The 576,716-nt window shown below is 40.1% G+C and overlaps 8 protein-coding genes and 3 long non-coding RNA genes across 26 annotated transcripts; 3 read left to right on the top strand and 8 right to left on the bottom strand.

Annotated features, from left to right (window-relative positions):
* Positions 1-52,412: 52,412 nt before the first annotated feature.
* LOC111572494 (uncharacterized) lies at positions 52,413-55,230 on the bottom strand. Its single transcript, XM_055004220.1, is given in 2 exon segments — positions 52,413-54,983; positions 54,985-55,230. Coding segments are annotated over 2 exon segments (2,544 nt in total). The 5' UTR covers positions 55,216-55,230; the 3' UTR covers positions 52,413-52,670.
* Positions 55,231-170,779: 115,549 nt separating this feature from the next.
* On the top strand, positions 170,780-210,907 carry myocd (myocardin). Of its 8 annotated transcripts, none has more exons than XM_055004790.1 (14): positions 170,781-171,168; positions 176,625-176,690; positions 180,346-180,545; positions 190,828-190,983; positions 197,179-197,363; positions 199,773-199,874; positions 199,976-200,301; positions 201,673-201,829; positions 201,919-202,494; positions 202,862-203,359; positions 203,823-203,969; positions 205,844-205,972; positions 206,357-206,414; positions 206,588-210,907. In XM_055004790.1, the coding sequence occupies exons 4-14, from the start codon at positions 190,863-190,865 to the stop codon at positions 207,199-207,201; spliced, it is 2,913 nt and encodes a 970-aa protein (XP_054860765.1). In that variant the 5' UTR covers positions 170,781-171,168; positions 176,625-176,690; positions 180,346-180,545; positions 190,828-190,862; the 3' UTR covers positions 207,202-210,907. The 8 variants fall into 8 exon arrangements, with proteins under 8 accessions (XP_054860763.1, XP_054860765.1, XP_023131951.2 ...); XM_055004791.1 differs by having other exon boundaries at positions 171,120-171,168; positions 180,349-180,545; XM_055004788.1 differs by lacking the exon at positions 180,346-180,545 and having other exon boundaries at positions 170,780-171,168; positions 206,666-210,907.
* Positions 183,634-190,844, bottom strand: LOC129347444 (uncharacterized). Its single transcript, XR_008599561.1, has 2 exons — positions 187,044-190,844; positions 183,634-185,978 (listed from the first exon to the last, which is right to left on the bottom strand). It is a non-coding gene; the product is annotated as an uncharacterized LOC129347444 (long non-coding RNA).
* On the bottom strand, positions 210,905-232,799 carry map2k4b (mitogen-activated protein kinase kinase 4b). 4 transcript variants are annotated; one of them, XM_035950930.2, is made up of 13 exons: positions 232,582-232,799; positions 230,136-230,171; positions 227,148-227,180; positions 225,893-225,995; positions 222,987-223,161; positions 219,222-219,341; positions 218,893-219,012; positions 218,750-218,801; positions 218,545-218,672; positions 216,453-216,530; positions 216,168-216,316; positions 215,865-215,910; positions 210,905-215,219 (listed from the first exon to the last, which is right to left on the bottom strand). In XM_035950930.2, the coding sequence occupies exons 1-13, from the start codon at positions 232,685-232,687 to the stop codon at positions 215,106-215,108; spliced, it is 1,260 nt and encodes a 419-aa protein (XP_035806823.2). In that variant the 5' UTR covers positions 232,688-232,799; the 3' UTR covers positions 210,905-215,105. The 4 variants fall into 4 exon arrangements, with proteins under 4 accessions (XP_035806823.2, XP_035806824.2, XP_035806825.2 ...); XM_035950931.2 differs by lacking the exon at positions 227,148-227,180 and having other exon boundaries at positions 232,582-232,798; XM_035950932.2 differs by lacking the exon at positions 230,136-230,171 and having other exon boundaries at positions 232,582-232,798.
* On the bottom strand, positions 224,407-225,725 carry LOC129347443 (uncharacterized). The gene is made up of 2 exons (XR_008599560.1): positions 225,280-225,725; positions 224,407-224,609 (listed from the first exon to the last, which is right to left on the bottom strand). It is a non-coding gene; the product is annotated as an uncharacterized LOC129347443 (long non-coding RNA).
* A 3,284-nt stretch (positions 232,800-236,083) lies between the features above and the next one.
* Positions 236,084-242,430, bottom strand: adprm (ADP-ribose/CDP-alcohol diphosphatase, manganese-dependent). Its single transcript, XM_023276192.3, has 3 exons — positions 241,658-242,430; positions 239,180-239,302; positions 236,084-237,774 (listed from the first exon to the last, which is right to left on the bottom strand). The coding sequence occupies exons 1-3, from the start codon at positions 242,229-242,231 to the stop codon at positions 237,482-237,484; spliced, it is 990 nt and encodes a 329-aa protein (XP_023131960.1). The 5' UTR covers positions 242,232-242,430; the 3' UTR covers positions 236,084-237,481.
* Positions 242,431-243,101: 671 nt separating this feature from the next.
* On the bottom strand, positions 243,102-248,644 carry rsph1 (radial spoke head component 1). Of its 3 annotated transcripts, none has more exons than XM_023276193.3 (8): positions 248,475-248,644; positions 248,194-248,307; positions 246,870-246,975; positions 246,634-246,724; positions 246,106-246,241; positions 244,885-244,956; positions 244,113-244,221; positions 243,102-243,249 (listed from the first exon to the last, which is right to left on the bottom strand). In XM_023276193.3, the coding sequence occupies exons 1-8, from the start codon at positions 248,523-248,525 to the stop codon at positions 243,203-243,205; spliced, it is 726 nt and encodes a 241-aa protein (XP_023131961.1). In that variant the 5' UTR covers positions 248,526-248,644; the 3' UTR covers positions 243,102-243,202. The 3 variants fall into 3 exon arrangements, with proteins under 3 accessions (XP_023131961.1, XP_023131962.1, XP_054860135.1); XM_055004160.1 differs by lacking the exon at positions 243,102-243,249 and adding an exon at positions 243,277-243,840; XM_023276194.3 differs by lacking the exon at positions 248,194-248,307.
* A 16,353-nt stretch (positions 248,645-264,997) lies between these two features.
* On the top strand, positions 264,998-289,789 carry LOC111572492 (myosin-4-like). The gene is made up of 39 exons (XM_023276174.3): positions 264,998-265,123; positions 265,211-265,440; positions 265,634-265,777; positions 266,979-267,135; positions 267,228-267,255; positions 267,354-267,468; positions 267,566-267,658; positions 267,752-267,815; positions 267,891-267,989; positions 268,075-268,178; positions 268,261-268,399; positions 268,532-268,650; positions 271,680-271,829; positions 271,907-272,077; positions 272,170-272,476; positions 272,565-272,650; positions 272,742-272,829; positions 273,276-273,393; positions 273,463-273,586; positions 274,057-274,193; positions 274,291-274,546; positions 274,650-274,892; positions 274,975-275,151; positions 275,229-275,374; positions 275,614-275,704; positions 275,782-276,171; positions 279,118-279,244; positions 280,025-280,143; positions 280,624-280,820; positions 281,502-281,685; positions 281,896-282,061; positions 282,191-282,315; positions 282,419-282,727; positions 282,833-283,036; positions 286,285-286,410; positions 287,467-287,637; positions 287,732-287,932; positions 288,014-288,145; positions 289,637-289,789. Exons 2-39 carry the CDS (start codon positions 265,237-265,239, stop codon positions 289,652-289,654), a joined length of 5,829 nt encoding a protein of 1,942 aa, XP_023131942.1. The 5' UTR covers positions 264,998-265,123; positions 265,211-265,236; the 3' UTR covers positions 289,655-289,789.
* Positions 289,790-304,044: 14,255 nt separating this feature from the next.
* On the top strand, positions 304,045-429,122 carry gas7b (growth arrest-specific 7b). Its single transcript, XM_055004714.1, has 14 exons — positions 304,045-304,390; positions 337,514-337,631; positions 348,595-348,672; positions 350,377-350,465; positions 354,533-354,586; positions 357,209-357,298; positions 360,134-360,249; positions 360,467-360,541; positions 367,713-367,791; positions 372,004-372,132; positions 373,872-373,995; positions 424,933-425,012; positions 425,278-425,376; positions 427,380-429,122. Exons 1-14 carry the CDS (start codon positions 304,211-304,213, stop codon positions 427,491-427,493), a joined length of 1,425 nt encoding a protein of 474 aa, XP_054860689.1. The 5' UTR covers positions 304,045-304,210; the 3' UTR covers positions 427,494-429,122.
* A 2,137-nt stretch (positions 429,123-431,259) lies between these two features.
* Positions 431,260-571,114, bottom strand: LOC111586083 (putative uncharacterized protein MYH16). Of its 4 annotated transcripts, none has more exons than XM_055004769.1 (23): positions 570,982-571,114; positions 525,278-525,505; positions 506,825-506,929; positions 501,219-501,305; positions 493,891-494,036; positions 469,748-469,838; positions 453,082-453,138; positions 442,145-442,231; positions 441,626-441,871; positions 441,365-441,482; positions 439,729-439,856; positions 439,456-439,652; positions 439,225-439,357; positions 438,926-439,142; positions 437,732-437,868; positions 437,503-437,606; positions 436,242-436,434; positions 435,955-436,158; positions 435,739-435,864; positions 435,470-435,640; positions 433,540-433,740; positions 433,289-433,435; positions 431,260-431,899 (listed from the first exon to the last, which is right to left on the bottom strand). In XM_055004769.1, the coding sequence occupies exons 1-23, from the start codon at positions 571,072-571,074 to the stop codon at positions 431,747-431,749; spliced, it is 3,369 nt and encodes a 1,122-aa protein (XP_054860744.1). In that variant the 5' UTR covers positions 571,075-571,114; the 3' UTR covers positions 431,260-431,746. The 4 variants fall into 4 exon arrangements, with proteins under 4 accessions (XP_054860744.1, XP_054860745.1, XP_054860743.1 ...); XM_055004770.1 differs by lacking the exon at positions 570,982-571,114 and adding an exon at positions 563,004-563,195; XM_055004768.1 differs by lacking the exon at positions 570,982-571,114 and adding an exon at positions 549,282-549,428.
* LOC118471753 (uncharacterized) lies at positions 497,106-501,209 on the bottom strand. Its single transcript, XR_004849098.2, has 3 exons — positions 497,991-501,209; positions 497,287-497,395; positions 497,106-497,130 (listed from the first exon to the last, which is right to left on the bottom strand). It is a non-coding gene; the product is annotated as an uncharacterized LOC118471753 (long non-coding RNA).
* Positions 571,115-576,716: the final 5,602 nt, after the last annotated feature.

Below are 576,716 nucleotides of genomic sequence, written 5' to 3'. Positions count from 1 at the left end.
GCATCCCAGTTTTACCCCCCAAATTTTTGACATGGTACATTTTTCTCTCTGTACTCTTAGTACATGACCAGCAACTGAACTCCATATCGGTAAGTAATAGACCCTTATCCCTGGAAGAGAGCTAAGAAGCAGGTTCATTGCTCATCCTCTGAATGTTTTGATACTTTGGTCTTGATCTGCGGTAAACGATACAAGCTTCTGATAAATACCGAGCTGACTGTAAAATATTAGGTGCTCTTACAGGGTATCACATGAGCCTGCCTCAGGGCGTCGCTGAAAGCTCTTAATGCTTTCCACCCTGCTGCAATGCCACTTTTCCCAGGAACTGGACTGTCTGTCAAACTGAAGAGAACAAATTTGACTGTTTGCATTAGTGCTTAAAATTTTCTACAAAGTTTCCAGAAGAGAACTATGAAATCTAGAAACAATTATAGTGGAAATAGAGACAAGCTTTACTTCTTTCTATGGTTGATTTTCAGATGTGCCATTTAAAACAGCTGTTCTCTAAATATGCTGTAAATTACATTAAAAATCCAAATAATTGTAAAACTTTAAATATGAAGCAAAACAAGAAGATAGAATTAAGTAAAATATGAGAATTGAAAGTGATCTATAAACTAAGACTGTACAAACTGCAATGTGTTTTGAATATAAAAACACTGTGACTTTAAAATTTTAAAAATTGTACTAGTAAAACACTCCTGCACACCGTATTTTAGTGCTCTTAAGCTCTGTTTTGGTTTGATAGCCCCCAGTTTTTTTCTGGCTCAGACCAATTTATCAACTACCTGGAGAATGTAGTGGAGTTTCAATATATACAACTGTTCAAAAGCCAGAACAGCTTGGATTTGCTTAACATATAGTCTAAATAAGAAGTTCTTGCTGCTCTGTGTGTGCTGGATTTGTGGACAGAGGACAGTTTACGAGGCCGCAACATGTCAAGTCTATGGGGGTTTTAGGTAGCTGTTTTTCGTTGTTTTTTAAAAAAAAAAAAAAAAAAAAGAACAATTTTTTTTATAAAGAAAACAGGCAAATTCTCTGTCAGTTATGTCAATAAATGTCAATCTGTGACAATTCAGAAACGCTTACTGAAATTGATTATGTTGACACCTGACAAAGCTTAGAAACCATCAGGAGCAAAACATCTATGACTGTCTGATCCACTTTCCCTGAGTCACAGCAGATGAAATGAAGGAATGCTTCAATCTATCCAAATGATCGAGCTACTGAACCACTGAAACTCATCATTTTCCAGTTACTGGATACTCATTTTGTAGAAAACACTCTTCTCCAATGACCTCACCACTTCATCATATAACTCGGAGATAAGCGAGTAGAGGTAACAACCCAGTCTGCAACCAAATACCCTGATTATAAATAGCCCTAAAAAGAGCTTCAGACTGCTGGGAGGAGAGAATTCTTTGCTTTACACACACAAACACACACAGGTTGAAGTCGATGTGGAGCAGCAGCAGTAGGGCCGAGTGAGGACACTCCCTCTACTGGAACAGGTTTACCCCACTGCTGTACCAGACCTCCGACCAGTCACTGTGAGTTATGCAATATATCTTCTCTCATCTTCCTCTTCAGGTGGGCTGAGGCTCATTTACACCAGAGACAGAACACAGACTGTCTGTGGCTTCTTTTTATTCAGAACTTCAGTTTTATAAAGTGAAGCAATCTGAAATAACAAAGCTAAAACATAAATAACAGTGAAATAATATCGTGCTGTGTCATTTATAAAGGATTGCAAACCTCACCTGTCCTCTGCTTGACTTGTCCAATTTCAAGTTCTTGTAACAGTTTTTGTGCTTCACTCCTACTTAGTGATCAAAGTGTGGTAGAAAAGGATGAAGATATTTCACGAAAGTATGCACTGTGATACTGGCTTCAAAGGCATGCACTATTAAGATTCATAACTGCTTCGACTTCGGCCATGTAACTTAAGAAGATGATAATAGCCTGAGTAGACATTTGGGGTGATAATGCAAAGGTGAACTTGTTTTTCTAATTCAAGAGGAGAAGTGGTAATTAGTCCGTATGTAGCGGACAAGAAGGTAACAGTGGCACTGAGGAAACTGGAAGAAATTAAGACACTATGGTGTGTGCAAATGAAAAGAATAAAAGTAGAAAGTAAGGAATGAGGGATGAAAGTTGACTGCTTTGTTGAATCAGATGTTAGCACTTGTGCATACACTTTTCAGTACTTTCACATTTCAACTCAGATATAAACTACTTACATATATTCAAGTGCTCGTTTTGTAAATACAAAAAAATAAATAATGAAAAATACCGGTTGACAACCATCTAGTCACATCGGACATTTGACAAAACTAAATAAAAACAAGAGCTTTAGCAAATTTAAGAGCCAGGTTCTTCTCAAGTTTTCTTCCTGGTAAAAAGGAGTTTTTTTCTTGCCACTGCTGTCTTAGGGCTTGCTCTGGGGGTTCAGGCATATGGGTTCTGTAAAGCGTCTTCAGACAATTTGAAGTGTAATTGGCGCTATATAAATAAAATTGAATTGAAAATTGAATTCATAATATGTGATATTTTCCATTAACTAACAACAACTAAATAATAATTTTCATTCAGAAGTTGGCTTAGCCAGTCGTCCTTTTGTGCTAATAAGCAGCATCTTACGCTTCTGTAACTTGGTTCTCCGCTAGTAATGTGTAGTAAGCACTATAGGTTATTCAAAGAGAAATAAATAAATAGATATAAGTATTATCACTAAAACAGGCAGACCAGCATGTTCATTTATGCAAAAAGGTATGTTAACATTTGACATACACAACAGAGTGTATATAAAGGATGCATGTTTCCACTGTCTCTGTAAGTAAAGCCAATATACTGCTTCAAACCTGCATTCTTACTAACAACCAGCAGGGGGTGACTCCTCTGGCTGCAAAATTAAATCTGATTGTGTAGAAGTCTATGAGAATATAATCCTACTTCTAACTGGATCTGTTCTCTTAATAAACATTTTCCTATTGAGTTTGTGGTCTCAATTGTTAGTTTCAGGACAATATAGCATACTGCTCCTCTTTTTTACACATATGATCCCATTTAGAGTAAGATAGATGATAAAGCAGAATATGTTTAGGCTTTGTGGAGTGCAAAGTTACTCAGGTTCAGTCTGGATTGAATTAAAATCACTCACCAGGGCAGGTAACTCTCCCCTACAGACATAAATCCTGTTTGTACAGGACTTTGGACTAAAACTAAATCAAAATCAGGTGCCAAAATGAATGCTGATCTGCAGAGGGTAAAATAGATTTGACTATGTTACTGGGAGGATTTTGTCTGTATGTCATCAACAAATATTCCAAATATGATTACTAGTCAAAACTGCATCAAGCAGCGAGCCTGCCCAGACTTCTTGGCATAGACAAGCGTCGGGGGTCTGAAGGCCCAGTCAGCTCAACAACCAGAGGAGGGTTGTTTATAGAAGCAGAGACGTTCAGGAGAAACGTATCTTCTGGGCTGATCCCAGGAGCTGGACCTAATTAGAAACAACTGGTTCAAAATTCACTTCAATGGCTGCACAGATCTCTCTTTTTATGTTGCTTGGCTGGTCCTGTGCATTCAGCTGCACCTTCAGGCTCATCTCCATCTCTTAAGACTCCCCTGGCTACCCGGTGTTTGTGGATTTCACGGACAGTAAAGAGAAATCTGAAGCCCGCCACCTAACTCCCCCATGTTATCTATCCCTTTTTCACTCTTACACACACATGCATATATATATTTGCACATATACAGGTCTGATCTTGAAACAACAGACTACAGTCACACTTGTCAGGTCAAATCTGTTTCCAATTGGCCCTGGACTTTCATGTGTTTAGACCTCGCCCTGCTTTTGAGAAACATTACATCATGAACTTGGTTTACTGTAGCTGCAGTGTAGGTGCCTCGTAGCATTTTAATCTCTCGCCCCACTCATGTTTGGAGTTGAGTCAGTTATCATTAGCGATGAGATCACCGAGGGATCGCACTTCAGAGCAAGAAATGCCACTACAGAGTGATTTACATCCAACTATGCAATGCTGACCTGGTGCACTGCATAAATTCTGCCCCAATGCACAAATCCATACAGTGATTACACGTCTGGCAATATCATGTTTTGGCACACACGAACCCAGACATGAACCCTTCTGAGCTTTCAAGTCAATCTTATCCTGTCATCAGGCCATCTCAACAGGGAGTTCCTCATTCAATTGGCATCCGAATGCTCCCTATTAGACGAGCACTGGCAGAGGCAGGCGCTCATATTTGAACCAGGTGATGGAGTTTCACATCAATATTTCTCATAATACAGACCAAATAATCACACAGACAGCTTATTGCTGCGTTTTCACAGCAAATTCAACACTGCAGATGGTGTTACTGCTAAAAAATAGGCTTTGTTTTCTCACCTGAAAGCTTTATTAATGGGGGGCATCTGTAGAAATATGTTCATAAGGAGGTTGAGAGAATTTGAGAAAGGTCTGTTGTAAAACTGATGTAAAGATGTACTGAGAGGGTGAAGGATGAGATTGCATAAGATACATATACAGTATTTAACACCGTTGGCTGGGCAGATACTCAAACCAGACACTGCTGGTTATTTGACTCATTAAAAAAAGCAAATCAAGGCTCAGCTGAAAAATATACTCTTCACTATTGACTACTGAACTAGTTTGACATTGTTGTAATGAAAATCCCTGGAATTTGACCATATTCCAACTTTATTTCCTACGAAATATATTTATATGGGGTGAAATGCACCTGCTGGGTGGAATCATTAAGAGTTACCATCAGTCAGAGATACCAAGACACAGAAGATTAGGCTCAGAAAGCACAGGACTTTGATTTGTTATGGGTTAGGGTTAGGGTTAGGGTTACTAAAGTCATTGGTTAAAGCTGCACTAATGTCACTGTGACTATACAGACTGAAGAAGTCAATCAAAATCCTTTGCACATGTTTATAGGAAAGATGTGTTAAATGATGAATTTGCACATATTGAGCTCAAGAACATAGTCTGTGACTTTACTCGATGGTCACCACTTCTTTGGCATGGGACCAAGCATACCTGTACAGGATACAGTTCAGTTGTTGGCAGCTTAGGGACAAACAGGACAGTCTAGTTAAATTCACGAATGTAATTTTACTTTTACCCTCAAAACAGTTTTTCATGCATCAAAAGTAGGCCCAGACATGCGAGTCTGAAATTAGCAGTTTTGCATTGGAATGTTTATAGAGAAAATTTTGTAGAAATAATGTCATCACTGATCAGATGGCAGCAGTAGAATGACCTGAACTTATTTTCTTAAACTAAACCCAGAACAGAAAAGAAGAAACAGTAACAACAACAGCGCTGTAACTCTTGAAAGCAGTTCTGCGATTAAAAACTCACTAAAATGTGCTTATATGTCTCTCAGATGTGACCAGTAGGAGGACCTTTCTTGGCATGTTGATATGGAAGGATTTATTTTTAGAAACAAACTGAAATGCTTGCGGTCGATGCATGGTGTTTTTGCACCAAAAAAAGTCTGTTAAAGTTTAGTTGAATTAATGTACATATAGTCTCAGACAGCACCTAAATATCAAGATGTGAAGAGCAGTTATCACCTGCTGCACTTCCTCCAAGTGGACAAAAATCATTGAGTGTAGGCTTAAGTTGAGGAGAAAGTTCTGGTTTTGGTAAAAATATTGAAGCCATGACTTTTTCAGTGTTCAACCAAGTCCACAATTGTTCCCTTGCATTAACTAAGAGCTTCTAAGTTACATAAACATGACATTAAAACATGTATTCCGCTTTATTTTCAATAATCAGATATTGTAGAAAGACAGATGAGATACAGTGTCGATAAACCTTTTGTGTTGGCTGTGCAGATACTTACCCTGGCCAGTATTGTGTTACCTACACTGTATGAGACTGTATTGGAAGGAGATAGGGTTGCAGGGTTGGCAGTACATGCAGCTCTGTTGTCGTACTCCCCAAATAGAGGTCACCATCAGCCAACGTTGTAGGCCCATATCCTGCACGTCTGTTTTTGTATAGCACACATTCCTCCATCTGTGTTTGGGACAGAAAAAGGCTTGAGAAAGTTGTTATAACTGCAAGGCTTTTGAAGGCAAGTCAACCTAAACAGGGTTTTCTTTAAGTACAGCACATCAGCTGTATGTAGACCAGGGAGGCAGCAGGGTAGAGGGGTGATGGGGACTGAAGAGGCTACAGCCGTCAGTTCAGGGAGAATGAGTAATATATTCACTTTGCAGTGATTCATTGCCCACTGTCTCCATCTGGACGGCACAAAAAGAATCACAATGAAAAATTATATAATTCTTGACCTTCGCTGTAATCATGTAACGTCGAGGGCTTAGCTGTAAGCTTAAACCCGGTGTTCCAGGCCGAGGGGAGCTTTCCGAAACAAATGGTATCAATTTTCCTCCAGTCATTAGAGCATAATGTAGACTGGGATGACATACTGTGGAGCTAAACTAGCTGGGACCCCAGTGCTAAATCAAATGACCAGCTTTCCCACAAAGGAATGTGCTCAGTTTTTGCCACTGGAAGAAGAGTGGACTCAGTGCAGACTGGGCTTTTAATGGTTTAGACAACTGTGGGTAGTTTGCAGGGATGATTGAAAAGGTTCCGGCTGCTGCCTTCATCTTTTTTCTCTGTTAAAGGGGAAAGAATGAAAAACAAAACAACACTTTCCCTCCCTTCCTCTCACTCTCCCTCGCCAGCATGTACACCCCTGGAGAGAGTGGCCCAGAGGCGTCCAACAGAAACATCAAACAGAAATAGAGCTGCTATTTCAGTCTGAACTGGCTGTTATTTTTAGAAAAAGTGACATAATCTACATTAAATTACAGCATCATAAGGTCACTCCATACCGCACCCCCCCTTCAGACCTCTAGCCTCCAGAACTATGACTCACCACAAAGCATGTGGTGACGTTACCCCAAATTATCCACCCCAATGCTCTGATCAAAAAAAAAAATCAACCAGCTCATTTCCCTGATTTAATCAAAGCAGGTTCTGCCCACAGAGTTCTGCTTCCAGTTTAAACAGAAGGTTTGATATTATCATGATACAGGTAGAACCAGGCAGTCTGATCAGGGCTCTTAATGAGTTTAGTTCAGATTGCTTTGTTTTATGTTTGTCCACCGTGGACCAGCTCCATCAGTCCCCCCCCCCCCCCCCCCCCCCCCCCCCCCCCCATTTGCCTTTGACAGCACATCATAACATTTGTTTGCAGCATGTGCATGAAATGCACCACAAAAATGTAACAGGATAATGCTGCTGTTGGTATGCCAGGCTGAGGCATAATGAAACATGCATAAAAACACATGCTTCCAATTTCTTACTCACTTCGGTGTTTCTTCCAACCAGTGATGTAGTTTGAAATGAAAAGGTGGGGATAATCTCCCAGCCTGAAAACCACAAGGCCGGGCATCGCTAATAAACAACAGGACAATCAAAGGATCATGTTCATTTAATGGGGAATTTTATTTATATTGCACAATCTAGTTTATAAAATGGTTTCAGAGGAATTCCTAAAATTGTACAAACAATGAAAGATGGGTAAAGCATAGAGATTCAAGGGACATCAAAGAGTTTAAAAATATAGATGTGAAATAAAATGAGGTAAAAGATATAAAATGTGTTTGAAGAGGTGGCTGGAAAAGATGATAATGAATTTCCCATTTGAAGTTCCTCTGGCTTCAAGTGTGCCATCCACTGGCCTCATTCCTCGGTCAGGGGTTAAGAAAAGTAGAAATTAGTTAGAAATTTTGCAGTGCCAGTGTTCAGGTTAGTCCACCATTTTGTTTTGGCTGAAATAGCTCCAGCATTATCTGATGGGTCACCATGAAATCTGGTACAGATTTTTCTGATCCCAAGACACTGAATCGGAATTTCTTTGCTGATATCCTGACTTTTCTTCCAGCATTGAGGTTCATTTTTGTGTTTTGTTTTGTTTTCCAAAATATCTCAACAGCTATTGGATGTCTTTTATGAAACCCGGTTCTGACAGACACAGATAAATTGTAACTATGTTGATTCTATTGTTGCCATTGAGGTGAATTTGTAATCTTTGAAAAAAAATTGGTGCAAAAAGCCTGTTTTTATGTCTATTTTTTGTTCATTTTTGAGCATTACTACAAAGATTATATGTTGGGCTGTGAACACTCACTGCTAAGATGCTGCTCACTGTACACCCCCTGCACTGACAGAGTTAGACTACTTCGTTCTATGTTGGACTCAAAAGTGAGTGCAGGAGTGCTTTGTTTCAGATAGTACAGGTGTTCATGTGACTGTGTTCCCTGTGTTTACCACCCACATGTTCACTTGTACCGAAGCCAAGTCAGATTCATGCGTTCAATACCAACTATTGTAAGTGGAAAGTAATTCCAGTTGCATAGTAATAATGAGGGGTGGAAGTTACATATTACAGTATCTCACAAAAGTGAGTACACTTTGGGGTGTACTCCCTTTTGTTGCCTGTGGTTTAGACATTAATGGCTGTGTGGTGAGTTATTTTGAAGGTGCAGTACATTTACACTTATACAAACTGTACACTGACTATTTTACATCGTATCAAAGTGTCATTTCTTCATAGTTGTCCCATAAAAAGATATAATTAAATATTTTCAGAAATGTGAGGAGTTTACTCATTTTTGTGAGATACTTAATATATATATATATATATATATATATATATACATATATATACATATATATACATATATATACATATATATACATATATACATATATATACATATATATACATATATATATACATATATATACATATATATATATATATATATATATATATATATATATATATATATATATATATATATATATAAATAAACTTTTACTTAAGTACATTTTATTTTGAGGTTTTTGCGTTCCCACAAATTAACTGGGAAAAATGGGCACACTAGACGTAAATGCAGACCAAATTGATCTCAATCTTTATTGCATGTGTTCACCTGAGGATGATGTGGAGCATTAAGAAAATCCTTGGCGCCATTTAGGGGACCAGTTCAATTTTAAACCAAAGAAAGGTGACAGCTTCATTTTACTGTATAGCTTTGTTTTCCACACTGTGTGCAGATAGCTGCTTTTAAAACCTCTGCATTCAACCTGCCATGCTTGTGCAGTTAAGTTAATCAGCCGTATTCCAAATGTAACAGAGGTTACTTGGCAGATTCTGGTTCACAGATTATGGGTATTGATAATACCTTGTGTTTGTGTAAATGTGGTGATCTAGAAAATATTAGCTTGTCAGTGTTACTTACTATAGCTTCTGCTTTAACCATACCAGAAACATTACGTTTCTGGTATGAGATAAAGAAACATTATGAGATAAAGATTTTTTACAGTGTTGATGAAAACTCAGAGTCCGTCGTCAGGTTTCAGTCTCCACAGTCCTGCTGTGAACCAGCTCACAGGGTTTATGGCTCTGGTGCAGCCCTTCAGAAACGTTTGGCTCTGAATCTCCTCCCCACCCGACTCCTCACTGATTGGCTGGTGGGTGGGATGACAAGGCACTGACGGATCATCTGACTGGTAGTCACTATGAAGAGGTTTGGTCAGTTTTTTTTTTCAGAACCGAGTTCTGGTCCTGATCCTGGTTCAATCACAGCAAGTCCTTAGGTGTGATGCCACAGACCTGCCGTGATGGTCCGGGGTCAGAGGTCGGAGGTCAGGTCAGGTGGGTGAGGTGGGGTGTAGCAGCAGAGGAAGAAGGGGGGCAGGCAAGTGTTGCTGGTGGCAGTTAGGCTTCGCCTAACTGCAGAAACATACCATTCTGACCATTTATGTGACCTTAGAACGTGACGCGTGGAAATGAGATGCACGGAATCAGCACAAGAGAACACGTGGCTTTTATATTCCGCGAGGCGTCTGCTCCCAAACTGCAGGGGCAGTGCATTGCAAACACACGTCTTCCACACTACTAAACTAGTGTCGAACAAGTTTGTCATTGTTTACACCACTTACAACAGCATTTAATGAATAGTGGCATTTCAGCCGTTAGTTTTAATTTTACGCCATGAATTGTTCATGAGCCCGTTATCACGGTGCTCTCTGTGTGACCCATCATACAAATGCCTGTATTTCTGAACTTCTGCTGCTAGGAGCTCCTGCTCTTCTGCCATGTTTTCTGCACGTCTCTGTCCATGATCTTAGAAACATTTAGAGGTGTGCGACGCGGACCCATAGACTATGTCTGGACCTCACGGACGAGTCAAACATAAAACAAGCTTAAGATGGCTTGTCATTTTTCAGTTAATGAGTTAACTTAAAGCAGAAAAAGAAATGCATTGTTTTTCTCTATAGTCAAAATCTATTCAAAAGATGATACAGTACAAATGTCACGGGACAGGGAAATTCTGAACCCAAAGTGAGAAGCAACACAGAGCAGGTGGCAGGCAGGTCGAACTTAACCAGGATTTATTCACAAAATACAAAACACAAAGCTATAATGCCAACACTGGCCAGAAACTCACAACCCACAGTAAAGTCCACGTCCTCGCTCCTGAGGATGGCTGCGGGGTAAACAGGCTGCTCCGTGAATCAATGTCGCTCCGTACTCCCAGGTGACAGAGGCTGAAATGATCCGACACCACTTTCCATGCAGCGTTGGTCTTTATAGAGCCTCAGAATGGGATGAGCTGCAGGTGTGCTGGCCTACGTAATACATCAGAACGTATTACGTAGGCCTGAAGTTCTGTCAGGGTCCACACCGCTTTTTAGCCTTTGACTTGCTGTGTTAGTTTTAGCTCAACTTTAGTGACTTGTTTACTCAGATTTCTCACTAAGGTAGTTTGTAGCTGCAGCAGGCAGCTGTTTTCTGCGACAGAGCTATGTTGCACTACTAGCATACGACCAAACAGCAGACAATAGTTGTTTTATTTCATAAAAGCTGCAGACATGTAAACACAACAAAAAAAAAAAAAAAGAAGAAAATCACAAGACATTGGATAAAATAGTCAAAATGACAAACCATAGTAAAGTGCATTATCTACTACAAGACAGATGACATACTATACTGAGGCTCTTGGCCAACTACATTTCACAAATCCCCCTAAACTCCCACTTTGGTTGTATTTACCATCTTGTGTTTCTGACAGCATTTGTGGGTCTCAGATTGCCTCCCATTCCTTTCTTATTATTTTTCCAATGAAACCACTGGTCACATATCAACAAAATCAAAGCAAATTACCATTTAAAGTCATTCTACTCACAAGATAAGGCTTTTAAGGGAAAAAAAAAGTCAGATGATGTCTCATCCCAGTTGTCCAAAATCAGCCCTTTGTTTGCCCTTAAAAGTGGGTGAGAAGTTAAATGTCATTGTTAAGAGGCACTGTGCTGTAATTTCTGAGGTGCAATACTAGAGTCTGAGGTTCATATTCAGTTGTACTGCAGGAAGTATATTGTCTTTTGTGGAGCTGCATAGGTAGAAAGGTGGTGATGCTGGGTAGGGAACCTGAAACAGTTATTTGCAAATGTTCCATTCCTCCAATCATAGTCAACAGTTCCATCCAATCTTAACTTTAACTGTTTTCCCAATCTGTGATCTGTCCATAATTGCCAAGAACTGACTTATTATAGAGCAATAACTTTAAAACATTCAAATTATCACAGCTTGAAAGAAAGAAAGAAAGAAAGAAAGAAAGAAAGAAAGAAAGAAAGAAAGAAAGAAAGAAAGAAAGAAAGGAAAGAAATTGCATAAACTTTAATTTTACGGTTCGACAGAATTGTCAGCCTTAAGGGGGCAAAGATTTTTATCTTTTCTGTTTCATGTTTTCGGTCATGTACAGTGTGGTATATAAATATGTGGACAGTGTCACCATTTTTATACTTTTGTGCACCACCACAGAGGATTTGAAATGAAGCATTCACAAGACATGATTGAAGTGTACACTGTTAGCTTTAATCCAAGGGCTCTAACAAAAATATTGCATTAACCATTTGAGAATTGCAGCCAGTTATTTACAGAGTCCCTTCATTTTCACAGGCTCAAACATAATTGGACAAGATAATATAGTAATAAATACACTTTGAGTCAATGACAGTCTGGAGACCATGGACATCATCAAAAGCTGAGCTTTCTTCCTTGAGACGCTTTGCCAGGTCTTTAATGAAGCAGCTGTCACTTGCTGCTTGTCTGTGGGACTTTGTACCCTCCGTTTTGTCTTCAGAAAATAAAAACCAGATTAAACTGGCTGACTTGGACATTAAAGAACATTCCATCTTTTTGCTTTAAGAAGGTCCAGGTTTGCTTTTGCTGTATGTTTTAGGTCTTTATCCATCTGTACCGTGAAGCACCGTATTACCAGTGTTTCAAGATACAACTTAATCGGAGAAGAAAGTATACATATATACACTTCAGAATTCATCCTGCTACTTCTGTCAGTAGTCATCATCAACAAACACCAGTGACCCAGTTGTGTTAGGAGCCATACATGCCCATGCCATGACACCGACTGTTTTGTTCTTCCTTTCCTTCTCCATATGCTTCCATCATTCTACTACAAATTTGTCTCTCTTTCTTCTGTCCAAAAAATCACGTTTCAACATTTTCTGCAAATCTAATCTGACCTTTCTGTTTCTCAGTCTTTACAGTGGTTTGTGACTTGAGGTACATTTTCTGTTTTTACATTCATGAAGACATCTTCTTGAGTGTCGACACTGACAATGATAAGTCTACCTCCTCAACAAAGTTTTTGACTTAACTAGATGTTATGAAGGGTTCTTTCTTCACCAAGGAAAGAATTACTTGATCATCCATTTTCATTATCCTTCATGGCCTTGAAGCACCTAGAGGGCATCTGCCACATTAGGACACATCAAATTTGATCAATTCAAATCAATTCAATTACTTAAACTGATCAATTTCTCCATTTTAGTCTTGTTTTTTAAATAATTAGCTTCAGTCTTGTATATCTTTTGCTACCAAGTAAAGCATACTGTAATTATCATAGTGGACTCAGTATCAGCAGTTTCCCAACAATAATGACCTCTGATCAAGATCGAGACCAAAATGATGAAAATAAACCATATACATAAACAGTAGCAGCCGTTTTGTTAAATTAACACTGTGACTAAAGTTGTAAATTGCGAAATGTCTGGGCACCCTGGTAGCTCAACAGGCTGAGCGGGTGACCCATAAACAGTGTCCCAGACACAGCGGTCATGAGAGCAAATCCAGCTTGTGGCCCTATGCTGCAGGTCCTTCCCACTTTCCTGTGTCTCTCTTGCTGCTGTCCTATCAATAAATTGGAAAAAGGTCAAAAAATATCTTCCAAAAAAATTGTATAATCCCACATTCCAGGCGTATTACATGTTTTCCTGTGAAACTAGTGGTCATGTGGGTGAACAACAACAAAGAAAATTACCAATTATAGTAAAAGAGTGAGAGACAAATAGCCAAAAAAGGTTAAAGAAGTGGGATGAAACGCCATCCGCCATGTTAGATAGCAGTGGTGTCTGTGGGTGAGAAACTGTCCGTCAAAATGAAAGCAGCTGTATGAAAGAGTATGGACATGATACAGGAAATGTGTGCTGAAAATCAGTGACAGTAATATAGAGTGGAGGTATACCCGCATACCAGAAAACATAGATTTTTATTTTAAAGAGCTAATGGGAACTGTGATTAAAGACTTGATGACGACTGTTGGATGATGACTGTTATTAGGTTAACATTCTCTGAGGTCAGGAGAATGATTTGCCCAGTGATGTGCGGTCCACTGTTTGACCATTAAAAATCACATATGTTTAGGATCATTGTCCTGCCACCTTAAATCAGTGGACATAAAAAGCTAAAGGCTACAAAAAATGACAAGCCAAAGATTGACCTGGCATGGTGTACGTAAGTACAAGACAGGTAGATCTTTGCTTTCCTATGTTCAGTGACAGTCATCTTCAAAGGAGTCGGTTCTAGTCTTGGAGGACACCTCAGTAAGAGTCATTGTTCGCGAAGATCAGTGTCACATAAGTTTCAGATGGCTAAAGGACATGAAAGACTACTGCACCACATTTTCATTTGACCTACCTAGGATATTGATGTAAAATGAAAAACATTTAAAAGTCTACAATATAGTCTGTTATATAATATTGTAAGATATTGCTACGTATAGTGTCCTCAGATGACTGTTGAATTGGCAGACATATGAATAAAACTGAACAGAATTAAACTGAACCAACAAGATCCACAGCCAGACATTGATCTGTATACAACCCCATTAGGGTAACATGATAAAAAGGTAGTGCTTGGTTCAGTACACTAAGAGATCTAAAATATTGTACATGAGCATCCCCCAGTTTGATGCCTTTATACAACAAGATTCAAAAGTAGACGTATAGTGAGTAACTAAGTGAGTTAATAAGTGTTTGTAGACTACTTTTGGCAGAAGTATGGCAGAATTTCCATAAATTGATGTACTCTCCTCACAAATCTGGGCAATGCATCATTCAGATCAGTACATCTAGAGAGCTAATTTGTAAATTCAGCCTCTGTCAGCACTTGCATTCCAAATGGATATGTAAGCAGTCATAAATGTACTATATATACAGTCATGAACAAAACTTTCCATTCACTTTCAAAGACTATGTATATCATGGCAGCCTTGAGTTTCCACTGACTCCTATAATGGAATCATTTTATAATTGATTAATTAAAACATGCATTTTTGTCATAAAAAACAAATAAAACAAAAAACAATCAAGCATTTTAGTTCGTTCACTGATTTATTATCAGGCTTCTAGAAATACGCCAAATTCTGCTGGGTCAAAAATATACATACAGAAATGCTAATATTTGGTTAAACATCCCTTGGCCATTTTCCCCTCAGCTACGTTCTTTTGTTAGGTGTCCACAAGCTTCTAGTTGTATCTTTGATCGCTCCTCTTGACAAAATTGGTACAGTTAAACTAAATTTGTTGACTTTCTGACACGGACTTGTTTCTTCAGCAAAATTCACAGATTTTTGATGGCATCAGGACCAAAGAAGACAAATCTAAAACCTTCATTCTAGCTTGATGTAGCCATTGCTTTACCATTTCTGATGTGTGTTTAGGGTCATTGTCTTGTTCAAACACCCAACTGCTATCAAAACTCAACCCTCTGGCGAATGATTATTCCATTTACTTTCTGTAAAGTATCAGTTCCACTTGTTCCAAAACAGCCCCAGAGCATAATACTATCACCACCATGCTCGACTGAAGGTTTGGTGTTCTTGGGATGAAAGTCCTCACCTTCTCACCTCCCAGCAAATTTCTGGTTATTGTAGGCCAATAGCTCAAATTTAGTTTTATCGGACCACAGAAATTTCATTTTCTTTGTCCATGTGATCAACTGCAAACTTCAGTCAAGCCTTAAGGTACCACCCAAAAAACACAATATATTTGTCACTTTAGGTCATAATATCACATACAGCACAGCAATAATGCAACTCTAAATAACTCCCATGTTTCTGACAACACTTAAAAGCAGCATGTACTGCTCTTATTCTACCAGTATTATGCGCCTTTCCAAAGAAACCAGTGGATTCCTGGGTCAACAACAGCAACAAAAGGTGACTATTTATAGTCATGAGATGAGATGCTCACACCATCTACAATAGTTTGAGTCATCCTTTGATAACTGGGTTTGTTAGCATAATGTAACATTGCCAACTAAGGAATTGTCCAGAAAATACTGAACAAAGTTTTCCTGTATGACAGTTTCTCAGCCTTCCATCTCATCACCTTGCTTATGCAGTTCATATGACATAATGAGTACAATTTTATCAGTTAAAAATTGATGCACCTTTTCAAACACATTTCATGAGATGCTGAGAAGTGAAATCAACTGTTTCCCCCAAATTCTTCCTGTTTCTATACACTACAGATACTCAATACATGCCTGGGTGCGTAGGACCTTATCCTGGTTCTGAGAAAGCAAAATATGCTGAAACAAGGATATAGTGGCATTCATCCAGGCTTCTATTTGTTTGGTGCATACTGGTGCCTCCTGAACTCAAGTTATTGAGAAATAGTCAGTATAAAAAAATAAGATGAAATACAGTAATGATGCTGAAAGGAAAGTGAAGGTAAGCTGTATTGTTGCTGGGCTCATCTTTAACCACTAATAAAGCTCAGTCAATACAAAAATAATTAGTATGTTGGAATTAGGTACCTCACCTTATTCATGTTTCTCGGAAAGATCAGAAAACTATTTGAAGAATGCCACATGTAAATGCAACTAAGAAGGACATGGGGTAACTTGTAAATGTGATTGTTCAAACTACCTTTAGAGGCGATTTAGGAAGCAGATGTTGGGAACATCAAAAACAGAGGTATTATTCCAAACTACAAAAGGCCTACATTAGATTTACTCCTCCAAAGTGAACTTACGCAAGAAAGATCTTTAAAAACAAACAAAAACAGTTGATAATAGAAGACTTAATGGAGCGCACTACTAATTTTCAATGTAAAGGTCAGTTTACTCATTAAAAGTCCTCCTGCTTGGGATTTCTAGAGCTGTACTCATGCTAGGGATGGAAAGTCAAGACATCTCTGCATTTCTTACTTTGATTTTGTCTGTTTGTCAATCTCAATGCTTTGTGGACGTGCAATTAAAAAAAACTGAAATCTCTGCAAGTGATGTTGAAATGTGCTGCTGTATTTTTCCCTGTCAGACTGTGTGGGTGAAACGACGGTGATCTCATCGCTCAGCTTGTAATCCAACCATGGGATTCATCCATTAATCTGAGACACTTACTAAGTACAGTAAACAGAAGTGAGTGTGTCCCTGTGCAATATCACTTACATGTCAAGAAGATCAGTAATCAACTAAAATTCAGTTGAAACAGTAATCAGGAGTTATGGAAGGAGCCACAGAATAACTAATCTGAGCTACAGTAGTTGTCCTCCTAAAATGACACCATGGCCATTGTGTTACTTGTACAATCTAGGTTTGAAGAACAAATGAGCAGGTTCTTTAAACTTGGCACAGGGGTTATAAAGAGAAGTCAGTGTTTCAAAGACAGCTCAAACAGTGAGGAAGACAGTTCATAATGTCAGTTGTGGCTGATTGATGTATACAGAAGCTCTATTTTTTGACCATGTTATACAGCTATTAGTTAGTAAAGAGCAGAGTGATGTCAGATATTAAGGAGAGCGAGCTGGTGACTCAAGCAGAGACACTGGAGTTCACAAATGTTGATTTAAGCCTCACTTAGAATTATACAGGGAGTGTAAATGACTACTAACTACTCTATGTTTCAGTGTCCCACATAATATTATAATAATAGTAATCTTTATTTTTAGAGCATTTTTTCAGAATCCAAGATATAAAGTCCTGCAAGGCAGCAAAATCAGCACAATTTAAAAGATACATGTAAACACAACATAGTGCATAAAAAAACACAGGGTTAGAGGAGGTAAAAAACTGAAAGTAAATCAGGAAAGTCTCTCTAAGAAGATATGTTCTCAGAAGAGACTTAAAACAGATCACTGACTCAGCCAACCTGATTTCAGATTGTTCCAGATCCTCAGGGTCCTGACTGCAAAACATTATGTCCCCTGTAGCTTTCAGCCAGGCTCCTGGAACAGAGAGAAGAGCTTTGCCCGAGGATCTTAAAGTGTAAACTGGTGCACATGCAAGCTACTAAAAGGTCAGAAATATAAGTAGGAGAGAAGTCATGAAAGGCCTTAAAAGTAACCAGTCTAATCATAAGATCCTTCCGAAACATTCTGGGAGCTGGTACAAAGAGGCTACATGCTACTTGTCTTTGTTCTAGTTAAAAGCCTGCATCTGAGCAGCAAATATGATTAAAACCAGTACACTAGTTTGGATGCAAACTTTCTCAATGATAAAAAAAAAAAAAAAATTCTACTTATTTTTACGTGATAAAGTTTCCACTCTGTATGTGGCATTGTTTATAGTGCTGGAGGCATTCAGCTACGACAGTGAAGCAGCAGCAGGAAGGAAGCTGCTATCAGATCAGTATATACAGCCCAGTGTGGTGGCAGGCTGTGTGCTTTGCATACTTAGCAGTTGTTGGATATGAGAGCAGGCAGCAACGGGTGTTAGGACATTCACTACTCTCGTCTGGGTAATTATTGCACAGGAAATTGGATGTAAAATGTTTGAATAATCACATATCTGAAGTGAATTATGGATGGAGCCTACAGTAGTGAAGTAAATTAAAACAAGTGAATCCAATTACTGTTTATGGAAAGCAGCTGCCTGAGCGGCATATGTTGGTGAGTGAAACTACGAGACTAATGCTGAGGTCTAGAACTCTTTTTGTCTGTATAACACATAGCTATTTGAGTCTTTCGTTTCTGCATGATTTTACAAGCCAAAAGATGTATGAAAAATCTCATGCCATGTGTTGTGTTTGGAAATAACAATTTTTTTCAGTTCACATCTGAAAAAGTGCAGTCAATTGTCTGCCTTTTCACTCTCCATGAGTGTATTCTGATGTCATAACACCACGATAACTCGCCTCTATGGATTTACAGAAAAACAAGGTTAGTGTTTGCTTTCAGTCGCCTACAAACCCTCTTATCCGCATGTTTATTTACCTACACTGAATCAATTCATCTGTGATACAGCCAACAGTCATGTACTGGATAAGCTTTCGTTTCAAAACATTTGGATTTAATTATCATGGGGATATGATATCCAAACAATCTGGTTTCTTCCATTAATAACATGATTGCGGCATGGCAGTGTGAGCTGAGGCCGCAGAGTTTTCATATATTTTCATGGACTGGACCTTGTTTACTTACTATTATGGGCATGGGGCAAAACCCAATTTAGAGTAATGACACAGTTTACGTTGTGGAGTTTTAAAAGATCTCTATGAGGAAGTGTCCTGCTTCCACAGGCTGAAGTTTCCCGACTGACAAACAAACATTATCCGTGTGACTTTTCCAGAATAAAAGAATTCTCACTTGCTTTGGCCTTTTGCAGGTTGGCGCAGTTGGCATGGGGAAAAGGAAGCTTTTGTTTGACAGATAACTAAAGTATTGGACATTTAGGAAACAAGACCACAGGAGTGTTACTTTACAGATAAAGTGCTAGTGATATGCTATTTATAGCTATTATTCATGCTGCAAAGTTTAGGTACAGTACATGCTGTTGAGGAGCATGTTTGTCTTCTTCCAGCTGACATTTTAGAAGTTGTGTTCATTTTGGCACTGGATTGCATTTAATTTTAGTGTTTGGTGAAAATGTACTTTGGTTTTGGTTACATTTTAACACTCTGATTGTTGTGTCATTCAACAAAGGCTAAAGAGATTTTGGCAATGTTTCTGTCATTGGCATTTTAATCTCAGTTTTATCATATATTTTCAGTTTTGTTATTCTAAGATTTGCTTTTACACCAGACCTTCATGCATAATTGTGTAGGGTCAAAATTTTAGCTTAGGTTAATCTCCATAACTACTAATGCTATACAGTAATATTCTTAATATTTGTATTTATTAGGTGATGTTCTGTAATTTTTAACACCACTGGATCTTAGCTACAATATTAGATTAGTTATATTATTGTCTATAATTAACAATGTAATGTATTAATCCCAAATATGTAAATTACTCAGGAAAAATCACATCATTAATAACATAATAGGGTCTTGACCCCAATATCTAAATATGTTAGATTAATTCATAACTAACGTAAATAACTCCAACCACAGTCTCTATTTACTGAAAAGTGATGCAATTTTTGTTTTAAATGTGCTATATAAAAAATAGTAACTTGACTTAATGCCTTTATACATATGTGTGTGTGTGTGTGTGCGTGCGTGCGTGCGTGCGTGCGTGCGTGCGTGTGTGTATATATATATATATATGTGTGTGTATATCACAGGCTGTTTCCATAGAGATGTTTACTCTGTCATTCTTGCTGAATTGGCGTTATTACAGTTAGTTCTCTGCACTGAAAAATTAAAGTCTCTAAAATTGCAATATATTGCTTCACCTTTGACAGTCTCATGTATGCAATGCTTAACATTGCCACTGCAAGAAGTGAGATGTGAAGTAAAGCAAATTAACTTAAATATAACACAATGCAACAGTATTTTGCTGCTTGATACAAAAAACTGAATGGAGACTTGAAGCCTCTCCGTGCACAACCACCCAGGTAACTTCTACCGTAGCCCACATGGGAGGTGTTTAGGGAGCATTGGTAAATTACATGTATGCATCAATCAACTGATATTCAGCAAATGAGGTGTTTTCAGCAGAATTTTATTTATATTTTGCCTCTAGGAGATGCTGTAAACTCAGGTGAAGAAGAATCTTATTTTCAGTCTTATTCTGATGGAAAGAACAGAACATGAAAGTGAAAGTAGTTTATTTCAAATGAGAGGAAATTGCCATGAAGAAATAATCTGTTGCTAAAAATTAATAAATAATTGTGATAAATAGGCTAATAGGGATCTCAGTATTGATCAAAATAATCGTTATCATTTTGGCTGTCATCATACAGCCCTGTATGGAAATATATGGGCCATGGAAAGGAAGACGCTGACCAAAAACAGATTCTCTGTCAGGAGTGGCACGAGGTCACACAGCTAACTACTTTGACCATTTAAATCAACATCACAAAGCTCTGTATGATAAACGGAAAGCCAAATCTGAATGTCATCCAAAGGAATAGTAGTAAACAATTCAAACTTGAAAAATGTCTTCACAGTCAAAATTTGTTTTTCTATGCAATCCAATCATTGTAGAATGATAAGTTCTTTCCAAATAGTTATTCAAGTCATCTGGTAGAAATTGCTATATTTTTCATATGACAGTACATATCGCAGAAAAACAGAATATAAGCTATGGCTGCAATTTTTGTAGCCCTAACTAAAATATTGTTCACTATCTGGGTTGAGCTTCAGACAAAAGCACTGGATAATATTAAAGGAAATGTGGACTTCAAGTGACAGCTTGTCTGGATAAATGGTTACAAGCTGTCTGATGGTTTACCTTCCTTTAGAGATGCTGCTAAATTACTTTGACAAGCATAATGTTGAACTTCTACAAAAATATTACTTTTTTCTATTCTGAGACACCTCTCTACAGTTTACATGAGGTTCGAATGTGAAAGAAACTACCTGAACTCCCTCTCACTCACTACACGTGGCCAACAAAAGGCTCCTGATCCAACCACCACAACAGGGCCGGTCCATAGCTAGACTCTTCTCCTCTGTGGTTCCCCGGTGGTGGAACGAGTTACCAAACTCTGTTCAATCTGCAAAGTCTCTCTCAGTTTTTAAGAAAACACTAAAAACTCAGCTCTTCACTGAACACTTTTGCACTTGACAGACTGCAAAAAATAAAATTCTATTACATCTGCGCTGTCTGTAGACACCGAGGTCCTATTATCACACTTGAGCTTGTAATATGGCACTTATCCAGGTTGTTTTCTCCTGACTAGATCCTTGTTTGTGTTGTATCTACTGTCAGATGTACGTTGCTTTGGATAAAAGCATCGCCTAAATGAGATTGTAGAATTGTAGAAACTATTCTTTTCAGTGTCAGTAAACACATCAACAGTCCATTCATCCATACAGCCATCCATTATCTATACACCCCTTAATACTTATTAGGAGGACACCCTGGACTGGTCACCAGTCTATCGCAGGGCAACATATAGAGACAAACAATCACATTCACACCTATGAACAATTTAGAGTTACCAATTAACCTCAGCATGTTTCTGGACTGGAGGATGAAGCCGGAGTACAAGGGATCTTCTAGCTGCAAGGTTAAAGTACTAACCCCAAGCCACTGCGAGCCCACATCAACAGTCCAGTTTCTAAAGACTAAGCATCATTGTTGTTATGGTGATTCAAGAGACCTGTAAGCATCAAAGTTTGGCTGTGTCTCCTTCTGCTCTCAATTACTGACTCCTAAAAGGGCTTTGTGTTTTTGATTTAGTGCCTCAGTTAAAGTGACAGTATTGTTGTGCTCAGTGTTTCTCTTCTCATATCCAGAGGAGACCTCGGAGACACTGACTTTATGCTGAACACCATCATTAGCAGTTCCTATAGTGAAGATATATTTGTGAAAAGACCACTAGCTGTGTTAGTTTATTCTTTCCACTCCATTCTGAAAACTGTAGATAAAAGCATGCAGCAGGCACAGTGTTGAGTTTCAAAAGGAGGCAGATCATTCAAGAGGCAGGACACAAATCATTTAAATAGCCCTGGTGATACTGTCAGTTGTTGGGGCTTAGGCTGAGTGCTGTGCTCATATTTCAAAGAGATGTTATAATCAGTATCTATGTGGCCTGTTGGTAACCATAACTGGCTAGCTAACCAATCTGCATCTTGTTTATTTCCCTGCTGATTTTTTAACTATTTGTTTATATTAAGAGCATTACTTACATGCAGTGTGGTTTTTTGACCCACTGGTGTAATGTCTCAGACCCCCTGTGCCAGAAAGCCCGACAGTGTGTCCTCTTATCTCTCTCTGATAACACTCTCTTTGGTTTCCTTCAAACCACACTCATTCTCACTTAGTACTAAATTGTGTTGATGCTTCCTCTCTTTTTCTTCCAAAGCCAATGCATTTGGCTGGTAGTTGGCTGTACATTACACTGAAGTACAGATAAGCATGCAAACAACATGGTCATGATAAATGAGTAATGGCTAGAGTTAGTCAAACTGCAGTCAATATTCTGATGTCTAGGCTGTAACAGTGAAACATATAAATACACAGACTACAACTAGAGAAGATCATTACATAACTTCAGAAATGTGAAACTATGAAAGACATTATAGTACATGTGTTACAGCCTGAAGAAGTATATGAGAATGAGCACGCTCACAACACGCAATGGGCGATTCCAGTCCGAATGTATTTACACATAATAAACATACATACAAACAACATACATGCAAACAACAACTTTCAGGACATGAGTGTTCAATTAACAAATACATAAACAATACATAAATTCCCAAAACACATAAAAACACAATCTCAAACTGATCACAATTGTCTTATTTATCCACAATGGCAACATACCGCTGCTGTCCACACGATGCGCACATGCTGGTTGTGACTGTGAAGCACTTGTAGCTAACTGGTTAACAGACAGCCCATTCAAACATTTTTTTAAAAAATATGTTTTATTTATAGTTTCAGTTTCCAGTTAATTACAAAGAAGATAACACAAGCACAGAACATCCAACAGCTGCCAGTTCAAGAGAAAAACAAGAAAAAATTTAATTGAAATTAAAAAAAATAATAATCTTCATATCTAAATATGTAAATGTATATAAACACACAAATAAAAATGTAAAAAGAAATACAAAGTTAATCAGTCAAGGCCATACTCAGGGAATGCAGGGATCAGCCACGAGGCCGGGAGACCAGCGTGACTGTAGGAACAGGAGAGGTGAAGGAGAGTAAAGTCCACATAAACCAGAGCAGGATAATCACACATAAGGCACAATGTTTGCAACAAATGAATCAGGTCTGAGGCAAAGGTTTGTCTTTTCTGATATGTTTGATGAAAGGTCCCCAGATCTTAAAAAACACAAACTGGGCACCTGCCAGAGCATGACGAACTTCTTCAAGGTAGAGGGGGGCTCCTTCTTTCATAAAGAAAGGAGCATTAACTCTGTCACCTACATCGCCAAAAATGTAGCCACCATCTTGGCCCCGTTGGTGGGGAAGAATCCCAACCATGTACAGAACTCCATGGACTTTGTGGAAAAGGTGAGAGGACTGAGATTGGATACAGATGAGACCATGGTATCCTACGATGTCACCTCCCTATTCACGTGTTCCCACAATGGAGGCGGTGAAAACAGACAACGGCTTTTACGAGACAACACCCTCAGCGACAGAACAAACCTCAACCCAGACCAGATTTGCCAACTTTTGGACCTCTGCCTGAACACCACCTATTTCCAGTACAGAGGGAGCTTCTATAGGCAGAAACATGGATGTGCCATGGGCTCGCCAGTGTCTCCTATTGTGGCCAATCTGTACATGGAAGAAGTGGAACACAGGGCCCTGACCTCGTTCAATGGAGCAACTCCGAGCCACTGGTTCCGATACATGGACGACACATCGGTCGAGATCAGAATCCATGAGGTGCAAACTTTCACCGAACACATCAACTCTGTGAACAGCAATATCAAGTTCACCAGAGAGGATGTAAAGGACAACAGTTTGCCCTTTTTGGATTGCGAGGTCCACATAGAAGAGGACAGAAGTCTGAGTGTTGGGGTATACAGGAAACCAACACACACGGACCAGTACCTGCTTTTTGACTCTCACCACCCACTGGAGCACAAGCTAGGCGTCATCAGGACCCTGCAACACAGGGCCGACAAGTTACCCACCAGTACCCAAGGCCAGGAAAAAGAACACAAACACCTGAAAGGGGCACTGAAAACTCGTGGATATCCTGACTGGACCTTTGTGAAGGCTCACACAAGATCCAAAAACGAGAACAACCCAGTGAGGACTGAAGAGAAGGAGAACAGGCAAAACAACATAGTGATCCCGTATGTTTCTGGAGTGTCTGAAAAACTGAGGAGGATCTTCAACAAACACCAGATCCCTGTCTTTTTTAAGCCAAATAACACCCTCAGACAAAGACTGGTCCACCCAAGAGACCCCACACCACACAGTCAGAAGAGCAACCTGGTGTATGCAGTTAAATGCAGTGAGGAATGCTCAGATCTCTACATAGGGGAAACCAAACAGCCACTTAACAAGTGCATGGCTCAACACAGAAGAGCCAATTCCTCAGGACAGGATTCGGCAGTCTTCCTTCACCTCAAGGAAGAGGGACACTCATTTCAAGACACCAATGTTCAGATTTTGGACAGGGAGGACAGATGGTTTGAGAGAGGAGTGAAAGAAGCCATCCATGTCAAAGTAGAGAAGCCATCTCTGAACGGGGGGGTGGTCTGCGACATCATCTTTCGCCGATTTACAATCAGGTCCTTTCAAAACTCCCCAAAAGAACTACTTAGCAGAATGACTCATGTGAAGTGGCTCATGCTAATGACCACCTTAGCATATGAGGGCTCAGTGAAACTCGCATTTCAATTACCCCCATTGTCACTGCCTGGCTCCCAACGACCATCGCTGAGGAGCCGGACGGGCCTTGGCAATGGTCGTCGGAATATGAATAGCACTGACCACACCTCACAGAGGTTATAAGCTGAGGCAACATCAACCACCACCAGAACTGAAGAAGCCTCTTGGATGAGAGGTGAAACATCTTCAAGGAACTTTCTTAAAGTCCAGTTGGATTGATTTAAACAACTTTGGATTCTTCAAGGTAGATATATGAAACCATGTCATTTAACCACATTTTAAAACAAGGGGGTGAGGCTGACTTCCACTCCCGCAAGATGACATGTTTTGCCACAACCAGACCAAACGCAAAGGCTTTTTGAAATGCTTTGGGAAGGGTCAGAGTATGTTCAGAACAGCTAAGTATCACAGCTAGACCGTCAGGGAGCAGTTGCCTGTTATATATGTCACTATAAAAATGAAAAAATTATTACAAAAAATCCTGAGCTTAGGGCAGGCTCAAAAGAGGTGGCGAAGCGTCCCATTGGCAGATTTACATCTATCACAGGTGGGAGATATAGAGGGAAATATGCTATTCAGTTTGGTCTTAGAAAAGCGAAGGCGATGAATGACTTTAAACTGGATGAGTTGAAGTCTGGCATTGATAGAGCAATTCTTCACCCCTGCCCAAAGCAACTAACCACAGTTCATCTGAAATGTCCTCACCAATGTCATTAATCCAAGCTTCTTTAATATGAGAGGAGGGGACTTCAGGATGAAAAAGATCAACAAAATGGGAAATCAAATGTTTTGAAGTAGGGGACCTAGTCAGAAGTACATTAAAGTTGTGTTGATTGGGCATAGATTCAAATTGATGAAATGACTGTCTGACAAAGTCTCTAATTTGGAAGTATCGAAATAAATGGCTAGAGGGGCGATCAAATCTGGCTTGTAATTGTGTAAATGATGCAAAGTGATTATTGACATAAAGATCTGCAATAGTGGACAAGCCCCTGTTCGCCCAGCATCTAAACACGCTGTCCAGCAAGCCAGGTTTGAAACCTAGATTCTGACATATTGGAGCATAGATGGAAGGATCCTTGAGACCCAGCACACCCCTAATTTGTTTAAGAATCCTGTATGAATTGCATAAAACAAAATTATCTATAAACAGTCTGATAGACAAATTTAAATTGGAAAATAAAATGGCTGTCAGGAAGGCTCCAGTAAGAGACAGAGCAGAGCGGGATTCAATTTCAGGCCAGCAGGGGTAAAGGGAGCCCTCCTGCCTGGAGAAGTATAGTTCCGGAAGACCCAGGCTCTAGCATTACTGGCCCAGTAGTAATGTCGGGAGACCGGTAGGCCGAGGCCACCGTCGGACGTGGGTTACTGCAAATGCAATTTGGAAATGCAAAGGAGGCTTGTCGGCCCAGATAAAGAGAAAGATGATGGAATCCATCTGCTTTAAAAAAAAAAAAAAAAAAAAAAAACAGCTGTGAGAAATATAGGAAGATTTTGGAATATATGGAGACATTTGGGGAGTACTACCATCTTAATAACATTAACACGGCCGATTAGAGAAATGGGGAGGAGTTTCCATTTGTCTATTATTATCTTAAGCTTGTCAATCATAATGGAATAATTTAATTTCAACAGGAGTTTAGGATTCTTGGAAATGTTAATCCCTAAATATCTGAAGTGATCAGTGGTGGTTTTAAAAGGTAGATGGTCAAGAAAACCAGAATCAAGGCCATCAAGTCAGGCGCATAAATATGCCTTTGTCCCAGTTAATTGTGAATCCAGAAAGCTGGCCAAAGTTTTCAATGAGGTCCAGAAGAGGGGGCAGAAATATCCTTATTTAGTGCATTCGGTTGCGCCACATCTGATTCTAGTAATTAAGGGACTGGCTCTGATGGAAATAGCCAGGGGCTCAAGGGCCGGGGCGAAGAACATAGGGGAAAGGCAGCATCCTAGTCTAGTGCCGCGATGCACCAGAAAGGGGACAGAGTCAATGCTGAGGATGTAGGGAAAGCATAGAGCATTTTTAAGAGTGCCATAAATTTAGGACCAAAACCAAATTTAACAAGAGTAGCAAACATGTATCTCCACTCAATCTGATCGAACACCTGCTGTGCATCCAAAGAGATGACAGCAGAGTTAGGTGGTTTGGTCGAGTACATAATGTTTAGCAAATGCTGGGTGTTGGAGAAGGAGAATCTATCTGAGATAAAACTCGTTTGATCGGGATGGATCAATGAGCCATTCTTTAAACAGCAGAACAATGTTCCAAAAACACACTAAATTCACTTATCATATTAACACAATTTATATAAACATCTTAAAAACTATATTTCATAGAAATTATACTTGAAGAAGTGGATAAGAAAGCGCACGCTCACAACAGCAATGCTTTCTTGGGCAACTCCAGTCTGAATGGAGCATCGCGGTGGAGAGCTCCCCCTTCCGGCATGAGCAATCAATCATGATGAGGTTGCTGGGAGTGTCATTAGGTTTTCAGGCATTTTATGAACTTCAGACTCAGACGAACAGACCAGCTAGACAGACACTGTCATCCCTTGAGTCTGCATACTAATACGGCTAAAAATTCAATTGCCACAATTCATCTTTTCAAAATTAGTGGTCCCAGCAGACTGTGAAAGACAGCAATAAGTATTTAGAGGGACAGCTTCTTCTGCACAAATGAAATGAGAACTGGTCACAGTCAAGTCTATTAGTCTATTATCCAGAGTAATGGGAAAATTGTTTCTGGAAAACACACTGCTGCTTAAGTTTTTAAATGTTAGTTTAAGTGCTTTAAGCACCACAAACACAATTTCAGGCACCTCCATTATATTCATGTGGTGGTAACAAAGACAACACAGCTTTAAAGATTCATTTGGAGTAAACCACATTTAGTCAAACCGTAGTGAAGCTGGGATTTGCTGAATTTCACGCCCTCTCTTTCACCTCTCATTGACAGTTTGTGCAGCTGAATGCCACACATACTGGCTGCATGTTACTAGTTTGCTCTTGAATTAGCACTTGGACACATATCACCACATGTCCAATTAGACTTCCAGTAAACTGAGCTGGCACACGCATTCTACATAATTTGGGCTGCTGAAATGCAGTCTATGGATTTCCTATGATGTCTAATTACATTGTAAGACACGAGTAATTGCAATAATAAGTAATGTGTTTAGATTATGCAGAAGTCAGTCCAGATGTAAAACATCTGTTTTGATCCTGCAGTTGTGCCTTTGTTACTTTACATGGTGTTGTGAGAGCTGCTGTCAAGTTTATACATATCTCTTATGTAAATTTCAGCCTCAGAGTATATACATGTGCTAGCAACTGCATCTTTCCTCTACCATACATACATACATATTGTAAATTCAAAGTGAAATGAATTACATTGTCCCATGTAAAGCAAGGAGTGCTTCTGACAAGTTGGAGTCACACAGTAGCAACACTGTACTGTATATAAGTTATGCGGTTGTTAAGAGAGATGAAGCTCTCTTCTTGAGTCAGCATCAGGAAGTTTTTTGCTTTACACGTCCGACACATGGAGCATATCTGCGAGAGGATGCCACCTGCCCAGTCAAGTAAAAACATAAAGGGGGAAAAGGAATGATTCTCATGATCAACAGCAGGAAGACTAAAGCAAGACAACAAGAGGGCTGCAGTCTAGACAGACTTTTAGGGATTCGGCAGAAGGAAAGTGAAGGAAAGCAATGACATCAAACTAGAGATAATCTGCACATACCAGTGTCTGACCTGAGCCCAGCCGCTGAAACCAAACAGGTACGACTTCACTAATGTAGAAAATGTTTTTCAGCTAATTAACCTGTTGTTTCAAATCATTCCTGTGTCAGAGCATGTAATTAAAGCTTTATCTGTCAAAATTAGAGAGAATGAGCTTTAGCGTACTGGTGCCTACTATGGGCACTGACCTTTAAAAGCAGAGGTCAGATTTTGATGTACCAAATAGAAAAAAATTGGAATGAAGCATCCAAAAGCCCCGTAGATAAGGTTAGAGACAAATCTGGCAGGTTAAGCAACACCTTTGCAAACTTTAATGAGTTTATTCTGCTGCTGTGCACATAACGGTTTTAAGATGTCATTATGAATTCTTGAAGCAGAATCTGTCTAATACTTTCGTGGGTTTGTGACATGGCTTAAAGGGATTGAATTCATGAGATGTAATCCATGTTCAGACTGAGATTCATTGAGCGCTCCATGTTCCCTTCATATTCATACCTGTGCTAAGTATCCCTTCCTTCTTTCGCTTTGACTTCAAAGGGTCAGAATAAGTGGAATCATGCTCCTTTAAATATGTGCAGTAGATGAAGGGACCCTGTTTACTTTAGGAAACAGATTGGGTGAGCCTGCAGAGTTTATATGAAAAGATCAATACAGTCAGCTCCATTTACTCTCTAATCAATCAGATTAACAAAGAACAGATGCTATTTGTCTAAAGAGTTCTTATGTTTGTAAATAAATGCATCTGTATTTTTGTTATCAAGACCCAGCCACTGATCATCACAAGCTACAACATATGAACTGACACTCTGAAGTCCAGCCCAATGCAGCTGGCAAGCTGGGCTGGGAAAATGGTTTTTGATGATGGATCAGTCAGCACTTCATATCAATTGTATTTTTTTGAAAATTCTTCCAGCTATTTGGAACATTTCAATAACAACTACAAAATGAAATGTTGTTAGATGGATAGATAGATTCATGTCATCTCTGCTCTTGATACTATTTATGTCTTCTGTAATTGCTTCTCCACATATTAGCTTTTGTTTCTACTGGTGATGTTTGATTTGCATACATGCATTCAATCCACTATTGGTGCATGTAAATCTATCTCACTGATATGAACTTGCAATGACACAGTGGTTACATGTAGCACTGTCACCTTCTGGATTCAACCCTGTTGGTCCTTCTGTGTGGAATCTGCATATTGTCCTTGTGCCTGTGAGGCCTCCTCCACAATGCAAAGGTGCATGAAGGGGTAATGAGAATAGAATAGAATAGAATGTATTGCCATTTGCACAGGTATATCACAGTACAGGTACATTGGAATTCTTGTATGTTACTCTGAGTCAAAATAAAAATAATTTAGCAAAAATTAAAAAGAAACAAGAACCTGAAATAAATCACACTAAAGTTTAGATAAATTAAAATCAAATACAGATATTAGTGGAAATAAAACACACAATTTGATACATGCATGATAAAACAGATGATACATGCAAAGTACAACTGACATGGAAACTGATTATAGTTTACTGCTATGGTGTACAGCTCTGGCATTAAATATACTTCATATATAGCTGGTGGTAAAATTCAAAAATATGTAGATGAGCATATCAAGTATAGTAAGGGCAATGCAGAGTAGATTGGTGGAAATGGGCAGCTGGAAGCAGTGGGCTGGAGGAAGGTCAGCAGCAGCATCCCACAGTGGACATGATGGAGACTAGGCCAGTTGGTGGGAGAACAACCACAGATCAGAAGCATCCAGCTCTGGCACCAGGGACACTCGGAGAGAGGACACGGGGAGAAACAGAGTGAGTGTAATGCAATGTCGGTATATATATTAAATATAAAAGTAGATAGAGAAGGGCTCAGTGCATCCAGAGAGGTCCCCCAGCAGCCTAAGCCTATAGCAGCATAACTAGGGGCAGAACTAAGGGACAAAGGGGAAGCCAGTTGTGCAAATTAAGACTCCAGCTGACCCCCTCAGGGTCACCCAGTCAGCCCTAACTGTAAGCTTTGTCAAAAAGGAAGGTTTTGAGCCTGGTCTTAAAAATAGAGAGGGTGTCCGCCTCCCAAACCCAAACTGGGAGCTGGTTCCACAGGAGAGGCGCCTGATAACTGAAGGCTCTGCCTCCCATTCTACTTTTAGAGATTCTAGGAACAACAAGTAAGCCTGCAGTCTGAGAGCGAAGAGTTCTGCTAGGATAATATGGTACTATCAGGTCTTTAAGATATGATGGAGATTGGTTGTTGATTGTGGTGTTGTTTTGGATCAACTGTAGATGTTTCAGAGAGCTATTGGGACAACCTGATAATAAGGAATTGCAATAGTCAAGCCTAGAATTAACAAATGCATGGACTAGTTTTTCTGCATCACTCCGAGACAGGATATTCCTGATTTTTACAATATTTGTCAGGTGGAAAAAAGAAGTCGTACAGATTTGTTTGATGTGTGAGTTAAAGGACATGTCCTGGTCAAAGATAACACTGAGGTTCCTCATAGTAGTACTGGAGGCTAATTTAATGCCATCCAGAGTAACTATATGCTTTGAAAGCGAGTTTCTAAGATGTTTGGGGCCAAATACAATGACTTCAGTCTTGTCTGAATTTAGTATTAAGAAATTATAGGTCATCCAGGTCTTTATGTCCTTAAGACAATCTTGCAGTCTAGCTAGCTGATTAGTTTCATCTGGCTTCATAGATAAATACAATTGAGTGTCGTCAGCATAACAATGGAAATTAATACAGTGCTTACTAATAATATTGCCCAACGGAAGCATGTATAATGTGAACAGTATTAGTCCTAAGACAGAACCCTGAGGAACTCCATGATTAACCCTAGTATGCTCAGAAGAGTCATTGTTGACATGCACAAACTGGAACCTGTCTGATAAGTAGGATTTAAACCAGTCCAGTGCTGTCCCTTTAATGCCAATAGAATGTTCTAGTCGCTGTAATAAAAGTTTGTGGTCGATTGTATCGAATGCTGCACTAAGGTCCAATAAAATAAGTATAGAGACCAGTCCATTATCTGACGCTATGAGAAGGTCATTAGTAACTTCCACCAGAGCTGTTTCTGTGCTTTGATGCACTCTGAAGCCTGACTGAAACTCTTCAAACAAGCTATTCCTTTGTAAATGTTCACATAATTGATTTGCAACTGTTCTTTCCAGAATTTTGGAGAGAAATGGGAGATTGGAAATTGGTCTATAGTTGGCTAAAACATCTGAATCTGAGAGAGTGAGCTTTTTAAGTAAAGGTTTGATTACAGCAACCTTAAAAGCCTGTGGTACATAACCTGTTACTAGAGAGAGATTAATCAGATCTAACATTGAGGAATTAATTAAAGGTAAAGCCTCCTTGAACAGTCTAGCTGGGATAGGATCTAAAAGACATGTTGATGGGTTGGATGTGGAAACTGTTGAAATTAGTTCAGAGAGATGTATATGAGTGAAAAATTCTAAATATCCATCTGGTCTTACAGCCAATTCTAAAGCATCTGTACTCAATGATACATCTGTGACATTTGTAGGAAGGGCCAGATAAATTTTTTCTCTAATCATAACAATTTTATCTGTAAAGAAGCTCATGAAGTTGTTACTGCTTAGAGCTAAAGGAATACAAGGTTCAACAGAGCTCTGACTCTTTGTCAGCCTGGCTACAGTGCTGAAGAGAAACCTGGGGTTGTTCTTGTTTTCCTCTATTAAAGATGAATAATATGTTGTCCTGGCATTACGAACAGCTTTTTTATAAATTACTAGACTATTTTTCCAAGCTACATAAACTTCCTCTAAATTAGTGGAGTACCACTTCCTTTCCAGCTTTCGGGACGCCTGCTTTAAAGTCCGCAGCTGGGAATTATACCAAGGAGCAGGTCCTCTCTGAGATAGAACTTTCTTTTTTACAGGTGCAACACTATCAAGTGTTGTACGCAGTGAGGCTGCAGCATTATTAACAATATAATCCACTTCTGTGGGAGTAAAATTATAATATTTCCCTTCCATTTTATCAGTAAGTGGTGCTGCATTAAATAGAGAGGGTATTACTTCCTTAAATTTAGTCACTGAATTGTCAGACAGACATCTACTGTAATAATATTTATTCTTAAATCCTATACAATCCATTGTAGTAAATTTAAATGTTATTATAAAATGGTCAGAAAGAAGAGGGTTCCGGGGAAATACTGTTAACTGTCCGATTTCTATGCCATACGTCAGAACAAGGTCTAGGGTGTGATTATAACTGTGAGTTGGTTTATTTACATGTTGAGAAAACCCAATTGAGTCTAATATTGAATTAAAAGCTGTCGTAAGGCTGTCACTGTCCATGTCAACATGAATGTTAAAGTCACCCACAATAATCACTTTATCTGAGCTGAGCACTAAATCAGATAAAAAGTCTGACAATTGAGATAAAAACTCAGAGTAAGGAGCAGGAGGACGATATACAACAACAAATAATACTGATTTCTGAGCTTTCAAATCTGGATGAGAGAGACTGAGAGTGAGATTTTCAAATGAACTGTAACTAGGTTTAGGTCTCTGGTTAATTCTTAAGCTCGAGTGGTAAATGGATGGAAGGATGATTGATATCAGCCTTTTGGTTCATTAATTGCTCTTCTACATCAAAGCTGTGCTTGTTGTTGCTCATACTAATTGAACACTTCTTCATCCAGCTGCTTCATATGGAGTCAAATTAAAATTTACTCTCTCGTTTGCTACAAAATTCTGTTTTTGTGAGGATGTTGCCAAAACTCTGATTCCCAGACAGAAGAAATGTAAGTTTTCTATAAATATCTTAAATCTGTTTCTCAGATGTAATCCGACTGTGACGAGTCAGAATCTTTATTCAAGGTATCTCAAATGTCATTATGACGAGTCCAAATTGTTCATGACGCTGCTTTTGCAGAGCTTCCCAGCAGATATTAGTCTGTCTTTTGAATAGATAAGCAGAAGTAATATTAATTGCTGTGGGGGATAAGATTGTTATAAAATGCCATGAAATATAAAAATCTCATCAGCAAAGAGTTTGTAGAGAGTAAGAATTTATTTATTAGTAATTTCTGGTTGAATTTTACTAGAGTTTGAGCTAGACACTTGTCATTCACTACCGTTCAAAAGTTTGGGGTCACTTAGAAATGTCCTTATTTTTGAAAGAAAACCAGTTTTTAAAAAATAAAGATAACAATAAATGAATCAGAAATCCAGTCTAGACATTGTTAATGTGGTACATGATGATTCTAGCTGGAAATGGCTGATATTTAATGGAATATCTACACAGGGGTACAGAGGCCCATGTCTAGCAACCATCACTCCTGTGTTCTAATGGTACATTGTGTTAGCTAATGGTGTTAAAAGGTTAAGTGATGATTAGAAAACCCTTGTGCAGTTATGGTACCACATGAATAAAAGTGTGAGTTTTCATGGAAAACATGAAATTGCCTGGGTGACCCCAAACTTTTGAACGGTAGTGTATGTAAATGCAATATGTTGCCTTCCAACTTACCATAGCTTCTGTTGTAAGTACAGATATCTGCTACATTTGTTCGCTTGGTCAAAACTCTAATTCAAGAGGTGTGTAATTGCATTCTGACTAGGCAGAATAATAGTTTGGCCTATCAATGACATCTCTCTGACTAGTTCAAACAAAATTTAAGATATCTAAAACAGACATTGTAGATATCTTTAATTGAGAGGAGGTAAAGATATGTTGAACTATAATTATGACAAATCAGAATGATACTACAACTTTTATCAAGGCTCTCAACTGCATGTCAGGCTCACATGTCTTCTACTGAATTGCTGTGGAAGTCTTTCTTGTTGCCCGCAGTGGTCTATACATGTTCTTTTTACCAGAATGCTTGGATCTTTATCATTACCACAGGTGTTACCAAAACAGCACTGAAACACAAAGGACCTCACTTAATTTCTGGAAAAAAGAACAGATGCATGCACCAAGATGCTATTAAGCTGTGAAATGTTTAAACTGCCTTAAACCTCTCAAAATGGATTTATCCTTTTCATCGAACAATATTTCCCCTCTTTAAAATGTGTCTGTTATCCCTAACAGCGAATTTGATTTAAACAGACAGTGAGCCTGTACAACAGTGACTAAAAGCATATTTGGCATAATGATTAAATGTCCACAACTTCACTTTTTTCTTAGAACCAAAGTAGATCAATGTGATGATATTGACTTTCCACTCTAATGCACTTGTACTTGTAATTTTCAGTGTTTAAATTTTGCTGTCATGCGTGTGCTTCAACGCTCACGTTGGCAATGACAGTGAGACCTGGAGAGGCGTGATTGGGAGGAACGGCCCCCCCGATCTGAACCCGAGCGGTGTTCTGTTATTGGACTTCTGTGCTCGTCACAGATTGTCCATAACGAACACCATGTTCAGGCATAAGGGTGTCCATATGTGCACTTGGCACCAGGACACCCTAGGCCGCAGTTCGATGATCGACTTTGTTGTCGTATCGTCGGACTTGCGGCCGCATGTCTTGGACACTCGGGTGAAGAGAGGGGCGGAGCTGTCAACCGATCACCACCTGGTGGTGAGTTGTCTCCGATGGTGGGGGAGGATGCCAGTCAGACCTGGCAGACCCAAACGGATCGTGAGGGTGTGCTGGGAACGTCTGGCGGAGTCCCCTGTCAGAAGGAGTTTCAACTCCCACCTCCGGTCAAACTTCAACCATGTCCCGAGGGAGGTGGGGGACATTGAGTCCGAGTGGACCATGTTCCGTGCCTCCATTGCTGAGGCGGCCGATCGTTGCTGTGGCCGTAAGGTGGTCGGTGCCTGTCGCGGCGGCAATCCCCGAACCTGTTGGTGGACACCGGCGGTAAGGGATGCCGTCAAGCTGAAGAAGGAGTCCTACCGGGCCTTTTTGGCCTGTGGGACTCCGGAGGCAGCTGACAGTTTCAATTTACCGGTCGATCTACGTTCCTACCCTCACCTATGGTCACGAGCTTTGGGTAGTGACCGAAAGAACAAGATCGCGGGTACAAGCGGCTGAAATGAGTTTCCTCCGCAGGGTGGCTGGGCTCTCCCTTAGAGATAGGGTGAGAAGCTCGGCCATCCGGGAGGATCTCAGAGTAGAGCCGCTGCTCCTCCGCGTAGAGAGGAGCCAGATGAGGTGGCTCGGGCATCTAATTAGGATGCCCCCCAGACGCCTCCCCGGTGAGGTGTTTAGGGCACGTCCCACTGGGAGGAGGCCCCGGGGAAGACCCAGGACACGCTGGAGAGACTATGTCTCCCAGCTGGCCTGGGAACGCCTTGGGGTCCCCCGGGAGGAGCAAGATGATGTGGCCGGGGAGAGGGAGGTCTGGGCTTCCCTCCTAAAGCTGCTGCCCCCGCGACCCGACCCGGACCAGCGGTAGAAGATGGATGGATGGATGGATGGGCGGATGTGCCCAACCATCTTTCCACAGTAAAAGAACCTACAACGATAACTATTACATATGTTACAAATACATATAGACTGTTTACAGTAGGATGCAGTGTTTACAGAATGGCTTTTAATTGGATAGTGGGTTAACCTGAGCAGACACTGATCTCATCAGATTTAGAGTTTCTAAGAAAAGACAGACAAGCTTTTATTTTGTGTAACTTTCTGTTAGTTTGTTTCTGCCTTGGCAGAACATTGCTTACTGATTAGACGTTGGGTGTTGTAATGCAACCTTTGCTGAAGAATGTAATGATCTCACATTTCAAACAGATGTTTCCAATCAATATTTGTTGATGTAAAAGCCCATTAGTTTGCTAATTACATTTGCATAAACATTTCACCATTTCATATTTACAATGGTAAATTGGTTTTCATACAGAGTTTACATACAGTGGCCCCTCAAGAGCTTACACATGTTTAGGGAAAATACTGTTTGGCTTAAGTAGCAACATGAACACATACATATACAGCCAATCACATACTGAATTCAAGTCCACACACACATATGCAAACAAAATATCAGCAACATCCCGCCCTAAACAGCTTGCATTCCCAACCAGTGACTTGCTCCAAGTAAACAAACATTTATCTGCTTCACTGGTGAACTAACAGTGCGAGATGGAGCTGTTTGTTTGCTGGACACCCTGGCCTGATATAAACAAGCTATTGAACTCTATTTAATGAGAGGTATGTTTTGGACAAGCTGAGAGGATTTTTCTCCTTGTAGCCCAAATAGTCGCAGCTTAGAATGTCGGATTTGCCGTGAATGAGCTGGTTACCACAGGTAAAGCAAAGATAGTTGACTAAATGTTGAACCTGACAGGGAAAGACATCCATTATAGCACCCTCTGGAGGGTTGGAGTTTGTTGGGTTTTGACTTCCTAGTATGGAAAGGAAATCATCCTACCACTAAACTAATCCATCTTAAGCCATAGATTTTACACATTGTGTTGGTCCCCTTTATGCTGGTAAAACACCTCTGACCCAGTGGGGCATGGACACAGACCCCCGGGGATGTCCTATGGCACTGGGATGTTGGCAGTGAATTCTGTGGGGCCTGTGGATTGCAGGGGCGGAGGGGGGTTGCTCGATCATAAGATAATCGATAGTGGTCATAATGTTGTGGCTGTTCGGTGTAATTTTTAGACCACATTCACTGTCATCTGTGTAATGTTGTCAGGAAATTGGGTCCTAGGTCTCCCCTCCATAATATCTGACCCTTCACTGAGTTCTGCCCCGCTTGGTTACTGTTGCTATGCCTGTCAAGCTTTTGCATATGCTATTTTAAACAATATTGATGAAAAATATTCCAATGGGACCTGGCAAGTGTACACTTTGCCGATGGATGGATGGATGGATGGATGGATGGATGGATGGATGGATGGATGATCCAAAAGAAATAACAGTAAACTTTGAAGTATTAGTTCTGAAGTATCAAAGAAAAGTAGAAAAAAAGGATAACAAATTGAGAGATTAAGTCACGTGTAATTTGTTGTATTAAGTAAGTAAGTATTGTACATGAGGAGGGAATGACTGCTCTGGTGGCAAAAATGAAGTCATACTGATAGAAGTCTATAAAAAACATGAGTTCACTTCTCCACTTATCTGTTACCTAAGTAAACATTTACCAAATGGTCTCCGTGGCAAGTTTCAGATTGTCTTCAATACACCAGATTTTTGTTTTGTTTGTTTGTGTTGGGTAAATTATGGTCCTATTTAAAGTAAAATGGATGCCTTAGCTTGGTGTGTTAAATGGTGGGGAAACCTTGTGACTGAATTGCTGAAATCAAATCAAATCAAATGCTATATATATATATATATATATATATATATATATATATATATATATATATATATATATATATACAACAGATGAGAATGTGACCAGTGTTGCTGTTTGGTCACAAATCACATTAAAATTCAGCGGATGTCTCACACATGAATGACTGTAAAATTCTAAGGAAATATGTCAGTCGCAATTATTTTTAAAAAGTAATGTTTAAAGTCACATCTATGTGTCAGATGACCTTTCAGCTGCTAGAACATACCACATCCTATTTTTAGATCTTTGATTTAAGAAAGGAAAAAAAACTCAGAAACTAAACTGTTTCTAACACTGAGGCCTTTTTCACAGCAAACTTTTTAACATGTTGGAGCAGGAAACGTCCCAGGTGCAACCTCTAACATTCATTAAAGGTTTCTGCATTCCTGTCAGCTGTGTTGGCTCCAGGACCTGGAGTTTGTGCAAGCTGTTTCATTGACATGTATTCCTGGGACACTACAATGGAAGGCAGCCATAATACATCTTATTTGTTACACCTGTGATTGTTCTGCAATGACAAGTCAAAATGTCTGCTGCATGATTTTCTAAAAAAAAACAGCTAATGCACACAGTATGTACTGCAGTTCTTTCAAAAAGGAAACTTTTTTTTAACAAAAACCTCATACTTGATGATATTTTTTTTAAAAAACTGCACTACAGCTCTAATAACTCAAGCATGCTATAGTAACTGAAACAGTGTTTAATGAAAGTTCATCTTTAATTCTTATTAAAATCATGGAAGCATCTCCCTCTCAGTACAAGTTACTAACGCTGCATAATACATTGCACATTTCTGCTGTTTAGATCAAATGGCAGTTTATTGTGAAAGTGTCACTCAGAGTGGCAGTCCCAAAGAGAAAGAATACTCGTTGAATTTTTTACCCCTTTTAAGCTTTTTTTGGTTCTTCAAAACAGACCCATAGACTGCATAATAACTTTTAAGCTGTGCTTGAAGCTGTTGTCCTGTGAGCTGCCTATCATGCAAGCTGTTGACTCTCAGAAATTTGTCTTCTGATTCTGTTGTGGCTTTGGGTCTTCCAGATCTCCTTCTGTCAGAGTTTCCCCCAGTTTCTGAGTGCCTTTTGATGGTGAAGAAAACTGAACTCACCGACACCTTGACTTTCTTTGCAATTTCTGTGTAGGAAAGACGTACATTTTTAAGTGTTATGATGGTCTCTCTCTCTTCTATTGTTAATTGCCTTTTCCTCGCCATTTTTATAGCAACACACTACTTTCTGCAGTACAATGCTGTTCAAATAATGCTGTGGAGGGTATGGTGCCACGATGTGTTCCAAGAATACTTTGATGCAGACAGAGGGGGTTCTAAGCAATCAAGAAAAGTTGGGACACCTGTAGGAACCCGTAGTGCCAATTTTCAAGGCTTGATCAACCCCCATTGCTGCAGAACAACTTTAAGTTGTTAACCCATTTCTTGTTCCCTGGAAAAGGCCGTATTGTATAATTCTGAAAAAAATTTCAGTTTTTCGTAACCATACCCTTTTTCTAAACCTCTGGCAGTTCACCACTTACCTTTGTAACATTTCAAGCTATTCATTGCACTTGAACTACATAAATCTCAATTTTTTAAAAAAATGGAAAAGTTGGGGCATTCTAAAACTTTTGACCTGTAATGTATGTTTGCAGCTAAGTTTTCAGCAGAGACCTGCAGCAGTTCTTGTAGTGAGTAAAGACTTAGCAAACCTAGCAAGCTCAAGACCCAGACATGTTTCTCAAAAACTGGTGGACCAGGCAGGATGTAAAAAGAAAAGCAATACTGGGCATGCTTCCACCAGATTGCCACATACAACACAGTGAATCAATACTGCACTGCATCTGCTTGATGAGTAAGAAGGCAACACTTCAGGCTTGACAGTTTGTCACCCAAATAGTATCTTGGGGCTGGGATTCCTTCCTGCGATTCCCATTTCTACATCTGTCCTCTCCCAGGGCCCTTTGTTCCCAAGGTCCAATCCCAGAGTCCTATATGTCCCCCAGTTCTACACTGCACACAGTGGGAATCTGAAAAACATGGTCTCCAACTCTGTATTTGCCGAATATAACATGGGATATTGTGGGAACTTATTAAAGAGGTTTTCTACTCCGCAGCACAGGTTAGGATCAGAACTCGCTCCTAAATAAACTTGTAATAGCATTGACATGTATTCACACAAGATTTCAACAAGCAAAATGCAGAAACAAGTGTGATTATTTAGAATAATTTCGAAAATTAAACCAAAATGATGGTCCTTTTTGAGAGGAAATTAGACGATAAAGCAGAGTATGTTTTAGGAAGCCGCTACCTTGTGGCTGACAAGTTCCTATTATATGGATACTCATAATACCTTCCAGTTCTCAGTCTATTAAATGTGTAGAAATATAAATCAACTTTGTAAAGTCTTTTACACATATTTATATTTATTTTATTTTTTATTTTATATTTATCTGGTTAGAACTGTCACATTTTGCCATATGTTATTAAACACAAAGGAGCATTTAGCAAATAGACTTTTGGATCACATTGACATGATTTTGTACAATATTTATTAAATAAAGTATTATTATCAGTTATTTCTGTTTTTGTCTTTTTCGTTCAAGTAATTGTAAACCTTATGTGTATACAACAGTATATGTGCATTTGTGTGTATGTGTATAGGTGTGTATGTGTGTGTATATGCATATACAGTATATGATGCTAATAGTGTATTCAAAATTAAAGTTGTAGCCTATTTGCCTTTTCAGAATGACCTAGAAACAGCAGAAATGTAGCCATTTAGTACAAGCTCACTTTTCTGTTACAGCTGATACCACTGAATATGGCAGCCTTCATACCTGGTGAACAATTTCTAAAATTGTGGCAGATATATAAAATGATTTCAGTCATCACCCAATAGGGAAAGTTGTAAAGCAAAAGGATCAAGCCTGAAAAAATTTTATTCTGGTCTTTCATACCACAAACACAAAATTTGTGTGGTTGTCATATACTTTGACTATATTGGCGCTCAGCCAGTTCTCCAGATGACCCCTGTAATGACAGGACACGTGGCTCCCCAGAGATTTGTGATGCAACTGGTGATTTTATGGTTATTCCCGTGCTGTATGTGCTGAAGTGTGGTATGAGTCTGGTTTCACTTGTGTACACTGTTCATTTTTATGTTTAAGCCCTCATCATTTATCATCTTACACATACCTTTAGAAGGTTTGCAAGGAAGGGGCCATGTGAGATGTCATGATCCCCTCAGTAGCTGTTTTGTATTATTTAGGCCTTAATATGACAACAGTACAAGGAATGACAGGGGAGGAATGTTTTGGAAAGTCTATTTAAAGTGTGGTAAGTGAATTTCATCAATTCCAGGTCTTGGCAAAGTTGTAAATCCAGAAACCCAAAAATACTTTTCTCCACTGCTTGAACTCTTATTCTATGAAAGACTTAGAAGCGTTGCAGTAGTTAGTAATAAATGATCGATTCATCTGTTTGCCACATTACACATGTTCTCCTTTGTCTCTCATCCTGTGAGTCATCTCAGTCTTGCTGGAGGCCTCAGAGGCTGCACTGGCCCTTCGTGTGCTCACCACTCGGATTAATGGCTGTTTTGGCAACATATGAGCTCATGGGTAATTGGCCGAGGTGATGTTTCCTGTTGAATGCTACCTGGTTCTTTTGTGGTCACCTCCATGGTTGGTCGCTTGGCTGCTGTTAAGACTGGTAATTGAGCAGCACCTTTGTGACACTGGTCATGAACCATGATGAGGAAGTTATGTGTTTCCTCAAAGTGTCATTGGAGAGAATGACAGTGGGATTGTTTTTGCCTAGAAACGTGGTGTATTTTTTATGCTACCTACTATAATCAATTTAAACATTTAACATATTTAAACTACTCAGAAAGAAAATCAAGATATTCACAACATTTCTGTTCTCCTAGCCCTATATTTTCAGTATTTTCAGTTTTTGTCATTTCCCACCCTGGAATATATAACGAAGGACTTGGGAAGAAATGACATCACTCACTGGTTTGCATTGGAGCCAAATTAAATCCTAGAAAATCCAGTCAGGGTCAAGACCTTCCAAACATGGAAAGTGAGGTGGAGCAGGGACATGATACTTGGAACTCGATTGGATTAACAGTGGTATGTTAGCTAATGGGCAAGAAATACACATTTCCTACCCAAAGACCCCATATTGAGCTTTGGGGTTTTCCCTTTTCTTCACTCTGCTGTATAGCTATTTTATGTGAATGTAACAGATCTGCAAACCGAGCACCCAGATAGCTCAACAGGCCACCCATGAACTGGGGCTATAGTTCCCGACGCAGCGGCCCTTTGATGCAGGTCTTTCCCCCAAGATGTTTTGACATAATGTACAGTGTGAGAAAAATTACATGGTTTTTTGAACATTAAAGAATGTAAACATATTCTGGAAAACCCCAAAAACAAAAAAATAAACCTAAAAATATACATAATATCAGCTCATCAATACGAAAATTGAGTAAAAAGTACATTAAAAAAAACAGAAAGCATTAAACAAATAAACATTTACTGGCATTAAACAAATAAACATTTACTACTGAAAAAAGGGATTTGAAAATCCCTTGATGGTGACTAAGTACAATAAATGAAGATTAAGCCCTGATCACTATGGACCAAAAACTGATTAACATAAGCTAACAAAATGCAAAGCTGTATGGGAAAAATGTATTGCCTACTACACTCACTAATAACAAAAAGATAATGGAATCAAAACAACATGCATGCAAGTTCAGAATGACTTATGGAAAAATATATTGACTTAATATTTTATAATAGGAGTTGATGCTTTTTGAAAGAGAGTCTGACCCTAAACCACATTGCACCTTAAGGTAGTGATTGTTGGTGCTTGATCCCCACAGAGTTTTCTGCATTTTTTCCTGTCACTTGAGCCCACTTTTTCCTGCACAGTTGCTCCTCATTCCTTCATAAGACCTCAGTGCCATTTATCCACTTTCAGTGACCATGAAGACGGCTACTGAGAGTGGAGTTTACTTTTCTACAGAAAGGTAACATGAAGACTCCAGTAGGAAGAAATATTAGAGAACACACTAGTACAAGTTTCAGGATGGGACACAACAGACACTTTCGATTGTCAGTAAGCATTAATTTGGGTTATCTGATCATCATTAAACATCAGTAACAAAAACAGACTGCAAGAAGAGATATACTAAAAGACAACGCAGAAAATATGCAAGTAAGCAGTTAGTCTGTTACCTGGCCTCTTTATATCAACTGATGACTGCCTCTTAGTTCCCAAACTGTAAGTCTGTCAACTAAGCAAATTCCCTTTAATTCCACCTGCTTTACTTCAGTGTCTTTTGCTGTGGCAGCTTTGACAACTTAAGTGCTACAAGAAACGCTAAAAACTTGACCAGATGATTAAGGCCGTGAAATATATTTATGAGAAATTAAGAAATAGCTTGCAAGTGCACCTTAAACTTTGAATTTAAAAATCTAGTATTTCTGAGATCAAAACTCAATTTGTTCTACTTATTCTGATACATATTTGCCGATACTGACCCCTTCCACCTCTCTGATCATTGGTAAATGGGTAGTAACTCTGATAACATCAACACCCCATAATATAAAATGTTGGATGGAGATTTTATATGCATTGGACAAAACTGAGTTTTGTATGTGCTAAACATAGCAATGAGGTGTATCTAACTGAAATCAAGATTCTTTCTGAAACCCATTGAAGTAGTTTTGATGGCTAAACCTAACCAAATATTGAGCCCACTAGAAGGTAAAGGAAGTTCCTACCAGCTCAAATGCATCTGAATAATTTGCACTGATGACGCAGATTGAATGGTGTGATAACATCCAAATCAGATGTCAGAAAACAACATAGGGACACGTTAACAAGGTAGAAAAACTTGATTTTCATTGGAGGGTACAACTCAGCTAAAAATCCATGACAGAATCCTTCATTTTAGACTCTACAGTTTCGCACTGTCAAGATTGTTTATGAGTGGCAATCAGCACAAAGTCGAACTTAATATGAAAGAAAGATGGACTTCACTCCCATAAGTGCCATACCAGAAATCGCCCAGGCAACAGTACCAGAATAATATTGCTGCATTTCACATGATGGTACATGATGTGCCTGTAATAATAATCTAAGTAGGAAGAGGTTTGAGGTTCCTCTGGTTTCATCCTCTTAGCCAAACTCTGTCTTAAGCAGTGTGCATACATAGATCAAAATAACAAGCCTGAAAAAGACCAAAGTAAAACTGTCAAGGATGGGCATTGGTCTGGATGAATGGGCATGGTCAGGGCTGTGAATTCTTCCACTGGGTTATGGCCTTGTAAGTTGTATCCTGAAACAGATGTTGCTCTGAATCCATCACTCAGGGGGAAAAGGACGCATGTGAGTCCAACAAAACATAAATACGCCTTTTCAAACAGATTGTGTGCCTGTATTTTTTCCTGGGAGTATTGATAATAAAACAGAAAAATAATGTCCTTCTGTCCCTGAAGGTTAGAATGGATGCTCTTAAGACTTATACTTGGCGAGTCTATAGAGATAATGAATATTAAAGGTTGTGGCTGCTGTTGTTGTTGGCTATTGCTCCCACCAAAATACTTGATGCTGTCATTAGAGTAGCTGAGGAACGGCATGACTTCAGTGGCAGCGTCATTTCCTTGGAAAAGGTTTTGTAGTCATCTTATCACATGGGAAAGAATTATGTTTACAGCATCTATTAAAGCAAAAAACTAGCTGTTTCTTAAGTGATCTTCATACTTTATGAACTACACAACACAAAATGCAGGATATTACTGTGCCGTTCAGTCAGGGTCATTTGATCTGAACCCAGAATAGAGCTGATGAAAAACACTGCAGACTAATTCATCTCTGTCTCTGGGTTTATTGAAAGATTCATATCTGCTGACCCCTAGTTCATTCATCCAAGATACATAAAAGAATGTGCATGCTCAGAGTGTATATGTGTGTATCTGTGTTTGCATCTTTAGTCTCTGTATGTTTTTCTGTTTGCTTGTGCAAGATAGTAAAATCAGATGTCTCACAAAGCCCTCAAGCAATTAAGTTTATACCTCTGCAAACAATCTGGACCTGAGCTAGAATGACCCTTGCGTTTCCTCTCTCTAATTGTCTGATATCACTCTGCACCAGCTTCAAACACTGGATCCATATGGTTGACTAATAAGCTCAGGCTTTTGGCTTTAAGGTGCAAAAATCAAGTCTTCTTCAATTAACTGGAACGTGGCCATTCCCCTGTTGCACCCTCACCCAGCTCCCTGCTGGGATTGGCAGAACTGTTGGTGCTTTGTGGGATTCACATTAAGTGTGTGAACATTCTTGTCATGCTATTCTGGTGTATTTATTGGCTGCTTGATTACATGCGTGTTTACTTGGCAGTTTGTTGCCCTGTTGGAGAGACTGTGTCCAAGCATCATGATCCACGGGGATTACTGGAGCTTTCAGGGCTTGAACTTTGTTGCTTTGATGCACTGTCAGTCAAATATGGAGGCTGTTTTTCAAATGACATGACACCACTGCTGATGTTGAAAGTGATGAAAGATAACGTTGTTGAACATGATGATGTGTTCAATAACACAGGATACAGTAGTTGTGTGTATGTTCATTAATAAATCTAATAGACATTTATCTTTGAGCATGTTTATGATAAAATACAGTCCATGACCTCTTTATTAGAAATCAATGTGAGATCTAATGCAATTTAGTTCAATAGCTCTACCATCATTTCTACCTTTACAAAGCACAAAGCCTTCAGTTTTAATATTGGTTAAAAAAAAATTGTAAATTCAAACATATGTTTAATGCTGAGCTCATAGTCCCAAATAAGAATAAAAAAAACCCCACAAAAGCTGAATTTCTTTGACATTTTTTCAAGTGCCCGCACGTTACCAATAAATGGAAGAAAAAAAAAATTGGCCTCCACATGCTATCGATAGGCTGTTGGCTATTTTTACACTAAAGGATTTTTACTGGATCTTGTGCAAACAGATTATTTTTTTAATGAGATGTGCAGAAATAAAGTGATTTTGATTAAATAGCATATTTCTAAGGTTATTTTTGGTTATTTTTCCTGATGGAACTGCATAATTTTTGGTCAAAGATCAGCAGAAATTTGAAAATCTGAGCATTCTTTTTGTTTTTACAGATTCTCATTTTAATGTAATTTTGAATTTTGATTGTTTGTTTTAAAGAAAACATGCATTCCAAACCAGCTGATGAGTTTTTGGGTTCTTTATTGCAGAACATTTGAAGTGGATTGCACTACATTGCACTGATGCACCTAAACAAGTTGCCACTTTTACAGGTCGAGGGTGCTGGACTGTGGCTGGAAGCAGGAATGATGTGTGACAGCTAATGAACAGGTAGGACTTCTTCTCTTTCAGCCTCATATTTATTCAATACACCAGCTGCCTTAGTGTTGTTTATGTGTGTATTATTACACTTCTTAAAGCTGTGAATGTTTCAGTGATTTTAACAGCTTACAGTTTCCATAAATAAGAAATGGAAAAGTCTTAAATTATTCTGAACCTTTGACATCTTCACAATTAAAGTGACTGTATCAGCCACTGTGATTAACAGTTATTGTAACAATATTATAACACTAAAATAATTCATAGAAAATAGGAGATGGGCAGAAGAAACAGGAGTTGAATAGTGTCATCAAAAACAGTAACTACAGGTAAGGAATGAGAATGACTTACCTTGAATAAATTCACCAATACTGTCTTGTTCAGTGTTGCTATTACATGCATAGGTGAACAGTAAAGGTAATGGAGCTTGAAAATTGTTAATAAATTATGCACTTTATTTGTATTTTTCAGACCTTATCTCTTCCATCCAGATCAAAACCGATACTTTTATTAAATCAGAAAATAAAGCAATGGAAATTTTTAGGATGAATTTGAACTTTTTTCGCCAATGGAAAGCATGACACTTATGATGCAGTGTGCTGTATTAGGTAATGTGTGTAAAGAGTAGTTGGACTGGGCAGCAGTGCAAACCAAATATAAAAAGACATTGGAAAAAGTGGCAATATTTTTAGTTTTTTACACAAGAAAATAGTAAGGACTAGATAGGAGGAAGATATGTAAAGGAATGGAGAAGGAGAAGACAATAGGAAGGAGAGACAGAGAAGAACAAAGCCACAGTATGAAGGGACAGAGGATGCATTTACCTACACTTTCATTTAAAAGTTTGGGGTCACCCAGGCAATTTCATGTTTACCATGAAAACTCACACTTTTATTCACGTGCTTACATAATTGCACAAGGGTTTTCTAATCATCAATTAGCCTTTCAGCACCATTAGCTTATACCATGTACCATTAGAACACAGGGGTGATGGTTGCTGGAAATGTTCCTCTGTACCCCTATGGAGATATTCCATTAAACATCAGTCATTTCCAGCTAGAATAGTCATTTACCACATTAACAATGTGGTAGATTGGATTTCTGATTCATTTAATGTTATCTTCATTGAGATAAACTGCTTTTCTTTCAAAAATAAGGACATTTTTAAGTGACCCCAAACTTTTGAAAGGTAGAATAGTAGAGGTAGAATAGTATTTCTATTTGGGGGCCCTCACGTACTGTCTTCCAATGCCACTCTGCCAAAACCTTCCTACCCTCTCAGTCATGTAGCAAAACCTCAGAGGAACAGTAAAATCTATACAACAGTAAGTTGTATCGGTGTAAATCCTGGATTTATACAAGGGAATGCTGGAGTCACAAACTGGGCTGGTTGCAGACAGACATGTTTTAACTCTGCATCTCTCTAGTCTGAATTTTTTGTAATTAAATCAAACAAGACATAATCCGTGGCAGTTATTGTATGCAATACCTCACTGCTGTGCATGAAAATTATTTGCAAATGATGCCGGCATCCAGGCAAAACAGTCCAATGAGCACTTTTGCTTTTCTACAGAAATAGTTTGAGACAGATGTGATTTTAAATTGAAAGTACAGACAGCAGATGATTGACAGTGTTAAGATTTTGGTCAAATTTCTTCTTATTTACCAAAACTTGTTGTGTGACACAGAACCACCCGTCTGCCTTCAGTTACTGCATATTGATGTTTTATTACTCACTGTGCTTTAATGTTCTTATTTCATATACTTAAACCCTCCAGTGAGATTAGAACTCTCAGTGGAAACAATTTTATTGCCCTCAGATTATCTTGTTGTTCCATAGACGCCACTATACATTTTTACCATAGTAGTTTTCTCATCTGAGTAATACAGAAAAAGCCCTAGCACTCATATAATGTCTCAGAATGATAATTTTATGGTCGGTCTGTGGGGATTTGAACATTACAGGCCCTCATGAAAAGTGACTATGTACTTTTTTCCACCCCATAAATGATTCACCTTCCAAGAATACCATAGTACATATCAATCTGCAGGGGCTGTTCTGTTTAGTTTGACTCTCAGTAGCAGCTTTGCAGACCTACTGTGTGCGTTACCTGCTCGATGGTGTGTCTTTTTTCTGTGTGAGAGGGACTTTGTCGTTATGACATTTATTACAGCCTGTCACAGCGAGGCTCGTGGGGCCTTTTTACTGTCAGCAGCCGAGGGCTCGATTCCAAACAACCCTGTGTGTCAGGAGACCTGCAACATCAAACTAGTGTCACTCAAACATCCCTCTGGTTTTTGTACATGTATTTTATGTTGCTGTTTTTTCTATCCATTTTCCTGGAAAGATGCCATGCAGATAAGCAGTATGAGAACCCTTAATGCAGATACACACACATAGTACACACCCTTCATGACCACCCAATCTTACTCATCTCATGACATCTTGATGTTGTCAGTTTAGAGGTACTTGGTATCTCATGCCAGTAGAAGGATTAATGCCTTTTACTGACAGCAGATCCTTTAACAACTTCCTCCAGGTCAAGGGTGAGCACTGAGATCAAACAGAGGTCACACTGCTGTTCCCAGACCTACACACCATATCGTACAGCTCCATCGTGAGAGAGTTTTTTGAGTAACACATTTGAAAAATGGCTGGTAGTTGCCATAAGATCACAGCATCTTCGAACTTTCGTGCAGATTATCACTTGAAGATATGTCTGCGTTCTTTAATTCCTCTGCTCTTGGTGAATTGCTTGACCTTTGATGGAAGTAAGGTCTTAGCTGTCAGTGATGCCCATATGCACAGCACTTTGTATCAGTGTGGAATGAGTTGAAGGGATCAGAGAAATGACTGAGAGGTAGGCAGCGGGTTTTAGGATGACTTAGGAATCTACCAACTTCTTTTCCAGTTAAAATTTGCCCACAAAAGGTCCATATATGGAAGCTTCAACTGCTTCTTCCACCCACAGATCTAATGGTGTTCATACATCAGAAATACTCATTAGCCATACCTCATTCATTAATTCTGAAAGCAATCCCTATTTTTAGCTTTATTATGGGAAAGCATTCACCCCTTTGCATTACTGTAGGGTGACTATTTTTTTTTTTTTTTAAGTTTTATTAGATTATTATTAGACTGCACTGTATTGAACTGAATATGAGACAATATTTCATTCTCAAAATTAGGTCTAAGAGATGATACCTGTAACAGGTTTGGAGCCTCTAGAATGTCGAAAAAGGAAAATCAAAATGTTTTTTTCTTCTTGAAAAAGAGTGGGGTTGTCTTATAATTAAGGCCATCCTATATTTAGGCTGGTCCAGAAATATATAAACTTTGAAATAAAAGAGATTGAGTGGTAGGGGTTAATACCGTTCCCGTTTTAAAATGAAGCTCTGGAAAATGTTTGTTCAGGGAAAATGTATGTATGATAAGTTGCAGACATGCTCAGATGTTTGGTTTTTTTACAGTATCCATGATAGGCAAAGCATTAACTCCAGTCATAATGTATGGTAAACAGTGATAGAGGAAGTATTCCCATTCTTTATTTAAGCAGAAGTACTAATGCCACATGTATATAAAAAAGCGATTTTGATGAAATAGCAGCATTTAAAGCTTAAATATGCTTAATGTTTGTGACAGAATGGCATGCAACAGATGAGTAGCTAAAGGACTGTTGGGGAGCGGAAAATCTGATTAATCTGTTTTTTACAGATTCGGGCTCGGATAAATGGTATCATTTTGACATTTTAAAAAAAATAAAGATAACATGCCTCTCAAACACAATTGAACTCACAGTTAGGTAGTTTAATTGATTACAGGACATATTTTCAACAATTTTTGAAGTTCTTCATAATGTTTGTGTTAAAAAAATGGTAATTTGTAAAGTAATTAATTGTTAAAAATGTCAGATAAATGTAGTAAAGTAAAAGGTACATCATTTTACTGAAGCAAAATGATCTAAAAGAAGTACTTACATACGCACTGTTAGTTACATTCCACCCCTGCTGGTAAATCACAATTTCAAACCTGACTCTGTGACCTATGAATTATTTCAAAAGAAAAGACAAGATGCAAGATGTACCTAGTCATAAAGGAGCAGAGTAATGAAGTTCAGGTGGTAGGATAAAGCCCTGCTTCTTGTACCGCCTCTAGGCTGTGGAAGAAAACAGAGACGGGAGGCTGAGTGGAGAACAAAGTTTTTCGGTTTAGTGCCCGTAAATTCCCTGCTGAAAGAAAAAGTCATACAGAAGTTCAGCTTAGTCAGAGCGAGGCTGTGTGTGGAGATAAGTCTCTGTGCTGGCAGCTCCAAATTCCACTCAGCATGCAATCAAAGTGTTAATGTTTTTTGGGGGTTTCTTTGTTATGGATTTTGTTGGCAGAAGGAGTCAGAAAGCATACATCTGATTCCAAGCATTGTAACTTGAGCTATGCTTGACTTATGGTTGCCATTATTTGCTGCGTTCATAACTAAGCCCTCAAAACTGACAAAAGGCAGAAAAGCGTTATAAGCTGAGTAAAAATATAAGTGAATAAATCAGTACATAGTGCAGTTGCTTAAATAATTTAATTATAAATATAAATTATGAGAGAAAGAGCGAAAACCTCTATATTTTTTTCCATGAATATAAATCACTGTCACTGTAGATAATGCCAGCAGAGTTAGTGAGCAGCTAATACCAATAAGAAGTGCACTTTCACTGTTAGCTAACAAGGCAGACAATATGTTAGCTGTCAGTATTCATTTTGTACTCCTGTTTGGAGAAACTTACATGGTACCTACAGTACATATATAAAAAGTGTGGAAGAGCTTCATCACAGCCATCAAATGAATCAGGACCAGTCTCCTATCTGAGCATGTCTCAGCAGTCAACCCATTATCCAAAGAAACATGTCAGTAGTCAACCAGCACTGATCACCTCTTTTAGCAGGCTGCACCCTAGAACTTCCACTGAAGTGTTGAAGAAATTTCACTCTTAGTTCTGCGAAGTTTGCTGTAGTGGGGTGTTTATTGGTATTCCGGCATACGGTGGGCTTACCAACACAGAGCATGAGTCTGTGAAGGTAAGCTGACCCAGAGCATTCTGAGAGTACCCTTTTTATATGGGATGTCAGAAGGTGGATCAGAGGGTAGGGAGGGGGCCGTATGTAAACACAAGGGTGAATAGTGGTTAATTTGCGTGTAGTTTCCAACCAGACGGTAAGACAAAAAGAACAAAGAGCAATTCAATCAAAGGCTCTGGCATAGAGATGCAAATGGTCAAGGTGTGACACCAAAAGTTAAGGGAAGTGGGGGTTGGTGGTGGTGGTGGTGTGTGTGTGTGTGTGTGTGTGTGTGGGGGGGGGGGTCCAGACAGACAGTAATAAATAAAGATAACAGAATTGTGGATAACCATGGGAAATGGAATGCAGGGGGTGACGTGACACTAGTACCAAAAGGTGTGCTATTTTCTTCATCAATCCACACCTTTTTGTGTGCGTGTGTGTGTGTGTGTGTGTGTGTGTGTGTGTGTGTGTGTGTGTGTGTGTGTGTGTGTGTGTGTGTGTGTGCGCGTGTGTGTGCATGTGTATATGTGTGCGTGCTTGTGTAGCCTTAATCATAATCCGTGTCTATACTAAACATGAAATCAAGGTTTTCTTCTACAGGCTGAATTTCACTAAAACAAAATCACAAAACTAACAGTAGTCAAAATAACCAAACCAACCAGTGTGAATTTCAAAATTATGTATGCCAATAGTCCAATTATGTTCTTGATCCAGTCGAATAATCCAGTAGAAATGGGTTTGTGTAATGTCTGCAATGCTGCACAAGTGATGACTTGTTTCCTATATGGTGGTATTGTGATCAGCAAAGGAAGTGCAACACTTGGTTCCAATGATGGTGCATGTTCTTCCGTGTGATGCCAGTATGAAATCTGGTGCAGTCTGATTTTGTAATGTTATCATTAAATCTGTGGATGTTCTCAGTCATCCAGGTCATGATAAGTCTCAAGCAAGCATAAGTTATGGCAACTGGACTAACCTCGTGTGAGTCGAAAACGTTTCACCTCCCATCCAAGAGGCTTCTTCAGTTCTGAAAGCCTGGTGGGGAGTACCAGATATTTATCCACCAGGAGGGTGGTGGCAAAAACAAGTGGACAAAGACCCGAAACCAACAGACTCGTTAGGTGTTAATGTGAGTCGTTAGCCTTTGATGGGCGGTCGTTACCCCTCCCAGCCCTCTAGGAGGGTGGTTGGGGGTCACCTGACTGCAAGTGGGACAGATGGCTGCACCTCCTTGGGAGGGCTCTAAGAACGGCGTTGTAAGTGGGAGACAAGTGGTGTCTGAGGCCCCCTCCTCTGTTCAAAGATGGCCGTTCTAGTTTGACATGAATGGCTTCTTTTACCCCTCTCTCAAACCATCTGTCCTCTCTGGCTAGAATGCGCACCTTGTGGTCATCAAAGGAGTGCCCCTTCTCCTTGAGGTGGAGGTGGACTGCTGAGTCCTGGCCTGTGGTCGTGGCCCTCCTGTGTTGTGCCATGCGCTTGTGTAATGGCTGCTTAGTCTCTCCAATGTACAGGTCAGAGCATTCCTCATTGCACTGCACTGTGTACACCACATTGCTCTGTTTCTCCCTTGGAATTTTGTCCTTGGGATGGACCAGCTTTTGCCTCAGAGTGTTGCTGGGCTTGAAGTGTATTGGGATCTGGTGGGTGTTAAAGATCCTACTGAGTTTCTCTGAAATTCCTGCCACATAGGGGATGACAATGTTGTTTCTCTTTTTGTGGTCCTCGTCTTTCTTATCCTCCCTGCGCTTTTTTGCTGTTTTGATAAAAGCCCAGTTTGGATAGCCACAAGTTTGAAGAGCAGAGTGAATATGTTTGTGTTCCCTTCTTTTTCCATCCGCTTCTGATGGGATGTTCTGTGCTCTGTGCTTTAAGGTACGGATCACCCCCAACTTGTGTTCTAGTGGGTGGTGTGAATCAAACAGGAGGTACTGGTCTGTGTGAGTGGGTTTTCTGTAGACCTCAGTGTTGAGTTCCCCATTGGTTTCAATGCGTACCACGCAATCTAGAAACGCCAGACAGTTGTCTTGGACATCCTCTCTTGTGAACTTGATGTTTTTATCCACCGAGTTGAGGTGTTCTGTGAAAGGTTCGACCTCACCCTTCCTGATGGTGACCCATGTGTCATCCACATATCTGAACCAGTGCCTCGGGGAGTGGCCACTGAATGTTCTCAGTGCCACAATCTCCATTTCTTCCATGTACAGGTTAGCTACAATGGGGGATACAGGGGATCCCATGGCACAGCCGTGTTTTTGCCTGTAGAAACCATTGTTGTACTGGAAATAAGTGGTGCTGAGGCAAAGGTTAAGGAGGTCACACACCTGTTCGGGGGAGAGGTTGGTCCTCTCAGACAGAGAGTTGTCAAGCAACAGTTTTCTCTTTACTGTCTGTATTGCATCTCCAGTGGGAATGCAAGTAAAAAGCGAAGTCACGTCATATGAAACCATAGTTTCCTCAGGGTCTAAGCTGATTTTTCTGACCTTGTTTGTAAAGTCCATCGAGTTCCTTATGTGGTGGGGGGTGTCCCCCACCAATGGGGAAAGGATGGTGGCAAGATACTTAGCAATGTTGTATGTCACAGAGTTGATGCTGCTTACAATTGGTCTCAGAGGGGCGCCCTCTTTGTGAATTTTTGGCAGCCCGTATATGCAAGGGATAGCATCGCCTGGATAGAGTTTGTAGTACAGGGCCCGGTCGATGATCTGACCTTTCTCCAGTTTTTGCAGGCAGTTAACCACTTTGAGTTTGTAGGTGTTGGTGGGGTCTCGTTTTAGGGTCTCATAAGTTGCTGAGTCACATAGGAGGCTGCTGACCTTTGAGTGATAGTCAGCTGTGTTAAGGATAACAGTACATCTCCCCTTATCTGCAGGTAGGATTGTGATGTTGGGATCCTTCTGCAGAGTTATCAGTGCCCGTTTCTCCTGTGCGGAGATGTTGGACGGGGGTAACTTGGCACTGGAGAGTGCTGCCGACACCTTAAGCCTGATCTGTTCCGCCTCTGTCTCTGACAACCTATTGTTCCTAATGGCCGATTCTGTGGCCGTCACCAAGTCCACCACCGGTAACTCATCTGGTGTGACTGCAAAGTTCAGTCCTTTGGCAAGGACCCCCCGCTCGGCTGGAGTGAGCTCTCTGTCTGACAAATTCTTAACCCATTTGTCATAGGTGTCCAGTTCCGCTGTTTTGCTCTGTGTGGCCGCCTGGGAAGGACTGCCGCCAGTCCTTCCTTCAGAGCTCTGTATTTTGGCCCATTCTTGTTCCCCCCTGGAACTATAGAACCGGGACTCAAGGTTCTGAAATTTCCGTGTTTGCCTTTCTTTGCCCTTAGCATGCTGCGCCATCTGTGCTGTCTCTGTGTGTTTGGAAACGGCTTCCCAAACATGCCCAGGAAGGACTGCCTCCAGCCCTTCCTCCAACGCATCAATTTTTGATCGTAGGACATCGATCGTAAAATGAACCTGTCTAACTCTCTCATTGAGGAGTTGGTTTCTTTGCCCTCTTTAGGATGCTTTCTGCTTTGTGGCCTTTCACCGTGGAGGTGAGCCATAAGCTTTTGGGAAAGATCCTTTTTTGCCTGCAACACAGGTTGAACCGCAGGTGGTTCCTGTAATCCGCCACTTTCCTCGCCAGTCTCTCATACTCCCGCACCCTCCGCAGGGTGTCCGCCCCAAAATGAGTATGAATAAATCTGTGGATGTTCTCAGTCATCCAGGTCATGATAAGTCTCAAGCAAGCATAAGTTATGGCAACTGGACTAACCTCGTGTGAGTCGAAAACGTTTCACCTCTCATCCAAGAGGCTTCTTCAGTTCCAAGAAGCCTCTTGGATGAGAGGTGAAACGTTTTCGACTCACACGAGGTTAGTCCAGTTGCCATAACTTATGCTTGCTTGAGACCTAATGTTATCATTCTTACAGCAGTCATTTCTTGTGACAACATGGTCATACCAGATGCAGTGGAACCTGCAAGATCATCTAGCATGAAAAAGATCTTTTATTTTGTCTAGAGATGACATCACTCCATAGGTTGGAATGAGGGCTCCAAAGAATCTTGTCCACTGTGTTTGTGTGTGTGTGTGTGTGTGTGTGTGTGTGTGTGTGTGTGTGTGTGTGTGTGTGTGTGTGTGTGTGTGTGTGTGTGTGTGTCTGTCTGTCTGTCTGTCTGTCTGTCTGTCTGTCTGTCTGTGTGTGTGTGTGTGTGTGTGTGTGTGCGGATGTAGATCTCTGTTGACATGATGACTTCAGGTGGCAAAGTAAGGACTCTCATGGCTGGTATCACATGACCCAGACCACACATACCAGACCATGACTTTGGTAAATATTCATTGGCCTTCATACCACAAATCCAATAGAATTCATGAGCTGAGCAATTGTGGTAAATGGCATGTGTCACAAGAGGTTGCAGGCAAAGCCATCAGTAGAAGTCCTTCTTTTGTGGCATGTGGAATGGAGCCACCAACATAGCAGGTGTTGGGGTTGTAGGTGGAGGTCTTTCTTTTGTGCTGTGTGTAATGAAGCCACAGATAAAGCAGTTTTAGGCGTTGGACTGTTTTCAGCCACCAAACTGGACAGCTGGAGGTTCATGTTACTTGATGGTTGAAGGGTATTTCTCCCATCATGCACTGCAGTGTCATGTTTGTGGTGTCTGTGATTCCCTGTTTTGAAAGTACAATCCGCTTTGCACTTTGGTTATGTGTGGGATATCTGGAACTGGAACTCCAGTATGCACATTGCTCCTGTGCTCTGGGCGTCCTGCGTCTGCTTCTGGAACTCCGGTGTCCGGGCTGCTCCGCTGTTGTTCTGTCAGCTGTAGATGTCCTGCGTCTGCTTCTGGGACTCCAGTCCTGCGCTGCTCCTCAGTAGATAAAGCTCTATTGAGGGGTGGACCCAGTATTCTAGGTCTCCACAGGTGATGAGGAAGACGACCCCTGTGGTGATGAGCCCTCCTACTGATCTCTGGTGGAGGTGGGGAAGCTGTCCTCTTGAAGTCCTCTGTGGTCAAGTGTGTCCTTTCACACTTGATGCTGTGTTGGGGGTGAGAAGGATGTTTTGTGGTTCAGACCAGCAGGAGTTCAGGATGTCTTCTGGTGGAACTCTCTGAGGTCCCACTCTTCTAGTTGTTTATTGTGCTGCAGTCTGTCACTGGAAAAAGACTGGACAACTTTTGTCTGGTTGGGATAGATCTTGGTGATATTGTCAGTGACAGAAGGCAACAGAGTTCTGTAAACAGTTTGTGTTATGTTGTCTTTTGACTTGTGTTGTTCTTTTGGAAAAAAATAATAAACAAATATATGATATGAAAAATATGTAGCCCTGTGACAGACTGGCGACCTGTCTAGGGTGTCCCCTGCCTTCGCCCGAGTCAGCTGGGATAGGCTCCAACCCCCCCCCCGCGACCCTAATGAGGATTAAGCGGTGTATAGATAATGGATGGATGGATGGATGATATGAAAAATTCTTACAAAAATAATAGTAAAATGCATCGTCTATAACGTGGGGTCCACATTGCGGCCGACATTGCAGACACCAACTATTTACATAAATACATGGAGGGTCCATAACCTGTTGTGTGAGGGCAACCACAGTAGAATAAACAAAGTCGGTCAATGCCTGATGTCTGTAAGGTTTGTCTAAATGGCAACAGTTTTACCTTCTGCTCGGTGACAGGTTCTCATCAGTGCATGTAACTTAGTCGGAGGGTGGCAGGGTGGCACTTTGAATAATAATAGAAATTGCATACCCTGTCTATGGCACTCCATTTGGTCTATAAGCTACATCAGAGTAGAAAATAAAGTTCGGGTTAGTCTGGTCAGAATGTGATTTAGATACACATGCAATGAAACACCAAAAAGTAAGAAAGAGTGTGAAGATGTGAAACTTGACATGCTCTCAGTGAAAGGACCTACAGGGAACAAAGGATCAGGGACAAGTTAACACATGGAAATACCTCCCACAGCTTCTAGTTTCCTTTGATGATTTCAGATAAATGAGATTTCATTTTAAGGAAACAATGCAGTTCTTCATTGATTTTGCCAATTGAAATAGTGGACCTTAAATCACAAATGTTTAAATTCGGTTACTGTCCTAGCAGCTCTAAAGATTGTGCTGTGGAGATTGTTGGTTTTTCCCTTTGACTGCTTAACGGAGGTGCCATAGGCAGGGTTAGATCAGTTTTGGTAAATTTTCATGGGCAGTTTTTTACCCATTGATTTGGATTACCCCATTAAGTGCAGTTCTCAATGCCTTTGTTTAAGAAGGGTGAAGTGTGGCTTTGTCTGTGGTGTGAGATCTCAGCCTTGGCCTCACTTCCTCCTCTGAAGGCTCCTCTGCCACTTTGTCCTCAGTTTTGCTCCACTTGTGTAGTGAGATACTCAGACAAACATTACCATCTAAATTCCTGTTACATGTTGTCTTCATTAACAGAACATTGAAACCCTTGAATGCCATCTAACAATAGGAAAGCACCCATATAATGAATAAACGTACAAAACCCATAAAAGAGACCGATTTGATCATTTAAATTTAAGATTCTTATTCAATCATTTCAGATTACCATAGCTCTTGCAGAAGATTTGTCTTTGCTCTGTGTTGTGTAGTTGATATTGTGCTAGTTTTACTCTGTGTTTTGATATCTGCTTTTGTTTGTGCACAAATCATTTTAATTTTTATTTTCTTTTATTGTATTTATTTATCAATAGAGATTTTTCCTTTTTTTGTTTTAGTTATTTCATCCTTTCGCATTAAGACAACTTTTCTGTTTTCTCTACCATTTTGTTTGCTTATTTTATTTCTTTTTAATTTTCTGTTTTTAAAATTTTCTTTACATTTTTATATATATATATTCTTTTTTTCTCTAATTTTCATGCATGTTCTTTATAGGACCAGTAAACCCATTCGCTGCAACTCTGCAAAAAAATTCTCATGTTCACTCTATAAAATCCCTTCCTAAATTCTTTCAAACACACATACTTTCTCCACACAATTCACTTTCATAGTTCCTTCAGTCAAGATCCTACTGAGAAAATATAAGTCATCCCTTGGTGTGAGGAGAGCTAGTCAAATACTTGTGTGGACTGTTCACATGATGACTATGCTACGATGGCAGGGGTGCGCATGCAGGAAATACAGATGTGAACAAAAGTTCATATGCACCTGTAAAGACCACGTACACTACTATTCAAAAATTTGGGGTCACCCAGGCAATTTCATGTTTTCCATGAAAACTCACTTTTATTCATGTGCTTACATATTTGCGTAAGAGTTTTCTTAGTCATCAATTAGCCTTTCAACCACATTAGCCAGCACAATGTAGCATTAGAACACAGGAGTGATGGTTGCTGGAAATGGGTCTCTGTACCCCTATGTAGATGTTCCATTAAAAAAAAAAAAAAAAAAAAAAAAACTCAACCATTTCTACTTAGAATAATTTCCAACATTAGCAATGTCTAGACTGTATTTCTGATTAATGTTATCTTCATTGAAAAAAAAATGTTTTTCTTTCAAAAATAAGGACATTTCTAAGGGACGCCAAACTTTTAAATGATAGTGTACATCAGGTATTATTGACTTAATTTTCTATGATGTAATTACTGTAACACAGGCATCTCTGCCACAAAAGACAACAGTTTGGTTCTTTCACGGAATTAATATAGTTCTTCTATGATAAAATCTGCCTTGTCCAACATACAAGGGTTAGGTGGTCCTTTGTGTATCACAGGGGTTACATTCCACACCCTCCTGTGATAGACGAAAAGCCGCAAAGTAGCGACCATATTGTAACCCTAAAATATTTGTTGACTCACCCGTTTCCAGGGCTGTGGGTCAGGCAGGTTACAATAATCTTGTTTTTATGCTCATATCTTTTGCTGTCTTCCATGTTGAACATCCCCAGCATGACAGGATAGTTTTCTGCAGGTTTTATTCACTGCTCAGCACAACAAACACGGACCACGCTCTTACCAACTCTCCCACAATTAAATCAGTTGTACCAAAAATGATAAGAATGCAGAACCAACATCTGGGACACTGAGCAGGGCAATAAGCAAACACAAAACAATAAAATATCTGATCAAACAATCAATGAAATAAGATCCAAGGCATATCATAAACACCAAAATAATAGACAAAATAACGTTACAGCAGGTTCAAAAAGGTTCAGGAGCAGGAAATGAAACAGCACCAGCATAAACGTTTTAACAATGCTTTATTCACAAGAAATTTTATACAGGAACCGGAACTAGAATCTTCGACACAGAAGAACTAAACTACTAACCGAAACTAAAAAACAAAACCCATCTAGTGGTACGGAGGAATAACTACATGAACATGGAAAAACTGAAACCAGTGTTAACCCATGTATGGTAACACCAAGGTAGGGAAACAACTGAAAATACAAAACTAACCCAGCCTAGACTACCAGTAATTATGAGCTGAAACCCCAGACTAAAACTATCTTATGCAAAGCATAAAATACATTAAGTTAAATATGGAACGCTAATTATTTAATTCGACATATTAACAATACAAATAGTCTGGTGATACTAGGGCTTGGAGACTTAGCTGATGAGCTGAGAAACAGTCCTTTGGTTTGACTTCATCCAGAACTCTCCCTCCAGGTGTCTGCCATGTGATTGGTAAGTTGGCGTCTGTGCACCCAGTCCTGGTAGGTGTTTCCAGAGAAAGTCCTCTTTCCAGGTGTAAGCCGATGTTCCCCGGTTTAAGCTGGCAACACGTGGAGATCCTCCGAAAAAGAAAGCAGAATCCGTGGCAGAGTGGAGAACCAGCAGACGAAGGAACCCAGGCAACTCAGCAGACAGGAATCAGCTTACTGAACACAGAAAACAGAATTACTAGAAATTCTAGGCTGGTGGCGAAGACAGTTCTACTCCCAGTACTAACTGCAGATTAGACGATGGTCCAGCTTCGAATGACGGGTGCAGTCTGCTTTTATAGAGACGCTCAGAGACCAGTCACACAGCTCCCACCTGCAGCTCGTCTGCTGATTAAGATGCGCCACACCTGCCGCCAGCTTCACCACACACACCTAGGAGAGAGAGAGAGCAGGGCCGGAGGAGGAAGCACTACCACAGTCCACAGCCTTAAGCTGTGGCTGTGACAAATGAAGTTAATGTAAATGAACACAATCATACACAAGTCCAATGCTACAATATTTATTTTATTATTACTCCGCCAAAGAATGTGGCAGAGTTATGTGACGATCGGCGTACTTTGTCTGTGAATCTGTCTGTCCATGTGCAACATTCCTCAAAAACGGACTAATGGATTTGGATGAAATTTTCAGGGAAGGTCAGAAATGACACAAGGACCAAGTGTTAAGATTTTGGCAGTGATGTGACTTATTGTCAGGATACACAGATTTGTGAAAGATTTGCCATTGCAAGATATAGCGGCTGGCATGGCGTCACTATAACCATGACAACAAGTGAACGCTGTGTCAGTTGCCTGCTGACAATCACATGATTGTGATCCTACTGTTGCCGACTTATCGAAAATGATACAAGGAACAATTTATTAAATTGTGGGGATGTTTCCAAGTCCCATCAATTCCTGCTGCTACATATTTAGGTCAGGCGATTCGGTATCCGAAAATAACGTACACATGCATAACGCACGCCTGTGCTCAGCGCAAGGTCAGGGAATGAACAGTCTTGGTGGAGTACTGCGCCATCTGAGTGCTTTTCTTGTTGATAAATATTTGAAGGCTTTATAAACCCTCCTCACATGCCGCACATCACCGCAGAACCACACTATGTGCAGCAATCAGACGTCTATGTGCAACGGACAAGGCCAGATACTGAATTCATGCTATACACGGGAGACAGAGACTGATACTACGGTTGCTGAGCCAATCAGCGGCCAGCGCTGTACACTACATATTTTATTTCGATCAAATATTCATTAAATATGTTGTTATATTTTTTTTTTAACATATTTGTTGTATTGTTTTCATTTTTTAAGGCTAGAAAATGCTTATTTTACTGCAAAGATAATTAAAATAAGGGAGCAATCGCAGAGCCAGTAGCTATGACTGAACTGTTGTGCGGCAATGCACCATGGGAGTTCAGGGTGCTGGGGGTTTAAATGTCATTATTATGGTTTATGTTAGTGTTACAGTGTTTTTACTGTTAGTGTTTTATTGTGCTTTTGTGGTTTAGTCAGCCTAATTAGTTTGATTAAGTGTGATATTGCCGGACCGTGAGTGTGAAGTGCAGTGTGTTTGATGACCTGCCACATTTTCACTATTGCCAATGTCTGTGTTGAAACAAAGGCATCTGACAGTTGCATAGTGCCTATAAGGCAGATATTAGTTTTCAAATGTTGTTCTTCAACACTGCTCACCACAATAATAAATATAGAAAAATATTTCTGCGATTTAGCAAAACATCTGCAATATCAAATGCAATATAAAAATCCGCAATACAGTGAGACCGTGAAAAGCTAATCTTGATATGGCGAGGAACCACTGTTCTTCTAAAAGTTCTCTGCCTCACCTGGAAACAAAAGGGTTTAACTTCCATTCAGGGGCATAACTGTATATTATAAAGACTTATATCACTGTCCACAAAAACCTAAATGTTTATCATCATTTTTTTGCAAGTGACCCCCTTTTACAATCAGCAGGTGAGAGAGAAAGCTAAAAATGCATGGCACAAGTAGCTGTGGCAGAAACAGCTAAAATACGGCTTTAAACTGTTGTCTCATGAATCTTACTAGCCCAACCTGGCACCTCTGATCTCTGTTTTCTTCTGGTGAGGCCTACAGCTTTTTGGATTACCTTTGTGTTTATACAACAATGGTAATATTTTTACTCTGCAAAGGAGGGCGGCAGAGTTATGTGACAATGGCCACGTTTACATGAAGTTTTTTAATTCGGAATTATTGATTTGGAATTAACTCATTCGGAATTAAAGTTTTGTGCTTCACGTTTACATGGAAATATTAATTCCGAATTAAGGTTTACATGGACCGCACGTTTATCCCCTTCCTTAATGCCGCTTTAATGCTTGGGCATTGGAAAGGATTCTGATTGGACAAGGAGTGGACGTGACGTATCCCTGTTTACCGGAAGAAAACAAATTCCATTTGCCGCGGCATTTCTTTTCCCCAACAACATGGAGGAACAACTAATAAGCACGCTTTTCGCTTTGCTTTTTATTGTCGTTTTGAAACAGCAACTCGACAATGGCGTACTACTTCTGTTGCATCACTTGAGAAGGAGAAGAGAGATAGAATACCGGAGAAGGGAGGCAGACAACCAAGCTGTACGTCGCTACGTCATCGCTACGTGAGGAGCCAAGCATGCGCAGAATGACCGTAATTAACTAAAGCGGAATTAACTGTATACATGAATAGAACATACACAGGAATTAGTTTATTTGGAATTAACATCGGAATAAACCAGGTAGTTTATTCGGAATTACGTTTATTCGGATTTAACTTTTTAATTCGGAATTAAGTGTTTACAAGGAGATCTTAAAGCAGAATTAACTTTAATTCCGAATTAAAGAGGAATTAAAGGTCTCATGTAAACATGGCAAGTGTCACAACAAGGAGTCCTTCCTTCTGTCCATGCACAACATTACTCAAAAATGGAACAACAGATTTGGATGAAATTTTCAGGGATGGTCACAAATGACACAGGGATCACCGCATTAGATTTTGGCAGTGATGTGGCTTATAGTCTAGATCCACGGATTTGCTAAGTATTTCTGATTGTGAGATAGCAGTCAGCATGGCATCACTGTAACCATAACAACAAGTGAATGCTGCGATTGCTGCCTGCTGACGATCACATGATCCTACTACAAATCCACCGCTGTGGACTTAAACATCGGAAATCATACAAGGAACAATTATGGAGGTGTTTCCAAGTCCCATCAATTCCCGCCGCCCGCTACATGTTTAGGTCACGCAATGTAGCAAACCCCAGCCAGACAATGGTGGAGCTTACTGATGTTTCACAAAGCCTATATTTATGTTCCACCTTCAGTCTTATTTTGAACACAAATTCACCTTTCTGTCCTTCACTCCTTTCTTCAGGAAACACCACAAGAGCTTGTTCCCATTCCAGCTAGGTGCATTTCAGTTTATACACATCCTCTGCGTCAGACAGCAACAACATGTAAACATTTTCCTTCCATTTTTAGCCTACGTGAATTTTTTGGACTTTTCGGCAGTGTCTTCTTCATGTGAAGAAACCGCTTCTTGAATAACATTTCCTGTGCCGCTGGAATGGTGCCAAAATAAAAGCCCATAACATTAAAAATACACCTTCAAAATAAAAACATGGAGGGAATGGTAATTTTAACACTAGCAAAACAAAGGCTTGCAAAAAGTGATGGTCTGATTAACATACCTTTATAAAAGTAATTTACACACAATTCAGTATCCGTACATAACGTGCATATGCATAACACACACTTGTTCATCTGGCATTTGCAAAAAAATATCTGGATGAGCCCCAAGACTTCTAGGATAGCACCCTTTGGATTGATGAGATAAAGGTGGGACTTTTGGGAAGACATGGGTCTGTTAAATCTGTAAAGCTCAATACACAAGAAGAACATCATACCAACACTGAAATATGGTGGTGGCAGTAAGATGGTTTGGGGCTGCTTTGCTTCCACAGGACCTGGACAGCTTGTCATAATTCATGGATCAATGAATTCTGCTCTCTATCAGAAAATCATCCTGGACAATATCCACCCATCAGTTCATGAGCTAATGCTCAACACAAATGGGTTATGCAGCATGACAATGACCCAAAGCACACAAGCAAGTCCATCTAATTGAGATGCTGTGATAAGATAAGATAAGATAAGATAAAGTTCTTTATTTCTCCCCACTCCAGGGGAAATTTACATTGTTACAGCAGTTTTATTTACAATATATACAAGGGTGGCAAAATTTTTAACAGAAAAAATAAAAATAAAAATAAAGTTCAAAGATGTGCAGTGCAAGAATGTCTGTGCAAATTTTATGGTTTGGGGTGGTAATGATATAGTCCAGTTTATGTTAACATCAGCCAGTGATGCTGATGTTGTAAAGTCTTATAGCAGATGGGATGAAGGACCTGCGATAGCGCTCTTTCTTGCAGGGTGGATGTCTCAGTCTGCTGCTGAAGGAGCTGCTTAAAGACCCCACAGTGTCATGCAGTGGGTGAGAGGGATTGTCCATGATGGATGTGAGCTTTGACAACATCCTCCTCTCACCCACCTCCTCTATGGAGTCCAGGGAACAGTCCAGGACAGAACCAGCCCTCCTGACCAGTCTGTTTAGTCTCTTTCTGTCCCTTTCAGTGCTCCCTGCTCCCCAGCAGACCACTGCATAGAAAATAGCAGACGCTACCACAGAGTCATAAAATGTCCTGAGCAGAGTCCTGCACACTCCAAAGGACCTCAGTCTCCTCAGCAGGTGGAGACGACTTTGGCCCTTCTTGTACAGGACCTCTGTATTGTGTGTCCAGTCCAGTTTGTTGTTGAGGTGAACACCCAGGTATTTGTATGTGTCCACCATGTCAATGTCCAAACCCTGGATGTTCACCGGTGCAGTCCGGGGTGTCCTCCTCCTGCGGAAGTCCACGATCATCTCCTTCGTCTTACTGGCGTTGAGCTGCAGATGGTTTCGCTCACACCAGTCCACAAAGTCAGAGATGACCATCCTGTACTCCCGCTCGTCCCCTTCAGATACGCACCCAACAATGGCTGTATCATCGGAGAAAGATAAGACCTTAAAAGGACAGTTCATGCTCATAACTATCTAATGTGGCTATTCTGCAGATAAGAGTGGGCCAAAATTCATCCACGATGATGGAAAAGACTGATCACAAGCTGTAGCAAACATTTAACTGAAGTTGTTGCTGCCAAGGGTCAAACCAGTTATTAGGTTCAGGGGAGCAAGTGCTTTTTCACAGGGGTGATATAGGTTTTAAATAAATCTTCAATAAAATGGAATTTAAAAACTGGATGTTTTGTGGGTTATCTCTGTCTAATACTCAATAAATACAAATATTAGTTTGATGATCTGGAAAATTTAAATGTGAGAAATATGCAAGAATAGAAGATTTCTGTCGGTGGGCAAATATTTTTGCATGCCAATTTATATTTCAATCAGGAGATTTTGTCATTTCCAGAGACCTACAAATTCATCTATAAAAGAACCAAACTGCATGATAGTTTCATGCATGTGTTTCAATAATTGCATCATAAATAAGAGTCATAGAAATCATTTAAAACTCAAGACAGTCATGATATACATAGTCTGTATAGGTTTATGCAAACATTTGGTACTATTATGCTCCGCTAAATGGGGCGACACTTACTCTAGGCTTCCTCTAGCAAGGAGAGACTAACAAATACACTAACCAGAAATGCTGGATAAACAGGAACCGAACTAAGTGGCATAATATACAAAGTTCTGCAAGGTACACGGAAGCAAACACAATAATCTAATACACTAAATACTACGGCTACCAGGCTTAGGATAGGGGAACTTAGCTGATGAGGAATCGAGGGGTGACCTGGAGAAGACATGCAGGTGCACGTAAGGACAGTGGTGTGGCGAGGGTAGGGCCAGAAGATGACGTGAGGAGCACGTGGCAGCCAGAATCAGGTGTAGCGTGGATGATCTGGAACAGGGAAGGATCCGGAGTGGCAACGGATGGCTGAGGCTTGAGGTGGGTTGACGGAGTGGCTTTGACCAGATAGAAGTCCAGGCTGGAAAAAGGAGCACAAAACGAGAGTTAACTGAAGCAGGCACAGAGAGCAGACTAATGATTGCTTGTTCACAGTCCGGCGTCCAGTGACGACTGAGGTCTGTCTTTATGGCCCAGAGAGTGAATGGTTGGACCACTCCCACTTACTCACTCCAATCAGCTGATTACAGATGTTGCACACCTGCCAATTAAACCACAGCGAGGGAGGGGGAGAGCACTGCCACTATCTGGGAGCCGGCTGTGGCTGTGACATGAAGTTTCCAATATTTAAGTTTATTTATTGGATCCATAACTCCTGCTGTACTTCATCCTCCTAAACCAAGACAGGGGTCTACCTCAACAGATCTTGACAGAAAAATTATTTTGGATGAAGTTCATAACTCATATCCCAAACAATTAATCAGTATTTCAGAATCATTTGATTTAAAACAATAGGTCACTGGGCCCCCATGTACTGTAAATTTGTAAATTTCCCTGATGCGGGATCAATAAAGGATTAATCTATCCAATCTATCTATCTATCTATCTAACACAAATAGCACCATAGTACTCTATAATGTCAGGTCTTAAGTCAGTGATCATGTTGCTCTCGTCAAAACTAAAGCACCTTGGAAAAATAGCAAAAAAAAAAAAGAGAGAGAGAGCAGAAGAGAAATTTTGAAAACGCCAGTTACACGTTGATTTAGATTGTCCTGTAATAATTCACTCTGCTGCTATAACAAAGATTTTAAATCTGTCTTCACAGTTCTGCATCTCTTGAATGATTATCCATAACCAGAGCAATACCTCATTGTAATTCTCTTCAAATCTATCTCCAGTCATTGATTTATCCCCTAAAACCCATTTTAGGAGTCACATTTAGAAGTTCCTTGTAATTATTCTCTTACATTTTTAAAATTGGCTGAAATGTAGGAGGCCTCTTGAAGGGGCCTTCAGTAATCTTAGTTCTGCTCTCTGAAACAAGGTGGCTGCTCATCACAACTGTTTTGGAAGCAGACTCAGACCTTTGCTCTTTTTGCCAATAGTTCATCATTACTATGTTTACATGAGCACTCGTAGCATTTGTTTCTTGTACTGTTCGTTAGATGTGCAACTTTGGGTTTGAGCAGAGGTTTCTATTAGACAGTGTTGATATTTTATGGTTTTTATTGCTGTTTGGGATTTTGATGCTCAATGGATGTGTGCTTTATGCTTTATATTCTGCATTTAATCATCCTTTTTTTCTTCACATTTATGTTGTCCCCGTTCTTACATTTATGTTCTCATATAGATTTTTCTTTCAATGCAAAAGACATTGCGTTTAATGTAATGAAATGTGCTTCTGTGAATAAATTTGGCATTTTTCCATTTCCATATATCAAGGACCATAGAGAACGTTTTGGCCACAGTCTGCTATGATATTTGTAGATGTCTGCACTTTAATGTCTCTTGTCTCACATTGTCAGTCCAACAACTTCAGTGCTTGTTTGCAGTAACTTAGCAGCCTTGTTAGTGTTGTATGCTGGCTGAAAAGATGCATCCAGCTGATGCAGTAGCACACAGCAGACTTCACTGTATTTAAACATTTTTTTGAATAGTGCTAGCTACAGCTCAGTGTGTTCAGCTCACTGGATGTTTAAGGAAAAGCAAAAGACACAAAGATCAAAAAGGGAACCACTCCTGGTGTAGTGGTATGATTCTGCAGTGGCATGGCACTGCTCTTTTGAAAATCTATACTTGTATTTTACTTTTACTGACAGTGTAGTACAAGAAGATGCAAACTTGAAACATCCAACTATTTTGGTCCTTTCTGTTGCTTAGTTGCATGTTTTTGGAACACTTATTTGTAAAGGAATGTTAGATGTCCTTGTTGATGCAGCAGTTTAGATTTCAGTTAGCCTTAGCAATGGTTTGCCTAGCTACCCAGCCAGACATCGACTAAAGTCAGACTAAAATAGTTTTTAGATTAGATTAGATTAGATTAGATTAGATTAGATTAGATTAGATTAGATTAGATTCAACTTTATTGTCATTACACATGTGCAAGTACAGGTTGTACAAATGCAGTTTAACATCTAACCAGAAGTGCAATAAACAGCAAGTGGAAGATTCACAAAATGTACAAAGATATACAGGTGAATGAGACTTGATATATTATAACCATGAAATGTGAATGGTTTGTTGTAGACATAATGCACCGAGTATTGAGATGCTATGCACACATTTACAGATTACAATATACACTTGGAGGTGCAATGAACATACTATGCTGACAGACATAGTATAGGAATATATACACTATATTGCCAAAAGTATTCGCTCACCTGCATTGACTCCCATATGAACGTAAGTGACATCCCATTCCTAATCCATAGGGTTTACATCGGTCCACCCTTTGCAGCTATAACAGCTTCAACTCTTCTGGGAAGGCTGTCCACGAGGTTTAGGAGAGTGTTTATGGGAATTTTTGACCATTCTTCCAGAAGCACATTTGTGAGGTCACACACTGATGTTGGATGAGAAGGCCTGGCTCTCAGTCTCCGCTCTAATTCATCCCAAAGGTGTTCTATCGGGTTGAGGTCAGGACTCTGTGCAGGCCAGTCAAGTTCATCCACACCAGACTCTGTCATCCATGTCTTTATGGACCTTGCTTTGTGCACTGGTGCACAGTCATGTTGGAAGAAGAAGGGGCCAGTTCCAAACTGTTCCCACAAAGTTGGGAGCATGGAATTGTCCATAATGTCTTGGTATGCTGAAGCATTCAGAGTTCCTTTCACTGGAACTAAGGGGTCAAGCCCAGTTCCTGAAAAACAACCCCACACCATAATCCCCCCTCCACCAAACTTTACACTTGGCACAATGCAGTCCGACAAGTATCGTTCTCCTGGCAACCGCCAAACCCAGACTCATCCACCAGATTGCCAGATGGAGAAGCGCCATTCGTCACTCCAGAGAAGGCGTCTCCACTGCTCTAGAGTCCAGTGGCAGCGTGCTTTACATCACTGCATCCCACGCTTTGCATTGCACTTGGTGATGTATGGCTTGGATGCAGCTGCTCGGCCATGGAAACCCATTCCATGAAGCTCTCTGCGCACTGTTCTTGAGCTAATCTGAAGGCCACATGAAGTTTGAAGGTCTGCGATTGACTCTGCAGAAAGTTGGCGACCTCTTGGCACTATGCGCCTCAGCATCCACTGACCCCGCTCCGTTAGTTTACGTGGCCTACTACTTCGTGGCTGAGTTGCTGTCTTCCCACACACTTCCACTTTCTTATAATACAGCTGACAGTTGACTGTAGAATATTTAGGAGCGAAAAAATGTCACGACTGGATTTGTTGCACAGATGGCATCCTATCACAGTTCCACGCTGGAATTCATTGAGCTCCTGAGAGCGACCCATTCTTTCACAAATGTTTGTAAAAGCAGTCTGCATTCCTAGGTGCTTGATTTTATACACCTGTGGCCATGGAAGTGATTGGAACACCTGATTCTGATTATTTGGATGGGTGAGTGAATACTTTTGGCAATATAGTGTATGAATGGATGTTTGCGGATGTATTTGGATTTCTGGAATAAAATTAGATTGGAAAAACAGAACCATAGTACTTACCAGGAATGCTTTAAGAATGCTATTATATGCTGATACATTATGTGTCATGTCTCTATTATAAGGACACTATTGCTAACTCAGTGTTATATTAATTTACTTCACATGTTTTTTGTACACTACATTTTTGAAAAGATGGAAATAAAAAAATTATACATAACTGTTACAAAGTTACAGTTGGCACAAAATTTCTTTACAAAGAATTGTGCAATACCAATGTGACATTTTGATCATGAGCCAGGAATGGGCAACCAATATCAAGCAGCTTCTGTAGATGACAGGGGTATTTGTTTAAGAAAAACTGTAAGTGGCATACCATCTAAGAATAGTGGTATACCACTGTAGAAGCAGAATATGCTATTGAACCAGGAGTGACATATTATTGGCCATTTTCCAATCTCAGTGCTGCTTGGAAAAGCTTTATATTTCTGCAACTTAGTTTTGATTATTTAGATTAGCTTAGATAGATGTTTTATTTCTCCCTGTGGGGAAATTCACAAGCATTAGCATTTAGCTAAATGATCTTTCCTTCACTGTTTTCAGCACCATATTTTCGCACATAGAACATGAGTGAGTAGAGGCATTAGCTGTGTCCGATTGTGGTTTACCTTCAGCTTTTTGAGTACAACTGTTAGCTATCACCTGTCAACAACGTCTCTTTGTAACCATAAATTCTTGTGTTTTGTGGCTGCTCCTTATTGTCTGACAGAGATTGCTTTCTCACTCAACACAAACAGCAGTTTCAGGCCTCTCAGGTGCTGTTATCTGTGGCCACCCAAGGTTTTAGTGAAAATTGCTTTCACTTGGCCCAAAATTAGAACATTGTAACACCCTATTTATAATATGTTTGTCAACTCTAACAACACAAACAAAACCAAGATGTGCATCACAGTAAAAAGCCAAACTGTGACTGTTTCTGCCTGCCAAAGCTTTCTCACTTATATGATCTACTCTGGGAATGACTCCAGCTTATGTTTTTGATTACTTTAAGCCACAATAACTGAGTGCAGTGCAAGACCTGAGGCCTGTCCCTCCACCTCTAACCTTTGGCCTCTCAGTCTTGACCTGCACCCTAATGTTCCATGAAACTGCACAGAAGAGATTAAAGGGGATTCCCTCCATCAGTGACCTTCTGTTTCTATTTTGAGGATAATATCTGTTCATTTTTCAGCTTTCCTCTTTAAAGTGACAGGCCCTAAAGTCCAGATAATGCAGTTGAGAGGAGGCCCGTGCCATAAAATGGACTATTTGGCACAAAATCTGTCAATTCCTTTGAGAGTGTTATTCATCTTGTGTTTCTCAGGGATGATCTTGGAGCATCCGTGGGTGAAACGCTGCCCACCCACGGAGGCCTTTCTTGTGGAGGGAAATCCAGGAGTGTTGTCTCTTCTTTGGATCTCTGAGATGTCCCCCATGTAAACAGCCTCCCTGCAGAGGGAGGGGGCGGACACAGCAAAATGCATTACTCCAGCTGACAAAGCCATTCACTTCTGAAGAATGCAAATTTAGATTGTGAGCGCTCCCTTTGCTTTTTATCACACTGGACAAACAGTGTTGAGTTATTGGGAGGATTATGAATAACTTTTTTCTACAGTGGAAAAAGGGAGATGTGGCCAAGACAGAGTCATCAGAGGTCCCTAAAATAGCAGTGCCGTCTGAGAATGAAGTAGAGAAAGGTGAACGGTGCTGGTTGGTGTGCTTCGGTTAAGCCGATTCTGCTTCAGCGCCCCCAAAAAACCTGATTCATTTCAGTGGAATCCTCCCTTTTCTTTGGATGTAGCCAGTTTGGGGTTTGAGAGATGCTTCAGCTTTGTAAGTTGTGAAGCATTATTGTTTTCTTTTAATAAATGGTCTTTTGTCTGGTGTTTAATGTAAATGTTTTTATTGAAGCGTGCTGCGCGTGCCTGTTTACTTTGGCGGTAATGGCTAGCATACCATTTTTTGTTTACAGGTCTTACTGGCTCTTTACTCTCGCACTTCTAATGCGATTCGCTTATTCTTCTTCTCACTCATCGCGTCTTAGACAAGTCAACAAGGCATCTACACAAGCACTAGCACGTGTCCAACCTTCGTGCAAGCACTAGCACACATGCAAACACACAAGCAGAAGCAGCCTCTGTTCTCTTGACTGTTTATTTGCTAAAAGATAAATGAGCATTTGCATTAGCGATGTAAATAGAGATACTCTGGGATGCCTGTTTCATTTATTCAGCTCAAATCTCCACAGACAGCTGTGCATGGTTCCCATGACAGGGCTGCACCACTGCAGTGGGCGGCTCCTGCCAGCCCCCTTTATTTTATTTTGGACCAGAGGCTCATGGGAAAGCTATTTCAAGACCTTTTCCTGTCGGCCTCAGAAAACAGTGCCATTGGTTTGTTAACAGGTACAATGTGACCAGAAGCTTTTTTTAAAATAGCTTTGTTTTTACCCAACAGCTCAATATATGCTTATGTCTGTTTGTGTTTCGTGTCTGCGTGTGGAAAAGAGGATGAGGGTTATATGGTTTTCTCTGGGGGGCAGTTACCCACATGTTGCTTTTATGTATGTCAGGGGACTTTATGCTACTGCACACTCACATGCATCTGCCTACTTTTCCTGTCTTATCCACCGTACAATAAGACTTGGAGTGCCACTTCCTAATAAGACACTCATAATTATTAAAAGCTTTAAGAGCTATAAATAATGATTCATCAGAACTTTCAAAAATGCTTTATCAAAAGCATGTTTTTCAAACATTTATTTATTGACTTATTTATTGACTTTATGATTAACATAAAAGGTGTAGTTATATAGATGGGATAATTACCTATCTTGCAACTGCTCTGTAGACAATTAGTAAGTGCTTGATGAACCACAGTAGTTTATTAGACTGCTAATTGTGGTCAACAGTTATTTAATTTTCTCCTTTACTTGCTGAACACAACCGCATGTACACATGAAAATGATGCAGTCTTACCTGAGAAGCCGGGACAAGATGACATGTTTCACAAGGCAAAAAGTGGACAGAAGACAAAAAAGAAAAAAAGCATATATTTGAAAAAGAAACCTATTTTTTTCTGGTTCACCACATTCTATATTGTGGTACTTTTTCACAGCAGATATTTGAACTTCACAACTTGGAACAATTAACAGTGCCAGGGAATCATTATCTTTATCATTTACACTGTAGTTTTACTATAGTTACATGTCTTCTGTGAAAATGTACTCACATGTAAGTAACATCACACTGGCCACTGGAATATAATTAGTATTTGTATATACAGCTTAGAATATGCAGAATTAAAAAGATGTGTGTATAGTTGGAAATACATGATCATGAATGCTTCACTGCATAAACACATGCTTACAACTCATACAAACATACATCATCCATGTACCCCTGCTCATACACATGTACACACATTCCGTCAGCGCACTGTTTGATAAGAATGTTTAATGCATGACAGTGTACAACACACAACCCTCAACCACATGTAAACAAACATTGACCACATCCTAAAGCAATAAAATTTAAAAGCAATAAAATAACATTAAGCGTAATATACATAATAATAATAAACATAATAATTAAAAGCAGCCAAAGCACCAGCATCAAGGGGTTGAAGAATGCAACGGAGAAGGGTGTATATGTATGTGAGAGGGAGACAAACATAAGGGTGGGTTTGCCAGAAAAAAAGAAGGAATGAGTGAGAGATTGAAAGGACAGAGGGAAAAGGAGAGAGAGTGGCGTCTTTGGGAGCGGGACGACCCATTTGACTCAGCCTGCCCCTCTTTGTGTTTCCCACACAGTCTGACATGACCGGAGCTATATCCACACCACCATATTCACATTCACAAGGGCCTCTGTCTGCAAACTTCCCCCTACTTATGATTCATCGCTCCGTGAAGGGCACCGTGTTTGCTTATGGTTCTGCCAGCTGCACATGGCATCGCCATGCAGCATCATTTTCTGTCCAAGGCTGCTTAAAATACACTGCTCACTCCCTCTTTTTACTCAGACTCACAGGACACTGAAGTGATCACGCTGATATTTGTTTGAACATTCTCAGGATAATAGAGACATTTCATTTTTCATTGTATCCTCTATATTGTAGGGTCACGGACATGCTTTCCATCATTTTGCCCATTATGCATGTTACTGTTTATTGCACTTAGGATTCTGCTCTATATATGTTGTCTGCTGCCTCTGCATGAGCAACTGTGGGAATTATCAGATAACATGGTCTCATATTATGAAAAATTACCTATTCTAAATGCTTTTGCCATGGGAACAGGTGTACTTCTGAATGCATATTGAGTTCGTACACAGTGCAGTCCACGCTACATAAAAATTGTGATTTTAATCTGGCATTAAATCAAAATATTTAGTTTTTTATAGGGCTGGACCTGAATATCCGAATATTTGGTTGTGACGGTGGTATCTAAATATTTATGAGATCCGAATATTTGGATTCCACCCCCGCATGACTGGTATTCGTCTCGACAATTCGCCCGACGTCGGATGTCACGATATGCACCCCCCTCCTTTGGACGTTATGAGCGAACCAAATATTCGGATATTCATCATTAATTAGGGCGAATATCCAGAGCCCAGAAACTGCTATTCAGGCCACCCCTAGTTTTTTATTGGCTAACTGAACTTAATTTAGCTCACATAATACCCATTGTTGTACTGTGCCACTACTGCATTCTTCCTTGCCCAGTTTTTAAAAATTACTGTATCTTGGTTGCTCAGGGCTCCTTGCGTTGCAACTTCCCACTTCTGTCCAGGGTTAGCTTGTCATGTTGAGTTGTTGAAAGTTGGGCATTGGGGGTAGAGTTCCAACAGGACGACTTGAAAATGACCTAGTAGCTGTGATCCCCAGGTCCATGAGGAATAAAAATTTTTTTGTGATTTGCCTAGTGAAGCGTTGTATACAACACAAATTAAGTCAAGTGTTGGTGCAATAATACTGTGGTCATGTCTTTCAGATAAAATCCATCGGTTTTCTTTCATTTATCCAGAGTCAAGTCCTGTCCGGATCTCTTTTTATCCAGCAAAGTTTTACTCTTCCTCCTGGGTAATCCCAACATGGTCCCAGGCCTGATGAGATATGTAGCTCTTCCATGAAGTTCTGTGTCTGCGCCAGGAAACCCTCCAAAGTGAGACCCCTTGAGGCATCATAATCAGATGCCCAAACCACCTCATGTGGCTCCTGTCAGCACAAAGGAAGAGGGGCACTATTCCAATCTGCCCATCCTATTTCTAAGGCTGAGACCAGCGGCCCTACAAAGGAAATTTATTTTGGCAATTTGTATGTGCGACCTCATTCTTTCTGTCACTACAGAGAGTTCATGACTAAAGACGAGTAAATCTGGTAAATTGAGAACTTTGTCTTCCAGCTCAGCTAGCTCATCACCATGAAGTTCGGGTACAGTGCTGTTGTTGTACACTTATACTGGGCCATGTAAAAACAAAAAAAAAAAAAAAAGAAGAAAAAAATTCGTTGATTATTGCAGTTTGTGCTGTGGTATATATTCTTATAGTTCACACACAGAAAACAAGGGATCAGGTATTGTGCCAGGAAGCCAGGTCTCCCACCCAACTCATCACATACTGTCATTTTGTTAGCACCCCTTGATGTCACATTCAAACTAACGGGGTCCAATCTTTCTCAGTGTTAGTTCCAAAGACCTTTAATAATCCATAACTTCATGCAGTGAGTCCACAGAAAAATGTTTCCTGGTGGCACCATCATTGCCGGCTCCTTTTCAGGTAACAAAAATTTTGCCTTGTAACACATGGTTAATCTTTTGAAAGGGTGTAGCCTATTTTTATTGAAAACCTCAATCTGTTTTTCAACCTAAGCAAATAGTTTTGGTGCCTAAATTTAAAGCTGGGATCGGTTGTATGTTTTTTTTATATTATTGGGAAAAGTTTAATGCTAACCTTTTAGCTTATTGTAGGAAACTAGACTTCAGTACGTTTTCCTGGCTCTGTTTTCAAGCTTTAGAAGAAAAAAAAAGCTATGATGGTAAACTTCAGCTAATCACAGCACAGTATAAACAGCGTGAAAGGGTGCAGTGAGAATCACCTGAGCAATGGATTAGATCGAAGTCTTTCACTTGGGAGAGGAAGGCTTGAACCCCACTTTAAGCCACAAATAAATGCTGACCTTTATCTTGATTGTCTTTGCATGGTTGTAGCAAGCACTCATCTGGTGGGAGGGCAAAACAGAGGTGGTGGTGGGAAGAGCATTACAGATAATTTAAACACTTTGTTGCTTGGCTGGATATGCATTGCTAATATCTGTAATATGGTTATCCTTGTCAAAAAGAGCATTTCAGATATCTACATCAGCATTATATATATATATATATATATATATATATATATATATATATATATATATATATATATATATATATATATATGTATATATATATATATATATATATATATATATATATATGTATATATATATATATATATATACACAAAAAAGGAAAAGACAATGACATAATGGAAAAAGAAAAAAGAGAAAAGGGAAAAGCAAAGACAAAATTTACCTTTTTATTTATTTATTGATTTATTCTTTTATTTATTCCTCTTCATATTTACACATATATTTCCTTATTTTTTAACAGATTTAGATTTTATTGTGGCACTCCTGTGACTCCATAATTTTTCAATGACAATAACATTAAATGAATCAGAAATACAGTCTAGAAATTGTTAATGTGGTAAATGACTGTTCTAGCTGCAAACAGCTGATTTTTAATGGAATATCTACATAGGGGTACAGAGGCCCATTTCCAGCAATCGTCACTCCTGTTTTCTAATGTACATTGTGTTAGCTAATCGTGTTGAAAGGCTACTTGATGATTAGAAACCCTTGTGCAATTATGCTAGCACATGAATAAAAGTGTAAGTTTTCATGGAAAACATGAAATTGTCTGAGTGACCACCAACTTTTGAGTGGTAGTGTACGTCACAAAATAAAAGTACTTGCTGTTTTTTTGTTATTGTTTTTTTTTTAGGTCTCTGGCACATAATTCATTAATTTATCCATTCATGTATGCATTCATTTTTGTTTTAACTGCATTGCACTATTTTTCTCATACTGGTATATGTGTTGCCAAAACTGTGCATCTACCCCCATTCTGGGATTTGCAAAACCAATGACTTTCATATTCTGGTTACAAGAATATTTCTGTAATGCATGCTTTAGAATAATTCATTTTCTAATCTGTGTTATATCAGCTGCAGAAATGGACTTGGCAGCAAATCAAAACTAAACATAAAGACATGTGATTTCTGCATCACCAACTGAATACATGTTGGGTTCCAGGGCAAAGCAATGCGTACAGTATCTGACACTGTAACTACATGACTTAATTCAGTGATATATCAGGAACATCCTGTCTCAGAGTGATGCAGAATAACTAGTCCATGCATTCGTTACTTCTAGGCTTGACTACTGCAATTCCTTATTATCAGGCTGTCCCAAAAGCTCTCTGAAACATCTACAGCTGATCCAAAATGCTGCAGCCAGAGTACTGACGGGAGTTAGCAAGAGAGATCATATTTCTCATATACTGGTTTCTCTTCATTGGCTTCCTGTTAAATCTAGAATAGAATTCAAAATCCTTCTTCTGACATATAAAGCTCTTAACAACCAATCTCCATCATATCTTAAAGACCTGATAGTACCATATTATCCTAGCAGAACTCTTTGCTCTCAGACTGCAGGCTTACTTGTTGTTCCTAGAATCTCTAAAAGTAGAATGGGAGGCAGAGCCTTCAGTTATCAGGTGCCTCTCCTGTGGAACCAGCTCCCAGTTTGGGTTCGGGAGGCGGACACCCTCTCTATTTTTAAGACCAGGCTTAAAACCTTCCTTTTTGACAAAGCTTATAGTTAGGGCTGACTGGGGGACCCTGACTGGGTGAGCTGGTGTTTTCATTTGCAAAACTGACTTCCCCTCTTGACGTCCCTTTAGTTTGCCCCTAGTTATGCTGCTATAGGCCTAGGCTGCTGGGGAACCTCTCTGGATGCACTGAGCCCTTCTCTAACTACCTTTGTATTTACTATATATACCATTATTGCATTACACTCACTTTGTTTTCTCCCTGTGTCCTTTCTCCGAGTGTCCCTGGTCCCAGAGCTGGATGCTTCAGATGTGTGGCTGTTCTCCCACCAACTGTAACCCTCTACCTCTATCCCTCTACCCCTCTATCTCTACCCCTCTACCTGTAACCCTCTACCTCTACCCCTCTATCTCTACCTTTCTACCTCTTCTGTCCCTCTCAACCCGCCCGGTCAGCAGGCAGATGGGTGCCCCCACATTAGAGCCGGGTTCTGCTCGAGGTGTTTTTCCCTGTTAAAAGGGTGTTTTCCTTGCCACTGTTGCCTTTTGGCTTGCTCTGGGGGTCAGGCATATGGGTTCTGTAAAGCGTCTCGAGACAATTTGACTGTAATTGGCGCTATATAAATAAAATTGAATTGAATTGAATTGAATTGAAAATTGAATTATAAGTAGCATGAAGCTCAACAGGTTTGCAGATGTAGCATATGAGAATTTGTATTGCTCATAGAAAAAATGTATTGTAAAACATTATGGTTAAAGGGAGATGCTTCTTACAGCCAATTTAAATCTGAACTCTGAATGTAACCTTCTCTGAACCATTATAGCTCTGTAACATAAGTTAATATTGTGATCTGTTCAATGCATCACCCCTGGCTGGCAGAGAGCTTTCTCCCCGATAGCATCTGTTTCCGGTTCTGTAATTTGAAATTGCATACTTTTTTTTCCTTTTTCTTTTTGTCTACTATTGCACACCATTTTCACTACATAGAAAACACTAACACTTGTTCATTTTTATTTACTTCACATTTTTGCTTATTTATCTGTATTTATAGTGGTGGGAACTGTACTTTTTCTGCTGTAGCAACCAAATTTCCCTTCGGGTATTTAAAAAAAATTTCTATTCTATTATGTCTAGCAAGTAAAACAGAGCCAATATCCTGAAACCTCAACATACCTTGCTAACCCACCAATCTCGTTTTGTAGTACAGCCCTCTGGAATGTACCATGGGCACAATCAAGATAACAAAAACACATTTCAATAGCATGTAAATGAAGATATCACTATCCATACAATGCCTCCAGACGTAAATCACATTAGTAATAATGGCACATTTGAATCAGTCAAAGGAACTGAGGGCCATCAGCAAAATCAAAGGGCCCTTTGAATACAGCCGATGAACAAAACCAGATAATCTAGAAGTGATTTGTTGAAGATTTTACATAAAAATTTCCATCAGTATGATAGAAACTTAGTGTTTACTCTTGTTTGTTTGTAGTGTTGGCCAGCAAGTGCTACTATGACCTTCTGTAACTATGTGAGCAATGGCTCTGATGTCAACATTTTGCCTTTCATTGACCTTTGTTTGAGACAAAGTCATTCCCGCTGGGCAGGAGTAGTATGTTGTGGCATGTTGTGCCACGGTCATGCCAAGACAACATGGCATTTTGGCAGAACCTCCTCCCTCCGGTCCTCTGCTCCCCCAGGACCTCTCGAGAACATGGACACAGCTTGTTTCCCATCTGCTGGGCCACAAACAGAACCAAACAAAATATGATGCCAAAAGGCCCATCACTTAACGTCACTCCTACAACAATCGCCGCTACTACAGCTGTATGTCCGTCTGGCAGGCCCGCGGTCACTGTCCCAGAATTTACAGGGGCTTTCCCCACAGTCTGGTCCACTATTTCCATCCTCTCCTCTCAACCCCCACACCAGCAATGCCTGGGAGCCCCTCATTCTGGCATCAGCCCAGAAGCATTTTGTTTAGCTTTTAAAAATCATTACTAGCTGTCACATAATCTTAAGCGAGATAATTGGATGAGTGTAGGACTTGTAGAGCCAAGTAAACAGACAGTGTGAAAGGTCATGTGGAGCCATTGGTCATCATAATGGATTCAGAGGTCTGATACTCACAGAAGTGATTTGTGAGTCCCCAGTCGCTCGACCCTCATGACACTATCACTGTCTGTTGAGGCAAAAAGCATGGGATTTCCCATACATTGACTGGATGTTAGCAGCAGATCTGATAAGGGAATAGTGATGTCTCTTATCAACCGTAGTGTCTCAATACTTTTCCTCCTTTTCAGATTTGTGTGAACTGGCTCAGTGAGGCCTATAATGTATGATATATGTTGTTTCTCATGTCATTTTATTAAAAGAATAATGAAAAAGACTCTTGACTGGAACCAAGTGTCAAGAGTTAGCTGTCTCTCTTATTGTTTTAGCTCTTGGTTTTAGCTGAATGATGCAGTCTGAAGGCACCAGATCTCAGATTGTGACATATCAAAATTAAAATCCCTCTTGGGAGCATTATTGCCATTCACAATTTGTAGCACAAATCATAGTATTATGTCATTACGGTTTGCAAATCAGTGAATCAGTGCTTGACCACAGGCCAGACCACAACTCTGCTCCTAGTCGACCCCTCTTGAGACCCACACAGCCACACACAGAAGACAGGAAAAGAAGTGCACTCATAACAAGAAGACAGAGAGAGGATGAAGCAGAAATGAGAAGTGAAGTGAGAGGGAATAGACAGTGCAAGGCTATGACCAAGAACGAGGAGATCAGATGGAGACAGAGGAAGAAGACATAAATTCTAACAGACGAGAGGGTCAGGAGTGAAGCCAGCAGAGCTAACTGGACATATTTTGAGTAGAAGAACACAATGTGATTCTCTCCTCTGTGTTTCATCCTCTAGGGGGTGTGGGGATGGGAGAGGGAGATGGGATGCTGTGTTTCCAGCCAAGGATCCAGAACAGGAAACCTCCCCTGCATTTCTTGACGGTCCTTGTTGCTAAGTGTCTCTGGCAGTGACCTGCCTTTAAATCCCTATCCGCCCCCTCAGACCCCAGACCTACAGACCACAGCAAGTCTTGTCTTTGTCAGTGCATTTGCATGTTTTTATCTGTCAGAGCTTTGTTATGCAGTTTTACTCGAGAAAGTAGATAATGATTAGGCCAAGAGGGCGAGAAAAATAAGGATGATTAGATGTGAGTTGCATAATTTTAGTGTGCTACAGCAGACTGTTAGTCGCTACTATGACTGTCGGACATGTTTATTTTGGCATCTGATGTTAACATAGTTTATGTCTTAGTTTTAGTCCAGATTTACTCATCTGAGCTTGGTTATTTTTAGTCAACAAAAACTAAAGAACTTTTGGCCTAGCTTTTGCGTTTTAATTTCCACTAACAATTCTGAGGCCACTGCAGTCACCATTTTGTGCACTATTACCATTTATTCTAGTCTATCAAAGGTTAATGGGAAAGGCTGAACAGGACTCTTGTGTTTATCTACTCTCAGATGTACATCACTTTGGCTAAAATTGTCTGCTAAATTAAATTTGTAGACTCTGTTTGAAATGGTCATTAACATTAGCATTAATCAACTAAAGATCCAAGTCCGACTTGTATGAGGGTACTTTAAAAAGTTCTTGACCTCACCAGAAAACGTTACAGGAGAAATATTGTGCGTGCATTATTTTTCAACATAGTTTCCTTTAACTTCAATGTACTAGATCCCCCGATGTTCAAACTTCACTATAACTTCCTAGAAGAAGGTCAAATCTTGAGCCTCCAGATGCTCCCCAACACCAAAGATGACTTCACTGTTACTCAGATAATGGCAGTGACACAAGTTGAATATTTGATTCGGGAAATGGATAGAAGCCAGAATTTGAAGAGGTCCAAAATGTAATGTGTCATAACATGAAAACGCTCGAGTAAAGCACAAATACCTTAAATTTGTATTTTGTAATTAGTTACACGATATTGCCAAAAGTATTCGCTCAACATGGGATATTAATTAACTGGGTTAGCAATAGTGTCCTTATAATAGAGACATGACACATAATGTATCAGCGTATAATGGCATTCTTAAAGCATTCCTGGTAAGTACTATGGTTCTGTTTTTCCAAACTAATTTTATTCCAGAAATCCAAATACATCTGCAAACATCCATTCATACACTATATTGCCAAAAATATTCGCTCACCCATCCAAATAATCAGAATCAGGTGTTCCAATCACTTCCATGGCCACAGGTGTATAAAATCAAGCACCTAGGAATGCAGACTGCTTTTACAAACATTTGTGAAATAATAGGTCGCTCTCAGGAGCTCAGTGAATTCCAGTGTGGAACTGTGATAGGATGCCACCTGTGCAACAAATCCAGTCGTGACATTTCCTCGCTCCTAAATATTCCACAGTCAACTGTCAGCTGTATTATAAGAAAGTGGAAGTGTGTGGGAACCACAGCAACTTAGCCACGAAGTGGTAGACCACGTAAACTGATGGAGCGAGGTCAGCGGATGCTGAGGTGCATAGTGTGAAGAGGTCGCCAACTTTCTGCAGAGTCAATCGCTACAGACCTTCAAACTTCGTGTGGCCTTCAGATTAGCTCAAGAATAGTGCTTCAGCAGAGAGCTTCATGGAATGGGTTTCCATGGCCGAGCAGCTGCATCCAAGCCATACATCACCAAGTGCAATGCAAAGCATCGGATCCAATGGTGTAAAGCACGCCGCCACTGGACTCTAGAGCAGTGGAGACGCCTTCTCTGGAGTGACGAATCGCGCTTCTCCATCTGGCAATCTGATGGATGAGTCTGGGTTTGGCGGTTGCCAGGAGAACGATACTTGTCGGACTGCATTGTGCAAAGTGTAAAGTTTGGTGGAGGGGGGATTATGGTGTGGGGTTGTTTTTCAGGAGCTGGGCTTGGCCCCTTAGTCCCAGTGAAAGGAACTCTGAATGCTTCAGCATACCAAGACATTATGGACAATTCCATGCTCCCAACTTTGTGGGAACAGTTTGGAGTTGACCCCTTCTTCTTCCAACATGACTGTGCACCAGTGCACAAAGCAAGGTGCATAAAGACATGGACGACAGAGTCTGGTGTGGATGAACTTGACTGGCCTGCACAGAGTCCTGACCTCAATCCAATAGAACACCTTTGGGATGAATTAGAGCGGAGACTGAGAGCCAGGCCTTGTGGTCCAATATCAGTGTGTGACCTCACAAATGCACTTCTGGAAGAATGGTCAAAAATTCCCATAAATACACTCCTAAACCTTGTGGACAGCCTTCCCAGAAGAGTTGAAGCTGTTATAGCCGCAAAGGGTGGACCGACATCATATTGAACCCTATGGATTAGGAATGGGATGTCATTTACGTTCATATGTGAGTCTAGGCAGGTGAGCGAATACTTTTGGCAATATAGTGTACATTCCACCATTGAAAGATTAGGTTAAAAACAAGAGGTTTATTAAGGTTGGAGAACTTTAGTAGCCATGGTCAAAGGAGTAACTTCTTGGCTGAGATCGGGGAATGGTTGAAACATTGGGAAACGTTCACCAAAGAAAACAATCAGGAGTGTCCCATGTAAAATTCCAATGTTTTGTTGACACATCCATCCACCCTGACTTCCTCCTTACAGTATTTTGAGGGTGTAAAACTTCTAATGCTGTTATTTCTTCTGTCAGAAGAGTCATAATTTACTTGGTTCTTGAAAGTTATTGTCGGAGAAGCTTCAGTCAAAATCAAATGAATACATTTGAAGAGATGACTGATGTTAATTTTCCTAAGAATGCATTCTCATTTTTGTTTAATAATGTAACAAAGTGAAAAAAGATTACAAGGGAAGAGGGTCGGCAAGAAGGATTTACTAGTCAGGGAAGGTAGAACCCAAAGGCGAGTGACTTCTAAACGTTGAGGCAGGCCACAGTAAGGCCGAAGTAAGTTGAAATATACAGGTTGTACAGGTCAACACAGTCGTGGGGTGCAGAAGGGAACATGGAGCAGAGGTCCAGCTGAAAGAGGCTGAGAATCCGTGAGGGCAAACTGGGGATTAAAGCGGATAGCTCTGAATGGGGCTGCAGAGCGTGTGCGCCATAATTGAATTTCACACTCGCTGCCTTCTTCTGAAGTCGTGTAGCAAAGCGATCATTTGAAAAGAAAGCTATTAGTCAAGTACTCTGCTAAGCTGAGAGCTGTACCATAGGAAATCTGGGATTACCCAGGCAGCAGCAGGCTTTGGTGTACTCCATCAAAACACAAATGTCACACGTTGATCTGCAAGTAAGGGACACCCACAGGGTATTGTCAGCTGCACAATGGTAAGAGTCACACATCATTTATTCTGTGCCGATATGAACTCCTTTCTCATTGTACAGTCCTTGTCTTGCTTTTATCTGCAAACAGTATGACAAAGCTCAATGCAAAAAATAGCCTTAGAACAGGGTATCTGTAAGGTATAGAAGACTATTAAAAAACACAAATTAGTTTCCTCAAAATCACCATAAAAGATAATAAAAAGCCATAAAAAAATACATTTATAAAAGTCTTAAATATGTTCTAGTAACTTCCAACGAAAAAGCAGGGAAAAGTTTAAATGAAGAGCAGAACAGACTTGGAGATACTTACAATGTTTAGAGAGTCTATGAATCATTTGATAATTAGCTCATTAAAATATGTGAAAATAATAATCACTTGCTTTATAGTAGCCATTCTGTCGTTACTAATGACTTCAGGCTGACTACATAGTTCTGTGGTACTTTATTGTAAAGTGCTATATATTTTCTTTTGCCAGCCACAGGCTGTAAAGTCCCTTGTGAAATGTTTTGTATGAGTTTATGTGTTGGTAGGACATTTTAATCATTTTTAATCATTTTTAATTGATCATATCATTCAAAGTTATTATTGTATACTGTTAGGAAGTACTGCAAAATGTGATGTAAGAATGAATAACTTTAGCTTTACCACTGGTTCTCCATCATACAGTCAGACTCTGGTTGGTATGATTCTGGTGGAATGTCAGAACGGGTCAGTGGTATTAAAAGGTCTTAGAGTTAACACGATGAACTCTGCAATAACCCGAACCAGATTAAGCTGACTTATTACGATGGGATCAGAAAAAGAAGGTGACAATGTTATAATGGGATGGAGTCAAAGTCGGGGTGGATGGATGGGTCCATTATACTTTGGTCCTTCAACTAAACCTTTAACCTGATTGTAACCACTTTCAAACATTGCTCTATGTTAGTGATGACTGTAGCAAAGTTAAGTCAAGCCACCACAAAGTTGTTCTGGTGCCTAAAGATAACCAAACCTGAACAAAAATTTTGAGCTGACACTCGAAATTCATAATGATTATTAATCTTGTGTGTAGAATCTCATGAATGAACAAACTGCAACAAAGCTCAATAATTAATAATTAAGCTTTTCCTGTCAATATTGTTGATATCAGTTTGATAATTTTATTGACCAGAGTTTGTTTTTGTAATTATTTTCTAAAACAATATTTTTATTATTTTCTAAAACTAAGAAAGAGGTTGATTGACAGCAGTGCTTATGGAATGGATTCCAAACAGCAGAATGAAGTAATTATTGAGCTATTTACAGATGTTCAAAATCTTCCATTGGGCAAGATCTTTAGTTTTGTTTGTACTGATAATGAACTGATAAGGAGCTACTAAATTCTGACTGACTGTTTACTGAATCTAGACTCACTGTTGTGATTGCATGTTTATTTTAGGTAAAAAAAAAAAGAGCTCTCATGACGTGAAGTGATGCAGAATCAGACAAAATAAACAGTCTAACAGCGCATTAATCAAAGACAGAACTGTTGCTTTTCACTTGCATTGTCCCAGAACCTACAGCAGTTCAGATCACACTGCTATATGGCAGGTTTGGACAGAGTTTTATAGTTTCATGTTAGCTGACATGTGATTAGCTGTGAACCAACAGCACAGGACAGTGCGTGTTCTTAATGCTCGCCATGCAGTGACAAGTGTCATGGATCAGTTTGTAGTTTCATATCAACACATCTTAATGCTGTGAGCATAACAGTAGAACATGTTAACCTTTCCTTAGCTGACACTACTGGATATTATGGGATAAACAAGTGACATACACTACTGTTCAAAAGTTTGAGGTCACCCAGGCAATTTCATGTTTTCATTGAAAACTCACACTGTTAATCATGTGCTAACATAATTGCACAAGTGTTTTCTAATCATAAATTAGCCTTTCAACACCTTTAGCTAACACAATGTAGCATTAGAACACAGGAGTGATGTCTGCTGGAAATGGTCCTCTGTATCCCTATGTAGATATTCCATTAAAAATCAGCTGGTTGCAGCTAGAACAGTCATTTACCACATTAACAATGTCTAGACTGTATTTCTGATTCATTTAATGTTATCTTCATTGAAAAAGCTGCCTTTTTTTCTTTTCAAATATAATGACATTTCTAAGTGACCCCAAACTTTTGAACGGTAATGTACATTGTCAGGGATCAATTTTGTGTGTGGCCCAGTATTGATTTTGATTTGTTTTGCTGAAAAAAGGGTAATCAGGTGTTCTTGTTGTTAATTCAATTTTGCAAGTCTGTGCAGATACCCTGTTTAAGCTAAAGTACATGACTACTATATTTGACACCTGTGACTTATGTGAAATGAACTGAAAGAGTAGAGAGAGTGGATTAAATTTTAACCATGGTCATTATTCTTTTTATTCTGATAAGGAAGAACATCACATGGTAATATAAAAATACACAGTACATGTTGTGTTTTGTCAATTATAAATCAAGAAGAAAAGTCCTTAATGGAGGACTTCATTTCAAACATGGCGCCAATTTGGACATAGTTGCCAACAAGCCTTTAGGACTCTCAACAACACATTTTATGAGCTAAAAGATTGATCATAACATAAGTTACAACACTGGACTTCTGAAGTGTATAAACGAGTATAGAAATTAGTTCATCTGTCTCCCGTAGGGGAAAAAGACGCTCTGGCTTGTTTGTATTTCTTTGAAACAATCACAGTCATCTTGCACATGGCGAAGCCCAGGATACAACAATGGTGTCGCTGCAAAATAGGGACAATTGACGTGTTTTGATGGAATAATTCTATTCAGGGAGGTGAACACTCATGAAATGGCTGATTTGCCAAAAGAACCAAGAGGCCTCGTTTATGGCATGATCCAAATCTGTGGCAAAACTCTGCAATTTTAGCATGTAGATTGCTGTTCACTGTAGTAAAGGGGATTTTTAAAACACCGAAAGTAGATAAGGATGAGAAAACTACGCAAAATGATTCAAGGACATGGCAAATTATAACTGCACTCTACGTCCAGTGAATCAGACTAAGTCTAAAGTAAATCTGGAGTTTATTTTTGATGGCTTTGGTGGCACCCACCAACTTGACAGCATAAGCTAATAGAACTTCTTGACTATCGTAAATCACAGTTACAGATTCTCAGTAATCCGAGTTCATCTATGGAACAACTTTGGGGTTTTTTTTCCCTTTAACGGCTTATCGCTCATGTTTAGAAGCCTAACAAACAGGAATTTTTCTTTATTCCAAATAAGCTGACACCTTTATAGTGTACAACAGTTTCCCTCTTTGTTTCACACTGCATTTCAGTCTGACTGTAACTTACAAAACTGAATGTGTCAGATATGGAACTTTAAAAAGTGCAGAAATCAGACTGGTTTGCTCTGAAGTCAACAAGTGTTTGATGGGCCGGTATTTGGATGATGATCTGAACATCCTTTAGAAGTGGGTCTGAGATGCAGTCCAGGCAACACACTGTGCACTTTACACAGCCCCAAGACACAGAGAAATCTGTATCACACACATCCAAGCTTCTTTCTTTGGAGAAAAGAGCTTTCCTGTGAAATATAAGGTGACAAAAGGCATTTTGCCTGTTTGTATGGAGCTCAGTAAAGATGGATGAGCATGTCTCCAGGCACTCACCCTACAACTCTCACACTTTACAGACAAAAAAAAATTCTCCTGTAATTTGAACGTGTTGTAGACTGATTTTGTTGTGTCTCTGTTTAACTTTTCTGAATTCATGTGAACACACCAAGAGCAGGAACATAGTTCTTCTCTCTCTCGGCAGCCTGCCTCAGAGGAATCTCAGCACTAGGCTGTTATACACAACATTTTTTGCATGAAAGTACGTGCACATTGCTCCTTAAAATTTTGGCTTTAGATTGGGACAGCAGAGCCAGATACTAGAACATTACTTAGAGTAATGCATCTGCCGAAATGCATCATCCTGAGCACAGTTTCAGGATGTATTAGTATTGTTTAACATACTATTTTGTCTATTTATTTTGCTGTGAAAGCACTACACAGTATTATTTTTAGTAAGTAGATTTTTCTTCATTCTGCTAAATTTCTTAACTTGCCTATGGCCTATGGTGATCAGAAGGGCTCAGGACTCTTCCAGCTGAATGAGAACCTGCAGGTCAGACTCGTTTGCTAATTAGCAGCCAATTAGAAAGCTGAGGTTTCAGCGTGACGCCCCAGTGTTTGTTTCCTGCTGGGGAGTGTGCAGCACCGATATGACCCTGCACCAATGTCCATGGCTATGCTGTGGATCACTGCTCACTGGTCCTGTAAACACAAAGGACCTTCACATGACACACACACACACACACACACACACACACACACACACACACACACACACACACACACACACACACACACACACACACACATACACACAGGGAAGAAGTTCTTAGTGTGGCTTAATATGCCCAGGAAAGCTTAGATTTAACTTATTCCAATAACATTGGCTCAATATGATTTTTCCAGATAATAACAATTTGTCTATTTTCTTGTGTTTTTCTTGTGTCATATTTGTAAGTACCACAAATTAGAACATAATCAGATTATCCTAGAATAATCAGAATAGTAACCCTTGTTTAACTCTTTAGGTTTGAACTGCAACAGAAGAAGTGCAGCAGTGCAGACAGACCAGTAACCAGTCAATGATGTAAAGATTTACTTTATAGTAGTTTATACCAGTGCCTATGTGTTGGTGAAGAGGTACACATGCCGAAGATTTACTCAGGAACACTGTTCACATTTAAGTAATCATTACTGATGGTCACCAGCAGAAAATGTCCCCATCTGAATTATTGAGGGCCTGCAGTAAACACTGATCTTCTGAACCTCATGAACCAAACCAATTAAACTTGTTTGTATTAGCCTCTAGTGTTGTGGTGTGGAGTGCTACAGGCACTCACAGAAGCAATGGTAACAAGACTGAGGAGATGTAGCTGCTTAACATGATCAGTATTCAGTATATTTATACTAAAATGTAAAAAGTACATTTAAATAAAAAGTACTATGAAATACATTTACTTTAATTACTAAGTATGTTAAGTTGTGGGACCAAATTCATAAATGTGATTGTTGGACTGTTGGAGCGGCTCAAGATGAAGTTACTTTAGTCCAGTCGGTGGAAAGGGTCACAAGATAAATCTGAGGGCTCATAAGAAGATTAATGGGATTATATTAAAGGGGAAAAAACTGAATATAAATCTGCAATAAATTTGGGGACTTTTGGAGTTTTGTTTCCATGAGACTTAAAAATGCAGTGTAAACTCACACAAGATACAAGATCACCACCTAACATATTATAGGAAGTATCAGTTTCTCCCAGGGTCTCTAGATTACAAGGCAGATATGTTTTGTTAGAGTTATCTGTCACAGGTGCTACTGTAGTAGTCACAGCAGGGCAGAGCCAGCAAGCTTGGTGGTGAGTGTCAGTCCAAAATGAAGAACAGACAGTGCTGTGGTACTACCTGAAGGTTACATGAATCTACAGCCTATTAACTTTAGTAAATGAAGAGAAAAAGACATGTTTGTCATGTGATTAGATGAACATGAGTCCAAAAGTCTTATTGCTTGTTGAATGAAATTTTGTAGTTGATGGTAAAATGCCCCTTATCCCCTTCTGATTGTGTTAAGTCAAACAATGCTCACCTGAATCACTGTAATGACTGTTGTTCCCTACTCTCTGAATACAGCCCATAATTGTGTAATGCAGTGTAGGTAGGCAGGTAAAACTATTGATTAGCTTTAGGGAAAGATGAGCATTGGGTAAAAATAGAGGACATACAGTCATGGAAAAAATGATTAGACCACTCTTGTTTTCTTAAATTTCTTGTTCATTTTAATGCCTGGTACAACTAAAGGTACATTTGTGTGGAAAAATATAATGATAACAACAAAAATAGCTCATAAGAGTTTAATTTGAGAGCTGATATCTAGCCATTTTCCATGGTTTTCTTGATAATAACCAAAACCACTTAAGTTCTTACATCAATAGCTAAGGCATTATACTGCCAAAAACAGTGTTTTTAGGCATTCCTTGTTTTCTTTTGGGCCTGTTTTAGTCACATGGTACACACTGGAGTTAGTACTTGATTAACCATTATTTGTGATGACTGCGGGCTGCACAGTGGTGTAGTGGTTAGCACTTTCGCCTTGCAGCGAGAAAATCCCTGGTTCATGTCCCGGCTTTCCCGGGATCTTTCCGCATGGAGTTTGCATGTTCTCCCTGTGCATGCGTGGGTTTTCTCCGGGTACTCCGGCTTCCTCCCACAGTCCAAAAATATGCTGAGGTTAATTGATCATTCTAAATTGCCCGTAGGTGTGAATGTGAGAGTGATTGTTTGTCTTTGTATGTAGCCCTGCGACAGACTGGCGACCTGTCTAGGGTGTCTCCTGCCTTCACCCGAGTCAGCTGGGATAGGCTCCAGCGCGCCCCCCCCCCCCCCCCCCCCCGCGACCCTACTGAGGATTAAGCGGTGTATAGATAATGGATGGATGGATGTGATGACTGCAGCCATGCGTCTTGGCATGCTCTCCATCTCTTTCTGACATTGTTCTACTGTCACTGTAGTCCATTCCTGTTGCACAAATTCAAACAAATTTGCTTTGTTTTTGGGCTTGTGATTCTCCATTTTGCGTTTGATGATTTTCCACAGATTTTCAGTTGGACTTAGATCTGGTGATTGAGCAGGCCAAGGCATGGTTCCAATTAGGGATGGTCCGATCCGATCCACTGAATCGGTATCGAGTCCGATCCAGGCCAAAATGACTGTACAGGGCATCGGAGTTTTCTATTAGAACCTGTCTGATCCGAACCATAAACCCAATCTATCTCATATATCCTCAACTTCACTTTGCGCGCGACATGCCGTAACACAGACGAGCTGTTGCCATGGTTGCCATGTGCCTGTGTTTTCGTCACGTGAGCAGAGCGTGAACAGAAGCCTGCAGAGCTGTAGTCATGTCTGCCGTGTGGAATTGCTTTACGCTAACGGAGGCGAAAAGTAAACGTTTGCAAAATGAGCGTCGCAAGGGGCGGCAGTAAAACCGGACATTTTAACACAACGAACTTAATAAAGCATCTGCAGAAGCATCGTGGAAAGGAGTATGGAGACTTTTTACAGGCGAGTACAAAGAAAAGTGAACCGCAGCAACCATCGTTGCAGGAAACACTACAGAAGAGTGCAAAACTCGCTCCAGAGAGCACCAAGGCCAAAATGATAACGGATAAAATTGTCGAGTTCATTTTGCTGGATGACCAACCACTTTGTGTGGTGGAAAATGCGGGTTTTCAAGGTTTGGTACAATATTTGGAGCTGCGCTATCAGCTACCAAACCGGCACAGCATCTCTGATACACTAATCCCTCTGAAGTACAAACAGGTGAGCGACTTCAACTCTAAGCGTTTGGAAAGTGCAGTCATGGTTAGTTTAACAACTGACATTTGGAGTTCAGACGTGTGTCCAGTGTCCCTAATCAGTCTGACAGCACAGTGGATAGACTCAAGTTTTACTTTGCAGAAAGCTGTGCTACAAGCTAAGAAGTTTCGTGGCTCACACACAGGAGAGGCAATTGCTACAGCAACAGAGGAGATACTGAATGTATGGAAAGTTGAGAAGAGCAGAGTCCATGTAATCTTGCGGGACAATGCCAGTAATATGATAAAGGCAATGGATCATCTTGGGGTTGCCAATGTAGGATGCTTCGCCCACACACTGCAGCTTGGTGTTAATGAGGGGCTGCTGTCGCAGCGTAATGTGAGTGACGCGCTGGCTGTTGGAAGAAAAATCGTGGGTCATTTCAAACACTCACAACTTGCATACTCATGCTTGCAAGACATTCAAGAGGAGTTGAATATGCCACCCAAACGTCTGCAGCAAGACGTACGGACATGGTGGAACAGCTCGTATTACATGATCCAGAGCCTCCTTGCAGAGAAACGAGCCCTGTGTGCATACACAGCAGAGTACGACCTGCCAGCCACACTGACTGCGACCCAGTGGGGGCTCCTAGAAAACACTGTACAAGTTCTAGCCCCTTTTGAGGAGTTGACAAGGGAGGTGAGCTCCTCATCTGCTTCTGCATCTGATGTCATCCCATGGACCAAGTCCTGAAACGCCTTCTCAGTCAACCAGAAGAGGCAGATGAGGGAATAAGGACCATGAAAGGCACCCTCTTGGAGGCTGTGAGAAGACATTTCACACACCTGGAAACTGAGCCAATATATTCAGTTGCAACGCTTCTGGATCCAAGATATAAGGACAGGTACGTGTGGTTTCTTTACTTTATTAGAGTGAGTGAGTGAGTGGATGAATGACAGAGAGATTCACATACACAAACTGAATAATCCCACACCTATCAGTGTGTATGGATTTTTTAAAACTTATGCACTGTTATTCATAGTAAGAATAGATTTAGTCACTGGATATTATGGCAAGTAAACTTTAAACCATGCGTATGTTTATTTTTATCGTTCCAGGTACTTCTCAGATGCAGAAGTCTCAAGACGGGGAAAGGATGTGCTAATGGCAGAGGTAATGAAGATGGAGGAAGTGATTAGGAGGACCACAGCAGGAGCCTCAGAGCCAGCAGAGGGGACCTCATCCACCTCAGAGCCAGCAAAGAAGATGGCATGAGTGGAGGCTGCAAGCAAGAGCAAACTTGGAAACATTTTTGACGAAATCATGGAGGAAAGCACACCTTGTCCTGAGCCAGCCACAACAAGTGCACGTGTTGAAGTGCAGACCTACTTCAGCGAGCCAACTATTCTGCGTTCAGACAATCCACTGCTGTATTGGAAGGTTAACCAACCTAGACTGCCCTCCTTGGCAGTCACAGCTGCTAAATTTCTTTGTGCACCTTCAACAAGTGTGGAGAGCGAGAGGCTCTTAAGCACAGCCTCCAACATTATTGATGGAAAGAGGAGCAGACTGACAGCTGAGAAGGCTGAAATGTTAATCTTTCTGAAGAAAAAGCTGCCCCTCATGTTGCAAGACAAGGCAGTTTAAGTATTTTCAGTTCAAGGTCAGGTAGCTAACATGTTTTATTGTTTTCTGTGAACATAATATGAGTATTGGAATAGTGTTCATTCTAATATTTAGTTTCATGAGTGTTTTACATAGAGTACAACATCAGCAGCTGCATGCAAAAGAAGAAAGACACTAGATTGCACTATCTCTGTTTACTCTTATTTTTCTGTTTTTGTTTTGGTGCAGCAAATCAGGTGTATAGCCTAGATTTTTGTTGTTTTGATTGTGTGTCTTAAGAAGCCATGTGTAACTTACTGAGTTCTACCTACATTATTCTAGTGGAGATGCTATTATTTTATGTTAATTCATAAAATTATTTATTGCAGCTTTGCAATGTCAATTAGGTATAATGTGACTTTTCTGTTTATACACTCTGGGATTCTTTAATTTAATTTAAATATTTGCATGAAGTTGCACTTTTTTTATTTCAAACATTTGAATGGTGCAGCTGGGTCTGTTGTGTTTACAAATGATGTCAAAAGTGATGTGAGCTTTAAGTTTTAATAAAGCCACAGCAGTTACACATAACTTCAGTTGTTGTCACATATTTTCCTTCTTTCTTCAGGGGACCTGAACAGTTGTTGTACAATGAACGTGGTGTTTTTAGATGTCAGTATCAAGAAAATTACATCCATGTATTATTCACAACTTTTCGAGTGACAAAAAGAATCAGATCGGTATCGGATCGGTATCGGCCGATCCGCAAGGCTGCGGTATCGGTATCGGTATTGGATGTGAAAAAGTGGTATCGAGCCATCCCTAGTTCCAATGTTCTGATACTCGATCCAGGCTTTAACTGACCTTGCCATGTGGCAAGAGGCATTGTCTTGTTGGAAAATCCAGTCATTGGAGGCAGGAGAGAGTTTTTTAGCTGAGGGAAGAAGACTGTTTTCAAGAATAGCCCTGTACATGACCTGGTTCATTCGCCCTTCACACAATTGCATTTGCACTATTCCACCTATACTGAAACAACCCCAGATCGTCACTGATCCACCCCCGTGTTTTACTGTAGGGGCAAGACAGTCTGGTTTGTAAGCTTTTCCGGGCTTCCTCCTAACCAGATTCATCACTGAAGAAAACATGGCGGTGCGCACGGACACAGCAGCCTCTCCTCTCCTTCGGACTTGACACTTCCCTCTGCAACTGGACCCTTGATTTCCTGTCTCAGGGACCACAGTGTGTACGTGTGGGCAGCAGAACATCAGGCATCATCATGCTGAGCACTGGTGCCACCCAGGGATGTGTGCTCACTTCTGTTCACGCTGCTCACCCATGACTGCGCTGCCAAGACAGACTCCAACGTCATCATCAAGTTTGCCGATGACACCACAGTACTGGGCCTCATCAGCAATGACGATGAGATGACCTACAGAGCAGAGGTGGAATGCCTGGTAGGATGTGCAGCAACAACAACCTGACCCTGAATGTGAACAAAACTAAAGAGCTGGTGGTCGACTTCAGGAGGCCACCGGCTGACCACCGACCACTAAACATCAACGACTCCACAGTAGATAGGGTCAAGAGCACCAAATTCCTGGGGGTGCACATCACAGATGACCTCAGCTGGTCTCTCCACACCAACTCCACAGTGAAGAAAGCACAACAACGACTTCACTTCCTGAAGAGACTGAAGAGAGCCAGCCTTCCAACTCCCATCCTGACCACCTTCTACAGGGCCACTGTGGGAAGCGTCCTGACTAGCTGTTTCACCATGTGGTTTGGAAACTGCACAGAAGTGGATTGCAGATCTCTGCAACGTGTGGTCAAAACAGCGGAGAAGGTCATCGTTGCCTCCCTCCCGGCTCTCCAGGATAATTACCAAGAACGCTGCATAGGCAGGGCCACCTCCATCATAAAGGACCCCTTCCACCCCTCACATGGACTGTTTGTTGCCCTTCCATCAGGAAAGAGACTGTGCAGCATCAGAACCCACACATGAAGGTTCTGCAGCAGCTTCTTCCCACAGGCAGTCAGACTGTTGAACTCCCTGCAGCGACAGCACATGTAGACCTGCACCCATCACCTCCATACCCAAAACTGCAGTCACATCAGTCTCATTCATTATCACCCCAGCAGCAAGTATGATTGTGTCTGATGTATGCTTGTGCTTTTGTTTTTGCTTTTTTATTTAGCTTAGTCTTTTAAATTTATCATATTTATTTTTACCTTATATTTATTCTTCACTTTTTATAGTATTACTCTTATTTCTGCACTGTGAATGGATGTGAGAAATGTCATTTTGTTTAACTGTGTACTACGTACATTGCTGAATGACAATAAAGCTGAAGTTGAAAACCTTAGCCCAATCATCAACAGTCCAATCCTTGTGATCCCCTACAAAGAGAAACCATGCTTTCCTCTGCCTTTCACTGATGAAAGGCTTCTTCCATGCCCTGTGTGTCTTCAGACCAGCTGCAAGAAGTCGGTTTTGAACTGTCTTGCCGAAAAAGTCACATTTCTTGACAGTGCCCACTCATTTTTAAGGTCCTTGGAGGTTTTATGAAGATTCCTGACACAGGAATGGTTGAGTGCACAGTCATCTCGCCAGATAGAAAGATGTTTTCTGCCACAAACAGCTAGCAATTTGGTAGTACCATGTTCAGTTTATTTTTTCTTGGTGTAATCAACGGCTCTCTTGGAGACTGTTACGTCCCCGAGAGCTAGGGGATGAGGGGAGTAACAAATACACAGAAAACCAGGTAAAGAGGCAGGAAAACTGATCGTGTAGCAGACACATTATTTATTTTACAAAAAAGAAACAAAACCAAGATTCAATACAAGGCGAGCTTATTAACACAAAGCTGCTCCAAAATCAACGCACCGCACTTTTGATTCTAGCAGAATGCGAGACACCAACACGGCGCAAAAGCCGCTGATCTGGCCCACTGGCAAAGATGAGATCAGGCTGGCTTGGCTTTTAATCGTCTCTGATTGTGAGGTAGCTGCAGGTGTACCTGGCCACTCCCACCAGGCGTAACCTGAGAAATAAAATTTTAAAAAAGAGGGGAGAGACCAGGAACCAAAATACAACCGACCCCACCTGCACACAAACACACCAAGGAACTTAACACCCCCTCCCATAAGAACAAAACACACCGGTTTGCTTACACTCTACAAAAGTCGCTAACTTCCATTATCATAGCAACAATATGCCAGTCTAATTGCCACTACTCACCCACACGACAAAGTGACCAGGAGTTTGGACAGCATAGTTTGTCAGATAGATTGCACTCCATCACATATGGACCTGGAGAATGAGCAGTGAGAGCACAACCAGCCATGAGCAAGACCAACACTTGGTCACCAGGATGGAACCGTCCCTCAGCTGCTGTTTTACCATACCGTTTCTTCCTATCACTACACTTACTATTTACTCCTCCAGTCAACCTGAAACATTTCGGTAAAGAGGGATCAGTTCTCTGATCACTGATGACGGCCTCACGGGTCAGAGGTAGTGACACTACAGGAGGATGAGCCAGGGCAATTACCTCTGTCCGTAATTGCCGCCTCGGTTCCTTGGACGGCGACTCAACAACCAACCAGCAGGGGGCAACCTGCTTTCAAGCTCTTCGGACTGCACAGGAGCCTTTGCTTTGGTTAACACCCTCCCAGAAAATTTCTCTGGATGACCATGGGCCACATGGTCCTGCCCAGGTTCAGAAATCGGACTGTCACAACCTCAGCCACAGGATAGACCCTGCCACCAGCAATGTCATTCCCCACAATCAAATCTATACCATCATTTGGATAGCTAGTCCGGACACCTACCGGGAAAAGACCATTGACCAGCATAGACTGAATAGGAATTTTGCAAGATGTCCCGGGTTCAAATCCCGGACGAGCCCCTAAATATGTTACATCCCTGAGAACTAGGGGATGAGAGGAGTAACAAATACACAGAAAACCGGGTAAAGAGGCAGGAAAACTGATCGTGTAGCAGACACATTATTTATTTTACAAAAGGAAACAAAACCAAGATTCAGTACAAGGCGACATTATTAACACAAAGCTGCTCCAAAATCAAAGCATCACACTTTTGATTCTAGCAGATCGCCAGACACCAACACGGCACACAAGCTGCTGATCTGGCCCACTGGCAAAGATGAGATCAGGTTGACTTTGCTTTTAATCGTCTCTGATTGTGAGGTAGCTGCAGGTGTACCTGGCCACTCCCACTAGGCGTAACCTGAGAAATAAATTTTAAAAAAGAGGGGAGAGAACAGGAACAAAAACACAACCGACCCAACCTGCACACAAACACACCAAGGAACATAAGAGAGATCTTCAGGGTTTTTTTGCTGCCTGTCTTTCACTCATGCCAGTTTCCTGCAGTGCCAAGATGGCTGCCTTTGTGGCTTCACATAATTCTTGCCGAAAAACGGCATTATGTGAGAGCTGACAATTTCTGAGTAGTGCTACATCTTGAATCTAAGCAGGAAACCACTCTAGGCCTTTGCATGTGCAGTGCTGCTTATGACATGAAATGGCCTCTTATATAGCCTGGGAATACAATTAAGCTTAAGCATGCAAAACAGGACAAAGTATTATGTAATCAGCTGTATTTTTTTGTCATGTTCATTGTATTCTTCAGGTAATGTACCTTTAGTGATGACCAGGCATTAAAATGAACAAGAAATCAAAGAAAACAAGGGTGGTCTAATATTTTTTCCATCCCCGTATGTTGTAACTGTCACAATAAGAAACACTGACTTTAAGGTTAAAATAAGGAATATAATATTTGTTGCTCTGGTTACAAAAATAAATGTGTTTTAGGTAACAGAAAAGGAATAAATACTAATAAACTGGAAACAAACTGTGGTCTCCATAAAAGTCCAGTGTGTTGTTGACCAAGCATCCACCCTGACCTCCTCCTACACATACTTTGTCACTGTACCTGGTCATACTTTGGTCACTGAAGGTCATTGTCACAGTGAAATTACCTACAGTAACTGTGAGTTACTATGAAACTGCGGGATAGATTTTTAATGAAAGGACAGCTTCATTAAATTATTATAAAAATCTTGAGCTCGGTTTTTGAAGGGGCCTTATTAAGAAAGTGTTTGGACATATTAAGTCAGGGGCTACACAATGGCTCGGTGGACTGGGCCTGGGGTCTTTGTGCATGGAGTTTGCATGTGTGGGTTTTCTCCAGGTTCTCCGACTTCCTCGCACAGTCCAAAAACATGCTCAGGTTAACTGGTCATCCCAAATTGTCCGTAGGTGTGAATGTGAGTGTGATTATTTTTCTCTAATGTGTAGCAATATGATAGACTGGTGACCTGTCCAGGGTGTCCCCTGCCTCCACCCTAAGTCAGCTGGGACTCCAGTCCTCCCATGACCCTAATGGCAATCGAGCAGTGTATAGATAATGGATGGATGGATGGATGGATGGATGGATGGATGGATGTATGTTAGGTCAGAAAACAAACCTCTTTGTTAGCAATGTAATGTTATAAGTAAGAAGTTACAATGTCTGACAAATGGTTCACAAAGCCAACAGGTCTTTTGGTCTCATAAGTTGATATATAACTAATGGACATAAACATATCATGAAACACAAAATAATAAAAAAGGCATTAGTATTTTATTGTCTGCTTGAAAAAATGTCAATACAGAAATTTTGAACTACTTCTGAAAGTGAAAGTGTAAACATGAAAACCTTTCTTTCTCTTGTAAACCATTGTAGTTTCTCAGACAGCAATCACAGACCTCTGGTTAGTTTTCAGTACTTTTATCCATTCAGACCGAGAAAACACAACAAAGAATTTTTTTTCTCACATCCTTAATCATCATCACCACATTTAATCACAACTTGTACAACCAGATAACAACTCCCTCTTAATTTCAGCACTTCATCTGATCAGTCTTGTCTCGTCTTTCCCTCCCTCTCTTTCTTCTTTTCTCCCTCCCATTCAATACCAGACCAAACTCCTGCCACCTTAGTGCTTAATTTGGGAGCTGCTCCACAAGTGGGCCAGTCCAGGCTGCGTCGAGTACTGCTGGCACTGCCTTTGCTTGTCTTGGAAACACAACAGGAATCACAAAGGAAAAGAGCAAAGGAGATAAGATGTTACAAGCGTCAGAACCCGTGTTTTATTTTCCAAATAGCGAGAGCTAATTAAACATGTGTGACAGCATGTCAAGCACTCCTTTGTTTTTATGGGCCTCTTTCATGAAATCAGGTCTTTTTTTTACATCGAGAATCTTCAGTGCCCAGAAATGTGTCTTATTTTCTGGGGTGCTGCATATTATCAGCATCTCACAACTATCTGCAGTTTTCTTGGACATTTTTAAAGGAAGCAATGTGAAACAACAGAGTGAAGGAAGCACATATTTTACAGTTTGCGAATCTTTGAGCCTTGCCAATTAGACAAAACACAATCACCATATTAGTCCTCACATATCTGCACTCATCACAAATAGATATTTTTCAGGCTCTGTGTCCAAAGCACAACTATTTATTATATTAGCAACATACGATAGAAACAGCAGGCTTCAATTTAGATGACATCATTCAATCGAAATTCCTACCGCACTTATCTGCATTAGATCTCTCTAAACACTCAGAGATTCACAATTATTTCCTCTTGAATAAATATAACAAAGAACGTGAGGCAGTCTATGAGTTTGAACTTGGATATGTGAAGGCGAGCTCTAAACTCTAAATAGCCAGAGACTCATACACACTCAGAGGCCATGTCTTCAACACGAGACATTGTCTACATTCATTGTACTTTTATAAAACAGTGAAAGTACACAGACTACATCAATCTGAAGCCTCAGGAATGGAAAAATAACAGCTCTTGGCTGTGTGTTTCTAGCGTTTTGAAGATGATGTGACACCTATTAAACAAGAAGAGCATCTTGCTAGTCTCCACTCAGCTCTCTGTGTCTGATGAAAGCGGCACAGGCTCAGATCTCAGAGACATGCCGCTCTCAGGGAACTATCACTTCTATTTTACCTTTTGTAGATTTACATCTATTCATAACCCTCCTGGAAAAAATGGACGTTTAGCCAAAATCTTTTTAAAATCCACACATGGGCCTTGTCAAGCAGCTACACTGAGTCGCGTCAGACCTCAGCGGTCCTGCAGCATGTCACGTTCTAATGTTTGGGTGGAGGAATGTGCTGGTGTGTCTCTGCTCTGCTCTGTGCATCTACTGCTACACTCATGATAGACATTTTATCATAAAATGCAGTATCATAACATAGGCTGTCACGCTAGTGTAGAGCTACACAAAGACATGGCTCTCAATTGTGGTGCCCCTGAACGTCCTATATTATTAATGGAAGAAAATGGTAGACATGTTCTTGGGATCTTGTCATAGCTAAAATTTGTAGTATGAAATTCGTCTTTGAAAATAAATTATGTAACAACAAGCTAGCAGTTAAAGATGGAGGAAGCCATTCCAGAGAAAATTGTAAATTCCTGGATGTGCATTGCCATGGCAATGACACGACCAACTGGGCTAACTGAAACAGAAACTTAACCTTATGCGGCACGCGGTGTCTCTTTCTCATAGCTGAAGCAAAACAAACATTACAATGTAAAAACTTGATTGATTCAATGACATGTAAGCATACAAACACAGCATCCAAGGCACAGTAGAGTAAAAAGTAACGAGAGTTAGTTATTGATTGTTTTTACTGGCCAGGAGAACTATAGAGCTGGCTGCAGACACCATTCTTTCCACGATAGAGATGGAGTCTGTGTCTGTGGCAATCTGCTGCTGTGACTGCAAATGCTGTATGGAGAAGCCCAGTGGAGCTTGAGCATCTCAGTTTGTGTCCATGAGCAAAGAAGCAGAGCCCAGTTATGCGTAAACCAGTTTCTTGCTCAACATTTCCCCTGTTGCTGTTGTCGCTTGCAAATTATCCACAGATCAGACATCTGCTGCTGCACAGAAACCATTCACTGAAAAACTCAGAGAACGTTCCATCATCCATTATCTATACACCACTTAATCCTCATTAGGGTCGTGGGGGGCTGGGATCTATCCCGGCTGACTTAGGGTGAAGGCAGAGGACACCCCGGACAGGTCACAAGTCTATCACAGGGCTACACATAGAGACAAACAATCACACTCACATTCACACCTATGGACAATTTAGAATTATCACTTAACCTCAGCATGATTTTGGACTGTGGGAGGAAGCCAGAGAACCTGGAGAAAACCCATACAAGGAGAACTTGCAAACTCCATGCATGCACGTGAACCACGGATGTTTTAGCTACAAGGTGAAAGTACTAACCACCAAATCACTGTGCAGCCCTCAGGGGAAGTTATGTTTTGAAAATTCTCTGAATGCAGTCTCTTCTCCAAAAAAATGTAGCAACTGATAGGACTGTCCTGTACATATAGTCTATGCCTGTTGCTGTTGTTGGACGACAGGGATGATGTTGTGTGGATGAGTAGGAGCCACTTTGATTTTTTTTCCCATTTACAAAGTCAGGGCTGTTTTACCAACAGCAGATTTTTTTTCAGCGCATAAAAAATGCCTAGAAAATGGACCATTCAGATATATCTGTTGTTGGTGGTTCTGTGTTTTATCAAGTCAAAGTCAATGCGGCATCTTCCTGGAGGTTTTAAAGTTTTTCATGCCTCCATCTGCTGACAACCTTTATGGAGATGCTGATTTCCTTTTCCTGCAGGACATAGCACCTGAACACAGAGACATAACTACTAGCAAATGGTTTACTGACTATGATAATACTGTGCTTGATTGACCAGCTAGCTCACCTGACTTTAACTTCATAGAACCTATATAAGGGAATTGTCATGAGGAAGATGAGAAACACCCGACTCAACAATACAGAAAACTGAAGGAAGATATCAAAGCAACCTGGGCTTCAACAACACCTCAGCAGTGCCACAGGCTGATCACAGTCTCTGGAAATTAATGGATGATTTCTATTTATTCCAATTTAGTTTCTCCAGCAATCCATGGTGAGATCTGGTAGTTCAGTATCTTACTCAGAACTAAGTTAGCAAGACAATGAGTAGTATCAGACAATCAGAACCAATCTCATTTTAACCAGACTTTGGACAAAAGATAATAAATGTGTACTGTAAAATTATTACCCAGCTGTATTTTTGGAATGTTCACATCACACTTTACTGTGTGACGTCTCTGGTTCCACTTTGATCTGTCATACTTGACACAGTCGTACACATACACAGTTTTCTTGTGCAAAGAGGTTTTTTGGGTGCTTATGACTAATCTGCTAAATAAAATGGTTTAGACTATCTGGCTGAGCTGTTTACAGCCTCTCTGATGTCTGACCACTTCTTTCTTGACCTATCTGACTGTGTTGCTGTGTTTCCACTTCTCAATACTTGCTTTAGTGAGGACAGTGTTTTCATAACACTGCAAATTATGTTGAAAAATTACATTTGTTGCTGCGTGCCTCTATTTGTGCTGTGATATTGCTCATTTCAACCCAGTAGCACAGCATGAACACTGCTGTGTGGAAGGAGAAACAGACGTTGCAAAAGTGATTTTAGTACTAATGAACAATGTTTAGAATTACAATCACAGCATGGCAATCACTTCTAAAATGAATACAAGTAAGCCATTTGAGAGTAAAGCATCCTCAGAATAAAATTTAGTGGTAAAATTAGATTGTCTAGGAGAGGACTTCTGAGAGTCATGTAACAGCAGTGAGGTAATGGCTTATGATCTCCTGTGAAGATGCCAGGTCTGATTCTGGAGTACACGTTAGTCGGGTCTTAACATGAGGAGACCTAAGCAGGCAGCAAACATGTCTGCTGTCACTCATAATTACTGTCACCCTACCGCTGCAGTTTCCTGCACCACTTCAGTTTGTTTTCTCGGCTAAATGTATTTCAGAAGAGTGTTATTACATCAGTGTTCAGTGCCTGGAGGAACCCGCACAACATGCACTTCTTGTGGTAGAAGTGATTGAGTGAAAGCACCAAGGTCAGCATGACTTTTCATATTAGAGTGGCTTAGTGGATTTCAGAGATCGTCACGAAGGAGGGAAACCTTCATTCTCAGAAAACCTCCGCTCCTACTGCAGCTGTTAGAACAGTGTCACTGAGATGAGCACGTTTTATGGAGTGTCTATGTTGTAGACTTTCGCTGAAACAGAGCAGATGTTTACATTTTGTCTGGGATTTCAAGATTTTTCCTTTCATTCCAAGCTCAGAGGTAGTATATGAGCTGCTCTTGCAAAACACCCTACTATCAGTCAAAATGTGACATTTCTTCGCAAAAACTATGAGGAAAATGGAGCTAAATGTTAAGGCTCTGGTGGTAAATGTGTGACCACAGTCTGTGTTAATGTGTGGTGCTATAAGTGGTGAGATTACATAATTCAGGAGTGTGTAACTAAGTCAATGTATGCAATCAAAAACCAACTCCTAAAACATGTGAAACATTTACCGATTGGTAACCCAAAGATCTTTGTGCTCACATGATATTTTCATTTCTCTCCTTTAATCTCTGCTGTTTTCCTGCCACAACAAAGCTGCTGCGAGCATTACCCAGACTACTTTTTGACTCCCGAGCACCTAATGTAATGTAAATATTGCTTCTGAGGGATGTGGCTTCCTTGAACTGACATCATGGAGACACGTTATTATTAGCAATATCTGCAATGAGTTAAAATAACAGATCGATGGTGTTCTATCTTCTCTTTCCATCTCTCATAGTCGGTGCATTACTGCGTCAGCCTACTGTGGTCACAGAGTGCATGTGGAGCATTTTTTTGGGTTATTTCACCTCCAAACACAAATAAAACATCAATCACATTTACAGTTTTTCTCAATTGATAAAACACTGTTCCTGAAAAATAGCACACATTTCCCAAAACACTGCACACTATTTTCTTTATTAGCACACAATTAACAAAGCACTGCACACTTGTGTCAAAAGTGCGCTTTATTGTCAAAATTTGAACTTTGTTTTCAAAATTAAGACACACGAAGCAAAAGTAGGACAGTGCACTGCTAAATACAAAACACTCTTCTCTCACTGTTTGAAGTATAAAAAATGATACAGTCCTCAAAAATGACAACTTAAACACAAATGCATCCTATAAATGAATCAGAGGGGGACCATTGCAGTGCCTGACGGTATATTTCAAAATAAAAATAATGCTAGACAAAAAAAAACAGCACTGTATTGTGCATAGTACAGTATGTAAATATTTACACCACGTCTGCATCAATTCTTTCAGCCTGGTCAGGCCTCAGGACCTCATCAACATCACAAGCTATATTTTCTCTGGCCAGGCAACGTGGAAAGAAAGACCGAGTGTGTCTGATCCAGCCTGACATGCATCAACAGAAACATCACCACATGCCAAGACCACTGAATGCAAGAGATTTTCCCAAAGTATGGCTGCTGCCATATATCTTCCACCTCCATGTAGACAAGAGTTCTTCTATAGGATTCAAAAAGGGAGAATATGGTGGCAGAAAAACCACAATAACTTGAGGGTTCATATTGAACCATTCCCGAATAAATAGTCCTACTACTCCTTATCAATTGAGAAAAACTGTAATTGTGACAGCAGTGTTGGAAGAGTGTCCCAATTCTGCTTCCTAGTGTTGACTTTTTGAAGAATGTGTGCTATGAGTGAAAAGTGTGTTCAAATGAGCAAAAAACGTGTTCAGTCTTTTGCAAAAAGAGTGCAAGAGTTTTGGGAACTGTGTGCAAACCATGAATAATGTTCAAGGTTTTGACAGCAGAGTCCTGTTTTTGAGAAAAGTGTGCAGTCGGTTGGTGGCTGTGTGCAGTGAATGGAATTTAGTGTCTTATCAATTAAGAAAAACTGTAATTCAAATGAAGCAATGCGCTTATGCACACACACACACACACACACACACACACACACACACACACACACACACACACACACACACACACACACACACACACACACACACAAGCGATTAAATATCAGTCTAGATCAGGGGTTACTAACTGGTGGACCGCGGTCCGGATCCAGACCCAGTCGCCGTCTTACACGGACCGGACCTGTAATCAGTAAATTGTAATGGGATTTTAAATTTGACCGGTCACTTCTGTTTTACCGGAACAGCTTTCCCAGTGTTTACGGCATTAGTTATCAGCTCAGGAAACACACAGACCAATTATGTACGAGTTCAGCCATCCCACGTGACGCTACTCAGCCAGTGAAGCCTCTGCATTGCAGCTGCTAAACATCACAGCTCTGCGTTCAGAAAACAGTTGAGAGGTGAGAGACAGACAAAAAAGGAAAATGAATAAAGCGACACTGAGAGGGAAATAGTCCTGCACATGCTGACCATGTTTGGGTCAACATACAGCTGGAGGCACCTTTCTCAACTATGAACATAATCAAAACTGAATATCGTTCCAGACTGACCAATGAGCTACAAATGTGTTTGAGAATGACCCTGACATACGGTGGCCGAGGGGTGCAAATGCAGCACAAAAACGGAACGCCCTGCAAGAGACAAAAACACCCACAAAAAATAAATGCTGCAAGATAGAAAACACCTACAAAAGAGAAATGCTGCAGGAGACATAACACCTACCAAAATGAAACCCACTTCACAAGAGAAACGGACTGCAAACAGGAACGCACTTCACAACAGAAACGGACCACAAAACAGAAACGCATTCCAAAACAGAAATGCACTGCAAATCAGAAACTCGCCACAAATAGGGTAACACAATGGAGGGGATTCCACAACGGAAGTGCTCCAGGCCACTAGATGGCAGAACTGAGTTTCAACACCAGAAACAGATAACGAGTGAATAAGAAAGTTGAAATTGGAGGGACAGACTACTCGAAAAGGTATACTTTTCTCTTTCCTTAATCACTTTATGTGTTTTTGAAGCAGTCCACAATTATCAATGCTTCTCTTCTAGGCTGTCATGTCCCATGCGAGTCGTCCAGGTAGGTACCTGGACGAGTTGTTAAATACCAGGTGTGTCCCAGAAATTAATGTTTGTTACAGTAACGTTAACACTACAAATTCACTTCTCACAACCCCAAGCCCACTAAAATCAGCTGTGTAAATCAGCAAAACCTACACAAGTATTTTCACAGCAGCATCTGAGGGCCACATGTAAAAACTTAGGAAAGAGAAAAGTATACCTTTTCAAGTTGTCTCTCCAGTTTCAGTAAGATTTAAACAACTTCGAGCCGTGTATTAGACCGCTCTAAGCCACAAGTTGGAGTGGGAAAACCACGGCAAGCTGCGGATCAGGAACACCAGGACAAGCTGTGGATCAGGAACACCAGGACAAGCTGTGGATCAGGAACACCAGGACAAGCTGCGGATCAGGAACACCAGGACAAGCTGCGGATCAGGAACACCAGGACAAGCTGTGGACTGGGAACACTACAACGTGCAGCAGAGAGGTGTCACTCCACGGAGTGGTGTTGCTCCACAGAGGGCCCTACAACTCCCTACTGGCTCCAACTTGTTTAATCCGCCTATACCATGGTCCCAGAAAACTGAAAACATTAAAACAAATATTGAATGATTTTTATAAACTTGCTAAATGTGCTTAAGTATAGGAACATTTCTTTGTTGTTCTACTACTTTTGTTTTTAGGTGTTAGCAAAAAATGTCAAGAGAATTGGAGAGGCCCCATAATGTTTTTTTAATCCACAACCCAAAAAACAACGAATAAATATTTCTATTCTTTTTTTTTTTTTTTTGCAGGTGTTTTGTCTCTTGAAGCATTTATCTTTTGTGTGTTTGTGTTTCGTAGTGTGTTTCTGTTTGCAGTGCGTTCCTGTTTGCAGTCTGTTTCTCTTGTGAACTGGGTTTCATTTTGGTAGATGTTATGTCTCCTGCAGCATTTCTCTTTTGTAGGTGTTTTCTATCTTGCAGCATTTATTTTTTGTGGGTGTTTTTGTCTCTTGCAGGGCGTTCCGTTTTTGTGCTGCATTTGCACCCCTCGGCCACCGTACTGACACCATTCAGACCACAATTCAAAATACACAGTTAAAAAAATACTTGCAGGGCAAACTGCAGCTCAGTTCTCCCATTAAGCAACATGGGATGTAAGGGGAGTAACAAGACAGGAAAAAAATGTAAAAATGTTCAATTGTTTACATTTTTTGAGATTTAGGTATTGTTAAAGATGTATATAAGCTAGTTCGGGTTGTTTAGTCATTATTTTTTCAAGTTCTGCACTTAATTTTAAGATGTACAGTTATATCAAAAGTTATTTGCTAATAAATGTTGTCAAAATGTTTTGAACCATACTGAATTTATTTGATTTGATGGTCAGTTATTGATAACATGCACACGCTAATAAAACTTCTAGGTTACATCATCATATATCGCACTAACTGAAGTTGGACATTTTGATGTTCCGGACCTTTGCTTTAATACATTTTCTCTGACTGGACCTCTTTGAATTTTAGTTGAATACCCCTGGTCTAGATGCTCTATAGACTAATATCCTAACAAACAGCAACAACAATTGTGTGCCTTATGATTATTTAAATCAAATAATTTGACTGATATAGAAAAACCTTCATGCTTTCAGGCATCCAAATCCACCTGCTGATTCTACAGAGATTGAAAACAGAGAAAAAAATTCTATAAGCAATTTAACTGGCCAAACCTATAACCAGTGTGAAAAGTCTAGAATGGGAGTGATGTACTCCGGCTTCTTGCACCTGATAAAATCCTGGCAGCTTCATTTATGTTGTAGTTTCACAAGGGTTGTTCTTTATACTACAGACAGAGGACAGTGAGCTGAAATAATAAAGATGAGCTAAAATGTTTACATGAATTCCCAGTTTGTGGCAAATAGGAATGACTCTAACTTTGAGTTTCCACAGCTGATAGAAACGGAGGGCAGGACTGAGCCAATATGACTCTTGAAACCCTTGTTGATGTCAAATAAATAAAATAGATAAGATGTGAGTAATAAGCAAGTCTCTCAGTGATTTTGGGATTGCAAACATTTGTACCAACTAAACAGGGTCAGACGTTGTGGGTCATTAATCTCTGGAAGTTCTGAAGCAGTTAAAAGGTGTAATATATGTGGTTTTGAACATACATATATATGTAATATAGCAGTAAATAACTATCAACCATGTAATGATACACTGCCTACATGTCTGGATTCCAGTAGGTGTACTTTTACTCTACCAAGGAGCGTGTGACAATCAGCGTATGTTTGTCTGTTTGTCTGTCTGTCCGCCTGTTTGTCTGTTAGCAACATTACTCAAAAATGGAAAAATGGATTTGGATGAAATTTTCAAGGAAGGTCAGAAATGACACGAGGACCAAGTGATTAGATTTTGGCAGTGATGTAGCTTATAGTCTGGATCCACGTATTTGTTAAAGATTTCTACATCATTGCAAGACTGTGGCACGGCATCACTGTAACTAGCACGACAAGTGGACGCTACATCAGCTGCCTGCTGACGATCACATGATTGCGATCCTACTACAAATCGACCGCTGCGGATTTATTGGGACTTATCCATTGGAAATTATACAAGGAACAATTGATGAAATTGTAGGGGTGTTTCTGAGTCCCATCAATTCCTGTTGGCCACTACTTATTTAGGTCACGCAATTCGGTATCCGTACATTATGTACACATGCATTACACACACCTGTGCTCACTGCAAAGTAATTTTTTATTAGGAGGTAAAATATTTACTAATAAGCATCTCTATTACTCATTAATGGAGGGACAGAAGCATAACTAAACTGTTGTATCGGAAATGGTGTCTTCTTTTCCAGCTTGGATCAGATCTATCCTACACAGTGACGCACGGCAGGACAAAAGCGAGGTAAACACACAGTAGCCTCTTAGCTTGGTGCCTGACAAACAAAGCCAGTATTAATAGTCAACACAGGTTTGCTAAGACAAAACACTAAAGGAAGTTGGGGAATGCATGGAAATGCATGAATGGAAAGTGGCAGAGTGGATTCCAGGGAGGTCTGTGGCTGTTTTGCTGCTGATGGGTATGGTGCGTTAAAGCTTGTCACACAAAGCCCAACAGAAGTACACTCACTGTAAACTTTCCGGGAGCTTTTTAAACACAGAGAGTGCCAGCCTACCCAACCAGAGACAGAGCGGGAAGCACAGCCAAGATGTCACAGTCCACACACACTCTGGGTCCACGACCACGATGTGTGAGATGATACGGCTTCTTTGTATTTATATTACCGTATGTATTTAGATTAGATGGCTGCTTTGTATTCAGCAAGTTAAACACACAGGTCATTATTCATGCTGCCAGCAGGGAGCCTGTTCAGCAGCACTGCAGGCCTGAAGCGCAGTGATGTCAGAGAGGTTACTGCAGGACAGGTGAGGTACTGACAAACTCATCTGTGAACACCACTAACTCACTAACAGTTCCTGCACCTCACAGGTCAGTATCATACTTAAATAAATAAATGATCAAAACCTGATTAATGGTGTTATTCTGCAGAACCTAAAACTTGCATAAAAGTGTGTAAAATAAAAGTGGATGTTTTTATGTTAGGGCTGTGACTTTAATGCATTAATTTCGGTTAATTAATTACCGCAGAAATATCGCGTTAAAAATAATAACGCAATTAATTGCACCCTCCTCAGTTCCCGCATTTCTGGCACACTGGTAACTCTGATGAACACTCCAACCCAGTAGGTGGCGGTAATGAACCTGAAGTCTGTTTGTAGCCATGAAGAAGAAGCACAGGAAGTACTGAGTGAAGTCAGGCACTGGTGAACAGGGAGGGAAGACGAGGATGAGCTTGTAGAGCAGAAGGTTTTCTTTTAAAAATCTTCCCGATGGCAGCTTGGATAAAAGCCTGGTTGTGTACAAATTGTACAACAAAGAGTTTTCTGATCACTGCAGCACTTCAAGCCGACGGTATCACCTCAATGTAAAACATGTTGCTGTTAGCACCAGAGCTAACATTAGCTACGAGTCATGGTAACGGCTAACAGTGTAGCCATCCCATAATAGACCACTTTTCTAGACAGTGCTTGAGTTTACAGAAAGTTTTAAAATGTTGAATAAAATCGCTATAATTGCACTTAGATTTGCAGTAATCTGTGAATGTAGCAGACAGATGAAAAATGCAGATAAATAGAAATAAAACATTTTTGTGGTTTAAGTTTTTACTCCATTGAGGCTCTGCCTCCTTGGAGGAGTAATAACCTAAACAACAAAAATATCTCTTTTAATAACTTAATTATAAACTTCTTGTTTATAAAAAATTACATAAATAAAAATTGATGTTCCTATAAAAAGAACCATCAAAATGACACCATTTATCAGACCCAGAAAAGATGAAAACAGAATGAATCTCTGGATTTTCAACTTTCTGAAGCTCCTTGAACTACTTATGCTGATTTTATGTGCTATACAGTGGAAAAAACAACTAAATTCAGGCTTTAAGTCATCAAAATCATTTTTTTCTATATGTCCCATTTTCCTTTTTTAAAATACATTTAAAATTATAAACACCTATATGTCTATTCATTGATTCAACTGTCGACCACAATTTTATTTGAATTGAAAAACTTCACTTATTGTGTCAGATATTGCTATTTGACAAAACTGCAATTATTGCGATTAATTAATTACAACGCCTGTAATTAATTAGATTACATTTTTTAAATCGCGTCCCACCACTAAAAAAAAAAAAAAAAAAAAAAAAAATATATATATATATATATATATATATATATATATATATATATATATATATATATATATATATATATATATATATATATGGATTTGGATCTGGGGAGTGTGGAACCCGGGTGAACAGGTTAGCTCTGCCATGTTCTGTTGCCATAGGGGCATTGAGGGGTTGCTTGATCTGCAGTGTTTAGGTTGGTGGTACATGTCAAATATCCACATGAATGTCAGGACTCAAGGTTTCCCTGCAGAACATTGCATTGTAACAAGATGATTGATGTTATTCACTTCACCTGTTAGTGGTCATAATGTTGTTGCTGAAATATACACAGTGCTTAACAAATTTATTTTTGATTAAGATATGTGAATAAGGACTATTAAGTTGTTTGTGATTTGCCTAATAAATAACAATACAATTGTTATATTGATATTTATCAATACCATTGAGGTACACTGGGCGTGTGGGTGCTAGTGTAAACGCAGAGTTTTGGTTGCTTAGTTGTAGAAAACACTACAGAGGAAGACTAGACATAACAACTCCAAGCAGAAACAACACGGTCAGCTACTCCATTGTTGGCACGAGTTACCCTCTGGTAGTCAAGGCTGATGTCTTTGGTTCTTCCAGAAAACAGTGACATGATAGGAGCATGACAGATCACAAAATGGCACATAGCGATGATCAAAACCAATCAGAAACCCAACATGGATGCCTTTGTCATTGTTACACACTTTTTTAAAATACTAATTTTTCTTTTTTAATTCATGTTTAATTCTTGTTTTTATGAAGCTGTGTGCATGTCTGTCAACATTAAGCAGACACTTTACAGCCAGCATCTATGCTGTGCTTTTATACTGTATCAATTTTGCCATCTTTTCAAGATTTAAAAAACATACCTTTATATGTGCTGTTTATAGCCCCAATTAAGCTATTCTTTTCCACTTGGATGTTTTCAATTGTTTCTGTTGGTAATGTTTTCTTAAATATGAGCTTAAATCATTTTTAGTCAATCATTTTTTCAGAAAGCCAACATGGATGCCTTTGTTATTGTGACACACTTTTTTAAAAATACTTATTTTTCTTTTTTAATTCTTGTTTTTATGAAGCTGTTTATTGTTGTTTGTTATGCTGTGTTGTTTTTTAAAAGTGCCAATAAAGTTTCATTGTAGAAATGCAATGACAATAAATATCCTTGATACCTGATCCTTGATCCTCGTTAACAAAAGTCACTGTTTATGCCTGTTTACACTAAAACTAAACCTAAAAGTTTTCAAACTAAAATGAAGTCTCTAGCATCTCCCAAAGTCTCAGTTTTAGATGTGGACACAAGGCACAAACATAGCAGAACTCATGAATTTTAAATTGAAAACATTTAAGTGTGGATGTAGCCTGTGTTAATGACATAATAGGGCATGCACAACATGAAATAAATATCCATTCATATTTTTATTTATTTAGTTAATTCTTAAGATCCAGACAGCAGAACAACATGTTATACTTTTATTGGTGACAAGCTCCAGTTTCCCAGCGATAACTCTGCTACCTTGAATATGAGCAACATTGAGCCAAGAAACTGTAATTCTTTCATGCATTTATTGCTGAAGCTCTTTAAACTGGTTCTCCGTGTTCCTGTGGGTTGGACTTGTGTTAGCTCAGTTCAGAAAAAGTCATGGTCATTTCCTCTCCTTCTACTAGTAGTTCTATCTTTTGTTCTCTGTCAGTTTCAGATAGAAAATGTGATGAATTTTGATCATATTTCTCTTATATCTTCTGGGGGCAACAAAAAATTTAAACTTGTATTTAATCTGGATGTAATTTGTGTGGTGGATGATGTACAGGATGAGGCCTGATGCTCTCAGACTGTGCAAATCATGCACAAGACATCGCACTATAGCAGTGACAAAACATTTCAAAAAGGGACAATTCAGCTCCACTGGATGTATGTTTTTGTGTGTGCATGTGGGAACCAGTATTAATTTTGGTATATTTACACCTTCGACCTCCTCAGGTTGCTTTCCCTCACAGGTCAGCTGGGTCCTGTAAGATGTTTGGTCGTCAGGGTGGGTGGGAATCTACTTAGGGCTCTTAATGTTGAATTAATAGTTCCTCGTCTAACACGTGCCACAGCCTTTGAAGTATTTGGTGAGTCCTGAGGGTCAGGCAGGGTTGGAAGATGATAAATTCGTAGAAAGCTTGTTTGTCATAACAATCTGGACACATCTGGTGAACTGTAAAATACAAACGGATCTTCTCTGGAATATCTTAATGTGTCCGGGCATGTGTGACCAGACAAGACACAATGTGAGCCCCCGCTGCTGCTGCTGGTCACCATTGCAGTTCATTTCTGTTGAGTGTGTGTGCAAGTGAGCCTGGAACATCTTCCACTGTTTTTACTGTGAAAAGTGTTGATGAAACGCCCATGGCTCAATTCCTCGCATGATTGATGTGCATAAAGGCAGTCAAGCTAAACAGTTTGAAGGAGGGGAACACTAGAAGCCCAGCTGCATTGACAAGAGTAGAAACATGCTGGGCTCAGTGCAGCCCCTCACTTGGCCCTTCATACTAATCACTAATTTCACACACTTACTGCACTCATTTGACAGAAGCTTGGAAAATGTGTTAGTGCCACACTACTCCACAATTTTTAAAGTTCAACATAAAAACATATTATCAGTCTGAATCTCAAAGTAGCACTGCAACATGCAAGTACACATCATCAAACTGAAACTCTGCAGATGTGCGGTGTTTGTACAGATGTCTGTGGTGTCTGATATGGAAAATTCTTCACGCTAAGAGCTGAATTAAATCAAACATTAGAGCAGAATGCAAATGGACATGCAGTTTACTGATGTTAATAACAAATACTTTATTATTCGTACCTGTGTAATTAACTAAAGGTCACAAAAATATTGATACCTTTTTCCTCATAGCTCTGTGTACGTATTAGTATAATTATTAGCTTTATTTACATTGTAACGTTGTGTGATTTGCTGTACATGTAATGTGTTTTTGTTCATCTTGTTTGTGTGCCACCTCTTGGCCAGGTCATTATTGAAAATGAGAATCAACTGACATACCTGGTTAAATAAAGCTTAAATAAAATACATTTAAATTAACTTTATTTCATTCCTATCGAGACCTTTGTGATCTTCACCTTGACTACTTTAAAAAGCTTCAACTTTTGCAATGGAATTCAGACTACACTATGTGGTAGGTGGTTGATTAAACAAATCAGCTAACAGTCTAACAGGCTATTCAGTCACTTGACTATGTTGACAGTCAAATTATGTAAATGTAGAATTAAAAAGAATGTAGTTTAACTAGTTTAAAAAATGCTAAATGTGAAACGTTTAATGAATGCATAGTGTTTATATAACAAATGTGAAAGTATTTCACAAGACTGGCTTTACACTGACAGGTCAACATCCTTACTTATATCTTCTTATGTGTTATTGGTCCTGTTTTGGTTGCAGTACTGCTGCAAATGCATATTCCATCAAACTGCACAGTCAAACTGATAAAATTAGCTACTGTTCTTTGAGCACCGTAAAATATCAATTGATCCAAAAAGAAAGGTGTTTTCTTGTGTGAAAAGCTAGGGGAGCATAGCTGTGGATTATAGGGATTCCCAAAACAAAGTTGTGTGGAAACAAGGTATAAGAAGCTCAGTGATATACTTGACATTTTCTGCAGCTAAAGGATCATTAATTTTAACCTGGTGTATTTTCTATTCAATGTGGCTTTTGTGTCTCATTTTATGCACTGGATATCTCTGCAACAGCTCAAGTGGAAACACATGTTTTTGAAACTGTAGGAAGCTCATGAATTTTGCACCAACACTCTGTATTTTACATCCACATCTAAATTTGTTCCACTTTTAACAAAGTTCAGGACATAGGCTTTATTTGACAGGTCTGTTTTCATACAGTGTAAAAAGGTCTTAATACTGAGTACATGCACATTAGAATTATACAGTCAGCACAACTGTGCTTGAAGAATTCACCTGTCATTCACTGTTTTTCTTTACAGTTTCCACTGTTTTTATTATTATTATTAGTGAATGAAGAGCTAAGTAACCCATCTGTGGTGGAGCCACAGTGCACTATCTCTCGCAACTTACAGACTCAATTTGGTGGTTTTTACTGATTCTCGCTGGAAATTTCCAGGATTATGACCCCCAGACATCTAAAATTGTTTTGTCATCGCTGAGATTTCACAGTAGTATTTTGTTTAAATAGCACACCATTTCAGGCATGTGTTATACATACCGCATTTTGTGTGAGCAGATTGTACCTGCTGGAACAAGTAAGAAGGGTAATTTCTAATAGTCGGTATAGTAATTTTTAAATTGTTCATGCCCCAGTACACCTCACAATATTGGCAACATATTAAATCTCTTTATTGATAATTCTAACTATTTTAAGTAGTTAAGAGAAACTTTGACAGACACATGAAACTAAACTCTTTCCAAACCTTTCATGTTGTCATTCTTTCATGATGAGAAGGAAAAAAAGAAAAAAGTTATTGTAGCCTTTCCTTGTTTATTTGAAACATCTGACCTTTCAACTTTCTTCAACGCTCTATCTGCCATAAGTTATAGCAGCTCTGTGTATGCATCAACTGTCACCCGCTGCTTTTAGGGGCCTTCTAGACTAAACCACATTGGTCATAAAATAGGTAAAAGATACAAAAAATCCTTGGCTTGTTTAACGCAGTTTCAAATGAATAAGCTTAATAATCCTGCGTCCTATAATAAATCCAAGAATGAGTTAAGACTGAAAAGGTGCAGCAATCACATAGAATCCAGTTTATCTCCATGCCTTATTGTTTTGTTTACATTCTTAAAGACCACTGAGCAGATGGTTTTTTTCACTTAATTGGTGTATTCTTCTTATAGATATGTCTGCTGATTCCTTTGGTTGTTACATACTTGAACTTTCAAGTTTGCACAGCACTATAACAGTCATCGTTTATAAATCCCGTAAATGGGGGATGACATAAAGGCCACTGGGCTTTTTTGGATAGTTCTTCAAAAGCCAAGCTCTGTGTTTACAGGTTGAGAAAGGGCTGGGCTCAGGGATGTGGAGCCTGCAGTCTTTTACAACGTTGTCTTGTCTGTCACTTGACAGTTGACTGCCGTGCAGCGATCCCCCCGCTTAGCAAACAGCCCTGTTATATTTTCCATTTGAAAAAATCCCAGGGGTCACCAGTGTGTCTGACTGTGTTTCGCTGAAGCCAGATGGGGGTTTTCCTATAAACAAGTGTACAGGGAGTATTTATACAGACTGTGGCACCTGACGCCATAACACTCATGACACTCTGTTTAGTGGCCAAAGTTGCCATAAGTCACTTTAGAGAATTAAGTAAATATTTTCATTATGGCCATGCCATTGTTTATTATAGAATGGCAAAAGTTCTAAATCTTGCCAAATCCTCTGTTAAAAAATCATTTAATAACAACTTGTCCAAAGTGAAGCGCAGTATACAAGCTGATTCCTTTTCATTATTCACAAGTCTATTTACTTTCAAACAAATCCAGAAACACCACCTGTTTCAACAGCAGAGTGAGTAAAGGCTCAGGTAAGAGCAGAGCAAACCCAAAGCTGCTTCCTCTGATTTCTGCTCCAGTCACATGAGGATGAAAGCATACTTGTGGCCTGTTGAGAGGCGCATTGTCTTCTTCAAATACAGCATGTCGCCCATCAAAGATACAGCTTTACATTCCACTCTGTTAAGTATTATCATGCTGCTGGATTAAAGCAGAATGAGATATGAGGATTCACTGTACAGCATCGGATGCTGAAATTACTGGAGATTACCATTTGGCCTGATAATGGTGTGAGGAAGAGTTCAGTCTCGGACAAAAGCCTTTAAGATAAAAGCATTCCAGTAAAGATTGTTGGTCAGTTCAACCTTTGGTGGAGTCATAAACAAGTGGACCTGTATTATTACAGCACTTTAGCTAAGCTGGAAGCAGCCAATTATGGTGCTCCCATCCAAATGTGCAAAACAAATGTTATTAAGCTGAAATCAAGAAGAAATTATCATAATGAGCTCCACTGAAGGATCCACTCATATTGATTGCAACATAAATTCACAATCATCAGTTGGAAATCTTGGACTAATCCCAACATAAATATTACAGGCCCTGAAAGCCTCCCGTACATTTGGCTCTGCTTCAGCTCGGCTGGTGGTCGCCTGCAAACCCTGGAGAGTGTGAGAGCAGTGGGAAAGACACAAAAGGAAAGAAAACATACCAGATGTGACCACTCGAATGAATAATTTATCAATGAAAGAGAGCAGGACTGATGAAGAGATTTAGAAAAAAAGCTAAAAGTGTGAATCTTTGGCTCGAAATATAATAACCTAGAAACAGAAAGTGCAGCATAATTCACTGTGGAATACTGTAAACTGTAATTTTAGTCCAAGGTAAATAAAACAAACTAGAGTAAAACGGCTCATGAAACCACAAAAAAATGTCTAATGACATTGTTAATGCACAAATATTCTATAATAGGAAGTAGACTAACCAACAGCCCACCTTTGTGCTCAGCAATTCAAAAGGAATTCTTGCATATTTTCGGCAACTATGTCACTGTCAGATGAATGAGATGAGATAACCTCAGAGCTTTATGGCTTCAGAAATATTTTTTGTCTTATTTTATTCGATAATTATGCTGCATTTACAGTCCAGCTGAACTTTCATGGTGCACTACTGGCTGGAGCATGTTATGACCTGTATGGATTGTTGATAAAGGCTACTTTTGTCCACATAGAGTTGATGCCGCAAATAGTGTCTATCTTTGTAACATTCAACTTTTAGGAGATTCCGTTGGGCTGTTAGTTTAGATTCTGCTCAGACAAGCAAGCAAAGTGTTAGCCTCAAAAACAGAGGCTGATGGAAAATTCATTTGAGCTGTGAAGAAAAACCAAAATACAATGATCAGGGACATCACAGACTGTCTACAAAGTTCACGTGTTACGGTTTTACAATCCACTGTCCATAGAAGACTTTGACAGCAGGATTACAGAGGCTGGACCGCTATACTACAAGGTTCAAACTTCTTAACAGCACCAAGAAACCAAATGCTACATCAGAGTCTACCGAAAGATGCAAAGACAAGTTTTCTAGACAGATGAGACCAAAACAAACATATGTGATGGAAAACCAAAAGAGTGGAGAAACACCAGAAATTCCATGATCCAAACTATCTACCTTCAGGTCTGGCTCTGGTGATTGTAAATGACAACACGGTCAAGACTCACTGCAATAGATGCTCATCTAATCTCAGTACACATTAGGTTTCTCTCTGATTGTTGCATGTTGTGAATCACAGAGAAACCTAATTATGCCATCTTTCCTACAAGAAAGGATGGCATAATTAGGTCCTTCCTACAGGAAGGATGGCATAATTCATGCAGATCAGGGATGTTCTAGTTTGTTTGTTTTTTAAATTTTGTTCCCTCAGTTGCAGACGGCTCTGAATAATACAATACCCATCATGGACAGGTTTAGTGTGTGTTCCCAGAATCAGAACCAAAAATAGTGAAGCAGCATTCAGCTATTATGCTCCTCACCTGTGGAACAAACTTCCTGAACACCTGAGGTGTGCTCAAACTGTTGGCTCTTTCAAAACAGACCTGAAAACCATATTGCTTGCTGCAGCTTTCTCTTAGATGTTCAATCAATTTTCTTTTCCTGACCTGTAGGCAAATGATCACAGCTAATGGTAACACAACCCTGATGAGGATTAAGTGGTGTATAGATAAGGGATGGATGGATATTTAAATGATCGTGCAGATAATGTTTTTTCATATCCCAGCTTCCTAACAAGCTGGGGTCAGAGTGCAGGGTCAGCCACTTTAAGACAGCATTGGACCAGACAGGGCTAAGAGCCTTGCTTATGGGCCAAACAGCTGCAGATTGGCAGTGCTGGAGCTTGCACCCCCACCTTTCTGATCAGTTGCACAAAGCCCTAACCGCGAGGCACCCACTACCCAAAAATCATCCTCATTATCAATGGGATTTCAACCCATGCCACTGAAGAGACTGGAGCTTTAATTCAACCCGAGACCACTCGCTCATGATACCACATTAAATTTGAGGAAAAGGTTAAGGAAACCTGACTAATGTATCCCCACACATATTTTCATCTCACGCTACTACATCACTGAGAACATCTATATGAAGGTGTCTTTAAGTGTGACATCACATAAGCAAGTTCTGTGTCAAACTGTTAAAACTCTGTCAGGTAATAAAGATTTATTAAACTTTATTACCTGACAGAGTTTTAACAGTTCATGCAGAAGATATAGGAGGGCTCATAAACACTGGCAGATGAGTTCTGCCCACCCATCCAGTTCCTCCTTAAGCTGTGACTCATTAGAGACAAGGACAGATAATGCATCAAGCATTTGTGTCCCGGCTGAAGGAATCGATAAGAGGACAACTGTGAAGTGGGACCTTTTATCCATTCATCTTGATGGAGCTCCAAGTGCCACGTGTCTTAGCTATTATTGTGTTGACACAGAGATAAAGGCCACCATTCATTAGATAGCATCAGACTATAACCTGTCTCTTTTGAAGACAGCCTTGTTTTCCTTTTCTCTTTCTTTCCATCCACACTTTTTCCTTCAAGCCTCACAATAAACGGACATCTTTTCTTCAGTCAATCTTCGGTCGTAAAACAGTAGATTCTCTGATAACTTATCGTAGTATGAGCTAATATGAAGCACGGAGTCGAATTTGGGTGTCACTGTTGTCTAGTATCTGAGGCAGTGTTTTCCTCTGCCTATCTCTGCCTATTCCCAGGGGAGGATGTCACTGTGGTATAAACTGAGAGAGTGGACACTATCTGTCTCTGGGTGGGCTTTTAAGACAGGCCCATCAGTTAAGGCTTCATTAAAAGAGGTTCCTCCTGATGCTGCACGGAGGAGTCCCAGTCTCCTCCAGCCTTTAAACAATATGATTTACTGTAAGTGTATTGTTTGCCCTGGCTGTTGTTTATGTACAATATAGCGTGCAACCCCTTTTTGTTCCTTCAACCACATTACATGTAATCAGTGTGTGTCAAGACATGGTCTGAGTAGATGCAGAGTAATTAATGTTGTTTCCTAGAAGAGGGATGTCAAATCCCAGAAAACCACCTTTTCCCCTGTTACAACAGGCCATGGAAATGTGCTCAGATTACTGCACATTTGTGTTCTGTGAGCTTCACAGATATCTGAGGTACCAATGTTGAAGACTGTGACAGCTGGCTGAATGGCTGAGATACCTGTCAGATATCTACTGAAAGTAGAGTGAACATAAATGGGTTTGTAGTAGCCAGTTAGTTTTCACTAAAACATCACGCACAGAGCATTCAAGTAAAATAAAAAAGACTTTGATACTCAGAAACTATTCTGTGTAGTTGTGAAGTGTCTCCTTTTCAATGCAAAAAGACTTAAAGTCTCTCTGGTTGTTTATTAAACCCCTAAAACTGCTTGCGGTTCATCAAAGGTACATATTTAGTAGGCATTCCATGAAAATGATCCAATCTTGACCTAAAATAGTTTACAGCTAAACACTTGCAACTTTTAGAATGTCTAGATCTGGAGGTCCCTGCTTCTCTCTCCATCCACCCGTCTTCAGTTACTGTAGATCAAGCACACCAGCTCATCTAAAACTGCAAAATTATTATGCATTAGCCACAAACGGACAGGATTGGTTTTTGCAGTTTCAAGGTGGAAACACTCAACCATGGTGATGGTTTCTTATTTAACTCTTATGTGTCTCCTGATAAATAGATCCATCCATTATTAATACACCTCTTAATCCTCATTAGTCATGGGGGGCTGGAGTCTATCCCAGCTGACTTAGGGTGAAGGCAGGGGACACTCTGGACAGGTCACCAGTCTATCACAGTGCTACACTTCGAGACAAACAATCCCACTCACATTCACGGACAATTTAGAATCCCCAATTAACCTCAACATGTTTTTGGATTGTGGGAGGAAGCCGGAGTACCTGGAGAAAACCCAAGTATGCACAGGGAGAACATGCAAACTCCACACAGAAGGATCCCAGGCCCAGACCAGGATGTGAACTGGGGATCTTCTGGCAGCAAGGCAACAGTGCTAACCACTGAGCTACTGCGCAGCCCCTCATAAATGACATACGCTACCATTCAAAAATTTGGATTCATTTAGAAATGTCCTTATTTTTGAAAGAAAAGCATTTTTTTTCAATGAAGACAACATTAAATTAATCAGAAATACAGTCTCAACCTTGTTAATGTGGTAAATGACTATTCTAGCTGGAAACGGCTGACTTTTAATGGAATATAAACATATGGGTATAGAGGCCCATTTCCAGCAACCATCACTCCTGTGTTCTAATGGTACATTGTGTTAGCTCATTGTGTTGAAAGTAGTGGCAGGACGCGATTAAAAAATGTAATCGAATTAATTACAGGCTTTGTAATTAATTAATCGCAATAATTGCAGTTCTGTCAAATAGCAATATTTGACACAATAAGTGAAGTTTTTCAATTCAAATAAAATTGTGGTTGACAGTTGAATAAATGCAAAGACATATACGTGTTTATAATTTAAAATTTATTTTAAAAAAGGAAAATGGGACATATAGAAAAAGTGATTTTGATGATTTAAAGCCTGAATTTTGTTGTTTTTTCCACTTTATGGAACATAAAATCAGCATAAGTAGTTCAAGGGGCTTTAGAAAGTTGAAAATCCAGAGATTCATTCTGTTTTCATCTTTTCTGGGTCTGATAAATGGTGTCATTTTGATGGTTCTTTTTATAGGAATATCAAATTTTATTTATGTAAACAAACAAAAAGTTTATAATTCAGTTATTAAAAGACAGATATTTTTGTTGTTTAGGTTATTCCTCCTCCAAGGAGGCAGAGCCTCGACGGAGTAAAAACTTAAACCACAAAAATGTTTCATTTCTATTTATCTGCATTTTTCATCTGTCTGCTACATTCACAGATTACTGCAAATCTAAGTGCAATTATAGCGATTTTATTCAACATTTTAAAACTTTCTGTAAACTCAAGCACTGTCTAGAAAAGTGGTCTATTATGGGATGGCTACACCGTTCGCCGTTAGCATGACTCGTAGCTAACGTTAGCTCTGGTGCTAACAGCAACATGTTTTACATTGAGGTGATAACGTCGGCTTGAAGTGCTGCAGTGATCAGAAAACTCTTTGTTGTACAATTTGCACACAACCAGGCTTTTATCCAAGCTGCCATCGGGAAGATTTTTAAAAGGAAACTTTCTACCCAACAAGCTCAATCTCGTCTTCCTTCACTGTTCACCAGTGTCTGACTTCACTCAGTACTTCCTGTGCTTCTTCTTCATGGCTACAAACAGACTTTAGGTTCATTACCGCCACCTACTGGGCTGGAGTGTTCATCAGAGTTACCGGTGTGCCAGAAAAGAGGGAACTGAGTAGGGTGCAATTAATTGCGTTATTATTTTTAACGCGTTATTTATGCTGTAATTAATTAGTCGAAATTAATGCGTTAAAGTCCCAGCCCTAGTTGAAAGGCTAATTGATGATTAGAAAACAGTTGAGCAATCATATTAGCACATGAATAAAAGTGTAAATTTTCATGGAAAACATGAAATTGTCTGAGTGGCCCCGAAGTTTTGAACAATAGTGGATAAAAACATAAAATAGGCAGCTGGCAAATGGCAGCTGTTATGAAAAAAACTGATGAGACATTGTTAGTCTGAATCCAAGCATAGAATCTCATCAGTTAGTAATTTAACTCCAGTTATTGCTGCTTACTATTAAAGGTACTCTTTGTAGTTGTTTTTCACCTATAGAAGCACTATTTAAAATTATGATTTTCTTAATGGATGCAGATGCACCTGTGGGCAACTCAATGGTGTTCTCTATAGAGTCAGATTGTTCCCCTGACGGTGGCAACACAACAACACAATTTAGAAGACCCCTAACAAACAATTGAGGGATAGGGTGAGGATATAAACGATGTAAGTTTTAAAATAGCTAAGAAAAATGTCTTTCCAAGAGTTTTAAAAGGAAGAAATACATTCAAGACTGAAGAGTTCACCACTGTAAGATAATTTAAAAACTGAACAATTTTTCTAAAGAATGACATCTAGTCAGAGGAAACTTTATGTTCTTACTAGGGCTGTGACTTTAACGCGTTAATTTCAATTAATTAATTACAGAAGAAATAACGCGTTAACCAAATTAACGCAGTTAATCACACCTTTCTCAGTTCCCTAATTTGTGGCACACCGGTAACACTGATGAACACTCCAGCCCAGTAGGTGACGGTAATGAACCTAAAATTTGTCTGCAGCATACGGTCTATGGTCTGCACTGAAGAAGATACACAGGAGTGATGTCAGTACAGAAGGAGGTTTGGTAAACAGTGAAGGAAGATGAGACTCATTGTGCTCATTGGGAGGAAAATTTTCTTTAAAAATCTTCCCGATGTCAGTTATTAATACAATAACTTTATTATTACACTGCCAAAGAGGCGGACCCTCGGTGGAGTAATAACTTAAACAACAAAAATGTCCGTCTTTTAATTACTTAATTATATAGTTTTAGTTTATGAAAAAATATTTTTGTTTATAAATAAAAATTTGTATTCCTAAAAAAAAAAGAACCATCAACTGACACCATTTATCAGAATACAGTGGAAAAGAACAAACAAAATCCAGGCTTTAAATCATCCAAATCTCTTTTTCTCTATATGCCCTATTTTAAAATTGTATAAATTTTATAAATTTTAAATTATAAACATGTATATGTCCATTCATTGATTCAACTGTCAACCAAAATTTATTTGAACTGAAAATAATTACTTATTGTGTCAAATATTGCTGTTTGACAATGCGATTATTGTGATTAATTAATTACCATGCCTGTAATTAATTAGATTAATTTTTTTCATCGCGTCCATTAGTTCTTACTAACATTTGATTGCAGATCTGCAAAACATTTATAGTAAATAGTTTTCTTCTTTTCCTCACATTATCCTCTTGAATAAAGTTTAATCACGTTCAGGCAACAAAAACAGCTTCATTAACCTAAAATGCTCTTTCTGTATTCCAAGTACTTAAAGGCTACATTACCAGAGCAAAGCTTCTGTAGTAAAACCGTGGCCTTGATGATTTCCTAACAGAGCTAGTTCAAAAAGTTGCTATTTATACTAGGCGTAAATACATTTATTAAGGTTTTATTGTCCTGTAAGCATATGAGCGGTTCTCCAAACAGAGCTTATTAAAGAAAACAGAAATGTATGTTTGTGGTGCCCTATGGTGCAGGCCTCTGGACATGATGTAGTGTTTGAAGCAGAGACAGGCTGCACACAAGTCTTGGCTTGTCTGAGACCTGCGTAAGAGGCTCATTTTTCACATCGACACCTTGTGGGGGCTTTCTAAGCTACTGAATCCACACTGTAGATGTGTTTAATATTTGTTCAGGAGGTAGGAGGGTCTGCTTTTTGTAAATTGTGTAAATTGATAAGTTGGCAGCACCGAAGGAGAGTGGTAGCTTACGTAGAGATGCATCCGTGAGGTTTGAAAGTGGGCTTAAAGCTCTGTAAACAAACAGGCACGCGCTCTGCCGTCTGCCTCAGATGAGATGGACCTCTGAAAAGAAACAATGCAAAATCTGGAACTCATGTTGTATTCTGCAAACACTAACATGGCCTCACTCCAGCTCCCGGTACCGCAGAGGATTGTTCAAATGCAAACATTCAAATGGGTGTTTGCTGTGTCTTTCATGCTCGTTCAAACTCAATTAACTCTGGCTCTTTAACTGTTACAGCTGAGTGAGGCAGCAGTAAAAGTCAAGTGGTCTGACTGTGAGGTTCATGGAGTTTCATTGTACCTCTTTCTCTTTGAAAGGGAGGTGACCCAAGAAAGGATGTTATCCACCAGCGGGTGAAGTGTGAGCCATGAATGCAGTTGAACGCTTTGAGCTCAGTGGTCCAGAGGACAAACAGCATGCTGGACACCTGGAGAGGCCCACACAGGCTCAGGGAGACGCTGGACAGGAGACGGAGAAACAGTCAACACAAGGCAGGAATGGTGAGCTCTGGGTCTCATTACTTTCTTTTTATTTGAAATCTAAATAAAGGGGACCCTGGTTTTAAATGTAGAAGTTTGATTTCCTTATTTCTGAAATGTTCCTTTTAAAAACAATGGCTCATCAGTGATATGATTGGCTGAGTGATGATCATATGTTTGCACTCATAGCTGTGTGGCTACAGACAGCTACGTCTTTACTACAGTTTCACAGTAATTCATTTGAAGGACCTGAAAACCTGTTTAGCCACTGGCTACTCACACCAATATGACCCTACATAAAGATGCTGGCTTCAAAGCAGTTGTTTCACTGAGGAGAATTCTGTGTTTTTCCCTTTTTCGCCTTAGCATTTCATACTGGTTTGAAATGGACAGGCTTCAGATAGAAAACTTTGATACTACATACACTACCGTTCAAAAGTTTGTGGTCACCCAGGCAATTTCATGTTTTCCATAAAAATTCCCACTTTTATTTGTGTGTTAATATAATTGCACAAGGGTTTTCTAAGCATAAATTAGCCTTTCAACACTATAAGCTAACACAATGTACCATTAGAAAACAGGAATGATGGTTGCTGGAAATGGGCCTGATGTAGACCTTCCATTAAAAATCAGCCATTTCCAGCTAGAATAGTCATTTATCACATTAACAATGTCTACACTGTATTTCTGATTAATTTAATGTTATCTTCATTTTTTAAAAAATGCTTTTCTTTCAAAAATAAAGACATTTCTAAGTGATTTCAAGCTTCTGAACGATAATGTATGTGTGCAGCCAGGTCTGAAATACCACCAGTGCTACCTTTCACCCAAAGAATATGCCCACCTTTGATAATTCAGCCCCATGTGTTCCTTCTAGTTCCTCAGAAGCATTGGGTTCCCCCCAGCACAGGCAAGACAGAAGTATTGTTGAAGATGTGGAAGTTAGAAGTCCTTTTTAACCTATAATCCAGAATACAAAATGACCAGAAATACCATAACATAATCTGCCAAAAATAACTAAAACAGGAAAAAACTAAAATCTTTTTAAATGGAAAGACTGTTTCCCAAAACAAAAGCAACAATTTTACAACTGGGAGACACTTTTGAAGTCACTTATATATATTGTACCCTGGTACTAAAGCATCTGCGGTCACCTCTGTAACCTCCATTCCAATATTTCATTGAATAGTCCTAATAAGTAAAATCATCCTATTAAAACCAAACAATAATTAGACACAAAAGACTCAAAAAAACAGCATCAGTCCAACTATAAAATACACATAAAATCAAAACAGTTCAAGTGAAATTAAAACTAAACAAAGCAGCTGTGGCAGTTTCTGCAGTGACACAAAGAGATGTTCTGATGATATGTAGTATTCATCATGTGTAAAACAACTCAGTTATACTGACACACAAAAGGAAGGTACATTAAGTAACAGACCAGTCCTCTGTCAGGATAAATGGACCAAGTTGAAATTCAGGCTGTTTCAGTACAGGAACGGTGCTGCACACAAGAATATCAGTGAGAGTATACACTGCTCCAACAATTTAAGTGAACACTTAAATCATTGATATACACTGTGTAATTTATTGAGAACAAAATCACATAGGAATGGACCGTGGAAACCAGAATTATTAACCCACTGAAGGCTGGGATTCACAATCACTTAAGCTTCCTAACTGGACAGATCGATGTTTCAGAAGTTTAGCTGAACTGATACTATACTGTGATGATTAAGTGTTCCTTTTTAGCAGTATTGTTAGAGATTTAATGCACTGAGTAAAGCAAACAACATAACTCTTAAACTTAGCATGTTACATACACTATATTGCCAAAAGTATTCGCTCACCCATTCAAATAATCAGAATCAGGTGTTCCAATCACTTCCATGGCCACAGGTGTATAAAATCAAGCACCTAGGCATGCAGACTACTTTTACAAACATTTGTGAAAGAATGGGTCGCTCTCAGGAGCTCAGTGAATTCCAGCGTGGAACTGTGATAGGATGCCACCTGTGCAACAAATCCAGTCTTGACATTTCCTCGCTCCTAAATATTCCACAGTCAACTGTCAGCTGTATTAAAAGAAAGTGGAAGTGTGTGGGAACGACAGCAACTCAGCCAAAAAGTGGTAGGCCACGTAAACTGACGGAGCGGGGTCAGCAGATGCTGAGGCACATAGTGCCAAGAGGTCACCAACGTTCTGCAGAGTCAATCGCTACAGACCTTCAAACTTCATGTGGCCTTCAGATTAGCTCAAGAACAGTGCTTCAGCAGAGAGCTTCATGGAATGGGTTTCCATGGCCGAGCAGCTGCATCCAAGCCATACATCACCAAGTGCAATGCAAAGCGTCTGATGCAGTTATGTGTAAAACACGCCGCCACTGGACTCTAGAGCAGTGGAGATGTGTTCTCTGGAATAATGAATCGCGCTTCTCCATCTGGTAATCTCATGGACGAGTCTGAGTTTGGCGGTTGCCAGGAGAACAATACTTGTCGGACCGCATTGTGCCAAGTGTAAAGCCCAAACTTTACACTTGGCACAATGCAGGGGGGATTATGGTGTGGGGTTGTTTTTCAGGAGCTGGGCTTGGTCCCTTAGTTCCAGTGAAAGGAACTCTGAATGCTTCAGCATACCAAGACATTTTGGACAATTCCATGCTCCCAACTTTGTGGGAACAGTTTGGAGCTGGCCCCTTCCTCTTCCAACATGACTGTGCACCAGTGCACCAGCAAGGTCCATAAAGACATGGATGACGGAGTCTGGTGTGGATGAACTTGACTGGCCTGCACAGAGTCCTGACCTCAACCTGATAGAACACCTTTGGGATGAATTAGAGTGGAGACTGAGAGCCAGGCCTTCTCGTCCAACATCAGTGTGTGACCTCACAAATGCCCTTCTGGAAGAACGGGCAAAAATTCCCATAAACACACTCCTAAACCTTGTGGACAGCCTTCCCAGAAGAGTTGAAGCTGTTATAGCTGCAAAGGGTGGACTGACGTCATATTGAATCCTATGGATTAGGAATGGGATGTCACTTACGTTCATATGCGAGTCAAGGCAGGTGGGTGAATACTTTTGGCAATATAGTGTACTTCAACAAGGGACAGCATAGATGCCATGCAGCAGCAAAGAAAAGAGAACAAAAGAGCAGCAAAATGGAAATTTCAAGCCATAGTCCTGCAGATATGTATTTTAAGTACATATTTATTTGCAGGTGGGCATGATCGTGACTGACTGAACCTGCTGGTTACACGAGCACTGAAAAAGATGTAGCTACATTTAAGTCAAACTGAACACTAAATAGTCAGAAATTTTAAATGGAATGGAGACATTTTCAAATGTTTTAAAACATATTTTAAATATGCAGAAAACCCAGTCAAAATCACTGACAGTGCTGATTTTAAAAACTGTATTTTAATCTGAAACCTGAGAGTTAATTGGTTAGTAATCTATTTTTGTAGCTTAAGAAGTTTATTTTTTTTTCATACAACTGCATGAAAGCTGAACAATGAAAGCAAATGAGAAGATTAAAGATGTGTATTAGTGTTGTAATATCTTGGACAGTTTGCTTTTAATTCGAAACATACATTTTTGCTGACAGTATTGAAAAAAATGGACTGGCTCTTTGCAGAATGAAATTCTGAATCAACTTTATTGGCCAAGCATGTTTAGGCACAAGGAATTTGAGTCTGGTTTTACTGGTTCTGAGTTTCCTCACCCACAGCTCTACGAGCAAGCTAAGTAGAAATGAGCAAGCAAAAGCATATAACTGTTAGAGAAGGATAGAGAAAGAGAGAGAGAGAGAGAGAGACAGAGAGAGAGAGAGAGAGAGAGAGAGAGAGAGAATCTAAGCACATACATAGCCTTTATACAGGTCAAACTGTTTCTACTGTACAGGTTGTGTATGCAGGGTTAAATATAGTTCAAAAGTGGTACGAGGTGCAAAGGATGCTGGAATAGAAATGGTAACTTAGTGGATTTTTTCTGATTGTATGATCATACTCTGTATTGTTGTGTTGTTTGTTTTTTAGAGAGAGATTTGACTCTACTTAAGGAATTAGTTTGCTGCCTGATTTTTAAGATCCATCCTACTTTCAGCAGCGTTTTTCGATTGGTAACCAACAAAAAAAAAAGTTTGTATGTGAAAATGGTTTTGTGCTTGCACCTTAAAAAGTATGTATATGAAGAAGCAGCTCTTTGTAGGTTTGAGAGGAAGGACTTGTTGTCTTAGACATTCACACTTTCAAGGGTAATTATTTTAGCCTTCAAATGATTGATGAAGCTGTCTAAGTCAATTAAAATGGTTGAAAGTAAAACGCAGTCAAGTTCACCTCAGTTTTACATGGACATTATTGTTTTATTATTCTTAGAAAATTTAGAATTACAATTTTTTATTATGTTATTATTTCTGCCAACCTATGTACAGCAGGTAAATAGGTAAGCACGCAAGTCCCAAGTCTTTTCCCAGAAATTTGCCGGGCCAGAAAAAGCAAGGTTGTTTGAACATTTTATTGAATCCATCTGATGTTTAATCCATGCTGAAGTATCCCTGCTTTTCAGCTTCACAGCCCACATCAAGCAGGCTTATGTGCCACTCGCATCACAGGGCTGAAGGTGAAAGCATCTGAAGAATCCTGTGATTTAAATTGGTATTTTTAGACTCATGTATCCCTCCGGACTCTTCAAATAGTGAGAGCGATGCAGCATTTCCCTCTCCACTTCTTAGACCCTGCAAAGTTTTCCATGATGTCATGGGTGGCGCGGGAGTGAAAGTAACTGAAGAGGGACATGAACATAAAATGGAGTCTCCTCAAATTCAGCCATTCATTTTATCTCCTTCTTCTTCAAGTCGGCCTGTAGATGGGAGGGAAACAAAACAAGTGAGTAGTCTGATCTGTGGCTCATGGTGTTCCTGCCAGATGACACAGTCCAAACACTAATGAACAATAAGACTGTTTCTGACATAGTGACCTCTTCTTCATTTACTGGATACAAGTGCAGTAGGAATACAATTTCCTTCTCAAACCTCAGTGTAATGTTGTAATTTCACCAGCGTCTGCTTCAGCTTGACCATGGTGGATTACTTCAGGCCAGCTTTTGTATTACATATATATATATATATGTATGTATATATATATATATATATATATATATATATATATATATATATATATATATATATATATATATATATATATATATAGATATGTATATAGATATATATATAGATATATATATATCTATATATATATATATATATAGATATATATATATATATATAGATATAGATATATATATAGATATATATAGATACAGATATATACTACTTAGCTTGCTCGTAGAGCTGTGGGTGAGGAAACAGAACCAGTAAAACCAGACTCAAATTCCTTGTGCCTAAACATGCTTGGCCAATAAAGTAGATTAGGGCTGGGACTTTAACGTGTTAATTTTGGTTAATTAATTAACCGCGAAAATAACGCGTTAAAAAAGGCAATTAATTGCACCCTCCACAGTTCCCTCATTTCTGGCTCTTTCTAACGCTGATGAACACTCCAGCCCAGTAGATGGCGGTAATGAACCTGAAGTCTGTAGCCATGAAGAAGAAGCACAGGAAGCACTGAGTGAAGTCAGGCACTGGTGAACAGTGACGGAAGAAGAGATTGAGCTTGTTGGGCAGAAATTTTTCTTTTAAAAATCTTCCCCATGGCAGCTTAGATAAAAGCCTGGTTGTGTGCAAATTGTACAACAAAGAGTTTTCTGATCACTGTGTCACTTCAAGCCGACGGTATCACCTCATGAAAACATGTTGCTGTTAGCACCAGAGCTAGCGTTAGCTACGAGTCATGCTAACGGTGTAGCCATCCCATAATAGACCGCTTTTCTAGACAGTGCTTGAGTTTACAGAAAGTCTTAGAATGTTGAATAAATTCGCTATAATTGCACTTAGATTTGCAGTAATCTGTGAATGTAGCAGACAGATGAAAAATGCAGATAAATAGAAATTAAACATTTTTGTGGTTTAAGTTTTTACTCCTTCGAGGCTCTGCCTCCTTGGAGGAGGAATAACCTAAACAACAAAAATATCTCTTTTAATAACTTAATTATAAACTTTTTGTTTATAAAAAAATACATAAATAAAAATTGATATTCCTATAAAAAGAACCATCAAAATGACACCATTTATCAGACCCAGAAAAGATGAAAACAGAATGAATCTCTGGATTTTCAACTTTCTGAAACTCCTTGAACTACTTATGCTGATTTTATATGCCATACAGTGGAAAAAAGAACTAAATTCAGGCTTTAAGTCATCAAAATCACTTTTTTCTATATGTCCCATTTTCCTTTTTTAAATAAATTTTAAATTATAAACACATATATGTCTATTCATTGATTCATCTGTCAACCACAATTTTATTTGAACTGAAAAACTTCACTTATTGTGTCAAATATTGCTATTTGACAAAACTGCAATTATTGCGATTAATTAATCACAAAGCCTGTAATTAATTAGATTACTTTTTTAATCGCGTCCCACCACTAATATATAATATATTAATACTAATTCTATACTAATATATATATACTTTATATATATATATATATATATATATATATATATATATATATGTATATATATATATATATATATATATATATATATATATATATATATATATATAGTACATTACCAGTTACTAGTTTTGCTTCTTTTGTTCTTTTTTGCCCTTTAATATCTTATTTTCTAAGTGTTTATTTAATGTCTACTGTCCACGAAGAGAGAGTAACGAAGTTGAGGTGAGGGTCTTAAGAGTATATTAGTAAGTCTAAATATAAAAAGCCTGATCCTGCTCTTCCAGAAAGTTCCCTCCCATCAGGAGAACATTACAAAACCCTCCTCTTCTACTGACACCTCATCCCCCGTTTTTTAACTTCTGTGACCTTCTGTACAGTGAGTAAAATGACCAGTTTTTCTTAGGATTCCATAAACTTAATAATTACAGGGTTGGGACCAATATTTGTACTGAAAAGGGACAACGGTTAAACACAAACAGTAAATACAACTAAAAGTATTTAAGTAAAACAAATAATCAACTCAAATAACCTCAAGCAACAATAATCTTCACAGGAAATTAAATTAGAATGTGACAAAAATGCTGTGTATATATTACAGCTGGGAGAAAATAAGATGCAGTAAGGACACTGAGGTCATGTTCTACTGACTCAAGTATGTTTTAAAATATTATATTTACATTTTACTACTTATTGGGGAAAATAAGTCCATGAATATATAGCTAATTGATTGGTTCAGTGTTTAATCTACAGACTGACATGTGACTGAACACAAAGAAAAAAATTAAAACTGAAACAAAGAAGATTAAGGGACGGAGTCTTTGTGGGAACTCTGTCCCATAATAGTAGCGTCTATAATCCTGGCCATGGGCCTGTGTATGGTTGTGGGAAAGGCTGCATTATCATAAAGATGGACAACCCCTCTGAAATGTCATTCATAGGTTTCTTGAACAGCAGTTCTCAAGCTCAATGTGATCACTCTGGCTGTTGCCATCCTGACTCCTTCTAACTCCCAGGCGATCTATAAATGACAAAAGAGACCCTGGACAGGGCCACAGCTATGACCTTAATTAATAACTTATACACTTGAATGCATTTCAAATGGGAGAGTTCTTGGGGAACTTAACTGTTAAAAAAAAAAAAAAAACTTGAATGTATCAGTCTGTAAACATGTTGATTTCTGCTGTAACAATTTAACATGGAGGTCTATGAGGATGGACTCACTTTTGCAGGCAGCCTCCTTTTTTATCTTAATGTAGTAAATGTAGAGTGTTGATATTTGGCCTTTCTTCATCACTCTCCACATGGAAAACTTGTTGCAGTAGGGGGTGGATGTAGGGGTGGCAGTAGGGCTTGTGAAACTCTACATGTATGAAGAGTGACGTGAGCTTGCAGATTTTTCTACTTCTATGTGAACACACTTCAAACAAAAACCTCTTTTCCAATCATGTCTTTGATATTTCTCAGCTTGCTAACTGCTTTTTGGATGGATTCTGCTAATTTCAGCTGTACTATCGTCAACCTTAGAACAAACTTTTAAGCAGCGACACTTAGAAATCTCAATATGCAATTTGCACATGAGCAGAAGACTGGGACAGAAACAATGCACAGAGGAGTGTTGGGTTTGGCTCTATGCCACATGTAAACACCGAGTGCAGGTATCTTTTTCTCTGTCGTGCTTCAGATGAAGCTGTAGTTACCACAGTGATTTCACTTTGAAATAAACTGCCTCTTGCAAAAGCTACAAAACACAAATTTGAAATGGGATAAGTGATTGTTTCTCAGCTCTGATTTTGTTTTGTTAAAATACATCAGAAGAAAGCGTCTCCTCTCTGTCTGGTGGATAAAGCTCCACATGATGGCATCATTAACACAAATTTGCCATTACAGCTGTTAATACTGTACTGCTGCCCACTTACACTGTAGAGACTTGTTCCCTATGGTGAGTAGTGCATTATTCCTCTAAATCTTTCTTCATCTTCCATGTTTTCACATGCGTGTATTGCATCAGAGACTGTATTTTCAGAATTCAGTTTTAGTCTTTATTATTCCTCTTCATTCGTTCATTGATTGGTTTGTTTGTCTCTGTTTGACTAGAGAGGTTTAAATAGTGTTTAAATCAGAAATGGTAGACATTTAAAAACAGAAATAATTTACTTATTTGCACCCTAGAAGTGTGTAGACCTTTTTCTGACCTGTTAGTTACATTTTTTTTGTTCTGCACCCTAAAAGATTTAAAAGGATGTACACACACTTGTCTCTGTAGTCAGAAGTGGAACAGTGATCACCTTTTGGTCTGAATGTGCTGCAGTAAACATGCAATCAGAAGTGAATAACCTGACATCAGAGCCAGAAACAGTCTGTAGGCTTTACCATGAGAAGTCTGTGACTCAAAGTGTCCCTTTCCAGCAGAGACGGCAAGAAACTGAAGGCATAAGTGTTCAAGCAGTAGCATGGCACCTGTAAGACAAACCAAATACAGAACGAAAAGATTTCAGTCAGATATTAACAGAAATATCGAACAAAATTATCCCTCTGAGACTCAGAAACTGAGATTTTGAGGTTTAATGAATGGATGCATGATTTCATATGAAGGCAGATGTGGTCCATTGAGGGATTGGCAGTGTTTCGGTTCCTCCAACACCACTGTTAATCTCTGCTACATGAAAACAGATTTACCTAAATGTAAATCTGGGCAGCAGTCCTTGCATTTAGTGAAATAAAAGTGGCGCAGAGGTCCGAGTGGGTAAGAAGGTTGTTTGGCAGCTCAGCAGTCTCTAACACCTGCAGTAAAAACAGCTCTTATTGCTCCAGTCTGGCTTTCTGTGCGGCACCTTTTCCCTGCATGCAAAGTGGATTCCTTGCTGATTTGATGGTGGCCGGAGTTGGTGAGATTACTCTCATCTGGAAGAGATTAGTCAGTGATGCTGATAGATATGGTCAGCCCAACACTTCATCATTCCGTGCAGTTTAACATTGGTTCTGTGCAGTTTGCTTATTTATGCAGCACCATACCCTGAAACTGACTGTTTTATTTTCATCAGAGGAAATTAACTTAGCTTTGTTATTATAGACAATCATGCATTGTGCAATTGCTTTAACTCCATATCTGTGGTTCAAATTTGAACTTTTAGTTCAGCAGAAAAAAGATTTTAAATGAATGTAATGAACAAATATTGCTTTGGATATGATAACAACTGTATGTTCTGTAAGTAGTGCTCTGGTTAGACAGATAAAGAGACAAACAATGTTTACCTTGCTATCCTCATTATCAAAAGTGTTTTCCTGCAGAGCTGCCAGACTGCTATCTTAACCACCATCAGCATGAGACATCAACACCATGACAAAAAACTGCATTTTCTTTCTTTTTCTTTTTTTTTTTTTTGCATTAGGCAACAGGTGGAATGTGTGCCGATGTATTTTTCCTGCTGTTGTTTTTAGTTCCTAATTCATCCGTGAAATTACTCAGATGTTCATTCATCATTCGAGCAAAGCCGAGAGCAACAGCCCTGAGACGAGTATCAGTTGATGGATAGGACTTTTCTGAGGGCAAATATTACCTCAGTCCACACAGGCAGTAAACAGATTTATTATTTATCAAAGCAGTCTGTGTGACGTGATGAAAAACTAAATGGTAAAGCATGAACTAAATACTTGTATTCAGAGAGAAGGATAGGAAAAAAACAAACCCAGGGACTGTTTGTAGTGCCCAGTTTGTAATTGGTTTCATGTTTAGTATTCTACAGTAAAACTTATTGAAAGGTATACTGGGGTTCTGTGAGCTCAGACACATAAATAAATCTGAGTTACCTTTGTTGCAAAAATGCTGCGCACCTTCTCATGCCAAGTGTTCTGCCTGGACATTGATCGTTGATTTTTTTGTAAGCTTTGAAATATTCTCCTGCCTGGGCCAAGTGTTGTTCACCTATCAGGAATGTACAGTTAAAATTGCTTTGTAGCTAATATAAACACAGGCTCCGACTGTTGTACTGCACAGAGATGGCAGGCCCTTGTGTGGAGTGCGAGCAGCTCTTAGTCACGACTCTTCCAGTCATGTAAAAAGTGCTCATGTTAGCTTTTATTTTGATAAATCTGTGAGTGAGTGAGTGAGTGAGTGAGTGAGTGAGTGAGTGAGTGAGTGAGTGAGTGAGTGAGTGAGTGAGTGAGTGAGTGAGTGAGTGAGTGAGTGACACCTGCTCTTGCTCACACACTCACACCTCCCACAGAGCATTTCACCTCATTGATGTAGACAGGGACGGAGACCCAAAGAGTCCAGCTTGAAAAAGATAAATGATCATCAAATCAATAACTATATTAATACATTGTTGTAAATGTATAAGTAATTACAATTCATTCATTCATCCATTATCTATACACTGCTTAATCCTAATTAGGGTCATGGGGGCGCTGGAGTGTATCCCAGCTGACTTAGGTTAAAGGCAGGGGACACGCTGAATTGGTTCAAAAAGGTTCAAAAGATTCAAAGGTTCTTTATATCATAGTTTTTTTTGATATTTATATTTTATTAGTATTTTCTTTTCAATTGTTATACAAAATATAATCACCATCAGTGACATCCCTGCCTCCTCCCATCCTCCCCCCATCCTCCCCCCACCCACCCATCCACCCTCCGGCCATCCCACCATTGTCTGTAAACAAGTCCTTGTCTAGTGGCAATATTCATTAGTCCAAGGCATGTGTCCAGGCCTGAAAGAAGTCCAATGACTCCAAAAGAGTCCAAAGCCCCTATGCATTGTCCCATGTTTACATTTTTTTCTTTCCTTTTTTTCTTTCTTTCCATTCTTCCCCCCTCTCTGTTTCCCTCAATTGTCCATCTCAACATCCATTGACCACAACCCATCAACATGCCACTCTGTAGGAAAATAACAAAATATAATACCAATTTAAAAATAATAATAATAATAATAAGAAGAAGAAGAAGAAGAAGAACAATAAAAATAAATAGGAATATTTAATCATCACTACTACCCAAACAGCCCCAACCAGGATCCTGGTCAAAGACTGCTTAGGTGATAGTGCCAAACCAAAACTAACATTTTACTCATAATGGATATATTTAAGGAGAAAAAAAAAAAATAATAAAATAAATAAATAATTAAAATAAATAAAAAGTAAACCATACTCACTATACAAGGTTAATTTTAGCAGCAACCTTATCACAATAGAGAGGATTTTAACATTTTTGTCAAGCGTGCATACAATTTAACCAAAAAACAAATTTCACGTATCATCCCTACAAAGTGATCACACTGTGTTTTCTAAATATTCAAAATATTTGCTCCATTTTTTTGTGAAGAAGGAGACTCGTCCTATCTGTTTGTCAAGGTTGTCTGTCTTTATTATCATTGTTATAAAAATGAGAAGCACAGCATTTTCAGCACCACAATAAATAAGCTGTAATAGAATAAGTCAATAGGCTTTCATAAATAATATAATTTGTATAATAGTATTTTTTTTAAATCATTTGTATTTAAGGAATTGTCCAAGTCATGTAATAATGATAGCTTTCCCAATGATGCTTTAATTTCATCATGGAATTTTTACATTTTCCCTGCTTTTTGTCTCTAGTCATGTCACACTTAAAGAGCAACTTGCATATTGGTGACTTCAATGAATTTTGATGAAAATGAAGCAGAAGCTAGATTCTTGAAAAGATATGTCTATATACAGTACATACACCTAAAATAACATTTAGAGTATAGTGCCATGTGAGAGAGACTTGACTAATTTAAAAGTTTGCAAAAGATAAGAGAAGACTGACAATGTGCAGTTCAACTTTTTGTGTAGTGGAATCAGACTGATGTGTAACCATTGCTCCTGATGGCACTGGTACCAGAAGCTGCTGCTGATGGACCTGAACCAGCATCAGTCTGTCACAGTCCTGACATTCTGTCTGAAACTCCATCATGTTTGGAAAGTAATCCTCTTGTGTAAAGTCCAAGAATTCTCCACACTACAGTGTTTTTTCATGACAGACACAGCAGTGACATCCTGACTCTTCACCTGCACAAAGCACACTGATTCACAAAAGCAGCTCTGTTGTTTGAGCAAGGTGTGGACTAGATGTCCTGACAGACTGGAGTTTGTGCAACTTGTGCAAACAGAATAATTCACTAAGATGAAAATCTGTGAAATGCAAAGTAATAATCAACAAAGACCAGCTTTCTAATTCACGGCTACTCAGACTTACTTCCACCTCCTACTACACAGACTGTGGGGGCTGAGACGAGCTGTGCTCAAAATTTTACTTCTTCACTTGAATTTCTGCTTTTATATCTCATAAAACATCTAAAATGATGAACCATGTACAATAAATAAGTATACATTCTTTAAAAATCTATCCTACAAGTTGTTTTTTAAAATCTGCTCATATTTAAATCTGCTCCAGTCATCACCTTTATATTTTGATGGACGATATAACTAAATACATGTGAAAGGGGTCACCCATATTAACCTGATGTTTGCTTCAGCATTGTATTGACTTTCACTTCATTGTTGTAGTTTACTGGCCTGGAACGTTATTGTTTTGGATCAGTGTCATTGCTTTTGATTGGAACAGACTTAGAAAAGAAAAAGGTCCAAAGCACCAAACAAAGAGCCAAGTATTTCTTTGAGTTGATAGAGACTGAAACAGAGGGGTTTTTTTGTTTGTTTGTTTGTTTGTTTGTTTGTTTCATTTTTTTAAAGGTGAAATCTGAACTTTATATACATTACTCTTCAAACGTTTGGGGTCATCCAAGCAATTTCATGTTTTCCATGAAAACTCACACTTTTATTCATGTGCTAACATAATTGCACGAGGGTTTTCTAAGCATCAAATAGCCCTTCAACATGATTAGCTAATACAATTTACCATTAGAACACAGCAGTGATACCCCTGTACCCCCTGTGTAGACATTCCATTAAAAATCAGCCATTTCGCGCTAGAATAGTCATTTACCACATTAACAATGCCTATACTGTATTTCTGATTAATTTAATGTTATCTTTATTGAAAAAAAAATTTTCTTTCAAAAATAAAGACATTTCTAAATGACTCCAAACTTTTGAACGATAGTGTATATATTTGCTATTTGGCTTGAAACATGATTCTATGTGAAAACTAATGCTGCACTGTATTTGTTGGGTGTGTGAATATGCTTACTAGTGTTTGCCATGTTACGTTAACAGATGAATATTATTACTCAAGTTTAAGAAAGCAAGCTTTATAATTAGAACTATTTTTTAAAATGAGGTTCTGTTAGAGGAACGACAGCACTAATTAATGCACGCCACCAGAAACTGCTGGTATACGAGGGGAGCCAAAAAATTCAAAGTGACTCATTAAATCAAAGTTTTAATCATTTTCTGAATCATTTCACAAATGACATGTTAATTTGTACAAGCATACACTTTATTAATATGTTGTTTATTGTTAATCAACACACTGTGGCTCCATATTTAGGCAGGAGAAGAATGACATTGCGTAATCTCATCTCACGGATCACATTTGGACAGTTTCTGAGAGGATACATGTTAAAATGATTTCATGGCTCCTGGTATTATGAAAAGGATTTTCAGATTTGAAGCTACTGTCCACTGGAAACAAAAACTCAGCTGGGCGGCTATGAAACTTTCCGTGATTGTCGCTAATATGCGCTGTGGATATGAGCAAGGACAAATGTAATATAGATGGAATTAAAGAGCTTACTCCAGAAGATTCTATTCCAAGTTTTCATTATTTGTTCGAGTCTTCACAACGGCAAGCAATTAAAGGAGTGCCCTTTATCACCAGTAACCACAGATACGGGCTGTATTTATTATAAAAACTTTAAAAGCCTCTCCAGAATTAACATGGGTATGGTAACACAACACTGAGGAAGAGAGGGAAAAATCTCCATAGACTTCATCATGTGCACTATACATTCTCCTAGATATCAGCAATCAGCACAGTGCTGCATGATTTAGCACTCTTAAGCTAAGAACAACACGACAGTGGTCTAATCTGTGTTCTGCTATAATTATTCATTCACCAGTTGTTCATTGGAGTGACAAAGGCCGTCTAGGATTATCTATCTCTCCAAAACTCCGGAAAAGACTAGGTCATTGCATCTACTGGGCTATTTTTAGAGCTCTTTAACGGTGGCATATTAAACAAAACGCTTAGAAATTCAATTAAGAAACCACTCAGCCACTATGACCTGAAAATAACCCAGAGTTATTCTAAAACAAAGGCTCTGCCGACCAGCCGCTGTGCCGCCTCACATGTGGTTTGGAAAGAGGAGTGCTTAAAACCACAGATTCTTAGGGGCTGCGGAGATTAATGAAGAGTTTCTTTTTCCAGGTGTTGTATTGTGGATACAAGAGCTTTAAGCAGTGAATTTTTACCAAGGGGAGAAATCCTCACGGTAGAAATGAAAACAGTAACACAATATACAGCTCTGATCCGGCTCACGGCTTAGATGCGAGAGCAGAGCAGAGAGAAAGGAAGCGAGGGACGGCAGCTCGGATCATTCTCAGATATCGATCATATATACGGCATTCATGAGAGCAGGAGGCTCAGAGAGTCGCTGCCATGGGACCTATTTGACTTCAGGGGAAAGTTTCAAAGGTTTTCACAACCCTTTCCCCCTTGAAGCCTTTTAATAACACTGCCTGACACCCTGACATAAATATCAATAAAAGAGACATCTTAGTCCATCCTATAATTTCTTACATATTGCTCTGTCATCATCAGCAGTTCCCGAGGCTGTAAGTCATCTTCTATTGCTTTCGTTGGCAATGCTTGAAGGTGCCACATGAGTTTTTGATTTCAATGTAAAATGACTCAGCCTGTGTTTTCAGAATGGAAAAAACGTGGAGCTGCGCCAGTGAAAAGGCTAAAACTCTGATTTGTCACACTGGCATAAAGGTTAATCAGACTAATTATTATAGTGTTCATATAGAAATGAATCAACTTTGATTTATAGCTGCAAACTAAATAGGTGTGCTTCTGTTTCCAATCTCTTTCTTAAGTGTAAAGCATTGACTCGAATGTCATTTGGACTTGACCCTGATTCACTTCAGACTTGATGCAAAGCCAAGTCAAGCCCTGTTTAAACTGAACCCCACTTAGACTCCTTCTTTACTTATAATGACATGAGATCTTCTTCAAATCCAAAGCTGACAGTCAGGACATTCCAGTTAAACTTCATTATCATATCAAAAATTCACTGAAGATTATCGACTGAACAGTTTTGAATTAAAATTGGTACTTTTCATACAAACATAAATAACTATAAAGACACATATATAAAGGACTTGAAATCGATTTAAATGTAATAAAATGCTATGAAGAAGTTAAACGTCACAAAAAGAACATGTACGATCATGTTACTTTAAAGATTCAAACATTTATTTGAAAGAATAGAAACTGTAGTAAGATTACTATAGTAGGAGTACTGTTGAGGACTAAACTTGATGAATGGTGCATAATGACTATTCAGGTGTCAAAACACAAAGTTTAGGACTTAATGTGGGATGCGAGCCCGAAATGTACTTTTCTACTGGGGTGAGTTTTAAAATTAGAACTGTCTAGGACTTTGTGCTGGGACTTCACTGCAGGTTTAACTATGTTAACTGGTAGCTAGATCTGGGACTGAACCATCTTTACTTCGGACTTAAATTCACCTTCTTTACTAAGGACCGTCTTGACTTTGGACTAACTCAGGACTCAACGATATGAACTTTTGAGATGATGCCTGACTCAACTGTCTTGACTTTGTATTTGATGCCAAACTAAACTATTATGACTTCGGAGTAGACTCAGAACTTAACCGTCTCGACTTTGGACTCTGAGCTTAACCATCTAACTAGATTAACAGATGTGAACATCGAGAATTATCTCTCTTGCCATGACTCAGGATTAAACTGTCTTGGCTTTAGACTTACTTTTTTTGTCCCCAGACTTCACTCAGGTCTCGATTGTCTTCAGTTGGAATTTAACTCTGGACTTCACTGTCTCAATGTTGCACTTTACTTATGATTTAACTGTCTAGACTTTGTACTTGATTTCAAACTTAAGTGTCTTGACTTGAGATTTGACTCAGGACCAAATCAGCTTTAATGTATGCCTGGACTTGGACGTGGTTCAAGAAGTAACTGGTTTTACTTAGGATGTAACTAAAGCTATGTGTCCACAGGCCCATTTTTTCTAGCATGGAAACGCACCGCATCTGGATATTGCCCGCTTGGTGAGTGCGCACTAGTAGGCTACTAGGTGATCACATGACAGCTCTTCAGCTCTTCATAAAGTAGAAATGAAACTACTTTATGCAAATGAGCTCTGGGGCAATGCACCACAATGCAGCCCGAAAAGCGCCGCAATGCAACCAGCATGCACTGCAGTGTGTTTCACATAGACAATGAATGGGATGCGATAAATTAATGGACGTGTACTTTAAGAATGTAACTGTTCTGGCTTTGGACTTAACGTTCGTGACTGTCCTCTTGACTTTGTAGCAAAAACTCAACACTTGTTTGCAACATAACTCTATTGTCCCACCTCAAGACTGATGAATATAAACTTATGTGCACTGCACTGATGCCACATTGCATTTCTGTGTTGACATGCAAACTTTTCATCTCTCTGTGATATTTGCAGATGCTTAAGTACAAAAATGCAGCCTGCTGGTTTGTTTTTGTTGAACATAAGAACTCATCTGTTTAACTGCAATCACAGATCATGAAAATATCACATTAAAGTCTTTTTGCTCATGTCTTACTGAACTCTACAAATGCAACCGATAACTTGAATAATGAACAAAAGAAAAAATAAGAAAGAATCTGGATCAGCCAAGTACAATAGGTCCTGCTTCTAATAACTGTGATCGCAGTCATGTATCAAGGTACACAATACCAGCAGAACAGGGTTGCATGCAAGGTGAAATCATTCTCAGCTTTGTTCCACCTTGCTCTCCACACCATCCTCGTATGTTGTGAATAATAAAAAAGAAGAATTCATTTTATGGTTTTACTAGTCAGCAACCCAGGTATGCATTTGTTAAAATAGGGAGAAAGTTAGAACCATATGGTAATTTGAATGGAAGGCACCTGGTTGTGATTAGAGCCATGCTGCGGATGACAGAAAAATACACTGGCCAGTATTCTGGGAGAACACAAAGGACGCTACAAAACTGACTCAAATCAGACTAAAAACATTTAGAAGATCTAAAGGATTCCTTTTAATGAACAGGCTGATGGACAGGCTTACTGAGGACACATATGCCGTGTGATGATGGACAGCACAGAATCCCCATAAAAAAGCAAATTTTCCATAAATTACAACGTAGTTTACTTTACTACTTCCCTCTCAGTATGTGGGCTTCTTTCAGTACAGCGCTCTTTTCTTTTTTACTCTAAGAGCCTCAAAGAGCTTGTGCCGCAGCATTTCTAAGGTGTTATGCATTTTAAAATTTTAGATTTGTTTTGGAGCCAAATGTTTTACAGGTGTCAGAAATAAACAATGACGAAAAAACATAAGCTTTCTGTTAAGCCTTTTGTGGATCCAAATGATGCAAAATTACAAAGTACCGCTGCTGAAAAGGAACATGATAGAAAAGTGAAGGCTGACAGAGACCAAGTTCTGAGAGAGTTCGTAGTGACATCAAAGCAAGTATTTCAGAAATATGCCACATATTTGGGATGGTGGCTTCATAAGTAATCCTAGCCTAGATATCTGTGTAGTTTCTCATTCATCCAGGCCTAGCCTAGATACTAAAATCATCCAGCCCCAATTAAGCATACACTTCAGAACATGCAGAAGCCATCCAACCAACTATAAAGGATGAAAGGAAAAAGGTGATGGAAAACATCTAGAAACAAGTGACCCCATCTCACTGAATAAAGACATGAAGTGTCTGGTCATATAGGAAAATGACAGTCATAAGTCTGGAGTCATATTAATTCAAGTGCAGCTCTTCTGCTGGTGGTGGACTTTAAGTGCCACATTGCTAATGTACAGAGTGGAAAATTCTCCTGAACTGACTAACCACTGATTTGTCCTGTTTGAAGACTACAAATGTCCTGCAGAATGAATGTATTACCTCAATAATAACTGACCCTTTAGACCATTTTAGTTCAGGCGCCACATACAGGCCAATTTGACCTCAAGTGGGCTGGACTGGTAAAATCATATTCCAATAATCTATAAATAATGACAACTTTTGCGCCTTTATTTTAACACAAAAAAGTACAATTCTGAAAATGTTCACATTTAATGAACTATCTTCTTACAAAACATTGAACAACCTGAAATTTCTTAAGAAAAATAAGTTTAATATCAACAATATTATGCCTCACTTTATCATATGCACATTACAACTTACAGATCCTACTGTGTGTACAAAGGCACAAAACATTTAGTCTCAGGTATCTGGAACGTAACGATATAGTATTTTACTTCATGATCAAAACAACTTGTCAACGTCTTGAAATGATTTAATATTTATAGTTTTACAAAGTTACAATTTGCAGTTAATATCTTCTCTTTAGTTTTTACCCTTTGCAAAGTCATCCAGCAGGCCGGATTGGACACTCTGGTGGGCCGGTTTTGGCCCACAGGCCATATGTTTGAAACACATAGACTGTGGAGTATCCATCATGCCGACTGACTTCATTATTATAGGATTTAACTGTCTTGTCTTAACTATTAAACTTTAATTTTGAATTTATTCTCCATATGACTGCATGTTATTTAAAGTCTCTATAACCCATAATATTACATGAATTTGTTTACAATATTAAATATTTAGGGTAAAAATCTTCTCAGGTGTTTTTTATTGTTACTTGAACACCACAAATCAGCTAATCTTCCATGTGAGGAGTGCATGGATGTGGTTTCATCAGAAGTAAGTGCTTCAGCAGCATATACACACAACCAAACAGCTGCCATCAGATTTTGATTCAAAAGCTGCTGGACCATGATTGGTGCATGTAAGTGCGTCACGTAATCTTTTTCCAACTGAGCCCTCCAAATACAAACCAGTGAAACAAGCGCAGACAAAACAAAACATACAGACAGCCTTTGACATTAAATACCCCAAACTATTCCAACTCTGGAAATGTTTTGTGATCATAGTGGACAGGGGTCAACCACTAGCCTCAACTGTGGCCCAGTTTTTGGAGCTCCCTTCAGCAGGGGTGGAGGGAGGCAGTATTTTCCAGGCATGGTGGAAACACAGGCATTTTCTTAGTTGGCTTAATTTTTGGCTTAGTTTATTGCTTTTAACAGATTTAACAAAATAAAGGAAGAACTGAATCTGAGGGCAGAAGACATTTATATGATTAGTAAATAAGACTTGACAGAGTGATAGTGACAGCAGTATTTTATTTGACTCCATGTGACTAGTAGGCACTATTAGCAGTTACAAAATTATATTTGGCTTGAGCCTTGCCTATACACTACCGTTCAAAAGTTTGGGGTCACTTACAAATGCCCTTATTTTTGAAAGAAAGTTTTTTTCAATGAAGATAACATTAAATGAATTAAAAATGCAATCTAGACATTGTTAATGTGGTAAATGACTATTCTAGCTGGAAGTGGCTGATTTTTAATAGAATATCTACAGAGGCTCATTTTCAGCAATGATCACTCCTGTGTTCTAATGCTACATTGTGTTAGCTAATCGTGTTGAAAGGCTAATTGATGATTAGAAAACCCTTGCACAATTATGTTAGCACATGAATAAAAGTGTCAGTTTTCATGGAAAACATGAAATTGCCTGGGTGACCCCAAACTTTGGAATGGTAGTGTATATGTTAATCAGCAGTACATTAATGTAAAAAACTTGTGCATCTTTAAGTGAATAACAACGTTAGTTAGTTAGTTAGTTAGTTAGTTAGTTAGTTAGTTAGTTAGTTAGTTAGTTAGTTAGTTAGTTAGTTAAGAAAAAACTATTTAATACAATATATAAACAAATGTTTCCAAACTTCTGAATGAAAAAGAGCAGAAAGAAGAATAGACTTATGTAATCTGCCCCTTTATAACAGTAGTGTACAATGAGCATTAAATACAAACAAGAAACAACAAACAAATGGCTATAATGTCTGACAGACCTGCACAGTCACTCTCACTCATATCAGTTTTCTCTCATGACAAACACTATTATATTCTTAACTCATTTCTTTGTATTTTAATAATATATTGGTTTTAATTACATTTCTAAATCTTGTGTGTGATTTATATTCTTTTGATTCTTTGTCTAGATTGTTCCATAAATTGAATCTTTTTACAGAAATGCAACGTTCCATTAATTTTGTCCTATATCTTGGTTTTGTGAAGATCTCTGGTCCTTCAAGTTTTGCTTATTCTCTTTTTGCAGATTTTTTCTTGATATGAACTGGTAAAGTTTCTCTATGAGATTTCTACACAATTTGCAGAATATTATAATCTACTCTAACAAATTTACATCAGAGTTAAAGGTTGTCACAGGGCCAGATTTGACCCACTGGTTGCTGTTTGCCCACCACCGATCCCATCACTCCCAGTGACAAGCTGATTGGGTCTTTAAAGTTTTTCAGCAAGACCTTTAGAAGGGACACTCCATTTTTCTCAGTTGTGAGTTATTGCAAAATGTTTGCACAGAATAATGCATTACTTTTAGTTTTCATGTTTTAAGATAAGTAAAAGGGCTATTTGATTCTGTGTTAATGTAAATATATATGTATATATGTGTATATATATATATATATATATATATATATATGTGTATATATATATATATGTGTGTGTGTATATATATATATATATATATATATATATATATATATATATATATATATATATATATATATATATATATATATATATATATATATATATATATATATATATATATATATATGTCTGCAATCAGTGAGTGATATAAGCACATCAGTTAAAACATACTGAGGCCAGAGCACCAAAGGGCTATTCTGCCTCACACACAGTGATAGTGTGAGTTGAAGTGAAGCTGCTGGGATTGATAAGCCTCACTTGTAATGCTCAGATTCTGGCCTTTGCCCTGTTCTTGATATGTTCTTCATTAAAGTGTGGAGCAGAGAATCTGTCAAATGTTGCTGCTGAAGGTCTCCTAAAAGCTGCCTATCCCAAAGGCCAAGTATAACATGGTACCGAGGGTCATATTTTTAAAGGTTTTGGCTGACATACCAGAAGCTATGGGAATCAGCTTGAGCAAAAACAACAGAATACCAACTTTTATATCAAGATTATGCTCAAGCCAATTGTATGGAGATCGTATCAGGGTCAAGTATGTGTTCATTACAGATGTTCTTCAATTAACACTCAGGACAGCAATCTAGTTTGATCATTCTTTGTTTATGTACATTGTGCTTCATTTTGAATACACCTTGGAAATTTCATTAAACTGAAGAAGAGCTAGAACAGGTATCTGGCTTTTGATCCACCGTTTGCTTTGGTTTGATGTAGATGGCTGTCGAATGATACTAAGCATTGTGCTAGTTGGCTTTACTGTGAAATTATGTCCTGGAAAGACTGGGCTAAGAGAGACTTTGTATCTAATAAGAAAGGAAGAGTGGGGTGAAATGGGTCCATTTTCTATATTGTGTTAATGTAGGATAACATATCTACTTTCTTCACACTATATCTACTCTTTTTATGGGGTCTGTAGAGGAAAATTGGAGACACGTGTTTTTTCAACAGAAATTTCCAAGCGTCTCTTCTGTCCTGCAGTTTATTGGATATTTAGGGTATCTAGTGATGAGAACTGTTCTGATATCTGTCTTTATCATCAAAAAACATCTGCCACTGTATGGAACTAATGAGTCCAAAAACAACTGAGGCACTAAAATCAAAGCTGGCACCACTTTATGACCTAATGTGCCCAACAGCTAGCACAACTTTCACAACTCCAGTCACCTGTCATCATCTAATTACTAGACATACGGCATTTGCACACATACACTACAGTTCAAAAGTTTGGGGTCACTTAGAAATGTCTGTATTTTTGAAAGAAAAGCTGTTTTTTAAAAAGATGATAGCATTAAATTAATCAGAAAATACAGTGCAGACATTGTTAATATGGTAATTGACTGTTCCAGCTGGAAATGGCAGATTTTTAATGGAATATCAACAGAGGGGTATAGAGGAACATTTCCAGCAACCACCGCTCCTGTGTTGTAATGGTACATTGTGTTAGCTAATCATTTTTGAAAGGCTAATTGATGATTAGAAAACCCTTGTACAATTTTGTTAACACATGAATAAAAGTGTAAGTTTTCATGGAAAACATGAAATTGTCTGAGTGGCCCCGAACTTTTGAACAATAGTGGATAAAAACATAAAATAGGCAGCTGGCAAATGGCAGCTGTTATGAAAAAAACTGATGAGACATTGTTCATCTGAATCCAAGCATAGAATCTCATCAGTTAGCAATTTAAGTCCAATTAATGCTGCTTACTATTAAAGGTACTCTTCGTAATTGTTTTTCACCTATAGAAGCACTATTTAAAATTATGTTTTTCTTAATGGGTGCAGATGCACCTGTGGGCAGCTCAGTGGTGTTCTGGGTGACCCTAAACTTTTCAACAGTAATGTTGTTATCTCTAGAATACCTCAAATCCAGAATGTCCTCCCATTTCACATTACCCCATTGGTCATTTGTTCAAGCAATTTATTATGATCTTGAGTTATGTTTCATTGTGAATTGCCCTCTAGTGGCCCTAGGAATGCTGTTTTGCAGCTTTCCAACTGGAGCTTGGGGCACATGCAAGGTGGTATGAATGTTTACAGGCTTGATCTCCTAATCAGCTCTTTCAGCCTTTCTGCTTCTGTGTAGGTGTAGGATCTGACACGTCTAACACACAATGATAACTCAGAGTACGACAAAACAACGATGAGTGGTAGCTACTAGATGCCATTCCAGGTCTGTGAGCATATAGGGTTTATTTTATTAGTCTATATGGTGATTTTTACATTGAAGATGGTTTGTGGACTGCCATTTAGAAACTTTGAATTTAGAATTTAGCCATCGTCATCTTGTTTTTTTAGAACTGGATGTGACAAGCAAGGCGAGGATCTGATTGAGAACTCATGGACACTATGCACATCTATACAGTAAACTTCTCAAATACCAGTGGCCTAAAGGATACCCAGCTTCATCATCTATTTTATTTTAAATAGGATCGGACTATGCAGAATTAAATAATTCTTCATTGACTTGAAACTTGAAAAATACACATTAAGAAAATGTGTACTTACTCAGACTTCTATGTAGTCTGAGTTCTTTGTGCAACCAGAGGAGTCGCCCCCTACTGGCTGTCAGAACAAATGCAGGATCAGGCCCTTTTTCAAGTATAGACTTTACTCTTTAGACCTTCTGTTATATACAGTCTGTGATGACAGCGAATGTCTTCTATTTTTATCAAAACCCATATTTTTTTTATCTTAAACCTAACCAAACAAGGGCCATGAAGATGCTATATTTTCTTCTGTCTGTAGGAGTACTAATCCAGGGACAAATATGGTTGCGCCATATGTTCAGCCTCCCTCAGCCTCCAGTAAATTTCAGCATTCGTCTCTTCACCTGACTGGTACATTTTCTAACCACTCATGCAATCACTGTTTTTCTCTGTAACTGAAAGACAGTGCTTCTAAAACATTTACTATCCCGACTCCTGTTTTCATGGTATGTGGCTGGTGGCAGTTGTGATCTCTGACCTGCAGACTCTGAGCCAGCAGCTGACCTCTTCAGAGAATTTCAGGCAGCCATCTCCACAGGCCATGAGTGTTCCCGTGTCTGACAGACAGGAATGATAAGAGTCGCCAGGCAGCATGTTCCCAGTCACTATGCAGCCAAATCCGTAGTACAATACAAGGTCACACTCATTATATTCAGTCTGTTCATGTATTCCCAGTAGGATCTTTGACATCGCACATGTGTCCAACATTCCCTGCAGGTTAACTGTGAGGCTAGCATGCAAGAGTGCTGCATACCAAAATATTCTTTTGTTCCGTTTTTTTTTATATGAAAATCGAGACTGATAAAGCAAATGCTGTATGTCAGTGCAAGTGAAAAGGTGACAACACTCACCCAGAGAGAAAATAAGCAAGTTCCCATTATCTGTTTCATTTATGGTCTGATTAGTGAAAAGGACACACTGGCAGACATAACATCAATGACCTGTCTTTTGCATTCACTTTCTCCAATTTGCTTTTCTTCCACCTCCTCGTCCGACAAGCTGCCTGCCATCTGCCTCAGAGAGCTGTTTATCAGACAAATTGCGCCTTCGGACACATCAAGAAGTCCAAACATTTCCAAGCTGTCAGTCAAGCTGATGAAGAGTTGAGGGGAGAAGTGGACAGTTTCCAGGCTTGTGTCAAGTATGCACAGAGTGAAAGTCCTCGTTGTGAGCATAAGCAGCGAAGGTGTCTCCCATCACACCCAAACAGAGCACAGCTGATGGGGATCTGTGTCTGTGTATACATATGTGGAGGCCTGTGTGCGTCTGGGAGTTTAATCTGGGTGTCTGTTTCCACCAAAATCATGGCTCTACAGACAGCAGACAGTGGTGCTATCAGGCAAGATGTTGTCTGCTCTCTATTTATTTGGGTCGATTCAAAGCTTGTGTAGGTATTGTGTCATTTATGTTCCACATGACACAACTGCCCGAGTCTGAAAAAAATTAAACTGCAGCAGGGCCATGGTCCAAGAAGCCATTTTTTTTTTTTTAAATCACTAAAAGCAAGAGAAGCTTTTGTTTGTAAAACCAGCGCTGATCTTCACGTGTTGTTCTTTTTTCTTTTTGGCTTTTTAGATTGATTTTACTTCACAGTCAGGTTTATGTTAATTCTTTTCTTTCAGACTATAATATAAGATGGCTTAAAACCTAACCAGCTCACCTTCCCAGTGTGAAAGCAAAGCAACCAACCACAGGGTTTTGTGATGGTACATTAGCAATTTTTGCAGTAGCAGTTCAAAAGCTAAACTACTATTGAAGTCCTTCATTAGTCATTGATTAAACCCCAAAAACTCACTTCTCAACTCAGTTTTTTTTTCTCTAAAAATTATTTCTTCATGTCTTAAAATTACTGAGAAGAGTAATGCCACAGGTTATTTTGGTTTGGTATTTTTGACCCTGTCATCAGTACACTGCAATTTTAAGGTGGAAATGCACAGCGGTTTATTATGATCTTAATGTGTCTTTTAGCAAATAAAAACACCATATGGACCTGCTGACAAAATAGATTAGACTTGTTTCTTACCAGAGGGGGTCTTTAAAATGGTCCTTTAAATTTTCAATTAAATTCAGTTCAATTCAATTTTATTTGTATAGTGCCAATTACAATTCAAATTGTTTCAATACGCTTTACAGAACCCATATGTCTGGACCCCCAGAGCAAACCCTAAGGTGAGACTGGCAAGAAGAAAACCCCTTTTAACAGGAAGAAACCTTGAGCAGAACCCGACTCATATGGGGAGACCTATTTGTTGCTGGTTGGTGGGTTGAGAGGGACAGAAGAGATAGAGGAAGTGGGAGAGGGGGAGGGGGAAGGATGGGAGAAGAAGGGGGTGGGGAACAAGGAGCATATAACACACTAGTGTCTAGTATGGGCCATTGTAAGGAACCTTTAATTACTGTATGTAAGATCATTGGGTAACCATTCTAAGATGTATACTAACTTTCAAAAGTTTTGGGTCACTTACAAATGCCCTTATTTTGAACGAAAGGGCAGTTTCTTTTTTTCAATAAAGATAACATCTATTGAATCAGAAATATTGTCTAGACATTGTTAATGTGGTAAATGACTGTTGGAAACAGTTGATTTAGGGGTTCAAAGGAACATTTCCAGCAACCACCACTCCTGTGTTCTAATGGTACATTGTGTTAGCTAATCGTGTTGAAAGGGTAAATGATCATTAGAAAACCGTTGTGCAATTATGCTAGCACATGAATAAAAGTATCACTTTTTGTGGAAAACACGAAATTGAATGGGTGACCTCAAATTTTTGAACAGTAGTGTATATGAATGGGAGTGTGGTTTCCATTTCCATTTCACTTTCCATTATCAAACAGAAAAAAAGCACGATCTGCTGTCAGTCAGTGGACTTTGCTCTATGGACTACATTGCTGCTGATGCCTTTGACGTTCATGAGATTCATCACAATTGTGTGAATTTTTACATTTCCTTTGTCAGTTAAGACCAACTGAACTACTATAGCAGTGACAGCACCCTAACCCAACACACAGTACCAGTGATTTGGTTTGAAATTTAAAAATATTCCATACATGTTCTGTCAATTGCAAAGCTATGAGGTGTGTTTTTGCTGCAGTTAATAAAGCTTTTTCCCCCAAATCATCCCCTCCAAAGTGCTGCACTGTCTTAGCTCACCTTAAGTGCTTGTCTTTGTTTCCCCTGAAAAGTAGTTGAGAAATGCTCTTCATCTTTATCTAGAACTTTGGCTGATCATGTTTTTTATTTTGCAAATTTGATATTTTTGATGAAGTTTCTTTTCTACATCTTAGTGACCAAAGTTTGATGTAATAATCTTCTGATGGTGAGGTAATTTTTACTTAGAGTCAAAACTTTCCCTTAGTTCTGATGTCATGTTTCCCACCATCACTCAGTCAGCAAAGCCATGCTGGAAACTTAAGGGACAGCCATATTTCTTACAGGTGAGCAATGGCTTCAGGTTGAATTTGTTGAACAAATCTCTGATTAGCTTCAACTAAATAGTCGAATCCAGTTAAGTGTCATGTTAACATTTCATTAACTGAAGGACGCAAGTCAAGGAAATCTGACCTTCATACAGATAAGTTCACTTGGTCACTGCCAATAAGTTGCTTTAGTTCAGCGGTGTCAAACTCATTTCAGGTCAGGGGCCACGTACAGCCCAATTTGATCTCAAGTGGGCTGGACCAGTAAAATCAGAGCATGATAACCTATAAATAACCACAACTTAAAATGTTTCCCTTTGTGTTAATGCAAAAAAGTACATTCTGAAAATCTTCACATTAGTTGAACTATCTTTTTACAAAACATTATGAACAAACTGAAATTTCTTAAGAAAAATTAGTGCAATTTCAACAATATTATGCCTCAGTTTGTCATTTACACATTCTAACTTATAGATCACAGAGTATCTACAAAAGCACAAAACAGTCACAGGTATCGAAAGTGATAGCAGTTAAAATAGAAGTTACGTCTATTGAAAAATTGCAGTTAATGTCTTCTCTGTAATTTTTTGTAAAAGTCATACCGTGGGCCAGATTGACCCCTTTGGCCAGCTGGTCTTGTATGTTTCACACCCCTGCTTTAGTTAGACTGCTGATTTAGAAATAGAATCTTCAATATTTCTTTGTAATATTCCATGTCGGAACTTCTTGTGTTTTTAAAAATTTGGAACCTCAAACTTTCTTATTATCTTCAGGTTCCACATGAACATGACAGAATTTTGATGGGGTCACCCACTTTTGCACCTCAATCTCTCTGCACCATAATGTATACAGGTTTATGTTGAAAGGTCAAAAACAGACCTCAGAAATAGTCTTTTTAGTTTTTACTTGTTGGCCTGATTAGAAAGGTTAATACAAAGCAAAGTCAATGGGTTAAAACATGCAAAAACAGCTGGATAGTCCCTTAACTACAGTCTCTGTCTACATTGTGTCTGAATGTAACACTTCTTGTGCTGATAGGTGCCACATAACACTGCTAGTGTAGCTTTCATAAAGTCAGATAGAGGGTATCACACGCTGTTAAAGAGAATTCACTGGAAGTCTCTGCTTCCAGCATTGTTTCTCCGGGGTCTTGGACACTGTGGAGTTGTCTCTCCCCTTCCCTGTTTCTCCGGGGTCTTGGACACTGTGGAGTTGTCTCTCCCCTTCCTTCGTCCCCCTCCCTCTCCTCGTCTAGCCCTTGTCCTCCCGACTTGTGTGGAGCCTGTGAGTTGTTCAGTCTGTGATCATGGCACTGGTCCACGACTCAGCGGACAGGCAGCCAATGACATCATACTTCACTGTGGACATATATATGTGTGTGTGTGTGTGTGTGTGGTAGTGTTGGGGGTGGAGGGTGACACCTCTGGTCACTGTGACACACTATCTGTCTCACCCATAAGTTAGCACTCTGAGTCTAATCTAATTGTGGGTATGAGTGTATGTTGTGCTAGTAATCCTAAGATCTTCACTCTGTCATCATTCTTGAGCACTAGACTTACCCTCCAGTCCAGAAAGAAAGTAATGACCATGGTATGAAACGTAGTATGAGAAAGTTTAGCCATTTCATGTCTATAATTATAATAGATTTTATGACCAAAATCTAACTTATTAAAGTAACAATTATTTATAAAAAGAGAATAGAATTAAACATTAAAAGGGATGGATTTTTGCCGATCTTATTCATTAACAGAGTGTGTGTAAAAAAAAAAAAAAACAAGGCTGTGTGACAATTCAAATCATTTGGAAAAGAGCTGCTGTCATTTCAGCAGAGGAAATCCATAGATGGCATTCTGTGCAAACACCATGGACACTGTGACCGTACACAGTGTGATTATCACAAGGATATTGGACCATTTTGTGTCTTAAAGCTGTCTTGGCTGCTGTGAAATAAAGCTCAGTTAGGTGCAAAAGCTCAAACTAAATGTTTTGGATCTCATAAAGTTTGCTGACAGAGCTCAGAACTCAGAGGTCCAGTTCTTGCTTGTTTCTGTGTTTTTTTTCTTACAGTGATGCCAATAGATTAAAGGATAGGATCAAGTTTTAAAGTCTGTCTTAATGCAACCCTCACATCTGTGCAGTGAAAATCACAGTACCTGTAGTGACTTAATACTGTTCATGCTGGTTACACTGTACAAAATGGAGAACCAAATCCAAGGCAAAGCAGACATTTGAAACCTTAGAGCAGTGGTTCTCAAATTTTTTCTGTCGGGCCCCCCTTCGCAGGACAAAAAACTTTGGTGCCCCCCCCAATAACTTTGTGCGTATATATATATATATATATATATATATATATATATATATATATATATATATATATATATATATATATATATATATAAACTATGAAAACATGAATATGCAGGGCTGTGTTATTTTATCTGATTCCATTTTGTTGTTTTTCACAGTAAAGATCGGGGGTGTCAAACTCATTTTAGTCCAGGGGCCACATAAACCCCAATCTCATCTCCAGTGGGCCCCACCAGTAAAATCACAGCATAATAACCTATAAATAACCACAAGTCCCCTTTGTTTTAGTTCAAAAAAAGTACATTCTGAAAATGTTCACATTTAATGAACTATCTTTTTACAAAATATTATGAACCTGAAATTTCTTAAGGAAAACAAGTTCAATTTCAACAGTAGCCTATTATGCCTCAGTTCATCATTTACACATGCATTGTAACTGCCAGATAACAGTTTATCTACAAAAACACAAAACATTCAGTCACAGGTATCTGGAACTGAACAATCTAGTATTTTTACTTCATGATCAGAACAACTTGTCAAGTTCTAGAAATTATTTTAAATTTACCGTTTTACAAATTTGCAATTTACAGTTAATGTTGTTGTAATTTTTATCATTTGTAAAGTCGTCCCGCGGGCCGAAATGGACCGTCTGGTGGGCCGGTTTTGGCCCACAGGCCGTATGTTTGACATTGCTAGTAAAAATAATCAGAGGAGATGAGCCGAGTATGTGACGTGATCGAGTACGCTGGTGTTCCGACTGCACATTAACGATGCGTTCTCCCGTTCTCAGGAGTCTGTACTTCGGAGTCTGAACGGCCAGTGCATATACCATACATATATATACAAGATCATTATTCTTATTATTATTTATATCTATGGCATATACAGTCTATGGGGTCAGCACAACTTCAGTATTGTTTGACACCGCGAAAAACAGGCCGACGTTAAAACAATAGTTCCGTGTTGAAGGATCTTTTCTTCCCAGTCGCCCGCGCCCCCCCTGACATGCCTCTGCGCCCCCCCAGGGGGGCGCGCCCCACTATTTGAGAAACACTGCCTTAGAGCAAGTTTAAAAAAATTCTTGAGGCTAATAAAATAGTCTCACATGTACACTACCATTCAAAAGTTTTGGGTCACCTAGACAATTTCATGTTTTACATGAAAACTGATACTTTTATTCATGTGCTAGCATAATTGCACAAGGGTTTTCTAATCATCAGTTAGCCTTTCAACACCATTAGTGAACACAATGTAGCATTAGAACACAGGAGTGATGGTGCTGGAAATGGGCCTCTGTACCCCTATATAGATATTCCATAAAAAAAATTGCAGTTTCCAGCTATAATAGTCATTTACCACATTAACAATGTCTAGACTGTATTTCTGATTCATTTAATGTTATCTTCAGTGAAAAAAATGCTTTTCTTTCAGAAATAAGGACATTTGTAAGTGACCCCAAACTTTTGAAAGAGTAGACAGTCATCTGATATGCCTGGGTTAGTTTGCTGCTGCTGGCTGGCTGGATGGATGGCTGGATGGATGGATGGATGGATGGATGGATGGATGGATGGATGAAATTATTCTTTGCTTGTGACTAAGTCAGGTTAACCGTTTGTGGAACCACAGAAAATGGAATTTGCAGTTCATAAAACTAAGTCTGCTGAGACGTTCTATTAGTCAGGGTCTCTTACCTGGCAACAAACCAGTAAGTATTTGTTTACCACAGTTCACCTCACTCCAAAGAAACACACTGGTGAAACAAAAAAATGGAGTTGTGGAAGAAAAATACTGTAACTGTGGAAAACATCAAAGCAATTTGGCTCAACTTGCTGCCAGTGTTTTGTTTTCCCAGGCACCCATGCAGCTTACATCAGGAGGTAGCCCTCCACTGCAATGTGTCCACTCAATTAGGCTATCAAACTCCAGTCACTCTAAGAGGGAATTGCCTTCTACTCTGTGTGGATAAATAAATAATTACAGTGACCAATAAAGAAGCACAGCCTGAAAGCTAGTTCAGGGGTCAGCAGTGGTTAGTAGCTGCCAACATTGATGCAAAGGGGGACAAACCATGAACTGGCTACAGGGTATTTCAGGGAACAAAAGCACAATCAAAGCCACTGAACGGTCCATGTAGCACCACTTTTCAGTGCTCTATGATTTAGTCCCAGTTTACATCGATCAGGCATAACATTATGACCACCTGCCTAATATTGTGTTGGTCCCCCTTATGTCGTCAAACATGGTTTGAACCATTGGGCCTGGACCAGAGGATCACTCAGGGTTTCCTGTGGGGTCTGGCATAAGGGCGTTGGCAGTGGATCCTTTGGGTGCTCCGGGTTGTGCAGTGGGGCCTCTGGGAATCAAACTTGTTGACACCGTATCCTGTTGATGCTTGCTCAGAATGGAGTGTAGGAAGTTTGAAGGTCAAATCAACATCTCTGTGACTGTCATGTTCCCCAAGATGTTCCTGACTGTTTGATGTTTTTTTGATGTGGTGGGGTGCATTTTCCTGTGGGGTTAGGCCAGTGACATTTAGGACTTCCATTTGCATGAAGGAATGTGCTTGTTCTGGGACAATGTTTATTTGGGTGTCTTCAGTTTCATCAACAGATGCCAAAATCCAAGGTTTTCCAGCAGAACACTATATAGTACCAATATGATCAGTGTTATTCACTTCACCTGTCAGTGGTCAGAATGTTGTAGCTGATCGGTGTAAATGTCAGCTCACTGAAGCTGAAGTTACATTTTTTATTTCAAAATTAAGTCTTGTCTATCTTTAAAGATCAAAAATAAGTAGGCTGCCAATTCTCTATGCCTTGTCTATGAATAAAGTCTACTATGGAGTACTGAGTTTTATTACAAATCTTTAATCTCTTACGGACCATTGCGGGTTATAATGCTTGAGTTCGATATATGCCTTGTCTAACCGTAGATTAAGTGATTGGCATTTTCTGATTTATAAAGCACTTCCTGTTCTGTATCCATCATATCTACAGACCTATATCTGCCAAAGAAATATGGGAAGCTATTGCCTTCTGTTATTGTTATATGTCTTAAATTCTGCTGCTATCTTTCTTACCCAGAACACTCTGGTAAAAGAGATTCTTTAACTCAGTTAACTATTCTGGTTATATAAAAGATAGATTTAAAAAAAACAAGGTCTGCTTCTAATGTTTGGGTGCTTAATAATAAAAGACACCTTCAGAGGTCTTGGAGAGTCCAACAGTATATCATGTAATGTTTCAGCTCTTCATTGTAAAGTAATACAGAAGCCTCTCCATCCTTGTATCCACCTGTTGGCTTGATTATGTTCCTGAAGGAGAAGTTATTAGTGTCACTCCTACCTCCCACAATGCTGAAATTGGCAATTTCATCAAAGTCTGGACACCAAATGTGCTGCCCTTACATTCAACATTCATGTTATAAGTGTTGTATTAGTATTTGAAAAAACGTAGAATCCATACTCTACCAATAGTGAGGTTAGTTAAAATTTTTTTTGTCTGTTCCATTTACTCCCTAGTGAGGATGGACGGCCTACAGTGATGCTTAGTGAAGGCCATTCATCCCTACTTTAAACCCAGAGCTTGAAAATTGCCATAATCAATAAGGTAAAGACAATAGTTTTCCACAGTTCAAAATTCTGTTAGCTGAATCAACAGCATCAGATCTACCTTATCCTATTATTCTCAATCATGACAGTCTCCAAACCCAGCCAGCCTGGAAAGGTGTGCTGGGGGTAACAGACACACACACGCACGCACGCACGCACGCACACACACACACACCACCAGACCACAGAGATAGGAAAAAAAGACAATAAAAACACACACATGTAGCTCCTTTCAGAATCCTAAAACAACATTTGATCATGACCCACTGAGGGTCTCTGGGGTGTTAAAAGCAAGCAGGGCCGTGTAGCTGTTGGTGCCCCTTTGTTGATTCAGCTTTTGGAATCGGGCAAGGAAGAAAGAAAGGTTTGTCCAACCACATTACCTATCGCAAGAAAAATAATAAAAAAGGCAACGTACCGAATCAATGGGTCAGCATGACGATAGCATAATTTCTTACTGACAAGTCGTGTAAGTCAGGCCTCTCAACATCCCACACAGTGGAGATAGCACATGCGGCCATGTGTTTGGTTTGAACACAGAATGGCAGAAAATGTCACTCCTGATGAATGCTCCACGGCGCTGATAAGACGTACTCCCCTCCGGGGGAGCATGCACACACATATAACACACGTGCACTCACAGGCAGATAAACATGCACAGACACAGGCCTATAAATAAATCTTTGGTCCTGAGAGGTCAAGTGGAGTCCAGCCCAGCAGATACCAACTCTGTACCCAGAGATCAGTCTGTGGCCCGTGGCAACCATGGAGTCTGCTCTCTGTCTGTCAACCAAATCAAATGCTGTTCCAAGATCAGATTACACAGTACATGAACATTCGTCGAACAGGTATTTTATTCAAGTCCACAAATCTGACCTGGTATCAGTGTCTGGAGCAGCGTGCTTTACTCTGTCAAATGGACGACAGTTGAGTGGAGGAGGAGTGGGGGTGCTGTTGGGCGGACGGGGATACTGGGGTGGGGTCATACCAACAAAAACATGGCTCCTCTCGGTTCTCATTGAGAGAAAGACTGTGTTGGCTGACAGGCCATTTCAGCCAAGCCATTTGGAAAGTACTGGACTGGCTTGGTGGATCTAGATAGCTAAATATTTGCACTTGTAGGTCTTTTCTTTATGTCCTCTGAGTTCTGTGATGATGACGTTGTGGGTCCACATCAGTGGGACTCCATGTCAAAGTCATGTGAGACTTTTTTAAAAATATAATTAACCATAGGACATTCTTTATTTACAGATTTATAGTCACTATAAATGCTATTTGACAAAAATCAGTCAGACTGCATTACTTATGCCATCTTTTGACGTCAGTATCAATGTTTAAAAAAAAAACACAGGTTTGAATGAAAAAAATATCTGTAATACAATACTGTCAAGCAAAGCAGGTAAACTTAGCTCCTCAGTTCACACCTGCAACAAATACTGCTTACATGTTAATGAATTACTAATAATAATGTTAATGCCTTTCAGAAGAAATGCTGCACAAATATCAATGTCATCATTTTTTGCTCCCTAAAATTGTTATCAGCCCCCTCAAAAAATTAATTATCAGTTTAGCTCTAGTATGTAAGCATAATTTCTCACAGACATGGTTATTAGGATTGATCCTCGGGTGATTATAAATGAAATTTTAGGTCAATCTATCCAATAGTTGATGTAGTTGCGTCAGTAAATGTAAACGCATTAACGGGGCAAGTTAGTGTGTTAATAGGTCGCTAACGCATTAACGTGCCCAGCCCTAATTATAATTTTTACATTTTTTTTTCTTGTGTACATTAGTCAAAGTTGTTATTGTTTACGTGTTAACTGTCTTACACAGAAATACAGAAACAGATTATTCAAATAGCAACCAAAAATTGCAGTTCTTTACATGTCCACTTGAGTTTGGCACCAAAAGTGAGTCAATCCCCACAAACCCCCATGTTAAAATGTCCAGTTTTACAGCAGAAATGAACATGTTTGCAGACAGGTACAAAAAACTGTTTCGGTCTGTAAATGTAATTTTGCAGTTCGTCATAAATGTGTCAGAGTTGATTTTTTTTATATATAATTTACCTGTTACATTGTATAAAGCTTAAAATTATGCATAATTAAATGCTCAGCTGCTTTCAGTGACAGGTGGGTACCTTCACAGAACAGTTCCCAACCTCGAGACGTTTACATGGCCCACCTCAGCTCTACTCATGCTCCACCTCTTTGTTCATTTTTGGATTAACCAACAGTTAGGGGGAATTAGGCGCTGCCAAGATTGCTACAGCTAAAACCACCACACCAAGCTTTAAAACTGTTTTTCACAAAGACTATGAGTGATGCCAGAGAGCATTCATCCACCTTTATATAGACTCAATAAATGCATCTTCCAGGTGGCCCTCAGAAGTGACGGGCACACTTTTTGTTGTAATAGTTAGTGACCCATGAAATGTTTGTTACACATGTTACACAGAGAACTTGCTGTACATGTTTCCCAGTTTCTTACACCACTGATGGATAGTTGACTGCAGTAACTTCGAGTGGCAACAAACGAGTCCTGCCAGTGTTTTTCCATTTCGATCTGTGCCATTCTGCAGCTCATTTCTGTTGGTTATGTTTTCTTTTATTTGCAGTATTATATTTCTAAATGCTGTTGTTAAACTGATGATTTCTTAATGTGCATGTATTTTGTTAGGTTGCCATGCATTGAGCTCTCAGGGCAACCACAGACTCCTCTTTAGAGGAGATGTAGAAATTTCTGATCCTCTGTACCCTGTGTCAACACATCCAGTCATCTCTCCGCCATCCTCTGTGACAAAACTGTTTGGCCTGGAATAATTTCAACTAATGTTCGATAATTTTGATTTCAACTTCACAAATTTTGACTTAATCGTTTTCTTTTTATAACCTTGTCAAGCATGATAAAAGACATTTTCTTGGCATAGATGATGGTTCCCCTTGATGTGCCTTTCATCTGGCCCATTAGTCACGGACACACACATTAACAACAACAAAGTCGACTTTGAGTTATTAAATTTCTGATAGTGAAGTTTCGGGAATACCACATAAAGCCAGCGCATAGCCCTTGGTAATAGGCAGGAGTTAGAGTTAAGCTGTGGTGATGCAGGCCCGTCTCTGTGCTGAAGCCTCACAGACATACACCCCTCCTCCCTGCCCACGCTGCTGTGGCCTCTTGCCAGCATCGGCAGACTACAGCGGAGGCAAAGTCAATTGCCGAAACCTAAACAGCCACAAGAACACATAACAGTATCTCCCCTTGGCTTTTGCTGTATACATGATTTGGGGAAAATAGATCTCCCTCGCGTCTTTGTGTTTTGGGATTCCACTGCTAACACGTTGACATTTCCAACCTGGCGGCAGACATGCGTCGCTCAGACCCCACCGAGGCCCGAGGACAGAACACAACAGAGTGGCGGTGACCGAGCCACAGAGGCGATAAAGACGGAGAGAGAGCAGAGAGGAGGATGTACAGACAGAAGGAGTGAAGGCTGCTGGCTCAGGCTCGTCTTTCTGTCACTTCTGGTTTGAATTCGGATCGCTCCCACTGGAACTTCTTTTTTATAAACCACAGCTCGGAGGCGAAGGTGAAACACTGAACCTGACTCCACGTCTGGCTCCATCCACGTCTCATTCCTCCTTTCCCACCCTCCTTCACCTCTTCCTCTCCTCTTACAGTATATTTCTGTCTTCTCCAATCTCATTCTTACTCCATGCCCTCTTTCCACTTATATTCTTTACACTTCACTCTGTTTGCATTACACAAACTCCACTTTTCTCTGCAGTCTTTTTGTTTTTAGCCAGCCGCTTTGTGTCATGAGAAACCCTTCAGTTCTGTGATAAGGCTGATTGGGTGCTGATAAAGGACTGAATCGCATACAAGTCTCTCTGCTGACTAATACAACTTCCATCATCTAACCTCATATCACTGTACTGACTTTTGGCTTTTTTTACACTGGAGCAAAATGATAAATGACAGCTTAGAAAACATAGCTTCAAGATCCTTTTAACGCTGAAGAAACATGTATCATGATACTGTCATGAAAGGGGTTCTTTTAGGATATGAAATTAGTGAATAAACCTTTGCCCTTGGAAATGACACTCAGTTACTTCAGTATATGTGAGACTGTAAATGAAAAAAACGCAGCTGACACAGAAGCAGCAGTCAGTTCAGCTTACTACTACAGGACTGTGATGGATCTTTCTGCAGCATCTTGATTGGTTATTTAAATGCCGGTGTTTACCTGAGAGCCAACCAGTAGACACACAGTGGACAGAGCATGGCTGCTATCTGAGACAGAGCAGCACGACAGCATTCAGACTGATATGACACAGCTGCTGCTGCTGCCGGAGGCCACTACGTCTGCCCCTCAACACACACTCAGCCACACAAATGTTGTGCCCTGGCAGACCCCCCACCCATATCCTGTGCACTTCTGACCCAACAACCTCATCTCTTGTCGTCCAACAAACTCTTTACTCGCACTCTATCAACTCTCTTATCTTCCATCCTCCTCCTCTTTTAGTGCGATCCCACTGCCTCCTCCCACCACCATACAAACACCATCACACATGTGACAGCTCTCTGCTCAATCCTTTCCTTCCAGTACATTAACAGTGCCATCTATATTTTGTAATCAAACAACAGACAGCAACAAGTTTTGACCCCATAAACAGATCAAACAACAGACTACTCATTAGTCCATCCACCATTGTCTATACACTGTTTAATCCTCATTAGGGTCGCAAGGTAGGGGACACCCTGGACACGTCACTAGTCAATCACAGGGCTACATATAGAGACCAACAATCACACTCACACCTACGGACAATTTAGAGTTACCAATTAACCTCAGCATGCTTTTGGACTGCATTCAGAGGAAGAACATGCAAACTCCATGCAGAAAGAAAGGCTGGGATGTGAACCGGGGATCTTCTGTCTGCAAGGTGACGATGCTAACCACTAAGGCACTGTGCACCCCATACATGTTAGTGTTATTGTATTTCCAGACACCAACTATTTCTCCTATCCTGGAACTCTGGGCTTTCTGAGTGTCAATCATGTTGCTCAAATTAAATTTAACACAACTTTATTTAACAGTCTGCACCTCTTGAGCACAGTGTACCCTAAAACAATGTACAGTTAAAGGGATAGTTCGGGATTTTTGACATGAATCTCTATGGCATCCCTATCATTAGTAATGTACACTCTCACTGTCTTACCCCCGACAGTGTCCCGTGAGCCGAGTTCTGGTCTGGTTCTGGTCGCGGCGAAAGTAGTCCGGCAGGTTTCCAGGGTCACTTAAATAAAACGTATTTCTTCTAAAAACAGCATGTGTTCAAAAGAGTGATTTATTTGCATCACAAAACCCATTTCCACGAAAAAGTCACACCACGTAATCACTTGGCACTACTTCCTGTCCCGTCGTATCAATGCGCGCTGTCCTCCAGCTGACTGCTGCGTACATGTGATGATATCAACACATGTATCAATGCGCGCTGCCTGGAGGACAGCGCGCATTGATTGCGCATGTGTTGTTGATATCAACACATGTACGCAGCAGTCAGCTGGAGGACAGCGCGCATTGATACGACGGGACAGGAAGTAGTGCCAAGTGATTACGTGGTGTGACTTTTTCGTGGAAATGGGTTTTGTGATGCAAATAAATCACTCTTTTGGACACATGCTGTTTTTAGAAGAAATACGTTTTATTTAAGTGACCCTGGAAACCTGCCGGACTACTTTCACCGCGACCAGAACCGGACCAGAACTCGGCTCACGGGACACTGTCGGGGGTAAGACAGTGAGAGTGTACGTTACTAATGATAGGGATGCCACAGAGATTCATGTCAAAAATCCCGAACTATCCCTTTAAGAGATAAAAATTAACATATTCTATATTTGTTATTTCCAACAAATCAAATTATCAAAAACCAATAATGGATCTATCCTATAACCAGTGTCATAAGTGCATCCAAAGTCTCAGTAATACATAAAATCAATCACTTGCAAGTAATGTTCTGATCCATCATCATTTTCAGTTAATGCAAAGGCTGTGTAAGGAGAAATTCTAGAAGAAGTCAACATTTTTCATGGCTATATATGAAGTGTGTTTGGTTTGGAATTGGCACTTCTTTTGTGCTTAGACCTACAAGAGGGAGTAACAGGTAAATTCCTCTGTCCCTGAAAAGGAGACAGCTTGGACTTTACAGTTTCTCAAGATAAGATGTCTTTATTGTCACTGTATTCATAATACAATGAAATTGCAAATGCCCATAAATGGTATTAAAATCATATAGCATCCTCCATCAAACAAAATCAAACCCACATCACAAACATAAAAACCATATGACACAAAAACCATTTTTAAAAAATTAAAAAACAAAGTAGGTAGTTTCTTACCTAAATGTTCTTGTAATAAAACAGAATATTTTAAAGGTAGCAGAATACAGTGTTGCAAGATTCACAATTACACACAGAACAAGATGATAGCTCATTAGGGCACCTCTTCCAACCACAAGTAGTTACCCCAAAGGTACAAGGTTGACTTCTTTGGGAGAAATTAAGACAAGAAACTGAAGTCAGATATCACAGTCACTGCTGCTGCGCTGCCTTTTTGCAGAACTACCTAAAACAAGCACCATTTTCCCAGTAGAAATAGAAACTATTAAGGAAAGTGGCAGTTATGTAGGAGAAGTTAGCAAAGGCTAAACATGTATTATAGGCCCCAAGAAAACCTTGGAGGGAGGGGTTTAACACTGGCAAAGGCAAAACGAGCAAACAAAAAGACACTCTGCGCTGCAACTGAAAAAGCTTGAAAATAATAACCAAAGGAACAACAGAAGACTGATATGCTTTAAAGGGACTTTTGGCACCTAAGGAGAAGGACTGAATTGTGTTTAGAGACTGGCGGAGAAGAAGAAGACTTTCACCTCAGTGGAACACAAACTGTAGTTCAAACAAAAGAGTTGTTTGTGTTAGTTGTTTTACAACACATACGGGTTAATCAATCTCTACACTTGTGCCCATTTATGGGATAATTTTTCAGCTGATATTTTACAGTAAAGGAAATATTAAAAAGAAGGAAAATTAAAGCAAAAAACAGAGCATCTGACCCCTACAGTAAGGGGATGTGTTGGCTCGGTTGTGCTGTGGGGGGTATTTTGCTGGCATGCTTTTGGGACCACTTGTACACTTAGTTCCAGGATGACAGGGCCTCAATTAATAGGACACTAGGGGTCACTGAATGGTTTGATGGAAAGGATGTGAATTTTGTCCTTCATAGTCATCAGATCTCAGCCCAGCTGAACACCTGTGGGAGGAATGGTGGTCATTTCTCCAGTAGAGCTGTCGAGACTTGGAGAATCTATGCTATAATGCTGTGATTGTTCTGGTGGCATGTAATGGCCAATAGAAATTTTTTTGTTGGTTTTTCCTTTAATGTGTCACCCATTTAAAATTGATTGGCTGCCTATATAAGAAGACAATGTCACTCTTTTAAATCCAGAGGCAAAACTTTGACTGGTTAAAGATTTCTAGAAATGGAAGACACCAGCCATCACAATAGACCTATTTGAATCATTGAGCTTATCAGGGATGAGGTCTGGAACTAGCATATAAAACTAGACCACTACCAGGGCTTTTCTACTGGGTAGGGCCACAGGATTAGATAATAATGCAAACCCAGTCTAAGTTGGCATTTCTAAACCAAATTAGCTGATAATCAAATTACTTGAAACAAAATGACACAGTTAAGCTGAAGGTTTGGGGGCATTTAGAGACAGGTAATTGAACCTTTTTCCTGCATAAATGATTTGAAAGCTTATCTGTTCTCTAGTGACAGAAACAGGCAGGAAAGATGGAGAGACAATGGAGTTGAACATAAAGGGATGAAGGAGATAAAAGGTTCTAGTTTTCCTCTTACGTCCTGCAGTGTGACAGCTGCTACATGCCATACAATGCATCCAGCACATGTTCTATTCATACTACAGCAGAAAGTGCATACCAGTTCACTTCCTCCTGTGACACTCTCTTGGACTGAGGGACAGCTGGATTCCACAGATGGCACATGAGCTGAGACATTCAAAGCATTCAATACGTGACTGCTGCTATCAGTAGCATGGGTCCCTACATACCACTGATTCATCGTTTACTGACGTGATGTGATGAGCTTGTTAAAAAAAAAAAAAATCTAAACAGAGTATAAAATAACTGTTATTGTATAATTCCTTTGCTGAGTCTTGACATGATTTTTAGGATATTTTGTGAAGTTTGATCATTGTTGCTAGTCACATCTGCTTTATCTAAAACACAAGTAATCACACAAAACACTAACAGTCATTTTTTGATCTAGATGTCTGTGCGGTTTGCCAATAAACACTAATCTGTTGCGTTATGGAGTGTGGGGTTTTAGCATGGTCCAGGCAAAGACATTTGAGTTTTTATATCAAGGATTATATGCATTATAAATATATCATCACACTCCAGAGAGAAAAGAGCCCCACCATCATAGGACACTCTGCTGCCTGCTTTTTGTATATAATGTGCAAATCGTGCACTTAAATCTGTCTAATTGGTATCCTGCTCTTTATGTCTTTTTATCCCACACACTCTAACACACACATGTGCAGCTCCAGACAGTTCAGATGAGACTTGTCACGTCCGTTGACATAGGGCCCAATTAAAGGGGAGGATTAAGCTGGGGCTGGGTGACCTTCTGAGGAATCTGTCCGAGATGCTGTGTGTACACTGTCAAACCCTCTGACAGACCTTCCCTTTAAGCACTTTCACCTGCTAATTAAGACACAAGACTGTTGTGTGTGTCTGTACACGTGCACCTGTGTATATGTGTGTGTCCATTCACCACATACACAAGACAAATGTACCCTCGAATGTCAGGGATAGATTTGCAGCCTGAAAAGCTTCTATGTAAATATTTGACTTGAGTATTGTATGGGTTTTTGGAGCTCATTCCAGCACACGTCAGTGCATGGGCTAACAGCAAACAGATAGGACCTATCATTTATAACATTAAATTATTACATGTTTTGGTGTGCGCATCTCACTGGTGTGTGTAGAGGCTCCTCGGCAAAAAAAGCCAAGCAGTGTTTATGGTTTGAAGAGATTAAAATGGATAGCAGCGAAGCAGAAGCAGTGAGCTGTTGCTTGACAAAGCACTCAATGACTGATTAGTAGTCTGTCGCTACAGTTTTTGCACAATGTGGAGAAAAGGCCTGTAGAAATCACACACTTCTCTTTGGTATTCTTTGTATTTAGCAAACTGAACAGGAGCAGTGGAAATTGGCGGAAAAATAACTTCCAAGTCAAAGTCTAGGTGGGGATGGGCCTATAAATAGGGACATACAAATTAGAAAAGGTCAACTGGAGTAGAGAAAAAAGACCAAAAATTTCTTTCTTTACACAAACCACACCATGCAATCTACAGGAATGCACTATTTTTGAACAAGACAATATATTAAGGGGATGGTAACCACTACAAAACATTATGTGATCCTAAACCTAGTAGAAGGGACAAAGATGACCTTAGTAATAATTCTGAAATTCATGATACAAGCTTTGGTTACCTGAATTCTGGCCTTTCTAAGCTTCTTCTATGCATCACCAATGTAGCCAATTCTGCAAGGAAACCAAGACATTTCTGCGGTAAAAAGTGAAAAAAGTAAAGTTATAGCTCAATTCAAGGGATGACTTTAATGCATATTTTTCACAATAAAGACTATGTGTTTAACTGAAAATAATATATACAAAAAACAAGATTATTATATTGCTCTGTTGTTTTTTAAAGGTGCAATAACAGATTAATCAACTGCATGGGGGCAAAAAACATAGTAAATAAAAGATTGACGTAGTGACTGAGACATCACCCATTGGTTTATAGACTTCACATGTGAAGTCTATAAATCAAATTGCCAAATTGGTCTTTTCAAATTGGATATAATGAGCAAGCAACAATGTGATAAGGTAGCAGCCTGTCAATCACAAAGTAACTCCACCTAAAATAATACCCTACTGTGTCATCTGTTTTCTCTAAACATGGCCATAATTTACAAAATAAACATCATGTTGTTTTCAGAAAGTCTTGAAATTAGCAATTAAGACCATGATCTCATTATGAAAATGTTTACTGATGTAATAATCAAGTGCTAGACTTCTATAAAATCAGAGTTCTTTTCATAACCAGAGGAGTTGCCCCCTTGCTGGCTTCTGAAGCACAATGCTAACATATTACCTTTAAAGTAAATGTAAGAAAACACGTTAACAAACCAGTAGAATGGAACAACATTAGCATTTCACTACACTCAGCGTTTTGGTACCTGACTTTTTAGCAAATCACAACTATTTTCACCAGCTAGTTGCCAACTTTGTGATGTTCCTGAAAGACAATAAAACGCTTAGTAGAGCAGAGGTGAACTGCACAATTGGACAATAATTCTCTGTCAAATGTCAACATTGTCATTTATTCCATTGCTAGTATAAAAATATTAATAGATTAGTGTTGTTTTTAATGTATCAGAATAGATAGTCAAAGTTAGAATAGAGTTTTCAAGTAAATTCGTATGGTGAAAAATCGAACATTGTGCATCAACATGCTTGCACAGTAACAGGGCAGTTTAAGGAGAATTCTTGGTGAATTGCTCACGACGAGTGACACCTTTAATCACTTTATACATCAGTGTCATTTTAACCATGTAAAAATATTGGTTGGTGCAATTTTATAAATAACTTGCAATTTAGCTTTCTGCTGATCAATATTTATGTAATGAGTTTGACAACCATGCAACTTACAATTCAAACAAGATAATATGATTTTGTTGAGCTGGCCCTTGTACAGTGTGTTGACAGAGAACCAGACCTGTCCATAGACAGGCACCGTATTGCAGTGTGTAGCCTCACACCTTCTCAGCTGTAACACTGAACCCTTTAAGATGGGTTTAGTCAGACAGTAGCTCTCTGAAACAACAGACATCACACATTTTGATGCCTGCTGTATGACAAAACAAGGACACATAAATTCATATATCAAATACATTCATGCCACATTTTACTGTCAGATTTCTGAACTGCTTCTGATGCTTTTAGTTTCATTCATCATGTCACATTCCGCAAAGCATTCAAATCGAACCTAAGAATAAACAACTGCAGAGAAATCCTTGATGTGTCCAGCTGGCATCCTGTGCTGACAGACAGTAGATCTGTGCTGTATAGGAGCTACAGTTGGCTAACGCTGCCTCAGGAGAGTGGGCACAGAACTTGGGACAGCTTAGACAAATGTCCAACTGGTATGTGGGAGCTGGAGGAGGGGATCCCTTGTTGTATATAGGCTGGAGAAAATGCTATCATACTGCTGATAACATAAATTGCCTCCTACTGGGTGACTGACTTAACATTCAGTCCAATAGGTGCTCTGCCTTTAGTTCTGTTTTGGTTTCCACCAACTCCTTAAGAGAAATATCTGACTCTTTATCTGCTAAGTGTCGTGTGCAGGGTGGTGTGAGGTAAGCGGTGTATAATGTGTTTATCTGGGCCTTTTTAATGAAACAGCTGCCTATAGCTGCTGGGTAGATAAAAGAGAATGAGAATGAATCAAAACATTAAAACCATAAGATATAAAACTAAAACAATGAGCTGAAAGACACTAAAATGCTCTGCAGGTCTGAATTGATCAATTCTGTAGGTTTGTCACTACAAGCACACTTTTCATACTACATTAGACTGATACTATAGTTTCTAAAACATATTGGATAGTGCAGCTTTAAATTAAGGTGTCAAACAATATATAGTACTACATTAGAAAGTCTTCAGAAAACATCTGTAAATAAAGGACTTTTGACAATAGACTTTTATAAAAAGATGAATCCCCCAAATCTAAGAAGTGAAGCCAATTTGAAAGTGTCCCAAACCTGTATTCTCTCTCACAGCCAGCAGGGGATGACTCAGCTAATTTCAAAAAGTAATCTGCTTGTATGAAGTCAATGAGAAAATATCCCCATTTCTCACTTTATTTCTGATATTGATAAACATTTTCCAAATACTTATCCGGTCTCGATCACTAGCTTCAAGACTTTTTGAAAAAAAATGTGGAGTTCATTTTGTCCTATGAAAGTAAAACAGATGATAAGGAAGAGTATGCTTTAGTGTGAGATGTTGCTGCAGTTTTGCTGTGCATAGTGTCCTCAGGTTCTCAGTCCAATCTACTGCTCTCTCTCTACATCTGGTTTCAAAAGCCTATGGTGATGGAAAAATTACAAATTCAAGGCTTCAAAACAGTACTCCACAAACCACTAAGGGATGTCATGGTAGCCACATCTATCTTTTATATAAAGTCTGTGCTCCTGATACTTTTGCATTTTTTGTCACATTGTTGCAATGATCCAGAAACAATGTGTTTGGTGCAATCTCCACTTGTATTTTTGTAAAATTGTAAAATGCACCCTATATCTTTAAATTGTATGTGTATTTCCAGACTTACTCAAATACTACATTAATTTCACAAATTCAGTAAATGTTGATGCATGAATTACATATTATTTTAGATGGAGGTATGAAGTGAAAGTGGTTCCATTCCTGCTTTTCCTATTTTTACCCTCCTGGCTGTACAGCTGCTCCACTATCTGCCTCTGAGTCTCTATCTTGATCCTTGTCTCCCATCTAACTCTCTCTCTGTTCTCTACTCTCTATTCTCCACTCTAATGACAGTCAGCAGGACTGATAGGCAGATATATATACACTGGTGGCAAGGGAGGAAGAAGTCATCAGCCAAACCCTGTCCTGCCTCTGGGCTCTAGCAGGCGGGGCTTGGAGGAAACCCCGGCCAGTTAGCCCCTCCCCAAGCAGGGCATATCTCTGTGTGCTGTCCCTGGCCCTGCTCAGAGCTCTCAGCTAGATGGGACCAAAGCCTCATCGGGCTGCAGACTCAAACACTCCCACATCAGCTACTGAGGGAGAACAGGAGGAGGGAAGCAGCAGACAGAGTGGAAGGGTCCTGCTAGTGTGCACACTAGTTTAGAGACACAGTACAAGACAGCTAGAGTGTGTGTGTTTGTTTTTTCATACTCTAGTCTTCCTCTAGAGCCGTTGATGAAGCAGGCTGGCCCAGCTCCATCTCATCTCAGTCTGGGGTCCAGAGGTGGCCGGCGGGGTCCAGGGGTGTACCGCTTCTTTATTTTGCAACTTTTGAACACTGGAACTTTACTGTAAGCATTATGACTCTTCTGGGCTCTGAACACTCCATACTGATACGAAGCAAGTTTAGATCAGGTAAGTCTAGTGATGACTGACATGTAACTCTTTTCTCCTCTGTTATCCGTGTGTGCACTCTCAGTTTATAAGTGAATTCGCTCTGTGTACAGCTGTGTTTACTCTCCAAAGCCTCGCAAACAGTTTGTCTGCCAACATTTGGCATTTACAGGCAATCTCGTGTGCATTATGTCATTCATCTGTCTTCATGGACGAGTTGTGTTGACACTTACAATGTGCTCCTCAATAACACCAGCCCAGTGACAGGCATGTGTAATATACTGCTGGCATGTGATGGCACAAGGAATACCAGAGGGAGGCCAGGAAAGGTCAGAAATCCTCCCACGTACTGAGCCTAACAACACACCCTGTCACAGTGTGATGGATTTACAGCTGGGTGTGGACTTTGATGTTTGTCCGCCTCCTCATAAATGCATGACATGTGAGGGTGATGTCTCAGGCAGGTTAGTGCACTTGTTCCGTGCCAGCCCCTAACCTGCTGCTGCTGCTACTGCTGCTGCTAAAGGGAAGCAAGCCAGACATTCTCTGTGGCTCTGATAAAGGGAGATTAGACAGTGAAGAGGGGTCAGAGGTTATCTAAATATGGCTGCATTGGAAGCTGATGATACATGTGTGTCTGTACCTGAGCATATCAAAGAGGGAGGGAGGGTTCCGACTACAGCACTGATTTAAACTCCCCCTAATTCACATCAGATGTTGGGGCTTTGCATCCATCTGTCTCCTCAATGTACACGCTCTTTAATTCCATCACTGTGTCTTCCTCATTCACACACACTTCTGGAGTCTTTATTTTGAAGATACACTCTGTGAACCTGAGCATGTGTTTGCACTGTACCACTACAGGGTGTGTAGTCTGACCAACAGTGCCACCTCTCTGAGGAAAATGAAACTGATGGTTGCAACAACAGCAACTCAGCTGCTGTGAAACTTGATATACATCCGTAAACAACAGCTCACCCTGCTGTGAATGTACAAACTGGTGGCTACGGTGGCTCTGGTTCTCACTTCCAGTTTGCCTGTGAGCTGTAATTGCGTTCCAGAAATGGCAGGCTAAATGATGCTTTTCCTTTGAGTTGTTTAGAGCCCATCAGCGGGGTGGGAAATGACCCTTGGTGCTCCGGGGAACATGGGTGGGTGGATTTGCTGCATTCAAAAGCAGCAGGAGGCTTTAACGGAGGTGGCTCAGGGTCTGTGTTGCTCTAACCCTGTTGCTTTAGCTGGTTAATATGGCACAGATGTAGAAACATGACCTTTACAGTATAGTAAAGTCTGCTTGATGTTACAGTCAGAGAGATTACTGCCAGGTGATACAAGTTAAAAGCAACATGATTGCTTGATCTAATTTATGAGCGCATGAGTGAAATATTGTGCGTAAACAAGGCAAAATTGATCGTAAATCTCTGCGTGATAACCGCTGATGACAGGGGGAGTCACAGATGATCTGGACGTCCAGATTTACAGTTTTCTTTAAGCTGCAGCATCTTGAATTACATTCAGCGCCCTGTGAAAACCACCGACAGCCGCCTCTTTTACACTATGCTTGAGCTATATTATCAAAGCCATGGGAACTGCTGCCGCTTGGTTGAAGCTAAAAGGAAAGATAAAGATCTCATTTAAGTGCTCTCCACAGGCCGCAGAATGTTTTGGGAGTGTGTTACCGACCAGTTCACATGCCAATTTGATTAACAGCTCAAACGGCTGCAGCCCGTGCTCGTCAGCTCACTGCCATAACATAACAATATGACAGAAGCGTCAAATAGAAGTTGGGACAAAACCACAAAGTGTTCATGTGACACCTGTTTGGACAAGCTACCACACCAAGTCCAGTAAGAACATAATCATGCTGTCTGATTTCAACTGAGTTGCCAATGATTAAATAGAAAATAATGAAAATTAATCATTCTGGTGTTGTTTTTACAATTGTTTCACTGAAATCTAACTTTCTGTATTGTCAGACACAAGTGGGGCAGCAGAGACAATATAAATGAACTGAATAATAACTCTCTCAGCACACTTTACTCGCAAATTGTGTTTGAATGAATTAGATCACCTATTTTTATTCAAATGTTTTCTTTTAACATAGCAGCAACCTCAGCTGGCATTTATAATCCAATGCTTGTCATTTTAACTGAACCTTTCATAAATAAAAAAGCTTTTGAGACCAAAAAAAAATTAAAAAATGTACTGACAGGTTCTACATCTCTGGTAATACCTCTGACAAAGCTGGTAATAACTCATAATAGAAGAGATTAACCCAAGACACCCGCCGTTGACAATGAACGGCACTCTGGCAACACATAAAAAAGCATGTACCTCATTTTTTGTATTCAAGTGAGTTTTTTTCCATCTTCAACACAAATCTGCATCACCCTGCTATCCCACTGTTGACTATAAGTCACAGTGGATGGAGCGGCTCCAGAAACTGTACCTTAATGGTGGAGTGCTGGCTCTCCTGCACAGACTCTGGCTCACGCTCACAAATTTGACTCTAACTGTCCAAGAGCATGAGAATAAAATATAGGCATTCTGTTTTAAGGTGGATTTTCGCTTTATGCGGAGGTATTAGACTAAAATAAACCTAATACTTCATTCAGGGATACCTGTTTATTAGAAGTTATACAGTCATGATCATACATCTGTCGCAAACACATTCCTTTTTGTGCAGAGAGAAAGTTCAGGAGAATTCATTTTACGAATGTAACCGGTCTCTTCAGCGAAGGTGTTGGAGTTTTAGGTGTAAAAGTGTAGTGTTATTATTACCCTGTTTCTTTCTCATGTGGTGGCTGTGAACATGTGAGGCACAAGGGGACAATAAATCAGAGTAACACTCCCCCGGCTTGTGTAATTATCACCACTTCACCAGTGCAAGCCAGGCCCAATGATAATTTATTTACACTATAAATCTGAGAACTTGTAAATGTGACTGTGGATTTGTATGTCCTTTGTTGTCAAGAAAGCCCAAGTCGAAACAAATGTCTTCAGTTTCAAAGTCAACAGTGAGAGAGGCAGAGTACGGTTCAGTGATCTGTGATTACACAGCTTGGCTGTGCAATCAGGACAGGCAAGCCCTTGGTCTGAGCAAAACTTTTTTGGGAGAAGGAGCAGATTATATGGAAGCTGCTGTGCTTTTTCAGGCCAAATTATTGATAACCTGTCAGTAAACAGAGCAGTTACATTTGAGTTTACACCTGGTCTTTTCCAAGAAAATAAGAGACAAAGCCTGGATATCTGGAGAAGATTAAGGCTGTTAACTCGCTGTCACGTTAGCTTGTCACAGTAGTTTGCTAGCGGCATGAACACTGAAACAAAAAATGCCAGTTTTACAACAAAGGTTTTTGCCTTTGTGGGTTGTGCTTGAATTACAAATCACGTACTATCCATTCAGACAGTAATACATTATATTTAATTTGTGCCCCATCTTTAACCTGCATGTATGGATAGTGTTTAACAAATGAGGAACTAAATTCAAAATCACTCTGCAAAATAAGATAACCCAATATTGAGGTTGTTAGCGGACTTGAAACACACATAACTCTCATAACGTAATTTTAGCCCCCCCTCCAAAAAACTATTCTATGACAGTTACACTGAGAATTGTTAAAAGCACATTAAGTAAACATAAACCAGAGCAACAAAAAGCTAAAATCAAAGTTGCTCTGGAAAACTGACTAAAAGCTGCATTTAATTTCACTCACAGAAGAGACAAAGCCTGTGTGTTCTATCAGTATTTGTGTGTTTATCAGATTAGCTTGTTAGCGGCACCAACAGTTTCCAGAAAAACGGACCATTTAGTTCAAGATTCAGCTATGTTTGGACATTCAAATTAATTCAAATAGGATTTTTTTTTTAAAGAAACTAATTATATGACTTTATATTACATATTGAATTATATCATACCACATTAACTTGATGACAACAAGTATAACAGAAAAATACTTTTCAGTGTAGCTGAAGATTAGGCTACATGGGTTATAATATGAATAAGTGAACATACAATGTATGTAAGTGTTAGCTCTATTAATCTAGACCCAACAATCAAACTGAACATATTTTGAAGAGGGAAACAACTATTATAAACTGAGAGTCGTGGAAGTCTTGTGGATCAGAAATGAAACATCTTCAAGAACCACGAAAAACAAGTCCAGTTGCTTTCCACTGAAACATTTATACTCAATTACATGGCTGCTGTTGCATTTTTCAGAGGATTATTATTAACCTTTTCAATAAACATAACAGAGCATCAAGCAGGCATCCTTTAATTTAAGATCAAAGAAGCTTTACATAATTATTTGACACTAACAGTTATTTCACTTGTCATCTAAGCTCACCAAAGTCACCAAAACTTGACAAAAAACTTTCTTTGACAGAGGTTCTATCGGTTGCATGTTTTGGTCAGCTTCCAGTCAGCAACTAATGGCTACATTTGCTCTGTGTGATGTTGCGACCAGCAGGTCACAACCTCCTCATCCTTCACTGTAAACTAAAGCAGATGTCAGATGAAGAGAAGGGCCTGGTGTTATATAATGGAGGTGATCTCCCATGAGAGACCCATGATGTGGCGCCTGAGCTCGCTGACATCCAGTCAAGCTGCAAAGAAAGTTGTTAGATTACATCAAAGCTGGAAGGTTTGAGGAAATTCTTAAAATGCTTGATTGTAGCCAGAGCTGTGCGAATATATAAACCACCTGAGCAAGATAATTAACAATAGGGCAGACAAGCAGAAAATGATTAGAGCCTTACAGGAAAGGAGGAACATTTCATACTTGTGTGTCAGATCCAGGATCTAACGAAGAGACCTTCAGATAAGCAGTTGGGAGAAGAAGCACACGCAGACAAAGAAAGAGAAAGAAAGCAAAAGAGTCACAGACACAAGCAGAGCAACAGACATGGAGGAGGCTCTGTGTTTATGAGCCACCTAGGCCACTTCTGCACACACACAGAGCAAAGAAGAAGCGTGTGCACACGCTGCAGACCACACACTGCTGCACAGATCTGTTTAAAAGCCAGGAGCTGTGTTTATCATTCCCTACATCCTGCTCACAGAAATATTTGTGAGCAAGCAGTGTTGTTTTCTGTGTGTGTGTGTGTGTGTGTGTGTGTGTGCGTGCGCACGCGTGTGTGTGTGTGTGTGTGTGTGTGTGTGTGTGTGTGTGTGTGTGTGTGTGTGTGTGTGTGTGTGTGTGCGCGCGCGCTTTTTGTATGCATATGTGTACATAGACACATACATATATGTGCATGTGCGACATTGGGATCATATTGACATAAGTTTCATTCCAGCCAGTAAAACTATTCTAAAGCAGACTACAAGTTAGATTAATGAAGCAGCATTTAAAGCTGGTTGAATTCTCAGTCTCTTCCTGCTTTTGTCTCTGTCCCTCACCTGTCTCTCCATTTCTCTTTCCCATCTTTCCTTTGCTATTCTCCTTTGTCTGCCCTCTTCCTCCCCCCAACCTCAGTCCTACAGTTAAGACTTCAGCAGAGGAGGACACGAGAGCAGCTGGCAGACCAAGGCATCATGCCTCGTGAGTAACACCTTCCAACACTGAGTTGCCGCACATGCAGACACACACACCTCTGCTTACATGCTTTTAGACGACAGTGTGACGGGGATAGAGGAGAAAAGTGAGAGAAAATATCAAACTTTGGCTGAATTCAGATACACCAGTGAAAGTTTCCCCTGGTATCAGGTGTTCAAGAAATTTAGGCTTTATTGGTTCAGGTGTCATTCTGCTTCCAGACAGATACAGTTAATTGTGTTTATGGTTCTTCAGACACTAAAATATTACAAAATTCAACAGCAACTTACCTTCCCAGCAACAATGCCCCTGTTGTGAAAAGTTTTTGTTGGAACTACTTTTTAGTTGTACTAGCTTTGTGGCTTATTAAATGACATCTTTGTTCAGTGCCATGGGGAAAGGAACTATTTCACAATGATTTGGGGGATCTGACACACTAATCTCATTTGTTGCCTTGTGAGGATATGCAGTGTCCCATAGCGACTGAAGCAGAATTAGTTGTCCTTTTTTTGTTGTTTGTTCTTTACCACCTGGGGGCAGCAGAACAGTCAGAACAGTATGGGATCAGATTTAGTCACACAAAACATCTTAAATATCAAATAAAAATGGGAGTTTGAGAGAGAATGGGACTTACAGAAACACAAAGAAAAAGTGACACACTTTAACTTGTTTTATGGCACTTATCCAGGTTGTTTTCTCCTAACTAGATCCTTGCTTGTGTTGTATCTACTCTCAGATGTACATCACTTTGGATAAAAGTGTCTGCTAAATGAAATTGTAGAATTGTAGAAAAGTCATCTCGAAAGTAAAACTTACAAATTGAACACAAGTTATGTGTGTAATTGTGAAAACCTTTGGTCTACAGTTCACCGTTTCTTTCTCATTGATCAGAATTTTTCCCTCTTACATTAGACACAAACCTCTTGCATGGGCTTTTGCCAGTCTTTTACATGTGTTTGCTTCTCTCCTGCTCTCTGTGCTCTGTGTATTTTAGTGCCACCAAATTCCCAATAAAGCTGCTCTAATTAACATTTTTTTCTGTTTCTGTTGTCAGATGATGGAATCAGTTTGAAATAGTGATTTAGATCTTAACCAGCAGTCCTTCGCAAGTTGCTCCTCTGCACCGCAAATTTATAACGTCATGTGACAAAATCACCATAGACACAAGTTAACAAGGACCATATTGTGATTTCAGCTGTATTTACATGCAAAATTACAGCTCCATCTGTGTAACACTGAACGGGGCTGTCACTCAAAAAATCATGAGGCAATGGGGGCGCACCCCTAAAAACATACAAAAATGTGAAGTTTGCGTCAGAACTGCAAAGTCAGACAGCACAAATGAGAGAGCTGGCAGCATAACTACAAAGTCAACAGTGAGGAAAAAGTCTGATAAAAAAACGGAGAATTTTTGTTGTTTGTTTTTGCTTTAGTGACTTTAATTCTCTCTCAAATTCTTATTTGCAACAAATGTTGTTTGATATTATTTTGGCATATATCTGATTTCACCCAATGTTGTTTTGGCAATTTTTTAGTAATAAGTTAGATATTTCACATCAAGTACTAACAGAGCAGTCAGTTGTCGTTCTTCTTTTAGCTTCCTTTATCTGTCCGTCAACTCCTGAGAAAAACAACTGGCTCTTTAGTTGCTGCCTGAGTCAATATATTCATGAATTTATGGCTAACTTTGTCTGGTGTTGGTTGTATAACACACAGTGATATTGATAATAATAGAGAGACTGAACCAAAGCATTAAGGGTACCGATTTTCTATGCTGTTAAACCAAAACAATGAGCTGAAAGATTTTAAAACACAAAATAGTGTTGAGGTGAACTGAAAGATATATCTCTCTGAGTTTGTCTCCACCAGAGATTCCTTTAACATCACATCTGGTCATTTGACAGGGTTAGAAGCAGAGTGGTCTAACCCACAAAAAATCCGAATTGAGTTTTATATAATTTCTGTAATATTTTATGGTCTAGATTTTAGTGGCAAAGTGGTCTAACCCACAACCCAAATATAGCGTTACAGTGGTGCTTCGAATTTAGACCATTCTTGAAAACCCAAACTTTGAACCCATTTTTCTCAAAAACTTCAGAAAGTGGGTTAGACCACCATTTCTTCTATTGTTAGTGGAAAAATATTTATCATTGGAGTTTTAAATTTTCATTCAGCTATTAGAAAAACTAAAGAAGAACTGAGTTTTCGAGTGGTTTAGTACAGTTTGTTGTGAGGGCAAATAACATGGACGTTGCAGCCCACTGGGGGAAATATGAGCACTTACTGCATTTTTAAAATTTGCACTTTAATTGTAGGTCACCTTGGCTCAATCGGTATTATTCTGAAAATCTTGGAATCCAGCTGTGAGAAGCACCATCTTTGAGTTTCGCAAAAATCAGATCATTGAGTCTGATGTATTGCATGACATGTAGGAAAAAAAGGAAAAGCATAGTTGTGGTTATCTATTGCATGTTTGAAACAAAACTAAATGCCAGCTGTTGTTCTGAAGAGGCAGATAGTGGTCAGAAGATACTTTTGCTCAACTGCCAGTTTGACCAGTTTTACATATCACACTGCTGGACGAAACTGATGCACCGTCTTCACCCTTAAATCGTGCAGCACAAGTCAAATTGTGCTAAAGCTGAGATACTCCTTTGCAGACTAAAGACAGACTGAGAGACAGGTAGGAAGAAATGTAAGAGATGTTGAAAAGGGAGTCAGATCCAAACTCTGGGGATGGATAAATCTATAGGTAACGACAGATAAGGTGGACATAGGAAAAGCAGGTGGATATACACTACCATTCAAACGTTTGAGGTGACAGAGACAATTTCATGTTTTCCATGAAAAGTCACACTTTAAGTCATGTGCTAACATAATTGCACAAGGGTTTTCTACTCATCAATTAGCCTTTCAACACGATTAGCAAACACAGTGTACCATTAGAACACAGAAGTGATGATTGCTGGAAATGGGCCTCTGTACCCCTATGTAGATATTCCATTAAAAGTCAGCCATTTCCAGCTGGAAAAGTCATTTACCACATTAACAATATCTAGACTGTATTTCTGATTTTTAAAAAACAGCTTTTCTTTCAAAAATAAGGACATTTCTAAAGAACCCCAAACTTTTGAACAGCAGTGTATGTATCTAACCGACTGAGAGAGACACTCAGTGAACCTGCAGCCAGCAAGAAGGCCGACAAGTCAGTGAGTGACCGCAGAGGAATGCTCCTGTACTGGAAGAGGCTCGCGGCCTAAGAAGAAACAGCAACTGCCAGATTCAAAGAGACTGTACCTGTTTACAGCAGAGCGCTGCATCAAAGCAGAGGCACACCCAAACTGGATAACATGAAGCGCGAGCTGCCATTTATAAGACGGAGACTTTGTAGTCTGAATGTCACATCAGTCACAGTGATGAGAACACTTAGACCTGAGTGCTGAGCGTTCTCTTAAATCCTCACTGTTGCTGTGATTAAGAGCCGTTCGCATTCTGCAGGTCAGGATAGCGCTGTAATATTTGTAGTGATTTTGTTTAACTTTGACTGCCAACACACGGCACATGAGAAATAAATTTTCAATATTCAAGAGAAAGCAGGAGACATTACACAGCAGAAAGCCACTTATAAACTGAGATTTTATCTCTTCTTGTTTCTTTAAAGCAGCGCTGTGTCATCTTGGCGAACATGGGAGCAGGGAGCAGTGCCAGTGTATGTTTTTTTTGTTTTTTTTTTCCGGTTCCTTGCCTGCAGGAACAACAAGGGGACTGGTGGACTTGGACTGCAGGCCAGGGGTTTGTTGAATGATATCTCTGGCACCGTTTGCCATTTCACAGAGGCTCCAGCCGCCAGATAAACCGCTGGTAAGTGTGCGGGGGAACGGAATCCAGAGGCCCGGAGAGGCCCTATCAGTTTGTAGGAGTCTGTCACAGATAAGGCAACAAGGAGAAATGCAATTGGCCAGCAGGACTCCAAAAAAGAAATTTCAATTGGCTGTTTATCTCCTGATTGCAGGCGGTGGTGCAGATGTAAAAGAGGTTGCAAGGATTTGTGTTTGCGCTGTTTGTTTGTAAGTACTAACAAGGAAAGTTCCTTAGACTTGCACACTGGATGTTCTTATCGCTCCTCAAAACATCATCTGTACTCCCAGGATTTTATGTTCTTTCCCCAAAAATTAGACATTTTTGAGGGTGACACACCACCGTCCAGGAGTGATTCTTGATATGCTGGCTGGCTCTGCTGGCTGTGTTATTCCTGCTGGGGAGATGGACACAGCACAGGGTCTGTGTATATATTACCCAGGGAACATCTGGTGTTTATTAGGCTATTCAAGAATCCGCCCCAGTCTCTCAGGCCTGACTGGCGTGTGGCCTGCATAGGAGCACACTGTCTGCCTGCTGGCCACAGGTCTGCCTCCACACACATATACAATCTAATATTTCCTCATAAAGATAATAAGGCTGGAGTTGCAGGTTTACTGTGCTTTTTGCTGGGTGCATTAAAATGTTCATTTCCATGGCGGCAGTACTTTAACCCTCCATGGATGGAAACACAAAGGGAATTATTCCTGCTTAATGCACTATACGTCTTGCCTCGTCATCTGGTGTTTACACTCGACGATACGGTCAGCAGGGATATGTGTTGCAATAGGTTTAAAATGACGTGTATGTTTTAGTACCGTTACAGAATGTTTAAAAGGCTGTGAGTCGGCTTCACACTCACCAGATCGTGTTACATTCTGCCCATGCGGCCACAGTGGAACTTGTTTTTAGGCAGTTTGGTTCCAGAGTTTATGCACACTTAGAGCTCAGTGATGTCACATCAGGGCCATAGGAGGCGACAGCCAAGTTCTGAACAGCTGATGATGCCAAAGTGACCACGACTGACAGCTGATGCTCCCCCACCTCCCCTCTGAGGAAGCCCACTGGATACGAGCTGTTTTACACACCTCCTTCCATCTGTGTGGGCCTCACTACCACCTACATTTTATCCAGTCACCCTATTTCCCCTCTATTATTGCCTTTTCTTCCCAGGTGTCTTCCATTCCTCCTTTTATGTTTCATGCTTTACTTCATCTGTCTTTCTACCTTAAATTTTTATCCACATAAAATTATTTTTCTTACCTATACACCCTTTCCTACTTCATCCGTACTCTGGTATCATCATATATGCCATTTTAACTCTCTATCTTCCTTCCCCTCCTCTGTCCCTTTGTTTTTGACTCCAGTTTTAATTTATTGTTCTCTTTTCCTTCTTTCTAACTTTATTTTTCTTGCTTCCTTGGTGATTTTGTTTTTTTTTTTAATTTTATGTTTGTCTTTTACTTCCTGGCTTACTTATCTTCTTTGCATGTTCTTTTGAATTTTTTGTTTATGTAATTTATCTTTTCTTAAATTATTTCTTTCTCACATCTTTTACATCATTTTTCATTCTCTTTTTTTTCTGCTGTTCATAGTTTTGTCATTCCATCCATCCGTGTCCAATGTTCTTATCCTTTCCCAGCACGCAGTGCAAACTAATTCACACTAATATGGATCATTTTCAAGTTACAACTGAGAAAAAAGGCAATCTGTGTCGAACTTTGTCTTCATCCCATGGATAAACCCATTATTTCCTTCTTTTTATTGCCTTTTATTGCTTTTTATTGCCTTACCATCTTACTTTTATGTTTTTCCTTCATTTCTCCTCTTCTGCATTTTAATATTGCTCCTTCCTTCTGTCTCTACTTTCTTCCACCCCTTCACTAACATCTGAGATCTTCAGTTTCACAAAGAATGATAGATGTCTAATTTGAATGAGAATTAAGCAAAATATTATCTGAAAAATGTATCTGGTTTATAAAAGCTTAATATTGCACATTAATCTTAATTTTGATGAAAACCTTTTTTTTTCAAAGTTTCTTGTCAAGCATCACATTTCAGGTCCGTTTTTCATCAGACAGTAATACTCTCCCTAAGTTGTCCAGCACAAAGCTCAATATCATTCATTTCTTTCTGGCACCCAATCTCATGTCATCCCTTAGGAATATCCCACTAAAATTATATTTGACCAAATAAGTGCTGTTGCTCCTTCTTGCTCTCAGATAATCGAGCTGATTTGGTGTGCTCTCCTCACTGCCGGATAATCAGTCCTGTGAGTGTCATGGATAGACTGAAGGCCAGGCCAGGTTAGCTTCGGCCCTGATTATTTATCCTGGATTTAACAGAGAGAGATTGTAGAAGGTCAAAAATCTTACCCGCTGCAGCCCTTTAATTACAGCCTCTCCATTTATTTTACTAGTACTCAAAGTATCTGGCTGCACCGGGAGCCGAGCAGCTGAACAGATATTAGAACTGATCCAAAACAGAAATATTGATTATTGAAGGATGAAGGAAGCTGTGAGTGTAGAGTCTGCTGGTTAAATGAATGCTGAATGCGGCGCTGTGTAGATTAATAATAATATGATGATGAAAAAAATGAGATAGGATGGAAGAACAACTCAAATAAACTTGATTTTACTATGATATTTGGCAATTAGAGTGGAAAATTGCATACAGAATATAAGACGAAACTGGAGTAAAACCACAATCACATTGTGCTCCAATGGAATCTACAATATTCATGTGTTCATGTTTAGATGATCAGAAAATAGAGCATACTTAGCACTGAAGGAAAATGTTGACTGACATTGTTCACCTTAGTACTGAACTGTGTAATACACTGTTTGAATGTGGGGGGAAATTAGATATTAGATCTGTAGCCATTTGTTCAAACTTCGAATTTTGCAACAACCTTTAAACCTTTAAAATAAGGCACTGTGGATTAAGGCCTAGAGTATGATCTCTCAGGGCTGGATATGTCCAAACAAATCAGAAATGAAATGCGTTCATGGTCTATTCTATTGAAACAAACACTGGGAAATACAGACGATCATAGAGTGGGTTCACTTTAAATACATAGTCACAGAGACAATTTCATGTTTTCCATGAAAGGTCATACTTTTATTCATGTGCTAACATAATTGCACAAGGGTTTTCTAATCATCAATTAGCCTTTTAACATGATTAGCAAACACAATGTACCATTAGATCAGAGCAGTGATGGTTGCTGGAAATGGGTGTGGTGTGTGCACCACAAAATTAAAAACTACAATCACACAATGCCACGTAAACACCAAATGTTGACAGGCAACAGAACAGATGTTTGATTGTGGGATTAGAGGAGCTCCATCCTAGTGTAGCTGGGGAACAGTACACCGCAATATCATTAGATTCCTGGAAACCATTAAAAAAAGAAAAAAGAAAAAAAAAACCCATGATGTGCATTGCATGAGAGATGGCTGGATGGAGTGTCGTAACTTTACTGCACATTGCTATGTGTCATACAGGCAGACAGACTGGTCATCTCTGACATTACACGGGCATTACTGAGGTACTGCTCTATGCGCATGCGTACATACAGGTATGATGCATTCAGGGACAGTATGACAGCTGGTAATAAATGTTTCTGTAAACATTACATCACTCCTTTTTTTTTCTTTTAACAAAATGGCAATGGTGGTAAACTAGTTCTTAGTTATTCAAAACATGTTTTTGTTAGGTAAACAACATATCGCTTATAACTGTTCAAACACACTTTTAGAAAATGCATTGCTATTAGAATGTATACATTTTTAAACACTAATCAGTAGCTGCCAACAAACAAGTAGCATTTGATATTGCAAAAAGTGCAAAACAGATTGTGCAAACAAATCTCTTTTTTTTAGCCGTAAGTGAACTCATTGAAATAGTGTCTGAAATGGGCAAACACATTCTCAACCTGAGTCATCACAGTCATTCAGATAAACTGGGCGGCGTCTACATCACCTCTGAGGGTATCTTGGAACTGTTATAGTACTGCCGTCATCTTGGGACATTGAGCGTTGGTGTTTATCTTTCTGAAGAAGGATGAGTTCCTTGTGATGGAGTGTCTCTTATTGCTGTGGCAGTGACCATGGAGCCATTGATGTCAGTTATGGTGTGGGGGTCACAGTTGTAAGATGACGTCAGCTTGTTGTGTTTTGACTGACGATGCAGGACTGTGTCACCAACAGTGAGAGAGCTGGACTTTGCGTGATGACGTGCATCTACATTTTGTTTCATCTTAGTCTTTGCTTGTTTATCACGCTCTCTGATCACACGGTCAGCATTGTTTTGCACAACACTGGGTAGTGCAGGAATCCTTGTGTAGATTTTACGTTGGAACATGAGCTCTGCAGGTGACGCTTCAGTGGTACTGTGTGGTGTAGAGCGGTACTCAAGAAGAAACGTGTTGAGCGTTTGTTTCCAAGGGACACTCTGACTCTGCTACACATATAGCTTTTCCAAGTGTCCGCATGAAGCGCTCTGCTGTTGCGTTTGCTTGGGGCCATAGTGGCATAATCTTTCTGTGGCGGCATCCCATATGTGATAACAACTTGGAGAACTGCTCACTATTAAAAGGAGGTCCATTGTCCGTTTTGAGTACTCTGGGAATACCAAACATTGAGAATGTCTTATTCATGACTGGGATCACTGTATTAGCTGAGGTGGATCTCAAAGCTTCAACAACTGGGTAGCATGTGAACTCATCAATGACAACTAACAAGTACTCTCCAGTTGGGAATGGGCCGTAGAAGTCTACCATGGTGATTCTGGTAACTCTGACATTTTTAGAGGCTCGAGTTGTGTCACCGGAGTGTTGGCTTGACATGCTAAACAGTTCTTGACCACGAGCTCTGCTTTTTGGTCTACATTTGGAAACCAAACTTTTGACCTGAGTAATGTCTTTGTTTTCACAATGCCCTGATGTCGTTCATGGGCTAACTGCAACACTTTGTCCTCTAGGGCTGAGGGGATGATAATCCTGATGCCCCGAAGTAGTATGTCATCAGTAGGTGATACAGTCAGTTCATTGCTGATTTGTTTATACTTTTGTAGGGCAGTGGCGTCTTGTGAATCTTTAGTGATAACGTGCCATGTGTTGTTCCTTACATGCGCACTGACCTTTTGCAGAAGAGGGTCTTTGAGGGTTTCCTCTTGGATTTCAGACAGTCATTGCTTTGGGTGTGGCATGTTGTGCCATGAAGTTGACGTATTCTTCAGTTACCTTTGTCGCTCGGGTGTGTACTCCATGTTGTGTAGATACTGGATGCCTGGAAATGTAGTCTGCTGGATTTTCAGCTCCTTTCCTGTAGACTGCTTTGAGATCGCAGTGCTGTAGTCTCAAACCCCAACGTTCAATCCTTACGGGCGGTTTGGAGCGGGGGTTGTTCCAGATCACTTCCAGTGCCTTGTGATCTGTAACAAGAGTAAAAGAGTGCCCGAACAAATACAAATGGAAATATTCACAACTCCACACTATTGATACTGCCTCTCGTTCAGTCTGTGAGTAACACTTTTCTACGTTACTAAGTGCACGACTGGCATATGCTATTGTGTGTCTTTCCCCTTCCTTACTGAGTTGGTAAAGAATAGCTCCTAGGCCTACAGGGCTAGCATCAACAACAAGTTCAGTCTGCTTATCTGGATCAAAGTACGACATGACAGTGTCACTGGTTAGGCTGTCTTTTATTGCCTACAATGCTTTGGCATGCTGTTTGCCCCAGTGCCATGGCGTGCCTTTCTTGGTTAGCTTGCGAAGTGGGACTGAGGCCTTGTCCACACGTAGCAGGGTTTTTGTAAAACCGAATATCCTTCTCCCTCCGTCTAGAAAAAAAATTTACATACACACCACCTCGTTTTTAGAAAAAAACTTCATCCACACCTAACCGCATAAGTGCGTTTTTAAGCACATTCATAAGCATGCCGGACTTTTAGGTGGCAGTAGTTCCCCAAATCCTAGCAAGGTGGTGGACAATAACCGTCCTTAACGTCGTCCTTCGCCTGTGTTGTTGAATGTGGAGCAGTATCTGGGCTTGTAAAAACAAGCAAGCAAAAAGCGCCTGTACAAGAAACAGTGCCCAAAACCTTGTGAGAGCATCCATACTGTTACCGAATGTAAACACAGGTCGCATATGTGATGTAAGAACATATTTTGTCGCAGACGGTGACGTTTCGAAACGCAAAACCCCGGTTACTGATGTCCACATGCAGACGCATAAAACGGAGAATTCGCAAATCTTCACTTTGGTCGGAGTTTTTAAAAAGAATCGTTTTTGATGACGTAAATCTGCGTTTTCGTGTGGATGATAGGCCGAATCGTAGAAAAATATCTTTGTTTTGTGAGATACCCGGCTACATGTGGACAAGGCCTGAGATTGATGCAAAGTCTTTGATAAAATGAGCACAGTACATTGCCATGCAGAGCAGACTTCTCACCTCTGTGGTGTTGTCTGTTGTGCTGGCTGCTTTGATGGCACTAACCTTTTTGGGGTCAGCTGAAATCCCGCCTGCTTGGAAAATGAATCCGAAAAACTCCAGTCTGGACTTGTTGAACTCACATTTGTCTTTGTTGAGGGTGAGGCCTTTTTCTTTGAGTCTCTGAAACACTGCTGTGAGGCATTTATCATGGTAAGCTTGTGTTTTACCATGCATGATTATGTCATCACTGAGGTTCTTTACACCGTCAATTCCTTGTACTGCTTGGCAAATGGCATTTTGAAATACTTCTGCTGCTGAAGAAATTCTTAAGTTGAGATGTTTGTATCTGCACAGGCCTTTGTGAGTACTGAAGGTTATGATATACCTGCTGTCAAGGTGGAGCTCCAACTGGTGATATCCAGCTCTTAAGTCAAGCTTGGAGAAGACTGGCTCCACTGAGCTCGTGGATGACGTCTCCATAGTGATATGACGCTCACGACTGTATTGCAGTATTAGCTTGTCTCATATCTACACAGATTCTAACCTCGCTTGGGTTCTTGGGTTTGGGTGGAGTCACTATCGGTGAAACCCATGGCGTTGGGCCTGTAACAGCCTCTAATGTCACATTGTTCAAGCTTTTCTAGCTCTTTTTCCACTTTTTGACGGATGTGAAATGGCACATGCCTATGTGGTTGACATGTAGGCTGAACAGTGGTGTCAATGTGAAGTTTGACTTGAAAGTCCTTTAACTTTCCTATTCCCTGTTCACACAGTATTGATGACTTAAATAAGACCTAACTGTGTAGCTGTGTCATAACCCAGCAGAGAACAGCCTTTGCCACTTTTCATGTAAAACTTACACAATGTCTTTTTGTTGTTTACTGCTGTTTCACATGTAAACATGCCTGCCAGTGAGAGTGGAGTGGTACAGCCATAAGGGAAAATGTTAGTGTCAGCCGGCACTAACTGTGGCTGTGGTGACAGCATGTTGAGGGCAGATTCACTTACGACATTTACTGTGGCACCTGAATCTATAACCACTTAGATGTCGACACCATCAATATTGACCTGTGTTGTTGATGTGTTTCTTTTGGCAGCGCTGGTCGTCACAAAAACAGTTATCTTCACTGCTTGATGAGTCCTTACTTTCACTGTGCGTTGAGTTGGTGACATTATACACTTTCTTGTGCACTTTATGCTGCTGCTTTTTGTGGCCCTTTGGTTTTTTATCATAGCTCTTTTGTTGTTTTAGCTTTGACCTACACTGTCTAGCAAAGTGATTTAGCTTACCGCAAGCTTTACAGTGTTTTCCTCAAGCAGGACCAGGACAATCACCTTCGTGTCGATATTTCCCACCACAGTTGCAACATATTGGTTGGCAGTGTTGTAGCTTTTAGTTGGTCATCCTCTCTGCAGCACCGCATTCACTGCTGCAGCTGCTTCTTGTTCCATGCCGGTTGCCTGTTGTTCTGATACTGCTATTCATCTCCCATAGCTGAGCATTTCTTCTAGGGTCATGCCAGGCTATCTGAGCGCTCGTCTGTGAAGCCTTGTTGACGTACAGCTGTGAATCAGTTGTGCTCTTATTTCCAAATTAACATCGGAGAATTCACAGTGTTTGGCCAGCATGCGTAGTTATGTGCAGTATGTGTACAGATTTTCGCCTGACAGCTGGACTGCTTTTCTGAATGTATACACCTCATACTGCAAGTTTTTCTTTGGCGTAAAATATGTTTCGAGCTTTGCTTTGATGTCTGCATACTTGTCTGTCGTTGCCGCTAGCGTGTCGTATATGTCATTAACACGTTCACCAGCCAAGTGTAAAAGTAAAGCCTTGAGCCTTGTATCTCCTGTGATATTGATAGCAGTTGTATAATTCTCAAACCTCTGCACCCATTTGTTCCAGCGCAGTCCGACTGAACTAGGGTCTGTTTCTGTGTCAAACGCAGACAATGCGGGCATAGTTGTCAGTGACATGGCAGCTCCGTGAAAACTTTTCCCTCCAGCGTGGTTAACTTATCGGGATTTTACTGGTCGGTCTCGGATTGCGTTTTTCCTCTACCCTTTTTAATCCTCATCGAGTGTATATGTTGCTATGTGTCATACAGGCAGACAGACTGGTCATCTCTGCCATTACACGGACATTACTGAGGTACTGCTCTATGCGCATGCGTACATACAGGTATGATGCATTCAGGGACAGCATGACGGTTGGTAATAAATGTTTCTGTAAACATTACAATGGGCCTCTGTACGTCTATGTAGACATTCCATTAAAAATCAACCATTTCCAGCTAGAATAATCATTTACCACATTAACAATGTCTAGACTGTATTGCTGATTAATGTTATCTTCATTGAAAAAAAAGCTTTTCTTTCAAAAATAAAGACTTTTCCAAGTGACCCTTATCTTTTGAACAGTAGTGTACATATGCTAAAATTTAGTCCAAGCATCCTCCACGAGGTACCCTGAGCATGCTCATTAGTATCCATTGCAGTGGAGTACATAGAAAGACTACAGGGGACCAAGATTCCCTCTGGCCTGTAGTTGGCTGACATCCTGTTGGCTCCAAGCTCACCTTGTCTAGACTTTTCTAATGTTACTGGACCAAATTGATCAAATTCTGATAATAGAAGTCATTTTACTAGACTGTAAGGCTCTGAAAAATGTATTCACTGTTTTCGGGCTGCTCCCTTTCCAATACTTATGTGTATGAAAATGAGAGTAGAAAGTTGTAGTAATGCATCTTGGCTACAAAACCCAATATGCAGCTTGGAGAGACAATAAATGCAGCATAACTGTACAGTTAAATCAAACTTTGCCAAAATTAACTCGTGCTGAACAAAAATTACAGATAGGATGAGAAAAAGTCATAGAGGAGGAGTTAAACAGAATTGGTCACCATATGATTTGTTTTAGAAAGAATTTCAGCAAATCATGTTATTTGGGATTTATTTGAAATTGACATCTGGAGGATGACACCTGCCACTATTATGATGTCACTGTATCATAATGGTGTAGTTTCTTCATGATCCACAGACATTCCCACCCACGGTTTGGTGTGCATGTGAACTGTGGATTGATTACAAAGTAAAATCAAAGAGTAAAATACAGATTTACTGTTGATTGTGCTTCATAAAGTAACTTTAAGGGCACTTGTAGAGTTCAGTCCTTCAGTAATGCCCTATCTGACAATTGTAAAGCAAGTGATTTGTGCCTGGTAGCTTTGGCATAAACCTGTTTGCAGACAAACTGCCTGAGCAAGGAATAAAGGAATAGTTCTCTAAATGTCAATACAGAGTTGCGAGGACAAGACACAGAGCAGCTGTGTGTGCACATGCACAGGTCATGCTGAAAGCAGATGATAGTGACAGTCATGGCAGCCTCTTTTTCCTTTTATTTTTCTTGCTGAAATGAAAAATGTTCAGATCCCTGGCTCAAAAGCTGTGATCTGGTGTGAACTGAGAGTTTTGTAACATGTTGAGCCCCCACTGGATGATTATTGTAGATGAAGAAATGCATTAGCAGCATTTAGTTGATGTATCTGGTTGAGGTGGAGCTCATTTTAACTCATTTATGTGTGGTACTTTAATGTACTGTATTTTAATATGTTATATTTTATAAGGTTAATATGTACTATTTCAAAAACCTACCGCTGTCAGATAAATGTGTTGGACACAAACTCAAAATAAGCAGGAATATAAAATAGGTCAAAGTGTTGTACTTACCGTGAGCCCAGTGTATTTAGTTACTGTGAGTGTATGTAGTTACACTGACGTGTTTGAACAGAGTCTTCTTGCTGTGTCCCGCGTTGTTCATGTTGTGGTCCTGCTCTCTGTTATCCAGACCCAGCCATACACGGCTCCTCTCTGGAGACCCAGATGAGGCTAAAGCGAGCCCGGCTCCCCGAGGACCTGAATGAGAAGCTGGCTCTCAGGCCGGGGCCTCTGGAGCTGGTCCAAAAGAATATCATTCCCCTAGACTCTACAGTCACAATGAAAGGTATCAACGGAGAGAGGCTGCCATGTAGAGTAACACACCTCTAACTCCACCTGTATCCCAGCCTGTGTGACTCCATGTTTGTGTGTTTGGCAGCCATGTTTAGCTGAAGAGTTCAGGTAAAGGAGAGCCTCCTGACTGACTATGTGTGCTTGTGTGTGTTTCATTAACAAAGAAGCACAAAGCATTGTTCTGGAGATTTTAATCTCCTCAAATAAGCATTGCTCTTTAATGACTCCACTGCTGGATTTAAACATAGTTACCTCATTTTGTCAAACATGCACCAGCTAAAAGTAGACAGTTTACTGTAGCTCTTTCATGAACATTATGTTCCTCCAGCACAAAGCCTCACTGACAATATTCCAATTTGCCTGTTTACCACTGGAAAAGGTCAGTTTAGCCAAATGCATTGAAAACTTTATTTTCAGAATCACCATGCCTCATTCCCTGTTGTGGTTGACTGGGGGAGAATATTGTTTTGTGATTTTTCTGACAAATATTGCGATTGGTTTTGCAATGTCATTTTTTAAAATCCAGTCTTCAGTTTTTTATTCACTCCGTAAGTCCCTTTAAAACATGTGACAAATTATCACCACTTTACACAGCATAAAAATTGCATTTTGCAGTTGGACAGTTGCATGTTTCAAACTGCATTTTTGATTTGAAATCAATTGTTCAGCCATAGTCCAAATACACTTTATAATCAGAGAGAAAACATGGGAAAAACTTACTGGAAAAAAACACAATAAAAACATCAATGTAAAAGGGGATTTTTGAGAAGATGATTTACCTAGCTAACTTTACGGGCAGGCTGCATTAGAGTGAATAAAGCTTGCTTTATAGCCCTGATTTAATGATTTCAATCAAATTTATAGTCAAGAAAAAACATGCTTCTGTGTTTTTTTTAGAACCTAAAAGCTAAATTTAAGTTATTCCGACCGGGTGAGTTTCCTTTTTTTTGTATCTATCTATTTGTTTCTATGGGTCCTACCAACTGTGAAATGTTCAGTTTTATTGTAGAGATTCACAGAAACACAACACCATGCAAAGCTTATGTTGGGGCAACTACAGTGAGTTCCCTGCAGCTTTCCAAAAAGACTTAAATTTGTACCAATGTGAACTAAGCTACAAATGCCATAGTGTACATGGAATATATAGACATGACCTACTGCACATGTATGCAACAAAGTCCAAAGGAAACTGCCATGGACCAGAAAAGTAGTGTAACAGCAACAACTATGTATTTGTGGGTGTCCACACTGGCCTTTATTACTATTGGCTCTATAACAGCTAATATACTGTTTACTAAAGCTCTATACAACAGTTATGAGCCATTAATAAGAGGAACGTTTTGGTGCCAGCTGTTAAACATCTATCTGAGTGGTTGGCACAAAACCAACTGATATATTCAGCTGAGGACTGATCAAATAATAGCCCTGTATTAATGATTTATTATTAACCCTTGTAACTGCAGACAAACGCCATTATTATCATCATGTATGAAGGATGAATTATATGTTATTAGTCAGTAATATAGGAAGTTGTTGAAACAACAGGTTCCTTATTATAAAGTAGACCCAAACATTTTCCACTGATGAAATTTTCAGTCAGAGGAAAAATGATTCACGTCTTGAGTGAAGTGTTGACTGTTTGACCTCTTCACCTCTACATCAAAGTACTTGTTTCCTGTTGTTCCACCTTAACATAATCCAAATCTCTTTGCAGGGACAAATATTTGTTTGTACTTGTTGCACAAAGAATTCTATTTACATTTTTAGTAATCATGCTTATTGCAGAAAATTTCAGTGTGGATCTCCCGGAAATGTTAATGTTAGGCAATTTTCATCAAAAAGAGATGCTCTGGCATAATGTGTATTCTGGACTCAAGTGTCTGGGGAGCCCTCTTGAGATGTCCACCTCCTCCAGGGTTTGATTTAAGGAAATACGCAGCATATATGCTTCGACAGTACGATGATGTAACGTTGTGCAGAGAGTCGTCCCACTGTGCCGCTCTGATCGTGTACTGTTTGTCTTCTAACCCCCCCAACATTTTACACACTCTCTCTGTATCACTCTTGGAAGTGTAAGTACTGTTCTTTAGACTCTGGTGTTTTAGCAGTTTTATGTTTGCCCCCTTGAAACTCCAGTAAACATGTTGCGTAAAAGAGCCAGCGGGCTGCAGTCAGCTGGTTTACACTACCTCTGCAGGAAGAGGGAGCTGCGTTTACAGAGATGAACAGCAGCTGTATTTGGGTCCACCCTTTTCCTTTAGAAGTGCGCAACATGTGCATCCTTGTGTGCTCTATGTGTGGGCGTACCTGTGTGTATGTTTGTACCTACCCTCTCTTCCTCCCCTCCTTTATGTCTGCTTTAACTGGCTCCACTGAGCCACCTACAAAGCTGTGTGACAGGACCAGGCTGTTGCATCCCCCCTCGCCTGCAGCATTAACCCTCACCTTAAAGCTCTAGATCTCCTTCCACAGCACTCCCAACGCTTGTTTCAACCACTGACCAGTCAGTTTGGAAAGGACACGACCTGCCATAACTTCTAAAACCAGCCACTTGCAAAGCGGAAATGTATGCATCTGTGCAGATTTCCTGTAATTCTGCCAACTCAATCTCACAGTGACATCAAATTATCTCAAAGATTCATGGAAACAGGAGTGTAAGCAGCAGAGGGAGAACACCAAGACAAGCAATTTCACACATGTTGTTTTGTGTGACTGCAGAGAGTTAAACATGAACAGGTGGGAGGAAATGGTATTTAGGACAATGCCGTGTACTAAGTTGAGTGTTAAGCTGTGTGTGTGTGTGTGTGTGTGTGTGTGTGTGTGTGTGTGTGTGTGTGTGTGTGTGTGTGTGTGTGTGTGTGTGTGTGTGTGTGTGTGTGTGTGTGTGTTTGTATCACAAGGTTATTGAGTTGCACAGAATAGGCCTGGTACTGTGATTGAAACCAGGGTCTGTTCCCGGCTGTCACACGTTTGGATACAAAAGGAGAATCTTATACCTCTGCACGCATGAAGGCACGCACACACACACACACACACACACACACACACACACACACACACACACACACACACACACATACACACACACCAACCTTTCCCACCTCCCTCCCCTGCCTCCGTCCCTTCAGCCCCGTTAGATAGCTGCACTCAGCAGCTCCAATCAGAGTTGCGTCCCCTATCAGTCCAGCCAATCAGGAGCGTGGTGGAGGTGAAGTGGCCGTGTCAGTGTCTCACCCACACAGCGTAACACCTCTGAGCTGAGTGTCTTACTAGGTGTCGGTGACAGACAGGCAGTGTGTGAATAGTTTAGGTCACATATATTGTGCGCAACGTGTAACGGTTTGTGATATGCATGCAGTCAGCTCATAAACGAGTCCTTACAAACACGCAGTGCTATATATATATATATATATATATATATATATATATATATATATATATATATATATATATATATATATATATATATATGTATATATACACATTTAAAAGCAACGGGATAACTCATGCTTTATGCAATGTATAGCAGGACATGATTAAACAATGAGGGGATCTGGAGCGAAAGTGTTATGGGCCCCCACTGTTTTTCCTAAAATACATCTGTAAGCACATTATGAAGTAAATTTAAGGGCTTTAAAACAAGTTTTTAATTGCGAGAGATGGCTGCAGCTACCACCTCATGAATATTTTAAGATACCTTGGGAACCAGACTGCAACTTTGGCACCATATTGTTTGAAACAACTATTATGATATATAATATGATATGATATCATATGATATAGTATGATAGTCCTGAGACAATCACTTTAAACACAGTTTTGTTTTTTGAGTTTCGAAACAGATTTTGAAAGGATCTCTGCAAGAACTGCTCAATTCAAAGGAACACAACTACAATGTTAATACAATCAGAGAAACATGGGTTAGGGGCTTCAGTATTTCTAAAATCAAAGTCAGACTAGACGCAGCCTCAAGATTAGGTTGTTAGATTTATGTTGTCACCTTTAGGCAGCTATCATGTTAGTTCGTAATGTGCTCTAGTGGTGCATGAAATACAAAGAAGCAAATGTGTATTTCATTAAATTATCATACACTAATTGTGTCTGGTAACTCATGTCCAGCTGAAGGCCTGGGGCCCAATGCTGCTTGATAGTTAAGCTATGAACTTACTTTTGTATTTGTGGCCATCAAGGTTATGAATATCCATCAGGTTAGCCAAACTTATGAGGAAGATGAAGCAAAAATTAATGAAATTATTAAATTCTCTGTCAGTCTGCTATAAGCTGTCATCACGGGTTACAGCAGTGGTTCTCAAATTTTTTCTGTCGGGCCCCCCTTCGCAGGACAAAAAACTTTCGTGCCCCCCCCATAACTTTGTGCGTATATATATATATATATATATATATATATATATATATATATATATATATATATATATATATATATATATATATATATATATATATATATATAAAAACTATGAAAACATGAATATGCAGGGCTGTGTTATTTTATCTGATTCCATTTTGTTGTTTTTCACAGTAAAGATCAGGGGTGTTAAACTCATTTTAGTCTAGGGGCCACATAAACCCAATCTGATCTCCAGTGGGCCCCACCAGTAAAATCACAGCATAATAACCTATAAATAACCACAAGTCCCCTTTGTTTTAGTTCAAAAAAAGTACATTCTGAAAATGTTCACATTTAATGAACTATCTTTTTACAAAATATTATGAACCTGAAATTTCTTAAGGAAAACAAGTTCAATTTCAACAGTAGCCTATTATGCCTCAGTTCATCATTTACACATGCATTGTAACTGCCAGATAACAGTTTATCTACAAAAACACAAAACATTCAGTCACAGGTATCTGGAACTGAACAATCTAGTATTTTTACTTCATGATCAGAACAACTTGTCAAGTTCTAGAAATTATTTTAAATTTACCGTTTTACAAATTTGCAATTTACAGTTAATGTTGTTGTAATTTTTATCATTTGTAAAGTCGTCCCGCGGGCCGAAATGGACCGTCTGGTGGGCCGGTTTTGGCCCACAGGCCGTATGTTTGACATTGCTAGTAAAAATAATCAGAGGAGATGAGCCGAGTATGTGACGTGATCGAGTACGCTGGTGTTTCGACTGCACATTAACGATGCGTTCTCCCGTTCTCTGGAGTCTGTACTTCGGAGTCTGAACGGCCAGTGCATATACCATACATATATATACAAGATCATTATTATTATTATTATTTATATCTATGGCATATACAGTCTATGGGGTCAGCACAACTTCAGTATTGTTTGACACCGCGAAAAACAGGCCGACGTTAAAACAATAGTTCAGCTAGTTAGTTCCGTGTTGAAGGACCTTTTCTTCCCAGTCGCCCGCGTCCCCCCTGACATGCCTCTGCGCCCCCCCCCCCAGGGGGGCGCGCCCCACTATTTGAGAAACACTGAGCTACAGAGACGTGTGATGAAGGATTATTAGATATTTTCTGAGTGCTTTTACGTTCATTTTTGATTACAGATTAAACGTTTCATATCTGCTGTTTCTTGTTTCAGTTAGCTGTTTTGGGGGTATTTGACTGGTGCTGTTATCACATGACTAAACAAGTGAAATGAGCTGCCCCCAACTGGAGTTATCATATAGAAGCATGCTTTGTTTTCAGTCTTGCTTGTCTCCGTTTTGTTTGGTGCCACATTTACACCTGGTGTTAAGATGTGATCTGGGTTTGGACACCAACATCCAGTCCACTGATCTCTGCATTTACATCCTGTATTAAAACATGTTCTTGTTATCTTGATTGTGTTCCTAATTTGATTAGATCTCAACATGCAAGTTAGGTACATGGTGCACCAAAGGTCAAAGAGGCAATGCATCTAACAATAAAGACATTACCTGGGGCATTTTTCTGGAGTTAGGTGACCTTTCAGTTTGCTGGGAGGATTTTGTCCTTTGTGTATTTATGCCTACATCTGCTGAAATATGAATACAATGTGAACCTGACCACATCCAAATGCGCTCTGACTGATCTACTCCCATTGCATTCTGTGTGAAATTACCAATTCATTTACGTACATTCTCCCTTATCCAGATATCCTTTCAAACCCAGGTTGTGTATGGGGTGTAAGTGATGCATACTACCTTGTTGACATCCCCACCTGTCTCGCCTTTTGTTCTTCTTACAGTAAACCATGGCAAGTTCCCTAAGCAAGAAGACTCCTATGCTTTTGAGGAGGACAGCAGCAGTGAGAGTCTGTCTCCAGAGCAGCACCACAGTGATGAGTCACAGGGCTCGGCCTGTCCTTCGTCTGAGGCTGTCGGCAGCACGGCCTCCTCCTCCTCCTCACCTGCCCTCACCAGCCCACGTCAGGTAAAAATAACACTCGCTAACCTTCCCTGCCTGCTCTGTTTCTTTCATCTGTCTTTTAATCCGACTTTGTTGAACCTCCAACAGCAGCTGCCACTGCTTTGTCTCTGCTGCCCTCCTGTGGTAGCAGAGAGAACCACACCCTCCTCTGGTATCCACTGACCGTTAGACTGAGTTGAACTAGGCAGGTGTCACATTCCTGCAGGCTGAGCCGTCCTGCAGGCACAGCTGCTGTTTTATCCTCACTGCTTACCTGTCACTCACGATGACCTGATTCCAACAGTCACTTGACTGAAATTTGTGCCAGAACACAGTTGTTTATATCTCTTAGACTTGTACCTCTTAAATGTTCCAACTGAATCATCATCTCTCTCTGCATCGTTTCAGTCTGAAAGGTTTGTTTAGAGCTTTCTGAAATATTTTGCAGAGGAAACATCAATTCATGTGCATTTTTGGGGACAATTAATCCATTTGGATTATAAACTCACTGTCTTGAAAGCAATCTCCCCTGCAGGCTTCAGGTGAAGAAAACAGATCCAGTCAGACTGACATTCATAAAGGCAAAGATAGCAAAAACACTGCCGGAGTCAACAATAATATTCAAGTAAATAAAATTATTCACTTTTATTATATACTTCCAAGTATGTGTTTGGCACCAGGTTTCTGTCGATGGGAGTGACACCCTGTAAAACAAAGAAGAGTGAATCCTAGCTTCTAAACAGACAACTTTGCCAAATGAAGCACTAAGGAAAGTATTTGAGAATGCATCTACCAAGGAGTAATTCATTATTCTTGGTTTTGATCCATAAAATGGTTCTTTGTATATCTGTAGCTAGTCAAGTATACAATCAAATTTAGTACAGACGTTCAAGGATCCCCATGGATCCTACTGACTCTGGAGATCCATTCACTTGGTAACTCAGGCTGACACTGTTTGGTTCACCTTCAAGTACTTAAAATAACAACACCATAATGTCACAGTAAGCAAGTAAGTAAACTAAATAAAAGTCAGTCATTTCAAATTCTATTAAAATAATGCATTAACTTCAAAATGTGTGTAAAGTACAGAAGTAAATGTATTAATTATGTAGAATTACCCGTTTTACTGTTTTGCTTTTGGATTAAAATTATTGATGCATTAACTGCAAGCATGCTAATGTTACAGCTGGGTGCAGTGGAGCCATTTCTGTGCTATTTTATATACTGCTGGCTAATACAGATCACTTGATGAAAATGCATTGTATTTTATACACTCACTATAGGCTGACAGGTTGCTGCAGTGGAGTAAAAGGTACAATGTTTTAAATTGAAATATGGTGGAGTAGAAATATAAGTGCCAGAAATTAAAGTTCAACTAAATTCCTGCAAAATGAGGGCAATTGGGTCGTAAAGTAAGTGGTACTTATTGGCCCAGCTAAGTCAGCAACCATGATAGATATTACCCATTAATCATTTACATGTATGTTTTCTCTGTGAGCGTGCCGATGTTTTATCGCTGTGAACTGTTCTATACATTGCTGTGTGCCTTTGTAACTCATATCCAGTCAGTCGAATTTGCCAAAAGTTCTAGAAATATCTCAAAGCAAACAGAATGAATCAGAGCTCAGTTTGGACTTATCATTCATTCATTTATTATTATGAGTTACTGTAGACTAAAAAGTAATTTTAGTCCATTTTAATTAAATCTATAAAAAGGAATAAAGTGAAGAAGAGGCATGAATACTTTTTCATGCTGCTGTACAGCCTCTCAGGTTGTGACTGCAGACTAATTTTAATCAAATAAATAATGAACTTTTCTCATATTCAGAATGACAAAATTGAGAAAAAGGGATTAGCGTTGACCGCCTAGAAGGACCATATTTAAAGATACTGGTTTTATAAATGTACAGTTTAAAGGAGTACGTGTTTGGAGTAGTTCTGGATCGACATGCAAATCACTTAACCCTTTAAGCCCTAAGCTATATTTTGGTTCATTTCCACTTGAAAAACATACAGCAACAACTCCACAGGTGTGAGACCACTTGAAAAATTTAAACTTGAGAACTTGAGAATTTTGAAACGCTAAAACCCTCAGTCTCTCCATCACCAGACCAGTGTGAAAGTTTGATATTTGACATTTTTAATTGTGTCTTAAAAAGGTCAGTCACACTAATGTTATCAAAGCTGTTGTTCACACATCTCAGCTTCAACAACTAATTTGATGCTACAGAAGTGAATGTCACAAAGTTGCATTTGTTTTAGTCATAGCAGTACATGGCAGCCTCTTTACTGAATGTGGCATCTGTGTCACCATTCGAAAAATATGGTGTGGATTGGTCCCAGTACAGGAACCTCCAGGATGAAAAGGGTTAAGCAATGAGGAACTTTCTGAAAATGTGTAAAAACATGTATCTTGTTTTTATTTTTGGCCAGGGTGGTACAGCCAGAGACCCACCAGATCAAAGCCAGGATGAAGGGCTGTCTGGTGCCAACAGTCAGACGACTCCCCCACTGCCAGTTCCTGCTATTGTCAAGGTTAGCCAATCCTTTCACCTACTGCCGTCTTTCCTCTTTCCCAAATTTCAACTTTTCCAAAGGTCTGGTTTCGACCATCTCACCCTCCCTCCTCCTAACAGTCCAAGACGTCAGACAAAAATCGACACAAGAAGCCCAAAGATGTGAAGCCCAAAGTGAAGAAGCTCAAGTACCACCAGTACATTCCTCCGGACCAGAAGGCAGAGAAGTCCCCTCCACCCATGGACTCGGCCTACGCTCGACTCCTCCAGCAGCAACAGCTCTTCCTGCAGCTGCAGATCCTCAGCCAGCAGAAACACGCTCATACACATTCACAGACACAACAGTCGCAACAGCAGCACGCACACACTCCACAGACGCAAGCCCAAGTTCAGCAGAGGCAGCCTGCATTCAGCTACCAGCCTCACCCACCGGCCCACAGCCACAAGTAAGTCATGGGAAAAAAACAGTGAACCAACCTGATCAAGTAGTCTTTAATCAAGAACCATTTAGTACCAACAAGTGAGTTAGATTTCCTTAGCATCTACTCCATATAAAGTCAGTAGTTTTAGCTCCAAGAATGGTTTGCAAGTGATGTAAAGTATTGTGATGCAAGTAACAAAAGAAGTTCCACATTAAGAGTAAATGAATAGTTGACCTACAGCCTTGTTCTGGTCCTTCTGACCAAATCATACCACACAGACTTCATAAAAGGCGATGAACACTGTATATAGTCAAAAGCTGTGAAACAGGCAAGTAATTAGATCCCGAGTTGAGATTGAGGCCAAGAACTATAAATTTTGTATGTGTTGAACACAAGGCTTAAAACCCACTGGCATTCATCAGTGCATTATTAAAAGGGTAACAACAGTAGCAATTCATCACTAAATAACTCTGAGTATCTAATTTTTAACAAATAATGAAGTTTGCACTGAAATGGTAGTCATTAATCATGAGTAATGTAACTAACAGATAATGCATTTGTTTTGCTGTTTAAAATATAGACATTAATAAACATTCATGAGTATCTCAATCTTTTAATGGAGAAAAAATATTTAAGCCATCTACAGTCATTAATGTTGGTAAGTCTTGAATAAACAGTGTTTAGACTACTCAGTCACATCCACAGTGAAAATGTTAAATCTGCATTAACTGATCTTGGCCACTTGGTGGTAGCAAAAATAAGTAATAAACACAACACTAAGCCTGACAAGGTACACTGTCTTGATCATGGCTTTTTGACTGAAATGATGATAGTAGTTTTAGCACTACACAATGAATCTAGATGTTGGTACAGGTGCTCTACAGGCCTTTTGAAGAGGCAGTTGAGAAGGTCTTTGTTCATTTTAATGTTTTATCTATACGACAACAGATTTCTTACTCATTAATGAAGCCATAAGATAGGTCTTAACATCCTTTGCAAAAGGTGTCTTTTTAGAAAGACAAGTACGCTGATGACCAAAAACATTATGAGCACACATGTCTAATAAACTGTTGATCCTGCACATGTAACTCCAACCTCCAGAGCCATGTACTCCACAAGACCTCTGAGGGTTTGAAGTTCATAGTTTGTATGATTTGTCATTTCCAAAATGCTCCAGCCCAGTCATTGCCTTTGTAAAATCTGTCCATTTTCACAACATCCAAAACACTAACTACAGGAAATGACTGTTCACCCTCAATCCCAGACCTTTACATGTGATGTAACAAAATATTCTACATTTGGTTCATCTGTGCATGGTCAGAATGTTTTAGCTCATATGTGTGTGTTTTCACTTCTGCTGTAAGTGACCAACCAACTTCAATTCTTCCATTTCAGAGCAGCCAGTGAGCAGTTATCGGCTTGTAGTTCCAGTGGTCTGTCGAGCTCAGCCAACAGTAACTCATCCTCTCCAGTGAAGAACCCCTATCCTAACCAAAGCAACAGCTCACCGGTCAAACCTGGGCCCTTGCCAGCTAATCTGGATGACTTAAAAGTAGGTGTTAATGGAATGTACTTTATGTTGACAATCTTCACTGTCTATCAAATGCATCTAATCCATTAACTATGTCTTTGCTTTGTTAGGTTTCAGAGCTCAGACAGCACCTACGTATTCGCGGCATGCCTGTCTCAGGCACTAAAACTGCCCTCATCGAGCGACTCCAACCGTTCAAGAACTCCACTGCAGGATCCTCACCATCAGGATCCTCCGACATCACCACTGTGACCTTCCCTGTCACGCCCACAGGTTCCCTGCCATCCTACCAGTCTCCGTCATCCTCAACCGCTCTGTCGCAGGGAGGGTACTACCCGTACCCCAGTACCTCCTCCACCCCACCAATCTCACCAGCCTCCTCGGAGCTTTCCCTCAGCGGCTCGCTCCCCGACAGCTTCAGCGATGTGCCCATGTCCTCACCAACACAATTTGTCCTGCAGCCATCCCCAGCTCAGCTCAGCATGGAGGATGGCCTGGGAGGGGGAGGAGGAGGCGGAGGAAGAGGAGGAGGAGGAGGAGGAGGTGGCAACCTGGGCAGGGGAGGACAGAAAGCAGGGGAGGGTGGGGGTATGGATGGCCTGGAAGCTGAAAAGGATAAGATGCTGGTGGAAAAGCAAAAGGTGATTGAGGAACTGACATGGAAGCTGCACCAGGAGCAGAGACAGGTGGGGGACTGATGAAATACTGCTCTTTAATATCAGTGTATCAGTCTAAAGATGCTCATACTGAGGTTATCAACCACGAAACCATGAAATAAGACAGCAAAAGACCATGTTTTTGTAGAGTTTTGTGATTGTGAATGACTTCCTTGCTCACAATTCATTCAAATGTTCAGATCGTTTTTACAGTAGCTATTTTGAGTGTAGAAAAAGCTCAGGTGTGTTATTAATATTAACAGTGGCTGAGTTCAGTCCAGTGTAAGCTATGATCAGCTCCAAAATTGAAGCAGCTGAGGCACTGATTTTATTATTTCTACCTTAAATATATTGTAAATCAATAGTCATTTGATAGGTTTACCACTGTGCTTTTTAGGTTGAAGAGCTGAAGATGCAGCTCCACAAGAGGAAACGCTGCTACGGAGCTACACAGGACACGGCCCCTCCTTCATCTGACTCCTCCATGCACCACCAGCAGCAGACTCCGGCAATGATAGGCCATTTCTTTGGTGTGACAATAAAACAAGAGCCCATGTCCATGTCCTCCAGCTGCCCTCTGTCCTCTCCCAAACAGCTTAAGAGCCCTTCTGGCAGCTGCATGGAGGATATGGGGCACTGCAACACTCCTATGGCCAATATGGGGGGTCCCGGTGGTCCACAATGTATGGACACAGGCCCTTCCTCTAGCAGTCCCTCCACTATGTCTGCCTTCCTCAGCCCACAATGCTCACCACAAGACTCTCCTATTGGAAAACCTTCGGGCAGCCCCCAGCCTTCATCTCCGAACAACCCCTACCTGCTTTCTCCTCCACTGGGAAGAGATGGCTGCAGTCTCCCCCACACCCAGGGCAACAACAGGCCACGCAACATGCAGGTAGAACGCTTTGTGTCGAAGCACCTTGTTTAGCTGCTCTGTCGAAAACACACACCAAAACATATGTGATGTTATATCAAAGTTTTTTTAAAAAAATTTAATTAAACTGTGACTGTATGGGATTGTTGCATCATTTCTTTTCAAATAATGGTAATGTTGCCTGATTTGACAGACAACAATCAGTCCATCCAGAGCCTAGTGTGTATATAAAAAGCAAAAAGGCAGTGTGAGCCCAGATATACCAAAATCAGTAGGAGTCTTCATCTGTGGGCCATGAATGTGTGTACCAAATATGGCAGCCCATTGAATATTTGTTGAATCATTTCAATCCAGACTGGAGAATGTCATGTGCTAGCTGCCTGAAAACACAAGTAGCTTGATGATTTGTCAATTTTTATATCTTTGAAAATCATACTTCTCAAATTTCTAACACACATCTTTACTTTCTGTTGGCTGACCACAGATGCAGCAGAAGAGCGGCAGCCAACCAATTAACTGCTCTTATCCTTCAGACCAAAGAAGCGTTCAGGGAGTCTTCCCCAGTTCAACTGATTGTGGCATAAACCACAGTAGTTCTACCAAGGCTGAGAGCCAGAATATGCAACCAAAGGTAAACCTGCCAGCATTATGAGTATTTAGAGTGTTGTCATGTCAGCCTTGTGTACTTCACTTAAATCACCTCACTGTCACATACAGTCAGGTCCATCAATATTTGGACATTGACACAATTTTCAGCATTTCAGCTCTGTACGCCATCACAATGGATTTGAAGTGAAACAATAAAGATGCGCTTTAAGTGCAGACTCAGCTTTAATTTGATGGTATTTACATCCAAATCAGGTTAATGGGTAGGTACACATTATATATGTGCCCTCCACCCTTTCAAGGGACCAAAGGCAATTTGACAATTGGCTGCTCAGCTGTTCCATGGCCAGGTGTGTGCATTCTCTCATTGTTTCATTTACAATGAGCAGATAAAAGGTCTAGGGTTAATTTCAAGTGTGGTACTTGAAATCTGGTGAGGTCAGCTCTCAATATGAAGTCCAAAGAACTGTCACTATCAGCGAAGCAAGCCGTCATTAGCCTGAAAAATCAAAAAAATCCACAGAAAACAAGTGTGGCGGATGACAGAAGAATCCTTTCCCTGGTCAAGAAAAACCCCTTCAAATTAGATGGATCCAGATCAAGAACACTCTCCAGGAGGTAGGTGTATTTGTGTCAAAGTCAACAATTAAGAGAACACTTCACCTGAGTGGATACAGAGGGTTTACCACAAAGTGTAAACCACTGGTGAGCCTCAAAAACAGAAAGACCAGATTAAAGTTTGCCAAAAATCATCCAGAAGAGCCTGAGCAGTTCTGGAACAATACCTTATGGACAGATGAGACAAAGATCAATTTGTACCAGAATGATGGGAAGAAAAGAGTCTAGCGAGGGGAAGGAACTGGTCAAGATCCAAAGCATACCACCTCATCAATGAAGCATGGTGGTAGTAGTATAATGGCGTGGGCATGTATGGCTGCCAATGGAACTGGTTCTCTTGTTTTTATTGATGATGTGACTGCTGATGAAAGCAGCAAGATGAATTCTGAAGTGCTTCAGCCAATATTATCAGCTCATGCTTCAGAACTCCTTGGATGGTGCTTCATGGTGCAGATGGACAATGACCTAAAGCAAACTTCAAAAGCAACCATAGAGTTGTTTAAGGCAAAGAAGTGGAATGTCCTGCAATGCCCAAGTCGATCACCTGACCTGAATCCAACTGAGCATGCATTTCACTTGCTGAAGACAAAACTGAAGGGAAAATGCTCCAAGAACAAACAGGAACTGAAGACAGCAGCAATAGAGGCCTGGAAGAGCTTCACCAGGGACCAAACCCAGCATCTGGTGATGTCTATGGGTTCCAGACTTCAGGCTGATTTGCAGCCAATTATTAAAAGCGACAGTTTGATTTATGATTATGGTAGTTTCTCCAATTACTTTTGGTCCCTTTAAAAGGTGGAGGGCACATATAAAATGTGTCGTAATTCCTATGCCATTCACCTGATTTGGATGTAAATAGCCTCAAATTAAAGCTGACAGTCTGCACTTAAAACACATCTCGATTGTTTCACTTCAAATCCATTGTGGTGGCATGCAGAGTAGAAATGCTGAAAATTGTGTCATTGTCCAAATATTTATGGACCTGACTGTAACTGTTTTCCTCTTTTCTGTTCATTTGTGATCTGTCTCTTAGTTCTCTTTTGCTGTGAGGTTCATTGTCAGTCTTGTCAAATCTCCATATCTGTTTTCATCACACATTCCTTCACGTCGGTGACTTTTCCTGTACAAGGACCCAACGCCAACCCATTTTTTTAGTTCAATATTTAATGTGATGAGATCATTCAAACATCAGGGCCTGATATTTCTTTTTAACTGCAACACTCACACTGGGTACGCGCCCCTATTATATGCTAATGTCACTTTCACTTATTTCTCATATAGATGTCAGTTTTACCATCTCCTCGGCATGTTGCCCAAAAGAGCCAAGTCTCTCCCCGTGCCTTCAGTAGCTCAGATTCAGATGCATCTGACATAAGACAGCCCCCATGCTATGAGGATGCAGTCAAGCAGGTAAACTCAAATCCGTACTAAAATTCAGTAGAGATGGCTGGCCAGAGATTAGATTTTACCTTTTGGCGTTGCTCTAATTCAGCTTTTCACCCGTGTCTTACCTTTTGTGTCTCTTCAAGACCATCACTTGTGTTTCACCTCTTCTTTCCATCCATCGCTTTATTCACTGCCCTTTCCACTAAACTTTCCACCCTTTCCCAAGTTTGATGTAGACTGCTCTTTCAGTTGAAGAAAATTTTTTTGAAGGTAGACGTAACCAGTATACTGCTTGAAAGCTTATGCATATATTTTCAGTTTAAAATCCTATATATAATTGGCTAACTTTTTAAATTATTAAACTGCTGTTTAAATTACCAAAAGAATCACTCTTTATTACTGTTACAGCAACTGACCCGAAGTCAGCAGATGGATGAACTTTTGGACGTGCTCATAGAGAGTGGAGGTAAGGGGAAATTCCACAAATATTATACTCTAGGAAGTGTCACTGACACTGTACAGTCAAGCTAGTGTAAGAAATCTACATGTAAATCCAAAATAAAAAGTGCACTGGTTAAACCTTGCCAGTCACAGTCTTACCCAATGCATTGCCTCCCTCCTGTCCTCTTTCTCTTCAAGAGATGCCAGCTAACGCCAGAGAAGAGAGGGAGAGGTCTTCTGTAACCAAAGTTGTGCCTCACATTACTGTGTCTCCAGGGTGCCCCGGCCTCCTCATCCCGAGGTTCCACCGACACTATGAACACCTGTCCTCCACCCAGCTCCCGTATGACCACACAACCAATCACATCCCAGAGAGCCACCTGGAGACTCTGTTGGGTAGTCCCATCAGCCGGGTAGGGGAGGTCGCTCTTCTTAAAATGGCTACCGAGGACAGGGGCCAGGAAGATGAAGAGAGAGATGGTGAAGGATATGTCAGCCCCCACACCCACCACCGCCACCTCAACCATCCCCAACAGGACAAGCTTCTGACCAACAGAGATTTGATGGACACCCCTCTGTCGCCCATCAGCAACAAGGCATCGGCCGTGCCCGAGGTGCAGGGGATAGTCAGCATGACCTTCAGCGAGACACCGTGGGAGACGATGGAGTGGCTGGACCTGACACCTCCCAGTTCCGCTACCGCCTTCAGTGTTGCTCCGCCCAGTGCGCCCAGCATCTTTAACACAGAGTTCCTGGATGTTACAGACATTAACTTGAACTCTGCTATGGACCTTCACCTGGAGCACTGGTGAAAGCAACACTACCACCAAGTTAGCTAACAACATGCTAGCCTCCAGCCATCAAACAGAAGACAACAGCTTGCAAGTAGCTGTATGGACCACTGTTATCAGCTATAACAAAACCAAAGAACTATTGAATTCACTCTTAACACTTTCAATCCAAGTGACAGAATTTGCTCCTTGCTATAATACAGTGGAATGTTACATTAAGTAAACCATTAGCTGACATCCAGAGATTGAAGGTTAAGTCAGAAGTTCAGAAGAATTAAATTTCCTCTTCATCTCTGAATTGACGATCTCACTGTCGTCAAATCCAGAAACCAAGGACAAGGTGCTTCTTGACCTGACCTTTGTCCTTTTTGGATAATGATGTGCACAGTACCAAGTTACTATGACAGTGGACAGATGAAGGATTTTCTATATAATGGAAAGACATGATTGCCGAGCTTTATACCAACACCTTATGCATTATCAGTGTTACACCACCTAGACTTGAAGACACAATTTGACAATCAATGTATACTGTTCTGAGTCTATGTTTGTATTACTGGAAAAAAATACCCTCAAAGGAATTACAAGGTGAATTGGATTGCTTAGTGCATTGGCCATATTGTAAATATCACAACTATGTGTACTGACATAGACCAGCTGATGTCTGCATATTTTATCAGTGGTGTGGGAGAGAACACAAACCACAAATCAAGTGTATTATGTAACCAGTACATTATTTGATGTAAATATGAAATATGAAAAAAACTCACTGTGCACCTGTAGCTTATTACACACTTGTCACAGTCTGCTTGAGCTTAGAATATGTGTGTCGAAATGGTTGGTATACCTTTGAGGAACCTTTTTTATACAAGTTTATTTTTCACTATTTGGTGTATTTATCCACAGGATAACAATATGGAGAGAAATTGATGTCCTGAAATCCTTTGGTCTTATCAGTTTTAATCGGCAGCCAAACTGTGCCTTATTTGAAACAACTTTTAATTCCAACTTCTTTAAAACAATTTCCCTTTTACAATTTTATATTCAATGACTGAAAGCTATTAACAGATTTTAATTTAGAAAACTCCAACACAAATTCCAATGAAAAATTCATCTCTATTTTTGGCCAATCAGTTATTTATTTTATGCTGTTATATTTATACATTATCCTGTATTTATACTGACATTCCTTTCTCACAGATTGGGGCTCTTTTTGATTTACCAGAAAACTGCCATTATTGACCACTGACAATTCTTCACAAACTAGTTTTCCTAAAAATGTGATGCAAAGTGAAGGAACCACTTTGACAAGCTTTCTTAAATCACCTTTCCTCAAAGAACCATATCATTCTGAAATGTCCATTGTTAGCACTTGTAAATAGGAAAATGTAATATATTCAGATCTTTAATGTGAATACTGCATATTAAGACACAATAAATTTAGATCAGAGCCAGTCGAGACTCACAGTAGATAGCCTAATGTGAGGATTTTAGACTCAGACACTTAGAAGGCTTCAGTTTTGGTGAGGAACTGTCATATTTGACACATGTAAAACATGTTTTACACATGTAAGTGGACATAGTCATATTTTGCAAAGAGTTAGACGTAATGGTTGATACAGTTTTCATATCTGTCCCATAAACAGTATACAAAGGATGAACGTCGCGGCCATAATGTCACCCATTAGCTTGTGGACTTTGGTTTCAGAGCCTTGAGTTTGAAATTTGGCTGTCACCATGTTGGTCTTTTGAAACCAGGTATGACAAGTAGGTGGTGGATCTGACTGGAGAACCTAATGACAGCAACAACCTGTCAAGATGGTCCAGCCCTTAAAAATGTCCTGCTTCATTGTCTATTATCTTCTAAATGGGCCCATAATGTGTAAAATCAACACCATACTGTACTCAGTCTTGGAACGAGCGATTGAGACCATAAACTCATTAGGACAATGTTTACTGAAGTAACAGATCAAGTAAGAAGTAGGGTCATTTTCTTATTCACTTCTTTCAGACTTCAGGAGTCACCCCCCTGCTGGCAGTTAGAATAAATGCAGGTTGAAGGTACTTAAACATTTCAGACCGTGTGACTACTTCCACCTCAAACACAGTTTGTGATTTGTGATAAGGCTACACCCAGTCGCTCGTTAACTTGCCTGAAAACTGGGAACCGAAGAAACAGCTAGAATGGCTTTGTTCAAAAGTTACAAAATCTGCCAACCAGCATTTTTTTTTTAAACTTAGATTTCCCTCTTTGTGCCACGTCGAACACAAGGTCACAGTCAGTTCCATCTGTTTATGGTCCTTTGCAACATATAGATTCTAGTAAAGGCTAGCTCATCTATACACATTAATCAGATGCCTACCTGTATCACTCAATGGAAAATTCTGTAAAACCCATTAAAGAAAACAAAAGTGCCACAAATGGCAGCAAAATGTATTAGATATTGACAGTTTATTAAAAAAAATCAACAAAAAGCAATTTTAAACTGTGTCATTGCACACTGCACAGTTTATGTGTGAAGCATCAAGGTAGCATCTCATGTGTATGGCAAAAGGAAACATTTTAAATAGAAATCGAGTGGAATATACAACAACCGGAGATTCATCCACAGTCGACGATGTTTGCACATGCTAAATCCGATGCCCTGACAAATGAAGTCAGGGCTGAAGTTCTGCTTCACAACTCAATCTATTGCTGGCTGTAGGACCACCTAACTAAACTTTTCAGACACCTATTTTGCGATGGATTTCTTTAAATCATTTAGATTTTATGTGTACATCTGTAACAAATTTAAATGAGAGAAAATTAATGTAATTTACAGACATTCCATATAAATTTACGTATATGCTCATCAGTCATCAGAACTGTCAGAGACGTAATTTTTTTTCTTAGTCTGTCAGAAAACCATGACCAGAGTTAAACGTGCACCTGATGTCGATTTACTCTTTCGACGTAAGAGTATTAGTTCTTATCATTAGATTCTTGCGAGATTTAGTCAACAAAAACTAAAGACATCTTAGTATAGTTTTGATATTGATATTTGTAGTTTCATTTTTTCATTTTTTTCTGTTTAGTATTCTGAGGCCACACCTCACACCACCTTTGGCTACATTTACCATGTTTAGCCTACAACGACTTTGTTACAAGCCAGGCTAGCTGTTTACCCCTGACTGCAGTCTTTATGCTAAGCTAGCCATCTGACAGTATGATATGTATTAGGCAGATATGAAAGAGCTGTTGATCTTTCCATGAAACTCTCAGGAAGAAATTGGGTAAGAATTATTTTCCAAAAGTAACTACACATTACCCAATAGATTTCTTGCATTTATAATTATGTCCTCTATAAACATGGGTCTCACATTGTGTTGTTTTGACCAAATACTGCTTTTTCCTGTTACTTATGAAGTGTTGCACTTGTATAATGGGTTATATGGTCATATGTAGGCTATTACTGCCCATCTTCTTTATATGACAAAGCTAATACTTAATGTTTTGTGTTGTAAGAATATCTTCTGGCCTTTTTTTTCCCCACTTGGAGTAATTTTGCAATAATTCTCCCTAATCCAAAAAATTTTAAAAATTTTAAAAAGAAAGAAAATTCACATCTGACAGAAGCTTCTATGTTGCTTGGCCACTGACTTGCTTTACTATTGTAAAAACATTATTTTGCCTACATCCCTGTATACTACAGAACGAAGAGCAATAAACTTATCACAGCAAAAATCATTTCTGCATTTACTCTTTATTTATGTCCAATTCACAAGAAGCACATAATACAGGTTTTCAACCTTTTCCATGGGAACTTTATTTATAACCTTGATAAAGATACAATATAATATTCATTGCCCTTAATATTATCTTATAATCTATTATGAACATTCTAGTAAATTGCAATTTATACAACATTTACCCTGGAGATTCATATTCACCAGTGGTAAGTTAACTTCCTGGAAACACATCCCATGACAGAAGAGCAGACCTGGACACAGCTTGCAGTGAGACTGATCCATGTGTGGCCGTTCTCTGGGGTTTGCATCATTTTGCATTACAGACAGAAATGGAAAGAACAGAGCTGACAGAATTCTCCACAAAGAGAATGGTGTCTGGTCTACAATGCATCTCCACCAACTTGGTTGCAATGTTTTACCTTCCTGAATAGGGCACAAGTATTTAACAAGTCTGTTTTTAACAAGTGACTCTGAACTCACCCCCTCTCCATACACACACCAGTGGTGGTGGCCATTTTTCAACACAGCTCACATATGCGGAGCCCATGTTGTAAAACTGAAGTAAAATGTAAAGGGAAACTCCCTTGATATTACAAATTAAATGCAGTTGCAATGTCACAGGAACTACTGCTGATGATGCTATCAAGCTGATCTTTTTTGGTTTAAGAGCTTCCTCCATATGAAAGACTTTTCTTTTCTCTGTCTGTCCTTTCCAAGCTCTCCAAAATTATGAAACTACACTACCAAAACTAACATTGTCGATCAGCAATGAAAATCAATGTTTCAACATCAAGTTGAAAGAGCAAGAATAACTGCAACACTTTAACAGACACATTGATCCAACTGATCTTGGCTCATGTGACAAAATCAAGTGAGCTGGTAATTGCTACTATATATTTGTGGCCTATTACTATATTGATTAAATCACATTAAACTACTTCATATTACTGGCCTTTACTAAGTATAAGGGTGGAGATGTTCTATATTCTTATTGTCAACACATTTCATGAAAAGGCCATAAACAAGACATGTTAAGCAACAGTCCCCAGCAAGTTTACCATTTCCTCCTGTACGAGAGGTTTTCACTACACACAATTCCTGAGCCTTACTGGGAAAATAAGGTACACATTTATAAGCAGTTTCATGAAACTGCAGGATTTGGGGCTACCAAGCCACAGACAGGGTGGGAAAGAGATGGGCTAACTAACTACAACATTGCTAATTTTGGACTTTTTATGAAATTTGTTTACAAAAGCCAAAAAATAATCCCAGCCTTTTTCATGCATTTACTCCATGATGGGTCTCTACAGTGTCTCTGTGTTGAAGGACCCACCACCATCCATACAAACAGTTTGGTTTAGTAGCTAACTCCAAGTAGTGTAAAAGTTGTCTTTCCATTCTGCGGGTGACATCAGCCTGGTAGATGTGGCTTTCTGAGAAGGATTGACAACGGGTGGATCTCAATAGTTTAAAGCTGCGTCCTCCCCTTCACCTTTATCTGCCCAAGTATCGTAAACTTAGTCTACCACTGCAGATGTAGGAAGACAGGTGAGTCAATGCACTTTGAACTGTGGAAATGCACAAGTGTAATACATGGTTTTGTGTGGAAACATTCTATCATCAGTGCAAACCAGAGAGACATGCCAAGCCATGGAGAAACATGCCGAGTCCTCTGTGACCTTAAGGGTCAAAGAGCAGTAACTATGTGAGGAGTGAGCTTCCTCCTCTCCTGACAGTCGTGTGGATGGTATGGGAGTGGACAGTTTGTGATTTAGCAGCATTTACAGTTATTTCTTTGACAGAAACCTCCTGTCAGGACTTTTAAAAATGTACTGTTGCTTGCCACTGTATGGCAGCAGGGTGGATCTGTGATCAGTGTGAATGAGCAGTTCAACTGTACAGTGCTATGACAGGCTGCCAAGGAGGAATAAGGCTCATTCTGAAACCGAAACATTTCCCAGCATCCACATCTCCTCCCCAACTGACTTAATCATCTCTGTTTAGGAATGAGCCTTAACTGCTGAGCAGAACTTGCCAGGAACAGCAGATATACTATATACATTTACATCAGTGGACATATTGTCCTAAAGTAACTTTACATCAGGCAATGTAGCATTGGACTAACCTCAGTTAGTCAGTCTCTTACACATTACCATTTTGTCAAAATCACAAAACTAAGCATCTTTCTTTCCAAGAAGCAGTTTTAAGGGTACTTCTGTCCACCTTAATCAAAAAACACTTTGTCAGCTGCACAGTGACAAAAAAGATCTTCAGCCTGGTTTGTCAATCGCAACTACACGTACATGTACCATTAGCCTGAAGTGACATGTTTAATTTGAACAAAGTTAACCAGCACCTATTAAGTTTTAATATTACATATTTTTAAGTCTTCTAATTTGTACTGTCATGCTGTACAAAACAAGGACATGTGCATGTGTAACTCTACCTCCACTGTCCGGTTAGCAAAACGCTAATATGTAACAGAAAACAATTCATCTGCTCCTGCCCTTTTTTCATTGGTAAAGTTCTATAGAGGATACAGTTACTTAGCAGGGTTTTTAGTTAGTGCTGACCACGCTGACTGTTCATTTGGATCAAAATCTTTACTCTTCATCACAATTAAAGAAATATTTAACTTGCTTGGTCAGTTGCAACTAAATGGAGATGTACCAATAGCTAGAAGTGAAACAACTCATTCAATCAGCACGTCAATTATAAGTTAATGAGTTTTATTATCAGATATTTTAAAGTACTGTTATTTTCATACATATTTTTCATTTGCGTTGTACAAAACAAGCTACGTTATATGTCATTCCTCGTTGGTTAGCAAAATACAATGACTGGCTTAGCTCTGATTCCAGTGGATCTCTTGCACACACTTCTCTCAGCTTGCTGGTTTTTATAAGCAAAGACTCGTTAGCAAGCAAACCCCTGACTTTAGCACAAGCTAACTGTGCTGACAGTTCTTTTGGATGAAAATATTTTATGTGCAGTGCCGTGACAGATTTTTAACCTACCACCTTATTTCCAACCAAATCTAGACATACCATTGGCTAGAGGTGACAAATGTTGTTTGATTTGTACGAAGAGAAGCAAAAGTTTAGGAGTTACAATATTAGGTGTAGTTAAGTGTCCTGCTGTTATTATCTTACATAAGGTACCTACAATTTCCTGTTGTACAAAGCTGGCAACATTTTTTTCTCTTTAGCAAAGATCTGTGCAGAATACCTTTGGTAGCAGGCTTCTGGTGTATACGTAGTGTTGACTGGTAAATGACAAACACCTGGCACATAGTCAAAGTCTGAGATATCTTAGCAAGTTACTAGTTGCAAGATAATTCAGTTTGCAATGCCGTACAGCTACGAGTTGACTGCAATTCAGCCAGACCAACAGAAGGAATTACATTTCAGGAAACCAGATGCTAGGCAATGTGACTCAAACATATTGATAACAGACGAGATACAAACTGATGCCAGCATTAGATGTGAGAACTGTCAGTCATCCCACTCTTGTATCAAGACAAACTCTCACAGATTGCATATTGGAAAAAAAAGAAGGAAAAGCAAATAAGTAAAGCCACACTACCGAATCCATGAGCTTTCCGGAGAGAAACACTTTTGCATACTCATTCTTTTACCATGAATGAAGGTGCTCACAATAGACTGTGTGAAAAGAGTGTGTTTGTTTAGACAGTAGATCTGCTGGCATGTCAACAGTTCAGAGGTGAACACACATATGCATACATACAGTCCACAATGTACAATCCATTATGTGGCTATTTTTGTTCATATGTCATGAGCATCACTGTTCAACATTTTATTTGGTAGATTCTCTATTTGTGTACGAGCTCAAGTATATATATTCCATATATGTATACTCTATTCCTTTTTCCTCACATGAAAAGATGCATTATATTTCACTAAGACAATGCCATGTCTTCAAAGTTTTGTGGGTGAAGATGATATTTTACGTTCTAAAATGAGGTGATGGAAGGTGGAAAGGTTTGCTAAGTAATATTCATCTCATTGCACCGGGCAATTGGGACTTAGTTCCTTTGTTCTTTGGAACATGTGAATAAACAGGTGACCCTACATAACTCTGAAGACTAAGATGTTAAGCGTTGCGCCACAAAGCTCTGTGTCCCACCCACTGCTTGTTGGGTGAACTTCCGACCTCCCAGCCCCGCCCTAACTCAGTCAGTCAACATACATCGGCGAGATGGGAGAGGCAGGGATCTGATCGAGAATGCGACACACGTAAGTGGCGACGTCCACAAAACGCTCTTCATACATCAGAATGAAGGGGTGTTTCTGTGGGAAATGAACACAAAGCTTCAGCTGGATTTGTGTGACAGTCTTTTCCTGTCTTCCCTAGCTAGTTTGAAGTTGAATATAGCTTAAATCCTTGAAAATGTGTCTAAAAGAATGCTAAACTGCTATGGCGAATGTATTAGCAAGGTATTTGCATATCCAGCACAGACTGATTGGACTTCATCTGGAGTCTAGTTTTCACTCTTTTAGCTTTGTTTTGGTCAATACCAACTCCTGAGGGTAATATTTACTGTCCTAGCAAATTTAGCTTCTTACATGTTTCACTATGTCCACCAGCTAAGTTTATGTGTGCAATGGCTAAACAGTGCACAGATATAATGAAAACATGATATGGCTGAGAGCTGGCTCTGTGGACAGAAATGAAAACATCCATCCATCCATCAATCCATTATCTATACACCGCTTAATCCTCACTAGGGTCGCAGGGAGAAATGAAAACAATGAACTAAAAACAAAAAATACTCAGAAAAGCTGCAGGGAAATAGAGCATTTGGAAGCTGTTTTGTTAACCGATCTTAAATGCCCTGTTGGGGAGATCACCTTGATCTTGAATGATATTCTGTTTCCCTGACTGAACAACCCAAAACAGTTTAAAGCTGTAGTTAAACTAGTGCTGTAACTCACCAGAAGCTCCTTGTACTTTGGCCTTTTTGATTCATCCTTAGTAAGGCTGGATGGGAAAAAAAAAATTGTAAAACTCTAAGGGGAGAAGAATGCATTCAGATTATACATGATTTTCGATTTGCATGATTAGAGAATGACAAAGTGCCAAACACAAAGGGGGCTTTGAGGGCCTAGGACCCTTTACTTAATACCTAGGTGCCCCTGAAAACATTCTAATTTTTGAATAGTAATAATCGAGCTACTTGTAAAAACCAAACATGTACTGTAAGGGATCTTCACTCAATACTGTGTAATGGTGCCTACCAAAGATTAACAAAGTTGATGAACTTGGGGGAGAACTGCCTCTCCTCGGAGTTGCTGAGCTGAGGAGGCTCTCCTTTCACCACTTGTGTCAGTTGATCAAAAACGCTATTCCACTTGGGGTAAGGAAACCTTCCTGTAGCCAACTCATACTGAAAACAAACACAAACAGACTTCTGCTGGGCTGACAGAATGGATTTTCTTTTTTGTAACAGCTCTGATTCCAATGTGGTCAGACAAAACAAAGGCAAGGTTTCATGATAAAGCTGACAACACTATTCGTCTTACCAGAGTGATTCCCAAGCTCCACACATCAGATCGGACGTCATACCCTTGTCTGGAAGCACTGGGGTCTATCCTTTCAGGCTGAAAACACACAAATGAAAATATGTGGTAAAACTCAAGACACTTTATTGTCCCTTTTCCATAGATCAATGTAACAGATCCCTAAAACTTCATTACGGTTCAACTTCTATCAAGTCTTGCACATCATTCAAGCTATTTGCTCGTCATGGTGGCTTTCACTTAAAATTATTTCTCTGTAGGCTTCAAATACAAATTGCAATAATTTAAATATGGCATGGTTTGCTGTAATCAAGAGACATACATAATGCTTTTAATACATCCAAATTGTGAATGTGTTTGAGACTATTTAATTGTATCTTGGTTATGAATCCTAGATGCATTTAGCAAAAGTTATTTTCAGCAAAAGTTTAGTCAAAGACTCTGAACATTATTGTCTCCGCTGACTCTAATACAACCTTCAACGCTCTAATCTAAATATTGTCAAGACCAAGTATGAAGATGTAAGTCGAGCTTAAGCAAATTGCTTCCATTTAAGAATGGTACTGATATTTGGTCACAGAATGAGAGGTTTTACAAGTAGGAGTACTGTCATTTAATATATAACGTGAATACCTCTGGTCTGATCACAAAAGTTGAAAATATATATCAAGACACAAAATGGTATCTTCTGTTTACTATGTAGCCATCAATAAAAAAAAATCTATTTCCATTCTTTTTTCATCAAAGTCAGTAAGCAAAAATATAGTCAGTTTTGTCAATTTAGCAGAGAAAAATGTAATACTTCATCACAGTTCTTATTAAACTGCTCTAATGACAATGACAGTATGCTGTTTTTTAACTTAATTTCAACTGTACAGTTCAGACTTCATAAATTATTAAGACCACTTTCTACACACAAAAATCCAAATAATTGCAAATTTCTGAAAATTAGAAAAAAACGCAGACTAATTCTATAAAGTATTCAGACCTTTTACAGTGTCATTGCGAGTCGTGGTAATTTTATCCAGTCCCAGTAGAGGTCTATGAAAAAACTGCAGTGAGGGATATATCAGCCTGTAGATATAAAATCATGTCTATAGCTTTGAGGGGTACCAGGAGGACAGTTGCCTTCATAACTTTAAGATTGAAATCACTGACTCTTCTTGAGTAACCAAATCAGAAGCACTTTGAACAGGGAGACCAACAGTCCCACAGTCACTGTAGCAAAGCTTCAGAAGTCCTCCGCAGAAAGTCTGTCAAGCAGCTTTTTAACAGATTCAATAAAAACACTTAAGATGAAAACGGAACTACTCGGGTAGAACTCCAACCGCTACACTTGGTGAAACAGCAGACACTCAACCATCACCTACTCAACCACCTGTAAAGTGAGGCATGGTATTGGCAGCATCATACTGTGTTAGGGCTTGAGAGACAGGATCTGTCAGGGGAAATGGGGTAAACCGCCCCAAGTCAGGTGTACCTGTAGAGATTTACCTATAAAGTCTTAAAGCTCTAACTGTTTCAAAGCGTTCTCTACACAGTGCTGAATTAAAGGCCAGAACACTTTTGAAAATGAGAAATACCAGTTTATGGTTGTTAATAATTATGCAACAAATTTCCAAACACCCTTTCACTTTGGAATAGTAATTGCAAATTAAGTGGGAAATAAACTTGTGAATGGTGGTCTACTGGATATGTTACAAATAACTAACTAAATGCATGGGTCATGTTTCAAAGACTCCTACATATCTTGGGTTGTTATTGCCATCAAAATCCTCTGGTAATTCCCCGCCTGCACAATCATGTCACTGATACAGTAAACAATGAGACAACAGTGTCACAATAAGGTCAATGGCAACAAGGCCATGGCCTGAGAAATACATTTAGTCTTTAAAGAAAGAGATCAGTTATTCATCATTTACCCGTTTTGAATATCTTAAATAATTTTATATTTTTCCAAAGCTCTGAAGCTTTCAGTCAGTCAGATGTTGAAGGTTCCTGATATTGGAATGAGGAACATATTGAAGCTTTGCGGTCAACATCTTCCTCATCTTTGTGGCTGGAGATTTGTAAGACACTGCTTTTCATTGCTTACCGCCATGTAAGGCCTGCAGCCTGCATCTCTGGTCTTGGCTATGGAATCTACCAGCTGGCCACTGATGCCAAAATCACACAGCTTGATATTACCCTTTCGGTCCATTAGAATGTTGGAAGGTTTGATGTCTACAAAGAAAGAAAGGGACAATTACATTCAGAGTAAAGGGGCTGTAATGCAGCTCATATTATGACAAAACACTTACCTCTGTGAATTATTTTCAAGTTTTCTTTTAAGTGGTTCAGTGCTTTAACGGTCTGTTAAAGACAAGTAAAACTTGGTCACTTTTGATGCTATGTATGCTATTACAAGTAAAATTTATGAAGATAACATGAAATAACTGCTTACAGCTAATGTTATTTTGCCTAATATTTCCTCTGGAATGACGTCATCTAATGCACAATATACATATTTGTAGAATTTGTCTAATGAGGTAGACATGAGCTCCATACAAATCCAACAGTCCCCCTGAAACAAAGATTGAAAAGTTAGTTTCCTTCAAAAACTCACTATACAGTGACATCTACAGGACAAATCATTAAGTTTGTAATAGCTATAGAGATGATTCACAGTGAAATAAAAGATTGACTGTATTGCTACAATTTGAGGGTCAAACAAGACCACAGACAGGACTTGGTTGGGCATGATGAGGTGAGGCCAGTGTGGATTTGTCAGACCTCTCTGAAGAGGGCTCCGTAGAACTGAACAATGTAGGGGCAATCACTACTCCTCATCACCACGTCAAGATCCATCAGCAGCTGCTTCTGCTCCTTCTCATCCACAGTGGATCGAATCCTCTGAGGGACACACAACACAGATTTCTGACTTCCACTCTCTACACCATCTACATTTATATTTACACTAGTGGATTCCTGCCCCCAATGCATTAGGGCAAATCAATAAACTAATTGTAAGTTTATGGATTGTCATGCTGTATAAGCTGGGTTCAATTAATATAATAAACACTACCGTTCAAAAGTTTGGGGTCACTTAGAAATGTCCATATTTTTTAAAGAAAAGCAGTTTTTTTCAATGAAGATAGCATTAAATTAATCAGAAATACTGTCTAGAAATTGTTAATGTGGTAAATGACTATTCTAGCTGTAAATGGCTGATTTTTAATGGAATATCTAGATAGGGGTACAGAGGAACATTTCCAGCAACCATCACTCCTGTGTTCTAATGGTACACTGTGTTAGCTAATCGATGATTAGAAAACCCTTGTGCAACTATGTTAGCACATGAATAAAAGTGTGAGTTTTCATGGAAAACATGAAATTGCCTGGGTGACCTCAAATTTTTGAACAGTAGTGTATATTACTATAATCTCTTTCAGACTGCACAATGTAGTGAAAATCTTATAATTCCACGTTTTAAATGCATATATTTTCTCCTCCTCTGTATCAGTAAACTAAATGTCTTTGGGTTGGGGACAAAACACAACTAGTACAGAAAATGAACACTCAGGGTGAATGAACAACTCTGTTTAACTGCACAATCTTCAGAGTCTGCATTTTGAATTGATTACTTGGTCTAGATCAGGGGTCCAACCCACAGCTCTAGAGCCGCACAGCTCTTTCATTCCTCTGCTGCGGCTCCCTGTGGCTTTGGAAAATAAATAATGAATATTTAATTAAATGTATTTTATTTGGTTAGTTTGTAAAATGTAATACTAAATATGAAGATTACAGTGATCTTGTAAGATCAAAATAAAATGTGTTGAGTTTTTTTGTCGCTCATAATATGCATCATAACCGCCAATGTGCGACACCCACCGGCGTGCGATTTCTTGAACTTTTCGACCCTGCGTGGGCCAACTATGGATAAACCTAAGAAAAGTGTCTGAGGAAAACAGAACATTTAATGCTATGCAGGCAGATTAATTTCCTTGCACTGCTGACGAGACTGGTTTACCAGTATGCTTAATATGTGATGAAAAATTAGCGAACAACAAAAAGTCAAATGTCGCAAGACATTTTCAGAATAGAAGTACACAGCCTGTGCTCAAAAATATCCAGATGGAAATGATAGAAAAAAAGTTATTTTGGAACTGATGCGGAAGATTGATCTGAGCAAAAATCATTTCAAGAAGTGGATGAAGTCTACAAATTCAACTACATATGCTAGTTTTGTGACTGCTCAGGAAATAGTCAGGTATGGGAAGATGTTCACAGATGGAGAATATATAAAATAATCATTCATTAAGATTTCAGAACATCTAATCACGGACTTTAAAAAAACAAGAATGAAATTGTGGAGAAAATCAGGGACATGCTTCTCTCTGCAAAGACTATCAAAGACAGAACCACAAAAATGGCAGAAGATATCACCAGACACCAAATTAAATACATCAATTCAGCTGTGGCGCATTCAATTGCCTGTGATGAGTCTAAAGACAAAGGTGATCTTGAACAAATAGTGCTCTTCTGCCGACATGTAAACTCTGCTGGGCCACAGGAAGAAATGACAGTTGATTCCACTAAACGGCCAAACACGGAGTTAGGACATCTGTGAGGGTGTCTTTGATTGTTTAAGAGGAATAAACACCACCTAACTGGTGTCAGTGGCTACTGATGGGGCTCCGAGTATGACAGGAGCACAGAAGGCTTTATGGCTGTCCTGCTGAAGTCACTGGACAGAAAGCTGCTGACTTTTTACAGCATCCTGCACCAAGAGGCACTGTGTGCTCGGTGAAAGATTTAAATCACCGTCATTTCCATTTGTTACTGGACAAGGTGGAAAGCATGCATTCTGATCTCCTGCTGCACAACAAAGTCCAGTGGCTGTCCAGAGGGGAGGTGCTGAAATGGTTTGGAAAAACAGCGTCTGGAAAAAGTAAAAACGTTCCTGTGCAGCAAAGGGGTCAACTATCCACAGCTGGAACAGCAATAGTGGCTGGAAACACTACACTTCAAGGTAGACATGACAGTGCACCTGAACACGCTGAACACAGCTCTTCATGGGAAAGGATGCACAGCCCCGCACATGCTGGCGCAGGTTTTGTCATTTGAGCGCAAGTTGACAGTGTTTGCCAGAGATTTACAGAGAGGTACAACTTTCCCTATTTGAGAGAGCTCAAACAAGCTCACAACATGATAAATTCAGAGTATCTGCAGTCTGCAATCATCGCAATGCAAGCACAGTTTGGGAAACGGTTCTGTGACTTCAAAGAGTAAAAAAAATAAACACATTATCCTTCCCTGTCAGTACCCTAGGCATTGATCCATCTCTATTAAATACGACTGCATTGGCAGGTGTGAGTCACCCTGATCTTGAGATAGAATTGGCTGACATAGCCGGCAAAGACATATGGGTGTCCAAGTTTAAATGCTTGACAGCTGACCCTGAAGATGTTGCCTGTCAGAAGGCCATTCTTGCTCAGAATCACAAATGGAGCAATATTGAAAACCTCCCTAAACAGGACAAACTTGTGTTGGAGACATAGAATGCTATCTCTGACATTTATGTGAACATGAGAAAGCATGCGCTTGGAGTCCTGTCAATCTTCAGATCCATATATGTATGTAAGCAGGTCTTCTCCAACATGAACTATATTAAAAACAAACATCGCTCAGGCCTCACAGATGACAGCTTACAGTCCCGTGTGAAGATAAGGTGACGTCATACAGCCCTGATGTCCAGACGCTATGCGCTGAAGTTCAGGAGAAGAAATCACATGAACCAAGTATGATAAATATTTTGATTGCCTATTATTTTACATATATTCATATTTTTTCATTGTTCAGTGAAATAGTCCTTTTATTATTCAGGTTGACAGCTGACTGAACGCTCCAGTAAAAGGATGACGGCACACGGAAGAGGACGCCATTTTTGGTTTGCTGCCGGTGGATATTTAAAGTCCGGCTTTTTCTTTTTCATAAATACAAGAAGGACTCAAATCGACATCGAGTATTTTATTTGAAAGCAACCTTCAACCTAATGTCTATTTTTCAGAGTTCAAAATGTTTTTGCTGCATACAGAAATGTAATTTTCTCTGAAGCAGTTCATTGATTTTAAAAATGTGACACACTATAGTTTGTTTATACATAGCATAAACGCAAAAAACGTTCTATGTAGTTTTATCTTCATTTTAAATTTCAGAAGGGTTTTGTGGCTCCTGGTGTTTTCTTTTCTGTGGGAAACAGGTCCAAATGGCTTTTTGAGTGGTTAAGGTTGCTGATCCCTGGTCTAGATGAAGACCAATAATATTTTTGTTATTGATATTTTTTATTGTATAGTTTTTTAATTATTGTTGTTGATTTTTTATGCCTCTGTACAGTGTCCTTGAGTTCTTTGAAAGGTGCTTTAAATAAAATGCATTATTATTATTATTATTATTATTATTATTATTATTATTATTATTATTATTATTATTATTATTATTATTATTATTATTATTATGAAGGATATCTACTAGAATGAGCGTCTACCAGTTGGTCACCTTTACAGCCATGATCTGGCCCGTGGGTTTGTGGACCATCTTGTTGACGGAGCCATATGCCCCGCGACCAATCTCCCCAAGGTCTCTCAGATCCTCTGCAGTGAAGTCACAATGCTGCTCTGGGGAGATCTTCAGCTTCCCTGATGACTCGATACTGTGTGTCCGCAGACGCTCTCTAGAGAACCCAAGCAGGATGGGATTGGATGAGGTAACATAAAGGACAGAGTGGAAGGAGGAGGAAGATGCAAAAAAGACAGTGTGAAGCCATGAGAAGTACATACATTATAGATAAATACGGATGTGATAAATATTTAATATACATTATCAAGCCTCTGTGAAATGGAAATATTTAAAGGCTCCACGAAGTTTCTTTGTAATCTGAGGTTTCCTGTGTGATTTGATGTGTGGGTGAAATTTTGACAAAGTATTTGTTCATATTTTACATAATTAAAAAAAAAAAAAAAAAAACTCTCCTTTCACGAGTAAGTACCTGACATTAAAGCTGTTGTGAGGAGTTTTAGACTTTAAACTATAGTCCTAAACCAATATGAGCAAATACAATACAGGCTAAAAGGAACAAAGCTGCTGCAGCCAAAGCAGGAAGGAAAGCTCTCAAAAAATATTATCAGTATCATTACTCAATCATAAAATTCTTAAGTAGATCTGATTATAATTACATTACATGTACCGCATCAAGTTTGTTGCATAGATATAGCCTATTTTTATGGCATGTAGGACAATTTTATCCTTATTCTCTCCCTAAAAAAAATCAATCAACTGGTCAGTAGGCTTATGGCATATAATATAATCTTAAAGGATCAACAAGTACAAGGCTTTACTGCTTTAATGGCCTACAAAGCAATGAACTGGCTTTAAAAAGCCTGCAGTTAACAGTGAAAAAATAAACCAAGGAAGAGTAGAATTCCCTCTACTGGGAAAGGAAAGAATGACATTGTTTCCATTGTTCTGCACTCAATAATGAGTACTTTCTGCAAATTTAGGAAAATTAAAAACTTTACTCACATTCTATAAAATACTTAGTAGGTGTAGGTGTGCAGCACAAGTTATCATGGCAACGTAACCTGGTTAACCCAGGATTATACATAGTTACCTCACTAACCTCAAATCCCAATTTATAGCGCAAACAAATGGTTTATTATATAAAGCAAAATAAGCTTAATAAGAATAATAACTATTATTATTATTGTTGTTGATGCTGTTGTTTTATATATATATATATGTATATATATATATATATATATATATATATATATATATATATATATATATATATATATATATATATATATATATATATATATATATATATTAGGGCTGCAACTAACGATTATTTTAATAATCGATTAGTCGGCCGATTATTTTTTCGATTAATCGATGAATCGGATAAAAAAACAACACATTTTTTTATTTCCGCCTCTTTATTCAGAAAGAGAAGATTTGGACTGACAGAGCAAATAAGATAATTGAAGCGAAGCCTCCGTCTTCAACCATCGACACAGGCCTCGTGTCAATGACCATCATGTTGAGGATGCTCTCAGTCAGGACAGCTGCTTGCTGTGGTGGACATGATGTCTTTCTCATCATGAAGCCTGTCATTGTTTGCTGTTCATGAAATGAGAAAGATAGTATAGTTTGAGTATGTATTATAGCACAATTTACAGCAACTCAGTAATTATCTTGTTTTATTTGCAGTATTAGGTTAAGGCAAGTAAGTAGTCCAAAGAGCAAAACACAAAGTACGCACGCACACGCACACACATATAGATAGATAGATACATACATAGATAGATAGATAGATAGATAGATAGATAGATAGATAGATAGATAGATAGATAGATAGATAGATAGATAGATAGATAGATAGATAGGACAAGCACCATAAAAAATACTACATACTAAATAAGTTACTTTAACCCCGGTCTAAATGCAGTTCATCCTGCCTCACTCCAACACAGACCAGTGTCTTCACTCAGACTTCGTGAGAAAATTAAAACTTGAGGCTTAATCTTTAAATTATTATCACCATTGTGGGCAAGTTACGTTTATTTATAAAGCATATTCAAACCCTGCTTAAGCTGATTAAAGTGAAATAAAAAGTTTCACACGCGCACGCACACACACACACACACACACACGCGCGCACACACACACGTGCCCTATCACTGTCATTAATCAGCTAACAAACACTAGCATCAGGAGAGCTACCAGAGAGACTAACGTTACGTTTCCTCACTTAAAAACAGAACAAACGTAGGATAATGTAGTGACTTACCTGCTGTTGAGCTCCTTCATCCTCATCGGCGACTCCAACGTGTTTCCGTTTCAGGTGCTGCATCATCATCGTGGTGCTCCCGTACATCATATCACTTTTGTAAAGCTTGCATGCTACGCATGTTTGTTGTTTTGTGAAGCGTTAAATGCTGCCACGCTTTTGAGGATTTCGTTCTGACTGTTTTCTCCGTGTCGGTCACGTTCGGTTGAAATTACTCTGAATTTACTTTCGCTTTGCCGCCACCTCGTTCTGTTCAACTCGCTCTAGAGGTGGAATTATTTAAAAAAAACAAAAAAAACTTTATTTCCGTCAGCCAGCATTGACAAAGCTCTGCAGGTGAAGTAGACGCTCCGCGACATGGCGAGTGACGCACGAATCGCGCGACACAACGAATCGATAATGAAATTCGTTGCCAACGCTTTTAATAATCGATTATTATCGATTTTATCGATTCGTTGTTGCAGCCCTAATATATATATATATATATATATATATATATATATATATATATATATATATATATATATATATATATATATATATTTTTTTTTTTTATTTTTTTTTTATAAATCAAACAGAGTTCCTATAAACCAAAGTCAGACTGTCTACTCACATGTGAGGATTCTGGAAAGAGGGAGGTGCTGGATTAAGCGGGAGCCTGGAGGCTGGTTTCACTGGAGGGTTGGCGAAATTCAGCTTCAGAGCTTTGCGTTTACCTGGCGGTACAAAGAGGGGAACAGATCCAGATTGCCACAACATGCACACCACACTGTTTTTCAACCAGCTGGTGCAAACAGAGGACACACGGTGTGATAAAATGCTTGTCGTACCTCAGTAACATGTCTGTATACACTTGAGATAAGCCTTTATGTGCACAATAAGCAATATTAAGACATTTATGCAACATAAACTCCACATGATCAAAGTATCAGCATGTTACTGTGCACTGTACAAATAAATCTGATGACTTGAGAATTGTGAGCATCAACCTTTGGGGTTATCTCAAGATCAGAGGAAGCACAAAATGCATTTTGAATACAAGCAAAGTGCCCACATGTACAGGGGTTCCCAATGCTCAGACAAGTGATGGCACCGGCTCCTTTGGCTGGATGCTTCCAAACAAATCACATGCAGTCTGGGTGCAAATTATTAGAATAGTTTGCTGGGCAGTAATCAAGATGCTGACATTGGGAATCCCTGTTTAAAACATTTCCATTGATAACTTCCTTAAAATGTGCAATTCAAAACTGAACATTTCCTTGAGTGAAAGTCAAAGGGAGCCAACATTCAGACAGCGCTTCATTTAAGCTGAAGATGGATTCAAGTGGAATTAAACTCAGCTGTGAGCGCTAAATGGATTCAGGTACATTACAGTCACCTGTCTGTGTGTAGCTGGATGCATCTCCAGAAAATATTTGGCATTTGGGTTTAGGCATCATGAACAGTGCTGAGCTGAAGTGTTGAGCCCTCTTTGCCATGCCCTGTCCAACCAGCTCGAGTGCAAACAGATCCCTTAACCTTTAAGCCCCGATGCAAATGAATCTTTCAAGACCAAGATAACTGAATCTGTAACAGTTAATAGCAGTGAACAGTGGACAGACTCCCCAACTACCAGAGCACCACACAGGCTGTTTCAGTAGTCAACAGTGGCTTCCTCTCACTTGTTGTATCCAATCATTACAAGAATCTGCAGCTTAATAACAAAGCAGATTTGTTACTGAGCAGCACTATATCCAGTCTTCAGCCAACAACTGAACATACACATGGCTCAATGAGCAGCACTGAGGGAAGGAGACCACTGTAGACTACTGAGGTGTACCCACAAAGAGTAGAGGTCAGTGTGCTTTGTGTGCGAGTCTAATGCTTACTTTGGGGCACTCCAGACAGGCTTATCTGAAACCCTGAAGTAAAGAAAAGACATTTTACTACATTTTCTTAGGGCTTGTTTAAGTGTGAATGGGTCATTATTAACAATGTGCCATCCCAACAAGAGTCAACGCCAAGTGAAATACAGGACAGGTTACCTTGAATGTGCTTTAACTGGAGTAAAATATTTGGTGGGTCAGCGCATTGCCATGCAGCTGTATGGATACCTCAGATTAACTGTACTGTATTCCCAGTGGAATGAGGAATAGCGCCAATTTAACAGGTTTAGTCAATGCTACCCCAACAGCAGAATGCATTAAAGTGATTTTTTGATTAATTACATTCAGTGCCCCCTTACAGTTATCACTTCAGCACTATTTCACATGTAACAACAAAAACAAGTGATGCTGGGATTGATGATATGCCACTCTTGATTTAAGTAGTCAGTCATGTTCCACTGGCAGATACCTCACATCAGTAGGATAATAATAATTCTGCTTTGCATATGTCACTCCTGGCAATGTACAACTGGTGGCTAATGCCATAGCATTAACGCATTGGATGCTGCCCTCCCCAGTTACATTTTTCGTTGTAGGCTAAGTCAGTCAGCTGCTAGCTTGATGATGGGGGCTTTATATTTGATGTACAAACACAACATGCCCTCAAAGCAAAACAGAAAATATTAAGAACTGAATGGTACTTTTTGAGCCAGTTCCCTACAATATAAACAGTGCAATGCTATAGACATATATATTTTAGTGAAAAAAAACAACAAAATCACAACATCAAAAACAAAACAGCTATAGCTAGACTCGTGAGTTAGCCTGCGCTAAAATGTACTTTTTCCTTTTCATGCTCCAACATCTTAGTCATTTTAATTTTACTTTATTATATAAACACCAACAATGCAGCCGCTGAATTTCATCAAAATGGAGAAAAATAAAATAGCAAATATATGTTGTAAAATAATTCTGCTAAAAGCTAACTAGCCTAGCTGAGTGGATTCGGAGTTAACTACTACTTGAGCCTGACGCAAGTGAAACTCGTATGGTTTTATTTGATCAGGCAACCTTTGAATCATATATTTAAATTTCATAAAATATTAATGTATTCAAGTATTTTATTAGTTCAAATGAGCAAGCCTCAACAAGAACATTTTGCTTGAAGATAATGTTTTTCCCATGCCAGATTAAAACAGGGTGCAGTATATGTATATGTTTTAGGCTTTGGGCAAAGTCATTGACAAAGATGAATATTTTCCTTCATGAGCACAAAATTAAGATTTTACATCTTTTACACAGAACAATTACACTTTAAATCCTCATTTCTCTTTACTGTTTCTGAAGTACTCTTTGCCTTAAAGCAGAAATTATGTAGACGTTTGAGGCTCCTTAAGTCAAACTAGCCTGAACTTAGTTCCATGACAGTACTGATAGGCATTAGAGTTTTCAATTTGAAACACCATCTGTAAAATAAATAAAGCAGCTGGCTAAATACGCTAATATATGCTATTTGAGGAAACATTATGGATGATATAGGCAGTTGGAATAAGTGTGCACAGCTCAAACTGCCTGTCAACTTGTGATTTTGCTAGAATTAAGTGTTCCCGTCATAGATAACCATTACAAAACAGACATCTGTTAAAGACAGATTTCTGTGAAATTTTCAGGGAAGGTCAGAAATGACACAAGGACCAAGTGATTAGATTTTGGCAGTGACGCAGCTTATAGTCTGGATCTACGGATTTGTTAAACATTTCTGTATCATTGCGAGATAGTGTCACGGTGTCACTATAACTATGACAACAAGTGAACACTACATCAGCTGCCTGCTGACGATCACATGATTGCGAACCTACTATAAATCAACCGCTGTGGACTCATCAGAACGTATCTCTCAGAAATCATACGGCTGAGCAGCCTTGGTAGAGTACTGCTCTCTCTGAGTGTTTTTCGTGTTTAACGGTACCTTGATAAATGTCCATATGGTGTTTTTTTATATGCTGATACACACATCATGAGTGAAATAAGCAGCCAGTGCCATGGCAGAGCATTTCCACCTAGAACCTGCAGTGTACTTACGATTGTCTAAAATACACGGATTCAGACTTCTGGGGTTTCACACCTCATAAACTTAAGGAAGTAATTATTTGTGTTTGCAAAGTGCAGAAGATGCATTCACTATTTTACAACAATCATTGAAAAGAATACATTTTGTCATATAAGCTATCAGGGCTAAGTGTACCTACATCCAGGCAGTACATATTACCACAGCAGCCTTATGGACTATTAATTTTCTTGTCACTCTATTAGCCGCATATGAAACATGTTTTTCCTACAGCAGAGGGGTATGGCAATAATAATCATCATATACCACAGGAGCATGAGTAACATCCTAATTTCATATGCTGTGTGCCAGTCAAACTGTAGTGGCATGCCAACATACAGAAGTGGCATAGCACCAAGAATGGCCAAACAGCACTAATCAGCTGTTTGTAAGTGGTGAACAGCAGTAACATACTAAAAAAATGACATGTCCTAGTGAGAAGAGATGTCTGCAAGTAGAACAAAACTGATATTCTGCTGAAGTATACCAGCAGCAGCAGCAGCACACCAGAGGTTAACAGTGTCCTGTCACTAAAACCAGCATGTGTCACTGAAGCTGCCAGATGTTGATATGTACACTGGTGAAGGAAACACTCCCAACAGGCTTGATGGTGTCTCATCACATGGGGTCTGTCTACTGTGTCTACTTCAGGTCCTTCCAATATGAAAACTTGAAAACATGCAGATAAGCGGATAAAACGTAGGTTTTACAAAAAAAATGGAAAAAGGAAAGTAAAAATAAATTTTGGAGGAAAAAATACGAATAGTGGGGGGTGGATAGGGAACATTTCAAGGAAATCCTTTGCCAAGATATGGTCTAAACAGACAATGTAAACAAATATCCTCTAACAGCAGACTAAAACCTAGTAAAATAAGAGGGAATACCTGTTTCATTTTGACATCTCCAGCAGGTGTTGGTTTCTGCAAGGTTTAGATAAAACATTTGATACTAGACATCTGTCACAGAGTAAGAAAATCTGATCTGTTGACCACACTGATCTGCACGAGTATGCAGCTGTTTATTAGGTTAAGACGTTAACAAGTAAATCTATCAAGTGAAAAGCCGTCCATTAGCCAGCCGCTACCATCAGCACATCCATTATCAATGGAATGTAAGCAATGTAAGTGTCATGCCAAACAGTGTGTGTGCGCCAAAACCACGTCTGTGGCAGCAATTACCCTTATAACTGTACCTGCTCTGTGCACTACAGTAAAACCAATCCAGCTCATTTTACCAGCTGAAATAGCTTTTAAAAGACCAATTCAACTTATGTAATGCTGTTTTTCATTTGCCAAAAATTAAATATTGCAACTAAAATGTTATTAATATATCAGTTTAATTCATTAGTGACGGTTAAGATTACTCACTTCATTTTAAAGCTGTATTGCTCAGTTTATATGCGTCTATGGCTGCTTTTAACTGGATTTAACAGTCATGACACAGAAATACACACAACTTGTCTTGTGAATGTTTCTTGTAACAGAATAATCACAGTCAAATAAATGTTTATTGGTTAATCAGGCCTGAAATTTCAGATGATTGTTGGCAACAATACAGTATTGTTTCCAACGTTTAGGCTGTTTGATATGTCTAATATCCTAGTTTAGACTGTAACAAACATGATGTTACATGTTTGTTTCTTTGGTACATCAAATAAAGCAACTTCTTTTTCATCTATCATATGGGCAATAGTCTTTAAAAGTATAACCTTCATGAATGAAATCAAGTCATTTTCATGCATGCACACTTCAGTATCAATGTAAGGGCTGTGATCACTATTTGGTCAGTGGAAAACTACATATGAGTTGATTCTGTCCTTTAAAGCTATTTCAGCGTGTGAAAACAACTGGACTGGCTATAACCCAGAGCACAGAGCAGGCGAAGTGGATGCATAGACAAGGGGACAGTTTCTCCTGTGGGTGCCATCAGTTTTTGGCTTTTACCAATGAAATGACAGCATTCATTTACTATATGTAACTAAGAAAAGTTTTACAAGTACCATGTTAAATCTTTACAAACCACACTGTGGGTCCGTCGTCACTAAACGGACTAACATTTTTTCTAGATTGTATCATGTGTATCTGTAGCTCACATAATCTGAGAGGAATTTGCGACTGAATGAGTAAAACGGGGCAAAAACCCAAATGTTAGCTTGGTGCAGGCTTTAGCCGCATCCAGGCTTAGCTTTCCGTCCGATAATGGATCTCAGTGTAGGCTCAGAGGCTATGTAGCATCACCGAAAATTCACCCTAGCTGCAAATTTAACAACAAAAGAACTTCAAGGACATAGTTTAAGTACAGCAGTAGTGGTGTTAAACACAAAGGTGTAGTTTATGCTAACACGTAATTAAACCTCAACAGATTTACCGTTAGCAACACAGCGATAAAGATCTGCCTGACGCTAAGACTGAAGCACTACCACACGGTTATTGACACCATGAAAATTATCATAAAGCCAACTTTAACTGTACTAACTGTGTGGTTCGTTGTCCTCTGAAATAGTGACCTGGTTTGGCAGAGGAATACACTTCTTTGTAGGCCTTGGAGAAACTTCTAGCAGCCTGTGCTAACAACATCGACCAGTAAGTCAAACAATGATTCAGAGTGCCTTTATAATGGGACACTTTTTAAAGAATGTTGAAATGGAGAATTTCACTTGAGTGTACACTACAGGCCCGTGGGTGAAGACACTCCACAGAAGCCTGGGCATCACTGCTAATCTGGTAGCCGAGTAGTTCCAGGGAGTTACGTGAAGTTAGCTTAAGAAAGCTACAGCGCTAGCGGAATTTGTGCAATTCGGCCTTCAAACTAAAAGTGCAGTTTGACAATCGGCTACTCTGCAGAGAATGAAGCATTATTAAACAAATCGGGTATTAAATGCCTACCATAGTAGGCATTTAATACCCGATTTTTTTTAGGCTTAATATGTTATGTCAGCACTGAAATGTGTAACATCCGTGCCTGGCTGCTAAATTGCACTACTCTGTGCCAGTCAACACCATGACACTAAATAATTTAAGAGGGATGATGACTGACCTTATTTGTAAGATAAATAGCACTTTGTTGCCATCCTTACAATTTTTTGTAAAAGTATGTATTTTGTATTTATCTTAGCAGAACCTTTAAATACGATAGAAAACCTGGTCTCCTGTTAGGAGCCTTGAGCCAATATTTTATTTTGAAAGCTCTGCCCGTACAGATGGAATCAGCGTGTCTGTCTTGACTGTAGTGTTTCTGCTTCTGGAAGCTACCAGCTACCTTTTCCTACCACTAACTCCTCAGTCTCCAACAGCGGCAGAAGGCAGCGAAATAGAGGCCGTGGCCGCCTACCTTGCATGCTGCTGCTCTGTGTCTGCTGGTGGAACTGGTGAGACGTGGATCCTACGATGCTGTTGCTGGAGCCTGTGGAGTTGCTGTTAGGACTGGGAGTCGCCATTGTTGTGTTGGACCCCGGCAGCAGCGCGCAGGCTGCAATGCAGATTGAAACTTCGCCCTCTCTGCTTCCAGACGGGACAGTGCGCCACTTGAACGCAGCAGCTGCACCACGGCCACGTCTGAGCCGCTGCTGCCTTCAGAGACTGTGGGAATCGCAACAAATCACGATTGCACTGTGCAGTGTTTGTCTTTATGTCTTTGAATTCTTTGACATATTCTAAAAAAAATGCATTTGCTAACTGGAACCCAGTATGGTTCGTCGCAGTGATGCTGTACAGTGTTGAGTTCAACAAAAAACTTTCAGTAAGAGGCTTTTGAAAGAACTTTAAATCACACACATTCAAATAAAAGAGAGAACACAAGTAAAAAATGTGAACTGTAAATAAATAACAAGAAACACACAGATAAACAGAAGGTGAACTGAAAGTAAATAGATGTATTGCACAGAAATATTGCGCTTGATAATGATAATACAGATAATGAGACTATTGCACATTATGTATTGTGCAATAGGGTGAGGAATTGTACACTCTCTTCGCCACAGGTAGGAAAGACCTGTGGCATTCTGGTTTGTTAAGGTACCATATAATGACGTTCATATATACGATGATATATATATATATATATATATATATATATATATATATATATATATATATATATATATATACATATATACATATATATACATATATATATATATATATATATATATATATATATATATATATATATATATATATATATATAGATATATATATATATATATATATATATATATATATATATATCCATCCATCCATTATCTATACACCGCTTAATCCTCACTAGGGTCACGGGGGGGGCTGGAGCCTATCCCAGCTGACTCGGGCGAAGGCAGGGGACACCCTAGACAGGTCGCCAGTCTGTCGCAGGGCCACATACAAAGACGAACAAGCACTCTCACATTCACACCTACGGGCAATTTAGAATAATCAATTAACCTCAGCATATTTTTGGACTGTGGGAGGAAGCCGGAGTACCCGGAGAGAACCCACGCATGCACAGGGAGAACATGCAAACTCCATGCAGAAAGCTCCCGGGTAAGCTGGGACGCGAACCAGGGACCTTCTTGCTGCAAAGCGAAAGTGCTAACCACTACGCCACTGTGCAGCCCTATATATATATATATATATATATATATACATATATATATATATATATATATATATATATATATATATATATATATATATATATATATATATATATATATATATATATATATATATATATATATATATATATATATATATATATATACAGTGGGTTGCAAAAGTATTCACACCCATGACCAAAACTCAATTTCTCAGAACAGAACAAAGCAAAAGTGAGTTTCACCTGTTTATATGAAAGGAAATAGCACAGACACAACAATCCATCACTGTTTTTGTTCGTAAGCACTCTTTACTATAAATAGATAGCAAAAGTCTGTATTTCATTGTTGCAAAAGTATTCACACCTTTGCACCGAAGATGTTATTTTGAGTCGAAAATGATTGCACACTATAAACTATTGCATCACAGTGTCACAGGACTGTATTCAGTCACTTGTGACTTGTATAGGCTTGATTTCTCCCTATAAATAGTGCCCAATATTCACCTGTCCACAGTCATCCCATGGTTGTCAGCAGACAACAGTCATGAAGTCCAAGGAGCTGTCAGAAGACCTGAGAAAGAAAGTTGTAGAGAAGCAAGTTCACTCAATGTGCCAAAAAGTACTGTTGCATCACTGGTCCAGAAGTGGAAGCGCCATGGTACCACTATGAACCTCCGGAGAACAGGGCGTCCCCCCAAGATCACGGCAAAAGGCAAGATGAAACTGCTCAGGGAAGCCAGAGCAAACCCCTCCGTCACTCTTGAAGACCTGAAGAAGTCTCTCCAGGGTGCTGGGACTAACGTACACAAGTCCACAATATCCCACACTTTACACAAGGAAGGTCTCTATGGACGTGTCGCAAAGAAGAAGCCATATCTGAAGAAACAACATCTCAAGGCTCGTTTGCAGTATGCTACCACACATCTGAAAGACACTCCTGCAATGTGGGAAAGTGTGATCTGGTCAGATGAAACGAAAATAGAACTTTTTGGCCTGAACACCAAGAAGTACGTTTGGCGCAAAGCCAACACAGCTGATGATCCGGCTCATACCATCCCTACCGTGAAACATGGAGATGGGAGCATAATGCTCTGGGGCTGTTTCTCTTCCTCCGGTCCTGGTGAGCTTGTCCGTGTGCAAGGGATTATGAATAGTGCGAAATATATTGACATCCTGGAGAAAAACCTCTTCAAGTCTGCAAAAAGCCTGAACCTTGGGAGGAAGTTCACCTTTCAGCAGGATAATGATCCAAAACATACGGCTCGAGTGACACAAGAATGGCTCAGGAAGAAGAAAGTGAAGGTTCTAGACTGGCCCAGTCAAAGCCCAGATCTCAACCCGATAGAAAACCTGTGGAGGGATCTGAAGATTGCCGTCCACCGAAGGTCACCAAGTAACCTGACTCAGCTGGAGCAGTATTGCAAAGAGTGGGCAAAACTGTCCAAGGACCAATGCGCAAAACTCGTTGCTGGCTATCCAAAGCAATTGGAAGCTGTTATTGCTGCTAAAGGAGCTGCAACCAAGTACTGACTGTGACTTAATGACTTAGTGTGAATACTTTTGCAACAATGAAATACAGACTTTTGCAATCTATTCATAGTAAAGAGTGCTTACGAACAAAAACAGTGATGGATTGTTGTGTCTGTGCTATTTCCTTTCATATAAACAGGTGAAACTCACTTTTGCTTTGTTCTGTTCTGAGAAATTGAGTTTTGGTCATGGGTGTGAATACTTTTGCAACCCACTGTATATATATATATATATATATATATATATATATATATATATATATATATATATATATATATATATATATATATATATATAAAAAAAAAATTTTACCAGTCCAATGGTGAGGTTTGCATCGAGATTTCATTCGCAATGTGCACCAGCTAGTGTATGTTCTGTTTGACAATAAAGTGGCTATTCTATTCTATTTTCTTCCTGATTGTGGAAGTGGGACAACTGTAGCATGCACTTATACCTACAATTGTTTGCACAGATGATTTTGAGACTTGTAGTTGCTTTGAACTGGCTCCAAGTGGCTTTCCTGGCTTTTTGAAGTAAATGATTTGCTTTTTCAGATTTGTGCTGAGCTCCTCACTTTCCCAATGTATTGTTGTGACTGATCAGTGTATCAAATGGGCCCTATTTAAATTGGCTCAGACAAGTCACCAGCTGTAGTCAATTGTAATCACTCAAGTTAAGAGGCCATGCCACTAAGAAAATGTATTAACACAACTGTGGACATCACCAAAACTGGTAATTCAAGTTGCATGTTTATTTCTGACTGTAATAAATTTGTGAAGGAACCAAAATGTATTTCAGTTATTCCATCATAGAAATTTGCATGCTCTAGGAGTCACTGAAAACTCAATATACAAGGTCTTTTAAGTGTATGTGAAGTTTTTTGTTCAAAACTGTATCTGTTCATGGTCTTTTCACACACAAAACAACCTACACGTTTTATTACAGCATCCTCAACAAAACAACAAAAACAGATTCAAAAAGTTCCAAGGTCATGTCATGTCTGGTGGTATACGTCTTTTATTACTGAACTCATGACTTTATAGTGTAAATCAAATGGATTTGCACTTATGCTCATCTTATCACCTGAAAGCTGGAGTATGCATAATACTGCAAAACACTGCACTAGTTCAATTTTTCACTCATACAGCACTCAGCAGTTAACAGTATACGAGTCAGTAATGTGCAACTGCACAAAAGGCAGCAATTCAAACTTAAAATCACTACTTCCTTGAAGTATTTGCATATAAATGTTTTTATCCCCAAAATAAAACAGGAAAACAGCATGCTTTGTCATCAGTTTAAAACAAATAAAAACTTATCAGTGCAATAAATTCTCTGAGGTATTATATTTGCAAAGTCTTCCCATCTTGATGTTTTAACATAAATAAAAAAGCTGAGAGTTATACTGGTTCCATTTGAGTAGTTTCATTATAATAACTTATTTGTCAGTGTTTTTTAAACTGAGAAGAACAAACACATCCCTATGCTATGGGATGGAAACTGGATGCTGTGAAATTTTCTTCCTGTAAAAAGGACTAATAAAAATCCCTGATTCTTCAGGTCACCGTGGTCATTAAACAATTCCTTTTCAAATGCACTTTTAGGGTAACTGTGGATAAAATCCACAATTCTATATCTGTATGACAGTACATTTCAAACTCTGTCGATATAATAAATAAATAAATAAATCAAATGGTAATTGTTTAAAGTTAGTTTTAGATCAAACTTAACAGCTGCTTTGGCTGAGGTGGAAAGGTTGGTGCATCGATAAAAGCATTTTCTTTTGACATTTTTCTCAAAAGTTAGCTAACATTTGAAGAAAAAAATAATGGATCGATTGAAAACTTAGCTACAGTTCAGGTAAGCAGAGAAAAGGGATTTTACAGCAAAATGAACACAACTGTGAAAGACAACCACTTGAGAACACATTCAAGCAACTTAAATTAACTTTAGATGTTGCCCCCATCACTTCCAGTTGAACCAAATAAAAAATAATATTTTATGGCCAGTATAAACAAAAGCTGTTCTCATGCTGAAACAGGCTGCTTCTGTTTTAAGACAGGACTGAAAAACTGGAACGTGATTCTTTAGTACAGCAAGTGGCAGTCTAGTTGTTGTCACTTTGGCATCATGCAAATAGAAAGACTCTATTTCTGATCCTGCCGTTTCCTTTCAGCACCATCCTGTCCTTATAGACGGAGACTGTGCCAAAGGCATTGCTGTCAGGAGGAGTCTCGATCACACCCTCTAACGTCAGGTGGTGCACTCCTGTGTCTTCATCTTTGCAGTATCCACCGTCATGGTCGTGTCCTGCCATGTAACACACCACACTGTTATGGGAGTGGATGATAGAGAGGAGCTCATCAAAGTTCCATGCAAGGCACATGGGTGTTGTGGAGTTTGGGTGGATTGGGAGGTGACCTGGGAAAGGACAATAAAAACACTTAGATTATATGTGGTCACCTGGTTTGTAAATCAGTCCTTAGTAGCACAATAATAACTAGATATCAGCAGCTGTATCACAACTGAGTTTTTTTAATGGAGTACAGTCAATTTTCACTCAAAAACACTAAGGGAAATCTTATCTTATAACTGCTACCAGTGATTGTTTCATTGATAAAAATGAGTTACCCCTGGTTGACTTCTAAAAAATAAATCAATATAACAACAAGCCAGTCTTTTGAACGGCTCTTTGAAAGGAACAGCTCTTCAAGATTCAACTCCCTTCAAAGAGTCTTAAATCCCATTTCTACTCTGCAGCCTCAGTGAGCTTTGCATAGGAGCACATGAAACAGTTGTTCTCCTGCAGCCTCCAGCTGGCAGCAGATCTCTCATAGGGGCTTTCAACCAAAGAGCACCAGGTGCTAGGTTGGTTCAAAGTTGAGAGCCAGTGCTTTTTTGGTTCAAATCTCGTGCCGCCCAAGAATGGGTTTGTGTTTCCATTCGGAAGGAGCAAAGTTGGAGCTGCGTCATTGCGCCACCACAAAACGTGTGTACGTCACTGCGTACGTAGCCGTTCAACAGCGTTCGCGCCGTACGGAAACCTACACAACAACAATGGAGGACTTCATTGGAGTGGTGTTCATGGCTTTGCTAGTGTGCCTTGCCATCGTTGAACAGCAAAACCTTCTGTTAGGGGTTACCCATCGGCGTCGCCGTTCCAATGCCCAGCGATCACGTTTGAGAAGAAAGGTAATTATCTAAGACGTTTGGATACTTAACAGTAAATGTGTTAGCGTCAGCTTAGCTACTTAGCTTCGACTACGCTTGCATTGATTACTTAGCGGTTAAACGCGCAATAAGTTGATGATCATATCTATGTTTATCTTTTTAGATGTTTCTAGATGTCACCCCGCCCCCTGCCCGTGACATGCTCGGCTCTCAACTCTGGCCAACTCTGGCCCAGCAACAAGTTGGTGCCCGAAACAGCCCCAGTTTTTGGAGCCCGGAGCCGCAGCTCCGGTGGTCGAAAGACAAAAAACCGGCGCCAAGTCGGGCGCCGGCTCCGACTCCGAATGGGCTCCACCCCGGTCAAAAGCCCCTATCAGAGAGCAGAACAAGGATGTCTGTCACAAGTTATAGTCCAAGACAGTGGAGCTGGAGTCTCTCTATCATATGAAAGACTCGGCCGAATGTTATTGAGGGCCGCCATGATTGCAATCTCGTCAGCCAGCGGGTTGGGAAACACTTTTAACATAAAGTATTGACATATAACTAACTTAATGACACAGTCTGTTACATTCAAAATCATACTGCCAAATGCCTGAATAAGCAAATCACTAAATTTACATGATGTTCAGTGCCTAAAGCAACAAGTTTTACTTACTGACAATAGTGACTCTTTCCCGTTTCTCATCGGCCAAGGATAACACAGAATCGAGCCAGTCCAGCTGGTCCTTACTGAACCCACCATTGAACATTGTAAACCTTGTCTCCAGTCCCACAACACCTGAAACAAGAACACAAAACACAACAGTCTTTGTTAGTCAGCCTGCAGTCAGTGTAACTGCTACAATGTAAATTAATGAGTCAACTGCATGATCAGAACTTGGCTCGTCTTGACGTGAAAACTAAGTCTCAAATCATGGGCCAGAGTTTAAGACCTGACTGTGTTCAAATGTCCAAAAAGCTTCTTTAAAGATCTTCAAAAATTACCAGGAGAAGTCAGCATTCAGAGGCAGCGGGATTTATTGTCGACAGAAAATCCAGAAGTAGTTTTTAGCAGTGATGAACACCCCAAGAAAATACTGAAAATACTGAGCTGTGTATCGTCTTTTATGCCGTGAGAGCTGGTCATTTTCTCCACGCCTATAGGGCGCATTTTTTGGAGAGAGAGTTTTGACACCATTATACTTTTCTAAATCAACTGGATATTGACATCAGGTAAGCATATTTCACCACTAGATCACACTCTGCAGAGGACATGTGCATTAGGTTATCATTAGGTCATACTTTACAGAGAACATGTCCAGACATGTTCACACCTTGTTCAGACCTGTCTGAGCCTCAGTTCACACTCAACCTCACTGTTGTTTACACTGCTAACACACGACTGTGCAACCACACAAGAGGGGATCCAGATCATCAAGTTCGCTGATGACACCACAGTGGCGGGACTCATTCGGGGGAACAAGGAATCACTAGAGGGCTGGTGCAGAGAGAACAACCTGCTGCTTACCATGGACAAAACAAAGGAGATGATCATTGACTTCTGGAGGTCACAACCTGAGCATACCCCCCTCAGCATCTGCGGCTGCACAGTGGAGAAAGTGGAGAACATCAAGTTCCTTGGAGTGCAGATCTCATAGGACCTGAGCTGGAATAAGAACACCTCAGTGATCTTAAAACGGTCCCAGCAGAGACTGCATTTCCTGAGGAAGCTGAAATAAGCCTCTCTCCCCACCAGCATCCTCAGGACTTTCTACAGAGGTGTAGTTGAGAGCATCCTGACATACTGCATCTCAACATGGCACTCCAGCTGTAGTATGTCAGACAAAAAAGCTCTGCAGAGGACAGTCAGGAGAACTGAGAGGGTCATCGGAGTTTCTCTCCCCTCTGTTCAGGAGCTTTTCCAGAGCCGTTGCAGGAGCAGGGCCCTGACCATTGTCAGAGACTCCTCACACCCTCTCCCTAAACTCTTGAATGTGCGACCATCGGGGAAGTGTTTCAGGAGTGTCGGTGGAAGGACAGAAAGAATGATGAAAAGCTTCATTCCTCAGGCAGTCAGACTGTTGAATTACTGCTGACCGGTCTGCTGGGAGACAACGTCTCATCAATTATCGATGACAATAAAGATCGATTTCATTTTTGATTTGATTTGAACAGTCATCATGGACACGGACACATACGAAAAACAGTTAACAACTATGATAGAAGACAGAAACACAAATTACTGAAAAAGATCCCACAGAACAAAAAAAAGGACATTAAAAACACTATTAAAACCACTACTAGGAAGCAATAAGATAACGCAGAAGTGTACAACCATCTGATACCCACAGCCAATGTTCCCACCGGATATATGGAACACCGAAAATAAAAAAAGAGACTCCACTGTGACCCATAGTAGACAGCATCAGATCAGTCACCTACAAACTGTCAAATGCCCTGGTGGACATCATCAAACCCCTCCTTGGTACATCAGAACACCACTGCAAGAAGTCAAAACAACTGGCACAAGAATTCAACAATGTTACAGTTAAAAAAAGAGGAGATACTCATATCATACGACGTAGTATCATTATGCCCTAAAACCCCCACTGACTTCACATTACATATTGTACAGGCACGACTCAAGAAGGACAGGACACTGAAAAAACGCACAAACCGTATAGTAGATCATAGGGGGATCTTGACATCGGAGGCAAACAAGCACAAGAGGTGGATAAAAGAGGCCACAGAAAGCGGGCTATCGATTCCATGAACCGGGACAAGGGGACTACACCCTCTAGCACGCCTGGGAATCCATCCTCTAGAGACCATCAAATGGCGGGAGGCGTGACAGATTCTGTCTATGGTCTTCACACGTCGGATGACGTTCTGTGGAAGACTGCAGACGTAGTCGAAACATGTCAGCAAGGTAAAACACTCACCCTTACTAACTTTGTTGGATAAAAAGAATTGCTAATCTAAGACTGTGTTTTATTTTCTCTTAAAAGTTACACATACTTACTTTCACTTCATCAACTGTGTGGATTTAAATTTTAAAAAAAAAATCAAGTACCTAAGATCATATTGGTTGATTACTCATACACTAGTAGTGAACGTTAAATTAATCTAAAATAAAGTTATCAGGTCTTCCTACCTGGAGGACAGTTGAGGTCCTCGTTGCTGTTGTACTGTTTTATCCGATCCATAGCGTTACTGTATTGTTCACTGGACACCTCTCTGCCCAACAGGCTCACATCATAAGCGTCCAGCACCACGAAGGTGAAGCCGGGGAAGGGGCTGAAGTGGTAGGCATAGAAGTCGGCCGGGGCCGGGGGTCCTGCCAGACTGCTGCCGGTCCTTGGTGTGCTGTTGAGCTGTGACCGCAACAGCTGGCTCCTGCTGAAGTTGTAGAACTCGTGGTTGCCCCACACATGGTGCACCTCCACCGGGCAGCGGCTCAGCTCCCTCAGCACCGAGTCCAGAGCCTTCTCCGAGGCGCCGTCCCGCTTGTTGAAGCCGTCGATAATGTCTCCCAGTTGGAGGATGAAGTGCGGCTTCACGGCAGACTCAGACCAACTCCGCTGAGCCTTGCTCAGCAGCTGCAGGCTGTTCCGATAGTACCGCCGGTGAGACCGGGTGTAGTTGTATCCGTCGTCTATATCTGCGTACTGGATGTCGGCTATCACACCGAAAGTAAACAGCGGCGTTTGTGACGGATGGTCGGTCATAGTTGGTGTTGTATTCGGGTTACCTGCTGCCTGTATGCACCGGTGGAGCTGAGTCAGCTGTGCTCTTACACAGGAAACACTAACCTACCGGACGTCCTCTCCCCGCTCCACATGACAGCTCGTCACAATGGAAAGTTCATTTTCCTCCACGCGTCCCTTAGCATGACAGTCAGGAACCACTTAATGCAAAGATGGCAGAACCACAGACACGGGGACGGGAAATACAATAACAGCACATCCGGTCGCCACCTTCAAAATAATGCTGCCAGACAATAAACTGCATAATAAGGATAAGAACAATGGTTTCTTTATTGTATATTATTATATAGCATACTATTATAGTTATAGTATATTGTTATTATGTTATACAGTATATTATTGTATATTTCTTTATTATAATTAATGTTTCTTTATTATGCAGTCTGTGTGCCAGACAAGTATACGACACTAATCATATTGTCAGTAAGTGGACATGACAGAAGAAATTTTGCACTATGCTGAATTTGTTTAAAGGAACTGAAATAACCCGACAACAAGACATGGTGACTAAAATAATCCTGACTGATTTGGTGAATTTGCTTTATGGAAGAGGCCTGAGAATGAGAACAACCATGTGTAACAGGAATTTTGCTTTGGTGAAGTTAAGTTGTTATCCCTTCAGTTTCTCTTGGCTAACAAAGTCAAATGTCAAATTACCTCGGTGATTCTGTGGCTTTTGAAACGCAGTTTTCTTTGTCAGGCAAGTAAACTGATGTTGTTCTACACAGTGCCACAAAGGGGCACTATCTGCTTTACACTACATTACATACAAACATTACTCAACATGTCCAGTTTCTACAGAATCAGATACCTACAAAGACAACACACACGGAAGCTTAACAAGCTGTATTTACATTTTTATCAATATATTCAGGTTATTTTATCCATTGAACAAAAATTGAAAGATGCAGGACTGTGCGTTGATCACATCGTTAGTTTCCCGACTTCTCCTCTGCTGGAGCTGTTTCCTTTTCCCCAGCTAACAAAGGAAAACACAAATACTTCCTTGAGTGCAGATTCTTTTTTTCCCCCCACTACATGAGGGAGTCTGCATCTTTGAGTCTGAAGAATTGGAAGCATGACATTTGTGTAGCATCACTATAAACCATAGTCATAAACAGTTCAATGTATGCCTTAAAAACATTTTATAAAATTAATAACTCATATGTCAGAATTTTCCAAATTTTGTGGATTGTTTTGTAGCATTCAAAAAATTATTATAAAAATTGCAAGCAAACACTTAAGAAGCTAATTAAATGTACAGTAGTGTAGCAAAGGCATTCAAACCACAACATATAAGGACATACAGACACCAGAGAAAACCATTAAATGAAAAAATAAAAAGTGATACTGTTTGATTTTTTTCTTTTTTCTTTTTTTCTTTTTTGATTATTCAAAAAACTGTTTGGTTGGTGTCCCGAGAAAGAGTTCTTGGGTAGGTGAGGATCTACTGGGGAACATCCATCTATTATCTATACACCGCTTAATCCTCATTAGGGTTTCAGGGAGCTGGAGTCCATCCCAGCAGATTTAGGGTGAAGGCAGGGGACACCCTGGACAGGTCACCAGTCTATCACAGGGTCACATATAGAGACAAACAATCACACTCACATTCACACCTACGGACAATTTAGAATCACCAGTTAACCTCAGCATGTTTTTAGACTGTGGGAGGAAGCTGGAGAACCTGGAGAAAACCCACACATGCGCAGAGAGAACATGCAAACTCTGTGCAGAAAGATCTCAGGCCCAGGTCACAGTGCTAACCAATGAGCTACTGTACAGCCATGCTGTGGAACAGAATTTCTAAAACCTTGGCTGTACCTGGCTGCTAATTTTCACCTGAAGTCTCTTTGCCAGGAGTCCACAGCGTCAAGCCAGTGATACACTTGGGAATCCACTTGAGGACAAGAGCAGAGGGCAACTCACCCCACTCATCTTCAGCTTGGTCCTGCAAAGAATGGACGGAAGCTTTTGGACTGCACTGGACGAAAAATGCAAACATGTTTCTGTCTTGATGTTTTCACAGATATAGCACTGTCACATTTTTTATGACACACCAGCATAATGTTTGTGGAGTAAGCCAAGTGTAAAAACATCTGCAAACTCACTGCAGTTTCCGTCATTACCCTGTAGTCAACCACATCATGCATAGTCAAACATGCACTGAGAGACAAGTGTGTTCGTTCAAAAAAACCCCACATCTAATAAGAATGCATTCTTTTGCACAAAGTGACATTCTCATGTTTAAAAATCCCCAAAGGCCAACACACTGGTGCTCTAGCTACTGGAAAAAGGCACAGCATCAGCAGTCTTATAGAAACAATGGCAGCTCCTCCTCAACTCCCCCTGAGGCCACTAACGTGAGATAACCCTCTCTAGAGCCCGAGTAGGGAAACTTCTGAGCGTTTCTATTTTCACCATTGTGCTCAGTGCCCATCGTCTGAAGGTTTAGAGTTGTCACAGTTATGCTGTGTTTCAGTGCATTGTGTCTGCGCCATATCATGAGTGCATTCATTTAGTGGATCCTGACAAAATCCACATTTTCCACAATACTGCTACCACCGATAAATTCTCACTTTCCCTTTAAAACAAATCAATTATGTTGGATTACCTGCTCTACTTGGTGGTATTCTCCATGTTGCTCACAGCCGGTATCAAACTCATACTTCCCTGGTCCAGATGGCTGCAAAATATGATTGAATTTATTGAAGAATAAAGATGCAGAGTTTACGTAGTAATATCACAGATTAAAATGACTGAAATAAAACTGAACAGAAAACTATGGTTTATTGCAAGAGGTTGAAGAAATATTCAGATGCTTTATTTAAGTGAAATTACCAACAGAGCAATGTAAAAATACTCACTACTTTTACTACAAGTAAAGTCCTGCATTCAAATCCCTTCTAAAGTAAATGCACATAGGTCTTAACAGCAAAATGTAGTTATAATATTCAAGTAAAAACCCTGGTTCGGTTCCTCTGACTGACATATTGTTATGTATGACATCAATAGAATAGTAATAGTGAAGTACCAGCGTGTCAGTAGCATGTTACTGTTGTTGCTGCTGCAGGTGGAGTAAGTTTGAGTGACTGTATATCCAGTTTTATATGCAAGGACAGCAGATAAATCAGAGGGCACCAAAAATGATTAATGGGAGAGGAAAGTCCTGACACAGTCTGATTCAGTTTTTGGACTTTTTCCTCTAATCTTTGGTTTTGGGTGGGGTATTGGATATTTTAAACATTTACTTAGTGAAACCATATGAGAATTTTAGAGAGAAAAATCATGAATTGGTGGAGCTATTAACAACTGAAAGACATCCAAAATGTGAGGTTGACAAAATACTGCTGGAAACCATTGTTCTAATCTCTAACTCCATGCTGTATTTTAAAAGTGTGTTATATTATTAATTTTGTAAATTCTTTATTTCAAATGTAACTAAACATGTCAAACAAATCTACAGGAGTAGAAAGTGCATTGTTTCCCTGGAACTAGAGTTTAAATGTTTAGGTCTGGCCATTACAACTATCAACTTTACTAAAAACAAATCAGGGGTAAGAAACACAAGTGGTCAGGTGATCAGACACATATGAAATATAGAAGAAATGAACTTAAAGATATTTCCATATTGATGTAAAGACACTTAGAGCTAAAATAATCTCCTTGTATTCTATTCTGTGCTAAGCCAGTTTCTTCCCTGACAGAGACTGATCTCTCCTAGCACGGAAGAACCAAACCATTTAAACTAATATTAAACATAATTGTCCTTTTTCACAGCATATCAATCACTAGCACAAGAATTTTGTGAATAAGCCATAACAACAGAACTTACATTACTGTTGACAAAGTTGCCCTTGTATCTGTGGTTAGTATGGATGTACTCTCCAGCTGCCTCCATCTTGCCATTTATCCATGTCCCCTTGTATTTTGATCCAGTTGCGTGGTAGCAGTAGACGCCCTGACCATGTCTGACAAATACACAGCACCAATAATTTCAGTGGGTTTTTAAACTTCCTGTATCGAGTTAGAATTGATTCAGCAATGTGCATGTAAAGATGCAGTTCCTGATCTGAGCTGGAACTGGACCTGTCTGAAAGTGAAAAATGTTAAAGACATATTGATTACATAACTACCATTAAAAAGCATTTCAGTGGCATCTCAACATGAAAAATGCCCTGCTGTATGCTGCAATGTATGGATTTTATTGCTTGCAAAGCAATAAATCCACACTCACTGAATAGCTGAGGAACACATTGGGATTACAATGGGCATTGGCCCCGAACCAGTGAAGGAATGTGTGCTATCAGAAATGAAAACTACAAACATCTTGCATTTGTGATTCTGAAAGCCATAGATATACCTCAGGTGATGCAGCCACTCTCCATCATATGTGTCTCTATTGGAGTAGGTGTAGACACCATGGCCTTCTCTCAAGTCCTCCACCCAGGACCCTTATAGTCAAAGAGAGGCAGATCTGGTTTCTGAGACCATGTTCAGCTAGGTCTGTGTTGACTCACTGAATTTAAAAACCTGTAAAAATACACTTTATCACATATTGTGAACTAGTTCAGCTCATGTAAAGCTGATTTATTATACCTTCATAAATGGACCCATCTGGATAGTAGAAGGTGCCCTGTCCATGTTTCATGTTTTGGCGATAGTCTCCCACATATCTGGCACCATTCTTGAAGCGATATGTCCCCTATTGGAGAAAACAGTATATTAGTCCTACAGAAAACAAATACTTTCACTGTTTATTAATCCAACCATCCATCATTGATACACCACTTAATCCTCATTAGGGTCGCGGCAGGGTTGGAGTCTATCCCAGCTGACTTAGGCTGAAGGCAGGGGACACCCTGGAGAGTTCACCAGTTTATCACAGTTCTACACAGAGACAAACAAGCACACTTACATTCACACCTACGGACAGTTTAGAATTAGCAATTAACCTCAGCATATTTTTGGACTGTGGGAGGAAGCCGCAGTACCCAGAGAAAACCCACACATACACAGAGAGAACATGTAAACTACATGCAGAAAAATCCCAGGCCCAGGCCAGGACATGAACTGGGGATCGTCTAGCTGTGCAGCTCTGTTCTGTATCATAAATTTATCAATTGCTGAATTAGTTGTTTGGTCGACAAAATGCCAGAAAATGGTAAGAAATGTCAGTGTTTCTGAAAGCCCACAATGAAAAATGTCCCGTTTTGTCTACAGCAAAAGGATATTCAGCTTACTTTCATAGAGTAAAAAAAATGAAAACGTAAGAAGATAGAGGCAGATGATTTCGACTTTTTTTTCTTTTCAAAATACTCAAACCATTGAATTGATAATCAAAATATTTGATGAACAATTAGTGAATAGCGAACTGTTTAGATGTTGAAGTTTTAATATACATTTGTGCTTTTATGGTTACATAACACAATACCTAATAGCAATAACAGAAATATTGTTTTCATCACAGACTGAATATGGATCTACAAGGAAACAAAATGGAAAGTAAATGAGCATTGCTTAAATTTAAAGTGTACATTAACCTCATGCAAAATCCACACAGATATTTGAAATCCACTCCTTTTTACAACATCTCAACAATAAGAAGTAAGATATTCATGGAGTGCATTGGGCCTATTGGAATAATTAATATATAGATTTTTTTAAATTATACTTTCCACCCACCATTTTAGACCGGATTGGTGTGAATGTTGGAGGCAATATGCTATACAAAGTTTGCTGTTTATGTAATGTACACAGAGCTCCATGATTATTACTTCTATAATTGAATGTGTAGTTGCCTTGAGTGGGTTTTCTGTGGTCTCAGTGTCCACTAAGCCCAATTTGCATAGAGTTATAGTGTGTACTTGAACTGGAACAGAGCTAATGGCGGATTTGAACTGACTCAGCTCGAACACCCCACCTGTCCATGTCTTTTCCCATTCTCATACTCTCCCTGATAAATGTCTCCGTTGGGCAGAACAGCTTTCCCGACTCCGTGCCTCTCTCCTGCTTCATTTCTACCCCCGTCATACTCCTGCTCCAGACAGACAATCAAAACAGTTCAAATGTGGAGAAAATCTACAAACAGCTACATATCGATCATCATATCAAACACACACTGCTTACTGGGTATTTGCGTGCGGCTAATGTAAACGTTTGCTTGGGCATGACAAAGCGAATTAACAAGCTGTGCTCTCTCACCCCCAGTTTATTTTGTTCATCGTCAAACACATCCGATCCTATATCCGACATTGTTCTCCTTCAGTTTCAGGACGAATTTGCTTCAGTTCTAATTTGAGATGAAGCTTCAGAAACTGGAGAGATGCTCATCCAACTCTGTGCTGTTGTTAGTTTACGGTTGCCTAGACGACGAGCCGTCACATGTGACTGAGGACCAGGCGCAAGCAGTTAATCGGGCCGGCGGTATTTCCGGTTACCTAACGTTCCCACCTTCAGAGGTTCAAAAGAAAAGTCTTTTTTTCGGCTGTGTGTGTTCAGCTGAGTGACGGCTCGTCATTCAGAACTTTCGGTAAGCTTTGATATCATGTTTTAAAAAGAGAGAGTCTCGAACTTATGACCCCGCTGCATGTGCTCATTCAACTTTGCTACACAGTGGAAACAGTTTTCACTAATATTTCCATTTAAATGATCTATTATTCTATAAATAAACAGAAGTAAGCCTATTCTGACAGGCATTGATAGCAGTGAAACAACCTTTGATATCCCACAGTTACTATGTGTAACCAGGTGGTAAACAGAGGCAGTAAACTGAAAAAAACACTGAAATGCCTGTTTGTGGCTCTTCTGCTGGTTCTAATTTTGGACAGCAGGGGGCGTATGGTCATTGTTGTACCTCCGGTAGTTTGGAGGTCCGAGGGCAGAATACCGGAAGTTGTGATCGCAGAGACAGTCGTGGATCAGGACCGTAAGAAAAATGAGTGCCGATGGTTGGAGGATGGAAGCACTGCACATGTGCCGCTGATGCTAGTCGTCGTGGTGCTGGGGGCCACAGCCGTATGTTTCTCGTATGTTTCTCGTATGTTTCTCGTATGTTTCTTGTATGTTTCTGTTTCGGGTACTGTTTCTAGTACTGTTGCTTATATAGTTGCTAATGTATTGTGCCATAAGCTTTGGGGAATACATTTCATTTTAGAAATTCTATTACATGTAAATAAATTGGGAAACAAAGAACCCCCACAAAAATTAAATTTGAAGTATTGGTGTCTGATTTAACCCGGCTTCAAATCTTGGTACCAGGAGTGGGGTTTCCATTGTATTTTCTTTTCAAAAAAAAAAAAATTTAAAACTAGGCGCCATAAGTTTGTAGTTTAGAAACATACGGTTGTGGTGAAGAGGGGCGTGGCTGCAGATTCTGGAGAAGGAGTTCGACGGTGTTCGGTGGTGGCAAGAATCTAGGGGGCTCCCAGAGGATGCTGGTGTGGTGGACATCGTGAAACAGGCCATACGACGAGGAATTGGTGCTGGTGGCCGGAGAGGACGTCTACCAAGTTTGGTGCCAGAGGGAGAGGGACCCCAGGAAGGAGTGGACATCGCCCAGGGACATCGGTTGAACTGATCCTGCAGTAAATTTATCCTTTGCTTGTGTATCCAAGACTTGACTTTAAAGACTGAACTTTGTTGCACAAGTATAAAAAAAAATGTCAGTGCATGATGAAGATAGTGTAGTAGGTGATGGACAAGAGATGAGAAATGATCAGAACAGTTTGCCTGATGATGAAGCATCACAAGCTGATATACAACTGCAAATTAGCGAATTAGCCAAAAAGCAACAAGAAGTCATGACAGCGATATCCACATTGCACGCTGTACCATCCAGGTCCTACGTTTATGTGCCAAGAGAGCGTCATATTGCACCGTTCAGTGGAGACATTGATAGAGATGGAAGATCTGTTGATGAATTCATTGAAGAGGTTGAACGAGCGCTAGCTGTCAGAAATCAGTCCCCCTTTGAAGAGTTTGATTTTGTGATGTCACTCTTGAGAGGGTCAGCGTTAGAAGAAGTGCGGTTATGCAAAGATGAAACAACTGATCAGATCAGTGATTTATTTAGCTACCTCAGGGAAGCTTTTGGTGATAAGCGCAGTGCCTCCCAGCTGCTACAGAGCTTCTTTAGTTGCAAACAGAAGGAAAGTGAAGACATACGTGAATTTTCACACGCTTTATCATAGGTCTTAAGCTTGGTACTGAAACGCTATCCAAACTCAGTGGCTAATGAGAAAGTAGCGTTAAGGGATCAGTTCGTAGAGGGGGTGAGAGATCCTTCCTTGAGACGAGAGCTACGTAAATACGTCAGAGCTCATCCTGAATCATCTTTGATAGAAGTAAGGGAAGAAGCTTACTTGTGGGCCTCAGAAGAGCCAGCCGTAAGCACAAAGTGTGTTAAGAGTAAAGTCAAAGCTTGTAGCCAAATGACAACAGAGGCACAGTATACAGCTGTAACTGCTACTGAAAAACCAGTGTATCTGGAGAATGTCATGAAGGTTCTCCCCGAACAAAGTAGAGTCAGTACTACAGGTCAAAGTAGTGAAAAATCTGTCTCACTCGATGATGTTGTGAAAGTCCTTGTAGAACAAGGTAAAGTTATCACAGAACTGACTAAAGCAGTAAAGGATTTGAAATCTCAGAATCAGAGACCTAGTGCTCCAGCAGGTAGTAGGCTACAAACACCCAAGTTTACAGCAGATGGTAAGCCTATATGCTTTAAATGTCAAACTGAAGGTCATATTGCTAAACACTGTCCACAGAAGAGGCGTCAAGGTGTAGAAAACCCTTCCACATCAAGTCAGCAGGGAAACGGGAATCCCTGGTTGCAGTGAGTCGGGCAATACAGGGACAAAGGGTAGACTCAGCCAAACCTGACATTTCACGAGAGCAAATGATTGCACGTGCAATAGGCGAGTGTCCAGTTGTTAATATTCGACTTAACAGTACACCTGCCCGTTGTTTGTTAGATACAGGTAGTCAAGTCAGTACCATCACTGATGAGTTTTTCAGAAAGCAGTTGTTTGGAGATGATGACTCAATGCTGTCCACCTCTAGTTGGCTCAAGTTAACAGCTGCAAACGGACTCGATATTCCTTATCAAGGGTATGTTGAACTGGAATTGGAGACGATGGGCTTGAAAATTCCAAACTGTGGCTTTTTGGTTTTAAAAGCCTCTGACAGTACAACTGTAACAGAACACTGCATCATTGGAATGAATGTGATACGTAGGTGTCAACAGCTAGTGACAACAGAGTTTGACACAGCGCTGAAGGGCTCTTTAGATACTGCTTGGAGAACTGTATTCCAGCAATTGCAGACATGCACTGTTGAAAAGAAAACAATGGCCAGAGTCGCAGGCAGGGACAAAGTCAGGATTCCAGCTGCTTCTGTGACAACAGTCATGGTTAGAGGTAATCCAAGAGCTGCACACAAAGATTCCCATCTGATTATTGAACCTGGAAATACACCACTACCCTCAGGTGTAGCAGTTATCCCAACACTGGTAAACAGCAAAAATCATATCCTTCCCGTTCAGATTGTAAACTTCTCATCGGAGGATGTGTGGCTATGTCCAAGAACCAGACTTGGTGTTATATCTCTAGTTGACTGTGTTGAAAGTGACCAGACCTGTGATGTTCAGTTTCATCGCATCTCTGCTGATGTTGAACAAGTCTGTGTTAACACTAAAGATGAACAAGTTGACAGTAAAGTGCAGTTGCTCTTAGACAATCTTGACATTGCAGGCACAGCTGAAGAACAAGCTTCTCTGCGTGCTTTACTGACTAAGTACATTGATGTTTTCACTAATGATGATGACAACCTCGGGTTTACTGATAAAGTAAAACATGAAATCAAGTTGGTTGATGACACTCCCGTCACACAGCCTTATAGGCGAGTCCCACCCAACCAGTACAAGGAAGTCCAAGAACACATTTCAAAGTTGTTGAAAAAGGGCATAATCCAGGAGAGTGAGAGTTCATACGCCTCCCCTGTGGTTGTGGTCCGTAAGAGTGATGGTAGCATACGTCTATGTGTGGACTACCGTAAACTGAACCTGAAAACCAAGAAAGATGCATTCCCACTGCCTCGCATCGATGAGAGTTTTGATGCGTTGAAAGGTGCTAAATACTTTTCCACCATCGATCTTGCAAGTGGGTACCACCAGGTGGTGGTTGAGGAGAATGATAGGCATAAGACTGCCTTCACAACACCATTTGGCCTTTTTGAGTATCTGCGCATGCCAATGGGTGTTTGCAATGGTCCTGCAACCTTTCAAAGGCTAATGCAGGCGACTATGAATGACTTGATCTTTGAGATAATGCTGGTATATCTAGATGACATCTTGGTATACTCACCCTCGTTCCAGTCCCACCTCGAAAGGCTTGACATAGTGTTTAAGCGACTCAGAGACACTGGTCTTAAGCTAAAGTGGGGAAAATGTCATTTTCTTCAGAAGGAAGTCAGGTTTCTAGGGCATCAGATCTCAGCAGACGGGATTGCAACAGATCCTTCAAAGTTGGCGGCTGTTAAGGAGTGGCCTTTGCCTTCCACAGTGAAAGAGCTTCAGTCCTTTTTGGGTTTGTGTAGTTACTACAGACGTTATGTTGAAGGATTTTCAAAGATCGCTGCTCCATTGCATGATCTGGTAAATCAGTGTCGTGATTCTTACAGTTCAGCTAAGACCAACCAAAAGCTAAGTACATTGTGGGACACTGACTGTCAAAAGGCATTTAAGATGCTAAAGGAGAAACTCATCACTGCACCAGTTTTAGGGTATGCAGATTTTACTAGCCCCTTTATTTTGGAGACAGATGCGAGTGGTCAGGGCCTAGGAGCTATCCTATATCAGGTACAGGGTGACAAAAAAAGAGTGATCGCTTATGCAAGCAGGCGGCTAAGAAATGCAGAAAGGAATGACAAGAACTATAGCAGCATGAAGTTAGAACTTCTAGCACTGAAGTGGGCTGTAGTAGAAAAATTTAGGGGTTACCTGCTTGGATCAAAGTTTACAGTAATAACTGACAATAACCCCTTGTGTCATCTTAAGAGTGCAAAACTTGGAGCCATTGAACAAAGGTGGGTGGCGCAGCTGGCTGCTTTTGACTTTGAAGTCCAATATCGCCCAGGACGATGCAACTCTGCAGCTGATGCTCTGTCACGGCACCTGTTAGCAGGGGAGCCACAGCCTGATCCAGATGACGAACAGTTTGATGATTGTGTGGCCATTTGTAACGTTATCTGGAGAGGGACACCTCTTGAACCAGAACTGGTCAACGCAGGGGTTAAATGTTGTCAAGTGAATCAAATCCGGGCTCTAGAAGCAGATGTGTGTCAGTCAAGTGCTCAGGGAGCGACACCAACTCTCCCAGGCTATTCAAAGGAAGAGTTGCAGACATTCCAGAGCCAGGATTCAGTGATCAGTATTTTTCTCACATTTTGGAATCAGAAGCGCAAGCCAAGTCCAGAGGAGAGGAAAAGTCTTCCCAGAGCTGTGAAGTCACTGTTAAAACAGTGGAAATACATCAGAGAAAGAGATGGATTGTTGTATAGGGTGCGTGAAGATGTACGCTATGGAGACTGTTTTCAGTTGCTTGTTCCTACTTCTTTGCAGAAACAAATAATGGAGAGTGTGCATGACTCAATGGGCCATCAAGGCATTGAAAGAACACTTCAGTTGCTGAGGCAAAGAGCATTCTGGGTAGGCATGCACTATGTTGAACAGTGGGTTAAAAACTGTCAGCGCTGTATTTTAACCAAAATGCCACGTCCTAAGATTCACCCACCTATGAAATCATTTCTCACATCCAGACCACTAGAAGTGGTGGTAGTGGACTTTACTGTGCTAGAGCCAGCTACAGATGGCCGAGAAAATGTTCTAGTGATCACAGATGTATTCACAAAGTTCACTCAGGCTTTTCCCACTCGGGACCAAAAAGCAGAGACCACAGCAAAAGTACTGTTGAAGGAATGGTTTATGAAGTACGGTGTACCTGAACGGTTGCATTCAGATCAGGGTCGTAACTTTGAATCAGAAGTCATCAATGAGCTCTGTAAACTGTATGGGGTAAGAAAGACACGCTCAACGCCTTATCATCCCACCGGCAATGCCCAGTGTGAGCGTTTTAATCGCACCTTACATGAGTTACTGCGCACGCTCCCAGCTGAGAAAAAGAGGCGTTGGCCTGACCATTTACTGGAGCTTGTGTATGCTTATAATGTGACCCCACATGCAACAACAGGCTATTCCCCATATTATCTGCTTTATGGAGTGGAACCACATCTTCCAGTTGATGCACTTCTTGCAAATGAGCATCCAGGAGACAATAAACTTGATTGGCTTGCAGTTCATCAACAGAGGTTGAGAGATGCTCATGCTAAGGCTAAGGAATGTGCAGAGCAGAAAGCTGAAGAACGGATTGCTTTCCAAAGTGACAAAGTGTACTGTCCAGAAGTGGACGTAGGTCAGTATGTGTATTTGAGGCATAGACCTCCAGGTCGCAACAAGATACAAGATGCTTGGAATGCAACAGTGTACCAGGTTGTAGACATATGGGGTACCACTTACACTGTACAACCTGCAGAGGGAGGACCAGTAAAAAGGGTAAACAGAGTAGACATCAGACCATGTGGTAATCTGCCTGTGCAAATGCTTAGAGAGGTGACAGAACCACTAAGTGAGCCGTCAATGATCAGGGAGACTGAGACAGAGAGGTCAGATGAAGGACTGGAAGAAGGGGTGATAATAGAGGAGGTTTCTTTTGTGTTAAACCAAAGTCCTGATGCAGAGAACACTCCTGTTAGGGACTGTGAACAGGAATCCGGGGGTCTTGACTGTGAAGTGGGTTCAGTGTGTGAACTGAGGGAAGTGGGGATTGCTGTGGTTGATCAGGAGAAACCAGAACCTGTCAAGTCCAGGAAGCAGTCTAATGTGCAGATTCAAACAGGTTGTCAGGGATAGAAACTTAACTCTGAGCCAAAGGTCCAGCGTCCAGTACCTGCTCCTCGCCAGAGTAAAAGAGTAAACGCTGGAACTCACTCAAATGTGCACCACGAGCCCAGATCAGTTGTAGAGTCCATGTCTGTGAGCCCTGCAGTGTTGTCAAACATTGTTGCCAGTTTGGGAACTGTATTGTTCCAAGAAGCACTAAATGAGGTCAAGATGATTTTTTTTTTTTTTTTTTTTCCAAGATGGCGCCGTGCCAGCGGCAGCTAGTTACAGCAGCTCCGGTTAACTTTAGGTCTGTTTAGTTATTTTTGTAGTTTTCTTCTCTTTTTAAGTTTTTCTTTTCAGCAAGTAGGGTGACGCTTTTGTACGGGACAGACATGGATGTGCAAATAGCGTTTTCCCTACTTTGTTTACTACTGTTTTCGGAACTTTTTAAATCCGCATCTGATGACCCGTTCAGCCATGGCTCCATTGTTTACAGTCGGGAACAGCTGAGAGACCAGACATCCCAGCTGAGCTCCGCAGAAGGAGGAGAGGATGCCGGGCAGGACTGAAGCGTCGGGAGAAGAGGAGACGCTACAAGCCGTCCGTTCCATCTGTGATTATGGGGAATGTGAGGTCTCTCCCGAATAAGATGGAAGAACTGACGGCGCTGACCAGGCTGCAGTGGGAGTATAGGGAGAGCAGCCTCATGATGTTCACGGAGTCATGGCTGAATGAACTCACTCCGGACTCACTTTTAACTCTGGACGGATTCCATCTGGTCAGAGCGGACCGGAACGCGAGGGAGAGTGGTAAGAGAAAGGGAGGGGGCCTCGCGATGTATGTGAATGAGAGATGGTGTAATGCTGGACACATTAGCGTTAAAGAGCAGCTCTGCACTAAGGATGTAGAATTACTGGCGGTCAGTCTGCGTCCGTTCTATCTGCCCCGGGAGTATTCACATGTAATAGCCATTACTGTGTACATCCCTCCCTCGGCTGATGCGGCTGCAGCCTGTGAACTCATCCACAGTGTAGTGTCCCAGCTGCAAACATCTCACCCTCAGTCTCTTATTATCATCTCAGGAGACTTTAATCATGCATCGCTCTCTGCCACTCTCCCCACGTTCACCCAGTACGTGACCTGCCATACCAGAGACAATAAAACCCTGGACCTGCTGTATGCAAACATCAAGGATACATACAGCTCCTCCCCCCTCCCCCCACTGGGCCACTCAGATCACAACCTGGTGAGACTGCAGCCCATTTACATACCTATGGTGAAGAAACAACCCCCCACCACCAGGTATGTGAAGAAGTGGTCTGACGAGGCCACTGAGGCGCTGCAGGACTGCTTTGAGACCACAGACTGGGATGTGCTGTGTGGTCCACACGGGGAGGACATTGATGCACTGACAGACACTGTTACGGACTATATCAACTTCTGTGCAGAGAACATCGTACCGACCAGGAAAGTACGGTGTTTCTCTAACAGCAAACCCTGGGTGTCCCTGGAACTGAAGGCCCTGCTGAAGGAGAAGAGGAGGGTCTTTGGATCTGGGGACAAAGAGGAGCTGAGGAGGGTGCAGAAGGAGATAAAGAAGAAGATCAAGGCGGACAAGGCCAGCTACAGGACCAAGATGGAATCTCACCTGCAGGACAATAACACAAGGGAGGTCTGGAGAGACCTGAGATCCATCTCTGGTTACAGCAGAGGCCATGAGAGGGGAGCTGCAGCAGGAGACCAGGAGTGGGCCAATGAGCTGAATCTGTTCTTTAACAGATTCGACTCTGCTCCCACTCCTCCCCCCTCTCATCAAAGCACCGACCAGCCAGCTCCTTCTTCACACCTCAGCTCTCTACCACCAACACCACCAACAGCACCCCTCCTCCCATCCCCGTCTTCTACCACCTCCGGACTTCGCATACAGCCCCATCACCCCTCCTCGTCTCACCCCCCACCACCACCATCACCCCTCCTCCTGCCACCCTCCTCCACCACCCCCTGCCTCTCCATAACAGCTGATCAGGTGAGAAGTGAGCTTAAAAAGATCAAAACCAGGAAAGCTGCAGGTCCTGATGGAATCAGCTCCAGACTCCTTAGAGACTGTGCAGACCAGCTCTGTCAGGTGCTGCTGCACATCTTTAACCTGAGCCTGAGTCTGGAGAGGGTTCCTCTGTTATGGAAGACTTCCTGCCTGGTTCCTGTCTCTAAGACCAGGAACCCCAGGGAGCCTAACCACTTCAGACCTGTGGCCCTCACTTCTCACCTGATGAAGACCATGGAGAGGATCGTCCTCAAGAACCTCCGTCCCCAGGTGAGCCAGTATCTGGATCCACTGCAGTTCGCCTACCAACCGAACATTGGAGTGGATGATGCAGTGGCCTACCTGCTGCACAGATCATTGACTCATCTGGAGAAACCCAGCAGCACTGTGAGGGTCATGTTCTTTGACTTCTCCAGTGCTTTCAACACCATCCAGCCTTCTCTGCTTAGGGTGAAGCTTGAAGGAGCGGGAGTAGACTGTCACCTGGCTGCTTGGACCATCGACTACCTCACCAACAGACCACAGTACGTGAGGCTTCAGGACTGTGTGTCTGATGTGGTAGTCAGCAGCATGGGGGCCCCACAGGGGACAGTGCTCTCCCCCTTTCTCTTCACCCTGTACACATCGGACTTCCACTACAACTCTGGGAGCTGTCACCTCCAGAAGTTCTCCGATGATACAGCCATTGTTGGGTGCGTATCTGAAGGGGACGAGCGGGAGTATAGGATGGTCATCTCTGACTTTGTGGACTGGTGTGAGCGAAACCATCTGCAGCTCAACGCCAGTAAGACGAAGGAGATGATCGTGGACTTCCGCAGGAGGAGGACACCCCGGACTGCACCGGTGAACATCCAGGGTTTGGACATTGACATGGTGGACATATACAAATACCTGGGTGTTCACCTCAATAATAAACTGGACTGGACACACAATACAGAGGTCCTGTACAAGAAGGGCCAAAGTCGTCTCCACCTGCTGAGGAGACTGAGGTCCTTTGGAGTGTGCAGGACTCTGCTCAGGACATTCTATGACTCTGTGGTAGCGTCTGCTATTTTCTATGCAGTGGTCTGCTGGGGAGCAGGGAGCACTGAAAGGGACAGAAAGAGACTAAACAGACTGGTCAGGAGGGCTGGTTCTGTCCTGGACTGTTCCCTGGACTCCATAGAGGAGGTGGGTGAGAGGAGGATGTTGTCAAAGCTCACATCCATCATGGACAATCCCTCTCACCCACTGCATGACACTGTGGGGTCTTTAAGCAGCTCCTTCAGCAGCAGACTGAGACATCCACCCTGCAAGAAAGAGCGCTATCGCAGGTCCTTCATCCCATCTGCTATAAGACTTTACAACATCAGCATCACTGGCTGATGTTAACATAAACTGGACTATATCATTACCACCCCAAACCATAAAATTTGCACTGACATTCTTGCACTGCACATCTCTGCACTTTTAAACTTTATTTTTATTTTTTCTGTTAAAAATTTTTTTCACCCTTGTATATATTGTAAATAAAGCTGCTGTAACAATGTAAATTTCCCCTGGAGTGGGGAGAAATAAAGAACTTTATCTTTATCTTATTTTATCTTATGAGTTATTCTGTCAGCGAGGACGCTGCCAGTTAAGCAGGGGAGAATGTAACCAGGTGGTAAACAGAGGCAGTAAACTGAAAAAACCACTGAAATGCCTGTTTGTGGCTCTTCTGCTGGTTCTCATTTTGGACAGCAGGGGGCGTATGGTCATTGTTGTACCTCCGGTAGTTTGGAGGTCCGAGGGCAGAATACCGGAAGTTGTGATCGCAGAGACAGTCGTGGATCAGGACCGTAAGAAAAATGAGTGCCGATGGTTGGAGGATGGAAGCACTGCACATGTACCGCTGATGCTAGTCGTCCGTGTGCTGGGGGCCACAGCCGTATGTTTCTCGTATGTTTCTCGTATGTTTCTCGTATGTTTCTTGTATGTTTCTGTTTCGGGTACTGTTTCTAGTACTGTTGCTTATATAGTTGCTAATGTATTGTGCCATAAGCTTTGGGGAATACATTTCATTTTAGAAATTCTATTACATGTAAATAAATTGGGAAACAAAGAACCCCCACAAAAATTAAATTTGAAGTATTGGTGTCTGATTTAACCCGGCTTCATATGGGTAATTTAAGAAACTATTAAAGTTCTAATCTGTGACACATAAATTAGCTTAACTATCACTACCAGATGAGGATTTTACCCGGTCTTACGTAGAGTCATCGTTTGCCGTCCTGCAGCCAATCACATTAATAATAACGCTATTCTTTAAAAAAAAAAAAAAAAAAAAAACAGATTTACAAAGTGCTGTAACAATCATAGACTGTAGCTTTGGAAATAATTACTAGACCTCTTGCCGTTTTCTTGTACCAAGTCTACATCTTTCAACATGAATTTTATTACACTGGTTCATTTATTACATCCCTTCTAAAATACATAAACGTATAATAATCTGATGCATGCAATAAATTGAGTTTAAAATTGGAAATATTGAAATGGTACATTTTCAATATTCACACTGTAGAGGTGAAAACATTTTCTGAGTCACCATTATTTGGGGCAGAAGCTGTACATGTAAAAGCCGACAGATCTACTCTTACATTATCATTTGATAGTGCCTGAAAGAAGAGAACTGCAAGGTGACGACAAGACAGCCATGTTGTTGCTTAATGAAGAGGGATGCAGGCTTGGAATTAATTACAACCTGAAGAAGAAAATGCAATATTTCTTCACAAAGAAATGCAAAGGAAGAGGCAGACAACAGTGGCATGGTAGTCATTGTAATGACAAGGAGCATGACTTGCACTACAGGAATAATTCATTGCTGGCTTTGTGGAATAAGTTGATACTCATGCAAGAGTGGTGACACTGCTACATATCAGAATTATTTCACAGGTAGTTTTTAAACAGTATATTTCTCATCATTATTATAGCTGAATAAGTGTGAAAGAAAGTACAAGTCACTTATTCCCAAACATTTTTAACACATGACACCCCATTCATGGGAATTTTTGTCAAGGCAAGCCACCTTAAAACCTGCCGGGAAAATTGCAAGAGAAGTATGTTAATGTGATACAGTTTACTCAAAAAGTTAGGAAACACACTGTTGATTGAGTGCTGAAACCTCAGCATACTAAGAAGCATCCAGTATACACAGAAACTGACAATATGCATGAGTGAAAAAATCCAATGTAGTCCACTATTGGCATACATTTTTAATAAAATTATATTCAATTTATCAAAACACACGACTTGAAGTATGTCATTATGGTAATCAGTGAGCTTTAGCTCAGACAGGAACAATTGTTAACATGTGTCCATCAAATCCTATCAAAGTGCATCTCTGACAGATAATAGACAAAGTGACCTCTGCTTAACAGCCCTTTATTTAGACAACTTGAACTTGACTTGACATTAACTCATAAGCCATGAGATTTTGCCATCTGTTGCATTAAAGATTAAAATGAACTCTAGTTGCAATCCACTGCATTAAACTGGGCCTTGTGAGACTCAGAACGAGGTGGTGGTCAAAATGTCTGAAACACTTATTCAATCAATAGCACATGCCAGTCATAAAAAAGGCAAATGAAAGGCAGTTTGTGGGTGCAGTGATAATCCACACTGCATCATTGTCCTCATGCTGATTATCATTGTCCCTTTGCGGACAGGCCCTAAGAATATCTCACTCCTGATTAGTTCCCTAAAGCAGACCATATTTAAGATAGAGGCACTGTAAGCCACAAGTTCATTGGCTTCTTGTTCATGATTTAATGCCCTTCTTGTCAGTTTACAGTCATCTAATCTGCCTCCTATGACACTGACAGAAGATTTAAAATTAAGAAGCACTTTAGTCTGAAGGCCTTGGTTGACTTCACATTGCAGAGCCGTTCACTCATATTGATGTCCTGTCACCTTGTATGTGTTAATGGTGGCCTGGTGGTCTGTATGTGGACATGTTTTTGCCTGAGCCATTAGGCTTTGTAGTTCATAAAGAAATGAGAATATGAATGGAGAGCACAGTAATTCATAAAAGATGTAGTTAAAGAATTTCTCCCTGTATCTTTTATTTTGACAGCTGTAACTCCCCCCAAAAGATCATACAAATATAGTTTTCTGTGTTCATATTACAGGAATTGTTTAGCTTATTTGGAAATGTGTTTACTTGATTTGTTTTCATTGCTAATCTAAGCTTTGAGTATGCCTAATAGAAAAGCGCTATATAAATCTAATCCATTATTATTATTATTATCTAAGATAGTTGTTATCAGTCTTATATTTGTGCATATAGCCAGGACATGGTTAGCCTAGCCTAGCATAAGGCCTTTAGGTAGTGGGAAACAGCTTAGGGGTAGACTGATTATTGGCCTGGTCAGTTATTAGATACAACATTCAGCTGTGTTGGAGTTTGTGTTATTCTAAATTTTGATACCAAGATTTTCATTTTTATTGCAAATTTAAAGCACTGTCAAATATGGGTTGATGGTATACTTGATTACTAATAAACAATATCACTATCAGTCCTGACAAAATCATACCAATTAAGCCCTAAACAGCCGGTATGGCCTCGTCAGAGATGGAAAATTGTATTTCTGATGCTTTTTAACAAGTTGTGTCTTCTTTATTATTCATTACACAAATACAAATGTGTGCCTTGGTGGTTTTAGAGAGAATTCCATGCTGTAAGTTATTTTCTTCAGGTTTGTTGCACTCACCAACTATACCTTGTTAACTGTACCGTAGCCAAAGACACTGGACAAACCTGGACAAACCATACTGTTTACACCTTTATTTATTTTTTTATATATATATGTGTGTGTGTGTGTGTGTGTGTGTGTGTGTGTGTGTGTGTGTGTGTGTGTGTGTGTGTGTGTGTGTGTGTGTGTGTTATTTTGCACTATTTGACACTTTTATATTTATTTTGCTTGTTTCTATCTATCTATCTATCTATCTATCTATCTATCTATCTATCTATCTATCTATCTATCTATCTATCTATCTATCTATCTATCTATCTATCTATCTGTATTTATTTCTTTTATGTCTTTATTCTTATTATTCTTATTGTTTGGGTCTGGAACAGGTCCACAATACACTTCACTGCACATTATACTATGTATAATTGTGTTTGTGATAAATAAAGATGTTGAATCTTCAATCTTGAAAAACCTGTGCAAGGTGCTGTGCTTCCAGTCTTTATGCTAAGCTAGATCAACTATGTCCTGAGCATAGACTGCATGTATGTTTTAGGGCCGGGTTACTTTGTGATTGACACATCTGTAATGTAATGTTGACAGATCCATACTGTATCACAGTGGATAGTGTCCTCTTGTTCTCAATCAGATTTGCGTCATGATGTCGAGTTTCAAAAAACCAAGATAGCAATGGCCAAATTCCAGACTTGAGAATTCGTAACAGTAGTCTACAAACCAGTGTGTGACGTCATGTTCTCTACATCTATTTAATATCTTTGCCCCTGATTCCAGTTGGTCATAAAACTGATATCGGCCTCTGAAAGGAAGTGAATGTGCATATTTTCCAACACATTGACCTGTTTCTTGAAGTTAATCATATTTCATGTATTATTTTAAACAATTATACTCCTTTTTCATTGCCATTGCTCATAAACAATGTTTTCATGTTGTAGCAACCTCTTTGTGCTAGTGTTTTGTTTCATAATACTATAAGTCATGATTATTTTGTGTCCGTCCTCAAGTGTCCCTCAGAGGTGATTCTATGGAGACGATGGCAGGAGAAAAGAGAGGTCTCCAAATCTCTGTCGCGACCATTAGTCCACTGTAATCTCTAAAGCCATCCTAAGAGGATCCTGGAGGAATTTCTATGGAGGGATTCATCAGCTATGGCTTTATTTCTAAGTCTGTCGGGAAAATAACAAGTGTCACGATGCATCCCTTGCGGTATATTTTTATACAGTACTATTGTACATTATTCAACATTCAACCTGACGCATTTACACATCTCAACTGCCCTATATGAACATTTTGAAGTGACTTCAGTGACAACTGCATATGGTGCCATTAGCCATGGCACACAATTAATCAGTTTGACTAATTTTCTACAAAAAAAATTATCTCTGATTCATGCTTCCTAAATCTGAATATTTTCTGGGTTACTTACCCGTCCTAGAGGATATGTTATAAATTAATAAATAAATATATCATGCCATTAAAAAACATGCAGACAAGACACCTACTTCATCAAACTCATTTAACAGTAAACATGTCTTTGATTTGTGGACAAAAGACATACAAGGACATTATCTTGGATATTGAAAAATGTCATTAAGTGTTTCCCAGACTAAACAAGTAATTAATTAACTGAAGAAATAACTGACTACTGAAATAGTCCTAGTTTGGGATGTTCAAATACAAAAAATCAAGCGTATCACAGCAGTCAATCTTTCTATTAACCTAACATATAGTGGCTGCCGATATTCATATGCACCTGTATATACCCACAATAGTAACTTTCTACCAAGAAAGTTAAGCAGATTTTAAGATGCAGAAAAAATGCTTTACATTTGTGTTAAAGCAAAACATATAAGCTGAAAATTATATCTATCAGTCAACTATGTCTGAATATGTTATTGTGTCATTTAGGATTAAATGTAAAGTAACTAAAATAGTGTTGCTTAAAATGTAAAAACTAAATAAAGACCAAATTATGTTCATAAAAATGTGAATAAAAACAGACTTGGAAATCCTGCCAAAATTTAGTCATTATTGTGTTGTTTTTCAGTCTTTCAAAATAAAGAGCAAAAGATGGTGGGAAAAAAAATTGCAATTTATATATGAGAGAATATACTTTGAAATTACTGTTAAATATTATATTTAAGCAATATCACTGTTACTATTGACAGAAATAAGTATTGTTACGTAAAAGCCACATTTTTATTTAACAAATGTCCCGTATCATAGACATATATGATGCATATCTTGAAAGAAAGCAAAAGCAAAACAAAAAAAATAAGTTTCTGACATTTTTGAAGCCAGCTGTTGAGCATGTAGCATTTAATCTGATAAGTCCATACAGAGACAGACATGTAAATAGGATAATTCAAGGTTTAGGAGCAATTTACATGTTGGAACAATTTATTTGAGAAATATAACTCAGTATCAAGTTGCTTAGGTGTTATAGTGAACAAGTAGATATCTTTTTGCGAGGTTTGCTGTTTCTTATTTCTTCAGTTCATGCTAGGCTAGGCTAACCACCTGCTCTATGAACACAAAGACATAAGACTGATACTGATCCTTGCAGCTCATAAAGCAAAGCAAGGGAGGATACGTCTTCCCTCTCTAAGTATATTGGTTCATGTGTGATTTCTTTCTTTTTCAATGAATCTCATGCTAATATTAGAGCTAGATGTTACAATTGACTTACTACGTATATACTTTGAGTTTCAATTCTTCAATAGCTAGTTTGTCATCCAGATGCAGCCTTAAAGTTAAATCTTGTACTGCATGTTTGGAACATTTGAGCATCTATGTGAGCACTGTATCTCTGGCAGAGGTCACTCTCCCTTGGCATTATTCTTTTCTTGAGCTGCAGTTGCTCCCCTCCATGGATTTATAACAAAAGCTCAGCGGCTTCTCCATGATATCACATGCCAGACTAATCACTTCTCTCCACCCACATTCATTGCAGGCTTTGACCTAAATATAGGTGTTTGCTGCCTCTCCTAATGCACCTTATAAAAGCAGTAAGGGTCAAAGCTATCCACTATTTTTCATTGTTGTGTGGCTATGGTAGATACTGACATACTGGATTGGATTTCATCTTGTTTCCAATTCTGGTGTCTCTAGGTGGAGGACACATAAGCAGACGCAGACAGAGGTAAGAATTGATATTGATCAGGATGACTGACATCAGACCTTCAGTTAATATGATCACTGCTCTAACATCTAACCCCGGACCTGTCAGTCCCCTCAAGGGTGTTTGTTTCAGAGATGAGTTCAGATGCTGAAATGAGTGTGTTTGGGGAGGCTGCCCCATACCTGAGGAGACCAGAACATGAGAGAATTGAAGCCCAAAATAGGCCCTTCGATGCCAAAACAGCAGTGTTTGTGGTGGATCCAAAGGAACTGTTTGTTAAGGGCATTCTACAAAGCAAAGAAAATGGCAAAGCGACTGTTAAAACTCTAGCAGGACAGGTACATCAGCTGTGAACTGAATTCATTTGTACAAATTTAAAGACCAGACATTTTGTTTAAGCACATAGTTTGAAGACCTTTTATTTAAAAAAACTGCCCTGAAATCCAGTTTGCATTACTGAATGCCAATACCATGCTAGCGGTCTGCACATTGTTCTTCTGACAATGGACACGTCTCTCTTCAACATCACAGGTTGTAACAGTGAAGGATGACGAAGTCTTCCCCATGAACCCACCCAAGTTTGACAAGATCGAGGACATGGCCATGATGACTCACCTCAATGAGGCTGCCGTGCTGTATAACCTCAAAGAGCGTTACGCAGCGTGGATGATCTATGTGAGTAATGCAACATTTAGTTAATAGCGGTCATTGCCACACAATCCCAGAGAATCTGCTGCTGCTCAATAGGCTCATGCAGACTAACACCATAAGTACAGTCAGTAATGTATATACTTGAGAATGCATTATCTTCTCTGCTTGACAAAGTGAAGCGCAGCTTAAAGTTTAAAGATCAAGTCTAGGGTTTCAATTTTAGAAGACTGTATCCCTAAATCTAGCCTTAAATCCCTTTCCATGATGATACTCTATCCGTGCAGCTGCTGCTAATTATTGTACATCTCAGTAAACATTAATAAGTGACCTGCAGATCATCACATCTGCTTTTCTCAGAAAAACCCAGGTTAAGTTTGCCTTAACAGTGGGCAATAATTGGTCTTTTGAAACGTGCATCAGTTGATTTACGCGTGTACAAATGCACAGTAACATAACATGCAGTTGAAATAACCTGTATAGATTGCCAGGATGACACTTAAACCAAATTCAGCCTAATGTTGTCAGTGGTGAATTTAGACATTGAGGAAAGCAGCTGCCAGTGCAAATACCAATTAGACAAAAATGTGTGTATGAGTATCAAAAATTACATCACTCAAATGAACCAGATGACAACAATTGACTATATGAATCAAAGGGTAAAATGATCTATAAACTAGACTCACATACAATGAATTATACTTTATTCTAGTTGGCTCATTTCCAAACTACTTCTCCTAAACTTCGCAAACAGCAGTTTACTTACACTCATCATCCATTGTTTCACCTGATACCATCCTTCTCTGTTATGAACAATAATTGTTAAAATTCAATAATTGTGCTAGAGAGGAATAAAGAATGCTGCCATTGCACTGTAGATGACCTAACAGATGTTACATTGTGTGTCCTACTTCTTACTAGGCACGTTACGTGGTTAGTGTCTGAATCTCCTACCTAAGAGTTTCTTACCAGGTTAAACCACTGCTATCTGAGTGAAGCCAAGTCAAAAGTGACCGTAAATGTTGTAGCTGTCACTTGGATTGTTTGGATGATTGTTACAGAAAGTCAAGCTGAAGAGATTAGGGATAGCACTGTGGCTGAGTAGCTAGTAATTAAACAGGCGCAACCCAATTATTCATTTGGTTCTGCCTCTGCAGACTACTCTGAATCATTAAAATCATGAAATCACCACGTAAACTCCAAACAATTTGCTTTATTTTAATCGCAGACCTACTCCGGACTGTTCTGTGTCACTGTAAACCCTTACAAGTGGCTCCCAGTGTACAACCAAGAGGTGGTGGTAGGCTACAGGGGCAAAAAGCGTCAGGAAGCTCCACCACACATCTTCTCCATCTCTGACAATGCCTATCAGTCAATGCTCACTGGTAAGTTGCTTCCGTCAGGATCAGCCTGTTTGGTATCATGCTCTGAGACAATGCATTGTATGTTTCTAATATGACTGTGTTGTTTGTTCTAGATAGAGAAAACCAGTCCATCCTTATCACGTAAGCTGCATTTAGAACCAGATATTTCAGCCTGTTTTTGATGCATCTTATTAAAGATGAACTGAAACATTTCCGTTCTGCGTTTTGCTGATCTACAGTGGAGAATCTGGTGCAGGAAAGACTGTCAACACTAAGCGTGTTATCCAGTACTTTGCGACAATCGCAGGGTCTGGGGACAGAAAAAAAGACGCTGCTACCTCTGGAAAATTACAGGTAACCAATAGCATATGTATTTTCTTAGCTAAAATATTGTTGATTCATTTCCTTATGTGTAATTTTAATCGTTAAGTTGTTCATCCTGTTGCTGTAGGGGAATCTGGAAGACCAAATTATCTCCGCTAACCCCTTGCTAGAGGCTTTTGGAAATGCCAAGACTGTCAGGAATGATAACTCGTCACGTTTTGTGAGCGGAGAGTTAGATATTTTGTTAATACCCATACCTGATTCATTTTTTTCTTTTAAAATTCCAGATGAATTCATATTTTTTTCCTTTCAGGGCAAATTCATCAGAATCCACTTTGGAACCACAGGAAAACTGGCTTCCGCTGATATTGAAACTTGTAAGTTTGAATATAAAAGAGACAAACATTTGTTGTTTGTGTTTTGTCAAAGTAAATCTTGTTTCTTTTTGGTAGATTTGTTGGAAAAATCCAGAGTAACATTTCAACTGGCTGCTGAGAGGAGTTACCATATTTTCTACCAGATCATGTCCAACAAGAAACCTGAGCTCATAGGTAATGTTTACTTTGAGGGAAGTGATGTGCACAGTGTTTGTTCACTACAAGCCACTAGACTGACAGCATCTGATTTTCCTTCCAGAAACTCTCCTTATCACCACCAACCCCTTTGACTTCCCATTTGTCAGCCAGGGCGAGATCAGTGTGGCCAGTATTGATGACAGTGAGGAACTGATGGCCACTGATGTAAGTCCAATTTCCGTTTTTTTCTTTTCTATCACTACCAACAGTGCACTGTAATAGCTGATGTGTTCTGATGTGCTTTCAGAGTGCTATTGACACCCTGGGCTTCACTGGAGAGGAGAGGATTGGCATCTACAAGCTAACAGGTGCTGTGATGCATTATGGGAATATGAAGTTCAAGCAGAAGCAGAGAGAGGAGCAGGCAGAGCCAGACGGGACAGAGGGTAATTGTTATTCTGTAATCTTTTAATTTCTTGCTTATCTCTTTATGGTGATTGTCTTAATCTTTTGAACTTTTATATATTTTTATCACACTGCTTTATATGTCTCTTTTTTTTATCTGTTTCTTGGATCAGTGGCTGACAAAGCAGCTTACCTGATGGGTCTGAACTCTGCAGACCTGCTAAAAGCATTGTGTTACCCGAGAGTAAAGGTTGGGAATGAATATGTGACCAAAGGGCAAACAGTTCAGCAGGTACATGTGTGTTGTCCCAGCGATCCGTTGTGACATCTATAATACTCCTCAGAAGTTTTCATGCACACATTTAGGAGTTTATGTTAAATCTGGAGTAGGCAGTATTTTTTTTTTTTTTTAGCTTAAAAAGGATAAAAATTCCAGAAATATCTTAGTACATTGCAATTCTAGAGGCCTGAGTATAACTAGACATTTGCCTCTCCTCTTGGCTCTATTTTCAAGCTCTGGAAAGTCCATGCTGGGAGTAGGATGTGGTGGTGCCATAGGTTAAACGGATTACCTTTACTCAGGACACCAGAGTTTAATGAGTTTGTATGAAGGCACAAGTAAATATTATCTTTTAATTAAAATTGAACTTGAAAAAAATTAAAACTTGATTCTGAGAGTGTGTGAGTTAAAATTTCACGTGGTCGCATTGTGCAAGTGAATGATGATCATTAAGCTGATGTGGTTTTCCTTCTGTCGGCACAGGTAGCTACTGCCCAAGTTATTGTGGTTGAAAGTAGAACTATTTTTTCCACATTGGCGCAGTCTCTTCCTGCCTGATGTGTTAAACAGTCAATTTCACTGTTACCGTGATCCAGTGAGGAAACGATCTGTGTCTGAATATGTTAAATAACAGTGAGGAGAGAGGAGGAGGCTGGAGGAGAGGGAGAGGTCCGATACACTTACTGATAAAAGTGTTCAGGTGCACACAGAGAGATTTCCACTGAGTCAGTTAAGAAGAAAAAGCAAGTCCCACATTCAGTGTTGATGGCTCAAATTTGAACAGCCATCACAGTTTTGACTATAGAAACATGATCAACGGACATTTAAAATGTGATCCGCTCACAGAAATGCCTGCTAATGTATAACAAATATCACTCTGTTTCAACTTGAGTAAATCTGTGTAGATGCTCTTTTCACTGTTTTCCAACAAATGTTTGACCGCACACCTGTAGAGTTTCTACACTGCAGCTGCCTGGCAGTGTCTAATGTAGCCAGCATTTGAGGCATTTAAAAAACATCTGTCAAATGTAGTATTTACAGATAAGCAGATGTACAGCAAGTGTTTAGAGTCCCCAGTTTATGACTGATGGCGACACGATGAATATATTTTCAGAGTACAGCATTTGACAGTTATTCAATGCAACATAGGTTATGCAAAAACAGCTATTCATCAGCATGCATGGTGGATTAATAGTTATGGCAATGCTGAACTAAAATGAGGAGGTAGGGGTGGGGCAACCAGATCATTTGCTGGTGCGACCAACCAAAAAGTTGGCAGCATCAGTGCTACCAGTGAAAAAGTTAGTCTGGAGCCCTGCTTTTAGGTGAAGTTCTTTGGGCATTTTAAGCATGTGCCCATGCCTGTCTTGTGGAAGAGGTATAAGACAGAAGTGACAAGGAAGAACTACAGGAGGTGGGCTCTCTTTCAAATTCAGTTTTTTTTTCCCGCTGACATCTGCCTACTGTAGTTTTAATAATGTGAAGTTGGGAAAGTGTCATATCTTTTCGAAAAAAAACTGCTGAGATAACCTTAAAGTTGCTTCACTTTTCATCGTTTATTATATCAAAAATAGGTTCATGCATTTTCATAATTTTCCACGTTTCTCACATGTCCATACGTACATTTTAAGACTGACTAGATGCTGTGTTCTCCATGTTCTGTTCTGACCACAAAGTGATTTCTTTTTGATGTATAGCACTAGTCAAAAGTTCAGACACACCTACTCATTCAAAGGTTTTTCTTTATTTTTTTTTACATTGTTCTACAGTGTATAACAAAACTGACGACATCAGGTCTATGGAAAGACATGTATGGATAAGATAAGTGAAGATAAGATAATCCTTTATTGCTCCCCACGCCAGGGGAAATTTCCATTGTTACAGCAGCAACATCTTTCACAGCAGCACTAAACATATGTATTGTAATAATAATAATTATAATAACAATATTATGTGCAATAGACATAACAATGAATAATGAAAAATGAATAAGTACAGTATTACTACACTATAAATGACAGCAGCAAAAATGACTTGTGGAATACAAGTTCCTTAAAGTAACTGTTTGCTGTCACTGTTTGGGTTAATAACATTTTTACACACCGTGGACAATATGTTAATTAGCTTCATGAAGTTGTCACCTGGAATGATTGTCGGTTATCAGGACAGCAAACAGCTCCATTTGACTACTGTAGTAATCCATAGTTTAGCAAAGAAAAACAACAGTCCATCATTACTGAAGACATGAGTGTTAGTCAGCTCTGAAAAAATTAAGAACTTTGACATTTTAAATATTTTAATAAAATTGGCTCGCCTGAGGACTCTCCCAGGAAAGGAGCACAGAGCCATGAGTGTGCAAAGCTATTATCAAAGCAAATGATGGCTCCTTTGAGGAATCTAAAATTTAAAAACTTTTTCTCTCATTTTGTTAACACTTTTTTTTGCTTCCTACATAAATCCGAATGTTATACTTAGATGCTTTGATACCTTCTGTTTTGTTCTATGGTGAGAAAATAGGTAAAAAAAAACAACAACATTTGAATGAGTAGGTGTATCCAAACCTTTGACTGGCACTGCTTGTGCAACATGACAAATTTAAGCCAGTGTTTAAATTCTTTTGGTTTTATTACATGAAAATTCAGTTCACCTTCAAATCAGATATGCAACAGCAGGCACCTGTTTTCAGTTTACAAGCTCCATTGTATCCATAGTACACTACCTGCTCCTACCAGATGGCTCACAAACAAAACTTGATGCCAGTTTGTGAGATAAGTCGAACTTCTAGCAGCTACACTCAGATGTTTGTGTCTGATGACCGATGATCTTGCTCTGTGTCTGCTGTAGGATATTGTTTGCCAGTATTTTCAAGATGACAACTTTATAAGGAGTAGACAATATAACAGTTGTTAAGTTATTTTGCTCCAAAATCACCCAAAAGGTTTCATAGCACATAATAATAATAATATATCCAAGGTTGTGTATCCCTAAAGGTCTAACTTCCTTGATCTGTTGGAATGTCACTGCTATGTGCCATTGTGCAGGTCTACAATTCTATTGGTGCTCTGGCCAAATCAGTCTACGAGAAGATGTTTCTGTGGATGGTCCTACGCATTAATCAGATGCTGGACACCAAGCAACCCAGGCAGTTCTTTATTGGAGTCCTGGACATTGCTGGGTTTGAAATTTTTGATGTAAGTTTGCATTACCCAGTGTGTCTGCTATAATTTATTGGAAGTCTGGTAATGCTGAGCAATATATTGTTTTGCAGTATAACAGTCTGGAACAGCTGTGTATCAACTTCACCAATGAGAAACTGCAACAGTTTTTCAACCATCACATGTTTGTGTTGGAGCAAGAGGAATATAAGAAGGAAGGCATTGAGTGGGAGTTCATTGACTTTGGAATGGACCTGGCTGCCTGTATAGAGCTCATTGAAAAGGTTAGGTTACGCAAATATGATCTTATGCAAAGTTACAGTAATAAATTCCTGTGATAAAATGGGACTATTTGACTCTTAAACCTTTTTAACAGCCAATGGGTATATTTTCCATCCTTGAAGAGGAGTGCATGTTTCCTAAAGCCTCAGACACCACCTTCAAAAACAAATTGTATGACCAACATCTTGGAAAATCCAGTAACTTTCAGAAGCCCAAGCCTGTCAAAGGCAAAGCTGAAGCTCACTTCTCCCTGGTGCACTATGCTGGCACAGTGGACTACAGCATCACAGGCTGGTTGGACAAAAACAAGGACCCACTGAATGACACTGTCGTCCAGCTCTACCAGAAAGCCAGCCTGAAACTACTAGCATTCCTCTATTCGAACTACTCCTCATCTGAGGGTATTACTGTGCAAATCTAAACATTTTATTTCATTGAAGGTCTTACTTTTCAACTTTGTAATATAAATAAAAGTCTTTCGTCTTATAGAGTCCACTGGTGGAACCGGTGCTGCTGCTAAGAAAGCAGCAAAGAAGAAGGGCTCATCCTTCCAGACTGTGTCAGCCCTCTTCAGGGTAAACTACCACTGAATGGCCATACATTTGTAGTGATTCTGACAGAAATAAGAACTGATATTGTGATGCTGACACTGATCCTCCCTAACAGGAGAACCTGGGAAAGCTAATGACAAACCTCAAGAGCACCCATCCTCACTTTGTGAGGTGCCTCATTCCAAATGAAACTAAAACACCAGGTACTCCAGTACTGTTATACTGTAAATGTTACTGTTATACTTCTCAGACTGTTTAAAGGCAAAGTCAGCAATTCTAGACCAGTACAGTTTTGTGTCAAATTTAGTAAAGGTCTGCTAGTTGTTCTAAGGGTGTGTAAAGGAAAATCCAGTGTTTTCTGGTTCTGTAAATGGGGAACAAACCAAGTGACTTGGACAACACTATTCCAGGATGAACAGTGTGTGTTAGAGCTTATGAATGTTTAATGCACACTTGGTAACAACAGGAGGGGAGATGGATGGAAAGGGGTCTTGTGACAGAGAGAAAGAATGATAAATATTGAGCATGATACCTATCTAAATATGCTAACTGGTGAATATCAACAATCTGTCTCAATAATCGCTGATTACATCTTTGAGGTATTGTGTTTCTGACAGCTTGACTACACTATGCTCATGGCTGATTTTAGGGATAATGGAACACCATCTGGTTATCCATCAGCTGCGGTGTAACGGTGTGCTGGAAGGAATCAGGATCTGCAGGAAGGGCTTTCCCAGTAGGATCCTCTATGGGGATTTCAAACAAAGGTAAGAAGCAATGTTTCTTTTCTGACAATACTTTAAAGCTCTTCTCTAACAGGAGTTTTTCTTGTACAGGTACAAAGTACTGAATGCTAGTGTGATCCCTGAAGGACAATTCATAGACAACAAGAAAGCTGCTGAGAAGCTCTTGGGGTCTATTGATGTGGATCACACACAATATAAATTTGGACATACCAAGGTAATTCATTCTGAATGTGACTTAAAGCTCAAGTAGGTTTGCACTGAAGTACCTGCAAGATCATTACAGCAGCTGAACTCCCTTTCCGATGTTTGGGGCCTGTCTCGATTTATTTATTTTTTTTTCATAACAAACTGTCTAATAATCGGGAAAACTTAACAAAAAGATGTGTAAAGTTATAAAAGTAAGACAGGTTTCATGACTAAATAGTGAGTGAATGCTTTCAAGGAGAAACTGTTGAAAAAATCTGTTGATTTTGCAAAGACAAATCATTCATGGAGAGTTTAGAGGGCCAAAAAATATTATTTGGAGCCATTTCACACAGATTTAAACATTTTAGCTGATGACAGCTCATACTACGTAATAGATGTCAAGTTTACTGAACTGATGTACCAAAGCTTATGTTAATACTTTGTTATTTGTTTGTTTATATTGGTGTTTTAGAGTAACTTAATTCTTATTTCCTGAAGGTGTTCTTCAAAGCAGGACTCTTGGGTCTACTGGAAGAGATGAGGGATGAAAAACTGGCCTCTCTCATCACCATTACTCAAGCCTTGTGTCGTGGCTTTCTCCGAAGGAAGGAATTTCAGAAAATGATGGAGAGGAGGTAATCACAGTTAGGCTCATTGGTCAGTACACTACAGACCATAGATCTGTGTGTCTTCGTTACACTGAATCCAAAAACAAACTCCATCACTTTCCAGAGAGTCAATTTACATCGTCCAGTACAACATTCGCTCCTTCATGAATGTGAAACACTGGCCATGGATGAAGCTCTATTTCAAGATCAAACCCCTCTTGAGGAGTGCTGAGACTGAGAAGGAGATGGCGAACATGAAGGTGGAGTTCGCCAAGTGTAAGGAGGACTTAGCCAAAGCTGAGTCTAAAAGAAAGGAACTGGAAGCCAAAATGGTATCCCTGCTTCAGGAGAAGAATGACTTGTGTCTGCAGATTCAATCTGTGAGGAGAGGAAATATGCATTTCAGCAATCCATATAGCAATCATAAGGGGGGTAAAAGTCAATGCTTAATGAAGACAAATGTTTTTTTTTGTCATTAAACAGGAAAGTGAGAGTTTAGCAGATGCTGAGGAAAGGTGTGAAGGTCTGATAAAGAACAAGATCTTGCTGGAGGCTAAAGCCAAAGAATTCAGTGAGAGACTGGAGGATGAGGAGGAGCTGAACGCTGAGCTGACTGCCAAGAAGAGGAAGCTGGAGGACGAATGCTCTGAGCTGAAGAAAGACATTGATGACTTGGAGCTCACCCTGGCTAAAGTGGAGAAGGAAAAACATGCCACTGAAAACAAGGTGTGCTCTGAAGGACCTTCTGAACATCACATCCAGAGACTCAAGCATTTCCTAACATGTCTACTGCTTTTTACACATTCAGGTGAAAAACTTGACAGAAGAAATGTCATGTCTTGATGATACTATTGCCAAGTTGTCCAAAGAGAAGTTGGCTCTCCAAGAAGCTCACCAGCAAACCCTGGAAGACCTGCAAGCGGAGGAAGACAAAGTCAACTCTCTGACCAAAGCTAAAATCAAGCTAGAGCAACAAGTTGATGATGTAAGCCTGTAGCCATTATCTCTTTAAAATTCTAGCATGTAAGAGTCATTAGTTTTTAATGAAAACATGCTCTTTAGTTTGAGGGCTCTCTAGAACAAGAGAAAAAGGTTCGAATGGATGTTGAGAGGGCCAAAAGAAAGCTTGAGGGAGATCTGAAACTGACTCAGGAGTCCATTATGGATTTGGAAAATGGCAAACAACAGCTGGAGGAGCGCCTTAAAAAGTATGTATTACCACATCAGTTCCTCAACATACGAGAGTACTTCAAAACAGCCTCACCTGGAAACAAGGGCATAACTCCGAATTTGGGGCATAACTGTTTACTGTAGTCTTGTCCAGTTACGCTCCAAAATGGGAGTTATAGCACTTAATTTTGGCTGAGGTTGAGAACTTTTTGAAGTATCCTCATAATTATAAACACTAAATATATACTTTTACCACTTGGTATGGTGTTCACAACAGGAAAGACTTTGAATTCAGCCAACTTGTATCCAAAATTGAGGATGAGCAGAGTGCAGCTGTACAGTCTCAGAAGAAGATCAAGGAGCTTCAGGTACTTGGAGCATTCAGGGTTTACCTGAAAATCACATAAGTCCATTATTGATTTGGGATTTTTGTTTCTCTACCGAGGCACGTACTGAAGAGCTTGAGGAAGAGATTGAAGCAGAGCGTGTTGCCAGAGCTAAGGTGGAAAAGCAAAGGTCTGATCTCTCCAGGGAGCTCGAGGAGATCAGTGAGAGGCTGGAGGAGGCAGGTGGAGCCACCACAGCTCAGGTAGAGATGAACAAGAAGCGAGAGGCTGAGTTTCAGAAACTGAGACGAGACCTCGAAGAATCTACTCTACACCATGAGGCCATTGCTGCAGCTTTAAGAAAGAAACATGCTGATAGTGTGGCTGAGCTGGGAGAGCAAATTGACAACCTGCAGAGAGTCAAACAGAAGCTTGAGAAGGAGAAGAGTGATTACAAGATGGAGATTGATGACCTGTCCAGTAACGTAGAGATCATGATCAAAGCCAAGGTAAGACAAACCAGCACTGAGATTAACATGTACACTGATGGGTCAGAGACCTCTGAGGGTACCTTGTAATATCTGGTATCAGGATGTTAGCAGCAAATCCTTAAAGTCTAGTAAGTTGCTGGTTTGATCCACCATGGATCAGACTTATTCCTGGTTTGTCCCTCTTTGAATATCCCTTGGTAGGAAATCACCACTACTTACCGAGAGGAGCCCAGAAGCCTTTCCATTTCAGAACTTTCCTAAACGTTTGTTTGGCTATAAAAAATTTTACCTTTGCTAAAGTCTTAGGTCTAAACTCCTGCCTACTGCTCCCTAAATGCTAACCACTATATATATAGACCACTCTTGTTTTCTTCAATTTCTTGTTCATTTCAATGCCTGGTACCACTAAAGGTATATTACCTGAAGAATACAATGAACACAATAAAAACTGCAGCTGATTACATAATACTTTAAGTCCTATTTGTCACGCTTAAGCTTAATTGTACTACCAAGGTATATAAGAGGCCATTTCATGTCATAAGCAGCACTGCACATGCAAAGGCCTAGAATGGGTTCCTGCTTACATTCAAGCCATAGCACAACTCAGAAGATGTCAGCTCTCACATAATGTCCCCCCCTCACCCCTCTACCCCTATCCCTCTACCTCCAACTCTAACCCTCTACCTCTACCTCTATCCCTCTACCTCTATCCCTCTATCCCTCTACCTCTAACCCTCTACCTCTAACCCTCTACCTCTACCTCTATCCCTCTACCCCTCTACCTCTTCTGTCCCTCTCAACCCGCCCGGCCAGCAAGTAGATGGGTCCCCCCACATAAAGAGCCGGGTTCTGCTCGAGGTTTTTTTCCTGGTTAAAAGGGTGTTTTCCTTGCCACTGTCGCCTTTTGGCTTGCTCTGGGGGTCAGGCATATGGGTTCTGTAAAGCGTCTCGAGACAATTTGACTGTAATTGGCGCTATATAAATAAAATTGAATTGAATTGAATTGAATTGAATTGAATTGAATTGAATTGAATTGAATTGAATTGAATTGAATTGAACTGAATTGAATTGAATTGAAAACAAAAGAATTATGTGAAGTCACAAAGGCAGCCGTCTTGGCACTGATGGAAATTGGCATGAGTGAGAGACAGGTAGCGAAAAAACTGAAGATCTCCAAGACAGCTGTTCATTACACCAAGAAACAACAAGCCAAACATCCATTCATCCATCTATTATCTACACTCCGCTCAAACCTCATTAGGGTTGCGGGGGGTGCTGGAGCCTATCCCAGCTGACTTGGGGCGAAGGAGGGGAAAACCTGGACAGGTCGCCAGTCTGTCGCAGGGCTACATATACAGACGAACAATCACACTACCACTCACACCTACGGGCAATTTAGAATAATCAATTAACCTGAGCATATTTTTGGACTGTGGGAGGAAGCCAGAGTACCCAGAGAGAACCCACGCATGCACAGGGAAAAATGCAAACTCCATGCAGAAAGATCCCGGGAAGGTCGGGACGCAAACCAGGGATCTTCTTGCTGCAAAGTGAAAGTGCTAACCACTACACCACTGTGCAGTCCCAACCCAAACATGGTACTACCAAATTGCTAGCTGGTTGCAGCAGTAAACTTCTTTCTACCCCACAAGATGACCGTGCACTCATCCGTTCCCATGTCAGAAATGGTGGTCAGACCTCCAGGGACCTTAAAAATGAGTGGGCACTGTCGAGAACTGTGACTTATTCGACAAGGGCAATTCGAAACCGACTTCTTGAAGCTGGTCTGAAGTCACACAGGGCACGGAAGAAGCCCTTCATCAATGAAAGGCAGAGGAAAGCCCAGTTACTCTTTGCTGGGGATCACAAGGATTGGACTGTTGATGACTGGGCTAGGCTTCTCTTCAGTGATGAATCCAATTTTTAGTCGATGCCCACTCCAGCCAACTTACTGGTTAGGAGGAAGCCTAGAGAAGCCTACAAACCAGACTGTCTTCTCCCTACAGTAAAACATGGGGGTGGATCAGTGATGATCTGGCGTTGTTTCAGTATAGGTGCAACAAGGCAAATGCAATTGTGTGAAGGGCAAATGAACCTGGTCATGTACAGGGCTACTCTTAAAAAACAGTATTCTTCCATAAGCTGGAAAGCTCTTTACTGCCCCGAATGACTGGATTTTCCAACAAGACAATGCTCCTTGCCACATGGCAAGGTCATTTAAAGCCTGGATGGAGGACCAGAACATTCGAACTATGCCTTGGCCTGCTCAATCACCAGACCTAAGTCCAATTGTAAACCTGTGGAAAATCATCAAACGCAAAATGGAGAACCACAAGCCCAAAAACAAAGCAAATTTGTTTGAATTTGTGCAACAGGAATGGGCTGCTGTGACAGAAGAACAATGTCAGAAGCTGTTGGAGAGCATGCCAAGATGCATGGCTGCAGTCATCAAAAGCAATAGTTATGCAATCAAGTACTGACTCCTGTGTGTATCATATGACTAAAACGGACAGAAAAGAAATCATGGAATGCCTAAAAGCACTGTCCAAACAAATGTACCTTTAGTTGTACCAGGTATTAAAATGTACAAGAAATTTAAGAAAACAAGGCTAGTCTAATAATTTTTTCCATGACTATTTGTATATATATGTATCCGAGATGTTAAAGTAGCATATATGGCTCATTAGTATACACATATACAATACAGCACTGTGCGAAAGGTTTAGGCAAAAGTAAAGTAAAGATGGTGCTATATTAAAATAAAATGTTATCATCTATTATTAGTGTCACGCTGCAATAAATTTGAGAGCTGTTAGACACCTCTTTGTTTTTATTGTCTCATGGAGAAAAATTTAAACAGTTACAGTGCCCAAACCTTTTTGCACAGTACAGTATCTAATCATTAATCGATGTATAAGTATTACTACTTCCGTTTTTATTAATACCTTTTATTACTGTTTTCAGGTTAGTTTTGAAAAGCTATGCCACTCCCTTGAAGACCAACTGAATGAATACAAGACAAAACATGATGAGAATACTCATCTGATCTCTGAAGTAAATGCTCAAAGGGCAAGACTTCAGAATGAAAATGGTAAGCAGCTAATTAACCCTCTGAACCTTAAAACCTACTGGCAGGTTTGAAATGCCAAATATCTTTAAAAAGATCAACTTTCTGTTGGCCCTTGAACCACACATCTGTGACATGCAGCTCAATCAGAAATGTTAACCCAATCTCAGCCTAAAATTGTGATATTTCATCAAAATCACTTCTAATTCTATGTGTACCATTAAAAAATATACCATATGCAGCGCATTCTGTAAAAATCTAAAATGTCTGTGCTCCTAACCGAGAATCCATTAGTGACTCAGCTGTAACCAACAGCAGAGAAAAATTTAGGGAGTACTTGGCTGAACTGGTCTGAATTTCAAGCTGTGTTTACACATACCGGATAAGAGACAAGTATTGCAACAAGTTGAACATCTAAGTAGTAAAATATCTTTAGTATGTAGAGACAATATTTTTCCAGCATTGTTAACACTTAAAGGCACCTGAAAGAATGTTGATACATGTTTTTACAATTTTTGTAAAATAAGTAATCAAACACATTCAACTTTTTTTTTGTGATTTATGGCATTATAGCTTTGTTACTGCACAAAATACATGTTCTCTCAACTTCTAGTCAGGGTTCTGTTGTTTCCATCAAGGCACAGAACTTTATATTTCAAGTAATAAATGAGCTCACAGTGAGTGAAAATGTAATCGGAGCAAATGAAATGCCAAGAAACTGCTTGGGGTTCAGAGGTTTAAAATGCTTCTGGAGTCAAATACTTCTCTTTTGTTCTTCCTAATTTTCCGAAACCCCTTGAACAGGTGAGTTTTCTCGTCTTCTTGAGGAGAAAGAAGCAGTCCTGTCTCAGACGTCCAGGGCTAAGCTCGCCTTCACTCAGCAAATAGATGAACTAAAGAGGCAGGTTGAGGAAGAGACAAAGGTTTGTTGCATTACTTCATTCTGTAGAACCAATCAGTGCCTGTGATACTTGAAGGTTAATAGGTTAACGGATTAGCTTAGTAGCAGGTTCAGTTTGTTCAAAGCTAAAACCTCAGTAAGGTTAAGATATTTAACTGACTAAATATGACTCAAATACATTAGCAGTATGTTTTCTGCTAGTGGACAGTTAGCTTGGCATGAAGATTGTAAGCTGGTGGGAGAACCAGCCTGGCTGTGTCCAGAGTTAAAGCATTCACCTAATTAAAACTTTTGATTCAAGTATCGACACTCAGATGACATATGGTTTTACAGTGACTGACCTGCCAGCTTTAGCTTTATATTTACTGCACAGATCTTTTCATGCAACTCTCAATTCAACATGTAAAAAATGTTAAACTACCAAATATCAAGATAAATTACTTTGTGCCTTCATATAAGTTTGAGAGTCTTCAAGTAAAATCTAAATCTGTTACTGTTTTAGGCGAAGAATGCCCTCGCCCATGCTCTTCAATCTGCCCGCCACGACTGTGACCTGCTGAGGGAACAGTTTGAGGAGGAGCAGGAGGCCAAGGCTGAGCTCCAGAGAGCCCTGTCCAAGGCCAACAGTGAGGTAGCCCAGTGGAGAACCAAATATGAAACGGATGCCATCCAGCGCAATGATGAACTGGAAGAGTCTAAGTGAGAGTTGTTCTCATATAGAGATATTTAGATTGTTTAAATGATTTCAGTGTTTTATAGCTAATCAGGGAACCCGGAATGCAGACACAAACCAGTGATTTTTTTTTTTTTTTTAAACAAAATTTGCAAGAACAGAAAATCCATAAAACTAATGCAACAAACCAAAGACACAGGCAGAGATCAGGCAGGGCTTTAGTTGGGGCTGTCTAGCAGGTGCATGAATGTAATAAGAACAGAAGTTAACAGCTAGCCAAATAAGGCTGCAACACTGAACTGACAGGATTCAGGGGCTGGTCTGGGCAACCAAAATCCAACTATGAGTCTGGGGCTGGATTCTGAAGCCGAGTCAGGCTGGACAGAGGTTGGAGCCAAAAGCTGAAACTGCCAGGGCCGCAGGGAGACCCAAGGTTCATAGGGAGTGTGAGCAGAGGCCAAGTTAAAGCTCGTTGTCTGGAGTGGGGCTGAGTATTTCCTCAGCTGTAGCAGGAAGGGGATGAGGCTGGTCAGGGAAAAAGTTAGCGAAGGTCAAGAATGGAGCTTTCAGCATGAGCAACGAGGCCTGGGCAAAAATAACTGTGTAGCAGAGGGCTGCCAACTAGGCAGAGGCAGGACCAGGACCTGACACAGTGGAAGGAAATGATCATCATTATTGCTTCTATCTGGCTTCTCTCTAATCCTCAGGAAAAAGCTTGCCCAACGTTTGCAGGAGGCTGAGGAGGGCATCGAGGCTGTGAATGCCAAGTGTTCATCTTTGGAGAAGACAAAGCAGAGGCTGCAAGGAGAAGTTGAAGACCTCATGGCTGATGTGGAAAGAGCAAATGCGCAAGCAGCTGGATTGGATAAGAAGCAGAGGAGCTTCGATAAGGTACCAGAGACGCGCCGTAGTTACCTGTGCTAAACAAATACAACTCACTGATGCCAGCAATCAAAGTAACAATCTTCCTATGGATAAAAGTCTGTTTCATTGCACTATGCTACTGACTGTTATTTCATAGGCCTTAAAATGAATGTAGTTCATTAAGGCCTTAAAGGATTCCCCTCTCAAACAAGCCAGTATGTTGTGCTTCATCTTTAGATTTTGTCTGAGTGGAAACAGAAGTATGAGGAGAGTCAGGCTGAGCTGGATGGTTCACAGAAAGAGTCTCGGTCCCTCAGCACGGAACTCTTCAAAATGAAGAATTCTTTTGAGGAAGCTTTGGAGCACCTCGAAGTCCTGAAGCGAGAGAACAAAAACCTGCAGCGTATGAATACTGTCCTTTGTTAAAATCCATGACAGAGAACTGTTCATATTCACCAAATCTAAAGAAGAGCATGTTTTGTTTTCATTTCACTGGTAATTGAAGAGGTGTTATGCATTTGCACATTTATAGAGGAAATTTCTGATCTGACCGAGCAACTTGGGGAGAATGGCAAAGCCATTCATGAGCTGGAGAAGACTAAGAAACAAGCAGAGAATGAGAAAACTGAGATCCAGACTGCTTTGGAGGAAGCTGAGGTGACTGGGTGTGATATGAAGAAATTATGTACAGGTTGAAAGACAACTTTCTGCACATTTTTCTGTCTGTCACTGCAGTATTTCTCACTTATTTGTACTCTAGGCTTCTCTGGAACATGAAGAATCCAAAATTATGCGTCTCCAGTTGGAACTTACTCAGGTTAAAGGAGAGGTCGATCGCAGGTTGGCCGAGAAGGATGAAGAGATTGAACAGATGAAACGCAACCATCTGCGCATTATGGAGACAATGCAGTCAGCATTAGATGCAGAAACACGCAGCAAGAATGATGCAATGAGAATCAGGAAGAAGATGGAGACTGACCTCAATGAGATGGAGATTCAGCTGAGCCACGCCAATCGGCAGGCTGCTGAAGCCCAGAAGCAGCTGAGGAACATGCAAAGCCACCTCAAAGTGAAATATTAATAATTTCCACATTTTAAATAAGGATCTTTAGTTTTTAAAACCCTTATTCTGGGTAACCTATGTTATTTGTCACCATTCTGTCTCTCTCTACAGGAACAAACCCTTCACTTGGATGAGGCACTGCGGAACCAGGAGGACCTGAAGGAGCAGGTGGCCATGATGGAGCGTAGGAGCAGCCTACTGCAGGCAGAGGTGGCGGAGTTCAGGGCTGCTCTGGAACAGTCAGAGAGAAGCCGAAAATTAGCTGAAGGGGAACTGGCTGACGCCTGTGAGCGAGTTGGGCTGCTGCACTCTCAGGTAAATCCTAATCAAGCAGGCAACCAGGAATGGAAATATAATATTATTTGCTCCATATCAACAAATAATAATCAATATCTGTAGAGCGTTGATGTACTGTTCTTGAGTAGGTGTGTAATTCAGTGATATTCAGAGGTGGACCTTAAAACTGCACCAAACCGATCATTTAATTGTAATCCTGTGACTTTTGGTGTTTTTTTGCTTGTTTTGTTTTACAATCCGCAACTTTAATGTTTGGGTACACTCTCACAACTCTCATCAACTTTGTTTTCAGCAGCAGCAGGTAGCTATCTTCAGTTAAATGCTCTGCTGAACCCAAGTTTTGATACCTGTCACACACTACACAGTAGAGAGCCTGACTCACCGGATGTAGGCTGCAGTTATGAGCTTGCAGCTGGCCACAAATTTCACACTGCTTTCTTCTCTCCTGCTATCTACGTGTTACTGTTTTAAAAACCCACTTCAGTAACCTCCAGACAGCAACCTACATGCTGAAAATTTGGTTCGTGCAGCAGTCCTGATAGTGCTCATCTTCTTGGGTGCAAATGTTCAACCAAAGGCATTTCACTCATCACCATTTCAAGCGAACACCGTCAGCTGTAGCTCCACCCAATACAACTGTGAGGGGTTTTAAACGATTCTGTACTGCAGAATTGTCTGGCTATTCAAGACTGCACAGTAGACAGCTCTAATGAACTTTTTAGAGCCTTTTCAGCTCACTACTTCTGTCACTACTCTCTAGCTTCAGCAGGCAGTTATTCTCAGGAAAACACACACACACACACACACACACACACACACGCGCGCGCACACACACACACACAAACAGCACACAACCTCTTCACCATAAAACACGACAGGAATAATAATAAGTAACAGATTGCTGTAGAGTTCAAACCTCAAGTGTAGAGATAATAAAAACAAACTAAAGGTGCAAGCAGCGTTGGACGGGTCCTCGCATCCTTGCCGGTCGGCGAATCCAAGTGCCCACCAGGTGGCGCTGCGACCGAGAGTGTATGTTGTCCTATGGATGTGATGAGGGCCAGACTCTGATCACACATGTAAAGTTTCAGGCATATTGGTGCATGTACAGGCTAGAAATGAAGCACATCATGTCCATCCACCAGGTGGCGTTATCACTACAACTGTATATTGGTTTGTGGAATGCGTCAGGCACGGACTCTGATCACATATGTAAAGTTTCAGGCAGATCAGCGCATGTACACGCTAGTTATAGAGCACTTCCTTCCATCCACCAGGTGGCCCTATGACTGTGACAGTATATCAGCATTTGGATGTCATCAGGGCAGGACTCTGATCACACATGTAAAGTTTCAGGCAGATTGGAGCATGTTCACGGCAGTTACACAGCATTTGCTGTTTCATGGTGAATTCATTGCAAATTGTCAAAATCCAGGGGCCGCCATTTCCGCGCCCTCAGACTTTGTGGAGCATTTTGATAACTTTTGATCACCCATGCCTACTGTACATCGTGGCCAAATTTGAGCTCTGTTGGAGTTACCATGTTTGAGTTTGTAGCTTTTGAAAATGTCTAAAAATGACCCAAAATCGTACAAAATATGATGCATAGACTTCCTGTTGCGTTTTGGGCATGGGTGTCAATTACATTTTTATGTGTCTTGACAAGTTACATATGCTTACCAAATTTCATAACTCTAGGTGACACGCACTGTCTGTAGTTCCTGTTTGAAATTTTCCAGGTGGCGCTATGGAGCCATTTGCCACAATCATGTATAATTCCCCTAAAACATCAAATGGTTCACCAGTCCAGATATGTGTGGAAATTTTGGCTAGCTTTTGAGCATTTTTAACCTGTCAAAAAGTACTTTGTTTGTTAGGGCAACAATACGTTGCCATGGCAACAGCGTTTTATGAATAGTCAAAATCTTCACACTTTGGTATTGTCAAGGTATAAAAACTGAGCTATCCGATTTCTAGAATGATATGACAAAGTTTTGGGCAATGGTACGTGCAAATGTAATGACAAAAACGTCTTATTGCCAACAGGTGGCGCTATGAGTATTTCTAAATTTATGAGTGTAGATGTGTTCAGACCCTGACTGGTGTCCATCATATGACGTTTGGGCCAGATTGGATCTTGTGCAGCTGAGATATAAATAATTCAATTTTCATGGTGAGACATCGAAATTCGCCATGCCGCCACAGACACGCCCTTTGATGACGAGTCACCATTTTCTCTGGGAATCATCATCAACGTGTTTAGGCTTAAGTCACCACATTTGAAGTAAATATGATCAACTGGCTAAGAATAGTACATCAAAGTGAAAAAAGTGGCTATTTCCTGATACCACAAGGTGGCGCTATCACTGTGAATGTATATAACCATATGGATTTTGTCAGGGCAGGACACTGATCACACATGTAAAGTTTCAGGCAGAGTAGATCATGTACAGGAGACTTAGACAGCACTTCCTGTTTCATGGCGACGGATCAATGTTTTGGGGGGCCACCATGGCCACGCCCTTTGACTTTTGCAGAGCATTTTGTTAATTTTTTATCAAGAAGGACTGTTGCATATACTGGCCAAATTTGACGTCTCTCGGGCTTATCCCCGATGAGATATTAATCTCAAAAAATTTCACAGCTAATTCAAGATGGCCGACTTCCTGTTGGGTTTACAGTACGGCCGTGACTGACTTTTTCGTGTGTCCTGATGTGCTGCATATGCCTACAAAATTTTGTAGCTGTAGATGAAACCTCTTGTGAGTTGGGTTAGTAACCACATTTTGCAACTTTGTAGCGGGCGCTATGGAGCCATTGTGGCACACACCTGCACAAGTCCCATAAAATATCAAATTTTTTCACCGGTCCTGATATGTGTGCAAATTTCCGTGCGTTTTCGAGTATGTTTAGGGCATCAAAAATGCATTTCTCCCATCCATAGAAAAAAGTATAACAATAATTCCTTGCATTCCAATAGGGTCTTCACACTGTTTGGTGCTCGGACTTTAAAAACAATCAATAAATAATTAATGCAGCTTTAAAGACACACCTGAAAATAAAGGATGTCTGCAATAAGCTAGAGTATTATGTGAGACGAGTGAGAGTGAGAGTATTATGTCAAGCAAACATGTAAGAGTAAATTATTTATTATTACATATGTCTTGTGTAGGGAGAGAGTAGGTTACTTGTGAGTGCTTGCTCTAGAATTTTTAGAATGTCGTCGCTATTTATTCTCAGTCTGTTAACTGTTAATTTGACTGCAGAATACCAGTCTGCTCAACTCCAAGAGGAAGCTGGATGCAGATGTCAGCCTGCTGCAGGGTGAAATGGAGGAAGCAATCCAAGAGGCTCGCAATGCAGAGGAGAAAGCCAAGAAGGCAATCACTGATGTAAAAATCTTCACTTTACCTCTACTTCTATCAAGTACTGATTTATAGAGTAAAATTGTGGTTGACAGTTGAATCAATGAATAGACATATACGTGTTTATAATTTAAATTTTAAAAAAGGAAAATGGGACATATAGAAAAAAGTGATTTTGATGACTTAAAGCCTGAATTTAGTTGTTTTTTCCACTATATGGCACATAAAATCAGCATAAGTAGTTCAAGGAGCTTCAGAAAGTTGAAAATCCAGAGATTCATTCTGTTTTCATCTTTTCTGGGTCTGATAAATGGTGTCATTTTGATGGTTCTTTTTATAGGAACATCAATTTTTATTTATGTAATTTTTTCAGAAACAAAAAGTTTATAATTAAGTTATTAAAAGAGATATTTTTGTTGTTTAGGTTATTCCTCCTCCAAGGAGGCAGAGCCTCCACGGAGTAAAAACTTAAACCACAAAAATGTTTCCTTTCTATTTATCTGCATTTTTCATCTGTCTGCTACATTCACAGATTACTGCAAATCTAAGTGCAATTATAGCGATTTTATTCAACATTTGAAGACTTTCTGTAAACTCAGGCACTGTCTAGAAAAGTGGTCTATTATGGGATGGCTACACCGTTAGCCGTTAGCATGACTCGTAGCTAACGTTAGGTCTGGTGCTAACAGCAACATGTTTTATATTGAGGTGATAAGAAAACTCTTTGTTGTACAATTTGCACACAACCAGGCTTTTATCCAAGCTGCCATCGGGAAGATTTTTAAAAGAAAACTTTGTGCCCAACAAGCTCAATCTTATCTTCCTTCACTGTTCATCAGTGCCTGACTTCACTCAGTACTTCCTGTGCTTCTTCTTCATGGCTACAAACAGATTTTAGGTTCTTTACCGCCACCTGCTGGGCTGGAGTGTTCATCAGTTGTGGCAGAAATGAGGGAACTGAGGAGGCAGCAACTAATTGTGTTATTATTTTTAACGCGTTGTTTTCGCTGTATTTAATTAATCGAAATTAACGCCCTACAAATTATACATGAAACATTAACTGAACTTGCTGCTCAATTGTAGGCAGCCATGATGGCAGAGGAACTGAAGAAAGAGCAGGACACCAGCAGCCACCTGGAGAGGATGAAGAAGAACCTGGAGACCTCTGTGAAAGATCTGCAGCACCGTCTGGATGAGGCTGAGAACTTGGCTTTAAAGGGGGGCAAGAAACAGCTCCAAAAACTGGAAACACGGGTATCACTGTCATTCATGTATCAGACTCCTGTAACATTACTGACAACATTGATTATAGGGGATGTTGATTTTGGGGTTTTGACTTTATGTTTAGGTGCGTGAACTGGAAGGTGAAGTGGAGAGTGAACAGAGACGAGCTGCTGACGCCACCAAAGGAGTCCGTAAATACGAGAGGAGAGTCAAGGAGCTCAGTTACCAGACTGAAGAGGACAAGAAGACTGTTCTGAGACTGCAGGACCTGGTAGACAAGCTGCAGCTCAAAGTCAAGACATACAAACGGCAGAATGAAGAAGCTGTAAGATCTTCTCATCAAACAAGAGAGTTAATGTTTTCATGAGGATCATTCTTCAGCTTATATTCAGTTCTTTCTCTGCAGGAGGAGCAGACCAATATTCATCTTGCTAAGCTGAGGAAGGTGCAGCATGAGCTGGAAGAGGCACTGGAGCGCGCGGACATTGCTGAGTCCCAGATCAACAAGATGAGAACTAAAAGTAGAGAGTTTGGAAAGGTAACATGTACAATTTCATTTAGTTTAGATCAGTTTCTGCCAAGACAGTGATTTAAACATGAATCTGTAGTTCAGTGGGTGTGCTGTGTTGAACATGTATGGTACATAACAGATTGAGTGCACCTCTGTGCAATACCACTTAAATATCAAATGATTTAATAATTGCATTATTTTGTTTAGTGTTTCCTCTTCTGAACAGAGTAACAAAACAAAAGCAAACACTTTAGAAAGACTATAGTGAAAATACAGGTCCTGAAGAAGAAAATAAATGCAACAAAAGTGAATATACATGTGATTTCCAATTAGCCTAACCACATGAACATGGTCATGGAATGATTTGTGAATGCCAGAACTGTCGGTCTGTCTGCATCATGACTCAGCATAAAAAAGAATTGCCAATGGATTAAAAAAATCAGATTGTAAGGCTTCACAGAAATGGAAAAATTTACAGGAACATCAATGACAACTGAAAACATGGAATGATGAAATACAGTTACAGCAAGAACATACCAGCAAATGTTTCAGTCCTAGTGAGAGAACACTCTAACGTCAAGTATATTGCCAGACACGATTTTAAAAGAATGCCTTTAGTTAGTACATTTTAGAGAGTAAAGTAAACCAACACAACCCTCCAGCAAAGAGCAGCTGAAAAACACTTAAGGAATGACAGAAAATCTGCATAATGCTGTGTAGGGGCATCCTCAACCCAGAGCAGGATTAAGTCTGTCATCAAAAATAGACGTGGGCACATAAAGTAGTAGAAAATTCCTAATAATGGAATTTAAACTGACTTTACTTGCACTGAGTTCATTCTGTGAGGCCTGTATTGCTGATATAGTAAAATTAAGCTGTTATTTTTAAATTCGGCATAAGAGCAAATGTGCTACTGGTCAACTTAGAAGTAATGCAGTTACTGTAAGGTAATACGGTGTTGAATTATTGGACAAAAAATGAGATTGCAGAGGGATTTAGTCACTTTTTTTGTATGCTAAACTGAATTCAAAAATGAACTGAAAATGAAGGAGTGACAAAGATAATATGATCCAATTCTTCAGCTTTGTTTTATATTTGATCTTATGAGCTAAATTAAAATTCAAATATATACATTTGAATATGTGATTTGAAGCTGCTTAATCACAAGGCTCCCAAATTACAGTGGAGTCAGAGTCTGCAGAGACTTTATTTCTTTCCATACGTGTCGCCTCTCTACTTTGTGTAGCACACAGTCTGCAGTTCATCTGAAAAGCCACAGCTCAGATTAAAGTGGTACAACACAAAGGTAGCCCCTGTATGGATAGGAATGCTTGGAGCGTACATTAGCAGTTTCAGACAGTGCTGCAAGAAATAAAAATTGACTAGCAATGGGCTGTTTTAATATTTTTACTAATATATTTCCACTCCTGTCCCTTTTTCCTTTCCTTTTATCTTTTCCCTTCTTTTTCTTTCCCTGTCTCTCATCTTTTTCTATCTTTCCTCCCTGACTTGTCTCAGGCTGCTGAATCAGAGTAAACCCTGCAGACATGATATGCAGGGATGAAACTCATCCTCTAAGCAAGTTTTAAGTGCAAATAGAAGCTCAATAAATTGAATAATACATATTGTTATGCTGTGATACTGTAGCAGAATAAAGTGGTGTGAAGAAGAGATTTTGCTGTAGTTTTTCTCTTGCTTATACAGTGATCAGTCAGAAAAAATGTAATTAGACTTTTCCAGTAGCAATCATCTTTGTGAATATCAGCACAAGTAAACTTCTTGATGTGCTCACAGACTGAGTTTTGTAGCGCCGATTAGCCAGCTGGAGAATCACTCCAACAGATAATCAGTTTCATAAAATGACTGTACAGTTTCTGTATCAGCTCCCACCACTGTGTGCAGTTTCTAATTAGAGCAACTGTTTGCAGAGATCAGGGCGATGCCTGCTGACATTTACATTCTGAGTTAAAATAGCTGTCCTCTTCAGAGTCACTTATCTACATACAGTACTTAATCCTGGCATGAAAGCAGTGGATTAACCATGATTAGACCAATATAATCAAAGGAGCATGCTGACCAATCAGGAACTCTACAGAGGATTAATATATTTTGGAGTGTCTAATTAACTGCGTCACTCCATCCTCCAACCTGTTTGTCTGCTTAGTTTCAATCTCAGTGTATCAGAGTCTTCATCATTACAAGAATTTCATAGATATATAATTAGATTTGTGTTTTGTTTTTTTTTTTAAACTTAGCTGGATTATTACAGTATTAGAAATGGGCTGTTTGCTGCATACCAACACCACCTCAATACAACATAACTGATGGACTTAAATGCTTTAAGAAGGTGTAGGTTAAAAGGAATCAACACTTTCAAAACAGGGATCTTGAAGCCAGCATCTCTTTATTCAAGCAGTGCACAGATTCTCACACAGCACAAGGTTATGGGAGAGGAGCTCCCAGAGTAAGAGTAATGTCAGTAATGTCAGTATTTCTCATCACGTGGTCCAGCAATGGGTAACGTCTCTCTGTCCTGACATGGGAGATAGCAAATTCTATCTTCTCTGGCACAGGAAAGTAGCTCTCTTCTCAAGGCGACCTGTAAATTCTCACAGATGTTTAGACTCTTCCAAAACAGGTTATACAATCTTCTGTATGATCCTCCTATATAGATTTTTCCATCAGAAAGGAACAATTTCCAACAGTTCATTTGAAAGGACTAGCTCGTTAACTGAAAATAGTCCCGGTGATGACCTCATGAAGCTGGTTCATATATTATCAATGATGTGCAACGCTGCCATCAAGGCAAACAGTGACTACTCTAAAGAATCCAAAATATGAAACATTTTGTATTGTTAACTTTTGTCCTCACTACATGATTCCATCTGTGTTACAGTGGTATGTAAAAGTTTGGGCACCCCTGATAATTTTCAAGATTTTCCTTTATAAATCACTGGTTGTTCGGATCAGCAATTTCAGTTAAATATATCATATAGCAGACGAACACAGTGATATTTGAGAAGTGAAATGAAGTTTATAGGATTTACAGAAAGTGTGCAATAATTATTTAAACAAAAGTAGGCAGGTGCATAAATTTGGGCACCCTTGTTGTTTTATTGATTTGAATACCTTTAGCACTAATTATTGGAACACAAAATGTGTTTGGTAAGCTCATTGACCCTTGACCTACATACACAGGTGAAACCAATCATGAGAAAGGGTATTTAAGGTGGCCAATTGCAAGTTGTTCTCCTCTTTGCATCTTCTCTGAAGAGTAGCAACATGGGAGCCTCAAAACAACTGTCAAATGACCTGAAAGCAAAGATTGTTCAACATCATGGTTTAGGGGAAGGATACAAAAAGCTAGCTCAGAGATTTCAGCTGTCAGTTTCCACTGTGAGGAACATAGTGAGGAAATGGAAGACCACAGGCACAATTCTAGTTAAGGCCCGGAGTTGCAGGCCAAGAAAAATCTCAGATAAGCAGAGGGGAAGGATGGTGAGAACAGTCAAACTCAACCCACAGACCAGCTCCAAAGACCTACAACATGATCTTGCTGCAGATGGTGTCACTGTGCATCATTCAACTATTCAGTGCACTTTGCACAAGGGGATGCTGTATGGGAGAGTTATGCGGAAGAAGCCTTTTCTGCGCACATGCCACAAACAGAGTCGCTTCAGGTATGCTAAAGCACATTTGGACAAGCCAGCTTCATTTTGGAATAAGGTGCTGTGGACTGATGAAACTAAAATTGAGCTATTTGGACATAACAAGGGGCGTTATGCATGGCGGATGAAGAACACAGCATTCCAAGACAAACACTTGCTACCCACAGTAAAATTTGGTGGTGGTTCCATCATGCTGTGGGGCTGTGTGGCCAGTGCAGGTACTGGCAATCTTGTTAAAGTTGAAGGTCGCATGGATTCCAGTCAGTATCAGCAGATTCTTGCGAACGATGTTCAAGAATCAGTGACAAAGTTGAAGTTGCGCCGGGGCTGGACACTTCAACAAGATAACGACCCTAAACACTGCTCAAATTCTACTAAGGCATTCATGCAGAGCAACAAGTACAACATTGTGGAATGGCCATCTCAGTCCCCAGACCTGAATATTATTGAAAATCTGTGGTGTGATTTAAAGCGGGCTGTCCATGTTCGGAAACCATCAAACCTGACTGAACTGGAGATGTTTTGTAAAGAACAATGGTCAAAAATACCTTCAACCAGAATCCAGACCCTCATTGGAAGCTATAGGAAGCATTTAGAGGCTGTTATTTCTGCAAAAGGAGGATCTACTAAATATTGATGTAATTTTTCTGTTGGGGTGCCCAAATTTATGCACCTGCCTACTTTTGTTTAAATAATTATTGCACACTTTCTGTAAATCCTATAAACTTCATTTCACTTCTCAAATATCACTGTGTTCGTCTGCTATATGATATATTTAACTGAAATTGCTGATCCAAACAACCAGTGATTTATAAAGGAAAATCTTGAAAATTATCAGGGGTGCCCAAACTTTCACATACCACTGTATTTCAGAGGTCTGACGACTGCAGTTTTATTCTGAATTGTAGAAAATATTGAAAAAAAATACAAGGAGATACACCGATCAGGCATAACATTATGACCACTGACAGGTGAAGCGAATAACACTGATTATCTATTCATCATGGTACCTGTTAGTGGGTTGGATATTAGGCAGCAAGTGAACATTTTGTCCTCAAAATTGATCTGTTAGAAGTAGGGAAAATGGGCAGGCGTAAGTATTTGAATGAGTTTGTCATAGACCAAATTGTGATGGCTAGACGAGTGGGTCAGAGTATCTCCAAAACTGCAGCTCTTGTGGGGTGTTCCTGGTCTGCAGTTGTCAGTATCTATTAAAAGTGGACCAAGGAAGGAACAGTGGTGAACCAGCGACAGGGTCATGGGCAGTTAAGGCTCACTCATTCACATGGGAAGTGAAGGCTGGCTCGTGCGGTTCAATCCAACAGATGAACTACTGTTGCTCAAATTGCTGAAGAAGTTAATGCTGGTTCTGATAGAAAGGTGTCAGAATACACAGTGCATCACTGTTTGTTGCGTATGGGGCTGTGTAACCACACAGGGCGCTCATGCTGACCCTTGTGCACTGCCCAAAGTGCCAACAGTGGGCACGTGACCATCAGAACTGGACCATGGAGCAATGGAAGATGGTTGCCTCTGGCCTGGTCTGGTAAATCATGTTTTCTTTTACATCATGTAGATGGCGTGTGTGTCACTTACCTGAGGAACACATGGCACCAGGATGCACTATGGGAAGAAGGCAGAGGCAGAGGCAGTGTGATGCTTTGGGCAATGTTCTGCTGGGAAACCTTGGGTCCTGCCATCCATGTGGATGTTACTTTGACATGTACCACCTACCTATGCGTTGTTGTAAACCACTTGCACTCTTTCATGGAAATGGTTTTCCCTGATGGCCGTGGCATCTTTCAGCTGGATAATCTGCCATGCCACAAGGCAAAAATGGTTCAGGAATGGTTTGAGGAGTACAACAACGAGTTTGAGGTTGTGACTTGGCCTCCTAATTCCCCAGATCTCAATCCTGTCCAGAATCTGTGGGATGCGCTGGACAAACAAGTCCGATCAGTGGAGGCGACAAGTTGCAACTTACAGGAGTTAAAGGATCTGCTGCTAACATCTTGGTGCCAGATACCACAGCACACCTTCAGGGGTCTAGTGGAGTCCATGTCTCGACGAGTCAGGGCTGCTTTGGCAGCAAAAGGGTGACCAAGACAATATTAGGCAGGTGGTCATAATGTTATCTCTGATTGGTGTATGTCATCTATATGGTTTCTAGGAATGTACAAGGTTTAGAAACCCAGTGCGGGTTGTCATCCACAGTCTGAGGAATGTGCCCATTCTAAAACTTTTTGAAACTTGGTACGTTTATTATTAAACTGTTGCGAGTACAAATGAATAATGGATTTAATTATTCTGTTCACTATAGGTTTATATGTGCAGAGGGATTTGAATCAGCATTTAATTCACAAGCTACCCAGCTGTATATAAAGTCATTACAATGGATTCTACTTTTACCAGCAGTAACTTTAAAGTGATTTGCAAAGAAATGCATCAAGGATTAGAAGAACTGGCAGAGCTCTGTCCTCCACCAAGGCCGATGCCTTACCTCACAGTGATGTGGATCCACACCATAATTTAATGGGCTGTCTGACAGACAGAAAAACTGAGAAAGTAAAAATTACAATTCATTAATGTCATTCATCTGAGTAGCCACCACTGGGCAAAGGGAGATGAAAATCGTTGATGTGATCACATACACAAAATGTATTTAAACAGTTCAATTTATAATCAAATGTGTAGTGAGTTTTATAGTTATGAAATGGTTGATGTGCTCAGGGAATTTGGACTCTTAGTCTCAATGAAATCCTGCCTATGGTCCTGCATTTGATTATAAATTTGGGTGCAACATTTTATTTATTAAAGATTTCTATGGGAAACATTGTAGGCCAAAGACGGTATGTACTCAAAGTACCGTCATGATGAGAAAAGCTACAGTTGTGAACAAAAGTTTCCATACACTTGTAAAAACCATGTAATCATGGCAGTCTTAGGTTTCCAGTGACTCTTTTAACTCTGAATTTTCTACATAGGAATCATGAAAATGTGTCTTTGTCACACACACATAAAAAAACCAATAATATTTATTATTATTATTATTATTATTATTATTATTATTATTATTATTATTATTATTATTATTATTATTATTAATAATATTAATAATAATAATAATAATAATAATAATAATAATAATAATAATAATAATAATAATAAATTTTATGTGTAATGCATTTTTCATTTAGGCAAAATCTTAAAGTGCTACATTGAAGATATAAAACGGATAAAAACAAAACAATCATGTAATAACAAAACAATCAGATAAAATAGCAATAAAAAATAGAAACTTCAGGGGCACGTTTAATTAAAAGCTTAGTTAAAAAGGTGCTCCCCCCTCCACCACCCCACATCCTTATCCCAACTATCCTTGTCTGACGTCATGCTTTGCCTGTTTGCGGGTTTGTTTTTTTTAGGTTTCCTTCTCAAATCGAATTTCCCAATAATTGGAGGTTTCATTTGATACGAGTCTTTTTTTCTTTTACCCTCTGCTATCCCTACCCAGATCCCTACATGTTTTTTTTCTTTTTTTTCCTGAAGAAAGGCGCCACGCAGCACTGCGCAGCAGCCGGAGCTGTCATTGGCAGGGCAGCTCAATGTAATTTCATTGTATATGAAAGTGTGCAATGATAAATAAAGCTATCTATCTATCTAAAGCTATCTGTCTATCTATCTATCTATCTATCTATCTATCTATCTATCTATCTATCTATCTATCTATCTATCTATCTATCTATCTATCTATCTATGCAATCTCAGTGACTCTGATGGAGGCATGAGGCTCAATTTGGGTATTTCAGAAACTGCTGATCTCCTGGGTTTCACTGCAGCAGTATTCACTCACCAATACAAAATACATCCAGTGAGCTGGTTGATGAGAGAAGAAGAGAATGAACAATGGTCAGAGCTGACTGAAACATCACAATAACTCAGATAATCTCTTCACAACTGTGCTGAGCAGAAGAGCTTCATATACAACCCTGAAATGTATGAGCTAGAACAGCAGAACACCACTTCAGGTTCCACTCTGTCAGCCTCAGTGCGCACACTCATCAACATTGGACCGCTGAAGATGTAAAATAAAATGTGGCCTGGGCTAATGAATCTCAGATGCAGATGGTGGATTCATAATTTGGCATCAGCAGCATGAATCCATTAACCAGTCTGTTCTGTGTCAACAGTCCAGGCTGCTGCTGGAGTAATGGTGTGGAGAGTATTTTCTTGGCACACTTTGGGTCCTTAATATCAAGTCAATCACCGTTTGAATGCAGCAGCCGGTCTCAGTGTTGTTACTGACCATGTGAATCCCTGTTTGAACATAATTAAACCATCTTCTAATGGCTACTTCCAGCAGCAGATTGTACCATGACACAAAGTAAAGCAAAGTGGTTTTAGTCGACTTCCAAAAATGTTGTCCAGCCCCTTAATACCTAGGCAGTTCTGTCTAGTGACTGAACTTGCACTGCTGCTCGGTGACCAGCAGCCTGCAGCAGAGAGCCTTTCATTTATGGCTTCTTCATCAGTCAATTAGTCATAAGTTTGCTTCCGCTCAGTTGGTTGCATGTGTTTATTTTAATGGTGCACTGCATAGATTTTACATCCTAAGACTTGTTTTCTAGAGTCTTATGGAAGATGATAGTATTTGTGTGTGCGTGTTTTTTTGTTGTTGAATCAATATAGCCCATATATGCCTGTTTTATTATATTCCAATGGTGCATCATTTTTTGTTTTGCTCAAAGAGAACAGCTGATTCACATTTTTGGTTAAAATAGTGGGATTCTGTCACTTTGTGATACTAGTGTGATCTAAAACCTCAGGAACTGCGTTTGGGTTTCTTGTGTCAGCAAAGTTTGCAGGACAGAATTTGAATGATTCAACCTGATCAGATAAAGAAAATTTGGTATCAGTACTGTTCCTCATGTTTCACTGTGGCTCACATTTGTCACTGTGCTATCTGAAGGCTAAGAATAAACAGTGATGTGTCACAATACCAAGCAACAGCTCAAATGAGGAACTCCGTAGGGTGTTTTTGTGCAAATCTCATGTTCATATTGAGGCTTTGGCTACAGTCAGAGCTATTTTACTGGACATGAAAGATTTAAAGTTAAATTATAAGACACCATCTGAACATCTCCAGTGAGAACAACTGATTTAAAGATAATGTAGAATTATTTCAGTCATTGATTTTTATTTTATTTAAACTTTGAGTTACTCAATTACATTGACTGGTCCCCTGTGCTCTTCTTTATTACATGTGTTTGTACTTCCCACAGTATTATAATGATTATAATCATTACTGTGGTGATACTGTAATAAATACTGTAATAAATAAATAAAACATCAGCAAAGCCCCTCATAAAAGAGGGCAAGAAACATATACCAGCAAGAAAATAAATAAAAAAAAATAAACAGCAGAAGAAACTGTAGCAATAAAAGCAGCAAATGAAGCCATAAAAGTGAAACAAAGCATAAAATTATTCAGCAAATCATTTTCATCTACAAGGAAATAAAGAGGAGTTGGAGGGCAGTGACAGACACACTACTGTCAAGTTAGCTACAATTACAGTTTTCACTTAAGCTGAATTCTTTCAAAGTAAAACATAAAAGTGATTGTGTTGCTTATAAACCAAGTACCAGTAAAGTTACTTGTGTTTATAATAATCATAGAATAAACATAACATGGTACGGTAAGGCAAGACAGTTTTAATTATATGGATTCAAACTGTTTTAAGTTCTGTATGCAACATTCAGACCTACTGCATGTTGCACAATCATCTCAGACCAAAAAACACATGCCCCCTATCTTCACATTTTATTTACAACACAACAAAAATAATCCAGCCACAACTTTTGGTCTACATTAGCTTTGTGAAAAACATTGAATGGTGAAATGAGTTGTTCTCAACTGCAGTAAAGCTGTTTTTACCTGCTCGTTTGTGCCATTTCATTAAAACCGCCTACCTCATATTGTGTAAATTCCCCTTGTACAGCCAAAACAGCTCTGACCTGTTGGGTACTGCCCTGTGGTGTCTGGCTCTGGAACATTGGAAGCAGGTCCTTTGGGCCCTATGGATGTGGGGTGGGGCTTTCATGGGTGTGTCTTGTTTTGGCACATCTCATGGATACTTGATCAGATTAGAATTTGGGGAGTATGGAAGCCGAGTCAACTCCTGGGGCACTTTGTTGTGCTTCATGAGCCATTCTTGACAAGTTTTTGCACTGTGGCAAGTTGTTGTAGATGATGACATTTTTGTTTTGATATAAAATAAGCACATAATTAATCTTGTAGAAGCAACACTTTCTACAGCACAAGTGTATTCACTAAGGCGAAATCTAAAAATGTGTAGTTTAGGCAGCAGCATCCTTATACAGTGAGGCTAACCAAAAACCCCTCTGACTCAAAAACACAGTTTTTTAGGGTTTTTCTCTAAAAACAGAGTAGTTGGAGTGAAACCATAAGGGAATCTAAAGTAGGAGAGGTGGTAGCAGGTGAGTGACTGACATGGGGATCCAGCATAGTATGTCGATTGATGTAGAGTTGGTCTGGTTGGGTGGTGTTTGAAGGGTGTATGCAGCTGACTTGCGATGATGATTGGAACTACAGATGCTGGAATAACAGCCTGTTGAGGAGTAGACTGACGGGGTTTAGGTGTTGTAGCAGGTGGATTAGTGAATGGCTCTCAGGTATGTCAGATGATTGATTTCTGACAGCAGGAAGCAGAGGGTCACACCCAGACACAGACACACAAACACACACAGACAGAACAAAAGACAGACAAAAGGGTAGACATAGCAGAAACACAAGGAACAGGGAGAAGAACAATGGAACTGTAACAAGCAACATCTGCTGGGGGAGACTGGTGCTCTCCAGTGCTTAGGTGGGTGGTAGGTGTAATTAACATCCACATTAATGCCAGGACCCAAGATTTCCTAGCGCAAAATTGCATTGTAACAAAATTATCAGTGTTGCGCACGTCACCTGTCAGTGGTTTTATAGGTCCCATATCGCACTCCTATTGAAGAAGTTACTGAAATTCTTACATGTCTGCAGAATGTATATTCCTGTTCTTTTCTCACAGATAACACAGATGGTTCACTGTACCATGTCCCTGTTTTTAGCACTGTTCTACATGGGCTGTTTTGGTGCCTGCAGGTTTAAATCCAACCTCACATCACAACAAAACTCCAAACCTGAACAGTTCATTCAGAGAGACACATTCTGGTCAATGGAGAAAGTTAAGAAAAGATGGGAGGAGCTTTTCTCATATTTTGTGGGTCTCTAGATACATTGAAGACATGTAATTATGTTCGAAAACAATGGAAAACAGGATTTTGCATAATATGGACCCTTTTTTTAAGACGTTGTGGCTGTTATGTGAAGTACTTATGCACTATATGGATGCAAATTTTCAACTGCTTTCCTAACTGACAGTTGGCTGCATTATCAATCAATAACTGATTAATAATTGAAAAGAATGAAGTACATTGGGCATTTTTATGCCAATGGAGCTAGTTTTAAGCACAGATGTACAACATTCACTATGAAAGTCTCCTGGTTACATTAGCCACTCGGTTACAAACCTGTCTTTCTGGTTTTTTAGTTCATTTTTAACAATTCATGTGCAACAAGTGAGCTCTGGTTAGAATCCATTAACCACCCCAGAAGTCTCTGTTATGTTATGTCTCTGTTATGCTATGTCTCTGTTACAAGTGGGACACAAGTCTTTTCTGGTTGAGATAAAGATGGGTCGAGACCGGGTTTCCGTGGATCGTCTGAAACCCGCCCACGTGCTCCAGGAGGACGACGTGGAGCTGGCTCGTCCTGCTCGCCGTGGTCGTCCACCTAATTCCGCCCGGGACAGTAACCCTTTACCAAATGCCAGCCCGCTGCGCGGTGTAGTTACACGCACCCGTGGGGGTAGAGTAGTTTGTTTGCCTGCACGGTATGTTTGAGGATTTGCAACTTGCATGTTCTGTTTTTGAGTTTACTTTTGTGTATTCTGGGGGTGCACATTATATATGGGTCTCACACACAAAAGACAGTTTTATTTTGAAGGGACAAAAACAGGCTGGTTTTTCCTCCAAGTTTGGGCGGCAGGAAGTTGTTGTGTACTGCAGTGTTGTTGATGCAGAGTAAGAAAAGTGGAACTGAATAAAATAGCTGAGACTCCTGCAATTTTTGTCTCCTGTTCTTCAACCTCCACAACATGTGCAATTCATCTAAAATATCAAATTTTTTAGCAGTCCTGATGTGTGTGGTAATTTTGGCGAGCATTTGAGCATTCCTAACCTGTCAAAAAGTCCTTTGTTTGTCACAGCAACAATCCGTTGCCACGACAATAAAATTTTATGAAAAGTCAAAATCTTCACACTGTGGCATCGTCAAGGCATGAACACTGAGCTGTCCAATTTCCAGAATGATATGACAAAGTTTCTGGCAATGGCACGTGCAAATGTAATGACAATAACTTCCTATTGCCAACAGGTGGCGCTATGAGTACTTCTAAATTTATGACTGTGGATGTGTTCAGACCCGGACCAGTGTCCATCATATGAAGTTTGGTCCAGATTGGATCATGTGCAGTTGAGATATGAATTGTTCAATTTTCATGCCGAGACATCAAAATTCGCCACGACGTCACAGACACGCCCTTTGATGACGAGTCACCATTTTCTCTGGGAATCATCATCAACATGTTTGGGCTTATGTCACTATATTTGAGGTGAACATGATCAACCTGCTAAGAATAGTCATCAAAGTGTAAAAAAAATGTCTATGTCCTGATACCATAAGGTGGCGCTGTGACTGTGAATGTATATAACCACATGGCTGACATCAGGGCAGGACACTGATACATGTAAATTTTCAGGCAGATTAGAGCATGTTCAGGAGAGATAGACACCACTTCCTCTTTCATGGCGAAGGATCAATATTTTTGGGAGTCGCCATGGCCATGCCCTTTGACTTTTGTGGAGCATTTTGATAACTTTTCATCTATTGAATCACAGGAGTGCCACAATAAAACATAAATAAATAAATAAGGAAATAAATGTGGAAATATAAAGAGAAATAAATAAATAAATAAATGTGGAAATATAAAGAGAAATAAATAAATGTGGGAATATAAAGAGAAATAAATAAATAAACGTGGAAATATAAACAGAAATAAATAAATAAATGTGGAAATATAAACAGAAATAAATAAATACATTAATAAATAAATAAAAAGGAAAATTTTGTCTTTGCTTTTCCCTTTTTTCTTTTCCCATTTTATCATTGTCTTTTCCGTTTTGCATTTGCTTTTTCATTTTGTCATTCCTCAGTCCACCAAGTAAAAGCAAAGACAAAAGCCTGGACTGAGCTGTCAATCAAATGGCTCTGGGCGGGACTTTCTGTCCAGGGTGGGCAGTTAATACCTGATCACAGGATTCCGGTCTGACGCTATCTCCTAGCACTGCTGAAGTGAAGTGGTGTCACCGGCACTTCGGCTGATTCGACCACCAGACACTGAAAGGACTCTGATAGTTCAGTAAGTTAATGTTTATTTTCTTATTGGTGCCGGTTTTAATGCACTTTATATATACCTTTAGTGTCAGATATAATGTGTGCCATGCTCTCCAGATGTCAATGGAGTTGTTTTGTGTGTGTTGACCAGAGAAGAAAGTTAGCATCCAGTAAATATTAGCTTTAATGTGAATCAGCGATGCTAACCGAGCTAGCTGCTGTCGTAGCCTGATTAAAGCTAACATAGCATTAAGCTAACGATGTTTGTGTTGTTTCATGTAAACAGCTGAAGTGTGTTGTGTTCGTGTAATGTGGTACATTTAGTTAATAAAATTGTCAATGGAGATGCTGGTTCACATTAATGTAACATTTAGAAAACCTAAATGTGATTAAAACAGTAAGGTTAAGGTTCTGTGTTGTCAGTAGTCCTGAATATCTGCTGAGTCTCTGAAGTTTAACTGGAGAAAAAAGTAAATCTACTCTCTAGTTGTTAACATTGTTTAATGACTGATTCACACGTTGTAGTACGTATTCCTGCAGTGTAGATTGGAAAAATAACCTCCTGATTCACATTAAAGCTAATATTTACTGGATGCTAACTTTCTTCTCTGGTCAACACACACACAAAACAACTCCATCGACATCTGGAGTGCACGGCACACATTAAAGTATATAAAAAGTGCATTAAAACCGGCACCAATAAGAAAATAAACATTAACTTACTGAACTATCAGAGTCCTTTCAGTGTCTGGTGGTAGAAATAGCCGAAGCGCCGGTGACACCACTTCACTTCAGCAGTGCTAGGAGCTAGCATCAGACAGGAATCCTGTGATCAGGTAATAACTACCCACCCTGGACAGAAAGCCCTGCCCAGAGCCATTTGATTGACAGCTCAGTCCACCAATTAAAAGCAAAGGCTTTTGTCTTTGCTTTTACTTGGTGGACTGAGGAATGACAAAATGAAAAAGCAAATGCAAAACAGAAAAGACAATGATAAAATGGAAAAATAAAAAGAAAAAAGCAAAAAGGGAAAAGCAAAGACAAAATTTTCCTTTTTATTTATTTATGTATTTATTTCTGTTTATATTTCCACATTTATTTATTTATTTCTCTTTATATTTCCACATTATGTATTTCTCTTTATATTCCCACATTTATTTATTTCAGGACAGGACAGAAGGTAGTTCAAGTACAACATCTCTTATCTGCTCCAAGAACAGTTCAGGAATGAAGGTGACGGGTGGGGCAACAGACTTTCAGTTTCATCCCACCCGGCTCAGGTGTTCTGACCTGTCTGCAGTGAGATGAAAACAGGGGTCAGTACCTGGATCAGCCCTAATTTTGATGCTATAATAAATCAGGATGACAGTTAAGTCTGACTGTGGCTGTGATGGACAATAACTGATTAAAAGAACTGAACTTTTTACAGCGGTGAACTAATTTCTATCTTCTAGTTTTGGTGCTCTGGTTGTTGTGTCTGAATGCATCACCAGGTGTAACACTGACCGAAGCTCACTTATGTGTTTGCTCATTGTAAAGCGCTTATATTTCGTGTTTGTGACACTGAAAGCAGCTTGTCTTGTGTATCTGAGGTGATTTTTTGGAGTGTGAGCTTCCTCTGTATGAGAAGATTATAAGACAGTGATCCCCATCCCTTCTTTCTAGGAGGAAGATGTCATTTTAAAGTCTTTTAAAAATCATTTTGCACCATTTTGTTGTCATTTTATATCTCATTTGGATTGTTTTCTGCCCTGTTTGTGTGTCTTTGTGGTTGTTTGTGTTTCTTTGCAAAGGTTTTGTGTCTTTGGGATTGGTTTTGCATCTTTTTGGAGTGATTTTTTTCTGTTTTGGACACTGTGTCGTTTAGTCTCTTTGGAATAAATAATAATAATAATAATATTTCTCTTTATATTCCCACATTTATTTCCCTATTTATTTATTTATTTTATTGTGACACTCCTGTGACTCCATATTCATCAGGAAGGACTGTTGCATATGCTGGCCAAATTTGAGGTCTCTCAGACTTACCCCGATGAGTTATTAATCTCAAAAAATTGCACAACTAATCCAAGATGGCCGACTTCCTGTTGGGTTTAGAGTATGGCCGTGATTGACTTTTTCGTGTGTCCCGATGTGCTGCATATGCCTACAAAATTTTGTAGCTGTAGATGAAATGTCTTGTGAGTTAGGCTAGTAACCACATTTTGCAACTTTGTAGGGGTCGCTGTGGAGCCATTTTGGCACACACATGCACAAGTCCCATAAAATATCAAATTTTTCACTGGTCCTGATGTGTGTGCAAAGTTGCACGCGTTTTGGGGTATGTTTAGGCCGCCACATTGGAGTTTCAAAAGACGGGAAAAGAGTGAAGTAGAAGAAGAAACCCATGGGTTTCAATAGGGTCTTCGCACCGTCGGTGCTCGGACCCTAATAAATAAGGAAAACGGAAGAACATCAGGATACTAAGAACAGAAATTTAAGAATATTTACATGAATGAATTGCACTTGGGAACATATGTTGTGAATTGGTGTTCTATAAATTGGAAGCATTTATTATTTTTTTTATAAATCTAAAAACAAACCAAAAAAAACAAAAACTCTGGAAGATGGAGTTTAGATGGAGTTAGCTTCGTTGTCATAGAGATAGATAAGTTGGTGGTTTTATGTTGAAGGCCCACCGCCCTCTCTTCCAGTTTGCTTCCCTCTCACTGTGTGTAGCTTGACATCGCTGTGAGGCTCTGAGACGGAGGCTGCAGGCTGAAGGAGCAGAGCGGAGCGGGGCGTCCTGACAGCAGCAGGAGACGGAACCTGTCCGAACGACACACTAACACACAGTTTTCTTGTGAGCAGAGCGCAGGAGGGAGGATCATCAGCACCATCACCAGCTGTGGCTCTGAGGGAAGTTTTACCATGTCTGGATCCTACTGCAAAAGTTTGTACCCTTTCGGCGGGGAGCAGCACCAGCAAGGACTGAGCTTCGAGGCCGGGGAGATTATTAAGGTGGTCCAGGCTCTGCCCGGAGGATGGTGGGAGGGAGAGAAGGACGGCGCCCGGGGATGGTTCCCTTCAAGTTATGTCCAGATGCTGGAGGTAAGACAGGAGAATATTGTCCAAAAAAGTTTACAGGATTAACTGGGTGCTGATATGTCTTGGTAACTTTTTATGGTTTAATGATGAAAACACACTGCAAAAAGTCTCTGTCACACACACGCTCTCAGTGACTAGGTTAAATGACACACACTTTCAGATAAAGGCAGCATTGAGTGATGCACTAATAAATAGTTTTCCCGTGCTGCTGTGATCAGATTAACTCCAACCTTCCCAGCAGCAGCAGCGCTGAAGCTGCACACTTCCTCATTCCTCGCACATTCCAGGTCTCAGTGCTCAGGTCTCCTCTGTGCGCCTCACTGCTCTCCATGCTCTGACCAAACCCTCCTCGGGCCATCAGGAGAGCCTGGCAACAGCCTCACAGGAACATGTTTGGCTGGAGCAGTACAGAGGTTTGTTTTGAAGCAGGGACACCACCCAGAGCTCTGATTCAAGTGTAACAGTCCAGATTAAACCCTCGGCCAAAGTATACTCTGGTGTGGGCCACTTTATACCTGGTATACTTTGGCCTAGGCCACTTTATACCCCGGGGGCTGAAATAGTCTAGCCCCGAATATATCCTCCCAGACTAAAATACATCCCATGTAAAAAGAAATTACATCAGGGATGTCAAACTCATTTTGGTTCAGGGGCCACATTCAGCCCAATTTGATCTCAAATGGGCCACACCAGTAAAATCAAAGCATAATAACCTATAAATAACAACAACTGTAGTTTTTGCCTTTGTTTTAGTGCAAAAAAGGTATGTTCTGAAAATGTTCTCATTTATGGAATTATCTTTTTACAAAACATGGTGAACAACCTGAATTTTCTTTGAAAAAACAAGATCAACTTCAAAAATATTATGCCTCAGTTTATCATTTACACATTACAACTTCCAGATCACAGAGTATCTATAAAGGTACAAAACATTTACTCACAGGTATCTGGAACTGAGCAATATAGTATTTTACTTTATGATCAAAATGACAAAAGTCAAGTCAAAAAAATAGGCAAAAAAAACAACTAAAGAAAGACAAAATATTACAAGAAAATAAGACACGAAGCGACAAAAAATGGACAATGGCACAAGTGAAACACAAAATGACAAAAACGAGACAAAAACCAACGAATAAAGCAAAACATAAAATGATAAAAATAAGACAAAAAGGAAACACAAAATGACAAAAAGGAGAAACAAAATGACAAAAACATCAGAAAAATGACAAAAGTCAGACAAAAAACATGACCAAAAACTGGACAAAATATGACAAAAACGAGGCACAAAATGAGAAAAGACCAGTGAGCAGTATGGTATTTTACTTTATGATCAAAACAACTTGTCAAGGTCTACAAATTATTTTAAATTTAGAATTTTGCAAATGTATAATTTGCAGTTAATGTCTTTTCTGTAATTTTTACACTTTATAAAGTCGTCCCACGGGCCAGATTGGACCCTCTGGCCCGCGGGCCACATGTTTGACACCCCTGAATTACGTCAATCAAATAAATTTCATCTAATTTAAGTATAAATCAATGAAATGACATCAAACATTATAGGCAAAAAATACTATGAGATATTATGCTGATGTAATGGTTTATTTATGGAGCACAAATCAAGCCAACCTTAATTTTTATGCACAATACAAAGGTAATATATAAATAGATATTATACTGAATCAATTGAAATGAAATGAACAACAGTCAATGTAGATCTTTTTAGATTATGATTTGCTTACAGCATAAATTTATCTTAGCATGCAATTCAATTTTTCCTTTAATTTGAATTTTTTGCAGTTTCAATTAGATTAAGACCATTCTAGTTATGTTCTTTCATAATGATTTGCTTGCTGAGCGTACATCTTTGTTAAAAAAAAAAAGAAAAAAAAAACTAAATAACTTAACAATTAAGATCATGCTTAATCTTTGTGTCAAGAGGTAATGCACTGGCCTAGGCCTCTTAACACATAAAGATTAAGCATGTTAAATTTTGCGGTATACTTTGGCCCAGGTAGATTTAGGCAGGGGAGTTAATCTGGGGGCTGCACAGTGGCGTAGTGGTTAGCACTTTCGCCTTGCAGCGAGAAGGTCCCTGGTTCACGTCCCGGCTTTCCCGGGATCTTTCTGCATGGAGTTTGCATGTTCTCCCTGTGCATGCGTGGGTTTTCTCCGGGTACTCCGGCTTCCTCCCACAGTCCAAAAATATGCTGAGGTTAATTGATTACTCTAAATTGCCCGTAGGTGTGAATGTGTGAGTGCTTGTTTGTCTATATATGTAGCCCTGCGACAGACTGGCGACCTGTCTAGGGTGTCCCCTGCCTTCGCCCGAGTCAGCTGGGATAGGCTCCAGCCCCCCCCCGCGACCCTAGTGAGGATTAAGCGGTGTATAGAAAATGGATGGATGGATGGAGTTAATCTGGCCTGTTACACCAGCACCAGTTTCTATCACACCTCCGCCCTGCCTGGGAGAAGTTACAGTCCATGCAGAAATATGCTCAGTGACACAGCGACAGCAGAGCAGTGATTCAGATAAAATCAGCAGCAGCAGGAGGGGAGTGGTCAGGACAGAAGGTAGTTCAAGCACAACATCTCTTATCTGCTCCAAGAACAGTTCAGGAATGAAGGTGACGGGTGGGGCAGCAGACTTTCAGTTTCATCCCACCCGGCTCAGGCGTTCTGACCTGTCTGCAGTGAGATGAAAACAGGGGTCAATACCTGGATCAGCCCTAATTTTGATGCTATAATAAATCAAGATGACAGTTAAGTCTGACTGTGGCTGTGATGGACAATAACTGATTAAAAGAACTGAACTTTTTACAGCGGTGAACTAATTTCTATCTTCTAGTTTTGGTGCTCTGGTTGTTGTGTCTGAATGCATCACCAGGTGTAACACTGACCGAAGCTCACTTATGTGTTTGCTCATTGTAAAGCGCTTATATTTCTTGTTTGTGACACTGAAAGCAGCTTGTCTTGTGTATCTGAGGGGATTTTTTGGAGTGTGAGCTTCCTCTGTATGAGAAGATTATAAGACAGTGATCCCCATCCCTTCTTTCTAGGAGGAAGATGTCATTTTAAAGTCTTTTAAAAATCATTTTGCACCATTTTGTTGTCATTTTATATCTCATTTGGATTGTTTTCTGCCCTGTTTGTGTGTCTTTGTGGTTGTTTGTGTTTCTTTGCAAAGGTTTTGTGTCTTTGGGATTGGTTTTGCATCTTTTTGGAGTGATTTTTTCTGTTTTGGACACTGTGTCGTTTAGTCTCTTTGGAATAAATCTTTTTTTATTTGCATCTCTTTGTGGTCATTGTGCATCTGATTTAGATTGTTTTTCATTGCTTTGTGCTATTTTATTTTTCTTTGTCTGTATTTTAGCATGTTTTATCTCATTGTTGTTCTTTTTGTGTTTTTTGTGTTTCCTGTGCTCATTTTGCACTGTTGTCTTGTCTGTTTGTGGTTGGTTTGTGTGTCTTTGCAGTTTAAATTTCTTTCTGATAGTTTTCTGTCTCTTTGTAGTACTTTCTGTCCCTCTGGTTGTTTAGTGATTATTTTCTTCTCTGTTTTGCATCTTTTTGTGTCACTTTTTAGTGACTTTGCATCTCCGGTGTCATTTTGTGGTCATTTTCTGTCTCTTAGTAGTTGCTTTGCATCTGTTTGTGGTTATTTTTGTCTGTTTGTGGACAGTCTATCATTATTTTATCTTTTTTTGTCGTTTTGTGTCTCTTTGTGGTCACTGTGCATCTGATTGTCTTGTGTGTCTGTGGTAAGTTTTTTTTCTCTTTGTGGTCATTGTGGGATTATATTTCCTCTCTTTGGATACTTTTGTGTGTACTTGTTATTGTTTTCTACTTCGTTTTGTGTGTCTTTGTGGTTGTGTTTCCTTGTGATTTTTTTTCTCTTTGGCATTGTGTTGCATCTTTTTGGAGTCATTTTTGTTTTTTTCTGATCCTTAATTTACATTTTATGTCTTTGTGACTGTAGCCGCTTTGCTTCTCTTTGTGGCAGTTTTGTCTATTTTGTTTATTTGTGGTCATTTTGCAGTAATACGTCTTTGCTGTTTGTGGTCATTTCTTGTGTCTTCTTGGCTGTTCTCATTTCACTATGATTGTTTTGCACCTTTGGATTTATTCTTGCTCTCGGTGATTATCATTGTTTAATGGTCAGTTTGCATCTCTGGACCTGTTTGCTGGACAATACAGCAGCTTATAATATGTTCTAGAGGTACACAGGTGTCATATGTTTCAGCTGATAAGTAACAAGACAGAAATATAAAAAATATAGAACATCTGAGCTTATGTACAGACAATTTTACCAACAGACTTACAGGCTCATTAATAGAAAGTCTTGCTGAAATGAATACATAGTCCATCAACAACCATTTAGATAACAGATTTTCAGGCAACAATTGTAAACATTGCTGCCTCCAGCTTGTCATATCCACGGATTTGCATTTTTTTTGTGGTCTGAAGATGTAAATTAGCAAAACATCATACTGTATCTGAACATCTCTGTGTAGTTTTGTGAATCGTTCTTTACAGACACAGTACAAAATCTACAATGGATCTTGGGCTGCCAAAGATAATTTCTCGAGTGCCAGTACCCATAAAAGTTGCATATTCCACCATTTATAGACCAGATGATATTTAAAGTATATTTCTGTAGTTTGACTCCTCAAGGTCCATTTACTTGAGTTTTCTGAAGCTTTAAACTGCATTTTACAATCTTCTCAGTGGATGGAAGCTATCCACATGAGAGGTAAAGACTGTGTATATGCTGGCTGATGAGAAATTGCTGTACAGAAATGATAAAATATTGCATAGATTTTCTACAATCAACTTTCACACAGTTAAAAACATATGATTAATTGAGCCTTGATGGAAAGAAAGTATACAGAAGATACACTACCGTTCCAAAGTTTGGGGTCACCCAGGCAATTTCACATTTTAAATGAAAACTCACACTTGCATTCATGTGCTAACATAACTCCACAAGGGTTTTCTAATTATCAATTAGCCTTTCAACATGATTAACTAGCACAATGTACCATTAGAATACAGGAGTGATAGTTGCTGGAAATGTTCCTCTGTACCCCTATGTAGATATTCCATTAAAAATCAGCTGTTTCCAACTAGAATAGTCATATACCACATTAACAATGTCTAGACTGTATTTCTGATTAACTTAATGCAATTTTCAGTCAAAAAATCTGCTTTTCTATCAAAAACAAGGACATTTCTAAGTGACCCCAAACTTTGGAATGGTAGTGAATGTATAAATATATATGAGCAACTATTGTCTGTTTTCTAACCACCTCAGCTGGACACTTTTTTAGAAAATCCCGATGTAACTCCAGATAAAGGCTCAGCCCTCGAGCTAGACTGTATTAAGAGACAACAGCAGAGTTATCTGATGTGAGGTGTGACTTATCACAAACACTGATTCTCCTTAGTTTCACTCGACCCCACACAACTCTGTGTTCTGCAGCTCATGTTGGCTGATTGTGGTGTTGTGGATACAAATCTAACCGCTCAGCCATTTTTCCCTGCCGCTCGATGCTGTTCTCTGCACTTTAGTGGAAATGTCTGAAAATACCCGGTGAAGACGAAATAACACAGTGGTGAGATGGGGAAGAACTGTGGTCGCTCATTGATTTGCTTCGCTGGATCAGTGTTGAGCTGTCAAGGTGGCTTCTCCTGTTCCCTGACAGCATGAGTCAGAGGAGGACAACACTTCCTTTAGAACAAGAAATTGCACTTAAATCTAATTTATTTTATTCTGTGTAATAAAACACACATAAAACCAAATTATACTCAGAGTGACTGTTTGTCATTTGATATTATCTAACCTCAAGGTCTTCTTCTGAGCTTCTCAAAGGCTGATAGGTGGATCTTAAATCACACTTTTGTTGTCAAAGCCTCATTTGGAGGGTATTTTTATTTCCGCAGAGCACGTTTGAAAATTTTCACCCCCTCTGCAGCTAAAATTACCTGCTGTTTTCCAGCAAACTTACTGGTCCCCTTTTAATTTAAATTCCATGTATTTTATAGTGATTTTCAGAATTTTCTTCCATATTAAGCTGTTCTTTCCTTCACCTGTATTTTAGCAACTCAGTGTGAAACTTGTTTAAAAATCAGGCAGTCAAACCTGCTGTTGCCAATCTCATGGTGATATCAACGAACTGTGTAGGCCAGGCCCAAAGAAATTAAAGCCACCAGAAGAGCTGCACCCCTTGAACTCAGCCCAAACTTAGATCTTGTAAAATTGGCACCTTTAAAAGAAGCCAAAAATGCTATTGGCAGAGTCTGTTTGTAATATACATTTGTAATATAATATGGATGTACAAACTGTAACTGTATTCCTTTAATACTGAAGGAAACTTGAATTATGGTGATTCTCAGGCAAGTTCTGGACTTTCTTTTTATGTTATTTCAAATTAGGGGTCTGGCTTTTTTTGCCTTGTTATTTCACAAATTTCAAAATCCATTTCACGATTATTTAAATTACTGCAACCACAGGAAAGATTCCAAAACTCAAGTCCTCCTCATGATGTTCTGTCCTGATAGGGCTTTAGACAATATTAGTTAAAGGGAAACTGACTTTAAAAATACAACTGTCAGCATATGGTATAGTATCAGTATTACAGCAGTTAAGTAGAATGAAGAATTCCCCCTCCTGCTTGATGTAGGCTCAACTACGTATACTGAAACTGCAAGTTCCAGCCAGTTCTCCGTCAGTGTTTCTGTGCTGTAGGTAGATGTGACGTGTTCTGGTGGTTGGAGGATGGCACAATAGTATGACTGATGGTGAAACAAAAAGCCACTTCTCTATTTCCTCATTCTGGTAATTCATTCAGACATCTTTAAGGCAATCACTCCTTCAACCCGCCTCACTTTCAGAAGTGATCACAAATTCAGGCTGATGTGTGTTTATCACCGAAATAACTATTTGTATAGCTGGCACAGTTGACAATGAAGCCATGATCTGACTCTGTTGTCATCTTCAGCATAATGACTTTGTTCTACAAACAGCTGCATTGTTCTCTGCATAATGAATCATTCAGTCTGCAGGTCAGCTGGTTTTCTCAAACACTTGGTGCTGCTTTAAAGTTACATTATAGAACATTTGAAGGAACAAAAAATACATTCTACTTCTTCTACTGCTGCAGTAAAACACAGTTTCACTTATTTCACTGAGTTTAAATGTTTTGCTGCTAGAGTCTTACTTGTCTGGTATGACCACTAGCATGTTAAGACTAATGTTAGCAAATGATAGCTCTAGCTATCTTTGGTCTCTGACTTTACAGCTTTTCTTTGCTTGTGTTTCTATTGTGCTGTGTTTTAGTTTTAGATACATTGTTTTCCAATAAATTGTGACCATATGAAACTTAAACTCTCATTAAAGCAATGTTTTGTAGTGCACATCATTTTATCAGTTATGATAGCATTGTACTCCCCAAAGTAACATGGAAACATTACAAGCTAACACTGTTAGCACGTGCAAAATGTTGCTAATAATCCTTCATTTCATTTGAAGACTTTGTGCTCTCTTGGTGGTTGTTAACAGGACTGTTTTAGATAAATTTGGCATTTTTTTGTGTTTTTGGCTTTTATAGACATCTTACTCAGAGATGAAAGTTTTCCGGGTTTTCCCGGAAATCCGGGATTTCAAATTTTGTGAGTTCATTTCCGGGAATCTGGGAAAATTGATTGAAGTTTTCAGTGAAAATCAGAATTTGATTGATAGTATTCTTTTTGAAAATCTTATTCTTATCGCTAATGCGTTGTTTGTTGTTTATATTCCTGTACGGAGGCAGCCATTTTGAATCTCGTTCATTGACGCAATTCCAATCTAATGCTGAATACATTGCTGTGAGAATTTGCGAGAGCGGATGCACTGAATAGCGCCAGTTTTGAGTACAAAGGAGAGATTAATCATTGAATAGCGCTCATTGAATAGACGACCTTTGCTTTTGTGTAAATGTAATGACCCGTACCTGTCAGGACAATGTTTAAACAGGTAGACAGGCACGCTGACGTGCGTGCTATAGATGCGACAGTCAAGAACGGTGGTCGTGGTTAGAAGAGAAAGATACGAACGGCGATTTCTTGTCTGAATATATCAGGAAATTAGACAAACCAGGTACGTTTTTTTAAATTTTACAAAAATAGATATCAATATATTGATAGTTTACTGTGTCTTAAGGTTCCTGTCTTAATGATATTATAATATAATCCTTATAATAGATTAGTGACACATCTAGACTAGAGTATGAAATGATTAATATATGAAATATGGGGTACTAAACTACTGAATAGTTTACATTACTGAACATGTTAACAGGAATGTTTCCGCATTTTTATTAACATTTTCACAGTTTTGTGCTATTCTTTTAATGAGGGGTTATGAAATTCTGGGCTTGGCCCTTAGGGGAAGTTCTGCCGAAATTTTTTTCAGGTCAGGACTTAGAATATTTTTTTCTTTTTTTTTGGAATGAATATTATTTGTGCATGTTTTATAAAAGAAAGATACGAACGACGATTTCTTGTCTGAATATATCAGGAAATTAGACAAACTAGGAACTTTTTTTTTATTTTACAAAAATAGATAGACCTCAATTTTTTCATTTTTTTTGAGTGAATAGATATCATTTTTGCATGCTTTTGATAAGATAGACTCCATTGAAGATCTATATTGTTTGGTCATTTTTAAATTTTTATCTTCATTGAATATTGCGTGGTCATTTTAATTTTTTATATATATTCTTATTGTTAATAAAGACTATAATGCTATGTTAATTTAATTGTAACAATGACACTATTATAATTTATTATTCGGCACTCGCATAAGGCTGCCTTCGGCACCTTCGGCGCTCACTTGGCAAAGTTGCTTAGAAAAAAAATTTTCAGGGTTTTTTGCCAACAGCCACTTTCATCTCTACTTACTTTTCATGTTATCATGTCAAACTTCTTTTTTGCCACATCACCATGTTTCTGAATGACAGCAGTTGATTTTAATTTCTTATAGATATTATGGTCAAAACTATAAAATTTAAGACCTAAGTTGCGATAAATTTTAGTAGCATATACAAGAAAAGTTTTAGGAAATAATGCTTAGTGTAGCTTAGCAAACATGCTGCTAGCCTGACAAGTTTCACCACTCAGCAGCCATCTTGGTATGTATGTGGTAGTCTGATCCTTCTTTTCTTATTGTTTCGAAAAAACCATCTGTGATCCCTCGTATTTAAATAAGTAACTCTTAAGAGCAACTAATTAATTGACCCTACAGTCACAATTTAATAATATTATTAATCTTTACTTATTGTGCTTTTCGAAATCCAGGCTACAAAGTGCTTTAAACAGCAGCAAAATAAAACAGACGAGTCATAGAATCATCAGAATTTAGAGACGGATTAAAGTACAACATGGTTTATAAAGCCAACAGTGTTAAAGAGGTAGGAACATTATTAAAAGAAATAAAAGACATTCAGAAAAAAAACACAGTCTCAAATAAAATCAGGAAAGACTCTCTCATGTCTTAAGAAGGGATTCAAAATTTCAAAGACCTGTACATTACTTAGTCTTTGCTTTGGAGAATCCTCACAATTCATTCATTGGTGCTGTGTATATTGAAATCGAAAACAAACAGCAATCTGCTATAATTATTAATTAAGCTGAAATTGAAACAAAACTTTCCAGCTTTCCTATAACCATGTTCAAATCTACATTTGATGAATATGTCTTTATTCTCAGTTTGGTAAATAACAATAATCTTGCTTTTCAGCAGTTTGATAGCAACCAGTCCAGATATAAGTGAGATGTTGTGTGATCAGCAGTGATTATGACTACGTGTCCAGAGCATCACGAGTCACAGTGACAGTGAGTCACTTCAATGCTGTTCAGTGTTCAGCTGCTGAGGAGGAAATGAAAGACCACTGAATGAGATTTTTTTCTTGTTGCTGTTGCCGTGAGTTTGTGCCTGGTGACTCCATGACGTCACCATGTGCAGTTCAGTGGAGGATGGTGGAAGCTTTTATAAGCACATGAATAGCACTGATTCATTAATGCAATAGTTCAGTCAGCCTGACAGCTTGAACATTATCTGTTAGTCACCCTGTGGAGTTTGGATCTGTCATCTCTGTTTCCAGGCAGAAGTGTAAAATGCTGAGAAGCCTCTGGTGACAGAGTCTGTCTCTGGAGTCATGTCCTGGAGTCCATGGAGTCATGTCCTATTGCTATGTTCCAACTTTCTGCTTTATGCGCTTCTGGGGTGCCTCAGTTTTTACCTACGTCAAACAGGCTTTTTTTTAAAAAAAGAAAAACCCTGTTATCTTGTTTTTCTGACAGCACAATATCTCCAATACCCACAAACTGATTTTGACTAAATTTCTGACGCAGCTTTGCCTCAGACCAGATGTGATTCAGTTCTATTCATTCTGTGTCTATTTATTAGCAACAACTATAAGACAAATAGAAACTTCATTCCAAAGCTTGAAGGACAATCTGGGGTCCACAAATAACTGCAGATTTATATGACAGGTCTTCGGTTGAAACAGGAAGCTGGCAGAGTTCACACTCCTGACTGCCATCTGGTTGCTACTTTTCACTGCATCAACAATGGCAGGTTTCTCCAAACCTCTTGGCGTTTGACAGTAATTAGATCTTCAGTTCTGTGCTGTGTGACTGAAACCAAACTATGCATAAAGATTGCTTTAGCTGATAAACATTAATGCTGGTCTGAAACATTTACTTTTATATGGAAGCCTGTTACTGCCAGGAATTAAACAACAAAAGTTAGGGAATTATTATCAAATGCCTTAAAATCTTAATCTATTTGGTCAGAGGTCAGAAATGTGATATAATAAATCACATAATCGATTACCGAAATTAAAAATAAAGTCTAAATGGTGTCATGTGGAGTCAGATTGTTATATACAACCTGCTATTTTCACTGTATGTTGGAATTTTAAACTGCTTTCGCGTAATTGTGGTCAGTATTACAATTTACTGATTCTTTTATTTAATAATGTTTGTATATGCTAATACTGTTTAGTTTTTCCTTTTATAAAATTCAAAAATTGCTACTTTTTTATTTTCAAATGTATTGGAAAGATGATGATTGCTGTGAAAAAATACAGAAAGAACTGTTTCAAAAAATTCATTTCCAATTATTTTATTTTATTTTTTTTTTTAAAGTTATTTTTTGGCCTTTTTGTGGGCTTTATTAGATAGGTGCAGTGAGAGAGAGAGACAGGAAACAGGGGAGAAGAGTCAGGGGAAGACATGCAGCAAAGGGCCATGAGCGGGAATCGAACCTGGGCCAGCTGCGTCAGGGACCAGCCCCTGTACATGGGTCACCCACTCAACGCGTTGAGCTATACGGGCACCCTCATTTCCAATTAATTTGATCAACAATTTTTCATCCAATAATTTCTTTATTATAAATTTTTATTAGTATTTTCCAGTCTTGCTTTAGATTTCTGCGATTATTTTTAATTTGGACTGTTAGTTGGTTTTTGTTGTGGCTGTTTTTGGCATTCCTAAACGAAACCTGTAAATTAAAAACAAAAACAGTTTTTCATTGTTGTTTAGCTTAGATTTGGTTATTATCACAACAAACTTGATTAGTTCGGAAAATTTACATCAGACAGTTCTGTTTTGACAGTGGTAATGGTGTAATTTAGGTTATTAAAACATGCCTCTTAAACCAGCTGCTGGGTTTTACGGTTCAGAGGGTTAATAATATAATCATAACAATACAAATAAGAAGAATAAGTTTCAATAGTAGTCATGAAAAAAAATGCTGCAGAACTGAAGTCCTGGATTCCATATAAAGATATAAGCATCTTGCTGCTGAGATTAAAAGTGAGACCTTTCTGTTAAAGATGATGAAAAGCAGCAGGTCATGCCAAGGGCTCCCAGTAAAACCAGTTTAATTCACTGAGTTGTTGACACACACTGGCCCTTAAGAAGCAGGCAGAGGGCAGTTGCATGCTCCTGTTGCTTTGGGGCTACATATGACAATATCATAACAAATCAGGACTCCCAAAGACGTGTTGGAATATCAACATAGGCAGTTAACATGTAATCCAAGTCTTGCAGCTGTGGCTGCTGGGACACATCTGGAGGGAGACCCCCTCCTGCAACTCCCTCATATGGATGAAATGTGTTGAGTGCAGGTTGCCACGTAGTGTAGAGCTAAGTGTGAGTTTTTTCTTCCACTTGAAGAGGCCAGTAATTTGTCAGTTAGAAGGTGATGTAATGGTGATTTTCCCAAATTTCAATATTGGTCTTGTATTATTATTACAGCATCATGTATTGTTTCTCCTCACTGGGAACTGCTGAGTGTCATTAAATCTGCGAGTAGCCAGGGGATCTACTGTAAGCACTTTGCAACAAGCTGTAAATTATGGAGAACCACTTTTCCCCTAATGTTTCTCCTGGTAGAGTCAGCTGTGTTTATTATTAAACTGTAGAGCCGAGAGTGATTTTTGGGGTGTGAAGGGTGGTTTGTCTATTCAGAGGTGTGGATGGTGATTCAGTCTGGCACGATCCCTGTAGTGGAACACTGGGGGTCAGAGCCTCCAGCACCCAGCCAGGTGTTTCCCCTGCATGCTGGAAAACTAACACCCCCATGTGCTTATGTCATACTGACACAGTCATTTCTTGTAATGGAACGTATTCAGAGTGGAACTGTGAAATATCAGCTGAATGGCTGTGAAGCACCAACTGTGGCACCTCTGAATTCTCTGCACTATCCACAATCTGTTGTTTGTTTTGACACTGAAGAATAGATCTGTGGTTTTTCACACATCTACTGGCAGACCTGCAATGGAGGGTAGAAAATAATGTCTCAGTACATAACAAGTGGGACAAGTTAGAACACTTAAAAAACGTGCTGCTGATATGTGGCAGCAACGCAAATCCAGAATCTTTAAAATGCTAATAGTAATAATTTTAAAGGCAAATTATTACCTGAGAAAAGTATTTTAAGGCTTCAGCTTTGGTCCTGGTGAAGCTATTTTGAGTTTTAGTCTGAAAAACATTAGCTCAGTTAAAGTGTAATTGCAGTTATCAACTTGCGCCTCATTTTTCCATTTGTTAAGCCATGATACCAGTGGAATTCAGCCAAATTACTTCTCTGTATATATGTCTAAGTCTTAATTTAGTGGGAAATTTTAAAATGAAGAAACTGTTGTTTAAATTTTATGATTCTAACACTTGTGTGCAGCTTTGTTGGGTCAAGGACCTGCAACAACAGTGTTCCATGAATTAGAGTATTTACCAGAACACAGGATCTGAGCTAATTTTCATGCCTGCTAATTTAGGAGAACGCCCACATGGAAATCTGGTTTGGGTGGTGTTCGTGAGACAGAGCATATCAAGTGTAAGTCTGCCTGTCTTTGCTGTTTGGTTTAAATGCATGCTATTAGAAATCATGTGCTCTTGTCAGAAGAGAGGGCAGCACTCATCCAGGATATCTATGGTGTTCAAATACAGCTGCTAGAGAGCTCCATTGCTGGTGTCTGGCATACACCAGCTCATTGCATGACCATGGCAACCACAGAACACAATACAGGAGCGGACTTTATAGGTATAAGTGCTCTGAATGGTTCATTTCTTAACCAGCAGACAACAGGCAGATCAAAGAAAATGAATGGTTTTGATTAGTACTAATTAGTAAAATTTGCTACATTCATTGTTTCGTGTTAATCATTTCCTCTTTTAAAGCTACAACCTGCTGTAGACTGTAGTGTTCAGGTTGCACGGATCAGTGGTGTCCAGGAACAGCGGCGTGGTGTTGTGCTGCTGCTGAAATCAAAATGCAGAACACCAATGTTGGCAGGTAGCAGTAACAGCAGAAACTACTCGCTGTCTAAAACCAAAGAACTTGAATTCAACAGTGACTTTCTGGTTTCAGAAAGGTTAAAAAGACAATAACCTTTGTTGGAAGTGGGGATTTGGGATGTTGTTCAGCAATCTCATTAGCATACTGTTAAAGCTCCAACACACAGTGAAGGAAGCCCCTTTTCTGTTTGGAAGGGATGCAACCATATTGATGTAATCCAAAATGTCCAAAAGCAGAGAGCTGACAGAGAAGTTAATTTATTTACTTAACAAACAGCTGTGCTGGGAAAGAGCAGCAATATAATAATAATTGTAGAAGAAAAACAGTCAAAAGTAATTCATCTACTTCAGGGACAAATTAATTGAAAGATCTGTTTTACTCAAAACACATCATTTTCTCTCATTGTGATAGCGCTCAGTGGTAATCAAGACTCTTTCGGACCCAATTAAACTGAGTAAAACACAGACAAGCTCCACCTCCAGTCCTGTATCTGTGGATCCATGTAGACCTCTACTTTCTAACTGCTGACTCCCAACCTCCAGCCACTTCACACTCAACTGTAAACCACAAGTCACAAGCTGATGATACCAAGAGAACTACCTCATCTGTAGGACTGTGTGCTCAGGTGTAAGATCTTAATCTACAATAGAAATTGGTCCTCTATTGCATACATTTAAGTGTTATTCATAACTTGTGACAAGCTTGATGGGTCCAGATGGGGCACTTAGAGGGAAAATCTAGTTCAGGTGGGAAACCCAGATCAATCATAACCACAGAAGTTGTTGTTTCCAAACAACGTAGACACAGTCTTAACCACTGGCATGCATGTTCCAGAATGAGGCTGCATGTGTTTAAATTAAGCTGCTGTGTTTTTGGGGAGAAGAAAATGCATTCAGCTTAAAGGTGCACTGACTCACATGGATACAACCATGTTGCAAAATTCAGCTTCACTAACAGAGGCTTTGAAGAAGTCTTTACTGCATTGTGTTGCAATGGCTGTTAACTTTTCACAGCGAGAAATGCATTAGTTCTTGTGGAGAGCTGAGTGAGTTTAGTACTCGAGTGGAACGCAGAACAATGGATTGACATGCTGCCATACCTGATTCTGAGAGCAGAAGCAGGCCAGTGCAGTGCAGATAAGATCTGTACACTGGAGAGCACGCTTCTTTACATGCAGTCTGTGCTGTAGCAGGACTGTCCTGGTCACGTCATTCGTATGGCTGATCATAGGAGACACAACGAGACGAGCAGGGCTTGTGAAATTCACATAAACGTGGAGGGGTGGGATGTAACAGAACAGGCTTTGTTAGCTGTAGTGAAACACACACACGAGCACACATGTACCCAGCACTGAGACACTGAACAGACAATAATGACAGTTTGTGTGAGCATATGCACAGTATCTCTGTGTGACCCATTGCATGCTTCAACACGCATATGCGTCCCTCCTCCTCTCTGAGAGCCTGAAGTGTCTCTACATCTGGGAATGTGGCTTCGCTTCAGGCTCCCACATCTGCCCAAATCAAAACAAAGTCTCCCAAATAAAGATATGATCCACAGCCCCGTCACTCTCCTTCCCTCTCCCTGTCTCACCCTGTCCTCCCTTCAAGGACTCTTTCTTTTTTCCAATCCTTCTCCTCCCTTTTTTCACTCCAGCCGTATCTTAACACATTTTTTCACTTCAGCTGTAGTAGTCGGCAGCCAAGCACACATGTGAGAAATTTCTCCCCCACTGAGTGATCCCAGAGGTTTAGAAGGTCAGTGTTACAGTCTCCTCTGAGGCCTACAGATAATAGTGGTGATGGGATGTGGCTGGGTTGTTCTCAAGAGTTTGTGTACGAGTGAGTGTGTGAGAACATCTTTTTTTCTGTGGGTCACTGGAGGCATTTTAGCACCAATGCTGAGGCTGAAAAGAATTTTTTGGTGATAATGGCAGATCCACATGTTTGTATTGGAAATTAAGCGACAATGCAAATCAGTAAAATATCTCTTGTGAGCTAATCATTATAGTAAAAAAAAAAGTCTGGTTAAAGTCCTCTCCATATGTAACCCCTCAAAACTAATGTCTGTGTGTCAAAGTTACATATTTACCATGAAAATAATCCTGTCATGTATTTTCGTTACAATGGCTTAGATGTCATTCTACACTGTTGCTTCCTTTAGATTGTGCAGATCTATGAAGTCCCTGCCTCTCTCTCCACTCGTTGTAACTCAGCACACCAGCTCACCTACGACTCTACTCAAACACTGTAAAAACTACAGTATGGAATGCTAAGTTGTTATACTGGAGTAGTTCAGACAAATTCAGAAGCTGATTCAGTTACAGAAACCTCCACTCTGCAAGTTGATAGAATTGGTTCCCGAATTTTGGAAACCACAGAAATCTGAATCAGTATTTCTGAGACTGTCATCGGTAGTTCAAGGGGAAAATACCAAGCTATGGTGTTGACGGCTTACTTGTGCTCATGATGAGTCTTCTAGTGTATAAAAAACCCTTTTGGACCTGTTAACAAAGTAAAAAACTTGATTTAACTGTAGGGTATCCTTAACTTGAAGAAACTAGCACTCAACTTTTCATCAAACAAAATAGGATGCAGAGACATGGTTATGGTATCTGATGCTCATTAAGTCTCAATGTCCAGAGAGACACTTAACCATCACATTAAAGATGATCTTTGTAAATTAAGATTTTGCCTTAAAATCACCACAGTTAGCTTTAGTCAGTGTATCTATCAGTAGATTGGATGATGGTAAATACTGAAACACAGTGGTTCAAGATAAAAAGAGTAATAAAATCAGTAAGCATACTCATCTATTTAAAGGTGTCTTACATTAGCTAACATTAGTCAACATATGCTCCTGGTTATAAAAGACCAATAACTGATTCCCGGTAAAGTAAATACAGTGATACCTCGTCTATCACGGGGGTTACGTTGTAGACCCTCGAGCGATAGCTGAAAATCCGGGAAGCGGCAACCATATTGTAATGTAACCCTTAAATATTGCTCGACTCACCCGTCTCCAGGGCTGTGGGTCAGGCGGGTTACAATTATTTTGTAACCTGCTCATATTTTTTTCTGTCTTCCATGCTAAACATCCCCAGTAGGACAGGACAGTTTTCTGCAGGTTTTACTCACAGCTCAGCACAACAAACACGGACTGCACTCTTACCGGCTCTCCCGCTGTACCACAATTAAATCCAGCAGGGCAATAAGCAAACACAAAACAATAAAATATCTGAGCAAATAATCAACGGAATAAGATCCAAGGCACAACATAAATAAACACCAAAATGATAAACTAAATAAAGTAAATGCAAATGAACACAATCATACACAAATCCGATGCTACAATATTTATTTTATTTTTACTCCGCCAAGGAACGTGGTGGAGTTATGTGGCGATCAGCATTTCTCTGTGAATCTGTCCGTCCTGTGCAAAATTACTCAAAAACGGACCAACAGATTTGGATGAAATTTTCAGGGAAGGTCAGAAATGACACAAGGACCAAGTGATTAGATTTTGGCAGTGATGCAGCTTATAGTCTGGATCCACGGATTTGTCAAAGATTTCCCATTGCGAGATATAGCGGCCGGCACGGCGTCACTGTAACCATGACAACAAGTGAACGCTGCGTCAGTTCTCTGTTGACGATCATGTGATCCTACTACAAATCCACCGGTGCCGACTTATCGGAAATGATACAAGGAACAATTGATTGATTAAATTGTGGGGGTGTTTCTGAGTCCCATCAATTCCTGCCACCCGCTACATATTTAGGTCACGCGATTCACGCACACATGCATAACACATGCCTGTGTTCAGCGCAAGATCAGAGAGTGAACAGTCTTGGCAGAGTATTACGCTCTCTGAGTGCTTTTCTTGTTGAAATATGTTTTAAGGCTTTATAAACCCTCCCCACACACTGCACATCACCACAGAGCAACACTATGCTCAGCGATCAGACGTCTGTGTGAAACGGACAGGGCCAGATACTGAATGCTGCTATACCATGTGCGCTACACAGAGGGGAGACAGAGGAGACTGATGCTATGGTCGCTGAGCCAATCAGAGCCCAGCGCTGTACGCTACGCATTTTATTTACATTAAATGTTCTTTTAATATGTTATTTTTTTAAACATTTTTTTGTACATTGTTTTCAATTTTTTAGGCTAAAAAATGCTTATTTAACCACAAAAATTATTAAAATAATATGGCGATGACAGAGCTGGTCAGTATGACTGAACCATAGACTGTATATAAAGCTATATTATATATATTATAGATATATTATAAGATACATTATATACAGTCTATGGACTGAACTGTGGTGCTGCAATGCACCATGGGAGTTCAGGGTCTTGGGGGTTTAAATGTCATTATTGTGGTTTATGTTAGTGTTACAATGTTATTAGTATTTGTGTTTTATTGTGTTTTTGTGGTTTCGTCAGCCTAGTTAGTTTGGCTAAGTGTTATGTTTTCAGGACCGTGAGTGTAAAGTGTAGTGTGTTTGATGACTTCCTGCCACATTAGTATGGTAGTCTGTGTCAAAATAAAAGTGTATGATAGTTTAGTAGTGCATAAAAAGCAGTCATCTGTTCTCCAGTGTTATTTTTCAATGCAACTTGACACTATAATAAATACAGAAAAATATCTGTACTGCAAAATTATGCGAAGTAGTGAAACATCCGCGGAACCAAACCCAGCTTAAAAATCTGCAATATAGTGAGACCGTGATAAGTGAACCGCGATATAGTGAGGGACTACTGTATATTCAAAAATGTACTTCTTTGGGTCTGATGAAACCACCTTTCTCCATCCGTGTCCTGCTCACAGCACAGTTTGATTCGTTACATCATGAATAATAACCTGTCATCACTGGAAGAAAAGTTCCATATATTTAAAAAAAAATAAATCAGCAAAATTTTGTGTAGGAAAGTGTGTAATTAAAAATTTTTGGACAAGGATTTTCATTTTAACTGCATATTTCTATTGGTGGCAGATATCATAGTCATACATATGCATATCATATATATAGTCTCCTTGATGATGAATACATAAGACTGGTATTTATGTCAGTTGATCTTTATTTTCTTTTCCCAAAAACATCTGTGTTGCTGCTTCAGTGAATTTTGCCAAATTAGCACCAGACCCAGAAGGAAGCCAACAATTTGAATCTTAGCCAGAGTTGCGTTGCTTGATGAAAAGATAGGATGATTATTTGCTGCTGGGTGACAGTGTTGATTAGCCATCTGTTCCTCTTCTCAGACATTAGCATCAGTAATTTGTATGTGAACTTCCAAGAAACCCAGGATGTGCAGATATGTCAGCATTGAATCAGAAAGGGAAGGTGTAGGTGTTTATGAATGAATAATAGGAAACAGACACTTCCTCTGTCTGTCACACCTTTGTTCCCAGCCCCCTCTGACTTGTTGAGGTATTAGGATAAGCAGCGAAACAGCATCACAGTATGAACATCCACTGGTACTATTTCAGTAGAAGCTCACACGAGAGATGGTCCCTGCTCTGAGTCTACATCTTACCATGAAAAAGGCTTTGTGTTTGTGGCTGTGTGCTCACTTGTGACTGTTTACATCTCAGCCCCAGTATGTTTACAGCTGGAATTTGTTTGGTTTCCCTTCAAGACATGCATACCTGCATACAGTATGAAATTGCTGAACTCTGTAGCAAACAAGACAGGCGATTTTATTTTATTCAGGAGGGACTAAGTGGAATTAAATTAAGTCATGATTAGGTTTGCAGTTCTTGTAGTTTTCTCTGGGGCCTCATATGAAAATTTTCATCGTCGGTAATGACTCAAACAAAATATAATCAAACAGAGACCAGACTATCATCACTTCTACTGGATTACATAAAAGACAGGAAGAAATTTACATTCAGAACCAAAATCTAATCATACTGAAACATGGTTTTCAACATTTTGTATCAAGGTCATACTTCTGTATATTTTTTCCTTTTCAGAAGGCCATTGTAGATTTCTGGCTGGAAGACACCGCAGATAACCCACTGGATGTCTTCTGTGACTTGCTTGATGTAGATATATTATCAACACACACATGCCAAGGACCAGCTTCAGTGCCCCACCTGACAGCACCAGCAGCATTCCATTTTTGCTTCACTGTTTGTCACTGTTTTGTGAAGAAAATCTACTTCATGACAGCAGAACTACCACTGTAATTCCACGATTCTCAATACCAGGGGAGAGAAAAAAACCCTTTCAGGACAAGGTACACTATATTGCCAAAAGTATTCACTCACCCATCCAAATAATCAGAATCAGGTGTTCCAGTCACTTCCATGGCCACAGGTGTATAAAATCAAGCACCTAGGAATGCAGACTGCTTTTACAAACATTTGTGAAAGAATGGGTCGCTCTCAGGAGCTCAGTGAATTCCAGCGTGGAACTGTGATAGGATGCCACCTGTGCAACAAATCCAGTCGTGACATTTCCCCGCGCCTAAATATTCCACAGTCAACTGTCAGCTGTATTATAAGAAAGTGGAAGTGTGTGGGAACGACAGCAACTCAGCCACCAAGTGGTAGGCCACGTAAACTAACGGAACGGGGTCAGCGGATGCTGAGGCGCATAGTGTGAAGAGGTGGCCAACTTTCTGCAGAGTCAATCGCTACAGACCTTCAAACTTCATGTGGCCTTCAGATTAGCTCAAGAACAGTGCTTCAGCAGAGAGCTTCATGGAATGGGTTTCCATGGCCGAGCAGCTGCATCCAAGCCACACATCACCAAGTGCAATGCAAAGCATGGGATGCAGTGGTGTAAAGCATACCGCCACTGGACTCTAGAGCGGTGGAGACGCGTTTTCTGGAGTGACAAATCGCGCTTTCAAGCTGGCAATCTGATGGACGAATCTGGGTTTGGCAGTTGCCAGGAGAAGGATACTTGTCGGACTGCATTGTGCCAAGTGTAAAGTTTGGTGGAGGGGGGATAATGGTGTGGGGTTGTTTTTCAGGAGCTGGGCTTGGCCCCTTAGTTCCAGTGAAAGGAACTCTGAATGCTTCAGCATACCAAGACATTTTGGACAGTTCCATGCTCCCAACTTTGTGGGAACAGTTTGGAGCTGGCCCCTTCCTCTTCAGTGCACAAGGCAAGGTCCATAAAGATATGGATGACAGAGTCTGGCGTGGATGAACTTGACTGGCCTGCACACAGTCCTGACCTCAACCCGATAGAACACCTTTGGGATGAATTAGAGCGGAGACTGAAAGCCAGGCCTTCTCGTCCCACATCAGTGTGTGACCTCACAAATGTGCTTCTGGAAGAATGGTCAAAAATTCCCATATACACACTCCTAAACCTTGTGGACAGCCTTCCCAGAAGAGTTGAAGCTGTTATAGCTGCAAAGGGTGGACCGACGTCATATTGAACCCTATGGATTAGAAATGGGATGTCACTTACGTTCATAGGCGAGTCAAGGCAGGTGAGCGAATACTTTTGGCAATGTAGTCGACCTCTGAGTGGCCATATAAAACACTGCTGTACAGGTCTCAATGCTGGTTGGTTAAACCCACAGAAGGTAGCGCTGGTTGGTTAAACTCGTATAGGACAGCAAGCACCATTTTTCTGCTCTCTTGTTGAGTAGCAATAGGGCTTTCTCAAAAATCATCATCAGCAATGTAAATTTTGATATATAGGCTATCAAACCCTCTATTGTTCAATCTTCTTACGTGCTTAAAGAACTGGAGTTTTGTCCAGTAACTACTATTTACCTGAGTTGATGATGCAGTCAAAGCACTTCACGCCTTGGAATGGAACACCGCTTGTTCTCCAGTACTTACAGCATCTACTATTACTATTAGTACTCTATTATTGGTACAACAGAAAAAAATAATTGTCACATTTTTAGGATGTTGGCATCGAGTTGGTACCAAAGTATCTGTTTTCATGATATCCTAAGATAGAACAAGCAATTATTCCAGTGCTCATGTTCGTTCGTGGATCCCAATATTTATGGACCTTTAGAGCCACTGAGGCTCTGAGAGGGTCGTAGCTACCTTGCGGCTGACAGCAAACCTCGTCTTCTTGGATTTGCAACAGTTTCAGCGGATTCTACTGACACCATAGTCAGAGCATTATGTAGCAAATGTTGCACTATTGTAGCTTTATTTTCCTCTCTGCCATTATTGCCTTTGTTGCCAGATCTCTGTTTTGCGCTGTGTTTCCATTAGAGTCTGGGAATACAAACTGACCTCCCTGAATGAGCAACTGTTTAGAGCTACCTTTAGAAGCCTGCAGATGGCGAGAATTTGATACAGAAAGCAAATAATCTAACTCCAGTACTTTTTTAAAAAATCCTACATTATTCCTATATGTGAGTATCATAAGTGGTTGTGCATTGGTTAGGTGTCTCATATGACTTCACAATCATCATCTGTTACTTTAGCTGACCTTCGGGATTGTCTTTGATTGTGCAGGAGTGTTTTCAGGTCCAATCCCCACTAAAACACTTGAGGTTAGGGAAAGACTGCAGTCACATACATAAAAAGCCAAATGTTGTTTCAGATCTTTGACATGAACTCTGGTAGACTCAATGAAGATCAGATGTGATAAACACCCATCTACCACCCCAATCTCCAAAGTCTTACTTTGTGCCTCATTACATAAAGAGTGATTAGAGGGGAATATTTCAGCTTGACATAAATGATGAGGAGAAGAATTAATAAATATGCATATTACAGTTTTGTGGAAAAGTTTTTACTAGGTTAGATGTTTGATGACATGTTAGATGATGTGTTTGATCCCAAATTCATTCTGCCGCCGGACACCGAACCACAATTAAGAACTGTCCTTGAACAGATGATTTAAGCCCTAATATCACCATCATGGAGTTAGTATGGAATTAAACTGTTGAACTGTTGGAATTCTCTTCACCTTACCTGCTTAGAAGCTTGAAAAGATGTGCAAAGAGAAGCACTGTTGTTTTAAAGGCAAATAGTGCTCCAAGCTAATATTGATTTGGTTTAGGCTTTTTGTCTGTGTTGCACATTGTATTAAGTTAATTAATAAATATGAACCATTTGTGACATCGCTTTAAAGGATCCTCACTCTTATAGTGCGAACACCATTGGATACTGGGCCACGTAGAATGATAAAAAGACCTGTTCTGTCTAGGATCATCACTTATGGCTCACTGTTCACCTCATAGTCATGTCATCAAGACCCTATCTGTCTCTGGATGTATCCAGCTGGAAACTGGACAGCTGCCCAGACAGACAACCTGACCCAACAAACTTTCCTCTTTCCCAACCCAGATGTTTCCACAGGGGTCACCAGAGGTCAGCCTACATGCATAACATCGAGACATGGCCAATGTCAAACACTCTTTTTCACACTTACCTATGGTGTATAACACACTCACTCTGTCACAAGTAAGGAGATGCTGAGTCACTCAGGCATGCGTGACGACGGCTAAATGTTAACGCTGTCCAGTAATCCAGTCTGTTGAAACTCTGGATCACTGAGGTTGCACATTGGTCCTCCTCCACACAGCCAGTGAGTGGGTGACCAGTGTTTCACAGACTGTGGGATTTCAGATAGTGACAGTTGCATCTGATGACTCACCTTTTCAGGACAATTGATGTCTGTGTTGTAAGGCTGCTAACCTGCTGAGGGCTGACAGGATTTGTCAGTCAGTTTGAAACTCTGTCTCAAAGTGTTGCTCAATGGTGGATACCACTTGCAATCTAAACAGCTCAATAACTGTTCCTCAGTGGAAAAAAGTGGATTTAATGTGGTTATTCTGTACATTTCAGGGATGAATTTGTCTATTCCACAGATTTCGTAATTACTTGATAGTTACTCAGGAGCTATGTTTCTATATGAGCTCAATAAACTCTTCACAGAGTCTTATTAGGATTCAGTTATTGTTTTTTCCTTTCCTGACCCTTTAACTTGAGTCAGGTTTTCAAAGTTTCAAAGTTTTCTTTCCTGTCATAAGTTGTGAAGGAGGGAAATTGCTTGAAGTATACCTGATTTTCACCAGCAGTCAGATCATGCCCTGAGTTTGAACTTCCTGTAATGTCTATAAAGTGGCAACAAGCAGAATATTTCCTGTAGATCTCAGCTGAGGCTGTTAAAGTCCAGGTGAAGGGCTAACTACCAAGTTTACTACACTGTTACTCTCTCACTGACCTCAGTGTGAGGCTGGCTATTTATTTAAAGGCATTTTCCAAGGGAATTTAACAAATTATTCTTGGTTTTCCAGGCAGGGAGCCAGTGTCACTCAAATAGAGAGACCATGAGGTATTTTGTTTTCCAAAATAAGAGATGCTGCCTGTGTTTGGGGGTGTGTGGGAAATGTCAGTAATCTGGGGAAGAAAATGCTGGTATCTGTTTATAATTCTGGGAAGATCAGGGTATTTGGTTGCTTCTTTTTGGGCATCATAAACATTTAAAATGTTATGATTGCTCTTCAGCTGCATAATTTTGAGGCCAAGTTAGCTTCGAAGAAAGGAAAATCCACACATCAAATACAGAATTTGACTGATGTAAAAACAAAAATGTGTTTATTGCTTTGCAGTTAAAGACGCAACAGCTGGAATCATGGTCTTCACTTATTATTCATCAAGCTGTGGAATTTCACATTTCCCCTGAAGATTTTGACATTTTAAGTTTATTCTGCATGTGTTATAGTTTAGATTTTTAAGCCAATTTGAACATTTCTAGTTTTATTTAATTGTAATTTTGTTTGATTTTGTTTTTACCACTTGGTGGCAGCACAACAAGGTGTAAGCACAACTTTGATAGATTATTGGATTGTAAAATTGTTATGGCTTAATGTGCCAGCAAACAATTTTATATCCAGCAGACACAGAGCAGCATTAGCTTTTATTTTGAGAGGTGTTTTTGTCTAATGAGGTTTAACAGTCTTTACCTCCGTTTAGTCTCTGTCAACTCCAAAGAAGAATATCTAGCTCTCTAGCTACTGTTAATGCTCCACTGTGATCTTTTCTGATGGAAACTTTGCTACTCGATAACTAGTTGTTCATTTTGACTGCCATGTAAAATTTTTATTTTTTAATTTGATAAAAAATGTCTTTATGAATGAACCATAACAGTAAAAATAAAATGAATTTAAAAAGTTTAAGCTTCATGCAAACCTTATCCGTTGGCAAAACTGTCACAACATTACAGGCCATACTTGCATATTACAGTTGTGGCAAATCTGCACTTGACTTGTGACTAATATGGATCATGGAGGCGCCGGATTCTATCCCAGCTGACTTTGGGTGAGTGATGGAGTACACTCTGGACAGGCGTCACCCAACCATTGCTCAGCAAACACTTATACCTATGGCCAATTTAGAAGCACCATTTAACCTACTATGCATATCTTTGTATGGGAAGAAGCAACAACACCCAAGGGAACCAATGTAGCCACAACAGCTCACCAACAATAACCCAGAGGTTTTTCACCCTACAGCAGAATGATAATGAGGTGCAGTCAGACCATTCTCCATAGCTACTACAGTTCTGTGGAGAATGGTAATAAAGTTGATAAACTTTGTGGTATGAGTGTTCTTGTATGTCTTTGGCATCTTTACTGATTGGTTGGATCAGTGTTCTTAAGACCCTGATTGTGGTGCTAGCATAATTGTCATCTGCTATAGGGCTTTAGAGCAGTCAATCAGAATGTGCTTGAGAGCTCCACATCCTGAGCACAGCAGGAATGTGGGGGACTGTTTTTGCCCATTGTGCCCAATCTCTAAGCAATCGACTGTCCAATAAGGGTGAAAATGCCAAAGAATAATGGAAAACCGGAAATCATTAACTAAATCTGATAGGACAGATTTGGAAAAAATCATACTGATGATCTTTTTTTATAATATTTTTCATAATTACATATTTTATCAGCTCACAATTTATTTGCTAAAATAATATTATTCAGAGACTCTTTGTTATCTTATCTTCACGATTCTCTAATGACAGCAGTAATGACTAATGTGTGTTCAATTAAAAGTTCATCTTTCAAACTGGAACACGGGCATGTTGCGGGCGTCTGCAGAGCTCACAGGCAGCAGCAGTGATTGTTGTGGTCGCTCCTCAGTCATCGCAGGCTGGGATAAGTCCTTGTGTTCTCTGCCAGGGGCAATTCTGGCATGCCATGAATGTGAAACCAAAGGCAGTCTGGGGTTTAGAAGGTTAACCATCTGGAATGGTGCATTATTTAATGTTGCATATGCCGAGACAAGCTGGCTCTACGATTCACTATGCTTCCTACAACCAAGGTGTTCCCATTCTCTCACTCGTGATTTTTTTAAAAATTTTTTGATGCATGACAGGCCTGCCAGATCTGTCACAAGCTTCTGTCAGTTAGAAGAGTTTAATCCTGAGCTCTTGTGGCTCAGTCAAGACTTTGCTCTCTTTGGAGATCTGTGGATGTTTCAAAAAACAGAAATTTGTAGAGATGACTTACAGACACTTTGGATTTTTTTTTTTTTGAAATTGCAGTGCTGAAAATCAACAACCTAAACTGTCTTCATGTCCAACATTTTTGCATGTTATCCGTGTTTTTCTGAGCTCCGGCGGCCCACTCCCATCTGTCTTTGCCCACTTCTGAGAGCCATATCTGCTTAGCTCAGAGAAAAACAATACTGTGGTATCATCTCACTGATAATGAACCTGTGAGCAAACAACAGAAAGAAGCCAACAGGAAAGTAGCCAGGACATACAGAGAAAAGCCCAAGAGTCTTTTGTTTCTGCAGGACAAGGCTGGTCTGATCCTGGAATTTACTTAGGTTTGAGTGATATGATGCTATAGACCATGAGATTATGTTTTTTTATGATATTTATTGATCTGCTGACATAGATTTGGTATCCTGTTTGCACCAAGATATTTGTCCCTTGAATGTCTTTTGGTGTTTTAAGTAAGATTCATTTTTATGTGAATGTAATGAACCACCTTAATTTGCAAGGCATTATTTTGCTGGAGTGGCTGAAAATAATAGTTACTGGATGGACTCCAGTTCCATGAGTACATCATCTAACAGGCTTTACTATCTGCCACTCTGAAATAGATTTGTTTTTTTTTTTTTTTAACTCACAGCACAATCAGTGAGTAGCAACTGCGTGCTGCAGTCCACTATCTGAACCCTGTATCTCGTCTCTCTTTGGAACTCAGCAATGACCAACATGAAGGTAGGGGCAGGGCCAGCTGGGCCTGAGGTTAGAAGGCCCTGGCTTCGTACCCTCTGCAGATACATTGCATATCCTGTGAGCAAGCCACTGTGATGACAGCAATACTCCCTGACTGTTCTCCAAAACATATGAACAGCTAAGTGGCCCACCTCTGTTCCGCGGTTCGTTCCACAGAGCAACAGGACACACTGTGTGCAATCATGCTCCCTCTCTATCCTCAAGTTGCAGAGGGAAGAACACTCAACCAAATCACTCTCTGCCTGAATTCCTTCTTCTCTTCATATATTATATGAATCTGGACAAAACATTCAAGATGACATGACTGTGTCCAGACATCGTTAGAACTGCTCCGCTAAGGCCATGTGTTTCATGCTAATGGTTACACTGTTTAATCTATTTCATGCACAACTGCTGTAATAGTTGTGGTTTCTGGAAAGGCTAAAATAAGACCTTACATTTTATACTCTAGTAGGTGAGGCTTGTTGTTTGCATCTACTTCCAGTCTTCATAAGAAGCTAAGCTAATCATATTCTAACTCCAGCTCCATACTGAACACACAGTCTCCATCTCAGCAGTTTCCTTCGTATGTCAGTTTCATTTATATGTTTTATGATTATTGCTGAGCAGCTGTGGGAGATGAGGAAGAAATACAACATCATGGTGCACAGCCAATGGTGGTCCTGGATCATTTGCCAGGTTTGATTAAACAGACACTTTCACCTTGATTACTGTCTAGAAATCCAGACCCAGGGTTAAGGTGTAGCAAACACTAAATAACAATGCACTGAACTGATAAGAGAAGGAACGCAAAGCTGGGTACACACGGTACACATCCCATGACAGCAGGTCATAGCGTTCATGCATCATCTTTTCTTGTCTTGTTCTCACAAACACTGAAACAGTAACAATGAATGTGTAACAGCACACGTTTGACTCAGAAACAACATATGTGGATGAAGTGAAGGACATCTTTCCTCTGCAGTCGCAGTCAAGTAAGGCAGCACTTAGCTCTACTGTAACTATATCTGAGGTTTGGCAGTGCTATTGACTTTTTCTCCCTCCGTTTCTTTTTCAGTACTTAACCACGTGACTGTGTGTCACTGCCATGATTTAAAATTGCTCTGAATTTTCTTCCATGGCATGTTGTTTATCCATTGTTACATCCATGACCACTTTTCACTGCTGTGGGAAATTACTGGACTATTTAGGCAAATTCACTTTTCAAAGACACATGAAGGACAAATATAACAGTGACCGCTGAGACCATCAAAGAGAAAACATCGCTGAGATATTGTCGGATACTGTGTAATTACTTGCAGTCATAAGTCACCCGGGGTTGACGTGTTCATCCTCTCCAGTCCTGTGGGAACAGAGGGGTCTGAGTTTCATCCCTTCCAGCTTCTTCCAGCAAGGGCAGCAGTTACATATAAAATATATATATATGTATGTATGTATGTATGTATGTATGTATGTATATATATATATATATATATATAAAAAACATATAATGACTTCATTCTCTGAGGTGATGCAACTTTTATGTTCAAGAACAGCTTATGCCTTAATCAATAAATACAACTAATCAATTACCACTACAATTGGTTGATGAGATAGTAAATATCTGTAGAGAATGTTTGTTTAGAGCTGAGATGTCTGTCCTCTCTCATGTGCTTGGTAGGTTATAATGATGATGAATAGCATTTCTGTTTCCTGGATCCAAACACATCTCCACAGACCATAGAGGCCTTTCAGCGTAGTCAGATTCACTGATTACTGGTTTCCTCATTCCCCACTCTTTGGCGTTATCACACTAATACCTGAACTGACCGAGAGCCTACTGGTTGGTTCAGGAATGTTGAAGACTGCGCTCTTAGTTCAACTTTTATCTGATGTTGACATGCATTACCAGTTTTCTTAACCCGACCCTCTCAGATACATTACTGCACCTAGTAAACTGTACATTTCTTGTATGCAGTCTGCAATGATCACATTGGCTCATTTACGACTCAGAACTCTCAACTAATTTTGACCAACAATTGTTTAATTTCAGACAGATGTTAGCAAAACAGGTCTTCTCATCTCGAGCCAGCGACCAAAGATGCTCATGGCTGAAATATGTTGCAGATTTTATCAGCCATGGCTAGTTAGATAATTCAGCAAACACTGGCTTCAGGTTGGCTAAAAGCTGATGTTTTAATGGGGCCACATGTTGCAGGCTAAAGCTTAGTATCACCAATAGCTGATCGGAAGATTTAGAAATAAAGATACATGATTGGTCCAGTGCTTAAAGTATAATAAGGAAAAATGAAAGATCAGACTGGGATTTCAGTCTGACAGTGCTGAAGGTTAGATTTTTGCTTAGTGTTAGAACTTTACTTTGTATTCCTAACGTTATTCTTCTTTCTTCTTTCTTCAAAAAGTTTACAAGGTGAAGACTAACTAGTAGACTAGTCTCTAGTGAACACTATCAGTTTTGTTGTGGTTTGCTGGACTGTAAAAGTCCCTAAATCTAATAAAGAGTAATAGGAAATCTAATAGAAAGTAATAAGAAATCTAATAAAGAGCAGGGCCGACCAGCTATTACATGCCTAGACTGTAAAAAAGTAGCATCGCAGGAATATAGAAATCTACAGGCTGAATGTGGTATTGTGAATGGGGTGCATCCCTAAAAAGTAATGGATCATTAAGCCTTGATGCTACTGTCTTGCAGGCACACATGGGCAGCTGCAGACACTACAGATATGTCATTTTTGCTATTGTGCTACATTTGTAGTCTACTGGTGTCTGCTGGGAGAACTCGGTTCCAAACATGAGCAGTAGGTTGTCTCTGCATTTTCCACACGTACACTACTGACGAGTATGCGTGCTATTGGTAGCGGTTGTGCAGATTGTCCACTTAAACACAAATTTTGAGCTGCAAACAGACATTCATAAAGGACTCTCATGTACTTGCAGGTCCTTGCATACCCAGGGATGTGGAAAGTATAACACTGGCCTTAAGGCTGATTGATGGTTTTTGAATAATCGGTTCAGATTTTGAAAGTGGACAGCAGACACACACGGTTCTTTTCATATTACATTAAGTATCTGCCAGTCTGCTGCATAGAAGGTCGCATTACTGTCACAGATAAATACACAAGGCTGTGGCTGATGTTTCTGTTTGACTTTATACAGGATCTAGTAGGTTGTTGCAGATTGGGCAGTAGGACTGCATCAATGGAATAAATCCAGAGGTGTACTGAGCACAGTGGGTGGGCAAAGCACAGGATTACTGAAAAAATGAGGACTTCCTACTGTGTATATGTGCCAATGGTCTGACTGACTGGATGTAGGTTGTGGGCATAAGCCTGTCAGTGACCAGCCACCCCCCGCTCCATCTGTGTGTTACCATTTTCTTCACCCCAGGCAATAACAACAGCAACGTCCTGGCAGCAACCTCTTACACTGAAAATGAAAGTTAAAGTTTTCCCAAGGATTTGGCAGCCCTGCCCATCTTTTCAGTGGATTATCCTTTTTAATTACAGTGCTTGTCTCCCTGAGTGCAAATGTTGCAATATTCCACCACAACAATTCCACTTGTCACTATTTTGAGGGAACACCAAAGCTGCATCCTTTGCATAGCCCCGCCTACAATGACTTTGATTGGTTTTAAAGAAATACAAACAAGCCAGAGTGTTATTTCCTCCATAGCAGAGTGACAATGTGGTACAACCAGACCATTATGTCCTATAGAATTGGCTGACTAAGGCACCATCAAATAAAAGCATGTACAAATCAAAGTATCTAAAAGCCCCACAGTGACTACTTCAAGAGCAGCACTGTTAAATGTGAATTATAAAGGTGTGGATGAGATGACAGAACTCCCTCTGTACAGTTTCTCTTCATAACAAGCGTTTGTTTAAAACACCATTTGTCTTCCTTGTTCAGGCCAACACGGTCATAAAGAGGTCTGCACAGGCCCTCGTGCACCTGCAGGTATGACAAAGTTCACATCATGTATACCCTTGTGGATACACAGATGTGAAGAGCATATTTGGGCTTTACTCTTTGGCCTGGAAGCAAAATTTCATTACTACTGCAGCAAGACAGCTAGTTAGCAGAACATGCTAACATTTGCATCTAATGCACTGTTCAATCCATTTCTTACAATAGTGGTGTTAAGTTTTCTGTAAGGCTCAGGCGCAGGAAACAGAAGAAGATGGATTGGTGCAGGTTAACAGTTTATTTCCAGAGAAAGTGTTTACAAAGCAGAAGCGGAAAATACTACCAGAAACTAACGACCTGAACGAAGAAGGTAAAGACCCAATACTGCCTCTAGAGGTGGGAGGTCTAACATAGAAGAAAGCCTCTAAACAAAAAACAAACCCGCTGCAGGTATCACCTGGGCAGGGACGCAAAAAAACAAAATGCAAAAACAGGTCAGATTTAAATTCTAAAGAGGAACTAACCTCAACACAAAAGCCAGAAAATCCTACAAACTATATTTCTACTTAAAACGAATGGCAAGGACATAGTTTTGCTGGCATGCGGAGTAAGATACACCTAGGTGTGGCTATACTCAAATTAATGAAGCCAGCTGAGAAACTACAGGGGTCAAAATTAATCAAAGGCGGGTTGACAAGTCAACAAAAGAGCGACTACGCTCACACAGAAAATACTAATGGTCAACCTGAGATTAAACAATCAAGGTCCAACTGTATGCATTAAAGATTGCAAGGCTTACACATAATATAATACTAGTATACAATAGGAAAAAAACACAAGCTATCCAAAAACAAAAAAAAAAATAATCTGGACCGGCTCAGACCGGGAACTCATCCAAGCCTGGAGAACGCTGAAGGCAGCCGGGAATGTCCATGAGGAAGGATCCAGGGGAGGCTGGGGCTCAAAGCAGACAGCTGGAAACTGCTGCAACAGGTGTTCCAGAGGCAAAGGTGTGCAGGAGCGGTCCAGAAGGTAAGAGCAGGTAGAAATCATATCTGAGTAGACAAAAACCAGAATTACTAAAAGTACGAGGGGAAATGGCTCAGAAGGAACAGAGAGCAGAACTAACTGTTCATTCACAATCCAGTGTCGAGTGATCAGAGGAGTCCGGTTATATTGCTGAGAAGAAGAATGCAGATTGGAAGGGTACGCCTGGTCGTGCTCCTGCTGATTGCTGATAGTGGATTTGGAACACCTGCCGCTACCGCCTCCAAACCAGGCACACCTAGAAAGTAAACAGAGTGAGGGAGAAAGAAAAAGCCCTAACCAGCTGCTGCAGACCTAACAAGCGGTTTTATATTTTTGGTTTTGGAACAGCTAAAAAAGGCACCACCCTTATCTCTCTCTAAATCTCTAAACTTCTCTGTCTGCATGCGGAAAAATCCGACATTGGAAGGTGATTCCAGTCATTGTTCAGAGATGGGGTTTAGCAAATGGTCAGTTTTGTCTGTATATGCTGTGAAGCCTCCTCATACTCCTCCTCTTATTGTATTCAATTAAAGATATGTCTATACTGCAGGGACTGGATTAAGTTTCCTTGCAGTTCCTAAAACTAACCTCGTCATGCCAGAGTTTCATGGACCCCAGTCAAAGAACTTTAGCTGATTGCAGCTGGAATATCTTCTGGCTCTCCCAGGTCTTCAAACAGCATTTCCACAATGTGTTACAATGGTCTCAGCCCTTTGTTTTCCTGCTAATCAATAGCAGATGTGTGCAGTTGCCGTACACGCTCTCTCTGGTTCCTCAGCTGTGTGTTATGTGCACATATGCTGACTCTGGAGCTCAGGGTCTCAGACCAACTACAGTGCTGTGCCAATTTGTAGTTGTTTGTGTGGCAGCGGCAGCAACTCAGCCTGCCCTACCATGATGTCATTGGTTGCTGGTTGTGAAATACTTGAGGAAATGAGAACCTCATTGAACCCAGACTGAGTGTTCCGTATTTGTACTCCATCAGTGGTGTAGCCTGATCTTCACTGGATCTGGTTAATCATCTTTTATCTGTTTATTTCCAGCAATCGTGTCAATTATGAGAGACACTTGGGAAGAAAATCTTTGTCTTGGAGCTAACATTCTGCCAATGAGCCATTTTTGTGGTTATTGACATTTATTGCCTTTTCTGTTTTGACAGAGGACAGCATCTCTGAGTCATCTTCCTGTGGAGGACCTCAGAGACCCCCTGCCTCCTCACTGGAGATGCTACATGTCTCCACAAGGACGGCGATACTATGTTAACACCACAAACAACGGTAAGATTAAGTAAAATATAGACAGTTTGCAACAATAGATTGTGCATTGCATTTTTTTCTTGATTTCTACAAGGAGTTACATATGGGTCTTCTTGATGGACTTTAGGGATAATGGTATTCCTAGGAAGTGAAAGCCACACTGAATCTAAAATGTGTGTATCATGTCTGTGTTCAGATTATAATAAGATATGACCCAGAGACTTAGTGTGACATTTGGCAGTAGTGAACTGCTGTGACTGCTGATATCAGTCTCATGTCAGGTAGAAAACACAAGCTGGAGCCAGTACATGGTTAGCCTAACTTAGCATCAACCATTTTTTTATTTTTATTTTTTTTGTAAATCCATGGCAGTAGTCAATAGTGTATAGGTGGTTTATACATTATGGTGACAATCTGTTGAAGTAATGCACTGCTGCTGACTAAGTGGCTGTTTGCACTGAATTATATCTGACAAAATGACCTAGCTTGCTGCTAATGCCCCTGTCTATTATATGTTCTGATGTGATATGCTGTGATGTTTTATTGTTTTTATTGTGTTTGCGTGGTTTTTATTGTCTACAATGACAATAAAAGCAAAAAGTTTTTAAAAAAAGTTAAAAACAACATTATGAAATAGTTTTTTATTGTTTGTTTATTGTGAATGCTTGTGTTCTTGCTGCATAGCAAATCACCCTTCAAGGGACAAATAATAAAGTTGAAGTTGAAGACAGGATGGAGGGGAAACAGTAATCTTGATGTGCTCAAAGTGACTAAATATGATTACCAAATGCTAAAATTTGTACACTGCCTAAATTGTACATGCACAGAAATGTGAAATACCACCCATTCACACCAGTGGCAGCTGAAGTGCTCTTGGAAGTGCTTTTAGATGTAATTTCTCCTTAGGAATGAGTCAGGCTAGCCTTTTTCTTTCTTACACTCTATATGCTAAGCTAGGCTAATCACCTCCTGACTAAGGTTGAACATCTTTGGAACAATATGTAATTCAGATTTTCCTGACAGTGATTATGATTTTATTTGGGATATAATTTTTGAAAGTCAAGGACCATAACACAGCTACAGCTTAAGTTATGTTTATACAGTGATTTTAGGAAGGTTCTGAAGTGTCTGTTCGACATGGATTTATGTGAATGTTACTGATGGACTTTAGGAATAATGGTATTCCTAGAAAATGTAAGCCACACTGAATATAAATATATGTGTAATGTCTGTGTATTCAGGTTATACTGAGGCATAGTGCAATATTTGGCACCAACTGCAGCATTTGGACATGATAAGGTTTAAAAGTACTCGTCTTGCATATAGAACAGTGGCATACACCTGTCCCTGTCTTTACACGCAATATCTTCATCATCTCCCTCCCTCCACCAATCCCCACATTTTTTGTTAATAGCTTAAAGCAGAATTCAGGCAAATCAAGGCACTCTTTATTGCAGACCCCTTCTTTGTTTTGCGACTAAGACTGGTACAACTTTGTGTGCAGATGTTGTTTCTTTGTTAATTTTTGCACCATGTTAGCAACAAATTACACTACTTATTTGTGATAGGACTACTGTTATTTTTATTAGATAAGTAGTGTTTCACTCTCTCTTAAAGATAGTCTTGAAAGCATTCATTTTGCTGTTTTGATCTGTCACTTTGCACAAAACAGATTTTCCTCCTTGCTCCAGAAGTACACAATGCAGTCAATCGATAAAGCAGCAGATGTCATGAAACAGTAAGTGGAGCTCTGTTTTATCTTAGGAAGGATACCTTAGCGATTTCATCTGACTGTAATTGAGTTAAATGTTCATTCAGTGGCCGTGGTGGTGACAGTACCAAAGAGAGACAGCTGAAGGACTGATGCTGTTGATAGTGTCTTGTTTCTGTCAACACAGTCACCAGTCAGTGTCTCCCTAAACACACACATTCACACTCACACACACTGGCTGGAATTGAGAGAGCTTAATACCCTCCTCTGTTCTGCAGAAATAGCAGCTTAGTTTACTATTCCTGAGTGAACTCTGTAAAACCTGACTGATGATACTAATATCCTCTCGTGGCAACTCGCATACGTCTTTGACTTGACGATACAATAAAGGTTAGAAGGTGAAGGTTTTTCAGCTGCAGTTCTCACCAGTTACACAGACAGAGTCTCAATGAACCTTTGCCTGACAGTCATAATAGTATGACAGCTCTTTTTGACTCATTTGTATAAATACTTTGTGTATTTGAAACTGATCTCTGACATATTCATAGAATTTTGTTTAGAATTCTCAAAAGCCTGTTGTAGGAGAAATAACCACACACTTTGAATGTTTCATATCGACAAAACTGTTTTGTGGAAAAATGTATTTGAGGTGTATTTACATTTTTTTAGTTTGGTTCAATTCCCAGAAAGTAATATGGAGTGGGTGGAGTTTATGACCTTTACCACAACTAGCCACCGAGGGACAGTATTTTGGCTTTGCTTCCATCTTTTCATACAGTCTATGCCACCTTATAATAACAGAGGGAAGATTTCACACATTCCTGTCATAAATTTCCATTTAATCTTTGTGTAACCAACTGAAAAGGTTTGCAGATCATCGCAAAGATACAGGAATTTTCGCTGAAAAGGAGAGTCCTGCTTCTATGTTTTAGCAGCTTCTCATCAAGTTGAAACAGATTGACTGCAGTACCTGTGTCACATTTCTGCCTGTGCATCACTATTTGCAGTTTGGTCAGCACCAATCAGCCACATTAAAACCCATCTCCCATAGTATAGTGGGTTCTACTTGTGCAGCTCAAACAGCTCTAACCCATCAGAGCTTTAGCATGGGACCTCTGGAAGTGTCCTGTGGTGTCCAGATGTTGGCAGTGAATCCTTTGGCTCCTGTGGATGTGGGGTGGGGCCTCCATGCATCGTACTTGTTCTTGTTCAAGGCTTGTTCAGGTGTCAAGAGGTTAATGTTGTGACTGTTTGGTGTACAGCTTCAGATCCACTTCTAGTCCCCATTTACAAGTGGTGTTAACATGTGATCTGTATGTGGATACATTATCTGGAAACTGGCATCCGAGCCATCTGTCTTTGCATCTATTCCTGGTATTAGAATGCATTCTTGACTGATGCTGCAATTTGATCCAGTCTCAGTGGGCAAATTGGTTCGGCTGACTTATCAACAATTATGGTGCATGACATCAGAAAGAAAGCTACTGTACAGGCTAAATTTTTTTCTTTGCTCAGCCAATGTTACAGCTACAACCTGTAGCTCTTCTCTGGGTTGTTTAGATTAGCAGGAAGAGGCAACGTCATATTATTATTATTATTGTTGTTGTTGTTGTTGTTGTTGTTGTTGTTGTTGTTGTTGTTGTTGTTGTTGTTGTTGTTGTTGTTGTTGTTGTTGTTGTTGTTGTTATTATTATTATTATTATTATTATTATTATTATTATTATTATTATTATTATAATCAGTTTGTTTAAAAAGGGACCATGAACAATATTAAACATAAATGTTTCCATTTGATGTATTGCACCACAGTTAGCTTTAAGCTAATTTCCATCTGCAGTCCCTTGGCATAAGAAGTCTTCCAATTTGCAGGTTGGATTTATTCTTCTTAATGTGGTCATGTTGTAGAAATTCATTTACACCTGCTGAGATCTGATCACCTCCACATGGAGTCTAATAATCCAATCATATTTCAGTCCCAATGCATCCTGCATGCATTTACACTTAACATTAAGATGCATTTGTCTTTATCCACATAGACTGTCTGAATACAGATTGAATGTTAGTACCAAGTGCAATGGGATGTTTGAGTAGATTAATAATGCCCAAAACAAGTTATTTCTTTGTAGCACCACTGTCATGATCCCTGCTCCAGCTCCTGTTTCTCTCCTTCATTCTCCCTCCTGGTCTCTCCTTCTTCCTCCTGTTCTCTCTGTATCTGTCTGTCTCTTTTGATATGTCTCTCTTTGGCTCCCTCTGTCTGTTATCTCTCCCTCCTGTCTCTCGCTCCCTGTCACTCCCCCTCTTGCTCTCCCTGCTTCACCTGCCGTGCAGGCAGGTGAAGCAGCTGATTACTGCAGGTGACATGCATTGCAGTAATCAGCTCACCTGCCCACTATTTAAGCCTTGTTCATTCACATACTCTCTGCCAGATCATAGAAACTCACATCCTATTTTGGACTCAGTGCTCTCTTTTGGACTCTGCTTCCCCCATTCTTGGACTCAGTTTTTCCCCTTGGATTTCCCCCACCTGGACTCTGTTCTTCTCTGGATTCTTGCCTCCCCTGTTTCATGTCTCCAGCCTGCCATAGCCCCACCTGGACTCTTGTCCCTCCCATTCCTGGATAACTGCCGGTTCCTTCTGTCTTCAGCTCTCTGTCTGCCTGTCTTGTTTCCCTGCCAACTTCCAGATTCCCCATGTCTGCCTACTTTTGCCCCGTTAGTCCTTTTCCCCACTGATTTTGTAAGTACTTTGTTTTGTTGCATGGTTCAGTTTATTCCTGTTTGGTTCTTGTAGTTTAGCTGTAGGTTTTTGTAGTTTAGTAGTGTAGTTTTTTATTATTAGATTTGGTTTAGTTTTCCCCTGGTTGGTTTTCTCTTTTCTGTATTGGTTTAGTTCCTGTTTTGTTTAAATAATACCTGTTCTAATTGCCACCTGTCTGCCATACCTGCGCCTGGGTTCTCTGACCCTCCCCGTAGCGACCACAGGAAATAAACAGAAAAATGAATAGTAACGCCGATTTAATCCAGTTCTTAGAAATGTTTTCAAATTCATTCATCCAACCTTTGTCTGTCTGTCTGTCTGTCTGTCTGTCTGTCTGTCTGTCTGTCTGTCTGTCTGTCTGTCTGTCTGTCTGTCTGTCTGTCTGTCTGTCTGTCTGTCTGTCTGTCTGTCTGTCTGTCTGTCTGTCTGTCTGTCTGTCTGTCTGTCTGTCTGTCTGTCTGTCTGTCTGTCTAAAAAAATCTACACTAACTTCTATATTCCTTAATGTCTTATTTTTTCTTCTGATGTGTTTAGTCATGCAAAGTCTCCACAGACAGCTGCTTCAATCACGTACACCTACGACTGTTTATATATGTTTTTATAAGGATATAAAAACAATCCAGATTCCTCCCTACATATACCATAACTGCTTTCATCCGGTGGGTTTCTGCTGTCTGCCAGGCTGGTGAAGACAGATGTGGGTGTGTCTGCTTTCAGCTGCTGCTCCCACACAAACAAATAGTTGGTTCTGAGGACAGAGACACTGAAGTGAGAAAAGTCACAGTGTGACTTGTCAGTTTCCATTGTTTGACTTCCCCTTTGTGCCAAGTTAACATCACTAAAAACCTTCCAATGAATGAGTTAGCTGTCAGTAAATGTGACTTCATGTTTACAGTTCTTGGTTCATTACTCTGCCAAGAAACACGGCCTAGTTATATGATGATCAGAGTTGGTTTGTCTGTTAGCAACAATACTCAAATGGACTAACAGATTTGGATGACATTTTCAGGGGAGATCAGCAATGACACAAGGACCAAGTGATTAGACTTTGGCAGTGATGCAGCTTACAGTCTGGATCTATGGATTTGTTAAAGATTTCTGTATCATTGCGAGATAGCGGCACCGCGTCACTATAACAATGGCCACAAGTGAACACCACGGCAGCTGCCTGCTGACGATCACATGATTGCGATTCTACTACAAACTGACCTTTGCAGGCAATATATATACATATATACTGTACCGTTCACATGCATAGCACATGCCTGTGCTCAGCGCAAGGTTATTTTGTTTGTGGATACATCTATATTAAATGGCCACATTCTATGTTGCTATGATTTCTGATCATCAATGACTAATAAACTAATGCTGCATTTCTAAAAAAAAATGCTGCATTTCTGACAATGCCATACGGGGGAGTGAACAGCCTTGGTGGAGTACTGCGCTCTCTGAGTGCTTTTCTTTTTTCTAATAAATCGCTTAGCATGAATGGCCCCAGATCAAAACTACACTACAGGTGTAAACACTGACCCAAGCAACTCATATTGACCCTCAGGTGGTGAATCTTTTTGTTGGAGCACTGCTTACATGCAGCCCATGACTATTGCGGGGTCACAGTCACTTAAAAGTGTAACCATCTTCACTTCAGAGCTGCTCACATCATGTATGTGTCTGTTCATGGTTGCAGCAGTCAAGCTGTGGCCATGAGAGGGATCTAAAATTAGCTGAGGGCTCCACCCAGGCACGAGACCAGGGAAACTGCTCCTCCTCTTCCTCCTCTCCTTCTCTTTTAGCAAATAATGAGGTGGTCAGGTGCTGCTGTCAAAAAGTTGGAAACAAACCAGGCTCCTGGGCCTCTTTTGAATCTGTCATTATTAAACTGTTGCGTTAGTGAAAACTAAGTCTCCATCTTATTCCAGTGAAGATTTAACAGATCTGTCTTGTCTTCGTGTGGCTTTGTTTGGAGACACAGAAATGACAAGAGTAGCACAAAAGAGTCCCACAATAGTTCCTATTAGAGAAAATGATTCATTTTTCATAACTTTTTGCATACATCAGCAGCATCTGTATCCTGGCTCATAAAGAAAACCGAATTGTTGCTATGGTGTTGTAAAAATGGGCCCTGAGGGCACAGAAAAATGTGCAGGACTTATTTTCTGTGTCTGCACTGCATGATGACTAAATAAAAGCCCAGAGAATGCTGAGTTCTAGTACACACACTTGCTGTACTACTGTACTGTGGTTTTGTTCAAATTCACCATCACAGCAGCTGACGCCAAACAAACACCCATCTGATAACATTTTACTTGAAACAATCGTTATTTATAGCATCACTGCTATTTTCTCTGGACTTCCCTTTCGTTACACTAAAATTCAACTAGATTAAAAACTCTCCTGTATGCACATGTGTGTGTTTATGCATATGTGTGCATTTGTGTTTCTGCATCGCCATAGTAACAGCGCTGTATGCGTGGGTGAGGACTGTGAGTCCATGTGTCAGGCTTGCTTTTTTTCTGCGTTTTCCTTCCTGCATTGCTGGCTGCAGCAGTGCAGGGAGCTGTGGTTTGTACCAGTCATCTCCTAAGACTCTCCACTTCGTCCCAGCAGGACCAGTGAGCTGCTGTATAAACACACCAAACCAAATCCTCCACATCCTAGCAAACATACTGTACATTTACTGCACACACACAGGCCTCTCAGTTTCCATGTATTTTTGAAGGGAGTGCAATACATACCAAACTATAAAAAAAAAAAAACCTTTTATGTAGCCCGTAAATTTAATGAAATCTAGCTGAAATTAAATTTTATGACTGAGTAGGATATATGCAGTACACACACACACACACACACACACACACACACACACACACACACGCACACAAAAAAAAAAACACGTGTAAATGGGACATTTGACTGATTTTCACCATTGCACTTGAGGAGAACTGATATTTTAGTTGAAAAAAAACTGACATTTTGACAGCTTTTGCCTGAAACTGTTCACATTCACAGAACACAATGTGGCCATTTTTAACTAGAGCTACATTCTACATCAGTAATCATTCTTTTTTTTTTTCTGCAGTACACTCTGTGACCTCTGATCTCTCCGGGCAACAGGGGGAGCTGTCTTTACAAATCCCAATTTAACTGTGTTCAGTAAGCCTGTTTCCACTACACTTTGTCACATTTTTCAATATGAAAACTGTTCTGCCAAGTAATAGTCCCATCTTTATTTTTATTATTTCTTTTTTATTATGTTTTCACTTTGGAAAAGCACGTGCACCTGCTGTCTGTGGATAATACGCGCTATGAATGGGCTGCATTGACTGATAAAATCCACAGACACAAGGCAGCTAATGCATCAGGGACCTGTGTCATATGGTTATGAATAAAATATAGTAGTGTCAGACTAACTAGGCCATTTCTCCTTCTCCCTATTCACATTTAGGGATGTCGCATAACTCGCTGCATGGCTGGTGCCGTGGACAGTCAACTGATGCGTAGTTACTTTTGTTTTTAAAGCCGCTGTTGGCTGTTTTCATTCGTAAGTCTGCTCATACACATCTGTCACAGTGCAACCACTGCCTTCCATTTTCAGCCACAATTGAGAAAACTGAGCTGACGTGGCATTATATTCTATAATCAAGATTGTCAAAGTAATTTAGGATGATTGACGACTTTTTAGACCTCAGCTCGTCTGTGACAAGGCAGCTGATGAGAATTACTCCTGCTGCTGCATATGTATCACTGTATCTGGAGGAATGAATCTGGCAAGACTGATGTCTCGCTTGTGAAAAAAAAAAGAACAGTTTGATAGAAATGATTAGCAATCTGCATTTTTAGAACCAGTTGCCTAAAAACTCAACCTATTCCATTCAGGGGTTAAATATTATAGTAGGTATGTGGGATTTCACACCTTATACCTTGTAAAATATACAACAAAGCAGCTTAATTGGACTAAAGTATATTGAAGGACATATTCGATTGAAAATAATATTGTTATTCTAACCAGTTTATCACTTTGGTTTAAATCAGGCAGTATCCACATAGCAAATGTAACACAAATGGGGTTTTTAAATGGTGTTTGGACTGCTGTCCCTCTGGCAGTGGAATGACAATAACAAGCAATTTCCCCCAGCTAAGAAGATTGTACAATATTTTTCTGCAACAATATTCTACCTTTCTCTCAGTATTGATTTGTTTATGAGAAGCTAACGGAGAGGAATTGATACATTTAGGGCCTGTGAGTGCAGGTTGTGCCCTGGTGTTGTACATCAAACACGAAGGCACGGCCTCTCTCCATAAGCCTGCTGCCAGTTATCCCCTCCATGCATGTCATTTGATCTGATGGGCTTGGCTCAGTTGTCTGTTCTGCAAAGAAGCGCCAAATAGAGCAGAGCCAGCCAAAAAGACCCAAATGAAATAACAGCTCTTTACATGTCTGCACCTCTTCTTTCTACACTCAAAGCAAAGGGCTAATTGAGCTCAGCACTGTGACAGGAATGGACACATGGGAGTAAAAATGAAAGAGAGCATCTCAGTATCAGGGTCTTCGTCAGTCATGCTCTTTGTAACGTCGTTCTCTGGCAACCTTTCATGCAGGAGTGAAACGGGGACAAGTGATGGAGAAGTCTGTGGAGACATATCAAAAGAATCTCTGCAACATCTAAGATTAGGTTTTTCATTATATTTGGTCTAAGCATGTACCTGCAGTGTGACACAAGAGAAGACAACAGAAGATTGATTAAAAAATAAGACTAAAAGTATGGCAAAAGCTACTTTTACACCAAATAATTTTTTATAGCTGCAGGGCCTTTAAAATGCAAATACTAAATACTACATTCTGTACTGCCATTGAAGCTAATATGTCCTAAACTATACAGCTGCTTAGGTCCTAATGGAGGTAAATGCTTTTCTAAAGCTTTTACACAGCTCGGTATAGAGTGTGCATGTGCCAGAAAAATAAGCTGTGCGCTCATTTCATGCACCATATGAATTTCATAATGTACGTTCTCTATTCCACACCCTCGGTCCTATTGATACACGGTTGGACACATTGTTCAGCCCAACACAATGAACAAAGCAGTGCTTCCTCTGTGCTCAGGTGACTGCCATCAATGCTTTCTGGTGCACATGTGCTGAACGTGTCTGTGTGAGTTTCCAACTGATTGTAGTACGTATAGAAGCATGTGCAAGGCTGCTGTTTTGAGTTTAAGTCTACAGCTGTTCACAGACATGAACAGGAAGCATGAAGTGACCTTAATATTGATCAGATTTATGTAAGCAGTAAATGCCAAACGTGTTTTTTGCCCTGAGTTTCGCCTCTCAAGCTGCATATTGGTAGAGATTGTCCTTTTAGGCCATAAGGAGTCTAAGTAGTACCAGCAGACATTACTCAGGGATAAAACAAACAGGTACCTCTACCTTGTCATTTAATGATTCTTTTTTTACACAAAAAAAGGATTTTGGAGAAACTTAGGATCAGTTTTGCATGATTTCATATAACAAAAAAGTCCCCTGCTCCTTGTAAAAATGCAAATACTCTTATTTATATTTACAAGCCATATTATCTTGCAAAATGATCTTGATCAATTTACAGGTTTTTAATTGAAATGACAAAACCTAAGCCTTTTAATAATCAAGTAATTGCTGTGCAAGTTGTGTTTGGTATTAGCATGTTTTGCAAATGCTAATGTTATTTATTCATCTTCTTCATCTTCTGGCCACAGAAATGGTGATGCATCTGGTCTTGCAGTAGCAGCTAACTTCCAGAAAAAATGCAAAATTTAACTGAAGTGTCTCTCCGATTAGGGGCTGCACAGTGGCGTAGTGGTTAGCACTTTCGCCTTGCAGCGAGAAGATCCCTGGTTCGCGTCCCGGCTTTCCCGGGATCTTTCTGCATGGAGTTTGCATGTTCTCCCTGTGCATGCGTGGGTTTTCTCCGGGTACTCCGGCTTCCTCCCACAGTCCAAAAATATGCTGAGGTTAATTGATTACTCTAAATTGCCCGTAGGTGTGAATGTGAGAGTGCTTGTTTGTCTATATATGTAGCCCTGCGACAGACTGGCGACCTGTCTAGGGTGTCCCCTGCCTTCGCCCGAGTCAGCTGGGATAGGCTCCAGCCCCCCCCGCGACCCTAGTGAGGATTAAGCGGTGTATAGATAATGGATGTCTCTCCGATTATCATACAATAAATGGTTCTAGACCAGTTTTTTCCACAGCTCTTATGTTGTCATGCAATGACCTTATCAGCTGCAGAAAAAAAGAAAATAGACACAGCTTATATGAACACATGTCAAAATAAGGTGGAGCAAATGGAACAAAATAAGATCAACGTTGTTTTTTCTTCTTTTTAGTTAAACCACTAAATGCAACAAGTGCCAAGTTTGCATTAATAGATGGAATCACTTCTTCTTACTGTTGCTCATAAATAGTTCTAACACCGTCAACAGAATGTGGCAGCTGGTATTACTGTTCTAATGTCTTTGTTTTCTCTTTTTTTAACGCTTCATCAGAGACTACATGGGAGAGACCGTCCAGTGCACCAGGGACCCCCAAAAACTCCTTTAGACACAAGAACTCACTGCCAGCAGGTACTGCATATTTGTTCCTCCATCTCAATCTCTTCCACTTCAGCTTTCTCTAGTTTTAGTGCCCCGGGGCAGTGAATTCTCCTAAAATTCCACAGTCGCACAAAGCATTTGCTCACATACATCACATTCAGACACTTCCTGTGACTAACTTTATCTGTAGCCTTAATGGCTGAACTAAGGCCTCCTCTTTAGCCCTGCTCCTACAGGCAGACAAACACAAAGAACCAGGGAAGTTTGTTAGACGTTTGCTCCTTTAAGAAGCGGTGAAATGCTGGAGGCAGCCTTCACATTGTTATAAATGATTACTTAGCTTCATCACAAACCAAGCAGCAATGTTTCTCACTGACACTGTTAAAAGAGTGGAAAATGTTTTCCCATTGTGTGAACAACATTCTGAATGTAAATGTACCCCACCATACAAACAAAAAGAGTCCAAAATGTCCCTAACGGTGTGTCATGTGATCAACATTTCTGACCTGACATTTGATCAAAAGGCTGTTTATTAATGATGGAAATTGGGAAATTTAAAATTCCACCTTATGCTCGTACTATGAAGCGCAACTTTGTGAGCAGCTCTGTGTGGTGGCTCTCATTGGCATCTTGCCAGTATCTGACTGCTCATAACTCTCAGCTAATGCAGAAATGAGCAAAGAGGTCGTGTGTGAGTAGAACTGAGATTGGCCAAGCAGGCATCTCTGAGCCATGACTCTCCTATGAGACCACCCACCTGTCACTTTAAGTGGTCACACCCTTAATCATCTAAGGAAACACTTGTCCAACAGAAAATTAAGCCTTTATACAATTGATTTATATCACAATTACCTTCCACACATCATAATAGACTAGGAAATTAGATCTAGAGATCAAAATCATTTTGTACCAGGCTGTAAGCATGTTTATTTCTGCTATAAATTTTGACATTTTACCATGACTTTTGGAACCATCCTCAAGTTGCCACATGCACTTAGTAATGGATTTACATACAGCAAGTGTGATATAACTAGCTGCTCAGCCCTTCAAAGACATGAGGCCGTTTTCCACTGCAGGAACTTTCAGGCCATTTTAGGGCAGCTCAAACCTTTATGGCCCTGTAGAACCTCTTTCGGGAAAACAATATCTACTCCAGAGTAGATACCTTTAAGTGGCCCTGAATAAACAGCCATAAGGTTGAAATCGTAAAGGACAAAAACGCGATTTTTCATCCGTGTGGGTTCTTCTTCTTCTTCTTCTTCTTCTTCGTGCAACTGTCTCTAAACTAGACAACATCACTGGTCTCACCACCATTTTCTACACCTTTCCTTTTTCTTGCTGATACTCTTTTATCACACATTACACCTGACACTTTAGAACTGGAGATACGTGCAATAACCAGTACTTGTTATTGTTTTGGTGCATTCAAAGTTAATGTCACTGTCAAACCTGTCGAAATCTACCGCAATGGAATCAGAAGGGCTGAAAGGTCCAGTTGGGGTGCTCTTCCTGTACACTTTCACACCACCTCATTCCAGCCTTGAGTTCCTACAATGGGTTATCAAGCTACAAAATCAAAAATATAGCTTAACCCTGTGTTGGTTTAACTCATGAAGAGAATTTCTTCCTTGATGAGCACATGCTTACAGCTCATCTCCACACTGATAAACTAATGGCATTTCTTTTCTTCTGCCTGTCTTTTCCTATCTCTGTCTCTCTCATTTGTTTCTGCAGTGAATGGATTTCACTCAGGTGGTAGTCCCTTGCATCATGTGGAGCACTCGCATAACAGTCTGGTTAGGAAGAGCAGCACAGAGCCTCAGGTAAAGCTGTCTGACTTTTGTTCTTTCTAATCCTTGACAATATGAAAAATGATACACGTGTGACTGCTTTTTTTTTTTTTTTTTTTTTTTTTAATAAAAAGCATGTGTTGGAAAGATGTAGGAATTTACTAGGAAACACTTGTCCAACAGGAAGGATGCTTTTGGTTGCATTATTCAGTGCTTTTGGAGGTTAAGATTTTTACTGATCTTTCTTGTGTGAGCTCCTTACATTTCCCTTCTTTGAAATACACAGAACATGTTTGATGTATGTACCTTTTACAAAGGAAACCTGCTTTTTGAACACTTCAGGGTGTATATGTGTGAAACCCACAGAATTACCTGTGTTTAAAAAACAAGCCAATTCCACATAGATAGATAGATAGATAGATAGATAGACTATATTGACAAAATTATTCACTCACCTGCCTTGACTCGCATATGAACGCAAGTGACATCCCATTCCTAATCCATAGGGTTCAATATGACGTCGGTCCACCCTTTGCAGCTATAACAGCTTCAACTCTTCTGGGAAGGCTGTCCACAAGGCTTAGGAGTGTGTTTATAGGAATTTTTGACCATTCTTTCAGAAGCGCATTTGTGAGGTCACACACTGATGTGGGACGAGAAGGCCTGGCTCTAAGTCTCCACTCCAATTCATCCCAAAGGTGTTCTATCAGGTTGAGGTCAGGACTGTGTGCAGGCCAGTCAAGTTCATCCACACCAGACTCTGTCATCTATGTCTTTATGGACCTTGCTTTGTGCACTGGTGCACAGTCATGTTGGAAGAGGAAGGGGCCAGCTCCAAACTGTTCCCACAAAGTTGGGAGCATGGAATTGTTCAAAATGTCTTGGTATGCTGAAGCATTCAGAGTTCCTTTCACTGGAACTAAGGGGCCAAGCCCAGCTCCTGAAGAACAACCCCACACCAGAATCCCCCCCTCCACCAAACTTTACACTTGGCACAATGCAGTCCGACAAGTATCCTTCTCCTGGCAACCGCCAAACCCAGACTCGTCCATCAGATTACCAGCTGGAGAAGCGCGATTCGTCACTCCAGAGAACGCGTCTCCACTGCTCTAGAGTCCAATAGCGGCGTGCTTTACACCACTGCGTCCCATGCTTTGCATTTCACTTGGTGATGTATGGCTTGGATGCAGCTGCTCGACCATGGAAACCTATTCCATGAAGCTCTCTGCTGAAGCACTGTTCTTGAGCTAATCTGAAGGTCACATGAAGTTTGAAGGTCTATAGTGATTGACCCTGCAGAAAGTCGGCGACCCCTTCGCACTATGTGCCTTAACATCCGCTGACCCTGCTCCGTCAGTTTACGTGGCCTACCACTTGGTGGCTGAGTTGCTGTCGTTCCCACACACTTCCACTTTCTTATAATACAGCTGACAGTTGACTGTGGAATATCTAGAAGCGAGAAAATGTCATGACTGGATTTGTTGCACAGGTGGCATCCTATCACAGTTCCACGCTGGAATTCACTGAGCTCCTGAGAGCGACCCATTCTTTCACAAATGTTTGTAAAAGCAGTCTGCATGCCTAGGTGCTTGATTTTATACACTTGTGGCCATGGAAGTGATTGGAACACCTGATTCTGATTATTTGGATGGGTGAGCGAATACTTTTGGCAATATAGTGTAGATAGATAGATAGATAGGTAGATCCACGCATTACTGTATGTGGTAATTATGTTACAATGAATCTTAGAAAACATGCAGTATTTGTAACACGGCACCACATTATACTTTTCACAGACACTCAAACCACTCGTTTAGACTGCTATGTCCTCCACTGCATATAAATAACTGCTGTTTCAATCCTCAGCTTCACTCATTCTGAGAAAACAGGCGCAATAATACAGTATTTCTGAGTTCCCATCATATGAAATGACAATTCAGAACACATAAGGAGAGGATGTTAGAGTCAGAGTTGCTGCCAGCCACCTTTTTCCATTGCACATTACAGGGTTATGTATTATTATTAGTAGCAAGTGCAATAAAACTAACAAAAGTACAAGGGAGATGCTTAGAACAGGAAAATTAGACAAACTAAAAACTCCTGTGAGGGTGGCTTTATGGAGGCTTTAAATGTCTGAAACTATTTGTCAAGAATAATTGTGACAGTCAACTTTGAAGGTAATTGTGAAAAATATACCTAAGATATGAGAAAGTAATAAATGATCCCACTTTTGGTTTTTGTACAATACTAACAGCAGTAGTATTTTTTGTTTGTTTGTTTTTTCCAATTATAATCATTAGGACAGAAAAATACCCAAATGCTGAATATTATCTAACATTTACGTTTGGTAAACATTTTGATCTGTCTAAAAATTAAAAATTAAAACAAAGTCTTAAAGCTGCATTATTCAGCTTATTTGCAAGTTTTTGGAAATGGCAAATAAAATGTTTGTGTTGATATGGTGAACATGCTAGCAAACTAGCCCCTGTTACATGTCCAGTAGATGGGCAAAAACATTCCACACATTTCACTTTTCACTTGATTTTAGAAATTATCGTCCTATTATTGCCTCTGCTTTTAGTACTGTTTCATTCTCCCACCAACTCCTGACACAAATATTTGACTCTTTAGTTGCTAAATACTCCGTTTTGTACATTAGCTTGTTGCTAGATTTATACAACTGCTGCTTGGTACAGGGCAAGTAGCTTACAGTCATTTAAAAAAAAAAAATTCTGTGAAAACAACAGAAAAACAGGCATGTGTAATGCATGTGTACGTTACGTACATATACCGAATCTAATGGCCTAAATATGTAGCGGGCAGCAAGAATTGATGGGACTTGGAAACACCCCCACAATTCAATCAGTTGTTCCTTGTATAATTTCTGACGGATAAGTCTTGATAAGTCCACAATGGCGATTTGTAGTAGGATCGCAATCATGTGATCGTCAGCGGGCAGCTGACGTAGTGTTCGCTTGTTGTCATAGTTACAGTGACACTATCTTGCCATGATACAGAAATCTTTAACAAATCCGTACATTAAACGGTGCTGTATCACTGCCAAAAGCTAATCACTTGGTCCTTGTGTCATGTCTGACCTTCCCTGAAAATTTCATCCAAATCCATTAGTCCGTTTTTGAGTAATGTTGCGAACAGACAGATAGACAGACAGACAGACAGACAGACAGAGAGAGAGACAAACAGACGGACAAACGTACACCGATTATCACATAAATCCGCCGCATTCTTTGGCGGAGTAATTACAGAAATAATAATGACATATGATCAAATCTTTCCACATTTCACATGATTAAACCACCTCTCTCTTTTGCCCCTCACTATTAATGGAGAGACTGATGGCAGTTAGAGCAGATTAATCCCTCCTACATTATCTACTCCCTTGATCATAATTAACCAGGCCGTCAGGGCGCAGATATACAGGATCCACCCACCACTTATTCAGGCTCAGTCTCTGCACTTCTCTCCTTTTCTGCATCACACACTTGTGTACACACATCGAGTCATTCAAAAACTAAAATCACACACCGATGATTCAAGGTCCCATACTCTTTTCTATTTTTCTTTTATTTGCATGAGAAGAGGCGTCAAATTCCCTGTATTTTCATCTTACTGTCTGTTTGCACTTTTTTGCTAATTTCCGTGCCCACAGTATACTACTGGTTTATGCCAGGGCACTGGAAATCACTCTATTCTAAGCTTAAGTGTTGGAAATCACTCACACACACACACATGCATCCACAGTCACACACAAAGAGAGAGAACCATGCTTTGCTTTGCTCTGCAGAACTATCCTCCCTACTCTGCACAGCAACACACACACACACACACACACACACACACACACACACACACACACACACACACACACACACATGCACACACACACACACACACATATATAGCAGCAGCAGCAGAAGGCGCAGAGAGAGCACCAGTCAGATGCTAGTCAGATGCTAACAGTGCTCGCCAGGAAAACAACTGTTTATGTGTGTATGCAAGTGGCAGTGTGTGTATGTCAAGCAGTCATGTTCGACACGGAGGACGGAAGTTTTGATGGAGCGTCCTTCTTGTTTCTGCAGAGCCCGGGATCGACGTCGCCCACCAGGAAACAGAACAAGGAGACCACAGTCACGGTGAGTGGGGCAACTTAAGGGAACTCCTAACTAACCATGTGAACTCAGCCAGATCTTCTCAATGGCCCTGAAGGAGCAGGTTTCATATCAGCTGGAGAGAGCTTCAGTATTTTTCTCCCAAGTTTGGAGATGAGAACACAGTTTCCAGGAGTGCATATATTTTCTTCAGTCACGTGTTTGCTGCATGAATTATATATTAATACATATTGCATTATGCTTTGGATATATGGCAGCTGTACAAGTATTTCATCTCCTTATCTGATTTTCTTGTCCATTCTCTCCTGTGAGAAGTGTTTGGTGCTTGTTTTCCGTTGCTAGTGTACAGACACACAGTGACATCATCCCGTCCAGCATCCAGATGATTTCTTCACTGTTGTCGGGTCATTGCATCCTGTTTGTCCTCATGTCATGGATTATTCTCTCACTTTTGTTTTCTCAGGATTATTTTTGTTACTGTACATATAAAAACACAAGCCATGAAGGGAGGGGAAGCATATCATGGCCTCCATAGCAACCACGGCCATGCTACTGACAAACACATGACAAAAAATTTTATTACTTGGAAGGGTTAGAAACATTGTTTATATTCTAAATGATATACTATCGTACAATATTTCATTTTGATTTGAGAAAAAAGTTTTCAGCAAGAGTACTAACACATTATTTTGACTTGGCCCCTAACAATTTTGCTAACTTATAAGTGCTATGCTGATGATGTGTGATCGATAGCCGTTATGACAGTAACAGCCGTGTCTTCAAGGTTTTGTCAGCAGTGTCTAGCAGATGAACAGTAATATTTTTTGTAATTTTTGAATAATGACCTCTTGATGTCAGACAGATATAGGCAAAAGTGGGTTTATTATTTCTAGTCAGCAACCAGTGATGAGTGATGCTAGCAGATTATTTTCTGCTTTTGGGTGACATTGACTAGTTAACGGCTGGCTAAGCCACACAACATTAGATTTACACCCTGTTATTTATATTCTGAAACTCTTTCATTTTTTTTTACAAGAGAAGCTAATTACCTGGACAAGCTAGCACTTGATGCTTAAATTTGAGCAGATAAATACTGTAATCCTTTAAAAATTGCTAATGTGTTTTTGACAGCACCTTTCAAACTATTTGAATACTAAATGCACACTGCTTAAACATGAAGGGAAATCCAAAGCTTAGCGTACCTGTGTTAAACTAAGACTCACCAGTCACTGTTCAGAGGAGGGGTAAGTTGGTAAGGCCACCAAAAGTCAAGAAAGAAAGTGCTGAAAGCCATGTGTATGTGTGTGTGGGTGTGAATGCAAACAAGCTAAGCCTTTCATTGGAGACTGATCGATGTCGCCTTGACTTCGTCTGTACCAGAGGAAGCAGGGGTCACTTTAAAGCCCTGCTAGCTGTCAACCTCTGGACCTCCGCAGTGATTTAAAAGGAAGCCATTCCCTCAAACAAATTATAAGCTTCATAAGCCAAGATAAGGTTGAATTAGAGGCCTTTTTGTTCTTCTTCCTGCCATTTCAGTACATATATTGGTTCTGGAAAAGTCATCAGCAGAGCTGTATTTGCCAGTTTGCTCTGGAAGGAAAGTCTTTGGCATTAGAGAACTGTGCCACTGAAAGTTTTTTAAATAGAAACTGTGCATCCTAGCCGCAGGCTGTTTACCTCTCGAGGTTAATTGGAATGAATGTGACAGAAGATAAGGCTCCTTTTTTTTTTGCCCTGGAGTTAAACCTAGTGTCTGTCTACTTTTTCTAATGACATCTCTCTTCACATATTTTTTTAGATCTGTGTTTTTTTTGTCTTTTTCTTCTTTCTCTCTCTCTCTCTGTCATGAAAACTTGAACTGGCGGCTGAAGAATCTCCAGAGCAAGTTTTTCATTTTCATTGCATACTACAGTTTTTGTTCTGTAAAACCTTGAAGTGATGATTTGTCAAGCAGCTGTGAGACCCAAGAATGTTATTTTCCCATATGAATGTGTTTCTTTAGGTGGAGCCAATAGAAGGGCTTGTCCTCTACATTCCCCACGAGTGTAAAAGTTTAAAGAAAAGCTATGAAAGCAGAGAGCATTAGAGTGCCATATACTGTATATAGTCCGACAGAACATATCCCCCGAGTGCTTTACAGCAGGGAGGCCTGCAGCAAACACATTCAACATCACTGCTGCTGACAATTAAAAACACCAAGATAATTAAAGGCAATCTTTTGGAATTCACTTTGCTGATTGCTGTGAGCCAAAGTAGAGTACAGTGTTGAGCTGGAGAGCTCCAGAATAAACCTCAAAAAAGGCTGCAAATCGCAAAGGCTCTCTATTGGAAATACAGTCCCCAAGGACAGTGAGCATAGAGAAAAGTGAGTGAACAATGCTGGGTCGATTGGAAATGTCGTCTTTACTTTGGCATCTTCTTGTAGCTGCAGAGATGAGTGTTGCCAAAGCAACAGAGTGCAGACTATCTTGAATACCAATGCAGAATGTGTGTATCTGTGTGTTTGTGTTAACTGCCTGTCAACACATAGAGCACTATCAGTGCTGGTGAACAGTACAGTGGCATGAAAACAAAGTTGTTTGTCATGATCCTGTAAACTGCCCCATCAAACTACCCTCCCTGTGGACCTTTCCCTTTCTTCTGCAGATTAACTGTGTGACGTTTCCATCACCTGCCTGCATGCCCGAGCAACAGCTGCTGAAACCAAACGAATGGAGCTACTGTGACTACTTCTGGGTAAGTTTACAACATGTCAGTATGGTGTTTTCATGCTAGAAGACACATCACACCAAAAGTAAGCAGCAATGTCATGGTTAAATATTCCGTTTTTGAAACTGAAGTGTACCAAAGACAGTCTCAAAAACACAGATTTAGACTTTTTGGGTGTTATATGTAACACACCTAAGAATCTAATCCTGTCAGTGTGCAAAGTGGAGCTTTTTGTCATTCATTTTCTTCAGATTCGCTTCCTGGTCCATACATGTATGACTGGATTACTTCAGTTATTATTATTACAATTTGTGTAGCGTAAAATACTTTTGCAATGCTTGACCAAAGTTGCAGCTGGTGTTCACAAGAGTGTTATTAAGGGGCTATAAATTGGTTGTCCTGTCCCGTTGCACAGACCTTTATATCTTTATGTCCTTTATATTGCTAGCTACATGCGGTTCGCACACTAATGCAGTCACATCCAGAAGTCCTGCAAGATTTCCTCCTGTTGATACAAAAATTGTAAACCGTTGTTCTGGCTATCCAGTCTTAAAAGCCAACATCCAAAAATCTGAATCTTAAGAGAGAGAGAGGGTCACAGGGAGGGTAGATGTGGCAATTTATGGATCATGACAAACACACAGACAAAGGGGAAGACGAAAAGATGGTAGACGAGGAATAATTTCTTCAATGAAAAATAAGTTGCAACCAAAGCAAGAAATACAATGAACTGTGCCTCTGTTGACACTGCCACTCTCCCCAGTAAATCACTAAATGAAAATCCCTGCGACTCCATGGGAACAAAAACAACATCGGATCCTTTTCATCTTTCAACATAACTCCGTATTTATCGCATCCAGGCTGCACTGCACGCTGAGAATCAGCATCGGCTTTAATAAGATCCAACACACTGTGCAGCAGGATAATACATTACATGTAACCGGCTGCAGCGCAGTCAGCCAGCTGGCCTGTGCTGCTGTGTTTGGACATCACCCACCCCTGCAGTGTAATCTCTACCAGGTGTGGAAGCTGGTGGGGCGAACACTCTGTAGTCATGCCGACAGAGGTGACAACACAGTAGACAGAAAGAGTGAGTAGGGAAAGTGGGCGGCAGAGTCAAGAAATGGCAGGTTTGAATGTAAACTAGAGATCGACCAATATGATTACTTCAGGTTGGATGCCAAATGTTACATATTAACAGCATGTGATAGCAGGGTACATATCATTCAGCACTAGACTTCTCCTTAATAAGGATTATTCTAGCTTAATATGTACAACAGAAATTGAGTGATGATGTTAGTGTCGATGCTCTCCTGGTTACTGTGAGATCAGTTGACTGAGATCAATAATAGCTGGTCTCCTGCAGTTTCCTGCTGTTCTTCTGAGTTTTCTAAATCTTTCTTTGCTCTGTCTTTAATGTATTGTCCACTAAGGCCCGAATCTAGCATTGTTTCTTTTTGTTTTCCAGGCCCTTTTTCAGGCTAATCTGTGACTGCCTCCCAATTTAACCACTAGCCGTTAGCATAGCCATAGCCACTGTAAAAAGTAGCTAATGTCCTGATTTGTGGAGATGGCTGTACTTCCTGTTCAATTTTATGCAGGTTGTGTCTCTGCTAGAGAGACATATCCATCAGTGAGAAGAGAGATGTCCTGTCATCCATCTTTATGTACAGTCAGTGATTTCAACAACTAAAAGGATCATTCTAAGCAGTAATGTGGCCTTGTGTTAAAAGTAATTTATTTCCAAGTCTGAGATGAACTTAAAGTGAATCAGAGTCACTCGTGCTGTAGCCCAAACGTTCAAAGAAAAAAAAAACTTTCAGACGGCAACAGCTCGTATTACTATCTGTTATTTAAAGCATTTATCGATTTTTTTTTAATGCACTTGAGGACAATGGAACGAGGTGTAAGCACCACATTCCAAATGCATATGTTAATACATGCAAAACTTATTTCTAATAAATGTATATGATGTATTTTCTATTATATAGGCATATAATGCATATGTTTGTTTTATAAATTAGCTCTATGGTATGAGCATACAGGTAGCATACAGTGCCTTTGTCATATCTGTTCTGTTAAAAAAAACAACAACACCTTGCTTAATGCTGCTCAATACATTCATTAAAAAATTGAAACTGAGAATTAAACCAGAATTATAAACTTGTGGCCAGTGAAAACACAAAAATATGTATGCTGAAAGATCATTAAAACTGAAACTGGTGTTTGGCAAGCAGTTTACAGCTGGATTGTTAGAGCTCCATCTTGAAAATAGCTGCTTGTTTATGTTAGAAAGATTGATGAGAGCTGTGTGAAAACTTAGAATATGTGCAACATAAAACCCAAACAATGAGCTGAAAGTACCTAAAATGCTTTTTAGAGCTAAGGGAACAGGGAGAATTGGGTTATAAGTCTGTTGTTTTGTGACTACGAGCGAGGCCTTTGATATCATACACAAAAATATAAGCTATTGTTGCCACAAAATTATTGTGTGAAGCTTTAAAATGAGGAGATAATGGATACAAAATGAGGAGAGGGGAAAATCTGATTAACTTGACATGTAATGATGTATATTCTAGTAAACAGGTTACCCCAGTTCATGGAAACACAAACTTACCAGTAAATTAATTGTTAAGATCGTTACTGGTTGTTTATGAAGTGTATAATTTCATTAAGCTAACTAAATGATATCCACTGTATGACTGTTGATGCTTCAATTAAGTGTGTCTGTATTTGAGGGAGCAGGCAGCCATTGGTTTGTTTCACTGAGCTACTTTGGCGAGGTGTGATGTTCTCATGTTTGCTGCGAAGTGTTTGTTTGATCAATGCATTTCTCATGTGCTTGCTGTGTTTATCTCGTAGACTGATAAGAAGGATCCCCAGGGCAGTGGCTGCATCACAGGATTTGAGATTTTGCTACAGAAACAGCTGAAGGGGAAACAGATGCAGAAAGAGATGGCCGAGTTCATACGAGAAAGGTATCCGCTTTTCAATCTGTCATCCCCTCTTTTCTGTTTTTTCACATCTTGCCTCCAGGTTACCATGAAAACCATGCAGTTGTCATTAAAACAAACTGGTTCCCCCTTTTTTATGCTCATTCATGTATATCACCGTGTTGCACAACACAGGAAGCGCACATGGAAACAGAGTTGCGTAAAGGCTGTGTGGTAATCAAATTCTCTACTTCCCTCTCAGGATAAAGATAGAAGAGGAATATGCCAAGAATCTCTCCAAGCTCTCTCAGATCCCTCTAGCCGGCCAGGAAGAAGGGTGAGTGACTGTGAAGACACCCCTCCTCCCTCTCATCTGAGAGGAGCTTGTCACACACATGACTGCATGAATCAGTACTGAAAAAAGTGCACGTCAACACTTGAAAAGCGGTCTGCAAGGCTTCCCACTGTGCAGCCGCTTTGGAGTTGCGGAGGCTGTAAATTCTGTGTTTTTGGGTTCCTACCTCTTCCTTATATTTTTTTTTAATAATGTGATACTTTATTTCACTACAGATGGCATATTTCTTCCCAGGGAGGTCATAGGTTGGAATCCGATATGAAAGAACAGCCAGGAAGCCATTAGAAATTCTGCCAAGGATGATTGACAATCTGGGAAAATAGAGAAACGCCTAAAACGAAACATTAAGGAGATGACAGTTGATTTATGAGTTGGTTAGTTGACAACAAAATTTAAAGACTCTCTTTGGTGAAAATCAAGTTTTTCTTTATCTTTTAACTGTGTCTGTGTGGCGTTTTGTATATGTTAGAAGACATATCCTGAGTGAAATAAGCAGTCAGGACTGAGCATTTCTACCTTGAAACTGTACTGATAACAGCCTCAAAACCACAGATTCAGACTTCCAGGATTTTATATGTAACAGGCCAAAGGAATCAGGACTTTCCTTACTCTATTTAAATCAATTAAATTTTATTTCTCCGCCAAGGAACGGCGGAGTTATGTGACAATCGGCGTACATTTGTCCGTCCGATTGTCTGTCTGTTTATCTGTCTGTTAGCAACATTACTCAAAAACGGATTAACAGATTTGGATGAAATTTTCAGGGAGGTCAGAAATGACACAAGGACAAATTGATTAGATTTTGGCAGTGATGTGGCTTATAGTCTGGATCCACAGATTTGTTAAAGATTTCTGTATCATTGCGAGATGGCAGCACGGTGGCACTGTAACTATGACTACAAGTGAACACTACGTCTGCTGCCTGCTAAAGATCACATGATTGCGATTCTACTGGAAAGCGACCCCTGTGGACTTATTGGGATTTATCCATCGGAAATGATACAAGGAGCAATTGATTAGATTTTGGCAGTGATGCGGCTTATAGTCTCGATCCACGGATTTGTTAAAAATTTCTGTATCACTGCAAGATAGCGGCATGACAACACTGTAACTATGACAACAAGTAAACACTATGTCAGCTGCCTGCTGACGATTATATGATTACAATCTTACTACCATTACTATCCTAATACAATTCTATGGTGCCGTGATTTCTGCCACAAAATTTTTCAAGATATCAGCCGCCAGAAATGATACAACTGAGCAGCCTTGGCAGAGTACTGCGCTGCCTGAGTGCTTTTTACTCCGTCAAGGAACGCGATGGAATTATGCAACAATCGCCATACGTGAATCTGTCTGGGACAGGGACCACCTCATTAGATTTTTTGGCAGTGATCCGGCTTATAGTCTGGATCCATGGATTTGTTAAGGATTTCCCATTGCGAGATAGCGGCACAGCATCACTGTAACTATGACAACAAGTGAACACTACGTCACCTGTCTGCTGACAATCACATGATTGCGATCCTTATACAAATCCACTGGGATTTATCTATCAGAAATCAGACAAGGAACCATTGATTAAATTGTTGGGGTGTTTCCGAGTCATCATTTCCCACTGCCCACTACATATTTAGGTCACGTGATTCGGTATCCCTACATAACGTACACATGCATAACACACCTGTGCTCAGCGCAAGGTCATTTTTTATTAAAGATTTCATCCGTTGGAAATTATACAAAGACTGAGCAGCCTCGGCGGAGTACTGCGCTCTCTGAGTGCTTTTCTTGTCTTGTTTATGTAGCAACAATTCACAACACAAGCCATCAGAGAGCACAACATTAGCAACACGTTAACTATTTTCTAACGTGGTCAAGCTACAGTCTCATGTCATCTTTTACCATTCTGTTACATTACTATTTTAAAGTTGTAGAGAGCAGTTCATGAAATACATTTCTATTCTGATACATCAACTTTTAGGGAACAGTGTATAATCCACTAATCTTCTGCGGCGTCTTTTCAAGATTAAACATGTATGGCAGGATTACTTCAATATTCCAACTTGCCATAGTGTAATGTAGAGCCATTTTACAGTGAGGTAGTGTGTTCGTGCCATGGAGAACATATATTCATAGCCATATATATCAGCTGGAAAGCATTATTTTCATGGTAAAAACTTCTAAATATGTAAGATTGACCTACTAAGGTGAGTTTTCTGGGGTTAAATCAAAGACTGGGCTGATTCCAGTTCAAGTGCATGAGAACAAAAAGCAAAACCAAACCAATAAGCAACTAGAACATGCTATTTCTGTATTACCAGTAGTTGGTATTTTCAGTGAATGATGGAAAAAAATAACTGAAAGTGTTACCAGATATCGCTGTTTCTTTATACTTAGAGTGAGGCATAAGTGACACTTTCAGGATGATGATGATTGTTAAAGTGTTGTGTAACAGTAAGCCAGGTCACACAGTAGACAGTAGTAGGAGAACATAGAATTTCAATAACGAATAAAAATTAAAGGAAGTTATGCTAGTGTTCACGACATACAGCAAACTTATTCAAAAGAATATCATACGAGTACAGAGAAAAACAACTTTGGTGTATTCTGTGTAGAGGAATCACCAATCAATCATGATTTGGAAATTCCCTAACCTGAGCTAACGTTACATAAAACAGCTGCAGGTGAGACTGTAAGAGTAAAATCTCTAAGCGTGTTGAACTAAGCAACAGTTTCTTTTCATATTGCTTATGAATGAAACTTTTCACTTCACATAATTTTTATTTAGAAGATGAACATTCTAGCCCTAGCATCTGCTCTGAGGGATTTTGCCAGGTCTAAATTAAGTTGTAATGTCTAATTAGTTGGCCAATTACCCAGGCAGGTAGACAGCTCCTCAGTGAGCAAACCAGTCAAGCAGCCAACCAGGTGAGACATCTCAGTGTGAGCCTCAGTCTGCAGGCCTGCCAGTGATGCTAGGAAACAGCGCGGCCTTCTTGTAAACCTCTGAATGCTTTGATCTCCGTCCTGCAGCCCAGTGCGGTTATTAAGAGAGAGCGGAGAAGAGAAGGCACGGACACATGGGAAGGTGGGGTGAGTGTTAGCAGTAGGAGGAGGATGGGGAGTCCGGGGAAATCCTGCAGGGAGAAAGAGAGTTTGCAGCCACTCCTCTCTTCTCCTGTTTGACAGCAGAGGGGATATCATGCTGAGGGCAGCTCTTTGTCTGATTCAGCGAGGGGACACAGGAACATGGAAAGTAACAGGAAGCTGAGAGGAACATGGCTGGTGAAAGAGAAGAAGCTCCAAATGCTGCCTATGACTCATCTTTATTAAGAGATTCCAAAAGGAAACACTGCATAGCAACATGGAAAAATATCAGAGATGCAAATTACTCTGTTCTGAGATCCCTTAAGTATTTCATCACACTATAGCATTATCACTAACTGCACTAGATGTTCATTAATAGGCTTAAAGTCTGTACTTAGTAATACTCTGGACATAGTAGCTACTGGCTACTTTCAAACATGATTTACTGAATTGTTAGTAAGACTTTATCCATATTTAAATCAATTACTATGATTCTTTTTTTTGAGTCGCAGTCTTTCATCTCATGCTGTGACCCTCAGATTCTTTGGAGTGTGGGGGTCAACTTTCATGTGAAATATTAGTGTGTGTGTGTGTGTGTGTGTGTGTGTGTGTGTGTGTGTGTGTGTGTGTGTGTGTGTGTGTGTGTGTGTGTGTGTGTGTGTGTGTGTGTGTGTGTGTGTGTGTGTGTGTGTGTGTGTGTGTATATATGTATATGTATGTATATGTTGTGTGTGTGTGTATATGTGTATATGTATACCGTATATATATGTATGTATATATGTATATGTATATATGTGTGTGTATATATATATATATGTATATATATATATATATGTATATATAGAATTTTTTTTCTCAGAATACATGGAATTCCTCAGATATGGGTGCTTCCCGAAAATTATTTGCAGTCTTCAGTGTGTCAGCCCCATAGACTATTTGTATGGATGTAACCTCTTAATGACCAAATTCCAAACTTGAGGCTTCAAAACTGTAGTCTATAATCCAATGGGTGATGTGTCTACAGCTGTCTGTTTAAACAGTCTATGGACAATCCTCACTCTTTGAAACTCTTTCATATCACAAATCTGCAGTTCTGCTTCTATTGTGACTTGCAAAAACACTTCAAAACGCACCTGTTCACCAAGGCCTTCAGTGTTAGTTAATGCAGTCTCCACAGCCAGCACCGCCACCGTTATTTTATGCTCTTATGCGCTCCGTTTGTGTAACGTATCCATGACTCTTTTCAAAGGCACTATATAAATGCATGCTATTATAATTATTGTTATAGAGACTCTTCTCTATTTGGATGCTTCATTTGGATCACAGAATTTAATACTGTGTTCACTTTATTTCACATTCTAGACAAAAACAGGGGGAACTCTGTAAATGAGTGAGTATACAGGCAAGGTGGAGCAAGGCTTTGGCTCCCCTGCAGTGTTTACATGTGTATAAGACAAGTCCTCTTCATATTAGCATGGGAACAGAGAGTGGGATGGAATTGTCCCATATAGAATCCAGATTATCCCAGCCAGCTCAGTCTGCCCACACCCACAAAAGTGCAACACAGTACTTTCATTATGCCCCCTCAGGCCCGCTCTGTTGTTAGACAGGACAATCGCTGTTTTGTTGGTCGGTTCCTACCATCCGACCGGCCGCAGCCCAGAACCAGCCGTCTATTTATTCCCGAATTTACCATTTGCTTGGTAGAGATGGGCAGGGGAGCATGTGACCACTTTTTTATATCTACCAGTTCTGCGCTGTCTCAGTGGTGTTGAATGGAGGGCATACATGGCAGCAGATTAATTTTCCCAGAGATACAGCATTTTGTTGGCAAGTGACTGTCAATAGAAGACTGTAAGACTGTTGCCACATGACAGATGTCATGTACTGAGTGTGAAGAACATTTGGAGTGGAGTGGCTTTTACAGCTTGAAATCATCAGGCGCAAAAAGCTAAATTTCCTGTAACATCTCATGTGTTTAACGTGGAGAACACATTGCACCTGTAGGAGCTTTCAGTCTGGCTTGTCTTCACTCAGTAGCCTCTCCACATGCTGATAATATAGAATTAACATGTATTGGTGGAATATAATACAGTTAGGGAAAGTGTGAACCCATGAAATAGCAATTTAGAAGCAATTTCATTGTATCAGAGGCACAGCAGGGTCTGGCAGTTATATAAAAATGGCTTTAGTAGTTACATTTTCTGTTCATAGGTGCTACTGCAGAATGAGATCATCTTCAAAGATTCACTGTTTTCAATGAAACTGCATTTTTTGAGCAAAATGAAGAGGACAGGAGAAGAAATCATAATTAAAAATCAATAAAAAATCCTAACCTTGGAGTCTGGTATTGGTAGTATTACAAGATTTGACGACTACAATCCAAAGATTGATCAGATGATTGTCAACTGCAGCAATTTTCATTAGGGTTCTAGGAGCCATTTTCCTTCTCGCAAAGAAAAAAACAATCATAAAATGACACCAGAAAAATTCGGAGTGGAGCTGCAATAGTCAATTATTCAGTATTTTGATAAATCGGTGTATCAGTTAAGTCTTTTTTCAAGCAAGAATGCTGCACATTGGTTGATTCCAGGTTTTTAAACGTGAGATTTTCTGCTCTTTGTAGCAATGATCACTTCATTTGCTCATAACTAAACATGGATGTAAATGATACAGGTTTCAAAGTTAAATATGATAATTCAGCAAATATGAAAGATTTTGTGGAGGAATGAAATGCCTTTGGTACAAGGTTACACACAATACATTTTAGTGACACTGAATATAAACAGAGCATTCTCTTTCTGTTCTGTTCTTTGTTCAGCCATGTGCCTTTTAACGCAACTTTCTTCATTTTATCCAAACCACTACAGGTCCTGAGTTAAATATAAACCAAATGAGTTCAAGCCACACCAGCTTTTATTAGCATATACATATGCAGAGTCACTAATTTGACTGTCCTTGCACTGTGTAAGCAATATATAGAAAGGCCAAAGAGCTGAAATCATTTAACTGAAACCCTTTCAAAGCTTGCACAGGTATGTCATTGTTCTGACTGTGTAAAAATGTGTGCTTAATTATGCAGAAATTTGTATGTAAAAGGATTCCAATACTTATTTGTGAATAGCCCCACTGCAAAACAGAGTTAAATATGCACTGACCATAGTTAAACACATTTCACAACCTGATTTAGTCTAACTGGGCTGCCAAACCTGCTGTGTGATTGTCAGTATTCCTGATATTTTTCTTTTCCCTACTTTACAGACGGTGGCCAGGTACGATAAGCTGTGAAATCATCTCTGACTGTGATTTTAGAAGCTCTGAATGTTTTAGACCAATTTTTGATGGCGTAGCGTTGTAGGTACCAGACAGCGTTAGGAATGTTTTGGATGTCAGTGTAAGGGAATTACACACGTCTTCCATTCAGAGCAATGCTTTGAAGTGACCCGCTTACCCATAAAGACCATCAGTTGTGGACCTAAAGCCTTGTGCCTGTGACTGCCTGCCTGTCTGCTGAATGATTGTTTTACTGTCCTCCTGCTGAAGGAATATGAAGAGGCTGTCAGCCGTGAGCTGGTCACTGTCTTTAATTCAGAACAAATGCATGGCCTACTAAAAACACAAGTTGGATGTGATTGTTAGATAGTGTGCTTACTTAATTTGAACACTTATCTTCTAAACAATATGAGTCTTCATTGTGTTATTGCCCCCAGCTGCATTTAAACGCTGCACTCACAGCTGAGAGAATAAGTGAACCCATATCTCATGTCCCATACATCCTAATCGCCAGTTGAACTGGCTGTGGACCTCAACTCAGTCCTCTAGATTTACCGGTTCCTTGTGTGTCCATGAACTTTTACGCTGACTGCTCGTGAACCCGTCCATGTGTGGATTACTGTGTGAGTGTGATAGGATTCACCCTGCCCCCCTTCTCGTGCTCTGTCGTACCCCCCATTTCCTTGACAGTCTTCCTGCCCTCTCCGAATGTGTCTCTACAAAAGTGTGTGTGGTCCTCTGTTGTGCAAGATGTTAAAGACACACTCTCTCCCTCCTACTTATCTGTTCTCAGGACTCTGGGGGAGGCTTGGGCCCAGCTGAAGAAGAGCCTGGCAGATGAAGCTGAAGTTCACCTAAAGTTCTCCTCAAAGGTGAGTCTTCACACTCTACAGGCTGCAGCTTTATAAACTGAATGTCCTACTCACAGTTTTCGCATCAAATTGACTAATGGATTATTTGCCTCATAGACAGACATTAGCTACAGCTAACGAGCACTGCACTCACCATCTGCACATACATAACATAGGCTACAATATTAAAATCACCTGCCTAATACTGACCCTATGGCCCCTGGACCAGAGCCCTCTGGAGGTGTCCTATTGGGTCTCCCACCAGGACATTAGCAACAGATATATTGCATCCTCTGGATTGCTTCGTGGGGCCCTCTCAGATTGAGCTTTATCCGGCTTTGTTATCTTGTTTGCATTGGCATAGGGGAAGAAAATCAAAAAGAAATTATAGGTCCCAAATTGTGCTCCTTTTCAGTAAATACAGTCCCACATGTGCCCAGAATGGGTTGCATCGTGGCTCAGTGGTTAGCACTGTTGCCTTGCAGATAGAAGATCTCCGGTTCGGTCCTGGCCTGGGATCTTTCTGCATTGAGTTTGCATCTCCCTGTAGGTTATTTCCGGGTACTCCAGCTTCCTCCTTCCCCCCACAGTCCAAAAACATGCTGAGGTTAACTGGTGATTCTAAATTTTCTGTAGGTGTGAATGTGAAGCCCTGTGATAGACTGGTGATCTGTCTGGGGTGTCCCCGGCCATCACCCTAAGTCAAACGGGATAGACTCTAGCCCCCCGCGACCATAATAAGGATTAAGCAGTGTATAGATAATGGATGGATGTCCCCAGAATGTGTCTTTCAAGTTCGAACCGAAAATGGCACAAATGTGGTTAATTGCACCATGTACTAAGCAGTCTGTTTCCGTGTCTGTAGCTCTAATGCTGTTGAGATTGCAAAGAAGATTCTTTGTGATTGACAGTATTGCGCAAACTAGTTAACTTTGACCTAGTGTTAGCTTGTTGTGCAAATAAGCACAACAAGCTAACACTAAGGAGTTTTCTATTGTTGTGGTGACATTGCCATCAAAATCAATACCGATATCGCATGATCCGAATATGACGATGTCGCGTTATCTGAATATTCGGCTCATCACTGCGTCTCCTCATGCACCCCCCAACCCACCACCCCCATCGGACAATCCGAATATTCGTCATTAATTGAGGCCGAATATCCGGAGCCCAGAAATTGCTATTCAGGCCAGCCCTAATCCGAATATTAATACTCGGATCCTCCCTCAATATTATGGCAAAACCTGTAAAAGTGAGATCTGTGGTCTAACTAACCTGAATTTTCATATGGTACATATCAAAATATATGTCAGTCTTTAAAAGTGCTGTGTAGAGTACAAACTGAAGTGTTAGAGCGAGTGAGGAACTTCATGTTGTACTTTATGTGATTCCATATTGGCTGTGGGCTTCACAGCCTACAGCACATGTGATTCACTAGGTAGACAGACTGCCTTCAGATGTAATTACATACAGTAAGGGCTTCCTGATAGCTCTGTGGGCTGAAGCACAGATGTTGAATCAACATTTATCATCCACCACTTTTTTTTTATCGCTTTAGTCATGTGTTCCCCTTAGTGAAAAGCAGTGGGATCGATCCCAGATGACATTTGAGAGAGGCATACTCTGTCTTCAAAACTTTGTTACCTCAGCATGCATGTAAATGTGATAAAACATGTTTTTAGAAATCATACCGGCCATAATTTGCAGATAAGTCTTCAAGGGGGTAAATAATAATATTAATTTTCAAATCTTGTTTAGTTGGTTTGACATGGGAGTCAAGAGCGGGAAGACGATAGATACAGAGTAGGATTATAGCTGGACTGTGGAGGAAATGGAGTTGGTGATGTTATCCTCCAGAGATGCACAGATGTGCGGCACTCTTCCAGGTTTTTCGAGGAGAAGGAAGGATTTGAGTGGAAATGAACTTTGAATGATGGGTTTCAGTGTGACTGCAGGAAGGAGCTGCAGATCTCATTCATCATTGACGGCTGGGACAGAACAACACACGCTTAATTAGGATCATATAACCAGTGATGGACTTGCTGCTCATATTCAAAAATAATGTGATCTTGTTTCATTCTTGACACTGGAGCAACACTGTTTTCTTAAACCCCTTTTTACCTTCAAGAATCCAGAAAAGGAAGCAAAGGAGAGTTGATATAATAATAATAATATTCTGGCTGTTGTTTGGCTCCTTCACATCAAACCAGTTCTCATCTAAACTAGCTCAGTGTGAGATGATGATGACATAATGTGGAAAGCAACTAAAGGGAATGGAACTGATTATGGTTTCTGGATAAATAAATCAGATATACAGATGCGGGATTAAAGTGATTTCCCTTATTGATTGATATCTATAGCATCACTGGAATTTGAATAGCACAATTATTAGGTTGCAGCCAAGAAAAGAAGTTATTTAACTTCATTTTTACGAAATATGCATGAAGAGTTACAGTATCTGCATCTGGGTTTATATTGTCATTCAATGCATAAATCTGCATGACAAATCTATTCTTTTATCAGAAATCTGGAAGTAATAAAAGTTGCGTGTGCCGTTGGATAGTTAACACAATGTGTCACGTGTATCACTGAGTGACGCCTAATTGAAATTCAGCTGCAAACTATAGCTCTATTTTCCATCCCACCACAGCCTGATGTCAGGGAAATACAATACAAATTGAGTTTTACTTTTTCACAGTGTATTTCTACATGTGTTCTGTTGCTGTCCTCACATGCCATAGGTCAATTCGATGCAATAAGCTGAGGAGCCAAATACAGCTTTGGCCTACTTTATTTCAGCATCAGTGTGAGTCTGTCACATGAAGAAGCTCATATTGGCAATGTTTTTTTTTCAGAATGCAAAGATATGCACTAACAAAACCCAGCTGTAGACGTCACTCTTGGGAACACAAAGCCTACGAGCCAATAAGCAGGGTGTAAAATTCCAAGAAATGAAGTGTGGTTGTACTAAGAGTACTGTACTCCAAGGTGGCATCCCTTTCATTCCAGTGAAAGTCACATTTTTCAGGCTTTCACATATTTGATTTGTTGGAGTATTCACATTACATTTTCCTGCTGGTTCCACACTCTCTCTTTATTGGACTAAAATTGTGTTGATACTAGAGACCATTTTATAGGGTTAAAACAATTCATTGTTTTACAGCCATTTCTTTGGTAATGATAACTGAGGAACATCCTCAGAGCAGCTGGCATCATATAGTGTGCAGTTCTGACTGTAGCCACTTTTGGGGGTGGGGGAACCATATTCTTACTGGCTTCTACACAATCACACTTCTTTTTGTAGCCAGAGGAATTGCCTCCTCCTGGCTGTGAGAAAGACTGCAGGTTTAGGGCACTACTATATGCTGGCTATACTTACAGTATGAGACCTGGAGGCTACATCCATCGTTTATAGAGAGTGTATATTTGTAACTCTTTGGTCTTTGTTGTGTTCCTCGAGCTACTCTTGAACAGTTTATATGGTGTGACAGGGAGCATTATCCTGCTAGGGAATGCCACTGCCCTTGGAGCGGTGCTATTACCATGTGAAGGTGTGTGATTGGTCTGCAACAATGTTTAGGAGGGTAGTACATGTCAAAGTGCCATCCCACAGAATGTGCTCTGATCAGTGTATGATCATGTTGATACTGTCACAGAAATATAGTGGCTACTGATAAAAATGTAAAAACAATGAGGGGTTTACTGCTTCTTGAAACTAGCTTGTTCCATAATATAGCATTTTGTTTCTAACAGTTATAGTCACATTAACTTCTAAAAGTAAGCAGGTAGCATTATATTATATATAGCTGTGTGCTTAGGCAAATTAGAAAAGTTTTAATTCATGCTACCTTCTCAAACAGGCACTTTACCTCACCACTTTAGCCACATTTTTTTAGCTAAGCTAAGTTAACCAAGGGGAAAAAAACTACGTATAGCTAGCCTCTGAGATCTTAGCTTTTATCTGAATAAACAAACATGAACTTAAACTTAGGTTAAACTTAAAGTTCTATATCGACTCTCATAACAACTTTATGTATTTAAAAAGACACATTTTTAAGTTCTTGGGAGGAATATTGTGAGTTTTCAAATTCTTACAAATCTGAGGTTACCCATAGATCGAGCTCTTGAGTTAAGACACTAAGCAGAGTTAGAATTTCTGAAACAAACTAATTCAGTCAGTGACAGCTATACAAATGTTACTTCTGATTCCTTTTTTAAAACATTTTTGAGCAGCTCCAGAGTGAGGTGGAGAAGCCTTTTCTGACCTTCAGGGAGAACTTTAAGAAGGACATGAAGAGGTTCGACCATCACATCGCCGATCTACGGAAGCAGCTGGTTGGTCGCTATGCAGCTGTAGAGAAGGTAAAGACACGGAAACACACCAAAGTATTAACAAGCACAGCAACTTTGAAATAAGTCATTTGTCTCCTTGCATATTGCTGCAACAGATTCTCAGGAATCATCTCGCTGCTGATTAAAATTCCACATCTCTTCCATAAGCAGATGGCTGTCTCCCATCTCTGGAATGTTTCCTGCTTTTTCTATATGTACAATAAAAAGCAATTGGCTGAAGCCTGAAGGCAACTGCAAATCTGTCTCACATCATTTGTCATCTGAGCAGCGGTCGCTCTGAGAAGGGACAAAACAGTTTCTCTCAGATAAACTCATTCGATGGACAATTGAGCATTTAAAGCAAGGCAGGAAATAAGAATCTGGCCGTGCTGGTTGTCATAAGACAGCTGGAGAATGGATGAATACTGAGAAAGTTTGTAGCAGACTGCATTATCACTGAGATGAATAGTAGCATTATAATAGCTGCAAACTTTTAAAACTTTCATGAGAATAATGTTTGCTTTCGCAACAATGTAAACAGCACATTGTTTAAATCCAGACACAAAGTTGTTTTCTCATATGCTGGTCAGTGAGAGTTTGGGCTATTTAACATCCAAAGTACACATTTAGGTAATTAGTTTAGTACACTTTTTCTGTACAAATTAGTGCATATTTTATAGCATAATACCTCAATTGCATATTTAGCATAACATTACAGATAACTTCAAATTCAAAAAATAACACTGTTAGTGAAAGTCATGAACTGGGGAAGTTTCGTGGTGATATCTGAAGTTTTAGCTGTAAATAGTTTGCATAACAAATGTGTGCAATTTTACAAAACACATGTTTAATAATCTTTTTAAAATAAGTTTTTTTTTTTTCCTAATCTGAAACAGAAATCCCCACTTTAGTAACACATACACGACCGTTCAAAAGTTTGGGCTCACTTAGAAATGTCCTTATTTTTGAGAGAAAAGCAGATTCAATGAAGATAACATTAAATTAATCAGAAATACAGTCTAGACAATGTTAATGTGGTAAATGACTATTCTACCTGGAACCGACTGATTTTTATCTACATAGGGATACAGAGGCCCATTTCCAGCAACCACCATTCCTGTGTTCTTATGGTACATTTTGTTAGCTAATTGTGTTGAAAGGCTAGTTGATGATTAGAAAACCCTTGTACAATTATATTATGAATAAAAGTGTGAGTTTTAACAGAAAACATTAATTTACCTGGGTGACCCCAAACTTTTGAATAGTAGTGTATATACATCAAACCTTCTGATTTCATTTTTATTCCTACAGAGCATGCGCTCATATGTCATTCACAGGCTGATTTCTTGATTCATTGATTTTTTTCCCACTAAAATAAGGTGAAAATTATTTTTTACTTTGGGCTGTTACAGTATTTTCTGATTTATGAAGTGATAAGAAGAGATATCCAAAATCCACTCTGTAAAAACCCTTTAATTCTAATACCTCAACAAAATGAAACAAGAATGGGATCTAAATTTATGCTAATTATCACATATTTAATGTTATAATACCTCAATGGGATATTTAAGCTTACAAATTCAGAAAAGTTTTAAAGCAAAAATAATTACCTTAATGTATGTAATCAACTGAAGTGTCACAATGATTTCTATTACAATGTGTTTTGTATTCTCCTGTTGCTGTAAAGAAAACATTTGCTGCCTGAAACTGAGCAGATCACTTTGTCAAAATAAGTTCTTTGTTGTCTCTGACTGTCTTATCTCCATCAGGCCCGTAAAGCTCTGGCTGATAGACAGAAGGAGCTGGAGTTAAAGACTCAGCAACTGGAGATCAAACTCAGCAACAAGATTGAAGAGGACATCAAGAAGGCCCGTAGGAAATCCACACAAGCAGGTTAGAGCCAGAGGTCAGAGGTCAATCTGCAGGGTCACAGATTCCCTCAATGTTTGTTGTTGTAGGTAGCAGACAGCAGTTCTCTGTGTATTGCAAGTGGTTGGAAAACATTTCTGATGCTGATCAGTTTTGATCTGATTCTACTGGTACAGTTTCCTGTATTTTTTTTGTAATTATGTAGCTTCAGGTGTTTCTTTAGATATTTCAAAAGCAAAAAAAAAAAAAACTCAAACTAAAACTCTTCTACCAGAGCAAACTGTCACAAGTGTAAAACTAATGTTTCTGAAGAAACTTTGGTTCATATTTCTAAATAAGCTCTAAATCTAAAAGCTTAAAGGCTCCATCAGTCCAGCGCCAAGAGTCATGGAAGTTTGAAGGAAAATCTGTCATTCTCAGTGGAATAAATAGAACTGATGGTCCAAAATATCTGAACTGATCCAAAAAGAGGTACACTACCGTTCAAAAGTTTGGCGTCACTTAGAAATGTCCTTATTTTTCAAAGAAAACAGCTTTTTTTCATTGAAGATAACGTTAAATTAATCAGAAATCCAATCAAGACATTGTTAATGTGGTAAATGACTGTTCCAGCAAGAAACGGCAGATTTTTAATGGAATATCTACATAAGGGTGCAGAGGCCCATTTCCAGCAACCATCACTCCTGTGTTGTAATGGTACATTATGTTAGCTAATGGTGTTGAAAGGCTAGTTGATTATTAGAAAACTCTTGTGCAATTATGTTAGTATGTGAATAAAAGTGTGATTTTTAATGGAAAACATGAAATTGCCTGGGTGACCCCACACTTTTGAATGGTAGTGTATATTGATTGTAGGCAGGAGTCCATGATACAAATACAAACAACAAAAGAAGACTTAGGATGTAGCTAAAAATTTAAAGTGTGTTTCATGGGTGGGTTCTACCGTTTGTGGGCTTATTAAAACTGAAAGTGCTCATCTTCTATGAAACTGGAATATGCTTAGTTCATGTCAGCATTTTAAATTCTGGATTATTAAAAATGTAGTGTCTGTAATCCTGGACATCTTATGTTTTTTCAGTTTTTCTGTACAGTACATATGATTTTGGTGCTGAAAGTAGGGCAAGGTGCTTCACTAAGAACAATTCTTCCTCAAGGCAAGAGAGTGTAAAAATGTGGCCACCAGTTTCTGAAATCATGGATCAAAGTTTTTTTGAAAAAATAGCACTATTGAAAAGCTCAGGGGCCACTTGTACAAGCAGGATGACTTAGCTGGAGACAAAATGTGTTTTAAATCCTTAATGCAATTACTATCCTTTGCCATATCTAGATGTGCTATGTCTGAGACTTAATCTTGCCTAGTCAGAAGTATATGCAAAGTCAATAGTCTTGACTAATTTACACAGTGAAAATATGCTGATGCAATGGTGCATGTAATATACAGGCTACATGATCAGTGGGTTCTCAGGTGTGAGAGAGCCAGGAGAGAACGCACCAGTCCTCTGAATATACATCGATCAGGCATAACATTATGACCACTTGCCTAATATTGTGTTGGTCCACTGACACAGTGGGGCATGGGCACAGGACTTCTCGGGATGTCCTGTGGCACCGGAATGGTGCCAGTGAATTCTGTGGGTCCTGTGGGTTGCAGGGTGGGACCTACCTAGATCAGGTTTATCCTGGCACATCCCACAGATGCTCATTAAAATTTGGATGGGTAGGGGTTGCTTGACTTGCAGTGCTTTGGTGGGTGGTACATGTCAAACATTTACATGAATGTCAGGACTCAAAGTTTCCCAGCAGAACATTGCATTATAAGAAGATGATTGATGTTGTTCACTTCATTCAGAGTTAAAATATAAATACAACATATATAACATACAACATGCCAGGTGATGTGACAACTTCCTTCGGCTCTTCAAGATTCAGCTCACCAATATGCTCCACCCACACACTAGGCATCTTTACAGCAGAGTACAGCAATGTTGACTACAGTGATGTGCATCTACTCACTGTTTTAAAATCAGTAAATTTTTGCTAACAGGAAACACTCTGCATACATTTACTGTAAAGTCGAATCATTTTTCTTGTTTACAGTCCGTTGACACTGATAAATGTAAGTTTGTTAGCAAAGCAGTATTAGCATGGATGCACATCATCTGCTCTAGGCGGAGCTGCACAGATGGTGCAACAGCTGTAAATATTTACAAAAAGACTGAACATAGCTCAGCCCAGCATCAGGCTTACACCTTTCCACAACTGTTTTTTAATCAGCCCTAGGTGTTCCCTAAAATGATAGAGAAGATAGTGAATTTGTTATTAACATGCATTTCTCATGACCAAACAGCTGACTGGATTGTTTGGCCCTGCCTCTAAACTTAAACGTTGACATTAATGTGATTGACTAAACAAAAAATGTAAAGAAAATACATTTTGGAACATTAAGGTACTGTGTATATCAGAAAAGTGGCCTATGATATCTTCCTCCTCACCAGAAGCCTTATCAGATACACTGCCTTTCAAAAGTTTAGGGTCACCCAGGCAATTTCATTCACTTATTCATGTGCTAACATAATTGCACAAAGGTTTTCTATTCATCAATTAGCCTTTCAACACGATTAGCTAACGCAATGTAGCATTAGAACACAGGAGTGATGGTTGCTGGAAATGGGCCTCTGTACCCCTATGTAGATATTCCGTTAAAAATCAGCCATTTGAAAGAAAATGCTTTTCTTTGAAAAATAAGGACATTTCTAAGTGACCCCAAACTTTTAAACAATAGTGTATGATCTAAGCAAGATCAACAGCGGTTTGTGTCAATGTTTCCTTCAGTTCAGCTACAAATCAAACTCCGCTGACAGCAGATTTGATACATTATGATACATACAAGCCTCTAAATCACACGAATGTGCAAAATTATTTGGATGAAGTAATACAAATAAGTTCTGATATCCCAGCAAAGCTCAGGATGCAAAACATTCAGGTATTAGCTTCCAGCTATTTGTTGCCACTGGCTGCTGCTGTATGAGCATCACTCTAACATCTCTGTACGTCACAGTGGATGGTAGTTCCAACAGAGTGGGACATCTTTTCTAACAAAACCAGCAACTCTTCTAATTGCCACAAGTTCAACAGTCAGAATCTCCCAGGTAAAGTTTTCTTGATATTATATCAATAAGTTATTCAAATTTTTCATTGTGAATCAGAACCTTTGGAAGATTTGGAGCAAGTTGCTGCTGGAGAATAAGATGTCCCACAGTCAGTAGGCTGCTTTTTTACTGTGTAAATACTAGTGCTGTCAAACGATTAAAAATCGAATTCAGATTAATCACAGGGTTGCTGTGGATTAATTTTGATTAATTACGATTAAATATAATTCATTTTTAATATATATTAATGGCATTTCATTTTGCATGAGCAAATAGATTCAAGAAAGAAGGGAATATACACTATATTGCCAAAAGTATTCGCTCACCTGCCTTGACTCGCATATGAACGTAAGTGACATTCCATTCCTAATCCATAGGGTTCAATATGACGTCCGTCCACCCTTTGCAGCTATAACAGCTTCAACTCTTCTGGGAAGACTGTCCACAAGGTTTAGGAGTGTGTTTATAGGAATTTTTGACCATTCTTTCAGAAGCGCATTTGTGCGGTCACACGCTGATGTTGGACGAGAAGGCCTGGCTCTCAGTCTTCACTCTAATTCATCCCAAAGGTGTTCTGTCGGGTTGAGGTCAGGACTCTGTGCAGGCCAGTCAAGTTCATCCACACCAGACTCTGTCATCCATGTCTTTATGGACCTTGCTTTGTGCACTGGTGCACAGTCATGTTGGAAGAGGAAGGGGTCAGCTCCAAACTGTTCCCACAAAGTTGGGAGCATGGAATTGTCCAAAATGTCTTGGTATGCTGAAGCATTCAGAGTTCCTTTCACTGGAACTAAGGGGCCAAGCCCAGCTCCTGAAAAACATCCCATCATACACATCATAATCCCCCCTCCACCAAACTTTACACTTGGCACAATGCAGTCCGACAAGTATTGTTCTTCTAGCAACCGCCAAACCCAGACTTGTCCATCAGATTGCCAGATGGAGAAGCGCGATTCGTCACTCCAGAGAACGCGTCTCCACTGCTCTAGAGTCCAGTGGCAGCGTGCTTCATACCACTGCATCTGACGCTTTGCATTGCACTTGGTGATGTATGGCTTGGATGCAGCTGCTCGGCCATGGAAACCCATTCCATGAAGCTCTCTGCTGAAGCACTGTTCTTGAGCTAATCTGAAGGCCACATAAAGTTTGAAGGTCTGTAGCGATTGACTCTGCAGAAAGTTGGCGACCTCTCCACACTATGCACCTCAGCATCTGCTGACCCTGCTCCGTTAGTTTATGTGGCCTACCACTTCGTGGCTGAGTTGCTGTCGTTCCCACACACTTCCACTTTCTTATAATACAGCTGACAGTTGACTGTGGAATATTTAGGAACGAGGAAATGTCATGACTGGATTTGTTGCACAGGTGGCATCCTATCACAGTTCCACGCTGGAATTCACTGAGCTCCTGAGAGTGACCCATTCTTTCACAAATGTTTGTAAAAGCAGTCTGCATGCCTAGGTGCTTGATTTTATACACCTGGAAGTGATTGGAACACCTGATTCTGATTATTTGGATGGGTGAGCAAATACTTTTGGCAATATAGTGTAGCTGCACTTAACGTTTAATAAACATGTTTGCTTTGGTGAAAAGAAAACTCCTTCTTGTAGAGTGTGAAAATCGGTCAACTGTTCCATCTTTGGGGGTTTATTTGTATTCCAAAAGAGGGCCAATGTGCTGTTTAGCACAGGGGCATTGAACTTCAAAGAGGTCCAGCCAGAGAAAATGTATTAAAGCAAAAGTCCAGAAAATCATAATGTCTAACTTGAAATAGTGTGATATATGTTGATGTAACCTGGTCGTTTAATTAGCATCTGCATGTTTTCAATAACTGACCGTCAAATCAAATAAATTCAGTACGATTCAAAAACATTTTGACAACATTTATTAATAAATAATTTTTGATAAAACTGTACACCTTAATATAAAGTGTAGAACTTGGAAAAAATAATGACTGAACAGCCTGAACCAACTTATAAACATCTTTAACAATGCCTAAATCTCAAAAAATGTGAACAGTTGAACACTTTTACATTTTTTTCTCTTATATCACTCTCCTTATACCCCTTCTGCTTAATGAGAGAACTGAGCTGCCAGTGTTTTGAATTGTGGTCTGAATGGTGTCAGGGTCGTTCTCAAACACATTTGGAATTCATTGGTGAGTCTGGAACCATATTTAGTTTGGATTATATTAATAGTTGAGAAGTTGGCTTACAGCTGTATGTTGAGCCAAACATAGTCAACATGTGCAGGACGACTTTCCTCTTGGTGTCCATTTGTTTATTACTCCGCCAAGGAACGTGGCGGAGTTATGTGACGATCGGCGTACGTTTGTCTGTGAATCTGTCTGTCCGTCTGTAACATTACTCTAAAATGGACAAATAGATTTGGATGAAATTTTCAGGGAAGGACGAAATGACACAAGGACCACCTCATTAGATTTTGGCAGTGATGCCAAAGCCTGGATCCACGGATTTGTTAAGGAGTTTACATTGCGAGATATAGCGGCCGGCACGGTATCGCAGTAACCATGACAACAAGTGAATGCTGTTTCAGTTACCTGCATCATTTCACTTGACTCATTGCATATTTAGGTCATGCAATTCGGTATCTGTACTACATAACGTACGCATACACAACACATGCCTGTGCTCACGCAAGGCAATTTTGTATTTATTTAGTTAGTTTGTGGGTCAATCTATATTAAATGGCCAGATTCTATGTTGCCGTGATTTCTGACTACGCAAATTGAGGAATGAACAGTCGTGGCAGAGCACTGCATTCTCTGAGTGCTTTTCTTGTTTATCTTTTTGTCCGTCCTCCTCTCCTCTGTCCCTCACCTGTTTTCTGAACTCAGCTGTGATGTTTAGCGGCTCGAATGCAGAGACCGATTCATTGGCTGAGCAGCGTCACGTGGGATGGCTGAACTCTTACCTAATTAAGGTCCGAGCACCGAATGGTGCGAAGACCCTATTGGAATGCAAGGAATTATTATTATTATTATTAGGGTCCGAGCACCAAAGGTGCGAAGACCCTATTGGAATGCTAGGGTTTCTTATTAGGGTCCGAGCACCAACGGTGCGAAGACCCTATTGAAACCCTGTGGTTTATTATTAGGGTCCGAGCACCAACGGTGCGAAGACCCTATTGAAACCCTGTGGTTTATTATTATTAGGGTCCGAGCACCAACGGTGCGAAGACCCTATTGGAATGCAAGGAATTATTTATTATTAGGGTCCGAGCACCGAATGGTGCGAAGACCCTATTGGAATGCAAGGAATTATTAGGGTCCGAGCACCGAATGGTGCGAAGACCCTATTGAAATGCAAGGAATTATTAGGGTCCGAGCACCGAATGGTGCGAAGACCCTATCGGAATGCAAGGAATTATTAGGGTCTGAGCACCGAATGGTGCGAAGACCCTATTGAAACCCTAGGGTTTATTAGGGTCCGAGCACCGAATGGTGCGAAGACCCTATTGGAATGCAAGGAATTATTTATTATTAGGGTCCGAGCACCGAATGGTGCGAAGACCCTATTGGAATGCAAGGAATTATTAGGGTCCGAGCACCGAATGGTGCGAAGACCCTATTGGAATGCAAGGAATTATTAGGGTCCGAGCACCAACAGTGCGAAGACCCTATTGGAATGCAAGGAATTATTTATTATTATTATTATTAGGGTCCGAGCACCGAATGGTGCGAAGACCCTATTGAAACCCTTGGGTTTATTAGGGTCCAAGCACCGAATGGTGCGAAGACCCTATTGAAATGCAAGGAATTATTTATTATTATTAGGGTCCGAGCACCGAATGGTGCGAAGACCCTATTGAAATGCAAGGAATTATTTATTATTATTATTATTATTATTATTATTATTATTATTATTATTATTATTATTATTATTATTATTATTATTATTATTATTCTTTCTTTTACGGCTTTTTGAAATGCACTTTTGGCGGCCTTATCATACCCCAAAACGCGTGAGACTGGCGAAAAATTTGATATTTTAGGAGAGTTGCGTATGTGTGTGGCAAAATGGCTCCATAGCGCCCCCTGGAAAATTGAAAAATTGTTCATTAGGCCAACTTGCACGACGTGCAGCTACAAAATTTTGTATGCAGATTCAGCACATCAGGAAACCCAAAAAAGTCAATCATGGCCATGCTGTATATCCAACAGGAAGTCGGCCATCTTGAATTAGCTGTAAATTTTTTGAGATTAATAACTCAGCGGGGTTAAGTCCGAGAGACGCCAAATTTGGCCAGGATATGCAACAGCCCAACCTGATAAAAAGTTATGAAAATGCTCCACAAAAGTCAAAGGGCGTGGCCATGGCGACCCCCAAAATTATTGATCCTTCGCCATGAAACAGGAAGTGGTGTCTAACTCAGCTGTACATCCTCCAATCTGCCTGAAACTTTACATGTGTGATCAGGGTCCAGCCCTGATGACATCCATGTGGTTATATACATTCACAGTCATAGCGCCACCTTGTGGTAGCAGGAAATTGACATTTTTTACACTTTGATGTACTATTCTAAGCACGTTGATCAGAATCACCTCAAATGTGGTGTCATAAGCCTGAACACATTGATGATGATTCCCAGAGAAAATGGTGACTCGTCGTCAAGGGGCGTGTCTGTGGCGGCACGGCGAATTTCGATTTCTCGCCATGAAAATTTAATTATTTATATCTCAACTGGAAATGATCCAATCTGGACCAAACTTGATGTGATGGACCCCAGTCAGGTTCTGAACACATCCACATTCATAAATTTAGAAAAGCTCATAGCGCCACCTATTGGCAACAGGAAGAAATTGTCATTACATTTGCACGTGCCATTGCCAGAAACTTTGTCATATCATTCTGAAAATTGGTCAGGTGAGTGGTCACACCTTGACGATGCCACAGTGTGAAGATTTTGACGATTCATAAAACGCTGTTGCCGTGGCAACGCATCGTTGCCGTAATAAACAAAGTACTTTTTGACAGGTTAAAAATGCTCAAATGCTCGCCATAATTATCACACATATCTGGAACGGCAACCCATTTCATATTTTAGGGAAACTGCACATGTGTGTTGCAAAATGGCTCCATAGCGCCACCTGGAAAATTTCAAACAGTTACTACAGCAAGTACGTGTCACCTAGAATTATGAAATTTGATACACATATGTAACTCGTCAAGACACACAAATATGTAATTGACACCCATGCCCAAAATCCAACAGGAAGTCAGCCATTTTGAATTATATGTCATATGTTTTGACGATTTTGGGTCATTTTTAGACATTTTCAAAAGCTATAAACTCAAACAGGGTAACACCGAGAGAGATGAAATTCGGCCAGGATGTACTACACACACGGGTGATCAAAAGTTATCAAAATGCTCCGCAAAAGTCGGAGGGCGTGGCCATGGCGGCCTCCTGAACTTTGATGCTTTGCCATGAAATATCAACTGCTGTGTAACTACCTTAAACATGCTCCAATCTGCTTCAAACTTTACATGTATGATCAGAGTCTTGCCCTGATCACATCCATATGCTGACATACAGTCAGAGTTATAGCGCCACCTGGTGGATGGACAGGAAATGCTCTATAACTAGCCTGTACATGGTCCGATCTGCCTGAAATTTTATATGTGTGATCAGAGTCCGACCCTGATCATATCTACAGGCCAATATACACTCTCGGTGGCAGCGCCACCTGGTGGATGGACAGTAAAAGCTCTAGAAGTAGCCTGAACATGCTCCAATCTGCCTGAAATTTTACGTGTGTGATCAGAGTCCGGCCCTCATCGCATCCATAGGCCGACATGCACTCTCGGTCGTAGCGCCACCTGGCGGACGTGCGTGGATTCGCCGACCGGCACGGATGCGAGGACCCGTCCAACGCTGCTTGCAGCTTTAATTATTATTATTCTTTTTTCTGTCACATTTAGAATTGCTCTTTTGGCGGCCTTATCATACCCCAAAATGCGTCAAACTTGGCATGCTCATCAGGACTGGCGAAAAATTTGATATTTTATGGCACTTTTGCATGTGTGTCTCAAAATGGCTCCATAGCGCCCCCTACACTGTTTTAAAAAGTTGTTACTAACCCAACTCACAAGATGTTTGAGCTACAGCTACAAAATTTTGTATGTATATGCAGCACATCAGGACACACGAAAAAGTCAATCATGGCCACGCCCTAAAGCCAACAGGAAGTCGGCCATCTTGAATTAACTGTGATATTTTTTGAGATTAATAACTTAGTGGGGGTAAGTCTGAGAGACCCCAAATTTGGCAAATATATGCAACACTGCTTCATGATGAAAAGTTATCAAAATGCTCTGCAAAAGTCAAAGGGCATGGCCATGGCAACTCCCAAAAAAATGGATCCTTCGCCATGAAACAGGAAGTGGTGTCTAACTCTGCTGTACATGCTCCAATCTGGCTGAAATTTTACATGTATGATCAGAGTGCGGCCCTGACAACATCCATGTGATTATATACATTCACAGTCATAGCGCCACCTTGTGGTAGCAGGAAATAGATATTTTTTTACACTTTGATGTGCCATTCTTAGCACGTTGATCATAATCACTTCAAATTTGGTGACATAAGCCCAAACATGTTGATGATGACTCACGGAGAAAATGGTGACTCGTCATCAAAGGGCGTGTCTGTGGTGGCGCGGCGAATTTCGATTTCGCGCCATGAAAATTGAATTATTTATATCTCAGCTGGAAAGGGTCTGATCTGGACCAAACTTGACATGATGGACACCAGTCTGGGTCTGAATATATCCATATTCATAAATTTAGAAATTCTCATAGCGCCACCTATTGGCAATAGGAAGAAATTGTCATTACATTTTCATGTGCCATTGCCAGAAACTTTGTCATATCATTCTGAAAATTGGTCAGCTCAGTGTTTCCCCCTTGATGATGCAACAGTATGAAGATTTTGACAATTCATAAAATTCTGTTGCCGTGGCAACGCATCGTTGCCGTAATAAACAAAATACTTTTTGACAGGTTAGGAACGCTCATATGCTCACCAAAATTGCCACACACATCAGGACTGCTGAAATATTTGATATTTTAGACAAATTGTCCATGACTGTTGCAAAATGGCTCGATAGCGCCACCTGGAAAATTTCAAACATTTACTACGGGCTGTGTGTGTGACCTACAGTTCTGAAATTTGGTAGGCATATGTAACTTGTCAAGACGCACAAAAATGTAATTGACACCCATAGCGAAAACCCAACAGGAAGTCGGCCATTTTGAATTATATGTCATATGTTTTGACCATTTTGGCTCATTTTTGTACATTTTCAAAAGCTATAAACTCAAACAGGGTAATACCGAAAGAGCTGAAATTCGGCCAGGATGTACTCCAGGCATGGGTGATCAAAAGTTATCAAAATGCTCCGCAAAAGTCTGAGGGCGTGGCCATGGCGGCCTCCGGAATTTTGATGCTTCGCCATGAAACATCAACTGCTGTGTAACTGCCCTAAACATGCTCCAATCTGCCTCAAACTTTACAAGTATGATCAGAGTCCTGCCCTGATGACATTCACATGCTGAAATACAGCCACAGTCATAGCGCCACCTGTTGGATGGAAGGGAATTCTCTATAACTAGCCTGTACATGGTCCAATCTGCCTGACATTTTGTATGTGTGATCAAAGTCCAGTCCTGATCACATCCATAGGCCGACATAAACTCTCGGTCGCAGCGCCACCTGGTGGATGGAAGGAAATGGTCTATAACTAGCCTGGACATGATCCGATCTGCCTGAAATTTTACATGTGTGATCAGAGTCTGACCCTGATCACATCCATAGGCCAATATACACTCTCGGTCGCAGCGCCACCTGGTGGATGGACAGGAAATGCTCTATAACTAGCCTGTACATGGTCCGATCTGCCTGAAATTTTACAGGTGTGATCAGAGTCCGGCCCTCATCGCATCCGTAGGCCGACATGCACTCTCGGTCGCAGCGCCGCCTGGTGGACGTGCGTGGATTCGCCGACCAGCAAGGATGCGAGGACCCGTCCAACGCTGCTTGCAGCTTTAATTATTATTATTCTTTCTTTGGCGAACTTTTGAATTGCACTTTTGGCGGCCTTATCATACCCCAAAATGCGTGAAACTTGGCATGCTCATCAGGACTGGCGAAAAATTTGATATTTTATGGGAGTTGCGCATGTGTGTGGGAAAATGGCTCCATAGCGCCCCCTGCAAAATTGAAAATTTGGTCATTAGGCCAACTAGCAAAGTGTTTGATCTACAGCTACAAAATCTTGTCTGCGTATTCAGCACATCAGGAAACCCAAAAAAGTCAATCACGGCCATACTGTAAATCCAACAGGAAGTCGGCCATCTTGAATTAGCTTTAAATTTTCTGAGATTAATAACTCAGTGGAGGTAAGTCCGAGAGACGCCAAATTTGGCCAGTATATGCAACCGCCCTACCTGATGAAAATTTGTCAAAATGCTGTGCAAAAGTCAAAGGGCGTGGCCATGGTGGTCATCAAAAATATTGATGCTTCGCCATTAAACAGGAAGTGGTGCCTAACTTTCAGAAACGGGTTCCAATCTGCCTGAAATTTTACATGTGTGATCACTGTCGAGCCCTGACGACATCCATGTGGTTATGTACATTGACAGTCATAGCGCCACCTTGTGGTAGCAGGAATTAGACCTTTTTTACACTTTGATGTACTATTCTTAGCATGTTGATCAGATTCATCTCAAATTTGGCGACATAAGCCAGAACACATTGATGATGATTCCCAGAGAAAATGGTGACTCGTCGTCAAGGGGCGTGTCTGTGGCGGCACGGCGAATTTCGATTTCTCGCCATGAAAATTGAATTTATTATATCTCAGCTGGAAAGGGTCCAATTTGGACCAAACTTCATGTGACGGACACCCGTCCGGTTCTGAACACATCCACACTCATAAATGTAGAAATACTCATAGCGCCACCTATTGGCAACAGGAAGAAATTGTCATTACATTTGCACGTGCCATTGCCTGATACTTTGTCATATCATTCTGAAAATTGGTCAGGTGAGTGGTCACACCTTGACGATGGCACAGTGTGAAGATTTTGACGATTCATAAAACGCTGTTGCCGTGGCAACGTATCGTTGTTGTAATAAACAAAGTACTTTTTGACAGGTTAAAAATGGTAATATGCTCGCCAAAATTGCCACACACATCAGGACTGCTGAAATATTTGATATTTTAGACGAATTGCACATGACTGTTGCAAAATGGCTCCATAGCGCCACCTGGAAAATTTCAAACATTTACTACGGGCTGTGTGTGTGACCTACAGTTCTGAAATTTGGTAGGCATATGTAACTTGTCAAGACGCACAAAAATGTAATTGACATCCATGGCGAAAACCAAACAGGAAGTCGGCCATTTTGAATTATATGTCATATGTTTTGACCATTTTGGCTCATTTTTGTACATTTTCAAAAGCTATAAACTCAAACAGGGTAACACCGAGATAGCTGAAATTCGGCCAGGATGTACACCAGGCATGGGTGATCAAAAGTTATCAAAATGCTCTGCAAAAGTCTGAGGGCGTGGCCATGGCGGCCTCCGGAATTTTGATGCTTCGCCATGAAACATCAACTGCTGTGTAATTGCCCTAAACATGCTCCAATCTGCCTCAAACTTTACATGTATGATCAGAGTCCTGCCCTGATAAAATTCACATGCTGAAATACAGCCACAGTCATAGCGCCACCTGTTGGATTCAAGGAAATATTCTATAACTAGCCTGTACATGGTCCAATCTGCCTGAAATTTTGTATGTGTGATCAGAGTCTGACCCTGATCACATCCATAGGCCAATATACACTCTCGGTCACAGCGCCACCTGGTGGATGGACAGTAAAAGCTCTATAAGTAGCCTGAACATGCTCCAATCTGCCTGAAATTTTACGTGTGTGATCAGAGTCCAGCCCTCCTCGCATCCATAGGCCGAAATGCACTCTCGGTCGCAGCGCCACCTGGTGGATGTGCGTGGATTCGGCGACCGGCAAGGATGCGAGGACCCGTCCAACGCTGCTTGCAGCTTTAATTATTATTATTATTATTATTCTTTCTTTTACGGCTTTTTGAAATGCACTTTTGGCGGCCTTATCATACCCCAAAACGCGTGAGACTTGGCATGCACATCAGGACTGGCGAAAAATTTGATATTTTAGGAGAGTTGCGCATGTGTGTGGCAAAATGGCTCCATAGCGCCCCCTGGAAAATTGAAAAATTGTTCATTAGGCCAACTTGCACGACGTTTCATCTACAGCTACAAAATTTTGTATGCAGATTCAGCACATCAGGAAACCCAAAAAAGTCAATCACGGCCATGCTGTAAATCCAACAGGAAGTCGGCCATCTTGAATTAGCTGTAAATTTTTTGAGATTAATAACTCAGCGGGGGTAAGTCCGAGAGACACCAAATTTGGCCAGGATATGCAACAGCCCAACCTGATAAAAATTTATGAAAATGCTCCACAAAAGTCAAAGGGCGTGGCCATGGCGACCCCCAAAATTATTGATCCTTCGCCATGAAACAGGAAGTGGTGTCTAACTCAGCTGTACATCCTCCAATCTGCCTGAAACTTTACATGTGTGATCAGGGTCCAGCCCTGATGACATCCATGTGGTTATATACATTCACAGTCATAGCGCCACCTTGTGGTAGCAGGAAATTGACATTTTTTACACTTTGATGTATTATTCTAAGCACGTTGATCAGAATCACCTCAAATGTGGTGTCATAAGCCTGAACACATTGATGATGATTCCCAGAGAAAATGGTGACTCGTCGTCAAGGGGCGTGTCTGTGGCGGCGCGTGTCTGTGGCGGCGCGGCGAATTGCGATTTCTCGCCATGAAAATTTAATTATTTATATCTCAACTGGAAATGATCCAATCCGGACCAAACTTGATGTGATGGACCCCAGTCAGGTTCTGAATACATCCACATTCATAAATTTAGAAAAGATCATAGCGCCACCTATTGGCAACAGGAAGAAATTGTCATTACATTTGCACGTGCCATTGCCAGAAACTTTGTCATATCATTCTGAAAATTGGTCAGGTGAGTGGTCACACCTTGACGATGCCACAGTGTGAAGATTTTGACGATTCATAAAACGCTGTTGCCGTGGCAACGCATCGTTGCCGTAATAAACAAAGTACTTTTTGACAGGTTAAAAATGCTCAAATGCTCGCCAAAATTACCACACATATCTGGAAGGGCAACCCATTTCATATTTTAGGGAAACTGCACATGTGTGTTGCAAAATGGCTCCATAGCGCCACCTGGAAAATTTCAAACAGTTACTACAGCAAGTATGTGTCACCTAGAATTATAAAATTTGATACACATATGTAACTCGTCAAGACACACAAAAATGTAATTGACACCCATGCCCAAAATCCAACAGGAAGTCAGCCATTTTGAATTATATGTCATATGTTTTGACGATTTTGGGTCATTTTTAGACATTTTCAAAAGCTATAAACTCAAACAGGGTAACACAGAGAGAGATGAAATTCGGCCAGGATGTACTACACACATGGGTGATCAAAAGTTATCAAAATGCTCCGCAAAAGTCTGAGGGCGTGGCCATGGCAGCCTCCTGAATTTTGATGCTTCGCCATGAAACATCAACTGCTGTGTAACTGCCCTAAACATGCTCCAATCTGCCTCAAACTTTACATGTATGATCAGAGTCCAGCCCTGATGACATTCACATGCTGAAATACAGCCACAGTCATAGCGCCACCTGGTGGATGGAAGGAAATGCTGTATAACTGGCCTGTACATGGTCCGATCTGCCTGAAATTTTATATGTGTGATCAGAGTCCGACCCTCATCACATCCATAGGCCAATATACACTCTTGGTGACAGCGCCACCTGGTGGATGGACAAGAAAAGCTCTATAACTAGCCTGTAGATGGTCCGATCTGCCTGAAAGTTTACATGTGTGATCAGAGTCCGACCCTCATCACATCCATAGGCCAATATACACTCTCGGTTGCAGCGCCACCTGGTGGATGGACAGGAAATGCTCTATAAGTAGCCTGAACATGCTCCAATCTGCCTGAAATTTTACACGTATGATCAGAGTCCGGCCCTCATCGCATCCGTAGGCCGACATGCACTCTCGGTCGCAGCGCCGCCTGGTGGACGTGCGCAGATTCGCTGACCAGCAAGGATGCGAGGACCCGTCCAACGCTGCTTGCAGCTTTAATTAGGGTCCGAGCACCACGAAGTGGTGCGAGGAACCTATTGAAACCCTAGGAATTATTATTAGGGTCCGAGCACCAAATGGTGCGAAGACCCTATTGAAATGCAAGGAATTATTTATTATTATTATTATTATTATTATTATTATTCTTTCTTTTACGGCTTTTTGAAATGCACTTTTGGCGGCCTTATCATACCCCAAAACGCGTGAGACTTGGCATGCACATCAGGACTGGCGAAAAATTTGATATTTTAGGAGAGTTGCGCATGTGTGTGGCAATATGGCTCCATAGCGCCCCCTGGAAAATTGAAAAATTGTTCATTAGGCCAACTTGCGCGACGTTTCATGTACAGCTACAAAATTTTGTATGCAGATTCAGCACATCAGGAAACCCAAAAAAGTCAATCACGGCCATGCTGTAAATCCAACAGGAAGTCGGCCATCTTGAATTAGCTGTAAATTTTTTGAGATTAATAACTCAGCGGGGGTAAGTCCGAGAGACGCCAAATTTGGCCAGGATATGCAACAGCCCAACCTGATAAAAAGTTATGAAAATGCTCCACAAAAGTCAAAGGGCGTGGCCATGGCGACCCCCAAAATTATTGATCCTTTGCCATGAAACAGGTAGTGGTGTCTAACTCAGCTGTACATCCTCCAATCTGCCTGAAACTTTACATGTGTGATCAGGGTCCAGCCCTGATGACATCCATGTGGTTATATACATTCACAGTCATAGCGCCACCTTGTGGTAGCAGGAAATTGACATTTTTTACACTTTGATGTACTATTCTAAGCACGTTGATCAGAATCACCTCAAATGTGGTGTCATAAGCCTGAACACATTGATGATGATTCCCAGAGAAAATGGTGACTCGTCGTCAAGGGGCGTGTCTGTGGCGGCGCGGCGAATTTCGATTTCTCGCCATGAAAATTTTATTATTTATATCTCAACTGGAAATGATCCAATCCGAACCAAACTTGATGTGATGGACCCCAGTCAGGTTCTGAACACATCCACATTCATAAATTTAGAAAAGCTCATAGCGCCACCTATTGGCAACAGGAAGAAATTGTCATTACATTTGCACGTGCCATTGCCAGAAACTTTGTCATATCATTCTGAAAATTGGTCAGGTGAGTGGTCACACCTTGACGATGCCACAGTGTGAAGATTTTGACGATTCATAAAACGCTGTTGCCGTGGCAACGCATCGTTGCCGTAATAAACAAAGTACTTTTTGACAGGTTAAAAATGCTCAAATGCTCGCCAAAATTACCACACATATCTGGAACGGCAACCCATTTCATATTTTAGGGAAACTGCACATGTGTGTTGCAAAATGGCTCCATAGCGCCACCTGGAAAATTTCAAACAGTTACTACAGCAAGTACGTGTCACCTAGAATTATGAAATTTGATACACATATGTAACTCGTCAAGACACACAAAAATGTAATTGACACCCATGCCCAAAACCCAACAGGAAGTCGGCCATTTTGAATTGTATGTCATATGTTTTGACGATTTTGGGTCATTTTTAGACATTTTCAAAAGCTATAAACTCAAACAGGGTAACACCGAGAGAGATGAAATTCGGCCAGGATGTACTACACACACGGGTGATCAAAAGTTATCAAAATACTCCGCAAAAGTCTGAGGGCGTGGCCATGGCGGCCTCCTGAATTTTGATGCTTCGCCATGAAACATCAACTGCTGGGTAACTGCCCTAAACATGCTCCAATCTGTCTCAAACTTTACATGTATGATCAGAGTCCTGCCCTGATGACATTCACATGCTGAAATACAGCCACAGTCATAGCGCCACCTGTTGGATGGAAGGAAATGCTGTATAACTGGCCTGTACATGCTCCAATCTGCCTCAAACTTTACAAGTATGATCAGAGTCCTGCCCTGATGACATTCCCATGCTGAAATACAGCCACAGTCATAGCGCCACCTGTTGAATGGAAGGGAATTCTCTATAACTAGCCTGTACATGGTCTGATCTGCCTGAAATTTTGTATGTGTGATCAGAGTCCGAACCTGATCACATCCATAGGCCAATATACACTCTCGGTCGCAGCGCCACCTGGTGGATAGACTGGAAAAGCTCTAGAAGTAGCCTGAACATGCTCCAATCTGCCTGAAATTTTACACGTGTGATCAGAGTCTGGCCCTCATCGCATCCGTAGGCCGACATGCACTCTCGGTCGCAGCACGGCCTGGTGGACGTGTGCGGATTCGCCGACCAGCAAGGATGCGAGGACCCGTCCAATGCTGCTTGCAGCTTTAATTATTATTATTATACTTTTTTCTACGGACGGGGAAAACGCATTTTTGACACCCTAAACAGACACGAAAACGCATGAAAATCGCCACACACATCAGGACCGGTGAAAAATTTGATATTTTAAGGGAATGGCACGCGTGCGTGCCAAAATGGCTCAATTGCGCCCCCTGGAAAATTGAAAATTTGGTCATTAGGCCAACTTGCACGACGTTTCATCTACAGCTACAAAATTTTGTAGGCATATTCAGCACATCAGGAAACCCAAAAAAGTCAATCACGGCCATACTGTAAATCCAACAGGAAGTCGGCCATCTTGAATTAGCTGTAAATTTTTTGAGATTAATAACTCAGCGGGGGTAAGTCCGAGAGACGTCAAATTTGGCCAGTACATGCAACACTGCCTCCTGATGAAAAGTTATCAAAATGCTCCGCAAAACTCAAAGGGCGTGGCCATGGCGACCCCCAAAATTATTGATCCTTCGCCATGAAACAGGAAGTGGTGTCTAACTCTGCTGTACATGCTCCAATCTGCCTGAAATTTTACATGTGTGATCAGAGTCCGGCCCTGATGAGTTCCATAGACGAATATACAGTGAAAGTGATAGCGCCACCTGGCGACCATTTTGAATGTCTCGCCATGAAACAGGAAGTGCTATCTAACTAGCCTGTACATGCTCCAATCTGCTTCAAACTTTAATGTGTGATCAGAGTCCAGCCCTAATCACGTCCATAGGTCGATATACACTCACAGTCATAGCACCACCTGGCGGCCATTTTGAATTTCTCGCCATTAAACAGGAAGTGCTGTCTAACTAGCCTGTGCATGCTCCAATCTGCCTGAAATTTTACATGTATGATCAGAGTCCGGCCCTAATCACATCTTTGCACCATTTGGCGGCCATTTTGGATTTCTCGCCATGAAACAGGAAGTGCTGTGTAACCAGCCTGTACATGCTCCAATCTGCCTGAAATTTTACATGTATGATCAGAGACCAACCCTAATCACATCTTTGCACCATTTGGCGGCCATTTTGGATTTCTCGCCATGAAACAGGAAGTGCTGTGTAAGTAGCCTGTACGTGGTCCAATCTGCCTGAAACTTTACACTCTCAGTTACAGCGCCTCCTGGTGGATATGCGTGGGCCAGCCGGGCCGCTCGGATGCGAGGACCCGTCCAACGCTGCTTGCAGCTTTAATTAGGTTCCGAGCACCGAATGGTGCGAAGACCCTATTGGAATGCAAGGAATTATTAGGGTCCGAGCACCGAATGGTGCGAAGACCCTATTGGAATGCAAGGAATTATTATTATTATTTTTCTTTGTGCGATGGGGGAAATGCATTTTTGGGGACCTTATCGAGGACAAAGACAGGAAAGTATTTAACGTCGTGGTAATTTATTTTCCTGTGGTTCTCTCCCTGCACAAATGACTCTCCAGCAGAATAAAACTAAATCCTACAGACGGCTGAATAAAAACACTGAAGAAGAAACCTCCACACATTTCCTCTCGGTCATGGATCACGAATTTAACGTATGGAATTGTTTAAAAAAAAAAAAAAAAAAAGAAGATAATTTTATATGGACTCATGGTGTTTTTAATTGTTTTGAGAAAACGCATGAAAGTTGGCACACACATCAGGACTGGCGAAAAATGTGATATTTTGTGGGACTTTTGCATGTATTTGCCAAAATGGCTCCATAGCGCCCCCTACAAACTTGCAAAAAGTGGTCATTAGGCCAACTGGCAGGATGTTTGAGCTACAGCTACAAAATTTTGTATGCACATTCAGCACATCAGGACACACGAAAAAGTCAATCATGGCCACGCCCTAAACCCAACAGGAAGTCGGCCATCTTGAATTAGCTATAAATTTTCTGACATTAATAACTCAGCGGAGGTAAGTCCGAGAGACGCCAAATTTGGCCAGTATATGCAACAGCCCTACCTGATCAAAAGTTATCAAAATGCTGTGCAAAAGTCAAAGGGCGTGGCCATGGCGTTCATCAAAAATATTGATCCTTCGCCATTAAACAGGAAGTGGTGCCTAACTTTCACGAACATGTTCCAATCTTTCGGAAATTTTACATGTGTGATCACTGTCCAGCCCTGACGACATCCATGTGGTTATGTACATTGACAGTCATAGCGCCACCTTGTGGTAGCAGGAAATTGACATTTTTTACACTTTGATGTACTATTCTTAGCATGTTGATCAGATTCATCTCAAATGTGGTGACATAAGCCAGAACACATTGATGATGATTCCCAGAGAAAATGGTGACTCGTCATCAAGGGGTGTGTCTGTGGCGGCACGGCGAATTTCGATTTTTCGCCATGAAAATTGAATTATTAATATCTCAGCTGGACATGGTCCAATCCGGACCAAACTTGATATGGTGGAGACCAGTCCGGGTCTGAACACATCCACATTCATAAATTTAGAAATACTCATAGCGCCACCTATTGGCAACAGGAAGAATTTGTCATTACATTTGCACCTACCATTGCCAGAAACTTTGTCATATCATTCTGAAAATTGGACAGGTGAGTGGTCACACCTTGACGATGCCCCAGCCTGAAGATTTTGACAATTCATAAAACACTGTTGCCATGGCAACGCAATGTTGCATGTGACAGACAAAATACTTTTTGACAGGTTAGGAACGCTCATATGCTCGCCAAAATTGCTACACACATCAGGACTGGTGAAATATTTGATATTTTAGATGAATTGTCCATGACTGTTGCAAAATGGCTCGATAGCGCCACCTGGAAAATTTCAAACAGCTACTATGGCCAGTACGTGTTACCTAGAATTATGAAATTTGACACACATATGTAACTCATCAAGACACACAAAAATGTAATTGACACCCATGACCAAAATCCAACAGGAAGTCAGCCATTTTGAATTTTATGTCATATGTTTTGACGATTTTGGGTCATTTTTAGACATTTTCAAAAGCTATAAACTCAAACATGGTAACACCGAGAGAGATGAAATTCGGCCAGGATGTACAAGAGGCATGGGTGATCAAAAGTTATCAAAATGCTCCGCAAAAGTCTGAGGGCGTGGCCATGGCGGCCTCCTGAACTTTGATGCTTTGCCATGAAACCTCAACTGCTGTGTAACTGCCCTAAACATGCTCCAATCTGCCTCAAACTTTACATGTATGATCAGAGTCCCGCCCTTATGACATTCACATGCTGAAATACAGCCACAGTCATAGCGCCACCTGGTGGATAGAAGGAAAAGCTCTATAACTAGCCTGTACATGGTCCGATCTGCCTGAAATTTTATATGTGGGATCAGAGTCTGATCCTGATCACATCCATTGGCCAATATACAGTCTCGGTCGCAGCGCCACCTGGTGGATGGACAGGAAAAGCTCTGTAAGTAGCCTGAACATGCTCCAGTCTGCCTGAAATTTTACAGCTGTGATCAGAGTCCAGCCCTCCTCGCATCCATAGGCCGAAATGCACTCTCGGTCGCAGCGCCACCTGGTGGACGTGCGACCTGGTGGATGTGCGTGGATTCGCCGACCGGCAAGGATGCGAGGACCCGTCCAACGCTGCTTGCAGCTTTAATTATTATTCTTTTCCGGACTTTTGAATTGCATTTTTGGCGGCCTTATCATACCCCAAAATGCGTCAAACTTGGCATGCTTATTGGGAGTGGCGAACAATTTGATATTTTTTGGGAGTTGCACATGTGTGTGCCAAAATGGCTCAATAGCGCCCCCTACAAAGTTGCAAAAAATGGTCATTAGGTCAACTGGCAGAGTGTTTCATCTACAGCTACAAAATTTTGTATGCATATTCAGCACATCAAGAAACCCAAAAAAGTCAATCATCACCACGCCCTAAACCCAACAGGAAGTCGGCCATTTTGAATTATATGTCATACTTTTTGACAATTTTGGGTCATTTTTGTACATTTTCAAAAGCTATAAACTCAAACAGGGTAACACCGAGAGAGCTGAAATTTGGGCAGGGTGTACAGCAGGCATGGGTAATCAAAAGTTATCAAAATGCTCCGCAAAAGTCTGAGGGCGTGGCCATGGCGGCCTCCTGAACTTTGATGCTTTGCCATGAAACATCAACTGCTGTGTAACTGCCCTAAACATGCTCCAATCTGCCTCAAGCTTTACATGTATGATCAGAGTCCCGCCCTTATGACATTCACATGCTGAAATACAGCCACAGTCATAGCGCCACCTGGTGGATAGAAGGAAAATCTCTATAACTAGCCTGTACATGGTCCGATCTGCCTGAAATTTTATATGTGGGATCAGAGTCTGACCCTGATCGCATCCATTGGCCAATATACAGTCTCGGTTGCAGCGCCACCTGGTGGATGGACAGGAAAAGCTCTGTAAGTAGCCTGAACATGCTCCAGTCTGCCTGAAATTTTACAGCTGTGATCAGAGTCCAGCCCTCCTCGCATCCGTAGGCCGAAATGCACTCTCGGTCGCAGCGCCACCTGGTGGACGTGCGACCTGGTGGATGTGCGTGGATTCGCCGACCGGCAAGGATGCGAGGACCCATCCAACGCTGCTTGCAGCTTTAATTATTATTATTTTTCTTTGTGCGACGGGGGAAATGCATTTTTGGGGACCTTATCATACCCCAAAACGCATGAAAGTTGGCACACACATCAGGACTGGCGAAAAATGTGATATTTTGTGGGACTTTTGCATGTATTTGCCAAAATGGCTCCATAGCGCCCCCTACAAACTTGCAAAAAGTGGTCATTAGGCCAACTGGCAGGATGTTTGAGCTACAGCTACAAAATTTTGTATGCACATTCAGCACATCAGGACACACGAAAAAGTCAATCATGGCCACGCCCTAAACCCAACAGGAAGTCGGCCATCTTGAATTAGCTATAAATTTTCTGACATTAATAACTCAGCGGAGGTAAGTCCGAGAGACGCCAAATTTGGCCAGTATATGCAACAGCCCTACCTGATCAAAAGTTATCAAAATGCTGTGCAAAAGTCAAAGGGCGTGGCCATGGCGTTCATCAAAAATATTGATCCTTCGCCATTAAACAGGAAGTGGTGCCTAACTTTCACGAACATGTTCCAATCTTTCGGAAATTTTACATGTGTGATCACTGTCCAGCCCTGACGACATCCATGTGGTTATGTACATTGACAGTCATAGCGCCACCTTGTGGTAGCAGGAAATTGACATTTTTTACACTTTGATGTACTATTCTTAGCATGTTGATCAGATTCATCTCAAATGTGGTGACATAAGCCAGAACACATTGATGATGATTCCCAGAGAAAATGGTGACTCGTCATCAAGGGGTGTGTCTGTGGTGGCGCGGCGAATTTCGATTTCGCGCCATGAAAATTGAATTATTTATATCTCAGCTGGAAAGGGTCTGATCTGGACCAAACTTGACATGATGGACACCAGTCTGGGTCTGAATATATCCATATTCATAAATTTAGAAATTCTCATAGCGCCACCTATTGGCAATAGGAAGAAATTGTCATTACATTTTCATGTGCCATTGCCAGAAACTTTGTCATATCATTCTGAAAATTGGTCAGCTCAGTGTTTCCCCCTTGATGATGCAACAGTATGAAGATTTTGACAATTCATAAAATTCTGTTGCCGTGGCAACGCATCGTTGCCGTAATAAACAAAATACTTTTTGACAGGTTAGGAACGCTCATATGCTCACCAAAATTGCCACACACATCAGGACTGCTGAAATATTTGATATTTTAGACAAATTGTCCATGACTGTTGCAAAATGGCTCGATAGCGCCACCTGGAAAATTTCAAACATTTACTACGGGCTGTGCGTGTTACCTAGAATTATGAAATTTGACACACATATGTAACTCATCAAGACACACAAAAATGTAATTGACACCCATGACCAAAATCCAACAGGAAGTCAGCCATTTTGAATTTTATGTCATATGTTTTGACGATTTTGGGTCATTTTTAGACATTTTCAAAAGCTATAAACTCAAACATGGTAACACCGAGAGAGATGAAATTCGGCCAGGATGTACAAGAGGCATGGGTGATCAAAAGTTATCAAAATGCTCCGCAAAAGTCTGAGGGCGTGGCCATGGCGGCCTCCTGAACTTTGATGCTTTGCCATGAAACCTCAACTGCTGTGTAACTGCCCTAAACATGCTCCAATCTGCCTCAAACTTTACATGTATGATCAGAGTCCCGCCCTTATGACATTCACATGCTGAAATACAGCCACAGTCATAGCGCCACCTGGTGGATAGAAGGAAAAGCTCTATAACTAGCCTGTACATGGTCCGATCTGCCTGAAATTTTACATGCGTGATCAGAGTCCGACCCTGATGACATTCACATGCTGAAATACAGCCACAGTCATAGCGCCACCTGGTGGATGGAAGGAAATGCTCTATAACTAGCCTGTACATGGTCCGATCTGCCTGAAATTTTACATGCGTGATCAGAGTCCGACCCTGATCACATCCATAGGCTGACATACACTCTCGGTCGCAGCGACACCTGGTGGATGGACAGGAAAAGCTCTATAACTAGCCTGAACATGCTCCAATCTGCCTGAAATTTTACACGTGTTATCAGAGTCCGGCCCTCATCGCATTCATAGGCCGACATGCACTCTCGGTCGCAGCGCCACCTGGTGGACGTGCGTGGATTCGCCGACCAGCACGGATGCGAGGACCCGTCCAATGCTGCTTGCAGCTTTAATTATTATTATTCTTTCTTTGGCGAACTTTTGAATTGCACTTTTGGCGGCCTTATCATACCCCAAAATGCGTCAAACTTGGCATGCTCATCAGGACTGGCGAAAAATTTGATATTTTATGGGAGTTGCGCATGTGAGGGGCAAAATGGCTCCATAGCGCCCCCTGGAAAATTTAAAATTTGGTCATTAGGCCAACTGACAAAGTGTTTGATCTACAGCTACAAAATTTTGTCTGCTTACTTAGCACATCAGGAAACCCAAAAAAGTCAATCACGGCCATACTGTAAATCCAACAGGAAGTCGGCCATCTTGAATTAGCTGTAAACTTTTTGAGATTAATAACTCCGTGAGGGTAAGTCAGAGAGACGCCAAATTTGGCCAGAATATACAACAGCGCGACCTGATAAAAAGTTATAAAAATGCTCTGCAAAAGTCAAAGGGCGTGGCCATGGTGGTCATCAAAAATATTGATGCTTCGCCATTAAACAGGAAGTGGTGCCTAACTTTCAGAAACGGGTTCCAATCTGCCTGAAATTTTACATGTGTGATCACTGTCGAGCCCTGACGACATCCATGTGGTTATGTACATTGACAGTCATAGCGCCACCTTGTGGTAGCAGGAATTAGACCTTTTTTACACTTTGATGTACTATTCTTAGCATGTTGATCAGATTCATCTCAAATTTGGCGACATAAGCCAGAACACATTGATGATGATTCCCAGAGAAAATGGTGACTCGTCGTCAAGGGGCGTGTCTGTGGCGGCACGGCGAATTTCGATTTCTCGCCATGAAAATTGAATTTATTATATCTCAGCTGGAAAGGGTCCAATTTGGACCAAACTTCATGTGACGGACACCCGTCCGGTTCTGAACACATCCACACTCATAAATGTAGAAATACTCATAGCGCCACCTATTGGCAACAGGAAGAAATTGTCATTACATTTGCACGTGCCATTGCCTGATACTTTGTCATATCATTCTGAAAATTGGTCAGGTGAGTGGTCACACCTTGACGATGGCACAGTGTGAAGATTTTGACGATTCATAAAACGCTGTTGCCGTGGCAACGTATCGTTGTTGTAATAAACAAAGTACTTTTTGACAGGTTAAAAATGGTAATATGCTCGCCAAAATTGCCACACACATCAGGACTGCTGAAATATTTGATATTTTAGACGAATTGCACATGACTGTTGCAAAATGGCTCCATAGCGCCACCTGGAAAATTTCAAACATTTACTACGGGCTGTGTGTGTGACCTACAGTTCTGAAATTTGGTAGGCATATGTAACTTGTCAAGACGCACAAAAATGTAATTGACATCCATGGCGAAAACCAAACAGGAAGTCGGCCATTTTGAATTATATGTCATATGTTTTGACCATTTTGGCTCATTTTTGTACATTTTCAAAAGCTATAAACTCAAACAGGGTAACACCGAGATAGCTGAAATTCGGCCAGGATGTACACCAGGCATGGGTGATCAAAAGTTATCAAAATGCTCTGCAAAAGTCTGAGGGCGTGGCCATGGCGGCCTCCGGAATTTTGATGCTTCGCCATGAAACATCAACTGCTGTGTAATTGCCCTAAACATGCTCCAATCTGCCTCAAACTTTACATGTATGATCAGAGTCCTGCCCTGATAAAATTCACATGCTGAAATACAGCCACAGTCATAGCGCCACCTGTTGGATTCAAGGAAATATTCTATAACTAGCCTGTACATGGTCCAATCTGCCTGAAATTTTGTATGTGTGATCAGAGTCTGACCCTGATCACATCCATAGGCCAATATACACTCTCGGTCGCAGCGCCACCTGGTGGACGTGCGTGGATTCGCCGACCGGCAAGGATGCGAGGACCCGTCCAATGCTGCTTGCAGCTTTAATTATTATTCTTTCTTTTCCCGGTTTTTGAATTGCATTTTTGGCGGCCTTATCATACCCCAAAACGCGTCAAACTTGGCATGCTCATCAGGACTGGCGAAAAATTTGATATTTTAGGGGAGTTGTGCATGTGTGTGGGAAAATGGCTCCATAGCGCCCCCTGGAAAATTGAAAATTTGTTCGTTAGGCCAACTTGCACGACGTTTCATCTACAGCTACAAAATTTTGTATGCATATTCAGCACATCAGGAAACCCAAAAAAGTCAATCACAGTCATACTGTAAATCCAACAGGAAGTCGGCCATCTTGAATTAGCTGTAAATTTTTTGAGATTAATAACTCCGTGAGGGTAAGTCCGAGAGATGCCAAATTTGGCCAGTATATGCAACAGCCCAACCTGATAAAAAGTTATCAAAATGCTCTGCAAAAGTCAAAGGGCGTGGCCATGGTGACTCCCAAAAATATTCATCCTTCGCCATGAAACAGGAAGTGGTGTCTAACTCAGCTGTACATGCTCCAATCTGCCTGAAATTTTACATGTGTGATCAGGGTCCAGCCCTGATGACATCCATGTGGATATATACATTCACAGTCATAGCGCCACCTTGTGGTAGCAGGAAATTGACATTTTTTACACTTTGATGTACTATTCTAAGCACGTTGATCAGATTCACCTCAAATGTGGTGACATAAGCCTGAACACATTGATGATGATTCCCAGAGAAAATGGTGACTCGTTGTCAAGGGGCGTGTCTGTGGCGGCGCGGCGAATTTCGATTTCTCGCCATGAAAATTTAATTATTTATATCTCAACTGGAAATGATCCAATCCGGACCAAACTTGATGTGATGGACCCCAGTCAGGTTCTGAATACATCCACATTCATAAATTTAGAAAAGATCATAGCGCCACCTATTGGCAACAGGAAGAAATTGTCATTACATTTGCACGTGCCATTGCCAGAAACTTTGTCATATCATTCTGAAAATTGGTCAGATGAGTGGTCACACCTTGACGATGCCACAGTGTGAAGATTTTGACGATTCATAAAACGCTGTTGCCGTGGCAACGCATCGTTGCCGTAATAAACAAAGTACTTTTTGACAGGTTAAAAATGCTCAAATGCTCGCCAACATTACCACACATATTTGGAACGGCAACCCATTTCATATTTTAGGGAAACTGCACATGTGTGTTGCAAAATGGCTCCATAGCGCCACCTGGAAAATTTCAAACAATTACTACAGCAAGTACGTGTCACCTAGAATTATGAAATTTGATACACGTATGTAACTCGTCAAGACACACAAAAATGTAATTGACACCCATGCACAAAACCCAACAGGAAGTCGGCCATTTTGAAATATATGTCATACATTTTGACGATTTTGGGTCATTTTTGTACATTTTCAAAAGCTATAAACTAAAGCAGGGTAACATCGAGAGAGCTGAAATTCGACCAGGATGTACTCCAGGCATGGGTGACCAAAAGTTATCAAAATGCTCCGCAAAAGTCAGAGGGGGTGGCCATGGCGGCCTCCTGAATTTTGATGCTTCGCCATGAAACATCAACTGCTGTGTAACTATCCTCTACATGCTCCAATCTGCCTCAAACTTTACATGTATGATCAGAGTCCTGCCCTGACCACATCCATATGCTGATACACAGTCACAGTCATAGCCCCACCTGGTGGATGGAAGGAAATGCTCTATAACTAGCTTGTGCATGCTCCGATCTGCCTGAAAATTTACATGTGTGATCAGAGTCCGACCCTGATCATATCTACAGGCCAATATACACTCTCGGTCACAGCGCCACCTGGTGGATGGACAGTAAAAGCTCTATAAGTAGCCTGAACATGCTCCAATCTGCCTGAAATTTTACGTGTGATCAGAGTCCAGCCCTCCTCGCATCCATAGGCCGAAATGCACTCTCGGTCGCAGCGCCACCTGGTGGATGTGCGTGGATTCGGCGACCGGCAAGGATGCGAGGACCCGTCCAACGCTGCTTGCAGCTTTAATTATTATTATTATTATTATTCTTTCTTTTACGGCTTTTTGAAATGCACTTTTGGCGGCCTTATCATACCCCAAAACGCGTGAGACTTGGCATGCACATCAGGACTGGCGAAAAATTTGATATTTTAGGAGAGTTGCGCATGTGTGTGGCAAAATGGCTCCATAGCGCCCCCTGGAAAATTGAAAAATTGTTCATTAGGCCAACTTGCACGACGTTTCATCTACAGCTACAAAATTTTGTATGCAGATTCAGCACATCAGGAAACCCAAAAAAGTCAATCACGGCCATGCTGTAAATCCAACAGGAAGTCGGCCATCTTGAATTAGCTGTAAATTTTTTGAGATTAATAACTCAGCGGGGGTAAGTCCGAGAGACACCAAATTTGGCCAGGATATGCAACAGCCCAACCTGATAAAAATTTATGAAAATGCTCCACAAAAGTCAAAGGGCGTGGCCATGGCGACCCCCAAAATTATTGATCCTTCGCCATGAAACAGGAAGTGGTGTCTAACTCAGCTGTACATCCTCCAATCTGCCTGAAACTTTACATGTGTGATCAGGGTCCAGCCCTGATGACATCCATGTGGTTATATACATTCACAGTCATAGCGCCACCTTGTGGTAGCAGGAAATTGACATTTTTTACACTTTGATGTATTATTCTAAGCACGTTGATCAGAATCACCTCAAATGTGGTGTCATAAGCCTGAACACATTGATGATGATTCCCAGAGAAAATGGTGACTCGTCGTCAAGGGGCGTGTCTGTGGCGGCGCGTGTCTGTGGCGGCGCGGCGAATTGCGATTTCTCGCCATGAAAATGTAATTATTTATATCTCAACTGGAAATGATCCAATCCGGACCAAACTTGATGTGATGGACCCCAGTCAGGTTCTGAATACATCCACATTCATAAATTTAGAAAAGATCATAGCGCCACCTATTGGCAACAGGAAGAAATTGTCATTACATTTGCACGTGCCATTGCCAGAAACTTTGTCATATCATTCTGAAAATTGGTCAGGTGAGTGGTCACACCTTGACGATGCCACAGTGTGAAGATTTTGACGATTCATAAAACGCTGTTGCCGTGGCAACGCATCGTTGCCGTAATAAACAAAGTACTTTTTGACAGGTTAAAAATGCTCAAATGCTCGCCAAAATTACCACACATATCTGGAAGGGCAACCCATTTCATATTTTAGGGAAACTGCACATGTGTGTTGCAAAATGGCTCCATAGCGCCACCTGGAAAATTTCAAACAGTTACTACAGCAAGTATGTGTCACCTAGAATTATAAAATTTGATACACATATGTAACTCGTCAAGACACACAAAAATGTAATTGACACCCATGCCCAAAATCCAACAGGAAGTCAGCCATTTTGAATTATATGTCATATGTTTTGACGATTTTGGGTCATTTTTAGACATTTTCAAAAGCTATAAACTCAAACAGGGTAACACAGAGAGAGATGAAATTCGGCCAGGATGTACTACACACATGGGTGATCAAAAGTTATCAAAATGCTCCGCAAAAGTCTGAGGGCGTGGCCATGGCAGCCTCCTGAATTTTGATGCTTCGCCATGAAACATCAACTGCTGTGTAACTGCCCTAAACATGCTCCAATCTGCCTCAAACTTTACATGTATGATCAGAGTCCAGCCCTGATGACATTCACATGCTGAAATACAGCCACAGTCATAGCGCCACCTGGTGGATGGAAGGAAATGCTGTATAACTGGCCTGTACATGGTCCGATCTGCCTGAAATTTTATATGTGTGATCAGAGTCCGACCCTCATCACATCCATAGGCCAATATACACTCTTGGTGACAGCGCCACCTGGTGGATGGACAAGAAAAGCTCTATAACTAGCCTGTAGATGGTCCGATCTGCCTGAAAGTTTACATGTGTGATCAGAGTCCGACCCTCATCACATCCATAGGCCAATATACACTCTCGGTTGCAGCGCCACCTGGTGGATGGACAGGAAATGCTCTATAAGTAGCCTGAACATGCTCCAATCTGCCTGAAATTTTACACGTGTGATCAGAGTCCGGCCCTCATCGCATCCGTAGGCCGACATGCACTCTCGGTCGCAGCGCCGCCTGGTGGACGTGCGCAGATTCGCTGACCAGCAAGGATGCGAGGACCCGTCCAACGCTGCTTGCAGCTTTAATTAGGGTCCGAGCACCACGAAGTGGTGCGAGGAACCTATTGAAACCCTAGGAATTATTATTAGGGTCCGAGCACCAAATGGTGCGAAGACCCTATTGAAATGCAAGGAATTATTTATTATTATTATTATTCTTTTACGGCTTTTTGAAATGCACTTTTGGCGGCCTTATCATACCCCAAAACGCGTGAGACTTGGCATGCACATCAGGACTGGCGAAAAATTTGATATTTTAGGAGAGTTGCGCATGTGTGTGGCAATATGGCTCCATAGCGCCCCCTGGAAAATTGAAAAATTGTTCATTAGGCCAACTTGCGCGACGTTTCATGTACAGCTACAAAATTTTGTATGCAGATTCAGCACATCAGGAAACCCAAAAAAGTCAATCACGGCCATGCTGTAAATCCAACAGGAAGTCGGCCATCTTGAATTAGCTGTAAATTTTTTGAGATTAATAACTCAGCGGGGGTAAGTCCGAGAGACGCCAAATTTGGCCAGGATATGCAACAGCCCAACCTGATAAAAAGTTATGAAAATGCTCCACAAAAGTCAAAGGGCGTGGCCATGGCGACCCCCAAAATTATTGATCCTTTGCCATGAAACAGGTAGTGGTGTCTAACTCAGCTGTACATCCTCCAATCTGCCTGAAACTTTACATGTGTGATCAGGGTCCAGCCCTGATGACATCCATGTGGTTATATACATTCACAGTCATAGCGCCACCTTGTGGTAGCAGGAAATTGACATTTTTTACACTTTGATGTACTATTCTAAGCACGTTGATCAGAATCACCTCAAATGTGGTGTCATAAGCCTGAACACATTGATGATGATTCCCAGAGAAAATGGTGACTCGTCGTCAAGGGGCGTGTCTGTGGCGGCGCGGCGAATTTCGATTTCTCGCCATGAAAATTTTATTATTTATATCTCAACTGGAAATGATCCAATCCGAACCAAACTTGATGTGATGGACCCCAGTCAGGTTCTGAACACATCCACATTCATAAATTTAGAAAAGCTCATAGCGCCACCTATTGGCAACAGGAAGAAATTGTCATTACATTTGCACGTGCCATTGCCAGAAACTTTGTCATATCATTCTGAAAATTGGTCAGGTGAGTGGTCACACCTTGACGATGCCACAGTGTGAAGATTTTGACGATTCATAAAACGCTGTTGCCGTGGCAACGCATCGTTGCCGTAATAAACAAAGTACTTTTTGACAGGTTAAAAATGCTCAAATGCTCGCCAAAATTACCACACATATCTGGAACGGCAACCCATTTCATATTTTAGGGAAACTGCACATGTGTGTTGCAAAATGGCTCCATAGCGCCACCTGGAAAATTTCAAACAGTTACTACAGCAAGTACGTGTCACCTAGAATTATGAAATTTGATACACATATGTAACTCGTCAAGACACACAAAAATGTAATTGACACCCATGCCCAAAACCCAACAGGAAGTCGGCCATTTTGAATTGTATGTCATATGTTTTGACGATTTTGGGTCATTTTTAGACATTTTCAAAAGCTATAAACTCAAACAGGGTAACACCGAGAGAGATGAAATTCGGCCAGGATGTACTACACACACGGGTGATCAAAAGTTATCAAAATACTCCGCAAAAGTCTGAGGGCGTGGCCATGGCGGCCTCCTGAATTTTGATGCTTCGCCATGAAACATCAACTGCTGGGTAACTGCCCTAAACATGCTCCAATCTGTCTCAAACTTTACATGTATGATCAGAGTCCTGCCCTGATGACATTCACATGCTGAAATACAGCCACAGTCATAGCGCCACCTGTTGGATGGAAGGAAATGCTGTATAACTGGCCTGTACATGCTCCAATCTGCCTCAAACTTTACAAGTATGATCAGAGTCCTGCCCTGATGACATTCCCATGCTGAAATACAGCCACAGTCATAGCGCCACCTGTTGAATGGAAGGGAATTCTCTATAACTAGCCTGTACATGGTCTGAGCTGCCTGAAATGTTGTATGTGTGATCAGAGTCCGAACCTGATCACATCCATAGGCCAATATACACTCTCGGTTGCAGCGCCACCTGGTGGATAGACTGGAAAAGCTCTAGAAGTAGCCTGAACATGCTCCAATCTGCCTGAAATTTTACACGTGTGATCAGAGTCTGGCCCTCATCGCATCCGTAGGCCGACATGCACTCTCGGTCGCAGCACGGCCTGGTGGACGTGTGCGGATTCGCCGACCAGCAAGGATGCGAGGACCCGTCCAATGCTGCTTGCAGCTTTAATTATTATTATTATACTTTTTTCTACGGACGGGGAAAACGCATTTTTGACACCCTAAACAGACACGAAAACGCATGAAAATCGCCACACACATCAGGACCGGTGAAAAATTTGATATTTTAAGGGAATGGCACGCGTGCGTGCCAAAATGGCTCAATTGCGCCCCCTGGAAAATTGAAAATTTGGTCATTAGGCCAACTTGCACGACGTTTCATCTACAGCTACAAAATTTTGTAGGCATATTCAGCACATCAGGAAACCCAAAAAAGTCAATCACGGCCATACTGTAAATCCAACAGGAAGTCGGCCATCTTGAATTAGCTGTAAATTTTTTGAGATTAATAACTCAGCGGGGGTAAGTCCGAGAGACGTCAAATTTGGCCAGTACATGCAACACTGCCTCATGATGAAAAGTTATCAAAATGCTCCGCAAAACTCAAAGGGCGTGGCCATGGCGACCCCCAAAATTATTGATCCTTCGCCATGAAACAGGAAGTGGTGTCTAACTCTGCTGTACATGCTCCAATCTGCCTGAAATTTTACATGTGTGATCAGAGTCCGGCCCTGATGAGTTCCATAGACGAATATACAGTGAAAGTGATAGCGCCACCTGGCGACCATTTTGAATGTCTCGCCATGAAACAGGAAGTGCTATCTAACTAGCCTGTACATGCTCCAATCTGCTTCAAACTTTACATGTGTGATCAGAGTCCAGCCCTAATCACGTCCATAGGTCGATATACACTCACAGTCATAGCACCACCTGGCGGCCATTTTGAATTTCTCGCCATTAAACAGGAAGTGCTGTCTAACTAGCCTGTGCATGCTCCAATCTGCCTGAAATTTTACATGTATGATCAGAGTCCGGCCCTAATCACATCTTTGCACCATTTGGCGGCCATTTTGGATTTCTCGCCATGAAACAGGAAGTGCTGTGTAACCAGCCTGTACATGCTCCAATCTGCCTGAAATTTTACATGTATGATCTCTGATCAACCCTAATCACATCTTTGCACCATTTGGCGGCCATTTTGGATTTCTCGCCATGAAACAGGAAGTGCTGTGTAAGTAGCCTGTACGTGGTCCAATCTGCCTGAAACTTTACACTCTCAGTTACAGCGCCTCCTGGTGGATATGCGTGGGCCAGCCGGGCCGCTCGGATGCGAGGACCCGTCCAACGCTGCTTGCAGCTTTAATTAGGTTCCGAGCACCGAATGGTGCGAAGACCCTATTGGAATGCAAGGAATTATTAGGGTCCGAGCACCGAATGGTGCGAAGACCCTATTGGAATGCAAGGAATTATTATTATTATTTTTCTTTGTGCGATGGGGGAAATGCATTTTTGGGGACCTTATCGAGGACAAAGACAGGAAAGTATTTAACGTCGTGGTAATTTATTTTCCTGTGGTTCTCTCCCTGCACAAATGACTCTCCAGCAGAATAAAACTAAATCCTACAGACGGCTGAATAAAAACACTGAAGAAGAAACCTCCACACATTTCCTCTCGGTCATGGATCACGAATTTAACGTATGGAATTGTTTAAAAAAAAAAAAAAAAAAAAGATAATTTTATATGGACTCATGGTGTTTTTAATTGTTTTGAGAAAACGCATGAAAGTTGGCACACACATCAGGACTGGCGAAAAATGTGATATTTTGTGGGACTTTTGCATGTATTTGCCAAAATGGCTCCATAGCGCCCCCTACAAACTTGCAAAAAGTGGTCATTAGGCCAACTGGCAGGATGTTTGAGCTACAGCTACAAAATTTTGTATGCACATTCAGCACATCAGGACACACGAAAAAGTCAATCATGGCCACGCCCTAAACCCAACAGGAAGTCGGCCATCTTGAATTAGCTATAAATTTTCTGACATTAATAACTCAGCGGAGGTAAGTCCGAGAGACGCCAAATTTGGCCAGTATATGCAACAGCCCTACCTGATCAAAAGTTATCAAAATGCTGTGCAAAAGTCAAAGGGCGTGGCCATGGCGTTCATCAAAAATATTGATCCTTCGCCATTAAACAGGAAGTGGTGCCTAACTTTCACGAACATGTTCCAATCTTTCGGAAATTTTACATGTGTGATCACTGTCCAGCCCTGACGACATCCATGTGGTTATGTACATTGACAGTCATAGCGCCACCTTGTGGTAGCAGGAAATTGACATTTTTTACACTTTGATGTACTATTCTTAGCATGTTGATCAGATTCATCTCAAATGTGGTGACATAAGCCAGAACACATTGATGATGATTCCCAGAGAAAATGGTGACTCGTCATCAAGGGGTGTGTCTGTGGCGGCACGGCGAATTTCGATTTTTCGCCATGAAAATTGAATTATTAATATCTCAGCTGGACATGGTCCAATCCGGACCAAACTTGATATGGTGGAGACCAGTCCGGGTCTGAACACATCCACATTCATAAATTTAGAAATACTCATAGCGCCACCTATTGGCAACAGGAAGAATTTGTCATTACATTTGCACCTACCATTGCCAGAAACTTTGTCATATCATTCTGAAAATTGGACAGGTGAGTGGTCACACCTTGACGATGCCCCAGCCTGAAGATTTTGACAATTCATAAAACACTGTTGCCATGGCAACGCAATGTTGCATGTGACAGACAAAATACTTTTTGACAGGTTAGGAACGCTCATATGCTCGCCAAAATTGCTACACACATCAGGACTGGTGAAATATTTGATATTTTAGATGAATTGTCCATGACTGTTGCAAAATGGCTCGATAGCGCCACCTGGAAAATTTCAAACAGCTACTATGGCCAGTACGTGTTACCTAGAATTATGAAATTTGACACACATATGTAACTCATCAAGACACACAAAAATGTAATTGACACCCATGACCAAAATCCAACAGGAAGTCAGCCATTTTGAATTTTATGTCATATGTTTTGACGATTTTGGGTCATTTTTAGACATTTTCAAAAGCTATAAACTCAAACATGGTAACACCGAGAGAGATGAAATTCGGCCAGGATGTACAAGAGGCATGGGTGATCAAAAGTTATCAAAATGCTCCGCAAAAGTCTGAGGGCGTGGCCATGGCGGCCTCCTGAACTTTGATGCTTTGCCATGAAACCTCAACTGCTGTGTAACTGCCCTAAACATGCTCCAATCTGCCTCAAACTTTACATGTATGATCAGAGTCCCGCCCTTATGACATTCACATGCTGAAATACAGCCACAGTCATAGCGCCACCTGGTGGATAGAAGGAAAAGCTCTATAACTAGCCTGTACATGGTCCGATCTGCCTGAAATTTTATATGTGGGATCAGAGTCTGATCCTGATCACATCCATTGGCCAATATACAGTCTCGGTCGCAGCGCCACCTGGTGGATGGACAGGAAAAGCTCTGTAAGTAGCCTGAACATGCTCCAGTCTGCCTGAAATTTTACAGCTGTGATCAGAGTCCAGCCCTCCTCGCATCCATAGGCCGAAATGCACTCTCGGTCGCAGCGCCACCTGGTGGACGTGCGACCTGGTGGATGTGCGTGGATTCGCCGACCGGCAAGGATGCGAGGACCCGTCCAACGCTGCTTGCAGCTTTAATTATTATTCTTTTCCGGACTTTTGAATTGCATTTTTGGCGGCCTTATCATACCCCAAAATGCGTCAAACTTGGCATGCTTATTGGGAGTGGCGAACAATTTGATATTTTTTGGGAGTTGCACATGTGTGTGCCAAAATGGCTCAATAGCGCCCCCTACAAAGTTGCAAAAAATGGTCATTAGGTCAACTGGCAGAGTGTTTCATCTACAGCTACAAAATTTTGTATGCATATTCAGCACATCAAGAAACCCAAAAAAGTCAATCATCACCACGCCCTAAACCCAACAGGAAGTCGGCCATTTTGAATTATATGTCATACTTTTTGACAATTTTGGGTCATTTTTGTACATTTTCAAAAGCTATAAACTCAAACAGGGTAACACCGAGAGAGCTGAAATTTGGGCAGGGTGTACAGCAGGCATGGGTAATCAAAAGTTATCAAAATGCTCCGCAAAAGTCTGAGGGCGTGGCCATGGCGGCCTCCTGAACTTTGATGCTTTGCCATGAAACATCAACTGCTGTGTAACTGCCCTAAACATGCTCCAATCTGCCTCAAGCTTTACATGTATGATCAGAGTCCCGCCCTTATGACATTCACATGCTGAAATACAGCCACAGTCATAGCGCCACCTGGTGGATAGAAGGAAAATCTCTATAACTAGCCTGTACATGGTCCGATCTGCCTGAAATTTTATATGTGGGATCAGAGTCTGACCCTGATCGCATCCATTGGCCAATATACAGTCTCGGTTGCAGCGCCACCTGGTGGATGGACAGGAAAAGCTCTGTAAGTAGCCTGAACATGCTCCAGTCTGCCTGAAATTTTACAGCTGTGATCAGAGTCCAGCCCTCCTCGCATCCGTAGGCCGAAATGCACTCTCGGTCGCAGCGCCACCTGGTGGACGTGCGACCTGGTGGATGTGCGTGGATTCGCCGACCGGCAAGGATGCGAGGACCCATCCAACGCTGCTTGCAGCTTTAATTATTATTATTTTTCTTTGTGCGACGGGGGAAATGCATTTTTGGGGACCTTATCATACCCCAAAACGCATGAAAGTTGGCACACACATCAGGACTGGCGAAAAATGTGATATTTTGTGGGACTTTTGCATGTATTTGCCAAAATGGCTCCATAGCGCCCCCTACAAACTTGCAAAAAGTGGTCATTAGGCCAACTTGCACAACGTTTCATCTACAGCTACAAAATTTTGTATGCATATTCAGCATATTAGGAAACACAGAAAAGTCAATCATGGCCACGCCCTAAACCCAACAGGAAGTCGGCCATCTTGAATTAGCTGTAAATTTTTGAGATTAATAACTCAGCGGGGGTAAGTCCGAGAGACGCCAAATTTGGCTAGTATATGCAACAGCCCAACCTGATGAAAAGTTATCAAAATGCTCTGCAAAAGTCAAAGGGCGTGGCCATGGTGGTCATCAAAAATATTGATCCTTCGCCATTAAACAGGAAGTGGTGCCTAACTTTCAGGAACATGTTCCAATCTTTCTGAAATTTTACATGTGTGATCACTGTCCAGCCCTGACGACATCCATGTGGTTATGTACATTGACAGTCATAGCGCCACCTTGTGGTAGCAGGAAATTGACATTTTTTACACTTTGATGTACTATTCACAGCAGGTTGATCATATTCACTTCAAATGTGGTGACATAAGCCAGAACACATTGATGATGATTCCCAGAGAAAATGGCGACTCGTCGTCAAGGGGCGTGTCTGTGGCGGCGCGGCGAATTTCGATTTCTCGCCATGAAAATTGAATTTATTATATCTCAGCTGGAAAGGGTCTAATCTGGACCAAACTTCATGTGACGGACCCCAGTCAGGTTCTGAACACATCCACATTCATAAATTTAGAAAAGCTCATAGCGCCATCTATTGGCAACAGGAAGAAATTGTCATTACATTTGCACATGCCATTGCCTGATACTTTGTCATATCATTTTGAAAATTGGTCAGGTGAGTGATCACACCTTGAGAATGGCACAGTGTGAAGATTTTGACGATTCATAAAACGCTGTTGCCCTGGCAACGTATCGTTGTCGGAATAAACAAAGTACTTTTTGACAGGTTAAAAATGGTCATATGCTCGCCAAAATTGCCATACACATCAGGACTGCTGAAATACTTGATATTTTAGACGAATTGCACATGACTGTTGCAAAATGGCTCCATAGCGCCACCTGGAAAATTTCAAACAGTTACTACGGCCAGTACGTGTCACCTAGAATTATGAAACTTTGTAGGCATATGTAACTCGTCAAGACACACAAAAATGTAATTGACACCCATGCCCAAAACCCAACAGGAAGTCGGCCATTTTGAAATATATGTCCATATGATTTTGGGTCATTTTTGTACATTTTCAAAAGCTATAAACTCAAACAGGGTAACACCGAGAGAGCTGAAATTCGGTCAGGATGTACTCCAGGCATGGTTGATCAAAAGTTATCAAAATGCTCCGCAAAAGTCTGAGGGCGTGGCCATGGCGGCCTCCTGAACTTTGATGCTTCGCCATGAAATATCAACTGCTGTGTAACTGCCCTAAACATGCTCCAATCTGCCTCAAACTTTACATGTATGATCAGAGTCCTACCCTGATGACATTCACATACTGAAATACAGCCACAGTCATAGCGCCACCTGTTGGATTCAAGGAAATATTCTATAACTAGCCTGTACATGGTCCAATCTGCCTGAAATTTTGTATGTGTGATCAGAGTCCGACCCTAATCACATCCATAGGCCAATATACACTCTCGGTTGCAGCGCCACCTGGTGGATGGACAGGAAAAGCTCTATAAGTAGCCTGAACATGCTCCAATCTGCCTGAAATTTTACACGTGATCAGAGTCTGGCCCTTATCGCATCCGTAGGCCGACATGCACTCTCGGTCGCAGCGCCGCCTGGTGGACGTGCGTGGATTCGCCGACCAGCAAGGATGCGAGGACCCGTCCAACGCTGCTTGCAGCTTTAATTATTATTTTTCTTTGTGCGACGGGGGAAATGCATTTTTGGGGACCTTATCATACCCCAAAATGCATGAAAGTTGGCACACACATCAGGACTGGCGAAAAATTTGATATTTTGTGGGACTTTTGCATGTATTTACCAAAATGGCTCCATAGCACCCCCTACAAACTTGCAAAAAGTGGTCATTAGACCAACTGGCAGGATGTTTGAGCTACAGCTACAAAATTTTGTGTGCATATTCAGCACATCAGGACACACGAAAAAGTCAATCATGGCCACGCCCTAAACCCAACAGGAAGTCGGCCATCTTGAATTAGCTGTAAATTTTCTGAGATTAATAACTCAGCGGAGGTAAGTCCGAGAGACGCCAAATTTAGCCAGTATATGTAACAGCCCTACCTGATCAAAAGTTATCAAAATGCTGTGCAAAAGTCAAAGGGCGTGGCCAAGGTGGTCATCAAAACTGTTGATCCTTCGCCATTAAACAGGAAGTGGTGCCTAACTTTCAGGAACATGTTCCAATCTTTCTGAAATTTTACATGTGTGATCACTGTCCAGCCCTGACGGCATCCATGTGGTTATGTACATTGACAGTCATAGCGCCACCTTGTGGTAGCAGGAAATTGACATTTTTTACACTTTGATGTACTATTCTTAGCACGTTGATCAGATTCACCTCAAATTTGGTGACATAAGCCAGAACACATTGATGATGATTCCCAGAGAAAATGGTGACTCGTCATCAAGGGGCGTGTCTGTGGCGGCACGGCGAATTTTGATTTCTCGCCATGAAAATTGAATTATTAATATCTCAGCTGGACATGGTCCAATCCGGACCAAACTTGATATGGTGGAGACCAGTCTGGGCCTGAACACATCCACATCCTTAAATTTAGAAATACTCATAGCGCCACCTATTGGCAACAGGAAGAAATTGTCATTACATTTGCACCTACCATTGCCTCAAACGTTGTCATATCATTCTGAAAATTGGTCAGGTGAGTGGTCACACCTGGACGATGCCACAGTGTGAAGATTTTGACGATTCATGAAACACTGTTGCCATGGCAACGCAATGTTGCCGTGACAGACAAAATACTTTTTGACAGGTTAGGAATGCTCCTATGCTCGCCAAAATTGCTACACACATCAAGACTGCTGAATTATTTGATATTTTATACAAATTGCACATGACTGTTGCAAAATGGCTCCATAGCGCCACCTGGAAAATTTCAAACATTTACTACGGGCCGTATGTGTGACCTAGAGTTCTGAAACTTGGTAGGCATATGTAACTCGTCAAGACGCACAAAAATGTAATTGACACCCATGGCCAAAACCCAACAGGAAGTCGGCCATTTTGAATTATATGTCATATGTTTTGGCAATTATGGGTCATTTTTAGACATTTTCAAAAGCTATAAACTCAAACAGGGTACCACCGAGAGAGCTGAAATTAGGCCAGGATGTACTCCAGGCATGGATGATCAAAAGTTATCAAAATGCTCCACAAAAGTCTGAGGGCGTGGCCATGGCGGCCTCCTGAATTTTGATGCTTCGCCATGAAACATCAACTGCTGTGTAACTGCCCCAAACATGCTCCAATCTGCCTCAAACTTTACATGTGTGATCAGAGTCCAGTCCTGATCACATCCATAGGCCGACATAAACTCTCGGTCGCAGCTCCACCTGGTGGATGGAAGGAAATTCTCTATAACTAGCCTGGACATGGTCCGATCTGCCTGAAATTTTGTGTGATCAGAGTCCGACCCTGATCACATCCATAGGCCAATATACACTCTCGCTCGCAGCGCCACCAGGTGGATGGACAGGACAAGCTCTATATACTTATAGAAGGCCTGAACACGCTCCAATCTGCCTGAAATTTTACACGTGATCAGAGTCCGGCCTTCATCGCATCCACAGGCCGACATGCACTCTCGGTCGCAGCGCCACCTGGTGGACGTGCGTGGATTCGCCGACCGGCAAGGATGCGAGGACCCGTCCAACGCTGCTTGCAGCTTTAATTGGTCTGTGTGTTTCCTGAGCTGATAAACTAAAGCCGGAAACACTGGAAAAGCTGTGCCAGAAAAATAGAAGCGACCCATCAAATTTTTAATACCCGAAATACATTGCTAAAGACTTTACAGAGATTTTGAGTCATTCTGCGCTGCAGATGCATTAATTGCGTTAAATTTTTTAATCTGATTAATCGTGGTGATGGATTAATCCATGTTAACACGCTAATTTTGACAGCCCTAGTAAATACATATTCAGTCAACCTTTCATATTTTCTGCGGCTGTGTTTACATTGATTTCTGCTCCGTGTACTGAGCATCATTGGCACAGAAATTTTGGCAATGATAAATTAAGTTCTGGTTCGCCTCATTTCATAGTTTGTGGCTACAAGTTGGAACATAAAGTTTGCAGAGTTATGAAAGGATTGAGATTAAATATGCAAATCTAATACGATTCAGGTTGGATAAAATGCTAAAAAGCCCAACATCAATTTCACAAGCCAAAAAGCAGTTATCAGCATACAGTTTGGAAAGGGATGCATTAATCAAGCAGAGTGCATTTGTGTCCTTGCATTAATATTAATCCTTAAAAACAGAACTATGCCTCTTAATTTTCATTTGTACCCCTCCTTATTTCAAATACAGACTGGTGTCTCTTAAAGTAAATGTCAGCACAGTTCCCTGTAAATGGTTAACTTACTGGACATTAAGCCTGAATCCTCCCCCAGTGAGCGGTCACTTGAGATCTTCTGTGAGCCGAGACACTATGTTTGTCTTTTTACATGAGTCATGAGCTTTATCAGCAGTGTGAGCCAGACTCTTGAGCTTTTTTAATTTCTATGTTGAAGAAGGGATGGGAGTGAAGGGAAGAGGAGCAGTCAGAAACATTTTCTCCTCGACTAGTCTGTGTTCACACCAGACTGACAGAAAGGCGTGGGTGCAGACTAACTCTGGTGCCCTTGGGGGTAGAGATACACTCACACATACAGGCACAATAATAATCCGACTTAAGAAAATATCCATCCCACGGTCATCTCATCTATCAGAGGGATTACAGATGTAGAGAGAGGAATCTGTACGATGAAGTGCCTAGTTCCACTCTGCTGTTGTACTAGGAAGGACATGAAGCTAAAGGGGTTGCAAAAATGAAAAAAACATTTGCAATAAATATAACTTGGCTCAGTTAAGTAATCTCAAGGGTTTCACTGTTGGTCCAGTAGCCAGAGAGACACTTGGCTGACATTCTGTTGTATAGTTACACAATGTTGTAACATTGTTTGTGTTACAGGCATTTTTTTTTACAAGTCATGTGTCAGATAATAAGGCGTGTTGGGCCAATGTGCATCAAGTAATGTTTGGATGGTGGACGAGGTTAAGAATGGTGATGGTGGTGAAAGACAAATAGCCAAAAATGATTAATAATGACTCACATGTGTGTCACAAGTTTGTGTGCTTCTGCTAAAAGAACAGTCTTGGTGATTTGTTTGGTTATTGTGAGAGATTTCTGCATTTTCTTCTCCTCACTGTTTTGAAGGAGGCAGGAGAAAAAGGGTAGCGTTATGCATGCTTGTGCACTAAACAGGATTTTGCCACGTTTGAATAAGACCTAGACAACTGTGTGGACCACTGTCTGTCAAAAACATCCACCCAGTCCTGATTAATCAGTTTACCAAAATTTTTAAGAGATAATTGTTGTTTTTTTTAAATGTACTTTAATGTTGCATTTTTAGTTTTCAGTTCCAATTTTTCATTTGAAACTGAAACTGAAATGTCAAATAAATGCCCAGCCAGCTTTGCAGAGCAAAACATGACATTTTCAGTCTTGTTTTGTTCAACCACAAGTACAATTAACCAAATATATTCTGTTTATAATGGGCAAATACATAGGGCAAAAAACACAAATCCTTTTACTTGAATAATGACTATAACAATACATCTGCATCAAAATAGTTTGATTATTTTGCTGATGATTGATCATTTAACAACTCCACTTAAGATTTTGAAAAGTTCAGTTCTTTCCTAATTCACCGTTGTTGTTTTTATCTAATTTGATTTCAGTTGAAGGAAATTATGTATTTTTCATCTGTGGATTAATACACATTCAGTCTACATTCTTGCAGTATGTAGCTTGTCCTTAAGTGTTGTTGTCACTGCAGAACTTTAACTTGGAATGGAGATCTGGTTTCTTTCTCCACTGTTGTTTATCACAAACAACTAAATTTAAACACCCCCAAATAATTTCTTCATGCTGATGTATGAAACGCATGCATCACAGAATATTTACCATTGTTTCAATGTTTTTACTTGAAAAATAACTCCAAAAAATAGATTTTCAAAAAACTTTGCAATTAATTTACTGATGGAGTAATTGTTTCAGTGCAACTTTATTTTATTTTATTTTTCATTTTTTAAAAATGAAATATCTGTCATTGCCTAAAACAGCTGGAGACCTTAGTTTTTACAAATGCCACTCAAACTGAAGGAATAAGTGCAGTTCTAGAGAACTATTTTCAGTTGCGTATTAATGCAGTTTATGTCCATAGTCCAGTAAATTCCTTAAGAATAATTTACCTTTATTTGCTAAGGTCAGTGTGGATTTAGCACTTTCACTTCAGTAAAACATGTCTTTCCTTCACCACTGCTCCTCACAAACAACCAAACAAATATGAAGTAGATGTCAGATGGAAGAATAATGAACAATAAGCTGCTGTAAGCAGTGACGGCACATGTGTCTGTGGTGCAGGAAAAAAGAGGCCGAGTGGAAAAGTAGCAGCAGCAGACGGGCTGCTTTGTAAAAGTTTTTAATAGGTGTGCAACCTGAGGAAAGTGACTCGCTAAGAGTAAACAGATGTAAGCTCTCCACCAGAGTGATGTCGTGATTCTACAGCATGACCACATGCTGTCACATACAACTACCAACACACACACCGAGCTATCCCTCCTCCATGCTGCTTATGCAACCAGAAAGAAAACAGTAGCAGTTGTTGATGGTGCTGGTGGTGTCTGGCTGCCAGTGATGATGACTGTAGTGTGAGGTAAGCAGAAAGCACACTGATGCCAGAACAACTAAAGCACAGCATCTGTCTGCTCACAACAAAGTCTCATTATCACTCAGTGCTCGCACTGCATTGGATTACACACATTTTACCAGGGATTTCCTCACATTTTAGATCAGATGTGATTACCTTTTAGTAAAACGCAGTACTTTTGGTTTTAATGTTTTTAAAATGTACTTCTTATTAAGAGCTGGAGGGCTAATCTGCGGCTCAGTCAGTTTGCATTTTCTTCACTGTTATTTATAGATAGATGAGCTGACCTGTGAGACCTTGTTTACTGTAAACTGTGCAGCAGAAGCAAATGGCAAAACTTTTTTTTGATGCGCTTAAATATTTAATTTGGCCTGTTGCTTTTAACATAGGTTAACGTTATTTCTTTTACACCGACAAATCAAAGAAAAGATGACGTGTTTCAACTGCAACTGCAGTCTTCTTCAGAGCGTCATCTGACGTGTGCTGACGTGTCCTTTTCATCAGGGGACCGGTCTGACAAAAACCACATACAAAACTCTGACAGCTATTAGTCCATCCCAAAGACAAAATAGAACCGGAGAAGAAATGCAACATCATTTATGAAATTCCGTGCAAATCTTGCGAGAAAACATACATTGGAGAAACGGGCAGATCATTCAACACAAGACGAAGAGAACACCAGACAGAATGCGAAAAGGAAACAACTGGACGACTCACAAGAACACAAGAAGAACACAAGAAGAAAAAGCCGAACAAGAAAGGTGACCGACAGATCTGTCAGGCCGGTCACCTGATAAAAAGGACACGTCGGCACACGTCAGATGATGCTCTGAAGAAGACTGCAGTTGTAGTTGAAACATGTCAGCTAAGGTAAAACCATCTTTTCTTTGATTTGTCGGTGTAAAAGAAATAACGTTAACCTATGATAGTCAACGACAAAATGAACATCATCCAAAAAAAAAAAAAAAATGTTCCCTTTAATTTCTTAAACAGACTGTACTTCAGTACTTCCAAACTTAAGGTTCAGTGTCTTGCCCAAGTCTCTTCATCAGAACTACTGACTGACGAACTGGGATTGAACTGCTAACCTTGCAATTAGTGGGCAAACCAGTGAGGGCCTCAAATTTTCCAAATCTACCAAATATGCAATGCAGAATGATGTTCAAGACACAAAATTTTCATTTGATTAAAAGGTGCAATTTGATGTTACAGCACACACCTACAGCTTTAACACAGACCAACCGCAAACTGATATTGAATATACACCGATCAGCCACAACATTATGATCACTGACAGGTGAAGTGAATGACATTGATCATATTGGTACTATGTGGTGTTCTGCTGGAAAATTTTGGATTGTGGCATCCATGTTGATGAAACTTAGACACCCAGAACAAGCACACTCCTTCATAGATAGAGATAGATAGATAGATACTTCATTAATCCCGAGGGAAATTTAAGTGCTCAGCAGCTTACATACAACAACATAAAATAACAAAAAAAGCAGGTTAGTAACATTAACAATAGAGGTTAGTATATAAAACTGAAATTAAAATTCAATATTTACACATTTCAAGGCACAGAAGTATAAAATTAAAGTGAATATAGTGATTAAAAGTGGCTTTGACAGGTAGTAGGAAAAAAAGTTGTCTCGAACTACCTAAGGTGCATGGACATTCTACAATAATAATCACATAGGTTCTAATGTGATTATGACTGTGACCCCCCGTGACCACTCAGTGATGAGTTGTACAGTCTGATGGCCAGTGGGACAAAAGAGTTTCTGAGTCTGTTGGTGGAGCAGGTCAGAGACAGCAGCCTGGAGCTGAACACACTCCTCTGCCTGATCACAGTCCTGTGCAGAGGATGTTCGGTGTGTTCAGGATGGAGAGAATCTTCTCCAGTGTCCTTCTCTCTGCTACTGAAACCTGACAGTCCAGCTCTGTGCCCGCCACTGAGCCAGCTCTCCTCACCAGTCTGTCCAATCATGCAGCATCCCTCTTTTTAATGCTCCCTCCTCAACAGACTACAGCATAAAAGAAAACACTGGACACGACAGACTGGTAGAACATCCACAGCAGTTTCTTGCAGATGTTAAAGGACCCCAGTCTCCTCAGGAAGTACAGATGACTCTGTACTTTCCTGTAAATGCTGTCCGTGTTGTCTGATCAGTCCAGTTTATTGTCCAACTGCAGTCCCAGGTACTTGTAGGTTCTGATCACCTCTATGTCCGTGCCCCCAATGAAAATGGGCTGGAGATGGGGTTTATTCCTCCTGAAGTCTACCACCATCTCCTTGGTTTTGGAGGTGTTCAGCTGCAGGTGGTTTGAGCTGCACCATCCCACAAAGTCCTCCACTAGGCCCCTGTACTCCCCCTCCCGTCCACCCTCCGCACATCCAACAATCACAGTATCGTCCGAGTACTTCTGTATGTGGCAGAGCTCAGACTCATGCTGGAAGTCAGATGTGTATAGCATGAACAGTACAGGGGAGAGCACAGTGGCAATCCCAAATGTCACCGGCTTACCCCACAGGAAAATGCACCCCAGCCCATCGCAAAAACATCAATCAGGAACATCTTGAGGAACATGACCATCACCCAAGACCTTGATTTGACCTCCAAACTTCCTAGACTCCATTCTGATCAACCATCAAAGGATGCAGTGGAACAAATTTGATTCCCAGAGGCCCCACTGCACAAACCAGAGTACCCACAGGATCTGCTGCCAACGTCCTGGAGCCAGACCCCATAGGACCCTGAGAGGTCCTCTGGTCCATGCCCAATGGTTCAGAACATTTTTGAAGACAGAAGGGAGGCCAACACAGTATTGGGCAGATGGTCATAATTGTATGCCTGATTGGTGTCTTCAGTCAGTATCAGATACTGAATATACAGGGTGTCCCAAAAAAATTGACATCATTTGAGATGTCCATATCGGAGTGACTCAATAGCACGTTGTCTCCATCATTAGCACGTCCAATCCATCTTCCTGGCAGATTCTCGTAATTTTAAACAAATTATTAGGTGATGAAATGATGTCAAATTTTTTTGGGACACCCTGTTTATGTGACTCTCACTGTTTCCATCTACAGAAAATCCAGTGTACACGAGTTGCTCAGCAACCAAACAGCAGACACAGTGTTAATGGCGAGCTGGTGACCACTGTGGAGCATTTAGCAGCAAAACATTTAGATCATTTGTTTAAAGAGTTGGTGGAGACCAAAGCAGAGCTAAAAGAAGACTGACTTTAAGTAGACAAAACACAAATAAGTGCTATTGTTATGTTTCTGCTGTTTTCCAGCATGTAAATGAAAACATATAAACTTTATACTGTGATTGTTGGAGCCTCGGTAAAAATCAACTCGACATCTCTTGTAGGTTCTTGAAGAATCTTCACAGAAATGATTTACACTACTGTTCAAAAATTTGGTGTCACCCAGGCAATTTCATGTTTTCCATGGAAACTCCAACTTTATCAGATGGTGGCCTAGACCGCCACCATCTGATAACGCTACGCAGCCTAATTTATATGCTCCAAAGTAGGTAATGGAAACAAGTCTAATTCACATTGTCTTTTCATTACATTTTTTGTGACATTTATAAATATTGCTTCAACTTCCCTTAATATTTATATGGAAATACAGCTACAGTTCATCCACAAGAAAACTTAAATAGGGGAGTGAGCGGCACCCTCTGAAGCTCCCATCTTCACCGTGGCACCACATTCTACTTACTTTGATGCCATCCCAGTAACCATGACCATGTGCTCCATAGTCACCAAACTGGAGAGCACGAGCATTCCAGTCTGGGGCACTTTGATCAGCTACATCAGGCCAGTGTTTGTGTTTCGGTCAGACCAACACTCAAGGAGAAAAACTGTAGAGGAGAATAAGCGGACAGCTCAGTCTGGAGGGAAGTGGCCTCAGATCATGATATTCTCAGAGGGAACGTGCACCGACAGGTAGTATCAGTAGACATGATTTGGTAAAAGAGCCAAAATTTTGACCACTCACAGTTGAACTCAATAACTCTGATGATCTTGAAATAATGGCATATGTACAGGTCAGGGATAGATTACACAGTAAGAGTTTGATTGATTGATTGATTGATTGATTGATTGATTGATTGATTGATTGATTTTTACATCATGCACACAAGCGTGCCCAACCCTTATTGGTTTTACAAGACACCAATATACTAGCATTGCAGCAATACATCCAAAATATACCTTATTCTGCTGCTCAGTTCCAAAAGAAAAAATGTTGCCTTTTATTCCAGGTCCCAGGCCTGGCAAAGAAATTCTGCCATGAAAAAGGTTCCCCTTCTAAAACATGACTCAAGTTGTTCATGGCCATCCAACCAAAAGAAATCACCATAAACAGAGGACATCTTACTGAAAGGTTCCTCCTTTACATCTTTGTATACAGGAGAGTAAAACATAAAATGAACCTCAATCTCAAATTCACCTAAATTACACAGCAAACAAAGTCTGTCCTTCTCTGGAGTAGCATTAAACCTCCCAGTCTCTAAAGCTAATGGTAATGTTCCTGAGCATATAACTGTGCACACAGGGATCTCTGTGTTTTGTTTAAATTATACTTCTTATACTAAAGTTCCACACTGTATCTGTCCTTTATAAGACATTAAGTTCATAATTTTGATTTATACCAAATATCAACAGACCATTTTTCTGTAAACCTAAGAAACATATTACTCTTCATCTCCTGAATATCACAGACTAACGTATTTTGGAAAATAAATAATGAGTTGTTCAAATGAAATAAAGATTTTAGCTCATTTGCCCAGGGCTGACGATTGGAGTTGTCCCAATTAAATATCTTTTTTGTGATTCTCTGATTGGACATCTTCACCAGTCTGCCAAAGGTGAAGCATTTGGCATTCATGTCTGATGTCTGGAGGTTCCCATCCCATATCTCCAGCAATGGGCAAAACTGATGTAAATTTATGGACTCCTAGAAATGATCAAATCGCTCTATGATGCACTGTATTACAACTTGTATGTTTCCGGAAGCCCCGGAAGTTAGATGTGGGAAGAATGGGCAGGTGTACCTGAGCATATTGAAAAGGGTCAAAGTGTTATGGCCATACTGGACTAGAGACTCTCTGGAATGGTGATATAGTGAATACCTATTAAGAAATGACTGAGGAGGAACAAACCATGAACCTGTGGCACTCTTTTGGTACATGGGCTGGAACAAGTCTAATCTACAGTGACCAGAATTTACAGGGTTCAGTAACCTGCTTCTAACTGGTTGGCTCCAGATGCAACATGGCTCCTTTAGTTATTGTAGAGTCGTGGCCGTTGTGGGTTAGTGACACTTGAAGGACTAATAAGTGCAGGGAGAGGATGCAGATGTGCTCAAACTAGACAGTTTGCTGTGGACCTGCTTGAACCCCTCTAAGGACCATTTTAGGTCCCCAGACTTCACTTTGAGAAACACTGTCTTACACAGCCTCTTTAGCAGTCACACATTTAACAGAAGAATACAGCACTAATGTGAATATAACATAGACTCTGACTGCGGAGAGCTGGATGATCAGCATCATTTCCTCTCTGATCTAATCTCCAGCATGATTAGTGTTTGTTTTGTTGTCAGCAGGAAGCTGGCTTTAACATTAATGACAGATCAGATTAAACCTTTCCTTTTATCATCGCTCATGTTATCATAATGAAATCTATTATCAGTCCAGATTGTCTGTGCTACTTTGGAGTAATCACATCAGTTGAGAGAGGCGGAACCAACACTGCATGAGTATCCCCGCAAAGCTTCGGCTGTGCAGAAACGTTTGTTTGGTTGTAGCACCATCTGCTGGACATACTGTGCAGTCAACACAGTACTGACAAAGGAAGGCAGTTTATTTGTATAGCACAATTCATACACATGGCAATTCAAGGTGCTTTACAATGGTAAAGAAATAAATCACAACTTTAAAATTAATTATAAAGATGATTTAAAAGTAGACATTAAAGCATTAAAATCACAGAAATTAAACATGTACAAGTACATTAAAAGTCAAGAAAACAGACTGACCATCTAAGAGAAAGCTACAGTAAACAATATGGTTTTCAGCCTTGATTTGAAAGAGCTGACAGTTTGAGCAAACCTTGGGTGTTCAGGAAGTTTGTTCCACAGATGAGGAGCATAATATGTAAATGCTGCTTCACGAGTCTCGGTTCTGGTTCTGGGAACACACAGTAAACCTGTCCCTGATGACCTGAGGGTCTGGATGGATGCTAGTAAGTCCAGGATATATTCTGGCCCGAGACCATTCAGTGCTTCGTAGAAGTAGATTTTGAACTCTATCCTTTGATTAACATCAAGCCAATGTAATGATTTGAGGACCAGTGTAATATGGTCCAGTTTCCTTGTGTTAGTTAGGACTCTGGCAGCAGCGTTCTGGATCAGCTGTAGCTGCTTGATTGAATGAAGAGAGCAATTCTGCTTAGTCCTATTTGACTGTTGACAGAATACAAGCCCTGATCACCTTTTTTCACATTTCTTTTTATGACAGGAGATGATCTGATGCGCTGTGTTGACCTGTATAACCAGTCCCAGTCCAAATGGTTTGAGGAGATGGTCACCACAAGCCTGGTAAGACAGCACAGGTTTAATGTGTCCGGTATAAACGTGCAAGAAGAAGGTTGTCATTGGGGTAATAACAATACGGAGTCAAACCTCAGATCCCAATAAGTGTTTGTCCCTTGACACTTTTCATGTAAATATATCCACTATATCTGCTCAGTACTCATTAAATCTACTTAAACTCTAAGTTATTTCTAGAATTTGCATTTTGGTGAATCTTGAATTTGCAAAGAGTTTAGGCTGAGATTTCTCTGTGACTTTCTCTTCTTCTCAGGAACTGGAGCGACTGGAGGTGGAGCGGGTGGAGATGATCAGACAACATCTTTGCCAGTACACCACCCTCCGGCACGAGACAGATATGTTCAACCAAAGTGTAAGTACAGCTTCAGTTCATTGTTAGAAGAACAGCTGGTCCATACCAAACACTCATTCAGACAGGCTTAACGTCTGAGGAGGAGGAGAGCTGATTATATATCTCCTGGTCTGTGGCCTTAACCCTTTTAAAACCACAGGGATCACTGGTGACACCGCGGCGCATGTGTATTTCAAATTACTGTAACTCCTCGCTACTTCGTGCAATTTTAATCATTCAAACGGCCCCTGAAAGCTGTGAAATGGGGCTTTCTGGTGCTATTACATGCATGATGGTAATGACTGAGTGCCGTGTGGGGAGAGGGAGGAAATGAGTGGAAATGAGTGTTATAGTGCTAAAGGGGTTAAATAGTTTTTCACCCACTTTCTACTCTCAGCACATTTTTTTCTCACCTTGAAATTTGACGCTGTGTTTGTATGACAATATCTCAGGAACTTCTTCAGATAAAATCCTGAAATTTTCACTGTTTTCTCGTCATGTCCATTGGACGAGTAGATCAAACAGCTTCTGATTATGGATGAGTTTAAATATGTGGAAAAAAAAAACATTTAAGCCGTCAGAAAATGCCTCATCTCTGAGCAAATATTAAAGAAGTGACCTAGTGATATTTTCTGAACCACATGCATTTTCATGTCCTAATAATACAAAACAAAACATATAGAATATTTTTAAAGATGAAGTACTTGGTCACAAAAATTACCAAAAAAGTGATCTTGTAATTTTATAAATGATTGAGCAGGTATGGCAAGTTGTACCACAAGAACAAACATATTGCTTGATAGCCTAATTCAAGTAAAATATACTGCGGGAGTTTCTAAGTGGTTCTTCAGATATAACCAAGAAAATGTATTTTTTAATATGAATTTATTTTTTATATATATCTTGGAAAGTATTTGGTACACCAAGCTAACATTTCACAGATATTCTAATATTTTTGCCAAATCAAAGATGAGAAATTGTTCAAAAGATTTTATGATTTAACTTTTAGATGCACGAGTTATTGGAACCTACAGTATTCCATAAGTGGGTCATTGACCCACTATTCCATAAGTGGGTCAATGTGTTTTTATGCCGTTTTTGTCATTTTTTTAAAAAGAATAATAATTTGTATTATTTTTTGTATTATATTTTGGTCCACACAAGAATGATTTCATGTTTGACATACAAACCTATCAACCAATATGTAGTTATATAAATAAATGCACATATGCACGTGTACAGACACACACACAAACACACTCAATACATATACTAATGCTAGCTGGCTTAGTCAGCTAGTTAATGTTAGCTAAGAATAAAGCAGGCTACTTTGATGATACATACTAATAGCACACTCTTTCACACAAGAGTCATGAATGTGCAAGTATGGTTAAAAATATCAATTTTATGACATCCATTTTTTTTCTGAGGTAAAACAATGTAGATAATACTTACATGTATCAGGACTTGCTGTGTAAAATAATCTTCCTGATCGGTGACACTTAGGACATACTGTGTGTGGTCCACAGTAACTATATACCTGACAGTTACAATTGATGAGAATCACAGGTTTCCACAAAATTCTATGGGAAGTGCATGTGGGTCATTTTTGACCCACTTACGGAATCTTGGGGTAGTAATACAAATATGATAATTTCTTAAAAAGTATAAAAGGTAACTTAAAAGTGTAGATGGAATGATATCAAAACATGTTTTTTTTAGGAATACCTGGAATATGAAATGACAAGAACTTTTCATTATAAAGATAATACAAGAAAACAACCTCACCATGTCATTTTTTACATACTTATGTTAAAATGAAGTTACCTTCGAGTGTGCAATTGTATCATTACCATACTCCCACCAGAAGAGGGAACCAGAGAGACATTTTTCTAACTCTGTGAAGGATGTTAACATTAGGTGTCACCAGTTTCACCCATAGTGTCACTCACCTATACTAAGACAAGTGAAAGACTTTCTGTGTTGATGACTTAGCTGAGCTGACTTCTTGTTTCTTCTTCCAGACCATGGAGCCGGTGGTCCAGCTCCTGCAGTCTGTGGATCCATCCAGAGACAGGGAGCTGTGGGTGCGCGAGAATAAAACAGGAGAAATCAGACCAGTGGATGTAGAGATTTGACCTCAGTGCTGACTGACCAACTCCCACCCAGACACAGCCACCCAGAGGCTACAGGCCTGCGGACATGGCTGAAGACATGAAGTCTGTGCTGGAGGGATCACCACACAAATACATACACACAAACATACAAACACACACCGATCCATGCCTGACTCCTAACAGACTGAGCAATGATCAGTGTTATGCAAGCTGATGCTCAACACAGAAGGAAGCTGTGAGTGTGAAGTCTTGACCAAAGGATACTCAGGTGAGGTGAGTGATAAGCAGTGAACATAGAACATGTTTAAGTGTTGAAGAGCTTTATGTCCTGCAGCAGTGTAATGCTAATACTTCAGAACTGCAAAGATTTAACAGATGCTGCTAAGCAAAATGCAGTCAGACCTAAGAGTGTTGCTATATTACTGTGTACCAGAATAACTGGAAAGTAGTTTAAAACTAACATGTACCATGTGCAGGTGTTGACTGTTTGCTAAGCCCCACACACTTCTGTTTTAGCCTGAGAAATATGCCGTTTCCAATAAAAATGTGATAATGGTTACCATTCAAAATGAGCAGTAATAGAGAAAATGGTCTCAGAAATAAACAAAACCAGGCTTCTCATTCCTAACTGATGACTGGCAGACATGTCAAGTGTTAGTAGCTGACATTAATTTGCTCAAAAATGAGAAGCTGGTAAATGGTTCTTAAATAGGCATATAAAGAACAGTTATCATCCTCACATATTTGTCATCCATGTAGAAGCAGAGACTGCTCATTAAAGAGACGTAGCAACCATTACATCACCCTGTTGTTTGTGGACAACTGTCCCGAAGCTCCAAGTTTGGAATTTTGTCTGTCTTTTGAAACTGGACATGACTGGTGAGCAGTGGATCTGACTGAGTAGTCAAGGACAATGCGCTTGTAGAAATAGTAACTGTTGCTATAAGTGACAGTCACACTTTGGTTCCGGGCTTTAGTGAACCGTCAGTTTCTGAAGACTAATATCACACATCTAGCAGCACTTCTTCACACCTGTGAAACAAACGCAGAAATCAAGAGTTTAAGAACACTTTAGTTATATTTCCACCTGTATTTTACTTCATTCCTAATACAAATTTAAAATCAGCCAGTTGCACTTTATTCCCGAATGATTTCTAATAAATATGCTGTAAGTTGGTGTTCATATGAAAAGTGCTCTAAAGAGAAGTTGTTACTCATTTGATCATGAATAAGAAGTGTTTCAGACATGTTCAGGGCGTCTGATGTAAATATACGAGATGTGTGATCTGCTATGAAAGGAGGCAGTAGAGTGAAGAATGTAAAATACAGTACATAGAATCTCACAGAAAGACATATAGACATTTGGTACTGATAATGTATGAACCATACAAGTGTTTTATATGTAATAGCAACTTCTCTCTTAAAATATTCTAGTTTTGGAAATAGAAGTCAGTTGCCTTGGTTGGGTTTGGTGTCCGTGCTGCTGCCTGCAGGAGCTACATGCTGTAAAACTGCTCTTTTACAACCTGTCCTGTCCAGTATTACTGCTTAGTACTACTTGACCACTGAGAGAAGAGTATTGAGACATTTTTTTATATTAACAGCTAAAATTCGACATTTTTCATCAATAAAATGAAAGTATGTATCTCATGTCACAATGTGCTACTTTGTTTTCTTTTATAACAAAATGGTTTTAAAAAAATGATGGAGGAAACATTAAATGAAAAAAGTCTTTTATTTCTTAAAAAAAACACAGTTTCACATTTAACAGTAAATGATTTGGTCTTGTTACAGGTTTAGACAGGTTTATACTAAAGCTGAGATACACTTCAAATAGTTTAGGTAAGATACACTGATATTCTTCACCCAAGTAATGATGACATCTTAGTAACATTTGATAATGATTGGTGAAGTCATTTATACGCTATTAATTATAAACTCATCATTTAGAAATCATTGATCTTTATGTCATTTATGTGTAATTGGTTGCACAGGGTGTCCCCAAAGTCTGGACACATAGGAAATCTCATTAACTATAATTTTTTTGCCTCCACAGATAAAATATGGCTTTGTCGAAAGAAGAAAGACTTGAAATGATACTTCTCAGTGAACATGAAGGATGGATGTATCGAAAGATAGCAGATGAATTTAATGCACATCATCCAAGGAGGATTCTACTTGGCTTTTCCACGGTGGAGAAAGTGTTTAAAAAGTTTAAAGAAACGAGCAGGGTCATGGACAAACCCCGTTTTGGACGACCAAATATATCAGCCGAAACTAAAGAATTGGTCATGGCTAAAATTCATGCTGGCCCCCAAAAAATCACCTCCCTAATCCTAACCCTAACCCTAACCCTATTTTTGATATGTCCATCCTTCATGTCTGGTACTTCTCAGTAGAAGTACCAGTTCAACTCCTTCTTTTGACAAAGCCATATTTAATCTGTGGAGGCAAAACAATATATAGTTAATGAGATTTTTTATGTGTCCAGACTTTAGGGACACCCTTTTCATGTAATGTAATGTGTGTGTCAAGCACATTTTTCCAAGTCATTACGATGTGTTTAGCTATTTCAGTCCATCTAATCAGTGTGCTGATAGTCATTTTGAAAACATATTACACCTCAGATAGAGATCTGTTTAGGTACATGACTGGCTTGACTGACGTGTCTGGGACTCTGTGGAAGGGACTGAAACCTAGAGGTTCATTCACCAATGAACTCAAGACATATTCATTGTTTGACTGTTGTTTTGTCTGCATTTGTCGCTGTAGTAGGCAATTCATTTTCCACAGACAGTTTTGCTCATCGTTGGGTTGTTTTAATCAGTTTTCCTATCATTGTAAATATGGCTAGCTCTTCAGCTAACTGTACACACTCTGAAGGAAATCATATTCTTCTTATATATGTGTGTGTGTGTGTGTGTGTGTGTGTGTATATATATATATATGTATATACTGATATGTATATACACACACACACTGTTTCCTCTAGGATTTTTTCCTGCAGCAGGGGCAGGCTCCCGCTCGCCCCGCCCCGCCCTGCCACCACACACACAAAAAAAGAGTGGATACTGAGAGTACCACAGTTATCTGTAGTTTACCTTAGTACTCGCGAGTACCCGACACAGTGCAGGACTGCTGTGAAGGTGTACACATGCGGCGGTGGTGTACTTGCGACGATTTATTTAAAAAAAAAAAAAAAAAAAAAAAAAAAAGAATTTAAAGGAGCGGCGCTGGGATTTTAGAATGACTGTACATTCTAACATGTACAGAATGAATCTACAGAATGAATGTAGAGGAAGCCCTGATATATATATATATATATATATATATATATATATATATATATATATATATATATATATATATATATATATATATATATATATATATATATATATATATATATATATATATATATATATGGTTGATAGCAAGAGATAATACAGTGATCAGCGCATGAGGAGAATAAAAAACAAACTGTCAAATAAATTGTTTAAAATAAAGCAAACAATGCAGGCTAGTGACTGGTCATTTGCAGCTCTGCTTGGACATGTGTAGCATATTCACATCTATGTCAGATGGGCTTGCAGCAGGAACACAGGACCTCGCCCCACACTGGGAACCACTTTCTGTCACTAAAAATGAAAATTTGCTGAATCTTACCAGACAAACATAATCTGTAGTCTGACCATGGCATATGTGTCTATGAAATACACATATGCAAAACCCTATATAAAATGATAAAAATATAATGTGTTCCACTGTGAGAACCAGGCTAAACATGTACAAAGAAGCGAGAAAATAACATTTTTATTGATGTAAATTCTGAAAGTGTTACACTTTTTAAGCCTTTTTAAGGACCTGCAGATGCTCCGTTATTAACTGATGACCTAATAAATGACTTACAAATTATCATTGTCATGAAGTATTGCTTAAAAGTGAATTTCAAACACATGCTGCATATTTTTGCATATTCAATCAGTTTTTATATTCAAATCTAACAGTATGATGGCATATGAAAGTGTGTGGAATAAAACTGGCACACAGAGGAAGCAACCTGTGCATAGAAAAGTTCTATAGGGATGTACAGTGTTCAAAAACAGGTGACACACATTGAATGACCTGAATGTACGGTGAAACTACACGTGGAGCCTTTTCTGATGTTTCAAACTTCATACTGTTTCCATGCTTCACTTGTTCAGCAGACATCAGATCTGCTGTTGGACGATGCAGAGTGGTCTTTCTGAAAAGCTGTAACTACAGCCATCTTCCTAATCAATCATGAGCTTCTTGAGGGAGTTGAGATAGGCAGGGATGAGGGAGCTGACCGACTCGTTGTCATCGTTGAGGATCTTCTCCTCTCTGCCCTCAGAGCCGGCAGAGCTGTTTGACCGGACCAGGCCAGGGTACGGAGTGCTGTAACCCTGGAGGAGATCGCACAGGACAGGAGTGATGGCTACAGTCTGTTATACTGATATTTAGCCTTTTTCAGAGTTTGGAAAACTAAGTATGCCAAATTACAGTTAATTAATTAATCGTTAAATATTAGCTATTAGCAATTCCTTTAAGGTGTATATAATTGGACACATGTCACTGAATTATGGTGTTACTGAAAAAAACAAACAAGTTCTGAAGCATTCAAGTTCTTGCCCTGTTTATTGTATAACAATACAGCATAATTATGAGACAATGGGTCACATTTAGATGCACTCTCCAATTTTCAGTTTCATTTTGGGTCGTCTTAACTTTCCATAAGCAACTGCATACAGGCCTCAGATTTTGTGGCTGATCACTAGAGTGAAAATTCCTTAATTAGCGCTTGAGCTAAAAAAGTTTTCTTGCTTTTGGGTTTACTCCTGAATTATGCAGTCGACTGTACATGCTCATTAGCGTCTGCCCTAGTGGTCACATCCATGGGTTCCTACTTGCCCATAGACGACTTTTCTATTTTCTGGAAATGTTTATATGAATATTCTGACTCCCAGCCAATCGGACCTTCACTGCATGCTATTTCTCAGCTCTCTCTGACCTCCCCATTACTTGTCTATATCCACTGATGTTGTACAAAAAAGATAAAATACCAAATAAATATAAAAACTAAGGGATTAAGAATTCATAACAGGAAGAGTAAAAGCTGTGGTGTTGGCAGTTTTCTAGTTAAGTGTCAGACACCTCTTCTTTATAGGCAACAAATGCTTTTTGTACTACAGTAGATTTTTCTGCAGTACTATACGTGGCCACAGGTACGCACTAGCAGCTAAGCTGCACCTCATCCAAAGCTATGTCCAAAAATCACCTTGTTGTTCACATTCACTGCTCCCCTCTGTGATGGACACTCAACAGTGAGCAGTAAATTTAGATTTCAGTCTCTTACTAACTGTTGTCATTTTGTGTCATCACAGTCAACTGTTGCCAGGAATATTGCCAAGCAATATTCTTGGCATCTGTAACATTCAGTGCATTGCATTGTGTGATTGCTAGTAGAATGCTGTGTACATGCCATGGACACCACTTTTTTCATTATACTGGAGAGCCCTTCAGCCCCTCCTGCTGTGTGTTATTATAAAACTGATCAGAAATGTTGCCATAAGGTAATCACAAGCAACAGAAGCTACAAAACACAGCACATCCTTACTTCTGCTAAAGACAAGATGGTCAAAAAATACTAGAACACAGCCAGAGTGTTTGCATGTTGCCATAGAAGAAGTAAATGAATAAACAAAGGAGTATTTGTGGACAGAGTCCATATCTGTCACTACAGAATGCGGCTGGGCAGCTGCAGCTGCAGCTGACTCTGCTGCAGGGTTACTTACAGAGGAGTATCCTTTGCCGAAGCTGCCCCTGTTTTTGGTCCTGATCTTGGTAAGTGCTGACTCTGCGATGTCAGCCCGCTCCTCAGCATCATCCAGCTCATGGACGGTCTTCCTGTACTTTGCCAGGTTCATGTTGGCTTGTTCCTCCTGCAGGGACAATGGTCTGTGAGCAATTTCAAACACACAGGAGCATCATAGAGCAATATGTAATGTGAGTGAAGCAAGTTTGGAGTAAGGACAAGGTGGCATACGGCCTCTTCCACTTGTCTCTTGTAGGCCTTCATCTTGTTCTGCAGCCTCTCCACCAGCTCCTGCATCCTCTGCTGGTTCTTCTGGTCCTCCTCTGACTGGAACAGCAGCTCTTTCAGACGACGTTCATTCTTCCGCAGCGTCTTTACCGTTTCAGCGTGTCGCTTCTGCTCCGAGTCCAGCTCTAGCTCCATCTCCTTCACCTGTACACAAATAGCAGCTGTTGCTGACTGTTCACATTCATCCAGACCGTGTTTAAGCTGTGGAAAAAGTATCCAACAAATTCCCGGATCAAGGTACACTGCTGTTCAAAAGTTTGGGGTCATGTAGAAATGTCCTTATTTTTGAAAGAAAAGCATTTTTTCAGTGAAGATGACATTAAATTAATCAGAAATACAGTCTAGACATTGTTAATGTGGTAAATGACTATTCTAGCTGGAAATGGCTGATTTTTTAATGGAATATCTACATAGGGGTACAGAGGCCCATCTCCAGCAACCATCACTCCTGTGTTCTAATGGTACATTATGTTTTTAGAATTACATTAGTTACATTAGTTAGAATTTGAAGTAATTAAGTTACTGCTGCATGTAAATGTGCACAATTCTACTACTTCTGAGACAGTCATATGGATCTTGCTACTGTCTGATGTTGCAAATATTTAACAAATCCGGAGGAAAAACTCCTACAAACAGCTGGGAGCAACAAACTAAATTGCAGCTCCTGTTAAAGTTTATGTCAAAACCAGGATTAAATTCATTATTGGGGAGTCTCATTTATCAGACCTATTAGAGACTCTGTCTTCATTGCAGTAAGGTTTTATTTTTATGGGCATTTCGATTTGTAAGAAATCGGAAATTGTGAAGTAAAGTGACAGAGTAAGGTGAGTTGGAACCAATACTGGTGCTAAACAGTGAACTAAGTCTACTTCAAATTGCATGACACAACTTTAAGTATGTCGCTTTTGCTCATCCCCAATGCAAAACTAAATGTGGTTCAGACTTTTGCCGTGTTGAAAGTTATGTAGAATGTTACTACGTCTGACCTAGTAAGATTGCTTTTACAGAAAAGTGAGCAAGAAAGTCATTCAGACATGATGCTGACACATTCAGATGCTGTCAGATTAATGTAAGCATAACAAAATGCTACATGCTAATGTTCACTAATATGATAAAGGCCTTAAAGACAGTGAAATAAAAATTCCATGTGCTTGTTTCAGTTGTGATATTTTCATGCTTGAACATCTTGAAGTGAGGAGTGTTACTCCATTTCTCATATAATACTGTGCTTGACAGTTCGTTTGTGAGTCGGGGCAGCTAGCAAATACCATGTGTCATCCACAAACTGTGTGTGTGTCCACGGTTCTGGACTAGCTGAGCCACGCAATAGGTTTGTGTTCCAGCAATATAAGGGACACACCACAAACCAGCAGCTCTGGTGCTTCACACATCACTGCATGTATAAGGCAGAAATACGGACTCAATGTGCAAAAATACACTTTGGAATTCCTTTATGAGCACATAGTGCAAGTAAAATGTGAGACGTGTGACAAAAAGGGCAGCTGAGATGCCCTCTGTGTGGACATGCTGTAAGTCTCATCGCTGGAATACTCGTGTCCATGTAAAACACACTCACCAGAATAACTGCTGAGATGTTGGAATGCAGCGACATTGCTAAAAACAGGTCCAATGCTGCAAGAAACACGAGCAGAGGCAATAAATCCTAAACTGCTGCAGCAAAGAAGAAACAATTGTTTCTTCTTCCTCTTCCTTGATTTAGTTTTTTTTTTGTTTTTTGTATGGAAATGTTTACCTACTATTGAATGTAAGTTCATAGGGGCAAGCCATTACAGATCCTCCAGTGTGGATCATGAATATCCATACTGAATTCCACGAGCTGATGAGCCTGACTAACATGTTTGTGTCTCCGTACCTTCCCCTCCAACTTCTGGATGATCTTCTTCCCTCCTCTCAGAGCCATCTGTTCAGCCTCGTCCAGCCTGCTGCTCATGTCTTTGATCTGGGCTTCCAGACCTTTCTTCACTCTCTCCAGGTGGAGTGTGTGCTCCTGCTCCAGACGCAGCTCCTCACCGACTCGCGCCAACTGAGAGAACATCCATTTCAAACATTATTTAAAGAGCCTGAAAATGTTTCCCAACTGTGCCGCAACAGTGTTTCACTGAGTGATTTCATATGTTTTACCTCGCAGCTGGCCTTCTTGGCCTTGTCTGTGCATCCTCTCAGCTCTGCCTGCAGCTCCTCATGCTCCTGCTGCAGAGTCTGAAGATCCACCTCCAGCTTCCTCCTCCCACTCAGAGACAACTGGAACTGAACGCAAAGGAGAAAACATCAAGGAAATCTATGAGTTTATGGTTCATATTAGAATCAGTGCTAATGAAGCGTAGGTTCTGTCGCCACCTGGTTGTTGAGGTCGCTGTACTTCTCGCTGGCCTCCTGCAGCTCTGTCTCCAAGGCCTTACGGGCTCTCTCTGCGCTCTCCAGTGCTGTCCGGGTCTCCTCACTCTCGCTGATCAAAAGAGCACAGCGTCGCTCCACAGCAGCCTGCTCCTCCCGGCACTCCTCATGACTCCGCACCTCCTCCTCCAGCTGAGCCTGCAGCTCCTGGGACAGAGCAGGACATTGTTCTGTCAGCATTGTTAAACATCACCACTCTAGCAGGTACATGTGATGTGTTCTGAGCGGACCTTAATCTGCTGCTGCATCTTCTTGCTGTTTTTGCTGAGCTCTGTGTTGTTCTTGGTGAGCAGGTCCACCTGCAGCTCCAGCTCATTGATGTCCATCTCCAGTTTCTTCTTCAACTTCAGTCCCTCTGCTCTGCCCTTCACCTCCACGTCCAGACTGGCCTGCAGGGACTCTAGCGCCCTCTGGTGGCTTTTTCTGAAGTAGGCGTGAAACAAACGGTGGAAAGGTATTGACAAGATGGAGTGAGAATACTTTTCTCTGCTGAGGCAGTAATTCAGAGTTTGAAGGGATAAACAGTTCCAGTCTTACCTCTAAAGATTATGTACAGTGAGTTTGTTGAAGGAGTAAAGGGAGATAAAAGACAGCATGGAAAACAGTTAGAGTAGTGGTGCTATGGGTAGTAGTAACCAAAATTATAGAAAAAAACAACAACAAACAAACAGGGCATTAGCAGCAATAAAACAACCAGTGAAAGGGGAACAATTTGATATTTTGGGAGATTGACTTATTTGCTTTTGAGCTGATGGAAACAAGAAGATCTTGCATCTGTCTGTTAACTATAAGTTTAACACATTGCACCTCCTTCATTTAATCTGCACAGGGCTGTTAATGGCCATGTCTTGCTGTCACAACCAAGTTTTCAGGCAAAAGTCCAGAAAGTAACTCTACATGTTCAAGAAACCCATTTTACACTTCAGTGTTTGGACGGATGAAACCAGCGTGATATAGCATGCTAATTGGTGAAATGTAGAGGAGACAGGAGGAAGGATTTCACAACTCAGCATCAAGTTTAAACTAGATCTATTGATTTTTAAGAATCCTTTTCAGAATTTTCATTAAAAAAATAAAATATAATCTAGAGTCGAACTGACATTGTGGGGCAACCTTCCTTTCTTGAGATACCATTATTATTTCTTTAAAAAGAGTTCTCGTGTCTGTGGTTCTCTGGACTGACTGTGTTCAGACATTAACACTTTCAGTCGACTAATCAGCAGCAGGACAGAAACACAAATGACCTGTCCCTGATCAGTTACAAAAGATTCTTTCTACTAACTGATATTATAAAAATCATTGTAGATAAGCAAATGATGCATTTGAACCCGCTAATATGTAAATCTGCAAATTATACTTTTTAATGGCTTTTATGTGCAAGATTAAGCTATTCTCCAAAAAACTTGCTGGTTTTCCCTATGAATACACTGCAGCATGGTACATCCTGGAGATGAGGAAGATGAAGAGAAGGATGAGAGGCAGCAGAGGTACCTGGCAGCTTCAGTCTCCTCCTCCTTCTCCTGCAGTCTACGCTCCAGGTCTCCTTTAGCCTGAGACAGTTCCAGCTGCAGCCTCAGCACCTTGGTCTCCTCAGCCTGACAAAACAGAAGATGGGAATCTTGGAGTAAGTAAAGATACTACTCCCACAATATTATGTAAACTGAATACACAACATAGGACAAATACTACAGCTAATATGCAGATTTGTTAAAGCACAAACCTCCAAAGCTGCCTCAGATTCCTCCAGGGAGGCCTGTAACTCTTCTTTCTCCATCTCAATTTTCTTTTTTGCTTTCTGGAGCTCGTGAACACTCTTACCTCCATCTGACAGCTGGTCTGTTAGGTCTGCTATTTCCTCTGTGGAACAAAGAAAAGCCATGCATAAGGTTAGCTGCACCACGGTTTCTATTAGCTACTATGCTATTACGACTGTCAGTTTTGGTGTTTCATTTAAAAAAAAAAAAAGAAAAACTTTTGCAGACATTTTAACATTATAGAAACATTTTTGCCAAGAAGTGAAAGATTAACACCACTTTCATGCCTATATGTCAAGTTAAAAGTTAGCCTAGCTTAAGACCATAAGCAGGGGGAAACCTGGGGGAAGCAGGGGCTAACCCCTCTCAAATTAAGAAATGTATCAAAACTCCCTACTTAGTATGCTTCACATTTTTGACAACAATATTTTGCTGCAAGTCGTCTATGTGTCTAGCACTGGACACCAATCTCTTCTACATTTGTTTTTGTGTATGGTCTAAACAAATAAAACAGAACCTTTATTTACTAAGCTTTAAATGTGTTGGTGTTCATCTTTCTGAACAAAACCAAGTTAGCTATGAGCTAAGCTTAGTAAACAGAAATCTAAAGGAAGAAATAGTAAAAAGAGAAAAAAATATCAAAACTTAAATGCATGTTTTCCGGAAAAGAGAAGTAACCAGAACCACTACACCATGGCTATTTAAAGCTAGCTGGTGACATAGCCTTAGCTAAACTAAATCTAATTTAACTAACCACCATTTTAAAAAAAAACAAATGCAAATATTATATATATATGTGTGTGTGTGTGTGTGTGTGTGTGTGTGTGTGTGTGTGTGTGTGTGTCTGTGTGTGTGTGTGTGTGTGTGTTTGTGTGTGTGTGTGTGTGTGTGTGTGTGTGTGTGTGTGTGTGTGTGTCTGTGTGTGTGTGTGTGTGTATACTGGATATATTGAAGCACCACAATCTTAGCAAATGATCTTTTCTAAATAAATACCAGGCAGAAAACAAAGTACCTTCTCTGGTGCTTAGTCTTCAAACTTATTTGTTTCTTGCTGACTCCAGTTCTGTGTTTAATGCACTTAAGCATTTCACCCAAAATGTAACGCTATTTCTTAAAATCTGTGAGATTCATCAGCTCTGCCCCTCATGTGTCCTGCATACCCTGATAGGCCTTGTTCTCCCTACGTAGAACCTCCAGCTGCTCCAGAGATTCCTCGTGAGCTGTCTTGAGTTTGAAGAGCTCGGTAGCGTGTTGCCTACTCTCCTTCTGGCAGCCCTCCACCTCGGTCACCAGCTCTTCACATTTCTGCTTCCAGTCTCCAAGCTGCTTCTCCAGGACCCTCTGTTTCTTATCCAGAGTCTGACCACAACTGCTGGCCTGAGGCAGGGAACAAATGTTGCTACATTGACAATGTTTATGGCAGAGAAACACATATTTTATAATGTGCTTCCCTCTCTACCTTCTCCAGGTCCATGCAGAGCTCCTCTACCTCTCCTTGCAGTCTCTGTTTGGTTTTCTCCAGGGAGGAACATTTGGCCTGAGTGGCTTCCACGGCCTCCTCGGCCTCTTGAAGCCTGCTCGCCAGCTTCTTCCTGTGAACACACACATCATTACATACATCACAGAGTCTATTTAAGGTATTAAATCATGTCAAATGAGGTAAACATCTGACAATATCAACACCACACACTTGGTCTCCTCCAGCTCGTCGGCGTGCTGGATTGAATCTGCCTCATGTTTGCTCCTCCAGTGCGTCACCTCACTGTTGAGTTTGGAAACAAGGCGTTGCATCTCCTGCTTACTCTCCTGCTCCTCCTCCAGCTGCTCCCTCAGCACCTCGCACTCCTGCCGCACTGAGCTCAGACTGTTGCTGACCGCCTGCTTACACTGCAGAGACATGAGCAAATGTGAGAGGGAAATAGCAAAATGGGGATATTTTCTGTTTCATATTGAAAACACTGACCTTGACCTCCTCATCCAGGTGTTTCTTCAGCTCCTCAAGCTGGGACTGGAGCAGCGTCTTAGAGCGGGTCAGCTGGCTCGCTCTGCCCTCTGCCTCCTCCATCTGTCGACTCACGTCTGCATTATCAGCTGTCGGGACAAACATAAGCGCTGATTAATGACACACTGTAGCACGCAGCAGAAACAAAGCAGCAAATATGTGAAACACAAGCATGCAATGTGATTATTTGATTACAAGAGATTACAAGAGCTGAAGTAGATTAGTTCATGTACAGAGATATACAGTAAGGGATAGCAAGGACATCTGAGTACATTATCTGCATGGAGCTAAATGGAGCATCAGAGATTCATCTTCCAGTAAATTGTGTCATATCTGTGTGTTCTATTGTTTCAGTCAAGAAACAATACACAACGTGTCAATGTGTCTAACTATCTGAAACAAAGTATATCACATTATTCTGATTTCACTTGTCATAGACAGTTTAACAGATACAAACATCTTCTGTAGTTTCAAATTATACCACTTGAGCGTCTCAGCTTGGTCTTCCTGAAGACCTAACATTTTTGACAGAAATCCTGGGCATTGCTTATAAAAGATGCGATTGAGGTACATTATAGGACATATAAGCTGCAGTTTTTGGAAGTAAGGGGGAACCTTACTCAGGATTAATATCACTATGCCTCTGCTGCTTTCTTGTTTTTTTTCTCTTGTGCAGATGGGACATGGACAGTTTTACACAACGATAGTAGTCCTCCTAAAGGGCCTTCTAAACATCCTTAATTAAGAGTTATCCCTTTAGACCCTTTCAACCAACTTAAGAGCTAAGAGAAGCAGTTGACTCAAATGGGCAAGCAAACCAGTTGGGTCAGTGGTTGGTAGGTAGGTTGGTTGGCCAGCTAGCAGATCCAGCAGTAGGTAAGTATGTATGTAGGTTGGTACATTGGTCAGTAGATTTGCTGGTCACTGATTTAGACAGTAGTTGGGCAGGTAGATAGATACATCAATAGGATAGGTTAGGAGATCAATTGCCAAACCAATTTGGTATATAGGTAGGTATCTGTTGGTTTGTCAGGTGGTTGGATGGTAGACAGATTGGTAGGTGGGTAGATGTAATAATTCCATATATCTTGCTGATTATGCAGATTATCCAGTGACTGCCATGAAATTTTGATTCTTTTTGTATTTATTCTATATATATATATATATATATATATATTCATTGAATATGCACTTTATAAACTGCCAAATGCTTTGATGGAAAGGTCATTTTTAGTTTGATGAGTAAATATGTCAGACAGACGAGATAATGCACTTTCAGGAGTGCTTCAGGAGGTATTTTTCCAGTGTAGACATAGTGGAGGGAAACTGTACTCAACCAGTTAATGAATAGAATGAATCATTGAATCCTGCCATCAGAGTATACTTCTGAAAATTGATTATCATTTATTTTTTTTTATACACTGACACAATGAGAAACATAACCTGCACTGCATTACTGGCTGGGAGTAAATCTAAATTACTTAGGCCTCCCTATAACTTCTCTCTGTTTCGGAACTACTTTTATTATGATAATTTTTGCAGAAAATTGTACCTTCATTTGGGATGTCATTGTAAGACCTGATTTACATTATTGTACCTGTGAGTCTGTTCTTGGCCACGCTGAGCTCAGTGAGGGTCCTCTGCAGCTCATCTCCTCTCCTGTTGGCCTCAAACAGCTGCTCCTCCAGCTTCTTCAGCTGACTGTCTGAGGAGGTCTGTGGCACAACACAGACACCACCACGTTATGCCTCACTTACAAGATTGTAACTTAGGCCTGCGACTTTACTGGCTTGTTAAAAAAACAAACACTCCATTAAACGAGTAGCAAACCACACTTCATGTGACCTAACTTCCTGACCTTGGCTTTCTGCAGAGTATCCAGTGAAGCAGCCAGATCGTCTACCTCGATCCTCAAATTCTGCTTCTCCTTCTCCAGTTTGGCTCTGGTCCTCTGCAGAGCCTCACACTGTTCGCTCAGTTCTGCCACAACATCGCTGTGCCGCTTCCTCAGAGACGCAGCTAATGCTTCAGACTGGACTGAGGACTCCTCCAGGTCTCGTCTCAGACGCTGGAGCTCAGCCTCTCGCTTCTTGTTCACTTCCATCTGCTTATCACACATATAAGCTGTATGTGAAGGCTGGTAACGCTTATTTTCAGTCAGAATTTTTCATTTTTCATCTAATGTCCTGGATAGCATCCTCAGAACACCATAAAAGTTAACTAGTATTTAGGTGTAAATCACACTGATATTTTTAAGAAAGTCCAATGTAAATTGCTACTAATTATCAAGGAAAATGATTTATTTAATGTGTTGCACGAGCAGGGAGGAAACATATGAATGTGCATGCTAAAGTGACACAAAGACTGCTTAGTTGACCTGTGAGGCGGTGACCCCTCCTGCTTCCTCAAGCCGGTCCGTGAGATCATCCAATTCTCTGGTGAGATCTGCTCTCTGCTTCTCTACCTGTCAAAAATACAACAGTTAACAATTGGCAATGGATATTGAATGCACAATGTGATGCTAAATAATCATGTTTTATCATGATTCAGTATAATTCAATAACAAACTGCAAAGTTTGGCAAAGTGACTTAAGACTTGACGCAGAAGATTTCTGGTCCTAAAACTGTCACATCTGACAGGACAGGAAATTTAACCACCAGGGGACTAGTCCATTGACAGCCCAGAAAAGGAAGTGATCTCTCCCAAGGTCAGAGGTTAGTAGGGTAGCTGGTATCCAATCAGAGCAATGCAGGGGCTAGATGCTGTCACACTGTCCAAATATTGTCTGTGAACTCTTCTTTCCTGTTCATGTTATTCACTGGTGTTCACTGCTGAACATTCTATGAGAGACCATGTTGCTCGTAGCCCTGCTTCTTGGTGTGACACTGGATTTTCTTCCATAGTATGTTACACAGAGGATGTAAGAAGCTTACTGATGTATGAGGTAATTTTTTCTCCTCTTGGGGACAGCTTAGGAAGCTGTAAACACAACACATAATACAGAATCACCTTAAAGGTTCTGTATATGACATTTAGAACCACTGAAAGTTGCTAGAGCAACCAGGAGACTCAGACCAAAACCAAATGGGCATGTCGGCCACACCTCACCCATCTTTTCATGGAACATTTACAACCAGAAGCGTTTTGTCCATAAGAGCCGGCCAAAAATAATCCATCCATAATGACTAGTCCATGCTAGCATCGTAAAATAAATTCATTGATCATGATGAGATGTTTATTTAAAATTATCTTCACTTGACCTGTCTGTCTCTCAATCACTGCTCTGGACACATGGAGCAGAACCATGTGTGGAAACAGATACACACTGAATGGACTAGAACAGCAAGAGTTTTACTTTGTTTGCTATCTGGTGCGGAGCTAGTTTATTTATTTGGCTAAAAACTACTTTTTTCTTTCTGAGAATAATGTTGACAAGAGCACTGTGGCACCTTTCACATTACAGGTGGTAATTTGACCAGAGGTTTGACTGTAATATACAAAGGTTATGAGCTATACTATAACATTCTCTTATACATACACATATTTTTAAAAGCAGTGACAATAGGTATAGTTACAATTAAAATCCTGGAAATTTACCTTATTAGTTTGTATTTGATTTTAGATAGGTGCTTTAATCTTGATAGTAAATATAACCCAACAAAGTCAAAAAAATCCCAAATACATTCATAAATATTAGTACCTTTAATATTATATATCATGGTTCTCTAGTATAATAAAAGTTGACACCAGTATAATACATAGAATAGTCAAACTTGACACCTACATCAAAGTAAATTTAAAATTGCTGCATGAAAAGAAAAACAAATAAAAAATATTTAAAGCTTCTAAAATGTTGATATACAGCATTAATGATAAATTCCTTAACAAGGATGTCAGAGAGAGCCTTCTCACGCTCAAATATGGCGCAGCACACATGGAGAGAGTTTATAATACTGGGCCATTACATGCACAAACAGCCAGCACTCTGTAGTTAAAAGCACTTGTTGTTTTTACGCAGATCTTTTACAGCTGGTTTAAAGACAGTCATAGATGTTGAGACTAGTCTGCAAAAGCTGGAGTCACAGGCCTCCCTGACAGCAGCAATGAGACACAGCCATCAACACACCTCAGGCAGAACAAGGGAAAACAGATGATTCTCACTGGGGGCCTCCTTCTCCACCCCAGCCCCGCCCTGTGTGCCTACAACCTGGCTCTGGTACAAGGTTAACGCTGAGCACTCAGCTCACTCATCGCTCTACTCCACACTGCTGACTGAGTCAACAGCTCCTGCGGATCAGTATCACCTGACACCACTCCCTGCCATTCGCATGCTAATGAAAGGTCAGTGCTCCCAAAGTGTCCTGCTGCTGGAGATGGGACATTCATCTTCTTTTGCGCAACAATGTGAAGGAGTAGGAGTGTATCTCTGTGAAGACTGTGCATACACTACCATTCAAACGTTTGGGGTCACCCAGGCAATTTCATTTTTTCCATGGAAACTCACACTTTTATTCAAGTGCTGACATAATTGTACAGGGGTTTTCTAATCATCAGTTACCCTTTCTACACGATTAGCTAACATAATGTACCATTAGAACACAAGAGTGATGGTTGCTGGAAATTGGCCTCTGTATCCTTATGTAGATATTCCATTAAAAATCAGTGGTTTCCAGCTAGAATAGTCATTTACCACATTAACAACGTCTAGACTGTATTTCTGATTAATGCAATGTTATCTTCATTGAAAAAAAAAATGCTTTTCTTTTAAAAATAAGGACATTTCTAAGTGACCCCAAATTTTTGAAAGGTAGTGTACTTGCCCGTGTGTGTGCGTAAGTGCTTTTTGAATTCATCCATGTACGTCCTCAGTTTCTACAATCTAGGTCATATTAAGCCCCAGGTTTCCTCACCTTGAACAAGGTAGGGTGAAGTGTTCTGTCCTTAAATGAAAGTGGTGGTGCGCATACTCTATTTTCTATTTTTAATTGCATATTTTTAAGAATCTGTTTCAGGTTCTGCTTAGCCTATTGCAATAGCAAAATATGCACAGAAAGAACTGTTGGTTAAGTGCTACAGGACAATTTCATACTTTTTTTGAAGGTAACTTGAAAGTGTAATACTTCCATATTAGAGGGGGAATAAGTCAAATTTTGTATGGTTTTTATATTGTTCTATGAGTTTCAGCAAACAAAGCACTCAATATTTAAAAGGTTAGCTCATACAAGACATACAATCCTAGACAGATTGCATTTTAACACTGAATTTTCCACTAGAAAGAACACTACAAACAAAATTCCATTCACCTCCACTGCTATTGCAAATTTGTTCAGTCTTGGTTGAGTCTTACTGCTCTAACCAGCTATGGTTCCATTTTTTTTTCTAACAGCTCTGACAAACCCACTGTACACAGCAACAAATGTTAGTAAATAGGTGAAGGTAGCTGTATATTTAGCAGCAAAAAAGCCTAGTAAATGCACAGCTTTACCTGTTATTTTGAGTCCTTTTTTATGTGTGTGGTCTACAGTAAATAAAACCCTCTACAGTGTGTGTCGGCTGGCATTCCAGATGGGAGGGGATCCCATGGAAAACAGTGCTGTCTGTCAGCCTCTATCTCCTGATACTATCTCCCCTGTGTGACCTGAGGAGCAGAGTCTAACAATAGTGATCCTGTCTGCAGCAGAAGTATGTTGTATTTGAGCTGCTCTGAAGATGCAGGCTTTGGAACAGATAAAGACCTGCATGTCTGTGCCTGTCTCTTTACCCGGTCTGTGGCTTTGGAGACTGGAGGGGTCCCAGCTAGCTCCATTAAGAACACCACCCAGAATGGGAAGAAGTGTGCAAAACGCACCCTGAGGCCTGCTGTCACTCTATTCAGTGTTCAGAGTGAAATATGTGCCTCTACATTTCTGCCTTTACCTACTTTAACATGGAAAATACAGAGAGGTCTTAAGAGGCGCAACCAGGTTCCATGTCCTTAGCTTAAATACACACGTGCTTTAAGAGCGTCTTATTTGAAACAACAAGCACTTAAAGTGCTCACCTTAGTAGATTAGCTTCATATGAACCAGACATGCTGTTTTGAAATGATTTAACATTACAAAGAAGATGTCTTGGACACTTTGCTGTGGTTTAAAGGAGGGTGGGGAAAAAATGTCCTATTCATCTAATTTGCTTCTGGGAGCAAGGCGAGGGGAATACAAGAAACAGAAGGCGCACTCGTGTGTGTAAGGGATTGAGAAAGATGGGGAAAAATAAGAAATAAGGAGGAAAAAAGATGTCGGGGCTCCCCACCGCCTCTGGGGTTGCCCAGTATGTTAATCAGAAACACAAGGTCTCTCCCACCCTAGTTTATTATCACAGGTGCAGATGGTTTGGGGTGACCAGAGGCACAGCACCAATGCAAATACCCCACTGGTTGCCACCACCGACTTCTTCTCTTTCACTGTTGTCTTCAATCCAAAAACTGTTCTTAACTCCACAATCCTGAAACAATCTGATCCCAGAGCTGTTTGGCATCTTCTAACCTATCCTGCAGCCTGACAGACCAGTTTAAAGCTACGATATCCAAGATTAACATTCAAAAATAAACTAAAACTACCAACAGAATATTACTAGAGTAGTTACTAATTACCAAGAAATTATGTTATTTGACGATCGGCGTATGCTTGCTCGTCTGTCCATCTGTCTTTTAGCAACATTACTCAAAAACGAATAAGCAGATTTGGATGAAATTTTCAGGGAAGGTCAGAAATGACACAAGGACCAATCGATTAGTGGCAGTGATGCGGCTTATAGTCTGGATCCACGGATTTGTTTAAGATTTCTGCATCGCGAGATAATGGCACAGTGTCACTGTAACTATGACTACAAGTGAACACGACGTCAGCTGCCTGCTGACGATCACATGATTGCAATCTTGCTACAAATCGACTGTTGAGGACTTATCAGGACTTATCTGTCGGAAATGATCCAAGGAACAATTGATGAGATTGTGGGGGTGTTTCTGAGTCCCATCAATTCCCAACTACATATTTAGGTCACACGATTCGGTATCCTTACATAATGTACACATGCATAACACACGCCTGTGCTCACTGCAAGCTAAATTTTTATTAAAGATTTAATCCGTCAGAAATAATACAACTGAACAGTCTTGGCAGAGCACTGCGCTCTCTGAGTGCAAATCTTGTTACTAATTGTGGTGTGGTTTCCTATGCAAGGAAATGAGGAAATACACAGTTCTTCCAAAGCTGTGTCTTCGGTCCCTCCTCCTGTCAAAAGTCCCAGAGTCGGTCAAGATAACACTGCTATCTTATAACTGTGTGTTTGGCATCAGCTTAGAGTTTATGTTATAGCTTTCTTAGCATAGTAGCAAGATTACAGCCAAAGCAAGACCTTATATTGTTACCTTGAGTTCGACACATGGCTGTCACCCTCTTTCTCTTTTGAAATTGTATATAATTAGTGAGAGTATTTTTGCAACCAGAGGAGTCTGCCCCTGCTGGAGAGAATGCAAATTTTGGGCATTTCTGCATTGGCTTCGCTTTTCAAACCTGGAAGCCACATCATTCTGTTGTATACAGTTTATGTTCAGTATGATAGCTTTATTTGCTATGTGCAATTGCTTCCGGCTTGATAGATATCTAGTTGAAAAACTCATTTAGCTAATCAGATACAAATCTTCCAACTGATCTGAACTGCATATCAACAAACAGCTCACTTAAATAACATATTAACGCTGTTGGTTACAATTAGCTGATTCTATAAGCGGTTGCTACACAGTCAGCCAATGGAAAGCAACGCTAATGGTCAACTCCTTTTTTGTTTGTATTTCTCGTGCTCCTTTTCTTTGCTGGCATGAATAAAAAGGGGTTAGAATTAGCCCTCTGGTCTTGGTCCTGATGGTTTCCCTGCTGAATTTCTTAAACATTTCTGGTCAATGTTAGCACCCCTTTTCTTCAGGACAGTGACAGAGATTAAAAATAATGGTTATATCAGTCTGCACATGAATACAGCTGCAATTAAATTATTATTGAAACCAGACAAAGATCCTACGCTTCCCTCTAGCTATCGACCTCTGTCACTAATCAGCACCGACATCAAAATTATCTCAAAAGCTCTCGCCTCCAGGCTGGAGAAAATCATCCTGTCAATAATTCACAGTGATCAAACAGGATTTATAAATGGCCGACACTCTATCAACAATCTCAGAAGACTTCTAAATCTAATCTCTTTGATGCAACGCCACAACAAAGAAGCTATTGTTATGTCACTGGACACAGAAAAAGCCTTTGACAAAGTTAATTGGTCCTTTCTCTTCGCTGTGCTTCACAAATTTGGCTTTGGAGAATCGTTTATCCAGTGGGTATCAGCTCTGTACAACTCACCCAAGGCTACAGTCACCACTAATAGGATCACTTCACAAAGCTTCAGTCTGCAAAGGGGAACAAGACAGGGATGGCCACTCTCTCCCTTGTTGTTTGCGATCTTTATCGAACCATTAGCAACAGCTGTACGTCAGAACAACGATATCGAAGGTATCTGCGCTCTGGAGTCTGAACATAAAATTAACCTATACGCAGATGACAATTTACTTTATCTACAAGAACCCAAAACTTCAGTTAAGGAAGTATTTAACTTCATCACAACCTTCTCGCGTCTTTCAGACTACTCCGTCAACTGGTCAAAATCAATATTACCTTTAAAAGAAAACTCGTGGAATCTCGCAGTCCAAAACTCGCATTATTCTTTTCCTACCGGCAACATCAGATATCTGGGCATAAATATTTCCTCCAGACTCTCAGAACTAGTTCACCTGAGCTTCACTCCACTTTTGGACAAAGTCTGTGATGATCTGAGGCGTTGGAACAACCTCCCCATCTCCCTTTTGGGACAAATAGCTACAGTCAAAATGAAAATATTACCTAAAATCAACTATCTCTTCTCCATGATTCCATTTAAACTCACATCAAAGTGGTTCCAATCGTTAGACTCTGCTATTGGTAAATTCTACTCAAAGAATAAAAAGGCTAAAATCAGTTTGACTACCCTCCAGAAGAATAAACCCGAAGGGGGACTGGAGGCTCCCAACTTCATGTATTATTATTTAGCCAACCAAATACAATATCTCACCAAATGGATACATCCACATGAAGAATATAACTCCTGGCTGGAACTAGAACAGTTAGATTGTAACCAGATCAAAATCTCTGACCTTCCCTTTATCACTTCTGCCCTTAAACATCACTCCTGCTTCAAGAATCCTATGATCGCTTCCACCTTGTCTGCTTTGTGGAAAACAGTGGAAGTCACAGGCTCCCAATTAAAACCCAGTATACTCTCCCCAATCTGGCACAACCCTGATTTTGCAAACAACAAAATAGCTCTTTATTTCAGCACATGGGCAGAGAGAGGAGTCACCCACCTCCATCACCTTCTTGATGATAACATATTTAGGACATATATAAACTTATTCCAAACATTTGAAATAAGAAATGGAAATTTTCTTCAGTACCTACAGGTAAAGAAGATGATTACAAGTAGAATTCCATTGCTTCAGGCTACTTTACAGCCAATTAATTTACAGCCACCTGAATTTGTCAAATACATTGTGAAACTGTCTCCAAGAAATAAGAGGAATCTCTCAAAAATGTATAGTTTACTTTCAAAGACAGACTCTATACACCTACCAATTCAAAAATGGGAAAAAGACGTATCCAAATCTTTTACTCTGATTTTTGGACCCAGAGCTATGAAAACACATTTAAAATGACAAAAAACACCAACTTACAATTGATCCAATTTAAGGTGCTTCACAGAACGCATATAACGCAATATAAACTGTATAAAATGGGCTTCTCGCGCTCAGACACATGTACGCAATGCACCCAAAACATGACTGACACTTACTTTCACGCTCTATCAATTCTGGGTAACAATCACACAGAAACTCTCCAATATTTTGGACTGCGGGATTCCGCATTCCCCGAAAGTTTGCCTAATTGGCGATCTAACGCAAACAGCCCTACCAGACATTCATATCCAACCCACACTTGCAGCTATCGCCATTGCCAAAAAAACTATTTTAGTTAACTGGAAAGATAAGAAAGCCCTCAACATCATCCACTGGCTGAACCTCCTCACAGAACACATTTCACTTGAGAGAATATCTGCTATCAGAAAAAACCAATTGGACTCCTTTAAAGAAAAATGGTCTCCATTTATTAAATCAATAAATATTAATCTATAGCCTCCATTTGTATGTGGGCGTATGCCACTCCCCTCATAAAATTGTGATACTTATTCTGTCTGTGTGTATGGTCTGACTTTTCTCTGCTTTATTTCAGTTTATTAACCGTCTATCTTTTTAAGTAGGATGGCACCATGGACTTCAAGGCTGTGTGCATGCACTGGTGGTGTCCTTTCTCTATTGCTCCTGGGGTTGCTCTCTGGCTCTGCGGGGCCTGCGTGGCTCGGGCCCCTCTGCCTGGGGGTGGGTGTCTCCGGTGTCTCTCCCTTTGAGCCCTGGGTCTGCTGGGTCTGTGCGCTCTCCCGGGGCCTTGGGGGTAGCGGCGGCTGGTCTCTTCTGGGGCGCACTGGCTGGCCCTGGGTTTTGGGGTGAGTCGGCCCTTCCGTCGCTCCCCTGTCTCTTCCCGCTCTGCTTCCCTCCTCCTCCCTCCTCTCCTGCCTGGCCGCTCGTCCTTGCCCCTCTCCCTCCCCTGGGGGGGCCTGGGGCCCTCCGCTGCCTGGGGGTCTGGCATGGGGGCCGGGTGGTCTCTCTGGGGGGGTGGCTCTGGCTCATCTGGGCACAGGCCTTAGTACTTGCCTGTGTGCTGCCACTGGAGATCAGTTTCTGCTGGCTGGGGGCTTCTGTCCGGGCCCGGTGCTGTCCTTGGGTGTGGTGGGGTGGATGGGGTCTCGGGGATGCTGCGGGGTGGGCGCCCTGCATCCTGGACATGCCGGCTCCGGGGTGGGCGTGGGGGCCCATGGCCCTTACTTCCTGGTGGTGCGGCCTGGTCCTCCCTCCGGGGCAGGGTGCCGCGTGCGGCTGGCCCGTGGTGGGGCTATGGCGTCTGCCGGGGCGCTGCTCTGGCACTGCGACTTCCAGGGGTTGTGGGTGCTGGCTGGGCCGGTCGGGTTGGTGTGGGCCCACCTCGGCCTCTTGCCTCCGGGCTCTGGGGGCCCTCTGCATAAGTACCGGTGGTCTTACTACCTGTCTCCCCCGCTGCTCTGTCCTCATGGGCCGGATCCACACCAGACTGCCTCTTACTGTGCACTTCACATACTTCACACGTCACTGTATATAGCTACTCTTGGGCTGGGGGGTCCCCGGGACATGGGGGTTGTGGCCTGGGGGGGTTCTCCTGCGTGCTCGATGGGTCCGCGCTGGTGCGGTGGCTCTTGGCGGGCTGCGGGGGCTGGATTAGCCGTCCTGGTGGGCGCTGTGGCTGTAGTGCGGGCTAGTGGCATGTAGTGGCTCTGTCCTGGTGGGTTGTCAGGGCGCATTGCGGGGTGTAGGGGCCTTGGGTGTGCTGCGCTCGCCTGGGGCCTGGTGCAGGGGGTATGCAGGGTGCCTCCCTGTCGGCGTCGCCGGGCCCCACCACACTGTCCATTTTTACCCTCTGGACTCGCATCGGGGCCTGGCTCCGATTTCCTCTGGCCGGCTTCCGGTGGCGGCCTGCTTTGTGCTGGGCTGGTTGCCATCCCTTCGGTGGGCTGCTCGGCCCCTGTGTCTGGCTTCCTGGCTGCATGGGGCCGTTGGCCCCCTCGGGGGTGGGGGAGGGGGTGGGCGGGCATGCTGGGGGGTTTGGTGGGGGGTTTGGTGGGGGCTGGGGTGGGCAGGGTTGGGGTTTGGGTGGCGGATGGGTCCTTGTGCCCCGGGCTGCCTGGGTCGGTCTTGGCGCGCTGGGGGTGTCGGTAGCTGCTCCCTCTTGTTCTCCGGGTCCGTGTGGTTCACGGTGGCCCCGGTGGCTCTCTGAGGGTGCTGCCCTGTGGCTCCTACGGCCTGGGGGGAGGGGTGCCCTGTTGGCTTGGCCCTGCCTTGCTGTGATTGCTGTTCTGGGCTTCGGGGTCCTTCACACTTGCATGTTCGATCAGGTTTCGCCAGCTCCTGCCGAGTCCCATTGTCAGCGAATGATCGGACCGGCCAGAATGTGCTGAGAATCTCTCCAGAGTCTCTACCCTAAACTCATTCTCTCTTTCACTAGTATCCTCTTCCGGCCTATTCTATTCTATACTGTCAAGACCTCCACAATTATGGTGCTCAGTACCGTTTGTTTAATTATTTATTTAGTGAATCTCTTTTTCTTTTGTGTTGGTTTTTGTTTTTTGTTTTCTTTTCTGTTTTATTGATGGGCAGTTAGTAGTTGGGAATAACACACCACCTCACAATCTTTAATTGCAATAGCACCGCCTGTTAGTTTCTATCCCTGTTCGTCCTGTTCGTCTTGTTCGTCCTGTCCAGTCTTTGTTTCCCCCACACATCACTGAGGTGTAGCACTGCCCTCCCTGGTTCATAATAGGGAATTCTAATAAAGAATGTCTGCTTAGCTTTCAGGGAGGGCCGGTGATGGTCACACACATGCACTAAATATTAAAATATTTGGCTGCAAGACTAAAATATGCTCAATTCAATTCAATTCAATTCAATTCAATTTTATTTATATAGCGCCAATTACGGTCAAATTGTCTTGAGACGCTTTGCAGAACCCATATGCCTGACCCCCAGAGCAAGCTAAAAGGTGACAGTAAATCAATCTCATATAATGTTGACACCTCTTTTGTGGAGTTAAACAATGAGAATAAATGCAGACAAAAAAAAAAAGAATTAGCCCTCTGGGCAGAGCTGCTTCTTCTTCTTCCTCTAATGAGGACAAACAGAATGCTATAGTGACTCACTATTGTCTCTTGAGTTACAAATTGGTATTAAAGGAAAGGATCTGCCAGGTGATTAGCATGCACACCTCTGTAGATATCTCTGCAACACATTACATTGTAACATCAAAAATATTCCTCACATTTCATTGCTTATTTCTACAATTCTACAATTTCATTTAGCAGATGCTTTTTTCCAAAGCAATATACATCTGAGAGTAGATACAACACAAGCAGGGATCTAGTCAGGAGAAGACAACTTTAATAAGTGCCATAAATCAAATTTAAGTGTGATAGTAGGACCATTGTGTCTACAAGCAGTTCATTTTTGAACTGAAAAAAATTCAATATTGTACCTTTCAGGCTCACCTGCTTTCTCTGTTATTTGTGCAGAGGGGAGATGCTACACAGTACCTCATAGTTGTGTTGGTAAATCTTACCTTGGCTCTCATGGCCCGCTCTGCCTCCAGCTCCTCTTCCAGCTCTTCAATGCGAGCCTGAAGAGAGATTGTAAAATGAGTCTGAATGCACAAAAAAAAAAAAAAAAAATACAATCTGCTTTCACTAAGCTATAAAATATGACCAGGATATTATCGTGTGCTTTCACATTGCCAATGTCATTCTAACAGAGAATAAATGGGGTGTCACCAACGCAGACAGTTTGCTATTTTAGGGCAGCCCTTGTGTGTGGTGAGACCGCCTCATACACTCCACTTTCTCTGGGGATTTGGCACGCCTCAGGCTTTTTCCTCAGGTAGCAATTTAGAGCAAGAATGTCCCAGAGCCACTGTCATTATCTGGGTTCTGACCCAGGGCTGGGTGTGCTATGTCCGGTCAGAAAAACCAAAAAGCATTTGTGCCATTTTCATGACATTCGAGGAATTTGCGCAAGGTTTTTTTTCTGTCTCTTAGTTTTAGCTGGAAATCGGTGATGTATCAAGGTCTGAATGTGTGTAGTACATGTACAAGTCACAATGATTGTTATTTCATCAAAATGTGTAGGGTACATCTGGATTCTACATATTTGGTGATCCATGTTTCCAATATGATGTGGCATTTTGGCCATTTTCTAGGTGAAAACTTGATTTCTTGTATTCAATTTAAGAGTTTTAAGATATTTTAAAATTATTGCATGAACATAGGATGCACACAAATAACACAGTAACTTTTTTTTTTTTAACATTTGTGAAACAACAGCAGCAATTATAATCTTCTAATGTCACATACTTGTAGCTTTAAAGCTCCAAACAGTACATGTAATTTGCTACCACCACCGTTTTTTGTCTTTGGTTACAAGGCAACTTGTTTCACATGTAAAGTAGCTGTAGTTGCTGGTGTTAACAAGGTACAGAAAAGGGTTCATGATAGTGACGTCATTTACTTGATACTTCCTCAGCAGATCTCTTCCCATCCAAAAGTATTTGTAAACCATTTACAAAACTATAATTTACATGAAAAAAAATCAGTTTTTATATATATATATATATATATATATATATATATATATATATGTATACCTTATTTGCAAGTGTGTAAACTTTCTCCTGTGTTTAAAAGTACTAAGGTCATATCATTGTGTATGACAATTAGTAATGACTAATTACCTTTTTATATCTATATACCTTTTTAAATAATAAACACCTGATGCATGTCATTGTAGTGTGTTACAAGCCATTAATTAATTCCCTCTGCATGAATGTTGAAAAGGACATTTAAAATGACCTGTTAGCAAGATTTTTGTAAGCAAAAAACGTTTGTAAACACAATAAATAACATATTCAACAGAAATGCACTACTTCCAGTTGCAATACATGAAACTGCTGTGTACTCTGACTCATTTCAACCATTTCATGTTACTTTATATTTTCATTTGAGGTTGAAAATATCATAGATGTGTATAGAGAATGCAAGTAAATAACATAATGTGTAATATCATAGAGGTATTTACCAGTAAAAACAACAAAAATCTAATTAAAATTTAACATACAAAACATACATGTGGCCCATAAAATATGATGCATGTTTGTATGGATACAGATTTTCCAGTAGCTCATATATAAACTCCACACAGACTAATTATTGTAGATCAATTAAATGCTACTTATAAACAACTGTATGCAATTTTGTATAATAAATACTTCATACCATTACCTTAAGTAACATTTTCAGTGCCCTTAAAATGAACTGCTGACTTTATACAGGTAAAACATCCTACTTCATCCACCACAACTTTCAATAATTCTATAACCATCTGTGTGTATCTGCAGGGTGACTAAGTTCTCCTAATAATATTTTAACTGATTTCAGCTCATATTTTCAAAATAATCAGAGCAGAAATAAATCATCTACACTACATTTCTGCTCCACTAAGCTCTTGACAAAAGCCTCCCAGTGTAGCTGCATCCTACCAAGTTGTGTCATGTTCCGTGCTATCTCCAGTTTCTATCTACATCTCAGCGTCAGGAAGTGTGTCTGAAATGGCATGTAGCCTGGAGCCACTCATGGCAACAACACCTCCACTTCACTGATGTAGTGAAAGCCACAAGCACTGCTACACGCCAACCTACAAAGCTTCCTAAACCAGAAACTATCCAACATCTTAGACCAAAATAAAACACACATGGACAGGAGAATGTGTCTTTCACTTAAAACACACATGGACAGGAGAATGTGTCTTGCACTTGTACCACCTTTGATTCATTAATGCATACAGTTTTCTTTTGAAATCTCAAAAAAAATATTTAAATTAAAAACTTAAATACACAGAGATGCTGATTTGTTCTACTTATTGTTTGAGAGTTAAGCTTAAACAGAAAGAACTAAAAACTCACATGCCAGTGGAGGACCTCTGCAGAGAGAACAGCCATGGTGAGGCAGTAGCAGCACGACTGACTGAATGACTGACTGACACACACACACACTCACACACACACACACACACACACACACACACACACACACACACACACACACACACACACACACACACACACACACACACACACACACACACACACACACACAGATATACACACACAGCTTTACTGTTGATCCCCTCCGGCATTTTACTGTCCACGCCCCCTCATGCACGCACAGCCTCTCTCTCTCTGACAGTTCCTCACTCACATATCTGTTTCTTGTTAAATTCCTACTTTCGACAGCCTCAAACCAGCCTCAAAGTAAATATTGTGGCTCTAACACAATTGTAGAAAACATATAGTATAGTAACAGTGTTAAGAAGTCTAAGTCAGACTGCAAAGATAAATGAAATTTGAACTACTTATCCATGGCAGAAAAAGATTATATGTTGTTTCTGTGCACTTTTCTAAATGAAATTTATTCGAATTTAAATGATCCCACACTGACTTCTCCACTTAGGAGCACTCTTGGGGCAATACAGGGGAAATAACAGAATTAGGCCATCATTGCTGAGAATGCTTGCATGGTTTGATCTCCATAATTGCATGTGCTTAAGGTTTCTTTTTTCCCTCTGAAACCATAATAATGGTCCATGAATTGTTTTCAGATGTGGCCTCATAGCTGATGTTCCTCGCTTGTGTCAGAAGGGACGTTCAGCAGCGTGGGCAGTTATATCCTGTATATTCATGCAGCCAAACAACTGGAGGGCCTGCCTCTGCACCACAGACAGAATGTATCAGACCCCCTGCTGATACCAGTCCACCATACTGTCCACACATGCCAACATAATTCAGGTCCTTGCATTGGCGGAGGAATCTGCATGCTTTGTTCTTCTAAGTACCTTCAGATGGGAGCGTACGATTTGAGCAAACAAACAAAGAAACACCACCTCATTCCTGTTCACTATCTGGAAACAAAACAATAAGAATCTATTTAATACAATACTATGATACAATAGGGGACAATACAATACTGCAGTACAATGTAATACAATATGTTATGATACATTACAATATGTCACTATATGATATGATACAATGGAATACCTTACGATATGATGCAATAAATTACAATAAGATATGATATTTACTATACATTACCATACGATACATTACAATATGATATGTCACAATTAGTGATGGGAGACAATTATAAAAATGATCTAATTAATTAGAGGCTTTGTAATTAATTAATCACAATTAATCGCATTTTTGTCAAATAATATTTGACACAATAAGCAAAGTTTTTCAATTCAAATAAATTTTGGTTTACCACTGAATAGACATATACGTGAACTTAAACAACAAAAATGTTTATGTTTCATTTATATTTAACTGGGCATTTTTCATCTGTCTACTACATTCACAGGTTACTGCAAACTCAAAGTGCAATTACAGCAATTGTATTCAACATTTTAAGACTTTTTACAAACTCAAGCATTTTCAGTGAAAAGTGGTCTATTGTGGGATGGCTACACAGTTTGCCGGTACCGGGACTGTCTTAGCTAATGTTAAGCTATGTGTTCACGTGCGTCTACGTCTGTGTCAATTTCTCGCATCCCATTCTTTGTGTATGTGAAATGCACCACATTCCATGCTGGCTGTGTTGCGCCGCATTTCGAGCTGCGTTCTGGTGTGTTGCTGCAGAGCTCATTTGCATGAAGTAGTATATGCAAATGCAGTGCAGGGAGTGGAGGTTCAATGCATCGCGAAATAGTTCTTAAACATCTAATCTAGCTGTCATTGAACTAAAATGAGGACAGATTCAGCATCTTATTTTTCGCCTCAAATGGTTTCAGAAATACTTTTTGCTGAGCTGTTTTCATAAAAAAAGAGAAAGTTTACAACCGAGCCGCCATGTTGGTCCAAAGCTTCTATTGGACTGAAGGTGTGAAGGCCTGTCATGTGACCACCTACTGGCCGGGAAGTGACATGCCCACTGAGTGGGTGACATTCAGGTACAGCGCATTTCCATGAGAGGAAAAACGGGCCTGTGGACATGTAGCTTTAGCTCTGGTGTCCGTGCTCACAGCAACATATTTTGCATTGAGGTGATACCGTCAGCTTTAAGTGCTGTGGAGATAAGTAAACTCTTTGTTGCACAATTTGCACCCCACCATGCTTTTATCGAAGCTGCCAACAAGCTCAATTCAGTCTCGTCTTCCTTCACTGTTGAACAATCTTTCTTGTGTGCTGATTCACTCAGTGCATCCTGTGCATCTTCTTCGCAACTTTAGGTTCATTACCACCGCTGGAGTGTGTGCATCATTGTTACCTGTTTCCCAGAAATTAGGGAACTGAGAAAGGTGCAATTAAAAGCATTATTTTTTTTCAACACACTATTTTTTCTGTAATTGATTAATGAAAATTAATGCGTTAAAGTCCCAGCCCTAGTTACAATATGATACAATTCGATACTTTACGATATGTTACAATACTTTATGATATGATACACTACGAAACGATACATTACAATATGATACATTACGATACGATACGACTTAACCTATCAAACAGTAATAACCATCATACACATCACATATCATCTGGATTCAGATCTCAGCAGCTCTCTAATTTTCGTTAAGACAGCAGACAGACTGATGTATGACAGAATTTATCAGCCTATATTTGAATCCATGGACTCTAAATCATCTAATAGAGAACAATATTTGCTATTTATCATAGATAACAGGTGTTTTAGTCAGAGGAGATACTTGAAAATCTGAGTGTGTTGTGATTGTGAGCTGCTCGACAGGACTGCACCACAGTTTGATCAAATCAGATAACATCGTTCAGTTTAGCATTACAGCGGGACACTGTAACTGATTTAAACAACAGAAAAATAATCTGGATCTAAAGGTTCAGTGATACAATGATATTACTGTATCTTCTTACAAATAAGTATATAAGGAGAACCTCAAGCCTGCAGACTCAGTATTTTCTTTTAACTGCTTCTGAAAACTCACTTTCATCATAAGATTTCCAAAAATCTTTTTTGTGTGTAACCTGTGGGAATGTATTTTTTGACTTTGTAAGTGGTGATTTTGAATATACTTTATTAATACTATATTTCTGTGTTAAGTACATTGGAAAGCACACTCTATTCACCAATGAAAAATAATATCCTGTCTTATAATTATATATGATTATTGTGAATCTCAGAGTTCCAACATCTGTATGTCATAATTATGATTATAAGTTTTCAGTAGGCTTAAAGGACAGGAACTCTTAAGAACTTACCTGACACTCAGAAAGTTTTTAAGAATATTTCACAATCAAAGTCAGTGCAGTGCAAAAGTATTTGCGCCCCGAGAGAAATCTTCTATTTTTGCATATTTTTCACACTTAAATGTTTCAGATCATCACAAAGTTTTTAAATGCAGTTTTTAAATGATGATTTTATTTATTGAAGGAAAAATGCTGTCCAGCCCATCTTGCCCTATGTGAAAAAGTACTTGCCCCCTTAGCTAACATTCTACCAAATGGCCAAATTCATTTGGCAGTTGGGTTCAGTTTCACCAGCCACACCCGCATATGATTACTGCCAGGCTTGTTGAATCTAAACATCACTAAATAGAACCTGTCTGGCATTGTGAAGTAGTGCAGGATCTCAGAAAACAGCCCATGATGCCATGTTCTAAAGAGATTCAGGAAGAGATGAGAAACAAAGTCACTGACATTTATCAGTCTGGCCTACCAAAATTTCTCTAAGAGGACGTCGATATCTAATCCAGGAGGTCACAAAAGAACCCAGACAAACATTAAACGATCGGAAGACCTCACTAGCCTCAGTTAAGGTCCGTCTACATGATTTCAAAATAAGGAAGAGACTGGGGGAAAATGGCACCCATAGGAGAGTTGCAAAGTCAAAACCACTACTGACCAAAAAGAACATAAAGGTTTGTCCGGCATTTGCAAAAAAAATATCTAATCCAGCTAGATGAGCCCCAAGACTTTGGGGATAGCATCCTGTGGACTGATGAGTCAAAGGTTGAACTTTTTGGAAGACATGGGTCCATTACATCTGGTGTAAAGCTAATACTGCATTCCACAAGAAGAACATGATACCAACAGTGAAACATGGTGGTGATAGTGTGATGGTTTGAGGACCTGGACAACTTGTCATATTTGATGGAATCATGAATTCTGTTCTTTATCAGAAAAAAAAAAGAAAAAAAAGAAAATCCTCCTGGAAAATATCCACCATCAGTTCATGACCAACTCAGCACAAATGGTTTATGCAGCATGACAGTGACCAAAAGCACACAGAAAAATCAACCTCTGAGTAGCCCAAAAAGAACTAAATTAAGGTTGGAGTGGTCAAGTCAAAGTCTGGACTTCAATCTAATTGAGATGCTGTGGCAAGACAATCTTAAAAGGGCAGTTTATGCTTGAAAACTAATGTGGCTGAATTAAAATTTATATTATTAATTTATTCTTCAGATAAGAGTGGGCCAAAATTCATCCATGGTGATGGAAAAGACTGATCACAAGCTGTAACAAACATTTAACTGAGCTTGTTGCTGCCAAGGGACTAACCAGTTATTAGGTTCAGGGGGGCAACTACTTTTTCACAGGGGTCATATTGGTTTTCAATAAATCTTCAATAAAACATAATTTAAAACAACATGCTGTGTTTTATGGGTTATCTCTGTCAAATATTTAATGAATATAAATAAAAGATCTGGAAAATTTAAGTGTGAGATATGCAAAAATACAAGATTTCTGTAGGGGGTAAATGCATGGCATGTAATTATTTTTACAGGGAATGTTAATACCTATTTCAGAGTCAATTTTAGATTTGGTCACATGAGTGAAGATTTTTAATTTTACTTGTAATTATGACAAAGCAATCTCAAAACTCTAAGGTCATGATCAGCTTTCTCATGATGATACATTTTTTCTTTTTCTGTTTGAATGTTTTTTAGTAAGAGAGCACCCTTTAGCCATAGCTTAGCATAAAAACAGAAAATACATAGTTCCCTTTTCCAATTTCCAAAGGTATACATCACACAATATCACTTCTTGTAGAAGTCCTCTCAGGGTAAGAGAAGAAAACTGCTTCTTGGCGAACTTTGCACAAGTTAAGAATATATGGGTTGAATTTTTACTGCAACTGCATGTTTTTGGGCCAACGCAACAGAATAACTTTCCATTTACGAAACAGAGTCTATAAAAACTGATGACAGTGTATTTTAGGATCATGCAGGGTAAAAGGGTTGCTGTTCATAGAAAGAGATGTTGCTGTCAAACTCTTTGCTATAAGGGCCTCAGTGTAAATTCCATTTACCTCAATTTAGTCAAAGTAAAACCAAAAATCTCAGATATTTCAAAACTTCAAGACATAAGAGCAAAACTGCAGGGGCAAGAGATAAGGTAGCAGGAGAAAAAATGAAATGCACAATTTGGATGGGAGACTACCAACACCACTGTAGCATCATCTGATGTTACACCTCCAGCAAAACATCTGGTAATAAAGCAAACAAACTGCAGGGCCAGACTGAGGTTTATCTCTCCAGATTGTGATGAGCTTTTACAGCACTGTGACTGAGTGTAAAGTGCTTTACGATCATGTCATAAATCTACTAAAAAGCCTGGGTTTGTTGTAACAAATCAGGGCTGCATGCCTACACTCCCTTCAAGCCAACTGCTTTGAATTGGAGAGGGAGAGGCAGCTTAATCACTGAGGATAGACAAAGCTCTGTCTTTGAGTCCACTCAAGTTTGTGGACGTATTCAAGCGACATTTACGTCAAAAACCAGACGTAAGTGGGCGAGAGACAGCTGGCCAGCACATCCACCTGCATCTTTATCAGTGGGAGGAGTCCACATGCATGCAGACACACACATAATAGCCTCATTGTGAGATGAGAATGCCAAAGCTACAGTAAATGTGGAAACATGTCCACCCTCAAAGACACACGGATCGCCTTTCACTTCTCCAATCAGAGACAAAGGTGCTCTTTATTTCCTTGCTGACAAACCCCTGGAGGAAACATCAGGCTCCCAGAGGCATCAGAGGAGGGAGGTACAACCTGAGCTCACAAATCACCATCTCTGTGTCTCTATCTCTGATCAGCCTCTCAGCTCAGTGACAGACAAAACACATTGCTGCAACATGCACCAGTGACACAGATAGAGGCTCTCAGACTGGCTTCGTACTATGTAGATGACATATTCAGATTCAGAGGAAAAACCTTAGAGTAAACTTCACACAGGGGCAGACTAAACACTACAACAAAAAGAGCCCTAAACTCAGTATAATCCAAACAAAAAATGCTGTTTTAATCCTAATTACACAATAATTATATGCTACAATTAAAGGTATTTGGAGTTTTAATCGTAAAGATGGGGTTTTAAATGGCAGCGTCTTTGGTGGTCACTGCTGTGATGATTTTCCATGGCCATCACCAAAGATTACTTGTTAATGATCACTGTGGCCCCTATGGCAGTGACTTTTTCCTTCATTTCTGAGTTGAGTTTCAGTTAAGTGGCACTGTTGTGTTCCACAGTTCTGTCAGTCTTTGGATATCTCCACATGCTGAGTTTGTAACTTAGGTTTCAGTTATACTCAATACACAAAGCCTTTTGTTTCTTCTTTCTCTCCATTTTGTTTGTTTGCTCTAACACAAGCTGCTAATGTTAGCATGGCTACTAACTGACATACTACTGACAATAGCAACCAGAGTCCATAGAAATATACAGGCAGATACCACAGACAGGCTTGTGAGATGTCATATTTAAGTCACCAAACAACAGGGAGTGACATTTTTATCTCAATATTTTAGTTTTACGAACACATTAAATTTGGTACATCATAGGAGGTAAGCCTTCTCCTCAGTTAGCATAATGTGAATGTCTCATTAGCTAGTAGCACTAAGCTAATTTCAAGACCAAACACTACATTTTTAAAAGTAACATATCAATAAGATGCAAAGAATTTTATTGATCAGCTAAATAGTCCAAAATATAAGGTATTTTCCAGGGTGATTAGATCAAAATTTCAGGTTTTAAGATCGCCGTTAATTTGTCTGTCCATGTATACGTCTGTTTGTCTGTTTGCAACATTATTCAAAATGGACAAACGGATTTCAATGACATTTTCAGAGAAGGTCAGAAATGACACAAGGACCAACTGATTCGATTTTGGCAGTGATGCGGATTAAAGTCTTGATCCACGGATTTGTTTAAGATCTCTGTATCATTGCAAGATAGCGTCACAGCGTCACTGTAACTATGACTACAAGTGAACACTACGTCAGCTACCTGCTGACAATCACATGATTGCGATCCTAATACAAATAGCCCGCTGCAGACTTACTGGGACTTATCCGTTGGAAATAATACAAGGAACAATTGATTAAATTGTGGGGGTGATTCTTAGTCCTTAGGTCACGCGATTCAGTATCCGGAAATAATGTACACATTCATAGCACATACCTGTGCTCAGCATAAGGTCATTTTGTTTGTGGGTATATCTATATTAAATGGCCACATTCTATGTTGCCATGATTTTTGATAATCAATTACTAATAAACAAATGCTGCATTTCTACAAAAAAATGCTGCATTTCTGACAATGCCATATGGGGGAATGAACAGCCTTGTTGGAGTACTGCGCTCTCTGAGTGCTTTTCTTATTTAATCTGCATTCAAATTAGATCTACAAGGCCAAATTTAAAAGTTTATTCTGACTTTTGTAAGGCAGAGGCAGGGACTGCTGCTGCTTTCTTGGCTTTAAAGCAAAGCAGCAAACCCCTAAGCAACTTCACATGTAAGTAACCTTAGTCTAATAGTACTCCTGTTACTGTATTTTACATTTTATTTTAGTTTTATATATTTTTACATAATTAGATTCACGATTATCAGTGTAATGTAAGGAACTTCATATAGCTCCAGGTAATTTCCCTGCTGAATCAGAATATATACCATTCAAACACTGTGACATAAAATATAAAAGTGTAAAACATTTTATAGAAATGCATTTAAGAACAGATTATGGAGCCGCAAAAATTTATGTAGTCTTGAACTTGAAAAAATGATGCACAAAATTACATAATTGAAGCCATTTAGCAATGCAATTTAAAAACAAAGTTAACAACATAGGAGGTAAATCATAAGTAGTGATTTATTTTATTTATTGAGGAATCAATAAAACAAAGCTGTGAGTGGCAAAGAATGTGAACTTCTCTGGTTAGTATTTAGTTTGAAAAGATTTTAAATTAGAGTTTGGTGTTTTCAATCAGTGGGATCATAATCAAGTGTGAGTAAGTGCACAGTCAACAATCAGAGAGTAAAAATAGTCCTGAAGTTTCTCCACTTGTAAACACAAAAGGAAATTGTTACCGTCCCTACTGGTCACCAATGCTGTGCACAGCAGGGCTGCTAAGAAAAAGCCCCTGCTCTCCATAAAGTACATTGCTGCCCATCTGTAGTTTGCTAAAGATTGCACAGACAAGCCGGAATGCTATTGGTAAACCGTTTTGTGAACCTATGAAGCCAAAACAGAACTTTCTGGAACCTGATCCCATCTGTGAAACATGGCAGTGCTAGTATCATGGTTTTGGCCTATTTTGCTGCATCTGGGCCAGGATGGTGCCATTATTGACAGAACAGGTAATTCTGAATTATATTATCATGCAATCAAATAAATATAATAATCCAGTGAATTCTAAAGGAAAATGTCAGGACATCTGTCTGTCAAGTGAATCACAAAGTTGTGGGTCATGCAGCAAGACAAAAACTCTGGGCACACAAGCTGCTCACTAAGGAATAAAGTTAATGCTTTGGAAAAGCCAAGTCAAAGTCTTGACCTTAATCCAAAAGAAATGTTGTGGAAGGAGCTGAAGCGAGCAGTTCTTGCGAGGAAACCCACCATCAACCCAGAGATGAAGGTGTTTTGTACAGAGGAATGGACTAAAACTCTTCCAAATTCCTCCATGCAGTGTTGGCTGCACTACTAGATACTGAAACCACAGCTGCATATACTTTCAAGACTCACAGATATGAACTATGGGATTGTTTTCCTCAGTTAATAAAGTATAATGTTTTGTCTAATTTTTCTCTTTATCTACTTTTAGAACTTGAATAAAAGTCTGATTATGTTTGAGCTCATATTTATGCAGAAATGTAGACAATTGTTAAAGGTTCACAGACTATAAAGCTGTAGTGGTTCAACACAGACTGAAAAAATAGCATTTTATTTCGACTAAATAAAAAACAGAGTTGATAGATAGCATTACCTTGCCAGTTGTACACTGGCAAAGCATGCTTTGAGCTAAATGCTAACACTAGCAAAGAACATTCCTTTAGTGGCAATGCTAACGCACTGATGACTAGGGGCTATATTGTTTTCTATATTCTCTGTCTTTTCCTAGAGTGGTAGTCAGCTAAAATTACTGCTGAAGGGGATGGAAATGCCATTGGTTTTGGAGGTGTTTGATAATATTGGAAATATTTTTCTTAAACTTTCCAATAATCCAAAAATACAGCCAAAATGTTGACATATATCAACCTGAATGAAAAATGTGTTCTAGGCCATGACACTGAAAGAAATGTCAGAGAATCAAAGTCATTGCAATTCATATACTGGGGAAATAAACACGGGTCACAGAAAATCATCCACTACTGCTATGCAAATATTAGGAGTTGGTTCACTGAGACAAACAGCTAGTAGCTTCAATTTCCCAATCTGGCCACTACAGAAGACACAATGAGAGGAGGTATCTGAAAGAATGCCAGACTTTGATGAGTCAAAAATTTAGAATACATTTTGGTTTCTAAATTGATTTTTTATTTATTTTTTTACTTAATTTGTTTATTTGGTCTATGCTTTCATTTCAGAGTACAATGAGATATTAACATGAAGAATTTCCAATAAATAATTGAAAAATTGGGGTGTTCTAAAACTTTTGACCACGTGTATGTCATAATTTATTTGCTAAATCTGTTTTCCCTGCACTTTGTAACATTGTATTTTTCATCAAAAGACAAATGTAAAAGGTTTTTAGTGATATTTTGAGATCAGAATTCATTATATGCTGTAAATGAGTGGATTAAAATGCACCTATTGCCAAATTCTGACCTCTAATCAAGAATAAACATATGGTTAGGCATTCAATCCAGATTCATGTCAGCCTGCGTCATATTATTGATGTCAGTGAACTTCAGTCCACATTTGGAGCTTCCTATTATCAACGCTTTACACAAACTGATATACTTCCCATGTAAATCTATTAAGGTTCCTCAGGTTTCTTACATAAAGAACATCACAGAATAGGTTCAGTAGAATGACTGTGTGTTTCTGAAACAAACCTTAATGCTTCTCTCACAGAAACATTTGTGAAATTACAATATTACACTTAGCAGGAAAATGCATTAATATCTTGAAAGACAGCTGCCCTCTCATTTTCGCAATCACTGATCCAATAATCACATACGCTGTTCCAGTGTTTTGTTTTAGTTGTACAGTATGATGCCAGGTAAATGCCAATGATATTATGACTTATTTTTGGCATTAAGCCATTTATAGACACAGTAGTACAACGATCAAACATTACATCATTTATTCCAATACCCTGCAGTGTCAGAAAATTTTGAACAGAACACTACATCTGAAGAATATCAAAAAGAGGGGGAACTGTTGCTGACTTATAGCACCCTCAACTGCTCCTACTCACACTATCGAAGGAAAGCAAGAGATGTTATCAGTCTGGATGTAGGCGGTGTGTTTTAACCATCTCCTGACAGGCACGGAGCTGTGAAGTGACTGCTCCAATCAAAGAGCAGAGTCCAGCAGCTCTGTTGAAAGGCAGGAATGCATCTCTCCAATGTGCTGTAAGCTACAGATGAACTCATTGCATGTCTTTGCAAAAAAAAAGATAACAAACCATATGCCAGTCAACACAGCAGAATGTCATTCCAACAAATATTACACACCTATTACTGATCACGTCCTATCTTAAACAAAGGCCACACCTTCAAAAGCTTCCACATAAGGGCTCTTCTGTGATGATTTGCAATGATTAACGTTGAAAGCCAGCTGCTAGTTGAGCAAGATTTCATCAGGATACCCTTACTGAATGAACACTTTTGAAGCTCTTTGAACATTTTCCCCACATGTCTGGAATTAGAGGCTGTAGATTGAAGTCCTGCTGCCTGGTAGATGGCTATCAACCAAACAAAGAAAGAACTCCATACATCTGACAAACAGTTGTGCAGGACAAATAATGAAAGAAACACAAATTAAATGGACACAGGCTCTGGCTTACATTTGCACTGAAGTTGTTAAAATAAGTACATGTGACCTGATGTGGTGAGCTGTGAAAAACTACAATAAATTTTGTGGGTGGGTGAAATGACCACAGAGAGACCACCAGAAATGGAACTAGAAAATGTAACTGGAGTGCCATCAGTGCTCTGTGGTTAAGTTAGAAATTACTCAACCACAGAGCACAGAACAGCACCTGGGCACAGTTATGTCGCAGTTCATCTTCAAGTTAAAGTGTTTGAGCCAAATTTGGGTTCAAAGATTTGATCAATCAAATATTTTGTGAGGGCTACACAGTGGCTTGGTAGTTAGCACTTTCGCCACATGCAGCTAAAAGATCCTTGGTTCGTGTCCCATCCTTCCCAGGATCTTTCTGCATGGAGTTTTCATGTTCTCCCTGTGCATGCATGGGTTTTCTCCGGGTACCCCGGCTTCCACCCACAGTACAAAAATATGCTGAGGTTTATTGGTAACTCTAAATTCAACTCAACTCAACTCAACTTTATTTATAAAGCGCTTTAAACAGCAGCTGCTGAAACAAAGTGCTGTACAATAAACAATAAATTAAAACATTAAAACAATAAATAAAACATAAATAAAACATACACATATTAAGACAGCAGCACAATAAAACAGAAGCAGAGTCTCATGCTGTGTTAAAAGCCAGTGAATAAAAATAAGTTTTAAGTTTTGTTTTAAAAACCGCCAGTGATGGAGCCTCTCTGATGTGCATGGGAAGATTATTCCACAATCTGGGAGCAGCAACAGAGAAGGCTCTATCTCCTCTGAGCTTCCGCCTCGACCTCGGAACCTCCAGAAGCAGCTGACCAGCTGATCTGAGGGTTCATGAGGGGGTATGAGGATGGAGCAGCTCAGAGAGATAGGGAGGGGCCAGACCATTTAAGGCTTTAAAAACAAATAAAAGAACCTTAAAATCAACCCTAAAGCGCACGGGGAGCCAATGGAGGGAAGCTAGAACAGGTGTAATGTGCTCATATTTTGGAGTGGTGGTTAAAAGACGGGCAGCAGCATTTTGAGCCAACTGGAGACGCGCTAGGGCAGACTGGCTAGCTCCAAGGTATAGTGCATTACAATAGTCCATCCTGGTTGTGATAAAAGCATGGATCACCATTTCAAAGTGCTCTGGTGTTAGAAAGGGCTTCACCTTGGCTAACTGTTGCAGGTGAAAGAAGCTAGCCTTTACCACGGCACTGATTTGATGGTCAAGTTTAAAATCAGAGTCCATTTTAAAACCCAGGTTGGAAACCACTGGCTTAACATAGTGAGCCAGGGGGCCCAAGTCAACAGGGGGAGACTCACAAGGGCCGCTGGGACCGAACACCATTACCTCAGTTTTCTTTTCGTTAAAACATAAAAAATTTAAAGCCATCCAGGCTTTAATGTCATCAAGGCAGGACAGGAGTGGTGTGACCGATTGAGAGTCTTTCTTTTTCAACGGCACATAAATTTGTGTGTCATCCACATAAAAATGGAAGGCGATGCCATGCTTCCTAAAGATGGATCCCATAGGAAGTAGGTATAAGGAAAAAAGAAGAGGCCCTAAAATTGAACCCTGCGGGACCCCAAAAGACAACGGAGCAGGGGGGGATTCAAAGATGTCGAGGCTCACACTCATAGTTCTGCCAGTTAAATAGGACCTAAACCACTGCAGTGCACTACCACTAATGCCCACCAAGTGCTGCAAACGAGATATTAAAATGTCGTGGTCCACTGTGTCAAATGCAGCAGTTAAATCCAGAAGAACAAGGACCACATAATCCCCAGAGTCGTTTGCCAGGAGAACATCATTAAAAACCCGTAACAGTGCTGACTCCGTGCTATGCAGAGTCTTAAAACCAGACTGAAAAACCTCCAGTACATTGTGCTCATCTAAAAAGGACTTCAGCTGGGCATGAACAACTTTCTCTAAAATTTTGGAAAGAAAGGGCAGCTTGGAGATTGGTCTGAAGTTAGATAAAACCGTGGTGTCAAAGCCAGGTTTCTTAAGCAGTGGTTGGACTACAGCGTGTTTAAAACTGGTGGGTACTACGCCAGTTGACAGACAGCTATTAATGACGGTTAAAACTGACTGCCCAATACATGGAAAAACCTCTTTTAAAAAATGAGGCGGGATGGAGTCATGAGGGGACCCTGATGACTTTATGTGGCTGACAATGTCTATCAAAAACGACAGAGTAACAGGCTCAAATTTATGGAGCCTAGCCGGGCAGCAGACAGAGGCAGAGGGGTCAACGGCCGGAGCTGAGATCAGTGCCCTTGTGCTAACAACTTTATCAATAAAAAACTCCTGAAAGTTGATGCACAGTTCAATGGATGCTTCCTGGCAAACCGGTTTGGGAGCATTTAAAACAGAGTCAATAGTATTAAATAAAACTCGAGGGTTGTGGCGGTTTGACTCAATGACTCCAGCTAAGTGAGCCCTTTTGGCTTCCTTAACCACAGTCTGATAGTCTCTCCAGCAGTCTTTTAAAATTAAAAACGACACTCGCAGATTGTCCGTAGGTATGAATGTGAGTGTGCTTGTATGTCTCTAGATGCAGCCCTGTGATAAACTGGTGACCTGTCCAGGGTGTCTCCTGCCTTCACCCTAAGTCAGCTGGGATAGACTCCAACCCCACTGCAACCCCAATGAGAATTAAGTGTTATATCAATAATGGATGGATGGAAGTATTTTGTGAACACTTTGATTACCATGACCTTCACACTAACATTAGTGGAGCTGTGCACTGAACTGCAGCACTGATCAGCAGACTTTACAAAACTTCAGCTAACACTGGAGGGGCAAGGAAAATAACTATAACCATATAGTCTGTTTTGTCTCAAAACTCCTGTACAGCAGTTTTGATAACGACAGTCTTTTGCTGTACAGACAAGACTTTGAACATACATCAGGGTCTGACCTGTAGTTCTTTGCCCTTCCTCTGCAGTCCAATGTTGAGGGCCTCCTCTGCTTCTAGCTTGGAGCTGGTACTGCTGATCTCCAGGTCTTTCCTTCAGCGAGAAAGAGAATATACAATCTAAATTAACTGAAGCACCGGAAAAAAAATAATCCAGTCAGCTTATAAATGTACAGTAAATGTTATCAATCACTTCAAAAGCCATTTCAATGAGAATTTTCTGTGAGACAGACTGGAAACTGAAATGGAAGAAATCCCAGGAATCTTTCTAGAGTTGGCCGAAGTGAGCAACTGAGTAAGTAGGTTCAAGGTCAGAAAGGTCAGGATCAGGAACCTAACAGTCTCTCTAACAGAACCTCAGGTAATGCCATCCACACAATGGCGGAACATCATGCTATGGGTGTTCTTCGCTGCAGCAGGGGCAGGGAGACTGGTTTAAATTAATGGAAGGACTAATGCAGTAAAATATAGAGAGGTCCTTGAAGAAAACCTGCTGCAGAGTGCAGCAAACTAAAACTGGGGCAATCGTGCAGTGTCTGCAGTACAAATTACTGACTGTCCTTGAGTGGCCCAGCCAAAACCCAGACTTAAACCACACAGAACATCTGCGGAGAGACATGAAAATGGTTTTTCACAGATGCTTCCCATCCAATCTAACCATCTGCCAGGAAGAATGGGGTAAACTGCCCAAATCCAAGTGTACAAACCTTGTAAATATTTACTCAAGATGATTCAGAGCTGGAGCTCCTGCCAAAAGAGCTTCAACAAAGCGTTTAGTTAAGGGTCTAAATACTTTGGTAAATAAATTTACAAAAAAAAAATACAGAAACAAAAAACAACAAAACAAAAACATGCTGTCACTTTGCCATTTTGGGTGACTGAGTGTAGATTGTTGAAAAATGGTAAAGTGCTCTCTGAATCCACTGTACATAATATTTTCAGTTATGGAACATATAACATCACTGGCTTGATTGAAGCCATGGCTTTTTGTCAGTCAAAGGAGTTTGTTACACATGTTTTTTTGTAGTGGCTATTATGACATGACAGAGCTATTACAAGCCTCAATGCTTGTATGGTATTTAGAAACTAATGCTTCAGAGGCCACACCATCATCAACACAAAGCCAAAGTGTGTTTGTCAGTCGGATGACATTCAGTTTAGACAGATGGACGTGATGAACCTTCTGACCCTTGGGGACAAACATGTAAAATTGCAATCACATGTCTTAAAGGTGTTTGGCATAAGGAAGACATGTTTTACTGTTTATGTATATGTATGCTTTGACAACCTCTTTTTGATTTCAACAAATTGCCAATAAAGCCTCACTGAAATGAAAGCTGAGTTAAATTGAGTGGCAGATTTCATATACTCTCCCAGTGAGGACTGTTTGAAAAACCACAGTAGCTTAGCAACAAGGTGACTCACTCACTTTATTAATGTTTGAGAGGGTCACGCAACTATCAATGCCAAAGAGAACAAGTTTTAACTCTGTGAGGGAAACAATACCGTAGGTGTGTGCTGTATGTGTCTTTTCTGACAGCTGGCTCTTGTCTTCAACTGCTTGTTGCTGCAAGGTAATGTACAGTGAATGATTCCATTTGCACCTACATTATTGAGGGCAGATAGCAACATGTTGGGATGTAAGGGAATGCCTGGGGGTGAGAGAATGGGGGAGGGGAGATAACTGGAGTGTGGAGCAGGTATAGTATCCTCTCAGAGTCCAAGCTCTGCTGCCTCAGGACAGCAGCATCATATCAGAGAGTGGAAATGTTTCTGAAGTTTCCATCAGGTTGTGTCTTTCCTGGGGATACTAGATATGATCAGTTCAAAGGAACGTCCATAGACATCTGTGGATAAGACCCGTTGTCACTTGTTTTTGTTCTGAGTGGAGAGTAATTCTCACAAAAATCATTCACCATGTGTTTTCTGCTTTTTGTTGGCTGATATAAGCGTTTATAAGGTTGGTTTACAATCTACATCATAGTTGGCATGAATGCGTACTTTCTGAAAATGTTTATATTAATATTTTTCTTTTTAAACATTGACTAAAGGGTATAGTTTAACCCTATGCTGACTACAATTTATAGAGGATTCTACAAATTGATGATAAATAATTCTATAATGTGGCTTCAAAAACTGGTCTCAGCATGCTCATGTTTACAAAACCAATCTGTTATGTTTAACAGGAAAAAAATCTATGGGTGAGCACAATCAGGAGTCTGTAGCCATGCTAGCAGCTCTGTGAAACTGGAATTAGGATGCTAACAGTCTCACAACACTGACAATCTTTTAAAGTTGTCAAATGTTTTTCTTTTGAATAACTCATAACAATTTCCCATTGTAGATATGCAGATATATTCTGCACATCTACTCTCATCTTGCACACAGTCGTCTTGTACAGTGACACCTCACACATCAGCACAGTAATCACTATTAACAGGATTCTTATTGTAGGTGAGAGATGTAATAAACCACCTTTCGTCAGATTTTGACAGGTCCCAATCAGAAGCTGCCACGTCACAACCGGAAGTCCCACCTTACCCCTTATGGAACAACAATATATTCTAATATATAGGAAAATATATTGCATTATATTAAATAATATATTTCCATATATGTTCAATTACTGCTTATATTTTTCAGTATATTGCAATATATGTATGGACCATATATGGCTATATATTGGTATATATATGTGACATATAATGCAAAAATGACAAAAAAATCCATATATTTTTACATGTATACATGTACAAATTATAATTTTATTGACATATGTTTACTTAAAGCTGAACTGATATTCATCTGTCTTTGTTTGCAAAGTTTTTAATATATCAAACTATGTGGGATGGTAAACAATTTTGGTAACATGGTTTAAAAAAGGAAATTTTCATTTAACCACTGTATCAAAATGAAAAATTTAATTCAAATTTAATTAATACATGAAACATATTCTTCAATGTGCCTATAAAGGTCTAAAATCTTTACATATTTAGGCAAGTGAAGATGTATATTTAAATTACAGATTTCAAATAGTTTGACAAAAACACAATTTATTTTTTGACCAAATCTTGGCTTAATGGATAAATCTCCTCAGTCAGTGCTTTCCTGTGATTAGGAACAAACAAACAAAATAGCTTGATTTTAATACGTGTATTTTTTACATACCAAAACCTATCAGTGTTTACCTCAAAAAGTTTTCCATAATAAATATTCTATTCATAGCTGCTTGCTTTCACACATAGCACATGTGTGAAAGCAAGCAGCTATGTATGGAGACTTTTAAAGGGGAGTAAGAAGTTTTGATCATAATTCAGCTAACTTGATTAAGCCTAAACATAAGTGTTGGTTTCTATTTTTGAAATGAAGGCAAATGAAGTTAAGATAACAACACAAATTATACAGCTGAATAAATGCATGCATAAATTGACTATACAGTGTCAGTTTCTGTGACTAAGTTCATAGGCACAAATTACACTGAAATTATGTTTAATGCCTTGGGGAGATTTTTTCTTGTGGTCAGCAAGCACAATTAGCCTGACCTCATTAAACAGAGGCAAAGTTAGCTAGCTGTCATTTAGCTACTGCTAATACAGACTCACAACGGCATTGTTTATAGCCAGTTGGAATGAAGCAAAAACATTAACCCTTTTTTCCATCGTTTTGTTCTTGCTGGAATCTCCACTTTATCAGAACCTGGGTGAAAATATTTTCTTTTTAATCTGTCCATTTTCCTCAGTGGACACAGGCACTTGCAAGTAACCCTCTGGTCAAGTTGTAATTTGAGAGCACTGGGCCGCGATTGGTCCACAAACACGGACGTTACGGGACGAATGAGTATTTGCCAATCGCAGCACAGGAATGTTATCCAATCACAGCAAAGTAAAGCGGGACTAGGCGCTCAGGACCGCGAATTCAGGAAAAGAGGAGATTAATTTCAACAGATTGATTTTGCGAGATAATGTCGAAGTTTCGGTATGCCCTTGTTTCTTGGTCAGAAGGACCCGACAAAGATGCTGTTAGCATTGTACCAACAAAGTGGATAGTTGACTTTGACCCTGCCGATACTTCCAGAACATATCTGGTGGAGTGTCGAATAGCTAACACCAAGAAGCCTGCTAACGGATGGCAAGTTGAGCAGGCAGTGGTGCTGCAGCTAGCAGGTGAGTTCTTGCTCTTAATTTTAACAGTGACCATAGTGTTAATTAGGATGCTAAAAAGATAGCATTAATTTTGTTAGCAACTTGTGGCTATGGCTATGTCTTTCCTGTAAAATATGCTAAGTTACACTCAATCACACATCAGGTTATGTTAGCTCAGTGTTTCTCAAATAGTGGGGTGCGCCCTCCTGCGTGGACGCGGGCGACTGGGAGGAAAAGTTCCGTCTAAGCGGAACTAATTAGCTGAACCATTGTTTTAACGTCGGCCTGTTTTTCACGGCGCACAACCTGCGCTGGCCGTTTCGAATCAGAAGTACGGGACGGGTGAACGCGTCGTTTATGTGCAGTTGGAACGCCGGCGTACATGATCCCGTCACCACCTCGGCTCATTTACTCCAATTAGTTTTTACCAGGGGTGTGAAACATGCGACCCGCGGGCCAAAACCTGCCCGCTAGATGGTCCATTCCGGCCCGTGGGACGACTTTACAAAGTGTAAAAATTACAGAGAATACATTAACTGTAAATTGTAAATTTGTAGAATTGGAAATTTTCAATAATTTCTAGACCTTGACAAGTTGTTTTGATCATAAAGTAAAATACTAGATTGCTCAGCTCCAGATAGCTCTGACTGAATGTTTCGTGCCTTTGTAGATAAACTGTGATCTGGCAGTTGCAATGCACATGTAAATGATGAACTGAGGCATCCAACTATTGAAATTGAACTTATTTCTCTTCAGAAATTTCGGGGTGTTCATAATGTTTTGTAAAAAGAAAATTGTGAACATTTTCAGAATGTACTTTTTTGAGCTTAAACAAATGGAAAAAGCTGAAGTTGTGGTGATTTATAGGTTATGATGCTGTGATTTTACTGGTGGGGCCCACTTGAGATCACATTGGGCTGAATATGGTCCCGGGACTGGAATGAGTTTGACACCCCTGATCTTTACTGTGAAAAACAACAAAATGGAATCATGGAATCAGATATAATAACACAGTCCTGCATATTCACATTTTAGTATAAAAACAGTTTATACTTATATATATATATATATATATATATATATATATATATATATATATATATATATATATATATATATATATATATATATATATATACTATACTGTGTTGATAGCTTTTTATGGTATTTTTTTTTTATCTTCCTGCATCAATGTAGAAAAAGAGAGTACACTGAGGTCTGCTGAGCGGGAACTTTTAAAAGTGGAGGAGTCAAAACACGACAAGAGACCCAGGAAACCCAAACGTCTTTTCTTTGAGGAAGATAAGGAAACAGCACCCACTGGAAATGCAAACTCTGTAATTCCAAAAAAGGTAACTGAACAGTAGTACAATACAAAGTAGGTGGTGGTACTGTGTTCTCTTTTAGACAAGTATTAGTATTGGTGTACATTACTTAGTACTGAAGTACATTTTGTTTATAGATCTACACCATACTATAGATGTCAGAGTTTTGTTTCATGATTACCTTTTAGTACATTAAGGAATTAAAATGACTAAAAAAGCATTTGTCAAGTCCAGTGGTTAAACCATCATTAAAAGTGTAAATATCTGTACTCTATAAAAGAAACCCAAACTTGCAGCTCAGAGACAGGCTGAGGAGGAAATTCTTTCTGAGGACAACCAACTGGGGAATCATCAAGCATTGAAAATGCTGACCAAATCAGAGTGCTCCAGAACCAGGTCAGGGCTTTGCAGAAGGAAAACACCAGACTGCGCAACATGGTAGTTAAAGGTAAGGATCTATTACAGAATAAATAATAATGACCGCTTCTTTATTTTAGATTGAATTCATACACGTGCACTTCATTTGAGATAAAATAAATTAATGCATTAATTGGTTTGTCTTGAATCTGACATTGTCAGATACAGTCTGTTGTGTTTCTATTATAGTACAGGTTTTTCCGTCTGTTTTGTCGTATAGTATGTGTTGTATTGGCAGATAAGGCTCTGGTGGCTGCCAACAATTTCCCAATCCTAGTCTTATCCTAATTTGATAAGAGGTAAGCTTTCCTTCCCAAAATGTGTTGCATGGATAATAGGTAGAGACTGTATCTTTCAAATGTGAAGACCTGTGAAATTAGTCTGCCTTGTGAGTCTAAGAAATAATACACAGAACTGTGATTCAGCATATTGCCACTATTGTTCCCGCCTATATAGTTTTGTAGCAATTTCCTTTTTTTACTGTAATTGTTTTCCAGAAATTCCAATTTTGTTAATGGAAATGACCAAGGTTCTCACAAACCGTTCTCCCACCGACCTCCGTAAGGTCGAAATTGAGGGTGAAACTACGCCTTGCAAACCTTCAGAAGTAAGTTGTAATCGGTAGATTTTGAGCAGAAATGAAAAAGATAGAGTAGCGTCATGCAGCTTGTAGTGATTTTCTTTGTTTTTTTTGTTTGTTTTTTTTGTTACAATTAATTAGGTGAAACTTGGGAATGATGGCATTACCACTGTCTCAGCTCATTGCTGGGAGACTGCAAAAGCACAACCTACAGCTAATGGGATGGCACGAGTGCTGCTGATGGGACTCTTCAGTGTTGATGTTCTCCTGAAGTCTAACCTGACCGGGGGGCTCAACAAAGTCGATCCTACTGCAGAGCGGCGACAGGCTCTCGATGGGAAGAAACTGAAGGCTTTACTTGGTAAAACATCCATAGCTTTTTTCAGAGTTGATGGCAGGTTTCCTTTTTTTAATCTTTTGTTTCAAGTAGGCACCTACCTACCATAGCCAGCAAATGCATCCGCATTGTCGTAAACCACAGCTAAATAATGCAGCTCTTCTAAACAAAATTGGTGAAATATTGCAGGTTTAAACATCATTGAGCCTGACAATGACTGATTAATCTATTTCTAAAAGTGGTCTAACAGCAAACAAATTACAAACTGCAAATTCATAGGACTACACAGTCATTTTCTAGCAACAAGCAACACCTAGCAGGGCTATGTTCAAATGGCATACAACAAGTAAATAAAATACTGTAAATACACATTAACACATGTTTCAGTAGAGTTTAAAAACAAGCAGTGACCCTGACTGTCGTGTTTTGCAATTGCTCCAGAACATAATCTGGATCCAGGGCTAGGGCATTTATTTTGCAGTTTTTATTTATCAAGTATGTTCATGATATTTACTAGTCTAGCACTACTCAGAGACCCAAATGTCAAATTGGTGACCTGCCTCTAATCACTACCCTCAGGGCAAATTTTGCAAACCTTATTCTTCACTGTTTGCCTTCCCCCATCATTCACCAAGCCAGCTCATGATTTACAGGTAATGTAGATACTGTATAGCGTAATATAAATTGTTGTAACTCTCTATATAACATGTCTTATTTTTGTTATTCTTTTCCCCCACAGATGCTGTGGTGAACCATCACCCAGGGACCAAGATATCTGATTTAAGAAAATCAATCAACACAAGGATTTGTGAGTTAAGGCACCAGGTGAAGCAAAAAAACACGTCAAATGTTAAATAGGATACCAGAAAGTTGTATACTTTTGGTTCTTTTCTTTTTGTTATTTTCCTTGTTTGGATGTTGTTCATGTCATGTAATGACTAAGTTCTATTTAAAGTTGTTTTTGTATTGTGTTATGGTAGCTCACACATCCAGTGTTAACCGTCTTTATTAGGGGCAATGTTTTTAACAATGCAAACCTAGTTTTAGTTCCGAGCTTTCTGAGGAGGGATTTAAATCTTGCATTGTAGGTGGGTGATAGTTGGTATCCATAGCAATCCTTTCTGTTAAGCAACTTGATTGATGTGTACTAATGTTTAAAGTTGGTAGACAGTCAAGCATGTTTTATTTTCAGATAACAATTAAAGATGTCTGATTGAATACCCATTGTTCTGCACCTTTTCTTTATCTTATCTTGTACATTCATACACATCTACAATCTAAATTTTTTACGTATTTATTTATATACGCTCATATGTGCATCTATATATAATGAAGTGTATTAATTATATTATTAGATATATTTCAATATAAAAGTAAATATATTCATCCATATATGTTATGTAGTGAAGTAAATATATTACTACATATATTTCAATATAAAAGTAAATATATTTATCCATATATGTTATGGTCTGTATTAAGTATATCATTACATATATTTCAATATAAAAATAAATATATTTATCCATATATGTTATGGAGTTTATTAAGTATATTACTACATATATTTCAATATAAAAGTGAATATATTTTCATATATTTTTCAATATATGAAAAGCGGCAATTCCTTATGTATTTTTCAATATATTGTAATATATTAATACAATACATAATTCCATATATTTACAATATAATTTTAAGGTGCAATATTTGTTGTTTTTTTAGTTAATTATGATTCAGAATCAGGTGGTACTGCCAAGACAGATAGTAGCTTTATTATATTTTTTCAATTAACCAATAAATCAAAACATTAAATATTCCAATATATTGGCATTAAATATATTCTAAAATATATTTTCTTTGCGTAAGGGACCATGCCCCGAACAGATGTTTGTGCCGGAAGTCCCGCCTTCACCTACTCTAATCTGCCTGGCAACCCAAAAAAAAAAAAACCCTAAACAGACCCAACCGGAAGTCCCTCCCTCTTTAACTGACAGAAGTTTATCTAAACGGAACCAGACGTGTCCCCCTACCCCTCCCTTTCATCCTATGACAGAGCTTTTTAACAGTCTTTGAGAGAAACCCGGGAAATTTGAACTAAAAGGTTCTGTCTAGCATTATCTCCAGCTTTTCTCTAGCTTTTCTCTTCTCTCCCCTTCCTGCATCCTCTGAACCAAAATGCTACTGTCCAGTATTTCTCCCCACACCTCTCACCGGGACTAGAGGTGTCCGTTTGAACACAAGAACCCCCTTCCTCCCTACCTCTCCCTCCCACCGGAAGTCCCTCCTTAACTGACAGAGGTCTATCTAAGCAGAACTGGCCAGAAGTCCAACTGACAGAGGTTTGCCAGCCAGAAGTCCAACTGTCAGAGGTTTATCAGTCTAGGTGGGAGAGGTGTCCGTCTGAACAAAAACGGTACTGTCTAGTGTGTCTCTCTACCCATCCCCACACCTCTCACCAGACCAGATGTGCACCCGGGAAATTTGAACAAAAGGTACATTGAACAGCTTTTCTGTTGAGGGGGTTGGTGAGGAGGATAATGACGATGTCGCTGGAAGTGGGCTGTATTGATCTGAGAGTGTAGACACTAAGAAGAGCACAGGAAAGATAGTAGCTGATTAAACAAGTGCTAAGTGATCATGACAAGATGCAAAGGTAACTAACACTGAAAACGGCTGACTGTGACCTGCCATACTGCTGATTGTTTGTAGGAGACTCCTGCTGAGAGAGACTGCAGCAAAGGCTGACTGTTGGAACTAAACAAAACTAGTTGCTCATTCGTACCTGAAATGTGGGGACCAGAATAAATGAGGGGTGGAGGTACAGCCTACATCCACAAAGCCATAATTGGAGCTGTGCATTCATTTAGGACATAGGCATTTAGATCACCATTAGACACTGGACCGTTTAACTGTGGCTGAAACTCTGAGGTGCTTTACAGGCCCTGAAGTAGGCCTCTTGTTTGTTTTTTTTAGCAACTTTATAATTCCTTGGGTGAGGCCCAACTTCAAGTACTCTGCTTCTCTTAAAACCAATGTGACAGAGCAGCTTCAATAAAGACATTTCACTGACTATAAACTCATGTTTTATTCCCTGACGTATATTTCAGTAATGGAAAGACAATAATGTGATGTTTGGTCTCATTTGACAATTTTCATGAGGAAGATAAGAAGTATGCAAGAATCAGCCAAAATATCCAAGAATTAACTAATGACAAACAAACTCAAAATAAAACAAAGCAAAAAAAAGGGGAGCTCTGCTTCTACCAGCTGGAGGAGGGTGAAACGCCGAGGCCTCTAGTCGTCTCAGCCATGCTGACCTCCAACGACTGGAGCCTGCTGAAGATGGTCATGCAGCAGCATCTCCAAGAGACTTCTCAGGAAAATATAGTGGAGTCTGTACCCTCTAAACGGCTGAGGTTGGAAAACCTCCCCGCTTGCACAGAGGTGCACCTGAAAAGAGCGGTCTTCAGCGTGGTATGGCAATCCAAAGTAGTGGGATCTGGTAGATGGTACTTCAGAACCACTCTCCGATCAATGGGAAAGAAGAAACCTGCAGAGTTCTTTGTTTTGGAGAGTTATAACGCTGACTATGGGGTATTCCATACTGTCCTGGTCTTGCCGTTGGGTGCATGGATTGAGTGAATGGAGAAGGCCGCAGAAAAGATCACCACTTTCTTCTCTAACTGTCGGAGTTGGAGGAATACTCTATCTGTCAAAAAAAACTTTATCATTCTAATACCACGCCCTCTACTTCTCAGTTGCACCTTTTTTCCGGTCATTACACCATCACCGCCCACCCCCGTGTGTCATAAAGATGGTCAATGGAACCGATGATCACAGAGACTTGCAACCTGCCTACTGATCAACCTGAGCGCGGTCAACCAGCAGCAACAGCAGCCCCAGAAGCATCTCACACCGACCGCTGTGCAGCCAATGTGGTACCCGCGTCCCAGAAGGCTCTTTGGTTCTGCTGACTCAGAGGGGGATTTGATGGAGCTCGACAACTCTCCGGTACCTAGCACGCCTACCCTTTTTGCAGGCCGTTCTGAGCCAGCTCCTCCCGGATACCCGGCAGCCCCAACACCAGCAGAAGCAGCACCACCAGCAGCATGAGCAGCAGCACCCCCACCACCACCAGGGGAGGGTAGCAAGGGGGATGAGGCTGACGGGCTGTTGTCAAAGGCCTTCTTCGGCATGGTGAAAACAGCCATACTTTATCTCCTCGATAAAGTTCTGGAAACATACAGGGAGAATTGCTACGGATGCCTGACCGATCATCCTAGCCAGAAAGATCACCCATGCCTGGAAACAATTACGTCTCACTTCTACCAAGACAACTTTTACACCATCATCAGCAAGCTCTACACTCCCAACTTTATCTCTGCCATCCAGCACCTCTTAACCCTGCATAACTTCCCCACGGAGGAGAAACGCATTAGAATTGGGCGGGCGGCTGTGGCTCAGGTTGTAGAGCGGGTCATCCAATGATCGAAGGGTCGTCGGTTCGATTCCCGCTCTGTGCTAGTCATGTGCTGTTGTGACCTTGGGCAAGACACTTCACCCACCTTGCCTCTAGTGCGGCTACTCACACTGGTGTATGAATGCGTGCGAATGTTGGTGGTGGTCGGAGGGGCTGTAGGCGCGGATTGGCAGCCACACTTCCGTCAGTCTGCCCCAGGGCAGCTGTGGCTACAAATGTAGTTTACCACCACCAGAGTGAGAATGTGTGAGTGAATGAATAATGGATCCATTGTACGCGCTTTGAGTATGCCTTAATAGAAAAGTGGTATATAAATCTAATCCATTATTATTAATTGCTGCCGGAACTGTTTTGTTTGACCTGAGATCAGAGGCGTACGTCCAGCATACCATCAACGATATGTTCTACGCTCTGATGAAAAAACACAACACCGTCAAATTGGCAGACCTTGCAACGGTGGCCTACATATGGAAGCAACCCACAACACCCACAACACCATAAGTACCTGAAGTGATGGGGAATTACGAGGTAAAACTTGTGACAGAAGTGGAGAGAAACACAACCGTGTCTCATCTCATAGAACTCTTGAGTCAAGCGATTGAGAACAGAGTTTCAACTGGTAGAAAACTAAACACATTGAGGGTTAGAGCAGCGGACATTGAGAGACTGGAAAATATGATGGAAACGGTTAGAACCCACTCTTTTTCTCCATCTTAGGGTGAGAGTGTACACCGTACCATATCTGTCAGCGATCCTGATTTGTCAGATACCTTTAAAGACATTTTAAAAGAATTGTAAATTTTGTATCAAGAAATGTTTTTTTTTTCTGTTCTGTTGTTTTAAAAAAGTACTGCTTTAGTACTTGTTTTCTAAACAATATTTTTAAAAATGTTGTTAGTACTTGTTTTCTAAAATAAATCAGTAGATTAAAAAAATGTTTTGCGCTGAATAACCCTAAAAAAATAAATAAATAAAAACTGTTTTGTGCAGAATAGTTTTTACTGCTTGTTATTTTCTAAAAAAAAAGTTTTTATGAAACGTTCTTTTTAAAAATTGTTTTTGTGTAGAATAGTTTTTTATAAAGTATTTTCTATAAAAATGTTGTTTTTGTTTTTTTTTACAAAATGTTTTCTAAAAAATTTTTTGTGTAGAAAAGGTTTTTTTTATTTTGTTTGATTAGGTTTTACTGCTTGCTGTTTTAAAAAATTATAAAATATTTTTGTGTAGAATAGTTTTTATAAAATGTTTTCAAAAAAGTTGTTTCTGTGTAGAAAAGTTTTTATAAAATATTGTTAGTACTTGTTTTCTAAAAAAATTTTAAAAATAAAGAAATTTTTTATTTTAAAACAAATAAATAAAATGTTTTTAGTACTTTAAAAAAAGTAAATAAATAAAATGTATGGTGCAGAATAGTTTTTAGTACTTGCTTTCTAGAATGGTAACTATATGGATGTGTTGTTGCCCAATTTAACAGGCTGGACTCTCAAGCCAAACTTGACATTTTCCTCCTCTGTTGTTTCAGCTTAATTTATTTGATGGTGAGACACAGCAGGCAAAAGTGTACATGTGTCAGCAAATTTACAGGCCTAATCACAGGAGGTAAAGCGAAAAAACTCTATTGCCTGTTTTTGGTCAGTACCCAAATCCTCGAGAGTTAATTTGAATCTCTGTGACAATTTGGCATACATTGTTGAACTTTTCTTTTCAGTTCTTGTTTGAAAGTGCATTTTCTGTTATGACTGATTATCTTATGATTCCTCTCCTCACAAGTTCCTCCCTACGGCATCTCCTATGCTGTCACCCTTAAAATGTTTAGATGGAAAGAGACAATCAGACCTCAAAGCTCTGTAGATACAAAAACATGAAGACACCCAACCTTCCCCTATTTTTTTTTCTTCTTTTGTTTAATGTCAGAGTTCGGTGCGTGTTGTGTAGTGTGACTCCAATGAGTTGTCCTCCCTCCCCATGTGTAAACTTGCCTGCCGAGTCCTGCTCTGCCCAAACAATCCCTGCTGCGAACTTAGCACAGGTTCTGTTCAGTGGTGGCTAGCCCTTCTTTCTTTGCCTTTTCTCACCAGAAGTTAGTAGCTCTTTAGAAATTAGAATTTGTTTTTATTCAAGTAAAATTGTTAAAGGGCACAATGGTGTTTACTCGGACATAATGTCATGAGTGCACAAGTCCAGACTGTGAATGTAAATTGTACATAAATTGCACCCTGAGTGTGCAATGTAGCCTCGGGTGCGCTCGTCTCCTCCATTGGGCTGTGTGATTGTGTGAAAATGATCAGTTATGGCTTTTTCTGAAAGATCAGTGGGAGACATTTGATACTTTTCATCCTGCTCATCTTTATGTGCATTACCTGTTTTGTTGTACACTGAATCTTGTACAATACATGCAGCTTCATGTTTAAAGAAAATCCTTAAAGGAAAATCTTTTGCATTTTTGATTTCAAAAGGCATGTCATATCTACTTTTTAAATGTATTACAAATATCTGTATGTTTGGTTTACCACCTTGTCACTGAACCGTTAAACTTAGCATGTAGAAAATACAGCTTGCTTTGTGGGAAATTCCTTTATTTAATTTTAATCATGACATTTTTTCTGCTGAAAAACAACAGTCGTGGTAGAACCAGTGTTAAGCCATTTTACTTGCAAGAATTGCTATTTGTGCCAAAGATATATTTAAAATGTTTAAGACATCTTTTGTTGTGTCAGGCTGTGTGCTATTGTAAAGTGTATAGACAGTTACATTGAATTTTGGAAACAAAGTTAAAAATGTCTTGCATGCTCGTTTGTTTTTATTCTTCTTTTCTGTCTGACATGATGCTGAAGATGTGGGACTAATCAGAGAACAGAGGAATGGCACGGTAAAATTACACTGAAATGTTAGGAGTGTACTAGGAATAGATTCACCTTAGTGACTGTAGTAGTATTTAAAGCAGACGTACAAACGGAGTACTTATTCGCTCTGTTAGAGCTGGAGCGGTGTAATGTTAATTCATTGTATTTTGTAATTTGCCTAATAACAATTATTGTCACAATAGGTATAATTTTACTTTATATCCCTTTTACATATGTTTGTGAAAGAGTAGCTTGTTATTTTCTTTTGTCCTATAGCCCACAACTGATTGCGGTTACATTTTCTAAAATGAGATTTTGCGTTGGATCGATTGCATTTGATGGCTCTCTGTAGGCTTTTAAAGGAAGAAAACATAAGCTTTAGAAACTTTATATTTAAATCACCCCTGGATTTATAACTTAGAGTATTTTCTCCATTCACCCTTCTAAAAATGAAGGAGCAGCAAATGTATTATGTAGAAAACCATTAAACATAATGTGCCATAATATATTTACCTCTATTTATGATAGAGTTGTGTTGGCCCATACTTCAGAGTCAATTGCTGAGTGATAACTTACTGTAAGCCTCAGGTTAAACTTTTCACCTATTTTAGGTAAATCCCTTTACAAGATACAGCAATGACAAAAAATCTCTTCAGATGGTCCCATCTTTCTTTACTTCACAAATTAAGTGTGGGTGGGGTTTTTTTTGTTTATTTTATTTTTTTTAGTTTTATTGCTACTTGCTGCAGAAATGTTTGTTGGACAAGAACTTCTGTAAAAAGATTCCTTTCTATCACAGCTTTGTTTGTATGTTCTTCAGTCTTTGTAAATTTGGTAGATGGATTGAGCATGTGTGTGTGTGTATGTAGATTCTTCTTAAGCCAAGTCCTTGTATTGCTAGTCCAAGTCACATCCACTGAAGTGTAACTCTTCATGTGTCTACGTCTGGTCTGGCTGCAATGATTAGCATTTCCACGATTTTTTCCTTCATTGGAGATTTATCTACCTGAATATTTATTTTATTTATGAATCTTTATATCAATATGTAAAGACATAATAGTTATATAGGTAAGTATATTGAAGTGGTACTGTGCAAGAAGAACATTTACCCTACCATCCTTCAAGTTTATTTTTTCCTTCAAGCAAGAAAAAAAAGGTGTAAGGTAAGTTGCATTACTTTCATTTCATTTTGTAAAACCTCTACGTAAATGCTAACGATTTATAATGATTTTTTTATATAAATATATATAAACATGTGGCGCTGGCATGGTACACACTGGCATGATTTCTATTCAGTCAGTTTGTAAAATGATGAGAAAATTTTCGGTTGTACACCTTTTCATAGAAGCACCAATGGAATCATGTAATTTATTAATCTAATGTAAATTGCTGTATTAATAAACTTAAATATGTTTTGTTTAGATGAGCCTTTTTTTCAACCTATGCAGTGTATTGCACATAAAATATTCTGAAATATTTCACAGGAAAATGAGACCCAGAAGAGTTTGTCCTGAAAAGGAAGCTTTGCACGTCATTGCTTCTGGGCAAGATAAAGGCTCTTTTCAGAAAAAAGAAATCATCAATCAGGAGAAAGGTATGGTTGCACATAAGATTATGTTGTCAATAGTGTATGTCTGTTCAAATCATAATTAAAATTCAGTTTAGCACCTAATGTATTTTCATGCAGGAAATTGTGTATTAGCACTAATTGTGCTATTATGAAAATGTACAGAACCATTTTGCCATGTAAGCAGCCTTAAAGTAGCTGAGGCAGATGCAAAATGTGAATTTACTTATTTGCTTTCTTGTTTGAAGTTAAATGGGAAGATCTGTTACACTTAAAACACATGAGAAACAAACAAAATCCAATATCTATCATGTTAAGCTAAATGGGTGCTGATTTAATATTTAATGTCTAAATGTGTGGGAAGCATTGATATTCTGATAGAACTCACGGCAAGAAAAAAACTGATAAGTTTTGCTGCACTATTATAAAAATGCAGATACTGTAATTCTTCTGCCTTATAATTAGTGTTACACCTTTTATCTAAATATTTACAGTGACGAGGTTTCAAAGTATTGTTGATAGTGTAACTGCTGAGCTATTTTCTGTTGGGTGTGCCTGGTATGCAGCAACACATGAGCATTTACTAAACTTATATCATACTATTAATTTATTCTTATTTATTATCTGTTAATCAGGTTATGGAGTGATTGTCACTAAAAAACATTGAGAAAGGAGAATTCCTGCTCGAGTATGTTGGAAGACACATCACTGGATGGAAGGCACTATTCAAAGAGTACTCAGCTGACAATGCAGCATTTCTGTACTTCTACTGCTTTCAGGGACAATTTTTCTCATAAGATTAAATAAATGGATGTCCTAACTTAAGGTAATTGTTGTATTTTGTTAAATGTTTTACAACTGAAAAAATCTTTCATCATGCAGCATTGATGGCAGTAAACATACAGCAAGACTTGGAAGATTCATAAATGATGAACACATCAAGCCAAACAGCAAAATTAAAATATTACGTATGTCTTTGAATTGTTTCCTCATAATACTATTACTCATATCATTTGTGCAACCTCAGATGAATGTAGCATTATTTGATGTATAGAAAATGTATTGTTTGTGTGTGTGACCCAAAGATATTGGATGAGCAGAAAAGGCCACATCTGTGTGCATTTTCAAAGTCAAGTATCAGTGCAGAAAAAAGATTGTGTATGACTGCAGAGACCCTGACTGTCCATGGAGACAGGTATTTCTATTTCTATATTTTTGCCATTCCATCATTTAATTGAGCAATAAGGATGTCTCTAATCCTCACCAAAATTGTTCTTCAAAATTAGGAAAAACATTGTCAGTGATATAGTAAAACATACTTTCAATCACTGACATCACCTTGATGATGTAATTTGTTTCAGAAAACCATTACTTCCTCATGCAGGGAGCTCCAGGAAAAGGCGGTAAATCAAAGCCTATATGGTTTTTTTTCTTTTTGCATGCTGTACAAAATTTGAAAAGATGACAATGCCTAATGGCTGCTTTTCTGTATTTTCAAGGAATCACGTTGGAAGAATTCATGAGAAAACTTTGTAAGCCTGTTGTGGTGAAAATTGATGACCTTGTTATTAACACTAAAACAAAGATTGCAAATGGATGCAATGCTGCTGAAATTTTCCCAGGACTCTTCTGCGACTGCAGAGTTGCAGTGAAATGAATTGCCAAGTATATTTCTAAAAATGAGATGGAAATGGCACATGTCCTATGTTCAGAAAATTTAAAAGCAGAGAATCTTTTATAATGAATTGCAGTGTTGGAAGATAGTTAATGTGCCTATTTTGTCTCCCCTCTCTGTGAATACAGTCTGGTGGAGGTAATTGAAAACAAGAACTTTCCTGAGAGAGAAAGTCTGACTTGATGGTCAAAGACTGGAGATCTGCCAGAAGCTACTGCAAGGACTACAGAAGCTCCATTCATGCGGGATTTTGCACAGAGACCTGAAGCCTGAAAACATTTTGTTTGGTAAAATAAATAAATAAATAGCTTAGCCATAGCCATAACTATCTGGTAGTATGTGTTTATTATCCAATTTTTCATTATACGTGTGATTACTATTACGTACAATGATAGATATTACTATCACGTATAATAACATCATCTTTACAAATGATGTTATTTTGTGCATATTGTTTCAAGTGTTACATGTCTAAGGATCATTTTCAATATTTTACCAGCAACAAATTGTATATTGCAGATTATGGAGCAAGCAGGAAACTGGATTTGGCACAGCCAACGTTGCTGTCTCAAATGGCTGGATCTTTTTCTTGGTCAAGTTATGAGGATGTTGGAGGCATACAATACAAGTACAAGAAAGAGTCAGATGTCCAGATAAGTTCAGGATGGAAATGTCGCTTCCATGGGCATGATGACTGCTATGAGTTTAGATTTCTTTAAAATATGTGAAATGTGGAGCTAAAAATGCATAAACTAGTTTTGCTGTATGGTGAATTGTCTCACATGTTAGTATTCAAATCAGTTTACATGAACTCAACTGTATTTTGTAAGTATTATTATAGTCATTGTAATATTATAATTTTTAAAAAAAATATTTAAAAATATATATATTACAATCTATGCAGTTCAGAAGGGTGACTGTGACTGGACACTGTTTCAAATGAATCTCCTGTATTGCAAGTAGCAGGGTGTCTGGTGCATTACATACTGACAGATGGACAACAACAACTATACCCTACTGCAAGGTTCTATTTGGGCAATCTCAAAATGTCAGAATGGGTAACTTCGCTCTAGAAAGGCATTAAGGTATCATTGGCAGAATGCTGTGTAAATCGACAGAAGCATGCTTTACCACTGAAGAATGCCTTCAAGCCTTCACAAGTATGTGCCAAGACAGACACTTCTGATTTCTTCACTTCATACATTAAACGTATCATAAAAATAATATATGTATACACTGTAGTTACTATTGCAAGATTGTATGTATAGGGTGAATGTCATCCTCAATTGACTGAATATGGTAAATGTCTGTTATGCGTTCACAGGTTTCACACACTAAGCCGATCACAAGGGAGCCACAAACAACAACAGTAGTAACAATGGAAATAAAGTAAATAAATAAAGTTTATAAATATCATAATAAAGTTTATAGCAAAATTTAATACGTAAATTTATGCACTGTTATTTTTTTACAGGACCGAACCCATGTAGCCAATTACTCTCCTCAAACATCAGATGAGACTGACATTCAACACAGTGCTGACAGTGATCAGCCAGGGAGTCTGGGCTATACCATCTTCTCACATTGAAGATGATATATCTGTCATTGAAATGGTAATTATGGATTCTTTTTTTTTTTTTTTTTTTTTTTAGCCAGGGCTAGTAAATAATAACTATAACTATGTGCAGAAACTATAATAAAAATGTTGTGAGATAATTTTTAGCACTCATTGTCTTGCTCTTTTTTCTATATTTCAGGAAATAGAACCACAGGCTTCCCTTACTCAGAAACAGAAGATATTCAGTCTAAAGACCAGGCTGCCTCCATAGATGAGGATGGTAAGTTTTTCCACGACATGCAGTATTTTAATAGAAAAAAAATATCTGTCATATTCAGTATGGCTTTCATTCATTCAGTTACTTTAAATAAGTGCTTTTTTTTTTGTTTCTACACAAGTGGTTTCAAGAAACCTGGACACAGAGGATTCTGAAGAAAAGGCTACTTTTTCAAGAGCTGAAGTTGAAATTGAAGACACCAAGAAATTGCCATTCAATCCAAAACATATATTTACAGTACAAGAATATTACCGACATGGAACATTGCGACATTTATTTTTAAAAACTGATTGTGGTCTCACAACAAAATGTGTTTTCAGTTCTGTAAAATTAATTCATTCATTTATAGGGAAATCCAAAAGGTTCTGGTCCAAGAAAGAAAGGGTCATCATTGATCGGCATTTTAAGAGATTCCTCAAGGAAATGAAGATCCCTGGCAAACCAGATTATGAAAAATGCTTACATCTCTCAACTCTTTTAGTGAGCTTATGAGTTTTTTTTATGTGATGAACTGTCTTGATGGTTTATTATGTAGAAAAAAACCAACATTATTGTTGTCAGGAGTGCAGCAAAAGCAAGTGACAAACCTTCAGTTTAGGAGTGTATGTGGATTCAGCTTCACTTTAAATAAGCATTGACTTGAGTTCACTGATCATCCTGTAGTTGTGCGTTTGTTTGTTTTTTTACTGTTTTATATTTGTGATTTTAGGCAGGTGTTATGTCATAATTATTGCTATTATAAGCAGAGTTGGGTAGAATACAAAACATTAGCAAAATGTAATGCTTTTATTTCTTTTTTAATGCATTTTTCCTTAAAAAAATATGTATTCCATTTGCTCCTAAATAGCGTTTAATCAGATATAAAAGTTTGAAAATGGTTGGAATATGCACTGAAGTTGAACCTTAGTATATTAGTACAAAAACATGAAATCCAATTATGTTTGAAGATACTGATTCTATAAGTAACCCGTCAAATATACCATCTCATCTCAAACTATGTTGAAGTTTACATTTTTGATCTGCCTCAAAAAACACCTGAGACTTAAGTCAATCAGCCAACTTGCATTTACAAGTTCATTAAAAAGTTTTAACTAAAAGAAAGGTTAAAAACACTAACGCTCTTAAGATCTCGAAATGTCCCGGCTTATTCCATTGAATATACACCACTGTCTCATTCACTGCTATTTATATTCACTCCGTTATTTATCTCCGTTATTTATACTGTATATATGTAAATAGACTGTTTTTGCACTACTTTAAGATTTCCTTGCACTGTAAAGGAGAAGCTCTGCAATCTCGTTATACATTGTATAATGACAATAAAGAATATTCTATTCTATTCTAATATGATGGTGAAACATCTTTTAGTTGAATCACTGATCAGTTGTATATTCTCTTCTGTCCTTATGCACACATGCAGGAGTGTGAACATCACTCCATGCTATCTAAGAGGAAGCCCATGTCATTCTATGCCATCAAAGAGGGGACTCTTATCCAACAACCTTCTTTTCCTTCTTCATTTAATTATTACAGAATTTTTCAAAAAGTTTTTATGCATTATTTATTTTTAATACTTATTGTGTATAGTAAAAAAAAAAAAATTAGTTTGCTGTCAGTATCCCCATTTCATTGTTTCCCTCTATACATGGCAGTGCCAAGTGCCATGTACTAATATAAAACCACTGCAGCAGTTTCTAGCAATGATGTGATGCTACATGTATTTTCTGTCATTCCTCCAATGGGTTGTTTAGCTCAAGCCTTGCATATGGAATCATTTGTGACCAGTTTTAGAGAATAATGAGTCAAGAGGCATTCAAGTCACTGTTTTTATCCTAAAGCAAAGGACCGGTGCTGTTTGTTTTATTTTATTTTTTTAAATTTTTGCTTTGTTTTATATTGAGTTTGTCCTCAGATTCGTCATTAGTTAATTCTTGGGTATTTTGGCTGATTCTTGCATACTTCTTATCTTCCTCATGAAAATTGTGAAATGAGACCAAACATCACATTATTGTCTCTTTCCATTACTGAGATATATGTCAGGGAATAAAAGATGAGTTTGTAGTCAATGAAATGTTGTTATTGAAGCTGCTCTGTCACATTGGTTTTAAGAGAAGCAGAGTACTTGAAGTTGGGCCTCATTCAAGGAATTATAAAGTTGCTAAAAAAAAACAAACAAGAGGCCTACTTCAGGGCCTGTAAAGCACCTCACAGTTTCAGCCACAGTTAAACGGTCCAGTGTCTAATGGTGATCTAAATGCCTATGTCCTAAATGAATGCACAGCTCCAATTATGGCTTTGTGGATGTAGGCTGTACCTCCACCCCTCATTTATTCTGGTCCCCACATTTCAGTTTACGAATGAGCAACTAGTTTTGTTTAGTTCCAACAGTCAGCCTTTGCTGCAGTCTCTCTCAGCAGGAGTCTCCTACAAACAATCAGCAGTATGGCAGGTCACGGTCAGCCGTTTTCAGTGTTAGTTATCTTTGCATCTTGTCATGATCACATAGCACTTGTTTAATCAGCTACTATCTTTCCTGTGCTCTTCTTAGTGTCTACACTCTCAGATCAATACAGCCCGACAGCTCTGGTCCCGGTGAGAGGTGTGGGGAGAAACACTGGACAGTAGCATTTTGGTTCAGAGGATGCAGGAAGGGGAGAGAGGAGAAAAGCTAGAGAAAAGCTGGAGATAATGCTAGACAGAACTTTTTAGTTCAAATTTACCGGATTTCTCTCAAAGACTGTTAAAAAGCTCTGTCATAGGATGAAAGGGAGAGGTAGGGGGACACGTCTGGTTCTGTTTAGATAAACTTCTGTCAGTTAAAGAGGGAGGGACTTCCGGTTGGGTCTGTTTAGGGGGTTGCCAGACAGATTTTGGGTTGCCAGGCAGATTAGAGTAGGGGAAGGCGGGACTTCCAGCACAAACATCTGTTGGGGGCGTGGTAAGGCAGGACTTCCGGTTGTGACGTGGCAGCTTCTGATTGGGACCTGTCAAAATTTGACGAAAGGTGGTTTATTACATCTCTTAGGTGGACAGATGAGGCATCCCTAACATTTTTGTGAGAATTTTCCAGCAGAATTAGTTCTTATTCTGGAGAAAATTTAGACATTCCTCCAGCTTTTGAAGGATCAATGTACACCAGGAAAGTTGTCCAAAGTTGGAAATTTGGCCTGAAACACTATTTGTGCATTTACAGCAGAACAGTCAAGGCAGTTAATATATATGAGATTCGGCAATCAGTCTTAACTACTCTTGCAAAGCTAATTAGACAAATATTGACATATTTTGATTTTCATGCTCCAGTTCTACTTTTAAATGATGTGGCACAAAAGCAGCATCATGTGCATCTTCACTTGCAGAACTGTTATCACTATATCAGAGAAACACTGTTCTGCAATAAACCTGTAACCCAGGTGCTACATCATCATCAGAATATTGTTAATGCAAACTCTCAAGAAAACAACTATTTCCACCCTATAAACGGTTCAGATGCAAACATTTTCATAACTCTCTCTTTTCTATCATATTTGATCACCACCACCACCAAATACTTCATAGTGGCTTGACAAGGCTCCTTCAAATGTAGCCAACAAATGTTGCTTTCTCTGGGATCTTTAGCAGCAGAGCCTGTCCCAAGATTCACTGTGAGATGATGACAACTAGATTTTTCCCAAAATATAGCTGACTCCCTAAATGAAGCGACGACTGAGGAGTACACTTTGAAAGGTAAGCACCGTGTTTCAAAGCAGTCAAATGTGTCTTTGCCACTGTGGTTGCTAGGCAATGCAAAGGTGGGAACAACTTGTTAAATAAACTTTATTTATCCTTTCGAGGATAAATAAAGTTATTGTATTGTATGGACCAGACTGTCTCATTTTACCAACACTCAATTCAACCTTTGCTGCAAAGTTGTATTAAGCAAATATACTATTGTTCAAAGGTATGGGGTCACTTAGAAATGTCCTTATTGTTGAAAGAAAAGGCTTTTTTTTCAATGAAGATGACATTAAATTAATCATAAATACAGTCTAGACATTGTTAATGTGGTAAATTACTATTTTTTCTTGAAATGGCTGATTTTAATGGAATATCTACATAGGGGTACAGAGGCCCATTTCCAGCAACCATCACTCCTGTGTTCTAATGATACATTGTGTGAGCTAATCGTGTTGAAAGGCTAATTGATGATTAGAAAATCCTTGTGCAATTATGTTAGCACATGAATATAAGTGTGAGTTTTCATGGAAAACATGAAATTGTCTGGGTCACCCCAAACTTTTGAATGGTAGAGTACATAATTTTGATAATGAGCTACAGCAATTATATGTATAAGCAAAAATGTTGACCTGCTATCAATGCTAGAAGTAAAATCAGGAGATCACCACAGTCATTACTATTTATCCTCTGGGGATTATGGAAGTCTGTACAAAGATTCCTGACACTCCATTCATTAATTGTCAAGGCGATTTACAAAACCCTCACAATGCTAGTCTCATGGTTGCACTGGAAGAAAAATCACAAATGTCAGTTGGACTGATCCTCCAGGGACCATGAAAATCTGGACAAAATTTTATGGCAATCCATCTAAAGGTTGTTGAGTTCAATAAAACTTCAAAATGTTAACATCACGGCAACACAACAGGAAAAGTCCAAGGGTCACCAAAGTGAGCTGGACTCTGGGGACCATGAAACTCAGAAATATAGGTCTTCTTTATATTTCAGTTGGGTTTGAACTCTTGGACTCAGCAACCCAACACTGCGATCCCCATAGCAATGCTGCTAGACCAACACCACAATTGAACTTGGCTGTGCATTTTTGCTTTGTAGGTCCACTGGATTTCTTTTTGCTGCCCCAGTTTGTTATTCAGGCTGATAATGACATTGTGACTTGATCACCATTATGCAAAGTGTTTCCATGTGAGCGGTGCCTGAGTCTGTGACTGACCTTTTGATGAGTTCTTCCAGACCACTCATCATCCTCTCCATCTCTCCCAGACTCTCTTGTGTAGATCTGGTGTCCCCCTCCAGCCTCCTCCTGTTCTTCTCTAGCTCACCACGCTGATGGCACTCCTGCTCCAACTGATACTCCAACTGGGTATCAGCACAGAAAGCACAAGACAATCATTTGGTGAAAACTATAGTTCATAGTAGGGTTTAGCTGAACTGTGGTTTTGAAGGCTAAAAGCGGTACCTTCTTTTTTGACTATAATGCCAATAGTTGAATAGAACAAATTCCAGCAATCAATATCTTTTATATTCTCTATTTATTAGATATGACCATTTTATGCATAAAATTACATGTATTCAGTGTTTCCCTTGATCTGCCAAGCTCTACTGGCTTACAGGGTTACAAGTAAGTCAAATAACCTTAAGTTTCCACTCCTCATATTACTGTGAAATAGTTGGTTTGTAACCTTAATATTATTACAGGAATGTGTACAGCATGTGCTTCTGTTGGATGCACATGTTAGACCATTATAAGCGTACTGACCTCTAATCAAAAGTCATTTATAGTAGAGGCAGAAAATCAGCTGCTTCTAAAGTGCTACAGCGTATGAATAAGTTATATTACATGCATTTTATTGGTTTGTTTGAACTCAATTTTATGTCATCACCAAAGACCACTTTTCTATTAGAAATTGATTAAATGACGAGATATACACTATCGTTCAAAAGTTTGGGGTCACCCAGACAATTTCATGTTTTAAATGAAAACTCACACTTGTATTCATGTGCTAACATAACTCCACAAGGGTTTTCTAATTATCAATTAGCCTTTCAACATGATTAACTAGCACAATGTACCATTAGAACACAGGAGTGATAATTGCTGGAAATGTTCCTCTGTACCCCTATGTAGATATTCCATTAAAAATCAGCCATTTCCAGCTAGAATAGTAATTTACCACATTAACAATGTCTAGACTTTTTCTTTACTTTTTCTTTCAAAAATAAGGACATTTCTAAGTGACCCCATAGTTTTGAACGGTAGTGTATGTGAATTGTGTCACAGAATTGTTTTCAATTGTGCAGTTCTATTCAACTTTCCTAAGCGTTTTAATATCTTTCACATGATGGTTTTAGTGCTACCATCCACAGCTTTTCTGTTTTGGTTCAGTCTCATTGATTCCATTACCATTGTTTCCAGGGACAGACAGCTGTTTTCAATTTTTCTACATATAAAGATGAACAATCACACTTACATTTGCACCTACGGACAATTTAGAGTTATCAATTAACCTCAAGCTGTTTTTGGACTGTGGGAGGAAGCTGGGGAACCCAGAGAAAATCCATGCATGCAGGGAGGACATGCAAATTCCATGCAGAACGATCCCGGGAAGGCAGGGACGTGAACTGGGGATCTTCTAGCTGCATGGTAACCACCAAGCCACTATGCCGCCCAGATATGAAACAGTATACCTATATAAATGAAAAGTTGTATTCCTAAACAACAAAACACTCCTATACCTCTTTTCGACGAAAAATAACCAGGTGCTAGTTCGGTTCTAGTTAAGTGCTGGTGCTTTTTAAAATCTTGTGCCTCCTCAGAACCGGTTTGCTTTTCCATTGGCAAGGAGCCCAGTTGGAGCCGCGTCATTGCGTCACTGTAAAATGTCAGTACGTCACTGCACGCGTAGCCGTTCCGCAACGTTGGTGCACATGCAAGTGCCGTTCCTGACTTTGCAAGCCTACACTGCGATCCACAAACAAATAATCAAACTATTGGTAGCTACCTATCTTCAGCCTAGTCGCAAGCAACGGTGACTGTGTTTGAGAAGACAAGTAACTGTCAGAGATGTTTTGATTCTTAACAGTGGTGTGTTAGCGTTAGCTTAGCTACTTAGCTTCGACTACGTTTGCATGTATTACATAGCGGTTAAATAAACGCAATACGTTGATGATAGTATCTATGTTTATCTTTATGGATGGTCTTAAGGCTAATTGCGAGGCAGAGGTCAGCTGTTGCCTGGGTACATCTGTGATCACGCCACTGGTGGGACACAATTGTACCAGATTTCAGCTGAAGGCTGCTGTTCTGTCCAAACGGTCATGAGACATTGACATTTTTATTGTGATATACCCTCCATTGTTGTTAGCTTTTGTTTCAATAAATTATTTGAGATGAGGAAATCACTATTGCATGCTTCTACTTAAATGCCCTACTTTCATGATATATCATAAACCTTTTACATTTTCCATAAATTTCACCTGAAAGTTGACTAACTTTTTGTGAGTAGTGTATGTAGACACGTCATGTAAGCACACTTCAATAATATATCTGCTTCAGTAGTGCAGTTTGGCCATCTAGCTTGATGTGACAGTAAAAAAACAACATATGTTGCTGATATGTTTCAGATTGAAATCTGCTTGAAAAGCACAACTGATTATCTGTCAAAATGTGTGTAACAAAAGTGTGCACTGAACACTGAATAAAGTCTCTGTAGATTATAGACAAATCTTGCATCTTTATTTTTATTCACCCAAAGTACAAGAGTAAAAATACAAGTGAACTTAAATAGATAAGAAGTAAAAAATTTTACAAAAATTTAAAAAAATATTTTTTTTTTCTAGAAAAGGCAAAAGTAGGGCTGCACAGTGGCGTAGTGGTTAGCACTTTCGCCTTGCAGCTTGAAGATCCCTGGTTCGCGTCCCGGCTTTCCCGGGATCTTTCTGCATGGAGTTTGCATGTTCTCCCTGTGCATGCGTGGGTTCTCTCCGGGTACTCCGGCTTCCTCCCACAGTCCAAAAATATGCTGAGGTTAATTGATTATTCTAAAATTGCCCGTAGGTGTGAATGTGAGAGTGCTTGTTTGTCTTTGTATGTGGCCCTGCGACAGACTGGCGACCTGTCTAGGGTGTCCCCTGCCTTCGCCCGAGTCAGCTGGGATAGGCTCCAGCCCCCCCCCCGCAACCCTAGTGAGGATTAAGCGGTGTATAGATAATGGATGGATGGAAAAGGCAAAAGTAGTGGACAATGCGGTTTATTTCTGTGACAGTCACTCCAGCACCAACACCATGCATCCCATCAGTCCAACCAACGTGTTTGAATTTTCATCCATCCTCTGGATGTTCTGGAGCATGGCAGTGGTCAGGTCTTGGTGTTTTCTAATCTATTCCAAGAACCGTTACTCTGACCTCTCCAGTTACTACAGCAGATCCACAGCAGCATCCCACTTCTCTTTTCCTGCATAAAAGCACCCAAAAAGGTATTAGTTATCAGCAACTACTTTCTATAATCATTAACACAGTTAAAGTAAATGTTGTATTTTGTGATTTTAGGATTAGCCAAAAGATAACATATTGATCATGTTGATGTCTGCACAGTCTAATCAGATCTTACTTGATTTGGTCTGTAGAGAGGAGAATGGCGTGGATGAGCTACAGGATGGGACCGGTGAGCTGCAGAGTAGCGGTCCTGGCAACTGGACCTCATCATCCAAGGTCAACAACTAAATAAAATGGACAAGAAATGTTGATAGCATCTGTAACTTAATACCATTTTCACCATTAATTGATTAATTATTAATTTGTCCATACGATGTTATAAAGTGTTACAAAAAATACCTGTAATAATTTCCAACAGTGCTAAATACCTTGTTTTATTTGAGCAACAACTAAAAACCACTCAAGAAAATCTGTGTATATGAAATGAATGCATTGAATATCCGCATCTGCAAAGCTGGAAAATCACAGAACAATTAGTATTTTACCTTGAAATTATAAAAATAGCTGCACTTTACCAGTAATGTGTGATTAAAATATAGTTCAGTAATATTATTAAATGGGCCGTTGTGTAACAACGTGGGAGGTTTTGAATACAGGGCTAGTAATGAAATATTGCTGCTGCTTTTCTCAGGTTTTTTTAAGACGTTTCATAGCTTGTTAGCTTACCAGTGGATAACTGGATAGCAAAAAATAGTCACCCTCTGATCACTGATCCTGTGGCCCTACCACATTAGGTGGCCTAACTTTCATAATATTGATGTGGGACTATTGTAGCTGGTGTATTCATAGTAGGCAGGGTGTTGGAGAAATAAAATTTACCAGAATCAGGATCGGTGGTCTGTACGGTGGACTGCATCAACTCCAGCACGGCTGTGGCGTTTAGGACCCTGGTTGGAATTCACGGAATTCAGCCGGTCAAAATAGGGGCTCTTTTTGGCCGACAATTGCTGCGTTCCACCTCCCTTTTCTGGTCCGTGTAGTCATTTTTGCACTTTTTAAGTTTGTTGAGGAGTTAGTCGAGGTTCCGCTTGTACCGGCTGCAGCCGTCTCCTGCTGAATCGTTTCGAACACCAGCGTGGTCCGAGAGGCTCCCTCTAACTTCGACTGAATTTCATATGCCAATCACAGTGCTAGGAAGCATTGGGTCACCTCCTCAGACCACTGCTGCTTGGATATGGCGTCTATATTTACTGGTTTTCAAAACACAAACACTAAACACTACTACTACTACTTGCTCGGCTGTTTAAAAATGGTGGTTCTGTGTTTTCACCGTTGATCGTCGGTCACCGTAAACCCACCCCCAGCCCGTGACGTACTCAGTTCTCAACTTTGGCCCAGCAAAGAGCTGGTGCCTGAATACACCAGTTTTTGGAGCCTGGAGCCGGTGCTCAGCTGATGGAAACACAAAGAATCGGTGCTAAGTCAGGCACTATGAATTAATAGATTGGAGCAACAAAAATGACATGCAGATCTTTACATTATGAAGGTAACCAGGGGGCTGTACCACAAAGCAAGACTATTGGGTTAGTGAGGTATGTTGAGCTAAAGTCAGAGCTTTTAGCTCTGTTTAAACCAGCTAGATCACCGTGGTAACTTGTGCTCTCAAGTTAACCTGATCTGGAGCATTTTATGTTAAATCAGCTGTAAGAAATGTCTCACTTTAACCAAATAGTCTCCTGATTATTCTCTATGAATTTTACAGATTCTCAGCTGAGGAAAATACGTTACATCTGCAAATCTGTAGAGCTGCACATTATTAAAACCACTGAATGAGAGCGCCCAGATAGCCCAACTGGTTGAGTGGGTGGCCCATAAACAGGGGCTATAGCCCCCCACGCAGCAGCCTGGGTTTGATTTCAGCTCACGCCCTTTGCTGCAGGTCTTCACCCCATTTCTCTCCCCTACTTTCCTCTAATTGCCTCTCAACTTAACCTGTCAAATATGGCCAAAAAAATAACCCCCAAAAAACACTGAATGTTGCCATGCAGATAGAATATAAAACGCTTTATTGCTACCTATAAAGTGATACATGTACAAAACTCACAGAGCTGAAAGACACTAAAAATGAATGGAACTCTGGGTGACTAGTATCTGAAAAGATGCTCGCTGGGAGCATCTTCTTTTGCACTACATACAGCTGTTTGATGTTTTGTCAGCATAAAACATCCATCCATTATCTATACACCACTTAATCCTCATTAGCATTAGGGTTGCGGGGGTCTGGAGCCTATCCCCTCTGACTTAGGGTGAAGGCAGGGGACAGCCCGCAACATAAAATGAAAAAAAGAAAAAAAGGATTAGCTTTACGGTAAGTTAAATTTTGTGAGCCTAAGTGTAATATGACATAACTTCCACACTAATAATACTAAATCATCTCCAAATAACTTATTTTACAGTCATGGAAAAAATTATTAGTCTACCCTTGTTTTCTTCAATTTCCTGTTCATTTTCATGCCAGGTACAAATAAAGGTACATTTGTTTGGACAAATATGATAACAACAAAAGCGTTCATAAGAGTTTAATTTAAGAGTTGATATCTAGCTATTTTCCATTATTTTCTTGATAATAACCAAAATCACTTAAGTTCTTCCATCAGTAGCTATGGCATTGTACTGCCAAAAACAGTGCTTTTAGGGATTTCATGTTTTCTTTTCTGTCTGTTTTAGTCACATGATACACACAGGAGATAGTACTTGATTATATAACCATTGTTTTTGATGACTGCAGCCATGTGTCTTGGCATGCTCTCCACCAGCTTCTGACATCGTTCTGCTGTCACAGCAGCCCATTCCTGTTGCACAAATTCAAACAACTTTGCTTCGTTTTTTGGGCTTGTGGGTCTCCATTTTGCATTTGATGATTTTCCACAGGTTTTCAATTTGATTTAGATCCGGTGATTGAGCAGACCAAGGCATGGTTAAAATGTTCTGGTTCTCCATTCACACTTTAAATGACCTTGCCATGTGGCAAGGGGCATTGTCTTGTTGGAAAATCCAGCCATTGGAGGCAGTAAAGAGTTTTCCAGCTAATGGAAGAAGACTGCTTTCAAGAGCAGCCCTGTAGCCCTGGACCTTCACCTTTCACACCATTGCATTTGCCCTGTTCCATCCACACTGAAACAACCCCAGATCGTCACTGATCTACCCCCATGTTTTATTGTAGGAGCAAGACAGTCTAGTTTGTAGGCTTCTCCAGGCTTCCTCTTAACCAGAAAGTTGACTGGAGTGGGTATCAACTGATAATTGGACTCATCACTGAAGAGAACCATAGCCCAATCTTCAACAGTCCAATCTTTGTGATCCCCAGCAAAGAGTAACCAGGCTTTCCTCTGCCTTTCATTGATGAAGGGCTTCTTCCTTGCCCTATGTGACTTCAGACAATCTTCAAGAAGTCGGTTTCCAACTGTCCTTGTCAAACAAGTCACATTTCTCGACAGTACCCACTCATTTTTAAGGTCCCTGGAGCTCCGTCGATGATTCTTGACAGAGGAAGGGATGAGTGCACGGTCATCTCATGGGGTAGAAAGACGTTTCCTGCCGTGACCAGCTAGCAATTTGGTAGTGCCATGTTCAGCTTGTTTTTTCTTGGTGTAATGAACGGCTGTCTTGGAGATCTTCAGTTTTGTTGCTACCTGCCTCTCACTCATGCCAATTTCCAGCAGTGCCAACATGGCTGCCTTTGTGGCTTCACTAGTTCTTTTGTTTTAGGCATTATGTGAGAGCTGACAACTTCTGAGTTGTGCCACGGCTTGAATTTAAGCAGAAAACCACTCTAGGCCTTTGCATGTGCAGTGCTGCTTATGCCATGAAATGACCTCTTATATACCCTGGGAATACAATTAAGTTTAAGCATGTCAAGTAGGACAGAAACTGCTATGTAATCAGCTGCATTTTTGTCATGTTTATTGTATTCTTCGGGTAATATACCTTTTGTGGTACTAGGCATAGAAATGAACAAGAAATTGAAGAAAACAAGGGTGAGGTGGTCAAATTATTTTTTGTCCATGACTGTAGAAGAAGGCATACTGTATATGGTTTGGTACTTACATCTTCAGCTTGCATCTGCAGCTTGGTTTTCTCTTTCGTCAGCAGGTTCACTTTCTCCTCTTCACTCTGCAGGTCCTCGATGGCCTGCTGTTGGGATGAAACAAAATGTGTGAGGCTGGATTGCACGTGTCCCTGAATCTCAGATCCTCTATTACACGGCCTCATGTTCATATGCCGGCCACATTGGTGTTTGGAATAGTAGAAGTTCTATGGTTGCACGGAAAATGTCAGAAGTTGTCTTGAGTTTGATCAGATGGATAAGAGATTTTCTGTCTGTCTTTCCATGAACTGGGAACAAACACTATGAAACATCAAGACTTTGCCTAAAGTCATTGAAACAGCTGTAGGTGCTCTTGGTGGGGTTTCTTCACAGGCTTCTCCTCATATTTCAGACTGAATCCATAATCTAAGACACATTCAACAAACAGTGGGAAAATAATTAGGCCTGATGCTAATTTATCCGCACAGATTACACAATGAAGCAGCTGGCTACTGCTGGTAAAGCATCTGGGAGGAATTACCGAACGGGGCCTCTCATGGCTGCCATAGAGTGTGATGAGGTTGTCAAAAGCTACAATTTCTTTAGATTTAGAAGCATCTGTTTTTTTTTTTTAAGTCAAGAGTGCTGGGTGTCTGATGGGGAGCACATTTATCATGAGTGCCACTTTTGGCAGGTCCACAAGCCATATGGTTCTTTTTTCCTAAACTAATGTTACATTCTTAGTGAAGCAGCAAGTGGAGTATCTGTGTATCCACTAAGAGATGGGATACAGCACGAATAAATAATCACAAATAGAGCTACTGCTGTCTAAGTATGGGTGCAGTTGATAGTGTTTATACTGAGGCTGACATTAAGCTGTATTATAACTGACTTTCTGGTATACTGACTTTAAAAAAACAAGAAAACCACACAGAAATAACTTGAATCAAGGTCCAAGTACTTGATTTTTCCCAGTTTTCAACCATATCTAAAAATCATCTAGTATGGAACTCAAAAACAATGTATTCAGGTTGTGACATGACAGCACATCAACTAATTGCACCCTCCTCAGTTCCTTCATTTCTGGCACACCGGTAACTCTGAGAAACACTCCAGCCCAGTAGGTGGCGGTAATGAACCTAAAGTCTGTTTGCCAGCCATGAAGAAGAAGCACAGGAAGCACTGAGTGAAGTCAGGCACTGGTGAACAGTGAAGGAAGACGAGGTTGAGCTTGTTGGGCAGAAAGTTGTCTTTTAAAAATCTTCCCGATGGCAGCTTGGATAAAAGCCTGGTTGCGTGCAAATTGTACAACAAAGAGTTTTCCGATCACTGCGTCACTTCAAGCCGACGGTATCACCTCAATGTAAAACATGTTGCTGTTAGCAACAGAGCTAACGTTAGGTACGAGTCATGCTAACGGTGTTAGGCCACTTTTCTAGACAGTGCTTGAGTTTACAGAAAGTCTTAAAATGTTGAATAAAATCGCTATAATTGCACTTAGATTTGCAGTAATCTAAAAATGTAGCAGACAGATGAAAAATTCAGATAAATAGAAATGAAACATTTTTGTGGTTCAAGTTCTTACTCCGTCGAGGCTCTGCCTCCTTGGAGGAGGAATAACCTAAACAACAAAAATATCTCTTTTAATAACTTAATTATAAACTTTTTGTTTATAAAAAAATTACATGAATAAAAATGGAACGAGCCAGGCAGGACTGAGCAGGCGAGGGGAGTCCGGAGCCAAAGCGGTCCTGGGCAAAGCGGCTGGCAGGAAGCCAGCAGAGGCAATGATCCAGCAGGGACTGGTGGAGCAAGTCAGGCTTTAACTGCCGCTGATCACTGATTGGGCTCAGCTGTGGTGAGAGTGCAGCTGAGTCCAATCAGCCAGGACAGTCAGCTGGTCCAGGATGTAGCACAGAGGAGGGAGGGGCCATGACACTTAGTTTGTCAAATATTGCTATTTGATAAAACTGCAATTAATTGTGATTAATTAATTACAAAGCCTGTAATTAATTAGATTAATTATTTAATCATGTCCCACCACTAATATGTATATATATATATATATATATATATATATATATATATATATATATATATATATATATATATATATATATATATATATATATATATATATATATATATATATATATATGTTATTAGGGATGTCCGATAGTAGCTTTTTTGCCGAAAACCGATATGTCGATGTTGTCCAACTCTCAATTTCCGATTCCGATATCAACCGATACCGATATATGTGGACTTGGAAATAATTCCAAACCACAGACATATTGTTAGTCAGGGACAGTAAGCTTGTTACTGCAGCCACACTTGCAGGCCTTAAAGTGAAAAATACAATCTAGCTAACTAATAAGAAATGAAGATATCTGCATTCAGAAACTCAGTAAACTCAGTAAAAGACATGGAAAAAGGACATTGATTTACCTTTTAACAATATGTCCACTATTTATTCTGAAATACACCTATGTAAACAGCTACAGTGCAAAAAATAAATAAAAATATAGTTTATAACAGCAAGCTATATTTCAGTTCAAATAATAACAAAAATATTAAAGTGCTCTAAGAACTGGTAACTTAAATAATCAGACACAAATAAGAAAATATAAAATAAGTACAGTTTACTACAGACAATTACAGTTCAATTTTAAAAAAGCATTTACTGTGCTACAAGAGCTGGTAAGCTACCTATTTATTCTTTCTTTCTGACATCTTTTATTTCTTCCCTAAGTGTTGACACAGTGTTCACTTTTCTGTTTGCCAGATGTTGAGTTCCTCTTGCCGCATCATCATAAAAAAACGAACAAGCACATGAAGACTTGTGTCCATGCTCTGTCTAGTGGCTTCATCAATATCCAATGAAAACACACATTTTTTGAGCTTTTCAGAAAGACTTTTCTTAATCTGGTGCTATGCCATGTGTATTTATGGAACCAGCATGATGATTTGACACGGACAGTTTTGACAAAGCATTTTATCTTCAGCACAGATTAACGAGTGGCTGAGATCTGGTGAACGATAGGCTGTGTTCTGCAATGAACGTTGAGAGCAAAAGCTGCATTCCCTTCATTCCATTGGTAGACGAACTCCACTGGCAATGTAGTACTATCTTTTTTTTTCGAGCCAAACGCCGGCACCGCATGCTGGAAATCCGGCATGGTTGTTTACACGCTTCATGATGCAGTTTGATCATGTGATCATTTGCGCGCCGGTAAATGCCGGCGAAATCCAAGCATTATTTTATCGGTTTTCATGATAGGCAAAAAACCTGATAACGATATTGACCGATAATACATTTTTATGCCAATATCGGACCGATAATATCGGTGGGCCAATATTATCGGACATCCTTAATTATTATATATAATTATTATATGCAATACTTAATTTAAACACACGTATCTGTTAGATATATGTGTGCACAGAGATATGATCTGCTAGATTCACTAACTCATGATACTCCCTTAAACTCCAACAGATGTACATCAACTATTTCATATCAAAGTTTATGTGACTGTTGTGATCGTAAACTGTAAATTCAAATAGCAGCATGATAGCGCCCCAGAAGTGAAGCCAAAATATTTGGATCAATGGCTGCTGGCTGGTTGTAGTACAGGTCATAAACCCTGCTGCCTCTATCTAAGGTAATGGAACAAGAACTAAAATAATATAAATCTAAATACACCTCAAATAAATCTTTGCCTAATATGATCTCTGTCATATAAAGTACATATTCTGACCAGTTTGTTTGTGGTTAGTTATTAGATGTTATTAAAAAAAGGATCTTTGAATATTTTAGTACAAAAGAGTATTAAAGACCTGTTTCTCTGCTTAACTGTGTAATTTGCTATTGTCTGTTTTAAACCACAAAATGAGTTGCTCTGCAGTAAACTGTACTAACTGATAGTCTGAGTAAGTTAACCCTTTCCTCCCTAACAAGTTCCTTGACTAATATGAAGCTGTGTCCACTCTTAATGCAACAAATAAACATTTTAAAAAATGTTTCTACTGTGGCACAATCAGTGAAGAGGCCTCCTCATACTAGTGTGACTCTGTTCTCTTATGATGTTCATTTTGGCCTTCTAGTTTAGTAGGTTTCATTGACTAAATCTGGAGATGTTTTTTAAGTTTGAAATTTCAAAAAAAAAAAAAAAATAGCATTGGGTCTTAGTTTGTGTTCGGAAGCTTAATGCTGATGTTATGGCTAGCAACTTATGAACACAACCAGTCTATGCAAAACAATAGTTCATATGCAGCTCCCTAATGAGACAACTAGAAGCTACTAATAATTCAATTCAATTTTATGTATATAGCGCCATTTCACAACATATGTCATCTCACAGCGCTTAGCATAGTAAGGCATAGACTTTATGAATTTTAAACAAAAAACAGAGAACCCAGTATTCCGAAGTTGCCTTTGGATTCCCTATAAGCAAGCAGTCAGCCGCGGTGGGAAGGAAACAAAAAAATCCACCCTAAATAGGGAAGGGGAAAAAGGAACTTTGACAGAACCAGGCTAAGTGAAGGCAGCCCTCTGCCTCGACCGGTTGGGGTGAGAGTGGGGATGAGGGGGTGGGGGATACCAGGAGGGTTTGGGTGTACAGCAAGCATCCACAACAGTTAAATTCATCTCCACCACCTGGTCACCACTACTGATGTCATTTGTGTAAGACGGCAGCATCCATTTGTGTGATATTTATACCTTCACTGTTGAACAGTGGGAGGAAGTTACCCAAGCCAGCACTATATACTGTGATACCTCAATTTTCATCCTACATATTGTGCAAAAATAAAAGTTTGGATTAATGAAATTAAAAGATATGTTAGGACTTTACCCTGGTCCAGATTAGATATTGTCTATTCTGATGTGACTAAGCAGACAAGTTGTCTCCATATTGGTCTGTAATCTAAATCTGGCCGTCTCCCAACTACTATATATACCTGAAGGACGAAGAGAATCCTCAGAACAGATACTGGCAGATGCTGTTAAACCTAAAGAACAGATGCCACATATTTTTCAGAGTAATAATATAAGTAACCATAAATTTGTTTCTTAATAAGGTAATAGATCCTATAACTCAGTCTATGAAGACAGTTTCATTATGTCATTTATGGCCCTGGAGGAGGTTTATCAAGTTTGTAAAGCTAACACCAGTGAAATGTCACCTGAGGGTTAACCTGAGGGTTAAGATATCCATCATTAACCTCAGTCTCTCCACTTTGTTCTCCAACTCTCTCACTTCACTCCCTGTCTTCTCTCTACTAGCAATGCTAATAAAGAAATAAAAATTAACCATCCTTATCTGAGCATGGGATTGGAGAATACAAATATCCTGTCAATGTTTTTTAAAATTAAAGACATGTAGTTAAACAATGTTGCTATCAGTCATGGAGGCATCATAAGACCAAAAGATTCTATTAGTCACATTGTGGAAAATGTATGATCCAGTACTTTTGGAGCTCCACTTAAACTAGAAACAAGTCAGGTTATCTTGCACCCTATCTCTTAAATTATGACCATTTTGTGCAATTGCAATACTACACTACTTGATAAATTCTGCAAAATGTATATCTGTATCCTTAACAACACTCGCTGCAGTCTTACCTGGCTGAGCTCCACCAGATGTTCTTTCTCCTTCTGGAGCTTCTGCACCACCACGTCCTTCTGAAAAAGCTGCTCCGACAGTCTCCTCACCTCAATGTGTGACGACTACAAGGAGACACAACACATCAGATAATATGATATGTGATCTGGAATCACCAAAAAGCTAACTAACACTCTTGTACACATACAAGACTTTGTTCTAATGTTGGTCTACTAAAGCAGACTCTCTCTGTGGTTATTGATGTTTTCCTCTCAGGCACGCAGTCGTGACAGCTAGTGAATGCAGAAATCTCCATCTGTAGACTCTGACTCTGCAGCAGCACTGTAAAAAACAATTATCTGGCTTCATGACTAAAACAGATGTCATTATTTTGTCCCTTTCTAATGGACATCAAAGCTTTTTCTCTGCATGTAAAGTCCTGACTCCTATTAAAGGCACAAGAACCTAATGAGACAAATGTGATACTTAAGACTATGAACGTGAGGCGGCAGACTGAGATATATGAACACAAATGTGTTTCATGATGAATTTCAGAACAGACAGACGAGTCAAATATTTCGCTCCTTTGGATCAAACACATCATGTCCAGCTAAATTGACTGTTGTGACAGAATACCTCAAACATCAGACATGGTCATGTCATTTCTGTTTCAAATCCTTGTGTCAACTCTGCTTATCAAACCGGTCTGGTCTTGTTGCATCTGCTGCATAGGAGTCCTCTGACGCTTCTGTCTTTACTGTATTGTGGGAGACCGTTTAGCCAAAAAACCTTCATATAACCAGAGGATCAAGTTCTTAACATCATGACCCAGATCAGATTAATCAGAGCAAATTTGCAGAGGTGATGTAAACACCTCCTGGTTCCCCTGACAACTCTTGTTTCACCTTCACCTACAGTGCTGTAAGTGCAGTACATTCTTGTGGCATTCCTGCACAAAGATAGCATCTTAATCCTTTAATATACCTCAGAGAGACAGATAAAGGGGTTTGGTGAAGGGGTTGTAATGGAGATGTCAGAGCTCTGCTTCTTAGTGTCTGCACAGAGAAGACGGTGCTTCATCACAGTGTGGAAAAACTCGCTGAAGCAGGACTCGGAGGGAAAACATTTTAACTGTGAGCTACAATTTATAACACAGAAAAAGGTGAAACTGGGACAGACTATAATATTATTCTGTGCTCTGTAATTTGTCATAAACTTGTTCAAACAAACATTTACTGTCGGACATAGAGCAACTAAGGTGAGAGTTGCTCTACTCCCACCAATGCAGTAAAACAAAATAAAATAAAAAGGCAGATGTAAACAGAATAAATGAATACAATAAAAGGGTTCTTATAAACTGAGGCTGGGTTAGAGGACTGATAATAGGGTAGGCATATCTTTTCGTGACTTTAGGGATGACTTTTAAGAATTTCTATTTTGTCTATCTTGGTGCAGGGGGTTCATTTTAAAGTGACCTGGAAAGATTTCCTCTGTCATATAGTTTTCCAAGCACTAAAAGACAGAAAGGCCTGTAATCACGTTAGCTTTAGGGTAGAGGATTTTATTCTTCTGCTTATCTGTGCTGCAATTTAAATGTAATAAATGTAGTGTTCATCATTACTTTGCTCATATTCTGGGAGTTTATTTTTCCAATCTACACTGAGGGAATAAGTCCTACAACATGTGAATAAGTCATTAAACAATGTTAACCGTTATGGAATAAATTTACTGTTTTCTCCAGTTTAACTTCAGAGACTCAGCAGATATTCAGGACTACTAACAACACAGAACCTTAACCTTACTGTTTTAATCACATTTAGGCTTTCCAAATTTTACATTAATGTGAACCAGCATCTCCACTGACAGTTTTATTAACTAAATGTGCCACATCACACTAACACAACTCACTTCAGCTGTTTACATGATACTCAACGCAAACATCATTAGCTTAATGGTACGTTAGCTTTAATCAGGCTACGGCTGAGCAGCTAGCTCGGTTAGCATCACTAATTCACATTAAAGCTAATATTTACTGGATGCTAACTTTCGTCTCTGGTCAATACACACAGAAATAAACTCCACCAACATCTGGAGTACATTGCACACATTATATCTGACACTACAGGTGTATATAAAGTGCATTTAAAAGCAGCACCGATAAGAAAATAAACATTTACTTACCGAACTATCAGAGTCCTTTCAGTGTCTGCTCGTAGAATCAGCCGAAGTTAGAAAACTGGTTAAAACAAGCCAACGTGTAGAAAAACTCTGTGGAAAATGTTCTGCTGCTTCACCGATAAATAAACCAACAGTGATCATATCAGAGTTAGTCCAAACGAGATGAGCATCTTGGCTGTCTCCTCCATATGACCTGTCAATCATTCCAGACCAGACTATCAATCTGGTTTCGCAAAACTTCAATGCGCTATATAAAAATCAGTGTTGATTTATTTTAAGACCGGCCACCTGATCTCTCACTTTGACCATAACAGCTAACGAAAAAAAATCCTGAGCCATAGAAAAGCAATCTATCAAATTTTAGTTTTTGCCGTGATGAATTCGGGTCTAGAGCCAGAGCTTTTTGGAGCCAGCCCCTGGCGGATGGTGTGATATTGCAAGTTTTTGACACTTCCAGGTAGGCTTCATTTTTAGAGCCAGACGCTACGTCCATCTTTATATACAGTCTATGGCTCCAAAAAGCTCTGGCTCCATAGACCCCAATGCTACATGGGAAAAACTAAAATTTGATAGACTGCTTTTCTACGGCTCAGGACTTTTTTTCGTTAGCTGTTATGGTCAAAATGAGAGATCAGGTGGCCGATCATAAAATAAATCAATACTGAATTTTACATAGAGCGTTAAAGTTTTGCAAAGCCAGGGGGCAGGCTACTTGATTGACAGTCTGGTCTGGAATGACTGACAGGTTCTATGGAGGAGGTAGCCAAGACACTCATTCACTGTAAACTCTGTTCTCATTTGGATTAACTTTGATATGATCACTGTTGGTTTATTTATCGGTGAAGCAGCAGAACATTTTCCATAGACAATTTTTCTACCTGTTGGCTTGTTTTAACCAGTTTTCTACCTTCGGCTGATCATGTCAGCAGACACTGAAAGGACTCTGATAGTTCGGTAAGTAAATGTTTACTTTCTTAACGGTGCTGGTTTTACTGCACTTTATATGCAACTTTAGTGTCAGATATAATGTGTGCAATGCACTCCAGATGTTGGTGGAGTTTATTTCTGTGTGTATTGACCAGAGAAGAAAGAAAACATCCAGTAAATATTAGCTTTAATGTTAGCGATGCTAACCGAGCTAGCTGCTCCATCATAGCCTGATTAAAGCTAATGTAGCATTAAGCTAACAATGTTTGTGTTGTGTGTCATGTAAACAGCTGAAGTGAGTTGTGTTAGTGTAACATGGTACATTTAGTTGATAAAACTGTCAGTGGAGACGCTGGTTCACATTAAAGCAATGTTTGAAAAACTAAATATGATTAAAACAGTAACGTTACGATTATGTGTTGTCAATAGTCCTGAATACCTACTAAGACTCTGAAGTTAAACCGGAGAAAACAGTAAATTTACTCCATAACAGTTAACGTTGTTTAACACATTTAACACGTTTCACGTGTTGTAGTACGTATTCCTGCAGTGTAGATTGGAAAAATAAACTCCCAGAATATGAGCAAAGTTATGATGAACACTACTGTGATGTTTAAAAATAATAGTAGAATGTTAAAAAACATTTGCTTGTTCATTTGAGTAGTTTTCGTTTAGTTCCTGTTGTCAATAAAGATAGAGTCAAAGAATGTGACGTCACTACCTGTTAGTTGGCACATGGAGTCAGAGAGAAGCCATGCAACTGCAGCTGAACAATATGTTCGCATCTGTTGTTGAGGACTACATAGCAATGTCGTGAGTACTAAAAATGTGCACTAGAGAGACATATCTTAAGATATCAAAGTATATTTCATGTGTTTGTTTAATAATTTAGGCTAAAAACAAGGTAAAATGCTAATGCTAAAAACGAATGTGAAGCTGCATTGATATAGTGCATTGCCGAAGCTGCAAAGAAAGGGCACAATACACAACAAAACAACAACTAATAATGACAAGGGAAGCAGAACTACAATTTGAAAAGGCAAACCTCAGGCCGAACTTGAAACATTAAAAGTACAGTGTGAAGCTGATGCAGCAGTACGTGAGGCACAAGTTTTGGAAATGGCAGAGCTACAAATAGAGGATGAAGTGAAAGATGAAGAGCAGGAAAGCAGTATGCAACGTACCAGTGAGTATGTCCAAGCACAAAATGCTCAAAAACAAAGCTCTCTACCTTCACCTGACCAGGTTGACAACCAATCACACAAAAGTCAAAAGTATGAGCCAGAAATGCATCACACATTGTCACAAAGCAGTGTTAAAAAGGACTGTGAAGAAAATGAAGATACATACATACCCATTGCAACTACAAAGGAAAATAAAAGGACATATGATCCAAAACCTGAAAGAGACAGGTATCAAAACGTCCATGCATACACTCCCAGGCATTTTAATGTACATGCTCCACCTTTTTCTTAATGCAAAGACTCTGCAGTCACACCAACACCTGCTGTAGACCCATTGGCAAAGTATTTAGCCAGGCGAGATCTTACAAACTCAGGGCTGTACCAGTTCGACGACAAGCCTGAGAATTACCGTGCGTGGTATGCATCATTTACAAGTACAACCAATGACATCAATCTAAGTGACGCACAACTGCTCGATCTCATGATCAAATGGCTCGGAAAAGAATCGCGAGAATATCTCAAACGCATCAGAGCAGTGTACGTAGGAAATCCTTCTGAAGCATTGAATAAAGCATGGGAAGGGAAGGGAATCCAGCCAAAACATGCCCTTTACACAACAAACCGCACCCACTCCAAAGTTGCAAAGCATTCAGAAACAAAGTAATAGAGGAAAGAAAAACATTTCTCAAGAAAAACAGCATTTGCTTTAAATGCTGCGCTTCAACTTCACATCTGGCAAAGGACTGTAAGGCATCTGTAAAGTGTGAAGAATGTGACACCACATACTATGTTACAGCTATGCATCCGAGCGCAACAAGTCAAGTACCAAAGGTCCCACCAACCTCACAGGCTGACGGCGGGGAGGCTAAAGTCACTGACGCAGATGACAACACACCAGTTGTAAGCTCAAACTGCACTGAGGTTTGTGGGAAAGGACAATTTGGAAGTTCATGTGCTAAGATATGCCTTGCAAAGATATATCCAAAGAACGATGTACAGAAGGTCATCAATGCCTATGTGATAATAGACAATCAGAGCAACCGCTCATTGGCCAAACCAGAGTTTTTGGATCTGTTCAGAGTAAAAACTGAGCCTTCTTCTTATCAGCTGAGGACCTGTTCAGGTTTGGCAGAGACATCTGGAAGACAGGCTGAAGGATTTATGATAGAATCCATAGATGGAAAAGTGGCTGTTCCTCTTCCACCACTTATTGAGTGTTGTGACATCCCAAAATCGCACAGCGATTCCCACTCCTAAAGCAGTCCTTCACCAGCCTCATCTGCAACATATTGCCAAACATCTCCCTGATCTTGATACAAATGCTGAGATCTTACTTCTTCTAGGCAGAGACATTTTGAGATTACACAAAGTCAGACAACAGATTAACGGACCACACAACGCCCCATTTGCACAACGCTTGGATCTGGGCTGGGTGGTAGTAGGCGAAGTGTGCCTTGGTAACAGTCACAACCCAGTCGTCAGCGACTTCAAAACAACCGTGTTGGAAGGTGGTCGTCCATCCGTCTTCCTGCCATGCACAAGCTACATGCAAGTTAAAGAGTCTGTACCAAGAGTCAATCATGCCACCAAAGTAACAGAGGAAACACTCGGCAAAACGGTGTTCGACAAAACTGACCAAGACAACAGACCTGCACCATCAATTGAGGATGTCATGTTTGTTGAAAAGATGGACAAGGACATGTACCAAAACAGTAGCAACACTTGGGTAGCTCCACTACCATTTAAAGAGCCACGACCCCACCTTCCTAATAACAAACAAGAGGCTATCGAGAGATTTGCATCATTGGAAAAGGCTTTCAAGCAGAACCCTGTAATGCAGGCACAATATTTTGCATTCATGGACAAACTTGTCGAAAATGGACACGCTGAAATCGCACCACCACTAATAGACAATGAGGAATGCTGGTTTCTTCCCACGTTTGGAGTATATCATCCACGGAAGCCAGACCAGATTAGAGTGGTGTTTGATTCATGCTCGCAGTACCAAGGATTCTGCCTAAATAAGGTACTACTAACCGGACCGGACTTAAACAACACTTTGGTTGGTGTTTTGCTCTGCTTTCGCAAGGAGAAAGTTGCAGTATTAGCAGACATCCAGCAAATGTTCTACTGTTTTGAGGTGGCTGAGAACCATAGAAACTTCCTCAGATTTCTGTGGTATGAGGGAAATGACATCAACAACGTCGTAGACTATCGCATGAAAGTTCATGTTTTTGGCAATAGTCCCTCACCTGCTGTTGCCATCTACGGGCTGAGGAGAGCGATCAGAGAAGGATCTCCAAAGTACAGTGATGATACAGTTCAGTTTGTCGAAAGACATTTTTATGTGGATGATGGACTCATCTCTGTACCATCCGACCACCAAGCAGTAGACCTTCTCAAAAGAACACAGGCCGGGGGGCGCTAGGGAGCCCAAGCAAGATGGCAGCTTAACGTATGGACTCCTCACAACTCTGCACATAAAATTACCCTAACTTCCTCTAAACCTGGCCAAGTGACGGGAACGGACTATGTCAAAACCCTCAGCAGCAAAGGAGTGCGACATTTTCACAAAAGCTTGCAAACCAGGCCTACGAAGCGCTAATATATCACTTTCGCCCGAGGACCCTGGTGCTTGCAGCATGGCCAATATGACCGATGGAGCTAAAAGCACTCCGCTCCGATTTTGGCACGAAGTTGGACGGAATAACCAACAGACTGGGTGAGCTGACAAACTCAATCTCTATGCTGGAGAGCAGTATGGGTGAAATCAAACGGGAGGTAACAGCTAATGAAAAACGTATCGACGAAACCTGCTGCAGAGGATATGTTGAAAAATACCGAGACGGCACTAGCGACAGCGGCAAAGAGACTTGCACACCCGGAAGAAAAGACAGAGGACCTGGAGAACCGCGGCAGAAGAAAGAATATTCAGCTGTTCGGTCTTAAAGAAGGAGCTGAGGATAACCGTGTTCTCTTGGACTTTGTACATGACATGCTTCCCCAGTGGTTGGGCACCGGAGACGATCGAATGTTGACTTTGGAAAGAGCCCATCGCACGCTGGCCCCGTCCAACCCGAACCATAGCAGAGCTGTCCTCATCCGCTTCCACAAGTTCCAGGATAGAGAGTTCGTTGTACAAGCCACTAGACAATGGAACATCACACATGACGGGTCCAAACTCATCTTTGCCCAGGATTTTTCAGCAGAAACCATCTGACAAAGACGACAGTTCAACGTTGTTAAAAAGCTGTTTGTTGACATGGGGGCCTTCCGGGGATTTCACCTCCAGCCGTGAAAGCTCAGGGTGCTGCATAATGGAAAGGTTCACCTGTTTTCTTCCCCACAGGAGGCAGAGAAATTCCACCGTAATATCACGGCTAAATAAACCACACATGGTCAGGTTTGAACTATGTTTCATACAACATGCAGAAGGGTGAGCATATTAGTCTCTGTGCAGACTTTTTCTCAAGTTTATATAAGTGCAATGCTGGTACATGTCACTTTATTTAAGCTATGTTTCTACCATGTTGATAGATGGACACTTTGTGTTAAGACTTTTTACCTGAACTAGCCTTTATGTTTAGTATAACTTAAATACTGAGCAACACTTGCAGTTATATATTTTTCTTAGCACATTCTGCATAGAGACAGCTATTTTCAAGCAAGTTGTGGGTTGTGAGGGATTGATGCTGTTTGTCAGATATGTTCGGGGTGATACCTGTTCAGGTGGGATTGTCTGGTCATTTGGGGACTAGGCTAGGGTTTTGGGGAGGCGGGGTGGGGGGGGGGGTAGAGTGGGGCCCCTACACTCTACCTATGTGTTTTCCTTCCTTTCTTAGCTGGTTTGCTTCTATTGTTTGTTGTTTTGCTTATACAACATGTTTTTTTTCTGCGTTTGTTCTCATGTCAGTGTGGTCAAACACTATCAATACTACACAAAAACTTTCGTGTGCCTAACACACTTAACGTAGTAACATTTAATGTCAGAGGCCTCGGTCACCCAATTAAACGGAAAAGAGTTCTTACATTTCTAAAAAAGGAAAAAGCAGACCTGGTATTTTTACAGGAAACTCATTTGTCTAACGAGGAGCACAAAAACTTAAGAGGGATTGGGTCGGCCAGGTTTATTTCTCTAGTTTTACCAGTAATAAAAGAGGAACGGCAATACTTATCCATAAAAACTTGCCCTTCTTATTCAAAGAACAACATTCTGACTTTGGGGGCAGGCACGTGCTTATCCGAGGAATGTTATATGGCCAAGAATTAAAGCTGCTTAATATTTATGCACCAAATAAAGATTCCCCCAAATTTATGACTGACATGATTACCTTATTTAGTCAACACCACACAGACTTTGGGATAGTTGCTGGAGATTTCAACTGTTGTCTGGATAGTAATTTGGATAAATCTTCACCTACATTATGTAAGTCAAATGCATCAAAGACCCTGAAGCTGACCACTAGAGATATAGGCCTTGTCGATGTCTGGAGAGAACTTAACCCAACATTGAGGGATTACACTTTCTTCTCAACCAGACACAAGTCATATTCCCGAATAGATTTATTTTTCTTACCTCAGGAATATCTCTCTACTGTAATTTCATGTAATATAGGGCCCATCCCTATATCTGATCATTCACCAGTCCATCTTCAGCTTTCCCTCCCACCACAGACTCACCAAACTAAATACTGGAGATTTAACTCCTCAATTCTTACTGAGTCTGAGGCTTGTTACAATATTCGTTTATGGCTGGAACAGTATAAACAAGATAATGCAGTCTCCGATGTAACTCCAGCCACGCTGTGGGATGCCGCTAAAGCAGTAATTAGGGACCAGCTGATCGCCTATACGTCTGCAAAAAAAAATCTTTTACTAGACAATCAGAGCAGCTTAAGACAGAGTTAATCAATTTAGAACAATCTCATAAATGATCTCCGATGGAAGAAAACCTGAAGAAATTAAATGAAGTCAGGAATAAGCTCAATCTCACTCAAACAGAACATATTAAAAAACTTATGTTCTTTACAAGACAACAATACCATGAATACGGCAATAAACCCACTAGGCTTCTAGCCTATCAGCTTAAAAAACAACGTGCAGACAACACAATTAAGAGTATACGAACTACGACAGGCCAATTGAAATATGACAGTCACTCAATAAAATCCTCATTCCACAAATTTACATACAACTTTACACATCAGAAAACCCATCAGAATCAGACATCAAAACATTCTTGGATGGGATATCTCTTCCCTCTATATCAGAGGATGAGAAAAAACAACTAAGTGCTCCATTCACCCCAGATGAGGTATTGCAAGCAATCAAATCGATGCCCTCTGGGAAAACTCCAGGCCTAGATGGTTACCATATTGAATTCTATAAGACCTTCTGGCCACAAATCCAGCCCCTTTTTATGCCAAGTTTACAGATTTTTCTGAAAATGGAATTCTTCCTGAGTCCATGAAAGCAGCAATAATAACATTATTACCTAAGAAGGATAAAGATGCTGCTGAATGTTCCTCATTTCGCCCAATTTCACTACTTCCAGTGGACTTTAAAATAATATCAAAGTTAATCGCTACGCAGAATAGAGAACCTTTTGCCACAGATCATAAACCCTGACCAGTCTGGTTTTGTAAAGGCACGTTATGCGACTGACAATATCCGGCGGCTACTGAATATAATTGATCATTCGACGCTCTACAATAGAACAACTCTATTATTATCACTTGACGCAGAAAAAGCATTTGACAGGGTTGAATGGCCGCACTTGTTAGCTGTTTTGGAAAAATTCAATTTTGGTGAAAAAAGCATTGGCTGGATCAAAGCTATGTATAGCAATCCATATGCTCAAATATGTATAAATGGTGCACTTACTGATAAAATTAGTCTGTCCAGGGGCTGTCGGCAGGGCTGTCCACTGTCCCCATTCCTATTTAATTTGGCAATCGAACCATTTGCAGAAGCTATACGTGCCAATGATGAGATCACTGGTATTGACATTGGGAAAATTAAAAATAAAATCTCGTTATATTCTGACGATATAATTTTATACTTGACAAACCCTGAGAGATCAATCTCAGTGTTGTTAGATCTTAGCACTAAATTTGGATTAATATCGGGTTATAAAATTAACCTAACAAAATCCAATGCCTTACTATTGAATTCGCCAATTTCAAGTAAACTCAAAACTATCTCGCCTTTTACCTGGGCCCACAATGGTTTTAGATATTTAGGGGTGAACGTGACTTCAAAACTTAAAGATTTATATGACATAAATTACATCCCATTAGTCAAAAAAATTAAAGAGTTAGAATATTGGAAAACACTCCCCATCTCTTTTTTAGGACGCATTAATGTAATCAAAATGAAGGTTTTGCCACGCTTCAATTATTTGTTCCAATCTTTACCCTGCTACTTAGATAAAACATTTTTTAAATCCATAAATACAATTTTGACCTCTTTTATCTGGAAGAACTCCTCACAGAGAATAGCCTTGAAAACCTTGACTAAGCCTAGAGAAAAAGGGGGGTTGGAACTACCTGATTTACAGATGTACTACTGGGCTGCCCAAACAAAAGTTCTAATTAGCTGGATACATAAACATAGCAGTGCCCATTGGATAGACATAGAAGATGAACTTTGTCTCCCTGCCTCTATAACAACACTACCTTTTATTAACAACGCAAAGGTGCTAGTAGCAAAGACCTATGTAACCTACAACACTATCCAAGCTTGGCAAGACGTAAAGAAGTTTTGTGGTATCTCTGATGAAATTTCAAGGCTTGCACCTTTATCCTCCAATCCAGACCTGCCACCATCAATTGGAAAATCCCTCCTTACAAAGTGGAAAGAGCATGGCATCCTTCAGTTCCAAAACTTGTTCACTGGAGACATTCTCAAGTCCTTTACAGACTTAAGGTCAGAATTCGATATTCCAAAACAGGACTTTTACAAATACTTACAAATACGCCATCTAATCAATAGTGAAAAGGGAGGGACGACTATCTTTGGGGTTGACAGGTCTTGAGGAGGTTTTGATTAGTTCCACATCACTCAAAAGGAAAATTTCTGTAATTTACAGAGAGCTCTTAGATCAGCATAGTTGCTCCCTAAGTCCACTGAAGAATATATGGCAACAAGATTTGGCTAGTGATCTTAATGAGAACCAGTGGGATACTATGTGTCAGAATGTTTTGTCCACACTGTCCTGTAACAAAATAATTGAACAAAACTGCAAGTTTATTCACAGTATGTACTTTACTCCACTTCGCTTAAGTAAGATGTTTCCTAACTCATCTCCCAGATGTCATCGTTGTGAAATATGTGTGGGGACAATAATGAACATTTTTTGGGAATGTAGAAAACTAAAACATTTCTGGAAAGATGTACACAATCTGACTTATAATGTTATAGAAACTCAACTGGACTGTACACCGATACTCTACCTCTTCGGCACAGAACTGGACAAGTCACTCAACCCCACACGTAAGAAGAGGATTACCATAATATCCTACATAGCGAAGAAGTGTATCCTACTCAACTGGAACCGCCAAAGACCCCCGACGTTAAACTTGTTTAAACAAATCTTGAATGAAACTCTAAGATTGGAACAACGGACATACATTTTGAAAAACAAAAGAGATGTCTTCATGAAGATATGGGAGCCATTTTTGGACCTCTGACTAAAATATGATGGAACAGGCTTTGATTTTATAAAGCAAAAATCATATTTGATTTCATGACCATATCATGACATGATTTAATTTGCTCCTTTGGTTGTATGGGCTGCATTGTTGTATTGTGTTTTGTTATGTTATTATTATGTTAATATTATTGTATTATTATTTTAATGTTTCTATTTCAAAAATGTTCAAAAAGACAAATAAAAAGACAATTAAAAAAAAAAACACAGGCCTCTCTTGCAGAATCAAACATACGTCTCCACAAGTTCATCTCAAATAGTCCAGATGTTCTGAACACCTTGTCTCAGGAAGACTGTGCAGCTCCAGTCAAAGACCTAGACCTCAGTGGAGAAACTCAGGCCATTCAGCGCAGTCTTGGCCTTTTATGGGAGACATCGACAGAGACTTTTACATTTTCTGTATCAACAGACCCAAAGCCATTCACTCGTCGAGGTGTATTATCTATGGTAAAGAGCATCTTTGACCCTTTAGGTCTGCTGGCCCCTGTCACTGTGTGCGGTAGAGCACTTCTAAGAGAACTAACTGCTGATCTTTCTGATTGGGACACTCCTCTCTCAGAAGAAAAGCATGAGAAGTGGGATTCCTGGCGTAATTTGCTGCTAGATCTTAAGCAGTTGCACGTACCTCGAACTTACATGGACATATCACTTTGCAACGTTGAACACACAGAACTCATTGTGTTCTCAGATGCCTTGGTAAAGGCCATCAGAGCCGTTGCATATCTAAAGACCTTTCAAAACAATGGACACATGGAGATTGGATTTGTCATGGCTAAAGGAAGGTTAGCTCCCAGATCTGATCCTACCATTCCACGTTTAGAAGTTTGTGGAGCTGTCTTAGCCGTTGAATTGGCAGATCTCATTCAAGAGGAGTTGGATGTCAAGTTTGATGAAGTCAAGTTCTACAGCGACAGCAAAGTCGTTCTCGGGTACATCCATAACACGACTAAAAGGTTCTATGTGTTTGTGCACAACCAGATTCGGCGCATACGACATTCTACTAAGCCTGAGCAATGGCACTATGTTCCTTCTGAAGAAAATCCAGCAGATCATATTTCACGATTTCTGCCTGCGTCACATCTGGATAAAACAAACTGGTTCTCTGGACCCGCCTTCCTGAGAAAAATGACAGACAAGAACAAACAGACTTTGGAAACATTTGAACTAATAAAACCAGAAAAGGACATCAAAATAAGGCCAGAAATCAAAACTCTCAGTACCATCACAGAAAACACTCTCAATTCAGGCCGCTTTCAACATTTCTCAACTCTCCAGTCACTCGTTCGAACCATGACTTGCTTGATTCATATCGCCAAATCACTCAAACGGTCAAAAAAAGCTCATCATTGCAAAGGATGGCATTGGTGTAAGCAACCACCTTCACCCGAAGAACTCAAAACGGGAATGAGCATTATTCTTCAAGCTGCTCAAAGAGCTGCCTTTCGAAAAGAACAGTTGGCTTTACACGCTGCGAAGCCCATTCCAAAAGACAGTTGTCTAGAAAAGTTCGATCCTATCATCATGGAGGGTTTGATCTGCATTGGAGGTCGGCTTAAAAACTCAAACCTGGACACAGCTGAAAGACATCCAGTGATTTTGCCCAAAAACTGCCATGTAGCTCTTCTGTTGACACGCCACCACCATGCTCAAGTGAAACATCAGGGACGTCACTTCACAGAGGGGGCCCTACGTGCAGCAGGGTACTGGATTCTGGGTGGCAAAAGGCTCATTAACACCATCATTCACAACTGTGTAACATGCAGGAAGCTCAGAGGTAAAGTTCAGGAACAACACATGGTAGACCTTCCCCCTGAGCGTCTCCAAGTATGTCCTCCATTCACATATGTTGGACTAGATGTTTTTGGTCCTTGGATGGTCACTGCTAGGAAAACACGTGGAGGACATGCAGAGAACAAAAGGTGGGCAATCATGTTCAGTTGTTTAAGGTCAAGAGCAGTACACATTGAGGTATGTAGCTCAGAGGTAGAATCAATGGACGTTTCAAGCTGCATGAATGCACTTATGCGCTTTTTCGCCATCAGAGGACCTGCCAAGCAGTTGAGGTCCGACTGTGGCACGAATTTCATTGCTGCCAGCAAAGAACTGAAAATGGACAAAGACAAAACCTCACTGTACCCAAAAATTCAAAAATACCTCAACAAAAATGGATGTGTTTTGGAGTTCAACCCTCCTCATGGTTCACACATGGGAGGCAGTTGGGAGAGAATGATAGGGGTTGCCAGAAGGATCTTGGATTCTATGTTCCTTCAACTCAATGTGAACCTTACCCATGAAGTTCTCACTACGCTGATGGCAGAAGTTGCCACGGTTATGAATGCACGACCACTAATTCCTGTTTCCACCAACCCGGACAATCCTCAAGTTCTTTCTCCATCGATGATACTCACTCAAAAGTCTGTTGTCCCACCTCCTCCAGGAAACTTCTCAGAGAACAAGATGTACACTAAACAGTGGAAGCAAGTTCAAGTACTCGCAAATAGGTTCTGGACATGATGGCACAAGGAATACCTGCCACACTTGCAGCGCAGACAAAAGTGGACTGCTCATCGTAAGGACTTACAAGTTGGAGATGTAGTCTTGCTCAAGGACAAGCAAGCAGAGCGTAACCATTGGCCAATGGGACTGACTAACGCAACATTTCCTGGGAGAGACAGTCATGTTCGACACGTTGAGGTTAAAACAGTTGATCAAGGAACTGCAAAGACATTTTGTAGGCCAATTACTGAAGTTGTTTTGCTGGTTACTACTTAAGTATGTTTTAAGTTAAGGAGTGACCTTTCCAAGGTTAGGCGGGGAGTGTGATGTTTAAAAATAATAGTAGAATGTAAAAAAATATTTGCTAGTTCATTTGAGTAGTTTTCGTTTAGTTCCTGTTGTCAGTAAAGATAGAGTCAAAGAATGTGACATCACTTCCTGTTAGTTGGCACATGGAGTCAGAGAGAAGCCATGCAACTGCAGCTGAACAATATGTTCGCATCTGTTGTTGAGGACTACATAGCAATGTCGTGAGTACTAAAAATGTGCACTAGAGAGGCATATCTTAAGATATCAATGTATATTTCATGTGTTTAATAATTTAGGCTAAAAACGAGGTAAAATGCTAATGCTAAAAACGAATGTGAAGCTGCATTGATATAGTGCATTGTCAAGCTAAAAAGACACAGGCAATAAATCTTTGATTTTGTTTTATTTTTTGTATTTTTACACTTTTCACTCTGTCACGATGAAAGAGTCCAGTAAAGCCTGTCTCTACAACGACGACTCCTGTTTTCATTGTGGATAGAGTTTAAAGTTTTGATTAGTCAACATGGGATCATTACAACTACAGTTATTACATTTAAATTGCAGCACAGATAAGCTGAAGAATTGTATCCTCTCCCTATAGCTAAAGTGACTGCAGGCCTTTCTGTCTTTCAGTGCTTGGCAAACTATATGACAGAGGAAATCTTTCCAGGGTCACTTTAAAATGAACCTCTGCTGTTGATGCTGATACTGCAACGTCTGTCTTCATCTCAGGTGTCTCATATTCACTGTGAGGATCTTCTGAGTGAAACCAACAGAAGGAAAACCTCATCTGGATGTGAAGAAGCAGACTGAATGGACGATCTGACACTGATGCACCTTGACCTTGGAGTTCACCTTTAATGTCTTTAGAGGTTTTTCTGGGCTCTTCTTTTACCATTCGTATTATCTGTCTCTTCCATTTGTCATCAATTTTCCTCCTGTGGCCATGTCCAGGGAGATTGGCTACAGTACCATAGATCTTAAATTTCTGAATAATATATGCAACTGTAGTCACAGGAACATCAAGCTGCTTGGAGATGGTCTTATAGCCTTTACCTTTAGCATGCTTGTCTATAATTTTCTTTCTAATCTCCTGAGACAACTCTCTCCTTCACTTCCTCTGGTTTGGTGTGATACACACCATGTCACCAAACAGCACAGTGACTACTTGTAACCCTATAAATAGGCTGACTGACTGATTACAAGTTTGTAGACACCTGTGATGCTAATTAGAGGACACACTTTGATTGAACATATCCCTATGGTCACATTATTTTCAGTCTTTTCTAGGGGTACCATCATTTTTGTCCAGGCCTGTTTCATGAGTTTATTTTTTAAAATAAATCTGTTGAACCACGGTTCAAAAGCAATGTCTGATTTTCACTGGATAATTTTCATAGAATTTTTATTTGTTATTACCTTTGTCAGATTCAAATTATTTCTATGACCATTGTGGGTTTTTCTTTTATTAAGCGAGGAGTACCAACAATTTTGTCCACGTGTGTACAATAAATCACAACACAAAAACCAATGACAGATGAAATATTTTACTAACATTGATCATCTCATTACAAGACAAGGATCTGCTAGGAAATCTTGGGTCCTGCATTCATTTGGATGTTACTTTGACATGTACCACCTACGACTCAAGGAGCACAACAAAGAGGCAAAGACATCAATACAGTCCAGATACCAAATACAATCCTTAGTATCACAAAACTTCAGTTCGGCTCCTATCATGGCTTTTGAGACAGTTTGAAGTCAGAATTTTCAGATCAGCGAAAAAAAAAACAACTTTAAATAATGCAGCAAATGGAGACAGATACTGACGTGACTGTCATTATCACCTTTTAACATGGGCTATTCATATAATCACACAGCTCCTTTGTATCCTGTCACTGCAGGTCTGCATCAAGATTTGGAGAATTCCTTGCCAGGGTGGAGGTACGTTTTCAGTTCCGTTTGTTTGTCTGTAAGCAGGATTACACTAAAACTACCAGGTGTGGATGTTTTTTTGAGCTGCATACTTCATCAGCAACCTTTATCAACAAGGTGTGGCAGCCTATATGTAGCTCAAGGGGAAAAATTGAAGGAAAAACCTCTGTCCTCTGCAGCTTATTAAACTTACTGTTTTGGGTTCCCTATAGTAGCTGGACAGCAGCTCACTGCTACTCAAACACCACAAATATCCAACATTATGACATGTAAAGTTTTCAAAGGTTAAACCAACACTCATTTTGAGTTTTTAATGCAGCAGAAGCAGGATGTTGTCTGAGTTTTTTAATATAAAAATAAAATACAAAAGGTTAAGCTTTGTAGTCAGCGGCTTTCGAATTGTCTTCTACCTAAAGGGAAAATTCTACATTATGGAGAGTTAGATTAGAAAACTGATCCCACATATCTGTGCACAGACATGAGTTAGCCTCTGAGCAGGCTACCTTATCTTAGCATACGAACAGGAACCAAACACACCAAACAGATAATCATTTAAAACTTTGAACTGAACTTTTCACATTCTAAATAAGGTGTTTGCATTGATCTATAAGATTAAAGGACAGAGGCATTTAATTGCTATTTCAAGCATTACAGTTATACTTTAAAAGTGTCATCTGGAGTACATAGAAGCATTTGGACATGGTTAATAAGTTCAAGGATTACTTATTTATACTGCTTAACTTAAAGAGAAAAAAGGTCTTTGAACCTTAATGAAATGTTCACATTCAAAAATTACATTGTAAGTGCAACAGACTTATGATCCAGCAAAGGACCCTATAAAAAATGACCTTCAGTTTGGCCTATAGCTTAGCCGACCAGCCGGTGGGGATGAATGAATTGACAACCTTATATTATGGACAGTCTTAATTTGACACATGATCTGCTTTTGAGACAAATTGTACAAATTCTGTAATTAGAGCAACACTCAATGGACATGGTACATATCCTACAAACCTTTATTTCTTGTCAGAGCTTTCCAATAAAATCAGAATGAAAACAACATGCAGAGATAATGGTATGTGCATTAACCTTTCATCTTGAATTGTGATTCAGGTGGTGATTCTATCCCAAAAGATCCTCATAAGATCTTTTGGCCAGATTGGCCCCTGCTACCTGTCAGTAAGCTAATAAATAAAAATGGGGGAGGACACCAGATGGCAAAGCTGTGTTGACACACTGTAGCATCTGAGAAAATATGTGTGGAAGTACCTTGGGTTCTTCACTGTAGATTACAGATTAACCAACAAATAAAATGCACATCAAGCTAATTAAATCTAATTAATTTAAAACCAGAATCACGCGGTAAATACGACCCAGAATCCCTGAAAGTCGTTCATAAAGTTGAGCCCCAGCAGTTAAGGAGAACCCCTCTGAGACCTTCTGATTGAAGATGTTTCTGCTCTCTCTTTTCTCAGCCTCATAAAATCCTTCAGGCTGTCTCATAGTTTCCCCTCTCAGCATAAATGTTAGTTTCAATTCATTAGAACTTTTTGGGGAAGTGACAGCCATAGTGTTTGTTTTGGGATACCTCTACTCTCATGGTTAAAATATCAAGATTAAGATCTACTTGCAAGTTTAGTTTAAAACCTTTAATTTACTTTTTGACATAATGCAGGAAAATCATCATTGGTTCAAGGAAACTTTTCTGTGGTGAAGATCCCACAATGATCTACCTGTTTCTCGTTCTCAGCTGCAGTCAAGGCGCTCTCAAGTTTGTCCAGATCTCGTCGGAGGCTGCTGCACTGGGCCTCCAGTCTGTCCCTGTGGAGGGCCAGCTGGGCGGAGCAGACCTCCTCCTCCTCCAGTCGATCTGAGAGGCCTGACAGCTGCCGCTCGAGCTCCCGCCGGGCCTTCTCCAGTTGGGCACAGTGCTGCTCGGACACCTGGGCACTCTCCTGCTCCTGATGGGTTAAGAAACACAAAGAGAGTTAGATGCAGTGTTGCCAGATCTCACGATAGAAACAAACAATCAGCTCTATCAGCTGAATTGCCACATTTTGTAAATGAGAGGCCTCTTGATAAAAGTATAAATATATACATTTATTTTTGTTTGCAGTACATTGACAGTAAATGCAGTCAACATAAAAGCTCTGAATAACTTAAATTTTTAAACTCTGATTAAAATAATAACTAGACTTGGCAACACTGGTTAGATGTGGATTGAAATCAGTTTGATTCTTTTTCTCAAATGTGATTTTCGTGCATTTGTACATATTACAGATTGTGTAGAGTTAATTTTGTGCTAGATTTATATTTTCATTGATTTTCTGTCTCCAGTTTTGCTTCTGTTTTTTACACAATGTTATGTTGCATGGAGTCCTTAGACCATTGCATGCCAACTTGTAGGTCTTAAATATTAATTGCATTTCTTTAACTGTTTGCTTTTAAAAGCCCTTGAATCTGAACAACAATCCTGGTTACTGTTACTTTTTGTTATGGGCCAGTCCTCATGGCCATTAGAGTTGTGACGTTCGCGAACGAGCCGATTCTTTTGAACGGCTCATAAACATGAACGACCGGAGCCGAGTCGCGGCTGGGGGAGAGCCGTTCTTTCCGTCGTTCTTTTTTCCCTATGCGTGTTTAAAGCAGACGCACACAAATTAACTCCTCCTTCGGTCTATGCATAGGGTCTATGCTCCCTGCCCCTCCGCTAGAGACAGAACACTTGAGGGGAGGGGCGCACGCGCAGGAGTGTTGTGCACGCATTCTTCACGTGAGTGCTCCAGTGCAGTGGGGAAAAAAAACCCTGCGTGCCTCTGTCATTGGTTAGGAGCAGAGCCATGACTCGTGCACGCTGCTGTCACGGTTAAAAAAACAAACACACGTGCACGAGTGCCTCTCTGTCTCAGTGCCAACGTAGTAGCCGGTTGTTCGAACGAAGAAGACACACACACGTCTGAAAATGAGTCAGAGGAGAAGGAGCAGCATTTGGGGGCACTTTTCTCGTGAAGAAAACAGTAAGGCTAAATGCAGCATTTGTCAGAAAGTCATTTCATTCAAGTCTGGGTCAACAAATAATTTACACAGGCATTTGAAGACTCAACACCCAACAGTGCAGGTCACTGGTTTGAGAGCAGAGCCAGACTCAGACAACAGCAGTGACACTGATGTGTCCATTGCCTCCTCTGCCTCCACATCTGCATCTACAGCAGCCTCTGACCCCACTGGGCCCACCACATTAGAGATGTGACATTGGTGAACGAGTCAGTTGTTTGAACGGCTCTTTTAAGTGAACGATGAGAACCGGTTCACAGCTGCGAGTCGTTCGCATGTGGAAATTGCCAACACTTTCTTTACGTTTCACCTCAATGAGTCTGAGTTGTCCATGCTGCCTTCATGTGAACGACTCATGACATTTCCGAATTTGAGTTGTCCACAGCAGCTCCATTCACATGAACGCAGCTCTATATGCAGCTAATTTAGAGGAGGAGTGTGAGCACCGCCCGAGTCCGAATGACTGGAGACTGGAGCGGAGCCACATTTACCGCTTTATCAGGGAGAAGGAGATATTAGTGATGGAAAAAAAAGAAAAAAATATATCTTTTTCTGTATTGTTAAAATGTTCTTGTGTGGAACATTTTACAGTAAAGCTGTTTTGCATGGAAGTTATCCGGTAGTCTGCGTAGTTTTATTGTGCCACAAAATTTTTTAGGTGACTGAAAATTCAAAACAGTGATCTCACCGTCAAAGCATGGGGATATAGGCCAAATGAAATTCTAATCAGTATTTTAGAATAATTCCCACCAATAGAGTATATATTGGTGGGATGTGTAAGTTTGAAATATTGAGATCCATATTGTATCTTGTAACTGCTACCAGTGATTGTTTCCTGGATAAAAACGAGTTACCCCTGGTTGATTTCTAAAATAAATGAAGATAAGAACGAGCCAGTCTTTCGAACGGCTCTTTGAAAGGAACGGCTCCTCAAGATCCGGCTCCCTTCAAAGAGCCATAAATCCCATCTCTAATGGCCATGGCATTTGGAACGAGCTAATACCATACCCAAATATCTTGGCATTTGTCAAATGATCAGCAACCACATTTCCATCTGCATTCATTTCCATAAAAGCACTTGGTTGGAGTTCTTTCCCTGCCTTTTTCAAACCTCCTCACATCATTTGCTTTCTTGTTTTCTATTCAACACACAAACGACATGGACACACAAACGCACGTCTGCACATATGCTCATGCACATGGATTAAACACTAGACCCAGTACAAACATACAGGCACTGCAGAAACACTTCTCAGGTATAGGTGCTCTAAAGGCACAAACTTTGAATTAAGAATAAAACTGCATAAAAATAACTGAATAAAGTTCATTCATTTATTATTATTATAAGAGGGTCAGTGATATTTTTGAACTTGTTTAGATTTTTTACTCAGTTGGTATTTCTTAATTTTACAAAAGCCATTGTTTTTCTAAGGTTGAACAGTCAGTGTTTATGGTACTTTGGTAAAATGTGCATCACATCCCCATTTGGAGACATAATTTGGACATTTCAGTCATGTAATTCTATATATTTACTCCACCAAGAAACACGGTAGAGTTATGTGATGGTCGGCGTACATTTGTCCATCTGTTAGTCTGTTAATCTGTCTAGCGCAACATTGCTCAAAAACGGACTACCGAATTTGGATGAAATTTTCAAGGAAGGTCAGAAATGACACAAGGACCACTTGATTATATTTTGGCAGTGATGCGGCTTATAGTCTGGATCCACGGATTTGTTAAAGATTTCTGCATCATTGTGAGATGGTGACACGGTGTTACTGTAACAATGACAACAAATGAACACTACGTTAGCTGCCTGCTGACGATCACAAATCGACTGCTGCGGAATTATCGGGACTTATTCATTGGAAGTCATACAACAACTGAGTAGCCTTGGTGGAGAACTGTGCTCTCTGAGTGCTTTTCTGGTTTGCAAATTAACCAGTTGTCGATTACCAATGTCCATAATCTGTATATATTATTAGCAAATACAACTTTGTTATTTATTGCCTGCAGTCTCTGCAGTCCTTCATCAATTAATTTTAGTATGAATAATAATTAATCCAGATATCTATATCAACAATGTATCTAATATTTAGCTAATACCATATGGCACTCTTGTTACACTTATCTACATACTTTTAGCTTACTGCTTACTGCTGTTAGCTATCTATTTCAATTGTTCATCCTTTGCCTTTAGACAACTATTTACATAGCTAAATCATTACTTTTAACTACAATAAACAATTTAAACATTTACTTACTTAGGCAAACTATTTCAGTGATTTCTGACATTTAGCTATGTACTTAAATAATTAATCTATTTGTTTAAGAAACCTATTTAAACAATTCACCTACTGCTATTAGCTAGCATCAACTATTTAAAGTTTTCATCATCATGCTACTTTTAGCTAACAGTGTAATTGTAAGTTACATTTAGCCAAGTCTGTATGACCTTTTGCCATTATTTCAACAAATTATTCATTACTTTCAGCTAACCTATGCTGTTTTCATTAATTTGAAGAGCCAGTCTTTCTACACACCCACTTGGAAGTACAAATGTACTTGCTTGGGAACCATTGCAGTCGATGAAAATAAAATTGATGGACGCAGATTTATTAAACAAATATGATTTGCGCATTTTCTTTTCTTGGGTTAGCAATAAACTCATTTCCCATGGCAGTACAAACAGAATAAACTGATGGTATAGCCAATGTATTTTCCATTGAAACTCTGTGCACAGACTATATAAACGCAGGTAAATGCAAGAAACAGTTAAAATTAACAAGCTGGCAAACACTAAAACCACCTTTAACAGGTAGGTTAGTTTGGTCCTGCTAATTCTTTGGATTTCACACATACACTGGGATAGTTAGCTTAACATATGCTACAGATTTACATATTCGCAATACCCAACAGCACAGCTAACTTTGTTCATTTACAACATGCAGACTTTAAAATAATATATTTTACTGCCATTATGTAGTTTAAAAAGGTGTCTTTGACATTTATATTTTGACTCAAAATTTCCAATTAGATTATATTCACGCTATTTGGCACATGGCATTTTGTCATGTCAGAACAGGAGTGGTCTCACACTGTACTACAGAATGCTGTAGTACAGTGTGAGACCACTCCTGTTCTGGGTGTATTAAACTATCATTCTGCTACAGAAAAAAATACAATCACAGTCATCGTGGGCGGTGCTGAGCAAAGGATGCGGCTTAGGTGTTCACTCAAAATAGTGATGGGTGGAATATTTGTGGTGGAAGGGCAATTAGGACTGTTATTAAAATGGATAATCCACTGCAGAAAACTAGCAGGGCTGCCTTACCGCACCACCCAAATCTTTGACAAAACTTGAAATTTTTAGCATGGTAGGTTGCAGTTAAGACGGCACTGTTGTTCTTAACCATTGTGAAGAAAACAGAAACACAGATAATCAAAGGAAGGACAAAGCTGACTGCAGTGAGCGATACCTGCACCCTACATCCCCCGAGTTAGACTACAACAGGAGAAGCACAGGTGTCAATAATAACATAAGGGATGGCTGCATACAATTTAGCTGCTTCAGTTTAAGGTCCTGTCATATTCTCATTTTGTCTCAGAAGCGACTCTTCACTCTGCTTACCTAAAAGTAAGTCTCTAGTTTATTTTTGCATCAAGGTGTACAGAGCAGATCAAGCCAGGCAAGAGGTTCAGAGCATCTGGTTAATTTTCAAGACATATGCTCAGGATTGTATATCACTGCATCAATGTCATTACTTTTAACAGGCTTATATGTGAAATATATAAACTAAATAATTAATTAAATCAATGAAATTTTAACAACTAAAACACATCTTTAATCCATGCTGCCCATAACTTGACTTTACTATAGCTGTCATCAAAAATATACCCTTTAATCATGTTGCCGTCCATTGTAAATGAACAAAAATCACAGAAAAATACCACTATCAGCCAGCCAACAAAACCAGATAGACAAAATGCTCCGCTTCTAAAACACTCCTGGTCAGGTATGAAGCCATACAGAGGATGGAACAAAGTGCATCTCAGATGAAGCGCCATAGATCTGCACCTGATGGAATCCACAGGTTACTCAGCCATGGTTAATATGAGGAACACCTGCCCCTTTCCAACCATGACAACTGCAACTGTCTTGCTGAGAAAAGGGACTTCTCAGTTCTACCATTAACTTGCTCAGCACAGTGTAAACTCCACATTCAAGAACACATGGTGTATGTTTTACCCACAGCTGCTAATCTGTGCTCCAGTGTGGTGCTATAACTATCCCAATCCAGCTCCTCAGGTTCTGGCTCTGGTCCAGGATCTCCATGGTTCCTACTGGTTTCCTCGGACTCATCAGAGAGGGAGTGGCAATGCTGATGGTGCCTCGCAGACATAATTTCAGTGATACTTCCTACAGGCTATGCACTCTTTTGCTTTACAGACTTCACCTGTTTAGCAATGTAGCAACTACAGTGTTTTCGTGCCCCTGCAAAGAGGCTTAATCATGTCTTTTTCTCTTTCTTCAACTGCTATGCAGCTGTTCTGGTTGTTCCCGGTGGGTCTGAGCACAGCAGTAATTCACTTTCTGGTGGATCTCCAGTCTGCTCTCTCAGCAAATCCTCTCTTTCATGACACACTTGCAGCTCTGCTCATCCTTCTTTGCCTTCCTCACACTATTTCCTTCTGCAAGATCAGACTTTTATTTGCTTTTTTCTTCTCTCTTTTGCTATTTCTCTCCATCTCAATCAACCACTCATCTGTTTTTCTTTTCAGGGTGCATACGGAGTAGCTGCTGAAATCCAAAAATTCCTCCGTACGTTGTCCAGTCGGAATGTAGCAACTGCTTGGTCCATAAACTGCCTCTACTGTCTTCTCTTCCCACTACAGTCTCCTCCTCCAGAAACAGGTGGCTCTCCCAGCTTCAGAGGGGATCCAAAGGTGTCCACAGGGACGGTGGTAGGTGTAGGATGTCAGGTCTGAAGAAAAGTCTGTGACATTGTGCTGAGCTGCCACAGAAACGCAGCCCTCAACTGTACCATCAAAGCCACAGCACAGAAAAGACAAGAAAACAAGGGCAGTATTCCAGAGTCAAAATGCCTTTTCTTCTCCCAGTTATAACTGACATAAATGCGTTGTGCGTCCACGCCCACATGGTCCCCCATAATGGAAGTCATATTCTGCTTTACAGTCAACTGTGGATGTTTTTCTTGCATGAAGCCTCCAAGACGCACAAGACTAGACTAAGCATTAACTTATCTAGAGTTACCATCAGTCAGGGTCACAAGATGGTATCATAATCCTACTGAAAAAGTCACAGCTTCAGCAGAAATAACCTCAGTGTGAAAGTTCATTCATGACATTGGGACAAGCAGTTTGGAAAATAGAAGAAAAAAAAGAACTTTATAAATCTGAATCAACTGACAAAACCAAAAATTCTTTTGAAGCTTTTGACCATATCACATGATCTTCAGTTTGTTCAGTTGTCACTTAAGTGCAGATGCCCAACTCATTTTTTTTTTTTAAACATGTGGGGGAATTCTTATTTTTAAAAAAAGCAAACTCCATCCAAGGTTTTCTTGCTAGGAGTTTTTAGCCACATCTCATGGCTTTCACTATGGTTGGATGGAACATGATGTATGATTCAAACTCTGTTTGCTGATGAAGACCAGGAGATGTGGTTGAAAGTCCCAGGAAATTCTACTGAGTGGATCTTGAGTGAAAATTTCTATCCAACCTTACAATTACTGTTTTTTGAAGACTTTTTACAAAACTGTGAAGTGAATCATTACTGTGGAAACTGTGTGAATTGTATTTGCTGATGTAGAACATAACGTAGCTATGTTTGCTAAGTCACAAAAGAATGTGAATTAGAAACATTAATTAGCCAATATACAGGGTGTCCCTAAAGTCTGGACACATAGAAAATCTCATTAACTATAATTTCTTTTTGCCCCTACAGATTTAATAGGGCTTTGTCAAAAGATTCATCTGCTATCTTTTGATATATCCATCCTTCATGTCCACTGAGAAGTACCAGTTCAACTCTTTCTTCTTTTGACAAAGTCATACTTAATCTGTGCAGGCAAAAAATCTAGTTAATGAGATTTCCTATGTGTCCAGACTTTAGGGGCACCCTGTATACACAATATAAAAATACTCACATGAACTTGAACATGCTTTAGAAATACATACCTTGAAGATTTACTTGTAATATGTGAGCATGTGTATGCATGCTATGGACAGACTTGAGAACACGTGGTAGCCATTCATTTTATAATGAACTGTAGACCATTTCTGGCAATGATTGCAACCCACATACAAGTGTAATGATGTGAAAATTCAAACATATTTGTTGATGGATGCATCTGAGAACTACACCATGCTGTAAACAAATTACACCCAAGACAAATTCCAGCCCATTCATTGTTCAGAAGCTGACAGTTACAGTGAGTCTGACCAAAACCATAAACTATGAAAGTGCAACCATATATTACCTTTCTAAATGACATAAAACTGGAATAACATTCAATCTAACACTGCCCAACAGCAGACACAGTTAGGATAAGCACACTGCCAGTACCACTGAGCCATATCCAGCAACCAAAAAAAGAAAGGAAGAAAGAGAAGGAAAAAAAATTACAGGATTTCTGAGAATTTGGATTGTTTTATTTTGACAATGTGGTCTGGGTTCTAGCGCAGAGAAGCAGCACAGAGAGAGATCTGTTCATGTTACTCCCACTTGATGCGGAGAGGCCTGATACACTGTGTTCGCCCATGCTGCATCTCCAGATACCACTCATGTCCAACACCAACACTCAAATCTGACCGGGAGGCTGCCACTGAACCACATCTGCAACTAAATTAAATCACTATCAGATTTTCATACCAACTTATACTCAAGACTTGGGACCAAAGCACACTGTGAATAAAAGTGCTATTTTTTTTGACTTATTCATTTATTCATTCATTAAGAGATTTAAATTACAGTTGATATTGATCACACAGTTATAAGGTAACATAAGGACACAGATACTAGATGAAACATTACTGGAAACCCCCTGGTTGCACAGATGATCTTTGACTATGTTTGGCTGCTCTGTGCCAAATACACCCCATATTCGGGTTGTGTCTTAAATGTTCAAAATATTGCCTCTATAAGGTAGAAAACCTGCCATTTAACTGCCAGCTGCTGTCTAATGTCCTGGAGGCAAGTTGGGTGAATCATTGAAAAGAAGAGAAAGTTGCGGGTTCCTCTGCCGGATGTTTTTAACCAAAGATATCTATCATGGGGGCTCATAAATAATAAGCAATGCTAATGGCCTTCTGAAAAGCTGTACGTATTTATAGTGGTGCTTTGAGCTGATAACAGCGATGTCAACATGCTGAAGTTTAGCAGGTAGAATGTTTTACCATGATCACTTTCTTAGTTTTATAAAGTAATATAATAATTAGCACCAAACATAAACTACAGGAGATGGGAATGCTGATATTTGTATGTATACACTGGGTAAACACCTTAAAACTCTAATTTACCTGTTTTGTGTTTTGGGGGATTATCGGTGTGAGGTGTTATATGTTTTGTGTCATAAGAGTACAGAACATGAGGATAAGCCTGAACTGAGTGAAAATAAATAATTTTATGCTAAACTGCAAAAACCTATCCTGTTTTGCTCATGGCTGTGTTACCAATAGCAGTTTACAGATTTGTGGTTCTGAGTAAAATTGACAAAATGATGTATGAAGCTTCTGTACACCCAGACAGAAAAACATGTATTACATAAAGCAAGCAACACTTTATAAGAGAGTACTTCAGAAAGTATATAATATTATTTAATGTTGTAATACTACCATTTTCACTGATGGATGTAAGAGTGCAGGACAGAGGCTATTTCCTGGAAGCATGTGTAGCTATAAAAACTCACCATCTAGGAAGATTACCAGTCAAAAAGACTGTTCTATTAAATTTTTTGCCAGTTATTACAACACAAACAAAACAAGAAAAGCACTCAGAGAGCACAGTACTCCGCCAGGACTGCTCATTCCTTGTGTCATTTAAAAGGGATGAGTCCCGATAAGTCCGCAGCAGTCGATTTGTAGTAGGATTGCAATTATGTGATCGTCAGCAGGCAGCTGACGTAGTGTTCACTTGTAGTCATAGTTACAATGACGCTATCTAGCAATGATATAGACTGGTTCCATTTCCCACAAAAGGGCTTACTTTAAAAGTGTGAGGCATTTGTCTTCAGCAATGTTCCAATGACTGTTCCTTAAGGATTTGGGTATGCAGATTCCATTTTTGGAATACTGAAATATTTAACAAGTCTAAGAATCAAGACTATAAGCCGCATCACTGCCAAAATCTAATCAATTGGACTTTGTGTCATTTCTGACCATCCCTGAAAATTTCATCCAAATTCGTTAATCCGTTTTTGAGTAATGTTGCTAACAGACAAACAGACAAACGAACCAATGCTGATTGTCACATAACTCTGCTGCGTTCCTTAGCAGAGTAATAAAAGAGCAACAAAAGAACAGCAGAATTCTGAGGTTACTTGATAAAAAGTAAAGGGATTGCTAAATTAATTAGCATATATTAGCTGGATTCCAGTTCAGGGACACAGAATGAATGTATCATTCTAAGGCTGCATTCAAAGACAAAATGCGCTGCAGAGGTATAACAAAGGCTGTTCCGTTGCAAAGGCTCCTTCATGTAGTCTAGAAATGTGTTCTTCTTCTCTTGGGCTTTCACAGATGTAACCTTACATTCCCATCCTTTAATACAACTTATTGTTTGCCAGGGACAGTTTAATTTTTGAGAATATGATGAACACCACAAATAGAGCCAACAATTACACTTTTATATGTATGTATTGGGTTGTTTCCATTCCCTCCAGTAAATAAGGATAAGGATAAGGATAAGGATAAACTTTATTGATCCCACAGTGGGGAAAGTTCACCGTTACAGCAGCTCCAAAGAAAAAGTATAAAGGCAGTGCAGGAATAGATAAGAAAAAGAAACAGCGCAAAAATTGCAAAAAAAAAACATTATATACAGATGATTTTTTTTCTTATAAATATCATGTAGAAGATTATATACAAGAGGATGAGGTATCAGTTATTGCACTGATGAGGTATCAGTTATTGCACATAAGTAGGAGGATGTGTGTCTAAAATGGGGGAAGAGAAAAAGTGCAGCAGTAAACAGTACACGGTGGAGTTTATAGTGCGGCATTGTACAATCTAACAGACGCTGGAATAAACGACCTGTGGAAGCGTTCCTTCTTACACCTAGGGCAGTGTTTCTCAAATAGTGGGGCGCGCCCCCCTGGGGGGCCGCAGAGGCATCTCAAGGGGGGCGCAAGCGACTGGGAGGAAAAGGTCCTTCAACACGGAACTAATTAGCTGAACTATTGTTTTAACGTCGGCGTGTTTTTCGCGGCGTACAATACTGAAATTGTGCTGACCCCATAGACTGTATATGCCATAGATATAAATAATAATAATAATAATGATCTTCTGTATATATCTACGGTATATGCGCTGGCTGTTCAGACTCCGAAGTACAGACTCCAGAGAACGGGAGAACGCATCGTTAAATGTGCAGACGGAACACCAGCGTACTTGATCACGTCACATACTCCTCTCATCTCCTCCGATTATTTTTACCAGCGATGTCAAACATACGGCCCGCAGGCCAAAACCGGCCCGCCAGACGGTCCATTTCGGCCAGCAGGTCGGATAAAAATTACTGTAAATGGTAAATTTGTAAAACTGTAAATTTAAAATAATTTCTAGACCTTGACAAGTTGTTCTGATCATAAAGTAAAATACTAGATTGTTCAGTTCCAGATAGCTGTGACTGAATGTTTTGTGTTTTTGTAGATAAACTGTTATCTGGCAGTTAGAATGCATGTGTAAATGACGAACTGAGGCATAATAGGCTACTGTTGAAACCAAACGTATTTTCCATAAGAAATTTCAGGTTCATAATGTTTTGTAAAAAGATAGTTCATTAAATCTGAATATTTTCACAATGTACTTTTTAAACAAAAAAAAACTAAAACAAAGGGGAAAAGTTGAAGTTGTGGTTATTTATAGGTTATTATGCTGTGATTTTACTGGTGGGGCCCACTGGAGATCAGATTGGGCTTTATGTGGTCCCTGGACTAAAATGAGTTTGACACCCCTGATCTTTACTGTGAAAAACAACAAAATGGAATCAGATAAAATAACACGTGTGTGGGGGGGCGCGGAAGTTTTTTGTCCTCCGAAGGGGGGCCCGACAGAAAAAAATTTGAGAACCACTGACCTAGGGTGTACCAGTCTGTTGCTGAAGGCGCTTCTTAAGAAGTTCACAGTCTGATACAGAGGGTGGGAGGAGTTTCTGATGATAGAAGACAGTGTGGCCAGAGCCCTCCTCTCTCCCACCAACTCCATGGAGTCCAGGGGGCAGCCACAGACTGAGCTGGCTCTTTTAATCAGTCTGTTTAGTCTGTTCTTATCACGCTCAGAGCATCCCCCTCACCAGCACACCACTGCATAGAAGACCATGGATGCCACCACAGTCATAAAAGGTCTTCAGCAGTGGCCTGCTCACACCAAATGATGCAAGTCTCCTAAGCAGGTATAGACGACACTGACCCTTCTCATACAGAGAGTCAGTGTTATCTGTCCAGTCCAGTTTGTTATTTAGGTGAACACCCAGGTACTTGTAGGTCCTCACTCTCTCAATGTCAAGTCCCTGGATGTTCAGCGGTGGAGTGTTTGAGAGTTTCCTGTGGAAATCAATCACCATCTCCTTTGTCTTGCTGGCGTTCATTTGGAGGTGGTTCTCCTCACACCAGTAGACAAAGTCCATGATGACCTTCCTGTACTCGCAGTCCTTCCGCTCTGACACGCATCCTATGATGGCAGTGTCATCGGAGAACATCTGGAGATGACAACTGTCTGTGGAGTAGCGGAAGTCCGATGTATAGCGGGTGAAGAGGAAAGGTGAGAGTACTGTACCCTGGGGGGCTCCTGTGCTGCAGACCACCACATCAGACACGCAGTCCTGTAGCCTCACATACAGCGGTCTGTCTGTGAGGTAGTCCATGGTCCATGCAGCCAGCTGGTCACTGATCCCCACTCGAAGAACGTCATCCTCACGGTGTTTCTAGTGTCCTCCAGGTGAGACAGGGATCTCTGCAGCAGGTAGAGTATGGCGTCATCCGTCCCAATCCCTGGCTGGTACGTAAACTGCAGGGGATCCATGTTTGGACTCACCAGGGGGCGAAGATGGTTCAGGACGATCCTCTCCAGTGCCTTCATCAGGTGAGAAGTTAAGGCCACGGGTCTGTAGTGGTTGGGCTCCTTGGGGCAAGAGGTCTTTGGGACTGGGACCACACAAGAAGTCTTCCACATGGCAGGAACTCTTTCCAGTTTCAGGCTTAGGTCGAAGATGTAGCAGACCACCTGACAGAGCTGGTCTGCACAGTCCCTGAGGAGCCTGGAGCTGATGCCATCAGGACCCGTGGCTTTCCTGGCTCTGGTCTTCCTGAGCTGCATTCTCACCTGATCCACTGTTGGTGTGAAGAGAGGAGGAGGAGGTGGGGGGAGAGAGGAGAGCCCCAGAGATGGTGATGGTGAAGGAAGTGAGGGGGAGGGAGCTAGCAGGCAGGAGGAGCTGGAGGCCGGCTGGACAAGGCTCAGGCTGTAGGGGGAGGGGATGAGACCAGTATCAAACCTTTTGAAAAATAGGTTTAACTGGTTGGCCCAGTCTCTGTCCCCAGGTTCAGGCTCCCCTTTTTTGCCCTTGCCCTGCCCTGATATGGTCTGGAGTCCTCTCCAGACCTCTCTTGTGTTGTTGTTCTGCAGCTGATCCTCCATTTCCCTCCTGTAGCCGGCCTTGCATTCCCTGATCTTTCTTTTCAGGTCCCTCTGTACCCTCCTCAGGTCTTCTCTGTCACCAGACTTAAAGGCCCTCCTTTTCTCCAGCAGCAAGGATCTCAGCTCAGGAGTCGCCCATGGCTTGTTGTTTGAGAAACACCGTACCCTCCTAGTGGGTACGGTGGTTTCTACGCACAAGTTTATGTATTCTGTGATGCAGTCCATTAAACCGTCAATGTCCTGTCCATGTGGCCCACAGAGCACCTCCCAGTCTGTGGTTGTAAAACAGTCTTGCAGTGCCTCACTGGCCTCCTCAGACCACTGCTGCACACACTTTTTGGTTGGGGGTTGTTTTTTCACCAGAGGTGTGTAAGCAGGGAGCAGATGGACCAGGTTATGGTCTGAGCGGCCAAGCAGGGGGAGGGGGGAGCAACTGTAGGCATCTGCTGTGTTTGTATAGAGCAGATCCAGAGTTTTGTTGTCCCTGGTGGGGCAGTCGAACTGATGGAAGGTGGGGAGAGTGGCAGCCATTGTTTCATTGATGAAACAATGAAATAAAATCTAAATTTCTGACTCTATTGTGTCAAAACAGTTACTATTACAATTATTATTATTTGTAGGCTGTGTCCTTCAAGGGATGCAGTCTTAAAATTGGGACAACTCTATTATCTGAGAACCATGATCATGCTTTTTAGTTTTAAATATTTGTCAAAACAAAATAAAAGTCAACCTAATGGCAGTGACTGGGCAAAAGGGAGGGGATTACTAAAGTCCTTATTATTATTATTATTAATTGCTACCTTTGCCATAGTGTAGCATGTTAGCATATTGTATTAGCATGCTAACTTTTGCCAAATAGCACTAAGCACAAAGTGCAGTTGCGATAAGTAGTCAAAACCTTTTCTTGGCCTACATTAAAAGTCATGGGATTCATATTTTAAAGTGCATTCTCTGGGGACCATGAATATCTGTACCATTAGTTGTCAGCTACACAGTGGCACACAGGGTCATTAAAGTAAATAATGTGAAATCCATGCAGCTGACGTGGCTAAAAACAAGATTCTCAAAATGCATCTGAACATGAAAGCTTTCAATAACAGAATAAAACCTAAACCAAAAGCAGAAAACAAGAAAATATGAAAAAGACATTAAAGCCTGTGACACAGCTGTCAGTATCTTCCTATTGCCAATGCAATCCAACAGTCTTTGTCATTTCTTGACCTAAACCTCCACCCAGAACGCTCTACTGAGTAGTTTGTTCTTGCATTCATTTGCCTCCTTCCCTTGCCCTTGAACATCAAGCCAGCCTCTATTCCCTAGCCTCTTCACCCTCCTCTCTCCTCCACTCCACACTCTCATTCATCTCTCCCTGCCAGTCTTTTGTCCCACAGCTTGCCTCAGGCCCCAGAAACTTCAGAGTCCATCCAGACTGAAAATGTTTCCGCATGCAGAACTGGGGCATCTGGACAGCTCTGCAGGAACACACATTTATTTCCCATTTGCAGTAATTGAGGGGCAAACAGTGGAGTTTTCGCTGTTTATATTCATCTGTACCAAAGTAGGTTTGAATAGTAGAAGCACAGAAATGCCTTTTTAGTTACTGTTCATGCAGTAGCAATTGTCAGATTCCTCATTTAATTTTATTGTCTCTGTTTTATTGGTGTTTTGCACTTGAGAATGTGAGTGGGTGGGGCCATTGTATCTTTTTCCTTGGTTTCCTGATTTCTGCCATATTGGCACTGTTGAAGGAATTGTCGTGACATTTTGTGCCACCATGAGACAGACATTTGTGGTGAAATTTCTCAACTATTTAATTAATTGCGATTAAAGTTTGGTACAGATATTCATGGTGCATGGAGGGTGAATCTTCACAGTGCTGGTGATCCACTGAGAAATCACATTTGAGAAACTAATGGCATTCCCATAAGCATCGGCAATACCTTGTATTTAGTGCTAATTAGCACAATAGCATGCTAACACCCTAAAATAAGATGATGGACAAGCTACTCCTCGTGGTTTTAACTTTGTTGCTAGAAGCCAGTTTTGCACGGTGTGAACAGATGGTTGTGTTTGTATGATATTTTAGCACTCTGACACATGATCCATAAATTCAGTGTAATATTTTCATAGTAATTTCCCTAAGATTGAGGTCCTATATTGCTGTTGTGGAACCATCTCAATTATTCATCCATCATCAGTAATGCTTTACAAAAGACTAAGCAGGGATCTTCACACGTCTTTGCTCACAAGACAGCCATTGCTTCCAAACTCTTATAAGTATTTTGGTAAGACCCCCTCCAGTGAAAATCACTTTTTTTTTCATCTTGTTGACATGTCCACATGGTGTTTTCTATGTTCTAGAAAACATACACTATCGTTCAAAAGTTTGGAATCACTTAGAAATGTCCTCATTTTTAAAAGAAAAGCATTTTTGTCAATGAAGGTATCATTAAATTTATCAGAAATACAGTCTAGACATTTTTATTGTAGTAAATGACTATTCTTGCTGGAAACCACAGATTTTTACTGGAATATCTACATAGGGGTACAGAGGCCCATTTCCAGCAACCATCACTCCTGTGTTCTAATGGTACATTGTGTTAGCTAATGGTGTTGAAAGGCTAACTGTTGATTAGAAAATGTTTGTGCAATTATCTTAACACATGAATAAAATTTCAGACAATTTCATGGGAAACATGAAATTGTCTGGGTGACCCCAAACTTTTGAACGCTAGCGTATCATGAGCAAAATGAGTCATCAACACTATGGCTGAGCATTTCCACCCTGAAACTGCAGTGTACTGATGACAGTCTCAAAAGTACAAGTTCAGACTTCCAGAGTTTCATATATAACAAACCTAAGGAACCAGTCTTTTCAACTATATCACTATTCTTAAAGTTTAAACATGCACGACTAAATTGGTCCAGTATTACAATGTGTCACTGAGTGACATGGAGTAGTTTAGTTTTACCGTGTTTGAGTTGTAGGTGAGTTTGTGTGCTGAGCTGCAGCAAGTGTAGAAGGGTGAGTGGAGAGAGAGGCAGGGACTATGCAGATCTGTACATTCTAGGGCAGGGGTGTCAAACATATGGCCTGCAGGCCAAAACCGGCCCGCCAGAGGGTTCAAGCCGACCCGCACGATGACTTTGCAAAGTGTAAAAATTACAGAGAAGACATTAACTGCAAATTGCAAATTTATAAAACTGTACATTTTAAATCATTTCTAGATCTTGACAAGTAGTTTTGATCATAAAGCAGAACATTATTTTTTTCAGTTCCAGATATCTGAGACTGAATGTTTTGTTCCTTTGTAGATACACTGTGATCTGTAAGTTGTAATGTGTAAATGATAAACTGATGCATAATATTTTTGGCATTTAACATATTTTTCGTTAGAAATTTCAGGTTGTTCATAATGTTTTGTAAAAAGTTCATTAAATATGAACATTTTTAGACTTCTACTATTTTGCACTAAAACAAAAGGAAACATTTATTTGTGGGGAAACCATCATTTGGCATGAGATATAACCTATAATCCACCTCCATATGTACATAGCACCATTGCTGGGGGAAAACTGGTTTTCCACAACATAAATCTATAGGCATGGTACATTATTTGAGAAAGTCTGAAGTTTCTCTTTTCATTAGCATTTAACATATCCTTCAAAGAAAAAAAAATAAAATAAACAGAATTGGGAAAAAAATCTTTCTGCAACTAGCACAATGCAGTCAATTTCTTACAGATATAGTGTAAATATTTTACTGCATGCTGCACATTCAAACTAATATTTTTCATTGTGTACATTTATTTCCCATTAAATATGAGAATGGTTGAGTTTTTGTATTACTTGGTTTGCAGTGGTAATTATGCTGCAAGCATGTTGTTAGTATTTTACACTAGTTATCCACTTCTTCCTCTGAAATTCTAAAGTTGAAGAATCACAAGAATCTTCCAGCAAACCAGAGAGTTACAGAGATACAGGTCAGCAGGTGTTCAGTGCAGAAAAAAAGAAAATCTGCCTTTTCCCAGACTGGATAAGATCATACAGTTTAAAGTCAGAAACTGGGTAGCAAAGTAAAACATAGTTTTCTGTCTCTTTCTTGGAGATGACAGTTAAATAGAAAGAAAATAATTTTTATGCATTTTTCAACAGCAAGCCAAAAGAATGTCAGTCTGTCAGGACAGTATTGACCTAACAGGCAGAAGTGCATTAAGGTTGATTAACAAGTAGGAATTTATCAAACCCCAGATGAAAGATGTGTGAGGTGGCCCTCCAGCTTCAGCAGACGACGAGTAATGAGGAACAGGACAAACTTCCAATGGAAACATGGAAGATTTCCTTACTGGCCCCAGCAGCACTAAACAGCTCTGACAAGGGGTCACATTTTTCACTGCAGTTAAATCAGGAGGGCTCCAAGATATGAATTATGCTGCCTGATCTGTCTCCTCTACAGATTAACTCTATTATTTATGGTTGAGTAATCTAAGCAGTGAAGAAAAGGCATGATGGGAGCCAACGCACACCTGGGAATTTACATTAAAAAGTTATGTTTTTCTGTTATAGGGTAATAAAAAAAGCACGAGATTACAGACGTAACACTTTGCTTCTGCTGAAATGAAAGACTTTATAAAAGCAGTATCTGGAAGAATGTGGGTTGTAGAGGAAAAACAGTTGCAGTGATCTTAAACCCTCTTTAATCCACTTTCAAGACTGATTTGGTATGATATCAGTCAGGAAAAAATGATAACTGTAAGTCACTGAGCAAAGTGACTGTGCAGATGATACCTACTAAGGGTCACTGTACTCAAAGGCAGTGACACATGAATTTGTCATATCCAGACGGCAGTAAAACAGTGATGAGAGCCACGGTCCAGCTCCTTGAAATGGTTTACGATGTGTTCCATCGAAGCCGTCTGAAGAGTCTGCTAAGGCACTCAGCACCAGTAATGACTGAATCCTGTGGGCAATCCTGCAGCGCATTCCACAAACACTGGCAGCTCCACAGTCCCACACTAAATCCAGACCAGATTCACACACCAGAATTTCATTTAGCAAAAGGGATTAGTCTGTTTTTATTTAGCAAAAGTTTCAGATGCTGTTCACTGCTGATAATATAATAGAAATTAAGATAAATTTACATAGAAGTTAGTAGCATACAATGGCGTTCAAAAGTTTGTTCTCACCCAGGCAATTAAGGACTCCCTTTTTTCATGGGCTAACAGAATTGCACAAGGGTTTTCTACTCATCAATTAGTCATTCTACATGATTAGCTAACAGAATGTTGCATTAGAACACAGGAGTGATGGTTGCTGGAAATGGGCCTCTGTAGATATTCCATTAAAAATCAGCCATTTCTATCTAGAGTAGTCATTTGCCACATTAGCAATGGCTAGACTGTATTTCTGATTAATTTAATGTTGTCTTCATTGAAAAAAATGCTTTTCGTTCAAAAATGAGGACATTTCTAAGTGACCCCAAACTTTTGAATGATAGTGTACATCTGGTAGTCATATCTATATAAGACTTTATGTTAAACATCAAGATGCAAGTTCATTCTTGAGAACAGTATGCAACAACATATAGTACCAGTCAAACAATATGGACACACCTATACTGTAAATCATCCGATATTCATTCAGCTGAACTGCTGCCATAACAATATAAATTACGACACTTCAGTTTGTGAGTTTGCTCAAAGTCGTCTTATGTAATGTGAAACTGGAAAACTGTGTTAAATTAACTGAACTTGAGGAAAAAAAAGTTCAATAAACTTAAGAGATTAAGTTCAGTTGAATAGTTACAAAGATGATGGTTACAGACAGATTGACTTTATTCTCTTTTCTAACTGACTTTAAGGCTCAGGTGGTGAAGTCATTTTTGAGGTACAGGAGTCTGTTTTTGAGGCTACGAGGCTGTGAGGTCAGAATGGATGTGATTATTATAGAAAGAAACAACCAGAACTCAAAACAAACCAGCAAAACAACAAAAACACAAGAGTCTGGGGATTATTGTAAGTATGTAACAATGCATCCTGGGAAGTTAGCATATAGCTAGTTTTGCTTTTTATGAACTTAATTCAATGAGTTGAGTGAATCTCAGCTGTTCATTCATTTAAGTCATGTTGCTTCAATACATAGTAGCCTGAAGATAAAAAAATATGCATTTTCAGTTTAACTATAAATTAGCAAAACTTCCATATTCACATTAAGTAAACTAGAAAACAAGCCTTTTTGAATTAATTCCTCTCTGGTATTTTACAAGGCATTCTTTTTTTTTTTGGAATATTTTCTACAGTGTAGATCTATACTGAACTCATCAAAGCTGTGAACAAACACACAAGCTGGGTAAGATGTTGCTAATAATCTACAAAATAGGAATCTAAAATCTGAAATGTATTTTGCCTTGCTTAACACTTTTTTTGGTAAATAAGTCATATGTGCAATTTCATAGTTAAAATTCTTTAGTTTTGCTCTATAGTACAATAAAGAAAAGAAATAAAGAAAAACTCTTGCATGAGGAGCTGTGATCAAACTTTTGACTGATCATCATTGTCATAATGTGACTTAAGTTCCTCAGTATGGTCAGCTGTGTAGGCTCCAGTTGCCGTGAAGACTGTGAGATTAAAGCTTTGAAAGTGAGCAAGTTTATATTCAATTATTATGTCAAATGTATTTTTCTGAACTCTCGTTAAAGTGACAAACCCTAAGGTGCTAAATCTAAGACTTTCCATTTGCTGTGACCAGAGGTGGGTAGTAACGAGTTACATTTACTCCGTTTACATTTACTTGAATAACTTTTTTTTTTTTTTAAAGTACTTCTGCCATACTTTTGACTTTTACTTGAGTAGATTTGTGAAGAAGAAACGGTACTCTTACTGCGTTATACTGGGCTACACTTGACTCGTTACTTTTTTATTTACCACATTAGATATGCTGTATTTTGGAAGAGAGATGCCCCCAGTGGATCTACCACATGACTGTGTTTCACCAATCAGATGAAGCAACAATAATTTCGTGACTCCGTTTCACTAGACGTTGCCCTGCAGTCACATGACCACATACGAACTGTGGCAGCATAGCAGCAGAAACTACACATGTAGCAAATGGGGAATGAAAAAGTGGGGGCGTTTTGAAGAAGTTTGATCTTGCTTCGGAGTCCGACAACATGAGCATAGCATTAGCATGGATATCTCCGTCTTCGGCTTTTGTCTTCTGTTTACTAACATGGCCGAAGTGAAGCGTGACGTCACTCTTGGTAGCATCACGTGATACGGCTGGGGGGTGGGGTGGAGGGATCTGAATATTTGGATCTCAAAATTAACATTCGGCATACCACCACAATGACCGAAAATACGGATACTCGGGTCCAGCCCTAGTTGTAATGTTATTTTCTTTCTACTGAGCCTGTGCCATTTGGAGGGAAGTGAAATACAATACATCTTGTCACTGGAAGTAGTTTGCACTGTTCAAACATACAAACGTTACCTTACCACAGGTATTTGTTTCAAAAGCTTTATGTTGTAAAAAACTGAGATCTGGAAATTTGCGTTTCTTGTGCCTTAACTTGTCATTTTGTAAAGATGTTATTTGTTTTTGCTATTTTTTTCATTTTATTATTTGGAAATACCAGAATTTACATGTTATTTTACATTTTTGTCTGTCTGACCCTATCATTTCAAAAAAATATACAATCAAACAGTTACTCAGTACTTGAGTAGTCTTTTCACCAAGTACTTTTTTACTCTTACTTGAGTAATTTTTTGGATGACTGCTTTTTACTTCTACTTGAGTGATATTATTTTGAAGTAACATTACTCTTACTTGAGTACAATTTTTGGCTACTCTACCCACCTCTGACTGTGACTAGTAAAGCATGTTATTACTCCACCAAGGAACGCAGTGGAGTTGTGCTGTTTTTTCTGTCTGTCTGTCTGTTTGTCTGTCTGTTTCTCTGTCTGTCTATTTGTCTGTTTGTCTGTCTGTCTGCTAGCAACACTACTCAAAAACGAAGTGACGGATTTGGATGAAATTTTCAGAGAAGGTCAGAAATGACACAAGGACCAAGTGATTAGATTTTGGCAATGATACAGCTTACAGTCTGGTTCCACAGATGTTAAAGATTTCTATATCACTGCAAGATAGCAGCATGACATCACTGTAGCTATGACAAGAAGTGAGCATGACGTCGGCTGTCTGCTGATGATCACATGATTAGTAATACAAATTGACCGTTGGGGACTTATCAGGACTTATCCATTGGAAATGATACAAGGAACAATTGATTAAAATTGTTGGGGTGTTTCTGAGTTCCATCCCGCCACTCGCTACATATTTAAGTCACGCTATTTGGTGTCCGTACTAGTGGTGGGACGCGATTAAAAAAAAAATCTAATTAATTACAGGCTTGGTAATTAATTAATCACAATTAATTGCAGTTTTCTCAAATAGCAATATTTGACACAATAAGTGTTTCAATTCAAATAAAATTGTGGTTGACAGTTGAATCAACGAATAGACTTATACGTGTTTATAATTTAAAATTTAGTTAAAAAAAGGAAAATGGGACATATAGAAAAAATGATTTTGATGACTTAAAGCCTGAATGTAGTTGTTTTTTCCACTGTATGGCAAATAAAATCATAATAAATAGTTCAAGGAGCTTCAGAAAGTTGAAAATCCAGAGATTCGTTCTGTTTTCATCTTTTCTGGGTCTGATAAGTGGTGTAATTTTGATGGTTCTTTTTATAGGAATATCAATTTTTATTTATGCAATTTTTTTATAAACAAAAAGTTTATAAATAAGTTATTAAAAGGGATATTTTTGTTGTTTAGTTTATTCCTCCTCCAAGGAGGCAGAGCTTCGACCGAGTAAAAACTTAAGCCACAAAAATGTTTCATTTCTATTTAACTGCATTTTTTTCTGTCTGCTACATTCACAGATTACTGCAAATCTAAGTGCAATTATAGCTATTTTATTCAACATTTTAAGACTTTCTGTAAACTCAAGCACTGTCTAGAAAAGTGGTCTATTATGGGATGGCTACACCGTTAGCCGTTAGCATGACTCGTAGTTAACGTTAGCTCTGGTGCTAACAGCAACATGTTTTACATTGAGGTGATACCGTCAGCTTGAAGTGACGCAGTAATCAGAAAACTCTTTGTTGTACAATTTGCACACAACCAGGCTTTTATCCAAGCTGCCATCGGGAAGATTTTTAAAAGAAAAATTTCTGCCCAACAAGCTCAATCTTGTCTTCCTTCACTGTTCACCAGTGCCTGACTTCACTCAGTGCTTCCTGTGCTTCTTCTTCATGGCTACAAACAGACTTTAGGTTCATTATCGCCACCTACTGGGCTGGAGTGTTCATCAGAGTTACCGGTATGCCAGAAATGAGGGAACTGAAGAGGGTGCAATTTATAGCGTTATTATTTTTAACGCGTTATTTTCGCTGTAATTAATTAATTAATCGAAATTAACGCATTAAAGTCCCAACCCTAGTCCGTAGATAACATATGCCTGTGCTCTGCGCAAGGTCATTTTGTTTGTGGGTACATCTATATTAAATGGCCACATTCTATGTTGCCGTGATTTCTGATCATCGATAACTAATAAACAAATGCTGTATTTCTAAAAAAAAAAAAAAAAAAAAAAAATGTTGCATCTCTGACAATGCCACAAGGGAGAATGAACAGCCTTGGCGGAAGTACTGTGTTCTCTGAGCGCTTTTCTTGCTCTTGACTGTGGGCCTGATAAGGTGGTTGATTTTTTAAAAGCTTTGGCACATATTGTGTATTTAGAAGTACAACAGACACACAACATTAACATTCATTTGGAATTGTGTTTGTGCATACCTAATATCTTTGCTCTGAGCTGCTAGTTGCAAAGCTGCGTCAGTCTCTAACTTTCTCTGTCCGCAGGTACTGTACAATGGATTTCTGAACTTTTATCTGTAAAAAGTTGCCACCCAAGGTTGCAAGCAAACTCTGTGAGAGCAGTGAGAGTGAATCAAAACACTACGATTGCAGTCTATAAAGCCAAAACAATGAGCTGAAAGAAGCTAAAAAAAAAAAAAACTCTGTAAAGATGAGGGAAACTCCACAGTTGGGTGGTAAATCTTGTGTGGAGGTCACTAAGAATAACTGCTTCGACATTACAAATGGTCTTTTAAACTATTGTTCTCAAAAAACATTTTGGTTAGTGCAGCTTTAAGTTGTCATTTTAATGGATACACAGTGTTGATAATTGTTCTCAGCAATATTTTACAGCCGCGAAACGGAATGTGCTGCATTTATAGACTGACAGGAATGCGGGTGTCATAATAAAACTTGTGGTAACACTTCCTCAGAACAGAAGGGGATGTGCCACTCACACACAGTCCTGCTTGCAGTAAAGCAATCGGTCATACAGGCCTGGGGCCAGGAAACAGCATTGTGCCACACAGCACTGTGACAGTAGTCAGAGTAAAAAACACACTCAGAGCTCACTCTCTCAATAAAATGATCAGCTGGAAAATGGTCAACATAGCAGTAAAAACCCACAGCATTAAAACAAGCTTGAACATAGCAACTGCTATGGTGGTTACATCTCTCTGCCTCTGCTAGGGTATCATTATCCACTTACTTTCATCCACCCGGGGTTGGTATAATGACCACATTCAAAATCCCTTATCGGGCAGAAATTCAGACTTTTATGTGAGTTCTAAAGTATCAAGTTAGTGAAACAAAAGAGGAATGACTCCTTTTAAAGGGGAAAAAGAGAGAGAATGCAGGAGAAGCAGTGAGGGAGATGCAACAGAGACTTACAGCTTGGTATTTAGTGGCCACCTCATTCTTTTCTTTGTGGAGCTGGCTGTTGTGCTCCTCCAGCTCGCGGACCTTAGAGAGGAGTTGCTCACTCTGCTCTAGGGCTCTCCTCAGTTCCTCTCTCTCCCTCATCCTGCCTCCTCTGTGTCAGTCTGCTGTAGCGACACAGACCTGAACGGCAGCAGCACTCACACACATGCACAACTTCACACACACATTCGCAAGGCTTGATATTTCAGCTTGGCTGTCTGGCTCTCAACAGAGTCTCCCTCATTTTTATTCACTCCAGTCTGGACTCCCCCCCGGCCCACTCCCCATGTCTCTCTCCTCCATCCACATCTGACACACATGCACATGCCAAAGAGTTTTGCCCTCCAAAAGACATCCACATGAAAAACGATTGAAGACACAACATAAATCCATCCATCCATCCATTATCTATACACCGCTTATTCCTCACTAGGGTCGCGGGGGGTGCTGGAGCCTATCCCAGCTGACTCGGGCGAAGGCAGGGGACACCCTGGACAGGTCGCCAGTCTGTCGCAGGGCTACATATATAGACAAACAATCACTCACACATTCACACCTACGGGCAATTTAGAGTAATCAATTAACCTCAGCATATTTTTGGACTGTGGGAGGAAGCCGGAGTACCCGGAGAAAACCCACGCATGCACAGGGAGAACATGCAAACTCCATGCAGAAAGATCCCGGGAAAGCCGGGACGCGAACCAGGGATCTTCTCGCTGCAAGGCGAAAGTGCTAACCACTACGCCACTGTGCAGCCCCACAACATAAATAAACACTAAAATAATAAACAAAATCAAGTAAATGTAAATGAACATAATCAGACATAAATCCAACGCTGCATGACTATTCTGGCTGGAAGTGGCTGATTTTTAATTGAATGTCTACATAGGGGTACAGAGGCCCATTTCCAGCAACCATCATCACTCCTGTGTTCAAATGGTACATTGTGTTAGCTAATCGTGTAGAAAGACTAATTGATGACTAGAAAATCTTTGTAAAATTATGTTACCCATGAATCAAAGTGTGAGTTTTTATGTAAAGCATGCAATTGTCTGCATGATCCCAAACTTTTGAATGGTAATGTATATCAGCATGCCAAGATGAGCCATACAGGTGCTCTCTTGATTGGTTGGGCAACAATGCAAGAATTTTCTATGATGTTTTTGCAATTGAAACCACTGTGGTAAGGTTAAAATGCATCAGAGTCATGGCAAATACTGTAGTATCTGTACACAGGTCTCAATCATTTTTCATTTTTTTTCACCTAGCTATGGCATAGAGGATATGCCAAAAGTTAGACCACTAAGAAGCTGGAAAATGCTGTGTTGAAGCCAGCAAGTTACCAAGAGAGGAAGGCTATTTGCTAGCTGAGAAATGCTATCGAATACCCTAGGCATGCTAGGTGCTAGCTCAGGGATTCCAGGAACATTATGTGATACACTATTGGTTTCAGAGATTATGAATCCAGTATTGTTTGTTATGTTTTGGTCAGGGTCTTAAAGTAGGCTATTTGGCTATTTAGCAGCTAAATGTTCCACTATGTTAATCATGCTGCTAGCTTTGTTCTGTTGGTTGGTGCTGGGTCAGCCTATGTAGGCTGTAGTATAAAAAGCAGCCATAAATGACTTACATCAAAGCAGTGACAGTGAATTAAACCAGTAAAACTACTAGCTACAACTAGCTGAAAGATGCTAAAAACCTCCATAGAACTACGAGTAACTCCAGAGATGGGTGAATAATCTTGTGAGCGGTCACTACAAGCAACTCCTTTTACTTTACAAACAGTTTTTTGGTCTATTGTTCACGTAAAATAGTGATTTCCTGAACATTGTTGTTATACAATATTTGAATTTTGCATCTTTAAAGACAAATTTTCAGTATGCTCTCCGATTGTATTCTAAAGATTGTCCATTTAGTAAAGGACAAAAGCAGTTATATGCACATCACATAGGTGCAAGTCTGTCAAGAAAGTGTATCTAGGGGAAATATAAAAAGGGCAAATACTGAGTAACTCAATCACAATGCAACATTGCATTTTCCTTCCGCCACTCTCTGCTGATTTAAGGGGAAGACAGTGCAAACTGAACTCCACGGTACAACTTGCACTATGGTTTGTGTCACAGTGTGTATAGAACATTATTGTGTTTACATATGTCTGCTGGGAGCTGACAGATGTCTGTTTAGAGTGTGGTTCAGTGTGATCTGGAGCTGCTGCTAATAAGGAAGAGGATTCAGAGGAGTCCCTGCAATAAAATGAAGGCCATCATCCAACATCATCTCTACATGACTGTCTGTTTCTGATCAAACAAGCTCTGCTGGCTGAACTCCTGTCTGACCTTAGGCCTCTGTACCATGTAGTGATCAGGTGTGGGAGAAACAGTGCTTACAGTTGTTTGTGTTTGCTTTAACGGGGCTGAGTGGTGGAGGTAACTACACCAAGAATGTTAAATATGCTGTTTGTTTCTTATTGTATGTTTTAGTGACTATAACTTCTGTGGACACGAACAAGCTCAAGTTGTTGTATAACATGGATGGATAACAGTATATTGATACTTAATATAGTAATTTACTAATCTTCATAGGAGACTAACTTATCAGTATCATCACAAATACCCTAAAGTATCATAATAGCTAGATTAACATCTCAAGTGGTCCAGGGGAAAATATGATATGGCAGTTTTGATTAATTCATGAATCAATTGACTGGAAATTCCTTGGCTTGTGTTTTATTAACGGGTTACTTGTATAAGTCAATGTTAAGCACATAAGAAACAAAAATAACTTTAATGGGGGTTTGGGTTAGTAAAAGCCTTTTAGTATGTTTTAAACTATTTAATACATGTTTTATTGTAATAAATGCTGAATATAGGAACTTAAGTGTTACTAAAATCTTTGGTTGGTTTTGATTTTTAGAAAACTGCAACAAATGCAATTGAAAATTGTGCTGGATTATTTTTTTTCTAAAATGTGAATGTGTGATTTAGTTTTGTCCTGTTTGGCAAACCTCAGTCATCTGGTACCAACTGTATTAACACAGATTAAACATGTCCATATAGAGCATAAAACTGTTCAACCAAAGCCTGAGCTCACAGGACCTCCTCCTGGATTCTTGCAATACAACCACATAGCATTCCTAATGCTTCTTTAAAAAATGTCCTTTTACATCATTGTAAGATTTGGGTGTGGACTACAACTGAAAGGAGAGCATGACACCACATTAAGGACCTTGTAAGTACATTTTCCAGTGCGTTACTGAATAGACAGACTGACAGAGGATGAAATGACTGAAAAGCAATGTCCAAAATGACCTCACAAAGATCCAAGTGAAATTGAAATGTCAAAAAAATGGCATGGAATAAGTGTGTTTAATATGACCAATAAGACACTGCTGAATATTATTTTATGTTACTTTTTTCTCCGCAATGTAGGAAAAATACCAAACAGTGACCCCAAAACTGAGATACATACTGAACTGAATTTTCTGTATAGTCACACCCCTAAAATACTGATTAGATGGATTAATGGTATTTATCCATCCATTATTTCAGTCAATCAAGTGCCATGCCATTCAGTGTAGGCGATTATTTCTCTACATCAAACCCTATCTTTTGCTTTCTGAATTGTGACTATTTCTCGTTCCATATGTAGCCATGATGTCAGTCCGTCATTTTCATACTCTGTCTGCCTCGTCCTCTCTTCCCATCAATTTTTTCCACTTGTGACAATATATTCCAGGGTCTCTTTCCTTATATGTCCAAAAAAATATTACTTGCCACTTCCTAATTTTGTTCAATAGTATATAATTTGTGTTTAGTAATTATAAAACATCTTCATTGCTTATTCTGGCCGTAAAAGATATGTGTAGCATGCGTCTGTAAAACCACATCTCTGCTGCAGTGATTTTATTTGGCATTGTCCATTATCCATTATCTATACACCGCTTAATCCTCTGTAGGGTCACAGGGGCTGGGGAGTGGTCTATCCCAGTTGACTTAGGGTGAAGGCAAGCAATCACACTGTCATTCACACCTATGGACAATTTAGAATCACCAATTGACCTCAACATGTTTTTGGAGTGAAAACCCACGCATACACACACTCTAAGAAATTTCCCTGTAAATTTACAGTAAAGAGCTGGCAGCAAAAGTTGCCAGCAGCGCACTGTTATTTTACAGTAATCCTACCGTATTCTACAACAACAGTTTATTACTGTAAAAAATATTACGGTATTATGCTGTTTAGAGAGCTATTTCCTGAGGCTTTCAAAATGAAAGCCCCAGGAAATAGCATAGCATAGAAATGGCTCAGACAAGAGATGACTTTTCAACATTTAGCTTTTATTAAAGCCAACTCTGTATCAAACATAGTCCAAAAACTGACTTATTTAACGCATTAAATTTTAGTAACATACAATCATTTCCTCATGCTGAACAGGTTCCCAGGTTCTAGTTCAGGTACACTGAGTTTGGTTTCCATTTTTCCTGAACTGTAACAAAAGATACCTATATATCACTTAAATTATCTAACTACTGCATTGAACACATTTAGCAATTAACAAATTCCAAGAAATTGAAGTCTTGTAAAATAAAATCTATAAAAACACTTAATGATGTTTAACAGGTTGTCAACAATCTGTTTAAAAATTGCATATCACATTTCAGGTACCCTGCCTTCAGAATCAGTCTTTCATAACTCTTGATCATGTCCAATAAACAACCTAGTCAAGGAACAAACCTGGAACTGAAGTATTTTATACTGAACCCAACACAATACTGAGACCTGTTACCTTAAAATGACAACATGAACATCTGGTTGCAGACTGGGCTTTTCCTTTTGTGAAAGTGAAGTCCTGTGTGGAGAGGTGTTGTGGGTTTACATGAAGTCCCACTCAGAGTCCATCAGTCTTTTTATAAAGGAGGCTACATGTGGATTTACAGTAGATGCCTTTTTCTGGAACAGCTTCCCAGACCTTTCGAACATCACCTTCTCCTGGCTGCCCTTTGTTCCCCTCAGGGTTGATTACCAAGAAAGCACCTACAACGAAATGACAAAGAAAGAATATATTAGGTGTGTAGGCAAAGATCCCTTACACTTAATATGGAACTCTGCCACATTAATCAAAAAAAAAACATACAAACAAAAATAAACAGGAAACTCAAATTATTAAGCAAAACAGAGGCTTCCACTTAAAACAGCTATTTAGTTCAATACACATTTAAATCTAATTTTTGCAGCTGTTTTGATAACAGATCAGTGGAGCATCACATTGGATATTTGATGGAAAATTACTCGAAAGACAGAGATAGATAACTTAACCTAGTTGGATCTGGTTGCTTAGAAATTCATTTTCCTGGTCTGGTTTAAAAGAAAGAGCCAAAGTTTTGTCCATTCTGCAGCCAAAGGGGAGCATGCTAGCTAGCTAGCTGCTAGCTAACAGTCTGGAAAACATTAGCATTCGTGCTAGCGACTCGTAGCTAACACCAAGCAGTAACTAACTGGTTATGTTTATGTTACTGTCACAGAATAAAACACAAAATAGACTGACAGAATTAAAAGTAAGGTTGACTTTTTAATAATCACAGTTACCTTGTTAAGTGAACCGGAGCAGGATGGATCAGCTACAGGTGGTCCCTGCAGGTCTGAGCCGGGCCGAAAATCGTTGTCCTCAATTCTTCCTTTTCTCCCAGTTCTTCCCTCAGTAATGAGTAAAATCACTGATACATACTGTTTTAAACTTATTTCGTCACTTTTTTGTGTTGGCTGTTTGCTAAATGTGGTGATGTGCAGGAAGATTTGCCGAGACGAGTTACGGTCGGACTGCGCCAACAGTCACACTCAAATAAACCCAAACCAGAAAAATACTGTAATCTGCTGTAAGATTGTATGGTAGCTTGCTGTTAATATTTTGTTCTTTAAAAACACGTGAATTTACAGTATTCAGCTGTATTTACAAAGAACGGTATATTACTGTACAAAATATGCTGTATTTTTACAGCAATTTGTTACAGTGCAGGGTGAATATGCAAATTCCACACAGAACAATCCCAGGCCCAGGCCAGGACATGAACCGAGGATCTCCTAGCTGTGAGACAACTGTGCTAACAACCGAGCCAACATGCCCAACTGTAATTATGCTTAATGTAAATAGCAATGCCAGCAGTGTCTTGCAATGGATTACCCAGATTAAATTCACAGCAAATAATCTTGTCACAGATGCACTATTCTTATCTACTGCATGCATTTAAAATGAATTTCACATTCAATCACTCCTCTTTTACTTTCTCCCCACAACTAACAAGATTCTACAAGTGAATTTGGCTGTACTTTCAAAGCAAAAAAAAAAAAAAAAATGGATGTGGAATAACAGATGTGATTAGATTTTCCATCGTGAGATCTGAAGAAGAAGAAGAGGCAGAAGCAAAAACCTGTTGCTGCTTGAGTGTCGGTATCTGGAAAAAAGCCGTATTAGGTCAGCTCTCTGAGCCCTGACGTCCAGTTTACCTGTCAAACTGTGCAGTTTGTCAGCAGGAAAATCAGACAGGGAAATGTGGTGTCATGTTTCTTAAGTGTGTGTTGGTAAAAGCCAGGGTGGCTCAGTAAGATGTAAAAAAAATAAAAAATAAAAAGTAAGATGTAGAACATGTATATTAAGGACTTGTCTCCTGACACACCTGAACTTCCTTTACCTGTAGTCAGTTTGAACACACAATACACTAACCTGTCACTGCGGGATTTACCATCACAATCAACATCGATCTGCACACTGAGGCCTGAAAAAGCAAAGGAGGATAAATGTGACACATCAATGGTTCACCTTTAACATGATCACAGGGCTCAGCCTCTTAAGCTGTCGCTATTGTTGATGCTGTACAAATTAAATGGTGCCTTTGTCGCAGTGCAATCCCTCTCTGTGAGATGAATGCAGCTTAGACTTGAGCAAAGTTTTCATGTTTTGACTTGAAGCTCAGAGCTTGTTTCTGCATTTCCCGTCCCTGTAAAACAAACTTTCTGCCTGTCCATCTGATTCACAGCTGTGTATAAACTGTTCATATTTTGACATTTATCATTTGTCCAAGACAATGCTTCAGCAACAGCTTGGTCCTCTGATTCCTGATTGGTCTGAGTGAAGGTAACTGGGGTTTAAACCCATGATCTCCTTTCCTCTCTTTAATTTGAACAGCTGTTTACCTTCTCAGCACCTATTTACATCTACAGGAGGTTCAGATGCTACCCCAGTTACTGCACACATGATTCAGACATGTAATAAGCCAAACTATTTCACAAAAAAGGATTGAAAACCTTATTATTGGACCTTTAAAATGCACTTTTATTCAAACATTTCATCTCCAGAGGCAGAGCTGCCATGTAGGAAGAAATCTCCTCACTGGCTGAAGTATGAACAGTCAGAGAGTGACTCTCCAGTGATTTTCCAGTGTGAGTTAGTCTAGCTGCCAGCTTGGAGAACAGAATACAGATGATGGTCTACTTAGTTTCAGTAGCCAGAAAAATAGCCTTCGGAAAAGTTGTAACATTCAATTTTAAATGAGTTGGTTCTTGCTTTTTGGTATTTTTTTGGAGCACTTCTAATATTAATAACCTTAGATAGAAATACACAGACCAGTGACCAGCAAAATGTTTTGCAATTAATTTTTAAGGTCATAAGAGTCATAAAAGTTTTTCAGTGGCATCAGCTACCGCAGTGCGAACCTGGAGGTACCCTAAAAAGGACCACTACATCCTGGCTGCAGAAAATCCCTGACTTCAACTGACTCCTATTCAGGGAAATACATAAGTAATTTAAATGAGTCTAAATTCAGGACCAGTAACAACTGTAACAGTAACAGCTGGTGGTTATTTTGAAAATTATAACAGTTGGAGATTTTGATCTGTTGTGTTAGTTAGTCCAGGTGTGGCGTGTGGGAGATTTTACAAGGTCCCAGCTTCAAACAGAAAACACTGATAACCTGCAATTCTGAGCTTTACATTTGGCAACATTCATCTTTTGTACAGTCCTTGCTGGAAACTCCTCCCATAAGGGCGGCCTTCATTTAATGCCCAACTTAACAGCAGAATTTTTTTTTAGATATTATTCAGTCATTTCAATTGTATTGAGGCTTAAAGTTATACCTAATTAAGGCCATGGCTGCTTTGAGTGATACGTGGGTGCTATAATTGGACAGTCCATCTTCCAGAGATGTTTGTATGACCTGACTCAGCTCCACACATGCTCCAACTCTTGGCTCATTTTTGGATTACCCAGGAGTTAGAGGGAGACAAGTACTGCCAAGAGAGCAACAGCTGGAGCCAGAACACTGAGCCTCAAAACCGCCGTGCAGGAAAGAGTTTAACATTTTGAAAAATACACTCTTGTGTGAGCAAAATTAGATGACTAACATTACTCAGATATGTGCACTAGTAACAGACGTGACAGCAGGATAATGCTAGCCTAGCAAGTTAGCAAACAGATCAGAGACTGAGGCAAAGAAGCAGCTCGGCTCGGCAAGAAATTCCCTTCATTCAAAATTGTATTTGTTTTGAACTCTATGGTAAAAAATTTGTCATATCAAAGTTTGCCAAAGATCCATTCATCCATTATCTATACACCTCTTTATCCTCATTAGGGGTGTGGGGGGCTGGAGTCTATCCCAGTGGACCTACGGTGAAAGCAGGGGACACCCTGGTCACCAGTCTGTCACAGGGACACATACAGAGTCAAACAAGCACACTCATGTTCACACCGTTGGACAATTTCGAATCACCAATTAACAGCACATTTTTGAACTGTGGGAGGAAGCTAGAGAACCAGGTGAGAACCCATGTTGCACTGGGAGAACATGCAAACTCCACACAGAAAGATCCCAGAACAAGATTCGAACCCAGGACTGTCTAGCTGTGAGGCGCCACCGGCCTGTCCAGTTTGTCAAAGATGATTTCGGAAATTTTGTGCAGATTTATTTTGCACCTGTACTGAACTGTTCCACTGTGATTTAGCTTGGAAATGTTGAAATTTTAAATGCTGGTGCGACAGAGACACAACTCAACTGCCATCTGTCAACTTAACAAGAATGAATTAAAAATAAACATGACTATAAAACAATACACTTCTAATACTCAAAATGGCTGTAAAACACAACAGGTTAGCTGTTACATTTTTAAAATAAACTTTTAATCATTTACATTTGTGATCATCTCCAGTCAGAGATGCTTGCACTCAAAATCAATTCAGACAAATGACATAATCTAGTTTGGGACAATGTTAGTAACTCTAGTTAGTCTAATTCATATGCTGTATATAAAGATGAAAATTCTCTGTGACTTAATTCACAGGTTTTGGGAGAAGTCGTTTTAAAGCTCTGTGTGGTGGCTCCGACTGTTGTCATCTTGGCAGTGCCTGACTCCTCTTAACTCATGGCTAATCCAAATAGGCGCAAAGAGGTGGAGTGTGAGTGGAGCTGAGGCAGGTTGCACAACATCTTTGTCCTGTGTACTGCCCTGTGATGGTAGGTACCTGTCACAGCAGCCCTTAATTATACATAACTTTTAAACTTGGATGCAGTTTAAACGATGAGATGTATAAAAACTCGTACAGCTGTCATAGACATGGAACTTAGCTACAAAGACCAAAACTGTTGTTTGTTCTTGGGTGTAAACACCTAACTTCTGCTGTAAAAGTAAGCATTTTACCATGGAAGTATTTGGGGAATGACTCACTTTTGAAGTCAGCCTCAAGTGGACATTTGAGGACTGGCAGTGTTTGGCATTTCAGTGTCTATTTAATTTTTCCATCCTGAAAGAAGCTGCTTGGTCAAAGGCAATATGAATTGTGTCGTACAGATATTGTATTTTTTTTCTCAAACACTTCACAACCAACCTATGTATTATCTACAAAAGTAAATCTAAAAGTTACTGTTCTGGAATTAAACAACTGTCTCACCAACTTTGAAAATTGCACAAGTTACACGAGCATGTCTGCATCAACAGCTGCTGCTACTTTTCCTGCCTGTATGTGACGCAGATTAACGCGTTACTCTAGGTCCACAACTGAGGTGTGAGACTGCTGATCCTGCAGCTCTCTGGTTGGATGATATCGATTGGAGCCGGTTTTCAGTACATCACATGAGTCACAGTGTGTATTAACTTTCTGTGGCTGCAGGCGAGCGGCATTTCTACCATACAGACTCCAGCGTGTAAACTGCTCCCAGATGAATGGACTGCAGGGTGAAGCCTGGCCTCTGGCTGAACTCTGGATCCAGGTCACAGAGGAAGGCACAGCCAGCCTTTGATCACTGAAGCACCTCTCAGTTCACTTACACTCATGGGGTTGACTGACTGCAGGTCAGGTGCAATAATACCCACTTATAAATCATATCAATGACACTATTGTTGTCATGTAATTACAGTGGTGGGATAAATGTTGACATTATAAAGGCAGCACAGAGTTTTTGCTCTTTTCGCTGCCAACTGTAATGCTGACAGGGCTTGATTGACATTCCTGACATAGTTGGACCACAGCAGAAACAGATTATAGACAACATGACTGTAGTTACACTGAACTGAATAGACCCAAACATAGTATTATCAGGAGATCAACAAGACTCCTTTCAATTTAGCACCATTTAAGATGAAACACACAGAAAGGTGAAAAGTTTTCTCTCTGGCCCATATGTTGCATCATGAAGGAAGAAAACTATACAGCTTTTCATGTCTTTGTTGGCAGAGCCGGCTGTGTGTACACGTGTGTACAACATGTATGTGGGTGTGAAAATACAGACAGAGACAAGAACAAGAGGTCAGACCGGCATTCCATCTGCTGAAAGAGCCTTAGGGTCTATGTCACGCAGTCACATATTATCAGTGATGGCCAAGATACTCGAAAACAGGGCACCCGTATAGCTCAATGGGTTAAGTGGGCAACCAGTGTACGGGGGCTGGTCCACAACGCAGCGGCTTCAATTCCCGCGCACGGCCCTTTGCTTGCATGTCTTCCCTCCTTTCCTGTCTCTCTCCACTGCACCTATCACTAAAAGGCAAAAAAAAAAAAACTTTGAAAAAAAAGATACTTGAAAACAGTAATTGGTTGCTCATTGGACATGGATTGTCAGCAAAATGCAAAACCAGGTGGCTCTTAAATGTAGTTTTACCTGTGTCTAGCGTTAGTATCTCCCACATGCTCTAAGTTAAAGAGTACAGGACCAGTCTCAGCAGAGAACTGGTATTAACCGTCCATGTAGTATTCACTCTTGATAAGAGAATGAATCCAGATAGTAAAATTATTTTGCCCCAGTTCTGGACTCTTTCATCTGGTCCACATACTGCAGGGAATAATGGTCCACTCCTGGCTGCCAAATGTCAGCCATATGTGGGCCACAGCTTAACCAAATCTCAGATACAAGGTCTCCAAATAAAACAGCTCTATCATGTAACCAGTTTATTCTTTTAATATCAGTGACAGCAGGTTAATGTATTTTCCCGTTTAAATTTTTAAAATTTAAATGTAATAGTTTTTAAATTGTATTAGGTTAATTTCTGTGTAAATACATACGCATGCCTCATATGTGAAAGCCAAATGAGCACAATTGTTGGTCCTTTAAGCTTTGTCATCATGGGGACCTCAGGCTGGTCTTTCATTGGTTGCTTCCCAGAGGAAAACTTCCATCCAACTATTATCTATACGCTGCACAATCCTCATTAGGGTCGCAGGGGGCTGGAGTCTAGCCCAGTTGATTTAGTGACAACATGCAAACTCCATGCAGAAAGATCCTGGGAAAGCAGGGATGCGAACTGGGGATCCTCTAGCTAAGGTGAAAGTGCTAACCACCAAGCCACTGCACAGCCCTCAAGAAGAAAACTTCCAGACTGAAAAGTGAAGTCAACACAGACGTGCCAAAAACTATAGTTTTACAAATGGCCACTTGAGGCTGGCTTCAAAAGCGAGTCTTTCCCTATATATATATATCCCTAGTTATATTGCCCAGTTTTACAGCAGGAATAAACATGCTTACACCCTGGTGCAAAAGACAATTTTGGTCTCCATAGCTAATTTCTCCATTCATGACTGCTGTATGACAGTTGAATTTTTATATGACTTATCCATTTAAATTGTATTACAATTTAAAGCATTGGATAGTTAAGTGAAAGACCGCTTTGTGTGACATATGGAAAATCAGTTCCACTCATGCACACTTCTTTGCTCATTTTTGGATAAGCTGAGAGTTAGGATGAGTCAGGCACTGAAATGATGGCTGGAGACACCACACTGAGCTTCAAAACTACTATCCAGGAAGCCTTTGGGTGATGTCATGGAGGGTTTGTCCATCTTTATATACAGACAATGGTTGCTTAACATTCTCACACTTACACTGGAATTATTTAGCTCTAGTCTTGGATAACGCAGTCTTTCTCATTTATACTCGTACACTGAGTTTAAAGATGGATGACATTAAGCTCCTCAGACGTGCAGCCAAACTATCTTTATTGCTCCAAGTTGGCTAGTTGCCAGCCCCCTCCACGTTAGCCCCACTAAAAAAAAAAAAAAAAAAAAAAAAAAATCGAAGAACGCATTAAATATTTTTTTCGATATATTTTCCGTGTCCTGTTTTCTTATCACATTGATGTTTATTAAAGTATTCATTTATCAAATTTTCTGTTTAGTCTGAATTTAATTAAGATATATTAATCTTATACTGTATATGAGATAGACTAATCAAATTTGGCATTACTTTTAGTGGAATACCAATCTGAAGCCCCAAATTTGTAATTCAGCAGTCGCCATCTTGGTCTAGTTCTATACAATCAAACTTTTCTTTGCAACCAGAGGACCCGCCCTCTGCTGGTCATCTTTCAACCATCATGATATTAACTGATGGTTATTAGATGCTGCAAAAACTGTATCTGTGTATGACAGCTGCTGTGCATAAAGTAGTCTATGTGGGTCACTGATTTAACAAGTATCTTCTGAGAATCTGAGCGCAGTGAATGGTTTAAATGATTGAGTGAGTCTGACAAGAGAGTCAATAGAACAATTGATTTGATTGTGTTTGAGTGGCTAGAATGCATGCTAGGTGCTGATAGGCTCATGTTGAAACTTCAGCATAACAGACTAGCTGTCTCCCACTACTTCAGGTCTTTGTGCTAAACTGGACTAATCTCCTCCTGGCTCCAGATCAATACTTAGCATACAAACATGAGAGTGGTATTAATCATCTTATCTTTCCAAAATGTCAAACTATATCTGTCTTTTTAAAGGGTTGTAGTTGATGTCCTCTTAGCTGTACCTTAAATCTGTGTGCAAACAAATGACATTGACTGTTTTAGTGTCTTCAGGCTTTCTGATGCTTGTCTGTTTGCATTCCTCTGAAATGTGTGTGTGCATGTAAGCGGGAACAACTAGTGTATGACAGTAACATGACACCATTTCAAACTGATTCACTAATAGCTAAAACTACAACAGTTACACTCATCCAGAAATATGGTAAACCGAGATGTACAACGCTTGAAGCAACATACCATATGTCATAAGTGATACTACACACTCAGACGCCCCCTGCTGAACTAAGCAGCACTTTTTTCTAGAGGTGTGGGCCTGCATTGAGGCAGAGCGCTGCAACAAGTAGAAGAGCACAGTGACAGACAGAAAACAGACTTAAGACAGAATATAAGACGGTGTCAGAGGAGGAGAGGCAGGTTTCTTACATGTGCCAGAGATCTGCTGTGCAGAGCGATGGTGGGTCTGTACTGGTGGAAGTCAGTCTGGATCACACACACTCTCTTCTCCATCCTCACAGCTCACAGCCACCCATACTGCTTCACCCGACTGGGCTCTGGGGAGGAAGTGAAGCTTGTGCATGTGTGTGTAGTCTCTTCAAGCTGTGGGAGTGTGTGCGAGAGTGTGTTGCGTCTGCTACCTGACCCTGAGGAGCAGGACGGAGAGAGGGAGGGAGGAAGGGAGGGAACGTGCAAAAAAAAGTATGAACAAGCTTGAACATCCCACCCTCCAAACCCACACACTTCTCCTCCCTCCTCCCTGCCTAAAGCCATACCAGCTTCTGACAGCACACTGGGAGACAGACAGCCGGCCTCCAGCATAGCAATGTGCAACGTGCACACTTCATCTCAAAAAAAGCGCATTCCTGCGTAGAGGAATAATGCTCTAAAGGGGACAAATTTGCAAATATAACATCCATCCATCCATCCATTATCTATACACCGCTTAATCCTCACTAGGGTCGCGGGGGGGGCTGGAGCCTATCCCAGCTGACTCGGGCGAAGGCAGGGGACACCCTAGACAGGTCGCCAGTCTGTCGCAGGGCCACATACAGAGACAAACAATCACTCTCACATTCACACCTACAGGCAATTTAGAATGATCAATTAACCTCAGCATATTTTTGGACTGTGGGAGGAAGCCGGAGTACCCGGAGAGAACCCACGCATGCACAGGGAGAACATGCAAACTCCATGCAGAAAGATCCCGGGAAAGCTGGGACACAAACCAGGGATCTTCTCGCTGCAAGGCGAAAGTGCTAACCACTACACCACTGTGCAGCCCGCAAATATAACATGCTATTTGTATTTATATTCAAAAAATAAGCAACACACCACCTCGTTTAAGCATCCGACACCAGTTTTTTTTTTTAAACAAATTTTAGTGATATATACAAAGTTGCATACACTATATTGCCAAAAGTATTCGCTCACCTGCCTTGATTCGCATATGAACGTAAGTGACATCCCATTCCTAATCCCTTCTATTCAGAAGCACATTTGTGAGGTCACACACTGATGTTGTCCAGTTGTCCAGTGGCAGCGTGCTTTACACCACTGCATCCCACGCTTTGCATTGCACTTGGTGATGTATGGCTTGGATGCAGCTGCTCGGCCATGGAAAACCACTCCATGAAGCGCTCTGCGCACTGTTCTTGAGCTAATCTGAAGGCCACATGAAGTTTGAAGGTCTGTAGCGATTGGCTCTGCAGAAAGTTGGCAACCTCTTGGCACTATGTGCCTCAGCATCTGCTGACCCTGCTCTGTCAGTTTACGTGGCCTACCACTTCGTGGCTGAGTTGCTGTCGTTCCCACACACTTCCAGTTTCTTATAATACAGCTGACAGTTGACTGTGGAATATTTAGGAGCGAGGAAATGTCACGACTGGATTTGTTGCACAGGTGGCATCCTATCACAGTTCCACGCTGGAATTCACTGAGCTCCTGAGAGCGACCCATTCTTTCACAAATGTTTGTAAAAGCAGTCTGCATGCCTAGGTGCTTGATTTTATACACCTGTGGCCATGGAAGTGATTGGAACACCTGATTCTGATTATTTGAATGGGTGAGTGAATACTTTTGGTAATATAGTGTACGGACACTGTAAAAAAAAAAAAAAAACCTTGAGAAAATTCAAAATTTTGAGGCAACATGATGCAATGGATTTTTGAATTTTCTCAACTTTTGTCCACCATTGTTGACTGTACTACAGTTTTTAAGTTTAGGACAAGAGTTCTGCCAACTTAGATCTTTTTGTTCACCGAAAGACAATAGTTGAGTCCTGCCAACTTGAAACTTTTTGTGTACATATTGACGATATCCGAGTTCTTCCAACTTGGATATTCTTGTTCCCCTAATGATAATATTTTTGTTCATCTAATGGTGACATTCCTGTGAGGCTAACAATGAAATTCTTGCTTCCATGTCATGTATTTCTATACTCTACGAAGGCAGATTTTTTTTGTTGAATTAACAAACAATTCTAAGCTAAAATAACATAAATACTAGATTTATAAAAGCAAAGTTAATTGTACACAAGAAATGCTCAATAAATAAATGAGAAAATAAAAGAAAAAGCACAGAGCAGAAAGTTGGCTTAAACTAACTGTTTATTCCTTGTGAAACATGGTTGTAAACATGAGGGTGTCGACTGCATGAGCATATCAGGTCAAAGAAATTAAAACAGATCATAAAATAAACACCTAGTGCCTCATCTCTCAATTGTACAAATTTCCATTTTGCTGGCAAAGGGGACATGCATGTTTAAAATGACTGTGTACACCAGCATGTACAATACAATTTGATTATGAACAATGAACTTCAACAATTAAAACCCTTGATACGCACCTCGTCAAATGGCAACTGACACTTTCACTTTTGCTAGCCACTGCTCCACACTGCAGCCCAAATCCTATACATTATATTGGTATGAGTGAGAACATGATGGCGCCAGTGTGTGTGGCTTGCCCTCTGTCTCTGTGCACTTTTCTTGTATTTTTGCTAGTTTTACTGGTTGTCACTGTAAATGTCAACTCTCTGCTGGTTTATGACCGCCAAGCCCTACTTGATCTGAGACCCTCTTTTGAAAACTTGGTCTCATTTGAACACGATGGGCACAAAACCGTCTGCCCCCCGCTTCTCTCTGGGATACCGGCTTTACCTGTGCCGAGGGCGTGCTCCACCCGCGCGTAAGCCGCACCGCAGGCGCCGGGGTAAGCGTGGAGGCCTGCTGGTGAAACTGAAGGCTTGGCTGGCTCTTTCTGCTAAGGCGCTCCAACGGATCGGACCGGAATATCACCGCTTCGTTTCATGGCGCACTCTGGATCCAATCGACCCCTGTTTGGTTCCAGTGGTCGGTCTGGACGAAGAACTCTCCACTCACCGCCTTCCAGCTGCTAACCCTCGCTGGCGTCGGGTGAACCAGCTGAATCTCCAGCTGATAGCTAGGAATCCACTGACAGCTAACGCCCCTGCTCCTCCTGTTCGGTTTGCCCTGGTGAACGCTAGATCGCTAGCAAATAAAACTTTTATCCTGAAGGATTTATTCGAGTCGCGGGGATTGGATTTTCTCTTTATAACCGAAACATGGTTGGCTGTGGGTGAGTCGAGTGCCTTTTGTGAACTTTTACCGCCTGGCTGTTTGCATTTTAACTCCCCGAGAACATCCGGCCGTGGAGGGGGGCTTGCAACTGTCTTTAAAAGTAACTTTAAGTGTAAGCAGCTCGTACCCACGGCATCATATGTCAGCTTTGAAATGAACATATTTGAATTGAGCTCTGCGCCCCCGGTATTGTGCGCTGTCATTTACAGGCCACCCAAATACAGCAAAGACTCCATTAGTGACTTTTCGCATTTCCTAGCTGAATTTGTACCGGTGTATGACCGCATTCTCATTACTGGGGACTTTAATATCCACGTGTGTTGTCCTGAAAAGTCACTGGCGAAAGACTTTTTAAATTTGATTGAATGTTTTAATCTTGCACAGTGTGTTGTTGGTCCCACACACGAACATGGCCACACTCTCGATCTTGTTCATGGTCTTACTGTTTCTAAGCTTGAGATTTGTGATACAGTTTTCTCTGATCATCTCCCTGTTTTATTTGAAATTCCCCTATCTTGTGCTGTATCCAAACCGTGTGCGCCTGTGCGTCGTGGCCGTATGGTTAATCCCTCCACCGCTCCGCACTTTTGCTCTGTCCTGAACGCAGATGACTCTCTATGTTTAAACAGATCCATTGATGACTTTTGCTCTGGTTTCAATTCTGCTTGCAGAGCTGCATTAGATATTGTCGCTCCTGTGAAACTCAGGCTGTCTAAACCAAAATCTGAACCCTGGCTGAATGACGTTACGCGCGCTGCCAGACATGAGTGCAGAAAGGCAGAAAGAAAATGGAAAAAGGATAAGCTACATGTGTCTTTTCAGAATCTGAGAGATAAGTGGCATTTCTATCAAAAAACCGTCAAAGATGCAAAAACTAGACACTTTTCTGACATCATTGTTTCCAACGGTAACAACCCACGTGTTCTTTTTGATACTATTAAAACAGTTCTCAGTGCTCCAGAACCCCACCATCCCGAGGACCCATTGAAAATGTGTGAGGATTTCTTGCAGTTTTTCATTCGTAAAGTGGAGAGCACTAGAGCCCTTATATGTCACCCTGCATATGACCCAGGCACATCAGTAACTTATTCTGCTGTTTTTAATCAGTTTGAACCTGTTAGCCTGCATCTTTTAGAACAATTTTTCAGTGAAATGAGAATTACAGGCTCCCCCATTGATGTGATTCCTCCTCGTCTTTTTAAAGAGGTCTTTCCGACATTGGCACCTTTTGTCCTGGATATTGTTAACGGCGGCTTGGCCAATAGTGTTGTCCCTTTATGTTTTAAACATGCTGTGGTCCAGCCTCTGCTAAAGAAACCAAACCTTGATCGACAGGCACTCTCCAATTATCGGCCAATTTCCAAACTTCCTTTGCTGTCAAAAATTTTGGAAAAATTTGTGTACATTCAGCTGAGCTCATTTTTAAATGAAAGTGGAATTTCTGAAGTCTTCCAATCAGGATTCAAAACTGGCCACAGCACTGATACGGCTTTGTTGAGGGTCTTTAATGATGTTCTTCGGGCTTCTGTTTCTGGTCATACTGTTGCTCTTCTCCTGTTGGATTTAACTGCAGCCTTTGATAAGGTGGACCACCAGATTTTACTGTCACGGTTGGAGAACTGGGTGGGAATAAAAGGTCCAGCTTTAGCCTGGTTTAAATCATATTTGTCCAACAGAAGCTTTTCCGCCCAGGTCGGGGATTCTGTTTCCACTGCGGCCCCTCTGACGTGTGGTGTACCGCAAGGGTCAGTTCCTGGACCCTTGCTTTTTTCATTAGGGTCCGAGAACCGAATGGTGCGAAGACCCTATTGGAATGCAAGGAATTATTATTATTATTAGGGTCCGAGCACCAAATGGTGCGAAGACCCTATTGAAATGCAAGGAATTATTAGGGTCCGAGCACCGAATGGTGCGAAGACCCTGTTGGAATGCAAGGAATTATTATTATTATTATTAGGGTCCGAGCACCGAATGGTGCGAAGACCCTATTGGAATTCGTCGGGTTTATTATTATTATTATTATTATTATTATTATTTTAATTTTTTCTCCGTCTTTTGAATTGCCTTTTTGGCGGCCTTATCATACCCCAAAACGCATCAAACTTGGCATGCTCATCAGGACTGGTGAAAAATTTGATATTTTATGGGAGTTGCACATGTGTGTGGGAAAATAGCTCCATAGCTCCCCCTGGAAAATTGCAAATTTGGTCATTAGGCCAATTTGAACGACGTTTCATCTACAGTTACAAAATTTTGTCTACATATTCAGCACATCACAAAACTCAAAAAAGTCAATCATGGCCACGCCCTAACACCAACAGGAAGTCGGCCATCTTGAATTAGCTGTAAATTTTTTAAAATTAATAACTCATCGGGGATAAGTCCGAGAGACCTCAAATTTGGCCAATATATGCAAACACACGACCTGATGAAAAGTTATCAAAATGTTCATCTCATTTCAAAGGGCGTGGCCATGGCGACTCCCAAAAAAATGGATCCTTCGCCATGAAACAGGAAGTGGTGTCTAACTCAGCTGTACATGCTCCAATCTGCCTGAAATTTCACATGTGTGATCAATGTCCAGCCCTGACAATATCCATGCGGTTATATACATTCACAATCATAGCGCCACCTTGTGGTAGCAGGAAATAGACATTTTTTACACTTTGATGTACTATTCTTAGCACGTTGATCAGATTCACCTCAAATTCGGTGACATAAGCCAGAACACATTGATGATGATTCCCAGAGAAAATGGTGGCTCGTCATCAAAGGGCGTGTCTGTGGTGGCACCGCGAATTTTGATTTCTCACCATGAAAATTGAAGTATTAATATCTCAGCTGGACAGGGTCCAATCTGGACCAAACTTGATATGGTGGACACCAGTCCAGGTCTGAACACATCCACACTCATAAATTTAGAAATACTCATAGCGCCACCTATTGGCAACAGGAAGTAATTGTCATTACATTTGCACCTACCATTGCCGGAAACTTTTTCATATCATCTTGAAAATTGGTCAGCTGACTGGTTATGCCTAGATGATGCCACAGTGTGAAGATTTTGACAATTCATAAAACACTGTTGCCGTGGCAACGCATTGTTGCCGTAATAAACAAAGTACTTTTTGACAGGTTAAAAATGCTCAAATGCTCGCCAAAATTACCACACATATCTGGACCGGCAACCCATTTCATATTTTAGGGAAACTGCACATGTGTGTGGTAAAATGGCTCCATAGCGCCACCTGGAAATTTTCAAACAGTTACTACGGCCAGTACGTTTTAGCTAGAATCATGAAACTTGGTAGGCATATGTAACTCGTCAAGACACACAAAAATGTAATTGACACCCATGCCCAAAACCCAACAGGAAGTCGGCCATTTTGAATTATATGTCATATGTTTTGACGATTTTGGCTCATTTTTAGACATTTTCAAAAGCTATAAATTCAAACAGGGTAACACCGAGAGAGCTGAAATTTGGCCAGGATGTACTCCAGGCATGGGTGATCAAAAGTTATCAAAATGCTCACCTTAAGTCTGAGGGCGTGGCCATGGTGGCCTCGTGAATTTTGATGCTTCGCCATGAAACATCAACTGCTGTGTAACTGCCCTAAACATGCTCCAATCTGCCTCAAACTTTACAGGTGTGATCAGAGTCCAGTCCTGATCACATCCATAGGCCGACATAAACTCTCGGTCGCAGCGCCACCTGGTGGATGGAAGGAAATGCTCTATAACTAGCCTGGACATGGTCCGATCTTCCTGAAATTTTACACGTGTGATCAGAGTCCAGCCCTCATCACATCCATAGGCCGACATGCACTCTCGGTCGCAGCGCCACCTGGTGGACCTGCGTGGATTCGCCGACCAGCATGGATGCGAGGACCCGTCCAACGCTGCTTGCAGCTTTAATTTGTTTTTAAATGCCTTCATGGTTTGGCCCCCCTGTACCTGTGTGATCTGCTTGTTCCCTACAACCCTTCTCGCTCACTGGGGTCGGCAGATCAAGCTCTACTGGTGGTGCCTATGACCAAAAAGAAACTGAGAGGTGATCGTGCTTTTTCTATGGCTGCTCCTAAACTGTGGACTGAGCTCCCACTAAATATCAGACTGGCTGATTCCCTCCCTATTTTTAAATCTCTTTTAAAAACACATTTTTTTTTAAACTTCGCGTATGGCTCAGCTTAGGGCTGACTTTTACTGTACAACCTGTGTCTTATCTCTTATTTTTATACTCGCGTTATTTTATTTGTATTTTTTTTTCGTTATTTATTCATTTATTCTATTATTTAATGTGTACAGCACTTTGGTCGACAGTGTTGTTTTAAAGTGCTTTAGAAATAAAGTTGGATTTGGATTTGGACATTATAAGTAAAACAAAGACTAATAAGATAAGGCCAACCAGCTGTCCAAAAAGGAAGTGGCAGAAGTGGATGAACAATAATATGAACGATCAACAAACAGGGTGGATTTAAAAACAGTTTCTCCAGTGTCACAAAACTGTGGTACTTCTTTGGCCTTTTGGTATTATTAGTGTTTATTTTGCTGATTTTAGATGAACATTTCTTGAATTTCTCTTGGGATTAATAAAGAATCTGTCTATTTGGGTGTACCAAAAAGCAACCATGGTCAGCATCTCTTAACATTCACATTATGAATTTTGTTTTCAGGGACCTTGTACGGTATGAACACCGAGAGCCAAGCTCAAAAAAAATGGTCTGTACTGCTTCAAAGGTGTACCTCATTTGCTTTGGATATTCAGTGTTCATTGCATAGAGAAGGCCAAAGAGATAAGCAAACCAGTGCAGAGGTCTGGTAGGTCATGCAGGACGACGGCCCCTTCCAACACCAAAGCCACATCTCGCACAGTTGGTGTTGTATTGGCATCATCATCTTCTACGACAGCAAGGAGGCCAGCAGACACACCTCTGAGCACTCTTTGTTCATGGTCAGTGTCCTGAGGAAAAGTAACAAATGCATGGTTAAGTGCAAGGGAAAACTAAAAGATGGAAGATATATCTGCTTATCCTTAGTTTCATGTTACTGACTCTTGCCATAAACTGATGGAAGTTTTGAAATTGTGATGCAACAGCAGCATCCCTTTCATCTAGGGTCAACAGTAAAATATATTTGACGCTTAATAAGAAATATCGATATTACTACTAATATGCAAGCTGCTTGCCACCGCACATCCTTTACAATTGGAATATAATATGAGACAAATATCGTTTTCTCCAAAGCAACCACTCCTTTGGCAGAAAAGGTCATTTTACCTCACAGAACACTGGAGTTGCTGGTCTACCACTGCCTTGATTAGTTAGTTCATTTGTGTTGTTACTTTACTGTGCATCAGCCATCCATTTAAAAAACTAAGTTAGTGAGGCACTGGTACCTGGTAACTCTGTTCTGTAAGGTAAAATTACTGGTTCTGCCAAAGGAATATCCTGAGTGTGGACAGACCTATATTTGGCTTATATACCAATAGTTTCCTGTCAGAAAAAGCTGCCTCAACAGCAAGGTAAAGCGGAGAACACATGTTCAGCTTCCTACATCAGTACACCTGCTGCTGCTTCTCCAAAATAGGGTCATGTTGCACTATGGTTTCAGTGACTCACACAACCCCACCTCAAATTGTCTACTCCCTCACTTCAAGGATTATTTTTCTCCAAGAGAAAAGAAATTAATTCCTGCACAGACTTATCATATCTGTAGTGATTTATCAAAATGTGCTGCTTATCCTTCTTGATATTTTTTGCGTGAGTTGCTAAGTTTTTGAGATACCAGCCATAGAGGTGTTGGCTCTCATGGAACTAGATGGCACCACAAGCCAAGTGCTATCTAGTTTATTTAAATCAGAGAGAAGGCAGACATATCTATTGTTATCATCTCCGTAAACTCCGGAATTTACATCAAATTCATCTAGAGGGACAAATAGTACTACAAGTAAAATATGTATGTGTTTTTACTTCCATTTTAAAGTATTTCCTTCACTTACTATTACTTAACAAACACTTCAGGAAAAAAGCAGCTCGGTCATCTCGAACAAAAATGGGCCGCCCTCTCAATGCTACTTGCTTCCTCTGAGACACAATGTCCAATGTCTAAAGACTATTAAGTGAAAAACACACAAGCATGTCAATTAGTATAGCACTATAGTCCTTTATGCCAAGTCAGAAATAATTTATAGTATGTCGTCAGATCTGCCTTCTTTAACCTGCTAAGGATAAATCAGGACCAGCTCTCCGTTTCTTAGGGTTAGATTCTATCTGCCTATTAGTGGTTTGTCTAACAGGATTCAGCAGAATGATTAAGCTGGTGTCAAGGAATACTCGCCTAGGTTCTTACTGTCTACTTCCAAACGCTTTACCTTCTTACTCTGATATGCGGCCCAGCTAAGTAGCCTAAGTAACCAAGCAACCTATCAGTCACGTCTGTTAACGACAGCTTTCCTCTTATTTCTGTTTGCACTTGGTGATATTCCTAGGTTAGTTTTAGAGGTTAGGAACAGAAAACCTCAAGGGTAAGATTTAAAATCACTGTTAGGACTAAAGCAACCTTTAGGAACCTCTTAGTTCTAATGCACACAATAGACTTAACTTTTTACTGGCATGCGAAGCATATGAATTATAAAAAATACATTAATCTTCTCTTTAAATGCAATATAGTGTTTTATTGAATAAATTCAGCAAGGGCATAGCATCAGTTCTTGATTAGGCAATAACAAATATAATTAAAACAAATCAGTTACACTAAAAATTATTAAAACTGAGCCTTTCTAAGAATGTTCTCTAATCAGTATAATTTGGGAGACAGAGAGGACGGGCAACTTGGCCTTAGCTGCCACGCCCGATGTCTAACCTGCGTCTGGACGAACTCAGTAGTGGATCTGGAAGCCCCGTACAAAGTCTCTTTCAGTCCAAAAATTGTTCTTCCTCGGCAGGGGGAGCAGAAAAAGTCCCAAAGACCCAATTTTGGTCTTGCAGTTGTCTTTAGAAATAGAAGCTGGAACAGTGGTGAGGAAACTCCGATGACCTGGGCAGATGAGCTGTGGTGGAAAGTCCCCGACTCTTCCGTCTCTCTGGGTGAGGGCAGCCTCCAGCTGTCGTCTCCGCTACCGTCTTCCTGTTCTTGGCTCAGCGGCTGTTCTTCTTTCTTCTCTTCTTAGTGACTCTGTAGACCGACTGGAACTTTTCTTCATCAGCAGAGTTTAGTGTTCTTTTCTTGAACAAAGTCCGGAGATCTTTTCTTCCAACGATGTCCTCAAAGAACTCTGGCAGGCTTAACCCAGTGTTAAGCCCATCGGCGAGCCCGACGACTCCGGCAACTCCTTGAACTCCGAATACTTTGTCTCTGTTTCCCCTTTTTATACAGTTATCTCTCAATACACACACATTGTCTGAGGGCTCAGTTGCTTAATCTTAGCTGATTCATTGTCACATTCCCAATACACACTCAGTGAATATACTCTGATTACAATACATTTCAGAAGGATTACACATGATTTCCATTGCCCATACTTGGGACTGCATCCTACATGACATCATTGCACTTATCAACCATCACAAGAATTTACCATATTTGGAACAACATTCTGTGAGTCAAAATCACTGCCCTGTAGAGGCTAAGCATTGCTCAACATTGGGTAACACTCTAGTTCCTCTTTTCTTGTAAGTGCGCAGTTTAAAATCAACTTCCCCTTTTCAGACTCAGTACTTGTCACATATAATCATTCTTTTAAATCACTGCATTTGCCTGATCACACAACATGCTTCACATTTAATATTTCAATCATGAACAAACCATTTCACTGTCAATCATTTCATGAAAGTTTACCTGTTTAAATCATTAACATTCATCTTATTCAAACACTTCAGTATTTCAAAAATATGCATCAGGTTACAAAAATCACTGCTCTGCTTAAGCATAATCACCTGGTTACATTATGTGGTTTCTTCAGATAGATCTTTATTGGTCTGCTGTTTTGATGAACGTGCTTAGGACTTTTGTTACCTCTTAACCGTGGTTGTTTCTGGGATCTCAAAACTAGGCCCCATTCGACACCCCCTTCTTGAGATCACAGGTAGCAACCACAGGTCACTATAGGTCGGTGTAGAGCAGCTCGTCATCATCTGGAGCATGTATGTCGAGCACATCATCTGCTGGAACCAGGGCGTCATCGTTGCTGGTGGTAACAACCTCTCTAGCGACCTCCGGCCCTTCATCGATGATCAATGGTGCTGGTGAATCTTCCCAGGCGTCGAAGATACTCATGTCAGCGAGGTCGAGATCAGCGAACCGCACTCGTGTTGCCCTCTCTGCACCCGTGGAAGGTGGGATTGGATCCGGTGTTGGTGTCACTTCTACCCCTGGGAGAGGAACAGGCCTCAATGTTGTCTCCAGTGCTTCCAACAGCTCGCGGAGTGACTCATCTTGGGCCTGCTGTATCTCTGCCAATGTGGTCGCTCGAGCTGGGACGTCTGTGCCTGGTTCCACAGTAGGATTGACCACTGCAACAGGTCGAGGTGATGGTGGCGGTCTCTGCCATGGCTGCCCTATGGCCACACATTTCCCATCAGCTAGGTGTGTGGTGGAGATGTATTTCTCACCCCAGAGTTGCCAAATCTTGAGGTAGACTGGGTAGTAGATGCCCTCCGGGTAGTCTCGATACCAGGACTGGTAGTGCTCCGCAGAACACCACAATGGCTTGGCTGAGGCTTGAATCCCCAGGTGCTCACTTACGGAGATCTCTGGGAGTCGTACAGCCGTTCTATCACAAAAGACGCCGTCTGCTGAAGTGATGGGGAACGCGGCGTTGTAACAGGTTTCACACCAAAAGGTTGGCCCCACATCCCAGAGACACTTCTTTTCTTCCAATGTAGCCTCACACCGGACACAGGCAGCATTCTTCACTGGTGCTGGTGTCACCGAGGCAGAACTCAATTCTGTCATGATGGTGGTTGGAGGTTGGGTAGTATTTTTCAGGACATCTATATTTGTTGTAGGCTGTGAAGTTTCACATGTGAAGTTGTAGTAACCCCAAAACATCCCTCCTAACGGGAGTATAGTGGTACAGGTCTCATTCTTGAGGTGTGCTGCATACACAACTTCGGGTTTCCAGTAGCCTTGCTTCGCATTTCCTGGCCATGAAACGCAAGCTACTGTACAATACCATCGAGCGGTGTTCAGTTCTGGCTGAATCCAATTACACTGACCTGTCCTGGTGCTGGTTCCATTTCTGACCCAGTATTGGATCCCCATCTCTGTTGGGTAGGTTTGCCAACCTTCTATCATTGTGGTCCCATTGGTCAGGTTTTCAGCTTGGATTAATTCTTTCCAGGTCAGCAGGGAGGTCTGGTTTTCAGTGGCGTTTGATCCTATCGTCCCAATCCAGGTTAGGATATCTTCAGTGATGTTCGGGCCGGCAGCCTTCTCTTGAACTGGTCCCAACAGACTCATCACTTCCAATAGGGTCGTCTGGTTGGTGTTGTTCCCCCAGGCTTGTAGTTTAGGCAGGAACAAATTTCTTGGTTGTGCCTCTCCGCAGGTCTGGGTGAATCTCTTTGTAGCGGTGTAGTTGACTAGAGCATGGGCCTCTGTCCATGGTTCTTGTCCAACCACATATATTATTGCCAGGACCACTACACATCCCAGCATTACCGCAAAAACTTTAATCGCTTGACATATCCAAATCCTTTTACCTTTCCGTGGTCGATGCCTGGGTTGTGGGTGCCGCTCATCCGTCTCGAATTCTGTTTTTGGACTCATTGTTTCTTCCCTTTGCAAGGGAGGATGCGTTTCCGCGGCCGGAACCTTCTTGGCTGTGGTCGGGGTTTCTTCTTTCTCAAGGATATTACTTGGATGGGAGCTGGGTACAGTGTGTTGCCCTCTTCGTCTTCGATGACTCTTCCTTTGAGTAACTTGAGATAGAGTGGAGCTGGGTACTTATCTATTCTTGGGTCCAGCCCACGCCACACCCATTTCCATACCACGACGCGTAGCTCGTCTGGCTCTGGCAGGGGTCCTTCGCGGAGCCTTGTGAATATGTTGTACTGATCCACTTGTAGCCCTGCTCTGGCCTCGGCGTAAGGGCTCAACTGTTCGTCTGGGTGTTGTAGTGATCTTGCTGCATCTCGTACTTGTGACAACTCGGCATACAGGGGTTCCCCTCTGTGTGTTACCAACTCCGTCACGAATGTACGTCGGTCATGTGGATACCAACATCCTTGGCCAACACGCAGCATGGCTCCTTCTGCTGTGGGGGGAAGTCGCTTGTTCCTGTCGTAGTTTCCCGTGTACACCTCCTTCTCATAATGGATGGGACGCAGGTGCAAGGTCTGGTTCTCGACGACATACCTTCCCTTATGCGCTATCTGTCGTCTCTTCTGTCTGTGCATGTAGGGACTGTTGGTCCAGATTACAAGCTCTCCCAATCTGATTTCAACATACTGTTCTCGTACAGCATCAGCATAGTTAGGGCCCCAGACCACCGTGAGCTGTTTTTGTGCTATGGAAAGATGGACTGCTTTTAGGATCCA

Source organism: Amphiprion ocellaris, chromosome 18 (genome assembly GCF_022539595.1).
Source record: "Amphiprion ocellaris isolate individual 3 ecotype Okinawa chromosome 18, ASM2253959v1, whole genome shotgun sequence".
NCBI classification, from domain to species: domain Eukaryota; kingdom Metazoa; phylum Chordata; class Actinopteri; family Pomacentridae; genus Amphiprion; species Amphiprion ocellaris.
Note: the sequence above shows the minus strand (reverse complement) of the source record. Positions and strands in the feature narration are given on the sequence as shown.

Excerpts from the sequence above, each read along its gene's own strand:
- myocd (XM_023276183.3), top strand. The coding sequence starts at position 171,114 with ATGACTCTTCTGGGCTCTGAACACTCCATACTGATACGAAGCAAGTTT. Across the intron at positions 171,169-176,624 it reads ACGAAGCAAGTTTAGATCAG|TCCTACAGTTAAGACTTCAG; the intron begins GTAAGTCTAGTG and ends CCCCAACCTCAG. Across the intron at positions 202,495-202,861 it reads TGCACCAGGAGCAGAGACAG|GTTGAAGAGCTGAAGATGCA; the intron begins GTGGGGGACTGA and ends TGTGCTTTTTAG.
- map2k4b (XM_035950930.2), bottom strand. The coding sequence starts at position 232,687 with ATGGCGACTCCCAGTCCTAACAGCAACTCCACAGGCTCCAGCAACAGC. Across the intron at positions 219,342-222,986 it reads GCCAGATCATGGCTGTAAAG|AGGATTCGATCCACTGTGGA; the intron begins GTGACCAACTGG and ends TGTGTCCCTCAG. Across the intron at positions 218,673-218,749 it reads CTTGAAAATAATTCACAGAG|ACATCAAACCTTCCAACATT; the intron begins GTAAGTGTTTTG and ends CTTTCTTTGTAG.
- adprm (XM_023276192.3), bottom strand. The coding sequence starts at position 242,231 with ATGACCGACCATCCGTCACAAACGCCGCTGTTTACTTTCGGTGTGATA. Across the intron at positions 239,303-241,657 it reads GGACCTCAACTGTCCTCCAG|GTGTTGTGGGACTGGAGACA; the intron begins GTAGGAAGACCT and ends TTCTTGTTTCAG. Across the intron at positions 237,775-239,179 it reads GGAAAGAGTCACTATTGTCA|GTCACCTCCCAATCCACCCA; the intron begins GTAAGTAAAACT and ends GTCCTTTCCCAG.
- rsph1 (XM_023276193.3), bottom strand. The coding sequence starts at position 248,525 with ATGTCGGATATAGGATCGGATGTGTTTGACGATGAACAAAATAAACTG. Across the intron at positions 248,308-248,474 it reads ATGAACAAAATAAACTGGGG|GAGTATGACGGGGGTAGAAA; the intron begins GTGAGAGAGCAC and ends TGTCTGGAGCAG. Across the intron at positions 243,250-244,112 it reads TCCTGGCAAAGAGACTTCAG|CTGGGGAAAAGGAAACAGCT; the intron begins GTGAAAATTAGC and ends TTCCTTTGTTAG.
- LOC111572492 (XM_023276174.3), top strand. The coding sequence starts at position 265,237 with ATGAGTTCAGATGCTGAAATGAGTGTGTTTGGGGAGGCTGCCCCATAC. Across the intron at positions 267,816-267,890 it reads TTCCGCTGATATTGAAACTT|ATTTGTTGGAAAAATCCAGA; the intron begins GTAAGTTTGAAT and ends TCTTTTTGGTAG. Across the intron at positions 267,990-268,074 it reads CAAGAAACCTGAGCTCATAG|AAACTCTCCTTATCACCACC; the intron begins GTAATGTTTACT and ends TTTTCCTTCCAG.
- gas7b (XM_055004714.1), top strand. The coding sequence starts at position 304,211 with ATGTCTGGATCCTACTGCAAAAGTTTGTACCCTTTCGGCGGGGAGCAG. Across the intron at positions 350,466-354,532 it reads AGAGCAGCACAGAGCCTCAG|AGCCCGGGATCGACGTCGCC; the intron begins GTAAAGCTGTCT and ends TTGTTTCTGCAG. Across the intron at positions 372,133-373,871 it reads GCTATGCAGCTGTAGAGAAG|GCCCGTAAAGCTCTGGCTGA; the intron begins GTAAAGACACGG and ends TATCTCCATCAG.
- LOC111586083 (XM_055004767.1), bottom strand. The coding sequence starts at position 531,001 with ATGTCTGCGAGGCACCATCAGCATTGCCACTCCCTCTCTGATGAGTCC. Across the intron at positions 439,653-439,728 it reads ACCTGGATGAGGAGGTCAAG|TGTAAGCAGGCGGTCAGCAA; the intron begins GTCAGTGTTTTC and ends ATGTCTCTGCAG. Across the intron at positions 437,607-437,731 it reads AATCTGAGGCAGCTTTGGAG|GCTGAGGAGACCAAGGTGCT; the intron begins GTTTGTGCTTTA and ends CTGTTTTGTCAG.